The 487587-nt window shown below is 32.9% G+C and overlaps 6 protein-coding genes and 1 long non-coding RNA gene across 26 annotated transcripts in view; 3 read left to right on the top strand and 4 right to left on the bottom strand.

Annotated features, from left to right (window-relative positions):
• Window positions 1-240: 240 nt before the first annotated feature.
• LOC143235514 (contactin-4-like) lies at window positions 241-56124 on the top strand. Of its 6 annotated transcripts, XM_076473732.1 has the most exons (12): window positions 241-380; window positions 15461-15650; window positions 19500-19639; window positions 31248-31508; window positions 32352-32467; window positions 38361-38544; window positions 40865-41131; window positions 42392-42507; window positions 45326-45506; window positions 49529-49681; window positions 54528-54793; window positions 55126-56124. In XM_076473732.1, the coding sequence occupies exons 3-12, from the start codon at window positions 19609-19611 to the stop codon at window positions 55315-55317; spliced, it is 1767 nt and encodes a 588-aa protein (XP_076329847.1). In that variant the 5' UTR covers window positions 241-380; window positions 15461-15650; window positions 19500-19608; the 3' UTR covers window positions 55318-56124. The 6 variants fall into 6 exon arrangements, with proteins under 6 accessions (XP_076329847.1, XP_076329851.1, XP_076329848.1 ...); XM_076473736.1 differs by lacking the exons at window positions 241-380; window positions 15461-15650 and adding an exon at window positions 15966-15984; XM_076473733.1 differs by lacking the exons at window positions 241-380; window positions 15461-15650 and adding an exon at window positions 16385-17174.
• Window positions 56125-57502: 1378 nt separating this feature from the next.
• Vps15 (vacuolar protein sorting 15) lies at window positions 57503-256998 on the bottom strand. 6 transcript variants are annotated; one of them, XM_076473726.1, is made up of 36 exons: window positions 256707-256998; window positions 254181-254276; window positions 251552-251596; window positions 246243-246322; window positions 245787-245842; window positions 241714-241863; window positions 230803-230904; window positions 230387-230577; window positions 222800-222926; window positions 208274-208446; window positions 205737-205959; window positions 190240-190334; window positions 180837-180876; window positions 169307-169389; window positions 159057-159138; window positions 158571-158718; window positions 152709-152755; window positions 144542-144643; window positions 140315-140449; window positions 138962-139099; window positions 129454-129630; window positions 128738-128794; window positions 127339-127382; window positions 122198-122344; window positions 119492-119569; window positions 114790-114838; window positions 109447-109684; window positions 98084-98273; window positions 88507-88640; window positions 79643-79727; window positions 71207-71304; window positions 70205-70309; window positions 62516-62641; window positions 60282-60439; window positions 59362-59537; window positions 57503-59002 (listed from the first exon to the last, which is right to left on the bottom strand). In XM_076473726.1, the coding sequence occupies exons 2-36, from the start codon at window positions 254270-254272 to the stop codon at window positions 58798-58800; spliced, it is 4176 nt and encodes a 1391-aa protein (XP_076329841.1). In that variant the 5' UTR covers window positions 254273-254276; window positions 256707-256998; the 3' UTR covers window positions 57503-58797. The 6 variants fall into 6 exon arrangements, with proteins under 6 accessions (XP_076329841.1, XP_076329842.1, XP_076329843.1 ...); XM_076473727.1 differs by having other exon boundaries at window positions 256685-256950; XM_076473728.1 differs by having other exon boundaries at window positions 256571-256710.
• Window positions 256999-280285: 23287 nt separating this feature from the next.
• On the top strand, window positions 280286-326729 carry LOC143235510 (uncharacterized). The gene is made up of 3 exons (XR_013019231.1): window positions 280286-280376; window positions 290672-290755; window positions 326519-326729. It is a non-coding gene; the product is annotated as an uncharacterized LOC143235510 (long non-coding RNA).
• On the bottom strand, window positions 287870-346656 carry LOC143235508 (uncharacterized). Of its 4 annotated transcripts, none has more exons than XM_076473714.1 (7): window positions 346431-346656; window positions 335761-335924; window positions 330887-331042; window positions 325308-325528; window positions 310370-310569; window positions 292323-292432; window positions 287870-288288 (listed from the first exon to the last, which is right to left on the bottom strand). In XM_076473714.1, exons 2-7 carry the CDS (start codon window positions 335905-335907, stop codon window positions 288214-288216), a joined length of 909 nt encoding a protein of 302 aa, XP_076329829.1. In that variant the 5' UTR covers window positions 335908-335924; window positions 346431-346656; the 3' UTR covers window positions 287870-288213. The 4 variants fall into 4 exon arrangements, with proteins under 4 accessions (XP_076329829.1, XP_076329828.1, XP_076329830.1 ...); XM_076473713.1 differs by having other exon boundaries at window positions 346472-346633; XM_076473715.1 differs by having other exon boundaries at window positions 346462-346624.
• Window positions 346657-356533: 9877 nt separating this feature from the next.
• Window positions 356534-401832, bottom strand: LOC143235509 (ubiquitin-conjugating enzyme E2 J2-like). Of its 7 annotated transcripts, none has more exons than XM_076473720.1 (8): window positions 401216-401725; window positions 398939-399125; window positions 389270-389406; window positions 388013-388053; window positions 379948-380141; window positions 376278-376325; window positions 370027-370107; window positions 356534-361697 (listed from the first exon to the last, which is right to left on the bottom strand). In XM_076473720.1, exons 3-8 carry the CDS (start codon window positions 389383-389385, stop codon window positions 361491-361493), a joined length of 687 nt encoding a protein of 228 aa, XP_076329835.1. In that variant the 5' UTR covers window positions 389386-389406; window positions 398939-399125; window positions 401216-401725; the 3' UTR covers window positions 356534-361490. The 7 variants fall into 7 exon arrangements, with proteins under 7 accessions (XP_076329835.1, XP_076329838.1, XP_076329837.1 ...); XM_076473723.1 differs by lacking the exon at window positions 398939-399125 and adding an exon at window positions 400448-400520 and having other exon boundaries at window positions 401216-401567; XM_076473722.1 differs by having other exon boundaries at window positions 398939-399120; window positions 401216-401567.
• A 21713-nt stretch (window positions 401833-423545) lies between these two features.
• LOC143235505 (uncharacterized) lies at window positions 423546-429114 on the bottom strand. Its single transcript, XM_076473710.1, has 3 exons — window positions 428848-429114; window positions 425090-425189; window positions 423546-424489 (listed from the first exon to the last, which is right to left on the bottom strand). The coding sequence occupies exons 1-3, from the start codon at window positions 428916-428918 to the stop codon at window positions 424187-424189; spliced, it is 474 nt and encodes a 157-aa protein (XP_076329825.1). The 5' UTR covers window positions 428919-429114; the 3' UTR covers window positions 423546-424186.
• A 24792-nt stretch (window positions 429115-453906) lies between these two features.
• Window positions 453907-487587, top strand: part of LOC143235605 (uncharacterized) — a 57116-nt gene continuing 23435 nt past the window's right edge. Inside the window, exon 1 of the mRNA XM_076473842.1 lies at window positions 453907-454136. Coding sequence (XP_076329957.1) covers window positions 454029-454136 — 108 coding nt within the window. The 5' untranslated portion in view covers window positions 453907-454028. The remainder of the gene's footprint in view (window positions 454137-487587) is intronic.

The following is a 487587-nucleotide window of genomic DNA, read 5'->3' as shown; positions in this document are numbered from 1 at the left end:
TTAATAAGAAAAGAAACAAAGCTAGATGTATCGACGTAAAGCACAAGTATGATAATTTAAACAATACCCTTCCCATAACTTCTTTTATTTACTATTGTTTTAGCTTCTATCGTTTGTAGTATATTCTACATCCGCCTTTCACCTTTCTATCATTTCTCGAAAGTACAAGGGAAAAAATTAACCAATCCCTTACTCCGTCTAATCACGTTACAAGGAACATACAGCATTTATAAATGATGTTGTTTCACCACACTTATCAGTAATTGTGAGAGACGTACGAGGTATTTCTATTTCGAATTTACGACATCTTGAGGTCCATAAAATCACTACTAACAAGATGACCCAAAATGCAATCACCATTTTTCTTGCAACTTTGATGAGTAAGTGATAAATGTTCTGTAAGATATATCCATATATATGTAATATATTAATTAATAATATTTCAAACTTTTAGCTTTAGTTTAATACAAATTTATTTCATAATACAGATGTAAGATTTTCAAGGTGATCACTACCTAATGTTAAACTAATTAATAATTCATAGTTTTATTTTTCGCGTGATTTTAGAGTGTATATACTTTACAATAAATTACTTTTTTTTTCTTTAATTCGGCCTGGCATGGCATAGCGCGTAAGGCGTGCGACTCGTAATCCGAGGGTTGCGGGTTCGCGCCCGCGTCGCGCTAAACATGTTCGCCCTCCCAGCCGTGGGGGTGTTATAATGTGACGGTCAATCCCACTATTCGTTGGTAAAAGAGTAACCCAAGAGTTAGCGGTGGGTGGTGATGAGTAGCTGCCTTCCCTCTAGTCTTACACTGCTAAATTAGGGACAGCTAGCACCGATAGCCCTCGAGTAGCTTTGTGCGAAATTCCAAAAACAATACTTTTTTTAATATTTGTAATTTAATTTTTCAGAACATTACTCCAACTCTAAATGAATAACGAGTGAAAATGACCGTTTGATAGTGCTAGTTATATATATATCAGGTCATCTCTTAAGTAATGTTCGATTTTAGGTTAAGAAAAAGAAAAGTATTTCAAAGCTTTTAATGTCATTTACTCAATAATGTATGTTCCATTATTATTAATTACTTCCATTTAACGATTTACAAGCTTCTGAATGCCACTTCTATAAAATTCTTGTGGTTTGGAGTAAAATAATGTAGAGCGGGTAGTTTTGACATCTTCATGTGTTCCAAGCTCTTTTCCATCAAGATAGTTCTGCAAACTTCGGAATATATGATAATCAGATGGGGCAAGGTCTGGAGAATAAGGAGGATGTGGAAGTTTTTCCCAGTCTAGCACTTCAATCTTTGAAGATGTGATTCTTGCCGTATGGGGCTGTGCCTTATCCTAGTGTAACACAACACCTTTACGATTGATCAGAGCAGGCCTCTTTTCTTTCAGTGTAACATTTAAGGGCTCTAAATGTTGACAGTAGAAGTCTGATGTAATCGTTACATTGAGTGGCAGCAACTCAAAGTGGATCACATCAACAATATACCACCAAGCCCCCCGCTAGCACAGCGGTATGTCTCCGGATTTACAACGCTAAAATCAGGGGTTCGATTCCCCTCGGTGAGCTGAGCAGATAGCCCTTTGTGGCTTTGTTATACGAAACACACACACACACACACACACACACACATACCACCAAACGCTTAACAAGACTTTCTAGGGTGGAGATCAATTTTGGGCTGTGCTTTAGCCAGTTTACCTGTACTGAGCCATTATCTGCAACGCTTAACATTTTTATAAAATATCTATTTTTCATCTCCAGTCGCTGACCTGTCCAAAAAAAAGATGAGTTACGTTTACGAAAGTACAGAGAAGTACAGATGTCCACTCTTGCTCTAAGACTGGCTTCTGTCAAATCATGGGGGACCCATTTTCCAAGTTTTGACACGTTTCCAAGCTGTTGCAGATGACGATAAAGTGTTGAGTGGGTTGAATTAAGCTTTTATGTTAGTTCTTCAAGTGTTACAACACATTCTTCATCAAGAGCAGCCAGCAGCAAGTCATCATTAAACTCAACAGGACGACCTGAACGTGGCGCATCATTTAAGCTGTAGTTACCTGATCTGAACTTCTGAAACCACCTTTGACACTTTCTTTCATTGAAAGGCTCCACACCATAAATATCTTGAATGTTTCGCATACTTTCTGCTGCACTATTGCTTTTTTAAACTCATAAAGCATTGTATGTCTAATGTGCTCCTCAAACACATCTATCTTTATAACGATTTATCTGATTAATGATCTGAAAAAGTGGAGTAGGGTTAGTTTCTTTTATTTGTCTGAACATTTTTATACACATCCTACTACATATTGTAGTCATTAACACTCCTACGAAAAAGTGGGGCCTAATATGCCCCACTTTTTCGTAGGAGTGTTAAAGCCTTCTACAAAGAAAGAAATGATGATAAACTTTCTGCATTAAATTTTCGGACCTCAGTTATTGGATGACCTGATACATTAATAGTAGTAACATTACTTAATTTTAGTTTAATACGCTTTTGAAATTTTGTTGCCAATAAATGTGAACTGTATTTCATTTTAAAATAAGTGTATTTAAAATTACTTCGTCCAGATGTGAATATGAGTTCTTTATAATTGTTATTATTACTGGATTTTGTGTTTGATTGTTATAAATCACAAGACCATGCAACGAGTTATTTGTACCCTTCCCATTGCATGTATCGAAGCCTAATTTGTAGCTTTATGAGCCCGTTGAATTACTTTTTTGTGAGATGGAGTTTTTTTTAGTCTATGTTATGAGCTGAAAGCTAATAACTTGAATTTTCTTGAATAAGAAGAAAATGGATTGAACACCAGTCAGAGCTGTGTTTTTGCCAGTAGCTACAGCGAATGATTGTTAATAAAACAATTTATTTGTTTATTTTACTTCTACACTGATAATATTTTGTTTGTATTTCAATAACTGATATGGGAGAAGTCAGCATGTAACGGAACTTGTGTTATCGTATACTGTAGAAGAAACCTTATCAGCAAACATAAGTTAATCTACTTATAAAACTTGAATTTCATTATCATTCACTGGAGTCTACTTTGCTTTATGTTTCACCGAATAATGCTGTGGAATCCACAAAACAATGGAAGCCATTTTATCACTAGTATTCAGAATAGTGTTTGTCTTTTCTTAGCACAAACTCTGCGGCTCGTTATAGCCAAGTAGTTAAGGCACTCGACTCGCAATCTCATGGTCGCGGATTCGCATCCTCATTGCACCAAAGATGTTAGCCGTGGGAGCGTTATAATGTGGCAGTCAATCCCACTATTCGTTGGTAAAAGAGTAGCCCAAGAGTTGGCGGTGATGACTAGCTCCATTCTCTCTAGTCTTACACTGCTGATTTAGAGACGGCTAGCGCAGATAGCCCTCGTATAGCTTTGCGCGAAATTCAAAGCAAATAAATAAACTTACTGCAAAGTCACATTGGGTCATTTGCTGTGTCTACCGAGGGAAAGCGAACTCCCTGATTTTAGCTTTGTAAATTCGAAGACTTACTGTTGTAACACTAGGCGACGTTGGGAGCGGAAATATTTTGGTAAAAAATAGTATAATCGAGACAAAATTTCAAGTTGGCGCGTGTTTAAAGAAAGACCGAAATTTTCTGTAAAAGAAAAAGAAATAGTAGTAAGGTAATTAGAAAGAAAGGAAAAGAAAATTAAATGGATCCAGTATTTGCGTCTCTTTACCGCAAAATGAAATCACGATACACACTTTGGAGGCTTGTTTGTTTGTTTTTTAATTAAGGGTTAAGGCATTGGACTCGTAATCTGAGGATTGCGGGTTCGAACCCCTGTCACACCAAACATGCTCACCCTCCCAGCCGTGGGGGTGTATAATGTGACGGTCAATCCCACTATTCGTTGGTAAAAGAGTAGTCTAAGAGTTGGCGGTGGGTGGTGATGACTAGCTGCCTTCCTTCTAGTCTTACACTGCTAAATTAGGGACGGCTAGCACAGAGAGCCCTCGAGTAGCTTTGTGCGAAATTCAAAAACCAACAAACAAACAAACTCTTCGTCCCCTTTCGTGGAAGGTTATTTATTTTAGCTTTTTTATATATGTATATATTTTTTAATAATTTTTAAACTCTTTTTGGGTGACGGAGTGAAGTTGGTCATGCTTAATATTATCCATGAACAAGGCAAAGGTAGCACCAGAGAAAACGGCCAGATTCCGTCCCGAAAGGCAGATGTCATAGTAAATGTGAACATACACACATACGTCCCAATTCAGGGCATGGCAATAAAGTTGCCTTGGCTTGGATCTAAAGATCCAATGCCTAAGTTTTTGCTGTGGCGGGAAACGGGAGCGCCCCGTGAAAAACCCACTTTCACAGGACAGACGCCGAAAGTTTTACCTGTCTTGTGCCCGGAACCTGAAAAAGAAAATACATGAATTTGAATTTTGCCCTTTAAGTGTTTTGTTGTGTGATTTGTGATTCTTGAAATATATTGTATGGTGAGATAAATTTGGTTGGTGCACTGGTTAATTTATAGAGTGATGCCGTTAGTTTGTTTCTGTGTTCTGCTTTTAAATAGTATTTGTGTGATATTTCTGTTAGTCTATTTCATTAGTGTTGGTAAGTTGCTGATTTGGTGTATATAATTTACTGGAGTGAATGATGGTAGACTGAATGCAGATCTTAGTATTTTGTTTTGTTGAACTTGGATTTTCTGGAGTGTGTTGTTTGATATATGGTATGTGACTTGACATTCATACTCTATTAGTGGACGGATGTAAGCCTTGTATATTTGGATAATGGTCTTTGGTGAGCATTTCGAGTGTTTGCTGGTTAGAGTCATTAAGTGTGAAATACGTTTTCTGATTGATGAGTGTATGTTGTTAACATGTTTTTTTCCATGTTAGTTTTGTGTCGAAAGTGATGCCAAGGAATGTGATGTTTTTGCTCATGTTAATGGGCGTATTTCCAAGTGATAATTTTATTTTTTTCTAGATTTTTTCTTTGTTTTTTTAGTTTCCTGTAGAAGGTGATTGCTTGTGTTATGGTTGGATTTAAAACTACTCTCCACTTGTTACTCCAGGTCGAGACGTTGTTCAGTGATTCTTGCACGCGAGACATGGCCATAACTGGGTTTCTGGAGGTGCTGTATTGTGAATTATACGTGTATGTTAAATTGGGGAAAGGTATGTCACTGACGAAAATAATATATAGTAATGGAGAAAGGACTGGTCCTTGGGACACTCCTGCAGTTATACTGAATGATTTAGATATAGTTTTATTGACTTTTACTTGTGCTGTTCTATCTGTTAGGAAGTTTGATATCCATTTCGCTATAGTAGGGTTTATTTTTAGGTGAGTTAGTTTGTATTTGATGGCATTGTGCCATACGCTGTCAAATGCTTTTTTGACGTCTAGGAATACACCAATGGTTACTTGGTTGTTGTTAAAAGCTTTGTAGATTGATTCGGTGAGTCGTGTGGGGTGATCTGTTGTTTGCCTGTTTTTCCTGGAGGCATTTTGAGATTCTGGAAGGATATTATTTGTTTTACAAAAGTGGAGAAGACGGTTGGAGATAACCTTCTCCATCAGTTTGCCAAGGCAGCTTAACAGACCGATGGGACGGAAATTATCTGGATTGGTCCTGTTGATTTGTTTCTTTGGAATCGTGGTTATGGTGGCTTTTTTCCAAGTGTCGGAGTAATATCCTGTTGTTAGTGAAATGTTCATGATGTTTGTGAGGTGTTGTAATAGGAGAGTAGAGATTTTTTTCAGAATAATGTTTGGTATTTGGTCATGTCCGGGGGAAGTGTTTTTCAAGTTTTTAATATTAATTTTTAGTTCAGTGATGGTAATTTTCCTGTTGATTAAACTTGAGTATGTTTCCAGTGTCTCGCCAGGGAAATGTGGTGTGAATGAAGCTTAGTTTGTATTTATGAAGTTGTTGACATGATGTTGGTGTTGTGTGTCAAAGTCGACTGAATTTAGATTGCTGAAGGAGGATTCGTAGTAGTCAGCTAATAGATCGGCTTTCTCTATGTTCATCCTTGCGATTATATTGTTGTGTGTGATATGTTGTAGCATGTGATTTGTGTTTTTGTCTGAAGAAATACTCTTGAATTTTTTCCAAAATTCTGTTGGATTGTTTTTGATTTTTTCTAAGTTTTTACAAAAGTTTTGCCAATTAGTATCTTTTGCTATTTTAATTTCTTGTTTAATTTTTGCATTTGTTCTGTTGATCTGTGTTTTGATAGATGGATCACGTGTAATATAGTGTGTTCGTCTTAATTGCCTGCGTTTGATTATCAGTGCATGAATTTCTGGTGTTAAAGTCCATTGATTATGTGATCGCTTTCTCCTTGTTTTAGGGATTGTGTTTTTTATGGCTTTCTGTAACTTGATTTACATAATTGTCTAGTTCTGTTTTGTTGTTAGCATGTTCAATTGGGTGGGGTAGGTATGAGTCCAGAGTAGCATTGAAAGTGAGCCAGTCTGTTTTGGTATAGGTGTATGCAGAGGGAGCCACGTACGCCACGGCAGGGTGGCGCGGGTGAATCATACATGAAATGGGGAAGTGGTCACTTTAAAGTTAGAGATTCTGTTTACTTTGTCCTTGGTTGCTATGATGAAATCAAGTACGTCATATGAGCCGTTGGCGGCTAAAAAGTGTGTTGGTGTTTGGTCGTTTATTAGGTGCATTTTGCTACTAGAAAGAAAATTTTTTATATACAACCCTCTGCGTGTGTTTCTATTTCCTCTTAGTTCTGTGTGTGGAGAATTAAAATCCCCAATAATGATTGATTTGGGTTTACGGTTATCACATTTCTGTAGGAAGTTAATGTCGATATCTTTAGTGGGTGAACAATATATGGCTAGAATTGGAACTGTTAGCCGGTTGTTAAAGTGTATATTACAAAAAATGGTTTCATTTATGTTTGATCTGAAGGAATCTTCTATTGAGATTAAATGCAAAATTTCTGTATTAAAGTAAGCTATTATGTCTCTATTGTTTTCTGAGTAAGGTATACTGTGTGTGATGAATCCGGGGATTGTGGTATTTTGTAACTGGCTGCGTGAGGGCCTTGACAGTTTGCGCATTTCACTTGGTTACGCTCGTTAGGACACTGAGCAACCTCGTGAGGTCCACCGCATCTCACGCATCTGTCTTTGGCCATACAGTTGGATTTTGTGTGCTCGAACCTTTGACATTTATAACATTGTAAAATTGGCTTCTGGTGTGTTTTCTCAGGTTCGGTCGTGTGTTTTTTGAAGAATAGAAAGCAACCGTTTTTTAGTAGTTTGTCCTGGTCGTATTTATTGTTCACGGTTACTTTGACTAGTGGCGTTTTTATTTAGTTCTAAAAGAGATAATTGGATCTGATTTTAAAATGTCATAACCTTGTGTTTTTAATTCCTCCGTGATCTCGTTATCTTCGATGTCGAAATCGACACCTCTGATAACGACAGTTATCTTTGGAGTGTTGTGTTTTGGTGTGCTGATGGTGGCTTGGACCCCGAAGGCATCCTTGGGCCAAAATGTGTGCAAATTCATGTGGTTCCGTGCATTTTAACATTATTCTTCCGTTGGGAAGACGTTTAATATCTTTAAACTGGATGCCCGGGTAGTACACTCTCAGTTGTTTAACGATCTGAGGGATGCGTGTCGTGTTGTTTATTCCTTCAATAAATAGAGTTGGGATTCTGTATTGAGGAATATCGTGTGATTGTGTGACAATGGTATTGTTTTTAGTGTTATTAGAGTTAGTGGCGTTGTCAATATTACAGTTAGTGGTATTATTAGTATTATGGTTAGTGGCGTTATTATTGCGAGAATTAGTGTCATTGTTATTATTAGAATTAGTGGCGTTATTATTACTAACATTAGTGGCGTTATTATCACTGGAATTGTTAGTGTTGTTAGTAACAGGGTTAGTAGTGTTATTAGAGTTAAAGTTAGTTGTATTATTCGAGACTATACTTACCTTAGCAGCCTTTTTCTTCTTTAGCCTCCTTTTGTTCATGGTAGTTTTTCCTTCTTCTGATACCTGTTATGTTAGTTCTTCTGGTCCTGAGTTGTCGCTCTCCGAACCGTCTGTAGAAGTGCCCGAAGTTTCTGAGGCTGAACCCTCAATTACCTCTTTGAGCATTTCGATTATTTCCTCGTTGGTTAAAGCGTTACCATTAGATCGTGTTACGATCTTCCTCCTCTTGTTGTTCATTCTTTTTTGTTTTACTAGTGCTGACAAGGACTAAGGGTTAACCTTTATAAGTAAAACTGAAGTTAGTGCACAAATACGAAATATTCTCGGTCTCTACACAACATCTATCACAGCTCCCGACTTGCACGTCCGCTCTGCTTGACGACGACCTTGAAACTCCAAAAACAAACAAACAAACAAATCGTTATAAAGGTGGTGGTTAAATACTATTATAGGGTTAGAGAAAAGTAGCCCGACGCCATGAGCTGATGATAGGTGTTGTTGACCAATTGCCTTCCCTCTACTCTATCAGCTCCAAATTAATAAAGGCTATTGCTGATGGTCCATTCTGGTATGCAGGTATACCACGCATTTTCTAACTTCTTATTTCAACACGAGGAGTTTCCAGTATGTTTAAATTAGTTTAGATATAGCAGTTTTCGCATAAAATGTAGCAGAGAAAATCGACACATAGTTGATTTCGTTCCAACTGTCTTTTTTCTTTGTGGTTTTATTCAAATAATACCCGATCTACCCCTATGTGAATATTGCTGAAAATTTGCACTTTTGTGTATGTAGACAGCTGTGTCTTCCAAAGGTAAGTATGATAACATTTAAATGTTATAGCTACCATTATTTTCAAATTTGGAGTAATAAATAACGTGACTAGTGCCAATCACTTTGGGTAAGTCAGGCATTACCATATTAATAATGTTATGTGAGTTTTAGCCAGAATGACCTCAAGAAGATTGGGCAGTCTGAAATGAATCTTAAGTGAATAAAACCAATCTCATAAATCTAGCTAGTCAGTAAAGTGGACTGTCTGTTGCTTTATGTTGTTTGAATAAAGATTGGTTCATTGTATCCAGTTTATTTATTTATTAGCAAAGGATCAGTTAGTTATATAGCAGACCTACCTGATTTGCTGCTTAGGTAATCAGTTTTTATAGAATTAACTAACCTTTAGGTATTTTGCTGAAATATCTAAAAACAAACAGGTATTAAACTTAAATGATGAAAAATAATTATTATTGTTGCACATTTCGAAGCAAAGCCACATTGGGTTACCTGCTGTTATCACCTCATGAAATCAATTTCTGGATTTTGACACTGTAAGTCCATAGACCTACTGCTGTTTTACCAGAGAACAGTGAAAAAGAAAGAGACAGAAACTTAAAAGAGGATTTACAAAACAAGGCATTTAAAGAAAAACCAGCACAGATAACCCATTGTTTAGCTTTGTAACATTAGATATAACACTAAAGATTGTACACTTTACTAAGTTAACCAAACCGTGATTAGGATAAAAAAAAGAAACCCCAAAAAAAACTGAAAGCCAGAGCTTATGATTAACATGTTTAGCAAGTTTTCACTCAATTTGTTTTACGTTAATAGCATCTACCACATTTGAAGGCATCCTTTTCCAAAGTCCAACCACTCTTTTAACTGAAGATGGCTCTGATGAAATTTATATTTGCATTCTCTAGTATTACTTTTAAGTAGAAAAATGAAGATGGTGCATTAATCCTACCAATTTCTTCAGCAATCTGATACTATTTTATCGTTTATGGAAAACAATTTGGATCACACAATTAATTGAAAAGGTATAAGATACAATGCACTCGTGAGAAAAGTTATAATTGTCAAACTTGTGGAAAACAATGTGAACCAAACAATTATTTAAAAAGACACCATATAAGACATACTGTTGACAAATTTTACAATTGCTCAGTTTGTGGAAAACATCTTGATTCAAACAATCAACTGAAAATAAATTAAGAAAACATACTGTTTAGGAATTTCAGAATTGTCCAGTTTGCGGAATGAAAATTCTGATCAGAGAATTACCTTCAAAAGATACCAAAGAAAACCTTACAATTTTATAGTTAGTGGAAAACAAACTGAATCAAGCAATTAATTATAAGGACAAGAAATAAAACATACCGGAGAGAAGGCATACAATTTCATAACTCGTAGAAAACAAGTTGAATCAAACTATTGTTAAAAAGATATCAAAGAAAGCGTATTGGCGAAAAACATTACATTGTTGAGTTTCTGGAAAGCAACTTAGACCATAGCATTAATTGAAAACGCATAAAAAATCCTAGCAAGAAACCCAACAACTGTTGAGTCTGTTAAAAACAACTTAGATGAATAATTTAAAAAACACCAAAGAAAATGTACTGGTGAGAAATTATACAGTTCCTCAGTTTATGGAAAACTTGAATAAATCAGTTAATTCAAAATACAAGATTAATTAAAGAAAGGCTCGAGTAAGCCATGGTCTCCGTACAGAAGGACAACAAAGTTGAAAAAGTAGATATAAACATACATCACTGAAACAGTTAAAACTACACATTAAGAACTAAAATCACTGTCCATGAATTATGGGATTGTCGCAAGAAAAGGTGTGGAAACATCTACTCTTATTGACGAGAGTCCAGAAAAATTAAAATAAATTACAAAACTGATCATATAGAAAGGAAGTAGTAAACCACAGGATAAATATTTTTCTCAGTTTCATATTAAAAGAGCAATTGGCAAGAATTACAGAAACAATCTTTAGAAAATGAAAACTGCTTTCTAAAAATGACAAGAAAATAAACTGTAATAAGTGTTTAAAACACACACATTATATCAGCGGCTATGATGAATCAACCATTAATAATAAAAGGAGACAATGACCGAACGATTAAATATTATACATTTATACCTATACAAATTAATAACCTAACATCGAGCTGCAACGCCTCCTACAATCTCTACCCGTTTATACTCACGTTCCTAAGACATGTGCTCTGCAACGGTCAGTTGCAAATTTTCTCTTTGTTAACCTGAAGATGACCTAGGAAGGTCGAAACGTTGTTCTCTGCTTATCAATAATAGTGTTAATACCTATACCAGTCATTCTGAGATACAATTTTATTTCAAGTGGGTTTTTCATCATCAAAAATACAACGAAATATTAAAAAAAATTCCTACAAATAAGTTGTCGGAAGATAGTTTGATGTGAACAGCTAGAGGTTATAAAGCTTCTGGAAAAAGAAAGTTGAAGATGTCACCTTCACAACACAGTGTCCGGATAACTGCTTTCGAGGAACAAAGATGTCATGTTAGTCCAGTTTTCACAATCTGTAAACAAAATATCTCTGTACTTAATTACCAAACCAAGTTTCGAACTTATATTAGCAACAAGGACAGAAAAACAAGATGATAAAAAAAACAATGAACATAAAATACTACAGGGTACAATCTAGACAGATAAGTCGTCTAGTCAAATGTTCTGTCATTATTATCGACTTTGTAAGAACAGTCAGTTGAAAGAAGATTTTGAGAAATGTAAAGTAACAAACTGAAAAGTTCAAACCCTTGTCCAGAGTAGTTCCAGAATAACTCCAGATGTGGAGCCACCAGTGACTCCATTTACCTGAAGAAAACTCCGTGACAAGACAAGTGTTGTAAAAAAAATAAATATTTTGTTTTGGTTTGGTTATTTTTAAGCACGCAATGGACAATGAATTATCTGCACTCTGCCCATGACAGATCTCTAAATACGATTTTTAATTGTTTTTTCACACCATTAAGCTAACTGATGAGTCTTCTGTGGGGCGAATAGACTGGATAAAAATGAGAGTAGTTAATGTGATATCAAATGATAGGAAATCAACGTTTTGGTGTCAAGAAAGTATTGTTAGACAGAAACTGTGATATTAGAAAACAGTGTACATTCATAACAAAACAAAAAGTGAGTTATATGATGATAAGATATATTGTCAAATATTTGTTTATATTTTGATGAGTACAAAGTTAAATAAGGTGTTGTCTCTGTATGCTCGCGGCAGGTTCTTAACTCTGAAACTCAGCGTGATAGGCCACGAGACTTACCGTAGATCAACAGCGTAATGCTTGATTTTGAATATCCTGCTTAGCTTTTCTCATTTGGAAGTATTTCACTTCAAAACTATAATTAAGGTTTCCATAACTTCTAGGAAATATGTACATTATACATTTAGCATTTTTTCAAAGATATTCGTTCAAGCTTGTCTAATGACTATAGTGAATCCGAGTGTTTGCGATCCGTTGCCACAAAAACACTTTGTGACAGTGTGTGACTGTAGAAGCAAAGTTGAAATTTCACTATTCAGTCAGACAAAACATTCTGAAACAAACAGAAAATATTTCATCGTGTTATAAACGTACAATAATGTTACAATTAAACGTGTACATAATTTCTCAAGTTTTATTAAAGATATCACACAAGTAAGAAAAGACTTTCTTTGTTATGAAAATTTGCATAGTTTGTCACGATTGTTAACCAGCATTCCTTTCGCACAGCCTACTGTATACTAATGTAAACACATACAGTCGTGTTTACAGCCACATTAAACTGAAGTTAATATATAGTGGTCAATATTTGCATGGGATCATGTTTTATTTTGAGTATATATCAAACACCTACCACAATGGTATGTATATGTTGAACATTTTAGGAATAAAACTTCTGGATAAGTAATTTTTAAGCTTTATTAACTTATGTAACATATAATTTGGATAACAGAGTCTGAGAAATTAATGCGCCCTATGGTGCAGTGTTAACAAGAAAAAATCAAAATAAACAGTTACTGAAACAGGTGTTCAGTTCACAGCCAAGATTATTTCATTAGTCTATGTTCCAACTTCACTACTGCACAACGCTTGCGCATGCTTATGATTAGATTAGCTAATGTTATTGTAAAATCTGTTGGCATTCTTCAATAAGGGCAGTTTCCAAGTCCTGTAGCGTTCTGAGTGGGGCTTGACGAGCTTGTAGTCTTGTCTGTAGTTGCTCCCAGATTTGCTCTATTGGGATGAGATCAGGAGACCTAACTGGTTGCTTAATCCTGAGAATTCCTTCAGCTTCCAGGAAGGAAATAAATGCAACTGTACAGAGTAGACGCATATTGTCATCCTAAGCAGGAAGTTTGACCATGTTGTATCTGCATATGAACGAACAAGGGGTGCAAGGATCCCATCCTCATCTCTGTATCTCTAGAACCTGCAACTGAGATGTCTCCCCCCATTATGACTGAGCTTCCTCCAAAGCGATCATATTCTATGACATTCTGAGACGAATTGCGCTTACCATGGCGTCTCCAATCTCTCCTGCTTCTGCCAAGAAAGTCTACACTGTAGCAGTACTTGTCAGTGAAGAGTACGGCCCTCTATCGTGGTGCAGCCCATGTCCTGTTATCTAGCCCACTGCAGTTGTGTCTGCCTTTGCTGTCAGCTTAAAGGAATGAAAACTGAGCTTCACTAAAACGTTTGCGCACTTTCTGTGCAGACATTCGGACTCCTGTGGTATCTTGGAGAGTGTTATGAAGGTTACTAGCTGGATCAAAGTTATTTCTTCGAACCTGGATGGTCAAGTAGCTGTTTTGTTGTGGAGTCATTAGTCTTTCAACATGTCTTCTATTGAATCTGTCAAGCCTAATAAACCTGTTTCAGGTTCTAGACACCACACTTTGGGATGTGTCAAGAGCAGCAGGTATCCTACAATGAGTCATGCCTCCCTGCTGCATTCCATCAGCCCTGTTACATTCTGCTTTTTATCTAAACGAGGACGTATTTTATGCACTGCATAATCTCAATCAGACCAATTTAACATGCAGCGATTAGTGATCTCAAATTAAGTATCTCACAGTTTCACTGTATGAACTTTCAGTTTGAGGAGAATTGTCAGAAAGCAAAGCCAGGATCCAATCAGTCACCTACGCATAAAGTCTCCTTTTGACAGTTTGTTTGTTTGTTTTGAATTTCGCGCACAGCTACTCAAGGACTATCTGCATTAGCCGTCCCTAATTTAGCAGTGTGAGACTAGAGGGAAGGCAGCTAGTCATCATCACCCACCACCTACTCTTGGGCTACTCTTTTATCAATTAATAGTGAGATTGACCGTAACATTGTAACGCCTCCACGGCTGAAAGGGCGAGCATGTTTGATGCAACGGGGATTCGAACCCGCGACCCTCAGATTACGAGTCGATCGCCTTAACCCAGCTGGCCATGCTGGGTCTACATTTGACAGACAATGCTCAGACAGTGTACTAACAAACTATGTGTTTTTTTAGAATCCAATGTTGTTCTTCATTATAAACTTATAACTTATTGCAAACGTACTTTTTCCACGATATTCAATATATCAGAGACAAAAACAACTTAATAAAAGGATATTCATATTTGTGTTAAAATTAATTCACTATGTGTATTAATACGTTATATAGTTATGTCAATTTTTAAAATACTCTAATCAGCTCTACACGATCGACAGAAGGTGTGTAATGTACCAGAAAAATAACATACTTGTAGCATTGCATACGCCTTACAAATAATGCATATGCGAAAGTTTACAGCAAGAAACGTTTTTACATATTGTGAGAGACGTATAACGAATGTGCAAAAGAGCTATAAATTTCGATTAAAACAAGTACAAAATTAAAACTGGCAACACTTTGTATAAAAAGAACAACAGACCTGAATAAAAAATTCAAATACGCCATATGAGATTTATTAATGATAAGAAATAGCAAAACGAAAAAAATCGAAACGCATCTAGCATCAAAGTGTTTGAAAAATTCAAATAATATGTGTGAGATAGATCAGAATTGTATTTCAAAATTACTAAATACACAGGACGTGAGACTTCAAACATTGAAGACAGACTGATAAATTAAGATAGTAGCAGAAAAAAAACGCTTGCGACGGATTATGTGAGATATTAAGATAAAAAGAAAATGTATTTACACAACGAAACGGTCTTTGTAAGTAAGGAAACATGTAGGTGTGCAAAGAAAAACACGCCCAAACGTATCTAAAATACTATAGTATAAATACAGTATGTGTTGATATGACACTTTTTAAGGTTATTTCTCACGATTTAGAGGCCCGGCATGGCCAGGTGGGTTAAGGCGTTCGTCGTGTAATCTGATGGTTGCGGGTTCGCATCCCTGTCGCACCAAATATGTTCGCCATTTCAGCTGTGGGGGCATTATAATGTTACGGTCAATTTCATTATTCGTTGGTAAAAGAGTTTGCGGTGGGTGGCGATGATTAGCTGCCTTGCCTCTAGTCTTACACTGCTAAATTAGGGACGGCTAGCGTAGATAAGCCTCGCGCTGCTTTGCGCGAAATTCCAAAAATAAACAAACAAACTGTCTAAACTGTTTTTCTAGTTCTTGTTGTAATTAAATAGAAAGCTCAGTACACTACAACTTTTTTTTTCCTCTTCTACATTCTCTAGTGCTGTGGACAACCGTTTCTTCCCATTTGTACCTGGAAATTTATCCACAAGATAATCCTCTGAGATTTACAGTGGGATCAGACATCAAAATTCAGTGTACACTTTTAAAAAATGACACTGTTCATGTAAACTCTACTGTTTCTGAAACTGAGTGGCACAATCCATTCGGACAGGTTGTTCCGTATAATTTGTAAGTATTAATTTTGATTTGTTATTTAAAAATGCCATTTGGTCTCATACTATTAATAAGTATTTCCATTACTTCTTTAGTAAAAATTATTTCAAATTTGTTTTATTTAAAGAATTAAATATATGCACAGACATTTTGTAATACCTTTTAAATATAGCTTCTTTTTACTTTCTCTACTATTAATTTAATTAGAGTTACTCGTATTCATATTAAAAGTACATTTTGTTACGTCAGAAATTAAGGAAACGTCAAAAAAATTGAAAACATTGAGCTTTTTCATCAGCGGGGTATGTCTGTGGTCTTATAAAGCTAGAAACCGGGTTTCGATTCCATGGTAGGCATAGCAGCTTTGTGCTTATACTACAAACAATTTATTTCATGTGAAGACGTCTAATATCCTACATTAAAAAAAAAAAAGACTCAGTAAAAGATACTAATAAGAGTAGGCTGGTATTTTTCAAATTTAGGAATGCTTTTAAAAAATACTACTCATAACTTGTTATTTGGATGTCTTGTTATTAACATTTTTATTCTTTGAAGATATATGCTTGCAACGTCAAAACTTGTTACGTGTCCTCATGCTATACTTGTAATCTCTTGAGTTTGATTCCTCACAAAGCCTAAAAACTGTAAGAGCAACGTCATTTATGTACAATTGCCAGAACACAAACTTTCTGACTTAGTGCTGATAATACTAGTTAGTGGAAAGACAGCGACGAAAGTGTTTTTTAATCTACATGTTGTACACTATGGAGCTTGTGATGCGAGTGCATTTTGGCTCAGAGGACATCATTCCTCTGATTCTAACCCATGTTGCAAAACTCCCAGCGTTTTCTAGATGATTATATCAACTAGAACTCATCAAAAGTCGTATCCCTTAACTCATTTTGTATGAGTCAGGGAAAATCTCCGATACTCTCATCAGCCATTTCCTGCAATCTGGTTCTTTGTTATGCCCACCTATATTCTGAATGACATAGTTCTTGAAATTGTATTGTCAGACATTGTTGATAATCAGTCTCCATGCAACCTTAATGATAAATACGGATATAAGCAACTTGAACATCAGATCAAATGAAATTAGACTTTTATAATTTTTCTATAATAGCAGAGTTTAAATGTCTATCTAAGCCAAACAAGTTAAATAATTGTAGTATAGATACGCTTAGTCTTAGTTAGAGCCTAATAAATATTAATGCATCTAAAAACTAAAACATTTTGGAGAAGTGCAAACACACTTCTTTTATAACAAAAAATTTTAAGAAAATCAAATATGTTCGTACAGTTTTCTATCTTCACAATACTATTTATATTATTTCGTTTCTATAATTTTCCATTTGAATTGAGTCGAGATTTTTAACCTTTTAGAGTTATGAATTGTAAAATGAAAACAAATAAATCGAGAGTAAAGATTTAGATTATGCTACCTTGGGGCACAGGTGAAAGATATAAGCGACAGAGAAAGAGAAATAATGAAGAGGAGTGGCAACGATGTAGTCTGTTGTGCAAGTAGGGGCTAACGATGTAAGGAAGAGCAAATAAGAGGAACTAATTAATAATTATAGCGGGTTGATAAAATAATTTAAAGGTAAATGCCATAAATTAATTGTGTCAGGGATACTGCCAAGAATTAATTGTGTAGATAAAAATTTGGGGCGGTCACTGGGGATAAATGCTAGGCTGAATTTAACACGTAAGAGTGATCAGGTTAGCTAGTTGGACTTCTGGGATCACTTCGGTGGAATGAGAAAACTTTTTAGAGTGGATGGTTTACACTTAAGTGGGAAATGGTCTGAGGTGATTGCAAGGGGTATTAATTAACTCATTTGTGAGGGAAGTTTTAAACTGGACTATGTCGTGGTGAGAACAAAGGTAAATTAAATAAAACAAAATTGAAATGTAAAGTTTAGTATAGGAAATCAGAATAAAAGTAGTTACAAAAATAGGTTTAATTTTTACTGTTGTAATGCTTGAAGTATAACAAATAGATGGCTTTATGGTACTGGTAGGAATTGAAGTTTTGAGTATAACTGGAATAACTAAATAAAGTTAAATGTAGATTATTTTGATGACAGAAACGTTTTTGAAATACATGGTTATAAGTTATTTAAAAGGGATAGAGCACTAAAGAGAGGAGGAGTGGCTTTATGTGTATAATGTGAGTTATATCTTGTTGAAGTTGAGGATATCAAACACAATAGCAAAGAGATTGAATTCATATGGGTTTCTGTTAGTGGATATCAAGAAAAAAGCTTGTAGTGGGAATTTGTTACAGATTACCAGTGAGATTAAAATTTCAGCTGTTAATGAAGTTATAATTATGGGTGATTTTAATTTTAGACGTATTGATTGGGAAATGCTAGAGTCAAACTGTGAGAGAGAAAGGTTTTGGAATCTGTTCAAGATGGATTTCTTCATCAGTTTGTTAAGAAAGCTATTATAAATAATGCTGTTAGATTTATTGTTAACTTCTTCTAATATAGAAATGTTTGAGAAGGTGGAAGGGAAAGATCTAGGTACAAGTATTAGCTGTATTAGGTGTGATGTTTTGCTTTGTATGAAAATCAGGAATAATGATAATTTGACTCCAAATTTCAAAAGATCTAATTTTGAAGAGATTCAATAAGAATTATCAATTTTGAATTGGACAACTGAGTTATTTATGAGACGGAAGAAATGTGGAGAAATTTTAAAGAAAAATATTCAGTATTCAAAACAAATGCACTCCTTACAGAAAGGAAAGGGTAGCTGTAAATAAAAAACAGGGTTGGCTCCCAAAGGGTATGAGAGAAAAAAATTTAAAAAAAGTACACAAATTTAAGAAATTTAAATTGACTGGAATTATAGAAGATTAAAAAAAAGTCAAATAGCAAATTAGGACATCCAAAATACAAAAATTAACAATAAAGATTTTTTTAAAGTACGTTAGTGGTAAACAAAATGTTATGGGGATAGGACCCTTACAGGATGATAAAAAAGGCTTTTATCTGATGAATATGAAATGGATAAGTTATTAAATTGAGCTTTTATTTAAATTTTCACTAATAAAGACTTAAGCAGTATTCCTTGTCTAAAGCAATTCATAGATTAAAGCAAAGTTGAACAATTACATAAATTCTGACCTTGTTAAAATAAAACTGGGAATTTGAAGAATGATAAGGTTCCTGTGTCAGATAATATTTCTTCAACAGCTTTAAAGGAGGTTAAGGATTGGATAGAGGACTTATTTGCCATAACTTTTTTTAAGCCCTTAAACAGTGGACAAGTATTGATAAAATCAAAATTAGCTAATGCTACTCCCATAGCCAGGGAAGTAACACAAGTTGCCCCAGTAATTATAGGTGTATTAGTCTTGCATCAGATATGGAGAAAGTTTTGGAAAGTCTGATATCAGATACTTTACAAAGTCATTTAACAAAGTTCAGAATTTTATCAGATATTTAATATGGCTTCACTAAGTGAAAAATCTTGCCTCACAAATCCTTTGACATACTTTGAAAATGTTACTGCATGCATTGACGAAGGTAAGGTATGGATTTGGTGTTTCTTGATTTTCAGAAAGCATTTGACAAAGTGTCATAAAAAGGATTGTAAAGAAACTGCAGGTGTAGGGGACAAGAAATTTGATAAAGGAGTAACTGGATGGAAGAAAGCAGAGGGTTGCTATAAATGAGGTTGTTTTTATACATTTTAATTATTTTATGTCTATACATGGTACTTTGAGTTATGATAAAATACATATTTCTCACTTGTTTCATAGAGTATGCCTGGTTTTCATTTAATTATTTCAATATTTTGCAACATATGATACATGACAGTAAATGTCTTTTTTCTTTTTTTATTCTGCAGCAATGATCGTATCTTTTAGTTGCTATCTGGAAACGTCAGTTACCTGATCTTAACAAATACCATAAAGGAAGATGAGGGAATATATACTTGCTACTATGGTGAAAGGTTTATGAATAAAACTATTGAACTTATAGCTGTGGGTAAGAAGATATTCTTAGAAGTTGTATTTGTACTTTGTAAAAATGTATGTTATACTACAAACAAGTACATATTCATTAGACTCGTGTTTATTACATTAATTGTTCAATATATTGATTGCATAAACTAAGAATACACATTTTATTATATCTGTTTGATAGCTAATATAAAAACTGCCTATTTTTGTAAAACTTGTCCATAGAGTACTTTAATATAATATCATTTCACTGGTTATTTGATGCAGTATTTGATTTGAAAATTGTAGTTGTTTTTGCATGTTGGTTTCATTTAAATATCTTCTATTTAAAACTTTTCATGTTCTTAAGGTTTATTATGTGCTGTTTTTCATTATTTTATATAAATTTTTACATGGTATTAAAAACAACATACACAGAATCAAAACACTTCATCTGGTGTTTATTAGATAAAAATAAAAACACACAGAGGATGTGAAAAGTAATATTTTTGTCAATTATAATATAAAAATTAGGTTAGAAAATAAATCCTTTAAGGATTAGAATGCAAAAATGTAAGTATATTAAAAATAAGAATATCCAGAGATTAGAAGTAAATACTTTAGAGAAAAGATACAGTGTTCTTTAAAATTGTTAGATTTGAAATCAGAACATCTTTATGCAGAAGTTGTAGTACATTAAAAGTTGAATAATCTTGGAGTCATTCCAGCCCATGTCATTACGTCTGGCAATGTAGTATCCGATGTTTGTTCACAGAGTCATACAGTGGGCTATGTGTGATCTCTCTGCACATAGCTGATAGTGAATGAGAATTTGTTAATTAAACTAAAGCAAAGTGTACATCTGATTTATTGGCATAGGAACATGAGTAAGTTAAAGAAAGACCACAAAAGATATCATTCTGAAATCAAGCAAAATAAAGTGTTTTTTATAATCATATAATCCAGTTCAACTTAGCTATGTCAAAAAGAAATAGGGAAAGCCAAATTGGCTCTTACACGATGCTTTTGTTTCTGGTTTGTCGGGATTTAAATGTATATGGATCTGGGAGGGGTAGATGCAAACTTGACTTCTTCCTCCTGATAAGGAGGTTTTACATATTGTTTTGAAGTTTGTTCCTGTTTGAGCTCACATATAGTGTTTTCTTGATAGATAGTTTTTGTTGGATGTACTAGAAATATTTGAATAGGAGAATTACTTTATTGCACATGATAAAACATGTACGATAAGTTGCTCTGACTTTCTGACGTATGTTCCGAGTTTGACCTTTTTTCAAGTGGTACTTTCGACATTCTGACTTCCGCAAATCCAAATACTAAAAATGTATAAATAATGCAAAGTAAAAAAATCTATTTACAACCACATTAATGTTCAAAGACATATATATATTTTTTTTTTTATCATTGCTTGTTTTCTTAATTGAATGGGCTGAGGCCAATTAGAATAACAAAAGAAGGTGAGACATTTTCATAAATATTTTAATTTATTATTATTACACACACACACACACACACACACACACACACACACACACACACACACACACACATTCTAGTCTCACACCACACACACACATTTTAGTCTTGCACCACACAGCGAGAGAATAAGTTATTTCAAGAAACTTCTAAGGAATAACTTGATTAGTCAGCGATGAACTTTCGTGATATTAAAGCTGGAATCCCATGTGGTTTGCTCAAGGGTTGCAAATAGTTTAATGATGAAAACATAAAACATACGTGGTAATTCTTCTTCGAGGCAATTTTTAGATACGACCTTAAGGGCAAATGTCCCCCTTTTTTATTCAGACGGGACTGGAGGGACATGCTGACTCTCCAAAGTAAGTAAAGAAGCTTTGATCTGGAGACATATTGGTGGAAACATCCACATCTCAACACAGTGAACTCCTCTTAAATTCAAAGGCAATTGGGAATATACCTATTGAGGCTACACCTCATGCTACTTTGAATTCATCACAAGGAGTTATTGTTGAGAGTGATTTGAAGGACATCCCCAAATCAGAGATTCTTGCTGGTTTCTTCACTCAAGGAGTTTCTGCAGTGAAGTGCATCTCCACTTGCAAAGATGGAGTTACTTTGCAGATCCAATATCCTTGTTTTAACATTCACATCACCACGTGCACCTGCCACCATCAAGGCAGGTTATCTTAATTGCAGGGTACAGCCGTATATTCCAAACCCTCTCCAATGTTTCGAGTGTCATGTTGTGGTTCCCTGACATGTGCTCATTGTGGTGGCAAGGGCCACAATGTCTATTAGTTATGAAGTAGACCCACATTGTGTCAATTGCAATGGTTCTCACCCATCCTAATTTTGTTCTTGCCCTAAATGGTTGGAGGAAAAAGAGGTTCAGCATTTGAAAATGATTCATAACATTACTTATCCTGAGGCTCAAAAATTGCTGTCCACCACTTCATCTTAGACAAATGCTGCTGCACTTCATTCCACAACTACAGTGAGAGTGCAGACAGATCTCTCTGTGCCTCTAAAAGAATCGTTCTCAAAACAAATGAAAAGCCTTTTGACCTCCATGGTTAAAAAAGTTGATGAATCAACTTCTATGCCCATCTCTGTCCCTTCCATACATTCCAATAAAGATCCACATCCTTTGGTTCCATGTACAGGCATTTTTTCTGATACATCTTTTTCTCCCACACCAAGATGCAAAACAATAATTTGTTCGCGTCCTCAGTCACTGGAACCCCCTTCCAATAACAAAGACCTCCCCAATCGACCCAGGGCAGGATCCATGGAGGCCGATAGACCTCCTCCAACTAAGGACAGTAAGGAAAAAAGACATGGTCATAAACAGAAGGGTTCTCCGGTCAATTCACCTATATGTCATTCAAAATGACCACCTTTATACAATGGAGGTTTATGTTCTAATCTGAATGACATCAAAATGCTGATTGCTTCCTACCATCCTGGTTTGTCTTTCCTTACAGGAAACATTTCTGAAACCTGCCGATACAGTCACCTTTCAGCAGTTTTCTTTTTACAGAAATGACAGGCTGTGTGATGGAGGGGTGGCACTGTTGGTTGGTCAGCATATGTCCACTCTATCTTTGTCACTCAACACACCCTTGGAGGCCGTAGCCATCTGTTTTTCCTTGGGTCATATCATCACTGTTTGTTCTCTCTACCTATCATCTGAAGAGATATATGATCAATCAGACCTTGATGCTTTCATTGAACAGTTGCCATCTCTCTTTCTAACTCTGGGGAACTTTAATGGACACCATCCCCTCTGGAAAAGTGCTGTTATTGATAGGAGGGATTGCTCTGTAGAACATATGCTCTCTGACCAAAACCTTTCTCTTTTCAATACTGGTTCTTTTACTTATTTTCGTGCACCTAGTCAGTCCATTACTGCTATTGGTCTCTCAGTTTGCTTCCCTTCATTATTCTCCCATTTTTCATGGAGGGTTGACAATAATCCACAAGGCAGTAATTATTTTCCTATAATTTTGAGAGAGACTGGGCATGGTTGATGCCACCCAACCCATGCACTCCAGTGGAAGCTGGATCAGGCAGACTGGGCCACTTTCCCTATTCTTGCAGAACTTGATCCTGTCATTATCTGTCAGTCATCAATAGATGACTGTGTGGCAGCAGTTACTGACTGTATTATACAAGCAGCTGCTCAATGTATTCCTAAAACCTTGACACCTATTCCACTATATCCTTGTTCGTGGTGGAATCCTGCCTGCCACATGGCACGGAAAGCTCAAAAACGGGCATGGGATACTTTCTGTAGGTATCCCACATTTTCACACTGCATTGCTTTCCAGCTGGCCCATGCACATGCTCGATAGGTAAGACGTCAACGCCAGAAGGAATCTTTGATTAGGTTCACAACTAACATATCTTCTACAACCAGTTCCAAAGTAATATGGGACAAGATTTGAGAGGTCAGTGTGCAATACAATTCTGTCCCCCTCACGATCTTACTCTCTGATGGCCAGGAAGTAGCTGATATCCAGAGCATTGCCAATACTCTAGGTGAAAGCTTTTGCTGGGTATCTAGCACTTCTGCTTCTTCCTTCACTTTCTTGGCCATTAAGACTCGGGCAGAGCAATCACCTCTTTCTTTTTGAGCTGATTGTCTCTATGATTAGAGACATGTATCTCCTGCTTGTCTTGATATTCTTCTAATTGTTTTTAACTGGATCTGGCAGGAGAATATTTTTCCTGATGCCTGGTGCCAGGCTACTATCTTACCTTTCTCTAAGCATGGGTAGGATCCCAAGTTTCCTTCAAACTATCGTCCAATTGCCTTGACAAGCTGTCTCTGTAAGACCTTAGAGAGGATGGTTATTGCTCGTCTTGTTTGGTTCCTCGAATCAAACAACCTCCTCTTGCCCACCCAGTGTGGGTTCTGACAACAGCACTCCACCATGAACTACATGATTCGACTTGAAACGTCAATCAGAGATGCCTTTCTCAAATGACAACATCTTGTATCAATATATTTTGACATTGAGAAGGCTTGTGACACAACATGGAGGTATGGCATTTTGCAAGACCTCCATACATATGGGTTATGTGGCCATTTACTCATTTTTATTAAAAATTTTTTAATGGACGGAGATTCCAAGTTTGTGATGGTTCAACACTTCTCCATTCTTTTCTACAGGAACTTGGAGTCCCTCAGGGCTGTGATTTGAGTGTCAAACTTTTCAGTATAAAGATTAATGCCATCACTGAACAACTTCCTATCACTGTTGCAAACGGGCTTTATGTTGATGACTTTCACATCTCATGCCAGTCGTTGAACATGAGGTATATTGAGCAGCAGCTACAGACTGCCCTCAATCCTTTACTGTGGACCACAGAAACAGCCTTAATTTTTCTCTATCTGTTTGCATGAACTTTTGCCACTAATGGGGTATTGACACTGATCCTGAACTCTGTATCGGTGAAGTTGTCGTGCCTGTGGTCTGTGAGACCAAGTTCTTGGGACTTATCTTTGACCATAAGCTGACCTTTATACCACACATTAAGCAGCTACAGGTCAAGTGTACAAGAGCACTGAACATCCTCCGTTTCTTCTCTACCACCACCTGGGGAGTGGTTTGATGTTCTATGCTAAAGATATATCTTGCTCTTATTTGATCAAAACTCGACTATGGATCACTGGCCTATGGCTCTTCCAGACCCTTGGCCTTAAAGATGCTGGACCCCATTCATCATCATGGACTTTGGCTCTGCACTGGAGCTTTCCACATATCCCCCGTTCAGAGCTTATACGTAGAGTTTCATGAACCTTCTTTGTACCTTTGCCGTTTGCAACTGTTTTTACTATGTGCTTCTAAACTTTGTTCCTTATCAAAGCATCCCATCTGGGGTTGTGCTTTCCTTTCTCCTTGGGCCATACTTTTTCAGAACAGACGATCTGCCATTGCTCCTTTTGGCCTTTGTATCCAGGTGCAGTTGGATGAATTGGGTCTGTCCTTGGATAATATTGCAGTATCCACTGGTCAGCCCATCCCACCATGGCTTATTACAGTCCCCAAATGTGACCTTTCTTTAAGTCATCTGAAAAAAGAGATACTCCCGATTGGAAGTACCGTCTTTTATTTACATCTTTCGAACAATCTTTCCATTTCTATTTATATGGATGGTTTCAAATCAGATGAATCTGTGGGCTCTGCCATGGTTTGTTGCAGTTCTTTGGTTGTGCGCAGAATCCCCTCTACAGCTTCTGTGTTCACTGCTGAACTATATGCCATTTCTCTTGCCCTGGATCACATAGAAGCTAAGCAGTACTCCAACTGTACTATTTATACTGACTAGCTTAATTCTCTACTGGCCTTGGAATCACTTCACGTTGGTTCACACCCTGTTCTCGCCAATATTCAAAACAGACTGGCCCATTTCTGTTCAACATCTACTTCTATCCAGTTTTTCTGGATACCAGGTCACGTTAGTATTCGCAGTAACATGTTTGCTGACATGGCAGCTAAATCTATCTGCTCTGACACTATCACTGCTGTGCCTATTCCATACATGGACTATGGTCCTATATTCAAGGCTCGGCTCCATGCCAGCTGGTGGTCGACTTGATGTGAGCAACTCAAAAACAAGCTTTTCTGAATAAAACCATATATTGGTCTTTGGCCGTCTTGCTTCTGTAAGGATCGAAAGGAGGTGGTTGTTCTAACTAGACTACGCATTGTCACAGTTTTTAACTCATCATTTTCTTTTATCTGAAATGAAACTTATGAACCAATGTGTAATCTATATAACACTCAGATCACAATAAGCCACATTTTACTTTCTTGCTGTCGTTGAGAATCGAAACGACGGCACCATTTTAAGCATGTTCGGTCTCAAGGTTTGTCTGTAACATTAGACAGTGTTATTGGTGATGGTGACACTGCCCACTTTGATAAAGTTTTTAGTTTTTTAAAGGCCATTAATGTTTTTAATGTCATATAAGTTTTTAATTCATACATTAAACCTTTTTTAATATGGTTCCCTTTTAAGAATCACAGTCTCTCTATTTCGATTTGAAATTAGAAAATGGCTGTAACATTAAATAACTCGACACCAGGACTGGTAAGGTCAACTTCAGATGACTAACACTGCTGTTTGAACTATCCATTTGAAATACCTGTTATTCATCCTGGTGAATTCTTATTCAAATTTCACTACATGTCTTTTAAACCTTGTTACTTTACCTTTTGATAATGGCTCTAATGACACATAACTCAGAACTAGGAGTGGAAAGGCCAACTTCAGGTGACTGACAGTGGTTCTTGTACTTACTTACCTGTTAGTCTTCCTGGTGGGTTATGATAATTACCATTATGCTACAGAAAGTCCTTTACAACTTTTATTATTGTAGTTTCTCTTTTAACATTGTAGACTACATGTCAATATTGGTTTTATGCTATTTATGTTTTTAACAGCTGTTTTGTTTTACCTTCATTTCCTTTTATGAATTTTATTACATTTACTTTACTTTTACCTTTTTACTGGATGTTTGGCACAGATAGCCTAGCTGCTTTATGCCATAAAACACTAAATCAACCAACCAACCAACTGTTTGAATGGATTCTAGATAGATTGATTGGTTTCTTTCCCCAGTCTTGATTGATATTGTGAGCTGTTTGCAATGCATCATGACTATGTTTGAATTCATGCAAAAACATGGTGTGCAACGTTTTCTTTCAATCATTAATTGTAAGAGTAAGCAAAGATTTCGAAAAGAATAAAACCACTAATGAACAGAAGAAAGATTTTGTGTTTCAATGGTATATATATGAAGTTGTAAAAATGACAGGTTTCTTATTCATAAAAATGACTAAAATGCTGATGTAAAAACCCAGCATTGCTTTTTGAACAACATAACTGAATTGAGTAATTCATTTCTGGAGTAAGTTTCCAGGAATTAAGGTTCAGAGACTGTGTCTCTGATGGCTATCAGTATAATGTCTGTCATTAGGGAGGTGTGATTATCAATGTCGGACTTACTAAATGCATTGTATCAGGTTGTGAGTCTTTTTGTCTTTGTATCTAGTTCTATGAAAGTTAATTGAGACTGATAAACAGTTTTGTTCGTGGGTTGAATGATAGGGCAGATATTGTGTATGTTAAGGGAGATATGGTCATGGTCAATGTTGAGATTACCTAGAATTTGAAAGATGTTGTAGTATGAGATTAGAGATTGAGAAACTTTGGCAAGATCTAGTATGTCCTGTATGTCTTTGGAATTAGTGTGAGTTGTGCTGTTGTTATTAATAATGTAGTACTAATTATTGTGAAGTATTCTGCTGTTTCTGTTCATGTTAAAATCTATATGTTTAAAGTGAAGATTACAAAGTTAAGATACTTGTTTATAACGGATTGTATATGATAAGTGTCAAGTAGCGATGTTGGGGAGGTGTATATCGCTAATACAGTTAGATGGATGTGGCATAGTATGTGTTCCTATTACAGGATGTATAGATTGTGGAAAAGTTATTTTCAAATTTTTGTTATAAAGTAAATCTTATCCTTGTTTTCCTACAGATTTAGATTTATGTGTGATGTTATAGTTAGGTAAATTGAAAGTGCTATTTTCATTAAGTAAAGTCTCATTAAGAATTATAATGTTGGCTACAGTGGAGCATTTCGTTTTTATTTGGAATAACCTACCTTATATATTAAGATTAAAGAAATAAACCATTCTGAAAGATGATCTTTGGAACGACTTACCCAAAGCAATGGTTACTGACTTGACATCTGTAAACGTTATTTTGGTGAGAGATGGCTGACACGTGTCTGTTCCAAAGTAGTTGAGGGTGATCTTTGTTGCATGTTACTGTAAATTCTCTGGGGTAACGTCATGATCTGCATTGAAGATCACATCCATGATGAATCCAGTAATTGGAACATAAATATTGTCTGGTAGTGTGTGAGTAGGTAGCGATAGAATTCCTGGTGCTGGCTTGGATCAGGATTGGTGGATTAAGGGTATAACGGATTTAATATTTTTTTAAATGTCTGTATTTGTTTCAGTTGAATGTATATTTAGAAAAGTAACTTATAGTTAAATATGTACTGCGAAAGCCTCGCCTGCTCTCAAGATTTGTAGAAGATTCTTGAGTGTAAGAATGTACGTTTTATGAGAGCACTACCGTATATTCAAATATCAAATTTGGCCCTGTAGATGAAAGGTTCACCTTTTGAAAGCACTCGGATTATAGGGTTTCTATTTTTATCATTTGAATATCAAATGTCAGGCAAACTTTCAAGTATGTCGTCTTAAAGTTTATAAATCGACACACCTAGAGACAGTTATACAGAATATTATTGGTTTGCTACAGTCAGTATACTATAAACCTCGGAAGCTATAATTGTGATAAACGTTTATTTATTGGAAACTATAGATATCTGGTCAGGTAGATTTAGAATGTAACAAACCCTTCACTATCTCAGTGAATTAACTTCAGACGTTCAGGAAAGGGAAAATAAAAATAAAAACGTTTTTTGCATTTAATAGAGAAAATGTGAACACTATGAAATTAGCCTAAATACTAGCTGTTCAAAAGTTTAAGACCATACTGAAATGAAGAGTTAATCAGTAAACACATAACGAAATTTAGTCATTTGTGTTCAAGCATTAGCGTTGTCAACATCTCCCACTTATATCTCCTGTGTTACATTGGGTCAAAACATGGCAAAGGCTAAAAAGTTGACGGAGCTTGAATGTGGCAGAATTGTCGAGCTGCAAAAGCAAGGTCTCTCTCAATGTGCCATCACTGGTGAGCTTTGGTGAAGTAAAATTGCTGTGGCAAATTTCTTAAAAGACCCTGAGGAATATGGAACGAGAATTTCAAGTGGTCGGCCCAAGAAACTTTCACTGGCATTGAGCAAGACACCAGTCGATCGTTGAACCAGATTAAGGCCCTTATGGACACAGAATGCAGCTCAAGAACAATAAGACAGCATCTACGAGAGAAAGGCTTTAAAAACCATAAACCTCTTTAAAGGCCACACCTCCTTCCACACCACGAAACAGCTTGGTTAAATTTTGCTAAGAGGCACCAAACATGGGACGTAGAAAAGTGGAGGAAGGTTTTGTTCTCTGATGAGAAAACATTTAACCTGGATGGTCTAGATGGCTTCCAACGTTACTGGCACGATAAGGATATCCCACTGGAGACATTTTCTACACGACACAGTGGAGGAGATTCCATCATTATTTGGGGTGCTTACTCCTTCCATGGAACAATGGAGCTTCAGGTTATACAGAGGTGTCAAACAGCAGCTGGCTACATTGGCATGTTGGAGAGAGCATCCTTATTGACTGAAGGCCCTTGCTTGTGTGGAAATGACTGGATCTTTCAGCAGGACAATGCCTACAGGACAAAGGACTTTTTCATGCCGAATAACATGATTCTTTTGGACCATCCAGCGTGTTCCCCCAAACTGAATCCCATTGAAAGTCTATAGAAATGGATGTCAATTCCAAACAGTGCATGATCTTCGTGAAGCCATCTTCACCACTTGGAATAACAATCCAGGCAGCCTTCTGCAAATGCTTATATTGACCACACCAAAGTGAATGTTTGAAGTTATTCACAATGACGATCGTGCAACTGACTACTGAGACCTCTTGTTGGGCATTTCCTACCCTGTTTAGGACTTCTTTTTGGTATGATCTTAAACTTTTGACCAGCTAGTATTTAGGCTAATTTCATAGTGTTCACATTTTCCCTATTAACTGCTAAAAAAGTTTGTTTATTCTTATTTTTTATTTTCTTATTTTCATCATTCAAAGCTCTATTCAAATAAGTGGTTGGGTCTAACAATGCAAAATGCATATTTTTTCTTTTAATTTATTGGCCTTAAGATTTTGGCCAGCAGTGTATTTGTTGATAAAAGTCAGCTTGTAAACGACAGGGGGCAGCCAAGATAAGACAGCTAGGTAACTTAAAAAAGTGTAACAATATCAACTCAGAATTAATTTGCTGGTTGTAAACCTGGACTGTCAATAAAATGTTCAGTTCCAGACCAGATAGAAGACTGAATGTTGTTTGTGACTTTGTAAAACTATTGTATATAAATAATTATTTGTAATAACCGTTTTTATAAATTGGTATAGTAATGTTTTGCTCATTTTGACTGGTGGACTGGCTTGGTGAGTTGACTAGTGTTACTAGTCACTACTGGAGCAGTTCTCTTCGGCTTCTTTTATCGAAACAACATGCTTCAGCAATCTTGCTGTAAAAATCACTCAGAGACTTGAATACAGGTAGCCCTGAAAAGGGCTGTCTATCTATCAGGAATGATTGTTTACAATGTAATGTTTTAAACCTTTTTTCCTTGACAAGTTGTAGATTATTTCCTTGAAAAAAAAACAACTTTCCTTTGAGTTTTCAAATTTACCTCTCTGGAGTAAGAGAAAGGAACGTCTTTTCTCTTTAATCATTTAAAATTCATGAAGTATTCAGGGGGTGCCCAGGATTGAACCAGAGACCTTTCACATTAAATTAAATTATCTTTCAAATGTAACTCAGAAATATTTGCCAAAACTTTTATTTAAACAGTGTGAGAAATCCCATAGAGGTATTTATGTGTTTAACAAAAACTCAATACCTTACCACTGGATTCTGTTATAGAAGTTATGTTAAAACCTGAAAAGAAAAAAAACCTATAAAAAGAAATGATAAATTTAGATATTTATGAGTGTTACATATTAGTTTCTCACATTTTCAAAACGTGTATGAATAAACGGAACTTTAATACCGTGTTTTTTTTATATCCGACCTGCTAAGTTGTATATAAAAATAAAAGAAAATGCAAAAAAATAAGCAAAATGAGCAGAAATGGTGACAGAACTTTTATAATTATATATAATTAATTACACGTGCTAATAGCAGGAAATTAAACTAAAAGTGGGTTGCAAAAGAAGACACAGCACTATACGGCCACCATGGCCATTAGAAATCTCATACTATTCTGTATATGACTTAAACTCTCATAAAAAAAAAACAACAAAAAAGCCCTTAGTAGTCTTTAATCATTATATTTGAAAAACTGTTTCAAAACACCACTTCATTCAAAAACAAAACTTAATATTCTATCAAGATGTGGGTTTAATACAACTATTTTTATTTGTTTTTCAGAACCCTCATATTATTGTCCAAGTGAGCAATATATTGTCAAAGGAAGAACTTTTACAATCCATTGTCATATCAATGGAACTAATAATCTTGAATGGACCTTTAACAATACATCACTCAGGAACTCAACCCGCCATCTGGTTTCTGAAATTGGTCTTACTATCTCAAAGGTTGAGATCTCAGATGAAGGGATTTATAATGCAACTGGACTTGAGGAGAATACTGGAAAATCTGTTTTCAGAAACATCTATGTCTCTGTTCATTGTATGTCTTTTGCTTGGTTTTTTATGTATTTTTAAGTTTTTGTTTTATTATAATCTGTGGTCAAAAAATGTCAAGAATAAGAAAATGATGAACCTCTGTTAAACTTTGATGTATTATGAACACTTAGTTTCCTTTTTATTATTGAACATTCTGTAACAAAAAGTATACATATTTTTCCTTTATTCTTGTTTTACTGCTAATTATTAAAAAAAAAACCTGTTAGAAATACTGTTCATAATAATAAAATTGCATTGGATCACTCGTGTGGACAACTATATCCTACACTCATTCACTTTGTATTTTTGTATGTATGTATCATTCAACTAATCCATCCAATATTTTTTTTAGCTAGTGGGATGGAAGTTCACAGGCAAAACTTGGATGTCTTAGGGGTATGGTTTTTTTCTATGACATAGCCCTTGTGCCAGGAGGGTGGGGCTAAAACAAGCTTACATCTGGAAGATTGCCAAAGAGATAGCATCATATTTTGTGTTTGTCTTTATCTCTCATGATCCTGGAGGCGAGATTTTAAAGCTGTACCTATACCTCCACTCACAAACAATCAGAAGTTTGGTGTCCTAACTTTTACTTCAAACATTGAATCACTGGGGTAACTATAAAAGTAAATGGGGATAATGAAGGATTTTGATCAGTACACCAGAACTTTTGTGAATAAGTATCTTATGTTAGTGCTATTTAATAATGTTGATAAAAAATATTTGTTTGTTCTAGTTGTATTTTGTTTATCCTATAAAGTAATCCACACCAAGATAAATAATAGATGACTTTACAATTCAGTATCAAAAGGAATACAGTATGAAATGATAGTGTTTTTCTTACCAGATCCACCTCAGTTTTATAATTACTACGAGGAGTATACTTATGACCGAGGAAGTTCTGCCATATTGAAGTGTGATGCCATGGCTAAACCAAGGCCTACATACACTTGGAGAAATAATGTATGAATATTTGAATAACTGCTCTGAATTATATCATAAGATAATATTTTGATGCAAAATAAAGCATGATTTTAATAAGATTCTGTTAACATTTTTTGTGTAGCTATTTTATGTAGCATTAGATTAATTTATGTAGATTAATGATTTATAAAGCTTTACCATAAAAAGTTGCAAAAGAGTAACAATATAAATATTGCAAATGATTTTTTTGATAATTTTATTAATCACATTACTTAGGGGACTCTTTTTTTTTTTTTGTCATGATAGTAATCTATAGCATTGTCTCCAAGTGACATCTTGTCAGATTTGAATTGTTTATGATAGGTAACAGTATGCAATTACGTCAATGAGCTTTTCAGTGATGAGTGCAGCTTTTAAATTAATCCCAAATGGTTTTGAATTGGTTAAACAACTTTTTGATTTTGTTGATTAAAAAGCTTACCACAAAAGGTTTTTATGTGTTTTGAGTAAATTTCAGGTAATAGGAATGCTAACATTATATGTGAAGAAACTTGGAAATGGATCATTTTTTTTTAGATTTGTATGGTTGACAAGTATACCGTAAATGTTCTTTGATAGATTGTTTAGGCAAGAGTATTCATGATGAAACTTTGTAGAATGGACGGTAACTGCCTGTTGTGGAGACACAGCAAGACTTTCAAACGTCGTCCTCTACACTTCTGTCTCCACAACGGGCAGTTACCGTCCATTCTACAAAGTTTCATCATCTTAGATTTTAGTTACCAATCTAAAGGTATCAAATGGTCAATCTCTACCATGATAATGCCACCTCCATTGTCATATTGCCTTCACCATAATTTTAATTTTACTATAATTTATAACTTATATCACATAATTTTAGTTATTTGTGATATACAGTATTGCAGTGATGCAGTACTTTCTTTTGTGACTGAGATAGGAGATTTCCAGCTCTTGTGCATAACCTTGTGGGGCTAATAGATCTGAAATCTATTTTTCATGTTTGATTTTTAGTATATTAAAAAATTAAAGGGAACATGAAAAAATATGCAGCTTACATGATATTTGCCACAAATGCTAGGCCCACTGATATACCAACTGTTTATTAGCACTAAAATGGCAGTTTTTGCAACATATCTTACATGGTAGGACATAGTCTGAGACCCATTCTTCTTTCTCTGTTTTTCATTCTGTTCCTTCACAGTGTTAGTGTTTTTCTTTTCTGATATCATAAGCTATTCAAAATTGTTACTATAATTCTCCACTTTCATTTTTTTTATTCTAGAGCAGATCTGGGCCAAATGAACAGTAAGCCTTGTTGACTGTTGTGGGAAAATTACAAACTACAATCTTCATAAAACAAATGGCAGCAGGATTTAAAAATAAAACAACTAACTTTTTCATGGGAAGGATACAGAAGCTAATAATGGCTTTTAGGTATTTAAAAACAGTTCTAATTGGGCTAGTACTGATAGATTTGATTATAACAAGCAGGTTCAGTGTAGACTGAAGGAAATAGAAACAGGTTTACAAGAGAAGGTTAAGCTTTAACGTGCAGGGAATACATATCCAACATTGGCTTTCAGGAAATAAGAAAGTATCTTATTATGGTTAAAAGTGATGGATTTATATGTAATGAGCCTATTCTATCAAGCAACATATTTCAGCCTTTATCATATGCAAATGATAAACTTGAGTAGGGAAGAATAATAAAAGGGATAGATAGGGATGGAAATGAAAAATTCAAGGAGATTATTGTTATAGGAGATTATTTAGTGTGGCACATAGATAGGATATTCTGAGGGATATATAGGGAGAAAAGAATTATATTATCTAGGTGTAGTTGTGCAGGATGTATTCAGTAGAACAAGTGATATGATAAAGGGTTCTTGCAGTATCTGCAGTGCACAAAGCAACTAATGATATAGGGAAGGGAAGGTCAGAGGCACTTATTGTTAAATGCAAGACCTTGATAAAGCTGTTAAAAGAAAAGGACCATAATAAATTCATTTTGCTGGGATACTGCCCACACCTAAAAGTGGGGGATAAAATTATAAGTAGATCACTATTGTTGGATGCTAGACTTAGGTTAATATGTCAGAAAGAGCTAGTTGTTTGTTTGGAATTTTTTTGATCTGATCAGTTGGGAAAAGAAACACTTTGGAATAGATAGTATACATTTAAATAAGATAGGAACTACTCTTTTGCAGGGGCTGTTAACTCAATTGCAATGGCAAATTGAAACCAGAATTAGACAGTGAAAATTATCAGAATAATGAAAACAAATGAGATGATGAGAGGAGTAGTTGGGAACAAGGTACAAAAGTACTTATAATGGTAGGGTAAACTGTTATTATTGTAAGTCTAGAAGTACAAGAAATAAAATGAACTCTTGGACTTATCAACAGAATTATAAACAGTTGCAGAGACAACCCCAAAACCAAGCAAAGTCATATAACAGCCTTGCCGATACAGACAGCACACAAAAATATTACCATATTCACAAAGTACTTTAAGTAAACCTAACCATGGTACACTGACAAGAGTGATTAAAACCTAGTAAACAATCACATAGTCATCAAACAAACCTATTATATCCCAAGCTCGCCTACAATAGTTTCAACCATATGATAACATAAACAAATAAACCAAAATATCATAAAGAAAAATTAACATTTAGGATCCATAAGCATGAATTTTTTCAGTAATCCACTTCTTCAAAACTCCTCCAATAGTTTTTAATCTCTGTCTTAAATCTGAATAATACCCCACACAATGTAAATCAGCCCTCGCCACTGTTATCCTCCAATAAATCTCCAAAATCTTCAAGTCTCATGGCTTTTGCATCATCAACCTACTTAACTGTATCAGTAAACTTTTATGAAAACTATTCTCTGGAAGCTAAAATGCTATCTTGAACATAATAACATTATTTCACACACTCTGACCATTTGATAAGGTTAGTTGAAACAGCTATCCATGGTTTTGTTTGTAATCATGCCATCATCAGTCTTGAGAAATCTTATAACAAAATCAAATTTAAAATAAAAACTTACAATCTATGTTTGGAAGCTGAATTTCTCACAAACCACAGTACACTTTAATGGTGTCGTGTTTCATACACCCTTTCTCATTTAACGTTTTTCTCTTTACTGTATATCTTATGGCATTCCCTAACCTTTTTCTGTCACTGACTTATGCATCACAATACAGTGATGACACAGCAGTTTGTAGCATATCTCATGTCTCCCAGCCATTCATAGCAATGAGAATCTAGACTTTACTCAACTAAATAGGTGGCAATAAGTGTTAAATTGCTCTAAATTCATTAAAAATTCAGCAATGACTTTCATATTTGTGATTAGTTAAAGCTGTAGCAATAATTTAATCTTTAATGTCACTTTGGTCCCAGTGATTAATGGATCTACACATAAAGACCTTGTCTTAATTCTGTATTGAATGGGGTATTGTCATCAATACTCCATGAAATACATCACTGTGTTTTCAGTTCCTGTTCCAGCCACAAGCTTGTTAAAATACTGAAGTGAAGTCTTGCGATATTTACCTTTCAGTACTGTTCATTCATTTTCATTTCTTGTGCTTTGGAGACTAATTGTCTATAAAGAGAACAGACTTCATTCCTTGCAGTTTTAGCCTTTTCTCTTCCAATTGGTCTATGACTTAAATGTACAAACTCAGCTTGAGTTTGATTGTGCTTTCTACAGGCTTTATCAATACCAGTGTTTCAATAGTATGGAGCTGTTCCTGTTTCATCAGTTGTTGCCTTAAATTTGCTTGATGGATAAATTATTGAGGGTACAACATTGTCAGAAAGCTTTTCATCCTTACATGGGTTTCTAGGTTGTTTTATAACACAAGGCTTCACATTCACCTCAAATATGAGGTTGATATTATGTCAGACAGAGATGGCACTCAAGACTATGGTTAGCAAAAGCATGAGTAATACAAGTCTCTGGCCTCCTATAATTCTCATTTTTCACTTGAGTTTAGCAGTATAAGGTCATTTGTATTCTTTGAAGAACAGAATGTAAATATATCTTGAGGGATAACATGTGGATATAAATCATCAGTGTCTTTTGCAGATATATTCTTGTATTTATGGTAGTAATTTCCAGGAGATGATGTTTTGATTACTTTATTCAGAAGGTACTTAGCTGTTTATAGTTTTGAAAATTGCAAGAGAAATTTTGGCAGTATATTTATCTATTTCTTATAGACTGTAAGGTGGGTAGAAGCCTATAAATTTGTTTTGGAATAGTAATATATTCTGCAGTCTTGAATGAATTCATTTCCAGTTATTTAGTGACAGCTGAAAGGAGATGAGGCTGTGATTGCCCACAATTTTCTTGTTTAGTGGTTAAATACAACAGGGAAAAAGGAACAACTGTTAGGTCCAGAATGTCATGCAAACCATTGTAGTGCATGTATTTGTGTTGTTATATATTAGTGGAAAGAGAGCTTTTCTCTTCTTACTGTTTATGTTTTAAGTTTAATGTTTAGATTGTTTCCATGTACATTTACATTACTATTTGAGTTGAAGACATTGAGTAAAAATTGTATTAGGTCGAGCTTCTATAGAAATGTAACTTGCTAGAATGGTAATGACAGGAATGTTTTTAGAACACAGAGAATATGGTCATGTGAGATAGAACTCTTGAGTGTTTAATTGAATAATTTGATATTTTTGTCTTGAATGAAAAAGGGCAATATCTTGTCTGCTGGAGGACTTAATGATCATTTCAGCATTTTTTGGTAATGGTTAATATGTTTTCATTAATATGTTGACATAGCTACCGCAACTTTCATTTCTTGTAGTTGAAACAGTTGTGGGTATTATAATTAAAAATTAATAAGGAATTCAACTTAACATGAAGTAACAATTACCAGGATGTGAAGGATAACTGTAGAATTTTCTCATCATTTAGTTTCTAAGTCTGGCATTGTTAGCTCTGTGGAGATGTAGGTTAAATTAAGGTTTTTCACAGATTTATCTGAAAAACATCAAAGGATGTTTGGCTGCTTATGGGTCAGTTGCATTGGTAAAAATTTCTGTAACTAAGAAAATTGGGTCCTCTGCTTCATATGAACTGATTTTTTTCATTGTGCAATTTAAGTGGATTGCAGTTATCTCATGGCTTCTGTTGAAATTCTTCTTGTTCTTGCTTGATGGGGAATCCGGTTGGGCTGATTATTGCTCTTGAGAATAATCTGGTCTTTGCTGTTGCTAGTGGTTGACTTTTGATTAATGTTATTTTGGCAGCTGCTCAACCTCTGGTAGGTACTCTAGTCTTGTATTCATAACTTAATGGTATTGCAGGCATACACAGTAGGGAACAGCATACACCTCTTATAGTTGACACATCTTCTTTTGGCCACTCCACAACTGTTTGATTTTTGATCAAACACACTTTATCAGAGCTATTCAGGCTGCTCTGGTATAGAGGAACGTTTAACAGTTGAAACACTACAAAAACAGTGGTAAGCATACATTAATCTCTTTGACAATGTAAAATGAGTGCCAGAGGAAGGATCTTGGCTTGAGAAGTTGGATGTCTTACATTGGTTTTTGTAGTGTGATTCTGAGAAGGGGTCATTTTGCTGTCTTGACGTCTTGAATAACTGTATGCAAGAAGCCTCAAGAATGATGTATTCTTGCTTAGTTATTTATTTTTGTATTTCATCACATACTATATTCGTTGGAATTATATGAATGTTGAATACATTAATTTAGATAGGGCTTTGCTGGGTACTTTGTTAACTGTAACTGGTTGTTTTTTATTCCTTAGTGCACATAACTTTGGAACAGAAAAGAGACTTTAAAAAAAAAAGAACCTTGGGCTATATGATGAAAAGCATGAGTTGCTTAATTCAGTATTTCTACTTTTTATTTTAGTTTGGACACATCATAAGTTCAAATTATTCTTGGAGAATGTCAGTCGATGCATGGGGCTCATTGCATATAGAAGATCTCAGGTCTGAAGATGCAGGCTTGTATAGCTGTGTTGCTTCAAATAATATTGGATTTGCAAGTAAAGATGTGGGATTAATCGTGTTAGTATCGAATGAAACAATTTCAAGTAAGTTTTCAGCATTTTAATTGTCTAATGACACCTTAAAAATGTTTTCTTGTAGTTCCAAATTTGTGCTTGAATTTTCTCCTATACTTCTTTAACCATATTTAAATTGGATTAAAGTGAACTGTGTTGAAATTGATCACAAAGTATATATTATAGACATTGATACCCCAAATGTCTTAAAGTGATAAATAGTTTGCATCTTTATTACAGAAAACAATAAAATAGTCTGACAGTTCCTGCAATTTTTACCATTTGATACATGAAAAATTATTTTTGTAGAATATTTGTTTGAAGTAATTAATATTAATTCAGTAAATAATGAAATTAGATTATCAATTTATTTTATTTCATAGTTAACATTATACAATTTTGTAAGGATCAAAACTTCAGGATAGTTACTGAGACTTTCTACTTGTATTATCATACAATATATGATGTTTATAACTTTAACATTTACTGAGAAATGAGGGATTATTCCTGTAGTTGATGCTGCCTGGAACTCTATACTGGAATTTGTTAGTTTAAGAAACGGGACACTCTCCAGTGGCATAAGAAAAGAGATTGTTACTTCTCTACTTGTAATAAATGATGTTTTGAGTTTTATATTGAGAAGTTTTTATAATTAATAACAGAATGTTTTGTACTAAATATTTTGTAGAAAGAAATTGACTATCTGCTGAAATTGTAGTATTAGATGCTGGAAAATTCTATAAGTCTTGTTTTAAATAACAATGTATGATCAAAGATGGATTGTGTTACACAAGTTAGTAGTAGACGACCTTGTTGTGCCGTAGATTTTGGTTATAGACTTCAAAGAATAATGGAATGCTTTAATTTTTTTTTCATAGTAGTTAACTTTATTGGGTTTTATACCCAATATTTCTTAAGAGTGAACAACTTTTGTGGTATGTTTAAGCTTTGATGGTGCTTGGATTTCAACAATCATCATGAAATTCTCTTAATACTAATATCATAGACCTAAATGCTGCTGATTGGTTGTCCTTGCAGTTATAACTTGCTGATGCCTGTGTCTGATATGTTTTATCCAACATGTGGCAGGACAGGTTGACATATCAGTTCTGCTAGCAAAAACATTCAAGTTTATACTGAATTGAACATTTTTGATTGTGTTTTTGTTTGTTTATTATTTTGAACAAAGCTACTGGAGGGGGCTATATGCTCTAGCCATCCCTAATTTAGTAATGACAAACTAGTGAAAAGGTACCTAGTTCATACTACTTCAATGCCAAATCTTAGGCTACTCTTTTATCAATGAATAGTGAGATTAATCATCATATTATAACATCCCCATAGCTGAAAGGTTGAGCATTTTCGTTACTGTGGATTCAAATCTACTACTGACAGATTGTGAGTTTGAGCACTGGTTCATCAGGGTCAATACTTCTGACAAGATTTAATTTATTTGTAATTAAATAGTTATAAATTAACAAAAATAGCTTGTAATTATATCAAAGAACAATACACCTTGAATCTTAAGATGGAAAAAAGTTTAAACAAGAAGTTTTCTTTCTGAAAAACCAAAAATTTATTCACCACAATTAGTGCATTACTCTTTTAGATAACAACACATAAATGTTAACACTTCACTAATATTATAAAATGTAACAAGTGGGAATATATACTTTTATTATCTTCACTGATCAGAACTTTAGGTACAAAAGATTTCTTTTCAGTAAAGTTTAAACTTGTATTATAGTTTATGTGAAAATATTTAGTGTTTTGCATTTTTGGAAATATATTTCGTATTCTAATTTGTAAATTAAATAATAATAACTTGTAGTTTCAGTCAAATCAAACAGATAAATCAGATAAGAATTTCATAAATTTAAATTATACTACTTAATTGGCATAATGTTTACTGCACTGAAATAAAATTCCTAATTTTTAGTATATATATATATATATATATATATATAAGTACCCATGATATTTATTTTTACCATATTCATGTAATTTCATCACTCTGATATCTTATTTCCATGTTGATCTGGTATATTTATTAAGTTTGATCAGCAACAGCACAAAATAGTACTTTTTTTATATATAATTCATTAAAACAGCTTTAAATCTGAGCTGCAAACTGAATAACTTTTTTAAAGAGAAAAATTTAGTAATAACACTAATTGTAACTTTAATAGAGTTGTGACTCAGTGTTATTATTATACTGAAAAAATAATTTTCTTTATCATCTTATTCAAGTCATAAGTGAATGTTTATTTGTTTAAAAATATCCATTCCTTTACTTGCTTTTAACTATTAAATCAGTTCTTTGTTTTAAAACAAAAACATTCCCTTAAAGGAAATTTAACACAAGTAAACTGTCCAAGTGAACAGTTTCTTATCAATGGAACAACCTCAACTATCCGCTGTCAGTTCAACGAAACTAAATATCTGAGGTGGCATTTCAATTATACATCAATCAAGAATTCAACTCGCTACCTGGTGAATGAAGAAGGTTTAACTATCTCAAAAGTTAACATCTCAGATGAAGGATTATATCAGGCATATGGATATTCTGAGAATACTGGAGGAAATTTTGTCAAAACAGTCTTTGTCAGTGTTTACTGTGAGTACTTTCTTAGATGTAAATTGATACAGTTGCATTTATTATCTGTTATAGAATACTCACAAATAGTGGCTCTAACTAATTTTCTGTCATAATGTAAAATAATTTATGGTTACATTCTTTCATATTGTTTATTTTATTACATTCTTTTAAGATTTTGCAATCTAAGTGCATTATTACTGTTTGTTGACAATACTGTTACATGTGTTATTTGCATTTGAGAATCTTAGTTTGTACCTCTCATTTGCATACATACATAAGTATATATACATAATTTCTTTCTCTCTTGCTTATACAGTAAGTATATCAGATTGACAGACATGCACAGAAATGTAGTGGCCTGTGCTGTTCTTATCCCATACTCATCAAGTACATTTTCTTTTGAAATTACATGGAAATTTTTGTTTGTTGTGACACACTTACCCCATTCCACTTGTTATGATCATAATCCTTGTGCACATTTAAGTTACTACAACCTAGCATCAAGTGCTTTTCAAAATCTTACTCCAGCTTTGGTATGTAGGTATTTTAATGCTTATAATCTACTCCTGTGGGTCTACATATTATAACATTAATGACCTAGTCTTGAAATATTTTTTTAAGATCAGAATTGATTTATTCTTATTCAGGATCTTGCTGTGGAAAATTTATTGCCCTCGACCTTTCTTCAGTATCCAATTATATAAGTTGTAAATGTACTTGTAATGCTCATGTTGATATCTTAGCAGTTCTCACCCAATGGTTGAACAATGAACTTGAGAGATTATGTTGCTATAATTTGGTATTTGAATTCTCTAGTGGACAATGTAATATAATCCTTGCTACAACACAAAATATTTTCAACACTTTAAGCTATGGGTGTGTTACAGGAATGATAGCCAAACCCTTAGTGTAGATGAAAAATGCTAAGGTGCGGCTAACTGGTTACCTGCTCATGGGCCATTAGTTTTAAATTTGTGAGAATGGTAGACAACCTTAGTACATAAATACAAACTACAAAGACTTAAACATATTTCTTGATGTTTTCCTGTCTGTAAACACAATGGTACTTAAGTCGCTCATTACAGCTTGTTTGTTAATAGATAATTACATGATATTTGTGTGACTGAGGCTTAAATAACAGGTGAGATTTGACATGTAATTATCACAACAGGCAGAATGAAATGCAAAAAGCTGTATTAATCTTCAAAACATCTGTATTGAAGTAATAATATGATTTGCACGAGCAAATACAGTATGAAAACAATATTGTTTGACCAGATCCACCCCAGTTTCGTTATTATTATGAGGAGTTCACTTATCACCAAGGAAGTTCTGCCATCCTGAGATGTGATGCCATTGGTAACCCTAAGCCTACCTACAACTGGAAGAACAAGGTAAAGTCTTTGAATATAAACATTCATTTCGATACAAGAGTATGTGAAAAGAGAATGCCTTTTAATAATGTAAGATAAGTATGAGCTTAAGGGTTCCATGGTTTTTATCCCTTTACCACCAGCCCAAAAAAATTGTATGTACATTATAAGAGTAAAGGTCAAATCAGTAGTTATTTCCACATTCAAAAGATGCCATCTCTTGTTGATTGGCTGTCTTAGGGAAGGGGAGAGTTAAAGATGGTGATACCATAATTCCAAAAATTTCCACCAGATGTTGCACTGTTAGGCTGCTTTAACAGGCAACTATGATGAATGTTTATTATTTAGTGAAACAAAGTAGAGAATGTGTTTCTAGGCAGCTATGATCCAGTGACTTATACATTGTATGTCTCAACATGAATATAATTAATCATTAATTCAATAGTAAATTAATCATTGAGAGTAATTGATCATAAAAAGGATACTTAATTCTTAATATGTTAATTAATTAAATTATTTTTAATTAATTTGTCATGAAAGGGTTCTTATCATTAAATTAATTACATTTCCTTACCAATTAAATAAGTTTTAATTAAGATATTATCCTTTTAGGGCTATTTAAATGGTAGTGAAGTGAAATTAATTTAATGATAAGCATCCTTTTATGATAAATTAATTAAACAATTCAATTAACTAAAGAATTACCATTAAGAGACCTCTTTCAGGATTTGATTCAGTTATAAATAATTTAATTGTATAATATTATAATGTTAAATTTCCTTTTTAGGATGATTTAATAACAAATGATTTAATAAACTATTAAATTAATGACTAATTATGTTCTTGTTGAGACATGAATTGTATGAGTCATGGCAGCAGAGTAATTAATTCTCTATTTTTGGTACTATTACATCATCAACTGTTAGACCATGATGACCTAACAATGCATCCCAAACAACATGCCACCTGGTGACAACATTTGGCATCACAGCTGTCTTTTATAGTAGCCTAGCAATGCTCTGTTTGATGGTACCTAAGGAACTACCCAACTGTGTTTATTAGCTTCTCTTTTTCTAGTCTCTCCATTCAAAATTACAGACAGCTAGTACTTGGGTAATTTGCACAAAGTTAAAATATCGACAGTTATTTGTTTTAACGAAATGTTATATAATGGGCTATAAGTGCTTTATAATATGTATAATAAGCAACAGTACAATGTACACAATATCATGGTGATATAAAACTTTCTAACAGAATTTTCTACATATCTTTGCCCAAATTAAAATTGAAAAATTATACTCCTTTAAGAGATAATTGCATAGAAAGAGAATAATATGACGTATTTAAAGGCATTGACAAGTATCTGTTACACATCATCTTGGTTCTCTCACATCTTCCTAATTTTATGCTTGTGTTGAAGATATTTCCCAGACGTTTTATTCTAATTTCATTCACCCTATTTATAAATTAGTTCTCCAAATCACATGAAATTAAGTAAAGGAGCAGCAGAGAGAATGTTAAGTTCCATATAATAGCATCTCTTAGAGATGGTGAAGTCTTTAATTTAAAAATAGGAGTAATGCTATTCAAGCTGGAAATGCAGAGTTAACTTTTTAATTTAACTCGAGGTTCTAAAAATTATGGGATGAAATGCTAGGTAACATCATTGACTTAATAATACTAAATCTTTTCAAAACTCGCAACACTTCAGAAGCACTAACAACATAATTTATGCAATAACACTGAATGTGTTTAAAAGTTCACAACACTGAAAAACAACTATACAATACCATTTACACAGTAATGTCAAAGTTCACACCACTTAAAGTACAAGATAATGTTATTTATATAGTAGTATTAATGTTATTTAAAGTTCACACCACTTGAAAAACAGTGATAATTTCATTTACACAAAAATGTCACATAAATTTTAAGCACACCACTTGAAAAACAGTTACATCATTTTTACAGTAATGTCAAATGTATTTAAAATTCACACCACTTGTAAAATAGTAGGCAACATTATTTACATAGTAACATCAAGGTTATTTAAAGTTCACACCAACTAAGAAACAATGAAAACATCATTTATAGAATATTATCAATTCTAAAGTTCATACCAGTTGACAGACTTGGATAAAAGATAATAAAGAATAAACTGACACTGCCAGTTGAAAAATTTTTATAATTTTATATTGTGCAACATTCCAGACAGAAGCCCTTCATCAGCCAGTAGAAACACTGTAATTAAACCAGCAAATTAGTAGTTGTGATCATGTCAGAATGAGGTCTTTACACAGAAGAAGCCCAAGACTATTGAACAACTCTTGCTTCTACAATACACTCAACAAATATCCTATACTTGAATATCAGAAACACACTCATAAAACTCTGCCAGCCTACTCTCTAATTTCATTCTCTTAAAACTTTTCCTCAGACATCTTTAACTTCTAGTTAAACTTTCAACCTTTCCAATAAGAAGGTTTGTTCTTCCTGTAATCATTTCCCTGGACTATTATTATTTTACTTTACCAGTCTAGTGCCATATTATTTTGCAAATTTATGTTTATTATCATTTACAAAATGATATAAAATCTTTAAAAAATAAAGTTCACTTCACTTTAAGAACATAATCTCATTCGTTGGTTACAAATGGAATTTGATGTAACAAAGTTTTCATAATTACCAAATGTTAATAAAAGAAATTTTACAATAAACAAACTTCTTGAAATAAAAAACAACAACTTAATTTTAGAAACAGTTAATATAGATATACTTCCTAGCATGTATACTGTGATTTAATAAAATATTGACATTTTTGTTTTGATTATATTTTCAGTTTGGAACCATTATAAATTCAAATTTCTCAAGTAAATTTTCAGTCGACGAATGGGGTTCACTGTATGTATACAACATCACACTTGAAGATGCAGGTCTATATACATGTGAGGCTTCAAATGAAGTAGGCTATTCAAGCAAATCCTTCAGATTAAATGTGTCATGGAATGATACTGTAAGAAGTAAGTATTGGTTATAATAGACCATATGTTTGTTTACATCCATTTCTTGTTTTAAAATGCACAATCTGGGCCTAGGTTGAAGTGTGATTGAAGTAGATGAGAAGTTAAGATTTTCCAAATCATGAGGATTAGAAGTTTTGGAAAACTCTCTTTCTTTATAAACAAAGTCTCACTCTCAATTATATATAATCCCACATCTCCTCCCTACAAATGTTTTTAAATTTTACTAAGTTCTAATATGGAATATTCTAAGTTCAGATAATGTTATTTGATAAAGTCAGCTTACAAGATTACTTTTTGTAATCTGTACAGTCAAGGTTTCATTTAAATATCTGCATTAGCTGCTCCTAATTTAGCAGTGAAAGGCTAGAAGGAAGACAACTAGTCATACCCACCCACCACCAACTTTTGGACTTCTTTTTTACCAATAATTATGTTAGTGGGATTGATCCTAACATAATAACACCCTTACAGCTAAAGGGGTGAGTATGTTTGATGGGAGAGGGATTCAAATCTGTGATCCTCAGGTTGCAAATCCAGCACCCTAACTACTTGGCCATTCAGGACTGTACAGTGAAGGAACATGTCTACTGTTTTATGGGATAGTGTTCATCTATCCTGCTTTGTCTTGTGTCTATAAGAGACTGCTTTGTGATTGTTTTAAGGAACACAGATAATCCCTTATTCCAGTGTCAGTTTTGTAATTTGTCAGCTGCACAGAGAATAGGTATTATGACTGTAGTTTTGCTAGTCAAACCAGATCTGATAGTCTTTGAGAAAAGTTCCATTTTAAATTTGAGAGGGTTAAACCTGGCTTTATAAGCTCCATCATTGTCCTACCATTTCTGTACACCAAAGGTTCACAAAATAACCCAAGAAATATATATTACTTGTATCAAAATAACCTTGTAAAGGTTTCAGTAATAACTAGTAAATAAGTCAACTGTTTATTTAGTGTAGAATGTTTTTTCATTTTGTTTTAATTCATCCATGTGACTGTGATATTCCAATCACATTGATATAAAATGTTTTAATTTTCATTCAGATTTTAACATCATGTTTTGTATCTTTTTTTCACGAGAAATGTTCTTTCATGTGCTAGATCATTAAGCCTTTGTTTTAGTGGCTCTGAGCACTTGACGTAAACTGCAAATTACCACAAGTTTGCATTCAATAATAGTCTTTTCTTCTCACCCTTCAGTAAGTGTAATTTTGTCACAGTTCTTGATTGATTATATTTATAAAAAAAAAAGCTATTCTGCTTTTTTCTTTGTCTGAATAAGAGTTTAGTTTAAAATATTAGAAAATTTTCCATCTCAGTTCTTAAACATCATAAATAAATGAATGAATAAAATTCAAATGGACAAAAACTACCCAGTTCAGATTGACTCTTGAGCACAGTCTTGGATAACTAATCTACTAAAGTATTTTGGGTTAAAAGGACGATGTTTTTAAACACTTCCATCTTAAGTAAGGATTATCAGAAATAGTTACCAACATGTAGATAAGGGTTTGTTTGATATTTAGATTTTAAAAAAAGTTGGTCTTTCCATCCACCACTTTAGAAAGTGTTTTGTTGTTAGCATAGATCTACACAATGGGCTATCTGTGTATGTACTTATCACGGGTACTGAGATCTACACAATGGGCTATCTGTGTATGTACTTATCACGGGTACTGAGATCTACACAGTGGGCTATCTGTGTATGTACTTATCACGGGTACTGAGATCTACACAGTGGGCTATCTGTGTATGTACTTATCACGGGTACTGAGATCTACACAATGGGCTATCTGTGTATGTACTTATCACAGGTACTGAGATCTACACAGTGGGCTATCTGTGTATGTACTTATCACGGGTACTGAGATCTACACAGTTGGCTATCTGTGTATGTACTTATCACAGGTACTGAGATCTACACAGTGGGCTATCTGTGTATGTACTTATCACAGGTACTGAGATCTACACAGTGGGCTATCTGTGTATGTACTTATCACGGTACTGAGATCTACACAGTGGGCTATCTGTGTATGTACTTATCACAGGTACTGAGATCTACACAGTGGGCTATCTGTGTATGTACTTATCACAGGTACTGAGATCTACACAGTGGGCTATCTGTGTATGTACTTATCACGGGTACTGAGATCTACACAGTGGGCTATCTGTGTATGTACTTATCACAGGTACTGAGATCTACACAGTGGGCTATCTGTGTATGTACTTATCACGGGTACTGAGATCTACACAGTGGGCTATCTGTGTATGTACTTATCACGGGTACTGAGATCTACACAGTGGGCTATCTGTGTATGTACTTATCACGGGTACTGAGATCTACACAATGGGCTATCTGTGTATGTACTTATCACGGGTACTGAGATCTACACAATGGGCTATCTGTGTATGTACTTATCACGGGTACTGAGATCTACACAGTGGGCTATCTGTGTATGTACTTATCACGGGTACTGAGATCTACACAGTGGGCTATCTGTGTATGTACTTATCACAGGTACTGAGATCTACACAGTGGGCTATCTGTGTATGTACTTATCACAGGTACTGAGATCTACACAGTGGGTTATCTGTGTATGTACTTATCACGGGTACTGAGATCTACACAGTGGGCTATCTGTGTATGTACTTATCACGGGTACTGAGATCTACACAATGGGCTATCTGTGTATGTACTTATCACAGGTACTGAGATCTACACAGTGGGCTATCTGTGTATGTACTTATCACGGGTACTGAGATCTACACAGTGGGCTATCTGTGTATGTACTTATCATGGGTACTGAGATCTACACAATGGGCTATCTGTGTATGTACTTATCACAGGTACTGAGATCTACACAATGGGCTATCTGTGTATGTACTTATCACGGGTACTGAAACCTGGAATTTAATGTTATAAGTTCTAGAGACACTGGGAAGTCTAAGGAATGGATTAACAGGCTGATTATGACATATTTTTGATACAAAAAAAAGACCGTTTAAATAATAGTCTTAATACAATGGTGGTTTCATCTTTGTATATAATTCCTAGAAAATAGTCAAATAATCATCTTTGAATTTGATGCATTGGCATTAAGTAGTAAATATAAACCTAAGAGAATGGAACTTCAAAATTATCCTTGCTCTCACCTTTTTTTTCTGGGACATTTCATTCATCTCATATGATTATTTGATTCCTCAGTTGTGTTATGATAACTTTGTTGCATCATAGAATGTGTATATTACAGCCAAGGGAAAGGACAGAGTTTCAGACCTTTTGGATTTTGTTTTTTATAGCTACATCAAATGTTATGTTTTATTCTTGTAAATCAATGTATTAAGAATAGTACAGATGCTTGTGTTTAAAGTAACAGATCATAGTTTGCATTGCATTGCAACAAAATTGTGCTTCACACTTTAGAGTTGTGGGAGCATTATAAGAGTGATGGTCAAATTAGACCTTTTTTTTTTTTAGAGTAGCCAAAGAAATTTGTTTATATAATTGCCTACTATCTCCTTTCCTTTTAGACAGTAATTTCAAAATATGAGATAACTAGCACAGATAGCCCTTGTATAACTTTGAGTGAATATTGGAAACAAACCAAGAAAAACAGTATAATTCATTAGTTAGTGACACAAGAAGGACAGTTTTATTGTCAATTTACAAAAGTCTGTATCAATCAAATTAAAAAAAAAATTTTGATTAAAATTTATGAAAATATTATAGCAGCTGAAGTAATGCAAAAGCAACACATCAAAAAAATATTGCCTTGTATGTTTGCTAAAGTTAATTCCATAAAATTAAAATTTAATTTCTATTGATAAAGTATCATTGTAGCTTTAGTCTATCTCTTATAATTTATAATCAAGTAAAAAAATGTTAAGATTTTAAGACTTGTGATATTGCAGCTTTAGTTAATGTAATTTTTCTGAAGCTCAATTCTAATTCAAGTTTGTTCAAAGAAGTGTGTGGAGATCTTTTCTAATTTTTTCATTGTTTTAATTTCTTTTATCCTAGACGAAACTGAATTTTCTCCCAATCTAGAAGTCGTCAACGTGACTGTAAATAGCATCCAAATGAGGATAACTAGCAACTCTTCAGTATGGTTTAGGTATTATTACATCACTTTTCGTAACCAGTACAACACGTATAACAAAACAGTCAGACGAGGTGGGTTTCCTTAAACCTTATATTAATTTTTTTATTGTAATGGAGTAAGATTAACCCTTTCAGCACTGAATAACAACTTTTAATGTTTGGTGCTGAATATATATGTTTGATACTTTAACTAATTACAGTATCAGTACTAAAAGCATGATATCTCAGCAATAACTCAACAAAAGTCCCTGAAATATTCAGTGATTGTACCCAATACTATATATATTAAATTAAATACATAAGCATAACAGGAATAAAGGAAGGTCGCCTGCCATGCTGAGCCTTCAAGTCAACTGAGGTCGCCAACCACGCAGAAAGGGTTAATCAGATATCTTTGATCTGTGCTTGACGAACTCTCAAAATGAGATCATATTGGTTTTATTCCCTTTGATCATGATGCATAGCTTATTCTGTTTTTCTATGTAGACGTTGTAAAAATAGATATTTATATAATTTTGCAGGATGTTATTAATACACTTGTATTATACTTAAATGAAGATCTCAAGATTCCCCAGTCAGATCATGAAGTCCTCATTTTTGGCATATTATTGGATATTGAACTGTTTCAGTTCAAATTTAATGCAAGGCTTATAACTGAGATAGTTTATGGCAAGCTTGCTTACATAATTGTGTATGAATTATGCTTTGTATAGTTAAACTGTTGTGAACTGGTAATTGTTATATTATTGTCTCACTTTGCTAGAGCCTTTGCATTCTTATTTAGTATCATTGCATGTTGATATATTAGCATGTGGAACAATCTTGACCTCTACCAGGGTATAAATACATGTTAAACATTTAATTCAAGAGATAGATCTAGACTGTGTAATTGTGAATTTATCCATAAAGAACATATAGTGGCAATTTTTAAATTGAAATTATAACAGACTGTATGGTAATAACAATTAGCAAGAATAGTTTCTCTAGTCAGATTGTGTTCTGAATCAGCCTTCAAGGACTTTAATAGAAAAAAAAAAGACAATTATGTGCAGCTCTAGATAAAATTGTGATATCCAATGGTATAGTGAATGTTTGTATATATGTTTGTATTATTTTAATATGTTATCTTAAAACAAAGGGGTTGTTTTGTTATTTTTTATAGTTGAAACTTATTGTCATCAAGTAACAGACACTTAGTGTATAGATTCTAACCCAAACACAAAAAATGGCATCTGTATTTATTGTTGTTACTGTATGTTACATACAGTTTATCTCATATGAGTTTCCAATTTATATATGTTGCATATTAGGATTTGAAATAGCCAGAAATTTTAATTTAGAAGTTAATTGAATGTCAGTATGTATTAAATTTGATATTTGCCAAAAACATTTATACATGCAATTTTTTAAACAAATATATATTTTAATATACAAACAACAATAAATTTATAACAGTAGCTATTGGAAATAATTATTTATACACAAAAATTTTACAAACTCGCAAACAATATTTAGTCTTTTATCTGGTCTGGAACTGAATTTTTATTGACAGTCCAGGTCTACAAAGAGTGAGTTAATTCTGAATTGATATTGTTACACTTTGCTCAAGCTAGCTAGCTGTTTTTTTCTTGACTGGCTTCATGCTGCTTACAAGCTGACTTTTTTACAGACAAAGTTTATTTAATGACTTCAAAGAAACTCTAACATCCAAAGTTAATTCACTAAGTTAAATGGTTTATAATGCTCTAAATCTGTCTGGTCAAATATCTGTAGTTTCCATTTAATAAACATTTTATCACAATTCTAGCTTTCAGGATTTATAGTATACTGACTGTAGTGGCCAGGCAATATTTCACTGTCTCTTGGCACATCAATTTATAATCTTTAAGCAAAGTTCTAGAAAGTTCAGTTGACCCAACAATATTCGAAGACATGCTTGTACTTTTGTAAAACATATATTGTTGATTCTTACTCTAGATAATATTCCACAAATTTAGAGAACAAGCAGACTTGTGCAATACACATTCAACAATATACACCACATGCATTAAATTGAAACAAATGTAGATATCAAAATAAATATATATTAAGTCCATTACACCTCCCTCTGTAGAGAATTAAAAATCGACTGTCAATTTTTTTTAACTAACATTTTACACACACACACACACACACACACACACACACACACTAACAATATATTAAATACATTTTCAAAAATTTGTACAACTTTTGTGATGAAAGTGCTTAAACACAAATTAGTAATCATAAGACTGATGTGCTTTTTGAAAGCTGGGATAGGTTTCAAAGGAACAACAGAAATTTTCTGGTTTTGTAAATCTTATCATACCTATCAACTGATCAGAAAAACCAAACATCTTGCCTAATGTTTGGCCAAAAGAATTGTTTTGTCACACCTCTTGTTGACACCTGGGTACCCTCCTCTGGGAGGTTCATTGGCAACTGTCAATATTTCAGAACAATATGCTTTTGGAACAGTGATTTGATAAACTATAGTGCAGTCCTCTGAAGTTGTTATGTTTGGTGGTCTCCATTTTCTCATTAGCACACAATTTTTGCAAAAATAACCATCTGGAACTTTCTCCAATTCATTCTTTGGGAGTGCATATTTAAATAGTGAAGAAATCTGTGGATTCTTTCGTTGTTCAATGATCACTTCTCACAAATGGAACTTCACCAGTTGAACTGAATTCCTCATGCCTATCATTGTCACTCACAAAGGATTTGTCAGTAGAACAATTATTCACAAGATCTCCTTCTAATACAAAAGATGTCTGAGACAAATCTGTAAGATCATACTCAGAATACACATCTATCATTTAATTTTGACTTAATATCTTAACCTGAGCTCAAGTCACAGCACGAGGGAAATGCTTGAATTCTCTTCAACATCATCATCATTCTTAGATGAAACAGTGATCAACTCGCTAACCATTTTGGGTTCAGCAACTTTCACCCCAAATCATTTTCCAACAATAATGATATTCCCCTAATTGGCAGAGCAGGTCTCACTTGCAACCACAACTGGTTCTGAATCTAGTTCTGATCTCAAATAAATGTTATGAAGTGAAACATTAGCAAAAATACGCTCAATACTCTGAGCAACAACAGGCTTATCAAAGGCAGAACTTGAGCCTAAAGGCAAATATACCTTTTAACAATTAAGTCACCCCACTATCACATAGAATATGAGGGTATGGGATTAGCAGTGTCATTTGTCAAGGACATAGAACCAACAGATACATTAGGTATAAATTCCTCCCTAACTAAATCAACCTTTTAATCAGTGGCCAAATCAATAACTTTGGGTGATCTGGTGACACTACGTCCATATATGGACACAACTGCAGTGGGACACCAGCAGTTAGACTTAATGTTTTATACAAAAATGGCAGACAGGCCTTCATGAAGTTTTATCCTGTTTGTCTAAAGATTTTGAACTAGAGGAGCTGGATTTTTTTAGAAGAATCCACAACTTTAGTGGATTGAACATGTACAGTTTTTGCTGAGCAGGCAGGAATTTCTTTTTAAGAAAAGCAGTTTTATGTATTAAAGTGTAATTATTGCAACAAAGTAGCTAACTAGACTAGACAACTGTAGCGTTTCAACTTTCCATCGAAGTAAGGTTTTATATTATTACTTGTACAACTTTTAAATTTCTCAATTAGACATAAATTGCTTTAATTTATTGAAACTGTTTTCAATATGCATTGAATTACACCATTGATCAAAATAAGCCTTTTTTTATGTGTGTGTGTGGGCAAATTTTATATCTTTGACTATCTCACTTGTGAAACTTCAAAATATTTGGTGGTAAGTCTCTGGTACAAACTTCTATGAGTTAAGAACTGCTTATCATAATCTGTACACTCTTCTAGAGCAGCATAAGCTTGTTGTGCTTTAGCAGTTAAAGCATTTTGTAATAATAATGGCCATTTTTCGGAAGGCCATTCCATGGTTTGGGCAACTTTCTCAAAATGTTGGAAACATTTGCTAACTTTATTGTAATCAAACGGTGGTACCTTAATATATCCATTGAGTTCAAAGTTGTCATTTTGCCTTCAGTGATTAGAGTTGAGCCTAATTTCTTCCTCAGCTTCAATACAGATTTATTTAGCCTCAAGATGTTTACTCTCTCTTTCTGCTTCAATGCAGGCTTGTTCAAGCTCAATTTGTTTACGTTTTAATTGGGTTTCTAACTTACCTTCATTCAACTCTGATTGGCTAACGGAAACACTAGAGTATTCCACTAATGCCTCCTCAGACAACTGATCATCGTCATTTTTTTATTCCAGTTTGTCTCATTTACTTTTTCGAAATTTTCACTTTTTTCATATTTTTATAGTTCAAGGGAGGGTGATTCACAAATGTAGACAACAGGCAGGACTTGCTACACACACACACACACACACTTGACAATGTACGTTACGTGCATTAAAAACAAACATAGATATATCAAGAATAATTTTATATATATATATGCATATTCATCTATTTTCTTTAAGGTATGATGTTATTACAAAGTGCCATATTATAGTTACATTTTGTGTGCTACCTGAAAGTTTTTCATTTACCATGGTGCACCTGCTACTGTGATGGTTCTGAGAGAAATATGACATCAAATATAGTACAACCGTGAGAAAATGGACAGTATTATTAAGCTGTGTATCACATATTCTAACTACTAAAAGCAATATTGGCTATGTATGGTAGTCACATTATGCAAACTTTGTGATTAACACTCTTTGATGATAATTATTCTCAGCATTAGTTTTATATTCTATCGTCTCATAACTTAGTTTATCTATCAAATATTATAGTTTTTTTGTTGATTAGTTTTTCAAATTATGGATGCTAATATATGCCACATAATTACAAAAGATGTTTTGTATTTAAGATTTCAGCAGTGACATCTACATGTTGACAGACCTCATGCCAGGTGATGCTTTCCAAGTCAAAGTAGCTGGAAAAAACAGCTGGTATGAAGACAATGTGACAGAGTTTTCTCGTGAAATTTTTGTCCAACTCTTACCACCTTCACCCTATCTGATTGTCAACCATATATATGACAGCAGTGTAGAGCTGGAGTGGATTCCTCGAGGTGCATATAATACAAGTTATGGATGGAATGGTCTCAAATCAATTGAAATCCAGTACCAACAAGTAAGTGATTATCTAACTAAAAACTTGACACTGTCATGACACATCTAGCTACTATTCTAGCTTCTTAATAATCATGTGAACAAACTTTCTTTTCAACTCATTACAGTTTTTTGTTGTAATTTCTCCATAAAGTAAAAGAAATCATTACTTATCATTTTGTATAAATGTAAACCTTTCTCCTGTGAACAACAGCAACCTACAATAACACCATTTAGACATTTGAATCATATCCAATATATTAAAAGTTGATGAACATTGTGTATAGTATTTTAAGATTTTGTTTTTCAATTGAAATAAAGCACTTTAACCAGAGATATTTTATTTATTCATAGATGACTCAGAAAAATGGAGAACTTTATAAGGAACAAAACTGTGAAGTTCGTATTGTTACAAAACCTTGTGCTGGCAATACACACTTGATAGGTGGACTTCCCAAACCTAATTCAAACGTGTATATCTTTCAAGTTCGGGTAGAGAATGGTGCTGGCTTTAGTGATTGGGTTTCAGTTTTCATTAAATATTAGCTAATGGAAACAAAATTTGGATATTTCAAAGATTGATTTTCAGAATGGTAAAGAAATAAATTGTACACATCAATGACAAATTAAATATGCTTATTTACACTTTTGTGTATTAATTTTTTTGAAATTCCTGGATATGTTTTTACACACAATATTGCAATTAATTCAAAGGGGGTAAAGGTTTGTTTTTTTTAAATAAAAAAGTAAAATATTTAGGTAGTAAAAGTGGGTTAAACAGAATAAAACTTTACCAAACATGCACAGAGTTTCAAAATAAAAGCAAATTAGCAAGAGCATTTTCTTTTCTTACAAAAGCTTCTTTGATTTTTTTTACTTTTGCTGTATATATTTTGAAATTACTTTCTAAAACTGATTATTTTTATGTATGCAGTACTCATCAGTGTTTATGTGTGGAGAAGGTCTGTTGTGTTCTTTAATTCTACTGTTCCATTTTACCTTTGGAAAAATTACCACATTCTTTACAATTATAATTATAAATAATTAATTCTATGATTCTTAGAATCCATATATTTCTTAACTGCTGTTTCTCTTGCTTTTTGTAGTCACACAAATTTTCTTCAGCTTGAGGAAAATTATTTTAAAATTTATATGCACCAAAGGTAAATTGAATAAAAGAAAAACTTGAAGAACCTTTAATGATAAGAGAATGTAAACCAAAAATACATTACAATGGTTTGATCAGTTCAAATTTACTTTAAAAGCCTAAGCAATTCAGGTAAAGTTTTAATGTGAAGATGGCTGGCCACATTTTTGGTCAAAATGCTGTATTAAAAAAAAACATTTTTACCAATTCTCAGTGTTTTATGGTAGGCTCTTCCCCTGGCATTATATCATGTCTCTTTATAAGTGAAAAGTTATAGAATGCACTACTTGTGTTGTCCACCTGGGTAAAAAGAGACAGTATATATAAATAGAAACAATAACTACGGATGAAAAATCACATTACATTAAATTAATTTTGAATACAGAGTTCAGAAAATCACATGACAAGCACACCAAATATAAAGTTGCAGTGGAATGCCGTATATGAGAAATATTATTTCACATGGGTCAGTAGTTGTAAATAGTATAATACTACTGAAAGTTGATTAGTTTCAGAAAGGATGTACAGCAGACCTTTCCAATATGTTATGTTCCTACATTCATATAATAGAAATTCTAAATATTTAACTAAATATATATTTAAGATAAGGATATCCCTTGTACTTAATAGAATATGGATCAACATGGAACATCATCTAGGTTTGTTTTGGTTGTTGTTAAGTGCAAATTTACACAAGTATCAAAATCAGATTATCATCATCATAAGCCTGCAGCCTTACTACTGAATGAGTGGCATCATTCAGGAAAAATAACCTGTAACATGATGTGAGCAAAGTGTGACATCCTTTAGCAGGTGAGAATCCTCAAGTACAGAAGTATTTAATAAATCTAAAGGATCTTCAATTTGAAAAGTGACACAGGTTGTTTCAATAATGTCTCTTCAACCACTGTGTAGTTCAAACATGGAGAATGAAATGATTATTCAAGCTATTCTACATGATGACATAACAGTCAAGTTACCAAACACAGTGCCTATGTATTTTTGTGTGGTTATATTATTGAATCAGACACTAACAAATCATTGTCCTTGTAGACTAGAGAGCTTATGGAAAGCAAGCATGGAAGGTGGTTTAGCTTTGGACATAACATACTTACAATTGAACTTTTCATAATGGAAACTACAATGAAGGATGACTGTCAAAATGCAAAATCATCAAACGGAGTATGTTCAGACATGGCAATATGAACTACAATGATGTGGTGAAGCTCCAAGTTTGGTTTAATATGTTCAACCTTTGTTGAAAAAGCTTGATGGTACTTCTGTTTATTACAAGTTTAAAAAACTAGGTCTGAATTAGATCAAATTATTAATAAATTTGGTTAAGTTCCTCACACAATAAATAAATTACATTATAATTATCTGCATTATGATATCCACTAAAGTTTTACATACAGGAGAAATTTTGTTCCTTCAACTGAAATCTTGATGGCTAAAAACAGATCTGCATATTATATATGTAAAAATGGTTTGTCTGGGTTGAGAAAATCTTTTTATGCAGAGAAGCAAACAACGTTTCAACCTTCTTTGGTCATCATCAGGTTCACAAAAAAAAAAAAAACGTACTGGAAAGTTGCAATTACAGTTTTATTTACTTCCACCAAGATAGCATAATATACAAGTTTTTCTGCAAGTTATTTACCCTGCATATTCTATCAGATTTTATGGTGTCTATCTTCACTTAATACACAGTTCTTTAATGTAGGAATTATAACAAAACATGATAAGATTACTTGTAGAGTTTTGAATTTCTTCTTAACAAACAAAAATTACAAATGGGTCAAAAATCAAAATTAATCAGCAGTTTGGATTTTGTCTTTATTACTTTATCCAATACAAGCATTAATAAAAATTATATATGTAATTGAAATTTTCAATTTTATTGTTTCATGCAATTTGAGGAAAAATTACATTATTAATAAGAAAACAAATAAAACACATGAGATAGTGAACTGGAAAGGGGTCAATAAACAAAGGTCAACATATCTTCAGGACAACTTTTTTCCAGTTTAACAGCCATACAATATCAAGAACAGTTAAAGAACTATGTTTATATGATAAAAATTAGCTAATATCTCTTGTGTTATAATCAAATTTGGCATTTAATAATTGCATGCATAAACATGGAGGTGGGGTGCTAATAACCTCACAATAATATAATACCCATTAACTGTATTATAGTTAATAGGGATGAGCAAACTTAAAGCATTGTATTAAACTCAACTAAAGGCAGAGCTGAGGTCACACAGCCTATGATTACCCCATCTTTAAGATGTACAAAGTAGTTTTAACAGCGTAGTAGTAGTATTAACACTTAACCAAACACTGTATTACTTTAAACTATTATATGGAAAAAAAATATATACATTGTGTTCAGCAATTTGTCACACATTTAAACAACAATGGCTTCATAGATATTCTTTCAAGTTACTTCCATCACAAAGGATGCAGTTTATCTTACTGTTAAGGAGCATTCTTGTGAAAGTTTCCAATATTTGAATTAGTCTAATCACTGTAAATAATTAAGTCATTATAAAAAAAACCAGATCAAATATGAAGTTGAACAGGAACTTGGTCATATATTGACTTATTTAATCTATATTGGTTCCTCTATTTTAAAATCAAATTAATCCATAACAAGATTTTAAACTGCTATTAACACATGCATAAGAAAAATGTAATCTGTCAATAACGACAATCTTTACAATTTAGAAGTGTAATAATTAAATTAAAAGTGCTACTTGCTCTGTTCCTCATAGGAAAGTTAACAGAAGTTTTGAATATAGTTATGTTACTTATCACATAGAATTAGAAAGGAATCTTATTTAGGATATAGTATTTACATTTGACTGCTCCTGATATCACTTCCACAATTTGACCACACCATCTCTGGCAGCTGAAACAAGAAAACACTGTGAAGTCTGAAAAATTCCTAGGTCACTAATGCAATCATGATGTCCTGCAGGAGGCATTTCTGGACAACGTCTTGGAGGATCATCTGTTGATGATGTCCGTGGTCGTGTGTACATTTCTTGAATAACTTCAGTTCCATCTATGAGTCGTGACCTACAGGAAAAACTTTAGTATAATGTTATGTTGTTTAATTACAAAAGTTTATACAATATAAATTATGCATTAATAATCTACTTTTGAGAATTTGCTCATGAAAAAGTTTTCATCCTAAAACTTTATTATGTTACACCTAATCTAAAAGTTTTAACTACTGTTAAATTCATACAAATAAAATTAGTGAAATAGAGGTACGTCTACTATCGAACTTGGTAAGTTACTTAAAATGTCAAAAATAAATGTTCCAGTTTGCTAAAGAAAAGACAAGAATTACTAGATCGATTCAGCTATTCTGTTATTTATGCAAGTATAATTTCTCTAAACATTTCATGAAAATTGCAGCTTAACAAATTTACCTGTAACTAACAACGGTTGGGCTAAGTGGATCATTAGCAGCTCCTGCCACAATGTACGAGTCAGCAGGATAATTTAGATCCCAATATCTTATCCTCATGTCTGAGCCAGCTGTCAGAAGGAAAGATCCACTTTCCACTGGACTTAGATACATACCAAACATGGCATGGTTTGTGGCCTAAAACAGAGAAAATATTACATCAAGGAATAAGGAATGACCTTATTTTGAAGGAGTAACATTATGATTTCAAAATGCTCTTACCTAATCTCTGCTACTAACTTATTATTTTTCCATTAAATGCCAAACACAGAGTAGCAGAGAATCAAAAGGCAGTGAATATGTTAAAATAATATGCTCAAGCTTTACTAATAAAAGGTAGCAGTAAGAAAAACAGTTTTTTAACTCTTTGTAAAATTTATTGATATTTCAAGCACATTTTAATAGGTTATCATTAAATTATTTTTTCTTTCAGAAAAAGCTTGACTTCACTGAATCTACAAGAAAGTAAGAAAGACTAAGTTATGTAGCATGACAAAAAAGAAGTTAAATGCTATCTATTTTTAAATCAAATTTTAATGGATGAATAAGCTAAACATTATATGTATTCCTCTTGACACACAATACAATGAAAGCACAGTATCTTATATATTACTCACACAATGTATATGAAAAATAATAGTCTTTGTTAGATATAAACTTTATCATCTTGTTGGTTTGTAATGTACATACTTGGAGACTACTTATAAAGTAAATGCTTTCACTAAAACTATCTTTTTGAAAACAGTTATTAAGTTATTTCAAGTGCTTAAGTATTAAGAAGGTACTGTATGATACATTGAATTCTGTCCCACTACTGAAAATATCTTATTTTAAACTTTGTTACATATAAGTCCTCAAATGAAAGTTATGTAGACTTCTCACCTGAGTCTGAGACAAAGGAGGTGCATTACTTGCCCACAGCGTGAGCTGGCGAGCTCCAGTTTCTAAGTCCCATAAGGATACCTCATTGTTACCTCTCACTGCACAAAAAACAGAAGACTGCTGTTGGGGGTGGAGTAACAGGCGTCTTACTCTGGCTCCTGGGGAAAATTAAGTTTAGCCCAAGAAATGAGGTAAAGCTATTCATAAAACTAATATAATGTTAAAAGGAGAAGAGTTATATTTTATTTAAGATATGAACAGTCTACCTATCATATTATTAATAACAGAAAAATATATCATTATAATAACAATAATTTGGATAAACATGGAAAATAACTCATCACATATATATTTGTTAGGTAATTATTTACTTTACTTTTTCAACCCAATTATATTTTGGTATCATTAAGAAAAATGGCAGATTTTTTCATTAGCACAAAAACAGACATGTTTAAACCCCTTTCACCATTGTTAACACTTTTCAACAAATCATTGATAAACATGAAACCTTTATGATACTGAATGCAAGTCATTCAAATAAGCGTTGTATATGTTATAGACAATAAAAAAGACTACAGACCTACAGATATATATATACACACACATACACTTATACTGTAACTACATACGATGGATTTATGATTTTCATATAATACTTTAATAACAATTACAATAATTAAAAAAATTATCACTCAATTAGATAAAAGAGTAAAAATTTTCTTTTTTTTTTATTAGAAACTAAGTGGAATATGACATGTTATAAAATTACATTTAAAATAGGTAGGGTTAGCATTAGTACTATACCAAGTTTTATTTATATGAAAAAATATAAAAGTATTATAGATATGCTGTAAATGCATGAAAAGTTTCCCTTACATGATCAAGATTAGCAACATTTATTCTGTAGACCAAATAACTGAATATCTTGAAATATTCTCTTTCTACTGATTTTAAATAATATGGAAAATCCATGACATTTATTTGAAAGACAGTATGTAATAGGATTTGAAGCATGTGGGTTTGACTGTCTGATTTACAGCTCTGTAAATAAAAGTAACTGGAGGCTATGAAATTAGAATATTTCTTAGCAATAACTACTGAGAAGCTCAAATAGGAATGGAAATAATATTGAAATTGGGTAATTTTGAGCAAAGAAATGCAAACTGATATAAATAACTAAAGATTGAAAATTTATTTAAATATATGCTTTTAAAACTATGACATTAAAACTTTTATATTAATATTAAAATTTGATTTATTAACTCTATTTTTATGTCAAGTTTAATGAAATACCTTGATAATAAAGTAAGTTAATTAACTTTTGTATTTACATTTGTAAATAGGTTGTGACAAGCACATTCTTAACTATCCATATCCAGATGGTTAATCAATTGTCATTGTCTCACAGTACTGGTAGTTAACCATCTAATTATAAAGTTGATCACTAAAAAATATACATATAAACAAGGATTTCTAATGATCGTTGTGTATCTGAGCTGTTTGCACTCAAGTAAAAATAACTGACATCCTCCTTTAAGTCTAGTAGAGTCTCACAAGTTTATGTACTCCCAAAAAAACATCAAGTAGCTTTCAAATATGCACTTTAGAACAAAAACACATTAGTCATTAGAACAGAATGATTCAGAAATATAATAATTTATACTGCTTTCTAGATAATCTATAATTAAATTAATAAATTCTGCTACTGTCTAATCAATACAAACCAAGAATTTCTCTTTGACTAAGGGATAACAATGTATAATTTGTGTTTCTAATTGCTACCGATTGCAGTGACCTGTCTCAGAAGTTAGAAAATTATAGTGTAAAGAAATCAGAACACAGACTCATCACTGCACAGAAAAATGAATATTAAAAATTTTCTACTTTTGTTTCTGAAACTAAGAAGTTAAACTTGGACAACATAAAAACTGAATTATAAACTATATTTTCATGCAGATTTATTACCACACACTTATAATGAGTTGTTTAATTAAATTTTGAGTGTAACACTGTTAGAGATCTTTACAAGCTAACCTTAATTCACCAAAAGTGAAAGTCATACCATAAGAGTTAGCCAACTCTTATCATATATCACAATAGTGGTTAACACTTGTATCATATCACAGTTTAAAATAAATACCATATCTAAAGTAACTTTAAAACTCAAATGTTTTTAAATGACAACTCAAGTTATTCTTGATATTGCTTTATCTATTTCCTTTATATTTCCTAACCTGTTGGATGAGTTACAGTAGTAATTGGAAGCTGAAAGCGCAGGTCCCAACAAACCAAGTTGCCACTAGATGTCCCAACCACAAGCCAACAGTTATGTGGATCAACGCAGTAGGATGTAATTAAGCCTTAAAAATAGAATAATAATAAGATCCTACTTAAGAAAAAATTATTAATACAAGAATCAGATGTTTTACAACTTGATATCTAAAAACTTTGAGTTATTTTAATAACTAATCTAAAATGTTTAAACACAAACAAATGTATAACTATTTTTTAATATGAAGACATTTGAAGTATTGTTAATACAAAATATGATATTTAAAATCTTTGGTTTAGATCTTCATATACTGTTACTTTCAGCTTAGTCCAAAACACAAATAATTCCTACTAATTAGTCAAGGTTTGATACTAATATCATATTGACAAATAAATGTTATCTTTATCATACATGCAAAAGCCTAATTTATACTGAAACTACACAAATTAAAACATATATCAATAGAAGAAAAAAATGTTTCATTTGATAAAAGAGTTACAGAAATTTCAGGATACTACAGTTTGACCTGAAGAAAGTTCAAAGGAACTTATTTAAAGAGAAAATTTTGGCTTTAAAAAACATCTTAGCTCACTTGCTAATTCAGTAATTCTTAAACTGTATAAAGGGAATAATGTAGTAATTGTAAATAAAAATATTATAAAGTTTTAAATATTTAAATGATAATACTAAATTTTAGAAATTGGGTCCTACAGCAACCAAAGAAAAATGCTCACAGGATTATTTGCTAAAGATTGAGAGAGAAGGAGACCAACTATATCACAATAAAAAAAATAGTTTTTAATTCATCAAAGATGTATCTACATTGGCTTATAATGCACCTGTTTGTATTGCCGGTTTTTACATCTTTTTGTTTACCAATTTACCCTTAAATGAAGTAATTGAGTTAAGTAGCAATTTAATTTTTGAAAATTATAATGTTGTCAGAGGTATAACCAAACTTGTATTTAAAAAGCTATTAGAATTTGTTACCAAAAAGCCATTTTTTTATTTATTTTTTTTCAGTGGATGTCATTACAAACATCTTGATGGGATATTTATGGGTTCAAGTCTTGCATCATGTTTGGCTAATTCATTTTAAGTTATTATGAAGGTTAAAATGTTGTCTGGTAAAGGTTAAACATTTGTATTATAGAAGATATCTTGATGACATATTTTTTAGTTTTCAAAAATAAATCTGATACTTTTGAATTTCAAAATTATTTGAATAATCAACATAAAAATATATGGTTTACCTTTTTTAGACATTAAGTTTGTTAATTTAGGTAGAAGTTTTGACACAAAGTGATATTGTAAGCCAACTTTCTTTTTTTCCATTTTTTACCTTTTGAATTTAAAAGAAATTAATTTATAATGTAATTCGCTGAACTTATAGCACAATTAGTATCTTTGCTTCTTTTCTGGAAGAAATACAAAGTTTTCCTCTATAATTAACTAATATTGGTATTAAGAATTATTTAAAAGATTTTTAAATTCCTAAAATTAGTTCATTGGTTGTTTATCATTTATTGGCTAAAAAAACTGGGCTATCATTGCCAAACAACTGGTAAAAAGTAAAAGTAAAATTATTAAGACATATAAAAAGGAATCATGCTAAGACAAAACAATTTACACATTAAAAACTTATATATAGTTAAAAAGGCCAATGGCTCTCAAACATTTAAAAACACAACTAAGTTGGACAGCGTCACACTCGCCAATGACACTATCCAACACCAAGGGTGAACCTATGTTAAAATTATGTTTAAAATGGTGCCATTGCTCACTGTCGTAATTATGGTTCAACAGTAAAATGTGGGCTACTGTGACTTGAGTGTCACACAGACCATGCATTGGTGCATCAGTCCCAGATAAGAGAAAGCAATGAGTTAAAAAACTGTGACCAATACATAGCCTAGCCATGACAACTTCCTCCTTCTGATCCTCACAGAAGCAAGATAGCCAAAGAGCTATAGAAGGTTTGATTTGGAAAAGCTTATCACATTGCTCACTCCAAGTTGACTGCCAACTGACGAGGAGCTGAGCCTTAGATATAGGACTGCACTCCATGTATCAATGCTGTGATAGCACCAGAGTAGACAGACTTAGCTGAGATGTCAGTGAACTTGTTCCTGCAAATACCGACATAGCCTAGAAAAATTGGATAGAAGTAGGTGATAAGGAGAAATGGGCTAGTCTGTTTTCAATATTGATGAGAACAGAGTGAGAATTGATATAAAGCAATTCCAGGGCTAGTAGAGTGCTGAGTGAGTTAGTATAAAAAGTACAGTTCATGTACTGCATAGCTTCTACATGATCCATGGCAAGAGAAATGATGTATAATTCAGCAATGAACACAGAAACTGTAGAGGGGATTGTGTGTGCAATCAATGAACCACAACAAACCATGGCAGAGCCCACAGAGTCACCTGATTTTGAACCATCTGTATACATGAGAAGGAATGGATGGTTCAAAATATGTTTGGCAAGTCAAAAGAGGTACTTACAATCGGGAGTATCTGCCTTTTTCATATGACTCAAAGAAAAGCCACATTTGGGGATGGGCTAACCAATGGATACAGCTATGTCATCCTAGGACAGACCCATTTCATCCAACTGTGTCTAAATACGAAGGCCAAAAGGAACAATAGCGGCCATCTATTTTGAAAAAGCATGGTCCACTAAGGAAGGAAAACACAATCCCATGTGGTTGTACTAGAGATTGAAGTTTTGAAACATATAGTAAAGAAACAGTTGCAAATGGCAGAGATGTAGAGAAGGTTCATGAGACTCAGTGTACAAACTCTGCAAAGCCACAGACCAGAGACCCATAGTCCAGTTTTGATCAAGTGAGAACATGATAGATTTTTAGCATAAAACATCAATCTGCTCCACAAAAAGTGGAAGAGAGGACACAGACAATGTTCAGTGCCTTTGTACATTTGATTCATAGCTGCTTGATGTGTGGAATAGAGGTCAGCTTACGGTCAAAGATAAGCCCCAAGAACTTTGCATCAGGGACCAAGGGAAGCACAAGTTCTCCAAGATGGAGCTTGGGATCTGTTGAGTACTATGTTGGTAGCAGAAGTGCACGCAAGTGGTTTTAGAGTGAGAAAAGGTAAAACTATTTGCTGTGGTCCACTTCAGTAACTGACTGAGGGCAGTCTGTAGTTGCCATTCAATGAACTTCATACTCTGCAACTGACATGTTATGGGGAAGTTGTCGACATTGAGACCATTTGTAACTGTAGGGGAAGTTGTCCACTGACAATATTAATCTTCATAATAAAAAGTGTGACACTGAAGACACACAGCCCTGAGGGACTCCAAATTCCAGTGGGAAAGAATAGGAAAGTGCCAAACCCACATAGATTTGAAACTGCTGGTCCATTAAAAAATGTTTTATAAAAATGGGTAAATGTTCATACAACCCACATGAGTGGAGGTCTTGCAAAATGTCATACCTCCATGTTGTATTATAAGGTTTCTCAAGGTAAAAGAATACAAAAATAAGATGTTGCTGCTTGAGAAAGGCTTTCCTGATTGATGTTTCAAATCAAATCAGGTAGTCCATGGTGAAGTGTTGTTGTTGGAACTCATGCTGGGTGGGCGAAAGGCAGCTGTTTGATTTGAAGAACTAAACAACATGAGCATTAATCATCCTCTCTCAGATCTTACAGAGACAGCTAATAAAAGCAATTGGACAGTAGTTTGAGGAATCTTGGGATCCTTTCCAGGCTTAGGAAAAGGGAGGACAACAGAATGGTGCCAAGCATCAAGAAACACAATATCCTGCTAGATCTGGTTAAAAACAACCAGAAGAATAGCAAGAGAGGCATGAAAGAGATGGTGCAGCATCTTGTAATGAATATCGTCATATCTGACTGATGTACTGGCAGACCTATGAAGAGAAAGTTTGAGTTCCACCAGCATAAAGGGGTTATTATAGTCATAGAGACAATCAGCTTGAAAGGAAAGAGGCAATAGCTCTGCCCATGTCTTGAAGTTGGGGGAAGAAGCAGAAATGCTAGATGCATAAGAAAAGCTTTTGCTGAGAGTATTGGTGATGCTCTGGGCATCAGTAACTTTATGGCCATCAGAGAGCAAGATCGAAAGAGGGGGCAGAAGTATACTGTCCACTGACCTTTTGAACCTTATCCCATATGACTTTGTAACTGATGGTAGTAGATATGACAGAGATGTATTTAATCTAAGATTTCTTCTGCCTTTGATGTCTGACCTGCTGAGCATATGCACGGGACCTGCTAAAACGTAGTATGGTTTAAAAGTGTGAGACACTTACAAGAGGTATCCCAAGCTCATTTCTGAGCCTTCTGTGTTATGTGTCAGGCATAATTCCACCACAGATGAGGATAATGTGGAAAACATGTCAAAATTTTAGGAATATACTGAGCAGCTGCCTAGACAATACAGTCAGTCACTGCTGCCACACAGTCATCTATCAATGGCTTACAGATGATGGCAGGATCAAGTTCTGAGAGAGCAGTGAAAGAGGGCCATTTGGTCTGGCCCAACATTAATCGAGACATGTCGGCCAGGTGACATTGACTATAGCTAGTCTCTCTCAAAATGACAGGAAAATGATTACTGTTCTGTGTGTTATTGTCAAACCTCTAAGAAAAGTGAGAGAAAAGTGCAGATAGAGATATCAACAGCAGTAAGAGACTGAGTAGGTGCATAAACGTAAATATAAAAACCAGTACTGAAGAGAGAAAGGTTGTGATTCTAGAGCATATGCTCTATGGAATGACCCATCCCATCAATATTAGCACCATGCCGGAGGAGATTATGTCCATTAAAATCCCCCAGGATTAAAAAGGCAGACAGTAACTACTCAATGAGAGCATCAAGGTCTGACTGATTACAGGTCTCTTCAGGATCCAGGTAGAGATAACAAATAGTGATGGTACAACCCAAGGAAACATGGATAGCTTCAGCTTCCATGGATGTATTGAGAGACAAAGATAGGGTGGGTACATGCTGATCAACCAGCAGTGCCACCCCTCCATCACACAACCTGTCATTTCTGTACAAAGAAAACTGCCAAAGGGTAACTTTAAGGATAGACACACAGGACAGTAAGAATCAATCAAATCCTTAATGCTGTCTCTATCTGAATGAAAATCAAGACAGTTCCACTGGATGAAAGTGGCAATTTTTTATTTATGTGGAGGGGAATGGGGCAGGGAGTCCTTATGTTTTTGACATTCTTTTTCTTTATTGGACCCTGCCCTGGGTCAAGTAGGCAGGTCTCTGTCTGTAGACAAAGATTCCAGCAACTGAGGGCACGATGAGTAATCGTTTTGCATGTTGGGGCAGCCAAAGAGAATGGATCCAAGGAAACACCTGAATCCAAAGTCAAAGGAAGTGGAACTGGGCAGTCACTGGAAGGAATGGCAGGGACAGAGATGGAAGTAGGCATAGATTCTCCAACTCTTTTAATCATGGAGAACAAAAGACTTTTCAGATGTTTTGCATAAGACTCTGCTGGAGGCATGGAGAGATCTGTCTGCACTCTCACTGTTGGCAGTGGTATGGAGTGCAGCAGGATATGTCTCAGATGGAGTGGGGGTAAATAAGTTCCAAGACTTTGGGTAGAAGATATTATTTATAGTCTTGAAAATTGCACTTCGTTATCCTCCACCCATTTAGGGCAAGAAATAGAGTAAGAGGGGTGTGGACTTCTATAGTTAACAGTGTGGTTTCAGTTCACACTTGCAAGCATGGTGGTCTTTGCAACCACAATGAGCACATACTAAAGAACCATGACACAATGCTTTTGATTGACCGAACCACTGACACTGGAAACATACGAGAGAGTTGCGAATGTATAGCTGTACCTTATAGTTCGAATTACCTGCTCTGACTGTGACAGGAGGACGTGGTGATGAAAATATCAATATCAGAACAGTAGTAGGCACCATAATTCCGCCTTTGCATGTGGAGATTTAACACACTGCAGAAATGCTTTGGCTGGAGAAACCAGCAGGGATCTCCTACTGTCGAATGTTCTTTAAATCCCTCTCAACTATAATTCCTCTGGAAAAATTCAAAGTTGCATGGGGAGTAGCCTTAACAAATCCTTGAGGCCAATGGCCTTCAATTTCAAGAGGAGTTTGGTATGTTGTGCTAAAGTTGTTTCCACCAAAATATCTCCAGAGTGTAACATTTTTACTGACTTAGGGGTGGCAGCAAGTCCCTCTAATCCCTTTTGAATAAAAAAGGGAAACATTTGCCCTGAGAATTTCTTGGATAAGAAATGAATAATTAGATAGCAAGGTACAGATTCTGACTGTGATGGTGACTGTACAATAGAGATGTCCGTGTGTGGCTGTTTTCCGATAATTTGTTTTTTTCAGATTTTTCATTTTTATTTATTTTTTCATAAATGGGGGTGTCCATAATAAAGGCAATACATTTCATTGCCCACTGACCTCATCCCCCATGAAGCCCTAGGAGGAGATGCACTACAATGCCAAATAAGAACACTGCAGTAATGCCAGGGTTTCATGAGCACTATACACGAACACCAGTATCAAACACATTGTGAACGACACTTGTTGAGAATGTCCAGCACTGGCACTCGGTTGACCCTAGTCCAAGTAGACCAGCCGACTGACCCGAGGGGACACCCCAAGACTGCCTGTCTACAGAAATTCCAGACCAAAGTGTTGTGTTGGGATTAGACCACTAGGATCCTCTTCTCTCCTTCACGGGTCACCACACACAGCAAACACATGGGTGAATGTTTAGATCCCAGGGGAGGTTAAATGAAAGTACAGAACCTTTTCTGGGAGATCCCCTCACTATATACAGGAATCCACCTCGAGGGGGCTAAAATGAGTAAACAAGTTGAAATTAAAGAAACAGTTTATTGTATTCTACCATTTACTGGTAACCATTTAATAAAATTAAAGAAAAATATAAAGTCCATTTTAAATAATTAGATATACCCTCACATTAGTTTCAAATTGCATTTAAACCATTGTTTCATTTAAATAATTATTTTACATATAAAGACAGGATCCCACTTATGCATCGTTCTCACATGATATATAAACCTACATATCCAAAGTGCAACTTTGGCTATGTGGGTTCTGAAATACGGTGTTTGAGCATGCACAGAATACTTTATATAATCAGTTGTCTATTCTTCACCAATGCCTAGAGGACTGCTACATAAATGTTGTTTCAAAACACTTCAGTATCTTGGTAAGTGCATACAGCAAAGAGATGCTACACACTAAAGAAAGTTTGTGGATTTACAAGATAGGTCCTGAATTAAATATTAATCAAACAACTTCATATTTAAAATGTCAGTATTCTCAGTATCAAAAACATTTTTCAGTAGGTTTTTATGAATAATAATCGAAACATAAAATGTAATAATTTTCTGTAATAACAATCTCTGTAAATTCCAAAAGAGTCAATGCCACATGTTCTAGTTCCACTCTTGACATGTCAAGTTGTTTAACTAGTGAAATGTCCTGCTGTTCACAAGTCTTATCAAAATAAAATGTTTACAGTAAAGAAAATGATGCAACTGTGAATTTCATATCCATCAATGTACAATAACTTTAAAAATTCCTAACACATACTTTGCAATTAATACTTCTGAAAGGAATGATCTTACCAAGTCGAAGGTCATTTTCTATCCTCCATGCTGTACCAGGAAAACGAAGATCCCATCCAACAATTGAACCGTACACAGTTGCATATGATAAAATAGACTGAGATCCTAAGTAATTATAAAAAAAAAGTAAACATATAATCATAAACAACAATAAAATCTTAAATAGAAACTACATTTCTAATAAATATGAAAAATTAACCATACAAGATTATTAATGTCATGAAAAATATTATTGTACAAAGTATGTTTAGAACAAATATGGTTAATATAACAACCATATTATGCATCATGTATCTTTATAACTAAACAAAGAAAAGTCAAAATCTCTGTGACCACCAAAAACATGCTTATACCTTATAAATACAGCTGGAAGTTATACAAATATTATGAATATATTAAAAAAATTCAAGTAAAAACACTGAAAATATATTTTGCATTGTACCCCTGAGAAAATATGCGAGTTCTGTATTGTAATCCTCAGGAAATACAAATGAGATTTAAATACTGTACTCACAAGTAAACAGACATTAGTTCTGTGTTATTATCTTGAAAATATGTACATAATAATTCTTTATTATACTCTAGAGAAGAGAAACAGCCATGTATTATTCTCTTACGATAAGATGAAAGTTCTGTGTTACACTATGAGTAGTTACACAATGGATCAGGATTATTCTCATGAGATAATACATAAAAGTTCTGTATTATTCTCTTGAGAAGATAAACAAGACAGTTTTGTATTAAACTCCAGACACAAGGAATATGAATTCAGTATTACTATAATCAGAAAATAGAAATATGTATTCTGTACTGTACTTCTGAGTTATGTATATAGTTCCTGAGAAAATAAATATGAGTTCCATGTTATTCTCCCCCACAATACCTGATTTCTGTATAATACTATTGAAGCAATTGACACAAAATTCAGTATATTTTTGAGAAGACAGTTTACATTAGATATTAGTAAAAGATATATAGCAACTTTACAGAATTATTACTTACCAGTATCAAAATGATGCATGTCTACAGCACAGCCTTCTTCTGCAGTATCAAGAGTACGAGTTGTTAAGACACTGGTTTTGGGATTGTTATGTTCAATCCTGCAAAAGTGGTAAATTTAAAAATCAGTTGAAAATGCTGGATTTATGAAAAAAATAAATCATATACTTGATATTTATCCATATACAAATTATTTCAAAATTCTGTAAAATTCATGACTGGACTGCTCTTCTCTTGTACTATGTTTGTGTGTCTTTCAAAGTACTGATGACATTTAGAGTAATATCAATAAGTGTACTTTATCCATTCTTCAGCAGTATTCCTATTAAATGTAGTTACCAGATTTTTGTTTTTTTAGCATTACTGGTGACATCTAGTATTAAATGTTCTTTATCAGTACTACAGACCAAAAAATTTCTACTTTTTTTTTGGGGGGTGGGGTGGGAAGGTGTTCAATTTTGAATATTTTCTTATTGGATACCTTACTGATAAACATAAAACAATATTACATGTAATAAATAATGCCAATATTAGTTGCCTACTTACATTTGTTACTTTCCTTAATAAGGGATTATCCTTTATATAGATTACAAGGCATAGGCCTAAAGAATGTAGTATATTTCAGAGAATCCTTTACTTTTTTTTAAATGTAGATTATAGTTTTTCTGAACAATTCCAACCAAAACAAAAGACTTGAATTATTAGCAGTTACTATTCACAGGTCAACAAATAAATTTCTACTAGCATAACTCTGAGTGGCTGTCTTTATCCTCAACTCATTTTTTCTTGATTTGTGCTGCCTTAAGTTCCACAACTGCTCCCTGTTAAAGCTGCAAGATTTCACTATACTCTTTTACTAATGAATAGTAAAATTATATTAAGCTTCTCTCAAATAAGCTTATTCTGAGTTTTGCTCAAAATAAAATGAGAGTTATCTGCATAGCTGTCCCTAATTTAGCAGCATAAGACTTGAAAGAAGGTAGCTAATCATCACAAGCCACTGCCAACTCTTCAGCTACTCTCTTACTACTGAATAGGGGGATTAATTGTCACACTACCACATCCCCACAACTAAAAGAGTGAGCATGCTTGGTGTGACAGGGATTCAAACCTGTGACCCTTAGATTACGAGTGCCCTAACAACTTGAATCCTCTCAACTCAGATAAAAAAGGCAACTCAGATAAAAACAACCTCCCGAGCAACCTATAAAATCATCACAAAGATTTTTGTTCCTGTTGCTATCAACACAGCAACAAAATTGAAATTGAAAAATAAAACAAGAAAATATACTTACAGAAGTTTACCTTCCACAATAAATATGTTTTAAATGAGGAAGGGATTTTGTATAACCTGAAGGTAAACTATTGGAGGGAAGAAAAACAAAAGAAAGAGAGAAAGATGTGAGTGATAAACTTAAGGAGGTTATAGTTACAGGTGATTCTTTGATGAGGTAGATGGATAGATTAGTCTATGGGGAGAAAACAGGAAAATAAATTAGATTATGCTACTCTGGAGCACATGTGGGGGATATAACTGATGGAACAAGAAGTATTAAAAACAGGAATAGTGATAATGTAGTTTTTGCAGGCCAAAGAAGATAGTGGATAAGTACAAGGGGCTGATAAAAGCATTTAAGAAAAAGGCCATAAGTTAGCCTTCTCTACTTGTGCATCCTTCACTGCATGTCACAAGGTTTTCAGGGGCTTACATCCAAAATTTAATTAAACTACATTTCATTTTATGTTATACCAATGTACATAGCATAAAAGTGTTGCTAATAATCCATATTTAAATAGTATACAAGTTTTATCTTCTAAATTTTACTGGAGAAAATGGGCAACCCAGTATCATCAGTTCTAGCCAATATTTTTATGAAACAAGTTGAAACACAAGCAATTAACACAGCATTACATCCACCACTATACTGGTACAGATATGTAGATGACACGGTTGCGGGATTCAAATCTACAGAACACATACTTAATTTTTTCAATCACCTTAACTCTATACATCCCAACATTAACTTCATATGTGAACAGGAAGAAAGCAATCAAATATCATTTCTTAACCTCAAAATTACAAGAACCGATACACAACTTAAAACAGAAATCCACCAAAAATAACCCATACTGGACTATACATTCCTTGGGACTCAGCACATGAAACAAAACAAAAACTCAACATACTAAGAAACCAAATAAACACAGCCATAAAACTATGCTCACCAGATAAAATTAACGATGAATTAGACAAAATAAAACAATACTTCATCAACATCAATAAGTTTCATCCACAAACCATAGAAAACATTATACGCACACACCTAGACACAAAGCAAAATCAACTAACAAAAGTAAATATATCCCTCGAATTAAAAAATCAGGAAACCATATACTACTGCATACCATATATTCCCAACATCAGCAGAAAAATAACCAACATTTGGCAAAAACTAGTAACAAAATATGACATTTCAGTTAATACCAAATTTATTCAAAAACCAGGCACAAAACTAAGTGTAAAAACTACACTGACAACCACCACATCAACATTATTTATAAAATACAATGTGATAACTGCCACGACTTCTATATTGGAGAAACAAGTAGAAAAATGGAGAACAGATTCAAAGAACACAAAAAGTCACCTTCATACATTTTCAAACACTGCAAATCAAATAAACACAACATAACCATAGAAAACACCCAAATACTAAATAAAGACACAAACATAAACAAATGCAAAATTAAATAAACCTTACTTATACAACTCAAGCCCAAAATAAACCAATACAAAGGAACACCTTTATACCTATATTAATAATTATAATCAAACATCTAAGCACTCCATCTACATTCCTACAGTCAGTTACACAACCCCCTTCAAACATGTAGCCAGCTATCAGTTAGTTACCCCCTTTTTTTTGTGAACCTGATGATGACTGAAGAAGGTCGAAACATTGTTCGCTCCTTTACATAAAAAAATTTTTTCAACCCAAACCAGCCATTTTTACACATATATTTTTCTCTACAAGTGGGTTTTCTCATCATCACTGATTATAAAATTCACTTTGCACTCAGTTACTAAAAAAATAGACTCAATATATTCACAGACAGATATTTTTTTTCTGGTTTCTTAAAAATGCTTCACTAAGAATAAAGTCATAATTATAGACAATTTTAATTTCATGTATACAGATCAGAAAATGTCACAGTCAAACTATAAGTGTGATAAATTTCTGCAAAGTGCTCAAGTCCCTTGATTTTGAACCATCCGTATAAATGGGAATGTGTGTTCGAAAGAAGTTTGGAAAATAGAAGAAGGTATTTATAATCGGGAGTATCTGCCTTTTTCAGATGACTTAAAGAAAAGTCGCATTTGGAGATGGTAATAAGCCATGGTGGGATAGGCTGACCAGTGGATATAGCAACATCATCCAAGAACAGACCCAATTCAGCCAACTGCTCCTAGGTATAAAGGCCAAAAGGAACAATGGCAGACTGTCTATTATGAAAATCCATGACCCATTGAGGAAGGAAAACACAATCCCAGGTGAGATGCTGTGGTAAGAATCGAAGTTTTGCAGCACACAGCTAAGACAGTTACAAATGGCAGAGGTATAGAAGAGGTTTATGTGACTCACTGTATAAACTCTGGACTGGAGAAGTGTAAAAAGCCCCTGTTGATGAACAATATCCAATGTCTTCAAGGTCAAGGTCCAGGCAGAGCCATAATCCAATTTTGCTCAAATGAGTGCATGATAGACCTTTAGCATGGTAAGTTGATCCTCTTCCCAAGAAGTAGAAGAAAGGACAAAGAGGATGTTCAAAGTCCTTGTACACTTGATGTACAGCTGCTTGATGTGTGGAGTAAAGATTAGTCCCAAGAATTTTGCCTCAGGGACCATGGGAACACACAACTTTACCAATAAGGGATTTGGAATCGAAGTGAATGCCCCATTGGTGGCAAAAGTATAAACGGTTTTAGAGAGAGAGAAAAGGTAAAACCATTTGCTATGGTCTCCTTCAGTAAACAACTGAGGGCACTCTGCAGCTGCTGCTTAATAAACCTCATACTCGACAACTGACATAAGATGTGGAAGTTGTCGACATGGAGACTGTTTACAGTGGTAAGAGGGAGTTATCCAATGATGGCATTAATCTTTATACTGAAAGGTGTGACACTCAAGATCCAGATTCGAGGAACTTCAGTTACTGTAGGAAAGAATGAGAAAGTGTCAAACCCACATGAAACTGCCAGTCCATTAGAAAATTTTAAATAAAAATGGACAAATGGTCATGTAACCCATATGAGTGGAGGTCTCACATAATGCCATACCTCCACATTGTATCATAAGCTTTTTCAAGCTAAAATAATACAAAAACAAGATGTTGTTGTTTGACAAAGGCTTTCCTGATCAAAGTTTCATGTTTAATTAGGTTGTCCACAGTGGAGTGCTGTTGTTGGACCCTACACTGGTTGGGTGAGAGGAGGTTGTTTGATTTGAGGAACCAAACAAGATGAGCATTAACCATCATCTCTAAGATCTTACATAGACAGCTCATCACAGCACTTGGAAGGTAGTTTGAAGGTATATTGGGATCCTTCCCAGGCTTGGAAAAATAAATAACAACAGCCCAGCACCAAGCATCAGGAAAAGCTTTCTCCTGCCAGATCTGGTTAAAAACAATCAGAAGAATAGCAAGAGAGGCAGAAGATAGATGATGCAGCATTTCATAGTGAACATCATAAGGTCTGAGCGATGTACTACCAGACTGATGAAGAACAAACTTGAGATCCATCTGTGTAAAGGGGCAATTATACTCATAGAAATGATCAGCCTGAAAGGAAAGAGGAGATTGCTTTGCCCGAGTCTTGATAACTAAGAAGGTGGGGGATAAGGCATGAGTGCTAGATGCATGAGAAAAGCTTTAATCAAGAGTATCAGTGATACTGTGTGCATAAGCAACTTCCTGGCCATAAGAGAGCAAGACCGAAAGGGGGAGCAGAAGTATACTGCCCAATGACCTTCCAAATATTGTCTCATATGACTTTAGAACTGGTGGTAGAAGAGTTGATAGTTGTAAACTTAATCCAAGATTCCTTCTGGCTTTGAAGGCCTTACATGCTGAGCATGTGCATGGGTTCGCTGTAAAGCGATGCTGTTTGAAAGTGTGAGATACCAATGAAAGGTATCCCAGGCTTGAGTTTGGGACTTCTGTGCCATGTGGCAAGCAGGATTCCACCATGGATAAGGATACCATGGAAAACATGTCAAAGTTTTAGGAATAGATTTAGCAGGTACTTGAACAAAACAGTCAGTTACACTGCCATACAATTGTCTATTAGTTGCTTACAGATGATGGCAGGATCAAGTTCTGAGAGAGCAGTGAAAGCAAGCAAGATGGCCTGGTCTAGCTTCCACCATGACACACAGGTCAGGTGGCATCAACTGCAGCCAGTTTCTTTTAAAATGAAAAAAAAAAAATCACTGCCAACCCCCCAAGAGAAATGAGAGAAAAGTGAAGAAGAGCAAAAAAGAAAGATCAATAGCAGTAAAAGAACGACTAGATGCAGCAAGAAAATAAGTATAAGAACTAGTACTGGAGAGAGAAGTGTTATGATCCAAAAGCACATGCTTTACAGAATGAACCATCCCATCAATATCAGCACTACCCCAGAGGCGATTACATCCATTAAAGTTCTCCAGGATTAAAAAGGGAGATGGCAACTATTCAATGAGAGCATCAAGGTCTGACTGATCATAGGTCTCTCCAGGAGACAGGTTGAGAGAACAAACAGGGATGGTATGACCCAAGGAAACATGGATGCCTATTGCCTCCAAGGGTGTATTGAGTGGCAAAAATAGGGCAGGCTCAGGCCGATCGACCAGCAGTGCCACCCCTTCATGCACTCATCCATCGCACAATCAGTCATTTCCTGACAAAAACTGCAGAAATGTTTCCTGTAAGGAAAGACACACAGAATCAATCAGTGCTTTGATGTCATCCAAATTAGAATGCATACTTTGACAGTTCCACTGTATCAAAGTGGCTATTTTTCCTTACATGAAGGAGAATTGGGCAGAGAGCCATTCTGTTTTTGACAATGTCATTTCTCTTTATTAGAAGATCTCTAGACCTCCATGGACCCTGCCCTGGATTGAGTGAGGAGGTGTCTGTTGGTAGATGAAGATTCCAAGGTGTGAACAAATAATCATTCTGCATCTTGGGGCTAAAAAGGAGATGAATCTGAGGAAATGTCAGAAGCCAAATCCAGAGGAAGTAGATCTGGGAAGCCACTGGAAGGAATGATGGGGATAGAGATAGGTGTTGACGTTAACTCCTTAACTCTCCTAACCATGGAGGAAAAGAGATTTTTAGTGGTTTGAAAATGACCATGTTGAAGGCAGAAAGACACCTGTCTACACTCACATTGTAGCAGTGGAATGGAGGGCAGCAACATACATCCGAGATGGAGTGATGGACAGCAACTTTTGAGCTTTGAGGTAAGAAATGTTGTGAACCATTTTCAAATGCTGTATCTCTTTTTCCTCCAACCATCTTGGGCAAAAATAAAAGTGGGGTGAGAGCCATTAAAATTAACACAATGAGGGTCCATTTTGCACTCGTGGGCATCATGGTCCTTTCCACTGCAATGAACACACATCAAGGAACCATGACATGATGTCTTTGAGTGACTGAACCACTAACACTGGAAAGATCTGAGAAGGTTTAGAATATATGGTCCCACCTTGCAATGAAATAACCTGATGGTGTCAGGTGGACACAGTGATGTAAACGTCAAAGTTAGGACACTGGTCGGCATCATAATTCCATCTTTGCGAGTGAAGATACGCCTCACTGCAGAAACTCATTGGGCGGAGAAACCAGTGAGGATCTCTCACTTGGGGATGTTCTTCAAATTCCTTTCAACAATAATTCCTCGTGACAAACTAAGAGTAGCATGGGGAGTAACCTCAATAGGTATATTCCCAATAGCCTTTGAATGCAAGAGAAGTTCAATGTGTTTAGGAGTGTATGTTTCCACCAATAAAGGTTTTTGACTGACTTAGAAGAGCCAGCAAGCCTCTCTAGTCCCTTCTGAATAAAAAAGAGAGATATTTGCCCTAAAGATTTGTCTGAACTAGAATGTAGTATCAGAAAATGAGGTTAAAGTGTTAAAGAGGTTGAAAACTACTGCTCAAAATCTTCAATAATGGTCGTTACCTACGATCTGTTTTTTCACCATTTTATTTTTATTTTTATTTGGGGGATCCATAATAAAGAAAGAATATTTTGGTGCTCACTGACCTCACCCACCATTGAGCCCTATAAGGGGATGCATTACAATGCCAAACAAGGACACTGTAACACTATACCCAAACATCAGCATCAAACATAACATCCACAACATTCACTGAAAATATCCAACACTGGTACTTGGTTGACCTTAGCCCAAGTGAACCAGCTGAATGATCCCAATGTCACCCCATTTACAGGAATTCAAGGCCAAAGTGGTGTGTTAGGGTTGGACCCTTCACTCACCAGGATACTCTCTTCCCCTTCACAAGTTGCAGTGCATAGCAATCACATGGGTGGTTGTTTAGATCCCACAAGAGGTGAACTGAAAGAACAGAATCTTCTCTGGGAGGTTCCCTCACCAAGTACAGGAAATCACACCAAGGAAGAACAAATAAATAGTGAATGGCCTTAAAAGTACCATTCAAAAAAGAGATTGTGGTGTAATAGTCAATCAGTTTCTTAAGTCATCCAAACAGTGTGCTGTTGCTAGTAGTAGGGAAAATATGATTTTAGGTTGTATCTACAGCAATATTGAATAAAAGACTAAAGAGGTTGTAATTTCATTGTATATGTCATTAGTGAGGCCACAACTGAATTATTGTATTCAACTTACCTTTGGAAAGACATTTTAAATTAATTTGCTTAATAGTTTTAGCTAAGAGGATGGGACAGCTGAGATAGATCAACAGGTCTACTGTTGTCCCTAAACATTGTTATATCATATGTTATTATCTTCCATTCATTTACATTGATGATATATTACATGTAACTTTAACAACCCAATCTTATTTCTGATGTTATTTATTATTTAACTCTTGTTCTCCAATGCTTATGACTTTCATCTTCATATTTACATATTTATGTTGTATCATCAGCTTGATCAGTGTTTATAATACTTTTACCACGCTATAAACTATTAAGTTGAAGGTATAGCCTCTCTCTATATATACATATATACGTATGTATGTATTTTTTACTGCTACCACAAAACATTATGGAAGGAATGTACAAGTTTTTTTGACACCCAAGACCAGTTAAAGCATAAATGAAATATTTTCAGTAAAAGAAGTAGTAATATGAAAAAAACGAAATTATTATGTTAGTGGGAAAAATGAAGACATGGCCAGTTTCTACCTGAAAACATGAATACTTCCACTGTCTGTTGCTGCTGCTAAAGACTGGAGATTTTGGCAGCTTGCCAAACTTATCACTTGACCATCTAAACAGAAAATAATACAGTATAGTAACTGTTCTGGAAATGTTATATAATATTTTACAAAAGAACAGTCAACCATATTTATCAGAACTTCTATTTTCAAGAAAAGTCAGTGAAACTTTACTAACAGTTCAAGTAATTAATTTCAATGTCTTTATGAAGTCCATTTGGAGCATAATAGTTAACTAATGAAACAAATGTACATACACTTAACATGTCCTCATTTGTTAAATAATGTTTAATAATTCACCAATGATGTCATTACATTAGTTTAGATCTTTGTAGTAAATTAAACGTAATTTCAATAAGTGAATATTTCTGTAACTATGATTTAAGTGTATGTCAATAATGTAAAACATTGCTAATGTGATAATACACAAAATAAGTTTGTTAAAATAACAAATTTTTGTGGTTTGAATTGGGAATCTTCATTTCTTTATCAGGCTAGGGAAAATAATTGATTAATCTTTTGATAAGTTTTTAAGGGTATTTACTTTGACAGGAATAGCAATGATTCAGTTAATATGAGCAGTAGGTATTATTTGTGAAAATGTTAAATATGATATCATCCTGGATATATAAAATTAATTTTTCCTCATCTGAAAATGTATTTAAGGTAGAAAGTCACTTCTTTGCACCATAAGAAACAATTAACTTCTGTAGAATGCCATGAAATGTCTTGTATATGCCACATGTCTTGAACAAAACTCCCACTCTTAGATTTCAATATGCATTACATTAGCCTGTGACCTAACTATCATTAGACAACAGCCCTCCATCAACAGAAAGACAACACAGTAATGTTTCTGGAAGGACAGGTGTAGAGAAATTACAAAGAAAAATCCTTTCTGAAAAGAGCATTAGAAAGAGAAATTCTATGAAACATGAAGCAGAGGGTAACTGAATGGACCAGCACTCAGTGGGAGACAACATTCATCTAAAATAGGGTTTACTCTTCACCCAATATATGTCTTAGAACAAAAGGTAATGTCATAAGAATTTTTTGCTCAACTCTCCATTATTTCACAAGCATGAGTTTGTAATGTAACCAGGGCTATTAGTCAAGCTACTCCATATTGGAGAAATACTTAATGATATAACTCATCACAAATATCAAGAGCATGGAATAGCATCCATAACTTGTAACCCATGACAAATGAGAGACCTACCTGGCTAAACCTAACCACTGGGAATGACTAGATTAAAAATGTAATGTTTCTACTCAACCTCCTTACATGGAGATTGCACCATCCAAGGAGTAAATCTCTGTATCAACATCTTTGGTGACTTAAAACTTTGGAAGCAAGGGTTCTTCCACGTTCCACTGGAAAGAAATATGAGAGAATGGCCTCATAGGGTAGAACATCAGAGAGATGCTTGGACCACTTTCATCAGTTACAGTCATCTAGAATTAGGTTCTATACTGGGAGATAGTACAATAGGGTTAACACAAGTAAAGACAGCAAGTGCACATCAGGTATGAGAACAGGCATCTGATGTTTCTCATCTTCTCTTTTGCTACAGTGCAGAAAGGTCTGAAAGATACAATACAAAACAGTGAGATGACAAGCAAGCAATAAAAAAACTTGAAAAATAAGAATACGATAATGAGAAAATGACCAATGCGTAGCTACCAACTTAAGGGTGCAGAGGCAGAAAAGCTTAACTATGGAAACCAGATGCTGAATAAAGAACAGTTATCCACAATTGCACCCCACTGGAACAGAGGTGGTAGAAAGGTACGATTATACCATTTGATGATAAACATAAAGCTAATGTGTGCTACTCACCATGGCTTTGGAAACCCACATATGTAATCAAAAGGAACTCACAGACTAGCTTCCAAGTTTTGTAGAGCTACACACACATGAAAGTCTGTGTAAAGTGTAGGGAAGAAGGACCTCCATGGTTGTGTGGGATAGGATAAGCAATCATGGCCCTGTAAAGTAAAAAAGGAGACAGTGTACATTTATCTATGGAGATAACTGAATTGATAGATAAGAAATCACTGAAGGGGACATGTATGGATATATTCAAGAGTAAACTGGAACTCAGTAGAAAAGTCTCCCCTCACCCAAAAAATCATACATGAAGTAATGCAGACATAAGAGCAGTGGTGTCAAAGATTTCATGTTGAAAAACAAAGTAGGTTGAGTCTGCTCCATATAAGAAGTGAGAGAGAATCCTTTATGAGAATGAAATATAAGGTGGGGGTTGAGATTGAAATAAGGAGCCAAACCAATCAATCCAAACAAGATGATTCCTGAAGGAGAAGGGAGGCTCCAACAGAATAAGGTGCATTGGAAGGGCAAAATAGAATCCGCCAGTCCCATTGAAAAGGATGAGACTATAGGCAACTTAAATGGAAGGATTGAGAACCATACATTCCACCATAGCAAATGAACTGATAGAAGTGAAAGACAGGCAGACAAATTAAAATGTCATCCACCAATTACAAAAGTATTCGCTGAAGAGTGAGAAATCTGCTCATTAGGAACTGAGAAAAGGCCAAAGTTAGATCAAGTTCAACATATTTATATATGACCCCAACAAATTCCAACCTTTGTGAGAATGAGAAAAAACTGGAGTAAAACCCTAAACTGGGTCTGGATAGTGTCCCATAGTTTTAAAACAGATGAGATGGGGAGTAAAAGTACAGAAAAATAACTCATGGAAGTCAGGTTGAAGCAGAAGTGACAAAATGGGAAAGCAGAACTCTACAGCATGAGATATGAGTGATGGCTCCAGAAACAAATTACTTTCAAGATGATGGACAACTTCAAAGAAAGAGATTATATGTAGTAACAAGAGGACAATAAATGAAAAGGGCAACCCAATAAGGAAATATGATGAGGGTCCCTAGTCACAAAAGCAAAAAATCAAAGTGAGCATAGATGATTGCTGAAGAGTTCCATCCGTTCCAAAAAAAACCACAACACACACAGACACATAGTCACAACACAAAGAAAAGTGCAAGACAGATGTCCTGGAAAGGAGATTGAAGGAGGTAGGAAACTTAAAAAGTAGGGCAATCTGATAAAATACACAATAAACAAAAGAAAGCAGCTGGAAAAAGAAAGAAAACTGAGGGTATGGCTGAAAAATGTGTGTGCAAGTTTCTCTATTAAATCTGGTAAGGTAGAGATATAATGCTTCCAAATGAAGATAAAACATGAGAATTAACAAAGAATGTGAGTAAGAGATGAAGATTGTGAAAAGAAAGGAAAAAAAGGGCATTCCTAAAATGAAGGTAAAGAATGAAGTGAAGGATACTTAAGCAACAGATACCCGATATTCAGCAAAAAATTACTCATGAAAAAGACAACAAAAGACATACCTGTGGAATTCAAGCAGTGAAAGACAAAAGTATATCTACTTGATCCCAATGAAGAAGAGGGAAATATAAGCAAAAGCAGGCATGGAAACAACAATGGTGAAACATGCACAAATTTAGGTTGACACAGCTGAAGTTGGATCTGAAGTTAGAATGGAATCAATCATGTGGTGCTCAAAGGAGTTAATATTACCAACAATCAAAGGATCTTCAGTTGTCATTATAGACTGAATGACTCCTGTAAAGGAGTGTTAACCTCAGAATGTTAATGTCATAATATGGGATTATGAATGCATTAACCATGTGATTAATTTTTATTTGTTATCATTTAGAAAGAAAATAAGCTAAGTATGGCAACTGTGCAAAGACCAAAGACCTAGAAGAGCACAGAAAGAAACCCATACATAAGAAAAACGATGGGAACAGACTGTGGGGTAAGTATCCTGAAATGTTAAATATAAATTCAAATAAATATTCTAACTGATACATAAGAAATTAATTTAATATTATTAAAATGATCAACAAAACTAAGCAAAGAAAAACTTAACTGGAAATAGAATTGGAAGGTTAAAACCTTAAGGGAAAAATTTCCAGTAAATCTTGGGAAAAAAAATCTAAAGAAAAGCAGTGCAAAGAAAGGAATGAGTCTGTGTTCGTGTGTTGGTGCTCAGTGGATTACAGCTCATGGAAGATGTGTTGCCCTCCAAGATGTGTAGGGCTATAGTCTAATATCCACTGATACATATAGGGATGAAAGCTTCCGTTAAGGTTTGTGATATATGCAGGATATTACATGGTAATAGTTCTCTGAGATAAAGAGGTGAATGGCATTTTTGAAGTCAAAATGTTTAATTCTTATGCATTAATATTGCAGCATGTACTTGTTTTTTCTAACTCTAAATGTCAATTATCCATTTCAGCAAAACAAAGACAACTTTGTAGTTAGACTTAATGTATAATCTTAAGAAAACATTAATGTAATTTCACTTAAAATTAACTCCAGTTAAGACTTAAATAAAAACCTTTTATTAATTATTCTGTTTTTGCTAGCAACAAATAAGATGGTTATATGGCTCCTAAATCCAATAGTGATGATTGGGGCATTTGGACTGCAGTATATATTTGTGAGTGAATCTCAACCTGTTTCTATAAAGTGATGCATTCCAAACTACCAGAAGCATAATGAGAAAGTAAACAAATTCAGAATGATGAGATCGTTTATGTCTTTACTCAACCTGAGGAAACAGAACACATCTAGTCTGGAATATTCATGGTACATAGTAGGAGTGCCCCCAATATTGCCTTCTTCTACAAGAGTGGAGAAAATCCATACAAAACTCTGGAGGAAAAATCTCTGTCCATCACCCCAGTGACTGGAAAGTGGAAGTAGTAAGGACTCCTTAGCTCCACTAATAAAATATAGGGGACAGAGTTAATTCATGTTGAGGAGTTTTAAGGAGCAATGCTCTGGAAACAGTGCAATTGATGAACCAAGTTTCCTAAATTTCTAAAAGCAAAAACAAACTGACTGGTAGGGAAGACCTCTTACACTTTACCCATGATTGTCCATAAGTGGCAGTGTAGCACAGTACAGTAAGACCACCTCGTCTGCTTCTACCTTGAGTTTTGGGATGGATGAGTGCCAAATGTCTGATAATGACTGTCATGATAGAAATGGCTAAATAAGAAGTGGAAGAGGTATTTACACCTGAGATACCAAAAAAGTGGAAATGAGGGTAGAACCAGTCAACCCAGTGCTACCAACAAAGTGTAACAATGGGTGAAACAAATCATTGCTATGACTCTGGGTAATGGATAATTATGTGGATAGGCATGCAGGTGCCATCAAGTTCAGTACTGACTAAATGCATCTATTGACAATGCTTGAGGGTAACAAAATGCTGGTATTTGAGTGTTCCAAGGAGTGGCAAACATTGAAGCATATGTTCAGGAGAATTCAGTATGGTTGAGACAATTGATTTGCTGCCAAATTAATCACTCCCTGATATAGCCATCTAATAGGATAATGTGATGTGAGTGTACCCAATGCAAAAGATCTAAGGTTCAAAAATAAAGAGATGTGGAATGAATTTCTCCTTGATGGGTATTGTACGACACTACTGAAGTTCTAAAACACTGATGTGAAGGGGAGCCTCATTATCCATCCATAGATCTTGGAATTCTTGACATTTTAGATATTCACCCCATCCTTAAGTAAGGCATCCATAAACTGATGGAGCACTGGATAAGTTAGCTGAAGAGAAGAACAAGTTGTAGTACTGTTCCAATCTAACTACCACTCAAATTTAAAGATGTTGATCCTAAATAAGAAAACTGTGGAATCCAGTGGATTGCTATTCCACTGATTTCACTGACCCACTGGTTGCACATATATCACCAAAAGAATGCATGTGCACTCATCCCAAAAGAAAGAAAGATTTTAGTAACAACCATATCTCCAAAAGATACAGAACCACAGGAGAAGGAGACGTGAATAAGAGTCTGACTGTCTGTACCAAAATGTGGAGCTAGATGGAAGTCAGCTGAGAGATGGTGCTAGCAGCAGCCAGATATCCATGGAATCCTTGATGATAAGAAATCCATTTGAAATAAAAATGTATCTCAGAATGGCTGATATGGGTATTAACACTTTTATTGATAAGAAGAGAACAACATTTCAACCTTTCCAGGTCATCTTCAGGTTAACCTCTCGTCTTCAATAAAAGTGTTAATACCCATACATATCCATGGAATGTTACACATTGAGGCTTAGGAGGTAGAAGTGATGATAAAAGGTTTGTATGATATGCAGAACACATAAAAAGCTGATAACAGTCCAAAGAACAGAGTCCAGAACTGCAGCATCAGATCCTTGTGCATAAAACACAGAATGTAGTGGGAAAAACCTGCAATCAGAATGTGCAACAGGTGTTCGCAACATCAAAATTAGTCCTGCACAGTCCTGGTGAAAAATACCAATGCAGAGTGAGGAATGACTCCATTGTGAACTATGGAGGGTCTAGGAATTGATTTAGATGAGAAAGATCGATGACCAGATGCCAAACATTCATTGTCTTGAGCATAACAAAGTTGGAAATAAAACCTAGGACGAATTGGAATGATTCCCTCCAATGACCCTTTGATCCACAAGTTTCTGAAAGCTGTGGAACAAAGTTATGATGTACAAGGATCTGAAACACAACAGGTTTGGGGGTGAGTAATGGTGGTGGCAATGTGAACTGATGTAAGAACCTGTTGTACCTATGCATGTAAAGGTTTTCCACATATTTAGAAATTCCCAATCCTGAGACACCACACACCACAAATGAATATGGTAGTTACTGCTGCCACTGGTGGTGTTCCAACTCAGCAGAGGAACCTTATGGATATAGGCAGAATCTATTTTAGGGGCCCATTAACTGAGTAGTTGATGTTGGGTTTGGAACTCCCAGACAGGGGTGGAACCATGACCCCTGTAGTAGCCAAGGAAAGTCAAGAAGATAACAACATCAGGGATGAATACAGAAGGTTGACTACCACCTTTGATCATAAGACTCTGAAATGCCTGCAAAAATCGAAGGTTGGAGAAAAGACCTCAAGCACCTTACACATGATAGAAGTTGGTAGACAAATGCTCTCCAATAACTCCTTTCTACTGAACAAATCAGGACAATATTCAGTCAACAAATAAGGAAAGCACAGCAGATGAAAATCAAACCATGGAGGATGCTAAAAATGGCCCCAACACATCAAAGTGATGTGATGATTGCTGAGATCCTTCCTAAATAAAGTGAAAGGATGGCAAGTGTTTCAGTACCATAGATAGGGTCACACGAATCCTGGAAAACTGTAAGCTATTCAGGTTGACTAAAGACTTCACTCTGGAACCCCACATTTCCAGGAGTGGGTATATTCTCTGAGAGTCCAAACACTTCCATCTGGCAGTGGTTTGTGAAACCATGTTGTTCTGATAAATGTTACTTACAAGGTATAATTGTCCCTTCTTGTAACTGAGCAATAAATATCTCTTCATAAACCCCAACTGGCTCAAAAGCAACTGGGAAAAACACCCCAAACATCATGCACAAAATGTACCAATGGCAGAAAAGGAACCAGAGGCAGCTGATCTAAACTTGCTTTGTAAGAAGATGGCAGAGTAAAAATAAGCAAATATAAATTATCTGCAGAATGAACAGGATTTCCACAGCTGCAGCCTCAGAGATTCCCTGGAGAAACACAACCAAACTGAACATACTTCTCCATCTCATAATGGATAAGATCATGCACAGCCTTACTCTCCACCACCATATAAGCAACACTAGATACCAGAGGAGGGATATGTGAGACTTGATGTGTGAAATGAAAAATCTTTCTTTTTTTTTTTCCATACTAACAGTTTGATGGTCAGAGGTAAAGAAATCCTAGCAGTCAAGGTAAGTATGTTATGGAAATACAAATAAAGTAATAACAACATGAACACACCATAGAGAAACTTGATAAGTAGAATCTACCTAAATTTATATTTGTTTCTAAAGTTTCAATCTTTGTTAAGCTTATTATTTCGTACAGAGAAATACCAGAAATTTAAAAATGGTTAGTTCTCTTCATAGCAAATAAATGATATAACTAACAAATATACTGTTGAGTGCTTTATATGTTTCTCAAATTCATTTAAAGTAATTTTTATGAATAACAACAAAATATAAAGTTTAGCATTAGAGATAACATATAAATTCTAGTTCCAGTTCTAAGAACTTACATATAAGAATCTTGAAACCCTTCATAATGCTAACAAGATGTAGAGGATACAACTGGCTGTTCTGTTGTATAAAATACAACTACAACAACATGTGATGTCTTACAGACACATACATATAAAATTAATTTCTCTGATTGGTTACCTTAAAGTTTTAATCACAAATGTTAACTAATCATTTTGCTTAAATAAAGGTTTCATACTATAATAAATATCCCATAAAGGCTTGTATTAAATTTAGCCTATTTCTATGTTCTACATCCTGTGATAAGTCCATTATAAGTCATGCACAGATACTTGTACTAGATAGAGTTGGAGCTTCCATCCACTGTATGTACTTATCTGAAATTTAACTGACATAGATAAACAAAAGAACTGTGAGATAGGACCTAAGTGCAACATTAAAGTGGGTTATCTCTGTAATTCTATGTTTAGTTTAATTTGATTCCTTTTTCATCTAATTTAGATGTTTTGTTCCTCTTCTCTAGCTCCAGCAGTTGGTTGCAGTTTTGGTTCAAGATTTTCACTGCTAAAAAAAACACTTCCAGGATCTACATTTTATGGACAGTGAAATTCTTATCTAAACTTATCTAAACATAACATGTACAATAAATATACTCACTTGTGTGATCTTGCTTCATTCACATATACAGCAGCATAGGGAATCATATTATAACACAGTATATACTCACCCATTCTACTGTAAGTCTGTCTTGATCGATTTGCCACATTCCTTCCTTGGATCATTCTACCACCATCCCAGATCTTAACAGTTCCATCATTTGAACAGGTAGCAAATAATGATGTGTTAGGTATTATTTGAAGTCTTAAAAAGGAAAAGAGAGAGAAAAAATTAAACAGGGTTATTTTAAACAATTACAATTACTGATCATATATACAAATGTTTTGTAACATATTATTAACCTCTTCTTGTATAGAACATTGTTATAAATTATGTTTCAGGAAACACTGTAAGTTAACTACTTAACAAAAAAGAAAGACATCAAAAGAAATATTTTTTTGAAACAACTAATTATGTACTATGATAACATGTGATTCTATAATTTAATATTTACTTCCTCTTTAGTACAAATATACATTTTTATGTGATATTCTCTTTATTTGCTCCCACTATCTGCTAGATCACAACTACATGCTGTGAAAAAACATTTCTGGCACTCACAGAATAAATGCTTTGCTTTAGAAAAAATTTATTCGGTGGAACTGATATGTAAAACAGTTTATGACTAAATTGCCTATGACTCTGGTAAATTAAAAATGTCTTGGTCTCCATGTTAAGGCTATTTGCTTTGTTTAATAGGCCACAAAAGTCTCAGTAATGAAATCAAAAACCTCATTAGTCATAGTAACTAAGAAGTGAGGTAGGTTCTGCTTCAAGAAAAAAAAGAGACAGGAAAAGTTGGACCATTCAGAATACCTATTTGTAATCTAGTGAGGGACAATTACTTCATACCAAATCTTTGATGTGAAGTTGTCTTTGTATCTAGTGGTGAAAGGTAAAGGATGGTTAATGAGTTACTACAGTATAGGAATCAATTCTCACCACTCTAATTTCAAAATACTCTCAAACTTAGCTATTTTTAATTTTCTACACTGAATTAAAATTTCACTTAATAATCAATTTTGTCAATAAACTTGCTTAAAATTCATTAGTGACCATGTTATATCTTCATTATGTGTATTTGTGTTGAAAATAGGAGGTATTTATTTTTTAATTTATAGAAGGTTTCTGTGATGTGTGTGTTATCAATATGATAAAAGTCCAGTGAAACACCATGAAGAGAATTCTCAGGTTTTTGCATGAATGAAAGTGCAGTAATTTCAGTTCATTTTAGCCATCTTTCTTGCCAAAACAGTCATGGTCATTTTAATGTTGATGACTGATAAGAAACTTTTAATCCTTTGGCTTGTTAGCATTTAAAACCTCCATTTCTTATTAAACTTAAAGATTTAATTTGGGTAATTGTTGTAATTTGTTGTTGTGCTTTAATATTTAATATTCATGCTCTTAGGATGACACAGCTGAAGTTGGATCTGAAGTTAGAATGGAATCAATCATGTGGTGCTCAAAGGAGTTAATATTACCAACAATCAAAGGATCTTCGGTTGTCATTATAGACTGAATGACTCCTGTAAAGGAGTGTTAACCTCAGAATGTTAATGTCAGAATATAACAGCAATGTGCTGCAACATAACAAAGTTTAGTCTTCATATGCTATTTACCCAAGTTAAATTAAGAACATTCAATCATATTTCACAACCACACATTATAGCTTCCACAAACATGGGAAACCATGAGGCTTAAAATGTGTAATTAAAAACACATGAAGCTGCAGGTTTTTTAAATTTCAATTTTTTAAAATTTTTACATATTAGTTTTTGACGTTTAAATCATTACATTGGAAAATAAGAATTTTTGTACAATATATATTAAAAACAGTAGGCTGAAAATGCACAATATTAGATGTAATGTCTACAGCTTAACATCTGAACACTAAGCAATCATACATGAGACACTGGATAGTTCTGAAGCTAATAAAGTAAAATAAAAATTACTGAAAATGTATGATACTAAATAGATACAAAAATATTTTACTGAGCAAAGCTTCATGAATGCGCTCTTTGTAAGGCTTAATATTATAGCACAATACCTATTAAAATACAGCAAACTTTTAGTAAATACTTTGAATGGATATGTAAGTTTTCTTACAGAGATTTGGGTTTATTGCTCTTATCTCCCAACAATATGTGGATTCCAATTCTTCTGAAAACTTTATATTTCCACTATGATTCTAAACACAGTAAGTTTTCATAACGTCTAAGGCTGAACACAAAGCTTGCAAGTTGTTGAATGTTTGGCAAAAATGAAGATTTATTCACTTATCAACTACCTATTGCAGAAAATAGTATGTACACTTTATAGGCATTTTATTCCAAGAGACTTAAAATTTGTTATAAAAAAATCACATTTTGTTTTATTATTCCAGACAATTTAGTGTTGTTTGACAAATTCATAAACATGTTTAAACCTTTGGCAACAAGCAGAAATGTTTCAAATCCACTCGACTGGGGAAGGTTGTTTGTAGCTAAGCACAAAGCTATGCAATAGGCTATCAGTGCTCTATATGCCATGGGTATTGAAACTTGGATTCTAGCATTGCAAGTCCAGAAAGATATAACAATGTGCCACTGGGAGGTGACTAGGGAAGAAAATTTATGAAAAAAAAAGTAACTCTGAACATTCCTCACAAAACTTAATATTTGTTAAAGTTTATAAGTATTTTGAACACAAAGAATGACATTTTGATTATATCTCTTTTTATATAAAAATGTTATTTATCTATAGTAGTTATGAATAGTTTGAGTGCAAAGATATTTTCATTTTAAGTATAAAAACTTTTTTCATCTTATAGTTTTAGTATTTCATTTGAATAATCTATAAACCCCCCTAAATGAATAAAAAAAATTTTAAATGCAAAATTTATAATTCATTTTTCATTTTCTCTATTGTATCACTAATTCTAGCTATCATCATCAGCATACAATGATATCAAATGATTAAAATCAGGAAAAAGTAAATACCTTTTAATTTTTAAAGATCTTTAGGTTATATTCATAATTTTAGGTACTCTTCTGTTCATGTATAGTTAATTTGTAAAGTTTTATTTTCCTTTCTTGTCCTCTGCCTTTTATTATTCATCTCAACACTAGTGAACAGTGCCCTTGGTCATATTACAGTATCTTTGCATAACATCATAAGCTTTGAGAACTGATGCAATGTATGATGCATGTTTAAAAAATGTTTTAAGTATTTTAACTATGCATTTTTAAACATAATTAAGTAAAATATTAAAGAAGGCCTAAATATAATTTACAACTGTATCTCAAACATATTTAAGTAAGAAACAAACACAAGTGCTATAGTTGATCAAGCAGCCAATAATACTAAAGGAAGTTACATGCATCCTGTGACAAAAACTGTGTGGTAATTTCAAAATACCCCTTGTTGGATTATAGTGTAAAATGACCTCTTTCTAATAACTATATGCATGCATATGTAACCTTTACACGTAGGCTTTGATAAAATTTATTATTTATTTCAACTGCATTTATCCAGAGAACTTTGAAATGAATATGCCAATGGATCATGAAAATGCCCTATTGTCTAGATATACATCTACAAAACTGACATTTTATTACTGAAAATAGTGAGTTCCAAGGTGCAGAATTTTCATAGCTCGTGATTTGCATGATAATACGTATGAAGTTTGAAATAGTTCTTTAAAGGTTTCTTTTGAAATAAAGGTCTTAAAACTTTTATCACATACTTTACAATGTTAAATTCATTTACATGTATTGATAGTAAAGTTGTTTAACTGAATTTTGAATGCAACTCAATGACTTGCGCACAGGAAAGTATTCAAAGTGTTATTTATCCATGTTGAAATGGCTAAGATAATGATAGAGCCTTATATGTTATATTTATAATTAATTACACAGCTACCCAAACATGTTTGTACCTAGACACCTGTTTCATGTTATTTAAACGTGAGTATTTTAACACTTATTTTATTTCTTATTTTATCACATAAAAATAAGATTTTACCAATCTTATCAAAACCTTGTATTCTAGTGTATTTCAGTCTGTAAATTTTGTTTGCATTAAATTAAGGGAAATGAATAATCATAATTAATTTTATTTGTCAAGTAAACACAAATCTTGCCAAAGTAAGAAACTAGTTTTGAATATTCTACAAGTAGCACAAATTGAAAGCTATATAAAACAAAAATTAGAATAATATAAATCAAATTCTTACAATTGTAACTTCGTCTTAGAATTTTTGAAAACCTTTTGGGAAGAAATAAGTATAAAGTGAAAAATTCTGTTTGCTTATGACAGAGATATCAAAGCTATATGCTACCAACTGCAACTTTAGCTACAAATCTACTAATAGTGAGACTGAGTATGGCTGCATTAACAGTGGTGCAGTTGCACCAAAGCCCAAAGTTGTGTGGTAGCTATATGCTACCAACTGTAACTTTAGCTACAAATCTACTAATAGTGAGACTGAGTATGGCTGCATTAACAGTGGTGCAGTTGCACCAAAGCCCAAAGTTGTGAGGGGCCTCTACTGACAGTCCAGACCACCAGTTTAACTCTCTTTTTTTTTTCAACAAATCTTCATAATTTATCTGCTATTTTTCTATTCTTACTCAATACTTCCACCCAATAATGCATCAAAGCAATCATAGAAAAGCAAACTTGAATCTGTTTTTCCTGATGTTGATGTGGCATACCTCTCATAAATTGCATTACAGAGAGTGTTTTTATTAAAATGGCTAAAGTAAAAAAAGGGACTGTATACTTCAGTGTTAAATAAACACTTAAATGGCCCTCTTCTTGCTCACAATAGAAATGACATTGCTTAAGTAAATAGATTATAAAGATGTAATTATAAATTTTGCTTCTAACAAAGCAAGAAAGAAATTATTTTAGGGTAATATTTTGACATTATTCCATAATATTGTACAATAAATATATATATATATATATACTATTTTTTATGTACCTAATTCACTCTTACTTTCCATGATGTACAAGTAAATAATTATTATTATATTCAGTTAATATTAATATATCATCCTTAAAAGCAGGGTGCATCATATTCTGCAGTTAATATGTATCAACCATCTTTAACTTCAAATTTGCTTGTTATCTATTCAGTAGGCCTCAGAAGAACACAAGTACTCCAGAACCTCAAACTACTTTATTGCAAGCTTGGAACTTGACCATCACATTACAACACCCCTACAGCTGAATGATTGCACATGTTTGGTAATAGCTTTTGATCCTATGTTTTTTTAAATATATGCATTTTGGTTTGGTTTGTGGGGGATGTTTGAAATATTTTGCACATAGCACAAATAAGGTGTTCTTGGGCTTTAATTTGTCTACTTTAATGCAGGCTTGGGACTGACCTGGAGCTCCAGAGATATCAGTCAGTTCTGAAAGAGATTGCATGTTGAAGAATAGAATATTTTGAGCTTCAAAGAATGCCTAGTCTTCACCTGTAGTAATCATACAAAAGAAACAGTATTCATAAAGGTTCTGTACCTACTTCAGGTTGATGAATGCAAAATTGCATTAGGCATACCACATTGGTTTACTTTACTGGCAAAAAATGCTAAATTATAAAAGTAAAGACTGCTTTTAGTACTTGGGATGGTCTATACAGAGTTGTTGTTATAACATTCAGCTCTATAATATGCCCAATACTTTACAGTGGGTGAGAGAATTCACGTTATATGACCAGGGATTGATGTCTACTCTAAGCCAACAATATTTTGGTGTTTGGTCTAAAACTAATGCCAGAGAAAAGCTTTTCAAACAAAGCATGCATAGAACCTGCCAAAATACAAGTTGTGACAAACTTGCATGAGAACTTACAAACAAGTAACAAGTCTCAAGTTTTTTTGTTGTTTTTTTGACACATTATAGATATTTTATGGCCGACTTTTCAACTACAGCATCACTGAATTGAGCGTTAGTTGATTTAATTGCTATGGAATCTCATTTCAGATGGGCTAAGGACAGCATAAACTAATTGAAGTCATATAAATGTTCCTTGTTTGATACTACAAAGACAGTTTACTTCAAGTGAAGGTATGATATATTAACCATGATTATGGATTGCACTACCAGCAAAATCATTTCTCTACTATCACAAGCACAGGCAGGACATTTTGGATCATGTTATGGTGTATGTTAGTAGTACATTTACATCCACGGGATATGAATGTCATATGATGAAGAAACAACTGCTTACCTGGACATTCATTTAAATCACATTTAGTAAGTTCAGGATGTGAGACCTTGTGACCAATGTCAGAGGGAAAAAATGCATCATATGTAATCTAGGACTTCTAAAGAAATATATGTTAAAGATTTAGTTTACAGTATCTCTTATAAAAAATATACTGGAGAACCTGAATGAACAGATAATGAGCATTACATGGAACATTTTTGTGATATGATGATGGATAAGTCAATAGAAGTACATTTGTAGCACATTTTGTTAATGATCACAGTTTTATTATTTAAATGAAAATAAAATGCCATCATTTCTTGGACAGAAAGCACTAAGAGTCCCTTCTTAACAGATCTGAAAAGTCTTTAGTTTACAGGGATAGAGAATTGCCATTTTAAATGATGGATTTATGTATGGGTATGTACGAGTGTTTCAACATCCTTCATAATAATGCACATATTTCTTACTTAGGCTTGAATGTTCACACAAGTCATCTTTTCTTTTGGATTTTAAGTGAAAAGTTTCTTTATCATGACTATTATTCTTGTTACCTTTCCATTGCCGATATCATGTTTTCATGTCAGACGATACATAAGAATACACTGTCATTTTAAATTACATCACTTGTTTTGCTCTATAAAGACTGAGCTTGTGTTCAGTATGGTTTCTACTTCTCAATAAGGCTGTAAGATAATATGGTGAGAAATTAAAGAATCTTCATGAATACTGACTATTTCTCTTGATAAAACATGTTTATTCTCTACTATGCACTATTCTACCTAAGTTATCTGAGATCTATGTTCAACTGAACTTCACTTGAGTAAGGTAGGTTTGACACTCATGCAATTGCTTGTAATATAGAAGCATCATCAAAAATCAGACCTCACTATAACACGTTAATGTTTTTCTTGCATATTTATTGTAAGTACAGTGCACATACTGTAATTTGATGCAAGGTTGAGATAAACAGGGTGTATTCAATATTGAACTCCAATGATTTGTTGAGCCAGTCTAAATGTTGTCTGGCTTAATAAAGAAATGAGAAAATGGAGATGCAGAACACTCTGGGTTTTTTTTATTGGGTTTGGCAGTCTGGCAAACCTTAGTAGAGTTTGGACTGTAATATATTGCTAAACATAGCTAGTTCTGGGTCAGAAAACTGTCTTGTGCTTTTCTGTTATCTTGTGGGCATATCATGAAATAATAAACCTATACTGAATAAAAGTGCTTTTTGTCTTTCTTTATACAAACACTTTTCATGTGACACTTGTATGGAGTTAAATAGATGTTGTTTTTGTTTCTATTAGAACTATCTATGTCTAGTGTTATTCATTGGTGGTTGAATTTGAGTTATTTGAAATTCCTCAAACAAATTCTCTGAAACATCCTGCTTTGTGGCTCTTCTGTTGTATTCCAAGAATAATATTACCCCAAACTGATATTACCCAAAATAGTAAAACTGATCCTGAGAGTCCTGAAGTAGTACACAAAAGGAAGTTTCAAATACCACCACATGTTCAAGACTAATTCAGTGGTCATGACTGGGTATTAACCCTATCTCTTCAGGCAACATTTACTGTGCATGTCATGAGATTTTAGTGTCTTACATTCAGAATGTTATAAAACTACTTTTTGTTTATGTTATATCAATTAGCATAACATAAAATTATAGATAATAATTCATATCTTAATAGTATATAGGTTTTAAGTTATTCATTTCACAAGGTAATATTTAAAAAATCTCAAATACTATCTAGTGTGGGAAAGGTGACAAATTTTCCATAGACATCCCATCTTCTCTATTTCATTCACCACACCCTGAATAAATACAAAATTTAACATAAATCACTCAATAAATAATCATCATTGCTCAGACAAATCATAATTTTTATAGCTTTCAATTTTAATTGGTTACAAAGCCATTAAATAGAAAATCTGACCCCTCTTCCCACATCTATCCATCTCATCCTCTTTTTCAGAATATGTTAGTAGCTCTATTTTTATGTTTAATACTATATTATTTATAACCAAGAGAAAAACAACATGATGTATTACATTATGCTGTTTTCTAAATGGAAAATTTTCAAATGCTCCTTTATTGTAAGCTTCTTTCCCATGGGTAAGATAATGATTAGCTTGATGCACTTGTAATGGATCTTGTCACAAAGTTAGAAAGCCAGAATAAATGTGACAGTTAGAAGAAATTGTCTGCTTTTTGCATGTTATTATTCTATATTCTTTGGTACATTATATAATTATATAAAAAATATTTTATGCATTACTATTATTAGTATGAAAAAAATAGGCTTAAGTGTTACTGAGAGTAAAAAGTAAAAGAAACAACAAACAAATACAGGTAAACACTTTATTTCTTGTTTTTCATATTTATTCTTTAGTTATCCTTATAAAAGTAACTAAAATGTAAAAATACAATCTCTTTAGGTTAGTTAATGTCAGATGAAGTGAAATAAATCATAATAATAATGTAATAAAAACAGGTCATGAGACATGCATGCAAGTAGCTTGTGGGTAGTGTAATTCAATAGTGTAATGTGAGCCCTACATTTGCCAAGTGGCATATTATGTCACAAACAGTAGTTATAAAGGATTCATATGGCACTAGAATAAAATTTAATTATAAATAGATGTATACTGAAATAATTTCAAAGCTACTTAGGATAAAATAATGTACTTTCATGTTACAAATTGACGTCATTCTAAAAAGAAAAGGATGGCAAGTTAGATTTAGATTTATCTTGATTTTTTTTTTTTGCAGTTAAGAGGTTGGTCAAATTGAAAATAACAGATAAAATATACAGTTTTACAGGAAACAGGCATTTAAAACTTATTTAGGAGATTTTAAACATTACATAATTGAAACTTGAGACCTGCGAGATAAAGAAAAGTATTTTTAATCTTAACATGAAAATCATTTTGTCCATGGACTATTTATTCAAACAAGTACTCAATATATCTATGGACATTTTTCTTTAATTCATTAAAAATATTTCATTAAACAATATGATTTTTCATATGTGAAAGATTTATAATGTTTACTGAAAGACTGCCAAATTTTGTGAAGATACACCTACTATATTATCAAATCTACAAAGATACTGAACAAGTACAAAAATGTCATATGGTTGATCAAATTGACCAATTCCGTATCATTGAGAGTTTAACCATAAAGGTACTTTTTTGTTCTCAGAAACCAAGAACACTGAAGTCTATTTGAATAGCTTCTGGTAGCTATAGAGGGCGCTGAAAATAATTCTTTAAATTTTTTTGTTGTTAGGTGCAAAGCTATGTAACAGGCTAACTGTGTTATGCCCATCACAGTTATCAAAACATGTTTTTAGCATTTAAAGTCATCATTTGTCCCAATGAGCTATTATTTAAGTTAAAACTGATAAATAAACATGGTTTATAAGAAGCTTACCTATTTACTGCACCTCTGTGTTCATGTAAATGAGCAACTAACGTTCCTTGAGGATGCCACTTATGAGGAGGTGAAACATCCTCTTTTCCAATATTCTCACTAGCTTCTGTGATTAAATGTTCTCTTGCACTTTCATCTTGTTTTTTCTTGATCAGTAAATTTAATTCCTGCTTACAGGGCACACACTGATCTGGAGATTTACAGACAAAAAACTTCACACCATATATGTATACATGAAGCTTGTTTTATGGTTGACACAAAATAACAAGGTTTACAGATAAGTTCATTATATTTTAGCCTGTCTGTTAACTTTCAGAAAGCAGGTATAATGAAAAATAAAACTTCACAAAACAAGTGTTAATAAATTTAGAAACATCATTATATTGTTCAAATTTTTAAAGGTTTCTTATTACAAAACATTTATCTAAAATAAAAACAGTTTTCACTGTCTGAATGTTGTTAAAGTAGATAATTATTCAAAAACCTCACCCAACATATTGATAAAAACAGGAATAAAAGTTCTGTTCATTGAATAATAAATAATGTGTTCATATTTATAAGATATACTTTAACAATGGATATTCTAATGTTTTCACTGTTAAAACATTTTCTTATCACACTTCCCTCACAAAGATAAAAATCTTGGGTAATTCTTAGTGTTAAAAATCATGTTTAAAACATATGTTCATAATAACAAAACAAATACTGCTGAAAATTATAAAACCACTAAATTTTACAAAACTGGTTATAATAATTAGTAATGCAATGAAAATTAATATTTTCCTTAGCTGAATACACACTATAGGTACTCATCTATATACACAACAAAGATCTGTATATGCCTCACATTTTGAATGAAGTTCATATATTAACGTGTACTGAGCCAGCCTATGATGTGATCATCAGCAGAATATGACCCTCCACAAATAGCAGGGTTATCTATCTTATATGCACAGTAATCTTAAGAACTATTTGCATATGAACAAAAACCAATCCTTCATAAAGCAAAATAAACATTCCAGGAGCATGGAAAAGGTGTGAAAGGTTGCTCATAGATGTGAGTAATTATTTAAAATACATTCTCAGGCAAGATAAATGTTAATTTCATAAATGTTCACTTACCTCTCTACACAACAAAGAGTTAGAACCTCACATTACGATAACAAAGTGGCAGGTGTAGAAATTACAAAGAAATTAGAGGGAAAAGCCTGTGGAATGTGTAAAATATTAAGGAATGGTAGCCTAGTAAAGCATCAATCAGTGGGAGATTACATACATCTCAAGCAGGGAGTACTCACCACTTAAAAAACATGGTAAAGCTAACCTCTTGTGTGATGTTAAAGTGCCACATAAGTGAGAATAAAGTAAGAATGCTCTACTAGTCATTATTTCACAGATGGTGAACTGAGCAGGTGTATGTAGGTTGACTAAAGCAAGTTATGGTGGTCAGTATTACACTTCCAGATAATACTCCAGCCCTACTTCCCACTGAGAAATGCATCCATTCTCTCTTATAGATTATACTGATCAAAGGGGAAATTCTCCACATCAGGCTCTTGAGCAAATTTGGACATGGAAAGCGGTGGGGTGACATCATAGGGGTGAGAAGGAAGGAAAAGTTCTTGAACTGAACAAGAAACATAACATCTATATAAAATCCCACACTGAAAGACTGCACAATTTTGTTACCACAAATATGGGCAGAAGGTACTTTCCAGATATGATGCTATCATTTTTTTTTTTTTTTGTGAATGATGGTCTGAAAGGGAATGTGTGTGTATATATACACACACACACACTGTAGAATCAGTCTTGTGGAAAAAACCTCATCTCAATAGCAGGCACTCAGCAGGGGCAGATAGTCTTAACACTTTCTGTATTCTCCTGCTGAATGTGGATTTAGGAAAGAAGTATTTCTTGTGAGGCTATTTGATCACTTGTTGGATATCACTGTTTGTAATATATTAATAAAAACAACAAGCAATGTAAGCAATGGGACACAAGTGTGTCAGGGATTATATACATCCCTGTTTATTAAAACTTATAAAGAAATACCAACATTAAAATAAAAACCTTACAAAGTTGACAAACATTCTTGTCCATGAAAGAATGAAAATGTTGTAGGAGCTAACAAACACAATTCATCAAATCAGAAAGTGAAGAGTCAAAAGAAGGTAAAGAAATTCCACAGCAAGTAATGATGATGGCAACTGTTGCATATGGAAGCAACACATACAATATAATAGAAATTTATTATAACTTTGAAACAAATTACAATCTACAGACAAGAAATGAAAGGAACAGTGATTGGAGAAAACATCTAACTCCCAGACAGCCTAAGTATTAAGGAAAATGGAGCAGTCTGGAAGTAAAATTAATTTTCCTTGTAATAAAAAGACTGAAAAAGATGTCTGAGGCACATGTATCACAGTAGTGTTTTCAACAAGTTAGAAGGAAAAATGGAAATACATTTTGGAGAAAACAATAATACAGAATATGTGACCAAAGGTTTGAATGGTGAACATTTGAGGATCTGGAGAATCAAAAAGAGATATCATTCCAGAACAGGAGAATGACTAAAGAGAAAATCTCTGAGAAAGACCATAAGGATTATGACTCAAGAAGTCATATAATAAGAAAGTCCAATTCTGACTCTCAGCTATTACTGTCAGAGCTAGAAAGTCTGGAATAGGTAACCAGTAAAGAAGAAGTTTGATGTTTTAGCCCTTTTGGACAAGACACTCTTTAAATTACTTTCTGCTCATGGCATGAAGCATTACTTAGTTACATTCAAAAATTAATTAAACCACTTTACAATTAATGTATTTTAATGAAATTAGCATAATCAAGTATAATTCAAAATTTTACTCTATTTAAGATTTTCTTTCTTTATTTTAAAAGAATCTTCTCAAGCAATAACTAAAACTTCAGTTCTGTTGCCACATGACATGCTTGCATATAAATATATCTTAGGTTTTCTTTCTTTGATTTCATCTCTACTTGGTCTTGTGTACACATTTTGTCTAGATGATCAAAGTACATATACAGAGCTTAATTACCACAAGTTTGCTTCAAATTCTGTGAACAGACTTTGAGAAACAGAGCTATAAATTTACCCCACAATTATAAACAACATCCACATTCAAATTCAGAAAGGGCTGTCACTTGACAACAGATTAACTTTGATTGGCATGTTTATAACCAATGGAAAGAGCTGGTTTTATGTTACAATTTTCTCAAGACTACTTTGAAATTGTTGTGGATTGCACATTTACAACAACTGAAATCACCAATGTTGTTAAATGCTCTTCTCTGGCACATAACTACTTTTTCTCACATCATGTATATTAGTTTGACTGAGAGTTAAATTGAACTTAGCTCTTATGAAAGTGAGAACTGTAAGATAAAAAATAGTATTTTTATACTTAACATGAAAATCCTCTCTCAAATAAACCATTCATTATAGTCCAAGTGCAAATAACTATATTAAATCACAAATTTCTTGTAGAAATAATAGTAAAAGTCAAAATTAAATATTTTATTTTTCTGAAACTACATACTCTTTGGAAAATGTTTGCCAAATTTCAAATAATTTCATACACCAGTTTTTATATTTGGAAAGAAATTTTATGAGAGTTACATCTACTTACAATGAGGTGACCCTGACTGAGTTAAGGGAGGCACAAAGGAATCAATGAGAATATTTTCAAGGTAAGAATAACTTCACTGAGACACTAGATGACAGAAAAATTACTGTGTGGGAAAGTTCTGGTCCACTAAAGATAGCTAAATTGCCAGCAGATTAAAAAACTCCTAGGACATGACAAGTCAACAACCAAATGTGGTGGCTGTGGGCCCAAAAAAAAAGCTCCAGAGCCAGCAGGCAGAGGACCAAAGATCAAGTGCCTCCCTAGTTGATGTAAGGGATGAAGATGATGACAAACTCAATTAGAAGCCAATGGTTACTGACATTGATATAAATTATCTTCCTCTTGAAAGTGTGTTCCAGGAATGGTAGTGTAGGGTCCATATCTGCCTCCCAAGTTGTTTTGTGCTCATAACTTAAAAAGTATCATGATTAGGCTAATAGAAGTATGATACATTATAAATATTATACTAACACACATCTACATACATTTTTATGTAAATTAAATGACAAATAAGCTGTTTATAAACAAATAACCAAAAATAGGAGGAGCAGAAAGTGTTTGCATATTTCAGAACGTGTGAAAGAACTGATATTCCCGTAAAAATTTTGTTTTGTTTGGCAAATAAACTACATTATACCATTCCAGAACAAGACACTGGGTTCATAATTATTGGAATTTAGCCAGCAAAAAATGTACTTCCTGCAATTTAGCGCTGTCTCCCTCATTATCTGTTTGGTCATCCTGGCAAACCCGAAACAACTGTCCAGTGTTTTAAAAAAAAACAAATTATTGTAAAATACAAGTCTTGTGTGTCTCTTTCTGGTATTGCTACACAACATAATGTGCCAAAATCTACTGTTCAAAGCATAATTGCCAAGTTTAAACTTACAGGATCAACTGCTAACCTCCCTCGTTCCAGATGCCCTACCAAAATTCCAGAGAGAACCAAAAGGAAGGTTCTCAGAGAAGTCAGTAGGAATCCTTGTTTAACACATTATGACATACAGAAACTGGTAAGGGAAACTGGGGTTGAAGTAAGCACCTCTACAGTTACGAAAATGTTATGTTCTTCTGGGTTCAAAGCATGCCGTCCTCGCAGAACTCCATATTTAAAGCCTGTTTATTTAGAAGCACAATTGAGGTATGCAAGAAAGCATGTAAATAAACCCTTTACCTATTGGAAGAGCATTCTTTGGTCAGAGGAGACTAAAATTGAGCTTTTCGGCCACAATGATGCTTGGTATATTTTTTGTAAGAATTGGGAATGAAATCTTCCAAAGAACACCATCCCTACAGTTAAGCATGGAGGATCGATCATGCTATGGGGTTCCTTCAGCTTTTTTGGTGTAGGCAGCCTTCACTGCATCAATGGAATCATGATAAAAGAAGAGTACGTTGATATATTAGGCACTTACATCAAGAATGATGCTCGGAACTTGTGGCTTGGGTGTCGTTGGATCTTCCACCACAACAATGATCCTAAGCACACATCGAAATATGCGCAATCCTGGTTGCAGAGGAACCATATAAGTGTTCTGGAGTGGCTATTGCACTCACTCGATCTCAACCCAATTAAAAACGTTTGGCATGAGTTGAAGACCAGGGTTCACCAGCATCATCCGAAAAACTTCCAAGAGTTGGAGACCTTCTGTAAAGAGGAATGGAAGAAAATACCAGTTGAGTACTGTCAAACAATTATGGAGGCTATGAGGAGAGATTGCACCAAGTAATTCATCTGAAAGGCTACACAACTGACCATTAAAGTAGATGCACGAACACTTTCTGCCCCTCCTATGTTTGGTTATTTGTTTATAAACAGTTTATTTGTCATTCGATTTATATACAAATTGATGTAAATGTGTGTTAGTATAATATTTATAATACACCATACTTTCATTATCCTAATCATGATACTTTTTAAGTTATGAGGAAAAAACTACTTAAGACGCAGGGATACAAACACTTTCTGTCGTAACTGTTGAAACAGAGGTACCTGTAAACAAATATAGGCCCAGACAAGCTTGAAGAAGAGGAATGTCCAGTGTCAAGCAAATGTGACAGAAAGAGGTGAAGAGAAGGAAAGAGAAATGCAAGAGACCAAAGAGAATCACTGGTTGTATTCCACTGATTTGACAGGTTCCATTAAAGTGGATGCATGTGGGCACATCTGAAAGGAACAAAGGTCTTGGGGAATTCTGACTCAAAAACAAAGTAGATGGTTGAGCCTGCCCTGCAAACAAGTTGAAAAAAACTCCCAAGTAAATCTGAAACTCAATAAAGGTCATACAGACTTGGAGAACTTTATCACACTAGTTGTGATGTAAAGGTAGGAAAAGAAGTTGAGTAAGAAGTGAGAGAGAAAGAAAAAGAGGAAATCCACAAACTAAAAGAAATAGAAATTAGGTTACAGTTGTGGATGATATGTTTGGATGGTGTCAACAATCCATATAGTAGTGGAAATGGAGTGCCAACAAATGTATCATGTGTGCAAATGCACTCCCAACTAAACTGAAAAAAAAACGACCTATAGCTACTGGATGGATTTAAGAAACAAATAGGTGGATGAGAAAATCAGGATAGGAAGCATCAAAAACTTTGGTTTTGGACATCTACAGCTAGGAAGAGGACACTCACCTTAGACTGAAAGAAACCAGACACCTTGAATCAAGAAATGACCAAAAATTGTGTTGAGGAGGAGAAAGCTATGACAGTGTGTTCATCTTCCATCCTCTTCAGAACAATAAAAACAATAGGAGTAGAAATCTCAAGAGGAGTTGAGGACTGGTTTCATAGCATTTATAATCCATAAAAAAAAAGGTTTATCCTTCAGGTTCCAAAGATGCATGAAACAGAGTAAGTACAAGGGAAAGCACTGTATGATCTAAAGATAGTTGGTAAAGGGAATCTACAGGCAAGCAAATAGAAACAGTCAAGCTCCCACTGGACTGGAGATGGTAGGCAGCTCTTAAAGCAAGTCACTTCCACAATCTTTGATGATCAGCCTTCCAAGTGGGGTGATGTCAAAAAGAAGGAAAAGAGGGAGTAAAAATTGAAGAGGAGGGTAATTTAATAAGCCTTCCAAGGACAAAATATTTTGTTGAAACTCCAGGACAAAACCAAGTAAATTGGGGCACAGTGGAAGAATATACCAAGGGCAATAAGAAAATATGTATGCATCATATTCCACAGTAAAGCTGATAAAGTTGCAATATAAAACTACGTAGAGAAGTTGAGAAAGAAAGGACAAAGATAGATACATAAAGAGTGAGAGAAAGAGAGATAAAAGAGATCCATAAACTAAAAGAAAATATTCAAATATTGAATGCTCCTACAATCAGATGGCCCAAGATTTGACAAAACTATGAGAGAAAAATAAAAGACACTGCTTGGAAAGACACAGTGAAGAACAAACATGATATTATCTGATCCTTATGAAGAAGAGAAAACTAGCCACAAGAGAAGGTGTGGAAACAACAATGGTAAAACTTATTGCAAGTCTCGGGTAAAGTAACAGAAATAGAAGGTCAAACATCCTGGATTTGAGATCAGAATAAAACTACTAACTAAGTGGACAATTGTGATAAAATCCCTGATAATAAGAGTGCCTTTATTTGCCACTATAATACTGAGTGAAATTTGATGAGAAGCATAAGAACCTCAGAATGCATAATCCAAATGATTCATGGAATTTTTTTTTGAGAGATAAAAATTGATCTAGGTGTTAAATCAGTTGACATATATTGTCCACAGGCCTAGAACATATGATTAATGAAAACATTGACAAGCAGTTAAATAAACCAATACATATAGTTAACTCTTTCGAAGAATCAGGCCATGTAGTTGCCATCCTCCAAAAGGATGTATAAATAAAAGAAAGAATAAAATAATACCAATTATGTTTTATTCTGATGGTACACACCCAAAACCATTTAAGTTCAGCTTAAAAAATGTTTTTTTGGTTTTTCCCTTTCTGTATGGGCATCCTTTCCTTTACTATGCATGTTACAAGGTTTTTAGTGACTTACATTCAAATTTAACTAAAACACTTTTTGCCCATGATATACAAATTATTATACCATACAATCTTAACTTATAATCCATATTTTAATAGCATATAAGTTTTAAGTTCTTAATTTTATAAGGCAATATAAAAAACAAATCCTGAATTTCCTCAAGTGTAAGAAGTGTGACATTTTTTTTCTAAGCATTCCCTAATTTTGTAAGTTTTTGCCATCCCTCCAATAAGTACAAAATTTAATGTAAGTTACTCACTATAAATTGTCATTGCTCAGAAAAACCTTAATTTTTATATCCTTCAATTTCATTTAGTTACAGTGCCATCAAATAGAAAATTAGAACTAACCTGTCACATTCTCTCTTTCACGATTTGTTAATATTTCTATCTTATGTTTAATATTATACAGTTTATGACCAATGTAAAAACTACTGTTTTCATCAAATGAAGTATTATATTATGTTGTCTTCTGAACAGAGAACTGTAAGTTTTTCTTTTAGTACAAGCTTTGTTCCTTCACAAATATTTTGGTCAGCTTGGATAAATTTATAACAGCTCTTGTCTCACAGTTAAAAAACTAGAAAAACTGTGACAGCTATTGGACTTATCTGCTTTTTGCATGTTATTACTCTAAGACCTTTGATGCATGATTTAATTAAATAAAAAGGGTTTAGTGCACAACTACCATTAGTATAAAAAGTAACATTAAGTATAATTGACAGTCGACAACAACAACAAAAAAAAAGACCTAGGTAAGTACTTTATTTCTTGTTTTTCATTTGTATTTTTTATTTATTACTATAAAAGTAACTCAAATGTAAATTAAGGAATCTTCTTAGGTTAGTTAAGGTTTGATTAAATAAAAAATAATAAAAATAACCGAAGAAAAATATTTCACAAGCAGTGTAGAGTAGCTTATTGGTAATTTAATTTGAAAGGGTAACAGGAGCATCAATTTCCCCGAGTGATTAACAGCTTATAATGGCATGAACAGTAATTTGACATGGTTCAAATGTCAAAGAAACACACATATACTATTATGAGTTTAATGCTACTTAGGATAAACAAAAATTGTTTAAATTTACAATTTGAAGTCATTCCAAAACCAAAAAAGAGTACTTTAGATTTATTTCAATTCTGCATTTGGTTGCTACAAGGTGAATCAAATTGACTAACCCTATATAGGGTTATGATAAAGAAAATTACAGATAAAATACAAAGTTTTACAGAAAACAAACCTCTGAAATGCATTTAGGAGGTTCTTGGTATTAAAAAAATGGAACTTGAGATTTTTGATATGAAGAAAAGTATTTTTAATCTTAACCCTATCCACCCTGGTACTTTTTACTGACCAATGACACAAAATTTTAGTGTCTTATATTCTTGTATTGTTTTTTCATGTTTATTCTTTAGATATAATTATAAATGCAACTAAGATATAAAAATAAGAATATTTTTAGGTTAGTTAAGATTATATTAGATAAGATAAATAATAATATAATAAAATAAAAATGTTTGACAAGGCATGCACATGAACTGCTTGTACTAGTTCTAGTAGCTCATGGGTAATGTAATTCGATAATATAATGTGAGCTACACATTCCCTAAGTAATTTACAACTCATATGTATGCAGACAGTAGTTTATCATGATTCAAAGGGTAATCAAACAATAACATTTAATTATAAATAGATGTATACTACTACGAGTTCAGGGGTAATTAGGATAAATGAATGTGGTTTTATATTACAATATGAAGTGATTATAGAAAGAATAAAAAGGCAATTCAGATTTATTTCATTATTTATGGTGGTTATTAGATCATTCAGATTTAGTAATCTAAAGTTTTGAGTTAGGTTAGAGAAAGTAACATATGAGCTATTAAGCTTTATTGAAAAAAAGAGTTTGAAATGAATTTAAGAGGGATTACGAATTACACAAAGGAAATTTGAGATTTTGGGGATAAGAAAAAGTACATTTAACTTTAACATGAAAATTACTTTGCATATGGACTATTCAAAATAAGAACTTAATATATTTATAGACAAATATTTATTTTATTAGAAATACTTCACTAAAAATATAATGTTTTTGTATGTTAAAGACTTATAATATTAAGCGAAATACTCTCAGTGATGTCGAGAAAACCCACTTGTAGAGAAAAATATATATGTAAAAATGACTCGTTTGGGTTGAGAAAATATTTTACATAGAGGAGCAAACAATGTTTCGACCTTCTTCGGCAATTGTCAGGTTAACAAAGAAAGAAAGAGGTAACTGACCGGAAGCTGACCACATGTTTGAAAGGGGGTTGTCTAACACTGCCCTCTACATTCCAACACTCAGTTACACAACCCCCTTTCAAACATGTGGTCAGCTTCCGGTCAGTTACCTCTTTCTTTCTTTGTGAACCTGACGATGACCGAAGAAGGTCGAAACGTTGTTCGCTCCTCTACGTGAAATGCTCTCAAATTTTTGTGAAGATATACACACAAAACTGAGTCATAAATATTAAATTCACAAAGACTTTAAATGAATACAAGGAGATCATGTGGTCAATTGTACAGACTGACCCCATGACCATTTTGCATTGATGTATAATTGTTATAGTTTTGACACTACTAACCTTTAATATAGTATGTGTACTGTCACAAAATGTGGCAGTCTTTTAGTAAATATTACGTCTTTCACAGACAAAAATATCAAATTTTTTTACTGAAGTATTTTTAATAAACTTAAAGAAACATTTATCCATAATAATATTAAGTTTATTTTTACTAGCCAGAGTGCAAAAAGTCATGTTAAAAGGTAAAAACAATGAGAACTAGTACTGTCAAAGAAACCTTGTCACAGATACATCCTAAAGTTACAAATATGATTAAAATCAAAAATCAAATTGAACATAAGTTGAATAAAAACTTCTAACTGAAATGTTTAAATTTTGGTATCTTTCTTTCACTCAACCAACAAAATTAACCTTTCGGCACAGTTGTGACTGCAGTCGACTTGAAGGCTCAGCGCAGCAGGAGACCTTCCTTTATTCCTGTTATTCTTATGTATTGAATTTAACATATATAGTATTGTGTACAATCACTGAATATTTCAGGGACTTTTGTTGAGTTATTGCCGAGATATCATGCTTTTAGTACTGATACCGTAATTAGTTAAAGTATCAAACATATATGTTCAGCACCATGCCAAACATTAAAAGTTGTTATTCAGTGCCGAAAGGGTTAAAGTAAAAAAGAATAAATCATAAATGGTAATGAAAAATTAAAATAATTAGTACAAACATTATGTTAATTTCTAAGAAAAACACAAAGAAAGCAGTGCTGAGGAAATAAGTTTTTATTCAAATGTTAGTGTTAACAGGAATTAATTAATATGTAGGATCTGTTATCTGTCATCTTACTGGTGATGGCTACAGTGTGATGATGATTACACAATAGGCTGGTGCAATACATGTTAATGTATGTAGGGTTGGGACCTTTGTTTCATTTTTGTGGCATGCTCAAAAATCTTTGCAGTGATGCAAAAAACATAACTCTGTTGTGAAGAAGTGACTAAACTTTTCTGAATCAATTATTATTTTTTTAAATAATAAAATGTTAAGTTTTTATTTTCAAGTAATCAACTATTTGTTTCATTCCCCATTTAAAGTGCTACATAAAGAACCTAAAGTCTTCAACATGCACTTACATGTTAATGAAGCTATCTCATGTGGAACAGGAGATATTCTTCCAGCACATGGTGCAGATGATGCTCCATGTGGTGATGAATCAAAGTTCTGGTGCACTGGTACACAAGTTGGTGCAGTCCCACTGGAAGCTTGATCCTGTTTGTTTGAAGTTGATAAAGCTGTGTCACTTGGATCTTGTTTAGCAGGTGACAGTCCTCTGGAGTCCGTAGTTCCAAACATGTGTTGCCACTCTTCATTCTATTACATATGAAGAATATTAAGAACTATGAAAAACACTAAAAACAGAATACAAAATTAAAATGTGAATTATCTAAAGATAGTTATACTTCATGCAGTATTTAAAAAAAATTTCAATTCTGGGAAGAAAACCTACATGAAACAAATTAACATTAAAGTTCTGACAATCACCACATAGATAATGAAATAAATTTCATCTCCCAATTAGATTTCTTTTTATATTCCAACTCATGTGAGAGAATTGTATTACACATTCTCTCACAATGTTAGTAAACTGTCATACAGTAAGTTACCAATGCTTTGTTAAATGTAAGGTAAAAAAATTACAGTATAATCATTGGGTTAATCTTCTACATGCCTTTGCTTAGTATTCTTTAGTAGTGTTAAGGTGAAATGTGTGTTTTATATAAGCATCACTGAATAAATAAGATTTAGTTATGGTTATTTCTTGAATTTGAAAATCAGGAATTTAGCAAACTATATAATTAAAAAAATGGTTACACTTTATATGATTTTGAACTGTATCTTACCTCATGCCAAGAATAAAACTTTTTATTCTACTCCTTACCTTCCTAATTCCTTAGTAACTGTCTGCCACCTACAAACTCATGTTGTAAGAGAACATTACATATGTAATAATAATAATGTGTCTCACCTTCTTTATTTCATGTCACATACCAACACTTGACAATTTCATATAATCATATATCTTACAAAACTCATGGTATGGGAAAAAAAGGCAAGAATAGTTATACAACATTATTTAATTAACAATACCTTAGTTTGAAGCACAATATGGCACCTTTACTATAATATTTCTTTAGAATCCTCACACTGACAAACAGATGGAGTAAAAGATAGGACAGGGAAGTACATGTCTCTCCTGTTTGTGCTAAAATATAGGGATGTGAATTTCTACCTCCAAAGAACAAGTAACCAGGAATTAAACCAGGGTATAACTACCAATCAGATGTTATCAACAGGCTCCAACAATGGGTTGGAACAAAACATAGCTAGTACCTTGGCTTAACATATGAATTGGAAGGAAGGCCTAGAGTAGTATTCCCTTCCCATGAAGCCTACTTTGGTTGTTTCTAAAAGTAGAATCTGGTTGTACTGTCCTGAAAATAAACACAACGGTGCCAGCAGTAACCAGCTGTCTATGGAATGGTGTGTGCGCAGAGCTATGGAATCGTGATTATGAGAAAAAGGGTTGTGTGATTTTGCAGAACCTGTGTGAAGCCTATAAGAGTCCTAAGGTAAAAATCCTGAATGCAGTACCTGACCTTTGTGCACAAAAAAATCAGACTTTGGTGGGATACCACCACTGTGGTAGTGTGGATATACTAACCAAATAAAACAAACTTGGACATCCACAAACCCAGTAAAAAAATGTCAAAAGAAATTGAGGAACAAGTAACTTATAAATTTTGGACAATTGAGACAGTGATATAGACAAAACAAATTGATGGGAGACACCAGTCTCCTGTCATCCTGGGCTCAATAACTGATAGGAATAAAATCCCTGAAGAATTAGTACAACTCTTTTACTATCCTTAGACCAGCCAAATATTGATAGTCCTAAAATTAATTTCTAATTCAGGAGGATATGCAGATGGAAATCCTAAAGTTGGGTGGATAATAGTGATGAAGATCTGACTCGAAGAGCTGTAGTGCTCCTGGATCCATGAGTAAGGGTACCTGATATTCCAGAAATACTTAGAATTTAGTCTTCACAAATCCTGAAGGCATACAATAAACACTGGTGACTTTAATAAGGGGTGGAACTAAGACCCCTGTAGAAACTGATGATATTCAAGATGCCATCAACAACAGAGATTGATGTAGCAGCCAAGAAATCATACCAAAGTATATGTTAACAATGGTTCTAGTTCATCATTAACAGAGGTGATGAACCTGAGATGCTTCCAACAAGTGTAGCAAAAGGAAAACAAAAGGTCAGAGTAGAGTTTTAAGTCCATAGACATACCATGTCTCACAGGAAGACATTAATGTATTCAGGTGAACTCAAAATTATGCTAGAGTTTGTAAAGTTCAAGGAGCAGATTTATTATATGATAGTCAGAAGATGCTTCCACCTGGTGGTGGTAGGCTAAATAATGAAAAGTTGATAACCTTGTAGAACAAGGCATAGTTGCTCTTCACTGAATGGATACGTAAACTTCCCTGCATGAACCACAATGTCTGTGGAAGGAGTGAAAGCTAATCATTAGCTTCAAGACCCTGCAAGCCCTCAGGTAAGATGCAGGCTCAAAAGCAATTGGAGAAAGACCCAAAACATCACACTCTTGATAAAACAAATGAAGAAAGTGAATCAAAGACAACTTATCCCAAAGTGGCTTTCTTTTTGTTCTGTATTTCATTTAAAGACTGTGTTAATTAGAACAATATTTAGTCAGATAAGTTTGTTTTGCAAGATCAAAGCAACATTGGGCTATCTGTTGTGTCTACTACAAGGATTTGAACCCTAGATTCCAGGGCTGCATGTCCATAAACTCACCACTATCCCACAAAGGGACTAAAAAACTAACAGACAAAAAAGAAGCCACAGGAAAAAGTGAATCTCCAAAATGTCATGGATCACCTCAACTGAAGCTTTAGAGTTCCCTAAAGAAACACCAGAATTTCAAATACATTTCTCTATCTCAATATTGATGAGATCACCAACAGGTCAACCAAAAGTGATCTCACTCCTGCATGACTTGTGTAATGCTAGATATCAGAGGTGGGATAGGAGAGACCTGATTTGCTTTGATGCCAGAAGTTAAAAAAACAATAATTTAAGTTGTAAATCAGCTGGCCAATCAAAAAGGAAAAAAAATTAATGAAAAGCAACTAGATGGCACTAAGAACACTCAAAGTATCTCCAACAATCATAGTAAATACTTTGTGAAGAAAAAATGTTAACATAATATGAATGAGGTACTTACATACAGTACCAAGACAGAGGTCTCATTGTCTTGGTGAAGAGTGTCACGAGACAAATATCGCCATGGGTAATTAAGTGAAGTATGAAAGTCAAGCAAGAAAAAATCAGACCAATGGTTAGATGGGCAAAAGCAGAAGCCCTGGCAATCAAGTAATAGTTTTAAGCACAAGAGAGGTTAAGTATGTTTTGAAATACTTTTTAGGATGTAAACTAAATATGCACTATTACAAATATATGAATATTTGTTTTAAATGTACACATTGTTCATGAATTGTTAACATTTTTATCAACCACAAAACTGTGTATTTTGTATATAAATAATAATGTATTCAATTTTACCTTATAAAATTAGTTTCACTAAATGTTATAGTTTATAATGGTACAATAAATATTCTAGTTACAATTAAACTTAAAAATGGTATTTTGCATTGTTAAAAATTTAGACTAAAATACACCTTATAAGCTAGCACAACATTAAGAGAGATTATTAGTAATATAGCCAAAAATACTTTAGCTGAATACTTCTTTTTTTAAATTTTACTTTAAGCTACACGAGGACTATCTATGCTAGCTGTCCCTAACTTAGTAGTGTGAGACTAGAGGGAAGGCAGCCAGTCATAACCACCCACTGCCAACTCTTGGGCTACTCCTTTAACAATGAATAGTGGGATTAACAATCACATTATAATGCTCTCATGGCTGAAAGGTAAAGCATGTTTGGTGTAACAGGGACTCAAACCCACAACCTTCAGATTACAAGTCGAGCTTCCTAACCACCAGATCATGTCAGGCCCAGCTGAAGACTTTTCAAATAATGAATTAATGGAATCTAATAATCACAGTGTTTAGTTTTGGTGCATTGATTCATCAAATTCAGTCTTTTTGCTATATCAGGCTGTCTTCATTAACATAGATTTTATTTGAAGACATTTTAATTTTAATCTAGTCAGTTTATTTTGGAACAGAAGTTCTCAAACATCAGGTAGCTGTTTGGAGTAATAGCAAATAATATGGTATTATGATTATATTTACCATACATTTTAAACCACTTTACAGTGAAATAATATTTATCCTCTACAATTAAATGTTTAATTAACTGTTTAGTACATAAAAAAATGTAGACCAGGATGGTCATGTCCAGCATTAGTGATAAGTGGTCGCATGACATACCAATATCTGAGGAGCTCCAGCGAGAAGGGATACAGCTGTACTTTATGACTATGGTGCAAGTTAAGTTTTGCCAGCTCTGAGACTCATAACTTGATGACACAGTTCGAGAAAATACAACATAATACTGATAAATGAGACAGTATGTAAACAATGAATGTCACATAGTTGATGACTTACTAGTTGTTGGGCCCACTTGAAAGGAGATTGATCTATAAGCTTAACATCAACATCTATTTATGGAAAGCTGACCTACAAACTTATCAACAACTTCCATATAAAGAAAGCTGATCAATAAACTTAATCTCAACTCCTTATTAAAGAAGGTTACCAACATAAATCAAAATTAAAAGTTAATACAGCTAAATAATTATACCGTTCTACAATATAACTCAATAATTTCCACCTAATCTAATATCTAGGCTAGCATACTAAAGATCACAAGTATACTGAACTGATTTAGATATCCTCCGACACAATTTTTCAGAATAGCGATACTGCTGTAGAAACATATACAAGTTATATAAACAACACAACCAAAATTTGTCTAAAACAGTACCTTTAAATGAACCAATACCTTAGATTTTATGTAAAGAAAAGAGAAATTAATGGTATAAGTATCAACTTTTTTTTTCCCCTCTCTCTATCTAGTAATTATAAGTTTTGTTCTATCCAGGATTTTTACAATTTATATCCCACTGAATTGAGATTTAAATGTGTGTAAATTAATTCTTTAGATTATAAATAATGAGAAAAAAATGTAAGTAGATTATAAATAAATAAAATAAGATTTCAATTCAGATGCATAAATGTTGAGTATAATTTAGTCATTCGGATAAATAACCTTTTAGCATTTGTTTTTAGGGTAAATTAAGAATAATACAAAAGTGAAAGTGAAGTTATTATGTGTTACTGATTATTGTGATTTGACTTGAATGTTAAGCATGCTATTAAGTATATGTACATATTTACTCCAAATTATCCTTACCATTGTCAAAGGTGAATCGACATTTAGTTCCTTTTTCTTTCCAGTTTTCCTGAAAACAAAGTCAAGATTTAATAACATTTAAAAATAATATAGTTTTATAATTTCAACTTGATTATTACTTGGTAGCAATGCATGGATTACAACATTTTACTGGGCAATTCTAAATACATTCTACATGCAAGCAGAGGGAAACATGTAATAACATGGCAACCACACTACATTTGCTACATCCAGCACTGCACTGAGGAAGCTTTTCACCTAGTACCAGAACTCATCAGGCCAGCTGGGATACAAAAAATATAATGATGTTGAAAGCACTAGTTATATCATCAGTTTGATGAAAAACAACTGACAGGTGTGATTTTTGTGTATGTTCACTATTTAGGTTGTGTTATTTTTAAAAGCTATAAAAATATTTCAAAATTTTAGTAATCCATTATTATATTGAATAACTGAGAATGAAAAAATTATTTATCATAATTTCAAATTAAATGACACCTACTATAATGATATACTTAAATAAACAAAAGCAAAATGTTCTTTTTCTTTGGCAAAGCTTGCAAGAAACCTAATTTTTCAGCAGTCTGTACAATTTTAATGTTTCACAGTAAGATCTTTCTCCAAGACATGTCCCTAGTGCACACTGACTAGAAGTTGTTTTAAGAAAAATGCCTTCCTTACAGCTATATTTTCTTAAGAGGCATATTCATGTTAAAACAGAATTTATGATATATTTTTCAAGACTTAACATATGCTAAGGACAGATGACTCAAAATATACTTTAAGTATCTATCTGTTAAGTGTGTACACAACAAACAGCTTTTCTTTGATATAGCTATTAGATAACATCTTAATGGTGAATGTATTTTGAAAGTTTTAACTGATTTAATGCAAAACAAGAACTTTACATTGAAGATACTTTTCCAAATTTATTTCAAAAGAGGAGACTTAGCCTTGAAATATGAAAATTATTTCCTTCTTAAGTTGTTCTTATGCCATCAATTAATACTTGAGTCATGGTGTAGAGCACCAGAGTGCCTTTCTGATACTTAGTTTGATAGCTGTGCACTTTTTGGAATAATTTTAACAATAATCTTTTTATAGAAAACAATGTTAAAGTTTGACAACAAACATATGAATATTTATTACAGAATATCACTGTTGCAGTACTTTTTTCATTCTGCAAAAGTTCAACAGTAAATTCATACTGACTGAACATAAAACAAAATGCAAAATTAGGTATTTCTGTCAACTTATTGCAAGTGTGCAACATTTTCTAAAGATATCATTTACATTTCACTTTATTATGTATAAACATACGAGATGAAAAATCAAATAAAGAAATAAACAACTATATTCATTTAATTGAAATAATATACACCACTGGTGAAGCAAACAGCAAAACCTAACTATATATTCTTCTTTTTTATCTGTTCCACCAAAAGTGCATTGATTTATTATTATTCACACCTTCTAAACACACATATACAGCAATTGTGATCAAATGATTACTTCTGCAATAGTAATACAAAGAGGAAAGCATATCTCCTAAGCAGAAAACATAGTTTTCAATGTCACTAGTTTTTAATGGCTTTTTTTTAGTTTTTAATTTCTATTTTATTAACTTTTTATTTGATTTTTAGTTTTCAACATTCTTTTTGTGATTTTCATCAACTAAAAAATCTGGATGAGGTACATTACAAAAAGTTAATTTTTAACTGTTCTTGAAACTATCTTGTGTGTTTCAGCACTTCCGTATATAAACACGTGAATGCTGAACTACAATTATAAACGATCTTGATTTAATGATAGGCATGCTTCAACTTACTCATAGTTCTCAACTCTCTCACGTACCTTACAGTACTTCCAAGAGTTTCCAAAATTATTCTGAATTTTGCACACAGCTACACGAGGGCTATTTGCACTCGTCATCCCTAATTTAGCAGTAGAAGACTAGAGGGAAGATAGCTAGTCATCACCACCCACCACCAGCTCTTGGGCTACTCATTTACCAACAAATAGTGGAATTGACATGGCTGGGTTGTTAAGGCACTTTCAAAATTGAAAGAACCTCTTGTGCAGAAAGGAACTGAGATAAAAGTGCCTTGAACAACAAGACCATCATGGTGCAAAGATGTAATAAAACTCCTTGGGAGACAAAATAATGGTTTAGAGTGAAAACAGACTTTAGACAATCCTATAAGCTAGCTTAAGCAAGATTACCCCTGAATGAAAACAACATTATCAATCCTAAAATCATGTTGAAATGGAATTAGCCTGATATAACTTTCAAGGATGGATAGCAAATAGAAGTACCTATAGAATTATGTCAGAAACTGAGAATACAATAAAAAAATTGCTAGAGAGAAGCTTCAGCCCAGGATTTCAGGGAGTTTGTAATACATCAAAAACCTGGTCTGTAAGAAAAAGAGATGAGATAAAGGTCAAGGATGTCAACACATAAAACAATAGCAACCCCTACAGAGGAGATCTAAAAAACAAAGACAGGCAAACAAAAAACAGGTCAAAACAAAGAGACTAGAAGAAGAAATGGAAGCCAAAGTGGCAATCAAAGAAGAATAGATGTTTCCATCAAAATGAAAAGCTGCAGTGAAAGGTTAAGAGTGAAGATTAGGAGCAGGATAATGAAAGACAAAGAGAAGAAAATAGATAGAAACAAAAACTACCACATATTTGTTAGTGGATGCCCTCTACTAAACCTTTACTTCACATAATAAATTTTAAGACAATCTATTTACACTTATATGAGATATAAAATCTCCAATTTTTATTGAAATTCTTTCTATTTACTTTTTTCTTTGCATCAACAATACATAAACTTTATTTTTATAAAAAAAGCATATTTAACTTTTATGGATTTTTTTTCAAATTTGATACATTGACAGATCTTCATAAGCTACAATTAGATATAAAATTTGGTCTAATTACAAGTCATATACAAAAAGTTATTCAATAAAAACCTTTCACTTTTGATCAAAACATTTACACACATCCATGTAAAATTCATGAGAGCTATTGTTCTTAGATTTTTACAACAATTTTACTTAAGAGTAAAAGAGGGTTGTTTTTGTTATCTTGGTTGTAGATGGACGATTTAGAGCAACAAAACTATAGGATGAAAGCACATGTATAAACACAAGTATTGGTTAGACCAAGTAAACTACATTAGAAGTTTCTAGCTCAAAGTATTAAAATATTTATACATGTGGGCAGTTGTTATTCATTACTAGCTTTTAAGCACAAATTTGCTAAATTTTATGAACTTCCCCCAATTAAAGTGTGTTTAGTGTCATGTGATACTAGCTTAAGCAATTAGTATGAATAACAATGCTTGATTAACTGTACCAATTGCATGAGGGTGATGGCAAGAAATTGTTAATATACATTCCATGGCATTGCTATAAAGGAATCTGTTAACACTTTTTTAGAGAGGAAAAACTACAACCATACATTTTGAAGAATCTGGTTGATTATTTAAAATATAAGTTTGTTATGAATATTAGGGTTGAGATTCTAAAAATACAGTTGGATAATATCAAGATTCATTTTCTTACTTGCTGGAGTTTGTTAAGTAATGAATGAACATTTACTGTAAAATTATTATCAGTAATATAAGTGTAGCTGTCAGTTTAACCATAAATTGTGATTTCATTCATTTAAATCACATGCTCAATCTTTATTTAGGCAAACCTTTTATTTTCATACCTTAGGTGTTTTTACTTAGATACTGATCAATATCAGTTCTATAACTAGATAGTTTCACCCAGTGTAGAAAAAACAAGTGGGAAATTGTTTTCACAGATGAAGAAAGAAGTTCGATTGAGCAAGTAACAACTTGACATAAAATTCCATTGAGAGGGCAGTTGGAAGTTGACATTACTGTGGAAAGCTTCTCTTATACATCACACTACTGTTTGGATAATTGTATTGAGAAAGAGTGCATGATGGGAAATTAAAACAGAGATGTGAAGTTGCTCTATCTTCACATAACTATACAGTCTATGACCATGAAATCCCAGTGCACTACATGACAATTAATAAACAACAGGTTAGACTTCTAATATCAATGAGAGCACTTACTATACCAATATGAAGTGAAATACTCATATCAAAACCTATTAGGAATAAGTAAAGGGGCCACAACAGAATCAAATATTTCAGTATGTCCTGATGGATTAAGGGTTTGTGCAGCTCTCATGGATCTGAAGAGTAAAGATGTCATCAGTACAGTTATTAATACCACAAACTGTAAAAACTAAGTCAAGTATGGATGGGACATTGCAATACATGAAGCTGTAAAGGTAGTGCTTCCACATTAAAGAAATTCAGAAGTAATCATTGAACTAAGATGTAGAAAGTCTGATCTCAACTCCTCATATAAGGACAGCTTACCACTTTACTTGCTCGAACTGTAACACCAGGGCTAAGGAAGTCTTACAGATGATAAATGCTGGAGATTACATAAATTGTTCACAAAATATCAAGATACCTTCTCTAATAGATTCATGGCTTGAAATGAAAAAATATCTCAAACAATCGATACTAGAGATTTAGCCACAATACATCAGTTATTCAGGCGATTCTTTTACCACCTCTGAAGAACAGCTGAGTTTTTCAAAGAGACAGAAGTCTTGAAAACAATAAAAAGTAATAGAACTGAGTACTAGTTCTATGGCATTACCTATTGTATTTGTGAAGGAGAACAGATCCACAAGGAAACATGTTGTTAAGTAACAGTGGTAAAACATCTAGAAGCATGCTGTAATAAGTAGAAAATAAGTATAATATAAAAATGTCAAACCAAGTGAGTTAGGATTATTTATGTGTTAATCAGTTAACATGTTTTTAAGTTCAGCGTCAGTTAGTAAATTAGACAGTGAGATTCAATGAATCAGTAATCAAACTATTAATTAGTAAGCACGTTTATTATCAAGTGATTAGTGAGAAAATTGTTCATGTAAGTTTATTTATGAGTGAAGTTTTACCTTGGTGTTCTTACTGAAATGTTATTTGTAATATTAGACCTACAAGAGACTAGCCTGTATGAAACACTACTGAATAAATGAATTAATTTGTCATTAATAATGAACTGGAAATAGGGTTATTTGCACTAAATAATCCTGAAGAATCTGTTTCATAATGGAACAAATTACAAAATATGAAATTAATTAACAATATTATGTTATTAGGTATTATATGTTAGAATTCAAACTTATGCTGATTTTACTTATTTATTAATATTAACTGATGTATACATATACATATCTCACTTCAATGGCAATAATATAACTTGTTCACTTTAAGTGGGTAACTTTTACAAAATTTGTTTGGTAAACTAAAACTGTTATCAGACTAAATATAAATAGGAGAAACCCATTCTGTTAATTTAAGTTTTGGTTGCAAAAATCCTATTATCTGACATGCATACATAATACTCTCACTGTTCAATTCCTTGTAACAAAAATCACAAATCCCAATCAATTATATTTGGCACATATTAGTCCTATTTTACATGGAAAAGTAAAAAAAAATATCCTACAGTATTTATTAAAAGCACTATCATACTGAACATGACTGGATGCATAGTTTTGACTATACCTATGTGTCCACGAAAGTTTGAATGAATTTGCTTTATTTACCATGGATGCAGGACATAAATTTTACATCTTATCACACTGTTTATTCAAATGCAGACAATGCTAACAAGGATTCTTAAAAATTAATTATAGCTAGCACAAGAGCTTACAAGATCAGAAAAGCAATTACTAGAAATCACACAGGACTGATGACATCTGTAATTACAGCCATGGATTGTTAACAGATTATGGTTAATCACAAGATACTAAACTCAGCTCATAATTCAATATACTTTAATCAATCATTACAAGTTTTTGTGTTTTTTTCACTGACATTTCGAAGATTAAATACTTCTCGTTGTTTTGATATACAGTATAGGCTTTATCAATTTTCAAGTTTAATTTTATTCTTTTATACAATTATTTTACATTTAATCAAAAGTTTTTTAAAATAACTTTGAGACGACAGTCTGAAACTTCTAATTACAAATTTGCTACAATACTCAAAATAAGCAGTCATTTCTTTCATCAACTTTTATGCCTTTTTTTAAAAAAATTTCTAACTTACACTAAACATCAGTTAACCATGTTGGTGTACTATCAGGACTTGCATTGCAAAATAAACCTACTCCAGACACCAACTTAAAAGTAAATATCAAAATAAGTAACCACACTTATAAATAATATTCAAGCACAGTTCTTAATTTTACAAAGTACCATAAAAAAGTATATCATATATTCTGGGGACATAAGGAGACAGAAAAAAAGTGATATAACTAAATTATGTACCCTGTAAATGACTTTCTATACAAAAAAAATGTCCCATTCTCTCAAGGCCAATGTTATGTAGCCTATTGCACTTCTGACTAAGTCATGTTTTATTTAAGTATGTTTATACACCATCATGCCATAAGATAAAAAGCATCCAACTATAAAACATGTTCGTTAATCTATATAAGTAATAGTAACTGTATGGGTTTCTAACATATTAAAACACTTTCTGATGGTCAATCACTTAAACTCTGTGAACATATACAAGTAGTTAACATAATTATAAAACGTATGTTGAGAGTGCTTTAACAACCAGGCTTAAAGAGCTACTCAGTTAACACTTTATCATAGGCAACTACAGTACTGATGGTTCACACATTAGCAAAGATTTACTCCTTGTAAATGGCTATTATTACCAATGAGTAAAAAAATTACCAACTACCCAGTATGTTCAAAGGATCTACATATTCATTTAATTTGTGCCCCATGAAGCAGTGCTCTTGATTTTTTTGTCAGTATTATATTTTGATTGGGTTATGTTAGAAACATAATTCCTAGATAAGTTTAGTTTATCTATCATTCAAGAGACTGCTAGGAAATATTTGCATTTCAGATTTTCTTTCACTGTTTCATTATTTCTTAAGACTATTTCAAACAGGTACACACACACAGTTTTATTAACTGTTATAATATTCTCCTCTGTAAATAAAAATTAACTGAATGAATTGATGTGAATGTGCTTTTTCTTCATCTGTTCAATATATTGCATTTCAACATCAAGCATCCTTAGGCTACAAACATGTATATAAGAATAAAATGTGTTACAATACCAGGATTATTATTTATTTCCTAAGAGTAACATATACTTTACAAGTATCCCATCACACCATTGCAACTGTGGTAAATCTTTATTACTTAAAAAAATTATACTGTTTTAATATTCTCTCTTGAATGTAAGAAAAACTATTTATAATATTTATGTTTCTTTATCAAAAAATATGAAATTTCTTTTTTTATACAGCTGAAAGGTTACATCTCACCTATTTTGTGACAACTGTTGGACATCAACACCAGGTTCTAAAACTCCCAGGTCCACAGAATGACAATTATAAGCAATGTTATTATAAGCTGTAAGGTCAATCACTCCATCCTTTTCCTTTGGTAAAGACATTCTTGAATCCACAAGACTATAAAAATAAAATAAAATAAGGAACTTACTTCCCCTCATATAAAAAACTGCTCTTGTTCAGTGCTGCCATCTATAAAAACAATTATACATGCCACAAGCTTTTTATCTCCCCTCAGTTTGAATTCACTAATTCCAATGCATCTCTCATGCAAATTATCATGTGAAAACCCTTCATCAATGACAATGCAGCATACTCTCTTGATGCATATGATTCTCTCTGTTCAAATCTACCAAACTATCACTCAAGGTTTGCAGAAAATGTAAGAACAAGTTTTCAGTGGAGAGAAGGGTGGATAGTGTAAGTGGGGTTAAGTAGCCATCCTTGAACCAACCCAAGCAAAATAAAATTCTCAAAATATAATACATCAAGGGACAGCAGAAGAGAAAGAACCATAACAATCCCAATTACTTCCACCTTGACCCACAACACTAATGGAGTGTAACTAAGGAAGGAATACATACATGCATAACACAAGTGTGAGAACTTATGCTGATTGGTTCTACTCTAAATAAAAAAACCCAGCCAGTGGAAACCAGCATACACGTTGGTTCCCAACTGAAAAGGTGAACTGTAATTTTGATGTATCTTTCTGTTGGATTTTTTTATGTTTCATATTGGAGAATATCACCTAACTCTTAACCCAATGGTTTTACAATCATTTCTATATTGTGTTTGTAAGGAAAATTGTAAGGACTTTCTAACTCCACTAAAAGAAAAGGGGTCAAACATAGTGGAGAGTGTGGAAGAACAAAAGCACCAGAGACAGTGCAATAGGTGACAATAAAACTCTATTCTGAAAACCAGATCACAATGATTTATTCAATACAAGGCAGGGATGGACAGCTATCCCCTCCTGTTTTACCCATGTAGTCCATGGGAGCACAGTCCATGATGGGCAAATTTATGAAGCAATTCTATTGTGAGGTTAAACCTACAAGCAATTTGGTGGAACACCCCATCTCTGCAATATGCATTGCATGATCATGATCATGGTTAACAGTGTGTGATCCAGTAAGAAAAAGAGGGACATACCTTTGACTAAGAAGATGTACATATTAGAAAAGGTAAGATGTAAAGTCACAGTTTTATGAAAGAGCGAAGAAGGCAACAGGGGGATGACAATACGTCAGCAAGAAAGAAACAGCTATCCAAAGCAGAGAATGGGAGATGAACATATGAGATGTAGTGCCAGACCTTGACAGATGATGTATTTCCAACTAATGACAAGGTAGACAAGTAGAGAGAAAGGAAGGTGCATGGCATGAGTAAAGACACCAGGAAATGAAGATGAGAAGAAGGATACAAGGAGGAAAAGGCCAATCAAATCACAACTAGTAAGGGTGGAAGAAAAAAAATTACAGACAAATAAGGAGAGGAAATGTGTGAAAAAACAACAACAACTTAAATAGGCCTGGCACATTTTGCAGTAAAAGTTTAAAAGAAACTTCATGAGAAGATTGAGGAAAATTGACAAAATCTAGGTTATCTGAAAACAGGTTCTGCCATTACAGAAGGAAGATAAACAATATTGGTAGCAGGTAGGGTGGGCCTCAGGCCCTCTGAGAACCCTCACAAATAAAATTAATGGTAACAAGTATAAACTATGAAAACAGATGAAAATGAAATAATCAACACAGTGGAGATGCTAAGAAACAGTACAGTGAAATAAACACGATTGTGATCTTGTGATGAAGAATCTAAATATTAACAAACCCATAAAAGAAAATGGGTAAACTGAAAATAATAGACATGTATTAAGCTTAATCAAACAGAATATTTAACCTAATTATTGGTTAACATAAAAGTAGAACTACTGGTCAACTAAAAATAAACACCTTTAAAGCCCAAATGAACAGAACGTAACAAAGAATACCACTAAACTTAAGAAAAACTTAACCAAACAAGAAGTATGTACAATATTGGATAAGTTTGTGTGGATCCTAGCTCAAGAGTTCCACATAAACCAAGTAAATAGGATGAAAAAATACAGTGAAATTAATGATATATATAATAGTAAAATTAATTACAGGTAATCCTAAAATAACAAAGATCATGGTAAGCCAAAGCAAATATTATAGCAGAAAAATATGATTAAGATTAATGGTTAAAACAGTCTTGACTATAAGTATTAACAAATCTAATGAAACTTGTGTTATGGAACCCAAATAACAACAGATAATAACATTAACAATAAAAGTACACAAAAAGCATAACAGTATAATGTCATATTTTTACAAAGTTGGCAAACTGTTTTGCAAATATGAAGAATGTCAGCTCAAAGAGTGATCAATCTCCCCACAAAGTAAAGATGAAAGATCTTCCCTCAGAGTACCATGAACTAAAGCCTGAATAAATGAGCTAATACAACATATAACCTCTGAAGTGGTTATGGAAAATGCATTATGAATAACCAATCACAACTGTATTAGCAGAAACAATAAAATAATTTTCATAATGAAGTAGTAATAAGTTCTGCAACCAAGTAAAAATACATAATAATTCCACTTCAGAATAACTCAGCAAGTTACAAATATCACTACTGTATAAAGAGTAAAGTTGTTCAGGGAAATTAATACAAATACATAGAAAAATATTAAAATATTTTAAGAGAGCACAAACTAAATATTATAACAAGAATACTAGCAAATGAAAAGTGGTAGTTCAGTAGAATTGAATAGAGGGAATCATGTGTGTCAAGAGAATATGTCGCATCTTATTGGTAGAGAATTGTCACATGATAATTTGGAAATTATAATTAAGGGGAGATACAAGGACTTGTGGCATGTGTAAAAACATTTCTTGCACGTAAAGGGCAGCACTGAACGAGAATAGCTATTTATGTGTAAAAGAGGTAATGCACCATGTCAGAGGTATCATAGTCACCTTCACTAGAACTACTGGAAATTACAATAAAATGTACAAGTTACATCTTTGACCAAATAATATAATACTGAGTCAAAAATTCTATTTTAAATTTATGATGTAGAAAAGTATATAATAATTATAATACTTTATATATTTGCATAATAAGCATAGTACAAATAAACAATAGCTCACACTTTGACAATAAATATGTAGTTGCTAAGTTTTTGATTTCAAGAGAAGCTCACCAATATTTCATTCTAGTTAATTCTGGATTGAGGTTTTTAATGGCTAAAGATTATAATATAAATTAGGTTCTTCAAATTATATATGATATTACTAAATTTTATAGTCTTGGAAAAGACCTAACTAATTCTAAGTAGTTACTTATTCAAGATAAAAAAAAAAAATTATAAATGAACAATCACACATAAAAATAACACCAACTAGTTTACATGTTGGTTATTCTTTACTGATCACCAAAAATATATAAAGAAAATTGTCCAACAAAAACTATCATATCAAGTATTGGGTGTTATATCTATAAATTAGTCAAACTGTTGAGAAATGGTTTAATGAAATTTATATGTCAGGCATATACCCTGAAAAAAAAGTTGTACATTTGTTAGTAACATAACAAGTTTGATTTATATCATAATATACTAATTAGTAGTTTTGACAAATATACCATTGGATGAGACCACTGATTCATGCAATATTTATAATAATGAGGTAGTTTGAGGTTATACACAGATAAGTATTTTGTAAATTGTGAGAAACAGCAGAAAAAGAATCACATTTTCTTGTTTAATGGAAAAGAACATGATCAAATAGATACAGTTAGTATGATATTCTGTTTGATCCTTATATTAAAAGTCAGTATGTATATCTTAATGAAATTTGTCAGTCTTTCAGTAAACACACTACATTAAAAGTTAGTAATTTCAAATCTATATATACTCTGAATGAGTACAAAGAGGTCACATGTTTTGTCAAACAGGCTGAGCCTATATTGAGAGTTAATAAAAACAAACAAGAATTGATACTGTAGTTATTTTATTATGAACAAAAAAAATTAGAACTATAGTCTTATCTTGATAAAAGCATACAAGAGATGATACTAGACTTATCTCAGTACAAACAAGCAAGAAGTGGTATTGTAATTTATCTTATTACTAATATACACTAAGAACTGATACTATAGTTCCAGTATAAACAAGTATTATACTGATACAAACAAACAAACAAAAACAGATCTAGTTTTACCTTAGTACAAACAAACAATATCTAATGCTAGTCTTCATACAAAATATAATTGATTAGTCTTATCATTGTACAAACAAACAAGATCTAACACTAGTCTTTGTATAAAAAAAAATAATTGACTAGTCTTATCATAACATGCACACACAAAGAAATAGCACTTCAGTCTTATCTTGGTAAAAACACACAAAACCTGATACTAGTATTATCTCAGTACAAACATGCAAGAAGTGATACTGTAACTGATCTTAGTATGAATAAATAAAGATCTAATACTACACACTTGGTACAAATAAAAACTGACTAGTTTTATCTTAGTACAAGCACAAAGAGCTGATATTATAATCTTGTCTTAATATAAACAACTTCTAATACTATAATCTTACTTAAGTACAAACAAACAGGAATTGATACTATAGTCTGATCTTAATTCATTAAACCTGCTCAGACCAGCAAATGTTTGGCCGAAAATCCAAATTACCTGTTGGACACAGTGACAGCATCTGAAAACATTTACATCCCTTTGGCTGAAAACTAATTGAAACCATATCATTAATCACAAGATTAGTAAAACTGAAATTTTACAAGGTATGGCAATAACTGTTAGGAAATCATGATAATAATTTTGGCAGAATCTACAAAGAATTACAGGTTTAAAAAGTTAATACACAAAAAAGAACTAATACTATAGTCTTATTCTAGTACAATAAAAAATAACGATACTAGTCTTATTTTAATGTAAACAAGAGGTGATACTATAATCTTAGTACAAAAAAAATGATACTAGTCATATTTTCGTACAAACAAACAAGAACCAATCTAGTCTTAACACAAGGAAACAAAAGCTAATGCTACAATAATCTTACCTGCTTTTAGCTTTGTGGATCTTTAGCAAATGGTCTTTCATACTCTAAAGAATTAAAGCAAAAAATATCCAACTTTTATTCTGTTCATAACAAAAACACCATGAAAAGATGAAAAACAACAAATTAAAAATACTTGTTTCAGCAAACTGCTTTCAATTACTCTAGCATCACCCAGTTTGTCATCTAAGAACTAGATCTAGTTAGCATGATAAAGCCTTGTACTGAGTTTTTTTTTATGTAGCAAAGCAACATTGGACTATCTATTATGTCTACTGTGAAAAACTGAACACAGTGGTGTAGTTATCTTTGAAAAAAAATTGTCCACAAATCATCTGAAGCACAATTTAAAAGCTATAATGTTCCAGATTTTTCATACAACTATTAAGCTAGAGCCAATCTTTCAATCTTCACTAGAAAAGAGGACTTTTACCTTCCCTCAACAGAAACTAAGAAACTCCACTAAGATGGGCAATTAACACTCATTTTGTTGATTTAAATTTGAAACAATGGAATATCATTTTCAAGTTTTTGACAGAGATATGAAAGTGAAACATGAATTAGAAACAAAAAGTCATCCACACAGATAAAATTTGTGACTTCACATTACAAGCTCCACAACCATCTTAAAAGTGGAAGATGCATCAGACAGTCAAATGATATAATGTAGATTTCACACAACTCTTCTTAAGAGCTAAAAAATTAAGGCCTAAGTTTTACATATAATTTGATCTTTCCATAACCACAAACTACTTTGTCCTCCCTCCTTTCCCTTGAAAAATTTCTGCAGACACCCATAAACACAAGTTGAATTAACTAAAAAAAATGTTGAAAATGTTTTGCTACTATTTTTTCTTTTAAGTAGTGTGACATTTACTATTTGGTGAATCTTTAACATCAAGAAGACTGTGCAATTGTCATTTTGTTTGTTTTGTGATAGAATAAAAACATTACAACAATCCATCATTTAACATGTGTATTTATTGTGATTATTAAGATGTGGAATTCTTGTCTGATATAATTTCATGTCAGTTTCCATGAAAGTGATATCTTGTGGATAGTTCATAACAAAACTTACTCAAACAAATAACACAGTGAAAATGGTCTCTGAGCAATGAAGTAATTACTTTGCTTCAATTAAACTGTAATTGGTATTTTGAAACTACAGTAGATGTAACCTTGTCCTGTTGAAAAACATAAACAACACATAAACACCATTCATTTATGTTTGTTTTAATAGTAAATATATTTATTATGCTTTTTGATTGAAGCTTTTGTGTTTTATATATATAGTGCGGCTGATGAAGTATTAATTCTTATGAATGCCAACAGAGAAACATTTGAAAGGTTTAAAGACTACAAAACATTCTTGAAAATTAGAATTATCAGATTCAATAATTACCAATATTTTATCTTCAATGACTTCAGTAAGTCCATCTGACTGTAAACGTCGATAAACCTAAGATATAATAGTTACAACAGAAAATTAATTCTATGCAAAAACCTATTTATTTCACAACCATATTGCTTTAACATGTATTTTTAATATTTTAATATAGGTGTGTAATTGCTAAAGTTAGCATGTCATTACATAATGATGACAGAAGATCTAGAAATTTCATGAAGGTTAAGGCCTCTGTATGAATTTTGAAGCTTCCTAGTATAACACAAAATTACTTATTGAGTTAATTAATGACTTATTCAGTTCAGTGGCAGATAATGATTTAAACAGTAAGAGTCTGTGCATCTTTGACTTGCTTAGTAAGTTACTTGGTCAGCATGAATGTTATAGACAGATTAATGATGAAATTCTTCAAGTAAGATTAAAGTTAGGCTTAAATACCACTAGTTTTGGAATTTCTGTTTAAATCCTGTTTATGAAGTTAGATTTACTGATCATCAAAACTTGTAGAAAATGTTATTAAAGAAATCTATTAATTCATTACTGTTACATGAACTGCACTCTTCACTATTGTTATTAAACAGCTCAAAAGAAACCACCCAATGATAAAAGACGTTACAATAATATCAGATTTGAACTCCAGAAAGATACGTAGTTTTCATATCTTTTTATTTATTGACTAAAAATTATCTGCAAATAGAATGTCAGAAGCTCACTGATTTTAATCCTTCATCCATATCTCCATATGCAAGTTGATGGCCACTGCGTATTATAGATCGAAGAACCTGTCTGTCTCTCAAACTTTCCAGTAACATGGGAAGATTGGGAAGCTTCACAAGGTAGTCAAACATGACTCGTGATAATGGAGTTTTCACAGCATCTAATAATACAACCTGATAATGCAAAACAGATAGAAATCATGAATGAAAATATTAGTTCTTTTAAACCAGCCATCTGAAAAACAACACAACAACATATAATTAGTACAACAAGAGTATTTTAGCTGTATTACTGTTAAACAATATCATACAAAAAACAAACTGTATTTAACATTTAAAAAATAACATTATTAAAAACTGAATAATAAAAATTGGAAAAACAAAAATACACTACAAAAAATAAGTAATATAGTTAAAATAACAGGACTGTCACCAGAAGAGTACTTAAAATTATACTGCATGCCAAGATACTAGGAACTAGTGATCATGAATTATGACAGTTATTCATGATAGGGTTTGCTGAAGATGGTTGGTTGATTTAGTGTTTTATGGCATAAAGCAGCTAGGTTATTTGCACCAAACGTCCAGTAAAAAAGTAAAAATAAAAAAATGTAGTAAAATTCATAAAAGGAAATTAATGTAAAACAAAACAGCATTGAAAAACAGAAAAAGCATAAAACCAATGTTGACACCTAGCCTACAATGTTAAGAGAGAAATCAGAGTAAAAGAAGTTGTAAAGGACTTTCTGTAGCATAATGGTAATGATCATAACCCACCAGGAAGATTAACATGTAAGTACAAGAACCACCGTCAGTCACCTGAAGTTTACCTTTCCAGTCCTGGTTCCGGGTTATGTGTCATTATGGTCAGTATCAAAAAGTAAAGTAATAAAAGTGTTAAAAGACATGCAGCAAAATTGTAATAATAACTCGCCAGGATGACTAACGGGTAGTTCAAATGGATAGTTCAAACAGCAACGTTAGTCACCTGAAGTTGGCCTTTCCAGTCCTGGTGTCGATTTATTTAACGTCACAGCCATTTTCCAATTTTAAATCAAACTAGAGAGATTGAGACTCTTAAAAGGGAACCACAATTAAAAAGGTGTAATGAATACACATCAAACACTTAAATGACATTAAAAAGATTAATGTCCATTAAAAAACTAAAAACTTTATCAAGGTGGACAGTGTCACTGTCACCAATAACACTGTCTAATGTTATGAACAAACCTTGGGACAGAACATGTTTAAAATAGTGCATTGTTGAGAGTCGTAACAATGGCAAGAAAGTAAAATGTGGCTTACAGTGATTTGAGTGTAACACAAACTACACACTGGTGCAAGTGTTCCAGATAAAAGAAAACATTGAGTTATAAAACTGTGACCAATGAGTAGTCTAGTTAAGACAACTTCCTCCTTTCGAACTTTACGAAAGCTAGACGGCCAAAGCCCAATAAAGGGTTTTATTTGAAAAAGCTTATTGTTGCGTTGCTCACTCCAAGTGGACTGCCAGCTAGCACGGAGCCTTGAATACAGGACCATAGTCCATGCACGGAATAGGCACAGCAGTGATAGTGCTAGAGCAGATAGATTTAGCTGTCGTGTCTGCAAGCTCATTCCCTCAAATACTAACATGACCTGGTATCCAGAAAAACTGGATAGAAGTAGTAGTTAATGAGAAATGGGCCAGTCGGTTTTGAATATCAGCGAGAACAGGGTGTGAGCCAAAGTGTGGCGATTCCAGGGCCAGTAGAGAACTAAGCGAGTCAGTATAAATAGTGCAGTTGGAGTACTGATTAGCTTCAATATGATCCAGGGCAAGAGAAATGGCACACAGTTCAGCAGTGAACACAGAAGCTGTAGAGGGGATTTTGCACACAACCACTGAACTGCAACAAACCATGGCAGAGCCCACACAGTTACCTGATTTGGAACCATTCATACAAATTTGAATGGAAAGATTGTTTGAAAGATGTTCAGTGAATAAAAGACGGTACTTCCAATCGGGAGTATCTGCCTTTCTCAGATGATTTAAAGAAAGATCACATTTGGGGACTGTAATAAGCCATGGTGGGATGGGCTGATCAGTGGATTCTGCAATGTTATCCAAGGACAGACCCAATTTATCCAATTCCGCCTGGACGCGAAGGCCAAAAAGGAGCAATGGCAGATTGTCTGTTCTGAAAAAGTATGGCCAACCGAGGAAGGAAAACACATCCCCAGATGGGATGATTTGGTAAGGAACGAAGTTTAGAAGAATATAGTAAAGACAGTTGCAAACGGCAAAGGTGCAGAGAAGGTTCATGAGATTCAACATACAAGCTCTGAACTGGGGAGGAGCGGAAAGCCCCAGTGCAGAGTCATAGTCCTTGATAATGAATGGGGTCCAGCATCTTTAAGGCCAAGGGTGTGGCAGACCCGTAGACCATTCATCCATAGTCAAGTTTCGATCGAATAAGAGCACGATATATCTTTAACATAGGACATCGATCTGTTCCCCAACTGATGGTAGAGAGGACACGGAGGATGTTCAGTGCTCTTTTGCATTTGACCCGTAGCTGCTTTAAGTGTGGTATAAAGGTCAGCTTATGGTCAAAGATAAGCCCCAAGAATTTGGTCTCAGGGACCACTGGCAGAGAAACTTCATCGATACCGAGTTCAGGATCAGGGTGAATACCCCATTAGTGGCAAAAGTGCATGCAAATGGTTTAAGAGAGAGAGAAATTAAAGGTGTTCACCGTGATCCACTTCAGTGCACGATTGAGGGCAGTTTGTAGTTGCCGCTCAATATATCTCATGTTCGACCACTGACACAAGATGTGAAAGTAGTCAACATAGAGCCCGTTTGCAACAGTGAGAGACAGTTGTTCTGTGATGGCATTAATCTTTATATTGAAGAGTATGACACTCAAAACATAGCCCTGAGGGACCCCAAGTTCCTGTAGAAAAGAACGGGAAAGTGTCAAACCAACACAAACTTGGAATCTCCTGTCCATTAAAAAATTTTTAATGAACATGGGTAAATGGCCATGTAACCCATATGTATGGAGGTCTCACAAAATGCCATACCTCCATGTTTTGTCACAAGCCTTATCAATGTCAAAGAATATTGATACAAGATGTTGTCATTTGAGAAAGGCTTCTCTGATTGATGTTTCAAGTCGAATTAGGTAGTCCATGGTAGAGTGCTGTCGTCGGAACCCACACTGGGTGGGCGAGAGCAGGTTGTTTGATTCGAGGAACCGAACAAGATGAGCATTAACCATCCTCTCTAAGGTGTTACAGAGACAGCTCGTCAAAGCAATTGGATGGTAGTTTGAAGAAATTGGGCTTGGGATCTTTCCCAGGCTTAGAGAAAGGTAAAGATAATCGCCTGGCACCAGACAGTAGGAAAAACATTCTCCTGCCAGATCCGGTTAAAAACAATTACAAGAATATCAAGAGAAGCAGGAGAGAGATAGTGCAGCATGTCATAGTGTATATCAACAGGTCCAACAGATGTACTGCCAGACCAATAAAGGGCCATTTTCGGTTCCACCAGTGTAAAGGGACAATTATAGTCAAAGAAACAGTCAGTTTGAAAGGAAAGAGGTGAATGCTCTGCCCGAACCTTGATGGCTAAGAAGGTGGAGGAACAAGCAGAAGTGCTAGATACCTGGCAAAAGCTTTCACCTAGAGTATCGGTGATGCTCCAGACATCACCTACCTTTTGGCCATCAGAGAATAAGATCGAGAGGGGGACAGAATTGTAGTGCCCACTGACCTTTTGAACCCTGTCCCATATGACCTTGGAACTGGTGGTAGAAGTTATGCTAGTTGTGAACTTAATCCAAGATTCTTTCTGGCTTTGATGTCTTACCCACCTAGCATGTGTACGGGCCTGTTGGAAAGTGATGTGGTTTGAAAGTGTGGGATATTTATGGAAAGTAACCCAGGCCCATTTTTGAGTCTTCTGTGCCATGTGGCAGACAGGATTCCACCACGGACGTGGATATCGTGAAAAACGTGTTGAGGTTTTAGGAATACAATGAGCAGCTGCTTGTATAATAAAGTCAGTTACCGCTGCCACATAGTTGTCTATTGATGGCTGACTGATGATGGCAGGAACAAGTTCTGCGAGAGCAGTGAAAGTGGACCAATCTGCCTGATCCAGCTTCCACTGAGGCACGTGGGTAGGGTGGCATCAACTACGGCCAGTTTCTCCCAAAAGTATAAGAAAATGATCACTGCCTAGTGGATCATTGTCAACCCTCTATAAAAAATGGGAAGATAATGAAGGGAAGCAAACTGGGAGATCAATAGCGGTAAAGGACTGACTAGGTGCATGAAAATAAATGGAAGAACCAATATTGAAAGAAGAAAGGTTGTGATCAGAGAGCATATGCTCTACTGAGCGACCTCTCCTATCAATAACAGCACTTCCCCAGAGGGGATGATGTCCATTAAAGTCCCCCAGGATTAGAAAGGGAGACAGGCAACTGTTAAATGAGAGCATCAAGGTCTGATTGATCATATGTCTCTCCAGGGAACAGGTAAAGAGAAAAAACAGTGATGGCATACCATCACCAAGGTAACACAGATGGCTATGGCCTCCAAGGGTGTCTTGAGTGACAAAGACAGGGTGGGCACATGCTGATCAACCAACAGTGCCACCCCTCCATCTACTCGTCCATCACACCGCCTGTCATTTCTGTACAGAGAAAACTGCCGAAAGGTGACTGTATCAGAAGGTTTCAGAAATGTTTCTTGTAAGGAATGACATACAGGATGGTAGGAAGCAATCAGTGTTTTGATGTCATCCAGATTAGAACGTAAACCTCGACAGTTCCATTGTATCAAGGTGGCCATTTTTAATGACATGTAGGCAAAGAGGCTGAAGAACCCTTCTGTTTACGACCACATCTTTTTTCCTTACTGTCCTTATTCGGAGGAGGTCAATCGACCTCCATGGATCCTGCCCAGGGTCGATTAGGCAGGATTTTGCTGTTGTAAGGGGATTCCAGTGACTGAGGATGCAAACGAATGATTGTTTTGCATATTAGGGTGGGAGAAAAAGATGTATCAGAAGAAATGCCTGTATTTGAAACCAAAGGATGTGGATCTTGGGGTTTGTTGGAATGTATGGGAGGAACAGAGATGGGTGTAGAGAATTGATTCATCAACTTTTTTAACCATGGAGGTCAAAAGGCTTTTCATTTGTTTTGAAAACGATTCTCTTGGAGGCACAGAGAGATCTGTCTGCACTGCCACTGTAGTTGTGGAATGAAGTGCAGCAGCATATGTCCGAGATGAAGTGGTAGACAGCAATTTCCAAGCCTCAGGATAACTAATGTTATGAGTCATTTTCAAATGCTGCACCTCTTTTTCCTCCAACCATTTAGGGCAAGAACAAAAGTAGGAAGGGTAAGAACCATTGCAGTTGACACAAAGTGGGTCCATGTAACACTCGTGGGCATCGTGGTCCTTGCCACCACATTGGGCACATGTTAGGGAACCATGACATAACGTCTTTGAGTGGCCAAACTTCTGATACTGGAAACATCGAAGAGGGTTTGGAATGTATGGCCGTACCTTGCAATTTAGATAACCTGCTGTGGGATGACTTGAAATGGGCTGTACATGCAAGAAACCCCTCAAACATCTTACAGCTGAAATAATTCTGCATTGAGGAGTGGGGCAAACTTTCGTCAGACCAATGTCAGAGACTGGTAGATGGCTACAAGAAGCATCTCACTGCAGTTATTTCAGCCAAAAAGGGTAACACTAGCTATTAGGGGGTTGGGTGTCCCAACTTTTTCCTCAGTTAGAATATGCATTTTTGTAGAATTACATTTACAGAAGATCTTGAAAAGCCTTTTCTTCAGTTTTAATTGTTTATATATATTCCTTTTATCTCTCAGTATTGTTAAAATTGAGATTAAATATCTATATATCCAAAAATGTTACAAAAATACACAGGTTTTCATAGGGTATCCTAACTTTTTCACATGACTGTATATAGCCAGTAAAAAAGCATATAATATATATAAATACAAAATGAAATGTCCAAACACAACTTGTAATTTTAACTGGAGATCACCTTAATCCAATTAACAACCTAACATAAATAATATATTGCAGATGAATGTGAAAAAACCTCATTTTGCTACTGTCTGATCAGTTATTCAATGATAAAAATAACATTCATTTCCTTTATCTGATTAGATATTAGTATAATGGTATATTTTGATTTTATGCATCAGTTAAAAGAGTACATTGATGTACACTTAGAAAAGTTACTCAATATATAGCCAAAAGGCATCCAGTTATGTTGTAGGATGGTATCTGCATGTCTAAAAGTATCACAAATTTAGATTAATCATGTGACTTAAGATCATTTGGGATTAGCAAATAATAAATATATGTGAAATATAGCTATACATGAATATCTATACCTAAACTACAATTAACTGCTTGAAATAAATGAAAATGTAACAATATATGGCCCATCATGTGAAAGGGATATGATACACAAGGCAGTGTATTATACATACAGTACATTACAGAAGTAACACCACAAGTACTTGGCATCAGGTATATATTAAAATACATGGACAAAGGTTTCTAACCCATGTATATTTAGAAGTATCATGTATTAGAGGTTGCATGGATTAAATCAGACATTCATGTGGTATATGACAAGATGTTTTAAGAACAAGCACTCGATGTTCTTATCACGTCATTTACTCAATCTCTTTTATAAGATATTTAACTTATTTGAATAATTTACTAAGTGGTATTTTTCATATAGCTATTATAAAATATGTACATTTATTACATATACATGTTTTACATTTATGGTATTAGTAATATATTTCACTTTAGTTACTTAAGTTTCAAACATTTATTCTAAGAGAAACAGTATTGTAAGTTGTAGTGAGCCTAAATTTCACCACAGATTTACAAACTGTGAAAATGTACATGTGTAATTTTCACATAAGAAACAATGTAAAATTTCAAACATGGTTAAAGAACTTAGAATCAAAGTGAGTCCTTAAGACTTCAGTCTGTTAAGTGGGTTCAGCTGTGACTTGTAAAAGAAATTAGAAAATATTTAAAACTGAAGTACGAAAACAAAATTCCAGTTTTGAAAATATTAGAAATGTGTTATTCCCTTTAAATTATACATTTTAAAAGAAATGAAGTTTACTTTTGCATGATAAATTAAGAGCAACAAGAAAAGTAAATTAATGTTTTTTTACTGACATTTCTTTAATGGGACTTGTTTGGAATGTTTATTTTAAGCACTGACTTTTTATTAAGCATTAGAACATTAAAAAAAAACCCAACAAGAACTTGACTTCTGTTGCACTGATTTTTGGTGTAAATAATCTGATCTACAAGTTATTTCAGAAAGAAATTAATTTCTTTTATATTCTCTTTTTGTATACACAAATATAAATAGGCCATAAATATTTAAGCCTGTAATTTACATAATCTTACAAAAAAAGGCAAGCCCTTAACTTCAGAAAGTTATACAGTAACTATCAATGATCTTATTTTGAAAAAAGATTATTACAAAGTACAGTGTATATTAGTCAAAAATTTTAATGATATCAAACACATTAGTTAACATATATAAAGCTAGTAAATGGTACCAATAGTAATAAATGTATGTTTACTGTGTAACACAACAAAAACAAACAGTATTATATCACAGAAGGTTTGCTTATGTTAATCTTCCTGTAATCAAAGGGAATGCAAAATTTAAGTATGTGTGGTAAGGTGGTCTTTTCATTGTAGCTTTGGATCACAACGTCTTGTTCTGACACTTCAATACATATGTACATATAAGTATTTAAAACAAAGTTTTATACTCATTGAATAACATTTAGGGGTTCTCAAGGCAATAGAAATTTTACCTTTACATTACCTGAATATTCTGAATAATCTAAATAATTCAAGAACATTCTAAACTATTTCAAAATGACCTAACATATAGTTATGGAATATTCTAACACATTCTAGAATACTTTAGGATATTTTGAAATATTCCACACTATTCAGAATGTTGAAGAAAAATCCACATATAAAAATGCATACCATAATTTTATTTCTCAAATACTTTTTATGACATGACAGTAGTTTCTGGAATATCTTTGAAGTTATATACAGACTTAAAATCATTTTGATGTATCATTCCACTCACAATGCACTAGCATATTATTGTAAATGGACACTGTAACAAGAATTAAGACTATTTTGGCTGATGGTTCAGAAGAAATTAAACAAACAGGAAGCAAACAACCTTCAAATTGACCAATAGTGTATGTATTTTACTGTCAACAAAAAACGTGACATAAGATAGTTCATGAAAGATCAAAGGTTGTGAACAAGAAGGCTGCAGGTTTTTGGAATGAGGCTCAAATTCTAATTCATCCATACCATAATCAACTGGACAAACATTTTGAAAAACAGACAAAGCTAAAGAAAAAATCAAAAAGGAAACCTGAAACACAGTGAGTTAATGAAAAAGAAAAGAGGTTTTTAATAATCTCAATGACTGTCTTGGATATCACTCATAGTGATGCTTCTTGATCAAGATCTCAGCAGACAAGTACTTTCTTCTTGCTCAGAGAGATAGAGCAGTATAAGCCAGGGAGATATTTCTTTAGAGGAATCAAGGACTTAGAAAGGAAGAGAAGCAAAAATGGACTCAAAATGGCATGTAAAGCAGGAACAAATGGCCTTAAATGAAACTTTCAGTTGCTTGGAATCATCCCACAGCAGTGATGATGAAGTGTGAATACAGTACCAATAACGTAACTGGAGAATAATCATCTCCAAAACCAAAAGAGAGGGCAAGAAGAATTATTATTACTTCTGGTTTAGCAGGAGCTATGTTCAGTATAAGTTCAGTAACAGAAAGGCAAGTTTCACCCTTACTGCTGCAGTTCACAGCTTTGGTCATGATGTGTAAGAGCAATGTTAAAAGCACTAAAGAAGGAAGACATGGCTGAACCTCTAAGGTACATGTAACAAACATGAAGCTTGAGGATAAACCAAATGAAGATTTTATCACAAAAACAAGACTTATTCAGGTGCCTCTAAATTCCATTTGAATTTTCGAATTAATCTCCCCATATCATGGAAACTCAGAGAGGACTACAGATAGACACTATAGACAATTCAACTATTGAATGTCATAAATGACAATGTTGAAGGAGTTGTTATTTTTATTTAGAAGTATGAAGCCATCACAGTAAAAAAGAACAGAAATAATTCCTTCAAACTGTGCAGGATAATAAAAGGCACATTCCTAACAGCAAAGAGGAAATAATAAGAAAGCAAGTTTGACTCACCACACTAAAACCATATAATTATGTATTGTACTATTGTACATACATTAAAGTAACAACATATCTTAAACAAATCATTTATAACACATAATAAATTCACTTTTATATCAAAATAAAAAATAAGTATTTACAGATACAAACACAAAAGCATTAGCAAGTACAATTACCTCTTGATCAACTTGTATAATTTGTTGCTGAAGAAATGGTTGAAGGAGTGGTGCCAATTTACAGTGAACATCAGCAAGATTAAGAGTTCTAGCTACAGCACAAACAAACCCAACAGTTCCTTGTCGGAGCCACAAGCTCTATAGGAATATTTTAAAATACATTATCAAACTAACAATCCATCAGGTTTTCTCAATGTTGATAAATAAGAAACTGATCTGTCTAATATAATGTCATGACTACATGTATTACACACAAAAAAATATACACAAAAACAAGATATTAAGGTGCATACTTTCATTAGATAAATACAAAAAACTGATAATTACAACCAAATACTTGAAGTGCATATAAAGAACGATCTGAAAATCTATATCATGTTACTTCATTAAATCCTTCTACTTTTGATACTTATAATTAGTTGCATCTTACACAAGGGACAAAAGGGCTGCTTACATCAAGAATAAAGCCTGTAACTCACACCGTACATAAGGCCAGAGGACTAGATACTACATGAATAAAGTCTGTATAAATGAATAAGACACACCATATACAAGGCCAAAAGACTGCATATAGCACAAAACAAAACAAAAAAACCTGCACATATGAATGTATGAACAATGCACACAAGACAAGGAATACACACTGCAAGAATAAAGTCCATAAGTAATGAGGTGTGAAATAAGCTGCTCATTTCTATCAAGCAGCAGTCAACAGTAAATTAACATAACCTGACATGAGATTAATGATGTAAGAAAAATAATTATTGTAATTTACCAATTTTAAAACTTAACAATATTTATGGTACCAATTCTAAATAATAAAGTTTATAGCTGACTTTTGTTTTTATAACCTAATATCGGTAACAGAGCTAAAGGACCCAGAAAATTTACAAGGTAAACTGATTTTAAACAACCCAATTTATAGTTGACTTTTGTTTCTATACTCTTATGTTCACAACAGTGTTGATGGCCCTCTAATTAAGTGCCACAGGATGAACAAGAGGTACCTTTAAATTATATTTTACTATAATGAATAACAATGAAAACAATACAAACATGCACTTTAATTGAAGAAAGTTGTTGAAACTAATTACACAGAGTAAATGTTGATACTTGCCCATAAGCTTTTCTTTCTTAAATGTAGGTTTAGCTTGCATGAAACTTTATTTATTTGAACTATAATCAGTGATGCATATATATTTGAACTATAGTTGTATACAAGGAAAATTAATTAGGATTTCATTTTCATACACATACAAGAAACCATTGTACTACCTTCACAATTATAAAGTATTTGGAAAGGAGAAACATTCAACAATTTTCATAAATGAAAACATATTAACTTCTACTTACAGGATGACACAAAAGTGGAACAGTCTCTTGAACTAGCTCATAACACATCTGTTTCTGCAACAGGCCGAGTTCTGCCAGATCTGTCATAGCTGTTAGAGTTTTGCTAATAACAAACTCTTCAGTGTCAGCCAAACCCTGTAAAATGTACATTTAAACAGATCTTTCATACAGACATTAAAGGTTAACTCTATGGGAGGTCAAAGTGTAAATATCACAAACCTCTTTTGTGAGTTCTATTCAAAACTTAAAACAGCTTTATTATCAATATATTTTAATAACCCTGGCTTAAGTGTGAAGTTTATAGTTTAAAATATTCTATTACCTAAATTCTAAATCCTAAATATCAAAAGAAAATATTCAAATAAATTCTCAATCTTCTCTTGACTGTATCATGTTAGTCTGTGCTCCAAATTTTCCATTTTATTTTTACCCTTTTACAGTCTTCTGAGTGTTTCATCTATTGTACACACACATAATACAGATATCCAGATAATAACACATCTCACCTACAAGCTTCTTGCTTTAGTAAGATATAAAAAAGTCACAGTCATGTGCCACACCCCTCCTCTTTATAACCAGTACAAAGAGAAGGTTAGTCTTTAAAAAATTTGCTGTGAAGCTAGTTTGTTTTGTTGTTCATAATTAGATATTTGACCTCAATTTCTTTTGCCTACTCTGAGCAAGAAAGTGAATTTTAAAAATCTATTTATCAATTAGAGAGAAAACCAGTTGAATTTAGTTGTTTTAGGATATTCTATTCTATTGTAAATTGTTCTCTTAAAACTGTATATCTAAAAGCTACAATAATTTTTTACTTAAAGAGCTAATTTAATAACAAAAATTTAGCCTAGTACAGTTACTATTTGTACTTGCAAAGAACATGTGGGTCACATACTTTATTGTAGTGTTTACAACCTGTGCCCCACTGTATTTATTGTTTTTGCCAGGATGATTAGTTCTAATGTAGAAACTAATACAATAAAAACCATAAATTTACAGAATATAGATATGAAAATGTTAACAGTTTAAATTTTGAATATAAGAACAACAAGGAAAGTTACGTATGAAAAGGAAAAAAAAGTTTTTTTATTGTTTAGCTCTTCATTTCACTTCATAGATTGCCCCAAAAGTCTGGACCCATAGGGAAAATAGACATTATATTTTTAAAGTTCAACAAATAGGTCAGTTGTAGAAATTTAACAAAAGGAAACACCCTGATGGCATAATATACCATAAACTGGTACATGTGTGGCTGTTAATGGTATGTAATTTGAATAATACAAAATCAAGAATGAAGTTGATATTTTTCAATATGGGTCTTCACTTCTGAAACACCCTGTACATTGACTGTGCTTGATGATTTTGCTTAATTTAGTGTCAAGAAATACTATATATATATAAAACAAAAAAAAACAAGATTTGACACAAACAAACTTTTGATATTCATATAGGTTAAGGTTACATAATTAAAATAGTAAAATTCTAAAATGAACAACATTTTTATTCTTAATATGAAAATCACCTAATATTCATACCAATAAAAGGCAGAGTAAGACTGACTCATTAAATTCAGAAACAAATATTTTGCAAAAATTATTTATTAAAAATTCTAACATTTTTGTGTAGAACAAACTTTCATGTTTAGTAAAACCTTGAAAACTTCTGTGAAGATATACACAGAAAATTCAAAGTTACTGTAAACATTAATTATTCAATACAGCAATAATCAAATTCACAACGTATGCACAAAAGGTTCAGCACATTCTGTCATCAGCACAAAACAGGTCCTGTTGTAAGGATTTCAGTTATTTTCTGAAGAAAAACATTTAATGTTTTCCTATTTTCTGCAAAATGTAGATTCACCAAAGTTAAATAACTTTTTACCAATTATGAAAGAAATTTCCTTGTATTCATAAATTTAACATCTCAGGGCCATGTTGTTTTGCCAATATAAGTTTAATGACAACTACCACAGGTATAACCCAAAACAATTCATAAATTTAAGGAGGTTATATGCTATTATAAACATATTAGAGTGGCAATAGTTCATCAGACCAAGCCCACATCTGTAAAGATACATATACTATTACTTTTAAGTTACTAAGTCTACCTTCATAAAATTTGACAAACTTTTATTCAACATTAAACAACTATTTTATAGCGTACTGTGAAAAAGTGTTAGGACAAAGCCAAAAATTGTATTTCAAGCTATTTTTGGAAAACAATAGAAGGTAAACATAAAAATTTTATTAATCTTCATACTTAGTACAACAGAAACTCAGAGGAAGTGATCGAGTGCAGCAAACAGTTAATATTTTGCATGTCCTCCTTTAGCTTTAATAACTGCAAACAGTCTATCAGAGATTGTTGTGACACACTTAATAAAAGTGTCCTTTGAGATTTTACTCCAAATGTCTCTACTACTTTCATAAAGTTTCTTTCAAAATAACTTCTGATTTGTCAAGTTTCTGGTCTATCAAATCTCAGACCTGATCAATTATATTGAGACTGGGGCTCTGCAACAGCTTCCTTCTTAGGCAAATAATTTCTGCATAGGTTGGATGAGTATTTGGGATATTATTTTGTTCTTGGTGTTAAAATCTTTTACCAACAATATGCAAAGTAACGAATCAGTACTGAATGGTACTTGCAGTGGTCCATTATTCCATCTATTTTGCAAATATCTTCTTTTTGGGATATTATTTTGTTCTTGGTGTTAAAATCTTTTACCAACAATATGCAAAGTAACGAATCAGTACTGAATGGTACTTGCAGTGGTCCATTATTCCATCTATTTTGTATCTTCTTTTGGGATATTATTTTGTTCTTGGTGTTAATCAGTACTGAATGGTACTTGCAGTGGTCCATTATTCCATCTATTTTGCAAATATCTTCTTTCATCGCAGGAGAAAAACATCCCCAAACTATCATACTGACTTACCTCTTGCTTCATGGTAGGTGCTATGCATTAAGGCAAGTATCTTTTACACTTATTCTGCAGGGTCATACAACCTATGCTTTGAAACAAATATTTCAAACTTGGACTTATCCATCCATAACATCCTTTTCCAATCATAAACAATACAATTTTTGAATGTTTTTTTAAATTTTCAGTCTGTTAACAATATTTGGAGACTGAGGTAAAGGTTTTTAAACTACTACATGATTAAATATTCCATTTTTGTTGAGTCTTTTCAAAACTGAAGATTTGAACACTTTTTTTTGTCATTAGGTTCATGGTCATTCATCTCATGTTTGAGATCAACGGCAGTCATCCTTCGGTCCCTGAGGCTGCATAACCAAAGATACATAACATCATCAATATCCTTGAGTTGAGGTGTTCTGCCTCTTCATTTTCTAGTTTCAAATTTATCTGTCTTGGTCTCATGATCTAGGATGTTCTTGACAGTGTTTGGGGAACATTTCAAGCCTGCAGAAATTTGTCAGAGTCTATCCAGCATCACATAAAACTTTTATGTGAACACTCTGCTCAACTAACAGTTCTCTCTACTTTGTGGGCAATGGCATCCCAACAAAACATAATATATAGTGTTAAACACTGTTATTATCAAGGTTTATTTGTGGAGTGCTATTGATTTTTCTAGTATATAACATTATCAAGGCAGTTACTTCAGACAATAAATTTGATCAGTATGTTCATTCAAGCCAAACCATTACAACATGCCCTTAGTACAAGGATATGGGAATTCTAAAGAATGATAAATATTTTTACCCTGGCTCATTTACTTGTCAATATTTATCATTCTTTAGAATTCCCATATCCTTGTTCCAAGAGCATGTCATAATGGTTTGGCTTGAATGAACATACTGATCAAATGTATTGTCTGAAGTAACTGTCTTGATAATTTTATATACAGAAAGCAGTGAAGCGTTACCATAGTGTTGAAATTTCCTTTTTGTAATAGTATGAAACAATTAGTCCCATAAAATGGAAAGAAAGACAAAATATTCTCTTATCCTAAGACTTTTCCATAGTAGTGTAGCTTTCATTGAACATTATCAACAAAAAAAAAAAAAAAAAAAAAGGTTATAAATACATTGCTTATCTGTTTTGAAACTGGAAAACAGTATCAACCAAGACATGTTGCTTTTTAAAAAGTATATCATTTAACTCATGAAGTAGAAGTTTTAACTTGAAAGTAAGTGAATACTACCAGATAATTTAATTTTCTGTTCCAGCAATATTATAAAAAGTACATCACTTGCCTGTTGAAGCAGAGGTTTTAAAATGGGTGAACAGTGCCAACCAATGTAAGCTGCTACTCCAATAATACTGTCAAAAAAGGCAGCTCTGAGATGACGATCTTCCTATTAATAATAAAGAAAAAAAAAAAATATTTTGGAATTTCAAAATGTTACAAAACATATATATGAATAACAGTGTAAAGTACAAATGTAAATTAAATCAAAACAAAATCATTGAATAATATTTACAATAAAAATCAGTTTTGATGTGTAAAATGCTCAACAATAACAAACTACATTTTCCTCATTTTCATACATAATATTTTTTTAGTTTGGCAACTACACAAGTGGTTAATTCTCTGGAATTGAGTGTCTCAAAATATGAATGTCAAAATCTTTAGTAAAATTTAAAATTTAATTACATAACTTTATTACCAATGCATACCAGTAATATTTGCATCAATATGTGGTTTATAATTCAAATTTAAATATAAATTTATCTTCTTAATTACAAAAGGAAATATTGAAACAAATTCTCACATTTCACTGCTCTTGTACAACATGACACTTCTTTGCTCTAAACTGATCAGTTTCTTTCATCTGCTATATGATCTATTGAGTGTACCCATCAATTACACATCTATACTACAGATACTGCTAAGCAATAATGTAAACTTATGGCCTTCAATTTTCTTGTTTTACTGAGATACAAACATAAAGTCAAGTCATTTGCTACACCATACCTATCTTATCTTGTCTTTCAAGAAATGTCAGCAATTCTCTATGGCATTTACAAACAGATTATTTACAATCAACATAAAGAGCAGATTGTTTTTTATAAGATTCCTTAGGAGGTTAGTTAATTTAAGTGCTATGTTAGGAAATATTTAGCTTTAGTTTAATGTTTTTTGTTCTGTTCAGCTCAACCAGCTAACAGAAATTGTCTAAACTATTCATGGTTCAGTCAGACAGCCAATTAGATTATATTAGTCTTAAAACATTCTATTTTTAATTTGTGATAATATTTTGTGTTCTAAAATGTACATTTAAATAAAAAAAATAATATTTTCAACACCCAACATCATTACAAAAAAGTAGAATACCAGTATTTCATCTGTTGACAGTAAAAGGTCTCTGCCCAGGCATAAATACTAAATTTCTTGTTTTTTATGGTATACAAGTCAATAAAGTATAAAAATCAGAAACTTATTGCATCAGATAGGAAAACTTAGTAAACAAAAAAAGTAAAATCTATTTGGATACAGAATATCCTACATCAACTACATTGCATGGCATAATTGTAATTTGAATATTGCATGCATGTAACTCAATCATTTATTCATACAAAGTAATGTGACCACAATAATTATTTTTAATGCAATATAACACTGTATAAATGAAGCTGTAAAGTCATGAAACTAAATGAACCCAGATTAAAAAAAAATTATAATCTTTGGCTATAAAAATAGTATAACTGTCTGCTAGGATATATAGTCATTATTAAAAAAAAGTCTTTACAATAACTTTTTATTTTTCAGCTTTTAATTTGTTCTTGAATTGGTGATTCAGCTGCAGTTAATATTGAGAAAATAACAGATAAAGTCAGTGTTTATCAAAAACATTTAGAAGGTTATATAAATGACATATGGAAACTGAGAGATGAAAAAGTATTTTTATGTTAAACATAAAAATATTCTGGCACTCAGACTTAAAAGTCTGAATCAAACTGACTCAATAAATTCATAAATCTTTAACCTTTCACAATCCAACACTATATAGTTGAAATAGAGTGCCTGAGAGATAGTTAGGGCTTGGGCACTACAGTACCAACTAAAAAGTAAACATTAAGTCCACGTATTGTTACTTGCATATATCTTATGATACCAAGTTTATGGTTTTCAGATCAAATCCTATGATATTAGGTGCAACCCAACTGTTGCACTCACCCATGATAGCAGCCAAGCCCAACTCAAGATTCCTGAGTTTATCTAACTTCAGCCATAATTTGTTGCTGACCTTTCTGTATCTGTTACAGTGGTAGTGTAAATGGACTTGTATCTGATGGTCTTATATAACAAGAGAATACTTGCATTCTCATAAACAAGACAAGATAAGCCACAGTTTAAGAAAATCCTCTGTCATTGTACCCATAACACCTTTTGAAATCAAATTCATAATTCTTTTTGAAACCATGGTCGTAAAACCATAACACCTTTTGAAATCTAGTACACTGTAACTGGTGGTAGATACTTCATCTGAGCCTTGGAGTTCATCACAGATACTGCAGTATATTTTGGAACTTACTCTACAGGTTAACTGACACTGCCTCTGGCATCCTTTGCTACTCCATTACACAGAATATGATAATTTCAAGCCATGCCTTTTTGAAAAAATAATGCTCCTCAGAGCAACAGAGTATCACACAGGTCCACTCAGTCGCCTCGAGGAATATTTCACTGTGATTACTAAAAAATATACTATTATCTACAAGTTTGAAAATTGGCTTAATAGTTTCATTTGAGAGGAATCAAGTTTACTGGTAAAAATTAAAATGATGGCAAAAACAATTTAAGGTGTGCAAAATTTAAATCTTGGATGCTTTAGAATGTACATATTCCATCTTCAGCAAGTTATACTAAACAAGGTAAAATGTTATGTACAAAACCTATGAAATTCAAACATTTTGTAAATAATTAAAATACAGAATAAAAGGATGATGCCAGTTAAAACAAAGAAACAAGAAAGAATAGGAAAGTACAACAACTGTAACAATGTATACAAGTTATTCATAAGAGACAAGCTTTCTTTAAGGTCTTTAAGATGTGAATAGATTTTATACATTAAAAGGTGATTTAAATACTATTTGTAGTTTATTCTGTAGTTAAAAGTTTTAATTATTCTTAAAATTTATGACTTTGGTATGAAACTTTGCTTACCTAAAAAAAGTAACAATCAGACCTAATGGGTATTTGTCAACATTGTATAATTTCATGGAAGGGGGAAGGGGGCAATTTTGTGAGAAAGGAACTTGCATGTTAGGACTTGAATACAATTCATCTTATAGCCATTCTTTAATAGAATATTTTGTAAGGTGGTCATTTTGGTGTGGAGAAAGACATAATCAAAATGGAAGTTATATGCTCTACTGAGAAGACTAATTATAACATTTAAAGGAGCTTGGAATCAACCTATCAAAATGTCTATGTAATGCAGTATATGTTCGCTTATGATAAACAACCGTGTAAATTGGTTATTTAATCTGGCAATTTATATATATATCAATAGAATGCAATTTACCATTTTCTTTAGTTTCAAAAGTAAAATTAATATTTCAATTTGAATAATCCAAGAACTGTTTGATATGACTACAGTTTCAAAGGAGTAAATATTTATCAACATACCTACTATATAGAGCTGATTTGTATTCAGCAGGACAAGGGTCTAGTTAAGAATGCTTAGAGTGACAGAGGAATATGTTAACAAGAGTCACCCAATTGCCACTTCATCCCTTTAGACATATAGTTGAACAATAAAGACAAGGTAATTACTAACCTCAGAGACAAGTTTAAGTATTTCTTCAAATTGTTGGTGATTAAATCTTGTGTATATTTCATTTTTGTTGTGGAAAAGTTTCTTTAAAACTGTATGTATTATTTCCTCAAGTGAAAGGTTTGTGAATAATAAAGTGAAAACCAGAAAGTATAAATTGATCAGCATTACTAATTTTAGGAATTTCTTGAGCAAAGGAAAAGGAATCTTTTACATTCTTCAGAACAGTTTGCTGAAGATGAAACATGCACATTCTAAATCATGCATGAATTCATGTTACCCCCCACACACACACGTTAAATGTTTGTTGCCATTGCTCAACTAGTTATCATGGCCTAATAGATTGCTCAGAAACAGAATAATATGCTATAAAATTTGCAAGTCTTACATATCTTATTTCTATAATATGATGCTTCAAGCTACAGCATGTATGGGGTATCATATACTGCACATGTCATGAGGTTATTAGCAACTTTCATTCAAAACTTAATTAAACTACTTTTTATTCATGTTATACCAATTAGTACCACGTTAAATCATAATCCACATTTCAATAGTATATGAATTTTAAGTTTTTAATTTTATAACAATATTTTTTAAAAAATCCAGAATTTCCCATAGTCTGCAAAAAGTGACACTTTTCATTAGGTATCCCAACTTCTCGAAAATATTCACCATCCTTCTGTAAGTACAAAATTTAATGTAAATTACTCACTATAAAATTGTTGTTGCTAAGACAAACCATAAACTTAATAGCCTTCAATGTTATTTGGTTACAAATAAAAAAAATCAGACTCCTTTGGTCACACATCACATCCTATTTTTCAGGGTTTGTTAATGATTATTAATTAAGATTTTCATCTATCAAATCACACATTTTTTTACACTGTTTTCTAAACACAGAACTGTGACAGTTCTGTGTCATAACTGGCATAATTCTTTTGGCCAGTTAGGGAAAATTATCTGTTTTTTGCATGTATTATTCTATTTTCTTTAGTGCCTTATTGGATTAAATAAAATCTATTTACTTTATAACTACCATTAGTGTAAAAACGAAAGGATAAGTGTCATCAACAGCAAGAAAAAAAAAAATATACGTCACATGGTTGGTCAATTCAACCAAGCCCATGTTAAGCGTTAGATCTGTATCTTGATTTTGCATTTTAACATGATTTAGATGATAGTATGTTTGATCACAAAGTTGGTGGCTTGTTTCTTTAATGTAAGAAGTACCACACACTATACAATCTGAATAATAAATGATCCATTCAGTAGTACATAGAAGGGGCTGCCTTAAGCTGAAATTTGTTTTTCTCATGTACATGAGTGACTATATTATAAGTGGGTAGGAACACATTTACTTTCTCTACAAATATGTGTGCCTAGTGTATCATGTTGCTCTTGTTTAAGGTTGCTGCATATCAGGAGTTTTTTAAAGTTTACTTCATGTTTATGTTCAAATGGGCAGGTTCTTGAATATATGATCTGGTGGTTGGATGTTTAGTAAGAATTGTAGGTAACTCTTAAATATGATACCTTGAATCTTCTTTTTGGTATGATCTTAGGTTATAACAAGAGGAGTATTAATTTTTTTTGTAGGATTGACAAATTTTCAATTTATGCAACATCCAACGAACATTTACATAAAAGAATAAACCCTACAACAATGTGGTTCAGTGCACATTTTGCTTTCTTACAGAATTCTACTTTTTCCTTATTTGATTCAAATGTAATTTTAAACTTTATTTTCTTTATCTTTTACATTTATTCCTTTAATTTTTTATGACTTGTATGATAATTATATAAGGGATATAATTTTTAAAAAATGTTTGTAGCATTCAAAATATTGCACATGTAATTTGCATCTGCTTATATGTTTTGTTCTATGATCTATTGAAATGTAATAGCTCAAAACATCATCTTTCAACAATAAAAATATATAAAATTTGGCAATTCTTTAATTTCTGTATTTTTCTCACCTATATAGCTAACTATATTTAATTCTTTTAACCGTATACTCATACGGTGTGTATCAAAGGTGTTGCACACATCATCAATGACTGTATCCTGGCCATTAAGTTGTTACATGTGGACAGCTTTAAAATTATGAACAGGAGACATAACATTGTACTTGAGTTCATCTATCTCAAACAACTTGTGTAAAATGCTTGAACAAACAGTCAAAATCCTCTTTTTCTATCCTCATAAACACTAACAGGTTCACTTGTTTTATATCACCACTATAATTATGTAATGGTGAAGACAAGTACCTGCTTCCTCATAGTCAAGTATATAGATGCACACATACTGGTGAATGCAGTTTCCTCACATGAAATTTACATTACAAGAGAAATTAAAACTTGTCACTCTCCACAAACCTCAAATGTCATACATGGTCTTAGAGCATCATCAGTATGCTTTATCAGTGAGAAAGGATCTTGACTGCCCAAAAGATCTTCAGAATTATGGCAAAACACTGATTGCTCCCATGGCACTTTGCCGTAAACTTTATCAATAGCTCCTCTGTCTGTGGTTACCTTAAATAATTTCCTAGCATTGCCAGAGGTAGTTACTGAGCTACTAGGAGTCTAAAAAATATATATGCAAAAACGGCTCATTTGGGTTGAGAAAATATTTTACATAGAGCCGTTTTTGCATATATATTTCTCTACAAGTAAGTTTTCTCGACATCACTGATTAGGAGTCTGACAGATATTCAAGTTGTGTCCACCATGACCCATTGTTTTGGGCTTCTGCATAACAGGAGTCAACTAGTAGAGATCAGATTAACAGTTGCCTGTGATTCCCCTAGTTACTTATCTACTTCTCAGTTACAAGGATGTTATTACAGTGCAGACTTAGCCCTTAATGTTGCTGATTAAAGCTCTTAGTATAAAGCAGTAGCTCTCATAATGCTTGTTAAATTATCCAATCATTTCCTCATCTCAGTGTTCCTCCTCTCCAGCAAGAGTTCTATGTGTTATCAGAAAGTTTTCTTTTATGTTGATTCATTTTACAAACTTTACAGCATAAGATTAAATAGGAAAATAAAAGTATCAAAAATAAAACTTGTAATTAACAAATTTAATGATAATGGCATCAAAATATAGTATGGTAGCATCAAATATGAAGAAAAAGCAGAAGTTACCTAGGAGGTATACATTCCCAGTAAAGATAGCATTTATAATTGGACAATTCCTAAACTATGCATGATAAAATTCATATGGGTAGTGTGTGACAGCCTTAAAATTTTGAACAGGCATTAACTTGCTTCCATTACACATGAATCATTACAAATGAATAAAACTGTACAACTAAAACTGAAAAATGTCAATGTAAACAGTAAATCTTTAACTTTCTTTGGTTCAAGACTGTAAGTGACCACAAAAGTAACAAGAAGGCTTCCAAAAATATTTGAACAGAACAAGTACTAAAAGAAATAATAATGAGACATTAATTTACTATTAAATATATCCACAGGAAGTAAACTCTCTAATCATACTAATTTGTACAAGTCTTTGTACTACACCTCGTAATGAGTATGATCCCACTCTAGAAGGACACAACACTGAAACGAGATATAGGAAGCATACACTGAAATATTGCATGTAATTTTGGTCTAAGTTAGGGGATTAGTGCAATTTTACAACCTCCCTGTGTCCAGCTGACAAGAATGTTTGAGTTGCATATACAGTACCTGCACAAGAAAATTATAAAAATTAACTGAATATCATAAACTCTTTGAGTTTAAGACTGAAGTTCACATTAGTCATGAATCTGCATGATATGTGTATGAATATAATTTTTCTTAAGTTATAAATGACTTATGTTAATTTATTGTTTCATTAATTTCTTAAAGCTTTAAATTAAGCTGCTAAATAAACATTGCATAAAATATTTTCTTCTCAAAGTATGTTTATTTAAAAAATATGACAATTATGAATCAAGATTTTTTTCACTTAAAACTTAAAATGCAAAGGTAATGTATTCTGAATTAATGGCAAAAATAACTCGTTAAATTGTCTACATATTTAAAGATATCTTTTTCGTTAGAAGTGACACTGCAAAGAGAATCTGTGATGCAAAGGCCTAATGCATTCTTTGATTGGCCATACCTTATACAGTTTGTCTTATTAAGGCTCATCAGCAGAGTTTGGGTAAGCAAACCAAACAATTAGTACTAGGCCTCTGATAATGTGAAGTGTATATAATATCTATGAGAGTTTTGAGTTTGGTTTACTTCATCATATACTAACCTAAATCAATTTAGATACCTGAATAATATTATAACATTTTATCAAATTCCTTATTAACATTATATAGTGTACCAACTGTTTAATGATTGTGTATATATATATACATATGCCCAATTTATTAAACTATTTTTATCATACTGATTAAACCAAGCATTTAAAAAAAAGAAAAATGTTTATAAATAGTTTAGAATATTACTTAAGATTGAATCAAAAGTCCTACATTTCTTACATTGTTTATCATCAGGTAAGTTTTATTAGTAATAAAAAAAATAAAATATATTGCAAAAGTAAGTTAATTTATTAAGTTACTTCCAATAAGGTGAAATCCAGGTTTGCAATAAGTAAAATGTAAAAACTACTTTATTAAAAAGGCATGTTCTTACCTTATCATTTAAAAAAGTAATCATGTGAGAAAGCAAGACATCATTGGCTGAAACAATAATAAGTTTTTATCAGAAGATATTACAATAAAAAATAAGAGATAACACTTCATTTTCTTAATTAACAGTCAACTTAAAACTTTTGCTCAAACTGATTTCCTTAATTTCAATGTTTGAAACTTTTCACAGGGTGCCATTTCAAACAAAAATATAAATTTAACTTTACTATTATTATAATATATACACACACACACACTATACTCATAGAATACTTGTATGTATATTGCACACATACACTAAATTTATTTTGTAAGTGATGTAGGTTTACAAATCAATTACTTTTGCTGAAACTGAAAGAATATGAAACAAGTCAATGAAAATTAAGGAAAAGCAATTAATTACATCTGAAATAATAGACTGAATTTTCCTTAACATAAATAAATTAACATACAAAGAAGTTTACAAAGTTGTATAACCAAAGAGGTCAAGAAAAATAAGCTCAGAATATTAAATAGACTTCAATAGCTGATCAAAAAGTAATAAAAATAATGATTGCAAAAATAACTAAAAAAATGATAAAAAGATAAATAATACAAGAATACTGTTCTTTTATTATATAAAAACCAACTGAATTAAAGTGCAGTCAAATACTGGTAGTTTACACTATGACTGGTTCTTCTGCAAGGAGAAATCATGCAAAGCATGACTTTTGACTTGCACAATCTTGTGATGTGGTATTTCAGTCTGGGAGTCCTGACTAAAATCACAAGATTGTTGAAGTCAAAATTTATGCTTTTCATGATTTCTCCATGCAAAAAATAGGGCAAAACTTCATGTTTCAATAAGAGCTAAAGAGAATAAGTGAAAGTTGCATCAAAACTAATAAAATGTTTCAGGCAAAATAAACCAACACTGTCCTAAAGTGATGTTAAATACCTCAGAGCAAGTTCTTTAAGAAGCATACGATAATCAAGTACAGGTCTTCCCAATGGCACTGCTGTAGACGTGTACAAATGTTATCTCGAGAACAGCAAGATAAGCACTAACATGCAGTGGTATCAATGGATGTGTAACTACTCAAAAAACTACGACTGAGAAATAACCAAGTTATATGGTTGAAATGGTCATAGAACCATAAACAGTGTAATAAGGAAATCTGGAGACATGTTCTCATTACAGATTGATCCAAGCTTCAGTTGTTCTATGGCTGCATCTCATCTAACAATACCTGCAAATCAATACATATCTAATAGCATCCTGACTGCTGAGGCAAATTTTCAGGAACATGACTCATCACATGGAAATTCATTTTCTTGTAAGACAACCACTTCAAGCTTATAACAAATAAAGTAAAATGATTTGGTTTGGTTTGGTTTGTTTTGACAAACTATCTGTGCTAGTTGTCCCTAATTTAGCAGTGTAAGACTAGAGAGAAGGCAGCAAGTCATAACCACCCACAGCCAACTCTTGGGCTACTCTTTTACCAACAAATGGCAGGATTGACCATCACATTATAACACCCTCACAGTTGAAGGGGCAAGCATATTTGGTGAGATGGGGATTTGAACCTACAATCATCGGATTACGTGTCGAGTGCCTTAACCATTTGGCCATGTCGGGCCAAGTGAAATGACATAATAACATCTTGGCCCACAATGTGGTAAACATTGTTGAGGCTTATTAGGCTTAGGTAAAAGACTAAAACATCAAACAGTGACAAATTACTTGACTGAATTGTAGGGAAACAATACAAGACACTTATAAAAACATTATTTAATTCTACACTCATGAACAGTGTGGCAATATTAAAATAAGGTGCAATGATCTATGTAAAATGAATTATTAACACACAAAATACTAAAGCATGGTTTGACTTATTCACTTATTTTATTTTCTGTGATACTGTTTAACATATCAGTAAACTCACCTACCAGTTGTCATTACATTGTTTGATCCTTCTGTATAAGTACTGCTTACATTTCAATAACTATATCACTTATTTTACGTAACATACACATCAAATTAATAAATACAATAAAACAATTTATATGCAAAAACGGCTCGTTTGGGTTGAGAAAATATTTTACATAGAAGGTCAAAACGTTGTTCGCTCTTCTATGTAAAATATTTTCTCAACCCAAACGAGCCGTTTTTGCATATAAATTTCTCAACAAGTGGGTTTCTCGACATCACTGACAATAAAACAATACACACAAAAACAGACTACAGAGCCACACCCCCCCAAAAAAAAATCACAAAATAATAAAATCAAGTACCAATCTTTAACTTTGTGAAATGATTCACCCAACTGGAACACACTTCACAACAAGGTAGGGTTAAATTGACATGTTTCAGTAAAACAATTACTCCTCCTTAGTGTACTAAGCTTTGCGTCTAGCTTAAGTTTTGTAATGACTAACATTATCATATGTTTAGATTAAAGTAACTGAGTGATAACCCTACTGAATTCAAGCTGTTTATTTGGATTTGCTATGTTGATGGCTGATTTGTAATACTTAAAAATGAAGATAAGTTAGTGAAGTTTGTTGTATATATGTTAATTTTAGATATGATAACATTACATTCACATGTTAAAACCAACAATGTTTTTCTCTACCATTTTTTGACAAGTGTTCAACAAACAAAGACAGCCACAGTCTAAAATCACTGAGAACAAAACTGTTTAACAACTATCTCAAATCCAGGTCACAAAACTATGATGTCCTAAAGCTACAAGTAATAAATCTCACAGAGACTCACAGTTGCAAATCTTGGAGTGGTAGTAAACACCATAATCAAGAGAATCTATTCACAAATTCATCTTCAAAGTTTATGTGCCTAGACCACTAGTGAGATTTCAATATATTTTAAAGCTTAAAACTAAAATCAATTTTCTCAACAGTCATATGTCATTTATAAATTCTGCTGCCCAATGTGTGAGAGGCACTAATGTTGGCTTACATGTCAGAAGATTGGAATATTGTTTAAAATAACACTATAATCCCACTATATTTGTACTCTAACTTTTGATACAGCATATATATCTTCACAAAATTTGGTAGTCTTTTAGTAAAGTAAAGATTACAAGCATTTTGTATATAAAAAATCAGATTTTTTAATGAAATATTTTTACTAAATATTTGATTGTGAAAATAGAGTGTGTTTCATTAATAGTCTGGGTGCAAAGTGATTAGATGTTGTGATTAAAAAATATATTCTTTTTCCCCAAAATCCCAAATATTTGCATGATCTCTTAAACCTTCTAAATACATTTCAAACATTCGTTTTTAGTAAGATTTCATATTTTATGTTATTTTCTATACTCTGTGTGGGGTCTGTGACTTGATCAACCTCCTAACCATCATAAAAATGAGGAAATAAATATAAATTGCTTTTTTGTACTAGAATAATGACTACATGTTATAACACAAAAATACAATTATTTAGTTGTATTTGTGTCTCATAATTCTATATATAAACATATATATTTATTATTTTTTATTATATTGACCTTCCAGTCATGTCTAGCTAATATAAAATAACTTGCATTGATGTGATGCATATGCACTCATGTTACATATCCAGTAATACAAAACTGTCCTTCGGTCTTCCATTTATTTGCTGTATTTAAGTAGACTAGTACTTTATAATATACAATCACATATCAATTATTATATATTATATATTTGTATACAGATTATTACTTTTTAGAAATAAATTATAATGCTTATTTTTCTTAAAATATAGAACAATAATTCAAGAAGTAAGTAAAGAATTATCTCTTCTTGCTATCTTTGTACTCAGCTGTTGTTGGACATACGTTGCTAAGTCTTAAAATTTTACATATATAGGATATCAAACAAATTTTTTTAGATTTTATATATACAGTCAAATAACCACAAAATCATAAATAACTATACTTGTACCCAATAATTCCATTATAATTTATTAATCTTAGTAGCAAAGATGTATCTAAATTTTAAAAAAATATTAAATTTTGAGCAGACTAAAGACACAACATACCTTCTTCAAATCTTGGTTCAAAAGAAGGTGGTAGTCTTTTGAAATATTAAAATGGCTGAATAAAACTATTCTGGAGACATTTTAAGCTGTTGATTGGTTATTCACATGTCATATACTGTAGTAAGAATATATAAGAGAACATTTCAAAAAATGAAAAGAGTTGGACAGACCCACCATGTTTGATTCAGTACATAAGCCATATCTCAACAAAATAAAAGGATATCAGGTTCTTATTTTATATTGTAGCTTGTCAATATTAGTAATATGAGTTCCTAATTTGTACAAAACTATAGAATTGGTATTTTGACAGGAGAAACGTCTAATTTTAAACACTGCTGCTTTCAACATACCATACACATTTTAAAATAAGAAATTAACTCATATATAATATTAAAGTTTAAATTATGATCAACAATTTGAATCAAAACTTATTAATATAAATTTATAAAATATTAGTTTAATAAATTTTTGAATGCAAGTCAACAAATGTGATGACATGGCTTTTGACCCACGACCTGTTATGAAAGGGTACATAATAGTTTAAAGAAATATAACTTGGTATAATTTTGCCAACTTCTATAACTCTTAAGTTTCTAAGTACTAAACTCTCCTTGTAATTTTTATTTGCAAAATGGAGAGGAATGATACATTAGTATTACATACTAGTGAAAATATCTTCACTCAGGCTATTAGGCTAACAGTATGTGTATTCTTAACTCATTTTAACATAAACATATAACCTATGTACTTTTGTTGCTAAACAATGCAACATAAAAACCATTCTTGTAATGCATTATTACCAAAATGCGCTGGCTTTTTTATATATTTGAAGTTGATATACAAAAAAAATCACTTCTTTTCTATATAGTTTTTTCTGAGCTTGTTCATTAAAAACATATGGGTCTGCATACTCGTGTGGATCCACTTTGTATGGATGTGAAATTTCAGTTTTCTAGGTTCTTAGCTCTTTGAGCTACAATGGTCACTTTTTTTACTCTTGTTTTTTGCTAGCTTGCCTCATAAAAAAAGATGTGCATGCATGCACACATGCAGATATGTAATAAAACTTAGGTGAACACCCTCAGGGCTCACTTAGTATACATGCAAAATTTCAGGTTTCCAAGTTCTTTCATCTTGGAACTATTGCAGTCACATAGACATGCTCTTTTATTATTACAAATACACAGGAATTCCATTACTCTTCTTCTATTGGAGAATTTGTAAAATAGACAGAGAGAAAATACTGTAAAGAAATTAAATATCATGTTAGAACTACGAAAAAATGAAGATGTGCTTGAATAGTTAAAGATACTGCACTTATAAAATGCAAATAAAGTAGCTTTCATTATATTATTGGTGTTATATTCTTGTATGATTGATATCTTAATCATCCTTTAATGCTGTATATTAGTTCAGTGTTGACTACAAATGTGGGAAATAGCTTTTTATATAAAAACAAATTCCACAAACATTTCCATACACATAGCTTAATCTATAATTAACATAAAAATAACACAAATGTTTATTATTACATGTGGACAGTACTTTCCTCATATTTGATATATTTTCCAAATCTAGATCTTTCTCACACATGTAAAACTCTTCCAGATGTAGCTAAGTATGTCCAATTCCCAACATAAGCAGATTAGGATCAAACCTTGCAATTTTTCAGGAAATGTTGTTAAAAATTTATTGTTTTATAACTCTGTTAATTGCATTTTTAAGTATTGCTAAGTCAATAATTAGATATTACATTACTGATGATATATGGAAACATTATAAAACTTCAACAAGCATAATATCCTATGTACTTCTCATAAGAAAATACATAAAGTCAACAACCTTTCTGTTGCCCAAAGAAGACACACAACTGAGTAATTCCTTTCTCCAATAACATTTGTTTCACAGCATTTTCTGGATCACTCAGTAGGGTGGACACACTTTGCTGCACAAGTTCATGCAATGCCTGCAGCTCAGTATCATAAGAAGCCTATAAAAGAAATACAATGTCTGAACACTACACCTTTGGTGTAATACAATCAACAGAGAAAATATATCATAAGGAATACATAAGTATATTAGAAGACTTTCATAATATGGAAAAATTAACTTATCATTACTTGTTAGTTACAATAATAACTATGCTTCAATTCCTATTTTTTTTCCAATTTTTTAATGCTGGCCAATTACAATTTATAAAAAAATATAATAACAAAGAATGAAAACAAAGATTTTTTCAGCAAATATAAACTAAATAACAATAATAAAATATACAAAAATACATGATAAAATGCTTTGGTTGTCAAATTCAAAGTGTTAGTCTTCTACCTGGTTGTGATGGCTCTGAATGGTAGATGTCTCTGATGAAACATTCAATGTCTCTTCATCTAACTGGACTTTTTCCAAAAAGCTAGAAACCAAATTTATATGCTTGTATCATTTCTAAGTGTTTTAATTGGAAATTGTACTTAATTTTATGTCTAGTTTCCTGCTGCATTGAATCAATTTGATGCTTTTGTGAACTTATTGTTGATAATTACACTTATAAACAGTCGTATATTGACAATAAAGTCTAAACTTTACTAGATAAAGAAAATTATGCAAAACATGTGCACATTTCTTGATATTAAAATGAAGTTAAACTTCGTTTCAATATACATTAACTTTGTACCTAATATCCTTAAATTCAATAATTAATAAATAAAACTGAATCACAAAGAAATGCACATAGTGAAAATAAATGTAAAAACTGGTTTGATTGGTTACATTTTTGCCCACAACTTTTTGTCAGGTTACATGGAATATTAGTTTTTAAAATAATACATGTGGATTTTTGGGTCCTTTTACACTCAGCATGTAGTCACCTAAATTAATTTTCGAATGTAAATAATATTATGGAATTGGGTCTAATTTATTATTCAAAATTATACAGCATACTTACTATTCAATGTCTTAAATTGGTTTGCTGTATAATGATGAAGAATGCATTTGGTGCAATGCATTAATCTTATTCACCCAATTAATTTAAGTTACTATATGGTGAGTTAAAAATAACTCATAATTTCCATATACATCATGTCAACATAAACATTATAAGAAACAATATTTTATTTATTTAATTTGTTGACCTAAGCTGTGCTGATAAGCCTTTAATAGCAGACAATTACAGGGAAACAAATAAATCATAGATTATATTTACAAGTTTACCTTTGGTAAGAATAACTCTGTAATACAACTTTTTCCTATTAAAAGAAACACTGTGAAACAGAGGTTAAGATTGTTCTAAACTGAAAATGTATTTCCAGTAATACCAACTTCTTCTTTAACTTACACCTATTACTCAACCACAAGGGTTTCTTCCTTTTCTCATCTAAGAATTGTTTTAACTTTTCCTTACTAGCTCCAATCTTTTATGCCCCATTCATTTGTCCTGAGTAATATTTATCTCATGATACTTTCCACCTATGTTAAAACACCCTCCATTGTGGTACTATACATATGAACCTCATTCAAAAAATGTTGTCACTTTTTCAAGACTGACTCAGTCTCTAGCACTGACTTTTAGTGTGGAGAAATGGCAGGAGAGTGAGAGTGGAAATAAATATTATTATAATTATATTTTGGATTGAAGAATTATATAACTTTCCAAATATAGTTGAAATTAGAAGCCCACATTTATAAGGTAGATGAGCTAGTGAGGGCATTATCCATATAAAAATCACTGAATAAATCATGAGGGTGTCAATAAAAGTTTGGCACCCCAGTAAGGGAACAACTATATACAAAACAGGTATACTGTTCACCCTGAACTTAGTTACTGTATCATGAATGGAACTGTATGTGAGTAATAATCACTATATGGCAATTCTAACTAGACAGCTGATGTTCCACTACTCAAGGTTGGAATTAAGTGGTCTTGTTCCTATATCCCACATTATTGGTGAGGGAAATTTGACTGCAACATTATATACATACATACATATATATATATATACTTACACGTGGATCCCAACCTTCTACCATAGAGTAATGCATTTTAAGCCACCACAACTATGATGAGAAAATAAGCAACACTGAAGTGGACAAACCTTCTCCTCCACATGAAGATGCCAGAGAGGTAACAGGTTCAAATGACAAGATTGTGTATGTCTTACTCAACCAAAGGAAGCAGAACTCTTCATGTCTGGAATTATGACCATTCATCTTCACTTCCCATCCATGTGGGCAAGGTATATTCTACATGCCCCTAAAATTATGTGGAGGATGTGGAACAACTGAGCTCAGCCAATGACCCAGAATGGGACCACTCCATATTTGGAAATGTGAGAAGATAGTAGACCCTCTTCCATAAGCAATGTGTTGAATCTACACTGATCAACCAGAAACACCATGCATGCCCCAACTAGATAGTGGAGCATCAAATCTTTACCAGTATTACCAGTAGACTTTTAGATAGACTGGTGCTATTTTTACCAACATCTGAGAAAAATATCCAGACTCAGGTAGGAGGGTTACCAATTTCACCCTCTTCTCCAAGAGTGGAGGAATTCATTCTGACACTCTGAAGGGAAAGCCTCTGTCCACCACCCCAGTGACTGGAAACTGGGTGTGGTAAGGAATCTCTTGCTAGAATAGGGGAAAATGTCTGTTGGAGAGTCCTGAGAAATAGTGAAACAGGTGAACCAAGTTTCCTAAATTTTTAAAATCAAACTAATTCAGATCCATAGACTTACCCTGTTCTATCATGGAACATTGGCAATTCAGATTAACTACTAACTTTGCCTTAGAATGCCAAAATTCAAGGAGCAGATTCATTATTTGAGAGTCAGAAAATCCTTCCATCTAGCAGTGGTAGGCTAAATTGCAACATTCCAACAAGATGTCAAAAAAGGCATAATCATCCCTTCATGTAACTGAGAAGTAAACCTTCCAGCATGAACCAAAATATATGTGGATGGAGAAAAACTAAGAATTCACTCATAAACCTTTTAGCCATCAAGTAAGGTGCATGCTCAAACATCACACTCTCAAAGAACCAATTAGAGAAAACAAATCCAAGGCAACTTATTCCAATGTGGCTCACATTTTGAGTTTTATAGCTCACTTAAAAACTGTTTTGATCACCACTGATGGAAACAACAGTTTGTAAGGCAAATTTGGTTTGTTAAAGCAAAGGAACATTGAACCACCTAGCACAGTCACCTTAGGAAATCAAATGACAGAGCACAGCACTGCAAGTTCATAAACCAACAGTGGTTTAAAAAGCCAACTAACTTAAAACGATGCACAGGAAAAAGTGAATCACATTTTCTGCAGAATGCTGAATATAACCCTCAATTGCAGCCTCAGAATCCCCCAGAGGACCACCACAGATTTAAATATGTCTCCATCTCATAACAAATCACTGACAGTTTCAACCAGGAGTAATTCCTTCTCTCTCCCAGCTGTTGTTCAATGCTAGATATCAGTGGTGGGACAGGAGACTTTATTTGCCTCCATGCTAGAAATAGAAATTAATATAATAAATCCATTTGTCAATCAAAGAAATTTTTTAAAAAATTATTATTACTGTTATGAAAATCAACTAAATAACATAATTGATGTTCAAAGTATATCCTAATAATTATAATAATGAGAAACCCATTACCGATGCTTTATCAAGGAAAAGTGACAATTTTAACTGAAGGAAGCATTTATATACAATATCAGTATAGAGGTGCACTGACATAGGTGGAGATTTTTGTGAGATAAACACTGTCAAGAGCAATTTATTAGGATATAAAAAACTGGAGCAATTGAGAAAAACTGACCAATGCTTAGATGGGCATAGAAAGAAACCCTAGAGGTTGAGAAATGGACAAATGAAAAGTCAAAATGAAAAAAAAAAAAAAATGGAAAATTAACAAATTACAACAAATACTATTAATCACCAAACATGTTGTCTAATTTTGTGTTTCTAAACTTTTGTACTTTACTTTGATATAAATGATCTGGTATTCCTATGTTAAAAACACAAAACCTGCATGCACTTAATTTTATGATAGTAAAGTTAAATGTTTAGACAATTTGAGGTTCATCATATAAAATTTATTATAAGTTATAGTTTCACAGAGACACACATCAAATTGAAAAATGAAGATATAGCTAAAATAATTCATAATATGTTTTGTTACAGAACAAAAATGTAAACACAGAATTAAGCTGAAAAATTGTGGAATCCACTAAGTATTGATGCAAACTAATTATCAGCTGGAACCTACTAAGTAATAATGTAATTTAATCTTTAGCTGGGACATGATTTCTGAAACCCACTGTTGTGTAATGCAATTTTACCTGAAACACTGTTTGAGGAATCCACTAGTAGTGGTGTAATGTACCCATTAGGTATAATCCAGTAAGTAGAAAACAAACCAACAGATATGATTTCATACCTCTCTTCTCAGTACAGAACAGTTTTTAGGATCTACTAAATGGTAGCATAATGTAATTATTAGCTGGAATCCACAAAGCAGAAGCATAATATCACTTTTAGAAGAATCAATGTTTGTGGAACTCATTAAGCTGATGTGTAAGTTAACTTTTAGATGAAACAATGTTTGTAAAATCCACTGATCAGAGGTGTAATGTGACTTTTAGCTGAAACAAGAGGTAAATACATGAGGCAATATGAAGCAATTTAAAATAAAGTATAAATATATAATAGTGAAACAACACCAGATTTACATGGATACTTTGACAATTTCACATGTACTCTTCAGTCCAACATTTGGTTTTAAATAAAACACACCCTTTGTTTATTTTATAACAGAAATTCCAAGACCTTTAATACTTTTGACATCAAAATGCAGATCAGCATAAAGTGACATCTAAATGTGTTGAGTTATGGTAAGTTTTGACTTAATAACTGTATCTCTTAAATTGGCTGACTTTTGGCAACTGTAAAATGTTGCTGACAGACTTGAAGCACATATTTCTACAGTCAAGAGACAACTGTAAAATGTTGCTTTGAAGCAAATACTTCTATAGCCAAAAGACAAAAATTATTCATGATAACACAGATTTCTGTTGCATGAAAATTAAACTATAAAGAGATAACAGCAATACAAATTAAATTTCATACTCTGTTAACCCTATCACCATAGATATCCTTTACAGTTACTGTGCATGATAAAAGGTTTTCGTGTCTTACATTCATAATTGTAAACTACTTTTTGTTTATGTTATACCAATTAGTATAGCAGAAAATCTCAGCTAATAATACATATTTTGATAGTCTATAAGCTTTAAATTATTAATTGTACAAGGCAATATAAAAAAAAATCCTGAATTTCCCTAATCTCACACATTTAACACATTTTATCTTAGCATGTCATTCTCCCTACTTTACCCACCACTCCTAAAAAAAATACAAAATGAAACGTAAAGTGTCATTGTTCAGACAAAGCATATTTTTTTATAATCTCCAATCTTGTTTGGAGTTATCAAATAGAAAATCAGACCCCTCCTTCCAAATTCTTTCTTTCAAAATTCCTTAATAGTTTGCTCTTACATTTAATTATATATTACCTATAACCAATAGAAAGTCAAGATTTTCATCTATTGAATGACATACTGTATAACATTATGTTCTGAATAGTTCAATGTCAATTTACTTGGAGTACCAACATCATTCGCATAAGAAAATTAACAGCTAGCTTAGATTAATTCATAATGAGGTAAGGGAATTTGTCTAACTTTTGCATGTTATTATTCTATATTGTTTGTTGCATTATCTAAATAAAAATTATTTAACACACTACTATCATTAGTACACAATAAGTATAATTAAATGTCCCCAACAATTGACAGTAAGAAAAAAAAAAAGACTGGATAAGTACATTATGTCTTGTTTTCATTTTTTTTTCTTTATGTATAATTATAAAAGTAACTAAAATATACAAATAGGGATCTTTTTAGATTACTTCAGATTAGATTAGTTAAAATAAATGATAATAATAATATTAAAATGAAAATATTTCACAAGGCACACGTGCAAGTGGCTTGTAAGTAATGTAATTTGTTGACATAAAATAAGCAGAACAAGCTCCAAGTGATTTACAACTTACAATGGCACAGATAGTTATTAAATAGTTTAAAGAGCAACAAAACAATAAAATTGTAAACAGATAAATACTGTTACAAACTTAGAGATATTTGTGATAAATTGATACAGTTTCATGTTTCAATTTGGAGTCATTATGGAAAGAAAAAGATGATAATTTATATTTATTTCAATGTTTATTTTTGATGGTTAGGTTTTTTTTGAAATAATGTAAAGAGAATAACAAATAAAATAAAAAGTTTGACATGCATTTAGGAGGTTTTTAGGATATATACAAATGAAATTTGAGATTTTTGATACGAGGAAAGGAATTTTTAATCTTAACATAAAAATTACTTTGCACACAAACAATTCAAAACAAATACTCAATATATTAATTGACAAATTGTTTAGTTTATTAAAAATACTAAGCAAAAAAATATGATTTTTTTGTTTGTGAAAGTTTTATAATACTAACTGAAAGACTAAAGTTTATGAAGATACACACACTATACTGAGAGTTAGAATTATTAAATCTAAAAAGACTTTAGATGACTAAAAAGAGATCATATGGTCAGTGAAATCAAATGAGTCTCTACTGAAAGAATTAAGAAGAGCAGATGGTATAAAACTTCTAAACCAGATAGGAATATTTTAAACCTGTTATCATACAGTCTTGCAAATGTAAAAAAAAAATAATGGATAGGAATATAAGTTATGGTCACTTATTTTGTTACTACAAAATTCCTCACTGTTTCATTGAAGCTTAAGAAAAACAGATAAGGATATTGTAATAACTAAATATGACAAAAATAAATTTGTCATCTAGGATAAATATAACTATGAAATAAAACTGAAGGATAAACCACTTTCCAAGAAAGTACTGATTTACAAAAAAATCTCTCCCAATAACTGTATTTGGTTATCTGAAAGTCTTAAAAATCTATAAACAGATTAATTATTTTCTATTATACACGTATGGGTGGCCGAAAATGGTTAAAGACTTTTACCCTTTGAGATCTTTATTCACAATGTACTATCACCTGTTTATCTATTATGCAAATAGTTAGCACAACAACTATATCCTGCTTCAGAGAATTTCTCTTTATCACATCTTGCAAATAATATAGATCTTGCCAATAAAATAAAAAACTCTGACACAAATGAAAGAAAAACGGTTAGTTTTGACATCAATTCTTTGTTTAGAAAGTTACAAACTAATGAAACAATAGGCTTCCAATAAATGCATTACATGAAAAATTCAACTTCTTGTGCCAGTTCACACTTCCATCTCTCTAGTGGAAATTTGAATTGAAGAAAATGTAGTTGTTGTATATAAAACAAAAAGTGGCTATGGACAATTCTTTATATTCATTTCTATTTAATATCTTCAAGAACTATTTTGAAAGTGAATTAACTCCTACAGTGGATCTAAATACATAGTGCATCCCTTAGTTCTGATATGTTCATGGTATATCTTCTGTTTGGTCAAATAATGGTAATAATACTCAAGTTTTTTAAGAAGATTAACAAACTGTCAACATTATTAAGTTAAGTGTAGAGTTGAATGGAAAACCAGTAATTTTCTACCATTTTTAAATATTTTCATAACTGAAGCATAAATAGAATTAGCTCCTTGTATCAAAAGAAAACTAACAAACCATTTAAGCTACATTCAACACTATAAAACAGTTGAAGTATCAATTATAACATCAAAGTTTTAAAGAGCTTACAAAATATATCAACATACGATCCTTGATAAGGAAATCAAAAATATTTATACAATTTACAAATAATTTAATATCCTATAAACTTTACCAAAAAAGGCAGATGTTCTTTACAAATAACCAGCACACAAAATCCCCTACATGTGAAAATAAAATAGTTAGCATTAACTATAATTTTTAATATTCTCTTTATAGAAAAATCTAAAAAAATAACAAGTTCAGAGCTGTTTATAACTATTCCAAAACCATTAAAAACTTCTTGCTCTTGAACAAGTCTCCACCACAAAATTAAAAACATGGTGACTGCCAAGCTTGCAAAAATGTTTATTTTGGAAAAACAGGTAGAAATTTAGATACCAGATGCAGAACATCAAAAAAATGGACAGACAAATAATGCTGTTTCTCTACACATGAAGTATTTTGACTACAAAATAAACTATAAATCAGCCAAAGTAGCACATAAAACTAGAAATTAAGTTGACAAAAGAAGTATGGAAATTTCAAAATTTCAAAGTTTACCAAATTCACTTTTAGTTGAATCCTTTTCTGATGTCATATGTCATTAAAGAACATAAAACATCCTTTGTACAATGTTTCTCTCACAAATGTCAACTTAAGAGAGAATATGAAAGTATCAAAACTAGTATCCACACATTTAGTACTGTTCCATTACTGTGGATTTAAACTTTAATTTTTTATGGAATCCACTAAGTAGTAGTATAATGTAATTTTGAGCTGAAATATTATTTGTGAAATCTACTAAGAAGCAGTGTAATATAGTTATGAGGTGGAATCCACTAAATACAAGGTTTGACAAGAGGACATCAAGTTGAGACATTTAGCAGTAACGAGTGTAATAAACCAACACAATGGCATGTGATAAAAACCAGCATATAGTATTTATGTGGCTTTCAGTGGTTATTTAACTGACTTTAAGAGGAAATAAAAACAGATAATGAAAATAAAAAGAAGTAAAATGAAAAGATGTCAAAACGTATTAGTTGTATAAAATGGAACTTTCTCTTACATATTATAACAAAAAAACAATTCGACTTTTTTTAAGTATATGAAAAGAATTACTTTCATTGTGAAACACAGTCACAATGATACTTTGTTGAATATTTTTTAAATAAATATTTCACATATGTAACTAAAATTAATACATCAGTACATACCATTTATTGTATTATATGTTACTCTAAGAGGTTATCTTCATACTCATTTCGATGAAACACTATTTGTGGAATCTGCTAATCTCATAACAGCCTCATATCACTTGTACAATAACTGCTTCCAAAAGAGTTGCTAACCTCTAATCTTATGCTAATTATGAGTATTTTTACCAAGCAGTAAGGAAATGCCAAAGGAATTACTTCAACAAAATAAAATTAAAAGAAATGAACCAATAACATTATTACCTTTACACATCAAAAATATACCAAAAATACAAATCAATTTATATATATACTATACAACTTGAGGCACCTATCCCATTTCTGCAGTCAAAAAAATTAAATGCACAATTTATTTCACACTTACTTTATTCCACATTAAAGAAATGGTATTACAATTATTTTACTTTGCTTTATACCCTGAGTGATTCTTGATAGGACATAGTAGAAGCTCTTCCTCCTTTCTGGGTGAAAATTAACAGACTTCTTTATAATCTTACTCTTGAACATCTAATATAGAATTGACCACGTGAAAAGCAAAGGTGTGTGTTGACTGTGCTTTGATCACCATTCTTCCTAGCAGTGAAATAACTCAGAATTTTCTAAGAAAGACTTGAAGCAAATTTAAAGAAAAAAATTAAATTACAAAATTTTAGGAATAAAAATTTATCCAAGACAATGAAGTTTTATGCTAAGCAAACATTAACATTTGTGCCATGAGAGTGTGTCTGGGTAATAACTGTTATAATATGCCCCTCAGTCCAAAGAATCATCCCTAGAGGTTTGATCGAGATTTGTCCAAAGATCATTGAACAGCTTACAGACGAGGAAACAAAAACATATTTAAGAAATTAAATAGCAAATATATCGCAAGGAAAAAAATCCAGGTTTGAGAAGATATAATTTTGACTTGGTTAGCTTCAGAAGCTTAAAACTTGTAAAACAAAGACAACAGTCAGCAGTGAATGTAAAAAAAACAAAGCTTTAGCTTTGTTTAATATGTTAGCAAGCTTTATCGAAGCAGACATAAATTTTAAATGTTCCTCCACAGAGCTCTTAAGACTAGTTTGGACACAATAAACATGGTAAAATTGTTAACCAGAAGTTATTATTTAATATATGTAGTTAATGCTTTCAGAAGGTACCAAATATTGAAATTAAGTTTGGTTTATTATTCTCATTTTAGCTAAAATTAACCATAATAATATTTAAATAGAATCAAGTTTTAAATACGAACATGTCAATTATAGTTTTATTTTTTCATATGATTTGAGAGAAGAGATATGAAGCAATTTTTAAAATATTGATGATGACATCTGCCTTAGTAAAATACGTAAATAACAGCAAGGATTCCTAGTTAATGATTTAAAGCATTGTGCTCACAGAAGATTTTTATTCTATTAATTAATACCATTTATTGCCAATTGTTGTTATACATTTTTAAAAACTCTTCTGATTGAAATTATTAGGTAATTAATTCTATGGTTGAAAGAGTTAATTATACATTTTAAAAAGTATTTATGATTTTCCAATACACCAATTTCTGTTTATTACTTCACAGCTAAATACATATATTTTCATTTTTGAGATACAACTTACCGTAGAGCTGTTTCTGCTAAAACTGCTATATTTTCAGCATATGCCATTCTGACCATTACAGCTTCATCTTGAGCCATATGAGCCTACACAAAACTTTCTGATTAATTATTTCTCTGTCAAGACTAAAACATAAGACTATACTATACATTGTTGTTTACAGTTTCTCTAAACAAAAATGTTATAAACAAACTTTCTAATCAAACCTAGCTTTCTCGTTTTTTCTGCTATAATATTACCAACGTGTATGTCAACAAAAAGCTGCTGTAATTACAATAGCCAATTTTCAGGTGCAGTTTCCTATTTATTTTTCTGTTATTGTGGTAACCCTAATGTAAACATAGCCTATCTAGTGTCATTTAAATACAAATAAATGTCTAGGTATGAAGCAGTCTACAGCAATCCCAAATTACATCACACTGCTAGTTACTTTAACACAAAACATTCTAACTATTCTAATATCTGAAGCTTTGGACTGTTAAAGAAAGATATAATATGTATATATTTACACCACATACAACTTCAATGTTATGTACTCATCATACATAAAATACCCTAAACTTCAAATACTCAAATCCTTTTAAACCTTACAGTGTAAAACAAGGATTACAAAATTATAATCATTGTTATAAATTTGAAAATGCTTCATAACAACCAGCATGAAAAACTAGTGAATACAAATTCTGTACTATTTGTGGTATAGATTTGAATCACTTGTGAATACTTAAGCAATTACTACCATTCAAATGCTTTAGAAATTAAGAAAAATGTGCATTGTTTATGCAAGGCATGAATGTACATTATTAGAAATAATGTTGCTCATTGCAAAACAAGTTCTATAATAAAACTTGCCTAACAGAGAGAGAGGAGGACATTTAAGATAGAAAAGTTAAGAAATCAATACTCACACAGTCATAAGAAGGCATGAGCTTACCCTTGTTAGACTAATATTTCTATAGCAGAGAGCTTACCTTTGGTACACTAATACCACTGTAGCAGAAAGCTTACCCTTGTTAGACTAATATTTCTATAGCAGAGAGCTTACCTTTGGTACACTAATACCACTGTAGCAGAAAGCTTACCCTTGATACACTAATACTACTGTAGCAGAGAGCTTACACTTGATAGACTAATACTACTGTAGCAGAGAGCTTACACTTGATAGACTAATACTACTGTAGCAGAGAGCTTACACTTGATAGACTAATACTTCTGCAGCAGAGAGCTTACCACTGATACACTAATACTTCTGCAGCAGAGAACTTACCACTGATACACTAATACTTCTGCAGCAGAGAACTTACCACTGATACATTAAGCAGAGAACTTACCACTGATACACTGTAGCAGAGAACTTACCACTGATACACTAATACGCCTGTAGCAGAGAACTTACCACTGATACATTAATACGTCTGTAGCAGAGAACTTACCACTGATACACTAATACGTCTGTAGCAGAGAACTTACCACTGATACATTAATACATCTGTAGCAGAGAACTTACCACTGATACACTAATACGTCTGTAGCAGAGAACTTACCACTGATACACTAATACGTCTGTAGCAGAGAACTTACCACTGATACACTAATACGTCTGTAGCAGAGAACTTACCACTGATACATTAATACGTCTGTAGCAGAGAACTTACCAATGATACACTAATACGTCTGTAGCAGAGAACTTACCACTGATACATTAATACGTCTGTAGCAGAGAACTTACCACTGATACACTAATACGTCTGTAGCAGAGAACTTACCACTGATACACTAATACGTCTGTAGCAGAGAGCTTACCCTTGATACACTAATACTACTGTAGCAGAAAGCTTACCCTTGATACACTAATACTACTGTAGCAGAGAGCTTACCCTTGATACACTAATACTACTGTAGCAGAGAGCTTACCCTTGATAGACTAATACGTCTATAGCAGAGAGCTTACCCTTGATACACTAATACTTCTGTAACAGAGAGCTTACCCTTGATACACTAATACTACTGTAGCAGAAAACTTACCCTTGATAAACTAATACTATTGTAGCACAGAAAATGCAATATAAAAAGGATTAATATTAATAGAACCATGGAGGAGAAGAGGAATACAGACTACCAATTTACTAACTCTAAGTGCCAATCATTAGAGTTTTGATTTTGGGAAAACTTGGGAGTGTGTGGAAATTGTGCAATGAAGTGTCAGACCAAGTTGTTGTGAATACCAATTTAACACTTGCAAGAATACTAAGGAAAATTATTTAAGAATTCATTTCTGAGTTAAAAAGTCAGTTCTTCCTGAAGCAGGGAAAGAGTTCTTAGAATGCTGTCAACAGTTCTCTCCAGCAATCTTGAGTCACAGTTTCTCTCTGAAACTGAAAGTATGCAAAAGATGTTGAAGCTTTCAACCTTGCTACAAAATCAAAACACCATCTCAACCTTGATACAATTTAATATTACTATTTATCTCAAATTGAGTAACATGGTTAAGAAGCTTGAATATAATGTTAGAAAGGTTCTAAATGTTAGAATATCTGACTGTTAACAGTTTAGTCTAGAAGTGTTTTAGAATTTTAGACAATTTGCTGAGAATTAATCAGGTAAAAAAAAATTGTATGTGAAAGTTGTACATTAAAATATGTACATTACAGTGAAACCTAATGTGTTTTTTTTTGTAACTTCAGTATTAGAGTCCATTCTTTATTCTAGCTGTAAACTTCTTTGAGTTAATGACTTAAGTACTCTACTCATAACTGTATTTCTGGATTTAATATCATTCTATTATGATTCATGGTAAACTATAGCTCCAACAACTAGCTTACATGCCTGCCCATTACAGAATATCTCATAATGTAGAATTATACATTTTATAGATAAACTCGTTAATATCCAAATGTATTTGCTGGATGCAACTGTTATGTGGTTGTTGACACTGCACTGATAAATAAGTTACTGGATGAAATAATTTTGAAACTTCAGGATTTCTTTCTACAAATTATGTCTTATTCAAATAAATTATATTAAATTCTACATGCAATATCTGTATCAATTTTCACCTTTAAAAGTTTGAAATTATTTCAATGCATTTCAAATCTCTTCCCTGCATTTTAAGTTTCAATTAAAAACTTTTGTTGTCTTATATATATATTTTTAAATTGGAATATACAGCTTTTATTTGATAAAACTATACATTTTTTATTTTGATTCTAAAAAACAAGTTACGTAGTTTTACTGCCTTTACAATAACTGCCATACAGTAAATATAAATTTTAATAATGGAAAATGGACCATTAAAATTGTTTAAGTGTGTGTGCCTTTTACAAGCCAGCAGGGAATGATTATACTCCATGGCTAAAAATTATCAGAGGCCAGAAAGCCACTGGCCTACCAAACTGCCAGTAGGCCCATAATAAGTATCTGTTAGGAAGCCAGCAGCACAGTCCCATGTCCCATAAAACTGAAAGAGCCATTAAAAATTTACTCAACACAAATTGTACTAAGCATTTCTTAACCAAACAGAACTTATTACAAACCAGAAAGGACTTCCCCAAATTTATGAACTTTAATCAGTCATGTACAAATCCACAAACATCATCACTTTAAACTGGCATGTACTTTTAAGAAAGCTAGTGGTGAAGATGTGCAATTTATAGGTATTTTGTAGGTTGGAAGCTATCCTAATTAATGTACAAGCAATATATAAAGAAAAATGTATGTTGTGGGAAATAGCAACAGGATCTGAAGAGGAACTATAGCTATTACATGCAAGGAATATATGACATTCAGGAAGTAAGAAGGAGTACTATTATGTTTAAAAGTAGTGGGCTTATTTGTAACGAGTTATTGAGCAACATATTTCATATGTTGCAGTGTATGTTAGGTTACTAATTAGTATAGGTATAAAGGTGTTCCTTAATATTAGTTCTTTACTTTATTTTAATAAAAGTTTTAATACCCTTACCAGCTGTCTTGAGATTCATTTTTCATTCAAGTGGGTTTCTCATCATTACGAATAAAATGGGCAGATAAGGATTGGAATGAATGAAAAACCCATGAAGATTATTGTTATAAGAGAATTTTTAGTACAGCACATTGATAGAATGTCTGTGGAGTAAATAGGGAGAAAAGAGTTAGATTATGCTACTCTGGGACACTAAGGGAGGATATAACTGGGAGAGCAGAATATATAGCGAAGGGGCTAGAAGAGATGCAATTTCTGTTGCTCACATAGGGTCTAATGATGTAGGGAAAGGTAACTAATAAATAAATACAAGGGGGTGATAAAGGCATTGAAAGCAAAAAGCCATCAATTAACTATGTCTGAGATACTGCCCAGAATTAATTGTGGGGATGAAGTTATAAGTAGATCACTGAAGTTGAATACTAGGCTTAGAGTAGTATGTAATGATGACCAGACTAGTTGGACTGGTAGGATTAAATAAAATAGCGAAGCTTTCAGGAATGAATGGTTTACATTTAAATAGGATAGGGGCTGACTTGTTTGTTAGGGCGAGTAAACCAGCTGTAATGAATATTTTATACTAGGACTAGCCAGTATTGCGAGTCAGGATAAACTAAATGCAAAATGAAAGAGAAGCAGAGAAAAATTTAGCATAGGTATTGAGTATAGAAGTAGTTATAAGGATAGGCTTAACTGTTAATATTGTAATACTAGAAGTAAAAGAAATAAAATAGGTGAGTATAGAACCCTGGTAATAATGGAGGTTTAGATACAATGGGAGTAGCTGAAACAGTATTAAATGCAGATGATTTTATATATAAAATATGAGTTACATCCTGTTGAAGTTGAGAATATCAAACACAACAGCAAGGAGATAGAATCCATTTGGGTTTCTTTTGCATATAAAGGGAAAAGGTTTTCAGTGGGAATTTTTTACATACCACCAGATGATACTCATAAAATTAGTGAGAAACTTCAAAATAAGATTAAGATTTCAGTTGCTAATAAAGTTATAATTATAGGTGATTTTGAAACTGTTCAAGAAGACTTTGTTCATGAATTCTTAAAGGAATAGAAGAAACAATGCTGTTTTAAATATATTGTTAACTGAAAATACACAAATGATCAAGAGGGTGGAAACTGGGAACATCTCGGTAAAAGTGATCATTGCTCTGATAGGTTCAGTGTTTTGCTGCACATAATGATAAGGAATTATGATATTTTGGTTACAAGTTTACAAAAAAATTTTGGAGGGATGAAACAAGAATTATCTGTTGTGAATTGAGCAGCTGAGTTACTTAGAAACACTGGTCAGGGTGGGAAAATTTTTAAGTATTCAAGGTGAACATATTTCTTACAGAAAGAAAAGGGAAGCTACAAGTAAAAATCCAGGTTGCCTTACAAAGGTTATGAGAAATAAAATTAAAGAAAAGCATCATAACTTTAAGAAATTTAAAATGACTGGTATGATGGAAGATTTAGAAGATTATAAAAGATCAAGAAAGTTGGTGAAACAGGAAAATATGATATTGAAAAAAATTTATGAAAGAAACATTGGTTGAAAATGTAAATGTTAATCATAAATATTTCTTTAAATACATTAAGAGTAAACAAAATGTTAGAACAGAAGTAGGACCCTTGAGGAACGATAAAGGAATGCTTGTTCGTGATAATTATGTAGTAGCTAGGTTATTAAATTTACTTCTTTTTTCAGTTTTTACTAACAAAGATCTAAGCAGTATTCCAAATCATGAACAGTTGGTTGATGAAAACATAACTGAAGAAACTGTGTGTGTTAATTCTGAGCTTGTTAAGAAAACATTGGGAAGTTTAAAGAAAAATATGGTACCTAAACCAGATAAAATTTTCCCAAGGGTTTTCAAAGAGGATAAGAACTGGATATGTGTGATACTTCCTGGTATTTTTTGTCAGTCCTTGAATAGTGGGCAGGTACAAGAGGATTGGAAGTTGGCTAATGTAACTTTTCTCTTCAAAGGATATGATACACATTGTGCCAGTAATCAGAAACCCATCATTTGTGGAAAGTCTGATAAAAGATGCTTTACAAAGTTATGCACAATGTTTGTAAATGTATGCATGTTTGGGCAAACACTTTTGAATTCAACTTTGTAGACTGCATTATCCAAAAATAAAATATAATATACTTTCTTCTGATCACTTCACAATTAGAAAATGCTGACTGTCAATCATCATAGCACACAATCCTTACAATTCTGATTATATATACAGTAAAGCTGATGATATCATTCTGCTGTACTGCTGATAGTCAAACCTTAAAAACTGTAATAACTAAAGAGAATGTCCTTTGAAGCTTCACTACATTTGAAATGAAGTTATCAATAAATGTGTCACGAAAATTAATCCTCATCTCTTTTCTGTTCTTTACAGAATAAGTTTAAAATAAAAACAAGGACTGAACTTGTGGCTAGTAAATGATCAATATGTATATATGCAGCTTTTATGAAAGATAAACAAATTATTGAGATTCATTGCCTAAATTCATCATTCACTCCACTATTAGTTTAAAGACTTTTGCTGTCACTCTACACATTTTGAACTGAATCACCCTCTAAACCACATGAAGTATTCCAAAAGTCATATAAGGTGATAGCATTTGAATGTCTTCATTCGAAATAGAATAATCTTCTCTTCCGTTACTGAATCTTTGTTTTTCAAATTGGATTCATTAAAATGTGCTCCTAATTGTAACTTTATTACATGTGTAATGATCAACTTTCCAATGTTATGAGAAAATGAAATGACAACTTTATATGTATAAAGACCCACATCATCTTGGTTAAACTACTTAAAATGTTCTTTCTCCTGTTTTGGCACATATTTTCATTAAATGTATTTGAGATCTCAGCACTTATACCGTGCCACTTTGACACATATCTAAAGTCATGAAATATTAGTTTTACTGGTGATAAAAACATATACACTCCATGTTAGTTACAGGTGCAATGGAAAGTAAGTTAACACAATTGCCCACTTTCATAATTCTGATTTTCAACCTTTTGCTTCCCATTTGAAAAAACAAAATATAGTTTTTCTCACTAGAAAGCATTGGTTGATTGTTTAGCACTTATTGGCACAAAACAACTGGACTATCTCTATCTGTGGCAAACAACTGGTAAAAACCATAAAACCAAAATTGTGACAAAATGTATAAAAATATGGAGTTAAACCTAAACAATTTCCAAAATTCAGATAACAGGCTTAATTAGAATTAAAAAGGCCAATGACTCATACAAAGTTTAAAATACAATAAAGTTAGACAGTGTCACCATTCCCAATGAAACCAACCAATGTCAGAACTAAATCCTTAGGATATACATGTTTTAAATGGTGCTGCTGCTCAGAGTCATAACAATGACATGAAAGTAAGATATGAGCTATTGAGTCCTGTTGTCACAAAGGCCACATCCTGATGGAACAGTCCTAGATAAGAGAAAATGAAAAATTAAAAAGCTGTTACCAATACATAGCCTAGCCAGAACAACTATCTCCTTCTGATACTTACAGAAACAAGATAGATTACAAGATAACAGAAAGTTTAACCTGGGAAAGCTTATTTTGATATTGGTTACTTCAAACCAACTGCAGTCCATATATGGAACATGCACAGCCATAACAGCACCAGTGCAGGTGGACTTAGCTGAGGTGTCAGTAAGCTTGTTCCTGTGAATAATGACATGGCCAGGTACATTCAAGAGCAATGTAACCAATCAGCACAATCATATTCGAAATGCCATAGCTAAATTTAAGGTAACATATTGAAATTATACATATTCGTAAATAACAGGACTGTTAAATGATGAAATAGAATGCTCCATAGATGCCCAATAGTTTAGTTATTTTGTAAATATTTGTATATACCTGTTAACCACTTTCAACTTACAGTAACACATGAAATTCAAGCAATTGACCAAGACCCCTACTGAAAAGTAATGTGATATTAAAAATTACTAAGCACTCTGTTGTCATGTGCTCTTAAGCAATCTCTAGAAAGAATGAGGTAACACACAGTGCAGCACTAAAGTAGATCCACATAGAGTATTATCCCAAGAACATTGTGGAAGAAGTCTACATAAATCTCTGATAAGAACACAGCATGTAATAGCTTTGTGTATAGGGTGCTGTTACTAACCATTTACTAATAATTTACAATCCATAAAAAGTGACTGCACTTTGCAATGCATGCAGCATTATTTCTAACCTTTCTTTTATTTACTGTATCACTTATGTAAATAAATGAGAAACAGAAATTATTTAACTGATGATATTGTATTGTATGGGGAATGATGTTTAATGTCAAAATAAAAATGAAAAATACAGGGTTGTGACTGTAAGCATACTTACAAGTCATACTGTTGTTGTCAACAGTCTTCTAGATAGTGTTATTCTTAATTTCTTGGCAGTCAATTTTCTGTAGTCAGGTAATCTGACAAGTTCTACCAATTCTAACTGACACCTGATTATGTAATAATCAGCCTGATTTTGATTGCTGAACAAGTTACTGGTAAAATCTGCATAACTTTAAACAAAATAATGACTTAAAAATAGGAATAATAATGCAATTTTGATAATGATATCTTCAATACATTTTCTACATCTATTTTGTTAATTAATTCCACCAGATATAACAACAAAGACCAATCATGAGCTGCTATCATCTCTGAAGTTGAGGAGGAGCTAACTATCATCTGTGGCTCTTTGAAATACTGCTGTCTCTACCAGTTAACTCTTCAAATGTTGAGAAAGAATTTAGCAAGATAAAAATAATCAAGAACAATTTGAAGTTTTGTCTGGGAGCTGACAAGATCACTGATCAGCTTCTGGTCACTCTTCACCTGCCTTCAGAAAGTAGCTTCAATCTCATCACAGATATTAATCTTTAGAACTCAGGATCACTTTGCATTAGGAGACTAAATGCTAGCTGGGTTCAGATTATGAAACAAGTACAGTAGAGTGACAAAAAAAGAAATCCAAGAAGTGGATGTTGGTACATCATTTGGCACTGACACTGATATATACACACACACAAAAGATATTCTTTTGTTATTCATTTTGGTTAGGAAAGGACACTACTTTTAGTTTAACTTATCAACATTTCAGAGCTATTTGCACATTTTCTAGGTGTTCCTAAATTAAGTATTTTCCTTATTACAAATTAAAGAATACTAATTTACAGCTGTTTCAGGACATGAAAGAACTGACTGCTATAAACTGCTATAAAGATGGTAAACTGTATGATTTTTCCATTTCTCTTTATTAACCTATCTACCTGGGTATTTTATTAAACTAATTTTTATTTATGTTATACCAACTAGAATAGCATAACATCTTAGCTAATAATCCCTACTTTAATAGTATCTTATTTTGAAGTTCTTAATTCTACAAGGTAATATTTGAAAAAATCCTGAACTTCTCCTTGCATAACACACAACACATTTTCTTTCAGCATGCCATAATCTCTATTTTAGCCATCACCCCTTGAAAAAGTATGAAATTAAACCTAAGTTACTCCTTATAAAATTGTCATTGCTCAGATTAACCACATGTATTAGTCTTCAACTTTGTATGGTTACAGAGCTGTCAAATAAAAAAGCAGACCCCTCCTGCCACACCCACTTGTCATATCCTCTTTTCATAATTCATTAATAATTCACTTTTTTCTTCAATTATATATTACCTGTAACTGATCAAAACTCAAGGTTTTCATCTGTCAAAGGACATGTTCTATAATGTTATGTTTCTAATGGTTTAATGTCAATTTCACTTAGAGTGTGAATAGCGTTTTCATAAGAAAGTTAAGAGCTAGCTTGGATGAATTTGTAATGACAGTTGTCACAGAGTTAGAAAGCCAGACAATTTTTAAGATATAGATTTGTCTACTTTTTGCAAGTTTGTCGTTTATATTGTTTGGAGCATTATTTAATCAAATAAAAATTATTGATTGCAATATTATGAGTGGTATCAAAATTAGGGTTAACTCTCTTCGACAACTGAAAACAAGAAAAGAGAACATTTAAAAAGTATTTTTCTTGTTTTTTTATGTTTATTATTTATGTATCTTTATAAAAGCAACTAACATGTAAATATATGGATATTTTTAGGTTAGTTAAGATTATATTAAGTTAGATAAATAATAATATAATAAGATAAAAATGTTTTGTGAGGCACCCACATGAACTGCTTGTACTGGTAGCACATGGATAATGTAATATGATAGAAAACTGTAAGCTGCACATTCCCCAAGTGATTTACAACTCCTAAGTACATGGATGGCAGTTTGTCACAGTTCAAAGAGCAGTGAAACAATAAAATTTAATCATAAATGGATGTATGTTTCGAGTTCAGAGATAATTAAGATGAATGTGGTTTTACATTACAATAAGAAATGATTGCAGAAAAAAAAAGGTAATTCAGATTTACTTCGATTTTGTTTGGTGGTTATAAGATTTTCTGATCCAGTTTTGAGTTAGGTTAGAGAAAATAACATATGGACTAAGTTTTAGTGAAAAAAAGTATGAAATGCATTTAAGAGATCTTAGGAATTACACAAAAGAAGTTTAAGATTTTTGAGATGGGGAAAGGTATTGTTAATTTTAACATGAAAATTACTTTTTATATGGACTATTCAAAACAAGAACTCAATATACATTTATGGACAAATCTTTATTTTATTAGAAATACTTCAATAAAAACATGATTTGTTAATGCTAAAGACTTATAATATTAAGTAAAATGCCAAATTTTGATAAGATATACACATCATACTGAAAGAAGTATTAAACCTATGTGACTACAAAAATGTCATGTGGTTAGCCATATAGACCAACCCTCTGTTGAAAGAGATAAGTCATTTGGCACAACAGTAGTTGTTATGGTTTCTGTGCCTTTTACAAAGTAATATACTATTAAAATATAGATTATTAGCTAAGATTTTATGCTATACTAATTGGTATAACATAAATAAAAAAAGTTTTAAAATATTTCAAATGTAAACCAGTAAAACCTCATGACATGCAAAATAAAGGATAGTTGAGGTAAAAGGATTAATCTACTAACATGATAAACTAATGCTTTTTTAATGTGCCCAAAACTGAAAGTGCAAATTAAATGTGTCCAGTTGTATCATGACCTAAACCTAGAATCTTAGGCATAATCAGCAGCTTGGCATGCTAACCACTAGATGATGTCCAACTGCATTCCTATGGGGATTCAAGAACTTGTAAAACTTTCAGCTTAAAGAATTATCAAGTGTCAACTAACACTACAAGAACATTTCACTTTGTAAAGTTAAACTATGGTTTCAAAACATGAATGAGAAAAAAGTAAGCTAAAGACCATTTAAAGAATAAAACATTTCTGTCAAAACCTGATAAATTTATTTTATAGAAAAACTATTAAATTTAAAAACTTAATTATGAGTGTATCAAGTAGATTACAATCATATTTTTGCAGATTTGTATAGATTTTTCAATCTTATTATACATTTCCCACAGAATATTTTCAAAAGGAAAATTGTTTTATATTGAAACTCACCACATTCCTTAGTATGTATTCAGGAAAAATGTTTGCATCACTGTAATGGAAAGAAACAATGCAATAATTTACACGTATGTATAGTAATTATAAAAACTCAAAATATATCCCTTGAGAAAATGCATGATTATTTACTACTAATTTACAATTAAATTAAGAAAGTAACAGAAGACTCATGTACAATTGTTACAACAACATGTACACTGTTTATCTTTTATAATAACTTTTATAAATTTCAACTATAAATGAGATACATGAGAAAACTTTTTTATAATTAGAGTAAAGCAATAAAGACAATTGGTTGGATGGTTGATTTAGTGTTTTATGGCACAAAGCAGCTAGGCTATCTACACCAAACATCCAGGAAAAAGTTAAAATTAAATTTAGTAAAATTCATAAAAAGAAGTTAAGGTAGAACAAAACAAAGTTTAAAAAACATATAAATAATATAAAACCAATGTTTACATCTAGTCTACAATGTTAAGAGAAAAACTAGGGAAATTCAACTTGTAAAGGACTTTCTGTAGCATAACTGTAATTATCATAACTCACCAGGAGGACTGACGGGCAAGTACAAAAACCACCATCAGTCACCTGAAGTTGGCCTTTCCAGTCCTGGTTCCAAGTTATTTGACATTATGGTCATTTTCAAAAAGTAATACAAGTTTTAAAAGACATGTAGCGAAATTTTAATAATAACTCTCCAGGATGACTAACAGGTAGTTCAAGCAGCAGCGTTAGTCATCTGAAGTTCACCTTTCCAGTCCTGGTTTCAAGTTATTTAATGTTACAGCCATTTTCTAATTTTAAATCGAACTAAATGAACTGTAATTCTTAAAATGGAACCACATTAAAAAAGGTGTAAAGTATAAATTAAAAAACTTAAATAGCATTAAAAAGATTAACGTCCTTTAAAACACTGAAAACATTACCAAGGTGAACAGTGTCACCATCACCAATAACACTGTCTAACGTTATGGACAAACCCTGGAACAGAACATGTTTAAAATAGTGCCGTCATTGAGAGTCGTAATGATGGCAAAAAAGTAAAATGTGGCTTGTTGTGACCTGAATGTTACACAAACTACACACTGGTACATCAGCTCTGGATAAAAGAAAACGATGAATTAAAAAATTGTGACCAATGCATATTCTAGTTAGAACAACTTCCTCTTTTGGGTCCTTACAGAAGCAAGAGGGACAATGTCCAATATAGGGTTTTATTTGGAAAAGTTTATTTTTGTGTTGCTCACTCCAAGTTGACTGTCAGCTGGCAAGGAGATGAGCCTTGAATACAGAACCATAGTCAATCTATGGAACAGCAATAAAGACAAACCCAAGTGTGTGCATGCATATATATATATAAGCTTCTCTAATTAAAACAATCCAGCCTGCCTTTCATAATTCTTAATCAAAATGAAAACAAAAACACAGTCAATAAAGTGATAATCATGCTTACCACTTTCCATCACATTTTAATTTAACAGAATTTAAATTTATTACTGTTTTAGTTGGTTGTGAGTGTTCTTCTGAAATATTCAGTTAACATAAGTTTCTATCATACATCTACTGTTTTCAAGTGTTAATACCTTAATAAATTAGACATTTATTCTTTGTTTGTGTAAATATTAACAGATAAATTGTTAAAAAAATTACATAGAGTCCTGTTTTAAGACATTTTTAATATCTGCTGTACTAATAATATCTTTCTCAAAAGCTTTCCTTTGTAAAACTCAAACAACCCTGGAAGCCTGGACTGAACCAATGTTAAAATCCACTGAGCCTTTATCTTTAATGATGAAATCTTTTTTGCTTAACTTAGACAGGAAAAAAACGTGTTTCATAAATTAAAAACTTGTTTCCACTTCTATATGCTGGTACACATTATTATTAATATATCAATGACTTTCTTTTAACAATCTTGACTTTTCCTAATCTGGTTACATGCTGTCAAACAATGAACATGTTATTGAACTGGCACACACTGTTTAGGGACAGTTTTATTTGTGAACTGGTCAAACACTGTTAATGGACAATCTAATTCTTGAACTGGTTATGTATTGACAAGAATTGCTTCATTCTTGAACAACTGACACACACTTTCAAGGGACATCTTATTCTTGAACTGGTCACAACAAACTCAAGGATCATCCTCCTTTTGGTATTTCTACATCCAATTGATTTTCTGGACACATCAGTTACATTAATATTTAGAAGTATGGAAGATTTTGGAAGTGAACAGATGATATGAGTGGATAACCATCCTGGAGAATTAGTTGTGTTAACTTTGAATATAGCATGTTGAATAAGGTTTATTAGCAATAAGCCAATGTGTTAGAAATGTTACTTCATTTTGTTTTGTGTGTATGTCCTGATGAATTAGTTTTGTGTCTTCACTAAACAGTTTTGTTTTATTATGAAACTTCATTGTCTAACCTTTTCATTTAATCCTATTCAGCTTTCTTTCAAATATTCTGTTAATTTATCTTAATGTTATACACAAAGGATTTCATTAAAATATAGATATTTCAAACATTATTTTAATAAGTCATACAATCAATTATCTTGATTTGATACAAAAGTGAGTTGCTGACCACTAATTTCATTTTTGTATCTCTAACATACAGTTTGTTTTATTATGAAGCTGTTGTCTCATCTCTTCATTTAAACCAATGTCAGGTCTATATCACTTCTTTTCTCTCCATTTATTCTTAGAAAAACAACTAAATTTTTAGAATGGCATTCTGATGCTCAATCCACAATGGAGTTACATAGAGTAAGCATTCTGTTCATGATTTTCAGACATCTTAAGACTATCAGGAAATATATTTTGGACCATTTTAGAGAATTAAATGTCATCCTCTTTCTTTTTAAAAAATTGAAACATTAAACCTCATGATATTTTTATATACTTATACACATTGAAAATTAAAAAGTAGTAACTATTAAACTTAAAATGCTTAATCCTACTTTTGAAAATATCATACATATATATTATATATTTGATAATTAAGTTCTTAGCATACATGAAAGTCTATTTTGGGGCTCTTAGTTTTAATTTCCAAGAGCGAGCTTTCATTTCTAAATGCTATTTGAAAATCTTTCGACTATTACAAGCAGAGCTGATGACTTTTAAATATAATTCCAAATGATTTTCTTTTCATATCTAATTTTTTATTAGAGATTTACAATTCATGTAAGAATAGAGATACAAGGTAGATGGACTGTGATAAAGAAAATTAAGACAATTTGTTCTGACCATTCAAATTTGTGAACATGTGTTTTTACTTTTGGCAAATTATTATTTTCTTTATCACAATCTATCTACTCTATTTAGTACATAACTTGGTCACATGTTCATCTAACTAGTTTATCACATCACTTTTATAGATTAATAAGTTAATATCATTACATATTCAAAGATCATTTTGAAATTAGACAAAACAACTAATACTTTCATCAAGAAATATTTGAAGTATGCTTTATAAATGAATTACCATATAAATATTTTCTGTTTATATCAATATTACCTTTAACAACAATACTCAAAATTACCATTAATAACATAAAAGTTATTTTGTAGTACAAGTTATGTTAATAGTGAGACTAATTCTTGAAGACATTATACCAATAACCTATTTCTTGAAGCTGCAAGTGCATTTTCAGTCTACCCTTCTCGAATTGTTGGAAAAACAAATAAAAATAGACAACTAAGGTTAAAATAATTGGTCTGCTATAGAAGTTTCTCTTTATGATTCAATTACATTTTTTGTTGTGAAATGAACATGACAACATAAGTACAAAATGAAATTAAAATGCAAATCACAGAATGTGCACTATCTGTAGAGTAAGTGCTCAGTAAAAGGTCTCAGGTCTGTATTTACATGAATATCCTGCAGGAGAATACTATGTAGCTTCTATTTTATCAAAATAATACTTCTGCTTAAAATATTATTTAGGTACAAAAATTTTAATTATTATTGTACTTTGAATATGAACTGACTGAGTTTCAAATATAGTGAGATGCAAACTATTAGTATCTGATCAATACAGTACATCCCTTGTTTCAATGAAAAAAACATTTCCAATTGTGTTTATCAAGTCAATAGTTAAAATTCACAAGCTGAACACTACAATACATTTTCTACCATACCTTTTGTTACAGCAACTACTACACTTCCCTGTAGGAAATTAGAATAGTATTGTTAAACACTAAAAAAGTAATGTTCTAAGGGTGAAATTTTAATGCTGTGACAACTGATGTTCTTCAGATGTTTCTATGTTTTAATAAAAATTTTCTACATGCCTCTATACAGTTATTGTATACAAATATAGGTTTTAAAAATTTAGGTATAACATTTTCCATACAAAATGTTTCTTTTTAAAGGAAGTATACAATGTGGTTTAGAAATATTTCCCTTGAAGATGTTGGTATTTTTATCATTTTTATAATCCATCACAATGGAGCAGACAGGGCTACTCAAATCCATCCAAGAGGGCTATACCACAGAAGCAGAAGGTATTTCAAAAGTATGGTGTTTTTATACAGTTATGGACTAATGGAACTTTTCGCAAAGACTCAGATTTCCTTTTTTTTACTTTTTAACCAGATAACATAACACAAATAAGCATAAGCCTAACAGAAATGCAGGAGGAATGTAAGCAATCCATAGATATTACAAATCCAACTAAATTAAATTAACAGCTATCATGTCAGTTTTGGCCACTGACCTGGAAAGCACAATAGTCAGCTTGTGGTCAAAGGTGTGGTGACCAAAACAGTTCAAACTGGATTGGAGGAGAATTGATGTATTCATCAAAGTGAGGCTAACTCTTAGCTGATACATTACTACTGGAATGTTGGCAGTTTTCTGAGCAGTCTAAAAACTTCTAAAAGATGGGAAGTAAAACTAGCTGTAAAGCTTTGGTTGCTTCACATGCACCACATTAAAAAACAAACACATGCCTGCTCGGCTATCCGAGATCACAAATTTGGAAATGTGCAAGTTCTGGATAAGAATATTAATGTGTTTGTGACTAGATGTCCAATTGGAATAGACAACATTCACAAGTCATCACACAACATAGAGACAATTTGGTCCTTGAAAGCTATTCTTGCAGTCCCATCCTTCAGTAAGATTTTAAACCCACTCTTTTTCTTTCACAAAATCATAGATTCCTGAATTTGTTTTTTTAGCTTCCACTACTGTTGATGACAACTCCTTTCATAAATCAATCACCCTGTAAGTAAAACAGTAGTCATAACTGGAGCTAGACTTTCTTCAACAAATATTAAACTTTTGCCCTCTTACCATAATATCTTCAAATAAAGCAAAAAGAAATAGTATGCCTTTATCTTATCAATCCCTCACGTACACTTGTAAACATTAGTGATATAAACTTTACATTCCTGGAATTTTTCCAGGAGCCCTCCTCTAAACCCTTTTAACCCTCATACACACAGTGGGGGTCAAAAATGGGCCCACTTGTGTTTAAGTTGTTATAGAAATATCAAAGGTGTGACTTTCAGGCCTAAAAATGTACCTAATTTAATCTATACTAATAACATACTATACTAATACGTTTAACATGTATTTTATGCAAATGGGGTATTACACCCCTTGTCTAATGTCGAAATTCACGTTTTCCACATTGGGGGTCATTTTTGACCCCCGTTTAAAAAACTCAATTACATGTCTGGTAAACAATCAAATAATATATTGATATGAAATTTTGTGTTCTAGAACATTCTAGAACACTCTATAAATGTTCTTGAGCATTCTAGAATATACTTATCTACGTTGCATAGAGAGCCCTCAATCGATAATGAATCAGGAAAACCTGAAATAATATCATACTATAACTCCACCAAAGGAGGAGTCGATACACTAGACCAAATAGTTAGATTCTTTTCCACAAAAAGAAAGACCAGAAGGTGGCCAATGGCACTATTTTATAACATTCTTGATGCTGCCGCATGCAATGCTTACCTTCTCTATCACCAGCGCCATCCAGAATTCGCATCAAAGTACCAAAAAAGAGCAAGACGTAAATTTCTGAAGTTGCTTACTGATGAATTACTGCCTGAAGAAGATACAAATGAAGTGATCCCTCCAAAAAGACACAAAGTTGCTGAAGAGAACGTTAGGAAATGGTGTCAAATATGCGACGTGATTCAAGGAAAAAACTTCTTCAAAGTGTATCAAATGTAGTAAAATGGCTTGCAATGACCATGAAGTTACCCAGAGTGTATGCATAAATTGTATAGAATAAATATTTTGTCCAAATTTATACTTTGCTTATATGAAAATAAATTTTTGTTAATATTTTTGATGGGGTCAAAATGACCCCAGTGTGGGCAACGTAATTTTTTTGAGTGTGTGTACTAGGGTTAAGTAAGTCACTATCCTTCCTTTAGATAAGAAGACCAAAGCTATGAAAAGTACCCTAAATGAGGTCTAATTTATGATTTGCACACAAAGATAAAAAAAACTCTTGACGTTTAATCAATATGTTAATAAGTACACCCTTATATTCTATTAAATTCACTACTAGCAACAGAGCACCATTTATTCGACATTAATGACTTGTACACCACCATGCCCAGTTTCTTTTCATTACTCATGCTGTTAAGTGAATTTTCATCTATATTAAATATGCATTTCAAATTATGATAACCTAGATGCATTGCCTTGAATATTTCTCAAATATTCATCCAAAATTTTAAAATTACTACTACTTATTACTACAAAGCATAAACACTGGGCATGGCTCAAAAACATACACAGTGGACATAGATTGAAACTGGAGCATGCATATTTGTATTATGCTTACTGAGTAGTTTGGCCATCAATGATATGAAATGTTATTATTCAACATGCACATAAACAGTGGTATGAAAGCCAGTTTTTACACATGCTTGTTTTACATATTTTGTAACTCAGGATTCATTGGAATTTTTCATTAGTTCTTACATTATCATATTCATTTCACAAAATAATTACTCCAAAAACATAAGTTGGAACAGTCACTTTATTTATACTTCATTCTTGTGAACTTATACATTTTTAAATGTATAAAAAAAGACATAATAATGTCATAAAATAGCCCACTTTGTTGAAACACATTTTCCTGTAAAATATTTTGTATACTGATAAAACTAATATAAACAAATACTACTTTCTTATACCATAACTTACAAAAATTTCTCCTACCTTCTTTTAGAAATATGTGAAATATATTTAAGATTGTGGTAGCTTTAGAAGTTTGAAAAATATTAAACAAAAAAGCAAGCCAATCCGTGATGACAAGAAAACCCACTTGTAGAGAAAATTATATATTTAAAAATGGCTGGTATGGGTAGAGAAAGCAATAGTAAAGGAGCGAACAATGTTTTGACCTTCTCCGGTAATCATCAGGTTCACACAGAAAACTAGCAAACAAAATATAACACTCCAGTTCATACCAAATTTATTCAAAAACCAGGCATAAAACTAAGGTCTATACTGTGTGAAAACTACACTGACAAACACAACACCAACATTATTTATAAAATACAATGTGATAACTGCCACGACTTCTATATTGGAGAAACAACTAGAAAAATGGAAACTAGATTCAAAAAACACAAAAAGTCACCTTCACATGTTTTCGAACACTGCAAATCAAATAAACACAACATAACCATAGAAAACACTCAAATACTAGATAAAGATACAAATGCAAAATTAAAGAAGCCTTACTTATACAACAACTCAAGCCCAAAATAAACCAATACAAAGGAACACCTTTATACATATATTAATAAATATAATCAAATATCTAAGCATGCCCTCTACATTCCTACACTCAATTACACAACCCTCTTCAAACATGTGGTCAGCTATTGGTCAGTCACCTCTTTCTTTCTTTGTGAACCTTACGATAACTGAAGAAGGTTGAAACGTTGTTCGTTCCTCTACATAAAAAATTTTCTCAACCCAAACCAGCCATTTTTACATATATATTTTTTTCCGAAGATAATATACTTTATTGATAGTTATATAATAAAACTGTGACAAGTAAAAAAATTGAAACAAACTCGATCAATTCGACTGAGGTTGTGTGGAAAGTGCTAAAGAATGAAACTCAAAAATATTCTGTTATTCATCCTTACTATGCTGATAAAATTCTGCTCAAACTTACACTATAAAAATAAATGCAACTGGCTAAAAATCTCTATTCAGAACTAAAGGAGTGTTCTATGTAAGTAATTTAAAGTGCAAAATTTTCACTTAAAGGTTTTAATAAAACAAATTTTTTATTACATGTTAAGTACTTCCTGTGTTAAAAGGTAACGGTCCACATATAGAATTGTAAGGCATGTTTGTCTGAATCAAGAGCATGATATTACAAATACATAATGCTTTCATTTTCTAAGAATTTTCCTTTAATTCATATTTTACTGTATTTAAAGTTAAAGCAGAGGACATCTTAGAAAAGGTAAATCTATAAAAATTTATATGAAATACAAATAGGTCACATGGTTGGGCTCGTGTTTTACACAGCCATGTAGCCACCAAGTACCTATACAATATTTTGCAACCTTTCAGCAAAAATTAACAGTCCTTTCTAGAAAGCAGATCAACACTTTTATTTAAGCATTTTTATTCAAACTCTGTTTGCAATTATTTGGAGTCAGTGTTGAGGGCTCCAACTTCAGAGTGATTTTCATATTAACATTAAAAATGCTTTTCTTCATCTGAAAATTTTCTTCACATAAACCCTAAAACCTCCAAAATAAATACACTCTTCTTCAGTAAAATTTTATATCTTATGTTATTTTTTCTACCTTAACTTTATAAGGCTTAGTAACTTTGATCACTTTGATTCATTTCATAACTATCATAAACAAAATACAAAATAAATCTAAACTACCAATGTTTTACTCTTAAGTATAACTGCAAATTGTAACAAGATACCACTATTGTTTATCCTAAATTGCTTAGAAGTTTGTAAGCACCTGGCAAAAGTAAAGATTTTTGACACTACCTAAATTCTGAATCTACTGAATGTACGGATAATTATTTTAATAACAAGCCATCTAATCAAAAAGATTATTTTAATAAATATTGCAAGAATTTACCACAGTGTGCTTCATTATTAAAACAAACAATTAAAATTTCTCTGTTGGTTCTCTTTAGTACTTATGAACCTCTCAATAGAAAAAAGAACACCACCACTCTTCATAAGTTCTCTACAGGAACAATGTGAGGGGCTTGAACTTATTACCTAGAAACAAAACTATGTAAGGATAGGAAGTGCAAAATATGGTATATTTTTTAAAGATTTACTGGATATGTAAATACTGACCTTTACTAAACACAGAACACAAAAGAATTAATGCTCACACACAGACACTAACCTTCGAGGAACAATCTTGACTAAAGTCAGGCAATATGTCATTGTTTTTATGGCTGCTACTCGTACTTGAGGATAACGGTCATTCACAAGAAATAACTTGAAAGAAGAAGGAAAAATAGTTTTTTCTGTACAACAGAATTGTTTGGCTTTTCAACATAAAAAAATGTGTTTCTAAGATATCACTGTAATTCTTTTTCTTTAATATAAGCTACAAAATAAGGCTGTGAATGCACTATAAAAAAGTAGATTGAAGTTGGATGTGCTGGAGATCAAACTTTTATTTATTCCAGTCTTAAGTCCTTTTCTTAAAAGTGTTTAATAAAATATACGTTTTCATTCTGACTACGTTAAACAGGTACTATATTAATTACTTATGAAAATAATCAAGGTTAGTACCATGCCAATTGTTCACCCATGAAATAACTTTGCTAGCCACTATAAAAATGGCTTTACAATATCTATCATGTATGGTATAAAGACTGTCATTTTTCTAAATTTTTATTGTAAAACTGCATACAAACATCTTTTAATTTGCCATATTATAAGTATGCATTCAAGGAATAAAATTATACCACAGACAACATTAGAAATATAAGGTTATTTGTAAATCTTGAGTATAATATTGTCAGGTAGATTAATTAATCCTGAAACATAGCTTTAACCAGAAGTATTATTTCCACTAATATATTTAAGTTATCTTTGTTCATGTTGCATTTCTTTCCTCATGATATTCATTTAAAAAACATTTCTGCTTATGCATATAAAGAGCAATGACAAAGTTAGTATACTAATATCTTTGGCAAAATGATAAGGAAACTTAAGATCTATGTAACATTATACAGATAAATGTACAAAAGCAGGTAGGATTCTAACAACATGATAGCAATTCACACTAACTTCAGCAAGATAATCATATATTACATAAACTCAATTCAAACAGAGTGAGATATATAAAGTCTTTGAATATAATACAATTTATTAACCAAGTCAATTAAATTTCTAAGGCACTCCACCTGAGACTAACATGTATGAAGAACTTACTTCTATATTAACAAAGAGTATCTAAATTTTATTATATCAACAGGCTGTGTATTTCACTTCATGATGTACAAAAACATAAATTACTATTATGAGTATATCTGGCATACTTTACATACCTAGTTCTTTGCTATCTACTTCAAGTTGCAATGAAAACAAATCAAACTCAATGAGAAACTATATCTTTTTAATATAAATTATTAAAGCATATTGTTCTTGCTACCTTAAAAAATTCTTTTATGATTCTACAGGTTAAAAAAAGTTGGAAAGTTTCATTATATGCTATAAGCTTCATGCTGATTGATGGCTGTTCTACAATATTATTTTGATGCCCATGCTGAAATATTCTAGACCATTTCTGTAGGTAAGTTCCATAAAGATAACTGTTTTTAATTGAAATTTGAAATTAAAAGCATTTGAAAAAAATAACATTTCATTTTAACCAATGTTATGCTTTTGCAGCTTCGTAAGAGTTAGTACATACAACTGTTTGATATCAGAATATTTCTTAAATTATATAATATTAAATAGTTGTATGTTCTAATCCTGATAAAGCCATTTGTTTGTTTGTTTTTTGAATTCCGCACAAACCTACATGAGGGCTATCTGCACTAGCCATCCCTAATCTAGCAATGTAAGATTAGAAGGAAGGCAGCTAGTCATTACCACCCACTGCCAACTCTTGAGCTACTCTTTTACCAATGAATAGTGGGATTTATTGTCACATTATAATGCTCCCATGGCTGAAAGAGCAAGCATGTTTGGTATGATGGGGATTCAAACCTGCAACCCTCAGATTATGAGTTGAATGCCTTAACCCACCTGGCTATGCCAGGCCACCTGATAAAGATGCAAAGATAAAGTTAAAATAAAAGTTATTTTATAATTATCTGGAGTTTATTTTTTCTAATCTGTTTATCAAAATGTGCAAATTCCACCAGTATGCATTACAAAGTTTAAAATACAACAGAAAATGTGAAATTAAGATGTACATGTCACTATCAGGAATGATGATAAGTATCTGAGTGAGTGCTTCCGATCTGACATTTTGTTCCCGACTCAAGAAATCCATATCTGGTTTTTCACTTCCCAAGTTCTTTACAGTTATGTAAATATTATTGTAAATGTGATAGTGTTGACCATATAATAAAACATTTATTAAACTTAAGCCATATGACTGTGAAACAGAGAACTTTATAGAAGTACAATACCTACGATAATTATATTTCTATTCCTTTCACTTCTGCCAATATAAATTTATTTACACCATCCAAGCACAGATTTTGACAACAATAAAATTGAAAGTGTTAGTGATGGAAGATGAAAATATTTCATTACATTCCACTCCAAGTAAGTTGCAACATTCCAGAAGCCTTCATGCTGACACTAATGGATCTATGGATAGAATACTGCCTGACCAGAAAAGACAGAGAGGTTGATGACACATTTACTCACACTATCAATGCAAGCAACAATTAATGAAAATCCCCCCTGTATAAGACTTCGTTTACAGACTTCATACGATATAGAAAATGTTCAGTCATAACTAGCAAACAAAGAACTTTCTTCATGTATTAAACTTCAATGTCCAGCATCTTAACTGCCTTTTACATACCTATTGTGGCTGACAGTTTTCTGTTCCTCTTAATAATACTTGCAATGAAAGAATAATCCATTTTATGGTGATTAGTTCTTCTTATATTTACCTAAGAACAATGGTGAATCTCAACACAATGAAAATTACACCGAAGACAAAATTTAGAAATTTTAATATTGAGCTAGAAACATCAACAGTATGTTCTGTTTAAAAAATAATGCAGTCAAATTTTTTTTTTTAAATGGTAAATAGAAAAGAAATATTTACACAAGAAATTAGTACAATTTTGGAGATATGATCACAAAGAATATTGGAACTTATCTCAAAAACTGTACCTGAATATCATATTTTGCATAATTTCCATCTAAACACAATGAGTCACAGCTTCCTAGAAAACAACCAGATGCTGAAAGTTGTGGCATGAATGAATAATTGTCTTTGCAAGTTACAACTCAACACTTATGCAATTCAGTCAAATGCACTGCTCAATTCAACCAAATCAAAGTCCAGGAAACATAGTTTCTCTAACTGTATTCAAACACTGTACAGTTTCAATAACAAACAACTGCTTGGATTAGAAGTGGCAATGAATAAAAATCAAAATAATCTACAGTATATGAAAGGAAAACAAGAACCACTAATGGATGTGAACACTTGGTGTTTCACTAGTTATCAAGGATATAAAACTTATCATTTGTCACAGCATCAATGTAAAACCAAACCACTGAAAATTTTCTTCTATTATACCTCATTCATAAGCAGTACTTCAATAATCTGGAATCCAAACATTTTGTGTTTCTATATAATATATATGATTTTATTTTTATATGTTTATTATATTGACGTAATTATTTCATCTTATATGTACTGAACAACGACATATAAAATATTTATGATATTATATGGCTACAAAACCAATGTTTTTATTCATCAAGTTAAGTGAAAGTTTAATTCTTTTACTATTATTTCTGTATCTGTCACAATACATTTTCAGCTATTTCTAAATAATTAATCATCCTGCAATAGGCACGGTATTATATACACAAGTTCATATACACAAATGCACACATTAAGTATTTACACTATAACTTTTGATACAGAATGTGTATCTTCCTAAAATATGATAGACTTTTAGTAAAAATTACATGTTTTTGGCACACAAAAAAGTCAGATCTTTTAATGAAATATTTTTACTAATTATTTGTTGGTAAACATATTGAGTATGTTTTGAGTGCAAATTGATTTTCATGTTATGATTTAAAACACTATTCTTCATCCCAAAAATCTCAAATATTATTTCCATAATCTATAAAACATCCTAAATACATTTCAAATGTTTGTTTTCTATAAGACTTTATATTTTATGTTATTCTCTATACTCTAACTATGTGGACTCTGTCACTTAACCAACCTCATAACCATCATAAAAACATTAAGACATAAATATAAATTATGCTTATTTCATTCTAGAATGACTATATATTATAACACGAAAATACAAATGTTTAGTCTAAGTAGCTTTAGTCTCATAACGCTATACATGAACATATATATATATATATATATTTTTTTTTATTATATTGACCAACCAGTCGTCCACCTAACATTACACAACTTGCATTGACATGGCGAACATGCACTCATGTTATATATCCATTAATAAAAAAAACTGACCTTTCATATTTCCTGTCTTGGCTGTGTTTTGGTGGACTAGTATTTTCTAATATACAGTCACATTTCCATTATTATACATTATATATTTGTATATAGGTTATTACTATTTAGAAATAAAATATAGAACAATAAATCAAGAAGTAAAGGAAACAATTATCTCTTCTTGCCATGACCTGTGTATGTAATTGCTCCTTGACATAAGTTGCAAAGCTTTTTAAAATTTTGCATATGGAGGATATCAAACAAAATTTTTTTAGGTTTTACATATAAAAGTGAATAACCAAAAAAATCATAAGTAAGTACACTGATAACACAGAATTCCACTATAGCTAACAAAACACTCTGGGGACATTCTAAGTTGTTGACTGATTATTCACATGCCACATACTGTAGCAAAAGTTGATAATGGACAGTTTCAAACAATGGAAAGAGCCACCATATTTGATTCAGTACATAAGCCATAACTCAACAAAATAAAAAAGATTCTTATTTTTTACTACTTGTCAGTATTAGTCATTTGTTCCTAATATGTACTAAATTGTCGACTTCATATTTTGACATCATAAACATCTAATTTTAAATAGTGCTGCATTGAGCATACCATGTGACTCAGTAAAATCTATATTTAGGAATGTTGTTTAAAATTTACTTTTAAATCTATAAATTAACTCATATGTAATATTAAAATTTCAATTATAATCTATACTTTGATTCCAAACTTATTGACATAAGTTCATAAAACAGTAGTTCAATTAAATTTTGAATCCATGTCAACAAATGCAATGACATGGTCTTTGAACCCTGACACATTACAAAGGGTTAATAACTTTAAAAAATGTCAATTATTGTTACAATTGTTGCCTTGAATGGTTAATAACTTTAACAAATGTCAGTTATTGTTACAATTGTTGCCTTGAAAAATGTTTCAGACAAAAAAATTTGTATTATACAGTATATTATTGCCTGAGTGTTAGAGACACACAACCGTTTCATTTAAATTTAATATGAAAATATTATTTTGTTTAAATTGTGCGAGCATTAAAGTTAGTTATTTTTAGAAATGATAGTTAGGGCAACTCTTTGTGAATCCTTTGTTGTGTAGTTCATCTGTTGTGAACTGATGTCACACTACCCAAACCTTCTGAATGTTTCTCATTCCTTTTAAGTGAATATTGTTACATCATACTGTACTGTAGTTTGTAGAAAGCTTTGGCCTCAGCCAGGCAATATATATAGGTGAAGTTAGTGCAAGTAAAGTAAAGTAAGTTATTGAAAATGGAAATAAAAGTGAAGTTAGATTGTGTGTGAATTAACCATAATGAACAATTTCTAATGAGAAAAACTAGAGGGAAGACAGCTAGTCATCACTGCCCACTGTCAACTCATAAGCTACTTTTTTATCCTTGAAAGGTTGGATTGATTGTCACATTTTAATGCCCTCACAGTTGAAAGAGTGAGTCTGTTTGGTGAAACAGGGATTGAAACCTGCAACTCTCAATCTGTGAGTCAAATGCTCTAATCATGTGGCCATGCTATGCCTAAGAGCAATGTCAAAAACATGGGTAAAACTCAAGGAAAAGTTGGCAGCAAAATGACTTGTAAAAGACCTGGAAGAAAAAGACTGTCTGCCTATTGAAATAGGAAAAGAAAGAGCAGAGAGAAAAATTTTCAACCTCAAATGTCTAGGCAGTCACACACATTATTCAGTAGTTTATCCACACATCACAGTGCTGCATTGTTGCATTATTTTAATTTGAAAGATCTAGAACTGAGTAGATACTGATAATGCTGGATACTAAATACTGTCGGTTGGAATTTGGCAAATGGACATCCGAAAACTTTTAAATTCAACTGTGGCTTGCCATAAGTCCCATCCTTCATAATGTATATATATAGCTAATATTGAAGGGCCTGAAGTGTCATTGTATGTGTATACTGATAATACATCTGTTGCAAGCATTTCATACATGCTAACCAAAGTGGTGGATAATCTTCAAGAAGCCAGCAAAACTCTCTACTTGTGAACTGGAAATAATAAAACATTCACATAACCAGACAAAGCCTGTTGGATGATGGCTATTAGATCTTACAAAAAACAGTGTTCTCTTCACACTGGCATGTATACAGAAAAGCTTGACAGAACTCTTTCCCATACTAATCATTTTAGAGAGAAATTGGTTAAAAATAATCTCTTTCTTCATACATAATGCAGCCCAGAAAATAAATGTATAAAGATGCCTTATCAATCTAATGAGAGCAGCAGTCATAAACAGAACAGAGTGTGGAATGTACTTGTGACCCTTAGTGGTAAAATAAAGAATGACCAAGCCAAGTTGCAGAGGGTAAAAAATGTAATTTTTAAAAGATCCAACAAACCCTCAGTCTGTATCATGTTGCACTCTTGGCTTAGTTTGAGCAACATTACTATAAGACAGATAATTCTAGCTAATCTAACAATACTCGTATCTTGTTCATTATATCAGCAGGTGAGAGATAAGGCAGATGAATCAAAGACTAAAGCAGTTGAGTCACAAATCAAGAAAGATGAAGTGGAAATATGTCACTGAAAACCATCAAGAGAACTGTGCAGATCTAAGCAGATGGTATTAAGTTAAACACAATGAAGAATGGTAGTAAGATGTGAATGTAAAGATCATAACTGGTTAACACATCCCAACAGATAGACAAGCAAAGGCTAACACTGATCAAAGCAACATAAGGCTCAGTCAGGAAAAATGTTACTTCATGTATGAAATGCTGACATCCAGTATTTGGATGATCACATTCACTCAGAGTAGAATGGGAGTCATACAAGGCAACACTAGCCTAGTTGAGCAGTAACAGTTAAGATTATTGTAGATTCACACTCCTGACAAACTCTCTAAATTTCTTCTCGAGAATAGAGGCAAGTTTTGTTCAAGAGAAATGGGGGGAAATAAAAAAAAAACTTTAAGAGAATTGAAGATAAATCTAATATTGACTTATAATGTAGAGTAAGACAGCAATAAAAAAGTGAAACACCAAACTGGTAAGGCACATTCCTTATGCAATCTAATTTGCAGGAAAGAGGTAAAGTACAGAAATGGAACCAGCGTGAAAAATCTGTGGAGAGGACAAAGGTTACATAAATCAAATTGAACTAGACATTGTGACTAAAGAAATCTTGAGAAGGAAAGCATATGCCAAAGCTAGTGACAAAATCCTCAAATGAGTAATAGGAGTAGAAGTAAGAGTATTAAAATCATATTATTTACATTTTGCACCTTGTATTACATAATAATTACTAAAAATAATTGATAGATATGTGTGACACATACATAGTACTTAATAATGAACTATAAAATAAAAAGAATGTATGGTTGTTTCATGCTAGTGTATTCCTATGGTTGGTGGATTAGAATTAGGGACAGTACCACATGAACATAAAAAGCAGAAAAGCATGAAAGAATTCCATAATACATACTACCTATTAATAGGACCCCTGTGACAAAACACAGTAGTAGTTCAACTTCATTCAACACCTGCTGGCACTTGGAATTGCACATTATTTCTATAGAAAACAGAGGATCACCAACTTCATTATGATAGAGAAGACAAGCTTTTGTACCAAAATCCTACATTTTTATTCCAATCAATACCACCTGACCCACCATAAACTGAAATTCAGCAGATGATAGAATGGTTGAGAGCCCTGGTTGGAAGACATCTCCGGTCCAAAATTTGGTGAATTTGCTATCTTTTTCCAATATCCAGTAGAAGGAGGGAGATATACAACCACATTGGAAGGACATTTGCTGAATCCAGCTACAACCAATATCTTCCAGAAACTAACATTCCAAAACTAGACAGTATTAGGCATTTATCATCTATCCATTACAGGAGGAGAGATATAGTCCAGAATACATATATATATGTATGTATGTATGTATGTATGTGTATATGTATATGTTAAGACAGTGCTACAACCAAACCTGTTTATCAAGTCCATAGTAGGAAATACTAATACTCACTGACACCTGCAGAATGCTACTACCCTACTCTCAACTGAATAGTATGATGCATTATTCAGGTGAACAAGCCCTCACAGTCTACCACCCAAGTGGTTAAGAACTGATAAATGGCAAGAATTCCCATACTCTAGTGGAAGAAAGGAGGAAAAGTGTGCTGAAGAATCTGGAGGACTGCACCACTAAAGACAGTGTAACAGGTGACTGCAATAACCTCCTTTGAAAAGTAAAGCAACCATGCTAAAGGAGTTAATCAATCAACACCTGGTGACATCTGAAATTGCACATCATGTCTGTGGTAGAAAGGGTCTCAATGCCACTAAACATCAGAGGTGGAGAGCAATCCCTGTCTGCATTACTCGTGTGTCCATGAGTGTGCAGTCTGGGATGATTATATTTCTGAAGCAAAAGACCACCAGAGAGAACTACTAGTGGTCCTATGGAACATCCCATCTCTATAGTTGTTTAATCTAATCCTGTGGCTTAAGTGCTTGACAGAGATGACAATGGAATGCAGACATACAACCAGCACCTGAAACTGCACATAAGACCTATGGTAGGAAAAGCTGTACCATAATTGACATCAAGCATGGTTCATAGGATAGACAGTGCAATTTAAAAAAAAAAAGTATACCTGATCAGGCACCACTTCCCACAGAGGGGAATCCACAATGCACTAGCATAAAGGCCCATGTAAATAAAAACAACAAAAACATACTATACTTTAGTCACAACAAAACTAAGACAGCAACAAGAAGTAAATGAAAACCCATAAGCAAGAAATAGCCACATCATGTAAATAATGTAAACCAAAGGTATGAAGTGTAGTTCACATACAGGCCCTAATGATGACCTTCAAAGAAAGATGGCAATAGGCAGCCATTGACATGTGGTGAGGTGATAGATTTGATGAGAAGATACCCTAAAAGGATTACACTCCTCAGGCAAAAGGGAAGAATACAAAAGCCTACCTAACTGTCAAATACAACTTGTAAGGGTAATGATAAAGAAGTCCTAGGAAACATGGAAAGATTCTATGGAATAAACAAATAGTTAACTGGTGTACAAGATGGAATCAGGAGGTAAATGAAAAACCACTAAGCAAGATACAGCCTTATGATATAAATATTTCATAAAATGGATAAAACAGAACCCAACAGCTGTTGATCAAGTTAAGGACAATCAGCTTGATGACAAGTGAGGGTAAAGTGATCCAAAACCTAAGGTGAATGAAGCACCTTATGCTTAGGCCATCATTCATCTAAGAGAAAAATTGTTTGGCAAGAATCTGAATTTCAAGGGATGGGGAAAAAAAACAGGTTCATAAGAAATAGAAGCTAGGGATGAAATAAAGTCTGAAAAAACAATGAAAAATCAAAATGAATTCTCAAGAAAGGTGTGGAAAATTTAGAAGATGGAAAAAGGCAATCAAAGTTCTTACAAGACTGGACATGTTACCCACTCGAGAAAAAGAAGGGCAACATCTGGAGATAGAGGTTGACCCATTTAACCTCCAATCTTCCTGCAAATAGGCACTTACTCCCACAGGATCACTCAAATCTGAAGCCTGTGATAAAACACCTGTTGAAATTGAGAAATTTGAAGTGGTAACATTGACTTCTTAATTCATGGTCCAATAATTGACAGCAGAAAATATATAAAATACCTGTGACTAGAATTAGAAGTAATTAATGTAATGTTTCAAAAAACTGGGTAGGTTAAACCTGATAACCATTTCAAGAAATAACTATAGTCTCAAACTGTAATTCAGAGTAAATAGAGATCCAAGTACAAGCACTGCCAAATTAGAAGTGACAGTCTGGTCAAGTTGCATGTGACACATAAATGTACCATGCTCTTACTGGTGATGAAATGATGCATAATGAGACACACATTGAAACATTCCCATTCCAACATGGACAAAAGGCTTGTGGTGTGCATAAAGAGAACGTTCACATACAGGAGGTAACAATGAACAAGAATAGCTAACATTGTGAGAAGTATATTATCAGAAACATAAAAGATTAGATTAAATAGCTTAAATCTCATAACATATTTATTGTTGTTACAATGACACAGAACATGTGCACTTATATTAATATATTTCATAATATAAAACTGACCTTTAGTCTTTACAAAGTGACCTGTCTTAGCCATGTTTTAGTGGACTAGTATTTTGTACAGTACAATCACATCTCAACTATTACACATTACACATATGTATAGATAAATACAAATTATTACTATTTACAAATAAGTTTTTAAGCTTACTTTTCTTAAAACATAAAGCAGTAAAGCAAATGATAATCTCTCCTACTTACAACTTTTGAATTTGGGTATTGCTTCTCACAGCTTGATTTAACTTACCTCTATACTCTGGATACATCCCAGTTTCTTGGAAGCAAGCTAACATTTTAATGTTCCACAAAGACAGAAAACCAGCCAATAAACCAAACAGTTATTGACCGATTAGCTTGACTAGCTGTGCAGATAAAATTCTTGAAAGAATAATAAGCAACAGATTCTCCACATTTTTGGAGATTAATTCAAAATTACCAGAAGGGCAAAACAGATTTAGAAAATACAGACAAACAACAAATCACTTAATTAGATTAACTGAAAGAATAACAAATAGCTTTAATAAAAAAGAATGCACTGTCGCCTGCTTCCTTGATATCGAGAAATCATTCGACACTGTATGGCACAATGGTGTTCGGTTCCGTATGTATGAAATGAGACTGGAAAACAGAAAATGTAGAATAAACGTAGAGGGAACTTTCTTGGAATTCTTCACTCCAGAAGCTGGCGTCCCTCAAGGAGGGGTGGTAAGTCCTATTCTCTTCATAATGTATGTAAAGAATATGCCACTCAAAGACCCAAACCATGGATATGCATCACAGTTCGTTGATGATGTAGCAATTTGGAAAAGTACCCCTACACCAGAAATAGCAGCCACTAACTTACAACCACAACTAAATAGATTATGTGAATATTGTGAAAAATATAGAATTAAAATAAATACAGTGAAGACACAATTAGTAATATTTTCAAAATCAATGAAACATCATAAAGTTCAACCTTAGATCTACATGAACGGAAAGCTTCTCCATACTGCTACATCTGCAAAATTTTTAGGGTTAACATATGATTCGAAACTTACATGGATATAACATGTAAATAACAAAAAAAAAATGTGGCAAAGAATAAACTATGCTAAGAGTCTTAACTGGTAAAAACAACAGAACAACACCAGAAAACATCATTAAAATATACAAGACATACATTAGACCTGTAATAGACTATGCAGCTCCTGCATGGATCAATGTAAATGAAAAACAAATACAAACCAAACTCCAAACATTACAGAATACACTAATTACATCAACATACAGAGTACCTAAAACCACTTCCTCAAAGTTCATGCACAATTACTCAAATACACAAACAATAACAGATAGACTTCTACATAGTACAATAAAATATTTTGATAAAAATTTGCAAAAAAATGAGGTGTTATGCAAACTAGAGAAATATTGCATATATGATGAAAACAGATATAAACACCTCTCCCTGTTAAATTTGTACATCACATCATCAAGATAAAATTATTTAAAATAATAATAATAATAGTAATAATTAAATAGAACTAAAATAAAACAGGCCACCTACGTTCTAGACTTATTAAAAAAAAATGAAAGAACAATATAAATGGACATTGTTCTGAAAAGGACCAGACTAAAGTTATTATATTATTCCAGCCATTCAGTATTTACTCGTAATATATTAATCAGGCCACTCCAACAAAGTAATGGAAGGAGGAAGAGGTTTAGTGTACCTGACCCTCCTGGGTATACAAATATATATACCCAAACACCAGAGAGAGAAAGAGAGAGCTTGCTAAGCATGTTAAAATTTTGTACATGAAGGGCATGAAACAAAATAATTTTTTTTTTAAGTTAATTTGTATAATTGACTCACCATAAAATCATAAATAACAGGCACACCGTCGATTTCCAGCAACTGATGATCTAGTCTGGTGGTTGCAAAAATTTCAAATGCTCTCTCATAATTTTGAAATTTTTGCAACCACCAGATTAGTTCAATGGGTGGCTACAGATGGCACTGCATTAGCATGCACTCTTTGGAATGGCCCACTAAGTGATTTAAAAGGATTTAATGTATCAAAGAAGAAAGAAGCTGTTAATGAGTTGCACAAGTATGCAAAAATTTTTATGGGACCTGGTGCCAAGAGTATAGCATGTAAGCTTAATGAAAAAGTCTGGCCAAGTGGATGAATGTCAACAAAAAAAAACATCTGTTGTTCATCACTATACTGATTCTGAAATTATGGATATTGTTCTGAATTCTGACAAAAACAATGACAGTGATGAAGATAAAACAGATGTAGCTGAAAGACTTACTATGGACAAGTAAATTGAGTTAATGGATGAATTAAACAGTGGGCTAGAGCAACATACCTTCCTGACAGAACAAGAGCTAAAATTGTGTTGACTCTTCATTTATTGTATGAACAAATAACACAGGGAAAGATGAAAGCACATAAAACAACTCCCCTAAGATGAAATGTTTAAAAATGTAGCCAAGAAGAATGTGTGTCAGAACAGTAGGCTTATATCTGATAATTCTGCAGTTTCAACTTCAAGCACTCTGGATGTTCCCCCAGCAAAATCACAAATCCATGATTAAATAGTCAACTATGAAACAGACAGTAATCCTGATAATCTCAACTTCCAGACCTTTATGATAAGCTCTACAATTCCAGTAACAATTTGCTACTTTGGAAAGTATTACTGCAACATTCTTTGTATGTACACTAATTAATAAACCTAAATCACTTATACCTGCACTAATGTATTTTGTTAATCATTTAATTCACATCTAATATTTGATTTATAAGTTTCTAGCAGTCCATGGTGCTTGAGAGACATGGGAAGGGTATAATTAGAAGCTCAGGGATGTATTGTTGAATTATTATTAAGTGATCTCTGTTGATCTAGCAAAACAGATAATCCGGCAACGTTCTGAAACCAAAGATGTCATAAAATTGGTGGTGTACCTGTATTACATCAATAGCATACAATTCTACTGTGATTTATCATGCTTAGTATTTAATTTGTATTTAAGTCTAAAAAATATGAAACTTTAAATAGATTAAGGACTCAACTTACCTTCATGAAATCTCCTTTCAAATTAACAAGATAATGTTATAACACTTAAAAATGGATAAGAAAGCTACTAGTCACATTTCTGAGCTTTTGACTGATTATAAGCTATACACACAAGCAAGTGTATGAGACCATCTCTGAAAATGGAAAGAGGTGAGCTAGGCCAGTATGTTTGATTCAATACATAAATGATATCTCAGCAAACAGATATGATAGGAGGTTTTTATTTAATATTCTAGCTTGTCAATACTGGAAATTTAAGTTCCTAATTTGTACAAAACTACATATTTTGTTTTGACATCACAAACACCTAATTTGAACCAGTTCTATATTCAATATACCACATGATACACAAAAATCATCAATGTTTAGGTGTGTTTTTTAATATTTTCTTTTATATTATGAAATTAAATAATCTATAATACCAAAGTCTGAATTATACTTTTCAATTTCATACCAAGTATATTTTCATAAATTCATAAAATAGTAGTTTAGTAACATTCTGAGTGTTAGTAAATAACCATGATGAAATGGCCTCTGATCTTTGTTGAAAGGATTAAAGAAAAACTATGTCTGTAGTATATGGCAAAATGTTAAAAAACTGGCCTACTAAAACAAGCATATCTGTATAGCATTACTGCCAATCAAAAAGTGATTAATGAGTGCAAATTTGGAGAGGGTACTGGTTACAGTTGTGCTAGTGTTGCACTCCTATTGATGGAGAGCTGCTGCATAATCATTTACATGTTGATATGCAAAAGCAGGAAGCAAAATACTAGTGTCAAGCATTGAAAAATTGTGTTGATAGAAAGCAGTAATAATGAAAACATGAGGTAAGATATTGTATAGGAAGCAATGACATCATCTAAACATCTGCAGAGTGGAATCATTTTGAACATAAGCAAAAATGTTATTGGAAATTTATAGATAACAAACCTAAACTGCACAAATCTTGCAGCAGTCAACAGCAGATTGGAAATTGTATATTTTCACTGAATGCAGAAATTAGTGAATCTGTTATCTCACACTAGAAATAATTTTAATATTGTTCGGTCAATCTGGCCAGTTTTCAGTCACATTTAGATAAAGAACAAAATGTTTTATGCTATTTTATATTCAGACCATGGAAATTTAAATCTTTCAGTTTATCAAATCTGCTTAAAGAGTTTAAAAGTCCATATCTTTTCAATCTTACAGCAGTCCCTACTATGTAAGAAGTCCTCAAGTAACCAAGATCACCTGCCTTATGAGAGATGTGTAAAAGAAAATCTTTCTAACAACCTTCACACTAGATGACTACAACAGGATCTACAGATTAAATATTTGTTTCTCCTAAAAGGTAGAGATATGAAATGATCAAACACTTTGAGAAACAATCCATTTCACCCATTTTAACCTTGAAAATGGCATTAAAGATCAAAATCTCACCTTAAGTGTTATTCAACATAAATTTTATTCAGTAGCGGCATATATTTTTAACAAAAACTGCTATTACAAATTGAAAGTAATTTCATATGAAATATCATAGAAACATCACATATGATACATAACTTATAAAAATTAATCAAATTTTAAATATTGATATATCTTACACCAATTTCTTTATAATTTTTATATTACCTGCTTCTCCTCTATAATATATTGGGAAAATTACAATAAAATGTTATACACACTTTATATACAGCATTATAATGAATAAAATTAAGATGTTCACACACTTGAAAACTCCTTTATACTGATCTATTAAACATTACCTGCATTTAATAACAATTATTATAATTTGTGAAGTGTTAAAAAATTACAAACATTTATTACAGTTAATGCTCACTTATTTCTCTTTAATATAAAACCAGGCTTAAAAAAACGATGTTGGTTTTATCTCGACTTAATCCTGGCATGTTTTTATAATAATGACTCTACCCTGTCTGAACCAAATGAATTTTCACTCTTAAATTATAAATGTCACAAGCCTATTAATCATTATAAATATGCTCACCATGTATGGTAAAAGCCTGTCCAGAATAACCTCAGAACTCAGCAGTTCAGCCATTTGTTTTAACACCTCCAAGGCATGAAGTTTAGCTGTACAGTGTTTAAGAGCACGTAGACATGATGTAACTAGTGAAACTATAATGACCAAGCCATCATTGACTCTATCATTTTTGTCTTTGGCTGAATCAGTTAAAGCTTCCAGAATCTTTTTTATGTCAGGCTTCAGTCTAGAAAGTGAAAACAAAAATTAAGAAAGAAGTCAACCTTCTGGTGAAAAGTTTTATCTTGTGCTACAAAAAGCAAACATTATCTACTTCCTGTTCTAAAAATAATCTTCTTAAACAACATAAAATAAATTAATTACATAATTTGGTACAGCAAATAATATAAAAAATTCTAACTCAAAAATAAATAAAGAGAGAGTGCGAATGAACACATAAATAACAACATTAAATTAAGCTATAAGTCTGAGACTAACATTACTTAAAACATATTTATAAGAACTTACAAAGATGTAATGTAGATTAAGTAAGAAAAAAATGTCAATTTAATACTGATAATAAAAAAATCCAGTTTAAGAATAAATAGTCACAAATCTTAATAGTTTTGAGACTGTAAGGATTTAGTTTCCAAATAAAATTATTTATATGTGTGATAAGAGTAGAGTACTTTAGTGTATTTGAAATCAATCATAATCTGATAACCAAGAGTGATTTCACAGCACAGTTTCAAGTAGAACAGAACTGATTAAATGAAACAAAGATGAGTTAACATTATAAACGAAAAAAAGTGAATTAAGTTAAACAGCACAGGAGACTTAAATTAATCATTATTAAAGACTTATACCAAACAACATGTAATGTTTATGCCAAACACCAATGAAGAATTAAGTTAAGTATCAGTAAATAAATGGAGAGTTAAATAAAATAATACCAATAAACTACATAACACTAAAGTTAAAGTTGTCAAAAAACCAAGGACTGAAAGACCTTCTGAACAGAAAAATGCAAATCTGAAAGAAAGAGAAGAAAAAGAGTTCATCACGAGAGAAACAAAATTAACAATATCTAAATCAAAGAAGTGAAGCAACAGATGAAAAACAGAAGATAAGACGACACAATGAAATAAGAAATAATAAGGATAAAAATATAGAAATCAGCAAGTTTAAAACAATAATGGAGTAGTAAAAGACTGAAAGGGAGACAAAGCAATTTAACAAAAACATTGGAAAACAGGAAAGTTACACATTCAGTTGGTAACCTACTAGAAGAGGATTACTGAGTTAGCAAATAGAAATAGTAAACAGACTATAATAATTTTAATTGTCTGTTGAATTTCATTCAAAGTTACTCAAAGGTTAACTATGCTAGCCAATCCTAATTTTGAAGTGACAGACAATACCATCCACTGCTAACTCATGCTACTCTACTTGAAAAATAGGATGTGACTGTCACTCTTAAGTACTCATAGCCCCAAAGTGTGGAGAGTTTTATTTTTGTGGCTGTAACAAGATGTGAACCACAGAACCTCACATCTTTGGTCAGGTATATTAACCACTGGGCCCCTCTTGGTCCAAAGTTGGTGGAAAAAGGAATAAAACTGAATGAGAGAGAGAAAAAGTTGAAAGAAGATATGCTTTGAAAAGCATTAGGTCACTGAAATAATTTACAAAGACTATAAATAAATAAGAAATGATGAAAAGAAGTGTAGCACACAAAGTTTGGTGGGATAACTGGAAAAAAAAAACACATTTTATATCAGTTTTGAATAGCACAAAAGAAAGATAAGTTAAGAAAATGATTTAGAAGAGTGAGAGAGAAAATGGAGAAGATGAAAAGAACTGAAAATGTACAACAACAGATGTTAAATGTAAGATTACCTTTCCTGATTTCCCAAGCCAACATTACCACATTTTTCCTCATAAAAATTTTAAATGCACTATATTTAATAAACATAAAACTTTTTTTTTTATTTTTGAAATGTCACCAAACCCTGTTTAGCATTACTAATTACACAGGCTATGCATTGTGCAATATTTGGATTTTCATGTTGAACTTACATTTAATATGACAACTACACTAGATGGAGAGTATTTGTTGACATTTTTTTCTTTCATATGATTATAAAAATTTAAAATTTTTAATTATACTTCATGTTGTTATCCTATTTCTCACACTGTACAAAATTGACAAAATTATTTTTTTTTTGTCTTTCAATGATCAGCAGTATGATTTTTTCATTTCTTTGACTCTCCTTGACTAATTTCAATTTTCCTGATTTTTCATGCTTGTGGAAACCTTGTTATAAAGTCATTTGTAAAGACTTAAGTGCCTTTGAAAAATAATTATAATTATATTGAAGATAAATGTATATTCTTAACTGTGTTTGTTTATTAAATGTTATTATAGCCCTTTAAAAGAGGAAATTTGTACTTGAAAATGAATTATCATTAATAGCAAAAGCAATGCTTCCACAAACGTTCCCAAAAGATAATGTAAATTTCTTCCAATCTGATGCATAACAAAATCAATCTAAACCCACCTAGCTATCCTTTCATCAGGAGTAAGAATGGGCACAGATGCAAAGCCCTGAACATACTCTCTAAGAAAAGAATAAAAATATTCTGGAAAGGCTTTGCCTCTTTGTTGTTCCAAGTATTCTTCTGCAGTAGACCTTTTGTTTGGATCTTTTTGCATCATATGGCGCACTAGATCCTGTATAAAAATATATTTAAAGATTACAGTATCAAGTTTTCAAAATTCTTTCCAATGTTTCTAAAATAAGTTATTTAGCTGGATTTTGGTAATAAACTGTTGTAAACATAACCATAAAATAAGCTACAAATAGCTCTCTTGATATTAGAAGGTTTACATAACGTAACAGTCCTAAATACATTAGTAAAAAATATGAGAAACATGGTGCTTTGGTATTTGAAAGATCATTTTACACATTAAATTCTGTACTTCTTTTAAGTGTAGGGAAAATAGCAATTTCCAGAGCAAATAGTAATTACCAATTTACCATAAGTCAACCCTTAGGAAAAACGAATTTCTAAGTAACTTCTATACAAGTACCAAAAAATAAATAAAATTGTCAAATCACATTACAAAATAAATTCATCTTGAAATCAGATTAAATGTGAAAGAATACTAATGAAATGTTAACAGCATGGTAATGAAGAAGCCATGACTATTAAACAAAAATAATGACACTGAAAATAAAACCCTCATTTATTACAATGTAAATTTATGCAATCATGTAGCAATAACTGTTTATAGAGATGTATTTTAATTTATATTATTTCACTTGCTTTTGCTATTTATTATGTTATAATAAAATTTGAATACAAGTTTGTGTTAAGTGTATTTGCTAATGTGCATCAGAAAATTCTAATGCAATATGCTAATAAATCATGACATTTGTAGTTCTTATAACATAAATGTATGTGTAAAGCTAGAAATACATCTATGAAATCAAACCTCTATTAAAAATTAACATAAAACTGCTAGCTTGTACAATGATTTGTTTTATTACATTTCAAGTGGAAACTTTGTAGATCATGTACCTCCTACAAAATATTTTTAGGTGATATTTGTACACATTTTCAGCTTTGAAAATTTAAAACTATCAGAATTATATTTATGAAGAAACAATTAATAATGCTTACCTCTGTTGTAAACCTAAATCACTGATTTTTGTCTTCCTATCTTCATTAAAAAAATTTTCAACAAAGCTTTCCTTTTAAACTGAAATTTTATCTTTGTTTTGGTTTGACAAAGAAAAAACCAAAAACACACACACAGTTTTGTTCTATTTACCATTGCTAGAATACAATAAAAATAACTACTTTAAATTAAAAACTTTTAAAATTAAAATAACTATTTAAATATAAAATATTATAAGTTAGTCAACACTTTCAAATTGCTAATCAGATTTCATTTAGTGTATGTAATAAAGTTTTACGTCTTAAATTCATTTATATGTTTTTTGGAAATTTTTGGGGGTGATTTTCTTTTCTCATTCAAGCATAACCCTCAATGTAAACACAGTTTATCAAACAGTTGCCTTACTGACAATATAAAACTTGGAATGAATGGTCTTAAATTTATCTAATTTAGCCTATCTCATCTGGTTTTGATTTTAAAGAACATTTATATTTCTATCTCTGCAACATCATAATTCAAATGAAGATATTTATTATACAATGATAAAACAAACTTCTCACAAGATTCAAAAGTTGTTCACAAGCATCTCTTCTCATATCACAAGATGAGCTTTTATCACTTTATTACATTCTCTATTCAAGCCTTTCCTGAACTGGAAAACACCATATTATGATCACAGATCTGTAACAGTTGTGCTTCTTCCTGTTGCATGGCAAATTGTAGTCTATTTAGATAACTTCTTACACCAGACATTCCAGAAAGGGAAAAGCATTCACTTGCTGGTCAGAAAACCCCTTTGCATTTCCATGCTGTGAGAATGGTCAGAATTGCACTTTAATACTGTATTCCTCCACTCTGGATGATAATCATATATTTCTATTATCTAAACTTCGTCCACAATTCCAACAGTGCACAATCTACAACTAGTAAAATATTTATTATATAGATATAAGCAAGACTGATTAATGAATAAATACAACTACAAATGAGTTCTTTCTTCATTATACAGTGAAGAAACCAGCAAAATGTTAGCTCACTTACACTATTTCTCTTTGTTTGTCCTTCTTTAATTGTGACAGTTCTGCTTCTATTCTACTGTTGCTCACATCTATTTCCAGGATAAATGGAACATATTTCCTTGGATAAACTACTGCCACAGCATCAGCAAAGACACATTTTAATAACTGAAATGATTTCACAGTTTTCAGTCTACCTAAAACAGGATTCCACATTAGTAAATGCTAAAACTGGTGTGAATATGTTATAAGGTTTATAACCTCTTGGCTTCCATATAATTTTTCATATCTTTGGGTGTTGAAAGTCTATTTTTTAGAATAAAACAATGATCCAAAGAATGATTAATCTTCTTTCATCTTGATTTTTAACATGGTCACGTCATAAAATTTGTGATTTTCCTTTAGAAGAGATCACTGTAGTACAAAACTATACCATTAATAAGAGCAGAAATATGTTCTATTAGTGAATCATGGAATTCTTTGACAATATGCTTCAGCTCTTGTTCATATAAGTGCCCATCAGTCATACAGATAGTGTGTCTATCTGAGAAAAGAGAACCTTGTAAATAATGTAATGTTTTACTTTGCTTACTAGACACAGATATATTCCTGAGATTCTGCAAACTTTTAAAAATTAAACAGACTTAAAAAATCAAAGAGTTTTTGCACACATTCTTGGAAACTTTGCTTTTTTGTTTCAGACATAGATTCTTCAAATATGTAGATAGTGTGTAACACAACTTGAACTCTCAAAATAATTACACAGGTAATGGTGAGAGAGCATTAATAAAGCCTTCACTTCACAAGCACTTATCAAAACGTTTATTTTGTATGATAAAGGCTGTGATTGTTTACACTCTATATCCAGTCTCTTACTTTTGGTTAAAATTCAGTCATAGCCAAATAAATATAGCAATGCTCCATAATGCAGTATTTGCCAAATCCTCCTACTTTTGCAGTTGCTGCAGGCCATCCAGAGTGAATCAAAGCAATACAACATCACAAGTGATAAGCAGAACTGTGATCACAATCATGGATACTGTTATTCTGAAGAGAGTCACATGTACCACTTGAGCATACTATGCTACTTTTGGTAAATAGATGACACATGATGATTCACACAAGAGACATGTAGAAATGTATTAACCCCAAGAAGGGGAGTTTGCAAGGTTTGTGGTATGCATAAAAAAAAAATGTTTGTGTGTGGAGGGCAGCAGTGGATGAGAATAGCTAATCTTACAAGCACAGGTGGGTGCCCATTGGAAATAAATTTTCAGTGAGCTGCTTGAAACATCTGATGAATTGATTCAGGTCATCCTTTACTATTCGTTTAAAAATAAGAAATGAGATATGCTTTGTCTCTATCTTGATATAATCCTCCCAACCTTGAAGTAGTGACCAATGCCAGATGGAGCCATTATAACTGCTGAAGATTTGGTAAAGTGAGCCAGTATAAGAGTCTATGAACTAGAATGACATTATACCTGTGGTACCAACCTAAATTGTTTGGTGCAATTTCAAGCTTTTTCATGACCCTTGACTGCCATATCAAAAATCACTTTTGTTCATAAAGACGTAAAACTATTCCCCAAATCACCAAAGATACCTTGCTGTTTTGTCTGTCTGTTGGCAAATATTGTCCAGTAATAGCACATTCTCCATCTCTCCTGATCAAGTCACAACACTTATTAGAGCTGGAGTGGCAATACTCAATCAGTCATGGACTCACTCCATTTTGTACCAATATGACAGTCCTCAGTTGATTATGTATTCCATTTCAAAGTCAAATCTCAGTCACTCTGGGTAATCCAGAAAGTGATGGTCCTCCTATCCTGGGAAGAAGTAATGAGATATTTGTTTGGAACCTTCACAGCATTGGTGAAATTATAATGCCCATTAGAATATTTCTCCTAGACCTGATGGTTCTCCCTGGCAACCATTCATCTCCAGCAGCAATTTCATCTTCCTCCAAAACTTCACTTAAAAGTTTGGCAGGTGTGAGCACCAAAGAAGTGGAGAGGAAGGGTGGAAAGTGTGGTAAGAGGTAGGTACCTATCTGAATTATATTTTCAGAATGAAAAACAAACAACTTCCAATACAGTACTTACCTACATGCACAAGAGTAGATAGAATCCCACATTGAGAAGGAGGAGGGACAGGTGCGAGGGAACAATAGAAGCATTTCCAGAAGTGTCTGAAAAGTACCCTTAATCACTTGGCCATAAGACAAAAAGATCTGGAGATCAGAGGAAGGGAACCACACCTCTTTCAACCACATGTACTCTTTGCCCATGAGTAGAAATTCATAAAATAAAAGGGTAAAAATTGCAAAATGTTAAGTGGCTAGGGTGTATTGCATCACACTCGGTAAGTCAACTACATACAAAACCACTTCTACAGGGTGCAGACATTCCAGTGAGGGTAGAGTGAGAATCATACCATCTTCATCTCCAATCCAAGAATTAAGGATTAAGATTTGCACCAATTTCAAGAAGGCAGATCGGATATTGTGGAGGAAAACAGGATCCCATGCATGGCTACAAGATTCATGAGGTATCCAGTGTAGGTATGACTGAGAGGAATGAAGACCACATCCCCAAAAGCAACAACCTCTTGAGCAATGAGTGACTGAGCTGAGATAACAGAGTGAGCTAACAGTTCCAAAGAATTGAAGCGTAAAGGAGAAGGGAGAGCTTGACTGATGTTTCTGTTGAAGAAGCCCTCCATATGCACTAAATATTGGGTGGATCAAAGGACTGACTTCTCTAATTTTATCAACCAGCCTACACAAACTGCCACAGAAAGTTGGTGGTTAGTATGATTGGTTAAATCCTGCTTGGAATGAGTTAGAAGTAACCAGTCATCCAATTTATGACAAAACTGCAACCCCAGAGTATGCATATGAATAGCACAAGAAAACCCTTATGGCAGTGAGGCAAGTCTGAAGGAGAGTTCAAAGTTGGTAAACCACCCCAACATGAACAAACCAAAGATAAAGTCAGGTGCAAAGAGCTACCATGATGAAGAGAAAGGCATTGGAGACATCCATTTTTTACTTCCATTATCTTAGGGAAAACATCCATCTGAGGATACAAAAGGACTCCATACCAAATTTGGAGAGCACAATACAGTGGTTGAGGCACTACAAATCAATGATCACTCACCAATCACCGATTTACTTGGGGACCATGAAAAGATGGGAATAAAACCCCTCTAAGGGCTAGCAAACTGGCCTGATAGCCAGCTGTAAAATTAAATCCTGAACCACCTCTGACAGATACTAAGTGGGAGAGAAAAATGAGAAAAAGTCCCTCTAAAAGAATATTTGTTACTCGTTGATCCTCAACAAATAGCAGCTAATGAGAAAGGAAACTGAACAATGAAGCTCTCGCTGGTCCTGAACATACCAGATAGTTGCCAGTACTGGAGATGATGGGAGATACATTGGCAATGACCTTGATAAGAGGAAGTACCAAGATTAGAAATAAAGGATGAGAGGATGAAAAATGGGAGACAGGAATAGGAGGTATATTGATGATACAGATCAAGACAAACAGGCTACAATAGTTGAAAGAGTGGACTGTTGTCAGGCAAACATTACCCATGACTCAATATTGTCAAGGGCTGTGTCATAGGAAAGAAGCAAGATGTAAGTTCTTGAGATAGGTGGAGGGCAAATTAACTCAAGCCAGAATAGAATCCCTACCAATAAGGTCTCGACAACAATGAAACCACTTAAGTAATAACACAGCCATGGAGTAAAAACAGGTCAATATGAAAGAGAAAAGGTAAAGGGTATCAAAACAAATCCCTCAATATTTTATAAAGAGCTTTTAAGACAAGATATATGGAAGTCAGATACTAGAAGAAGGTAATAAGGGTAACATAAAGGCAAGAATATTGGGCATGTGTGAGGTTAACATAAGATTTGGGAGCTAACTTCCAAAGAGACAATAAAAAAACCCAACAATTGGTGATCTAAAAATGGAAATTCAGCACAACTGTAAGCTATCACACACTGATCAGAAGCTCTCAGAGGGTGTAACATAATGATCTCATCACCTAACTGGAGAACAGGAAAAATAGAACCATTTCAAACAAAAATGTGTCACACGAGAAGCCACACAAAATGTCTGTACTCAAACACTGCACAACGAGAAGTGAAGGTTCAACAGGAGTCACATGCATTTTATGAGCACACTATGCTACTATTAATTAATAGATGACACATGATGATTTGCATGAGCTGCACATAGGAATGTGCTAATTCCAACAAAGGAAATGCACAAGCTTGTGGCATGTGCAAAGAAAAAGTTCACATACAAAGGGCAGCACTGAATGAGAATAGTTAATCTTGTAAGTAGAAGTGAGTGTTCTTTCGGAATTTTGTTTTTCGAACATGGTATCACCTTCCTTTCATATCTCGTGTGCTGGCAAACCAATGATCATGAAAAACATGACTACATTTTAATGTTACACTTGTAAAACTAATATTTATATGCTTAATATTTAAGCTAAACACATTTTTTCCTGCTATGTATAAGTACTGGGGTGACATTTAAATGCCACTGGTACAACAAAATATCAGCTAGGACTTCAAATGGTGGTGGGAAAATCTAAAACACCATATGATGTGTGAAGTAGTTACGTAGAGAAACATGATGTGTGGAGCAATAAAAGGGTTAATCAATTGTCTATAAGCACCAATTACATTGATTGATGCCATAAAAATAACTAATTAATAAAAATCAGTATTACATTGATTAATTTTCCAAAAAAATATAGTGTTTTTAATTAGTCCAATTATCCAATAATCAAAAGTATGGTTAAATTTATTAATGTTACAAAAATAATCAAATAGCAAAAATCACTCTTTATAATCCTTACAGTTTTCGATCATGTAAATAAATATCCAGTAATCAAAAGAGTGTCATTATGATCTTTTATTATTTTTTATTACTTCAAGCTTGTTCAGTAAAACTGATTAGTGTCATGAGTTGTGAAAATAATCAACTATTGAACTAATTTTTGCATTTGAACTTTATCCAAAATTTGAAAAATGGTTAAGAGGTAAAAGGTTTGAATTTAGAATAGTATTTAAAGGAGACATAATATATACAGAATGAAAAACAAAAATAAATCTGATTGAAGATGGAATCAATGAAGCTATTGAAGATGCACATAGAGATTAAAGCAATAAGACTGAAGTACATATAGACTATACTGATCTAATTTAACAGTAAAAATGATATTAATGTAATAAAAAAATACATAAAAAAGTACAAAAAGGCTGTAATGATAAAAACAAATGAGTTAATGACAAAATAAAACATGGAAAACATATTCATAAATGCAAAACTAAACCTCTTTCTGAATTTGTTTAAATATTCCAACCTAAAACATCAACTATCACAAACCACAATTGGAGAACCTAATTGCTCTACATCTATTACCACTACTGTCGTCTATTTGTTACTAGAGGGCCTTCCTGGACTACTCCAGCCATGTTAATACCATATTTAGAACCAAACTTAACCTAACAGCTGAGAGTCATGACTACCACTAACAGTTTCAAAGTGACACACCATCTGGAAATATGCAGATAAAATTCTGTAACAGGCTAGAGAAAATATTTGTAGTTGAGCTTGCAAAAGATTTGAAAAGCTTTCCTAGTTATCTTATCTGGATGCTCTTCATGAAGTGGTGAATTTGTTGGCACATTACAAGCTTATAAATTCACATATAAGATGATGATATATGAATTATGCTGAAACAAAGTAGGTTTATATCTTTACAGAAAGCTCTGCAGTTGGTGTTAGAACTTGAATTTATTAAATTGGAAAAAAAAATTAAAAAGTATTATTTAAATGTTACATGATCATCAAATTAGGTAGTATAAAACATGTTTACCTCTTATGATACTCTTGAAGAACTAAAAGGATTAGTCAGGTTACTAATCACAGAAACTGGAAAGAATCCACAAGACAATAAATGTTTCAACATTAATTTGGAAGGACCTATTCCAAGATACTGCACACAAAAAAACCTATAGAAAATATGAACTCATCCCAAAGGATACCAGAAAAAGTGAACTGTTAAAGATGTGAGAAACATACAGCTGTTCAGACTCCACGAAGACAATAATCTAGGGATTACTATTCAAGCCAAATCAAACCAAAGGAGAAAAAAAAAGATTCATTATTTAAAGAAACCAGCCCATGAGTTTCCAGATTTATTGATGGGAAGTCTTGTAGTATGTTCACTGTTCTAAAACACCTTGTGTAGAATGAAGTACCCTAACATTTCCAAGATCTTTCTTTGACTTAAGTGCATTATTCCATGATCTATTCTTGTTACTTATTATTATTACTACTACTATTATTACCTATATGTGAAATTGTAAAGCATTAATTCTGTATTATTTAACAAGGTAAGCTGTATGTTAAGAATCATAGTTTGCTTAAATGCATTATTGCAAACTATCAATATGATCAGTCATGCAATTGTAAACTTACCAACAGTTTATTAAAGCACACACAACAATGACAGTTTACCCATTTATTAATGATACTACATACCAATTGCACCTTTTAATTTAAATCACAAAACAACACTACAAATTTTTACAAATGTTTTTATATTCTGACATTTTATGCAAACTATTGTAAAATGAAATTGTTTTTCGTTTGTTTTTTTACAAGTACTTCTCACATGTCAAACATTTATTACAGTAACAATTCTAGATGAACATACATGCATAAAAACTTAGAAAACTTTAAACTGCTAGCCAAACATTGCAGTAAATTTACACTACTGACAAAACAACTGCAAATATTTACAAGATCAACCATAATGCATCACATTATTTTTGCACGTGCTTTGAAAATTTGCACATCAAGTTCATTTGCATCAAAAGTATTGAAATCTTTCAGTTAATGTGACTGACTGTATGTTCATCAATCAATCACACTGTTCAAAATACTTAAGATTTATGCAAGTTTTGTTCCTTTATACAATCTTCAGATTACACTTATAAAAAACTCAGTTATAAAGTCTACTTATACATACAGGATGTTTCATGCATGGAATCTTCCTTGTTGATAAAACATCCCCAATGTTTGTACTTGCATTATATCCTTATTGCATAAGAATTTACAATTGCTCTCACAGTGGTTGCAGTAAATATTACAAACATGAATTTTATTGCATCAAAACAAGTTCATCTCTGACTGAAGCTCCAATACTTCAGTCACCCAGATGACTTCCACTTACTAAAGAGATCAAGGCTTTCAGAGAGATACAAGCTAAGAATGAACAAGAAGTAACAAAACTATATGCTAGTCCTTGGATATCACTTATTGTACTTGCAAAGAAGAGTGATGGATTCATAAAGTTCTACATGGACTACTGGAGAATAAATGAAGTCACAAAAAAAATGCCTTGCTACTGCCAAGGACTGACTGTAATTTGGACACAATCTAGATCAAAATGGTTTTAAACACTGGAACATAAAAGCAGATATTTTCAAGTTCAAGTCAATAATGAAGAAAGTAGATTGTGACAATTTTTCATATTACCATTTGGACTATATAACCTGCCTGCAAAGTTTCAACAATTCAAGGACTGACTGTAATTTGGACACAATCTAGATCAAAATGGTATTAAACACTGGAACATAAAAGCAGATATTTTCAAGTTCAAGTCAATAATGAAGAAAGTAGATTGTGACAATTTTTCATATTACCATTTGGACTATATAACCTGCCTGCAAAGTTTCAACAATTAACTGTACTGCTACAGGTTTGGTCAAACTGATTGAGTTCACATCAATGGAGAACTCATTACAGCTTCCATATTATAACTTTTAACACAGTGGATGTATCTAAACAAAATTTTGAAAACTTTCAGTAAACATTACAAGTCTTTTGTACACAAAAAATCATATTTTATAATAAAGAATTTTTACTAAAGATTTATCCTGGAATACACTAAGTCTTTTTCTTTCTTTTTTTTTTTTTTTACTAGTCTGAGTTGAAAGTGATTTTCACATTTAAATTTAAAATAGTTTTCTTCATCTCAAAAATATAAAATTTCATTTTTCATAATTTCTAAGACTTCCTAAGCAAATATCAAACGTTTTTCAATAAACTTTAAATTTTATGTTTTCTCTCCCCTAACTCTATTAAAAGGTTTGTCAATTTCACTGGCTTCTTAACCAGGAGACAAAAATTCAAAATTCAAAATTACAAGTTTTTTTCTTTTTTAGAATGACAACAAATTGTAATATGAACCTACATTTGTTTATCATAAATAGCTTTAAACTCGCAACATTGCACATCTACTTATACTTAAATCATATTGTTTCATTTGAAACATCTAATATTTTCACCATATAAGTTACATATCTTTTGAAAAACATGAAGCTCATATTACACTATTAGATTACATCACATACAACATGCTTGCAAGTGTATACTCCTTAAAATTTCTTATCATTATTCTTTAGTTTACCTAATCTAGCTAAAAAGTTTCCAATTTTTACCTTTTAGTTTCTTTTACAATAAAAGGAAAAGAATACACATAATAGAAAGTAAATCAGCACTTACTTGAGCTTTCACTATTTTTGCTGTTGAGTTTTAAGAATATTTAACCTTATTTTTTTATACTAATGGCACAACTGCAGTAAACACTTTTTAATTAAATAAATAATGCACCAAAGAACACAAAATAAAAAGCAGACAGTGTCCCATAACTGTCACAATTTTTTTAGGATTTCTAACTATGTGACAAAACCTATTAAAACTTCATTTACACTGACTGATGTGCTTCTCATGAGTGAAGATCTATCCAACCTTTGAAGCTCCTTGACTGAAGAAATCAGCGTGTGTCTCTGAATTGAGGATATTAAGTAAATCCCTCTCAACATTTACTCCTTCAAGAAATTCAAAGTAATATGGAAAATAACCCTCTACCCCTGTGGAAGAAAAAAAGAAGACAATGAATGAAAAATGATAGGCCAAGGTACAGGAATGGTAAAAGATGGTGACTGTAGATCAGTGTGTTCCATTAATGATCATTTTATAATTAAGAGTTTTCATTTTGTTTTCATTATCATTTCTTTTCTTATTCATGAAAAAAAGAGAGAAAACTTCAGCATCCACCAACCCCAATTACCATGAAGCCCTAAAACAGGATTGATACACTTTCAAACTAGTACAGCACAGCTATGTCAGAGTTTTGTGGGAACCGTACCATTACACCAATACTAAACAATATCCAAACACCTGTTAAAGATGTCCAATATTACCACTCAAATGACCCTATCCACACAGGACTAGCTGAATGATTAAGGAAGGGGAGCACCTCAATGCTAGATGTCTAAAGAAATTCAAGGCCAAGGTCATTTGTTGCAATGTTCCTCACACCAATTAACCACAAGGATCTGGTCTCCTCCCCTTCGCAGCTTGCTACAGGTGTCAAACACATGGGTGGGTGTTTGGATCCCAGAGCAAGTAAACTGTAAAGACAAAACCTTTCCTACAAAGTCCCCTCATAACACAAAGGAATCCACATCTATGGGTATGAGATATGATGATCTATGTACAACAGACTTGTACTGTTTATAAAAGCTTGCCAGACTTCATGAATATACACTTTTTAAATTCATATGTTTAGGTTATAGGTACAATGTAAAAACTGGTTTACTTTGGGGGAGAATTTGCAACAATTCTTTTGTACATTTAACATCTATTCCAGAAACACAAACTATTCATAACCTCTATATGTTTTGCTCCAAAATAAATAAATATTAAGCATGGTGGTGGAAGAGAAGAGGCAGCAACTGTATATAAAATGGTACACATGTATTTGTGACAAACCCTGACATCTACTGGAAGCAAGATAACAGTACAAGTCTTACATAATGTTGATTTTTAACAATCTTTGAAATCATTGAGTAAAATTCCCAAAATAAACTACATGGAAGTTCATTTTTCACTAATATCATTAAACTTATCAACATGGGTCAAAAGTCATGTCACTGAGTTTGCTCACTTGCATCCAAAATTTTATTCCACTACTATTTAATGAATGTAAGTTTGAAAGCAAAGTGTAGAATACAATTCAAATTTTGGTATTACACATGAGTTAATTTTTCAGTTTAAAAAGTATATATATAACACCTAAATATTGATTATTGTACATCATGTGGTATGAAGAATGCAGCATTGGTTCAAATTAGATGTTTGTGATGCCCAAATACAAAGCCTACAGTTTCTTACAAATTACCGTGTTTCTCCGATAATAAGACCTACCCGTAAAATAAGACCTAGTGTGATTTTTGGGGATAGTTTTAATATAAGCCCTACCCTTAAAATAAGCCCTAGTTAAGAGTGGCAGGAAGAGGAAAGAAATAATCAAAAATTAATTTATTAATTAGTTTAATAGTTAGTTAATTAGTTTGTTTAAGTATTAATCAGTTAGTTTAATAGTTTAATAATAGTTTATTTTAAATGGTTAGTTTAATAGTTTTACTTTGTAACTTCATTTTTTTAATATATCAAAATAAGACATCCCCTGAAAATAAGCCCTAGTGTCATATTTTGGAGTGAAAATTAATATAAGCCCTGTCTTATTTTCGGAGAAACACGGTAGATACACAAATTACCAATACTGATAAGCTAAAAGGTAAAATAAGAACCTTCTCTTATTTCTATTTTCTGAAATATTACTAAATTTATAGAATCAATCAAGGTGGTCCTGCCCACCACTTTAATTTTTGAAAATTAATATGTACACCTACTTCATCCAGCAATGTGTTTTAACCAATAAAAAGCTCAAAATGTCCCCTTAGTGATTTTCTCAGCCTCATTAAAACAGTTGAGCTGCAAATAGATGTTAGCAAATTCAGAATTTCATACTATTTTTTAGACCCAAATACTAAGTTTGATAAATTACCTTGTAATTCTGTGGTATTGATATAGTAATTTGTAATTTTTAGGTATTTCAAAATATATAAATAGAACCTAAAACAAAGTTACTTTGTAATTGTCAGCTGATTGCTAGAGGACATAAAACTAAGTTCAATATACAGGCAGTGGGCAAAGCACAAGCAGTCCATTGTGTACGTGGCTTTGTGCTTAACAAAAAACAAACATGCCATGTGAGAGTTACCAGCATATAGCTATGTCAAATTTTGAATTTAAAAACTAGAGTGAAGACAACTAGACAATAGCACCTAAAACCAATTTTTTAATTTTTTGGTTTGGTTTGTTTTAAATTTCATGCAAAGAAAAATAAATTTAAAAACTTATTTTAAATAGTAATAATGTATATATGTGTATATATATATAATGTATTATAACTGAAATATGACTGTATTTTACAAAATACTGGTCCACTAAAATATAGGTCACTTTGTAATGGTCAATTTTATATTCTAAGATATGGTAACATGAATGCATGTGAGCCTCATTATTTTAACTTCTGTAATATTAGCCAGGCAGGTCTGAGAGGTCAATACAATAAAATATATAACATACAATTTTTCAAGATTTAAACAACTTAGACTAAACACTCATGTTTAGCTGTTATAATTTGTACTCATACTTCAATGAAAAAGAAAGCATAATTTAAGATGTTTATTTCCTAACTTTTATGGTGGTCATGAGCCAGATCAACTCACCTAAATCCATATAGGGATTCAATAGTGAAAGTAGTAGATAAAATATAAAGTTTTTCTTAAAAAACATTTAATAATTACTTGAAAGTTATAAAAATTCTGCATATAAAATTTTAAAATTTTGTGATACTTAAAAGTATTTTTAATCTTAAAATCAAAATTACTTTGCATGTTGGGTAGTCAACATTCAAAAATAAAAAAGGCATGAGAAAAACGTTACTTAAAAAATTTGAGAACTTGATAAAAAAATTGATATTGTGTGTACAAAGGTCTTGTAATGATTACTGATAATATGCAAACCTCTGTGAAGATACACCTATCATTTTAGAAGTTATAGCATAAAAATTATGAAAAGCACAAAATGATAAGGAGATTGGTTTATGGAACCAAGCCAGTGGTGAAAGAATTAATTAACTGACTAATTTTTACATAGAGCCTTTTGTAAAACAAATAGCTTGTAAGATAAAAAAATATTACCTCACAAAACATATCATGAAGCATTAATTTATAATGCTTATTGTTATTGTTCCTTTAATATAAAGCTACACAATGGACAATATCCATGATGCAATGTCCACTATGAAGAACTGAACCTTTTAAACATACAGCTGACCCACTCAGGTGGGAGGCATTCCCAACAGTGGGATCAAGTTACTTCAAAATACTTTAAGAATCTAAAATTACATATTACACAAACTAGGCTTACCCTAATACATGGATCTTCAATTTTCTCAATCACCTTCCATGGACTGTACTCACCACTTCGATAAGACAGTAACTGAGAGAAGTCAAAAGGTACATGACCTTCAGTGAAGAGCTCTGTTAAAGCACACCTGTAACCATAAAATATCAAATCAATTTTGCATATTTTGTTGATAGAACTGCATGTGAAGTTTTAGTCCCTGATGCAAATCAGTTATTTTATTTTAACATACACTAATAGAGACTGTTAATTATATAAAGATTAACAATGTTTGCATATAAATAAAATCTACAACAATGGATCTATATTTTTATGGATAACATAAAAAAGCCTCAAATAATGATTCCTTAAGTCTAATTACACCCATGACACAAATAAAATTCCAAATCACAAATACTTTTGGTAATGAAATACACTCAAATGCATTGCTCTAATGAATGCAATACAGAATGCAAAGATAAAAGAGAATTTTCTCCACCAGTGTTTCTGATTACCAATGTAGCCAGATATAGTAGCAGAATGCCAGAAAGGAATGAATATGTGCATATTTGGTAAGATCCTTTTCTTAACATACTGGTGATAATCACCATTCAACAAATGTAAACCTCTTTTGTTGAGTGCAAGTTTTTTCATAGATACAGTTGTTCAACAATAAGTGATAATTAAGTGTGAAGGTCACAAAGAGGTTACAGATCTAAACTCAAATGGTAATATGATTATCGTAACAAAAATCAGAAAATATTAATGACAATAATGGTACAGAGAGTTTAAGAAAGTAAACTTTGTAACATTTATCAATGACTTCATTACTACATACAAAATGGATGTCTAATGCTTTAGAAAGTTCTTGCTGGTTCAGTACACTAGATTTGATCTCTAGCAAATTAAACTGGATGGTATGAGAAGGTCTAAAATTGTGTTTAGCATTTGGGAATTACATACGACAACTTATAGATTTTGAGTAAGTATACTTTGAGTAGGTACCACTTTCCAATGAGTTGCATCTTGTAAGGTATGAAAAGGTCCTGTAAAATGATGATAAAAGAAGGTAAGAAGTGTAGAGAACAGCAATTTGAGGTAATCTATAGCATGCAACAAAAAATGTGAGAGGTTGTTCATACATCAGCCTAAACAACTTCCCCCAACGGTTGTTGAAAGTGAGCAGCCAAAGAGTGCACAAATTGCAAACTTTATATATAAGGACACTTGCAAGCATCAATGTTCATCCTCATTCAATAAAGAATATTCTAAACAAATCAGTGGACAAAGCTACAAAGTAAGGGTTATGGAAGAAAGATAATAAATGGAAGAAGGAATCCAAGGAGTATGAAAAAAATGGGGTCAGGAATGACAAAAGAAGAGAGTATGGGCTAAATAACATTTTTATTCTCACTCAAATCCTGATTGCTTCTTCTGTCTTGTTTAAGTAGTGGCAATCAGGATTTGAGAGAGAATAAAAATAAGAAGGAAGGGGTGTAGGTGTGAATATACTTTCACCCTCATGTGCAACAAACATTTTGGAGAGAAGAGTGTAATTAGGACAAAGGGCATACGAATGGTGAAAAAGAATGAACAAAAAATTCATGTCAAAATGTTAGAACATTACTGAGTAAAGGAAAACAGTGGAAGAAAGAGGTTTTACAGAGATATGGCATGAGAAGCATGAAGCCAAAGGTTTAAAGAGAGGGAGAGTAAAGGCATGGCAAACAAAATTCAAGTACCAATTTAGAAAGCAAGAAAGATTACAAAGACAAAGGAGGTGAAAGAAATAAAAGAGGATAGAGAGGACTGGGAAGTGAAAAAAACAATAAAAGGAAAACTGGAAAGTAGTAGAGAAAACTTCCTGCTCATTTGCATCTGCTCAATATCAATAACTTATGGTAAACAAAAAATGACATGAAGAATTCAGAGAGATAGAAACAGAAGAATGAGAATGGAAGAAAGAACAATGCAGTGACCTACTGTGAACAATACAGCAATTTCACTGATATAAGAAGAGGGTTGGTTGGTTTTGGATTTCGCTTAAAGCTACACAAGGGTTTCCTACTATGCACCAGCCATCTCTAATTTTGTGGTGATAGCCTACAAAGATGGCAGCTAGTCAACACTATCCTCTGCCAACTATTGGGCTATTTGTTTTCTATCAATAAATAATGGGACTGACTATTACATTATAACACTCCTACAGCTGATAGGGCAAGCATGTTTGATGTGTATGAGGAGGAAGCATAGACAAAAAAGGATGAGAAATAAAAATGGTTACATGTGTAGAGAGTGCAAACAAAACCCATACATGAAGTTGGAGTGATGACATGGCTGGAATAAAGAGAGAAGTACAGGACTGAAGAAGAGAGTGGGAAAGTGGAAGGGGTAGACTACAAAAAATTCAACAGAGAAAATTATGTTTAAGCTGGCCAATAGGGCATTATACTAATTACTCAATATGAGAAATCTCAAATAAGGGCTAGAACTTGAGGGGAAGATGAGAAGGTGGTGGCATAAAGAAATAGGCATACCATTCCTGATTGAATGCAACCATTGCTATAGCCACTGAAAAACCTGAGGATCAAGAGACAACTGAAGGGAAGTTTTTTTAGGCCTTGAGAGATTATCTGTGACAAGATTCAAGGTTCTCAGAATGTGAAATGTTCCCAAACAGACTAGTAGAGTCTGGGCCCAAAAGGAAAGGTCAAGACAAAGAGAGCAAGGCTTAGTGTCTCTTTAGCAACTGATACAGGATACCAAAGATGAGTTGCCTGAATAAATCATTACTAAATAACCTAGTGCAACAGTAAGAAGTGATACAAAGCTTAACCAACCACTAACAGCACCAACACATTGATACTATGAGGTTGATTCATCTGGAAACCAAACAGGAAATCTCAAATGAGTTGAGATAAGCACCTCACCCTATCAGGGAAGCATCTATAAACAGACAGAGACCCAGAGAAAAGGAACACCTTCTACAGTATTGTGTTCTGCTGAGCCACCAGGTGATATCAGTGTACAAAAAAGAAGTGGATGAAGGAGGGGAAGGAATTCCAATAAAGGTTCCATTAAATGTACAGTGTCCATTTCAACAAAGGCATGTGAGCACAACCCAAAGGAGTAAGGAATTCCATGGAAACCTAAGTCCTTAAAACAGAGAGAGCATCCTGCACAGGAAGAGGAGGAGAAGATGGATCAGTGGAAATTATCACCAACTAAACATGAGGGGCCACCTCCTGGAGGAAAAGGAGAGAATGGTTACAGGAGGCCATCTGAGACAGAGATAAAAGAAGCCAGTTATGCATATAATGATGAAAGTGCAATCCAAAACTGTGCATGTGATGAGTAAAAGCATACACTACTCAACATAAAATGTAAAGGGTTGATGAAAGGCCAAAAGGGAAAGTGTAGAATTGATAAACCTAACTTTCATTAATAAATTAAAAATAAAGGTTTGATGCAGGTGAGATAGGAACATGATGATAAACATCTGAGACATCTACTTTGGTTATACAAAGCTCTGTAGCAGAAAACCACTGAAGAATGAAAAGAGTCTCATTAATAAACCAAAGAAGGTTGAGATGTGTAAGATTTAGGATCAGATGTTTGGTTTATTTTGAATATCATGCAAAGCTACACGAGGGCTATCTGCGCCAGCTGTCCGTAATTTAGCAGTGTAAGACTAGAGGGAAGGCAGCTAGTCATCACCACCCACTGGCAATTCTTGAGCTACTCTTTTACCAATAAATAGTGGAATTGACCATTACATTATAATGTCCCCACAACTAAAAGGGTGAGTATGTTTGGTGTGACAGGGATTCAAACCTGCAACCCTCAGACTACAAGTCTAGTGCCTAAACCACCTGGCCATGCTAGGCTGAAAGAGTTAAAGAAAAACTATATCTGTAGTATGAAGCAAAACGTTAAAAAACTAGTATGGAAAAACAAACATATCTGTGTAGTATTACTGCCAATCAAAAAGTGATTAATGAGTGCAAATTTGGAGAGGGTACTGGTTACAGTTGTGCAAGTGTTGCACTCCTATTGATGGAAAGCTGCTGCATAATCATTTACATGTTGATATGCAGAAGCAGGAGGCAAAACACTAGTATCAAGCATTGAAAACTGTGTTGATAGAAAGTAGTAATAATCAAAAAATGATGTAAGATATTGTGTGGGAAGCAATGACATCATCTGAACTTATCTGTAGAGTGGAATCATTTTGAACATAAGCAAAAATGTTATTGGAAATTTACAGAGAACAACCTAAACTGCACAAATCTTCCAGCAGTCAACAGCAGATTGGAAATTGTATATTTTCACTGAATGCAGATATTAGTGAATCTGTTGTCTCACACCGAAAATCATTTTAATGTTGTTGAATCAATCTGACCAGTTTTCAGTTATATTTAGATAAACAGCAGCATGTTTTATGCTATTTTATATTCAGATCATGGAAATTGAAATCTTTCAGTTTATCTAATCTGCTTAAAGAGTTTAAAAGTCCATATCTTTTCAATCTTACAGCAGTCCCTACTATGCAGGAAGTCCTCAAGTAACCAGTATCACCTGCCTTATGAGAGATGTGTAAAAGAAAATCTTTCTAACAACCTTCATACCAGATGACTACAAAAGGATCTACAGATTAAATATTTGTTTCTCCTAAAAGGTAGAGATATGAAATGATAAAACACTTTGAGAAACAATCCATTTTACCCATTTTAACCTTGAAAATGGCATTAAAGATCAAAATCTCACCTTAAAAACAGTGAAAGGTCATCCACAGTAGGATGGTTCAGAGAAATGGAATGGCAAGATAAGAAAAAAACATCCATTTGTGTTAACACACAGACAGAGTTGAAAGACAACAGGAATGGGACAAGAAAAGGGTATACAATTGGACAGCCCAGCCCTGAGGACAATGGCCAGAACATATGCAAAAGGAGAGGGGAATGGACAAAACACAGATTAGGATTCTCCTGGTCAAGGTGTCACTAAAAGGCTCTAAAAAGGAGAATCATGTTGAAAGGATAAGTAGCAGAAGCCAAAAGAGAAGAAGTCTGGTGTTGAAAGTGATAAAGATATTGATGAGAGGAATGTCCAACTTATAACAAATCTAATAGGGTGGAAAGACCATCCTGTTTGGCAAAAAGGGGTAAACTGTCACCAAATTCAGAGCCCCTGTCTCAAAACAAACCATGAGGCAAACCCAATAGGAAATAAGCCCAAAATAGCAAGTCCAGTGCATGAAAGCAGTCCTGAAACAGGTGTCCCCTTGATGGATGACAGAAGAAACAACTGTGCACTTGTTGGAGTGATTCATGAACAAACAGCACACAAGAAAAGGAAAGAAAGGGAAAAATAACTAACAAATGGCAAAAACATCCAGAGATGTGGATGTGGAGTTAATGTTCCTCCAGAGGCCACTCACCAACAGACTAGGATCTGTGAACAAATGGCCAGGGGGAAGCAAGGCAAGAGAATGTCCCCTGTTGTGTTGGCACAGTTAAGCCACCAAGAAAACACCTCAAGGAGAGGAAAAGAGAGGTTCACACTTGAACACAAGAAATGTTATACTGGTAAAGGCATATGTGCATGTAACCTAAATGAATGAGTGATTCAAGGGAAGTTAAAGTTCCCAAAAGTAAAAGAACTTCATGCACAAGATATGAAAGAGAAGCACAAACCATGGTAATAAGACATTCCCTTGCTTGTAATGAAAATGAAGATGGAAGTTAAAGAACATGCCATATGTACTAAATTTTGGACTACTTTAAAAGTTTGACAATCTAGCCTAAATGAGCAATGTCCAGCAGAATAATGCAAAGAAGGAGAAATATCTCACCAAGAAGGGGCAAGGAGAAGCAAGTCATCCATCTAATAATAGAACCTCAACCCCATCCACAAAGAAGGCAGGCAAATGCCACATTGTTTGATTAATGATACAAGGAGCAGATGAGATACTAAAGTAAACAGCACAGAAGTGGAGCAAAGAAAACAACTGAAAGATGGGGAGGTTGAATGTGTATAAAGATGATGAAAATGTTAACATTGGTTAACTGTTTGGGGGAAAAGAACCATTGGAGAGAAAATAAACCCTCCATACATAGTTGGAGTGTAATAAGAAATTAGTTGGGAGATGACAGATCAATAATCAGATGCTGGTTTCCAGTCTTCTTGAGGACCACAAGAAGATGAGAGCAATGACCAGGTGTAAGAGTTGTAAGAGCAAATAGTCTCTCAATGATATTTTTGACTAACAGATCTGAAACCACATCCTCAAGTAACTGAAGAAAAACATAAATGGAGAGAAGAGGAAAGGAAATGAAAGAAGGAGAGGGGATGAAGAGACAGACTGTTCCCTCTCCTAAAATTGAACAGGATGTAGATGATTTGACTAACTATTTCTCCTGTCAGGTTTCTCTATACACTTTTTTTATTTTTGAAGAAAACCCTCATTCTTTTTATCCCTACCTTGAAATGATTTTGCAGGTATATTCTTTCTTTTTCCCCTTGTGTTCTGTTTCCTCAACATAAAATCCATATTCAAGATTTTACTGTCTCTTGACGTTAGGGTCCAGTTTGACTCATTTTTCAAATAATTGCACGGCTGTACTAACATGCCTCCTCCTACTTGTATACTTTGTGTTTGTCCTGGCTAACAGTTATTCTTCATTTCCATCCCTCAGTTTTTGAAATCTCTTCTACCTTGTTGGGTGTGAACCCCTTAACTTGTATTTTCTTTAGTAGTGCCCAAATGTTACACTTTCATCTCTTTCTTACTCCCCTCCTGCATTATCTATTGTCACTTCACCTTATGTTTGAGGCACTTCATTGTACTTCTGAGAAGGGTTTTCTGGAGAGGTTTGTTCACTTCTCTTTAGCCCATACTACTAGTTCTGTTTATCTGTCCATATCTGATTCCACTGCTGTTGGGATGTAATTCTTTTCTATTTAATACACGTCTTCTTTCCCCATATTTTTGTGATCTACATCAAGCTGTTTTTCTCACCCAGACTTTTACAGGGATGTTTCCAACTCACTGAAGACCTAGATTGAAATATCTTAGCATCAGTCTTTATTGCCTACTATGGTTTCTCAACTTTTCTGTTCTGTTCCTTGGCCTGCTGAATTCAAGTTTCTCCTTTCCAATACAGCTTTCTGGCCTTCTACTTAGTGTCCTCTCATTTTGTGGGTCCTGCCTGTCTCTTTTTACCAACCTTCAGTCTTAACCAAACATCCTTACAAAAAAATATTTTACCTCCAATAAATATCTTTAAAATTTCCCCTAAACTTGAAATGATCAAATAACCAACCTGTTTTAGAATGTCTAAGAAAGTGTGAGCAAGTAAACAGTATTCAAACATTTGATTTTAAAACATTGTATGCTGCAATGTGGGTCTTACTTCTGCATCACCTCCAAAACCTAGGATACATTTTATAATCCCACATTGTAGCTTGTACCCTGCAATTCTTTTTTAAAAATACACAACATATTTTGTTTCATGTTAATGTGTTTTGTTTATGGCTTAAAAATTTATGGTTATAATATATATATATATTTCTTCTTTACCTAAAGGAGAAACAATCTATGTTTCTTACCCAAGAGAGAATATATCCATAGCAGCATTCAAGTCCCCTTTTTTAATCTCCTCTTCTGGTAGAACTAGATTACTAACTGTATTACTCTGCACAACATCTGAGTTTAGTGTTTTTACAAATCTCTCAGGTGCTATGTAACAGGTACGTCTACGGGACGTGTCAAAGAAATATGAAAAATCTGCTGGATTGTCCTAGGAAATCAAAATCCAAGACATACATATAGCTCACTTAAATTATTTTATAGTCTAGAAACAAAGGAATATATATGTTGTGTACTGTTAGTTGAGATTTACAACATTTTACACATCAAAATAACCAATATAAAACAATGCTGCCTTTGTATAAGTACCATACAAATTTCATTATATAAGACATTTTTCTAAACATCAATAATTTAATAAAATCCAAAAACACACCTCTGGCAAGTAAGTTGGCTTAAAGCTGGCAAAATCTGTCAGCAGAACCCAATTCCATCCAGTCACCATAATATTTTCTAGTTTGATGTCTCCATGGCATACCTAAATTTAATCAACTGTTTTTAAATCAAAGTTTAAATGTCAGATATTCAACCACAATAATTTTTTAAGATCTTTCATTCATCAACTACAAAAAAATTAAGTATACAATGAAATGACTGCATTCAAATATTCACGAGCAACTCGAAAACCTCAAATCAATTTTAACAAAATAAACAGTAAAAACAAAAGTAATAATTATTAGCTGTCTTAAAATCTCACAAGATTTTTCTTTGTTTGTTTTAGAATTAAGCACAAAGTCACACAATGGACTATCTTGTTCTGCCCACCACAGGTATTGAAACCCAGTTTTTAATGATGTGAGCCTGCAGACATACCATTATGCCACTAAGGGGTCTCAAAGTTCTTCCTTTTTGATTACTTTTAACACATTTCCAATGCTATCTACATATATATGCCTAAATGAGTTAGCAAAAAAGCCTTATCATAAAACAATGATAAACAGATGTAAAAAGAGGTGCAGAAAATAAACTGAGTTACCTACACTTTATGTCACTTTATTTCTCTCTTCTTTGTAAGCACAAAGCTACTCAATAGACTACTACAAATACCGAAAACTGTATTTTAACAGTCTGAGCCCTTAAACTTACTGCTGAGTCACTGGTGTGCATGCCATTTTAACTACAAAAACCAGACATGGAAAGGAAGGGAGGAAAATGTATGTCTATTTACAGATAAGCATTTAAATTTCACTTGAATTCTAAAATTATAGACTTCAAATACACACTGTGTGATAAGTTACATATGAAGAGACAGAAACCCAGAATCATGTCCTTTCATGGAAGAAAGTAGTGAATGAAAATAATAAAAGCACTTTTTCAGACATGGGAAAATATGCCCTGGTTAAAAACTGACAACTGTATCAGACAAAACAAATGAAGGGGCATTCCTATCTCAAAAAAAATCTTAACAAGGAATGTAAAAATATAGCACTATATAAAATAGCTACATGACTAACTGCAACGCAAAATGCCAGCCAAATAAAACACATCAATCAGGTAAAATGCAAATTAAAGAAACAAGTGAAAACAAATTGTAATGAGTATTCTGTCAGACTATGGAATCCAAACTATTCAATCATTTTGCTAGATATTTGAAAGTACAAAGAAGGAAGTTACAAATAACAAAATAAACAACTGATAACTTTATTAAAGTATAATAATCAAAATACTAACAAATTCATTTTTTTACTTAAAAATCCTTCAATTTATTCATCAGTAAAATCAGTTTTGTTTGTTTCCACAAATACATTTAATTTTTATATTTTCTACAGCAAATTACTGCTTTTTTTTTCAAAACAAACCTTATTAAACTTAATGACTTGAAACATTTGTTTTTTAAATCTAGCTTAGCCTATTTTAATCAGCCAGTTAAGAAATAACAGTCATCATATATCTTAGTTTTGAAATATAATATTTAAAAATTTTAATATAAGGCACCATTTTCTTAATAAAATATTTATCAATCAGTTCATAGAAAACTATTTAGTAGAAAGTTTTTTGGGTTTGTTTTTTTTTGCATTCTTGTGAAACTATAACCATAAAAATATATCACTACCAATTTTACTTCCTGATGGTACACTGTTTTACTGTTTGGATGTTTTGCTCTTTTAAAAATGCTACTTTCAAGAAGTGACTCAAAAAATAGTAGATGTGAAATTTAGAGTGCTTTGTGTTCCAGCAAATGTATTTTTCAGTCCTCTTTTAAAATATGCTTTCATTTTTCAAAGTCACTTATGTTATACTTCAACAAATGATGATGAATAGTCACAGTTGGGACAGTTTCTTAAATTGCTGATTCCATGATTTAGTACTATTAGTTAATGGTTGTAGCAATCATAAACATCTCTCCAATAGAAACCAACTGATTATTTTTATCTGTGGCATAAAAACATACTGATTCTTTTATTTAAAAATATTTCCATCTTTTACGAATTTCTTTTGAGGCAAAATTAAGTTATTTAATATACCATTAATTTTGAACATGCTAGAAATAAGTGTTTAAAATGTGTAACAATCTTTCTACTGATTATCATGATAATGACTACATGCACAGCTGATGTATTCTTCAGCACTCGTGATCACAAGCAGTAACGTACAGATGAAACGTGGTTCACTTGACAATCCATTAGAGGCACCTTTCAGAATATTTTAGTAGCACCTTAAAAAAGTTTAAAATTTTCTTTTTCCCATATAAGCAGCATATATTTCAATACTTTCCTTACTGCATCAGTAATATGAATACCAGAAAAACACTGAAAATTAAGAGCAGCATGTTCTACAATTCAGTGTCCCATTGAGACTAATAAACTGTTGGATGTTAAGCATTATCTAATAACTGAAGTTAGAAAAAATATCTCACAGATAATTCAAAATATGATAAAAATGCATTAGGTTTGGACCATTTTTTTGATAAATTGTACAGTGGTTGTGTTTTATTCCTCAAGCAAACAAACCTTTCATCAACAGTAAAGAAATATAATTGGTTATCCAAAGTAATAATTTTCTTGACTGCAAAGCATAACTCTTTTGCATATTAATAACTAACAGTTTCTGATTTCAGTAACACTCATAAATGATCTGTAACCATATTCTCACTTTTACACAAGTTCCACTTCACAGTTTCTTCAAAATTCCTATTGTTTTAAGCATGCTTATTTTTCTGATGCCAGTAGAATAGCTAGAAGTTTCTTTCCTTTTGCTACCTTATTAAATTTAAATGCTAAACAATATCTATTTCCTTTCAGATCACAAATTATTTCATTGTAATCACAAACAAAACTTTTTTTATTACATTTTAAGTCACTTGTGATAAATAATAAACACAAATGTTATCACTGAACCACTCTTCCTCTCACCAATAATAATAATCTTGTAAGACAAGTCTCAAAGATTGGTGTGTGCACTATAAATGTACTGCCTGTGAATGCCTCATTTACCAAATACTGCTAAGACAACACCTATTGGTGTTACAACTTGCATATATTACAGGACATGCTATACGTTGAAATTTGAATAAGCATTTGACAGACAAGGTTAAACTCTTCATAAAATTCTTTGGCCCCTGCAGGGAAATATTTTGAGTTACAGACAAAGCTAACTACAATACCAGTATTCACCTAGAAAAGTTATATAATTCTCTGTGATAATAGTATTGGTGTATTCTACTGAGTCTGATATTTGCTTACCTCTTCCAAAACTTCCTATTTCTATATCCAATCATTTCCATTTTTTTCTGAGAAAATGGACCTATTTGTTTAATTAAATATATGAACAATCCATAGTCAAATATTTAGTTGACCAATGGACTTGAGTATTCAGTTAAAACACTCAAAACACAATTCGATACATTTTTACAAAAATAGAAACAAGTAAAACTTTCTGAGGAAGAACATCAAACCCAATACAACCATACTAAAGTGGTTCCACAATCTAATAGGATATAGTATACCCAACAAAATATTTTTCTCTCAAGTGCTACAGATATATATAATGCTTACTTCCTTTTTCCACAAACATTATGCAAGGCTTGCACAGTCTGAGAATGAATAAAAGAGTGCTATTTCTGGCTTCATCTTCTTTCAGATTATATGCATTTCTGTCATCAAAGTCATGCATTCAATGATTTTGATATTCTCAAGCCATATAACTACTAAACTCCTCAATAACTGGTGACAGTGCACTTTCATTTTACAGAAATAACCCTGCCCTGTTTCTTTAGTACACCTTTTTCCTAGAAATAGATCTCCATCAACTGCTCCTTTTGTACACTATTTTCCTAGAGATAGCTCTGTAGAAACTGCTTCCTTTCACACCATTTTCCTAGAGTCATCCATGAATTATCTGATTCTTTGTCACACCATTTTCTAGACATAACTGTGCAGCAGCTGCTTTGTTAGAACACCATTTTCCTAGAAATAGCCCTGTACAAACTACTTATTTAGTACACCCTTTTCTAAGCAATCCTGAAAAAAACACAAGTCATTCTGTTTTCTATTACTTAAGTTTTCCAGGCAAATTCTACAACCAATGTTTTTGTAAACCTTTACCATTCATTTCACAAATGACAAAAAAACAATGTGGTTACTATATTACATTTCTAAACATCTTGAGTCAATTTAGAATAAGAAATAACCCTCAGTAATTACATTTTATTTATCTGATACTGGTTAATAAGCACAAAACTGTTTGACTTAACTTAGCACTTCATACAGATGGTTGGAAAACATCAGTCATTCTGTTTTGATTAATAAATTACATTAACAATGGTTGATTCTTATATTTTTCTATTGAACATATTCTGCAAATTTAGTCAATGTTTCAAGTGTTCTTTGATTCACATTAATTATACCTTAGAGTAAAGACAAAAAAATGTCTAAAAATAGTTAACTTTCTTTATCTGATGGGAAATGTACGACCAAATTTTATATACCACATTTCCTCACACATAGTATAATATCATATGCTTTATGTGATTTAATTTTCATTAGAAAGTAAAAAGAGATGAATTTTCTTGAAATGTGAGGTATGGACCTTCCTTGTGGTAGCATAGTAAGATGCACTAGTTTATCTTGCAAAGATAATCAAGTTGGCTACATTTTATGATTTGGTGATAATATATTTTGATGAAATAATAAATGCTTAGGTAAGTTAGAATGTAGATATAACTTTATATTTAAAGGATAGGATTGTATTTTAAAGTCTTTGGTTTGTACTGAAAACAGATAGACAAAACTTACAAACAAACCTTTTTATTGTTATTATTACTATTGAATTTTGCAAAATAAACTAAAAGTGGTTTGTTACTGGGCAGAAATATCAGTTTATTTGTGTATATGAGAAGTACAATTAATTCACAATGAAAAGACTAACATACAATTAAGAGCAGCCTTCATGAATAGCTTTTCCTTTATAGACCACTAGCTAACATACCATTCTATGTATAAATAGTGAGATGAGGGTCAGATACAATACTCACCCCCTATGTTATTTCTTGAGGGAAACCCTAAGGGTACCTGCCAGGATTGCTGACATTTAATCCAGCAGTTTGCCAAGTTATAGTCAGACACACACACACACACACTTTTACTAAATTATTCTTAATGAAGGTTTTCCCTATGCATAGCTATGACATTGCAAGTTCTAATTCTTATATTTTCATTCCATTGTTACTTCATTTACATAATAAAAAATATTGGCTATTAATCAATAAAATGTCCAGTTTGTGCAATGTGAAAGAATCATTAAAACACTGTGAATAAAGAAACAAAACACTGTGTTATTCATGCATTCAGCATTTATATATTTAATTAATATGTTTGAAAATTTTACCTACTAGTTACATTGTAATTTTTACTGAAACACAAGTATGAAATACATAAACAGACGTTCACATTTTCCAACACTGAAAATATATTTGTGACAGATAATTACTTTTTTTTTCTATTTGGTGCTACTCTCTATATGCAAACATTTTTTGTTCACTACCAGCCTTGAAGCTTCTTCCTAATCTCATATAATTCTATGTGATATTACTGCACTGTTGCATAAAAATGAGCATGCAACAGTCATCCACTAATCCAAGTATAACCCACCCTCCTAGTGTAGCTGACTCCCTCTATATTAATTATTCACTTCCAGATTAGACAAAATGATGCACTGAAAGTGGGAATGAAGAAAGGGAAGTATGAGAGAAGTATCAGTCAGAAAAACATTTACAATTTGGAAAATGTTAAATTCCAATATGATACATAACCCTTGCTCATACATAGCTAGAATGCCATATGTAAAATACAAGCACAGTACCTAACCTATATCCAGCTATCTTAAGTGCGAGATGTACAGAGTAACTAGAGCATGTCAGATTGTATATGATGGGCCAACTCAAATCTTAAACAAGGTGATTCCACGAATACAGCTTCTGGGCCATGGTAGGAGGAGGGCCTCTACCATCTTCACCTCATGTACAGTGAGGCAGAATGAGAATTATATAAATTTTAAACTGCAACTAAGTAAGGATTTATGTTGGCCTGTCCTTTACTAATCCAACACCAGACCACTCAGGAACCTAGCATCTGGGCAACAAGAGTATGAGGAAAAGCTACTCAGAGGGGTGAACTGTACTTCATGAAAAGAACACCACTGCCCAACTTTCTAATGAGAAGAACTGATCACAATCAGGAGACAACCTCAATGGTCTACAATCCTAATGACTAGGAATTGGTAAGCTGCAAGGACTCCTAAACTCCATTACAAGAAAAAAGAAGTGGGGTAGGAAAAGTCCATTGGGATATCAAAAGAATAAATCACTGTGCAACAGGTTTTCACAAAAACTCTACTCTTAAAAGCAGGCCAGCAACAACTTGTAAACTAAGCATTGAGAATGGTCAGAGGTCCCCAACTTGCTTTACTCATGATAGTCCATGAGAAGGTACAATCTGAATCAGGCCTTGTTTAAGATAATGAGCAATGGAAAAACAAAAACTGTTCTTGTGGAACACCCTATCTTATGGGTGAGAACCATATTAGGCCTTGATGACCCGACAACGTATAGATTTTGAGTAAGTATACTTTGAGTAGGCACCACTTTCCAATGAGTTGCATCTTGTAAGGTATGAAAAGGTCCTGTAAAATGATGATAAAAGAAGGTAAGAAGTGTGGAGAACAGCAATTTGAGGTAATCTATAGCATGCGACAAAAAATGTGAGAGGTTGTTCATACATCAGCCTAAACAACTTCCCCCAACGGTTGTTGAAAGTGAGCAGCCAAAGAGTGCACAAATTGCAAACTTTATATATAAGGATACTTGGAAGCATCAATGTTCATTCTCATCCAATAAAGAATATTCTAAACAAATCAGTGGACAAAGCTACCAAGTAAGGGTTATGGAAGAAAGATAATAAATGGAAGAAGGAATCCAAGGAGTATGAAAAAAATGGGGCCAGGAATGACAAAAGAAGAGAGTATGGGCTAAATAGCATTTTTATTCTCACTCAAATCCTGATTGCTTCTTCTGTCTTGTTTAAGTAGTGGCAATCAGAATTTGAGAGAGAATAAAAATAAGAAGAAAGGGGTGTAGGTGTGAATATACTTTCACCCTCATGTGCAACAAACATTTTGGAGAGAAGAGTGTAATTAGGACAAAGGGCATACGAACGGTGAAAAATAAATGTCAAAATGTTAAAATATTACTGAGTAAAGGAAAACAGTGGAAGAAAGAGGTTTTAGAGATATGGCATGAGAAGCATGAAGCCAAAGGTTTAAAGAGAGGAGAGTAAGGGCATGGCAAACAAAATTCAAATACCAATTTGGAAAGCAAGAAAGATTACAAAGACAAAGGAGGTGAAAGATATAAAAGAGGATAGAGAGGACTGGGAAGTGAAAAAAACAATAAAAGGAAAACTGGAAAGTAGTAGAGAAAACTTCCTGCTCATTTGCATCTGCTCAATATCAATAAGTTATGGTAAACAAAAATGACATGAAGAATTCAGAGAGATAAAAACAGAAGAATGAGAATTGAAGAAAGAACAATGCAGTGACCTACTGTGAACAATACAGCAATTTCACTGATATAAGAAGAGGGTTGGTTGGTTTTGGATTTTGCTTAAAGCTACACAAGGGTTCCCTACTATGCACCAGCCATCTCTAATTTTGTGGTGATAGCCTACAAAGATGGCAGCTAGTCAACACTGCCCTCTGCCAACTATTGGGCTATTTGTTTTCTATCAATAAATAATGGGACTGACTATAACACTCCCACAGCTGATAGGGCAAGCATGTTTGATGTGTATGAGGAGGAAGCATGGGCAAAAAAGGATGAGAAATAAAAATGGTTACATGTGTAGAGAGTGCAAACAAAACCCATACATGAAGTTGGAGTGATGACATGGCTGGAATAAAGAGAGAAGTACAAGACTGAAAAAGAGAATGGGAAAGTGGAAGGGGTAGACTACAAAAAATTCAACAGAGAAAATTATGTTTGAGCTGGCCAATAGGGCATTATACTAATAACTCAATATGAGAAATCTCAAGTAAGGGCTAGAACTTGAGGGAGAAGATGAGAAGGTGGTAGCATAAAGAAGTAGGCATACCACTCCTGACTGAATGCAACCATTGCTATAGCCACTGAAAAATTGAAAGTTACAATTACAAATTGAAAGTAATTTAATATGAAATATCATAGAAACTTCACATGTGATACATAACTTATAAAATTAATCAAATTTTAAATACTGATATATCTTACACCAATTTCTTTATTATTTTTATATTACCTGCTTCTCCTCTATAATATATTGGAAAAATTACAATAAAATGTTATAAAAACTTTACACAGAGCATTTATAATGAATAAAATTAAGATGTTCACACACTTGAAAACTCCTTTATACTGATCTATTAAACATTACCTGCATTTAATAACAATTATTATAATTTGTGAAGTGTTAAAAAATAACAAACATTTGTTACAGTTAATGCTCACTTATTTCTGTTTAAGATAAAACCAGTCTTGAAAAAATGATTTTGGCTTTGTCTTGACTTAACCCTTGCATGTTTTTATAATAATGACTTTGCCCTGTCTGAACCAAATGGAATCAACAAACAGATGGCAATAAATTTCTGCAGGAGGAGGAAAAAAAACCATTCAATAGCATGTTTAGCCAACATATCTGACATGACTTGTGATGGACAATGGTGAAATACAGGACTGCACAAAAATGGAAACAGAAAACAAGGGAGGAGGAGAGTGGAAATGAAAAGCCCTCTGACATATTGTGGAGAGCCCAACGGCTGACAGCAAATGGAAGCCAAAGATCAGCAAACTGAACTAAACAGACTCCTATTATCCCAAAGCTTAATAGATAGTCATCATCAACACTAATGGCAGTAAAGAGTAGAATAATGGGAGAGATGGACAGTGACACAAAAGCAAGCTAGAAGACAGGAGACAGTAATGGGAAGAAAAGGAGCTCAAAAGACACAGGAAACAAGGGAGGATAAGAAAGATCATTGGCAAGTGGCCTCAACTTTTGACTCCAGAGAATCAGCTACTCCACTAAAAGCATCATGGCATTAAAGTCAGACACACATTCCTGAGATAAGACACATTGAACAATAACACAGGCTTACCTCCTCAGCAAATTCCATCAAAAGAGCAACTAAGTAAGAAATGACAAAGTTAAGGAAGATAAATACACCAATGTATAGAAATGTTGCCAGAAGGCTTAGGAGAATAGTGGATGACCTTGGAAAACAAGCAAATGGAGGTAAGAAAGTGCAAAAGAGTAATGATGGCAAGATGAAAGTGGTAAAGCTGGGTCTTAGAAAGTCAAATAAAGGAAAAAGGATCTGAACCTCATGGTTGTGAAGAAAACAGTAAAAATCTTAAACATCATAAATGCAATACCAAGGAGAAGTGATATCTGTATCAGACTGAGAAGAAGACCCAGATCTCATCAAAGACTCCATCTTGCAACTCAAAGTAGCTGTCACATGTTTGTCAGATGAAGAAATCAACATCATTGTATTTGTTTGTTCAGCATAAATAAATAACATCTTGCTGTGCTACACTAGACAAAGTGGAAGTAATAGTATCTTGAAAATTTATAATGTGGAAAATAAAAGTCACACCATATACAGGCACATAACTACTTTGAAAACTAAACTTTCCATAAGTACGTATGTACATGTCTACAACAAAAAAATACAAACACAAAACATGTTTAAACAGATGAATACCAAACCAAGAAAAAATGAATGAACAATCAGTATAGAAGAAGTCAGCTGAGCTGTAAGGGTGTCATATTTCTATTCATGAAGAGTTGTTCCATGCAACAATGCAGCACAATCACATTAAAATATGCAAGATGAGATGAGTGCTCAAGGTTAGTTGTGAATGAAAAAGGTTGCATACAGAAGCAGCACTGAATCAGGAAAACTTTATGTGAAAGAGGTTACGTATGATACCAGAAGTAAAATTTCTACATGAAATTATACCTATAGAAGGAATATTTACACAAATTTACCATTAAAGTCATACTTTAATTTCAGTTATTTTCATTATTATGTAAACAATTGCTTTTCCTCATATTACAAAGAAGAAAATTATGCAAGTGACAGTAATAAAATACATGCACACACCCACATGAATTATACACACAAGCATAATTTAAAATTTAGTAACTGGGGTGTCAAATGTATCTCACACAAGGTAAAATATAACAATTATGAAAAAGAAAATAAACAATAAAAACATCATATCAGAGATGAAGAGAATAATCTAAATAAAATGAAATATGTTGTGTAAAAAATAAAAAAGAAAGAAAAACTGAACAGTTGTCAGTGCAGTAACCTTTTTCAAAGAAAGCAGGAATTCTGGATTTGTTGTTAATTTTCTTTATTTTACTAACTTGCTTTTAACAAGTATTTATTCATGATTTTATTCCAGAAATGTAATTTTTACTGTTTACTAAAACATGTCAAATTTTAAAAAGATACAAAAACATACAACTAAAGTTACAGATTGGAAACTGATGGTCACTTTGATATCACAAAGTCAGTGTAATCACCAAGCTCATAGCAAGAAGGTTAAGAAGGCACTGTTACAAATACTTTACAATGTAATATTATATCTCAAAATATCTACCCTTGTGCACTGTCTTATGTCATCAAATAAAAACATGGGTGAAAAAAATACCCACTTTAGCACTAGTTAAAATCAAAATGACAATTACAATGTTTGTTTATATTAAACATCTTATGCTATATTTGTAATGGTTTATTTTTAACTTACCCCAAGTTTGTGACAGTTGTTCACAGCATTTAACAACTGGAAAGCAATCCAGTGTTTTTCCATGCTATTAAGAAAAGGTCTAGTGCTGATTCTATCATACAAGTTGTCCTTAACATACTGACGCATAAGTATAGCAGCTTTGTCAGTCAACTAGAGAATAGAGTGTTCTTAAGTTGTTGTTTTTTTATCATTACTACTAAAAATAATAAAAATTACAAGAAAAACAAAAAACTTTGCAGAACAAAAAAAATTCTTTTCCAATTTAGAAATGCTCAATTATTAATTCTAATGATAAGCACAGAGAGCTTTAGGGTGGACAGCAAATTCACTAAGATATAACTTTTTGTTTAAAATATTTGTAAAGTTTTTGACTAAATTTTTAAAAATATCTTGCATAAGATAAAAAACATTGGATGTAATGTACTTTAGTGCCATCCACTAGGTAGAAAAGATATTTGTGTTCAACACAGACAAACACTGATGGTTATATGTAATACCATATGATCCTTGATATAATCTATCATGGTGTTCATATTTTCCTCAATATTCAAGGATCTTTCTGTAAATACGATAATAAACATTTAAAAAACAAATTTCAAAATTAACATATAATCCTCACTTGACTGAGATATGAATTTGAGGATTCCATGTGACAGTTGAGCGAGATAACCACTTTGACATCGTCATTATAATTGAATGATGAGAAATAATTAAAATCTCTAGTTTAAATTATTATGTAATTCTGTTTTTCCCAAAGTTGTAAGATATGTCTCTAAATATTATGAATATATAAGTTTTAAAAAATTACAATAAATTCCCATTTGCCTGGTATTGGAACACAAAACGTCCATTTGATACACACTACTGAGCCAATATGAATATTACCAAAAAAGGTAGTGGTGCAAAAAGAGTGGCTTTTATACATGCAAACTGTTAGAGAAATATTTTCCAGTTACTGTTAATTTGTGTATTAAACTTATTTTGCTAATTTTGTAATTACATATAATGTATTACTGTTTCTGTTTGAAAATTTTGTTATTAATAAGTGAAAGTTAACTAGAAGATAGCACCAAAAAAGAACTGAAACTTCCTCACTAAATACTGAATCTTTAAACAAAAACCCAATTATTATATTTTAACAGTGACAAATATTATGAAAAGTATTCATAGGGTCAAATTAAGCTTGATATCAATTTTTAATTAAACACTTCTAATTTATTAATTGAGGTTGAGAGATATGAAACAAATCTTTAAAAGTGTTTCTCTGTGTTTTAATCTAAATGTAAACCATAATTTTATGCAAAAATCAGTATCAATCTAAAATGTTTTCACAGGTTGTTTAACAGAGAAATATGTGAAGGGCAGTTTTCATTATTCTTGATGAATATATTATTCAATTCTAGTGTTGAATATCAAGAAACAATTCATACATAAGTTAGAAAAGATAAATACATACACAAATGTAATGTACATTTATTCAAAGTTAAAAAAACATGAAATAATTGAAAATAAAAAAAAACAATTCAAACCTCAAAGTACAAGTCATTTTGTGTATCAAGTGTGATAATATTCTCCAAGAAAATGTGAAATATTTTACACCACTTTACCTTTAATTAAGCTAATACAGGTTTCAATCAAAAAATTAAAATTTTCCTACAATGAAAAATTTATTTCCCATACATACTTACCTCCTCTCACTAAATTATCAGTGCTTGCCATTAGCCTTCCACCTCCCACTTCTGCACATCCACATGTAAATGATTATGCAGTTGCTCTACACATTCAGGAGTGTGACACAACCCCTATCATAACCAGTTCTCTCTTCATATTTGCACTCATTAATCACTTCAAAATTGGTCGAACTGCCTGCAACACATACCACTAGAAGTGAGGAGCTTGGGTGAGAAATGTGAGCAAAAGTAAATATCTATTGCAAATACATTTTCAGTTTAGGAAAATGATAACTTCCAATATAATATCTTACAGTTTTTCATAAAACAGCTAAAATCCCATACTGAATTAGTGAAGGGCTGGTGAAAAAAATGATTCCCCATTAGGAAGTGCCCAAAGAGAGATCATGAGGTGAGGAACCAAAAAACAAAGTATCACACCTCAGAAGACCTCCCTGCATCTGATCCAGGTATACTCTTCACTCTTTTTATGACTGTGTTGCAAATATAAAAGACAGAAAACCTGAAGGAATCCCATATGTTTTACCAATTAATGGATGTTGAGTTGTTAAGGCAAGACAAACCATAGTAGTAGTATGATCCATCCAACACCTAACAGCATCTGAAATTGCACATCAGTTCCACAGTAGCAGAGAATCAACTACCTCTTTGCTTTAAAATGGGAATTGATAGTGAAGACAAACTTCCATAGCAAAATCTGTTTCCACTTACATGCATTTTCAACCCAACCAACAACCTGATCCACCATTAACCAACCTCCAGCAGATGGTAGGAAGAAGGAAACTCTGGAGGAATGACAACTCATGTCCAAAACCTGGTTGCACTGGATATAGTTCTTCCTGTTCAAGGTAGGAGGAGGATCTCTGACTGTACATAAGTGTGAATATATGTGCTGTGTCCAGCTACAACCAACACCAAATCTGCTGGAAACTGACATTTATCAGATGGTAGGAAGAGGGACCACATATCTAAAGTATATCACCAGTCTAAAACCTGGTAGGAGGAGGGATACTTGCCAGAACACATGTGAGGACTTGCTTAGTTGAACAATCTCCAAACTGCAATACACACACACACACACACACACACACACATATTGTCGTAACACGCTGGTGTACTTCAACCAAACACTGGCATTATCTGAAATTGTAAAATAGGTCTGCACTATGAAGACTTTGAAAGTAATGGAGCATAAGAGATGAGCAACAATCCCCATCTCCTTTAGTCATGTATGTCCATGACTGGAATATACTAAGGCATACTAAGACTGGTACAGTCTTGAACAAACATATTTATGAAGCAAATGACCACTAGAGAGAACTACTAGTGTTCATAAAGAACATTCAATCTCTATAGCAAGCATACTCTAATCCTTTGAAGTAATTATTTTGGTAAATGACAATGGAATGGAGACATACAAACAACATCATGAGGCATATGAAATTGTACATCACATCTGCATTTAGAAAAGTTATAATATAGCATGGTCAAGAAATGGACGATGCAGATTTAAAATAAAAAGATACTTGGTCAGGCACCACTCACCCTAGAGTGGGATCCACAATACACTTGTAAAAAGGTCCTGTAGATAAAGAAATAAGTAAAGCATAGTAAAGAAAAAGTTTGTAGTATAAAAAATAATCAACACATTTGAGAGCAAAAACAAGCTTCTTTATTAAGTACAAGAAATGATTAAGTGCAAATCTGGTTACAATAGGTGTTGTGTCATGCTCCTATTGATGGAGAGATACTGCATAATCATTTACATGTGGATATGTAGAAGCAGGAGATAGAAGGCAATTGTTGAATATTTACACTAATATAGGGTAATACCAATTGAGAAAAACTATTCTGTGACAGGAAGTAAGATACCATATCAGAAAATACTTTACAAAGATTTCAAATGAAGTTTCTTGCTTGAATGCAGTTTAAAATACTTTGTAAGATATACCATTATACAGGTGTTGGTGGGACATTAAGAGAGGGGAGGCAGACTGGTGTCTCTGGACATTAAGGGCAGTAACCAGAAGTGAAACATACACTATAACTGCAGAAATACTAATGCCAAATGTATTTTTGATATAAAGTAAAAGAGATGTGGATAAGATATTTTGTGGAGATATCTTTCTTTTGTTTTGCCAGTATTTCATAACACTTTTTTCTTCTTACAGTATTTCTTCTTACTAGTAAACACACTGGCACTTTAACCACTTGATGTATGTCATTATGACTTAACCAGTACAATTTAGATCTTAAACAGAATTATGTCATTGACAAAAATACCTGTAACATTTAAATATTTTTCAACTTTGTAACTGTAGGAAAGATATACAAATATGCCTTAGACTAAATATGATTTGCTTTACAAGATTTCATACTTACAATTGATTTTTGAAATGGCAGACAATTTGGAATGCATGTCATAAGGCTTCTAATTTCTATAGTAAAAAGTATTAAAGGTATTATAAATTAATTAAAAACATTCACAATTTATTTATTTTTTGCTTTGCAAATAAAAAAGCTTTTGAAGAATGTTTTTATAAGGCAGCCAGTATAACTTCTTTCTTGCTATATTCAATTAACATCAAACTACTTCAAATAATTCTTGTAATTCTGTCACTGAAATTTTTAAGAACATTTAAAATAATTTAAATATAACTACTACTCTAATATCTGAAAAAAACTAACATTAAATTAGTAAGGAAGGCTTTAATAAGTTATATTATGATGATTAGTTAGATAAAATGAATGAAAACTCTTCTTTGAGTATTTACAACATAGTCTGCAAGTTTTTAAAATGTTGCATTTTTTTATGAAAAATGGGAAAAAATATACCACCTTCCAGACGATCTCGATGAGTTCTTAATGGAAGAGATGGGTCATGGATAGCAAATACTTTTACAACAATCCAGCCTTCCCTGTTTAGAAACAAAAATGTAAATGAAACTTTATATATACATTTATTTTAATGCTAACAATGACCTAGCTGTTTTGTGCCCACCACTAGTAAATAAATATAATTTTTAGAATTCCAACTCTGTAGACATACTATGAAGCCACTGGAAGTTATGTTAACAATATGCAGACACAAGTAATGATGTCAAAAACTCAAACTCAGTATTTGTTTAGTGTTTTATATTGTGATAAGTGATATATAATAAGAAAACTTCAAATGCAATACATGAGAAAAGCATTGGTGTGTTCAGTCTGGAACAAAAAATGCTGATCAGTCACAAGCAACATAGGGAAACATTAATAACTGAACAATTCTACCTATACATTTGCTAATTTCTGATGCAGCTGTGTCCAATAATGGAACATTTGGAACGCAAAAGACTTAACTGTATTCAGAGTCAGTAATAAGAAACATTTTCCATTAGCTGATTGATGTATACAAAAGGTAAAACCCTGCTGCTAAACAAAACTGTTATAATGACCTTAAATAAGTATTTTTCTGTAACTTCAGTAGTCTGTTTATCAATGATAGGTTAATCTATGTAAAATCTGTTATACAAACATGCGTGACTTAATTATAAACTTGTAAATTAGAATATGAAATTCATTAGTTTCATATTTACAACACTTTAATCAACATGATTTTTTTCTCAAAAAATAGAAATGTTTCACTTTAATACAAAGTTTTACTGGTACGTTTGACGTAAAAGGGTAGGATGTCTGAAATGGTGGACAGTCATATGGTTGTTTTGAATTCATCTTGTATGTTGTGTGGTTTAGCAGAAAAGAGACTTTACTCTTTTTTTTACATTGTGAATTAAATCATATCTTCAACACAACAGTCCATCACATATGCAGACTTAGTTAACCAGTTTTGTAATACCACATAAGAAGTCACTACTCTAAATACAGGTATGTAAATTTTTGTAAAGTGTGATAATCAAGTCATTACACTGAAAAAAAAACTTAATCTCTTGTTAGTAATTTCTCATGCCTACTAACCTGTGAGTAACACACTAAACTTTACAACCATAAGCTGTTTTCCCATAAAAGTTGTCATTACAAAAAGAAGTTTTTTTTTTATAATTTTGATTACTGTTCATAATAGATCTCTTTCCTTCATAATTACACCTAAATTATCAACTGGCAGCACAATGACAATGAACACTGAAAGTCATGGACTAAACACTTATTCAATCTAATTTCAAGCTCAGGCTTAGTTATTATCCTGGTATCTGCATTACCTTAATTTTAGTAGGTCATTGGACAAGAGCCAAATAGCAGAAGAGAGAACAAATAATGACTTATATTATTTCACATTTTGAAAAGGAGAAAAAAAAATGTTCAGAGAAGTTTAAGCCAGTTAGTGATACTTTGGTGATTGAGAAAGCTTTAAAAAATTTTATAAAAGATATGTTGGATTATCTAATGAAAATAAAAGTTTTCTTAAAAACCAACATGGCAATATAAAAAGATGATTCTGTCTCACTAACTTTTACAATGAAAGTCACCTCTTAGTTCATTGAAGATATGGAGTGAGTTATTTGAATTTTCAAAACACTTTTGTTGAACTGCTGCAAAAAAAGATTGGTAGAAAAATCTTACCTCACTGAAGTAGTGGATCAGCTAATTAAATGAAAAAATGGTTGGCTGGTGGGATAAAAAAAAACAAAAAACAGTTGTTATTAATGAGGTATGAAATTCAGGCTAAATAAGCTCGTGTAACAAGTGATATAGCTCAGGGATCTATACTGGAGTCATTGCTATTCCTCATTTACACTTATGACACTGATGATTGGATAGTCATTAAATTTGTTAACATTTCTGATGATATAAAATCCAACTGGTCACAACAAAGATACCACAATTTAGCATACAGACTTGAGTAATTGAACAAAAACAACATATTTCATTAATTAGTGTGTTAAACACTAAACGACCATCTCAGGAGTTGTGCCCAAAGATGCTGATCTTTCCTCTGGAAATTAGCTGCCTTGCTGAAGATAGAAGAAAGTTTATTAACTGATGTTATCAGTAGCATTCTGTGCACTGTCTCATTAATTTCCCACCTCTTCCTAGATACATCATATGGTACTTTGTTATCAATACTCATTCCCTCTGAATGTCAAAGAAGAACATAAATAGTTGCAGCTGGTACTTTACTGGTGCAGAAGGAGCCAATAATCTACCAATGGAGTTACACTGAATTTCATAAAAGGGTAGCTTTTCAAAGCAGCTTCTCAGCTACTTCATTTAGTCATATCCCTTGCATCACCAAGCATATACATCCAGGTAATGGTCTTACCATGCAGCTAATTTGGTTTCTACATCCATAATTGGAAAAAAAAAAAACACTGAATTTTATTGCACTACTGCCTGTGAGGTAATATCAACCATTATAGTGATGAAACTATCTCTTTGTTGTTTGTGTCTTTCAGCAGTCCAAAGCGATTGCTTTATGGCCTCCAGATTCATCCTTGTAGTGTTTTTAAGTAACTTGAATGCTTCACCAGGTTTACACAAAATGTTATTACTCCATAAGACAATGAATGCCAACCTTTACTATCTTAAGTATAAAAACATTCTGAGACTACAATGACAGATGATTATCCATCATTGTCTTTTAAATAAGTTCAGACAAGCTTTTCTGTTTCATCATATACCATATCTCTATAGATCCAAGATGCATGAGGAATTCTGAAATTAGTAAAAATTAATTATTACAGTGGTAGCTGTATAGCAATGCCCACACAATTATTTCATAGGAAACCTTTCATACAATCCTCTCTTTGGCTTGTGTCTGTAATATTATTGTGGTGCTAAATTCTCCCAATTAAATAGGGCAGTGGTTTGATTATGGAATGCATCATATTTACACAGTAATGCCCTAATGTAGAAATTTGACTACTGGAGCTGTTGAAGAACTGTAATTTTGCTTAAATAAGCAAGGTTTGGATGCACATCTTGCTACCACTTAACATGTATTTTGTTTCTTTTCAATCTAACTCACTAAACAGCACTCAATACTGATCAACTGTAGCACATAAACAGCTGATGTTCTTCAGATGTATTTCCTGCACAACTTTTAGTCCACTGATGTCATTGATAGCTTGTCCGTCAAAGATTACCCAAAGGTACTTCCACATTTCTTACAGAAACACAGTAGTGTCTAAAAAAGGATTATTATAGTTTGTCCTCATCAACAGATATGATGAGTGTGTAAAGCATAGTTGTGGCTTTAACAGGACTGATAACCATTCCTATGCCATTTCACAATTCTATCACACCATGCTAAGGTTCACTGTGGCACTAACTTATCTCAACTGATAAAACACAGCAGCTTGCTATAGAATATATGTTCTTTACAATGCAAAGCCCTAGTAAAGAAAGTTGCTTTCCAGTACTTATTATACTGCAATGCTGATGAGGCCTGTGAAATGTAATTGGGTTTTAATGGTGGTAGATGAAACACATTCAGTGTCAATTCTTAAACCACTATTTTGAATCTTTTTAATCTCATCTAACTATGTAGCACTCATATTAAACATTAACTATGGATAAGACTTTGGCAGAGCATAAACAGGTGATGTTTTTAAACCACTATATCATGCTTCAACTGTCAGTGTATTCATTCCTTTGGTAGATCTGGTTAACTATCTCAACACAGACTCAGTCATTTTGACTGACCACATCACATCTTTGTACTTTTGTTATTTAAGCAATGAAGGACAAAAGTGACATTACCTAATCCACATTAGGAAGAAGGAACACAAAGCAAAAGTGGGTGTGGAAACAAAAGTTGTGAAAATTACAAGAGGCAGGTTCAGTTCAAGTAACAGAAGCAAGAGTTTGGAAATCCTGGATTTGAGATCAGAACAGAAAAAAACAAATAATAACAGTAATATCACTGATGGTCATCATCACCAATTGCCATTACAGTACTGGATGACTCCTGTAGAAGTGTTAAAAAACTTTTGGATACGTCAGGAACATAGAAATCTGAAAGCATAATCCAGTTAACCCTCTCCACATGATCATAGACCATGTCATTACATTTGTTGACTCACAACTGAACAACTATTTTATAAATTTATGTCAATCAGTTTGGTATCAAACTGTAGATTATAATTGAAATTGTAGTATAATATATAATTTAACTTCTTTATTTAAAAGTAATTATCAAAAAACATTCCTAAACATTGATTTCTGTGCGTCACATGGTATATTCAATGCAGCCCTGGTTCAAATTAAATATTTCTAATGTCAAAAGGTCTATAGTTTCATATGAATTATCAAATTACTGATATAAAATAAGGACCTACATTCTTTTCTATTTGCTGAAATATTGCTCATGTACTGAATCAAACACAGTGTCCCTTCTTACCTCATTCTATATTTTGGGATTTTGGGAATTGTCTCTGATATATGCTTACTTCTATAACACATGAATAACCAACTAAAAGTTTAAAATGTTCTCCTAGTGGCTTTCTCATCCATTCTCAAGTATTACAACATTGTTCTTTCAACATAAAACTTCAAGCTGGTAAATTCAGTCTTAGTCTACTTAAAATTTCATATTTTGTTATACCCAAATGCAGCTTACTAAACATGATCAATTCGAGTGGAATTCTGTAGTATCAATATAGTACTTTATGATATTTTGTTTATTTCAAATATATATACATATATGTGTGTGTGTGTGTGTGTGTGTGTGTGTGTGTGAAAAAGAATTATTCCATTTCACATTCTCCCCATGCAAAATTTTATACAGCTAAGCAACCAATGATAACCTGCAATCATGTACAATGGTCATAACAAGGAGAGAGAATGAAACAGTGCTCATGAGGATTATTGTGCACCAAGGACGTGTCCTCCTCTTACCAAGGCAGGGCTGTAGTTAAATAGTGACTACAAAATAGACTAATACAATACTCATTGATTGGTGTAGGAATGGGAGCTTTTATCAAGTCTTGTGGAGTGTGCAGGAATTTATATAGAAAATTGCATTAGATAATAAAGTAAGATAGGTTGTATTTTGAATATTAAGCTTATTATCATCATTCAATCCAGTTAAAACTTGCTAATAAGATATAGATGTAGTATTTATTTAGCTTATCCACATACAATAATTTTGAGAAACATCCATTTTCTAACATTTGTGGTAAAAGCTTAATAAGAAAACAAGTACTCACTTGTGTCTTGCTCGAGCAACTTTGAAGAACCTTGTACTGCCTAAACTGAACAAGAAGATGTATTTCAGTTTTTGAATGTCATTTCACATGTAGGGTTCATGTCAAAAGAAATGTCCTTCCATGCTAATTCTAAGTTAAATATTTAATACAAAAAACTAATTAATATATTCCCTATCACTTATCAGAATATTTTGAATTGTTCTTAATAATAATCAGAGTGCTTTTCATCTGTCCTTTCCAAGAATCTGGGTATTTTGAACTAGTCCTTATCAAGTATCAGGATATTTTCAAATGTTCTATCATATATCAGATTGTTTTCATTTAACCTAACCAATCATTAGGATATTTGCAGCTATCTTTAACAACTTTTAGATAATTTTAACTTGTTAATAATCGGTGTATTTTCAAACTCTCTTCATAAAGTGTCAGGTTATTTCCAATTGTCCTTATAAAGTACCAAGTTATTTTCATCTAACCTATTCATTCACTAGGATATTTTTAGCTGTATTTAACAATCATCAAGATATTTTCAACTGTCCTTATCAATAATCAAGGTATATTAAACCAACTCAACAAGTGTCAAAATAAATGTTCAATACCAATGAATGAGACAAAATTTGCATAACAAAAACATATTACACAAAGTTAACCTAAAATATATAAACATACTTTTAAATCATATATATATTATTTGTAAATATCAAAGCACAAGTGTGAAATACAAATCTATAACCTATACATAAAGTGAATTATGCTTATACAGATTGTTTTTTTGATACATTTTAAAACCCAAAAATACCCTAAACTAACCAGTAACTTGTGGTTCAAGCTAGTTGTACTAATATTTCTATTAACAACTAATTCTGTTACATACATATATTGCACAAAAATGTAAACAAGTAAAAACCAAAAATAAATAAAACCATCACAGTTACTACTGGTTTTCAAACAGTAAATCAAAAATCTAATTATGCTCACCTAACAAACATAAAAATTCAAACTATTACTACAAACACACCTATTATCAAACAAGCTATTGTGCTGGCAGATACTCATTTGGAAGAATTACTGTTAATACAAACACCAAACTAATGGCAAATGTATGTTCTGTTGCTTAGTTGCAACTGTCTTAAATTATGCCATTAAGGAATAAGTCAAGTATTGTTTACCACTTAAGTGCTCAATGAAGACTCTACTTAGATGGCTAACACTTCTACAGTAATATAATTAAATTAGCCATATAACTTACAACAAACTTATCTATATATTAAATATACTAATTAAAGCCTGAGTGAACCAATTTAAACAATTCATAAATTAAAGGATATATTGAATTATCTGCAATGTTGTTTTTATTATCTGCATACTGAACAACTTTTATTTCTTTATAATTTTGACAGTACTTCTGTTTATACAGCAACTCTGAATTGAAAGTCATGTTTTTAACATACAAATACATAGAAAAAATGATGGAAAATGAAGATTTGTCTGTTTAAGATACCTAATCAACTTGAACCTGTTTATATATATCACAGCCTTTTGGGGGAATATAACTTTCACACACATTAAAATTCATTTTAATCAAGTTTAGTAAACAAATTTCTCAGCTACAAGCTTTGTAACTTTAAGTCTGCAACTTTTAACAATTCTCTACAACATGTATATTAATGGTGAGTTGTAGTGAATTTATGATAAATAACCTTAATGATAATACCTGTAAGTCAAAATAGAAAACTTTTCTATGAGAAAATACATACTGTAGGCAAAAGGTATCAAATTAAAAGTGGATAAGTAAACTAAAGATACACTAAAATACATATAAACATTGTGAGTTAAAGAAATGTAACTGGTAGGGTGTTTTCAAACAAAGTATTTCAGTACATTTTAACACTGTACAATATATACAATCTAAACTGTTCAACAGTATGGCTGAATTCACACTAGTTTCTATGCTAAACAGGAACAAAACCCACACTTTCTTGAAAAACATGATAGTGGCTGTATATTTATGCAATAAAAGTTATGGTTCTTTACCTTTATAAAACCCTTTTCTCTGTGATTTTTCAAACTCTTTAAATACAGATGGTCAAAAAGGATTCATCTTACATGTTACTGTAAAAATTTAATATTTATAAATGTTCTCTATTTGATCAGTCATGATATGACAATATAAAAACTTTGTACATTTTGTGTATGAGGAAAAAAAAGTTAACCCCTTAAACTTTGTACATACAAAGTAAAACATTACTGAGAAGCAAGTTCTTTTGGTAGCAGTGTGGTTTTTCTGAGGTTAATGGATCAAGCCCTTTATCGCAAGTTCTTTTGGTAGCAGTGTGGTTTTTCTGAGGTTAATGGATCAAGCCCTTTATCAAAGCATTTTTTAAGCTAAATTCAACATCAAAAGTCATAAACCTCTCTTGTATACCACACGATTCCCTTCATATTTGATCTCATCAACTCACAAACTGGAAATTAAGAATAAATATATCTATGTGATTCTAGAAACCAAACTTATAATAATTAAAAAGCCAAACATTACATGTAGTTTTAAATATCAATCTTAATATACAGTAGAAAAAACAATAAACCAAAGACTTACTGTAAAAATAAGTTTATAAACAATACTTACTTGCAATCATAATGAATATCTGGCAGGTCTGTTAAATAATGTTCTACTGGAAAGATCTGTGATGGAGCAATTCCAGCTAGCTGATTCCCCATGTCTCTATTGTATTTGCCAATTAAAAAAATAAGTACAAATATATCTTACAAGTTAGTATGCCCTTCTCCCCTTCATTTGTTATAAACTTGAAGAAGTTGTAGCTTTAAGCCAATGGTCTTGTTGATACAATGCACTGGCCTTGTTTTTAAAAAAACAAAATATAAACACATAAAATGATACATATTTCACTACTATCACTGAAACTCTGATATTTCACTCTCAAAATATTCACAGTTGTTTTATGAATTTTAGTTGACACTTTTTAAAACAATTGTTAACACTAAAATCCACAAAGCGTAAAAAATTAATAAAAAGTTGATGTATCCAGAAGATAAAGTAACACAAATATTACTGAAATTTTAATACCTTATTATAATTTACATTACCTTCCACTAAGCTAAAGTACATGTACATCCTAAATATTCATTTGAAAATAATGTTTTTCATTTTGCAATATGTTAATAATACTGACAGGAGCAAAATTAGTTAAAGCTTACCAGTTCTTGGGTATATCAACCATATTGAAGATAATGAAGTGTTACATAATGATTTGGAGCAATTAAAAAGTTGAACAAATATTTAGCAAATGATCTTTATTATAAGAAATAGAGATAATGGTTTGGATTATCATAATTTGAACCATAGAGTTAGTGTGGATGTGAATCAAGTCAGTAGTAAAACTGAAGAAAAGGATCTTAATACAATAGTGGCAAGACACTCAAATCATCAAAGTAGCACTCTGTTGCAAGCAGTTAAGCTATCAAAATCTTGAAAGTATTTATAAATAGATATGTTGATTACAAGTTAAAAATATGTACTTATCTATAAACAAATCCTTACTCAGACCTCACTTGGAGTACTGTTTAAACTAAATATCTGTTCTTATCTAAGAAACAGTGACATACTGGAAATGTTTCAAAGCCTACTTCAGTACTAGGATGTTTGTTGGGATGATAGATATATCTTATAAGGAGGGGTTAAGACCTTGTAACTTATTTTCTCCTTAAGAAAAAGTACAAGGTACATGTTACTTTATTAAAGAATAAAATTTATGAAACTATTAAAAAGTTGACATGATAAAAACCTCTAATTTTTTTGTGCTAATTTCCAAAGATGAAGAGATTAGTAGACATAAATTTAGGATTTGGAAAAAACACACCAGGCTATAGCTATGAATTTTATTTTCTAACAGGGTGACTGATTTGTAGAATGGGTTTCCATCAATAATGACTTTCTTAAAACTAAAGGTGGGTTTAATTTTTTTCTTACATTGTCTGTATGTTTTATGTTAGTTGGCATTCTAAAGCTTCAGTTATTGCACTTAATATTTGAGTATGTATTTCCAACATATTCATTCTGCTCATCAAAGACACAGCTAATAAAAAGATTGTACAAATTAAAAACAAATATCAAAACCTAAATCATCTGATCCTTTTTTTTTGTGGTCCAGGTAAAGCATGCCTAAATTCATGCCTCTCATTTGATGATATAAACTAGATAACATTCTAGTAGTAGTTTACTTTTTCAGAATGCTGTAACCCTTTCAATAACATTCAAGTTATTTAGTTTAAAAGAAGCATTCTCAACAGTATTAAACATTCCCAAAATTTCAATATAACTGGTTAAAAAAACAAACAAAAACACAGCTAATTTTCTATATCCTTTTAAAGGTTTTCTACCAGTTCCATAAGCATCCAAGTTATTATCTCTAGTAAATCATCTTATCAAAGGCCTTCTGGAAAGTAAGGCCCTACAATAAGCTGCTATCATCCAAACAATGGTAAAGAATAGATCAAAAACACGGCAAAACTACAGTAAACAAAAATCTTATAATTAATCACATTCCAAGTTTTCAAAACTATAGAGCTACAATTTTCTGAAGTTTATATGAGTTAGATTACAATTTTCTTATATTATACACACATTATTACTTGGTTACTTTGAAGTATCAATGATTAATCTTAGTACTACTAGTACTCTACAGACAACAGTACTAGCTGTGTATTTTCTTATAGCAAAGCCACAGTGGGCTATCTGCTGAGCCCACTGAGAGGAATCGAACCCCAGATTTTAGCGTTGGAAATCCGGAGACATACTGCTGTACCAGCAGGGGGCAGTACTAGCTACTCTTTCCTCTAAATATACTATAAGTATTATAGTAGCGACTAGCAAGAATATTAATACTTCGACGTGTGTCTTAGTTTAGACTAGTTAAGTAATTGTTCATTTCATACTCTTTGAATTTGAAATCAAATATTAGTTTTTGATATCTGATGTTAGTTATATTTCCTAATTACCTTTATAATTTTCCCAGAAAAGTTGTTTTCATCAGTTGGTGATACTAATACTACTGCTATTAATACTAGTATTATTGATTTAAATTACCTGCAATAAAGTTTAACATAACCTACCACAGTCAGACAAACAACTTACCCCCTTCCAAAGTTCCTTACTCTGCAGTCCTAACTCTTACTATTCACAGTCAATACCGCCTTTGCATCAGAAATATATTTAATTATGCATAAGAATATATCTTTTCCCGGTGTTGTAATCTCAAAACGTCCGCATAATACACAAAATAACGATCATTCTATATAATACAAAGTTAGAATACGTTAAATAAATAAAACTACAATAAACAAACTCATAAAATGAATAAAACGCGACCTCTGTTTCCAGAATATTATTTTAATTATAACTTTATATTTCGTCTTAACGCTTTCTCGGGAGTTTTGTGATACAAATATTATAATATATTTCAGTTATATAATAAAATTTATGATGATAATATTCCATGTACACCTAGAGATGGTATATCTAAAACTCTGAGGTTCGATTTCCCACATGGGATAAATGTTTATTGTGTAACGTTGCACTTAAAAAACACTAGTTTAAAAAAAAAAATAAGGAATTCGCATTTGTTATTAACTTTGTTTGTTTGTTTTGGAATTTCGCACAAAGCTACTCGAGGGCTATCTGTGCTAGCCGTCCTTAATTTTGCAGTGTAAGACTAGAGGGAAGGCAGCTAGTCATCACCACCCACCGCCAACTCTTGGGCTACTCTTTTCCCAACGAATAGTGGGATTGACCGTCACATTATACACCCCCACGGCTGGGAGGGCGAGCATGTTTAGCGCGACGCGGGCACGAACCCGCGACCCTCGGATTACGAGTCGCACGCCTTACGCGCTTGGCCATGCCAGGCGGTGTTATTAACTACTTTTGTATTATTAAAGCATTTAAAGAAAAAGTAGGAGTTCCAAGTTATTTCTCGTTAAGAGACAAAGAGTACGTCAATATTGTTGATGTGTGAACGTCTTTTCTAAACTCGAAAAATATTATAATAATTAATTATTCTTGTTTGTTTAAAATTAAGTACAAAGCTACACGACGGGTTATCTGTGTTTTGCCTACTACGAGTATCGAAACCCGTTTTTTACCGATGGGAGTCCACAGACATACCGCCGTGTCACTGGGTGGAAATTATTCGTGTCAAAAACGTAAGACATTAGTGTAAGAGTTATTATGTTTTAAACACAATATTCTTTATTCAGTACCTTAGGGTAGTTTCATTACGAAGAGTTGGCAGTAGTATATCAACTACACTATGTCCGTCATATCTACTGTACTATTACAAGTTATGTTTTAAATGTAGTAATTCAGATGATAGTTAGAAGGTGAATGTAAAAAGTTTGATAACATGAACCTAGAAATTCCTTAAAGTTTTTGGCATCAGCTTTTCTAGCAATGTTAAGGAGAATATTAAATGATAAATACGTTTAAAAATGAAATTTTGGGGAAAGCTATTCCTAAGTTGAAGATGATGACAATGACATGAAAGAGTGGGAGTAAAACATTAATAAAGATGACAAAATTATTAAAATAAGGTCATGAAGAGAAAGACAGAAATCTAGAGAAACAAGGTACAAATCTTAAGGAGTAGCAAGAAGAGTGAGGCAGAATTTTTCTTTCCGTGATGACGAGAAACCCACTTGTAGAGAAAGTTATATATTTAAAAACGGCTGGTATGGGTAGAGAAGGTACTAAAGGAGCGAACAACGTTTCGACCTTCTTCGGTTATCGAAGAACCTTTGTGAACCTGACAATGACCAAAGAAATTTGAAACGTCGTTCGCTCCTCTGGTGCTTTCTCTACCCATACCAGCCGTTTTTCAGTATAGAATCTTTCTTTTTTTTAATAATATGAAACTAAGAAACAAATTAGAAGAAGAGAAAGAAATAAAAATAAGAAGAAAAAAACGGAAATTAGAAAAAATATATCAGGAATTTAAGGATGAAGTTAAAAGAGAGATTACTATTTAAAGAAGATTGAAGTGTAAATCTAATTGAAGGATCATTCAACAAATTTCAATGAATACAAAAGGACGTTAATAAAGGCAAAAGCAAAGCACAAAAAGACATAAATAAGGTTCAGACCACAGCATTGTTTGATAGAAAAGACCATCAATGATATAATAAAACATTTTAAAACAAATTATGAAGACAATAAGTCCAACTTAAAGCACTATATCCTACCAAATATGTAATACGAGAATCTATTTCGTTTACACTTATTACAACTACTGCTGTGCTATTTGTAACTAAAAGATCTTTCTGAACTACTCCACTTATGTCAACACCAAATTCAAACTTTTGTAATTCATTTAGCCAATTCTACATTAACTAATAAAAAAAACTATGATTGATAGATACCATTAGACGCATGCAAAGTTCAGTTGACGTTACTTTCCAGAGTGAACAGGTGTAAATATTAACAACGTGCTATTCATCTTCCTGGCCATTTAAATATACTAGCATTGGCAATGTTAAGTCATTTTCATGCTAGGGGCCTTAAATACTAAGAAGCTTTACTACCAGCCTTTCTAGCATGTCTCATATAACACACCAAACATAAATATCCACAGCAATGTTCCACAATCGGGTATGGCGAAAAAAGGGACTTTAGCCAAATTTTCAGAAGATTTAGAAATCCCCAACTGTTTTTCCTGAATGTTCCTCACGAAATGAACCAGTTTTGGTTACATGAACAATTTATAGATGCCATAATATAAAAAGATATGCAAATTAGTCAGAACCAAAGTAATTGTGCATCTTTAAATAAAGCTCTTGAATTGGCAATGGAACTTAAATTCATTAATCAGTGATGTCGAGAAAACCCACTTGTAGAGAAATATATATGCAAAAACGGCTCGTTTGGGTTGAGAAAATATTTTACATAGAAGAGCGAACAACGTTTCGACCTTCTTCGGTCATCGTCAGGTTCACAAAGAAAGAGGTAACTTACGGGTTGGCTTGGATCCACCAAACTTGTAACAATGAAAGTATCAATGAGAGTAATTGTACTATGTTAAAGACACCACTTAGAAGTTATAGGAATACCAGATTGTTTTGTGCATCCAAAAGTGAAGAAGAAAAGAGTGCTTGGTACAAACCGGAAGTGAAAATAAAGTTCCAGCAAAATGAAAGTTGTAAGTTACCTTTACTGTTGAAAGTTTATCTACAACTTGTTTTGTGCATAATTGATATCAAATATGAGTAAATATTAGGAACAAACTTCATGAAGAAACATAAATGTGAGGTTAGGCTAGTCTCAGATATCATCACAATTCATGATAGGAAACTACTATATGTGCACAGAAGTTGCAACATCCCTAATTGCTGTCACTAATTTAGCTGTGTAAGACTAGAGGAAAGGCAGTTAATCATCACCACCCACCGCCAATTCTTGAGTTATTCTTTTACCAACGAATAGTGGGATTAACCGTCACATTATGACACCCCACGGCTGAAAGGACGAGCATGTTTGGTTCGACAAGGATTCAAACCCGCAACCCTCAGATTACGAGTCGAACGCCGTAACCCACCTGGCCATGCCGGGCCTAATCAGAACGAAACTATATTAATGGCTTTCTCGACATCGTTACATATGAAACATGCATATTTATGAAACAAAATGTAAATTCAGAATAAGTACAATAATATTACAAGTAAACATAAATGGCAATATTAAATACTATACATTTACAATGAAAGAAGTAAACTATCTTGGATTATGGCTACCTCAGAAAAGTCATTATCATCCCAGTGTACATGGATAGAACATACCAGATTAGCTCCATCCAGTTTTATACACCATCAGACCTCTTTACTTCATGCCATATGTAGTTACAATGATGTAAAATGAGTTGTTTTCTGAGTTTTAGTTACTTTATAAAGTGAATAATCTAAGTATATATATCAGAGGTGACTTTGGGCCCGGCATGGCCTAGCGCGTAAGGCGTGCGACTCGTAATCCGAGGGTCGCGGGTTCGCGCCCGCGTCGCGCTAAACATGCTCGCCCTCCCAGCCGTGGGGGTGTATAATGTGACGGTCAATCCCACTATTCGTTGGTAAAGAGTAGCCCAAGAGTTGGCGGTGGGTGGTGATGACTAGCTGCCTTCCCTCTAGTCTTACACTGCTAAATTAGGGACGGCTAGCACAGATAGCCCTCGAGTAGCTTTGTGCGAAATTTCCAAACAAACAAACAAGTGGCCAAACCTCGGCTCGCGAGCCACATGCGGCTCTTTGACGTAGAATGTGCAGCTCGTGGAAATATGTTGCCTGAGCTCCTTTATGCATCACAATTAATATAAAAGGTAAACAAAAAGTTTTTAAGCTTTATACTTATTTTCCGGGTATAAACTGACAGTCCACTAGATGAAAACGCAAGTTTAATGTTCTTGATGAATAAATGTAGTTAATAATTTAAATCCTAATTTTAATGCTAGATTTGAGTCAGTGGTTAAAAAATTTTTGGATCAGTAAGGATTACAGAGGAATTGTGCTGGAGAATCAATAATCGTACAAGCTGGTGCTGACAATGTTAGTTTTGAGTGGGCATGACTTGCGGTCGCGTGATTGTGGCGTGTGTGGAAGTGTTGTGGGCAGGAAAATTAGTGGAGTGTTATTGTGATACTGGACGCTGTAGAGTTTGTATATATGCAAAAACGGCTCGTTTGGGTTGAGAAAATATTTTACATAGAAGAGCGAACAACGTTTTTGCATATATATTTCTCTACAAGTGGGTTTTCTCGACATCGCTGTAGAGTTTGGTTGCGTTGCACGTGTTGGAGCTTATTGTTTCTTTTCACTTTAAATTTCGTGTCATCAAATTATAAGAAGCGAAATATGAAGATAAAAACAAAAAACTTAAGCCAGAATGGAATGAAAATTTTGCATTCACCGTTAAAGGAGGTAAATCTTTGCATCTTGCCTGCAATGTATTGCTCAGTTATTTCGAGGCCAATAACTTGAAACGCCACTATGAAACAAATCATAAAACCTTTTTGGCTGATTATCCATCTAAATCAGAATTACAGGAAAACAAGTTAACTGTGTTAAAATCATCTCTAAATAGCCAACAGACACTGTTGATAACGTTCAGTAAGGAAGTTGATACAACGACTGAAGCTAGTTTTGTGATATCATGGAATATTACTCGCGCTAAACGCCCATATTCTAATGGTGAATTTGTTAAGAAGAATATAGCTGAAGTTGTTGCGGTGCTAGATCCAAATAACACAAAACTTCAGTGACTAATAGCACAAACACCAGCTTCACGCCACACTACAGAGAGACGTATCTCCCAGATCAGTGCTGATGTTGCAGGCAAAATGCAAAATGATTTCAACAATTCCCTTGCATTCAGCTTAGCCCTTGATGAATCTACAGACATACAAGACAACCCACAACTGGCGGTACGTTTTCTTTAAGTTTCCTCTGATGTAACTGTGAAAGAAGATATGTTAGTCTTAGTGGCACTAAAAGAAACAACTTGTGGTCTTGACATTTAAAAATGCGTTTGACACAACCTTAAAAATGCTGATATTCCACTGGATAAACTCGTCAGTGTTGCAATAGATGGAGCACCTGCAATGGTGGGAAAAAATGTATAATTAATTGTACTTATGAAAAGTGGTCCCAGCTTTCAGAGTTTCTTCCTGTTCATCGCTTTATTTATCGTGAACACCTGGCAGCCAGATACTTCATGTATGAAGATATTATGAAATTTGTTTTTGAAATTGTTAATTTCATGTGCTTAAATGGGAAAGCCCACCGACAGTTCAAAAATTTTATTGAAGAACTTGAATTTAAAGATAAATCCAGTGATGTCTCTTCTACTGCATTGTAAAGTGGCTGTCAATCAGCAAAGTTTTAAATCGATTTGTGAATCTGTTGGAGTGTATTATTACTTTTCTTGAAGAAAAGAAAATATTCTCTTCTCAACTGGAAAATGATAAATGGATACAAGATCTAATGTTCCTTACTGATATAATGAATAATCTACAAACTTTCAACTTGGCACTTGTTTCTGCTCTTACTCGAAAAATTTTCAGCTTTCAGAATAAAATAAGACTTTTTCAAAGAGACATATTGCCAAGAAACTTCAGTTACTTTCCCAATCTCAAAAGAATTGTAAATACATTCCCTGATATTGAAATAAAAGACCACAAACTGGAAGAATATAAAAATAAGTTATCAAGCAGAGGTTCAAGAATTGGGCAACCATCATTGATCTCATCAACCATGGTTGTCCAATTCTCAAACCTCTGGTTACAGAATCATCTGCTGTGGAAATGAAACTAATAGTACTACAGGAGGACGTGGGTCTAAAGATGATCCATGACTCCCATTCTGCAACTGAGTTCGGGAAGCAAGTTCTAGAAATAAAATATCATGTACTGAAAAAAAACAGTGTGCGACTCACCTAAATTTTCTGTACAACATACTGCTGTGAATCACTGTACTCTGTAATGAAGCTTGTGAAGTCGAAGCATTGTGCAATCCTTACAAATTAACATCTGACGGAGCTAATTCGTATAGCCTTGACAACATATCAGCTGGAATTTCAATGATTGACAACCAAGATGGAAACTCACAAGACCTCTACTAGCAGTAAAGTGCCTGATACTTGTATCAATGTCTGTTTGTGTCAGAAAAATATTATGATAAGACTAAAATTTTGTTAGGTGGTACCTGATTAAAATATCTCTAATTTTATTGTTTTTACATATTTTCTTCCATGTTTTGACCAGACATTTACTAAAACAAATAAATATCATTAAAATATCTGTTTTTACCCCTTTTATGTTTATTTTTGGCAGTTTCGTTTAATGTTAATGAAACGCAAATTTGCATGTTTTTCCGAGATGTTTCCGTAGTTCATTGCCGTATTAAATACGCTCAATATAGTTTGAGATTAAAATGCAGTTTCGTGTTACACTTTAAAGTAACTGTAGAAGAAAAAAGTCTAAATAAATTGGATTTGTTTCGATATTTTTTGATGGTTATGATGTCGGTCAAACTAACCAATCTTGTATTAAATTAGGGTAGAGAAGACAGAAAAAAAAATATAAAGTTTTACGATAAACGTCTAAAACATTTTTAGACTTTAGCAATTGGAAAACAGAATTTGAGATTTTTCAGATGAAGAAAAGTATTTTTAATCTTTACATGAAATCACTTTGCATTTTAACTGCTTCCAGTGGCACTTTGGTATGTCTGCGGACATATACTGTTAGAAATCGTATTGCGTTTCCAGTGGTGGGCAGAGCACAGATCGTCCTTTGCGCTTAATAACAACAAAAAAAAAAAAAAGGCAAGAAAGCATTTCAACTGATTAAAAAGAATCAATAAATTTTCAGTAAAATATTCCATTAACAAAAGTATTTTTTTGAGTACAGATCAATTGTAATGTGCACTAAGAGCCTGTAAATTATGTGAAGATACTTTAGTGCATTAAAAATTATGATATTTAAACTATAAACAAGTAAAAAATGGTCACACGATCAGTTCCCAGGACCGAGCTCGTATTGAATAGCTAAAAAGTATATATGTCATGACCTTTTTAATTTACAATCAAAATTTAGTTAAACTACTTTATTATCGATGTATATCAATATAGGATACATGAAACATAATTTGTAGAACAAATTTTAATAACACAAAAGTTTCACTTTCACTATATCGCATGGCACTTACCCAGCCCAAGGTATTTATTTTAATATTTTGTTCCACCTTAATGTATTATAACTTTCTATGAAGTTTCACACTTACACTGTATATATCTTCAAGCAAAATTCTGATTTTCTTGAGAGCATTTGCCAACGATAAAAGTTTTGCTATCTGTGGTAAATATATTACTAAATTTTGAGCATCCTGCTTTCAAAACATGTCACAAATTCTTTGTGATATTTACTATTTTATTATTTGTAACCAATAAAAGATATCTACAGGATATAAACGCCTGACACAGTGGTAATGGAGTATGTTAGTTAGCTGTCCTTGATTTCGCACTGTAAGACTAGAAGTAAGGTAGTTAGTCATCATCACCCACCGCCAACTCTTGGGTTACTCTTTTACTAATGAATAGTGGCATTAACCATCACATTATAACGGCCCATGGCTTAAAGGGCAAGCACATTTTGTGTGATGGGGATTCGAACCCACGATCCTCAGATTATTAGTCGAGTACCTTAACCACCTGGCCAGTTAATTAAGGAGCTAGATACATTATATAATGTATAGAGCACTCTATTTTATGTGTGTGGAAATATTTCGCATTCAAAAGTTGAATAAAAATGTCTTAAGAGAAATTAATATAAGTTATTGTAATTTTCTGTTACAATCTGCAGCTATACTAGAAAGAAAAAGGAGTAATTTAGATTTATTTATTTCTTTTTGGTGGTTATAATGTCTGTAAAAATGACTGTATACATAAAGTTAATAAAACACGAAATACTTTGTCTCTGGCATAATTTCACCCAAAATATTGAACCAAAATGAGTTTGAAGATACTTGACTCAGCTATTCATGTTCCCCGCTAGTACAGCAGTAAGTGTACGGATTTACAATACTAAAATCAGTGGTTCGATTCTTCTTGGTGGGCTCAGTAGATAGCCCGATGTGGCTTTGCAATTAAAAAAAAACACACACACACAGCTGTTCGTATTAAAACCACTCTTTCATATAACAGAAAATGCTGTAAAACATTTATTTATTTGTTTGAAGCTGTTTTACTTCGTATATTTATTTAGATAAAAAATGATACAGAGCATGAATTATTATCATTGTTGACCTATTGTATGATATTTTGTAAACCGAAATATATGTATACAGTATTAGTATATCAGCACCCCGCTAGTACAGCGGTATGTCTCCGGATTTATAACGCTAAAATCAGGGGTTCGATTACCCGCGGTGGGCTGAGCAGATAGCCTTTGTGGCTTTTCTAAAAGAAAACACACATAAGTATGGTATCTATGCAAATTATTTTCATTCAAAATATACACTTTCTAAAGTTGTCTTATGCATTTATTTGTATATGTAATTCGTATACGATAAATATAACTAAATACACCTTATTTATGGAACAAAAGTGCAGCCAGTAAAAGATTCAGTGTACGAACTAAAAGAATTGAAATCAAAATTAGCAGTCAAACCGGAAGCTACACTTATAGCACTGATAAGAATTTTCAACAAATATTCATTCACTATTCGACTTAGCCTAGCATTATCGTGGTTAAATCAAAATACGCAACCTATCTAACTAATGAATAAATATCGGATGTAAAATTATTGTCAATGTTATAAGTATGGCTTAACTGTTTAGCCATCAATTTTGATTTCATTCTTTTCAGTTGCACTCACAATGCTTTTATATCTACATCTTTTTTTTTTCACATTTGACACCCGATAGTATCCCACATTAGCTTTAGGATTGCAACCTTATTATTCGGAACAGACTTATTCTTTACAGAATCAACCATATTCTTTAAAATATATGGTGATAGTTTCCCTCTTAAGACCGTGTTAATAAATTACGTTATAGTAATGCCATGGAATACAGATTAACAGTATTTTGTCATCATTCGAATAGAGGCGGTACAACCATACCAAGCATTATTATTATGTACGCTAATTGCTCAGGCTAATGTAACGTGATACTAAACGCTCTTTAATTAGAAGGATTTTATAAAATTTAGCATATTTGTGTTTAAAATTTGGAAGTGAATAATAGCGGCTCACTTGTATGATTCTTTTGAAAACTTGAGCTAGAAACTGCTAATCTCGTTTGTTTGGCCTAGCTAATACTTTTGTATCTGAACGTTCTTTCACCCTAAATTTTTCTGCTCTAAATTATCCGTCTTTAAATGGAATGAGAAAATTTAAAGAGTCCACTTTTACTCTTCTGTGAAACTGTAGTAATAGTGTTAGATAGCTCGCACCAGTTTTTGCGTAGGCGTGCGCCAACATTTTATTCAAACTTGAGCGGTTGTTGTTGAATAATTTTGCTCGTGTAACTTACGATTAAACTATATTTGATACCTAATTATAGATTGTAAAGATCTATCAGTATGTTAAAATGGGAAAAAAATCCATAAAAGATAAGAATGTTTTTCTATTAAATAAAGTTTCCATACTTTCGGTGCGAAGAAAAGAAAAAAGGAAGAATTTCAATCACAACTGGAGATTTTATATTTTGTGCAGAGAACATTCATTGTAAATATGTGATCGCTTTATTACCACAGTCTGCGATGAAGCAAAGAAGCGGAAATGCTGAACTATCACTCCTGACAATAACACATAGTGTCTCATGTAGGTGGTATTGTCCGTACGACACACTACCGTTTGTCTTTGATGTCAAAATACAATGAACATTATTTCGAAGTTATCCTTACGTACAAATAAAGGTGCCCTAATACATAAGAATTATGTTATTTAAAAAATGTATCAACGACTTATGCCTAAAAATCACCAAGCACAGCCATAGAAAATTAAAACAGTTAGTAAGTTAATAAGCAAAAATCTAAAACAAGCATGACAAACCAATATTTTCAATGTTGACTATTAATCGAGCCAGCGAATTTTCCCTGAAATACTCATGCATCCGTTTCAGATTATTAAATCACCAATATATTATTATTATTATATCTGTGCCCCTTCTACAGGCTGAACCCCGCCCTTCAAAAAATTCTGTATTCGTGCTTCACTGAGATGAAAACTTGAAATTATTTCTAATTTTCGTATGTAAAATGTCATCAGGTTAATTGCTGTTAATAATTATTGCCATTTCGTAAAATAATACTAATCTGATAACAGCTTGATAGATCTAAAGCCTGAATGGCAACCTTATTTGCTAGTATCATGAATTAGTGTGAGTAAACCCGTAGGAAGATTCTAGTTCTTGTATGTCTCGCCCTGTAGTTGCTGGGACCAAAAATATGTTTTCATTTCACTTGTAACTTAGCGCTCAATGAATAATGCATATTGTTAAATCTGATTCACTCCCTTTATATTACAATATGGCACTTGCAAGATTTAAAAATGCAACCCATCAACTGTTTGTTTAGCCCTCCTCAACTTTTTCACTGGGAAAAGACTGGCACTGCTCCTACCCTGTTCAGACTAAAGTTAATCTTTATATCATTTTAAAATGTTAAAATACGTCAAACTTCCTCCTTTTAAAAATAGATTACAGCACTAGAAGTAAAGGAAAACTTGTAACATGAAAATTAAAGTTTTATTGAAAGATAAAACAAAAAACATGTTTTAAAAACTATTTTTGTTTTCCAGAACATTACATTTCGCTAGATTTTAAATGTTTTGAAAGAAAAGCTGAAAGTATATTTCGAATCAGTCTTTTGAGAAGACACTTATTCTGGAGTTTCTATTCACTAAAAATGGTTCCATATCCTACACATAAAAAAATAGGGATCATTAAGGACCTCTTTAAAACAGATAAATATATTTTATCCGCTCATCAAACATTTTCAACAGCGATAATATGTTAAAATCATAGTTAGAGTTGCACATCAAGTATCCTCTCACAATCATAAATAAAATGTCATTTCTAGAAAATGAATTACGACCTGAAGACACAGTCAACGAGTAAAAAAACAAAATCACCGTTTTATTGTGTTACACTATATATCATAAGGCTCTCACATGCCATCTAACAAACGCGATTAAAAACAACTACGTAATACAATACGGAATTTGATGTGAAATCTTCCTTCATATCAGCAAGAAAACAAAGCCAAATTATATAAAACAAATTCGTTATATCCCTGTTACGAATTACGTTTAAAGAGTGTGGCAACACTTTTATTGAAGAAATCAGGCCCGGCATACTCGTAATTTGAGGGTTGCGAGTTCGAATTCTCGTCACACCAAACATGCTTGCCTTTTCAGCCATGGGGCGTTATATGTTGTTGTTGTTGTTTTGAATTAAGCACAAAGCTACACAATGGGCTGTCTGTGCTCTGCCCACCATGGGTATCGAAACCTGGTTTTTAGCGTTGTGAGTCCGCAGACATACTGCTGAGCTACTGAGGGGGCGGAGGCGTTATAATATGACGGTCAATCCCACTATTCGTTGGTAAAAGAGTAGCCCAAGAGTTGGCGGTATGTGGCGATGACTAACTGTTTCCCTCTAGTCTCACACTTCTAAATTAGGGACGGCTAGCGCAGATAGCTCTCGACTAGCTTTGGGCGAAATTCAAAACAAAACAAACTACACTGTTTCTCGAGAAAATAATAGATGAAAAACAATGTAAACGTTTCACAATAATAGACACTATATTGAGTTTCCTTCTCCGTAGTGTAGTATCTCGAACATTTCTGGCAAAACAGAAAACTTCATGCCCGCAAAAAGCATTTGCGTATCTCATATACACAAGGGCAGATTCAAGCTCGTTCAGCTTTGCTCGAAATTCAAAACAAACAAATCAAAGGTATTCTAAAATGGGTTTATTTTTATTGTTATCCAAAATAGGTAAGTTACTTATTTAACCGCCCCCTTCTAGTACAGCGGTATGTCTCCGGATACGGATTTACAAAGCTAAAATCAACGGTTCGATTCCTCTCGGTGGACTCAGCAAATAGCCCAATGTGGTTTTTGCTATAAAAAACCACACAGACATTTATTTAATAAAATGGCCGGTTGTTTAATATTTGTTTTTAGTGAACTAGAAATACACTTCAGTTTAATCAAAGATTTATATAGTTTAGAAATAGCATACATAAAAAGTAAAATATACAGATGAAAGGTAAACAAAAGAATTTAGTTTAGAATAAAGTTTTTTAATGAGATATAACGAAATTATTAATTACTGTATCCTTGGGTTTGTTACAAAGCTTAAATTATTGTGTATTATTGATTTTACTTATCGTAATGAATGCATAAAACTTGCAGATAATGCCAAAATTACAATTAGCTTCATCCATGGGAACTATAACATATCTTTCTTGAAATTCTTGAATATTATTCGCTTTGCGCGAAATTAAAAACAACCAACAAAACAAACATAGTTACATGTATTGCTATAAAAACTAACTATAACTGATTAATAATTATACACGTTTATTTTAATACTTTTGTATTAAATAATAATACACTTTTAATAAATGTGTGTTTCATCTTGGTGCATGTGACGTATATTGTTGGATGTGTATTGCACGAGTCCTGCCTGTTATTTCAATTTGTAGAAGATTCTTGAGAGTAAGAATCACCAATATTTGTTTTACAAAAATGTTAGCGTGGTTGAACAGTGTTGAACATTCTAGAATCTCGCGTCATTTGTATATAAGCAGCCTGGCCGAGAGACAGTAATAATATATTATTGGTCAGCTACAGTCAATATACTATAAGCCGTGTAAGCTATAATTGTGATTAACGCCTATTAATCAGAAAACAACATAATTTGATGAAGGACGTTTATAGATTTCAAACATTACAAACAATTTAACTTTAGTGATTTAGCTTTGGTCATTAGTATTTCTTCACGGACAATAAAGATATTCATCGCTAAAAAGTGAATGACGTGAAATCAACCAAGCTAGCCAGCTTAAGCGAGGTGTAACAGTATCAATTCAGAATTTGCTCTCCATGAATATCGATAAAAGATTCAGTTCCAGACCAGGTATAAGACTCAGTATTTTTTGTAAGTTTGTAAAACTCTTTTAATAATGATTAATAACTATTATTATAAGTTGTATTGCAATTTTGTTTGTATATTAAAATATATTTGTGTTTAAAAACAAAATTAGATATATCAATCTTCTTGGCAAACATCATAAATTTTGATATATATTACCATTTCATTGACTTATAAATTAAAATTTTTGGATATTTAAAATCCTAACACCTATTATATAGCATAATAAATCAGAGACTCATCCGAGATAAATTACAATACGTAACATAATAAATTGTACACTCGTCTGGGAAAAAGTATAATACTTAACGTAATAAACTGAGGGTTCGTGTCCGAGATCTGAATCAGAGGAAAAATTCGAAATAAATTAAAATTGAAATAATTCGATTTATACTTGTCAGTGCCAACAAGATTTGACCATGTCTGATTATGAAGGTTTTCTTGAATCACCCTCCCTCAGCCTAGCATGACCAGTTGGTTAAGGCACTCGACTCATAATTCGAGGGTCGCGGGTTCGAATCCCTGTCACAACAAACATGCATGCTATTTCAGCCATGGGGCATTATAATGTGATGGTCAATCCCAGTATTTGCTGGTATAAGAGTAGCCCAAGAGTTGGCGGTGGGTGGTGATGACTAGCTGCCTTCCCTCTAGTCTTACACTGCTAAATTAGGGACGGCTAGCACAGATAGCCCTCGTGCAGTTTTGCGCGAAATTAAAAAAACAAACAAAATCAAAGTGGCAGCGCCAGGATATTTTCGTTGGGGGGTATGAGGTAAACTGTGGAGGGCTTCCCAAAATGCCATCAATATGAAGTATAGATGGTAAATTATAATAATGTAAATACCAAGGTACATTTCAGAAAGGTGTGCTATTTTGAACTGCGTTTTCAATGCAGTTTTCATTGCATGGCAAACTTGTGTCCTGCAGAGTTATCATGGGACTTTAGTGATGTGGTCGCCTTCTTCCAGTTTCGGAAGCCTTCATGGGTGAAGTACTTCTCAATTTTACTGTGAAGCAGAATGCAGCATCTTGGGTCACAGAGTACTCCAGCCACGAGTGCTGATCACGCCAATTCTTGTTGAATGACCTTGACTGGCTGCTGTGTTCTGTGGGCGGGTATCTCTTCAAGTCTGAACAGGTAGGCCACTATCTGAAAGCTGGCTCAGGTTCTTGGGTCCTGGTGGTAATTTTTCACCCTGGGTATGAGTGTTGCCCTCTTGTGGTTGGGGTCCCACACTAGTCGTGTCCGCATTCTCACCATCACGATTACCCATGTCCTCCTCACTTGCACCACATGTGTTTGTAGGACCATCTACTCGCTGCCTCTTCTTGGGTAGCAGGTAGTGTTGCATAATCAACCCTATGTGTAGTATGACCAGTTTATGTTTTGGTGGGTGATGTCTGACTCTTGTCTTGTGTGTTGGTGTCCTTGTTTGAAAACGAGTCGCTAATTGTGATTTCCTTTTCTTAATCCAAACTGAGTGTGTGTTCCAGTGTGAGGCCGAGTACCAGAGAGAGCGAGAGCCGCGTAAACAAACATAACTCCCTTTTATACAGAGTGCGCGAACGTCAAAGTGACCCCGAGCCGACTGACTGTTAGTACCACTTCTTACTTCCAAGTTGTGTTAATTTATATGAAACGAATGAGATTTACTCTCCTTATATTGGCATTAGGGCTTACAAAGGATATTCATTTTAAACATCGAAATCTAAGAAAAAAGATATAACATACATGCAATTGGGTCATTTCATGAATAAGGAACCAATAACAACTAAACGGGCCCGGCATGGCCAAGCATGTTAAGGCATGCGACTCGTAATCTGAGGGTCGCTGGTTTGCATCCCCGTCGCGCTAAACATGCTCGCCCTTTCAGCCGTGGGGGCGTTATAATGTACAATCAATCCCACTATTTGTTGGTAAAAGAGTAGCCCAAGAGTTGGCGGTGGGTGGTGATGATTAGCTGCCTTCCCTCTAGTCTTACAGTGCTAAATTAGGGACGGCTAGCACAGATAGCTAGCTTTATGCGAAATTCAAAACAAACAAACAAACAGCTAAACATAGTTCAACATTACGAACAACTGCTCTGCGGCATTGAAATCACCAAATTATATTAATAGCACATGAAAATCCAGAACATATCCATGAAATACTGTTAGAGAAAGTGTTTATCTTTAACCATATAACACAAGTACTTAATTAGAGGGAACACAAACACAGCTTTGATAGCTAATGAGAGTGAGCGGGGGGTGGTGTGCGGCTGGCATCTGGATCTCGATCGGGCTGAGCCGATCGTCAGCCTATGGAGAGCGTACACCATGGTCAGCGGCTCGGTTATCATGCGCTTAAGGTGTCCGAGGCAGGAATCACGCGCTCGAACAAACCCGCAGTCTGGATATTGAATGGTCATAGTAGCACCAAAACAAAATGTCTAAATTGCAGTTGACCTTCACAGAAAGGCTGGTTTCTTCATAAGTTCACATTATTCATACAGGCCAAACTGTGATTGTGATATTGTTTTTATTATCATAAGTGTGACAAGCACCTGTTACAACAATGTAACTACTACATTACATTAAATTAGGTATTTCTAAATAGCCCAATGACAATTTCAAAATTCATTATAGAATTGTTTAGAAAGATTATTTGGTTAGTTAACGTATAAGGTTATTATCTAATCATTAGTATAACATTAATTGGATTGTAAGTCACAATTTTAAGTGTATGCCACAATTATCAGTACAGTTTTGGATGGCTGATACACAATACAAAATGGTCTCACAGAGGACATAACACCAGCTAAATGCTTCATAGTTTTGACCTATACACAATACACTTATATATGCATGCTATGTTTTACTTTTCAATAAAAGATAAATGAAATTAATGGGTAAATACCTGTGAAGCCTTTGGTTTATCAAGTAAAATCCCTGATGATCTGTTGTAACTTGAAGTCAATGTGGTTGTCTAATCTTCGTCAAAGCTCAAGATAGAATGGTATTACACAGGGAGCGGTAATACAGCGCATGAGTGTCAGTGCATTCACTACGTTGCTATGGGATGCATGACACATACTTCCGTCATAATGAAGACGTTGAGTTCTACAGATCTGTATCTCTTTGATGTTATTTGTTAAGCAACAACGACGATTGTGTTTTCCATATTTTATGAATATATGTAGGTAATAATATTGGGGAGCTGTGTGAGGCTTGGCTCATTTGGGGGGCTCAAGCCCCCCCCTTGGCGCCGCCACTGAAAACAAAACAAACCACCCTTCCTCTAACTACTAGAACAATATGACAAAAGTGAATTACTCAAAATTGCCAAAATCTTAGAGTTAGAGGTCAATGAGAAAAACTGATCTAAAAAGTGTATTGTTGAAGTATTAGTCGATGATGATTAGTTGTCTGAGGAGGCATTAGAAGAATACTCTAGTGTCTCTACTAATCAACCAGAGTTGACTGATAAGATAAGTTAGAAATTCAATTAAAACTAAAACTAATCGAACTTAAATAAGTATGCATCGAAACTCAGAAAGAGCAGTCCCACAAGAAAGAACAGGTCTATATTGATGTGGAAAGAGAAAGTAAACGTCTCAAAGCCGAACAAGCCCGTATCAAAGTCGATAAAGAATTTAGGCTGAAAGAAATAGAAATTAGACCTAACTTCTATCGATAAAGGCAAAATAACAACTTCGAGCTCAGTCGCTATATTAAGATACAACGAAAAATGAAAATAAAATTGATAAATACTTCCAAAATTTTGAGGAAGTTGCCAAAACCATGAAATTGTCCACTGAGAATGGTCGTTTTATAACAGAGAAGTTGAAACTGCTCTCTCTCTAGAAGATTTTACCAATTATTATAAGGTTAAATCAACTATCCTGAAAGCATACGAGTTAGTACAAAAGGCTTATCGCCAAATGTTTCGAGGCTATCGCAAGCAAGAAAACCAAAAATATATATAATTCGCCCACAAAGAGAGGTTTATTTTGGTCGATTATGTAATTCTTTGCATGTTGGCAAAAATTTCGGCAAATTAAAATCATTATGTTCAATTGAAGAATTCAAACGATGTACAAGGGACGACCTCAAAACTTAATTGGATGAAAAGAAAGTTGAATCATTACAGGAAGCATCTTCTTTTACTGATGATTACACTTTAACACATTAATCAATTTTTCGTAAAAAGAAATTTGTACCTATTCAATCCACTAAAGTTGATAATTCCTATATAAAAATCTAGCTCCTTTATTTCAAAATTGTCTGACAGTCGGAATGGAACTTCATCCAAACCGTCAAGGCCTGTCTGCGTTTAGGTGAAAAAACAACAAAATACAGCTTGCCATGTTATGTCCAATTGTTGAAATTTGAAAAAGAAAAGGAGGCAACATTCAGTGAATTTGTGTCCACATATGGGCGTAGTTTCATCAGATCATCCAATGTTATTAATTTGACCACTGATAAAATGGCTAATGTAATTAAGGAGGAATTTAGACCTTTTGTGTCTGTTAGTTCTGTGGCTGACAAATGACACTGCTAACCCCATACACATACCTATTTTATATAATATTGGGATGGTTCAATTATTAATGTTACAAGGCATACTGCTTTTAAATTTGAGTTCTGACACTGTTGAGTGTGTTATGAGGGTATTGAGGGTGACTTTGTTAATTTTCCTCTTCATAACATTTATTTAGCATGAAACGTAGTTTCGGATGCTGTTATGGTTGGCTTAAGACCTATTCTGTCAACTAACGGTGCATCATTAGTGTTGGAAAACGATTTGGATGGGGGGAAAGTTGTTGCCCAACCAAAAACGGGTAGCAAACCGATCAATGTTTCAGTCTAAGAAATTAAACCGTAATAAATAATACACTCATTACACTCATGTTCAGAGGACGACATTATACATTTGTCTCAGACATTTTTTGGGTCCAACATGGATCTTCTGAATGATTGTCCTACTGACAAGTCTTTGATGAGTGCCAAAAATGAACGTGAGGGATCTGATTCAGCTGGTGAAATTCGGTTTTCTAAAATAAAACTGATTGACGAGCAAAAAAAAAAAAAGAATCTGCAGATCTCAACTTTATTTGAATATGCACTCCCAAAGATGAACTGAACTTTCAAATAGTTGCTTTTGCAAACATGGTGTGCTCATGAGAAAATGGAGACCACCAACTGTACCACCTTCAGACGACGGGACTGTCGTTTATCAAATCGTTATTTCAAAAGCATGTCAATTGAAAATATTGGAAATTGCCCATGAATTTTCCATGGGAGGTCATTTAAATGTGAACAAGACATATGACAAAATTATGAGACATTTATTTTGGCAAAAAATTAGTCAAGATGTTTCTAACTTTTATAAGACTTGTAATACATGTCAACTGGCTGGTAAACATAACCAGAAAATTTTTGTTACTCCTTTAACACCTTTCTTAACTTTCGAAGAACATCAAAGTAGTGTGATTACTGATTATGTTAAGCCACAAATATAACATTTTGTTTAAGCACGCTCACGTGCTATGTAATTTTGTTATCATAAGGTTATTTGTATTGATTTTGTCATATATTCTAATGATTATTGAATTTGTATAAGTCTTTGACAATGTCTGGAATTAATGTATTGTTCTCACATATACACTGTTGGCCAAAATCGTAAGGCCAATGAACATAAAGAAAAAATATGCATTTTGCATTCTTAGACTCAACCACTTATTTGAGTAAAGCTTCGAAACATGAACATAAGAAAAGGGAAAATAAAAATAAAAGCTTTTTTAGCATTTAATCAGGAAATTGTGAACACTATTGAATTAACCTAAATACTAGCTGGTCAAAAGTTTAAGATCATACTGAAACGAAGCGTTAATCGGTAAACATGTAACGAAATTTAGTCATTTGTGTTCAAGCATTAGCATTGTCAACATCTCCCACTGACATCTCCTGTGTTACATTGGGTAAAAACATGGCAAAGGCTAAAAAGTTGACAAAGTTTAAACGTGGCAGAATTGTCAAGCTGCAAAAGTAAGGTCTCTCTCAACGTGCCATAATAAAACTGCTATTGCAAATTTCTTAAAAGACTCTGAGGGATACGGAACGAGAATTTTAAAGTGGTCGGCCCAAGAAAATTTCGTCGGCGTTGAGCAGGAGGATTCGACGGGTTGTCTGGCAAGATACCAGCCGATCATCGAACCAGATTAAGGCTCTTATGGACGCAGAATGCAGCTCAAAAACAATATAACGGCATCCACGAGAGAAAGGCTTTAAAAACCGTAAACGTCTTCAAAGGCCACGCCTCCTTCCACACCACGAAATAACTCGGTTAAACTTTGCTGAGAAGCACCAAACATGGGACTTAAAAAAGTGGAAGAAGGTTTTGTTCTCTGATGAGAAAACATTTAACCTGGATGGTCCAGATGGCTTCCAACGTTACTGGCACGATAAGGATATCGCACCGGAGACATTTTCTACAAGACACAGTGGAGGAGGTTCCATCATGATCTGGGGTGCTTTCTCCTTCAATGGAATAATGGAGCTTCTGGTTACACAGGGGTGTCAAACAGTAGCTGGCTACATTGGCATGTTGGAGAGAGCACCCTGATTGACTAAAGGCCCTCGCTTTTGTGGAAATGACTGGATTTTTCAGCAGGACAACGCTGCAACCCACAATGCCCGCAGGATTAAAGACTTTTCCATGCCGAATAACGTGATTCTTATGGACCATCCAGCGTGTTCGCCCGAAATGAACCCCATTGAAAATGTTTGAGGGTGGATGACAAGGGAAGTCTATGGAAATGGACTTCAATTCCAAACAGTGCATGATCTTTGTGAAGCCATCTTCACCACTTGGAATAACATTCCAGCCAGCCTTCTACAAACGCTTATATTAACCATGCTAAAGTGAATCTTTGAAGTTATTCGCAATGACGACCGTGCATCTCACTACTGAGACCTCTTGTTGGGCATTTCCTACCCTGTTTAGGACTTCTTTTTGGTGTGGTCTTAAACCTTTGATCAGCTGGTATTTAGGCTAATTTTATAGTGTTCACATTTTCTCTATTAAATGCTAAAAAGTTTTTATGTTTTTATTTTTATTTTCCCTTTCTTATTTTCATCTTTCGTAGCCTTGCTCAAATAAATGGTTGAGAGATGTGACAGATTCACTGTTGCACATTTATTTTAGTGGTTACGATTACTTCTGTATAGTTTTCTTTTTTCCATATGACGTATATTGTTGACTATGTATTGTAAAACTTGTAGAAGGCTCTTCAAAATTAGAGTCAACAATATTTGTTTTAAGAAAACGCGCCAGAACACTTTTGAAATATCTACAAAGTCACATGATTCCTATAAAAAAGCTGTTAGCAGAGGGACAGAAGTATTATTCGTCAGTTTCAGTCAGCGTGCTATAGATCTCGGAAGCTATAATTGTGATTAACGCCTGTTAATCAGAAGTTTACAGAAACTGACTTGGAACGTTTACAGATTTCGAACATTACAAACCGTTCAAATTTACTGTTTGATTATTTTGTTCTTAATTTCGCGCAAAGCTACGCTAGCATGTTTAGTGTGACTGGGATTCAAACCCGCGACCCTCGGATTACGAGTCGAGTGCCTTAACCACCTGGCCATGCAAGGGTCCAACTTTAATGAATTACCTTGGATGTTAGAATTTCTACGATGACGTTAAATACCTTCATCGGTAAGAAGTGGAGTTATAAATGGTGCGAGGTCAATCAAGAACGACAGCTTAAATGAATTGCAACAATATCAACTCAGAATTAATATGCTCGTCGTGGACTTAGATCGTCGATAAAATATTCAGTTCTAGACCGGATAAAAGACTCAGTGTTGTCTTTAAGTTTGTACAACTCTTGTATATAAACCATGATTTGTAATAACTATAAGTAATTACCGTTATTATAAATCGTATTGTTTTTATGTTTATATATTAAAATATATATGTTTTAAAAAAGGGAAATTGTGTCTATCAATCTTATTGGCAAATACCATAAACTTGATACATATTAACAATTAATTAACTTCGAAATTCAAAGTTCTGGTTATTTGAAATGGTCATACGTTAACATACGTGACATAATAAATCGGAGACTCGCCTGAAATAAATTATATGTAACAAACGAAGTTGGCTGTTTAATATCAGTTGGTTATTTGGGCTCGCATGTATTTCTCCAAACATGACCATACGCACAGAGATTAGCTGAAGTAATGGAACAAGTAAATAACTACGTTTTGTTAATTTGTCTATTTCAATAGTAGTAATGCTCGTGTGACCCATCCCCGTTAAATTACAGATGGAAATACCCACAATCACAAGACATATGAATCGCATATAAATTGGATTGAACATCCTACATCTAAAACAATAAAAAATTAAAGTGAAATGTATATTCGATGGTATCATGACACAACCCTGGAATTTCTGACACGCAAGTCAGCGCATTAACCACTCAACTAAAGTACTTTAGTTGTACAACTGAAAGATAGAAAATTTAGTCTAATTATCACCAGAACGTTGATCCCAAAGTACTGGTCATGAGGCTGTTAATAATATATACATTCGTATTTTCTTCTAAATATTCGTTCTTGTCAAGATTGCAACTTTCATTTGTGGATACTAAAATACTTAATGAATTTTATCAAAACATTACTCCTGTATTATTATAAAAGAGTGTAACCATTCAAAACTGTTAAATAATACAACATCATTATATGAACATTTGTTTATCTATCAATAAGAGTTATCTATACAGAGTTATTCTTAATTTTGTCAGTTTGAATAATGAGATTTGACTACCGCACTTGTACCAATGTTTTTGCATCAATGATTCGTGAACCATAAATTTACCCAGACATTCCGATCAGTCTAACATGAAGTTACGTTTGGTTCACTAACCACAAAAATAGTGCACAGGTGGAAAGAAAGGACAAAGCTCTGTTATTCCACGCTTTATCCATGTACCCGATATCAATAGATTTGTTTCAACGGAAAGAAAATATTAATCTATTTAACTTCATTGTCAGATTCCACATGAACGTAAACGATGCAAGAATGAATCCATTTACTAAATATCGCAAATTGAGAATTCGTTGCTTGACTTTTTCTGCATGTTTAGTACAGAGAGGAGTGTTTAGTTTAACACTCAAATGTCAAAGTTAATGCCAATATCATGAGTAAACTCAACAATGAAAGTGTTTTAAGAGATTGTGAATTTTCCATCGTTTGTATACAATAAATTATTATATTAAAAATAATAAAATATCACTGCAAACAACTGAATAAATCAGAATACTAAGCAGAAACTAAATCTTGCTACAATAGATTAGTATCCCTATTGAAAAACAAACTTTTTTACTTAGTCTTCACTTAGACACAAGAAAGTTGCATCACGTGTCATCATGTCAGGATATTTATTTGCATTGTTTCATTCAGACTGTGTATTTGAATCGATTCAATTGCAGATCTTTGTTTGTTTTTTTGAATTTCGCGCAAAGCTAATCTAGGGCTATCTGCGCTAGCCGTCCCTAATTTAGCAGTGTAAGACTAGAGGGAAGGCAGCTAGTCTTCACCACCCACCGCCAACTCTTGGGCTATTATTTTACCAACGAATAGTGGGATTGACTGTCACATTATATAGCCCCCACGGTTGAAATGGCGAGGGATTCGAATCCGTGACCCTCGGATTACGAGTCGAACGCCTTAACACACTTGGCCATGCCGGGCCCTCAGTTGGAGATACTTAAACCTTCAGTAAGCCAGAAATCTAAACGTCACGCACATAATAAAGTTTATTTATTTTAAGTTTGTGACGGTATTTATTTTAATAAATACTTGATATTACAATATCAGACTGTTGTTGTGTTAGTGGCTTATCGTTCTGTCTCAAATAACAGTTTGAGCAATTGCCAAGTTCTAAATATATTTTTATTCAAATACTACAATTTACAAGAAAGGCACATGCGCAGATTTCAAAGAACTTGCGTGCGTTGTATTTGGCATGTTGAGTTCTACGCTGAATCTGACCCTCCTTGGTCCAAAACATGGAACGAATCCCGATGAAGATGATCGGATAGAATGTGTAATAAATTTACTGTTTTACATTTATTTTAGTACATAACATTTGTTTCGTTATAGTTTATTTTTGCATGTGATATATATTGTTTTTTAGGTATTGCGCAAGTCCCGCATATTCTCGAAATTTGTAACAGGCAACTTCTAGTCAAAGTGCTGATTTCATGATCTATTGTTCCACTTACACAAAAAAACATGAAAGTTGTGTTGTACCGGATTGTCGACCCAACAACATGTTTAAGACTTTTAAGTCTCCACAAAGTATATAACCATCTTCTTTGTAATTGATCTTATTAAGAAGTTCGAGGTTTTCATATTTTTTCCTTCAAGTGAACCAAATGAGCAATAGGAACAGATGCATATATATTACCATTATGAAGGAGAACACCTTTTAGGCTTATTTTGGAGGAATCAATGAAACATCGCCACTCACTTGGTTCACAGATTGCAGCTCCTAGCATTGTTATTATCTCAGCAATATGGTTGCAATTTATTATTATGCCTCTCGATTCCGTGAAGGAACATAAGGCCGCAATCGCTTGCGGATTCATTAACAGGCTGGTTTTTAAGTGAGTAGATTGTTAGCCTACTGCACAACCCCCAACCAGGAGGAGAAACCTGAGCCGTCCCTAATTTTGCAGTGTAAGACTACAGGGAAGGCAGCTAGTCATCACCACCCACCGCCAACTCTTGTACCAACGAATAGTGGGATTGACCGTCACATTATAACGCCCCACAGCTGAAAGGGCGAGCATGTTTAGCGCGACTAGCATGCGAACCCGCGACCCTCGGATTACGAGTCGCACGCCTAATGCGCTCGGCCATGCCGGGCATGGTTGCAATAAAACAGTGAATACTTTTGTGAAAAGTATGGCATGAACTCCTTCTCACGATTTCATTACCAGTAAAATGATATTCCTGGAGAAAGCTAGCTTTTAGCCCAGTGTATGGACGCCAAAATCTCTGAAGAATACTTTGAAAAGCCCAAATCTATCACCAAATCAACAAATTTACTATGTGTGAGAAGTTTGGTTCACAATACGTTTCAGCTTGAAAACAATTCTTATCGTCATTTTTATTGGCATGAGATCCAGAATCAGACGAAACTGTATCAAGAGTCTACAGTTGAGTAGGAGCAGGTACATTAGGTTCAGGAGCAACAGGTCCTGTAGCAGATTAAATGTTTGGATAAGAAATTTCCTTTCTAGTTCGAGTGTTGTGGCCTCGTACATTACATAAGCAAAAATGGCAGTCATCTTCGTGATTTATAGCCTCATGTCACCTCACTGAAATTCTAAAACGCAAAGACTATTTTTTAACTTTAGTCCTTTGTTCGAATTCTTCAACAAAAATGGTGCAAACTTTATGTGGAGCTCATGATTTATCTCGATACCAAAGTTTTAATCCAAAGTATGCGTAGTATATTTTTTTGGTGAATTATGTAATGTTTTGCGTTTGTTACTCTACAACAAGTTTACCACAAACATAAGAAACTATATTTAGGTCATTTATATAATCTCTTGTTGTCATAACAACGAATAAATAATATCTAAAAAAAATACTATCCAGAAATGACAGAAAATATACTAGCGTTGTGTTTATCGTGGGTTCTGGAATGATCTATAAGACTCTCACATTGGGATTGATCTAGCCACTGGTTGTCAACATTTTAAGCATAAAATAATGTGACCAATTTCAACGAAAATTATTCATTTATGTTTAAGTATATATAATGTTTGCGAAACATCTGCACACAATGGAGAAAAATAGATGCCATTTTCATTTGTACTGCGAACAAGGTTTAAGGTAGAACACGTAAAGACTTCAAGACAATAAAACCATCACAGTTGACTTAGTATACACAACTGCGTGAATTTGTAGATGTATAAGAATTTTGAGTTTTTTTTCAAAGTTTTATAATGTACTGCTTCAAAGACAACCAATAGAATTGTTTTATAATAATCTTTAAAATTTGCTAGTTACATGTATAAAAATATGGGTTTAATAGTATTGAAAAGAACATTATTATGAAGTTTCTTCGTTTAAATGTCATTTAGAAAATTCAAAGCAAAGTTTTTAAGATATATTTTAAATATTATATGTTGCTCTACAGAACTGAAAACTGTAACGTTTTAAATATGTCTGGATCGTTATGGTCTTTTTTTTTTTATCTCATTCGACATATACACTCGGTCTTTTCACATATATCCCTGAGAAAAGTAAATTTAAACATTTAATTTTATTTTTCAGGAAATTATCAGTTCCCTTCCTGAACTACTGTAAAGTTCTAGCCTTTCACTGCGATCGATAGCAACTAATTCCATAAACCAATTCCTTTGTTGAAAAACATTGAACATTTTTAACTGGAACCTAGTCTGTATTTTCTGAACTGTAAACTTGTGTCCACTTGTCCTATTGTCCACAAAATGAAAACAAAAGATCAGACGCTTTGTTCTGTTGATCCTCCAAACAGTATCAAGAAAAAAATGTTAACTCATCCTTCTAAGATAACCTTTCCATTTCCGAAGTAATTATTTTAGTTCTCCTTTTCTGAAGTCTTCGTAATCAGGATCTAAATTAATACCCTTTCATAGATAAATAGACCAAAACCGTGCAGAGTATTTTAAGTGGTGTGTAACTGGGGATTTCTACATATACATATAGATAATTACTTCTTCAAACTTGCAATTAACATGTATACAAACATACAAATACGTTTTAAAATTCTATTAGCATTACCAATATGAAAGGCATTTGATATTAAGGTACACTGATATCCAATGAGTAGCCAAAAGTTGTCATAATGTATCAGGTTTTAGAAATAATATGCACAGATTAAACACAAACAACATTTGAAAATAAATTCATAACTGGACAAAGAGAACAATATTTATTCATAATAGTATTTTGTATAAGTACTTCACTTCGTGGTTGGCTTCTTACCTCTTGCTGTTTCTTACTGCTGCATGGGTAGGAGGGACAGTAACAAAAATACAACATTGCTCTTCAAACTTAGTCAAACAAGTCATACAGTTATATCACCTAGTCTGTAATTGCCGATATCAATATTACATATTCGACACAGAGAACCTCAACTCATACCTGTTTAGACAAGTATCTGTGTCAGATCTTTAGATGGTCTTTCTCCAATCCATGGAGTAAATAAACAAAGTGTTACAAGCTTTTGTGGGACAGTTGTGTGTAACCTATATATAAACAAAAGGATAAGCAAATGTTTCAGACATTTCAACATACACTTTAGAAGGGTGTAGTAATTACACGCAGAACATCTTCATCAAAATTTTGATAAATTATGGAAGGATAAAATTAAATTGTTTCTTTTATGTAACCCCCATTCTTTATCTTATGGTTGTTCCAGATCCAAACATGATAGAGCTATGTGACAAAAGTTTGTAGTTAAAAAAAACAAGCTCAGAGCCATTCTATGAGCCACCATACTGCAGCTAAAAAATACATCTAAATCATAATAAAATACAAGATAAATATCTAAGGTTAAATCATCATAAAATAAAATAATTAAGAGTTTACACTACAAAATATACCATACAAAACAAGGTTCAAACATACTGCAGCTGCTAGTCTACTGACTGTTAGTAACAATTAGAAGGTTACTGTCAGTGTATTTGGCTAGTCATAAGTGAAGAATGATGGATTTTTACTCCTCTTACTTTTCACTATCAGCAAGATATTTCTCACCAGTGTCTTCTTTATCTGCAAAGTTGATACAATATGACATAGCACTTTCCTGATCAGAGCTAACCTCCTCCTATATTTATCATTTATGAAGGAACCATTTCTATAGAAAGTCGATAATTATCTGGAGTTTAAGCTTGTCAATGTGTTTAAAGTCCAAAATCACAACTTCTAATTAATTTCATTGAATTCTTGAAAAACAAGATATATATTAGTCCAGCCAGATCCATGTTGTCTCTGTGTTGCTACTGAAAGCTGTTGTAATACATTTATCTACTCATTTATTGTTGTGTGAATTAGTTCTTGTAAGCTACTGCATTAGTACTTCTACACTGGGTGGATTATACATGAGGTATATAGTGTGCTACACTTGTCATCTAAGCATTAAGATATTCCAAAAACAACTGCCAGATTGTTACTCAACTGCATGTTACAACATTACGTAAGTTAGATGCTCATTCCAAACAAATGAGTCATTATTAACAAACTCAACAAGCACATCTTTAACAGTCTCCACAATGCATCAATCAAACAATCACACTAAGAACAACATGGTGATGTACGTTTGCAAAAACTGGCTGTTGAAGTTAGCTCTTCCATTTGTGTGATTTTTGGTATGCCATAGAGTGAGTGATATCTATTATTTGGCTAATGAATCTAGTTTCAGTTCACTTGGTGAAGAATTTGATAATGACAAATCTATAATGCTTATCTCTCAGTTTTGGGCATGCGACCAGCTATGTATAGCACACATCTTTTAAGATAGAAACCCACTACTCTTTACCTCAGTCGTTCTGTTGCAGTTAGTTTTATCTCTTAGTAGTGCACATAGTACAATGTCTATTCCATTATTCAGCATTCTGAGGGTTCATATAAAGTATGCAAGAACTTTAGATAATACAGATAGTGGTTTGGCTATTCACGAAAACTGGCTTTAAATTGTATATAAGTAATTCAATGCAATTTCTAGACCTTTAGTTTATTAAGATCCTGTTATGGATCACTGCAATCTTTGCAGGATCAGTGGATTCTCATTTTCTGCCACCTATGAAACCAAAAACTCAACTTTTATGTATATGAACATGCAATTTTCCATATTCCAAATTCAAGTATATATCATTGATGCTAAAATATCTGTGAGATTCTCATCTGTGTTTTGAAACCTGTAACAAAGACAGCTTATCATCCACACAGATCAAAAAAGTGACAAATGCATAACATAGATAAAATGGCTTGGTGTGAAGTTCATACAGTCTTTTTCATGTACTGAAAGGTCTACTTCCTTTATCCAATGTGAACTCCCACAAAGTGGAAGTTACATTTCCATTGTTAAATCAAAAGACATCTTCCAACATATCTAGACATTTCTCTGTATATGATAAAGGAGAGGTGGTGACAAGCAGTACCTTGTTCACTCATCTTAAGTCCAAAGAGAACCTTGACATTTCTTCCTTTTTTGCAGTAATCAATACTGAAGAAAACCAAACATTTTACACGGATGGTATTTTCCTATCAATATATGCTCAATTTCAATGCTGGTAATAGCACTAGTGATTTATGGATGCCTGCACAGAGGTTTTTATTTATCAGATATACATTATCTGTATTTAGGTAATTACATAAGATTCTTGTTTGACCCAATCAGTCACCTAGTCCCACAAATACATCAGCAAACTTCCTTAACAGTTTAGTGAAATTTGAAACCCAGTTAGGGATTGTATGAACAATACGAATTCAAAACATAAATCTGTTTTTGGTCCAATCTTGATAAGGCTAGATGTTGTTATTTTTCACATTACAACACTGCATCTGCTTCACAAGCCAAAGTGACTGAACATTTATGTAGCAGATCCAGACCTAGTTAACTACAGTAGAAACAGAGACCATTTTCCTGGTGCTCTTGGGAGTCCAGTTATGCTAAATTGATAGAATGATCATGAAAAACTGTTAATGGAAGCCCTCTTGACTTCACCAAGAAGTACTGCAATTATACCACAATACTTTAGTTGGCCATCCTATACCATAGATGCTGTTTCAGAGCTAAGTTTAAAGCTGCAGCAGCCATTGTAAGTTTCTTTCTTTTATCACTGTAGACCATAAAACTGTCTTAGAGGGAGAAGAAATATTCCTCTGAAAAATGAAGTGTCACTTAGGTTCTCTTGTCAGCCTCTTTACAAACAATTTGATGAATTTCTCATTAAACTCAATGGGAAATATGCTTCAAGAATGCCTTCTCATAGAAATTTTTAAATCATCCACATAAGTAGCCACATTTACAAGGAGTCTAACAATTTAGTTTCTATTCAGCTCTATAGATTGCTCTGTTCTGTATAACACTTGATCTTCAGTGCAGATAATCGAGTACTATGTCCCAATTTTCCAGTTGCTTCTCATCCAAGTGTTCTAAACTTTCAAGAATAGGCCTGTCTAGTCTCATCACCAATACTGCGATGCATGTCCTCAAGCTCATCCACTTTAAAGATTAAGCCCTTTTTTATCACCACATTTAAGTAACACGTTACCAGTTTCTAAGCTGTTGTGCATATTCAAATAAGCTCAAATTTTTTTACTAGAAGTTGAAATGCATCCAGGCTAAGTTCAAAATGTGATGGCTCTGCATACAGTAGTGATGGACATAATAATGACAGATGGTGTCAAAAACACTTCATCATTCTATTCCATAGAGCCCTAGACCATAGCTAGGTACTACCTACTTCACAGATCTTATAACTCTACTTAGTCATAAATGACTCACATCAGAAGTTGGTAATGCTTAGCCTTATTAATATCTTAAAGTCCCAAAAAATCATCTTAATAAGTCTCAAGATAATTAAGCTTTCTGATGCCACCATGCTCTTCTCAACTATCATATACTCCACATCACAGGAAGTAGCCATAATATATTGGTTCAGGGATGCCCAAGAATCACCAGCTAGGTACTTGTCAACTTAAGGTAAAATGTGGATGTGAAAATGAAGTTCTTATTTCTTGTGACTTCTTAACTATTGCATTTCAAACTAAATATCTTGTAGAGGGTGGTTGTTACAGTAAAAGATGCAAAGGTGGTAATACATAACCTCTAACACTAGGAATATCCCACAAGCAAGTTAAAATAGGTTGGTTTGGTTTAATCATAAACTCCTACAACATTCCTAACTAACTTACATAACATAATACTTAGGGACAACAATGGACCTATTGGTCCGTCTAGGTTGGCCCATTCTCTATAACAAACTAAAGTCATTAAATAAAAAAACAAATAAATACACAGAAAATAAAACTTCAAAGCCAGCTCTTATCATTTATACAGTTACCAAGCTCCTTAAATTAACTTAAAAGTACTATCTTTACAACATCCAAAGGCTAACAACCCTGTAAGAAAAATAAATCTGTCTAATCTCCTGCTCTGGCAAAATTTATATTTGTTTCTCACTTCCTTGATTAATACCATTATTTTTTACACAAATATGACCATTACACACTAATGTATATTTCAGGTAATATATGTGGTACTTATTTTGGACTTCATGCACTTTACATTTTTTATGATTACTTACTTTCATAAGTTAGTGGTATCATAAATGGTGTGTACAACACAAACCTACCATGGTTAAAATAAATGGAATTTAAGTGAATAGCAATGTCCAAATTAACAGTTATCAATAAGTAAATATTTTAATTAATTAATATCATACACTGTTTGAAATCATTCACAATATTATTGGCTGTAACACTGAATTAAGCATGACTAGTATTTTATATTATGTAAAAGGAAAACGATAAACAGCCTCAGATAATCTATTTATTGTTAATAAAATATACATATTATTCAGTTAAAAACAGTTTATTACAGTTAAAAACAGAATGTCTAACTATCTATTGATTTTCACAATTTACAAGTAGTAGATATTATTTACCTTAGGATACTATTCAATAAATGCTTTCTACAATGTAAACAAAGTCAAATCAAAAGAGAAGTGATAGTGCCTACATTATAACCTTTTGACAATCCATTCAGTCATTGTGTACTTGCCTATGTTATTATGTAACTATCATTTCATTTGATCCTTCCAATATCTTATCTGAGCCTGTATGGCTAGTAAGTTTCTGCTCTGAAGATACATATCATGTTATTTCAAATAGAAAGGATTTCCACCTAAAAGGGGATAAATTGGCTGCAGTAGTTTCTCTATTTCAAACATCACCTGTAACAACAGAAAATGAAAAATTTAGCTCTAGTAGTTTCATTATGTTACTTCAATATCATTCATTCCCCATCTATGATAGTTTTATTAAAAATGAGATATTTTTCTGTTTTTTGGGGTTTTTTTTGGTTAACAAAGAAACCAATTCAAACTTTAAATGAACATTTCAAAAGTTATTTATATTGTTTACTTAGCATATTAAAGTACAAATTTCTGTAAGAATAAAAGATAGAAAATGGAAACTAATTTACTACACGTCACTTTATGTCTACTGTAAATACATTTCAAAGTTAACATAAGAAATAAAATAAATCAGAACACAACAAGGAAAAGTTTTATTCCTCTTTGTGGTTCACTGTATACAAAAACCTTCACAAAACTCATAGGGGTAATACAATTAAAATATCAATCTCTGTTTTGACTTATTATGGCCATCAAATGTATAAACGAAAGTTATGCCTATTTCTATAACAATTACTTAAGTAAGTGTGTTTGTACCTCTAGAACAGTGCCTTTGGCAAATATGTCTATCTCTAGAACAATGTGTTGATTGGTTTGTTTTGAATTTTGCACTAGCTGTCCCAAATTTAGTAGTGTAAGACAAGAAGAAAGGCAGCTAGTCATCACCACCCACCACCAACTTTTGGGCTACTCTTTTACCAACAAATAGCAAGATTGACCATCACATTATAAAGCCCCCGTGGCTGAAAGGGCGAGCATGGTTGGTGTGACGGGGATTCGAACCCGCGACCCTTGAAATATGAGTCAAGTGCATTAACCACCAGGCCACGTCAAGCTCAATGCCTTGAAAAGTGTGATATTAACCACACTGGAATTGTGTGCCATCTTTTAGGTGTTGTTTCAGCACAAAGCTACATGAAATGGGCTTCATACATTCTGTGCTCCATGGGTTTGATACTCTTCAGATTGTAATATTGTAAGCCTGTGTACTTACAATTCACCCATTGAAGGACCAAACCTGAAGAAAGGGCATTTCCCTTCCAACTTCCCAAAGTTCACCAATTTCAATTTTCAGATAAGCAATGAAATAGAAAAAGCATGTCTTTTTTGTTGCTGTTGTTTAACTGAAACCACATTGAAATGACAGATCCAGACCAATGTCTCATGTCCATGATCATTTACTCTCACTTTAAAACAAGATAACTTTTGTTATTGCATTCCTGTTCATAAATGTAGTTTTGTAAAAAGTTGGTGTTACTTTGATAAAGCATAATATGCATAGTTTGTGAAAAAATAACTATAAGACTTGAATTCAGTAATCAAATGAAGTAGATCACAACAATTTCTCAAATTTTTACAAATATTCAAAAAGTTTTTGAACGATTTTTCCACTATGGGCAATTGCTCTAAGTTTCTCTTTACATGTATTGAATCATCACAGTTTTTGTTTTGTGTTCAGACACAATTATTTTTTTCATATGTTTTTTGTGTTTTCCAATTATTTTTTGAAAGTTTCTATTCTTGTATTCAACTGAAAAATGTGTTTAACAGTTGTTTTATTGAAATATAACCAATTCTTTCTAATGAGATGCCAATTTTATGCAGCAAAGTGCTGAATTTTTTGCAAAAATGTGTAATTCCTCATCTTGAAAAATGCAAGCTATAATTACCAAATTATCTACCTAATTAGATTCTCACTTGGAAACAAATACTTTTGAAGTAATTTTCCTGGCATAATTAAGTTCTCACTTTAAAACAAACAAAAAATTGTAAACAGACATTCAAGATGTCTTCAAAAAAGTAATTAAAATGAATAAAAATATTCGAGTAGACACTGTCTTTTTTTCCTCAAAACCTGGTGAGACATTGTCTGTATTCCTGAAAGTGTACATAGTATTGAAAATGTCCTGCCAGAGACATACATGAGATAGAATAATGTACAAACTAAGTGCTGCTTTAACTATGTTTCTATGACAAATATTTTTACAGTTGTCCATTTTACTATCAGTTATGTTTGTCAGAGACAAGTATTTTTTAGCAAGCCATTCATGAAAATCATGATAACTTTGTTGACGTCCTGTACGTGTGCAAATATTCTGAGGCATGTGTTGAAGCTACTGGCTTATTAATCAGTTACACAGTGGAAATTTCATGTGTCTCACATATTGCATACAAAAAGTACTTACTATCCTATAGCCTGCTAATCAACTTTTGCAGTGTTGTGACTGTGACATAATGGCAGTCATTCAGTTAATCAATAGCACATTATATAATCTTAAACAATTAGGAGAAGGCAGTGACAAAATGTGTGATTCTATAACAGGGAAACTAAAGAACTATGACCTTGACATCACAATTCTTCCTAAAGTACAATGAATTTTACCAGACAATCTAAAAGCTTCTTTGATGTTGTCTTTTGCAGGGTACTCTTGTGATGAGCAAAATGAAGAAATAGTAAACAAGCATCTTGTTGTAGCTGTATTAGATAGCTGTACTGGATAAATGAGTGAGTAATCTGAATAGAGATACTGTAAACTTGTCACATCTATTTCAAAATTGTTGTCACAAAATTAGGTTTTCCTTGAGGTCTCATATATTTTAAACCTGGCTAACCTAATTAGATAAAGCATCGTCATTATTCATAACAGAGTATGCTGTAGCAAAAATTTTACCTTGAAAGAATTTGACTCGGTAATCCACAAAGGCATAGGGAATATATGTATTTTGTTCTATCCATTACCCAGTGAACTTTCTTGTTTATTAATTCTATACTGCATCCATTATAATAGATGCCAGCACTGCGGTTTGTGAGTGTCATTTTCTACGTTGACAAGAGACTAAACACCTTACAATTGTTCAATGAAACACCATTACAAAAATGGTATGGTACTTTTAAATTTTAGTCTGAATATACAAGATCCGTGGGCTTTCACAAAACGGTTAAAGCATTTGCAAAACAATACAGAAGAAAGAAATTATACTAAGGTTAACGTAACTACGTATTATAAACATAAAAAAAGAGGACAGTTTCATTTTCTACACAGTCTGTAGACCTCTTATTAGTGTCGTAAACCAGTGGTTTAGTTCCTAAAGAGATGTTAGAATAATTTCAGGAGTACTTTATTTCATAATTTATTCTGAATTTTGAACTAAATTTAACTTCCACATTATACCCATTTCAATAATTTTGAAATGCTCTGGTGACCTCAGAGAAAACAAAAAATGCAATTTCTGTTTTTATTTTATTTTTTTATTTTTTATTTGGAGGGAGTGCACTTTAAGTCTCCCTAACTCCCAGTTGTAGAGACTTCATTCATTATGGTTACTCACAATTCCCATAGTTGCTGGGAAACAGGGTGTATGTTTTCTTAGAGCAAAACCACACCAAGTTATCTGCTGTGTCCACTAAAGGAAATCAAACCACTGATTTTAGCATTGTAAATCCGAAGACTTACCACTGTCCTACAGTAGGTCTGAAATTGGTTACCGTTCTGATATCATTATTACCCTTGCATCTGTGTATTGCTGCAGATGAGCTTAATGCACTGTGATGCTTGATGTTCTTTAAGCTTGAACAGTGTGAAGCTTTCATGTATTGTTTATTATTGTTAAAAATTTATTATTCTATTTAGCTATTTCTAAGATTAAGCATTGATGAGGATTATAACCCAAATATATTAACAACCTTTTATGAAGTGCCCAACTTTAACATAATTCAATTTCTTGAATTAATTTTTATCTGCAATACCAGAGGCTAAATATTACATCACTAGCTTATGAAACTTAAACAGAAAAATGGAATCCTTTTAAGTTCCCAAAACTGTCAATTATGCTTTCAGCCTAAGTCTACAGAGGAAAATCTGTATTATTTATAGTGTTAATGAAATAGTTCAACTATGTTTATATTTGTCAAATAAAAGTTCATAATAAAACATACATTATTTCCTAAGCACAGGAAACATGGCTTTCTGAAGAGTAAATACTATTCGTGTATGTAAATGAAAAGTCGACAGGCTATTCAATTGATTTCAATGAACACATCATATGCTTCCTTCTTAATTAGAAGATCTAACCTTGGAAGTTTCCCATCCTGAAATGCGTATTACACATCCTGAAATGTCAGTTGATTCTTGATGATAAAAGGGACTAACTGTCACCAAAATATCTGATCTTGGGAAATTACCTTGAATCAAAGAACACTGGTTGTTGTTAACAACATAATATTGCTCTAGTAGATATCTCATTAATAAAACTCTATAATAAAAAACAATTATTGTTTAATTAATTCTCAAACACTGAAAAAAAGTATTTTTGATTTTAAAAACACAGTGCAATATAAAAGGTGTAATGTTTGTTAGAAAAACATTTTATAATTGTTACAGAACTTTATATAAGAACATAAGCTATGTTATCAAAATGATTTATAATGTTACAAATTTTTGCACTCTTATGAAAACGTTTTATACTGTAATAATATCCTTTAGGTATCTGGCCTTCTGTTAAATGTACTTCCATATAAATAGCTTGATTTAAACATTATATTACCTTTAAATATTTTAATGTACCCCAAATAAAATTTCTTAATAACTATATTTCATAAGTATTACACATTATAAAAATGCTTACCTTTCCATAACATTTTATTAAATGTTAAATAATTTAAGTGAAACATCTGTAACGAATTTCGTATGTTCAGCTCCAGGTTCAAAATATTACAGAATATTCAAAATTCCATTCAGCTTATTTGTTTCTCATAAACGTAATTCAACCATATTATATAATACATAACAGATATAAATATATTTATTCATTAGCTATATGTTTAGCTCTTCTCATTTTTTATTATACCTACATATTTTCAATGTAAATTTAATATTACCCTGAACAAATATCAGCAATATTTAACCATTTAAACATTACTTTGATAACATTTTGTGTCTCTGCTACTACAAACTGTTCCATTGTCATCTTACACATAAGGTATTTTAAAGGTAAAGCTAACACACAGTTATCTGATCTCTTGACAATAACAGAGGTTTGAGGATTTTATATGGAAAAGAGAGGTACAATTATTCCTTACAAGTGGAAGGATGAAAACGAGTTTCAGTGTGAAAACAGACAAATAAGCACTTTAATTACATGAGAAAAATGAAATACAACATGACTGAAATATAATAGATGAAGCCAGAAGAAAAATAAAGGAATGTTTAAAAACCCTGTAAATGACTAGTCAGAAATTAAAATAAATATTACTTCAAAAAAAAACTTATGATTTCTAAGAATAGTGAGCTGTTTGAAGGCACTTAAATTTTAGGTCTTTTTTAAAATTCATTTATCCTTTTGTGTGCAATCCTGTATCTTAGCTCCTTTATCAGAATTAAAAAATGACAAGACTTAAATAGAAAATATTAACATTTTTGAGTAAAAAAACAAATATGTTTGGAAAAAACAAAATGTATTTACATGTTCATATTCTGTCTGTAGTTGACCAGTGAGAAAAGTGGATCACAAGTATTGGAAAGCATCCTTATTCTCTGTGGTTTATTTTGAATTTTGCATAAAGCTACACGAGTGCTATCTATGCTAGCCGTCCTTAGTTTAACTGTGAAAGACAGCTATTTATCATCACTCAGTGCCAACATTTGGGCTACTGTTTTACCACAGAATAGTGCAACTGACCGTCAAATTATAATGCCCCAATGGCTGAAAGGGTGAACGTGTTTGGTGGAATGGGAATTCGAACCCACAACTCTCAGATTACAAAACAATACTCTGTATGACAGCTCTACAGAAGCACTATAAAAGACACATAAACAACACAGTTTCCTAATATAACTTTATAAAGCAGTTTCATAATTCTTAATTTATCAACTGCTATATTTTCACTGCTGCATTACTATTAATGGATTGTTGTTCAAATAGAACAATGCATTTATGAAATGGAACTTTTCAAATCTAATTCTTCTTCTAACTAAATTATATCTAGAAGATAATTTTTGCTAAGCATCCATTCTCCATGTTGATATGGTGTATGAATATACCATGCATTACCATCTGACTGTAATATTGTAGTATCTCTTACCAATATATTTTGTTCTGTACATGTGTACAAGTTGCACATTACAAATGGTCATTAGCATATTGTCTAAGGATATTGACAGCAGTATCCCTCAGTGGTTGCTCAGGTGACATCTATGGTACAATGAAAATGAACACTCACACAAGTACACTGATCATCTTTGATAAATGTGAGCTTTCCTGTATGCTTAGGAAAGTTACATTTGTTAAGTATTGTCTGGAATATAATCTTGAGTTTATCTAGTCAAAAGAAGAGTAAGAGTTAATCAATGAAGTTATGCACACAGAGTGATAGTCTATTGTGTTTTTCAAGCAAGTATATACACTAGGTTTGTGTATAGTGTTATAATAGAGATTATGTATTTTGTACTATTACTTCATTTTAAATTAACCCACTTAATAAAAGATTTAGTATAACTTCATTAACTATGTTGTGAACATATCTGAATAGTTTTAAAGGTAATTCAGTTTTACGTGGGTATGCTTAACAGTAACTAGATTGGAAAAGATCTGATGATGTGACCACAGGCTATTAATATTGTAAGTTTGCAATATCTACTGAAGTGTATAGTCTCATTTGCTTGAACTCTTGTAGATTAACTATAAAAAAAGCTTAAAAAGTCAAAGGAATATGGCAACTGCTACACCTAGAAGGATATATGGTAAAGAGCTCAGTTGGTCACCAATGAAAAATGGTTATCAAAGAGAACTGTCAGGTCTGGGAAACTTCCTTTGGGTATATGACTTTTGACCATGCTATGAAAGTCTATGACTGTGATTTCATTACAACTGATAACCCAGAAGGACGACCTGCTGAATTCTGATGCATACAGATTGACTATATACGATCTTCTTGTGAGGATAAAGTTTAGTATGAAGAAAACACAGACTAGAGATTTTTGCAATTTATGGTTGGTCTGAGACTGAGATGAGTGATCTATATAGAGTTACTAGACTTACAGCAGTAAGAGTAATTCAGTAAAAGCTCTGGTTGAAGAAACCCAAAACTACCATAGAGAGAGATTGTTAGTAGATGACATCTGCTAACCATACATATTTCACCAGCAAAGGCACTAAAAGTGAAGGGGCCATGGGGCACTGGTGAGCCTCCTCTAGCTGGGAGGTATATATTCAATGTGGACATGATACATACAGAAATGTGGGGTAGAGCAAAACCAACAGACAAGTTGCCTAGACTTCATAGTTTTGCCACTCTTTCTGACCCCATGATTGCTAAAAAAATAAAATGCAGACCATACTCAGTTAATGGTAGTTGCCTCAACAACTTGCCTTTACTTCCAGGAAGGGGCTGTCTAGCTTCACTCTTCATCCTCGTTGAAGAAGCAAACTGTATCATTGATTGGTGATACAGTTCACATTGAGAAACTTTATCTACTGATGACATACTTCTTCTTACTTTCTGGGTAGCTCTCATCATAGAGGGGTTCTCTGCTAGCTCCATAAAGTTAAATTGTCATTGGTGAGAGATTACTGTCTACTTTGATGATGATTCAGTTTCTGATGGTGGTTTTCATTGACTGACTCTCAGCTTGAAAGCAAATTGCCTCTTTTCACATACAGGTTCTGTGCCCTGCACCTGATCTTCACTTCCTTCATTTCCCACAAAAAGTTGCAATTTCACCTTCTTTTGAGAGGTTTAAATTGGTGAAACTTGTCTAACATTACACTTTGCTACACATTCACAGCACAGTTTGTTGCATCTCTTCACAGAGGAACTTTCTTGTATTCCAAAAATCCTCATTTTCTTGCATGAGGGCGTAATGTCTTTCTTGTTGGCAAAATAATGGCTCAACCATGATGACTCTCCTGGCAGAGTAGTTCTTGACCTTGCATACCAAGTGTTGATATTATTCATAACAAACTGTTGTCTCAACTACTGGCAAAACAGTTCAAAATGATGGAGTTCATTTGCCACCACTGTCTACTGTTTCTGCCTGGAGGGTGACAATAGTTTCACTGGTGAAATTCATTCTCGGGGAAAAACTCTCTGAGACCATTCTTATTGAGTGATAGCCATCAGGGACCTTCATAATAATGGCAAAAGTCCAAAATACTGGAGAGGTCTTTCCTCAGATTTGGTCATCTTATATATTGAACCATAGTTTAGTCTCTACCTCATCATCTATGATGCTATATGGACAGACAAGGCTACATAATTGTAATAAACTTTAAAATAGCATTGCTATATTATTCTAGTGATGAATAGAACATATCTACCAATTCAGCTTCTGATGTCTCAAAAGTCCTCTGTAGGCACCACTCTAAGTTATCTGTGACTGGCACCACACTCTGGTACTACATGACCCTGATGAACTTTTTAAGGATCTATCCTACCCTATTGTTACTCTTTCCCAAGTATTCATTGGGTGGCAGATGTCTGTGGAACTAATGCCTATGTTTTACTTGTCACATGACTTTTCACTATCAAGAAATACCCCACACTATTCGGCAGCCATGTATTTCCAATCCTAAGTGACACCCCATTTACATAGCTACTTTGGACACTATGGGATCAACTTGTTCACAGTCTCACAATGAGGAACACTATTTTGCACAGTAGGAAAGGAAACACAAGACCTCAGATTCACCACTCAGCCATGCCCAGTTTTCAGAATAACTGATTTTATGATGTGACATTATCTACATTACTATATAAATAAATATACTTATAATTAAATGCCTTTTATTTTATCAAAAATGGATATTCAAAATAAAATTCAAGTGTTCTTCATAAATAGATAAAATGAAATGATCAACATCAAATTTGCATAATACTTGTTTTAAAGAATGATAAAAATCATAAAACTATATTTTACAAAAAAGCCATATATAAATAATTGCTAAGAGGTACTGACATTTCTATTATTGCACTATAAAATATTATTTAGAACTCTAGAAAATTTGCTGCATAAATTTAATAAACTATGAATAATAATCTAATTGCATACACATTTGTTGCACATGTACTTGTTAAAAAAAAAGTACATTAGAATACCTAAAAATCGTTACTGGATTAATCATTAGTTAAATGCATCTAATACTGAATGAGTTTCTTCATTAAAATTGGAAAAATAAAGATGACATAAGTTTAAATTAACAGTAATTTCTAATCAAAGCAAAATACCTAGAGGTCAGAACTAACAATATACATACCTAATTGTAAGCATATCTAATAAAATATAATATCCAAACTATGTTACATATAATGATCATAATGCATCTTTCATATTTTGGGTATCATCACTGTTAACAACATTTTCATGCATAAACCCAATAATACCTCAAAGTTTGATCAGCCCACTAGGTTTACATTATTCTTAACATCTACACTAAGCTAACAATGCATTACAATCATTAAAACAATGAACATAAATGCAAGATGAAGAATACTACTAGATATAATAACACTGTTATCAACAGTGTGTGTCACTACTGGTGTAAAAGTCGCTTGCTTTTGCCAATGTTCAAGTGTGAGCTATAATACTAAGATAAAACATACTAAATCTGGCAGTATATAAAACCAATCATATTGGTTTTAAATCCATGAAGTAAGCTAATAATGTGAAAGAACCCTCTTGATAAATTATAATAAAATTAAAATTATATTTTGTTTTTCATTCTTAAGCACAGGTATGGAAACATGATATTTAGTGTTATAAGCCCCCATACTTAACACTGAGCCATCAGAAATTTCATCAGTATTACTGTTATGTAATAGTGTTAATAATAAATAATAACAGATGTAATAGATGTAAATCTTAATGTTTTTAATATTGAATTTAATAGTTGGTCAGAATTTAAAAGTCAAATAAACCTGGCCAGGATCCTTAGCATAATTAATGTGATTGGTTCTCACAAAATACTCTTGAAATATGGAAAATTTATTAAATTTTCTGGATGTGATGACATTCAAGCAGGGAAATTTTTTAGAATCTAGAAGTTGCTAGTATATAAATGTCTCTAATGATGTATGAAGTTAGTACCTTCTACAGAGATCCCACCATCTGCTGAAAGTCATCATGCTTGAGGTTTTAGAAAAATAGAAAGTGTTTGTGATGGATAAAAAAAAAAGCTGTAATTGTATTTGATGGTGAAAGTGGACTTGTTAAGACAATGTATTAAGAAAGTATTGATTTTGACCAAATCAGTTAATTTTTGGCATTTTTTTGTGTGTTAACATTGCTTCATAACCGTGTAAATACTGACACTATAAAATTATTTTTATTGTGATTTAATAAACTTGTGAATAATCATCATTGTAAATTGGCTCTGTCTTGTCTGTTGATTTCACAATTGGTGATCTATACTGTTACAGACATTGGGAGCTTGTCTGGGATTTAAATTAAAATACTCAGTTGTTGTTTATTGGTAAACCTTTAATTAAAGTGAACTGGATTTAAATTTAGGTTTTGAAAAGAAACTAGCAAACAGCCAACATGGTGTTTGAAGTATATAAATATTTAGAAAACCCACCATGGAAAAGTTTGACAATTTAATAAAATCTGACTTAATGTTTTTAGCAAAGCACTATCAGATTTATTAGCTAAGCATTGTTAAGATTTCCTTGAGAAAACGGAAGATTAGAAGTTTAATGGTTAAATGTTCATTTGAAGAAGGTGTTTGATGAAAATGCATTAATTTTTTTAAATGAGAGTGAGACAGATGCAATTAATTTAAGAAAATTAGTACTATAATATCAGATAATGTTAAAAAATTAAAATTGTAAAGAGAAAAAAAATAGAAATGAGCTTTAAGTTAAGGGAACTGGAATTAGCTACAAGTGAAATTCCACCACAGTAGCAGCAATTTTGATGCAACTTAAAATGTGAGACTAGTGAGAAAATTAAAAACAAAAGGAGAAGAGTTACTGTCAGAAATTTAGAAACAAGAAGATCAAATCCATGTGAAATTTGCTAGAGAGAAGAAACACCTGACAGGTATTATCTCAGAAAATTGAAAAAAAAAAATTACAAATTGAGACAGTTTATTTTAATAGAGGAAATTCGGCAGTGCATCCATCCAGAAATAAGAACAAACTTGGTTGAGTGCAAGTTCAAAAACTTAAGCCAAGCAGCAATGATGACAGATTACTTTGCTCCTAAGCAAAAATGCAGTTCAGGAAAACATTCTAAAAATTATAATATGCTTTCAAGAAAGACTGGATCAAATGACCAGTTTTTCCATCAAAGGATCCAAACCAAAGTCAGATTCAAATAACGCAAATAAGTTTTATGGATCAAGCAAATTTAGTCCAATGAAAAACGTAACTATGTACTTATGGTAAGAAAAAAGAACATGTTACATGTGAGTGTTGGATTCTTCAGCAAAATGAAAGAAAGTGGGCCTTACTAAGGTGAAAGGCTTTGTTAAACCCTTGATTGTTAAAAGTCTGGAGACTAGAGACTGAATTTATGAGGAAAAAAGCCCTTTATCTTAGGAGGATTTGTGTCACTGGTAGGTGAAGTTGGTAACTGACAACTCTTTAATATTTTGAGAAATACCAAAGACTTTCAGTCTTTGTTACTGGATTTCATTTTGTCACTAACTGAAAAGTGTTCAGCTGAAGCCAGTGTACTTATTCAGGTCACATAGTTAGGCTTTATGAATATTTCCCTCCATGCTGAGAATTTCAAGTTCGGCATTGTTTCCAGACCTGTAATGAATAGTGTTCAATCTACTCTTTGAGTAGATGGTTTGTCATTATTGCTAGGTTATGATGTAGATCGAGATGAAGTCATTACAAACCTGATTGTAAACTTAAAGTCCTGCAAAGAGAATGAGGAACTTTAGGATATTCATCTTGCATGTACAGCTATTAAACACCTGTGATCAAAAAGTTATCAGCTCTAAAGACTCTGGCAGAGTGTTGGCTCAAATGAAGTTTTAGAAGTTTCCTTCTTCAGTAAGCTCAAAGATGAGTTAACTTCTTCTATACCTAACAATAAAGAGATTTCATATGAAATGAAGGAACATCTGTCTACATCTGATATGTATTTCAAAGTGGAATCATTGAATCAGATGAAGCATATTCTGAGCAGGAAAAGGACCCTGAAGTGAGTAAATTATGTCAAAGATCACTGTCATTTGAGAAGCAGAGAAAGTTGCCATATTTATATGCAAAAACGGCTCATTTGGGTTGAGAAAATATCTTACATAGACAAACTTCATGTTCAACAACCAAAATTATATACAAACAAATGGCCTAAGCATGGGCAACCCAGTATCACCAGTTCTAGCCAATATTTTTATGACACAAGTTGAAACACAAGCAATTAACAGAGCATTACATCCACCACTATACTGGTACAGATATGTAGATGACACGGTTGCAGGATTCAAATCTAGAGAACACATACTTAATGTTTTCAATCACATTAACTCTATACATCCCAACATTAACTTCACATGTGAACAGGAAGAAAGCAATCAAATATCATTTCTTAACCTCAAAATTACAAGAACCGACCCACAATTCAAAACACAAATCCACCGAAAAATCATCCATACTGGACTATACATTCCTTGGGACTCAGCACATGAAACAAAACAAAAACTCAACATACTAAGAAACCAAATAAACACAGCCATAAAACTATGCTCACCAGATAAAATTAACGATGAATTAGACAAAATAAAACAATACTTCATCAACATCAATAAGTTTCCTCCACAAACCGTAGAAAATATTATACGCACACACCCAGACAGAAAGCAAAATCAACCAACTAAAGTAAATATATCTCACGAATCAAAAAATCACGAAACCATATACTGCTATATACCATATATTCCTGACATCAGCAAACAAATAACCAACATTTGGCAAAAACTAGTAACAAAATATGACATTCCAGTTAATACCAAATTTATTCAAAAACCAGGCACAAAACTGAGGTCTATACTATGTAAAAACTACACTGACAAACACCACACCAACATTATTTATAAAATACAATGTGATAACTGCCACGACTTCTATATTGGAGAAACAAGTAGAAAAATGGAAACCAGATTCAAAGAACATAAAAAGTCACCTTCACACGTTTTCGAACACTGCAAGTCAAATAAACACAACATAACCATAGAAAACACTCAAATACTAAATAAAGAAACAAACATAAACAAACGCAAAATTAAAGAAGCCATACTTATACAACAACTTAAACCCAAAATAAACCAATATAAAGGAACGCCTTTATACCTATATTAAAATAATAAAATTATATATTCAAACATCTAACACCGCCCTCTACATTCCGACACTCAGTTACACAACCCCTTTCAAACATGTGGTCAGCTTTCGGTCAGTTACCTCTTTCTTTGTGAACCTGACGATGACCGAAGAAGGTCGAAACGTTGTTCGCTCTTCTATGTAAAATATTTTCTCAACCCAAACGAGCCGTTTTTGCATATAAATTTCTCAACAAGTGGGTTTCTCGACATCACTGATTAAAGTTGCCATATGTTATTACCTTAATGATGGAGTGTTAACATGTAAGTGATGACTACCTGATGTGCCAAGTGGGGATGAATGGAACATAATTCATCAGACAGTTGTTCAAAAGCTACATTGGGAAACGTTATTAGTTCAGCTGGTCACCTGGGAATACAGAAATAGTGTGACAAAATATTGAATCATTTCTATTGGCTAGCTGTCATGAAAACATTGCAGAATATAGCAGGTCATGTCATGTGTGCCAGTTAATGGGCAAACCAAATAAAAAAACACCAAAAGCCCCATTTAAGCCCATACCAGTATTTGATGAACTATCTAGCAGGGTTATTGTGGACTGTGTAATTTCAATTTTACTTTCACTAACTTGCTTTGTATGTGGACATATTTATAAAACACAACAGAAAAATCTAGAAATAAAAATATTATTAATAGCAAGAAAATTTACAAGCTTTAAGTAAGATGACATAAACAATATTACAAAAGCCTAGTGGATCAATTAAACTATATACATAACATATGGCTCAGAGTTATATCATAAAACTACTGCTTTAAGACAGCTAACATTTAACACTCTTGTTAAAAATTAGATAATTAAGCATTAAATCACTAAATACCAAGTTAAACTGAACAGTTTTGTATATTTAACACCTAAGATATAATGATGACCTCTGTATGTAAGAAATATATTATCACTTTAGATGTAATCTTGACCTCCATGTGTTGGAAGAAGAAATAAGAATCACTTGAGAACTTACGTTTATCTATATTTATATAAAATATGTTGCTTATTTAACTAGAACTTTCAATCTTGATAGTACCTTATCATTCTGGACCTAATAAAATTTTTAGGTTTTGAAGCATATTGCTCATGCTCACAATTTGAGTACAGAAAGAAATGAAACTATTCTTGATAAGACAGAAATATTATATTAAACAGAAAATAAACAAGAAAAAGCCAAGAAATTTGAAGGAAAGACCAAACACTGCAACATAATTAAGAAAAACTGTCTATTAAGAATCATTATGATATGAAACAGAAACCTAACTTGGAATTAATTAATGGAATACAGAAAACTTTTGATGAAAAAAAAAAAAGTTTATAATCTTGCAAAATTAAATCCCAGTATTAACACAATTAAAGTTTTATTATATATGATTACTGTTAGTTTTAAATAAATGATAGCATACTGGGCTGTAATGGAACATCAGTTTTATACAAGTAAAAACACAAAATTTGTAATTCATGTTACTGAAACATTGTTTCAAAATCTTTGGGAGGAAATGTCACTGCAATAATCATTTGATTTATAACTAAAGGTCCTTTCACTATTATGTTAATTTGTAAAAATATAATTTAGAAAACTAATAAGCTTAATGTACATAAAAACTGTATGTTAAATACTATATAGATAATTTAATAAGCATCCTTTTTTGATTGTAAAAGTGCATAAAGCAAAATATCTTACTATAATGGACGTAACATATGTCAGTATCTGTATGTAACCAAAACATCTGCACCATATATTGCACGAACAAAAAAAAAATTCTCACTTTGGGTGTTCAAGATTCACACAATTAGAAAAATTATTGTACACTGTGCAACAATCATTTCTTTACAACAGAACACAATTTTAAATAAAAATACTCTTCTCACAAGAAGAATAGGGCTTTCAACTAGAGCTGTCAATAAGGGTTTGATTAATGTAATGTTTAAATGTAGTATTGAGAAAGGCCCAGCATGGTGAGGTGGATTAAGGCATTCAACTCATAATCTGAGAGTCATGGGTTTGAATCCCTGTCACACCAAACATGCTCACCCTTTCAGTCGTGGGGGTGTTATAATGTGACGGTCAGTCCTACTATTTGTTGATAAAAGAGTAGCCCAACAGTTGGTGGTGGGTGGTGATAATTAGCTGCCTTTCCTCTAGTCTTACACTGCTAACTTAAGGGCAGCTAGCACAGATAGCCCTCATCTAGCTTTGAACAAAATTCCAAAAAAACAAACAAATACTGAGAAATTGTTTTGCTTAAAGAATATTTTAAATAAACAGTACAACTTTTAATATGTAAAAACATTACACTTTATATCAACAAGATTTACTGAAAATTTTGAACTCCATGCATTGAATCATTTTGAACCAATGAAGTGCATGTGATTAAACAGAACAATATTCCCATGCAGTACATCCTAAAATTTATTATTCTTTAGGTAATGTTCATTTTTTCAAATATTTTTCCATAATGTATAAATACTATGATTAATAATTACTAAAAGAATTTCTGCTAGGTGGTTAGAATAACTGTCTCATTCAAATAATAGGCAGTTGGTATGAACCAAAATAAGTTATAGTACTTGTCTCATCGAAATAAAGGTTTTAAAGCGAAACAGTATATATGTTACAACCACATGGAACTATAGAAAGACTGTCTGCCTAAAGTAACATTATTCTCAGTAAGGTCTTATTATGATGACATCTTCAACTCAAGAAACAATGTTAAAAGTACATAAGTGAAAACTGACACAGAATACATTTGTAAATAAAATAGTCATATGAATATCATGAAAGTAAAATAGTTAAAGTGCAAGCTTTTAAGTTAAATTATTGCACAATATTTAAATAAGCATCACTTTCAAGACATTAATTACAAAATTATGTTTAAACATTGAAACTAAAACTAATTAGTGTGTTAAAACAAAATTGGCTGTGTTATTCAATATAAATAAAAATGTTAGGTATGACAACACATGTTAGTAATAAGTTAATAACACTATCATGCTATAGAAACATAAGTTTGGCTTGAATTTCACATAATGTTATGTGAGTGATATCTGTGCTAGCCTCCCTAATTTAGCATTGAAAGATTAGAGGGAAAGCAGTTAGTCACACAACCCATAACCAATTCTTGGGCTACTCTTTTACCAATTAACGCTAGGATTGACTGTCATGCTATAACAACATCAAACTTAATGACACCTGCACCAACAGTAAGCAACAGCTAGCCTACATGAAAATTAATGACACCTGTATCAGTAGTAAGTAACAGACTGTCCACATCAAGCTGTACCAACAGCAAGTAACAGCTGATCTACAAACTTAATGAAACCTATTCCAAAATAAAATAAAAACTAGTCCACATCAAACTTAAAGACATCTGTATCAATATCAAGTAACAGCTAGTCTCTATTAAAATTTAAGACACCTGTATAAATATCAAGTAACAGCTGGTTTATCTCAAACTTAATGACATTTATAGTAATATCAAATAACAGACAGTCAACATCAAGCTTAAAAACACCTGTATAAATAACAAATAAAGTTATAAATAATAAAGAGGTCTAACTCAATTCACCTTCAGGCTGAGAAGTTGCCACTGAGAAAATATTAAGTTACACTCAGTTATAACCACTCCAACTGTGTAAGGAATGATACACAAAGTTGGTCAAAGCTTATTCCTGGACTAACACAAACTATATAAGAAGCTCAGTGTGATGCTTATCTGGAAAGAATAAGAGAAGGTCAAGTGATTCATTAGTTGGTGATAGAAAATATACTAGGACTTGTTTCCATTGTTGTGAAACAGGGAACTAAAGAAGGTACTCCTGCTCAATAACTAACCAGAGAATTGAACTGTGTAAAGAGGAAAATAAATGGTTGGCAAAAGGAAAACTCAGGAAAATAATCTGTGATACACATTACAGCTTAATACATAGCCATAATAATTATGGCATTTATAAGAAAAAGTTGAAAAGGATTCATGGCTCTTGCTGTCTGAGTTTTGATACAATATTGATAAAAAATTAATATAAAAATGGATTGGAAGTTAACATCAAGAGAACATGGAGGTGACATACAGCTAACACAAAGTTGGTATGAATCTTTAATATAAATAAGTCATTTAATGAACTTGCTATTTTAATACAATTAGTGTTTCTTACATATAGGCATATAAGTTGTTTAATTCAGTTTGATTTTGGTTTGTTTGTTTAAGATAATCACACAGAACTGCAAAAAAGCTATGGTAGTTGTTTGTTAACATATTACATTTCAAATAACCAGAAATTTGAACTCAGAAGTTTTTTAAATATTGATATGTCAACAATATTGATACACACAATTTTCTTTCTTAATACAAATATATTTTAATATATTTTCTTTTTTAATACAAATATATTTTAATATATTTTCTTTCTTAATACAAATATATTTTAATATATAGCCAAAAACAATACAATTTATAATAATGATTATTACTAATAGGTATTACAAATGATGGTTTATATACAAGAAGAGCTTATAAATAATACTGATTTTTACATCCAGTATAGAATTAAATATTTTAACGATGCTCCAGGTCCATGATGAGCAAGGTAATTTTGAGTTTATATTGTCACACCTCACTAAAGGTAGCTTGCTTGATTGGCCTCATATCCTTACAAGCTGACATTGCCTGCTAAAATATTTATTGTCCTCGTATAAATTCTAATGCTCAAAGATAATTCACTTAACTTAAATGGTTTGTAATGTTCAAAATCTATAACGGTTCCTGGTCAAATTCTGTAGTTTTCCAATTAATAGGTGTTAATCACAATTGTAGCTTCCAAGACCTATAGCACACTAACTGTAGGTGACTAATAATATTCTTCTTCTGTCTTTCAGCCAAACGTTTTTAAAGGACTCATGCGAATTTCTAGAAGTTTCAACAATGTTCGATGATGCATCAGTATTTTTGTGAAACAAATATTGTTGATTCTTCAAGAATTTTCTACAAATTTTGAAAACAAGCTGGACTTGTGCAATACACCGTCAAGAATATACTTTACATGCAAAAAAAAACTAGTGCAGAGATTAAAATAAACATATCATGGTAAATCTGTTACTCTTCCCTCCTTACAGAATTAAAAATTGGCATTAGGCAACTTTAACTAAAATATTAGGTACATATTCACACACTGATAACAATACATTAAATGTAATACATTGTCAAAGAATTATAAAGCTCCAGTCTTCATGACAGTACACAATAAAATCAACACAAATAACCTTATGATGATAAGATTACATACAATGTGAAAGTGTTTAAACGCAATCAACAATTGCACGCCTGAGGTGTTCTTCAAAACTTGAAATAGGTTTTAAAGGAGTAGCAGGAATTTTCTGGTTAGATTTTCCAACCAATTAACAGGTATAACAAGTTTCACAAAACTACGAATTATTTTGCCTAATTTTGGGCTGAAAGAAATGTCTCATAATTGTGTCACATGTCTTATTGGTGTCTAGGTGACCTCAAATGGGAAGTTCATGGGCAATCTTCAATATTTCAGAATGATATACTTTTGGAACAACGATTTGATTAATTATAGCCAAGTCCTTTGAAGCTGGCACATTTGGTCTCCATTTTCTCATGAGCACACAAATTTCAAAAAAGTAACCATTTGAAACCTTATCCAGTTCATTTTCTGGGAAAGCATATTTATATAATGAAGAGATCTGCAGATGTTTTTCTTACTCAATAAACAGTATGCTTCTAGCAAATGGATTTTCATCGGCTGAACCAGATCTCTCACATTCATTTTGGTCACTCATCAAAGCTTGTAAGCAGGACAATCATTCACAAGATCCATGTTGGGCCCATACAATTTCTGCAACAAATCTATAATATTGTCCTCTAGACATGTGTCTATCTTATCTTTTGGGCTTGATTTCTTAGTCTGAGCTAGAATCACAGCATACAAAGGAAACACTTCTGCACTCTCCTCAACATCATCTTTAGACGAAACAGTGATTAGTTCACTAATCATCTAGGATTCGACAACCAACTTTTCCTCCAACCAAATTATTTCCCAGCAATTATGATACGTCCTTAATTGGCAGAGCAGGTCTTACTCTGACCACAGCTGGTCCCAAAACTAGGTCTGATGTCAAATAAATGTTAGGAAGAGGAACAATAAAAAGCCACCCTTAATACCCTGAGCAATAACAGACTCATCTCTGGCAAAACTTGATTATGAGTATCATGTAAAATGTGTACAGGTACGGACTAGCTGTGTCATTTGTCAAAACACAGAACTAACAAACAAAACATGTCTAAATTCCTCCCCAACTATATTAGCCTTTTTTATCAGTGGCCAAATCAACAACACTAAGTGATCTGGTGAAAGTATGACCATATGTGGACACAAATGCACTGGGTGTTGCCTCGTTTTCTTTTCAAACTCCAGTAAATGGACATAACATGTCCATGTTTCTTATAGATAAAAATAACAGACAGGCATTGCTAATTTTGTATGAGGTTTTATCCTAACTGTCAGATGATTTTAAACTAAAGGAGATAGATTTTTATAAAAATCCTCAAATTTAGTGGATTGAACATGTATGGGTTTTTGCTGAGGTGGCAGGAATTTCTTTTTAAGAAAAGTCGCTTTATGAGTTAAAGAGTAATCATCAGAAAGAGCACCTGCTTCCTGTAGTATTTTAATTTTCATTTCATCCAAATACGTTCTAAGGTCATCACTTATCTTCATCTTCAGATGACTTAAGAAGGTCAAACCTTGTTCTGTACTTTATTTTAATTAAAGTTTTAATACCCATACCAGCTATCTTAAGAATACATATTTAGTTCAAGTGGGTTTCTCGTCATCACGAAACTTCTAATTTGATATTAGTAACAAAATCACTTTGTATTAGATGTTATCAAGAAATGTGTTAGATAAAACGAATATAGGTTAGTAACCTCTGAAGTTCCCAGTTCTTGAATGAAACAGAAGAGATTGATTATACAGCCAGATACCTTTTGAAAAGAACCCTAATGAAGGAACCTGAACATTGAAAAGGATGCATTAAAATGTGATGGAGCTCCATTTAATATCAACTCTAGAGATTGATAACAAGTACCAGTAAGTTATTAGTTAAAAATAAGAAGTGCTACGCACCATGAGAGTGTCTAACTGATAATGCTCTGTGAACGTATATGCACTGACCAAATAATAAATTACTGACAGACTAGCTAATAGTAAAAACAATAAGGAATGACATTAGAAATCATCCTCACTTCACAGCCTATCTTTCTCAGCTAAAGGACTTAAATCATGCTTGTTACTGACCTTTAACCTGAGATGAAACATTCATTCATACAGACTTGAATTTAATAATTTTCTTCTAGAACTTTACTAACAGGTTTAAGTAAACATGAAGGAAGATATTACTGATATTTTCCTCCACTTTAAATAGAAGAAACCCCTTAAATATTAGTTGTCATTGACTTTGCTGAAAGTTGATAAATACCCTCACTAGTCAGTAGTCAGAACTGGTTAGACCATTGACACCACTATGCTTAATAAGAGGAATATACAAGAAGTGATCTGATTTATAAACAACATCAAGCTGGTACACTCTAAATAAAGTTGGCATTACAGTTTTATGTCTGGATTCATCTATGGCTATATTAGATGTAAAGCATCCAAGATAAAGCACTCTCAGTTCCTATGTGAATGGGTCAAAACAAAATCTCAAAAATATGGGGAAAAGTCAACTGCCTGCAAAACAAGGCTTCAAAACATTTTCAGGCAGATAAGCTGACATGGATCTCAACTTCCTTCTCACAGATACTAAAACATGTACTGGTAAACTTGCCACCACCAATATCAAAAGAAAATGGTTCACTGGATGAAGCTTGATGTTTTATAGATAAAGATCTTTACCAATTGAAAGAAGAGTTGTCCAGATAGTTGAATGACTGCACTAAATTTAAGGCCAGCTTAAAGAAACTTGTCACAATCTTCAGATAATTGAGGATGGCATGTTAGGGGTTTCAAAAAGAAAATGTATCAAAGGCAGTCCTTGTTCATGGACCTCTCTTGTAAGTCTTCACCCAACATGACGTAGATTTGCAGTTATGTAAATGAAGTAATGTTGGATCATTTGTGAACAGTTCAATTTGCTTATAAAATTTACACAAGTTTGTTTCATGTACTTCATTGTATCTTAAATTTAAATTTATTCTCTTCATATGTACATTCAGTGTGCTACTGTTTTAAATTATTTCAACTAGTCTGTTAATATTGAGCCCCATGAGTTCCTTAAGTACATAGTGACAAAAAACACTTCTCTGACTGAAACAATTCATAACATTTAGACAGTCAGTTGGAGATGGACTTAAGGTTGTGTGGGCCCAGAGGCTAATAATTTCTGTGACCATACATCCCATGTAATTTCACATACAATGAAATTATAAATGGGTCCACATTAAGACCATGGCCTCTGGGGCTGAGTCCCCTCTAGTCCCTACCTAAACACACCACTGACAGTCACTACCTTGTACAAAGGTAGTGAGTATACCCTTATAGCATGCCAAACCTTCCTTTAGTTTTACATATCCCCTACTCCAGTCTTTAATTAATTAAAACATACTTATATTGTAAATACAATTTAAACACAAATTTCAAATATTTTTCTGGCTATTAGAAATACAATGAAGTTTTTTTATATCAGCTAATACTTAAATTACATAAAATAATTTATGAATTATGTAAATGATATTATCACAATGTACATTATAGATACATACCGTATGCTTGTCTGCAACCAACATTGCACAGAATACCTTCCACCAATTGCATTAAAACAGGACCAGTAATGAAACAAAATCCTATAATGTTTGTCTGTTCCATGCTTGTTCGTAACTCCAGTTGACTCGTATTTTTCAAACACAAAACATCTCGAAATACAAGTGTTGAGTTAAGGAATACCGACAACGTGGTTTTAAGTCTGAAATTTCAACATGTTCTGTACATATAATTAATTACACATCTTGTGTTAAAGGAAAAATAATCTGAATTAGCATACTATTTTGCACGGTGAAATATCTTTGTATGGCTTTCTGTCTGGTATGTTTATCATTTTTTACCATTTATTATTTGTTGTTGCTGTTTGGTGATGTAAATCCACTAAAACATGAAGTTAATGGCATTATCCTTACACTCCAAAGCTTATAATTTAGATTTATCAAAACTTGTATTATGGAATAATGTATATTTTATTACATAATATAGAATATATAGAGGAACTAGCACTTTTTATTTAAACTAAATGCTTAAAATAATTAAAGTTCTACCTACAACAAGATACAACTGCTGGTTTTCAATCATTCTAATGCACCACAGAGTATATTTTTACACCAAATAAATGATAAACAATTAGTTATGTAATATGATATGACAAAGCCCATGTCTACAAATTTTTCATTTTGGACCACAGGTTTTGCTGCCCAATAAATCATCACTAAAATGTTTTGTTACTACACCTTAGACACTTATGTAAATCATTCATCAATATGACAAGTTTAAATGAGAGAATCAACTCCTTTAGTTCATCAACACTGCTTGGAGATAAATCACATCCTGTCAAATGTTTAACAATGCATGTTAAATTAAATTAAGATCTATTTAACGTATTTACAAGTTCATTTCCTCGATATGCCCTCTTCTTCCAGAAAGTTGCTAGCCACCTGAGCATAGTGGAAGCATAAATAGTTACACTAATGACTGTAAATATGGCATTCAGTTTTAAGACATTCCTGAACAGAGTATTGCCATATTTGTCTTAAAATGACCTTCAAAACACTTTTCAGGAAGACCAGCTGACAGAAAACTGTTTTCTCACAAACACCTCAATCATGTCTGTAGCGTAAACAAGATACAGCACAAACATGTTATTGGCATTATTAATGACAAAATATTTTGTGATTATGGGTTACAGGAATGCCCATCATGACTTATCCAATAAATAAACCAACCTCACAAAACTTGCTTTTATCATTTGTGTGCATACTTGTGGTCCAATTGTGTCTTTTGGAGTTTAGAAATGACAGTTTCATCAAGCCTGTATTGTCAATTGATGGTTCTCTTATGAAATTACCAACAAATTATCTAACTAGCATAGGTGCTGAATAACTGCTTTAGCCATTCTGCAATGACTGGTTGTGCCTGAGTGGTTCTAGAGTCCACATACCTTTGTTGAATGTTTCAGTACAAATTTATATCACTTGCATATCCTGCTATGGTTCAAACTGTTAACCAAGGACACACTATTTTCAACAGTTTTAATACTAAATATGCATATAGCTTCACATAAGTGACAACACTTGTGTGGCATCAAAATGAACTATTTAAGAGCGGAAGATCTAGCTTTCACAACTAAGATAAAGAGTGATTATCACTTAGAAATTCATAGTAGTAAGTTTATCTATTAAAAATATCCCTTAGTGTGAAAAGGTTAGAGAAATTTGTAACCATACACAAAATTAATCAAGCATTATAACTAAACAATTAAAGATGGATCTGAAACAATTTATGTTTTATCACAAACAGATACTCACTTTTACATTCAGCAATAGAATGCACTTACTTGTATCAAAAATAAGAATATAAAGCAGAAGTTTTAAACAGATGGTAATGAAACTAATTCACAATTACACACTAAGTAAACACAACAGCAAAAAACAGGGATATCTTAATTAGTGTTATTCAACAAAGTATATTAAAAATATACTGCAATAAATAAATAAGATATAAATATAAAATAAATAAGTTTAGAATTTTTTCCACTTGATATTGTTCATAAGATGATTAAATACGCAGTTGCAAAAACAGTAAAAATATAAAAATTCAAATTATGTATTCATTAATGTTTAAAAAAATCTCTAAAGTACAAACAATAAAATTCACTAAGAAGTATTCATTTAAATATTATAAGTTTCTTGCAAATCGTTCAGTGTGATTAAAAAAACCAACAATGTAATGATGGTGAATTGAAAATTATCCCTTTATCATTCTCAGGTTTTTATCTGACATATCAAAATGCATTTATACATACACATAAATGATACATTCTTTCCCATTCCAATCCTGTGAGTGTAAGCTTCAAATACCTCACAAAAGTGATAGGCAGTGATATAAATGGAGAATTTACAGATGCCTTTCCAACAGCTGAAAGCATTTTTTGACATCCAGTTCAATTTGATTTAACACAATAGATCTGGCTTTTGATCCAATGCAAGCAGATCTCTGTCAAAACCTAAGAACAGAAATATATCCTTTCCATCCACCCAAAATTTAAACACAAGTTTCTTCCCTTCTAATAATTAACAGTGAAGATAATTATGTTTTTTTTCCTTCCTTCAACATATGCTCGATTTCATTTCAGCAAAATCCATAGTCTCCCAATAAAGTGACTATTTTATTGGAAATATGTGATTTGTATCTATTAGAATATTATTAATTGGTGTCCAAATCAGTTTATTTCCTGTCTTACATACATTAGTAAAGTTCTTCTTTGATTCTCAAAGTTTGTCTCTGTGTCGAATTCACACTATCATGAAACTTTTTATTTTATATAAGTTAAAATATATATTGTGTGTTAGGCTAAAGTTTCTTCTGAAGTAGATGCCTATGACTTATTCAAAGAAAATAAAAGAACAGCTCTTGGTTCACATGCTTTTTACACATATTTGAAACTAGTTAAATGCACATACAACAAATTATTTATACAACAGATGATCATAGGCGTATCATGAACACTATACATTCATGATGACAAAAAACCCACTTACAAGTAAAAATGTATTCTCAAGACGGCTGGTATGTGTGTGTGTTTTCTTATAACATAACCACATCGGGCTGTCTGCCAAGTTAATCGAGGAAAACCAAACCCCTAATTCTAGCATTGTAAATCCGTAGACCTTCCACTGTACCAGAGTGGGACTGGCTGGTATGGGTATTAAAACTTTAATTAAAACAAAGTACAGCTCACTTTCAGGTTAACTGTCTTGAGAATACATTTAAACACTATATAGTTCTCCTTTCTTGTCAAAAGTCCACTTAAACCTAATCAATTGCTTTAGAATTTTAGTCAACAAGCCAAACTATTTTCCTTTATTACTATTCCAAAACTATCCATTCAAAGTTCACTTGTATTTCGTCAAAGTACTATGGTTGTATCCTATACTTCTGAAATCATAGTTTTGTTTATGGGCATACTTCCAATAAATGTCTACTTTTGTTAAAGGTTGACACAAGCAAGTTAAATTACTTTAGAACTATTTTTGATGAAATAAACTACTATTCTTATTTCTTTCAACATCATTAGTCTAGCTCTACCAACATAATAAAAACAAATATATGTAAATGTTTAACGTTATGAGATTTAAGCTATTTGGCCCAGCATGGCCAGGTGGGTTAAATCTCATAATATCATAGTTGTACCTATCAAACCTCTTCTCCCAGATAGATCTTGGTCTTTTCATTCACAACGTCCTCCATTCTGTTGAATACTTCCTTTATTTCAAAAGGTCCTTTCCCTTGTAAGGTGAATTTCTTATGGTCTACAGGAAGCAAAACTATGACCTTCTGCCTAACCTTAAGATGTTGATCCTTGGCAATCTTGTCATAAAAATGCTTCCAACTGCATTGAGCTGTATATAAGCCCTGTAAAACAAATTGACAAGTTGTCTAACAACCAGTTTCTGTGTTCTGATACATAGTGATACGTGTTCCTTACATCTGACTCTTCTTCTCCTGTCCATAGCTATTTCTGTATTTGCACCAAAGCTCATACTATTCTTCCATACTGTAACTGGAAAGGTGGAAGCCCTTTTTATATGTAAAAAACGGCTCGTTTGGGTTGAGAAAATATTTTACATAGAAGAGCGAACAACGTTTCGACCTTCTTCGGTCGAATGAACCTGACGATGACCGAAGAAGGTCGAAACGTTGTTCGCTCTTCTATGTAAAATATTTTCTCAACCCAAACGAGCCGTTTTTTACATATAAATTTCTCAACAAGTGGGTTTCTCGACATCACTAAGGTGGAAGCCCTGTACCTGCTTGTGGGACTTCTTGATAAGCATATAATACTGACTGCAAGTACCTCACCTAGACACTTGGCTTCTCTTGGTACATCTCGTTTAGCATGCTCCTTAAATCTCCACTGAGGCTCTCACAATATCTATTACACTTAGGAATGTACAAGGTGGTAAAGAGCTGCTGAGTATTAATGAGCCTACACACCTTCTGCATCTGTTCTGACATAAACTTGGTCTCTCTGTCACTCAGGATTTCTCTTGGAAAACCTACCGTGCAAAATATCTCCAAGAGAGATTTTGATACTCTCTTTTCCTCTATTTTCAATAGTACTATTGCTTTTGGATAATGTGTCACATAGTCAACTAATGTCAGCACATACTGGTTGCCCTTGTCAGAATTAGGTGCTGCTTGTGGCTCAGTCAAGTCCATAACTGCTATGTTGAATGGATCTTCTCTAAGAAACATCTCCCCTAATGACACTTTGCCAAGAGAGAAGGTAGCCAGATGTCACATGACCTGCATAATCTATTCATGTCTCCAATGTCTCCTGGCCAATGGAAGTTACTGGTGATTCTGCCTCCCATGCTCTCTGATCCTAAAAGTTCTCTCAAAGTTGATTAATGAACTAACTTTATCAGTTGGGTCTGGTATTCTGTTGGTACTATGATATGCTTAACTTCCCCATTATAACTGCCTTGATAGATTCAGTATAACACTCTCTTCCAGTCCTCTATTTTTGAGTACATTTTCCCTTTGTCTTGTTCTCAAATTTATCCATGGCATTGTCCCAAAATTTTTACAATGAAGAGTCTTTCTTCTGTGCTTTCCTCAGGCCCCTGCAAGTGTCAAAAAGCAACATCCCAAATGCAGTTTTGCAGAAACTAATATATATTGTTTGCTCTTCTCTTCTTGAGCTCTGGAGATGACAGCAGATTCTTCAATCTTCCCTCTGTCTAGTTCCTCCAAATTTCTACTACCTGGTTTATTTCTTATTACCAAGTAGTGTTTTGATACTTTGATGCACATGGCCTTAATGTTTCCTTCATATTATGCAACATAATATCCACCTTTATTTTTTTGCTGTGGGAACTTTCTCATCATCACCTGGACATCTGATACCATACTGGTTCTCACTACTGCATCCAATATATTGTACAACCTTCACCTCCTAGTCCCCAATATAACCTGCACGTATTGGAATATTATGCTTTGTTGGCACCTCATTATATCTGTCACATGCTTCCAACATCATTTGCACTGTTCATATATTTGCTAATCTGCACGAACCCTTACTCATGAACTAATCAATCATTCTTTTCTGTACTGAATCTGACAAGTTATCTTGATTCTCTTTCTTCTGGCAGCATCATCCACAGTGCCAGTCACTATTTTCTTGTTTCTTACATGCACTATCTTTGTAAATAGCACCAACTTCTTTGTGTTGAGGTTTCTGCTGTTGTTTTTTTGGTAATGGACTTGTACTCTTTTGCAATGTGTCCCATTTTATAACAAGCACAGTATTTATTTTCACTTCTCTCTATTAACCTCCTGTTACTGTTGGTAGACTCTTGCTTCTGGTCAGCCATCACTGGTTTCAAATTTAAATGGACATTCTTAAACTTCTGTGGGCTTTCATATACTGTCATGCCAACTTGATCTTTTTGTCTACTTCTTTTAGTGCTTTTTCCTTCAAGAACAGTGACATGTCAGTTGAACATGTTATCATGAACTGATGTCACACTAACCAGCCATTGAAAACTATTTCCACACATGACCATGTCATTCCATCTGGCAAAACATAGCTGAAGACATGCCACAAACTCAAATACAGTTTCTCCAGTGTCATGTCTGATTCCTCTGAATTTCTGACAAAATTCTTCTCCTGTCAGTTCATATCATTTCAGTAAAGCCACTTTTAATTTCTCATTGTCATGCTTGCATATACTTATAGGCCTTTTCCTGTGACAAGGAGACTGAAACAGACTACCTAGTCAACTTTCTCCCAGTTCTAACTTTTGTGAATCATTCGTTTCTCCAGGAAGACATTCTTGACATCTTTATATTTACCAACTTTGTGCAGCTTCAACATGTTGGCCCCGACTCCATTGCCATTCTTGGGTCCTCCTTTCTTTAGTTTGGTGAACTTTGTAATCTCAGTTTGTGTTCTTATTTTTCTCTATTTCATTTTTTCTTCTGGTCTTTCTTGCTCTTTTCTATGCCAACACACTTCTCTCTCCATCTAGATCTTGTTGTTGTTTATCAGTCTCTCCTAAGTCACTGTCTTTTAAATGAAACAATCTCTAATTTATATCAATATTTGACATGGTTATATAATGTGGCTGTAATCTCCACACTATTTCTGATAGTACTATCTACAATTGTGTGTATATAAGCTGTTGTCGGTCACATTTTATTCTACCATTGTTTAGAACTGTATAATCCTGGCTGTGGCTTGCCAGTTGATAGGAAACTTACATTTTTATATATAGTAAGGTAAAGTATACACTGTTTATTGTTGTTTGTCTGGGCATTCTTCTACAGTAGGTGGTCTGACTTGTTGGAACCAAATAAACAAAATCATTCACTTAACTTTTTTCAAAATATTACATATTTGGAACTAATTAAAAACATGTACAACAAATTATTAATACTAGGAATGACTATAGACATAACATAAACACAATATAGCTCTCTCCTTCTTCTATCGACCACTGGGTCTACATTACTCGATAGGCCTCCCTTCTCTATCCAATTGTCTCTTTTACATGACTATACTTTAGTTTTTATCTTTTTGTCTGATATTTCCCACTCATCTCATACTATTTATATGCTTATTACGAAATCGTCTGCTCGCTACACATCCTCTTCATCAACAACATTTCACACGTTGTTTTATATGATCTCGAAATCAGTGAGTTATAAAAAATAATGTACGACTCTTACCGAGTTACATAACTAAATTTGACATAGCATTTACTATAAAATAATTACTTCTTACTCTCTTGTTTTAAGTAAAAGTAAATATTCATAAAATATTTACTCACAAAATAAATAATCTATATCAAACAGTCTTTTATATCATGATGTGCACACACCCTTAGAACAATCCTCACCTAGAGGTTTCATGTGTTCTGAAAGTTAGGTGTCCTTCCTTGGGAACAGTATTGTAGTTGCAACTCCAGCTACTTTACTTAATTACATCACTTTTGTCTCTATTATCATGCCAACAACCATTCCAATAGGAAGCATATGCCTTTAGTTTCACACTATCACTGATAGTAGCATCAATACCTGAAAAAACATGAGCAGTAAAGTATTTTTCAGACAGAAAACAATGTGTTACATATATTAGTTCTATCATCACAGAAGATGATATAAATGCTCTAGAATATGTCTGCACTCCACCAATGAAAATAATCTGCACATTTGGTGTTATCACAACATTCTCCTTAATATGCACATGTGCATCCATCATTTTCAGATACAAGTTGGTTCACAATGGATGTTTTCGGCAAAGATAATGTGTTGCCCAAGCAAAGCTAAATGAGATAATTTCCATATAGTTTCATCCATAAGATACTTGTACCTGAACTCAGATCACAAACAACTGACATGCACTTGGTGAGATCATAGGCAAAATGAAGTTGCAGACAAGCTTCTCCATTTATATCTAATTTGTCATCATTTTTCAGAGTGAAGTTTGTGCTAACTGGAACAAATAGTAGTTTCCATCAGAATGAATAATACGAGGAAAGGTTGAGCAATGGCTTAACATCTCCATTAACATTTACAAACTCACCTTTATTTTGACATATTAATATTGTTATATACTACATGATACCACATCAAAGGTTCTCTGAACTAGTATCCATGACACTGAGTACAAGATACCAGCTTTCCCACCATAACAGTTGTTAGGCACTGCTAGTCTGATTTAGCTGTAACGGATGAAGAAAAAATTTACCATTAATCTTCTTGCATCTGTTTCATCATTTGAATTACCAATACCATTTATACTAAGTCTTTCAATAATACACACACATAAAGACAAACATTTCCATTCATGGTTAATCATTTATCGTCATAACTGACTTGGCTCCAGTGTCAGCATACACATTCCCATGAATACTGACGTGGCCAGGTATCCTGAAAACTGGATATTATTGGAAGATAAAGAAAAATAGTTCAATTGTGTTTGAATATCAATGTAAACAGGGTGAGAACTAATGTGAAACAATTTCAGAGCCAGTAGAGAACTAAGAGAGTCAGTGTAAGTTGTACAATCAGTGTACTGTACAGCTTCTACATGAGAAATGACAAAATACTCAACAGTGAACACAGGAACAGTAGAAGAAATCCTGTGAACAACCACAATGCCACAATAAACCATCACAGAGCCCACAGAGTCACCCGATTTCGAACCATCCACATAAACGGGAATACAAGAATGATCTGAAAGATGTTCAACAAAGATGGTACTTCCAAGTAAGAAGTATTCACCTTCCTCAAGTGTTTCAAAAAAGATCACAAGCAAAGAGGGTAATAAACCATAGCAGGATTGGCAGACCAGTGAAGACAGCAATGTCATCCAATGACAGCCTCAATTCAGCCAGCTGCACCTGGATACAAGGGCCCAAACAATAATGGTAGACCTGTCTATTATGAACAAAGCATAGCTCATTGAGGAAGGAAGACAACCCCAGGTGGGACACTGTATAAGAATAGAAGTTAGTAACATTCTTTAAAGGAAGTCACAAACAGTGAAGGTAAAGAGGAGGGCTGTAGAACTCAAAGTACAAACTCTGGACTGGCAAATTTTAGGTATGGAAAGCCCCATGCAGAGACAAAAACCCAGATGGTGAATGGGATCTAGCATCTTTAAGTCCAAGGTCCTTGCCAAACCATAGGCTAGAGACCTACAGTCATGTTGGATCAAATGAGGACCCAATAGACCTTCAGAACAGAACAACGACTCACTCCCCAAGAGGTGAAAGAGAGGATACATAAGATGTTCAGGGCCCTAACACACTTGACACATAGCTACTTGATGTGAGGAATGAAAGCAAGTTTATGGTCAAAGATAAGCCCAAGACCTTTGTCTTAGAGACCACGGAAAGAATAACATACTAAGTTGGATCTCAGGATTAGGGCATACACCTTGTTGGTGGTAAAAATATATACAAAGAGAGAAAAATAATGGTAAAACCATTTGCTGTGGTCCACTCCAACAAACAACGAAGGGCAGTATGAAGCTGCCTCTTAATAAATTTCACGTTGGACAACTGACACAGGATGGGAAAGATGTTGACATAGAGTCCATTTGCAACAGTAGAAGGAGTTGCATTGTGATAACATTGACCTTGATACTGAAAAGTGTGACACTCAAGACTCCAAATTTCTATATGAAAGAATGGGAAAGAGTCAATCACACAGATAGAAACAAGATGTTGTCTTTCAAGAAGAGCTCCCCCCCCACTAGTACAGCAGTATGTCTCCAGATTTACAATACTAAAATCAGGAGTTTGATTCCCCTCGGAGGGCTCAGAAGATAGCCCAATGTGGCTTTGCTATAATAAAACACACAAACACACACTCAAGAAGAGCTTTCATGGTCAATATTTTCAAGTATCAGATGGTCCACAGTTAAGCACTGTTAAAAGAATTCACACTGCATGGATGAGAGGTTTGTGTGTTTTGAAATTAGCACAAAACTACATGAAGGCTTTATGCACTAGCCAGTCCTAATTTAGCAGTGAAAGACTAGAGGGAAAGCAGCTAATCATCAAAAACCCACTGCCACTTCTTGGGTTACTCTTTTGCCAATGAACTGTGAGACTGAACATCAAATTATAATGCCTCTGGGCTAAAAGGGGCGAGCATGTTCGGTGAGACAGGGATTTGAACCAGTGACCTCCATATTGTAAATTGAGTACCCTAATCACCAGATCCTGCAAGGATGGGCAAGATGGAGCCATTTGATTCAAAGAACCAAACAAGAATAGCACTAACCATCCTCTCTGAAATCTTACAGAGACAACTAGTCAAAGCAATTTGGCTGTAATTAAAAGGAATTTTGGCATCCTTCCCAGGGATAGAAAAAGGAAGAACAATAGCCTTGTACCAAACATTAGAAAAATGTTCTCATACCAGATGCAATTAAAAAAAACCAGAAGAATAACAAAAAAGGCATGAGAAATGGCACAACATTTCATAGAGAACATCATCAGGTGCAATGTATTGACAAACTGATGAACAGTGGGCTGGGATTCCCCCAATGTGAAGGGGCAATTACAGTCATAGAGACAACTGGCCCAAAAGGAAACAGACGACTTCTCTGCCCAAAACGTGATGACCAAAAAAGTAGAGGAAGAAACAAAAATACTGGAAAGATAAATTATTGTTGAGAATACCAACAATGCTCTGTACATCAGCAACTTCCTGGCCATTAGAGAGTAAGACAGAAATGGGAAGGAAAACATTCCATCAACTGACCTTCCAAATCTTGTTCCATATGATTTGGAGATTGTGGTAAAACAATTGCTTGTTATAAACTCAATCAAAGATTTTTTATGGCTTTGGCATTTAACCTGCTGAGCATGAGAATGGGCTTGCTGGAAAGCAATGTGATTACAAAGAGTGGGATACCTGTGAAAGTTATCTGCATTATGTTTCAAAGCCTTTTATGTCTGCTGGCAAGCTGAAGACCACCATGGATAAGGATAGCAGGGGAAACGTATTGAGGTTTTAGGAATAGAATGAACAGCCGCTTAAATGATAAATCACTTACTGTTTTCATGTATATGTTAAGAGTAATGACAGAAAGATCGATTTCAGAGAGAGAAATGTGAAAGAGCCACTCAGTATGGTTCAACTTCAACTGTGGTACTTGGGTAACATCAACTACAGCTGCTTTCCCTCAGAACTACAGAAAAAAAGTATCACTGCACTGTGGGTTATGGTCAACCCTCCAAAAAAACAAGAGAAATGGAAGGAGAGCAGATGGATAAATCAACAGCAGTAAAAGACTGATTAGGTACATGAAAATTTGCAAAATAACCAATATTTAAAGAGAAAGGTTGTGAGTATAGAACATATACTTCACAGAATGACCCCTCAAATCAATATCAGTGTCACCCCAGATTAAAATGGGAGATGGTAACTGTTCTAGGAAAGCATTAAGGCCTGACTGATAAGTCAACTAAAGAGACAAGTAAAGAGAACAAATAATGATGATATGACCAAGGAGATATGGATGGTTATGGCCTCTAAAGTGTATCAAGTGGCACAGACAAGGTGGGCACGTGTTGGATAACCAGCAATGCCACCCATCCACGACACAACCTGTTATTCTGGTATAAAGAAAACTACTGACAGGTGAATGTATTGGTAGGCTTAAGGAATGTTTCCTGTAAGGAAAGTCACACAGGATGATAAGAATGAATAAAAACCTTAATGTCATCCAGGTTAGAATGAAAACCTCGACAGTTTCACTTTATCAAAGTGGTAATTTTACCTAGGTGAAGAAGTGGGCAAATAACCATTCTGTTTATGACCATGCCATTTTATCTTCATTAGAATGAGGTCTGTCAACCTTTGTGGATCCTCTCTTGGGTTGAGTGGGCAGATCTCTGTTGTTAGACACAACTCAGCATAAGAAAATCAAGATATACTATTCTCTTTCTAGCAAAAATTCTTCTCCGAGATTGTACAAAAGTAAATCACTTATTCTGAAACATTCTTCAATGTGTTTCTGAAAGTGGCAGCAAATTGCATGGCTGTTGTTTGGTTATAAAGAGTGTTGACTTGTTTGTTTGATGTGGAAGCAGAATTTTTCAGCTAGTAATTTATTCACAACAAACAACATAAATACATTAATTCATTTATACCCAATTAAAAATAATTTGCATAAATCAGTAAAATAAATGTAAGCATATCTTATGCCATGTTTCAAGATTTCAGTTACTCACAGATGAAGGGCTCAAGATTCATTTAGACAGCAAGACTTCACAGACTATTTTGCTGCAATATAATGAAAACATACTTATTCATTTAGGTCTAATTTCTAAGCAACATCAAAAATTTTGTCAACATTTTAGGTAAGTTTGTGCTAAAGTGAAATAAGTGTGTACTTTATATGTCTATTGATACGATCATATTACAATTAGTTACATATTGAAAATAAAACAACTTGTAAATCTTAAAGATTTATTAATGGTTATTAAAAAGAAGCCAACATTTTCACTGTAATGTTAAACTTAACAATTTGCATGAAGGCTAAATATACTATGTAGCAGTGTTAATTAATCACATTTTAAGGAAACTGAAAATAGATGAAGGTTATAGAAACAATTATTCTCCGGTGATTTTGCACAATAAATCATTTGTTGCTGTTATAACAAATCAATAATTGTTCATTATTTAAATGTTATGAAAAGACAAATTACAAATTCTTTCAAGTGTTAAACTCTCACCAGGCAGGCCATCTCCCATCTCATCTTACATGAGATAAAAAAAAACAGAATTCTTCACGATTTGTAAGAACTAAATGGTTCTTTTACCTGGAAATATGGGTGTTACAACAGTAAGCAAGTGGAAACAAGTCATTAAAATATTATTTTCAGTGAAGGTTTGTTTATACCACTATATAATTAAATATTTTCTTAAATACCTGTTATATCAAAATGACTTGAGATTCTCATCTCTTTGTTACTTTCCACATCCCGTACATCTTGTCACACACCTTAGGAGAACTGCAAACATTGACAACAGTCCTGTAGGGTAGTATCCATTGCAAAATGCTTTGTTACAAGACTGTTATATCAAAAGTGTCTGGTTTACAAAGACAATGGTTTTCTAGTGTCTGTTTAAACAATCCAAATGCACACAAATCCATTGATATTACATCTGGTGACTTCACTCTTACATTTTCACAATGGAACAGACATGAATACCTATTGTATTCTCAAGTTGCTGCTTTAGGCAGGCATGAACGTTTGCTTACCTGAGTTGTGTTACTATTCCAGATAAAGATCCTTCACAATACATTGTGTATTGTTGCCCGAGTCAAGTGGATTGCTCTGGCCACTGACCTTTGTGTTCACAGAGTCTCCTCTGTTACAAAATGCAGTACTTTGTTTATCATGGTTAGAGAATGGTTTCTTGCAGGCATCTTATCAGAGGCTATAGGTTAGCCCTATGGAAGAGCTCTGATTTCAGAGCTAGTGAGCCAAGTTTGAATCTTTGCAATACCAAAAAATATTTCTCAGACTTCAAGCAGTTGCTATGACTGAGTGGCCTCTGGTTATAAATTCAAAATAAGAAATAGTGGCATATAGCCTTAACAGCTTTGTTATAAATACAAACATACATATACAAATGCCATTTCTGAATGGTACTGGCTCCCCAAAATAATCATTTTTTTTTCCAGTGTCACATTTTGGGTTTACAATACCATGAAGTATAACAGATATTTCCATAATGGAAATTCTAACTCCCTGATATGAGCACATCTTTATGATCTAAGTGTATGAATATTTTGTACTGAAAAGGGTTCTTCATATTCCTTTGAAAGGGTCAATTTTTTGGTGTCATAACATTACTTACTAAATGCCAAACAATGAAAAAAATGTAGTTCTAATACATACTGCTCCAAAACAACTTTATATTAGTTGAGTTTATAACATGACCTGCTAACTTCCATATTCAATATCATCTTTATATGATGTACACAACATAACTAATATTTTCAACTGTTTGAAGATTCTATTTACACGATACACATTTTTGGTATGTACTGCAGAACAATTTTATATTAACTCTACTTGTTTTAATGCAAAACCATACATGCTATGAAAATCAAGAATCAGAATTTAGCACTATAAGCCCTGAAATTTACTACTGAGCCTCATGGAGCCTAGGTTATCTCACAACCTTCTCCTATACTCATAGGAATAAATATAATCAATCATCCACCAGTGGGATACATGGCAAAATTCATGAGCATTGTTACACATTCTTCCAATTCTAACATTTTTGTTGTAAACATCACATGACAGAAATGTTATACTTCATTCCAGTTATTTTGCTAGTTTAGAAATTTTATTCAACTGACATTATAAAACAAAAGCCAGAAACAGCATTAGCAGGGACAAAGAGGGCATTTTTCTCTCCTAGCTGTCATCAACAGGTCTCCAATTGTAATTAAAATCACAAAAATATTCAAACTATTCAATGGTAGGAACATGTGACTGCATATTCCTCCATATTGTTACTGAATTATTTAACAACCTAACAGATGGCAGCAGTATTTAAAATGTTACTGAAAATGTAGAAACCCCAAAATAATCTCCTACAACTGCGAGACTATAGAGTCCCTGTCAAAGAGAAAATTACTAAATCAGTCAAAATCAGTCTAAATGTTTGTAATTTGGTTTAAATGGTTTCACTTACAGTTACATATCAGCTATATTTAACTAATGTTAAAATTTCTTCTTTCAACAATTTCAAACATAAACAAAAGACATAGCTCAGTATATTCTGAAACAAATGACCCCAAAATCAATAAAAATTAAGAAATATTACAATATAATTATCTATAATCCCATGAGTTATGATGCTAATGAACAAATATATTTGTTAACTAACCTGGTGAATTCCCATCTTTCTCCTCTGGCCATTCGGCCAGATGTCAGCCAGTCTAAAAACACCAAATTACTCGTGGAGCTTATGAAAACATCCTGTTCTTGATTGTAGTTAGCATTTTTGAAACAAACCACAGGATCAGGCAATACACACAACAGACTGAGTGAAGAAACACTGAACGAAATTCGAAAGTTTGTTGTTTTATTGTCATTACAAGGATACACCTACAAGAAAAAAAAAAGCAGTACTTTTAATAAACTTTCATTATCATTATAGCAATATGTATTCACAATTCCAATTTGTTAATTATACAACAATATGATTTTTATTTACTTTAGTAATGCCATAAAACAAACACATCTCAAAAAGCACTCAGGACCATGATATGAATAAACTATTTTATTTTTATCTCCAATTTTTCTTTTAACCAATTTATAGCAGGACAAACTGCATAGTTAAAATTTTGGTCATTAGTTTTATTTCCATGCTAACGTACTCAGCATTCACATTGGCCCTCTGCCTTAAATATCAATAGCTTATGATCATGGTTGAATAACTGTAGTAGGGAGATCAGAGTTTGCTCCTGTGTAGCTTGCCAAAAACTTTTATATCCTTAAATTAATAAAAACATAAGAATACCAAAACAGAAAAAAAATAAAGATTTAGTTGCCCCTGCAAAGTTTCTGGCTGTTCAGAGACATTTTGTCAAAGGATTAATTTAACTTGAAGTCAAATATTAACATTTTTGAGACAGACGTAAGTACAACTTTCAACAAATTAAAAAAAAAAGTAATCATACCTCCTACGCAAGGTAATTTGACAGACAAAGTAGCAATAAAATAAGCAATAAAAGACAGCCTATATGATGTATTTGGGATTAGGAACTGTTAAGTTATCTAAATCATTTCAAAATGTTTGGTTTCCACTCCAATATTTAAACTTGTATAGAAAAGTCTGTTTTAGTCCAGAGCTACCTGTACTTTGTCCTCTGCATGGAATTAAACCTCTAATTTTAGTGTTGTAAGGCTGTAAACTTACTGCTAGCTCATTAGAAAACATAGAAGGGTGATACAGGAATATACCATGTGATTTTTTTCCTTAGATTTAATGTTTATTTAAAATTTATTACTTGAAGTTAACGTAACCATATAAACTAAAACAACATTAACGTTTTCTCCAAATAAACTTGTCTCACGACTTTTGTATCCTATCAGATTGCATCCTTTTGGGCTTAGAAGAAGTCATTAGTTCTTCTGTTAGTCAACTGGTGAAATCTGTCAAGAACAAACAGCTGTTTGGTATACCAACAGAATGAACAACAATCACAGTTTCTAGACAGTTCTAGGATGATTCTCAAAATGCAGTTCTACACGATTTTGCCCCCAAAAAAGGAAGTCTGAGGCACTGCATACAGATACAATACACGTGAAGATTATGACAAGTAGCAAGTAAATTTTAAGACTAATAAATGTTATTGTCCTTGTATGTTACCCATTGTGTCCATTCTGATTGTTATTCCTAGACTTAAAACTAAATTGTTATTTATAAATTCAACATTTTTCTGCAATAACCATATGATATCAAAACAAAACACCTATTAAACAGACTTATCTGGTGAAGCTTCAGTGTATAATCAGTTTCAATTCGGAATACCAGTGAGAATAAGTAAAGAGAAATTTTGGCCTAATATACTAGTTTATCATGAACTTTGCAATTTAGTACTGAACTACGTACTGCTATTAACTTAAACATCTTTGATAAAAACATATATAAAATACTTCTTTGTTGGCAGTGACACTTTCGACAGCGAAAAAGAATACGAGTTGGAGAAAGAGTAAGTCACTATGGAGTGTTTAGAAGAAATTATATTCTAGATGCTGAAATTTTCCAAATGTTATGAAAGGAATGACTAGAATTTCATTACACTCCACAACACAGAGAAAACTTCCAGCATTTGATACACCTAGATCAGAAGTTGATGAGATTTTCCCATTAATAGTCGACCTTTGTACGAGTGATATGCAGTGTACGACTATTGTGGAGATTGAGATTCTGTTAAGTATTAAATGACTTTGCATGTGGGTGCATATCTGTGTGTATTATATTATACACACACACAGACAGACAGCACTCTCACACCAACAGCAGTCAGAGTGCAACCCCAGTTCTGGTCACAGCTCCAAAATTGTGGGGTTGTGTTAAACCAAAGGAGGAAGTGATCAGTGATGTCGAGAAAACCCACTTGTAGAGAAAAATATATATACGTGTAAATGGCTCGTTTGGGTTGAGAAAATTTTTTGCATAGAGGAGTGAACAACATTTCGACCTTCTTCGGTCATGGTCAGGTTCACAAAGAAAGGAAGAGGTAACTAACCGAAGCTTACCACATGTTTGAAGGGGGTTGTGTAACCAAGTGTCGAAAAGTAGAGGGCGTGCTTAGATGTTTGAATATATAATTTTGTATTTACTTTATTATTATTATTTATATTATTTTTAATATAGGTATAAAGGTGTTCCTTTGTATTGGTTTATTTTGGGCTTTAGTTGTTGTATAAGTAAGGCTTCTTTAATAGAAAGGAACAACTAACCCTTAATTTTGTAAATACACAAACATCATCCAAAATTTACAGAAAAAACTACTTAAAGCCATGTTGAACACAAAATACAAAGAACTACATGACTTACAGAAACAAAAAATGAATCTAGACCATTAACTGGCATGCTGCATCAAACCAGAGATTTACAGACTTGTACAATGAAACATAAACCAAATCAACACTAGGAATGACAGAGACAAAAAGATCTGCCACAACAAAAAACTAGAAAAACTAAGATGCAAACAACAGAAAAGACACCACGACAAATCATTGACTAACTTCATACTTAACAGATCTGACCGACAATTAAACACAGGCGAAATACATCTACTTAACAAAGGACTCAACTTTGCAATAGTACCTAGGTACATTCCAACCTTAGAAATCAAAACATGTTTAGAAGATCTAGCCAGGAGACTCGTGATATTTTCCACAGAAAACAAAAACAAGAAAACAACCAACAGAAAGAGGACAACTTAGAAAATTTTATTGACATCCAACAGCCAAACTTCCCAGGAAAAATTTAAAATTTATATTTTCCAGAAACACCTAAAAACAACATCTTAAAGGATTTTTGCAAAGAATTTTCTCACAAAACCATCAATATAATTTCACAAAACAGAAAGCTAAAAAACAATCTTAAAAAAGAGACATTAATTCCATTAAAACACCTACAACAAGACAAAAACATAAAAATTCTAAAAGCAGATAAAAGAAATGCTACAGTTATAATGAACACAAATGAATACATCCAAAATATGAAGAACATTCTATCAGACACTAACAAATTTAAACCAATACACACAAAACGCAACTAAACAAAATACTATTAAGTGTGAAAAAAGCCAACACAACTTCACAAACACTTTATTCCTATCTACGCAAAACTGACTCACACACACCACAAATATACGGCATCTCCAAACCTCCAAAACCAGTTTGTCCATTACAACCAATAATGTCCACATATGAATCATTTAATTGCAATCTTGGTAAAAACATAGCATGGGCATTCTCCAAATATGTAACATCAGCCAGCTTATTCATCAAAGACTCTTTTAATTTCAAGTCTAATCTTAATTAACTTAAGCATAAAGCTTTAATGGCCAGTTTTGATGTTATATCCCTCTTTACAGAAGTTCCAACCACTGAAGCCTGCAAGACAGCTTTGGTACTCTATATTCGAGACCCTAACTCATATATAGACATTCCCAGCAACCAATTAGCAACCCTCATAGAATTCACCATGATGAAGACAAACTTGATGTTCAAAACCACAACTATATACAAACAAATAGCCTAAACATGGGCAACCCAGTATCACCAGTTCTACCCAATATTTTTATGATCCAAGCTGAAACACAAACAATTAACACAACATTACATCCACCACTATACTGATACAGATACGTAGATGACACGGTTGCAAGATTCACATCTACAGAACACACACTTAATTTTTTCAATCACATAGACAGAAAGCAAAATCAACCAACAAAAGTAAATATATCTCATGAATCAAAACATCATGAAACCACATACTGCTGCATACCATATATTATCGACATCAGCAGAAAAATAACCAACATTTGGCAAAAACTAGTAACAAAATATGACATTCCAGTTAATACCAAATTTATTCAAAAACTAAGCACAAAACTAAGGTCTATACTATGTAAAAACTACACTGACAAACACCACACCAACATTATTTATAAAATACAATGTGATAACTGCCACGACTTCTATATTGAAGAAACAAGTAGAAAAATGAAAACCAGATTCAAAGAAAATAAAAAGTCACCTTCACACGTTTTCCAACATTGCAAGTCAAATAAACACAACATAACCATAGAAAACACTCAAATACGAAATAAAGAAACAAACATAAACAAACGCAAAATTAAAGAAGCCTTACTTATACAACAACTCAAGCCCAAAATAAACCAATACAAGGGAACACCTTTATACCTATATTAAATATAATATAATAAATAATATAAAATTATATATTCAAACATCTAAGCATGCACTCTACATTCCGACACTCTGTTACACAACCCCTTCAAACATGTGGTCAGCTTTCTGTCAGTTACCTCTTCCTTTCTTTGTGAACCTCACGATGACCGAAGAAGGTCAAAACATTGTTCGCTCCTCTATGTAAAAAATTTTCTCAGCCCAAATGAGCTGTTTTACATTTTCAAAGGTGGAAGTGCCAGATTTAAAAATAATAGACAGTCGGCTGAACCTTCAATGGTCTATTAATACACTGACCACTAAGTAGTATGTTTGTTTTGTTTTTGTTGTTTTGTGGCCTTCTGAAAAAACATTACCGCTCAGTCCACTAAAAGCAGATTTCCACAGTTGTTGGAAGAGATGTATAGTGTTCAAAACAGCTAGGATGGTCACGTAGTATCCCCGTTACTAAAATAATAATGGACAAACACTCATTGAACTATTTTATCTGGGGAAATGCACTTTGACTTTTATGGCTTCTTGTATTTGAAGAAATCAGGCATGCCGTGTCATGACACATACTGGTTTTTATACAGGTTAAATGTGTTTATTTTAATATGAAAAATTGAACTGCATTTGTCTTTAACCAAGGATACTAACTATAATGCATTGTTGTAATATGTTTTGGTTTCTATCCATAAAACGCAAATGAACGAAGCAATTTTTGACAGCTTACATATTTATAAGAAGTTTCAAGGGCGAGATATTCAAATCAGTTTATTTGACATGGTACAATAAAATAACGCATGTATATAATGCCGACAGAAATATACATATATGACGTTGATATTGATATAAAATTCTATGAATTTCAAGAAATAGATAATTTTCTTATACTCTTGAAAAGAAGAATTGGATATTTTTTCATACGATTTTTTTCGATGAGAAGATACAGAGTGCTACAGACAGGTATTTTGCTATTATATTATTACTATATAAAATTTATAACTAAATGTAAATATTTCTTACCTTTTGGAAGGCTTGACTAGTCCACACAACGCAGCAAGCTTCACCAACTGTCACTTCTGCACTCAAACGGTCTCCAGGTACCAGACCTCCACCGTAAGTAATAAGATATATCCACCTACAGCAATTCCCACTAGATGTCGGTGCAAGGATCTTCAACTAGTTGATTGAATCAAGAGAAAGATACGAGCCTGGATGGTTAGAAAGTTACTTCACAAAGAAATACTATCTTTTTACTGATATTGAATTTTAATTTTCTGGCTAAATAAAGGCATTTAGCTTAAAGTTTATTACACGGAAAGGAAATTATTAACCAGGAGTAGAACTAAATATTCAAAACTCAATGAAACTACTTTATCAAACAAGAATAGAAGTATCTAGTTAACATTCCCGTCAAGTGAAGTGTAGCTGTGTGTCAACATAGAGTTAATTCGATCATCACGGACGTGGAACGTCGTTAAAATATTCACTTCCAGACAAGATATAAAACTGAATATTGTTCATGAGTTTGTCAAATTTGTGTACATTAATAATTATTTGTAATAATCATTATAAATTGTATTGTTGTTGTTGTTTTCCATTAAAATATATTTATGTTAAGAAAAAAAATGTTTATTAATATTATTGACAAATATCATAAATTTGTTTCACATCAACAATAAATTGACTTCTAAAGTCAGCTTAAACCACTCCAGCTATTATAAATCCTAAAAGGTGACATACATAACATGATAAATAGGAAATTTGTCCGAAATAAATTAGAATACGTGACATAAAGTGTGGTTTGTCTGGGATAAATCATAAAATAATTGTAAAAAATAACACATAATGCTGTTTAATTAACTATTTACTAACGAAGGAGTTAGCTAATCTTAAAGAATAACGAGTAATACTGCTAGTTAAGAGACTACTTGCCTCTGAAAAGATTAACTCAATTGTAAAACATCATTCAAAACTTTGTTTATTCAACTGCAATCATTTTAACAATACCCACTTGAATATCATATGTTCATTAAAAATCAAGTCTATGATAAAATCATTTTCCGACTTATAAAATGGCCATAGTGGCTTATATATTATATGTAAATTTCCTTAAATTATAAAATTATTTTGTGATATAAATCTGACTCAATAAGTAGTCTAGCAGTAACAAAAACAATGCTTATAGGCTCATCCACTGGTATGAAACACATTTGTGATGGTTTTGAAATTTCATATTCAACCAATAAGATGTGTGCATTCTTTGCTTAAAAGAAGATGACTGTTTATTTGTTTTTGATATTCGCGCAAAGCTACTTAGCTTCTGTATCCACTAATTGTTCCACATTTTGAAGTGTTATAAATGAGGAATGGCAGTTAATGAGCATAACTCGCCAAAAGGCTTGAGCTGCTCTTCTCTGACCATTAAAATAACAAATTTGATATGTAGGAACCCCATGTAACGTGTAAAATATTTTGTCACAAACTAACAAAAATTATATTTATAGCATAATAGCTCTCTCTTTAGGTAGACAAGCCTAAAGACACATATCGTGTATGTAATAACAATTTGTTGTAATCATGTTACACATTTTTTTCATGTTTTAATTACTGTATCATCTTTTTCAGGGCTTGATATAATTATAAATGTATTAATGAATTAGTAATGAAAATCTTTAAACAATAGGTTTTAGTTATTGTACTGTTCTATTTATGATTAATTAATTATAATTGCATTAGTTTTAAATGTCCTTTTTTATGAGTTTGATTAGCTAATGTTAAGCATTCTTTTAAAATAATTAATTATAAATAATTTAATTAACTGATTATAAATGATTCAGTTAGTGTTAAACATCCTTTTAGGAAGAATTAACAAATTCTTCTTGAGATGTATTTTGAACAGTACGTCACGGCACTAGTATGCAATCATTCAATATGGCGGCCTAGCAATATGCCTTGGTAGTATATTTTGAAACTATGTCACCATGTAGGAACACGTTCTTAACTTTGTCGTACTATTACGTAATCATACATCACGGCTACCTTTCATGGTAGCTTAATAATAAGCCCTAACGAGGCCTTCTAGTGGCAACTTTTAAAATTATTACGTCTTTATCTTTGATGGCATCACTCCTCTGCGGTAGCAAATCAGCGTGTAGCTGCATCCTTTCGATGAAGTACCAACCCTACTACTTACACAGATATTCATTAAGTATTTCTTTCGTTTTAACATAAAGTATTCAAAGTCCACATATATGTTATATCATATTAACTGTAACGTAGTACAATTTGACTTTATGGTTTAGACGATACTACAAATACCTAGATGACTGTTTTAGGCTTATGAATTCAAGCTCTACGTCTGCACCACATAAGCTAAAGGAATGACTTAATGCAAAGCAAAATTCCATGACTTAAGTGGAATGCACGTCCTTCCTTTTTGTTGGCTATTTTTTTTATCATCAATTATGTTCAGGAACACCAACAATTCAAGAAAATAATTGTTAAATAACAAATTGGATGAATCTTAGTGTTACACAGAATTTTCTGTTTTTTTAATGAGAACATATTTTGATTTTTGCATAATTCATTACATAAAATTTTGAAAATAAAAAATGATATCATCTTATACAACAATAACGACAAATGTCTTCATCTGTATATAATCTTAATGTAAGAAACTGGACTAATGCTGTCTATTCCGATAGTTTCGCGTTGTCATCTCGTCATTGTCTGTTTATATCAAAAACTGAAAAACACCTTAAAAGTTGTTTGCCGTCTTTATGTTCACAAAGTTTGTTTTTTTAATTCAAACATATTTTGTAAAACTATCCTAAAACAACTGAATAAAAAAATATGCGAGGTTAAGTGGTGGTGGTGAGACAAAAAGAACCAGATCGTAATAGGAAGAACCAGATGGTGGTTCATTTGGAGTATGTTTGTTTTTTTTTAATTTCGCGCAAAGCTACAAGTTGGTTATCTGCGCTCGCCGTCCCTAATTTAGCAGCTAGTCATAACCACCAACCGCCAACTCTTGAACTACTCTTTTACCACTAAACAGTGGGATTAATCGTAACTTTATAATGCCTCAACGGCTGATATGGCGATTATGTTTGGTGTGACAGGATTTGGAACCCGCAACCCTTTTAATTATGTGTAAAACGCCCTAAACACCGGGCTATACTGGACCTTCTTTGTAGTAATGCTTTGATTTTACAAACCCAATATATGAATTTAAATAAAAAGTAACAATTACAATTACAACTGATTGTCTTTGTTACTATATTTTAATCTATATGTTTTTCAATAACTGTAGTTAATTATAAAACGGAGTCTTTTTCCCTTAACAAATTTATTAATCACTAGCTACAGTATCCGTCTCCTGAACTGAAGTTATGTAAATTCATAATTAATGAAAGGTTATTTTCGGGCATCAAAAGTTCCTTCCCTTATATGTAATTGTAAAAAAAACGCCCATAAAAGCTGCAAAACACAAAATCTAGAACCGCAAGTTCGCATAGCTTTCCGCATGAACCTAACAAATCTATACACCAAATTTGTGGCCCAGCATAGCCAGGTGGTTAAGGCACTCGAACCGTAATCCAAGGGTCGCTGGTTCGAATCCCCGTCACACCAAACATGCTCGCCCTTTCAGCCGTGGGGACGTTATAATGTGACGGTCAATCCCACTATTCGTTAGTAAAAGAGTAGCCCAAGAGTTGACGGTTGGTGAGGATGACTAGCTGCCTTCCCTCTAGTTTTACACTGCTAAATTAGGGACGGCTAGCGTAGATAGCCCTCGCGTAGCTTTGCGCAAAATAAAAACAAAGCAAATGTGGTGAAGATCAATCAAGAGGGGTAGAAAATGGTGGTAAAAAGTGCAAAAAAAAGTCCCTAAAACAACAAATGCAAATCTGAGAATGTGTATGTATCTCCTCAAGGATTCAATGACATACGAGGTCTGTTCAAAAAATACGCGGACTGACGTCATAAAACAAAATGCACTTTATTTAGAAGTTACAGGTCTGGGACCCCTTCAAAGTACTCTCCTTCCCAACGCACACACTTATCCCAATGGTGTTTCCACTTGTTGAAACAGTCGTGGTACGCTTCTTTTGTAATGTCCTCTAGCTCCTTCGTCGCATTTGCCTTCATCTCGGGAATCGTCTCAAATCTTCTTCCTTTCAAGGATCTTTTGAGTTTGGGGAACAAGAAAAAATCACAAGGAGCAAGGTCAGGTGAGTAGGGGGGTGGGGAAGAACAGTGATCGAGTGTTTGGCCAAAAACTCACGAGTTCTGAGGGCTGAATTTCGCAGCAACGCGCTGCACCTTCAATTTTTCGGTCAAAATATCGTAACAAGATCCAACTGATATCCCACATTCTTCAGCAAGCTTCCTGACAGTCAGACGTCGATTTGCCCGCACCAGGGTGTTGATTTTGTCGACGTGTGGGGCGTCAGTTGACGTGGAAGGACGTCCAGGATGCTCATCATCTTTAATGGACTGTCGACCATCCTTGAAACGTTCATGCCACTTTAAACATGCCGTACGCTTCATAGCAACATCACCGTAAGCCGTGTTAAGCATAGCAAAAGTTTCAGTCGCAGATTTTCCAAGTTTAACACAAAATTTCACAGCAAGTCGTTGCTCCTTCAGGTCATTCATTCTGAAATCCACCAAATAAAAAAATCGCACTTCACTTAAAACCGCGTAGCTAATACACAAATGAAGATACCTGCAATCGGGAAATGGCGTCGTAATCAGCTGATCTGTGCAAACCAAGCGACACCAAGCGGATTCCCCTGGAACCAACTGGAGCCGCGCAATTCAAACAGTCCGCGTATTTTTTGAACAGCCCTCGTACTTATACAGAGGGGCACACAGAGACAAAAACTTACCGGATACGTGTAAAAACATTTCGTGATGTCTGCCTCCTGAAACTGTCTTACAGGTTCTCCAGAAGACGATTTAGTATACGGAACAGCCGTCACCTCTATATCACATCTTCCTTCACGGCCTTGAGCAAACTCAGTTATTTCAGTCATGAAGAAATGGTAAATTTCTGATAAAATCAAAAGGATATGATTACATCATCACTAGGATGTGTAATGACTGCATATCATTATACCAAAATTCCACGATGTATAAACCAAGTAACTTCATGCATGTAATAATTTCGTTTTCTTTTAGTATTTGAAAAAAAAAAAGCGATTCTCTGTTTCGAGAAACACAAGAGTAACACGGTTAAATAACTATGATATAATCATGTAACTGCTTTCATATCAATCAAGTATAGTCATAAAATAAAGAGGTGCAACCATAATGACGTCAAAGGGTTCAGGTGAAATGTATTAAAATTATAATTTTTTCATATTCGTGAACACGTAAAATATTCATATTATCTTTTAAGTTAAATGTTAAACTAAAACCAGAATTTAAAATATCTTGTCGCTGAATGGTTTCGTTTGTTGTTTTTATAAGCATATTCCACACGACAACAAGTTTACCAGCCGTGTGTAGTTCTGAATTGATAGACTAGATGAAAGCCAACTTATTAAAAGTTCTTCCAACTTTTGCCACTACTATAACGCACCAAGACTCCAACTGCATGAGCGCGTTTTTACTGCAATATTCAGTGAGCCATAACCATCCAGATGTGCTAACCCCTGGTCTTGCCCTAATCACCAACACTATTAGCAAGCCTTTTACGTGTAAATAATGCATTAGTTACTGTTAAGTAGACAAGGTCAGGTATTCTTTGATAGATTGTTTAGGCAAAGTATCCATGATAAGTTCACTGGAATGGGAAGCAACTGCCTCTTGTAAAAAACAACCAACCAACAAAAATACAAGTGTAGAGAACGACGTTTCGAAACTCTTTGGTCATGAACCTGAAGTTTTCTACGCTTGTGCTTTTAGCCACGACATGCCTTCCAATGGAATTTCTCCATTTTCTCTGTCCCAAGTACAAACGTTTAGTCTCATCTGTTGGCCGATTTGAGATCTAATTGCAGTTTGGAATTCAGGAGGTCAAACTTTTTCGAACCCAGGGTCTTACAGATTACTCTTACTCTAATTCTGCCTCAAAGAATTCCAAGTGTTGCAGCCACTGATTATTCCCCCTCTTGTTTCTAACAGAGGAATTGTCGATTATTCCAGTATACACATCAAGGCCGGGTATGTTTTGCATGATATAATTTACACAGTTGGATTCTTGAGGTGCATGCGCTCTAGCTTTTGTAAGTTTATTTTCTAAAATTATGTCCCAAAGTTAAATATTTATTTCTACTATTCTACCAATAAAGAATGCCTTAAACATTTTGATAATACAGAAGTTATGTTGCCATACTGAATGTTAGTGTGATCAGATGCAGTTCATTAATAATTAATATAATGCCAATAGTAATAGAAGGAAGAGAAGCTACTTTCACAAATTTTTTTTTCTGAGGTTCTAGTTATTAATTTGAATCTAATATTAATATTAAATGTAATTTACTAATCATTCACAATAGCAACATCTGGTTAAGTCTTGCAAAGGTGCCGTTTTCCATTAAAAGAAAACTGTTAACACGAAAGAAAGAACATGGATACTTAATATTTTTTACCAAGTTAAGTATACTTGAACATGTCCTAGATGATTGTAACGTAGCCGTCGATTTCATTTTTAGAGCTAATGATTCACAGATCCAAAAAAGAAATAATAATAAAGCAGAGAAAACTAAGGCCATGGGATTAATTGTGTAAGATAAGCAAGTGGGGCACTACTAGTCTTATACAATGTTATTGTTATTTGGTGTTTTTAAATGTAGAATAATGTGAGAAAGGTAAGGTGTACGATGATTAAAAACTGCTCTCGTGCTATCTAACCTCAGCAAAACTAGATTATAATTATTATATATAGATAGTGTTTGTCTGTCTCTTTGAACGCCGCGTACGTTGACAAGGAAGCAAAACAATGCACAAAGATGTTAACCAAAAACTTTTTGAACATAGAAAAATCAAATTTAAAAACAAAATCCAAAACAAGGGCAAGTGCTCATCATAGGTGTGTTGAACTGGTAAAAATATGTGAAAAGACGTTTATTGAATTTCTCTTACCAAACTCGTGTGAGACCTCATGTAAACTTCACTAAAAGAAAAATAACCTTGTTATATTAAAGTAACCCAAAATAGACAAACTTTATATTGTAACAAAATACAATACGGAAGTTTAAAAATTAAGCAAAATATTAACACGCACAGTTAATAAGAGAATATGGCTTAAAACACTAAACACAATCTCATTAACAAAGGCAACTGCATATTCTACATCTTATATTTGTTCAGTGCAATACAAGTGCTATGGCTTGGCAGAACTAAGCAATTTCCCAATTCACTGACAGAGAATATAGCCATCCATCTGAAAATCTCAGAGCTATTTTTCCCTCTAAAATACACAACCAACTACAAATTAGTGGAACCATGTATATTGCACATGATAGAAGAGAAAATCGAGTCGTTTCTGAAAGATTATACATTATATATTAATTAAGGGGGAAACTAAAGCATGAAACATGGTACAATCTTACATCATACATTTTATATTAATTAAGGGGGAAACTAAAGCATGAAACATAGTACAATCTTACATCATACATTTTATATTAATTAAGGGGGAAACTAAAGCATGAAACATAGTACAATCTTACATCATACATTTTATATTAATTAAGGGGGAAACTAAAGCATGAAACAATCTTATATCATACATTTTCTCTTTTTCTTTCACGCCATCATTGATTATAAAGTTATTAAAAACAAATCAAACTTTATTCATGTACCGCTCAAGAAACAGAAATAATTCAATATCACCCCTTAATTGCCGAACAACACAAACAAACACGAAAAGAAAAATAATTTTACTAAAACAATAGCAATAAAGTAACAGTTTACAAAGCTCACTCACCCTTAGTGACAGAACAATCTCACACACAATGTCTGACCAAAAAAGCAAAACAGAAATACATTTAAACAAATAAACATATGCGAAAATATAGTCATGTCATACATCATATAAAAATAAACTTACAATGACGTAGAAAAAATTCGTTTGCTACAAAATAGTAGATACTTATAATACCTAAAGCCCTTGAACATAATGCACTTAATAAAACTCTTTACAACTAAATCTTATTCTACACTCAACTTACAAACCAAAATAAAACACATATAAACTACTCTTGCAAAAAAGTTTAATACAAAGCAGAATTAAACAAATTTATACACTTTGGAAATGATAATTAAATATCTTAAATGTATATGAAAACCTGGAAGTTGCTAAGGAAGTAACTTTGTTTTGGTTTAAAGTTCGCCATAGCTACAGCAACGCTATCTGCGTTAGCTGTCTCAAACTTAACAGACTATTGGAAAGTTAGTTAGTCATCATCACCCACCCCAACAGCAAATAACTAGATTGAGCGTCACATTTCAGCACTCCCACAAATGAAAAGGAGAGCATATTTGGTGGAACAGGAATATAAACCTACGACCCGTAAATTGCGAGTATACTAACCACCAGGCTATGCCAAACCAAGGGTAGTTGGAGTTGTATACCTATACGAGCCTAAAGAGCAAATCCTCCAGGGCAAATATGCATTTTCATTGTGCCATAATGCCCTTGTAAGTAATCTCATGTTTTCAGAAAAGCCACAAAAGTCTTTGCCCCATTATCTCAGAGATGAAACACTTCCTCTTCTAACCGCATTGGTAACTATCTGCATTTCAGCGGTTACTCTTCCTTGTTTTGATATTGTAACTATTTCTTTTACCACCAGAGTACTTTCTTTTGGCTGCGGCAGTTTAAAATTACTATCTGTATTTTACTTCAGTTGGAAAGCTTTAACCCTGTCTCCAAACCATAAGAGAGGGACTGCTTCTGATGATGTTAAAGTGCATACCCTAACAGAAATGGTTTAGTCTGCCTCATCAAATAATTATAGTATCAGGGTGATGGTAGTAGCTCCTACTAGTTAGATTGTTGTCATCGGAGTGTGGTCAGAATCAAGCAGAAGCTTTTCTTCTTTGATGATTTCTTCCTGAGACATTGTTCAAGGGCATTCTTGCTGGGGCAGACAATGTATGGTTCCATCATACTCAGGCACAGATGATGTGATGTTCTGTTCACAAAATGAAACACCCTCTAATACTGTTTATTAAAATTACTTCTCCTGGATAATTTCACCTGAAATGTTTTTCCAAACACGAGTAAAATAGAGGTGAAAGTATATTTTCCTGTAATGTGGCATGAACCTAAATGTTGCCACTATATCTTCCCATGAAATTTAACCTTCTAAATGTCTCGGTATGAAAACTGACACATTCTCACAACCACTTTTGACTTCCTAACTTGAGTTATTAATATTCTGACCAAAATCCCACATTCTCTTTCAAAGACTAGCTTCTGGTTGTGTTCTCAGTTATTGATTAATTTTGTGCTGGATAACAAATGAGTGACTTTGGGTAATTTCATGTATGAATACAGTTTGTTTGTTTGCTTGTTTGTTTTTAATTTCGCACAAAGATACTCGAGGGCTATCTCTGCTAGTGTCCCTAATTTAGCAGTGTAAGACTAGAGGGAAGGCAGCTAGTCATCACCATCCACCGCCAACTCTTGGGCTACTCTTTTACCAACGAATAGTGGGATTGACCGTCACATTATAACGCCCCCACGGCTGGGAGGGCGAGCATGTTTGGCGCGACGGCGATGCGAACCCACGACCCTCAGATTACGAGTCGCACGCCTTAACACGCTTGGCCATGCCGGGCCTATATGAATACAGACTCTCAAACATATAAAATAACAAACGTACATTACCATAGACGTATTTTTCCAGCTTTCACATACTATAATAGCCTTTGACTGATTACCATAGTAATTTAAGTGAGCGACTTTCCTAAACTACTTATCTGTAATTAGGTAATGTGACGCCATTTCTAAATGGTGAAGGTCGGCAGTGTTTTACCAACTTTACGAAATAAATATAAGGCTACATTTCCTATCACAAGACTGGTTATTTATTCGATTGATCCCTTGTACATCAGTATACTTTCGAATAAATTAGCTCTAAAGTGGATGCCATAGTATACAGCACAATATTCTATAGTCCACCAACTAATCGCTGTCAGGCTACTAAATGTTTAAACAAATTGATTAATTTATGTTAGTTGGCATCATAATAAAATAAATTTTGGTTACTTCAGTGAAATAAGACATTTCATTGAAATTCATAGTCACTTCACCAACTGTAGAGAACATACCATCACACGTAGAGGGCTCGTACACAGTTAAGTTCAAATAAGAGAGACTTTCTTTTGTACCTCCCAATACTTATTTACGAGAACTAACACCATCCTGAAAAAGGAAAGTAGTTTTTGCAAAATTTTGACTACCATTTCCCGATGATAAATCACCTAATTAAAAATCAAGAGTTGCACAGCTTTTTCATTAGTTGATTTCTTTATCAACAAATGTCTTCGCTTTGGCTTACTGATGGTATTACCAAACTGTCATACTGGTAAACATCCGACTAAACCATTCATTCCTCGGCCAGCAAGGATAACAACACTCTTTAAGTTATTAGTTCCTTTATCAAACAACTATCTCAGCTATGGTACTTAACTGAAAATTCATTTAAGAACGTTCACATACATTGTTTTCATAAAGTATTACCTAACAAGAAAGAAAACAATGGGTTATACTTCTTCTGAGTCACTGATCGTACAACCAAATAACCATCCTAGTTATCACACTCAATTGGTACTCATAAAATATAGTATATCCATACTGCCAAACACCACTTGGAAAGAGAATCCAAAAGCTCTTTCACACATTTGTTTCTCAACTAAACAATTATATTAGTGTAATCTAAAGACAGCGGGTACGGGTATTAAAGTTTAATCAAAATAAAATACAGAACGTTTCGACCTTGCTAAGTCATCTTCTTGTCAACAGAAAGTTTGCAACTGACCGTTGTTGGGCATATGTCTTGGGGATGATTGTGTGAACGGGTACAAGATTGTAGGGGCGTTGCAATTAGATGTTAGATTATTAATATAGGTATCAAGGTATTTCTTTGTAATGGTTCAATTTGCGTTTGAGTTCTTGTGAGCGGGGCTTCTTTCATTTTACATTTCTTTGTATTTGTTTCCCTACTTAGTATATTCGTGTTTTCTGTCATTATGTTGTTCTTATTTAATTTGCAGCGTTCAAGAACGGGCAAATGTGTTTTTGCGTTCTTTGAATCTGGTTTCCATTTTTCTGCTTTTCTCCGATATAGAAGTCGTGACAGTTGTTGCATTGTATTTTATAAACAATGTTGATGTTATGAACGACAATGTAGTTTTTAAAAAGTATGGATTTTAGTTCTGTGCCTGGTTTTTGAATAAATTTAGTATTTACTGGAATGTTTTGTTCTGTTGTTTTTTTTCCAAATGATGGTTATTTTATTTCTAATATCGGGAATATATGGTTTGCAACAGTGTAAAGTTTTATATATTTTTAAATTATCATTGTTTGTTTGTTGTTGACAGTGTTGTTGGTCTAGATACGTGTGTATAATTTTTCAAAGGTTTTTGAAGGAATTTGTTGATGAAGTGTTGTTTTATTTCTTTGATTTCATCATTACTTTTATTCGGTTTCTTAACATATTGAGTTTTTGTTTAGTTGCATGTACTGAGTTCTATGGAATGTATGGTCCAGCATGGGTTATTTTTCTGTGAATTTCTGTTTTGAATTGTCTATCGATTCTTGTGATCTTGAGGTTGAAAAATGTTATTTGGTTAGTTTTCCCGTGTTCACATGTGAAGTTAATGTTCGAGTATATGGACATAAGTGATTGAAAAAAAAAGCGTGTTCTGTAGATGTGAATCCAGCAATGTTATCGTCAACATCCCTGTACCAGAATAAAGATGGGTGTAAGGCTTCTTATCTCCTTCAAAATAGGCAGTTTCGTAACAGCAATGACCAAATAGCAGGACATCAACACATACACCAGGTATTACTCTCATTGCAGCCCTTTAAGTGTAAGCTCCATTAGTCTGAGAACTGCACAGGGTAAATAGCATGATTTGAAACTTCAACAAACCACATTTGGTTCTAAAGACAGTTTTAACCCTGTTATCATTATCTGAGGACATGCCAAGAATGATAAATCATTATACAATTTATCTACACATTTATCTGTTTAGGGAAATGAAAAACCATCAGAGCATATCGTGATGTTTATCTTACATAAATGAAAATAGAACCTATGTGTGAAAATTTTCTCTGAAAATCACCACTGGAGATTACCAGAACACTATATGATTCATTTTAACATCTCCTATACCTCTGTATTTTAACGTCTGCTGTATCTCTATGCTGTGTATATCCTCAAGGCTTAAGGAAGCCTGCATGGCTACTATTTAATAGGATTTTCACTGCTTGTTTACTTGTATTAGCAGTTGACTGTAGCTCTACCAAACAAATGTCCAACCTCATAAACATATCAACGTAAGTAGCCTACAGGTCACTAACATTTTATCATTGTGTTGAGTCTGAATTGCTACACAATCATCAGTAGCGACCTAAGAGATGTTGGTAGCAAAGTATTTGCTTTTGGAAAGGTTGAAAAAATATATTATTACAGCTTGCTGATCTAATCATTTCATTGGAAAGCTGAATTGGTGATCACTCATAATTGTGAAACAACATCAATACTTCATCACTCGAGACAGATCACTATCTGTACTATTGCTGTCTGCTTTCCACAGAGAAAACAGTCTGTTTAGCTAAAGCATCACATTACTTGGTGCTAATACACTCAATCACGTCCATAATACACACGGATGCCTCTGCAAGATACACAACTGATCTTTGTTCCTGGGTCGGTTCTTTCTGGGACTGGACAGATATTATGCTTAAATCAGTTCACCTGTCGGACAAACAAAGCTATCAGAACTTCTGCTGTAGCTCCTTCATTCTTAAAGATACCAATACAAAAACGAGGTCTGAAATGTTGCCCTTATTCTATAGTTCATGTGGCCTAACCAAAGTTGGAGACATACCACTTTATTTGCGCTTAGAATACTAACATTTGTTCTTTAAATTCGTACGATTCTCGAGTGTAAGAATCAACAATACATGTTTTACGAAACAGAATATCTTCGAATATTGTTGAGGTTTCTAGAATCTCACGTAATGAGTATAAAAGCTAGCTATTGCAAGACGCGGGGAGACAGTTATAGAATATTGTTCGTCTTTTTCAGTCAGTATACTATAAGCTTCAGAAGCTATAATTATAATTAACACTTAGTAATCGGAAAACTATATAGACACTTGACCACGAACTTTTACAGATTTCGAATATCAAAAATTGTTTAACTTCAGATAATTAACTTTGAATGTTAGCATTTCTGCAAGGATATTAGATATTATCGTCGGTAAGAATTTCCGTGTGCTTCTATACAGGTAGCCGTCAAGAGAAGTGTACACGTGTATTGACGTACAGTTACTTCGCTCTACGCGAGCGTCAATAATAAAAAATCAGTTCCAGACCAGATATAAGACTCAGTATTGTTTGTGTATTTGTAAAACTTTTATATAAACGATTATTTATAATAACAGTTATTATAAACCGTGTTGTTATTATTTTAAAATATATGTGTTAAGAAAGAAAATTGTATATAAATCTTGTTGGTAAAGATCGCAAATTTGATAAATATAGACATTCAATTAACTTCTATGTTAAAATTAAAATTTTCGGGTACTTGAAACCGTAAGATGTAAAGTACGTAATATAATAAATAAGAGACTCGTCCAAAATACTTTATAGCAAAGCTCCATGAAAGCTATCTGCGCTAGCCGTCTCTATTTTAGCAGTGTAAGGCTCGAGGGAAGGCAGCTAGTCATCACCACCCACCGCCAACTCTTGGGCCACTCTTTTACCAACGAATAGTGGGATTGACCGTAACATTATAACTCCCCATAAGGTTACTCTGAACGTACTGCTACAATGGATTACTATTATATCACAATTGAAAATATTTTTATTAGTAGAAATTCTTATGGATAATGTTTCCGTATTTACAAGTGAACTACAAATAATGGATACATAGATGTACAACTAAAAATATATTTACTAATTTTTATAATGATTTTAATAATAAATTTTCAATTATGCAAAGCTCCTTACTTACAAGTCTTTATTTTATCAATAGTGACCTTGAATAATTAATTCGTACTCTAAAATAAAATTTTTGTTTTTTTTTAAATTCAATACGCTGAGACTATAAAAACCAACTTCAAGAAATTAGGCTTATCTCAGCTTTCCCGCGATGTTCTTGATTCAATCTTCGACAATTTAAAAGTTTTCTTACTTTCATTTTCATGTTTTAAAGATCGTTATAAGAGTGGTGGTTGCAAATTTTGTAATGTAGAAATTTTGGGTGGTTCCATTTTTATTTAAAAAAACTTAAATAGCTTTAAGGATAACTACTTTCATACATCTGGCCGTGGACAGCAAAGGGTAGTGGAATATGTTTTGGAATGTCGCGAAAACCTACACGAGGGCTATCTGCGCTAGCCATCCCTAATTTACCAGTGAAAGACCAGAGGGAAGGCAGCTAGTCATCACCACCCACCGCCAACTCTTGGGCTACACTTTTTCCCACGAATAATGGGATTGACTGTCATGTTATAACGCCGCCACGGCTGAAAAGGCGAACATGTTTGGTGCGACTGGGATTCGAACCCGAGACCGTTAGATTACGAGTCGAACGCCTTAACCCACTTGGCCAAGAGAAGTAGGAGGTGATTCGTTGTTGGTTTAATCAATCATTCTTGTTTTGATTTGTCATAATGGTCTCAGTTTTTAAATTTCGTCCTTTTGGATTTGACTTGAAAGATGGGATAACCCCAACGCTATTTGGGGTGGATGGGTGAGGAATGCTATTACCATTTCATAAATTCTGCAAGTAATACAACTACTAATCAAAAATTTTAATTCCACTTTTTCGAGTTTTCGTCTGATTTAACTTGTTTTATACTATTCTGAATGCAATAGTTATTTTTGTTTAGTATTACTAGTTTTTATCACCTCTAATTCCTTTCCGAGAACTAAACGTCCTTTCAATAAGAAACCCATTAACGGTAATACTCCAAATAAAATACCCTATATTACCGAGTTGTTATTGTTGTTGCTTTTAATGTTTGACAACCATTTATACATCAGAATTTCTTACGAATCCACGATGTTATTGCTCCTTATAATGTGGAAATCTCAAACAAAAATATCGTTCATATTGTCATTACTTTTACTACTTAATGCTAAGTCTTTTATCAAATAATTGAATATAAATTCGCGATTTCATCTAACTTAGTTTTTATTATGAGTGTTTTAGCACTAACTGACAAAAACATAAAAGTTAGTAAACATAATGCAATACATAAGCCATACCAATAATAAATGGTATGACAAAAAGTTAGAAAGTTAAAATGTCTAAAGTACTTTCAAGGATGCTATTGGCCTAGCTTAATAAGTTACAAGCATACCTGACGCGCTATGGATAAAAAAAATAGTTACTTTCTGGTACCTCTATGCTTGTACTGAAGTGCTATTCATCCAATTACGTTTGCAATCCTAAGTCACATTACATGATGAATAATAATCATGGACGGTTATCTAACCATGAACTCAACAAACACAGTTTTCTCACTCCACAAAGAAAATGACGAAACGCATTCCGGTGAGCACGCGTATAATAGTCGCTTTCCCACATACTCATGTGATCAGAGCACGTGACTTGCTCACTTAGACTGTAAACAAACTTCGTCGTACAGCTACAAGCTGAATGTTTTCAAGGTACGTTACCCTATTGGTTATTAATTTATATATCGTTTTTGTTTTTGTTTTTTATATTGTAATTCTTTAGTTTACGCTGTTACTATTATTATTCATGTCGGATGAGTCTCCTCTTTTTATGTTAACGTATTACTATTTCAATAACCGGAAATCTGAATTTAGTAGTAAATTAATTATTAATTTGTATTAAATTTATTTTCCACCAAGATTAGTACACACAATTTCCTTTTTAAATACAAATATATTTTAACACATAAACATAAAAACAATACAATTTATAATAACGGTTATTACTAATACTTTTTACAGATGATGCTTTATATACAACAGTCTTACAAATGTACAGACAATACTGTCTGGTCCAGAACTAAATATTTTATAGTTTGTCCAAGTTCACGATGAACAAATCAGTTCTGAGTTGATAGTGCTGCACACCGCTTGATCTAACGAGTGTTTTTTTGTGTATGTTTTTTATAGCAAAGCCACGTCGGCTATCTGCGGTGTCCACCGAGGGGAATTGAACCCCTGATTTTTGTGTTGTAAATCCGAAGACTTACCGCTGACCCAGCGGATTGATCGAACGAAATTTTTTTTGAATAGCCTCAAATTAGTTAAAGTTCACTTCTTATCGAAGATGTTTAATGCCCTTATAGAAATAATAACGCCCGAATTCATTGAAGTTGAACTGTGTATAATGTTCGAAATCTATAACGTTTCTAATCAAATTCTGTAGTTTTTCGATTAACAGACGTTAATCAGAATTATAGCTTCCTAGGTCTACAGCGTAATGATTGTAGCTGTTCAATAATACTCTACTCCCGTTTCTCGGCTAACCGTTTTTTATAAGGATCATGAGAGTTGGTAGATATTTCGACAATGTTCTCGCGCGCTTTCATCAAACAACTATTATTGATTTTTACATTAACGAACGTTCTACAAATTTCAAGGACAAGTGGGACTTGCGTAATACACAGTCATGAATATATGTTTGTTTTGAATTTCGCGCAAAGTTACTCGAGGGCTATTTGCGCTTGAATAAAAGAAAAGAAAACTGTACAGAAACAGGTGTAGGTATTAAAATAAACGTACAAGAGTAAATTTGTTAAAATGAATAAAAATAAGAAACACATATCTAAAAATAAGTTACTTCTTTTTAATAACAGTTTGGACAGTCACTAAATATTGCAAATTCTTTGCAGTGGCGTAGGAAGGAGTTCAAAGAGAAGGTGCCTGGCTATACATACAGATTTTATCAGTATAAAGAACTGGTAAAAATAGTTCCCTAGCTGCCAAAGAAAGCTCAATCTAAGGGAGTCTTGGGGAATGCAACGGAGAAAACTAAGATATGTAGCAACTGTAAATTATGTTATTAAGTCAATTATGTAAAAGTGGGGGCGCTACAACACCCCCGGTTCTAAACTGCTTGCTTTGAAACGAGCATTATTACCTCCAAATTTATACAAATATGTATCGCTAGTTTCGGCTTTACAACTTAAGCGAACATTTACTACTTTTCTTTCGCGTACGCGTTTTTTATTATATAATATGGCTAGTCAGACTCGTTGTATCTTCTACATAACATCTTTTTAAGTGGGGCTTGAGCATGACCAAGTGATTAAAGTACCCGAGCTGTAAATCTATCAAAGCAACACATTGTACACATATTTCTTATTTTCCTAATTTTTTCAATATCATGTTTTGTAATTGTCTTCCATTCCTGCAGTACAAAACCATTCACATACTGCTATAGGTCAAACATCAGGTATCACTTTTGTTGACAATTTCTTGCTTGAATTTATCCTGATCACTGGTTACATCCCCACAGTAAATCTCTTTAGTGTTCAACATAATACGCCAATCGAACATTATGTTTGTTCTTATCTGGCATGTCTGCTGAAATATTACGACAGAGACGTAACTTCTAAATTACTGTGCAATCAATAGAGGTGTGGCATACACAAACATACGCTAGGAGCATGCGACCTCAAATGTTTATTTCTAAAACATATTTGTCGTTATTTCATGTATTTCCAAATGTATATTCATTTTTCTTTACTTTTTTTCATACATTTTTTGTCTCGTATTTTACTGTTGAAAGGAAATATAAACTAGTCTAGTGGTTAATAACAGTATAAGTTTAACAAAATAAACTAAGCGCATAAAACCACTAAAATATTAATATACTAACCACAAACGTACCCCTTGTTTTAATAAGATGAGTGTTTCTGTTTTAGTACACAAAGATTTATATCGTTGAGTGTAATGTTCTTCAGGTTTGTCCTTTTATAGGAATCCTCTAGATTTTGAGACCTATGAATACAGTCAGAACCAATTTGATACTCGACAAGGGAAGTACGGTTCATGCAAAAATGACACAGCTATATGCAACCGAAGCACGTGCTTTAACCCTTTCCTCAAGTTGATAGCTAGGTGGATGTGTCAACAATCACTATGGCATGCATGCCAAATAAGAACTGAGAACCAATGTACAATATCACGATACTGATATACATAGGTTGGTGGTACACCTTCAGATGGTTTCGACACTGGTTATACACAAGTGCTCAAGTAGCTTGAAGCCACTAAATCTACTGTTATAGGCTTCTTCCATTCCTATGACTTGTTTGAAATCACCTTTTCCAAACTTCAAATTCGTCCCAAAAGATTTAGTATTCTTTATCATGATGAACGTTTGTCACAACTTGGCTGTAATTGTCTAGCATTCCCAAAATCGTTTTTGCCTCAAGTTCTCGACTGAATCCAAGACTGGATTATTCAGACTCATTATCAAGCACTGAACCACCTTTTTTCTGAGACCAACTGTTACCTTTACCATACCTTTATATGTTAGAGAAATGACTTAATTGGTCTTGCTAGAGAATATCTGCAGTTCTGCTCAAAAGTTCTCCTTATTTGTCATCTTATCGAGGTTCTCAACATATTTAGAATTGTGGGATAAGCGTTCAGATGTCCAAACAATCCTAATGAAAACAGAATCCTGCACATAAACAAGGTGCAGTTATCATCTCATCTATAAACTCTTAGGCACCATATTCTTACATTGGCAGTATACCTCCTGATCAGTGGCCCAATAAACCATTTGGCACCTGCCACTTCCTTAGTTGGTGAAATAACTCTGGTTAACAAACAGAGTCCAATACTCGTGTCTCTTGTTTTATGTTATCCTTGTGAAGTTCTAACTAGAGTGGAGATTCAGTTACCATGACTAGTGACAGCCTTGGAGTTCTGCACAAACTGCCTCAAGTAGTCTCAGTTCTCCAGATGCCACAACTTAATGAAGTCCTAAGACTGTGTCCTCCTTGCATCAAAGTCGACTATCAACAAGAGAACTCTATCTTCATCAGATGTTGAAATATCTTCCTCTTAATTTGCATGCTGCAGTGAGATCACAGTTACAGATCTTTGCAGCAACGGCAAAAGTCCAACATCCAGAAAAACTTTTCCTACATGCCACTACTCTCTCAGACAACTATCTTCCTATAGTAATAGAGATAATTCAAGATAATATATTCTACTAGTCCTTCAAAAATGCCATTTCTTCAAAAGAAGTATTTTAAAACAATAACCAAAGAGTTTAAGTTAAGGACAATACAAACTTCAGTAGCAATTAATAAAGTTTTTAGTAACCAATATACTGCAGTCAAGATACCAAAATGTCTTGTACCTTATCCATTTTATTGTATATTCAGTTGAAACTGAACTAACTCAAGAGCTATATCAGATATCTAAAAAACACAAGATTTATTCAAGATACAGGATTACAGAATAATGCTAAAATTCTTACTCACTGATCTTAAGCTAAGAAACAAACCCTGAACATGTGAAATACACAATCACAACAATTTTCATCTACGAGCAAAGGCTAAGAATGTGGATAACTGCTTATAATTTACAGCCACTTTCTTCTTATGCATCTGGATCAGAATTATTTGATGAAATGCAAAGTTTCTTAGCTTCAAGAAACCCTCATATTTACCTAGTGTAACATGCACTATCATGTGACTGATCACATACGTGAGACTATATCCTTTAGGTATTTCCTGTACCACCAACTAAAGATATTGTGGTAAAGTTCCTAATATGAAATTGCTGTAAGCAATATACTCTGTAGATGGTAAGAGATATTACCAATTTAAAACACGACAAAGGAAAAGAGGTAATTTGAAATTAGATAAGTTTGATCATTTCCTTGACTATAGGTTGTGTGAAAACTTGCACATATACAGAACAAAAACTTAATTCAGAATAAATAACAGTACTACAGAAAGAAGCCAATGGTGTAATTGTATCCCACATCACTATGATACTGAGCATGCTTGCATCATACACATACACACTGATGAAATGAAAAGCACTGCAACTGTTACTGTTAGTTAATAAGTAGTTTAGCTCCTCCCTCAGTTACTTTTGGTTTCTTTACCTGTTTGATATAACAGTTGCCTCCTTCAAGTCATTACACTCTTTCTTGTTTGTATATTTTCATATTATTTTCCTAAATACAAGCACTTGCTGTAGTTTAGTACATTTTACAGGCCCTTTAATTTGAGAACCTGCCATATCATAGTTGGACTGGAGTGTTAGTAGCTTGATTAAATATTCAAACCTCATGGTGCTTTTTAACTCTATGTATCTCCCACAATAAACAATTGGAAATAGTAAAATCAGAAATTACAAGAGCATAAAACAGCAAGGTCTGGCAGGCAAAGTGAAAGTAGCAAGTGTTAGATAACAATCTTATATAAAAGGATGAACACAATATCAATATAAGTGATAGATACAGTCAATAGAATTTGAAGATGGCTTGAATGAGTAACAAAAACTTTATTAGAAATTTAAAATAGTTATACATAAACAAGCTTCATCATCATCAGGTATATATATATATATATAAACTAGTTGCAATGTCTAGCTTTGTAACACCATTATCACCAAAGAAAATGATCACACATAAAAAATCTGAGGCAGTTTCTGTGGTGATACAGATTAAAAAAGTCACATCAAATCACTAACTACAGCTGTGAGCTGGGTTAAAGACAGCCTATAGGGTACATGATAGACATTCAGTGCTCAGAAGAAACATCTTTACCACCAACTTTCTATGCAACATACACCACATAGTATTACAGCAAAGCCACAAAGGCTTGCAATGAGACAACTGGGCTTTACTCCCCCCAAAATATCAAGAGCACAAGGTAATGAGTCCCTGGCTTCATTTGTGGCTTATTTGGTCACTGGTTTCATGAAAGTCTATATTTTGCCACCAAACAAGACCAGCATTGTTTGTATGGTATGTACCATTCAAACCAATGCTGCAGCAGGTGCTAAAAAGGCCTACAATGAGCCATGGTTGCAGATACTCCAGCTAGTTTAAACTAAGTGAGACCATCAGTTAGCTGGAAACATAATGGCATGGTGGCTTGTTCAAAGAACTACAGACTATAGATCATGTGAAATGTACCAGTAACAACACATGCCCATTAAGTTGAGTTTTTATTGGTGAATGTTGACAGGCTAAATGTGAGTGTGTTGGCTCATATCTAATTTCATTTTGGCAATATCACACACAATGTGAATGTAGTTTTCTCTAAGCTGGGTAAAGATATTGGTATCTTAAGACTTCATCTATTTGCCAGCCAGTTTTGTTTGTGAAGCAGGCTAACTGCAGTTCTGCAACAAAACCAGCCATTGCCAGTCACACTGAGCACCTGAATAGCAGATTATATATGCACACACTGAAATGAATGTGATACTTCTTCCTAATGGGTCATATGGTGTACTACAAGGGCAAGATAATGCTTTGTCACTATCTACTGAGGTCATAACACTTGATACACTTGACAGTTTTCTGATTGGAAAGGAGGCAACACTTGTTCAAACAACCTGTTCTAGTGTGTCTATAATTATGGGTATTTGATTATTCAGCTTCCAGTTGAATTGACTGTAGAGTAACAGAGGCATAAGTAAGTGACACAAACTAGTCAGGTTGTCATTGTTGCAGCCACTTATCATCTATGATTGTGCAACTTCCATAGCACCTGAAGTCAAAACAGAGCCATGAACTAAACTAACTTACCAGAGAGCCTGAGGATGTATTGGAGAGCAGGTAGGTTAACTGGGCCAAAATAAAATTTCATGCCATTTCAAAAAACAAGTGATACTGCCTGGCAAAACTATTAATGTGCAGGCATCCTTGAAGTAGCAGTAATATAACCAGTGCTGAAACTGAGTAGATGTTAAAGTACTGCATAAAACTACCTTCAGAGAGTGCTTGCTCATCTTTAGTTGTGATTGTTTTTTTTAAAGAAAGAAGGAACACTATGGTTCTTCAAGGAAGAAAAAGGAAATATGTTGACAGCTTTTCATTTACCAGAAAAAAGGAAGGCATTTCAAGATTCTACATACATTTTAAATGGATGGACACAGTGACCTTCATTAATGTCTTCACTTTCATGTACAGAAATGTGTGTTGTGTACTGGAAGGTATTCACTGGTTCAGTATCAGTACACACACTTGGTCTTGTTTCTTAATACCAGCAAGAGAAACTGGATGACAAAAGTAGAACAAATATTATTTTAACCAAGGGTTGTATGAATTTCCTCTTTTATTTTTATGTTAAACAAGATGAAATCGAAAAAATACCATCTGTAGACAAACAGAATAACATGATCATCTTCCACGCCAATGATTATGGTACTATCAAACAATTACTAGATAGCCAACAATGACCACATGGTGAAAAAAGAATATCACATAAACAAAATGCTGAATAAAGTTAAAATTTAATAAATGAAAACTTAACTACAAAATAAAAAAACAATGGTAACTAACCTCTGTAGTTTTACATTTATGATGTACAAACCCAGCATACTTTTAAGGCCAATCATTAGTGCAATAAATACATGCTGCTATCACCTATTTACATTTTAGTACCTATTATACTGTAATGTACAGACATGTGCTACCTTCTTTTATCAATATAGGAATTTAAAAAAATAATTTAGTCTGTCACTATGCAATTTTGGCATAAATACATGTTCAAGAAAACCATTAAAATTGTATCATTCTAGTTACTTCTGTTACTTTGTTGTTCTCAATAGCAGGTAATATTTATTTTGTCCATATTGATATTGCTGCAATTTTGCACATTAGTGTAGGAAAGGTCAATAACAATAATGTTCTATGCTATCCAAGTGAATAGTGTCTGTATATTATATCCTACTAATGATGTGAGAGAATGATAACTCACTCGTTGATACTCATCGCACTAAATAGAACTGAGGTTAGGTGTTTCTGTAAGGAGTCTCATTCACCATAATTTTACACGGTTTTCAAAATGTCTAGTTTCACACAGGTAAATTTCAAGAGAAAGAAATTTGCTGATTCAATCACTGACCAAATAGTAGGCAACTGTTTAAGTATCCATATAAGTATCAAGTTTATTGCTTTGTTTATTAATAAATAAATTTTTGTCATTTTAAGTCACATATGCCCAGTCTATTTCTCATCAGTTTTAAACTCGGTTATTAAAATTTAGATTACTTCCCAAATTCCTGGCTTGGTATTCTCATTATAAAGTGAACCTATCTGACACTTAAAAGGAATTCAATTGACTATATGGTAGCACCAAACAACACATCACTAACTTGAAAAATCTCACTCAACATTTTAGGATCACAAATCAGTTCCAAAGATGATGTTCTTGTAATTTTCTGATCCACAAACATAACTACTAGTGTTCCCACCATATAAATCATTCATACCATCAAAAAACGACTGCCAAATCATAACACATAACTGAAATGACAATAGATGTTATAATGGAATTAGCCATGTCTACCTACAGTCAACCAGCTTTTAATACAGCAATGAAATACTTTAATAAAATTAAAGCCTTGTCATGGGATTACCATTCTCTTCAATTTTATGCACAAATCTGTTTTATTTGTATGAAAACACTGCCTAAAACACCTATAATGAAGACCTCATCTCATGTATAAAAATATAACAAAAACATTTTAACAAATTTATGCAAGGGGAATAAAACAACAGTACATCACGAGTAGAAGTCTAGAGTTATTGATAATCCATACATATGAATAACCAGGAAAGAGATACACATGCTATATGGCACTACTAAAGGAACTATCATAGTTTTATGATGAAAAGTTAACAAAAGAGGACAAGCTCTAAAAAACTTTGAAAATCATATAATAGGATCCCAGAAAAATCCAAGATAGAAAGTTTATTTTCTTACATCATTAGAAGTATACACTGTCAAAAGTCATAAAAAAGAAGCATAACACTTGTACAGAACTAATCTGTCAAATGGTAATGCTTATAAGGATTAAGAATTTTCATTCTCCAAACTAACAAAAATCTAATTCTATATCCAACAATCTTAATATTACACTGTTGTTTGATTCTTAATCAGGATGCTTATTGTAAACACAAATGAAACTAAAACCTTTTATTTATAGATGTAATATATTCTTCTTTAGCACACCAAACTAACAAAATAACCTGATTACTTAACTTATATCTGACACATTAACCAATCATTCTACTTTTTTAAAAAAGAAAATATAGTTATAATCATCCTCTACCATCTACAGCAGGGGTAGGCAAAATATCATAAAGGTCCTAAAAACAAATTCAAGTTTGTAACTCTATCTCAAGCTTGATGTCAAACTGCACAATTGGCAACCAGACCTAGGAAATAAGTACTTGTTTGGTACTTGTTTTCGCATCCTTAGAAAATAGTAATTTTTTTTACTCATTTTTACTAAATTTTTACTTCAAGTTTTTAATGACTAAAACTTGAAATACTCTTTTTGACTGTCTAATCACTCAAATATTTTTTGAATTTCATGCTCAATTTAATTCAATAACCAGAGCACGAGGCAACTAGCATCTGTGATCGCTGACCTCCAAGAGGCTGAAGGCATGGATAAGACATGCATAAGAAGTGCACTGGGTCAATAAAAGAAAGGGCCATTTTTTCTGTAAATATAATTAAAAATTATTCAATATAAATCAAATACTGAAAGAGATAATAAAAACAAAAACAATCTCATTTATACAAAAAATATAGTTAAAGTAAAAAAATATAATTTATATTTGGCCCTCCATTCACTCACAGATGTGGCCCGTGTGGTAAGAGGTTGCTGACCCCTGATCTGTAGTGTTGTTGTGTGGCTATTTAAAAAGCTGCATGAGGCCTATCTGCACTTGTCATCACTAATTTTGAAATATGTCATAGAGAAGGCAGACAGTTAATATCACCCACCACCAATCTGTGTTATATCCTATTAAATTGGTGGGACTTGACCATCACTCTCATAATGCACCCACAGTACAATAGTGCAGAAATGTTTGTTGTTGTTTTTTTTACAAATAATAGGTTGAGAACAATGAAACCGTCACATCCACAGTGTGGAACCCTAACCATTTACCTGAGCTTGGTTACATCTGTGGCAAGTGGCTTTTCTTAATGATCAGACAATCTCAAAGCTAAACATTAGAAATATTACTACTGCTGTGGAGTATTTGCTATTAGAAAACACTTGTTGGCTAATTAAATGAAATACCATAGAATCCTATTTAATAATTATTCATACCTCAAGTTGTTTACATAATAACTTTAAGTTTTATAGTATTCTAAGCATACGCTTTTAGAATTGTTTTATAAGTTTTCTCAAAGAAAAGCTGAGTTTTATGGCCTTCCAGAAATTCACCAATTTAGGGAAAAAAAAGAAAAAAATCATTTAGCCCTTTATCAAAAATAAAAATGTTTATTAAAGAAAGCTGAATATTTAAATACAATTTTATAGCATTATAACTAAAGAAGTTAATAATGTAAGACAATACAGGAAAATTACTAGTCAGACTGTGGTTGAAATACTGCATAAACAATAAAATATTTACTACACAGCTCCTTCCAGGATTTTAAGAATAGCATCCTGTCACTTAGTATGATTTATTATTTATATTGATATTTTATGTATTGTTCACATTAGCAAATAGCATAAATTCTAAGACAACTAAACTCTAACAACAGAACCACAGATTTAAGAATTTAAAAAATCTGTAATTACCATTTTCTATCAGATTGTCTTAATATTAATTCAAAAATTCCTAAAATTTTATTCACTCAAGTGCTGACAAAATATGGAAAGATACCTCTAAAAAGCCTCAGAAAGTCATTCTGAATCTTACAGTTTATAAGTTGATGTATGAACTGTAAAAAGATATTTTGACAATGAAGGTAACAAAAAGCTAACATTTGAAGATAAGGTGATTACTTGATGAAATTCAACTAAATTATTAACAGTTGGAATTATTGAAGTAGGAATAATTGGAGATACCAATTTTGAGTATTTGATCTTTTTCATAAGTTGTGATTCTGATTAGCTGAACAACCTTAAATTAATCAAAAATAATAATGAAAAATCAAAATGAGAATATTTTAATTATTTAGATAACTGAAAAGAATAATACTCAGAGATATGAATTAATAATTTTCATGTCATCAATTGATTTAATCATAATTTTGATTAATCAACGATTTTACAAAGCTAATTAATGCAAGTAATTATAAAGAGCACCACTTTCTTAAGCAAAGAATTAGCTAAGAAACAAAAAGGGATATTTATTCTTGGGTTTCTAAATAAATGAAGCTTGACTGTTTATTTCCTTAGACAACACAAGTCCAAATGAACTTTCAATACAGCCAAATATCAATACATTCCAAATATGATTTCCAGAAAATTTCTGCCCCACGAATGAAAGTACTGAGAATAAAATATTTGTCAGATTACTATTTACAGCTTTTGAAAACACTAAATATATCTTTTCTTTAAAGTTGGTTAAATAACTTTACTCTTAAATTCTAAAGTATTAACAGCATCTTCACCAAGATAATTATTATTCTGCACAAGTCAGTGATTACACCTCCAGTTAATCAGTTTGTAAACATATTACATGAAAAGAATCCTGTTTTATAAATTCATTGAATTTCTCCATCAATTTTTGAGTAATTCAGATTAAAGCTTAAAAATAAATACAAATAGTATATTGTAATCATACTATTATTTCTTTGTTGTTTTACTGAAAAACACATGAAAAGTAACATTGTTGTGTAAGAGGAATATCACAACATCTATGTGGACTACTTTTCCTATGGAGGAATACCAAAACATATATGTGGACTACTTTTCCTATTGCAATTTAACTCCCAACTACAGATAATACAATAAGTTATTGCAATTTTTATTTTTTATTTAAAAAGACATGAAACTCCAATTTCAATTATTTTGCAAACTTGTTTTTGATGAGAAATTAACTTCCTACAGTATTAAGTACTATTTTTTCAAACTTAAGGCAAAGACCTTCCAACTTGGTGTAACAACAAAATTAATACTTATTGTACAAACAACTTAAGTTTTTTCATGGTCTCTGTTATAATTTTAAAACAAAAACTAGATTTTTTTTTCTAATTTCAATGTTACAAAGTTCTCTAAATTCACTTGGAATAATTACTACCTTTATTAAAGTTCTTATATTACTTTCCTTTAAAAATGATAATCCTCATCACTGTAAGTACCAAAAATATTTCTATTTTAAAAATTTATAATATACAGCTCCATAGTTTTTTTATCAGTAACAAGTCCTTACATCACTCAGGCTGAAAATGCTACAATTACTGGACTAAGCTGCAACTTAAAATTATCAGGGAATGGCCCCCAATTTAAATACTTTCGATCACTTTACATAAACATGGGCATATGTATACCATTCTGAATACCATTTCAGAATTTTACATACAGAATCAGTAATTCTAATTTCACTGCTGAAAAGGTGTGGAATGCTACAAAAAGGGTTATCACAAGATATTTCAATTAGCTCACATAAACTATCATTATAAACTAGAGGGGTAAACAATGGCTGATAACCAATAGTGAGAAAGTACAACAAAGTAATAATGAATACAAATTTAAATGCTCAGTTCTGTAGGAGTTATTTAGCAAGTCAATACATTCTTTTCTCAGATATCCATTTTGGGTGTTTGGGACAGACACATTATGTAAAGATACAGGGGATGAATATTCATGGTAGACTTGAAATATCTTATTATTGTAGTTTTGATTTTTTTAATGATGAAATAATTTTCATAGTTTAAAACTGGCTGTTTCAGTTATGTTAAAATTGTCCAACTGTTCAAGACTAATAGTTTTGGGTTAATTGAGTCTAGAATTTTTTCTTCAATATATTTATCATTACAACTTGAACATTCTATTAAATATACTAATTTAATGTAAAGTAGGATACATTACAGTGTGTTGATTTTATAAATATTAGGTATGTCTTCATATTTGTATTTAAGATCTATACATGTTACCATTAACAAAGTTAGAAAGGTATTTGTTGATTTTGTTAAAGCATTTAAATGGACGTTTTATCCCCATTTCTAATTTCTTTTGAATACTGCAAATGATTTTAATATTAAGGTTTTCATAATGGCATGTGTTTGGTGTCATGCACAGATGACCAAAGCAAAAGTGGATTGATACAATGTAGGTCTCTATATGCTCCAGTAATCAACTTACGTTAAACTTTGGAAACTAATAAAAATAGGAAACAGCCATTTTTCTCATTTTCTGTAGTGAACATGATGGAAGAGAAAAGGTCAATAAGGTTGCCATGAAACGGTTGTATAGGATTTTGGTCAATATAGCCAACAACAGTATCATCCACTTGCTGTAACCAGAAAACAGGGGCATATATAGATGTACTGAGTCCTTTGATCAAATTTAGTCCTGGTAACTATTTACAAGAGGACATCCCATAATCATATCTTTAGTTTGATTGAAGATCAAGTCAAGGTGTTGATAATTAAAATTGCTGTGAATTACAGTGATTTAGATAGGATGGGAGTGAAATTTTAGAAAGTTTGCATTTTATGGAAATCCTAAAGAAATGTTTCAGGCTTCTAAAGTACTTTAATTAATAATGAGGTTACATCAAAGCTTATTAGGAAAGTGATCAAATCCATCTAGTTTGTTTTTTTTAACAAGTATTTTTTTATTTTTAAAGAATCATGAGTCTCTAGAAACAAAAGAAAAAAAAACACTCACACTAAGAACTTTGTATGTTATAACTAAAACTGTTAAAGGTATAAACAGTATGGTGCAGCCACCTTTGGGAACTTGGATTGCACTGGCACCAGAGCTTCTGCTATGAGAGGTAGACCAACTTTTTTAGATTTAAGGAGGCATTTGTTGAGTCTTTTCCTCTAGATTGTAGGAGGAGTTTTGGAAAGTATCTTAAAATGACCTTGGTTTAACAGAACTTCCATTATTTTCTTGACAATATTCTCTGTCCATGATAACAAAGACAGTTACCTTATAAGCCATGAGAATGACTCCACTGTCATCTATTCTTATGTGTTGAAATTCCAAGGTTCAATAGAATTTTATTACTTAAGTAAACAGAAAACTTACTTCACTGATTTACTTCTCATTTGATTTTCTACACATAACATCAAATAAAAACATGGCATTATACATACACTCTACCACAACGATTTTGTGTTTACTTACTGATTAATTACAAGTTACAGTATGTAAGATTTGTTTTTAACACAAATGTGACATTTTTATCACTGGTAAGATTATTTTCTAGTACATCTGCCACAAAACCGAGAAAGAATTTACACATCACAATAAGTCATATGTTGTATCAGTTTTTGGTTATAGATTAACATGATAGTTTCCTTAAAAACAGTGTAAAATACTTTCACATTTTACTACAGCTATCACTCATTCACATCACAGGTCACTTGTTACCTTGTGTACTTAAGAATGATTGCACCACTCTGTAAGACATCTACCACAATGCTAAAGCCTTTTTGCAATACTTAAATGAAATTACACATGGAGAAAAGTACCCACTTGAATGCTTTACTAAAATTAAAACACTTCCCAAACATAGTTAATGACATACTAATGTTCCTGGCCTCATTAATGATGACAAAAACATCATACACTGTACCCTATAAAACTTTTCACCATATATCACAATACTAGCATTTAATCTTTTACTGTATAACTACCATGTTTCTAGATCTCTTAATGCATAACCACAATACCTTAGCCTGTAGTCATTAATCTTACTTCATATAACCACAACACAACAACTCACAACATATAACTACATAACAAATTTCTATATTTTGATCTCTTACTGTATAACCACAACACTAGAGATTGTATTCTTTTACTGCATTACTATATTTCAAGTCAATTATCTCATACTATATAACTACAATACAGATTGTATTATACCATACAACCACAGTATTTCCATTCTATGATCTCACACTGCATAACCACAACACACTAGTCTGTAATCTTATTCTGTATAGTTAGAACATTTTAGCCTTGTTTTGCATACTTGTATCCGAAATATTTTGTTCTCATCATATAAAAGTTACACGTTTTAGTTAACCAGTAGTTAATTAGCAGTTCATAAGGATATTTATAAATACACCACAGTACTTTCCACAGAATAAATTTATTTCACTCCATAGCTATACGCCCCACTAGTGCTTCTTCGATGTCACAAAGTCAATTATGTCCAACATTTATACAACTGTTCTGTGTAAACGTAGAGCCAATCTCTTTATATTGTTTCTATGTTTACTATATGACATCACAGAAGAAATGGATCATCATTTGGTTAAAGATGTCAAGACATATTTTACAGTATATGCAAAAGCAGCAAATCCTATAATGACAATGACATTAGCTAGAGCACTACCAAGTATACCCTGGAAAGGAAAATATCCCTGCAGCAGAAACCCATCACTATCACTCGTCAACCTGTTATGAGTTTGCAGATCAGCTGCTTGTCGCTGCTTCAGTTTTTCTTTTATTTCCTGCATCATAAGAAATTTTTTATTGAATTACAGAACCTGTAGTAACATTCCATGAATAAATAAAACACCCTATTATGACAATTAAAATAAATCTAGAGATACATTTTTATAATGGTACAGTTAGAATTACTCTACATTACAACAAAAGTTTTTTGAGAACATTGTTACAAATATATTTTCATGGAACACTGAACTTTTGATATATAATCATAACCTCAGGAACACCAACAATTTATTTTGTAGCAAAACCTTATTTTCTTGTAGACAATCATAACAAACAGAACATTACTCATATAAATTGTAACAAAACCTCAATTTCTGGTAAACAAATGCAAGTTTGCAAGTTATAGAATATTAACCATTTATTCAATTTATATAAGCTGTTGAAATTTTAAATCTATGAATGGTTTTCTTTCTAAATGATTAATGAAATAAATTACTAATTGACCTATAACCTTTGTTGTTTTCAAGGTTCAATTAATTATTATTGGGTATTCCATATACTTTTCACAGAAAAATTAATGATTTCACCTATTTCTTTAGTCAATTCTCTTCACTGAGACTTTATCAAAATATAAAAATTCTCCTTCTAATGCAGAAGTGAACAATACACATAGTGAACAGTATAAAAATCACAACAAGGGGTAAAACCTATTAACTCTGTCTTCCTATTTGTAAACAGATTCAGTTAAGCAGTTACAGATATCTCAAACGAATTTCAATAACACAGTACATAAATAAAACTAGCTCAGTAAGATGAAGCTGCTAAAAGGTTTAGTACACAATAAAGTGGTCTGATAGTAAATGAAATACTACAACAACCTACAGGTTAATTTCACTTGATTTTCATATTGCTCTAATAAACTGTTTAATGAAGAAAAATCATAGTGCAGTGAAATGGTGTTACATTTATAAGTAATTCTTATAAATTAGTGTAATTTTATAACATTTTCATTGCTACCTTCTGTAAATGAATATAAAATTACAAAATATGTAGCAAATAATAAACTTTATAACAATCTTAACAAATGAAAAGAGAAAGCTTATTAAGTACAATATTACAGATACAAAAAAAAATAGTATCAACGTATCATAATCTGACTGGAAGAGAGTAGCATTATCTCTTAGTTTGACTCATTAACTACTGATAGTTGTCACAATATGACTCGGTAAATACTAACATTATGTACGACAATCTCACTATAGTAAAACCATGTGTTGTATTGAATTCCTGATCTAGTTAATCTAGTATCTACTACATTGTTACCACAATATATTTTGTTCTCTTACTAATGTTGCTTCTACTGCTCTGGTTTTCTACAGTATCTTAATTGTTCTATTGACCTTATCCTCTGCTTAGTCCATGTTTTAGTACTTCTGGTTTTCTAGAGTATCAAATATATTTTATCTAATTCTTTCTTCTACACTGGACTTGTGTTCTACTGAACCCAGCTTCTACTTGCACTGACTTTCCACAGTACCTGATGTGTTCTTCACTACCACTTCTCTAGTTACTCTGGTAATTACTACATTGGACTTTGAGGACATCCGATACTTTTATATAACCCATGCTCTTGTCAGTGTACCTTCTACTACACAGGTTTGTTTTTTTTACAGTATACACTATGCTATATCTAACACCTTCTTTAATTAGTTTAGGTTCTACTAAATATCTTTTTTTTAGTATCTACTGTATTTTACCTATGACCATTTCTAATTCATTTAACTTTTACTATATTAATTTTCTACATTATCTGATATGACTACATCACCCCTCCTGTAGTTAATTTGTATTCTACTAAACTAGATTTCTACAGTATCTTATTGTGTTCTGTTTTATCCTTTCTCTAGTTAGATTAGTTTCTAACACATTGGTTTTTCTACCATATGTACTGTGATAATTATATCTAACTCCTTCTCTTGTTAGTATAGCTTCTACTTGTACTAGTTTTCTTTGAGATCTACCTTTTTCTACATCAACATTTTACAGTATCTAATGTTTTCAATAGTATCCTTTCTTCATTTATTCTAGCTTTTAATACCCCATCTCTAATCAGTTTACTATCTACTACACTAGTTTTGTACAGTATTTGATCTGTTCTATATTACACCTCCTCTATCTAATTCCTGTTGTAGTTAGCTTATCTTGCACTATACCAGTCTTCTGCAGTATATGATGTACTGTATTTAATTCCTGTTGTAGTTAGCCTATTTTGCACTATACCAGTCTTCTGCAGTATATGATGTACTGTATCTAATTCCTGTTGTAGTTAGTCTAACTTACACTATACCAGTCTTCTACAGTATTTGATGTGCTCCATTTAATTCCTGTTGAAGTTAGTCTAACTTACACTATACCTGTATTCTACAGTATCTGATGTGCTCCATGTAATTCTTGTTGTAGTTAGTCTAACTTACACTATACCAGTCTTCTACAGTAACTGATGTGCTCTATGTAATTCCTGTTGTAGTTAGTCTAACTTACACTATACCAGTCTTCTACAGTAACTGATGTGCTCTATGTAATTCCTGTTGTAGTTAGTCTAATTTACACTATACCAGTCTTCTACAGTATCTATTGTGTTGTATCTAATCCCTTCTGTAATCAGTTTAACTTGCAATGCCTTGGTTTCATATAATTCCTGATGTATTAAGTCTCAATTTCCATTAAACTGGTCTTCTACAATTTCTTACAAGTTTTATCTTGCACTTTCTGTACTTAATATAAGTCCTATTACCCTATTTTTCAATAATATCTACTATGTTATATCTTGCCATTTCTTTATTTAGTGTATACATGGTTTTACAGAGTATCTGGTGTGTTCTGTCCTACAACTGCTCAAGTTAGTTTAGCTTCTACTACACTGGATTTCTAATGTATTTACAATGTCATATCTTACCTCTTGTTTACTCAGTCTAGCTTCTACATTGTTAGATATACATGACTGTTCAGGTTTAATATGAAAGTATTACAAACCATTTGTTGTGTAGTTTACTTTTTAGAAACTGATGTCATGTTATTCAAACCTTCTGAAAGTTTGTTGCTGCTTTAAATGAGTATAGTTATATCATAAGATCTTGTAGTCTGTAGAAAGTTCTTGATCCTAGGTGGTCGATATATATACACAGGTGACCAAGTTAGTGCAAGTAAGTTTAAGTAAGAACAAGTGAAGTTAAGACTGCATAATTGTGAGATTAGATATCACCATTACATGCTCTTTATGGCTAAGCTGACAATTATGCAGTCTAACTTCACATTACATGCTCTTTATGGCTAATCTGATAATTATGCAGTCTAACTTCACATTACATGCTCTTTATGGCTAAGCTGACAATTATGCAGTCTAACTTTACATTACATGCTCTTTATGGCTAAAGTTAAAGTATTATAAGTTGTATTGTAATGACAGAGAAAGAGAAAGGAGCATAATTTGTCTTGTCAAAGGATATTCTAAAGTAAATGAACCTCCTTGTGTTGACTCTGACTAAAAAAAAAAAAAGAGAATTATTTAAAGCTTTACATACAACTGTGATAACCAATAATGTGAAACATTTTTGTACATTCATTTGACTTGTTTTGAATATATTATTTTAAAACAAGTGGATTATGTGCTGTTAGTTTATTGTTGAAATTCACTGACAAGTTAGACACCTACTGTAAAGAATTGCAGCCATACAAAAACCTGACACACAAATGTTGGTTTCCTACAGTATCTCATGTATTCTAAACTGCTAGTTAGTCTCTACCTGATGTCTTCTATTTATCCTCTTTTATAGCTAGTCTACCTTCCACTTACAATGGCTTCCAACTATATCTAATTTGTTCAATCTAACACCTTGTTAAGTTAGACTAACTTCTAAAGGTTTTCTACAGTACTTTATATGCACTATATAATTAGTGTAACTACACTAGTTTTTTTACCATAGTTAACATGTCATATCTAATTCCTACTTTAGATGATTCTTTACAACAGTGTCTTTAAATTAAAACTTCTGAATTAGATTGTATCTTCATAATTATTCTTTGTACACTTATAAACTCTATTAATACATTTCATACTAATAGTTATGCATCAAATACATGTTTGAGTGAAAACAATGGTCTCCAATGAGTTACAAACAAAACAAATGTACAATCTTTAGTGTTTAAGTTCATTCTGCTGTAATCTCATAGAGATTACTATTATAGAAATGAAAATTACTCTTCTATTTAGTCAGAAAAGATACTGAAAGTTGAACTTGAATATCACATTCTGATCTGCACTTTACTTTGGAGCTAACTCTTGTGGTGATAGTCCTTCAGCTCTTAAATAACATTACTGTAATGCTGACTGTACACTACATTAAATATCTAATCTTTCCAGCAAATTTGTGTTATGTGATTCTGTTGTTCTCTAGAACTGATATTATTATTACAGAGATAGCATCTTCAGATGAATAAGACTTATTTCCAACCTGATTATAGTTGATTAAAAAACATAACAAATAAAGTAAATGTTTAATTTCTCTCTTTTGTAAGTCATTTCACTAGACTATTCCTAGTTAAAAATGTTAGTATATATTTGTTTTAATTTACTTTCTATCCATGATAAAAACAAACTTCCCTACTTATATCTAACTGAATTATTACATTAGTCTTAATAAAACCTGTATCCATTAACTAAAACAGAGAGTTCCAGCACAATCAGGGAAACATAAATACATAAATTTCTTAGTAGTGGTATAAATATCCATTTTCTCTAAATTATCATTCTAAACCACAGTATTGGAAAAATATTTGATTACTGTAATACTCTATAATGTTTTCCACAGATTATTCATAATCCTATTATCATCCATTACTAAACATAACCTAAATTACAGTTGTCTTTCAGGTAAGAGTAGCCCAAAATAAAAGCATTAAGCAAAACTAAAAAGTACAATGTGGTCAGAGCACACAGGAAGGTGAAACTTGTTGTACAATGAATTTTGATAAAGGTATGTGCAGATAACTCTGAACCAAATGAAAATATTCCAGAGAATTGAAAGCAGTATTAATCCTGATAAAAGTTTGTAGAATGGACAGCAACTGCCTGTTGTGGAAACACAATTGTTGCAGGAAATTCTGTGTTCCTCCAACAATACGTACATTGGAGAAATGCGAAGAAAACTAGTAACAAGAATAAAAGAACATAGAGATAGTACAAGGCTCATTAAAACACAAAATTCAGACACTGCAGAGCATGCCACATCAACTGGACCCAGAATAAACTGGAACAAAACTAGAATCATCGACACAGACATATTCTGGAAGACAAGAAAAATCAAAGAATCAAATTATGTTAACACTATTAAACTTTCACTTAACAGAGATTCTGAGTTAGAGGTGAGTAACCTGTAGCTGCCATTGGTGAATCTACAGAAAATCTCTCCTCCAATCAGAAATAGTGATAATCCAACCAATCATAACACATTCTCCACAATCCACCAGGATACTATAAAAGCATCCTACACACACACTGACTTGAAGACGAAAAACGGAAGACTTTCAAAACGTCATCCTCTACACTTTTGTCTCCACAACAGGCAGTTGCCATCCATTCTACAAAGTTTCATCATGAATACCCTGCCTAAACAATCTATCAAAGAATAGTATTAATCCTGTGTTACAGTTACCTGGAATCAAAAGATGAATCCACAAGTTAAAAAGCAAAGGAAAAGAATTTCTATCAAGAGAGTTTTGGTTCTGCTATCAGAAAACTTTCATAGGTGAATATCTCATAGTCACATTTCTTTTAATCAATTAATAATCAATCATCACAACTTTAATGACGCTTGTTTTGTTTTTTGTTTTTTGGAATTTCGCACAAAGCTACTCGAGGGCTATCTGTGCTAGCCGTCCCTAATTTAGCAGTGTAAGACTAGAGGGAAGACAGCTAGTCATCACCACCCACTGCCAACTCTTGGGCTACTCTTCCAACGAATAGTGGGATTAACCGTCACATTATAACGCCCCCATGGCTGAAAGGGTGAGCATGTTTGGTGCGATGGGGATGTAAACCCGCGACCCTCAGATTACAAGTCGCACGCCTTAACACGCTTGGCCATGCCGGGCCCCTTTAATGATGCCTCTTAGAAGCCAGTAAGCAATTAAATTCAATATAATCAATTATTATGCACATTTTTAGAATTTTTCATGTACACTTATAGCTATTATAATAATATACACATGCATTATTGTCTTTGTTTCTCAATATTTTATTATGTATTCAGAGATATACATGAATGAAAGCTTCAGTTCTGTTTCACAACAGTTTTTGGTTGTAACTTTAGTCTCAACATTTCATATTCACTGCAGCAGTTATTTTCCACCCTTTAAGCAATGCTAAAAGCAATCCACACATATGATGAAGGTTAAGACCTGCAAGTCATTTGAATTTGCACAATAATACTAATCTCCATAAACATAAGACAAACTGCAACTAAATGTGACCCAGTTTTCAAAAATCTGAATACAAATATACTCTGTATTAATTTTAGTGGAAGTATGAGCATTAGTTAATATTTAAAACACTAATTAACTACATTCAAACTAATATATCTAAATATATTTGGTTTTAGCACTTAATAAAGTAAAAGAAGAGGACTTCTTTTCTCACAAGGACTGTTGACATGTTAACTTTATATTCTGTACTTTCAAAGTAGTAAAATGAATATACATAACATACATATATATATAGATAGAGAGAGATAGAGAGAGAGAGAGAAATACACATGCAGTAAAGTTTAATAAATACAATATACAGGGCTGGTACAAATAAGAAATAAGTTTGGTTATAAATGGTTAGAGAACCATACAACTTACAGACTTTTCTGCAATATAGGTATATGAAAACACATGCAGAAGCCACAGTTATTACTGCAAGTTAAACTTGTACTTGAAACAGTAAAATCATTCAATCTTAAAATGAGTACTGATAAGTTGTAATGAACAGCAGTAAGGTTTTCATTATAAGAGAAATTAGTGGGAAAAGGGAAGAAAAAGGGGTTGTTGGAGTAAAATAAAGAATGGTATATTGTTAAACAATGAAAAGTTCAAAAAACAATAGATGAAATATTACAGAAAGAGGATGAAAATGGTAAAGATTTTGTGTATAATTTAAATGAATCTGGTGCATTATACTATTAAGTGAAGGTAGGAAAATAGCCAGTGAGGAGAAATATGTAAAAGCAGTGAGGTCTGAAGAAATTCAGTGGTAATCAATAAAAGCAGATGGGGATATATTAATCAGCTTTGAATATGTCAAAAATATGTTTCAAGTGTCAATGAACTATGTTCAAAGTTGGTAAATGCAGTGCAAAACACATTTACACTGATTTTCAGATGACTACTTGCAATTCCATGCTTCAAGTTTCTCTGGAAGTTATACAAATACAATGACTGCATTTTCAAACAACTTCATTTATATGAATCTTCTCCAAGTGAAGTAGCCTGTCACTTGGAGGGGTAAGGGTGGTGGTGGTGAAGATTCACTCTGCAGAAACATCATGTTACTTGATTATTATGATCATTGTTACAATTTCTTCCAGACATAATCCTCATAAAGAATGAAAAAGCATAACTTATATCTAATTCCTAATTTTTAAGGTAGCTATAATGTCAACCAAATTAGCTAAACCCATACAGAGATAAAACAGCAAAAATAACACATAAAAGAAAGTTTTTCAAAGAATTTTTAATAAATATCTGGGTTTTATTAAGAGGCTACAGAGATTTTGGAAATGAAATTGACAATTTTCTAATGCATAAAGGTAATTTTAATCTTAAAATTATAATTACATTGTATGTTGGATAGTCAACAATCAAAAGGAAAAAAATGCATCAGAAAATCATAAATTAAAAAATCTTAAAACTTAATTTCAAAATTTGGCATTTTGTGTACAAAAGCCTCAAAATGCTTACTGATTATTTACAAAATTTCATGAAGATACACTTATGTTTTAAAAAGTTACAGTATAACTGCTTAATGGTTACTTTTGTGGATATGATCTGGGTAAAAGAGTTAATGAGCATCCAGATATATGACAAGATGTTTCTATATGTTAGATCATGTGCAATCCTCAAACACATAGTGCTGTTGCATACAAATTAACTACAACATAAACTAATAATTCAGCAAGAGATTAAATGAAATAGACCATGAATCACTTGTTTCTCACTCACGTTATAATTACTTTTGTCAAACAAATATCCAACTGCTTTGTAATTACAAATTTGATATAGATGTTATCAAAAAGTTAATATGTATGTGAACCATTAAATAATTTTTTAACAGTCTTATAAACTTACCTGTACAATGTCTGGAAATAGTTCACAGAATGTCTGATTCTTTATGTTAAATTCCAAACTCTGCCATGCTAGTTGTTTTTTCTAGAAAATGAAAAGCAGTAACATTTGAATAATCAACCAAATTAAGAACATTTAAGAACCAATAATCTCAGTTTGTGACCTTTTATACATTTCATTATATATTACAAGAAAATACATATTAGTAGACTTAATAATATTTCACTATTTATAAAAATAAAACAATTTTCTTCACAATTGTGAGTGATTTGTTTTGGCTCAAACTCACAACAACAGCTATTTGAGCTCTGTCCATGGCATGGAATCATACCCCAGATTTCATCACTGGAAGTCTGTAAATTTACCACTGACTCACAGAGAACTTTCTTAAAAAGTCATTAAGTTTGTGAGAACACAATGACCATTTTCTTATTTCTATAATAAAACAAAATCCATAATTCATATATTTAATATCATCATAGATATTTTTAATTACATATGTTATAAAAGATCAAAAATCAATTTTATATCCAGTTACTTATGGATGTCACTAGAATTCTAACTTCTATTTATGTATCTCCTTACAAAGACAAAATGAACTTGGTCGCTTGCAATCTAATATGTAAAAGCACTTTTAGGATCACTGAAGAATGATTCTTTCCTCAGGCACATGCATAGATTTTATGTAATCTCTTCAGTGTGTTTATTATTTTATAAATTGTTTGTTTTTGAATTTCACGAAAAGCTACACATGGGCTATCGTACTAGCCATCTGTAATTTAGCAGTGTAAGGCTAGAGGAAAGGCAGTTAGTCATCACCACCCACCACCAACTCTTGGGCTACTCTTTTATCAACAAACAGTGGGATTGGCCTTCACATTATAACACCCCACAGCTGAAAGGGTGAGCAGGTTTGGTATGATAAGGATTTGAACCTGCAACCCTCAGATTGTGAGTCAAGCACCCTAACCACCTGGCCATGCCAGACACTGTTATTTTATAAAGATTAATGCTAGAAAGTATAGCCACTTGAATAACATTGCTTTCCTAAAAGTACTATCAAACATGTTGCAATTTGTTTTCCTCATTTTCATTTACTCTCTTTAACTTCAAAATGTTATGTTGTTCTAGGCCACTTGTTTCCATCTTAAGTCTTTAGAATGTTAGGTAACATAGACTTAATCTCTTTCAAGTTTGCTTACTTTGATGTTAATTATGATTGACCTCACAGACTTATAGACTGGCATTGTCTATAAAACCCCATACTTATTTTGTTCTATTAAAGTCTAATACGATACAAATAAATAAAAGTTTATATGAGAAAATAATAAAATTGCTAAAGTTCATTTTAACAAAACATGAATAATAAAATTAACAATTACAAGTTTATTGTGGTTTAACTAAAATGTTAAAAAGTTGAAAAACAAATTCCTATTCAAAATTCTTTGTGTTTTCATGAAGAATCAATAATCTTTAAAAAATAATTTGACTGATAATTTGTATATGAGAAAACATGAAACTTGTATCAACATGTTACATTAAATGATTTCCCGTATTCATAGTATTTTTGCTCTATTATTAAAATTTAAATTTACTCTTTCCTCTATTTTCCCGTTATTTTTCTAATATGAAAAATAATGAAGTTATTTTTATCCCCCAACAGATGGCACTATATGGAAAACCATTTGATTGTGTCTGCACAAGCACTTGCAGAGAAACCTATCACTACTGTGTAGACTGAGTCTTAAGTTTTGTATCTATAACAAAGCAGTTATTTAAATATTTTATAACCAACCACAATATCAAACTTTATTTATTAGGTAAATACATACTTATTTAAACTAAAAACCTTTTACGTTTTTACATTTGTCAAGTAGTCTAAAATTTAAAGCCAAACAAAGTAAAATGTAGAATAACTTCAATTTATTTTGTAAAACAAAACTTTAGATATTAGAATGTTACCTCAAAAAGTTAAAAATAATTAAGGAATATATAACAATAAAACTAGAGAGTCTACTCAGATAATACAGTATTTATTGTCTTAACAACTACCATCAATGTGCAAATTCTCCATGTCACTTTAATGCTTTATTTCTATGATGTTGCCATGATATGCATTAATTTTTAAAGTTAATTGTGTATCACCTTCAAGTAAATTTTGTTTTCTTTATTATGGAGATATTGTGAAGGTAGTGGGATGCCCATCAATGTATTCAATGTACAGTTCACGTTCAACCACTGTTCAATGCACTGAAAGAATGTCATATGTGCATAGCAAAGGGGGGACCAATACATACATTACTGAAGACCAAATCCCAATAGGAACAGAACCTCATGAGCAGAAAGTGAGAGAGCTGAAAGAGCATGGCAAACTAACAGTACCAAGCAGCAAAGTCATACAGAAGAAGGTTGAGCTCAATTGAAATGATAATCAAAAATGATACCAAAGTGGACAAGATCTTTGGTAGGATGTCTCCAATTTATTTAACCAGCTTACCTAAGTTGTACTTAAAGTAGCTGACTCTAATTCAGAATAAGCCAGTCATCCATATAATGATGAAATCTGAGCCCTAGAGCCTAAAGATGGTGAGCAGAAATGTTGACCAGTGAAATGGTAAAAAAAGACTCTATGGTAAAATGGGGTAGTGGAAGGAATCAATTGAGGCATTACAAATCAAATACAGGCCTTCAGTCCCAATTGTCTTGGGAACAGCAAAGAGTCTGGAAGAAAAGCCCTTATTGATAATAGATGTAGAACATGCTTGATGGCCTGCTAAGAAAGTAGGTCCTGAACCTCCTCTGAAAGATGTTGACCTCAATGGGATGCAAAGGGAAAGAAACAGATATAAGAGACATGAGAAGTGGGATTGCAAATTCTTCCAATAACACTTGAAGAACCTAATGATCTGTGAAAAAAGAATGCCAGTGATGAAGAGAGTTGAACCAAAAATCCACTGGGCTGTCTCCTATATTGTTGGTGATGTAACGTGTTGTCAAAGAAAATGATAAGACAAGACACCCCATGAAAAGGTAAAGGATTGAAGAGGGAAGGATAGGAAACTGTAATAGATGCCATACTAGACCCCACTGAGACAAATGGGAAATATGATTGAAAAGTGTAGACTTGTTGTAATGAGGTAACTTGTGACTCCAAAGACTCATGGACCATGTGAAATACATTATGCTGCAGAAATTAAACCATAATAAAATTCCAAATGTAAAATGACAGGAAGCTGATGCAAGCTAAGGTTGCATTATAACCTAAAAGGTCCCAACAACAGAAAAAATGTCTATGTAAAGCCACAGCCAAAAAAGACAAATGAAACATGAAGGATAGAAGAGAGAGGATTTCCCCCCCAAAAAAACCCTCAAGATTTTGGTAGATAGCTTCATAGATGAAATGGATGGAAGAGAAACTGTAAAATAGTTGTGAGGATAAAACAAAGGCAGGAAATCAGGCATGTGTCAAACTTACAGGAGATTCAAAGCCACACCCAAACTAGCAAAATGGAACCTAAAAAGAAAGGACATTCTGCTTGCTGATAGCCAAGGGCAAGCAATCTAAAAAGCCCATGGTGGGCAAGGCATGCTAATCTTGTCACTTAATTGTCAGGCAAAATGGTAAACAGGTACCCAAAACTCCAGAGAGGAGGTGAAATCAAATAGAGATGAGAAGAATGATCATGTAGTAAGAAAAATACAGTTCATAGGAAATAGGATAGGAGCAAAGGATAAAACATCACATATCTGAGAAATTAATCCAAAAAGACTGTAGTTGGCCTTAATGACTTCTCACGCGTGGCATGGGAAGTCATAGCAAAATCAGGAAGTGGAAATAGGTGATCCAAATACTCCTCCACTTGAATGGAATCATAATATTTGGGAGAAAGTGAGGTGAGGTCTGGGGATAAAGGGTGACCCATGTAACATGCAATCTCCAAGTTCACAAATGCCAATAATTCCATCCCTGGGTTGCATTTGCCCAAGACCTGTGACATAGTACTGTTTGCAGATGTGATCCTTGAAGTGGTAACATAAACTTCCAAATTCATAATTAAGAAGAGTCAACCAAAAATTAAAAGTATAAATAACGATGCAATAGCAATAAACTGGGGTTAAAATTAAAGTAATAAAACAATCTGAAGAAACTTAGAAGTAATATACACAAAAACCACATTGTGAGTATATTAAAGTTGAACATGAAACATGAAACAAATAAATGACCACATTTAAGCACAAGCATTGCCAAACTAGTAGTGATACTTCAGTAGAGATGTACAGAGGGAGTCACGTGCATCACATGAATGTGTTGCACTCCTATTGGTGGATAAGTGACACATAATGATTTACATGAGAAAGTTACTGGAATCATTCACTTCTAATAGGAGAGAGCAGACAACTTGTGGCATGTGTAAAAACAATTATATAGAGGGCAGCACTGAACAATAACTAATCTTGTGAGAGAGATAAGTACTCTGCCAGAAATGAGAAATTCTGTGGCATTCTAGGAAGCATCTTTTGTGTTTAATATTTGCAGTAATAAAGACTCATTACAAAAATGTAAGCCAAAAGATGAATAAAGTATTTTCAAATCATTGTATCAAGCATTTTGTTGGAAGAATCAGAACTAAAATATATAAATGTAATATGTAGTACAAATAATGCTGTAAAATTCTGTAATAATTTGTTTGTTTGAAGGAAAGCCACATTGGGTCATCTGCTTTGCCCACCATGTGAAACATATATCACACTTTAGTGCTTTAAATTCATAAACTTACCACTGTCCCACTGGGAGACTTAAGATAGTAAAGTACATTAACTTGGTTTGAAATAATTAAATGTATAATATTCATGGGAATTTGAGTCCTTTTTAATTCACTGTACCATAACCTCAACTAATTTAGGGATATAAATAATGTTATGACATTGCACTTAATATACTATTCAATATTATAAAACAACAAAATAAATCTTGTTCAAGATAAGTAACAAAACTACTCAAACTCTTTATATTTTTAATAAACATTGTTACATTATACAAAGAATGTATACCAGTTGGTTACTGTTCATCACAACTTTAATAATCATTATCTGGCTATTTCTTGGAAAAGGTATCTGAAATATTCCATGAACAAAACAACCAGTATTTGAGAAATTTGTCTTCTTTAATAAAGCTTTTCTTTGAAGAGCAAAAAAAAATCTCTTAAAAGATTTTAATTTTCTTGGAGACTACAGATCCCATGAGTTCTGAGAAATTCATTGTCTGTAGATTTGAACTGCCTCTACATATGAATTTTCATTGGACCCTACTGTAAAACATGGCCAAATGTAAAACATACTATTGTACTAACAATAGGGATGATAACTTGGTATTACATTTTATCCATGCCTCTGTCTCATCTTAAGTGTAACCCAGAAAGAAATGGTTATACAAACCTCAGAATATAACACACCACAAAGAGATGTCCTACAGATTATAAAAGTGTATTGTGAGCAAGGAACAGTTCAACTCTGACTGCTTCAAGGAAAATATATAAAGGCTAAATTTATGAGCACATAATCTCTACAGTACTTAGTAGAAAAAGCAGTGCCAATGCTTTTCAAGTATCTTCCCTATTCACTTAGCCAAAACAGAAGAGAACAACCAAAGACAATAAATTGGATCATATATTATTATAAACGCATTTGAAATACACATATAGAAATACTCTACTAGACTGATTCTCCTTACATCTAAGCTTATACATAGAGAAACAGGCAAATATACTACCAATGTCTTTATGTCACAAGCAGGAACACAACCTAAGATAATGTTTCTCATGGATACTTAAACAGTTGCACATTTATTATTCTGTCTTATGGATATTATTATATAATTATACTTCTTCATCAACACCCATAGTTAAGCAGACATAATATTTTCATAAACAGTAAAGATATATCAGAAATAGATTTCTCATTTTACTTTAGATTAAATATTCAATCATTTGCATGTTGATAACATTGCTTAATGAGCTAATATTAATTGATAAAATCAATTCTGTAAACTTACTTCAAAAAATTCCATATGCCAGTTACATAAAGTGATTGAAAAGAAAGTTAAATGGTAATTACATGGTATTAGATTTTGGTAAACAGTAGCTTTCAATTTAAACGTTTTTACATAATTTATACTTTTTATTGACTTATAGTCAACTGTTAGCCTAAGGTCAAAGCAAAAAATTTCTAGTACAACTCAGTTAGTACAAATTTACCTCATAAACAGAAGTTTCTATGCTGCCAAGAGTTGGGTTCTTTTCTACCTGTTTATATGACAAAAATATAAATTATGTTCAAAAATAAGATCACATTTAGACTTAGTATGTAGCATGCAGAAAGTATGTGTGATTAAAAAAAATTTAGTACTAAGTACATATAAATTTTTTATTTTCAATATTTTTGCTTCTTATCCTAAATAGTGCTTTGTAACAAACCTTGGGGCCAGAAATAAGTACTGCTGTGTCTTTTAATAACAACAAACATGGAAAGAAAAGGTGCAATATAAAAATTAGACTGAGTTACCAACACTAATGGAAACTGTTATGTTTGTAGAAATACTTAAAAAGAAAAATACGTACCAAACAAACAAAAACAAAATTTATATAAAGAAACTTTGACTTCATATTGTAGAAATTTGGGTATATAAGACGAAATTACTTACAAAATATTACATCATGGTAATATTGCACAATTTAGGATATATAAATACAACAAACAAAAATAAATGTTTACAATATGAAACAACTGCTGAGTGTTATAGAATTTGACATATATCAGGCAGTAACTAAAAATAAAAGTTTAAACCAAACAATAAATCTTGTGATAATTTGTTTGTGTTTATTTTTCCTCTAACTACTGCTAGGGTTTTGTATTTGGATCTGTAAAATATGGTTTAATCAACTAGAATGTTTCAGGATGTGTTAAGAAGTTATTTTGCTTTTTAAAATGCATGGATGTCATAGCTTCAGATGTGAATAAATACAGATCAGTCAGTGGGGTGTTCACTAGGGATGCTGTTGAGATTTCTAGTTTCTTCTTCCTTTGCATGGGGTATACATATAGTCTATGTACTTTCAAACTTTACTGGCATAAAACATACTGTTGGTGTGAACATGCTTTATAATCACTATAAGAAAAACTTGTATACTAGACAGGTGAAGTGAAAGAAAAAATGTTAACCACTATGCAATTCCTCACATTATACAGCCCCACAATAGCAGGTATAATTAGTTAAGTAATCCAAAAATTATTTAGTCTCTTAAGTTCAAAATTAAATATTTTTTGGAATATAAGTTGTTTTATTATTATTACTGCCATATTATTAAGGCAAAAACAAAATCTTTTTACATTCATAAGTGGTAAAACATTAATTTTACAATTAAATTTTGTTTTCAGATTGTATTAATCATTTGAGAGTTTTTTTCAAATATAGTTTATATATCTATTTTCAAGAAAAGCACTAAGATTAAGTGATATTTATAAGTCACATATAACTTATTGCTTTTTTATAAAAATAAAATAACATAGAAAATAAAGTGTAATTTAAATTATCAAGTCTGATGGATATGAACAATTTTATTCTTACATACTTTTAATATGTATATTGCACTAGCATATTGCAGAAAAATACAGCCTCTCTCCGCACCTCATACATGTACATCTGCTGGTATTTTAATACTTGAGATGTATCAAGCAGTGTTTATAATTTACAAAAATAAAACAAGAAACCCTGCCAAATATTAGATATTAGGATGCATCACAAAGTAACAACAAATGAATGTGTTAAAAAACAAATCCATTCTAATTCTTGTAAAACTTAAGGTATATTAGATAGTTGACACAAATAACAGTACAGAAATTAGATCACTATTAATTACAAATTTAGAGTAGATCATAAATTAATCAAAATAAAGTATAGAAATTAGATCACTGTTAAATACTGTAAAACTTGTATCACTGGCATTCAGAATTAGAAGTATAGAAATTAGCTCACTGCTAATAATTGAGAATCTTTGAACAAATAATACAGTAATCAAGAATAAAAACTTGAAAAATAAATTACAACTAATTACTAGATATATATTGCAAAACAACTAAGAATAAGCTTAAAAAAAACAAAATTATATAATGAAGAGTAATAATATACATTAAAATCAGCTAGCCATAGTAATATAGGGCATTTTAATGCTACAAAAAGTACTGAAATAAAAAGGTCAAAACTACAAAAATTGAGTTCCTTATAACTTAAAATATTTTATCCCTACTTTGGCAAATTTCTGTAATTATATTTGTCTGAGGTTTTATTCCATTATACAAGTCTGTTGTACACAAAAAAAACAACAGATGTACTACAAATTTATTTGTACTAAAGTAAACTTATGAGTTCCCAATGTTAGTCTGACTCAGGTGTTGACAAGTCAGAATTCAAGTTAATGTTCACATGAAAAATAAAAATATGCTTATCCATCACACAGTTTGCATAATCTTTTTCTGAATCCCATATGTTGTACCTAGTTATTTACTCTACCATGAACCATCTCTAAATCAGTAGTTTAGGGTAAAATTAATAATTGGTGGCACTGTAATATATGATCCTATGTTAAATGGCACTCTGTAAAAGTTTATAACTTGGGCACTTTGATTACCACCTCTACACACTGCATTAATCAAATTACAACAATAAAGATTTGCACAAAAAGTGAAAGATCATGGCAATCCATACTTTTCCCCCAACCTGCACCCACATGTCAATGTAGTCCTACAGACACATTTTGATAGGATTAATATGTTGTTATTCACAATTAAGACAGCCCACCTGACAATGTCAAGGAATTTTTCATGTCCACAATAAAGAAAAAGGTTCCCACCCATGATACATGAATGAATATGGTACAAAATCAAAAATACAAAGTTGAAAGCATATAAAGACACCAATTTCATATACAAATACAGTATACAAAGTTACTGAAAAATTACAAAATTGGCCCACATGAAATGATTACAATGCCAAAGGGTGGTTTTCAAATGCTATGTTGTATCTGTGTTGATTTGAGGTCACAGTTACTGGACAGGAAAAACTTCTATGAACTTCTCTTAGTTGATCTTTCAGGTCTAGCAGAATTTCTGCACAATTAGTTGATAAATACCTCAAGTTATTACACCAAAACTGTTAAAAAATGATCTGTTGAAGAAATTGTTGTAACTCATTACAAAAAATATCTTAAGTGTAGAGAGCCACAGGCCCTCAAATTCTGTACGTCATATCTGGGCACAAAGGATATATTTACATTGATGATACTTGATTGAGGCAGTTATTTCTGGGACATGCACATATACTGATTTACAACTGTAGTAGATATAAAAATAAAAGCAGCCTATTGGATTACCACTTCACTTCAAATAATGTTCATCTGAATGTGAATAATCTTGATTCTGAAATCAATAAGCCTCAACTTTTAGTAATAATGTTTTAGGTACAATCAAGTCATTTCTGTTTTACTTATTTCCAAATAACAGCTGCCTGTTTTCATACTAAGTATATAATCTACTTATTTTTATCAATATTCTTATTCTATTGAATAATAATTAATAATATCTTTCCAATCTGTATTTGTGTACTCCATCTCATACAATATACAATACCACTCTAGTTTCCATACTTAATATTTCTGATCTTTTTTAAATCATTTTTAGCTCTCCTTCCCTCCTCCATGATTATATTTCTAACATATTACACACACACACATACTTTCCTATCTTTTTGCACAATAGAAATTGGTTACTCTGGAGAGATTTGCAAATGAAAGGCATCCTGAACATTTCTTAACATATAAAACATTACAATAAATTTTTCTTTGAATTTTCATGTTGCATATATTAACTCACCATAAAACTCAAAAGACCAGTTAGTATAGTTGATACAGACCAAGCAGGATTCCAAGTGTCAGGATGGAAATCACTGATGCTAAGGCAAAGCCTAGTATTACACTTAAATCTACCATTAGGCGTAATCATGTATATGCTAGGGGGTTTGAATGGAAACTCTCCTGGGAACACCAATTTACCATGGTATAATCCACCTACAAAGTGAAAAAAATATGATACTTCAATATTTTTACATACAAAATATCGATGCTATGTATATAAAATATCAACAAATAAAATTAAAACTGACTTCTTAAAGGCACATGTAATGAAATTACAAATTTTAATTTTTATAAAGGCTATTAAATTAACCCATTTTTTATAATCACAAAACACTTAAAAATAATCCTTCCTGTTTGCTATACTAGAACAGTTTTACAGTATAACATGTTAAGATACCGTTTGCCATGAAGCAGAGATGGACAAAAAGGCAGATGAAAATATGCACTGTAATATTTCAGAGCTTATAAATGTTACTGATCTAAAGTCTAACACCACAAATAAGTCAGGAATATATTTTATGTTTAAAATGACAAACTGTAAACTGTGCATGAGCAAACGACTGTTGCATAAGTTTAACCTGCAGAACTATAAACTTATCATGAGGGTTGCATGCATGATGATCAGCCATTCTCAGATACATTTTTATTTCATCAATGGCCTTTTAAAATGTAGGTACACAGTACTGTAGAATAATCAACTGCTAAAATACCTTTTCTAAAATGTTACGGAACAGAAAAAAATGCTATAAGTTGAAGGAACAACTAAAACTAAAGTTTACAAGTCTCATGAGAAATGTAGTAAGTGGAAAGTAATACTAGTTTCTGATTTAAGAAAGCTCAGATCTGTTCTATGAAAGGTTTTTATTTTTTATCTTTGGTGATCACTCTAGAAATCATACATATTCATTCGGTATCTTCTGTACAGATAGTATTCCTTCTAAATTCAATATCCAGTCAAAGTAGCTATGTTACATCAAGAAGTTTTGTTAGTGCAATAACACATAATCAAGAGTAATATGATCTCTTGACCTGTTACATTGTTTCACAAGTTAAAAGTTTAAATTTCTTTAAAATGCTAATAAATCACTCTTCTAAATTGATAATATAGATGTCCATTTAAAGGTGTTATGTGCTCAATGTCAAAAGAAAAAGTTAAAATTTTCCTAAACTTAAAATGTAATTTTTAATCATGGTTTCATCATTATAGAGATTCCTATGTGTCAAGTGGCAAGAGCGTAACAAACCGTAACTGAGAGTTCAACCTCAATCAACACCTGGTGGCATTTAGAACTGTACATCAGATCTGTAGTAGGAAGTGCCTCAAGATTATGGTAATGTAGCATGCTTACAGGACACATAGTGCAGATTTGATACTAAGTACACATCTTCAGGCAACACTTACAACAGAGCAGGATCTATAACTTATGAGTAAGAGGCTTCTGTAAAAGAAAAGAAAACTAATACTTACCAGTCACAAAGAAAAAAAAGTTGTAAAATGGTGATTAAAGGCAAGCAGAAACCCACAGAGCAAGAAACATCCACATGATGGAAACAGTAAAGGTGTGTGGGGTAGTATATACACCCGTGCTGATGATTTCGTCCAAAGGAAGATAGACATGTACAACCAGGGACTTTGACAGGTGACAGATTTGATGAGAAAAGATCCCCCCCCCAAAAAAAGGTGAAAATTACCCCGTTGTAGGGAAAAATACACCTAGTGAATGACCTGATGAATCCAACCCAAATATCACATGAAATGGCAGGGTTACAGGGAACCACAGAAAGATTCATTATGCATTGCATAACATCCCAGGGCTCTAAGTAAACAGAAAAGGCAACATGGATTCAAATGGTCATAAAGATTGGAGATGGAAGAGAGGAAATGAGAGTATAAGTGGAATTACCCTCATGGACATCAGAAGTCTTGGGAGGAAAAGAACAGTTGTGAAAAAGGTTAACATAGGATGAATGAAACAAAATACGGTTAACATCAATCACAAAAACACTGCAAAGATGATAAGCACATCAACAAGAGAAATAGCAACTTCAATGATGGGTGGCATAACGAACAAGATGATAAAAGGCTTAAATGGAGAGAAGTAAAAGTGTGAAGGGTAATACTGGGTTTTCAATCAGGAATTGAGGCAGAGGAGGGAGGGCAAACAATGGGAAAGGAACACAGATGCAAATGCAGTAAACTAAAAAGTGGTAAGCAAAGCCATCCAGCCACAGAAAACAAAGTAAACTGGCAGGCTCCTGTCATAAAACCTAGTGAAAAACAAAGATAACAAATGACGAATGCTAGGATGAGAAAAATGGTAAACCTGGAATAGAGACCAAAAGCAGTATGTATTTCATTTGTATTAGAAAACTGCTAATGAGGATGAGCAGAGGATAGAAAATTGAGGTGGCAACAGCCTTGAAAGGCCTTTCTGGTTAGGGACTGGATGTGTGAAGAAGTGTAAGGAAAGAAACATATGCTAGAGCAGGGCTGATGAAGAAGCATGTGAGGCAAAGGGAAAGGGATGGGTGGTGACACCAACAGCCATTGTAGAAGCAGAAACAATGACTGAGCTGGACAATATGATTCCACCAATAGAAACTGACAAAGAGTGATCTGAACTATCAAAAGAATACGACGAAGAAGCTGAATAAGAGGACAAATATATAGCTAACTGTTCATTCAGTTCTGGCTGACAACATTCTCCAAATCCATCTGTAAACGTGGAACAGATGAAGAAAAATGTGAAAATTTGGTGTTTAAAGGAGAAGCAAATAAACCCAAAAAGGATACTCCAACAAGCACAAACAACATCTGAAAAAAAAAAAACAACAGAATCCATAGAACAGCCTGTTAGTGGTATCATGTCAAGTTAAGATAACCAAACCTACACCAGATTAATAGAAGACAGAAGATGGCACACCAGCAAAGTAATTTGGTAGCCATGGGCCCAATACAGGAGATCCAAAAATAAAAGTCCCTAAGACCAGATGCATTCTTGCCTGGGGATATAGAAAATCACATTCAAATTGTCTAAATGCACCATTACCACTTGTACCCAAAGAAATGGCATGAAGTGTATAATAGCCACTAAACAGCAAAAAGCCTCAAAGTACTGAAATGGAAAGTGATTTCAAGAAGAATCTACCTTCCCAACACTTCCAGACCATTAAGACATGGTCCCCAACCAGAAAGGGGAGCACTGGTAAAAAACAAAAAGTGACAATCCAGATGATATGAAGGAAGAGTAGCCCCCACAATAAAATTGGTCTTATTCACAAACCAGGCAATGTCCATACATAATGGAAAGGGAAGGGTGAGAACAGTCTCAAAGGGATCACAAACAATGCATCATTTTTTGATTAAAGCACACTGTAGATTAATGTGGACACAACAAAAAGAAAGGAGTGCCTCAAGAGAGGACAAGATCCCCAAAGGAGAAAAACCTTCTCATGCAGAAGGAAAAGACCTTGTAAACTAGTCATTTCACATCTTGCAAGCATAGTGGAAAAGGTTGCACAGAGTGAATTAAACAACACAGCCAAATAAAGCACAATCTGGGTAGGTGTGAGGAACAACTTTTCCACCTTGATAAGCCAACCAATCTGGGCAGCTTTCTAAAAAAAAAACTAAGTGTGGAAAGCAGAGTTAGCCAGCAGGGATACCAACAGTAGCCAGTCATCTTTCTAATGATGGAAACAAAGGCACTGGGAACAAAATAGTCAAGTAAATGACCAAACAACTCAGCAAAACACATAGTAATTGAGGCTAAGCCAAATGGAAAAGCATAAAATAGGAAACACACCCATAATAAACAAATTAAAGAAAATGTCAGGATGCTGGGGAGTTGGAACTATTCAGATAGCATCAACCACACACCTGAAGTGAAAACCCAATGGAGAGTTAAGTATAACTTAATGGTTTGTTTGTAGTTAAACACAAAGCTACACAATGGGCTATCTGTGCTCTGTCCACCATGAGTACTGAAATCCAGTTTCTAGTATTGTAAATTTGCAAACATACCACTGTGCCACTGGGAGACATGACTCCATGGGTAACTTGGAAAAGAATGAAGAAGTGATTCACAGATGACCAATCAATCATAGGGCATCAGCCTCTCATCATTTTGAGAACTTCAAACAAACGAGAAAACAGTTTCCAATACCAGCATGAAATAGTATCCCATAGAGGGGGTAAGAAACAGAATGGGGAGACATTCATTGATGTGACAGGAATAGAATGACAGGAAAGAGAAGATAAAGACATCAAACATACCTGATGAATCAAATCAACAAAAGATGAAAAAAGGCATGGTCAGTTCCCCAAAAATGACACTAAGAAGCATAAGCAGGAGAGGGAGAAAAGCTATCCAAATCCTTGTCCTCCCTGTCAGATACATCAAATGCAGACAACACTTTATAACTCCTCATGTGGTGGTGAATGTTAAATACATAGTTCTATATGAATTATAGAAGTCACATCATCCACTTACAACTATCAGCCTGACCCTGAAGACATGCCTGGTAATCCCACCTGAGCAGGAACTGTAATAGCAGTTTCAACTAGTTGAATAATGTGAGTATAAACTCAAACTAAAGAAAACAAAGAAATGAGAAAAAATATTGCACTAAAATAATGATTCCAAAATTTAGAAGCAAAGACAAACACATCTTAACAGAAAAGACTGCCAATTGAGAAGCAATTTAATAGGTGCATTATTAGAAAGAGTGTTATTTACAACAGTAAGTAATGTTACATTCCTACTGGTGGAGGGTTGCTGCATGATCTGCAGAAAAAAAGTAGAAGTTACAAGAGTAGTGGCAAGTGAAAAATATTTGCAGACAGAGAACAGTACTAATCAAGGAGGTATTTTTTGAGAGGAAATAAGAACTGAATGAGCTGACAACGTAGAGTTGCATGAGCAAATATATTGTAATGAAAAAAAAACTATAACAACATTTAATCATTAATTACTTGGTTGATGATCATGTTACTGATCATAAAATAGACTTCGTAAGAATAAATCAATATTTGTTTAAAATAGGGTTTTTACCAGTAACAGAAGTACCAAAGTTGGGCATTTAATTAATTGAAATTTTGACAATCATCAATATACTACAAATATGCTATGTCTGCAGATTTCAAAAATTCAAAGAAAAGGTAAAAAGATAAATTAACATATCTAAATAGAATTTTATTCTGTTTTATTACGTGCAACATTTTGAACAGACACATCTGCAAGTAAGTGATGCATCACATTACATAGAACTTAAAACTAAGAAAGAAGCATTGGACAATTCAAATATGGTTGTTTGAATTACACACATTCTATGAAATGTGTTTAAAACAATACTGTTTAATAAACTACTTATTGAGTTTTTTTTTACAAATAGTATTAAAACTTGCAAGAAAATGGAAAACTAAGTTATAGTAACAAAGTGAATTTTGGAAAATATACTTATAGAAAGCAATAAACAAAATTCTTAAAATAATAAAGTAATTATCCAGCAAAATATTTCTAAGAGGGTGTGAGGAGGTTTTTATAAAGATAAAGTTTAAAAACAGATTAAATAAAAAGTAACTATTCAGTAAAAGATATTAATGAAAAAGTCATAGAATAAAAATTTACTGAAAAACATTTTAAAAGTTACACAAGGGGACCTAATGTTGAGTTGAAGGATGAGACAATGTTCTAGGCCTTTTCATGTTAATTTGAGTGATATATTTTTGAAGATATTGAGTGAAGAATATTGTCCATGTCAATTCCATTTAATTCTTGTAAATCTATCTCTAATGAAAAATTATGAAACGATTGATTTTCTTTTGCTATCTTACATGCTGTGCAAAATGTTCTTGCAGTACTCATTTTTTCATAAAATAATGCTTTCAAACATACATCTCAAATAGCCTTTCTCAGCTTTAGCCAATAATTTCACTGCAACTTTATCCCCATGGTTTCCTTGTGATCAAAAATTTCTTTTACACAAAGACAAAATCTGTTGCTGTGTGCTTTCCCCAAAATAAGTGATTTAATTGTTTTCCCATTCATCAGAAACTTTCATTCTAATTCTTTCTTAGTCTAGATTATATGCAACACAATATTTATTTCTAATAAAGTGCATCTGTCTGAAAAATTGCAAAATATTAAACAGAATTAAGTTTTTAATTGGTTGATAAAGGTGTGAAAATAATATAAAGGAGAGATGTCTGAACAGTAATACAAGTAGGTTAGAAGAAGGAAGAGGCTATGAATATGACAAGAGAAGGTTCACACAATGAAAATGGATATAAGAGGGGCCAATATTGAGAAATATTGAAGAGCAAAAGATGGGAAGACATGAAAATGATGGAGGGAATATAAAAAATAAAAGGAAGACAGTGATAAATACATAAAGATGTCCCACACATCAATCATAACCAACTACAGACACGGTCCAAATGTCCACTCATAGAGTGAGAAAGAGATGAAAAGGAAATGGAAAGAGGACTCACAATAGAGACCAAGGCAGAGAAATGGAAAACTATAGTCATCAAAACATCAGACAAATAGCAGAAGAAGAGACAGGTACACAAAGAATCATACATATATGAGAGTCAAGTCACTGATAAAAAAACATGACAAACTAGACTACTGGTAGAAAGAAGACAAGAGAAGAAAACAAATGGTCTGGAATTTGAAATGAGAAGGAATAACATCTAGATGAAGAATAGGAGTAGAGGGCAACATCAGGAAATTAAAAACAAAATCTGGAAAAATAAAAAGATCACAAGTCTTATGACAGCCACTTAAGTCAATAGGGGATAGGAACATCACAGGAGACATCTATGCTAAAAAGGGAGCTATATAATAAAATACACAAAAAGCAAGGCATAAAGAAAAAAGGAAAATAAACTGACAGTAGGAGAACAAAGAATGGTTGGATAAAGCAGAAGTGGAACAGAGATGAAACAAAATACCCAAAGACGCTATCAGAAGTACCTCAAATAAAAGACAGAATTAGGAGAGGACATACAGAAAGGCAGAGAGACAAGGACAAAAATTAGGAACTAGAAGGTAAAAGAAAATGTGAAAAACATGATCCCCAAGCTGACTAGATATTTACCAACTGCAGGGAATCAAAAACATAAGCAAGTCAACAAATCAGTACAAACTTAGGCAGGAACATGAAGGGGTTTAATGCATTTAGGTGTGAAAAACAAGTTGTTAGATAAATAAAACAGCATAAAGCCTAATAACAAGCAAAAAGAAAGATAAAGCCAAAGAATCATGGATGATAAAGTGATAAAGGAAGAAAATGGGCAAAGGACAGCAAAAGGAACATATACGAGGATGAAATCCAGAAAGAGACTGAAAGCAAATCAGGTGAAGGACATAGTCCAATGTATCATTACCAAGTGTGCATAAAAGAAGTTGGCCAAAAAGATGAGAGTAGGAGAACCATTAGGCATATTCATGATCAATATCAGGTTTAATACTGGTTGCAATAATTTTGACAGTTAATAACCCTCCAAATGCCATAGAAGAAATAAGGGTTATTTGTTAACAAAGTCACTGTCCTTTGAGAATTCACAATAAAAATTAAAGCTTTTCAAACAAAATCTAAATAAAACAAAAAATTAATGTACCATTAATAATGCAAGTCTTAATAAGATGAATGAAGGCAGGAAATTTAAACATGTCTGACCAATACAATGCCAAGAAGTAGAATGAAGTTCTTGAGTACTAATGCTTTGCTGCTTATGTAATTATCTTGCAGTAGTGAAATTCATGTAAAATCAAGTGTTATTAGATGCAAGTTGCTTCACGACCAGTAGCATGCAAATTGCTTTGGCAAACTATACCAGGAAAAAAGTGAAACTGTGTGGAAACACATGGCACTCTCTCAGAAGTACTAGCTATACTACTAAACAACATAAGAGGAAAATACAAAACCAGAAATCAATAGAGTAGTATTCCTAAACATAAATGAAAGAAGTCAAATTGCTATTTTACTGAAGAAATCACATTTAAATCACCAATTACCTTCATATGATGTTCCCTCAGGTCCTTTCACAACATAATGCCTACAATCAAAAAAATTATTATTCTTGTTATTCAACATATATGAAATAGGTAAATAAAGAGTAAGTAAATAGTTTTAAATAATTAGTTACATAATTGTACAGATTAAATACCTAAAGAAAATTAATGGTGACAGATATGTAAAACAGCAGAGAAAAAAAAAGATCTTAGTGTGAATGAGAGGAAGAATCTTTAAAAATATCAAAAACAAACAAAATGGAAAAGTCAAATACAAATAATGTTATATAAAAAAAAGTCTATTCATACTGCATTAGCACCAGACACTCATGGTCTATAATTATTCTAAAATACTGGCAAAGGAAAGAGCCTGCTATTCACCACAATGGCAATGTGAGCTATAAAATTACACTGACACATTGTTAATTTTCTGTTCTCTTTGTCTTCTTTTTCCTGTATTAGTTGTTTCTTTATCATTTATATTCAAATCTTGATGCACTGAAGTAAATAACCCATACTGCATCACAAGTTTGATATTTCTCCATTGAAAACACCACTCTGTGAGGTGTTAAATATCTTAACTACTTTGTCTTAACTGGCATTTTATTTACATTGTTAATCCACAGAACTGAACAGCTTTTTGCATATTACCAACTTGATTAGGGAAGAGGTTGAGAATGACCTATTTGATTATCTTGTACTGTCTCACAAACAATTAATACAATACCAAGATATTCACTTGATGGTGGTCATAGACCACATAGATTTACTGAAGTATAGGTTAAAAGAATTATATAAACCTGTCAATACTTTCAGAACCTAGTTGAACCTAGAGTTTAACTTAAACACTTTTCTAAGTGTGCTCTTCAATTAACTGAATTTTACTGGGGATTTTTTCCAGATCTCTTCAAATATGTAGATAGAATTGAGTACTTTTGTGGAACAAACAGTCTAACTTGATAAAAGTGTTACACATATGTAAATATTAAAGAAAACATAGCATGACATTAAGAACAAATATCAACAGGAATACTAACAACAAAAATTTCAAATATTGTGCTTTAAGAGAATTTTGGTTTGGAAATCAATCTTTAACCTCAACTTTCTCAATACTGATGTCATTTTAAAAACATCATAACACTCGCATATAAACACAAAAAAAGTATGTCATAGAGGATCCAAAATCTATTTGAATAAATGAATTATAATATGAAATATTAATAAAATAACTGATATTATTATTATTTTCACAATGCAAACCATTCCAACAGATTTGATGGTAGTGGATGTGCAGTAACGTAAGGTACTGGATCTTTGATGATGCGAATATAATCCTGTTTCAGTCGTTGTGTTGCTGAATTTCCTTTACGAGTCATTTTCAGTTTAAATTATTGTATCTGAAAAGAAATAATCTTGTTGACATTTGTATATTTGAACATATGAATTATATTTATATAGTTCTTTGTCTGAGTCTAAACCCCTTGAAGCTTTAAACTAGAAGTCTGAACAAAAGTTCTACAAACCTAACAAGCTAAATTTTAAAATAAAAAGAAAACTTTAACAACAAAAAGCATACTAACTAGGAATACATACACAATGGACTTTTATGGACTACTTTTGCTTGCTGAGAACATTTGTAACTGCTAGTGCAGGCAGTTACTGCATCAAACATAGCAAGTTATGGGGTGTAATACAGGAAGAAGGTGAGGTCATGAGAAAGAATTATGATGCATGGAACTCAGAAAAGCAATATCAAGTAAAAAATGTTGTCATGAATGAGGTCTTGGGTGTACAGAGATCATACGACGTCAGCAAAATTAAGCTGGAGTTTAGTTTAAATAGATTTACTATAGTGATGTCTTTAGTTTTCCTCAAAGAGTAATGTAGACTATATTTAATTGAGACCAATATACTGATTGCAGTCTAGGGTTATCTGGAAAGTTATGATCAAAAATGGCTTTAATTTTCTGTACTGCCAGTATTATTTAAAGTCAATAATTTGATTGCAGTTGGCAGTAAGACAACAGTTGCAGTAACAAATAATGTTGCTTTGATCTCCAAGATAGATTATTTTATTGAAAAATGTTTCTCCACAAGAATAAGGTGTCTTTTAGACATTCCAAGTCCATTTATTTCTATAAGAAAGATTTCTTTCTTTTGCATGTTTTGAGTGTTCTGTTGGTTAAAAAATCAGTACAAATTCAGATTTTTAAAAATTTACATAATATTCTAAGTTTAAAGTTTTATTTTGGAACAAATGATAGGATAATAGTGTTTAACATATTTGTTTCAGGTTTTGGTAAGATAGAAATTTTTTTTCAGATTCTGGATGAAACTGTTCGGATGGCTATTGGCATGAAGGACGTTTTGAATGTTGTTTTCTTTTTTGAAGCTTTTATCACAGAGTTCTTAACTGAGATCAAAGTAGATGTGCATGATTCCACTTTTAAGAGAAAGAATTATTAACCTGTACCAACAGAAAACTACTCAGAAACTATCAAACCAGGAAAAACAGCCATAAAAATTGAATATATGGCATTTTAATGGCATTTAATTCCAGCAGTACCATCCAAAAATACACTCACATAAGTAAAAAAGTTGATTTACAGAGATGAAACAAATAAATATCATGTATAATATACCTTGGTCCTGTGAAAACTACATTAATATCTCATATACATCACATTAACACCATACTGCATCTGACAAAGTCAGCCATGGATGGATAGTCACAACATTTGTGATACCATCAACAAAAACAATACTAAATTCTACACATTTTAAAACAATGTAAAATAAAAGAAGCCTTCTTCATCAGAACTCTCCAGCACATCCTGAATTTTGTTCAAGACATACATTTTAAAGAACACAAAAGATAATAACAAAATGCATTCAACTCATTTACCCACTCTGGTGACTTCACGTGACCTTTTTATATTGGAATTCCAGTTTATGGCAATATTTTTCATTGTTCCAATGCAACCTTGTTTCAAGTTACCATTCTACAATTTCCCTTTTATAGCAATACCTACTTCAACACAAACTATTTAAGAACCCTTTTATTCCTTCTAAATTGTTGCTGCATGCCAACATTTTTAAAAAAAGAAAGGATAAAAATTACACCTTTATAAGGTATTAATGATTTCTAATTTAAAGTTTTGTAAAGTTGCAGCCTCTTCTATTACAAATTTATTCTATAAGCCTAACACTTTGTTAGTAAACAAAAAAATATCTTTTCAGGATTTAAATTTGTATCATATCATTCTCACTATGAAGTACAAAAAGATGATGCATCAACACTATCAATGCTTTTAACAGTCTCAACTTTCATATACCCTCTAACTTTCCATTGCTCAAAAGAGCAGTTTTGGAGGCCTTAACCTGTCCTCAAATGTAAACTTTTCATCTTAAATATTATCCCAGTAGCCTTGAACCTTTTTCAACAATTCACTGTCCTTTGTAAAGAAAAGTGAACACAATACTCCAAACTGGGCCTAATCACTGACCGATAAAATGAAATCTTTACATTTATATTCAATATATTGATAAATTCAATATGTCATTACATTATAGTCCCATAAGCATTCTTAGAAATAACTTTATCAGATCATCATGTTGTAAGCCAATAAGCATTATGTTATACAATACACATTATATTTTGAGATCCATTACATACTACGATGAAACTATTAGGGCCATAAATCTATATACTTCTTAATATTCTTTAAAAGTGTTGTTGGTTTAGAATAATCATAGTTTAAACCATTAGAAACTATACAAAACAATTCATGTAATAATATATATTATTACAATATGCAAATTAATGCTAGTTGTGGTGGTAAAATTTTGGAAAATAATTACAATATTTACAAGTTGTACATAACTCTCATTTAAGTAAAGTTTAGGCAGGGGTGACTGAGCTGGATTAGGTTAAGGTTTAGAAAAGAAGGTAGGCTATTATGTACAAGTACCTAATGTACAGGAAACATAAGTAAAGGCTTACACAAAAGGATATGTCTAAATATCAGTTTTTTTGTTTCAGTAATTTGCAACTTTTCAATACTTGCAATCAATACTTTAAGACCATGATAACAGCACATAAACACATACAATTATTATTAGCTTTTCTGAAGTTGTTTATGAGGGAGGCTGTAGCAGAAAACATGACATCAGCATTATATATATCACAGCACAAGTGATTTTGCTCCTATCTAATCAGAGACAATTCAATGCCAGTGGTATGCACCAATTACAGCCAATGTTTGATTTTCAAGCCATGAAGCATTTTTCGAAATAACTCAAGGTTGAACATAAATGATAGTTGTACATGATGTAATCTCATCCAACAAAAGATGTTCTAACAAATTCACTAATCAGAGCAAAAATAACAATGGAAAAAAAATACCCTTTTCACTTGCTGATATTTACTGTTTGAACAATTATTTATAATTTCTCCTTAAGATAATATTCCAATAATCAAGATTTTAAAATGTGATGTGAGGAATTATTGCAAACATACCATTAAACATACCTTCTACTGATAATAAATTTTCTCTTCCTATTTTTTAAAATTATTTCATTTAAGCTTTAACTATTGAATTATAGTATATGATGTAACATGATATTAGTTGTACAGCATTGCTATCAGTGACTGTTTCATTCATAATGTTTTAATTTATAATTACAAATGTGACATCAACATATGCTAAGCTGTGGTTTACAGATACTTTATAAAATTAAGAAGTAGATGAAGTCAGTAGTGTGTGTTACTACTGATTCTGCAAGTAATACAGAGAAGATTCTGACCTATTGGTAACAAACTGGATTCACTGCTCATGATATGGTTATCTCTTATCCAGTAATTATATGTTTTGCTGTAATTCATCTATATGCAGAGAGTGGACAAAAAAAAAAGTGTCCTCCCTTGAAATTATTAATTTGTTATATGTCTTTTATCAGGTAACAGAAACACATGTAAAACTTTACAATTTTAGAACACTCTTGATGAGATTTTTTCAAATATAATCCCAAATCTTAATTTTAACACTGGCTTTCATAAATACTTAAAACTTTTCATGAATTTAGTTACATTTTTTCATAAAATGTGTTGTGTATCTACTGTAGTTTCTGAGGTCTTATTCCAACCAGACTACAAAATGATCAAACATGTTTATCTGCAATGATGGAGTCATTAAAATATATCTTAGAAATAAGAGAAATGATGTAATGGAATGGCCAGGTCAATCACTTGATATTAATCCAATTGAAAATTTAAAGGTTGAGTTAATCCAATTAACAAACGATCACAACTCAAACACAAAAGATAAACTTTTTAAAGCACTCAAAGAATAATGGCAGTCAATCATTTAGGGATATCTACACAAACTCACTGAAAGCATATCACATTAATGTGAAGTAATAGTGAAATATAAGGGTATGCCAACTGAATATTAACTTGTGAAACTGGTTTGTGATGAGTTTAACTTTTATGTTAAATTATTGCAGAGAAACTTTATGATCATTTTGTGGGCTAATTGGTATAAGAAGATCTAAGAAACTACAGCAGTTGTACAACACGTTTTATGATAACATGAACAAAAATTATGAAACGTTCAAGTATTTACAAAAGCCTGTGTTAAAATTAGGATTTTGAGATCACATCTCATTGAGTGCATTCTAAAAATATATAGTTTTACATATTTTTCTGTTATCTAATAAAAGACATAAAAAATTAATATTTTTTTAAAGGGGGGACAGTTTTCCTTGTCCACCTCCTTCATGCTAATACACAGTTCTCAGGATTTACATGTTTTCATTATTGAGCAAATTAAAGCTACTTTTCATGACTATCATCATTGGTTCACAAAATATTCATATTGGCACCCAAAATGGAGCTTCTGTATCAAGCACTGCCTGTCTTGTCTTTATATTCAAGCTTTTCTACAAAGAACTGTTATTATTCTCATATAATGTCACAAGACATTTTCAAAATAATCTTTTTCATAAGTTTTTCTTTTCTTACAATGTCAAATAGATGTTTAACAAGTCACAGAATGTACAGTCACTCCCTTGTCTTCAGATTGACAAAGTCTGCCTATCAACTTTCAACCAGTTTTGTTCAACAGTAGCTGTATCAACTTAATATTGTTTGCCTTATAGTGCAGTTTATTCATTCTTGAGAGTATTCATGGTGTATTACAAGTAATGAACTATTTTTTGTCCCTGCCATATATCAAGATAAAACTAATTAAATGAAGGAATGTTGAAAAGAGGCTTCTTGAAAACTGATGTAACTATAAGAAATGACAGTGAAACGTAAATTACACTATCTTATTTTGTAACACGTTGAAAGGTCTCTTTTATATCATTAACATATTTCTGTAGTTATTGTAAAACTACATTCTGTATATATTTTATAACTTATATACTGGAATGTCATCATTTACTAAAACACTTGTTTTAAAAAAAAAACATTTTAGTATTTTATCAAGAAACACTGGTGAGTAGCTTTTACCTTTTTTATTTTCCAAGAATAATGCATAATCATACCAAATGTTTCTCATTCAAACAATCCTCAGTCAATATTTTGAGGGCTTTAGAACATTTTAGCCTATTTGTGCTTTTTTAAATCTTAGCACCTCTGGGTACCTATTTTTTCAGTAATATATCAACAATTAAAACATGAACCCTATATATTTAATGGTGATAATCTTACTTCTTTTCACTGGATAAAAAGAGGTACTGAATTTAAATTGAGGTTTATTCTGCACGTCCATGATATATCACTCAAAATTTCAGAAGTTTTTATCTTGCTCAGACTTTCAGTGTATGAGCATTCACACACATACATATATATACTTTCTAAAAAATTTCCACAAGTTTATTCTTTATTCTATGGTGGATGATGTCTCTTAAAACAATATATTGCGAACAGACATCAACAAAGTAATGTATCAATAACTACTTCTATCGTAGATATGATAAAAGCTTTTCAAAAATTAGTTTCTTCATTTATATAATTAAAAGAAATTTTCCAAAAAGGAATGCTTAATCAGCACAAGTTTATACGGACTGTTTCTTCTATTTACTTAGTAAGAGATTTACTCTAGAATACATGGTGTCAACAACCTAACTCTATAGACACAGGTTAAAAGCCATTTATCGTATTTATTGACTCGCATTCAAAATTTTACTGAACTACTATTTTATGACTGTATATCAGTAAGTTTGGTATCAAATTGTAGATTATAATTCAAATTTCAGTATTGTGCATTAATTTTCTAATTTAAAGTATTTTTTCAAAAAACACCTAAATATTAATATTTTGTGCCATGTGATATGTTCAATGCAGCATTGGTTCAAATTACTTGTATGTGATATCCTAATACAGTCTATAATTTCTTATGAATTAGATGCAGCAATTTTATAAACTGGAATGTAAAATAAGAACCAACTATGTTTTCTATATTTTAAGAGTTAATATATTTATTGAATAAACCAATGTGGCCTCATCCACCACTTTAATTTTTGAAAATAATTGCTCACCTAAACCCAATGGCATGTTTAACAAATCAAAAACTCAGAATGTCCCTCTAGTGCCTCTCTCAGCCTCTTTTAAATATTTCAGTGACAAACTCATTCTTTTCATGCTAGGGTCCAAGTTGTAAGGTAAGACATTAATGAGTTCAAAATGTTTTGTTTTTTTTATACCCAAATACAGTTTACTTTCTAAGATTGAAAAATTATAGTAAAATTCTTTGGTTATTTAAAAATGTATATTTATAAAACCTCAAAAAAATTACTTCATTTCAAAATCCTCCACATCTGAAATCTTATATGGCTTAGCAACCAAAGGTAAGTAAGAAATGACTATGAGAGATAATTGTTTCTATACATTTTTTATTTACTGTTCTATGTTTTATGAAGAATAGGTTTAAGAATTTATTTGTAAATTTGTGACTATTTTACAAAACAAAATTCTGCTAAAACATATCTAAGATGGGTAACTACAAAGGTCAGTTTTATACTATTCAATATGGTAGGGTGTACGTACACCATGCCAATGCAACTTTTATAATGTTATAATGTTAGCTAGGCATGACTGGAAGTGCAACATAATAAGAATAATAAATATATATAATGTATAACTTTATGAGATTGAACCCATTTAGACTAAACATTTGTGTTATAATATGTTGTCATTCTAGAACAAAAAAAATTTATATTTAACCTTTTTATGGTGGTTATGAGATTAGTCAAATCAACCGAACGGTACAGAGATTTAATTATGAAAACAACAGATGAAAGTTTTTTTCTTTAAAAAACATTTGACAATTATCTAGAGGTTATAAATATTTTTACATGTGAAATTTGAATGTGTTCTGATGCATAAAAGTATTTTTAATCTTAAAATCAAAGTTACTTTGCATGTTGAACAGTTAATATTCAAAAATAAAAAACACATAAGAAAAACAGAAATTAAAAAAAATTTGTAATATTTACTGATAACCTGCAAAATTTCATGAAGATACGTTTACTAACTTAAAAGTTAACCATGGGTCTGAACCCAATTTGGGAAGGAACAATAAACCTACACCAAATTTTAGTTTTTCAAGCAATAAAAAATGTCTTTCTTGTGTCAGGGATTGTATGTTATATAACTTGAGAATGTCCATCACAGATATGTCTTCTAGTGGACAACAAGAAAATTTTAGATGGGGAATGAATTAGTAAAGATCAACAAACTTAACAAAACCCTTTCATGTCCCAATTAAAATGTCAATGTAATACTGTATTTGAAGATCCTCTTTCAAACAGCTTGTAATAAGTTTCAATGTTTTATTAGCATGGTGCTTCAATTTCTATCGTTAATATATACTTAATACCTTATGAGGAAAATCCTGCCATACTCTGAAGGTCCAGTTAATACTGCTAATGATGTAGAATGCATTTCAGTTAGTAAACATCATTATAGGTTTATTTTGGGTGGCTGAATATTTAATCACACATTCATTATTTAGCCATACTCTGAAGGTCCAGTTAATACTGCTAATGATGTAGAATGCATTTCAGTTAGTAAACATCATTATAGGTTTATTTTGGGTGGCTGAATATTTAATCACACATTCATTATTTAGCCAACTATAACCTATGGTATTTTAAATCATGTTCATTATTGTACTTCAGCACAATTTACACATTTCTGTATGCATAAACAGCCAACTGTATAACTAAATCACATAGCTTATATACATACTGAAAGATATTAATATCTTATCTAGCAATAAATCAACTGTTAGTGCATCTAATGATGTGAGGCTAATTATAAAAAAAATTTCAACAGAGCATAATATTAAACCTCAAACAAATAAAATGTTTTCTGAAAATTATCTGAAGTGTTTTAATACAATATTAAAATATAAATTTCATTACCAATATCTTCTTCATTTTAAAGAATATCATTATTAAAACTAAATGGAATTGAAAGGCATATCAATCATAAGTTACAGAGTAAAATTACTAAACTATCTATAATTTTTCTCCAATTGTTCTTGTTCCTACAAAAAGTTGAAGCATGTGAAATACATAAAACTGAATAATTGCAGAGAATAACACATATCCATTGCTATGGAATGTTGAATATAAAAAAACTGAACAGTTCAATTTGCATAGAATGACACATCCATTGCTATGCACTTATGATGAGCTTAATTTCTTAAACAAATTGGACTTTATTAGCATATGAGACTTATCATTTGATTACTAGCAAGCATCCACTGGTCCCATCAGTAGATATAAGTATTGTTTTAGGTCTACTGACAGGCCAGTGGAAACTTTTTTCAATAGTCTGGTGGTTTTAAAATATGCATTACTACATACAGATGAGATGGATCAAGAATAAAGTTTCACTGGACAAAGTATTACCTCATGATCACTGACTCTCACTTTAAAACAAACTTTTGATGTTGCATTGCTATTCATAAATACAGATTTTTGCAAAAGTTGGTACTTTGTTGAAAAATTTGGCATTACTTTAATAACACATAATATGCATATTTTGTGAAAAATGATAAGACTCAAAAGCAGTAATTCAAATTAAGTCGACCACTAAAATTTCTCTAATTTTTATAAATATTCTAATTTTATTGAATGACATTTCAACTGTAGTCAACTGAATTGAATCATCATAGTTTTTGTTTTGTGTTCAGACAAAATAATTTTTATATGTTTTTTTGTATTTTACAATCATTTTTTGAAAATATTAATCTCTTGTTCATGATTAAAAAATGTTTTTAGCAATTGTTTTATTGATATAAAACAATTTCTTTCTGATGAGATGCCAATTTTGTGTAACAAAGTACTTAATGTTTTTGCAACATTGCATAATTTCTCACTTTTCAAAAATACAAACTATAATTACCTTCTCACATTCAAACAAACGTTCAAGATATCTTAAAAAAAAAAGAGGGCAGACTATATAGAAAAAATATTTGGGCAAGATATTGTCTGTATCCCAGATAAGATAGTCAATACCCTCGTCTATACTGTTATAACAGTTAAGTCAGTTATATGTTATTTCTGGAGATGGTTTACTTTAGAAATATTTATTACTACATACAGATGACATAGCCAATAAATAGGCTTGTCTCTGCTGGTCTAACAGTTAGATGTATTTTCTGTGGATCTGAATTTCTTTTCCTTGAACATACAATTTCTGATGTTGTAAAATTGGATTTTCTGTGAAATAAGAGTTGTTAAATTTTTCTATATCTGGTTTGAATGTTGGTAATCATGGTTCTCCACAGGTTCCCTTTTTTTTTGAATTTTCAAAATCTCAGTCACACTGAAATCCACTTGCTTATGCTACTGATGCAGTTTAACCTTGGCCTTTCTTAAATTTTTTTCACCCTCTATTTTTTCAGTAATTACCATATTTTCAAGTTCTTCTTTTCTTGTTGTGTCCTCAGAAACTCAGTTGTTTTTTCTGATGGTTATAACCAGCTTCCTTGGTGTGTCTGCATTTCTCAGTATTTTCTCATTTGTTATATGGTCTTTCCACAGAATGTGCAAGATACTTCTGTAAAACCACATTTCTGTGGCTTCACGTCATCCTGTGCTTCAAGAAATTAAATAGGTCAGGTAAATCAACAGAATGTTGCTGCAAGTATGTGTGAAATAATGCTACACTGCTTGAATTTTGGACAAGGCTAATAAAAATCTACATTTCTGTTGGTCTTCAAACTGTCAAAATGCCTTTTAAATATGGAAGAATTATTTGCCTATAAAACCAATCTTCATATTTTTCGTTAAGAAAACCAGGTTTTGGTGCTATTCTAGTTCAAGATTCTTATAATTCTGAAGTTCTCCATTCTGCTAACCATTTTTTGTACCCAATGCATGCAGTGTCTTTGCAACTGAAAAGGAATGACTAGTTCTAGTTTGGGTCCTCGAACATTATCAACTGGATGGATCCTATTAATACTAATTGACCTAAAGAAACCTGATTGTACCTTAAAAATGAAAGTGTGTACAACATGGTATTTCGATGAAAACAAACCATGTTGCTAATGTGTCATCATTTTATACCCTGATGAAATTAATACTGAAAAAGATTGTTACTGAACAACTGAGAGGCCACTGTTATTCTACCTCTTGCCTAGGATTTTGATTAACTGAATTTGTTCGATCAAAATGCTCTTCATTTTACTTTGCCACAAGGACCTAAAAATGACTACACAAAAAGCTTACCTAGCATATTTATTATTTATTGTCTCTTTCTCACTTGGATAATGAAATATCTTGTGCCAGCATAAAATCATCTCCTCCATCATTACATATATTACCACATAACTATATACATAGGAAATTACATTTAACTCTGAATATCAATATTTTTTATTTCCTCCTACTTTATGCCAAACTACACTGTACATTATAATTTGGTTGTACAATATTTGTTATTGGTAATTGGCTTATGCAAATTATTATATTCATAATTGTAAAAATTACATCAACATAGATTGAACTATAGTCCATAGATATTTAAATGTAAAGCTAAGAATAAAGTTAAAATGGTTAGCAGTATGTGTTACAATCCATTCTGAAAGCTGTACCATGCAGGTTACCAAGTTACCAATGCTGAACTAGATTTGCTACTTAGCATATAAATGTCAATTGTCCTAGTGATTGTAACAAATGACAAAGGTAAAAAAAATACAAAGAAAACAAGATAATGGGAAAAAATGTCAATTAAAAAAGGCAAAAGGGAAAAACACAAAAAACTTGTATTTTAAGAATGGTATAAAATGACAATTCAGAAATAAACATTTTTTTATTTGAAAACTATATTAATAACAGTTTAATTACTACATCATTTAGTTTACGTAATTTCAATAAATGGCTTACACTTGACTTGGCTGACACAGTTTTTCAAAATACCTTTGTCTTTTCTTTCATCAACTTTTTTCCATCTTTCTTTTCCATTCTCTTTTTTACCTAATCTCCACTCATCCTGCAGTTATAAGTTATTCTGTATAATTCATGTTTACATATTAATATCTCCTGTGATTTACTTGTTACTGAGATTTTTTTATTTATTTGAAACTGTTGTTGATAATTCAGTCATACTTTGTATGGAATAAACTTAACACACTGATCACCCTCCTTATAATTATCAATTTGCATCCTTCATGTGACATTTGAAATGATTGACTTTAATAATGGAATCTGAGATTAAACTTCAAAATAATCAAAGTGAGTGACACTGTGGAACTTGTAGGTGAAGTCTTTGTAGCTGACAAATCTCCCCAAATAGATTCTAAACTGTAAATTAAAGCTAGAGCAAATTTCAAGACTTTAATAATATATATACATACTTCATTTAAATTGAGCATCTTGGTATTATTACTACTATCATAACTAGCACTAACTACCTAATTAAGTTGTCTGTTGACATGTTGTACTACTAGTAACAGTATCAGTAGTCTTAGCAGTACTACTGCTAACGACATATTACTAGTTAGTACTACAGACTCGTACTAGTAGTAGTTGCAACTACTGGTGACATACTGTAGTGAGTTGTAAATCTACATCTTTTAACAGTTATTCAATATTTTGTAATAAGATTTAAAGTTCTGTATCATAAAAATATGAAATTTCATCAGCATAGTAATCTTTTTTTTTAAGCTGTCATAATAAAATACAAACCTCTTTAGATTTAGTCTGAACGTTCTTGCTGTCTTATCCTACACAGAAACAATTCATTTATCTGCTTGATCTCCGCTTAAAATCTAAGTAAAAACAGACACTCCTATTTACTTTAGAAGGATATGAAAAACAAAATCGAGCGATGTTTTAATACAATTCCAAAGTTTGTATGAAAATAAATTTTAGTCGTGATATAATTTCCTTTGTTAACTTTGGTTGTTACTTTGAGTTAAGCATTAATGTTTAGCTTGCACACACACAAAATATGCATAATAATCTTGTACAAAATGCATCTACATTTATATGAACCTAAGAAACACAACACAAACAAGATGAGTTATAAGCTGTCGTTGGCAATAGTGGACGAACACGGGCGCTTAACTAAAATTGAAGTCTTTTTTTTTTTTTAAGTAAGGCAAATAAACAGAGGGTTTAATTTTCATCTTTATCAGGAAGTTTAGTGCGAAGGGATATAATCGAAAGCTCAAATACTCCTTTATTACCTTGTATGATAGTCTCTTAGTGATTTTGTAATCAGTCTGGAGTCTTAAAAACACGATGCAAGCGAAGACAGAACACAAATAGCTCACAATGTAACTTTGTGCTTAACAATAACGAAATATACAAAATTGCGCATGATATGTTCCATTAAATCTATTCTAATAAAATTAATTAAACACACCAGAAAATTTAAGTATTTTATTAATTTTTATTTATCTGAAACTATTGTCTTATTGGCCAAGACAGATCTTACAAATAACAAAAGTAGACCTTATATCGTTCACAGGAAAAATTGGTATCACTGATCCTATTTAATTGATGTAATATTTTCAATTAAAACTGAGTTAACCCTAGAACAATGGGTAAAGATGCAAGAAATTCAACAAAATATTTATTACCAAGCAGTACGGAACTTCTGAACAACTGACTTTATGATGACGAAATAAAGAGTTTTGACACAGCGTAATGTACAAATAAGTATACTTTATTATATCAAACCTATAACACAAACAAAATCTATGTACTTACTCTTACAGACAGGATAATCATTTTGTATTGGATCAGGTAACATCTTTACAAACAGATCAGGCGAAGATCATGTATTTAAATTTAACATACATTCCTTACATCACGGATAAGGTTAAATTTATCCAGAGCAACATATCGCTAACCACGCGATTGGTCACTATCGTTCTGACTTAGGGAAGAATGTAACCTAAATATACCACCTGATTTAAAATTGAAGGATTCCAGCTATCTACATATTTTCATAGCTGACAGCATTACAGCCATTTCCATCCATAAGCAGAGCAGTTGCAATCTCAATAAAATGTCAAGGGACAAAGGATGATATCATCTCCATGACGTTTTAATCATATGTAACATGAAATAGCTAGTTGTCACCACCCACAATCAACTCTTGGGCTACTCTTTACCAATGAATAATGGAATTGATCGTCATATTATAACACCCACACGGTTGAAATGGCGAGCCTGTTTTGCGTGATGGGAATTCGAATCCATGACTCTCATATTACAGTCGAGCATCCTAATCCTCTAGGCACTCCAAGACAAAAAGTCTGACTGTTTGGAATTAAGCACAAAGCTACACAAAGGGGTTCCTGTGCAATGCCCAGCATGGGCATCGAAACTTGGTTTCTTGTGGTGAGAGTCCGTAGATATACCGATGTGCCACTAGGGGTGGCCAATAAACGTTATATTTATGTACAATATAAAAAAAGGTATTTTAATTTCTTTTCATAATAAAGAAAACAAAACAATACTATTTTACAAAAAATTAGTATAATCTTGATCTGATTCTATTATTTTTCTTACTGATCAAAGCAAAATAATTTGGGTAATTTTGTTCATTTTAAAATAGAATAAAATGTATATCAACAAATATACAGAAGGAATTAAAGCACAAAATATTAAATGGTGTGTTTCTGTCTTGGATTGTTTATGTTTTGTCTCTTTTTTCCTACATAACTGATAAATAGAGAGTTAAGAAAGAATAATAAAGCGTGTCAAGAATCTTCATTCCAGTAAAGTTGGGTAATTTTGTTTAAAATAGTTGCACATTGAATAATAATGTTTTAATAGAAAAATACTAAATAACCTATTAACATTGTGGTATAGTTGCATATTTAATTTTCTAATTAAAAATGAACAAATGAAATATATTGGGATGATTATTATCGTTAGCAAAAACTGAATCACTCTTGTTTAAATACATAATAAATAATTATTTTTCATTTTATTATTGTCACTAAGATTCACAGTGATCTGTCTGCATTTTATCAGCCTCAGATGTTGAACACTATTTTCAAAATGTTATGAGCCTTAGGAGTGTACAGATTTAGTAGTTGTCGAGCCTTTTCAAACATGCGTGCTGATCATTTGCAAGAGGGGGAGGGAATGAAGTCGAATCGTCCATGAAGTGAGACCAGAGACGTTAACGTCATAGTTCCATCAAGAGAAACTCGAGGGCATGTTGCTAAGCCACCATAAAATACATATGTTACCATGCTTTCATGACACTTGACAACGGAAGTTGTCAAGAGGATGCGTTGGTAGGACCACGAAATATCAACTGAGGATGCTTTGGTGTAATGGCCGCTCAGATAGTTCGCATACGAACCATCCGAAGTTAAAAGTGAGTCACTAATTTTATGTAACAGTCAAAGTCTTAAAATGAATAATGTTGTGTTCATCGTTTCCCTTACAGTGGTTTTACAAATGAGGAGAGTGTTTTTATAGGAAGATGATGCTATAAGGTGGAATGTATAACTAAAGTTCTGCAGACAGATGCTCTTACCCGGCATATTATGTGTAGGTTTTACAAAGGTAAATAATGCTACTATATTTCTGTAGGATTGCATACAGATTTCAACTTGTCTCAATTTGTCTCTTTATGTTTATAGTTTACTTTTATATATTAAATTGTATGAAATGGCAAATAGTGTTTCATAAGCGGACAGTGTTACTATATTTTCATAGTATTGCACACAAGTTTCACCTTGTTTCAATTTATCTTTATGTTTATAGATTTAACTGTATTATATATGTTTTACAAAGGTGGAAGGTGTTACTAACACATATTTCTTACAAATTATGATTTTTCTTCTATATTTAATGGCCTGGCATGGCCTATCGCGTAAGGCGTGCGACTCGTAATCCGAGGATCACGGGTTCGCGCCCGCGTCGCGCTAAACATGCTCGCCCTCCCAGCCGTGGGGGTGTATAATGTCACGATCAATCCCACTATTCATTGGTAAAAGAGTAGCCCAAGAGTTGGCGGTGGGTGGTGATGACTAGCTGCCTTCCCTCTAGTCTTACACTGCTAAATTAGGGACGGCTAGCACAGATAGCCCTCGTGTAGCTTTGTGCGAAATTCCCAAACAAATCTACATTTAATCATACTTTTTTCAATTTCTTAAATTTTATAAAGACAACATTTACTGTTAATTCTTTTCTATAATTAATATGTAACATCTATTTATTCTAAAGAGGATATTTATTTAATTCTCTAAGTCATATACAATAATTTTCATATTTAGCTTTGTAAGTTGATCACTAAATTTGAAAGAATCTGTGTAAATAACAATTGTAGAAAAGTTTACCAAAATATAAATATTTTAACAACTTTGTGGAGAGCTTCTTTTGTTTGTTTTTTTGCTGACTGAAAAAAACAGCATAAAGACATTCTTTTCGTTTCTATCTTAAAGTCATTAACCTAATCATTTTGCTGCAACTAAATATAATAAATGAATGACTTACTGTTTTATTAATTACTAGCTAAACTTTGATTGTTAGGAATTCAAAGATCGTCACACGGCCTTTCACCTCTTGAAAGTTGTTTGACTTTCGAGATAACACACACACAGATTGATATATATCTGTGCATATTACTAATTTGTAATGGTGTGTACTAGACTAAAGTCATAACACTTTCAAACAAACATATTCGCTACAAATCAGACATTCCATTTCTCAATGTTTTAAAACCAGTTTATATATGCTATGATAAACAAAATTATTAGACATATATAACATAAATGAGCTTCGTTTATAAATGATACTTTACAATTCTTGTATTTCAACTTACTTCACAACAAAACATTTTCTGCTTGCTACTTAGTAAAAATAAACTACGCCCGATATGTAGGAGTCAGTCTACAAAAAGAGCGAAGAATATTTTTTGTAATGAAAGATAGATTAACTATGATTTAAACTATTTACATAAGATTACATCAACATGTAAAACGTGTACAATTTACGATTTATTTTTACAACAATTAATATTTTTATGTACTCGTATGGTAACAGAGTTAATTGTTTTCAAGTAGTGCTAATGAGCTCAATTACAAGTTAAGACATCTCCTAATTTTTAATATCAGTCTAATAATTATTTTCAAATATTAAGAAGCTTCTGATCTTGTGCTATAATTATTCATCAACGTTTCAGACTCAGGAAGTATAATTTTTCAAAATTGAAATATATATTTTGAACATTGTCATGATAACATGCATTATCATTTCACCTATAACTTAGTGTTGCTGCTTATCAGACAAAGTGTAGTTTTCAAATAATCTATGTTGATTCTCAAGTTGAGATCATTGACATCCGTATATCAAAGGTTGATATACCCTGAGTTGATTAAAACTATTTCACAGGATGTAGGGAACCGTCAAATCTGGATCGCTCATCCATGTATAACAACAGCAATCGAATCAGACTATAACAACTTTGAATTCAGTATTTATGCAGTTATAGTATATTATAGTTTTACCAGTAAAAATAAATGGACAACTCGTATACTGTAGTAAGTTTTCGAATATACAGTTACGACAGAAAGTGTTTATACCCCTGCGTCGTGAATAGTTTTTTCCTCATAACTTAAAAGGTATCACGATTAGGATAATGAAAGTAAAGTATATTATAAATATTATACTAACACATATCTACATATTTTTTATGTAAATTGAAAGACAACTAAACTATTTATAAACAAATAACCAAACAGAGGAGGGGCAGAAAGTGCTCGTGCATCTACTTTAATGGTCAGTTGTGTAGCCTTTCAGGTGAATTACTTGGCACAATCTCTCCTCATAGCCCTCCATGATCGTTTGACAGTACTCGACTGGTATTTTCTTCCATTCTTCTTTAGAGAAGGCCTCCAATTCTTGCAAGTTTTTCGGATAACGCTGATGAACCCTGGTCTTCAACTCATGCCAAACGTTTTCAATTGGGTTGAGATCGGGTGACTGCGATGGCCACTCCAGAACGCTTATGTGGTTCCTCTGCAACCAGAATTGCACATATTTCGATGTGTGCTTAAGGTAATTGTCGTGCTGGAAGATCCAACGACGCCCAAGCCGCAAGTTCCGAGTATCATTTTTGATATAAATACCTAATATATCAACGTACTCTTCTTTTTTCATGATTCCGTTGACACGGTGAAGGCTGCCTACACCAGAAGAGCTGAAGGAGCCCCATAGCATGATCGAGCCACCTCCGTGTTTAACTGTAGGGACGGTGTTCTTTGGAAGATTTCGTTCCCCCTTCTAACGGAATATATAGCGAACATTATTGTGGCCAAAAAGCTCAATTTTAGTCTCGTCTGACCAAAGAATACTCTTCCAATAGGTAAAGGGTTTATCTACATGCTTTCTTGCATACCTCAATCGTGCTTCTGAATAAACAGGCTTTAAATATGGAGTTCTACGAAAATGGCATGCTTTGAACCCAGAAGAACGTAACATGTTCGTAAGTGTAGAGGTGCTTACTTCAACCCCAGTTTCTTTATGTCATTACATGTTAAACAAAGGTTCCTACTAACTTCTCTGAGAACTTTCTTGGTTCTCTCTGGAATTTTGGTGGGGCGTCCGGAACGAGGGGGGTTAGCAGTTGATCCTGCAAGCTTAAACTTCGCAATTATGCTTTGAACAGTAGAGTTCGGCACATTATGTTGTGTTTCAATACCGGAAAGAGACACACGAAACTTGTATTTTACAATAATTCGGTTTTTAAAATCACTGGACAGTTGTTTCCTGTTCGCCACGTTGACCAAACAGATAATGATGGAGACGGCGCTAAATTGCCGGAAGTACATTTTTTGCTGGCTAAATTCCAATAATTATGAACCAAGTGTCTAGTTCTGGAATGGTATAATGTAGTTTATTCGCCAAACTAAACAAAATATTTACGGGAATATCAGTTTTTTCACACGTTCTGAACTGTACGAACACTAACTGCTTCTCCTATTTTTGGTTATTTGTTTATAAACAGTTTATTTGTCAATTAACTTACAAAAAAATTTATGTATATGTGTGTTAATATAATATTTATAATATACTCTACTTCTATTAGCCTACTGGTGATACTTTTTAAGTTAGGAGCAAAAAACCACTCGGGACGCAGGGGTACAAACACTTTCTGTCGTAACTGTATGTCTGAACTAAATGAAATAAGTACTGTTGTAGAACTATTTTGATATTGATAACGTGTAATCAAATACTTATAATTATATATTTACGTATGGTCCAACTATCCATCAGATGTGATTGACTAAATGAATTAAAAAGAAATGCATTTCTGTAATTAGGAGAAAAGAAATTTACTTCCTTCCGAGGCCTCTAACTGTTGAAAATATTAAACAGTTAGAGGTTCTGAATATTGTAAGATATTTTCATAACGTTTACAAAAATTAATTAATATTTTTTCTACACTTATTTAAAATGATTCTACTTCTTTTTTCCAGGCACTTTACGATGACGGTTAGTGACATGCAGACTTCTTGAGGGATCAAGCATACATTAAACGAGAAAGGAAAGATAAGATCTCAACGTTTATGCGAGTTTAAATATTCACATATCCGAACAGCATGAGCTGATTTAAGTTCCTTTACATAATTTTATTGATTAATACGTTTTTGAACACTTATGCTCATTTTCTTTTGCCTTTTAAAGAAATCTGTTAAATGTCTCTCCAAGGAAAACAAACAAGTTATTGTTAAAAAAAAAAGTAATAAGTCATAATCTTATCGAAAGCCACTTGCAAACATTATAGATATGTTCAATGACAATATTCGAGACAAATTCAAAAATAACTCATTTTAAACAACAGAAATAAAGTTAGGGTGTGTGCTTACTCTAATCAGTTGGATAAACAGGTATTTGTTTACAAAATACGGAATCGTTTCCACCAATATAAAAAAAAATCAACCAAATTAAAAAGGACACAAGTTAAGATGAGTCTTTTAAAATTGGCGTCACCATGTCAGAATAGTGTTATTACGTCAATGAAGGGTTTCCTCGGGCTAAGTTACTGATGTTAAGATTGACACAAGGATTTAATACTTTAAATGCATCATTGTTCAAGTTATTGTAACGTTTCTTAAAGTAACGAATGTTCGAAATGCCAACCTATAGTCTGTGCTGATTGTAACAAGTTTTGTAAATCAACAGTCTGTTACTGCAAACAAAAACAAAGAATAGAAAACAAACATACCTCCATGTAAAACGTTTTTATCAATGTAAAAAATAAACATTTGTTATTGGTGACGGAAAATATATACTGTAACAGATTTACTGTTATGTGTTTATTTTAATACCTATGTTTGTCTCAGTTTCTTGAATGTATATTGTGCAAGGTCCGCCTGTTCTCTAAATTTGTAAAAAATTCTCAACAGCAAGAATCAACAATATTTGTTTTACGAAAACGTTAGCGTGTTTTCAAATGTTGTTGAACCCTCGAGAATCCAGCCTTAACTAGATAAACTGATACGTCAAGAGATAGATTATTATTATTGTTTGTCACTTGCAGTCAGTGTACTATGAGCCTCAGAAGCTATAATTGTGATTAACGCTTAATTCATCGCAAAACTACATACTTTGACCAACAATATTTATAGATTTTGAACATTACAAACTGTTTAACTTCAGAGTATTAACTTCGGACGTTAGCATTTCTACGAATACGTTAAGTATCTTCATCCGTAAAAAGACAGAGACCTGAGGCCAACTATGCTAACCAGAATTAACTTATTCGTCATGAACCTGGATTGTTGATAAAATATTCAGTACCAAACCGTACAGATGACTCAGTATATTTTGTAAATTTGTAAAACCCGTGTATGCAAACTAATATTTGTAATAACCCGTGATGATGGGAAACGTACTTGAAGTTAAAATATATCTCAGAACGGCTGGTATGGGTATTAACACTTTTACTAATAAAGCAGAGAACAACGTTTCGACTCACACCATTATAAACCAGGTTTTAATACCCGTGATTGGCGGAGCATAACCAGCCCATTGTGTAGCTTTGTGCTTATTTCCAAACAATCAAACAATATATTGTGAATAATTTATTTCATCATGGTAGAGAAATAGTTGATATTAGTTTAAATTCTAAATACATTATTTTTTTAAAAAAATATTAGAGACAAATATCATTTGAATGTTTTAGTGAGACAAGTGTTTCCAGCATGTGTTAAATATTTTAAAGAAACTTGCTGAAAAGCAATGAATTAACAATGGGTTACTAGCTCGTTGATCTAAGCTCTTGGCATTGCCAAGCCCTTTTACAGTTAAAAGAACAATTACTTATTCCTACAGTTTCCAGTTCCATTTAAATTTTTTTGTGTATTAATAAGGCATTTAACGTAATGTATTATTATCAAGTATGTTATCATTTAAAGGTTTGTATAATCTAAGTTTTATTTCTTTACTTTAAAAAAACATCTCAAACAGCAATCAAAACTGCAATTTTTGCGGTCATGTGATCTGCTTAAAGTTACAATGCTTAACTTTCAAGAGCTCTTATACAAGAAACCGTAAGTACCTAATATAGATTGTTATTTGAAACAGTGAAAATCTACCATACATATGTATTTTATCACTGTCTGAAGAGATTCCAAGAATTTATTCTTACAGGAAACCATTATGAACGTTTTTCTCAATTTAAGGTCAAGCACGCTCAATTGCGAAATCGAAGCTGAGTTGCATTACGATTATTTGAAGTTGAATAGCATGCTTATAACCAATACAAAGAGCAAATTTTAGTTACTTAGCTAACTAGACCAAAAGATATTGGAAGTATACTGGTTCGAACATATGAGGTAGAAAATAAGCTTAGTGCATTGTAAAGTGAGGGGCTCAACCGTTTGACTTTCTTGCCTTATATATTAGATTGATATACTATTAAACTGTATTTAGGTTTGACATCTATAATTTAGTTCATTTTGTATTACTTGTGTTTTAATATGCATATTCTGAAAGGTTTATTGATTTTTATAAGTTTAACTTGTTGCCTGGATTATGAAGGTGTATAAATACAGCAAGTGAATAAGCGACATCAGTGTCTCTGCATGGGGTCTGTCAAAATAATTTCGTAAAGGGCTCTATGAGCATCAGTTGCGTATCATCATAAATATTAAAAGGCAAAGAATTTAAAAAGTATACTATAAGTGAAATTATCCATATGACAAGAAGAATAAATTTTAAAAACATTTTACAAAGAATTGAAAGATTTATACGTATTTCCATTTGTTAACTTTAATAGTTCATTGCACTTTATGTTGATGATAATATATAGCGTTAGTGACATAGTTGAGAAAGTGAAAAATAAAGTATAAACATTTAACTTAAAAACTTTTAATATTCAGTTAGGATTGTGCGTTGGTTTGATCTTTTAATTTCGCGCAAAGCTACATGAGGGTTATCTGCGCTAACCGTTTCTAATTTAACAGTGTAAGACTAGATGGAAGGGAACTAGTTATTACTACCCACCATTAACTCTTGGTCTACTCTTTTATCAAGGAATAGTGGGATTGACCGTCATATTATAACGCCCCCACGACTGAAAGGGCGAGCATGTTTGATGTGAAGGGGATTCAAACCCGCGACCCTCGGATTGCGAATCGAGTGCCTTAACCACTTGGCCATACCGGCCATTTAGTTAAGAGCCTCTAGAGATTATGCAAATTAAAAGTGAAAACTATAAGATAATAAATAGTATTGTTTTAAATACAATGAAAAATCAGTTAGCAGATGAACTATTCAGAGTGTGAGTGCAAATAACTATATGAAATAAGGATTGTTTTTCTAAAAATAATAGAGCAAATCAAAATTGAATATATTATTTTTCTGGACTTACTTTCAGAAACGTCATTGTCAAATTTGATATAATTTGATTCTATTAGTTTTTAATTTTATTATGAAATATGATAAAAGCAACATTTGATTCTGAGAATATTAGAAGTCATCCTGCAGCCAAATGGTTAATCTCCTGTTTAGTTTCATAAGTTGATTTGTTCCATTATAGTTTGAAGAATCTATGTAAATAACTATGTTTATTCATTACTAGAAAACTGTATTCTTTGTTTTCTGTATATATTTTAAGAAATATTTGTCTAGAACTTGTTTATTGCTGATTTAAACTATTTGCATATAAGTTGAGAACTCCATAAACTCTGAATGTCAAAAATTATTATATACCACTCTACATTAGTGATATTTTTACCATTTTCTCTGCTATTTGTTTGCCATGGAATGATTTCTAGATACTTAATGACTAATATAACACACATATAAGTGTTTTGAACTATTTCAACATATTGCTGACACATCACAGTTGGTGGCATCTTCACTTTATGGATACTATAAAATTTAAACTTTCTTGTTTACCAAAGCATCAAATACATTTGTCATAAATGAACATAGTTTCTAACCGAAAAAGAGTCTTTAGTTACAAATCATGTGATTATTCTTCGGCTATTTCAACACAAAGAGTTACTCAAATAAATTTTGAAACTGTTACAATATTTTAAAAACATGAATTATTTTTCACTTAAAATTATAGAAATTGCCAGCTACAAATGAATGTTCTGTGTGAAACTCTAAATAATACTGATGTCACATGAACTGAGACATTTTTTCACAAAACTATTTATAATTTAATCAAAAACAGTAGAATATTTATATATGTAATAAAATGGACATTAGTAAAGTGAAATGTCAATTTAAGAAAGGTTATTTGCTTGGATGTACAGATAAAATAATTACAATTTACGAGAGAATAAAGAGAAATACACCAGCATATAAACTGCTAGAATATCTTAGAGAATAATTAAATAATGCATTTTACAAAATGTTATGAAGTCCTTTAATGGCGTCTACAATTTAGTCAAAATTATATGCAAGCATTATTTTGTAAAATGGAGGATGTATACCGGTAAATTTAATAGGTGGATCCTTGAAATTGATACGAAACGCCTGTTATTATAAAATCGTAAATATAATTCTATCATCTCGTTATTAAGTATGGATCATCTGTAAGTGATGTAGGTCACATTTCTACGAACTATTTTGCTGGCAATAATCCAACAAACCATATCTTTCGTCATCCGAGAATTATCAATCTAGAAGTAATCTTGGCCAAACTACAGTATTCATATAACTTGCATAAGTCTGGTGGTGCAGCATGGTTATTCTAATCTTATGAATTTCACTCTGCTACTATACTTGGTCATTGCAAAAGAACCGAAAAACTTAATTATAGTCTTAAACCAAGTATAAAAAATCACTTGCTGAACCCAAAAAAGAACTTATATTTATTTAAGATTCGTTCACCTCCAAAAAGTGAGTTTGAATGTAAATGATGGAGGCTCTATAACTCTCGATTCTATATTATTAATGCTACCTAGATTTTATAATAATTGTATAATACACAGCCCATTATAGTTTCGGGTAATGTAAACACTAATTTTATTTGCTTGATGTTTATTGATATATTATGGAACCAAGTATTGCTGGTGATGCATGTGTACCTTTGGTACAAATAATTCTAAGTAAAGGTGAGGATGGAGACATGATCACTGAAACTTTTAGAAATCCTCATTACAGACCCATTTCCAAGCCAATTATTCAGAGTGTTAAGATCACTTCATGAGAGTACCTTGTTATTATGATATAGCCCTCTGTAACACCAATTACGATTATTAAGTGGAAAACAGTTTACCTTATTACATTGCTAGTCAATTTGAAGACATTTTTGGTAACTCGTTTCATTCAGCTATACCATTTCTGAAAATAAAAGAGCAGTAGCCTTATGACAACAAGCTGTTCAATCAGGCATACATTTCGTATCATATGTCATGCAAGAAAAAGATTTTATTCATGCTGGAAAACAAGGAGCAATATAAGCAGTTAAGAATATGACACAAGATGTTAAACAAGTTGCTCTGCCACACGAAAAGAAGAAACAGAAATGTCCAATGTTCGGAATAGCGAAAACCAAAAAATGAAGAAGATCGACTACAGATTTTTGATAAATAATCATGGCACTCCTATTGCATGGAAAGTACATTCAGAATAAAAAATCTGTTAAGCTTATTTTCTTTTCTTCCCACATAAACCATAAGTGTGGAGATCAGTGGACTAAATATTATCATCTATCTTTAATTACTGACAAAAGACCCGTCTGTCATATCGGAATCAGAATATGAATATTTGTATCTGGCACAATCGTATTTTCATTTAAATGCAAATGCTATCAAACCACCTGGGACTTACATTAAAAAGGACGAAGATAACTCTGTTCCTGTCAACTTGTTACTCAAACGGATGTACACCTGAACGAAAAGCTGACTTCTTCATCTCATAGTCTTTACCTCTATAAGACATCCATAGAAATTTTAGAGAGTTAAAATGGAGAAGACAATAGAAGTCATGTGACATTTTATATGTGGATTAAAGACATAGCAGATAAATTTGATGATCTTTATTTTGATGATGGAATGAAAGACCAGCACATATATACATGTGATAGTCAAACATTCTGCATGAAATGTTGTATACATTTTGATAGATTTTTGCAGAACAAGTTTTTGATTATATGGTATAAGTTTAAAACTCTAGTCCATATAAGGTAAAAATTCATTTTATGTTATGTCAAATGATGAATTGGAATTCAAAATTGTACAACAACACAATTCCATTTGCATTTAAAAAAACGAAAATCAGCACATCAGTTGTTCTGCCACACAATACACCTTTTCAGAAATATATAGTATGCAAATCATTTTCAATTCCACAAGGTATCTTAAAAGCATTTATAAATAATGGAGTTTTAACTCAAGTACCTACACGTCTTATTGGACAATGTGTTAATAATGATGCATTTAACAAATCTTGGAAGAAAAACCGAACAGTTACAAACATTACAATTTTTCTGGTAATCAGTATGGACGAAAAAACATATTATTTCTTGCGCTATACAACCCGATTTTAATGCAGAAATTTATTCACGAAGCTATGAAACATTATGTAGTGTAACAGGAAAACAGTTGCAAGATCATTATATTGATATACAATATGAAGAATACTCAGGAAGTTATACACTCTTTGCTTTTGACCTTACACACAGTCTTTCTACTACAGATTCACAATTTAACTTGGTTAAAACAGGGAAATTTACGAATGAAATACGTTTTTAACTGCCCCACCCAACATTATAAATGTTCTTTCCTATACAGAATTCCACACAATTTTAGAAATTTATCAATCCAGAAATATCGTAACTGATATCTAAGACAATATGAACACTCTAAACGTTTATTCGATATTCACACAAGATTTGTGTGTGCAAAAGAAGCTTCAAAGTACGTTAACCAGTGATTAATTACCTAACCATGCAGAGAAACAGCTGTAAATGGTCAATCAGGATCCGAGTCATATTGACCTTACACACAGTCTTTCTACTACAGATTCACAATTTAACTTGGTTAAAACAGGGAAATTTACGAATGAAATACGTTTTTAACTCTAAACGTTTATTCGATATTCACACAAGATTTGTGTGTGCAAAAGAAGCTTCAAAGTACGTTAACCAGTGATTAATTACCTAACCATGCAGAGAAACAGCTGTAAATGGTCAATCAGGATCCGAGTCATAAACCTTGTAACTACTGGATCCTTATTTACTTTTGTTAAGATGAGAGAGGAGAATATTTTGAGATATTAGGATTGCTTCTACATAATCTCAACCCTAAAACTTCCTCAAGAAGAACTTACAACAAAAAATACTGCAAAGACCGTATATTCGTTTGTGTGCAAACAAATTACAAATAGTTTACTTATTATCATTGTTGAGCGTGCTCAAATGAAAATTATCTAAATTTGGATCATACAAAGATATTAATGATACGTTTGTTCATGATTTCGTATATGAGCTCATCATCCTATTGAACTATCCGCCTATAGAATCTTGGTAATAACTTCCACCTAGTGCCATCATTTGCTTATTTTAATTCTTTGATTATTTGTGTGACACTGATATCACATTGTGTTCCTCTTTTGGTTTACTACCGAACAATTTGAGCGCCTTTTATAGCAAAGAGCCTTCTGGTATCAATTTATGCCCCGAGCACTGCACCCTCCAGACTTTTTTTGTCAAGTGTATTGGTGGCTTGGCAACGCACCCTCTGGTTTCACCTAATGGAACTAAATGTCATTGTCTATGACACCACTTTGGGGACGTTTCTACTCCCACTTCCCTTGAGGCAGCCAATCAATGCAAATGTATGAGCAGGTCCGACAACAACTGATTTGTCTTTAGGAGACCATACAAAAGACAAACTGAGTTAATTTTTAGCTCTGATTTACTTAGATAGATTACTTTGATGAGGCGTTAATATAGATAACTTTGTTTATGGCTTTACTGAAATGTACATCTTTCATAATAAATATAAACTGTTCTAAGCTGGTTGTTTTTTCTCTTATCAAGGTGCTGTTCTTGGAAAATCAAATTCCATTGTGCACAGATATATTCATAGAAGACATTTTTTATAATAATTATGTTTTAGCATATAAATTTTCACCTGTGAGATTTTTTTTTTTTTACAGGCAAATATATCAGATTAATATTTCCAATATTTTCTTGCAAATGTCAAACAATTAAACGAGCATTACTATTCCTTTTAACATGTGTCAGCATCCTAATGCAGCACTCATTTATCTTCTTCAGGGAATGTTATCTTATTCAGGGAATGCTTCCAGATTAAACTACCTCCTTTTGTATATTCTTATTATCTTGTGATTCTAGTTATATTGATTAAGTTTCAATAATACCATGCAAGTATCATTGTAGCATAGGTTATTTTGTGGTGATTCTACTTTGCTTTTTTTTTTCTTCAAAAATACCGAGGCTATCTACATATGTTCCTAAATATGAATACTGCTCAGAGGGAAAAACAGAATATCAGCAGCATTCTTTCGCTCATGATCCACGTTGAAAAACTGATTGATACTCTTATAACACACTCGCAGGTTAAAGTGTGAAGGTAATTTTGTGATCATATAAATTTGAACATGGTTCTCTGTCTCTAAAATTCAGAGATTTGCCACAAACCCACTCTACACCCCATATGTAGTTGATGTTTCTGCTAATATCGTTTTTAAAAATAAAGATAATTATTGCAGATCTTTATGTAGCAAGTAGTCTATAATTTTATTAAACATGTTATTTTAAACTCTTCGTATAAAATGAAAATTCAAAACAAGATTACTTAATAATAATATTTGAGTTATTCTTTCAAAAGTGACTCGTCAGTACCTGACAGTCTGTTCATTTCAAGTTGAAAGTTTTCAGTGGTCAAATTCTCTTTCATATGTAAACGTCAATCATTCTCTACAGTGTTCTTAAACTGTTCGGCTGCATTACTACATTCTAACGTATGTTTGAGAATGTTCTATTTCTGAACGCCATGGTAAAGTGTGCTCTTCTTGAAGTATATCCCATATGTAAAAATACTATAGAATACTCAGAATGTTTTCACAAGTAGATAACGTTCGAGAAAATTCATTTTTCTTACTTTGTCTTTAAATACAAAATATTTCCTTATTCTGGTGATGGATTGAAAGATGACTTCCTACAATACTTTCCCATCATATAGTCCACGGGTTTCTCAACTGGCTTACCGTGAATGGGCCAGCTAATTTTTTTAAATTGATTTGGTAATGTCTTGGATAGAATAGCCCAAAAAAGTATTTCAGTAACACGTGGCACAGCAGCAGTGATAAAATGTGTAGACCAAATAAAATCTCCTATTTCATTTTTGTAACAGATGGTGTTTTCAATGGAGGAATAGGTGTGGCCGGATTAATCTTTGTATTTAATTATTCACTTATATCCTTTTTTATGTTGTTAGTATCTCTATTTACTTCATTAATGTCTTTTTTGTAATTCGCCCTTGACTTTGTTAATGCTCTTTTGTCCTTTACTTTTAACTTCAATGATACGTTTTGTGCTTCTTGAATATTGTCATTACAGTCTTTCCACACTTCATTAATCTTATTGTTGTAATATTCAGCACTTCTCCAATAGCTTCATCAATCTTGTCTTCAATCATTCTTTCTTAAACCGCAAATCTCTTTCTTTTAATTAACTCTTAAGTTCCAGCTACGTTCTATGAGTTTTCTTGCCTATTCTTCCTGTTGTTCTTTTACTTATCTTGTTCTCTAAATCTTGTCTCAATTATTTCATCAGCTCAAGTTAACACCTCACTTTCAATCTTCCGTATCATGGTCGCCATTTTGAATGAAAGTTGGAGTATATTTCAAGCATATTCAAAGTTTCATTTTATTATCATCAAAATAAACCTACTTCTGACACCTACCTTGTAATTTGTTCTTTCGTTGGTAGGCTTTCGTCAGTTATCTGTTCAAAGTCTACTTGACGCAAAAAATAACAGATTGGTACATTTCTTTATTGGCGCTTTTACAAACTTCTTTCACTTTTACCTGGTGTTACGTTCTATAATTTATCTAGGACGAGTCTCCGATTTATTATGGTATTACGATTTCAAATAGCCAGAAAATTTAATTTTAATTTAGAAGATAATTCTTAATATGTATCAAATTTATTATATTTGCTAACAAAATAAATATACACATTTTTTTCTGAACACAAATATGTTTTAATATATAACAGAAAATAAAAAACACAATTTATAATAAAGTTTATTACAAATAATTATTTATATACAGCATTTGAATAAACTTACAAGAATACTGAGTCTTATGTCCGGTCTAGAACTGAATATTTTATCAACGGTCCAGGTTCATGACGAGCAAATCAATTCTAAGTTGATATTGCTACACCACGCTTAAGCTAGTAAGCTTGGTTGGCCTCACACTACTGACTTTCTACCAATAAATATGCTTAATAGAAATACTAACGTCTCAAGTTAATTCATTGAAGATAAATGGTTTGTAATGTTCTATATATGTAAAGATTGCTGGTAAAATTCCGTAGTCTTCCGATTAATAAGCGTTAATTATAATTATAGCTTCCGAGGCTTATAGTATACATTTAATTAATTACTAAGCTTAAATTCCAGTTTGAAGTAGTAATACATAACGTACGTGACATAAATTGGAGACGCATCCGAAATAAATAATAATATGTAACAATATTAAATACAATATACTATAAAATAATTGTACAATTTCAAAAATTTGACAATATATAACACAATCAATCGAAATAATCTTACGATAATTAAATCATATATTGCATGAAAGTATTTAAACACAAATGGTATATTTTTTGGCTTAATACAATCATCAATCACACGACTTGGGTGTTCTTCCATAGCTAGAAAAGGTTTCATAGAACCAAAGGGAATTTTCTGACCAAGTTTACCGACCAGTTGTCAGGTGTGACAGTTTTAAAAACTGGTAAACGTCTTGCCTAATTTCTTGTCAAATGAAATATCTCATAAATTTGCCACACGTCTTGTTTACACCTAGGTGACCTCCCATGTGAAGTTCATGGAAAACCTTCAATATTTCAGAATGATATACTTCTGGAACGACAAGCTGATAAACTACAATTCAATTCTTTGAACCTGGTAAATTTGGTGGTCTCCATATTCTCATGAACACACCATGCTTGAAAAAGTAACAGTTTGGAACTTTCTCCAGTTTATTCTTTGGAAGTGCAGATTTAAATAATGACGAGATCTGTGGATCTTTTTCTTCCTCATTGATCACTTGATGACGAGAAACCCACTTCAAATAAAAATGTATCTCAGAACGGTTGGTATAGGTATTAACACTTTTACTAATAAAGCAGAGAAAAACGTTTCGGCCTTCCTAGGTTAACCTTTGTTACTGATTTCTTATTGTGGATATTATCATGTTGCAATTTCTCCGTTTCTGAATGTTTTAGATGGGCTCAGAGTCGTCTAGGTTATGTTTTTTCGTTCAGTTGGGGTAGTACTAGTCTCATAATTCTTGATTTAGAATATTTATAGTACCAAAGAGGTCACCAAGTTTCAATGGCATAATTTGAAAGATCCATATGTCTAGAATACATTTTGCTTTAGCAGCAGTTTAAAATTAGCAGCTTTCTCTAATTTAAAGATGGAAGAAGTGAGGTGGTATGTTTAAAAGTTTGTTTATTTTGAATTTCGCGCAAAGCTACACGAAGGCTATCTATGCTAACCATCCCTAACTTAGCAGTGAAAGACCAAAGAAAAGGCAGTTAGTCATCATCACCCATCGCCAATCCTTAGGTTACTCTTTTGCCAACGAATAGTGGGATTGACTGTGAAATAACGTTCCCAAAGGTAAAAGGGCGAATATGTTTGGTGTGACCTTGAAGACCTTCTTTGTTCAAAACAAACATCATGAACAGCTACAAAAGTATTGTTTTGGAGTACCATTTGAAGACGTTGCTATGAATGGTTCTCTGCTACAGAGTAAACGTTAGGTTTTATGTATGAGCCGAATTAATTACAAAATGTGTCTGTAACTTGTTGATGTTAAATTTCAGTAATAAATAAACAGCACACAGTCAACTTGCTTTAAAATATATTAAAACAAGTAAAATATAGATACTAGTGTTCATTACACTGTTACCTATCGCAGTTGAATCCAGAGCTTTAATTAACTATTTTTTATGTCGAAGCTTTACACAGGCTATTTCAGTTATCTTAGAACACAATTTTACAAGACGATTTATTTTTCTTTTCTGCTATCAAAATACAGTATGCGATAATTTCACTTTAAAATCACCACTACAAGTTATTTGTCACTTAGCTCAAAATCACAGTCTAGATCTATCTTTTAAACTAAATTTTCGATGCGTATTTATATCTCGACAGAGGTATAGAATTCCACATATTAATAGATGTTATGATACAATAATACTCAATTAAAACAACGAGAAAACTCAAAAAGATCTAGTAACGCAATGCAACAATATAACACTAATTTATAACAATTGAACTACACAACGTACGATTCGTAAAACAGTTATATAAACTAACTTACGATAAATTATTGATTCTAAACGAAATAAACTTAACAGTCTTGCTATATAAACTATCTAAATCATGACACTAAATTTAAACTGCAACTGAAACAGTCATGCACATTTAACAATAGGCCTCTCTTCAAGAGAAATATTTACAACATTTGTATGCTATAGACAAAATTTACTCATTCAGTCTACACCAACATTTGCAGTCCCATTAATAGCTTCAATGTAGAAATAGTAGTTCTAGACGTACGGTGCTCACTTCGCGATTCTCACACTATCGATTCTATTAGATACAAGTGCCAGTGGCAAAATCAAGTCCACAACTACACTACTGAATGGCTCTTCAATGAAAAGCAACTCACTCAGTGGCACCTTGGATACCTTCCTTCTCTGGCAGATGTCACATGACCTGCAGAATATGGTCATATCTCTAATGGCCCTGGCCAATAGACGTTGCTAATGTTTCTATGTGTCGTCTTCTTTATACCTAGACGTCCTTCCACAATCGACTGGTAATCCAACTTCGTGAAGTGAGTTTGGTATTTTGTTGGTACTGTGATCAGTTTAACTTCACCAGTAGAACTTCCTTGCTGGATCTGCCAAGGTGCTCTCTTTGGTCCTCTATTATGTTAGTCCCTTTCAGTTTGTTTTGTATTCGTCTTTAAAGTTTCTACGGTAAAGGTCTTCCTTTCGTGCTTCCTTTAGTTCCCATAGACCTGCATTCAAATTGTCATCTTTCTAGTGTTGCAAAGGATTGACATTTTGCTTGATTTTCTTTCCTTGCGCTCTTGCGGTGACTTAAGATTCCTCATTTTATAGTACATGGTATGACCGAATAGAGTGAGATTAATTTTCTTCATAAGTAACAAATGTTACAAATTTGAAATAAAAAGATATTTAGATTATTTTATTGAGTATCAATTTGCTTATTGAAACTTTATTGTCCTTAAGGCAGCCTTACTTTACTGGCCTAAGCCTATTAAAGACGTGTACTTACAGTTTCTGCAACTGATATTAACATACACCCTCTGGTAGAGGAATAAATATCCGAAACAAATTTTAAATAATGTACATTTTGAATACACATTTGAAAAGAATTTTAATTAAAAACTAAAGGACAGGAGGTGAGTGTTATCCTTATTTTGATATATTATTACAGTATAAATATATTAATAGTGGGTTACGAATCATCATCAACAAATAAAAAAAAGATGGTGAGTGTAATCTGGTGTTTGTAAATATTATTGCAATATGAATATCCTAATACTGGGTTATAGATTTTCATCAAAGAATGAAAAAACATGAGATGAGTATAATACTGGGTTGCACAACTTCATCAAAAATATCAGGTGAGTGTAATAATGTATTTGGATATATTATTACAGTATCGAATAATACGTTATCATTTTCTATGTAGATAATGTCTCTATTAAAGCTATAGAAAAGCCATCTAACTTCTCTTCTCTATAGTCATCAAAAGTTAGATACGAAGAACTACTTTACATAGTATTTCCGACGTATACACGATTTTTCAGATATCCAGGATGTCCCAAGATCGGACACCGACGAATAACCAAAATTGAGCTTTCTTATTTTCGTTCATTATCATTTTTTTTAAATAGGCCTACCACCTACTTAGTTCTCGCAGTAACTATAATTTTATCATTATTTGATAGAACAAAAACAGTCTTCACAAGCTTTCACTAACTATTTTATTCTTATGTGCAAAATTTATAAAGTTTTATAATACACTCTCTAACCTAGCTATGTACGTTATCTTAAAAAGTAAACAAACAAGTGTAACGGGGGAAAATTATCGATAAATAAAAATGCTATGTAGGGCTACCTACTAACTATAAAAATGTTATGTAGAGCTTGCTACTGAACTATAAAAATGTTATGTAGGGCTAGCTACTGAACTATAAAAATGGATTTGTTTGTTTGTTTGTTTTGGAATTTCGCACAAAGCTACTCGAGGGCTATCTGTGCTAGCCGTTCCTAATTTAGCAGTGCAAGACTAGATGGAAGGCAGCTAGTCATCACCACCCACCGCCAACGCTTGGGCTACTCTTTTACCAACGAATAGTGGGATTGACCATTACTTATAACGCCCCCACGGCTAAAAGGGCGAGCATGTTTGGTACGACCGGGATTCGAATCCGTGACCCTCGGATTACGAGTCGAACTCCTTAACACACTTGGCCATGCCGGGCCCAGATAGAGATGGAAATTGACATATCGCTTGATCGGGTAATGATCACGTAGTACAGATCAAGTTGTCTCGACTTTAAATGAAAATAAAATCTACAACTTACTGGCTTTCTCGTTGGCAAAACAAACTGAAGCGGAATTTCCAATCCTTTAAATGTTATTCGGTTATAAAATAATCATAAAAGTTAACAAAGAAAAGGTATCATGAAGAAAGCTGATATTCTATTCAAACATCAAGATTTCAATGAACAAAACTTGAACTTCTCTTTTTTTAGTGTTTTTGATCGTAATTTTACACCCATGAGGAGCCTGTTTAATAGTCACTTATCTAAATACACTATTACAGTATGAATACAAATATAATAGAAGTATTGAACTTTTATACAAACAAGTAGGAATTTATATACATACGTTATCTACTTAACTGTTGTGATATAGAAAGTTTTGATGCTACTAAAAGTAGTGAAACAAGAAAAGTAAAAAATACAAAAACTGAGTTACTAAACAGTTGTTAAAATATCCCTACTCTAGCAAACCTCTGTAATTATTATGTTAGTTTGAGTAAGAGTAAAGATAATTTTGTTTCAATTTGAAGTAACTCAATTTTTGTATTTTTAACTTTCTTGTTTCTGTACTTTTTGTAACATTAGAACTTTCTATAGTACTTTAGCTAGCTGGGTCACGTATATATCGATCTCTATTTGTCTTTATAAAATGTCATTGTACTTGTTTGTTTGCTTTTCATTGGCGACATGTTTGAGAGCCAGCAATACCAAGCGTGAAACGCGCGTCTACCAGATTCGATTTTATTACTCATCAAAATCTCTACCAATCTACGTTCAAATCTAATTATATGTCCAACGCAGTCCATCATTCATGATAAATATATATGAGCTTCAGAACAACTCTTTCAACAAACTTGAAAGTTTTCTTGAGTTTTGTTTGAAATGCAAAGTTGAAGATATAAAAACTCCCTGCATACATAGTGAATGCTTCCACAAAATCTTCAGTCGTACAAATATCAAAGCCATCAGCATATAGTTTGAATTCCTGATCACAAAACTGAGAAATTGAACCACATTGAATGTATATACCACTCTCAGCAGGTTCCCTAACTTAAGTATCCACCATGGTACTTTGACTTTCCTTTAGAAGAAAAGGGATACCAAGAATGGCAATACTAGATGTAACATCAGGCATGTGTGAGGACTGTTTCATAAGAAATTCTAGCAATGGATTATTTTCTGGTGATGTGTTTCTGTCCTGCAGGTAAGAATTTTCCGAGTCCTTATATTGAGAGAGAAAGTTAGACACTCATTTTTCTGCATCATTTTCTAGCCGCTTAAATTCATTCAATAGCTGTGCTGGTGATGCCACAAGGAAAGGATAATGCTCTATAAGTTCATTGATAGGAGTGTTGTCAATGATCAGTTTACTACGATCATCAGAGTTTTGTCCATAAGCAAGTCCACTTTACAAAGATCACCCTTTTTTCTGCAATGCAGACGAGTTTTCGTCCATTCCTTGTGAGTTTCATCCTCCCCAACTGGCTTTTCACACAAGTATTGCTTTAATCCATATAGCCTCTGTTCTGAGATGTGGTTTGGAGATGGGATGTCACCTGTTGCAGTTTTCGTCTTTTTCTTTCTTTCTTGGACTATGGGCAATGATGAATCCTTCCGCTTTCTATTATTCTGGAATTTCTGACGAAGCCTTATCCTCCACAGCTTCTGCAATTAGAATTGACAGAAATAGTTCTATTGAGAATGAATAACAAACCTGCTCTGGTATAACTATAATTATTTTAAACAGTATTTCTTTTAAATCACTTTTGGCATTTTTCAGGTTCAACCTGAGAAACTGAAAGTCATACACGTACTTGTTAATAAATCAGCTGTACGAGTTCATCTTGACAGTGTATTCTCTTTAGCGTCAAATTAGTTGAGTCATGTTATATCGTATACAAACAAAACAAATATTTCAAAGTATCAAAATAGTATTTTCCACAGCCCTTCCTTGGTAGATATATGTCCTTGTGTGTATTTTAAAACATGTAACTTCCCACAAAATGTTCACATGTTTCTTCACTAATATTATGCAACATAAAAATGCCATTTATTTTGTAACTAATGAACATATTTCTTGCAGAATACATTTACACCCTTACTAGTGGTGATATAGTCATTCCTGTTATGCACTTTATAACGAATTTTATTGGGCTCATTGGCTTTTGGGCTCATAAAGTCAAATGTATAGACAAAGGAATATATTTGTGATGAAAATATATTTTACAACAAACATAACATAATGCACATGTAGATAGTACTTACTCGAACACCTTGGGGTGTTAGATTTGAGGCATCTGACAGCTGAGGGTAGCGCTTAAATATTTCATCCACTACTTGGTCATACTGCCTTGAAGTGAGATATCTGGAAAATAGAGATTGGGCAGGCTATCAAGTACAGATGAAGACATCTGAAGAGATATAATTACACGCTTGTAATCAGAAATGGTACACATGGTATTCACTGCAAAGCACTTACAAAGTATAGTTGGAAACCTCAGTGTAGACTGCATCCAGTAAATGGAAGCGACCTTCTTTCTCAACAAGCTTACCTTGCGACAACAGCAAAGCAGTAGATTTCGGCAGACTTGACAAATTTTCCAGCTTAAAGGCTTGAATGGTAAGATTCTGACCAAAGAAAATATCAAATAGTTCACAACACTTACAAATTGGGGTTGACTAATTGCAATGAAATACTAACTAAAGACCTAATTGTCTGAAGTGAAAAATGAAAGTATTTCTCCAACAGATTGAAAGATCTGGAATGCTCAGAAGTTCATAACTTCTCATTGGCACTACAATGTTAGCATGAAGATGCCTGTGATAATCAACAGCTTGGTATCTTTGACAATACAAAAAAGGGTTTTTCCGAAGAACAAAGCAACAGATTACTGAAGAGCCAACACAACTTCCCATTTGTTGTTGCCTTCTGGCACTGCATCACCCACCAGTAATGAAAATAACCTTAAGAGACACCAAACTTGCACAGCTTTTTGCTTAATGTGTACAGACCCTCTCAAAATTACAAGCTCAGGCCTATTGATTTTATCAGTTCCTTTGTCGTTGAAGTCCTTCAATCTGCCTGCCAGGTACTGAAGGCTGAAGTATAGATAAGACAAGAGATACTGATCTATGAGTAAAACTAAAATTTCTGACACCAAGCCAGATTCAAAAAAGTAATGTAATATATCAGGTGGTACAGCATTTGCCACATTAAATTGCTGCAGAACGTTCAGGGGCGATCTTTTTTTTATCCCCATATGTACTTGACAAAGTCGGTTCAGTTTCGACCATTGCAACTTGGTAATTATAGGATGCAATAGATCTCTCTAGACATTTTGAAATATCAGTCAACTTTCTTAAATCATCCCGAGTTACCATGCAGAATATACATGATCTGAGAGCAGAAAATGATTCAAGAAACCCCCCAATAGCATGGCTTCCAAAATTATCTGTAACAACAACAAGAGGTGCACCTCTGAATTTGAATGTTCCCTCTGGTTTGACAATGTCAATACCAATGTTTTCAATCAAAGGTCTCATCACTGTATTTAGCCCATGTTTTTTTTGTTTTTTTTACATTTTGGCTCTTCACCAAAATTGCTAAAAATATACAATGAAGCTGAGATCTCAAAGCAGGTTCAATATTGCCTAACTGATAGTAGAAAGCAGCATATTTGTAAGCAGAAGCTCTTATTCCAGCCTGACTCACAGCTGTAAACTCATCAAAATAGGTAATGATTTGAAGGGCAAGGGAAGTTTCTTACCAGAAGGAATGGTTTTTGAAATGTTCACCATCAACGACACCTCTAAGACAATCATCAGCTGATTGGCGAGGATAAACAACCTGGCTAAAAATATCATCACGTTTAAGCAAACACTTCAGAGTATCTAATAAAGAAACATACTGCATTGTGTCATGTTTCCCATCACCAGCAATTCCCAGGTCATACTCAACAGGTTTTACAAATGACAAATTATCTTCAATGTAAGGCTGGAATTTATTGTGGTCAGTGAAATTTTCAATCATGGAATGAAAGTCAAGACTTTCTTTCTTGTAAGCTTCCATCACTGTAACTATACTATTTCTAGGAACCCCCTCACTGATCAAAGTTCTTTTTATGGTTTGGAATAAATGTTCATCTTTGGCAGCCATAATAGAACAGGACAAATTAAAAAAAAATTACTTGTAGTTTTGTAAGTAATTTTTTTTTCATTTTCACGCAGCTGCAGAATTGTTTAAGCTAAGGTTCTTCGCTTGTCTGTGACAACCATCTCCTTATTACCATCAAATACCTCATTACTGTCAGAGTTTTTATACTTCTGTTCCATAAAGTATTCAGCACATTAACCACCAGCTTCATTATCATGCATACTGGTAGTAGCAAACCATCCATGCTTTTTATTTATATGTCTTTTGAAACATCTGATGCTTTTGAATGGTCTTTCACATCCATTAACCCCACATGGGACAACAAATCCAGGCTCATGCTCATGAACCAAAGAAAAATGTGAAAGAAGCTTGCTAAAATGCCTGACCTTGTAATTACATTTAATGCAAGGGAAAATATTGAAAACGTCTGACTGTTCTGCCATGTTTAACTTCAAAGTTTACCAAACTTCACAATGTCTATTAATAAATATCATGCAAGACATGCATCCAAATGTCACGGGTTTTCATTCTGGAACGTAAAATGTATCATTTATTTAACTAAATTTAATGATAAATTTCAACAATAACAACTGGGAAATGTCAGTCGCCCGTGAACCGACGGTGTATCCTCGGACTTGCCCTCAATCTAGCGAATAAAAACGTATTTCAAAATGCAAATTCTTGCCACAATCCCCTCCTGGAGTTGGCCAAAAACATTCATTGGCCAGACCTGAACCTAACTAACATATTTACCAAATTGGTCAGAAATCCGAAAGGAATTGTGAACTGTAGAGTGAACAAAAGGAAATCTCTGCAAACGCATACGCATACGCATGCTGATGCGTGATCCATAGTATCCCCTGATTTTCGTAAGGGTATACAATTTTTATTATTTTAACTACACAACTCGGTTGCTCCTGACTCGATACAATATCCCCCGGATCCTACATTTCTCTCACCGGTATGGATTATGGGAGGGACCCATAGTCTGAGAAAGTTCCCTGGGAGCAAAGAAGGGAAAGGGGTTGGGGAATATTTTGCAGGATCACAGGCTTTCTATTCATAGTGTACGGCCTGGCACTGGCTCCTATCTCGCACCATTCGATTTCAAAGTATAGAGTTTAAAAATTTAAATACATTTTGTACCTAAAGAGATGTTAAGATAGTTTGTAATATTAAATTAAAGAAACAGACGTTAAACACAATATATGTTTCACTTTTTCACCGTTTTCAAATGATTTGTCTTGCCGCCCCATTTGTAACTCCATTGTTGGCTGTGTCAGTGGATTCCGCCATAATACACACGTCTCATAAAGTGTGTACGCTTTAGCATTTATAGCTCTGCTGATTTATTAAAAATAAGGATTTATTATTTACGTATTATCGTATGTCATCTTTCGTTATCACAGGTCTATAAAATAATAACAGACGAGGTCTCTTTTAATGAGTATCCAACTTTCATCTGTGTAGCGGTGGCCATAACAAATCTTTTTAGCAGCGGTGGAGTTGGCGCTAAATTTAACAGAGCAGCAACATGGCTCATTGCGGGCTTTTGATTCTACCAAAGGATATGCATTCAAAATACCAAATATGTGCATTTGTGATGTCAAGACTGGAGAATGTTTTCGATTTCATACTTGCTTCAAAGCATTACCTAAATATAAATATTCCTACTCTACTACTACTAGACTACAGTAGTACAGACCTAGACAATGTAACGGGCAACCATCCTTGTTTACACATAACGAGTTGTACAAAAACATACTGATGGATTCACTTCAGCTAATCTAGAAAGTTACACAATCGTATTCTTATATTGTTTTATTCAAACATAGTATAGGAAAATAAGACATAAACGATTAATATTTACCTGGATTTCTTCTTTCCGTCATCTGTGCGGTTGCATGACAATTGTGCAATGTCAATACAAGTTTCGGTCATTATAAATTCTATAAACGCCAAACGTGCCGTCTTCACTTCCCCACTGTGTATGTATTGTTGTATGTGAGCCCCTAAATCTCCCCTCGACCACCTTGAGGAATGATTAACCTCTCTCCACAAATAACACCTACAGCCCTCCTTGCACAAGGAACTCTCGCCTTCAGATAAACTCGACCTGGTACACCCCTCTGGAAAAGAGATAGTCTCGCTTGCGCCTAATGTAGCTGCTTTCCATTTGTACTCGATTTTCGCTGCGCATCACTAGACGAATCGGATGCATTTCTCGGACGTGTAGTGTCAGCGTGAGTGTTAACCACGTGGGGAAAGCTTATTTCAGTCATAACTTAGATCGTTGTGGATTGTAATAATAAATATATTGACTATTGGATTTCATATTCGAATATTCCAACACACGCACACAACAATATAAAAAACACAATTGAGAAATAAAACAGTGAAGAAATAGTAGTGGTCGATAAATAAGATTTATTTAGATAGGATTTATTTTGTGTGAAAGAAATTTATCCCCCCCCCCAAATAAAAGTAAATAAATAAATTCTTGCAAAGTTTAGCCCTGGTCACGTTTCAGTTGTTGTAGTTATGGAACAAAATGCATGTATACAGTCATTTGCTTGAACTGCGCCTTAATGCTATAAAAAACATCAAGGGTTTCAATACATAAGTTAATGCTGACTATGGTGTTGGTCTTCCTGACCACAAAGTAGTCCTTAAGACTAGCATAGCAATGCTGCTATGAAGTTGTTAAGGTGACTGGGAAGTGGTCAAACAGCCTGGGACATGGTCATTCTGACTGGGAAGTAGTCAAACTGACTAATTGCTTAAATTGATTAAGGGTCAGTCAAACTGACTAGTAATAGATCATCGTTACTACTTAATAGTGAATTTCATATCCACGGCTACAAAATGATAGTCATCTTGCTTATTGATACATTTTATATAGCCACTTCACTCTAAACAAAAGTCACGTCTATTTTCTGCTTTAGAGATATCGTGGTCGGATATAAACTATATTTAAAGCCCGCCATTTTATTTCATCATTATATCTTCAATTAAATACTACCGTACCTAATGATACTAACGTTGGGTTACGGATCTTAATCAACGAGTAAAAATACCAGATGAGTGTAATAATGTATCAGTATAAATATACCAATAATGTGATCTTTATTAATAAATTGTTATTAATACCGTGTTACAGTTTTTATTCATTGAGTGATAATTAATTATGCCTCTCAATGGCACAGCGAAATGTCTCCGAACTTACAACGCTGGAAATCCGATTTCGATATTCGTGATGGGAAGAGCACAGAGAGCCAACTGTATATCTTTGTGCTTAACTTCAAACAAAACAAAAAATAAACTGAGTAGAATCAATACTGCATTACAGTTTTTCTTCAAACACATAGATTTAAAATTTGGAGTTCTAAACTTCCTTACTTGCACAATGCCCTCTTTAATATTTCAGTTCAATAGCTGTAATCCACCCATGTGTAACAAACTATAGCTGGCTACTGAAGTAACTATTTATCGACTAATGGCGTGTTGGTTTTATAGATTAAAGTTTTAGTGTACCGCTAGCGCCATGAGGCGATTAAAATTAGAAAATAACACCTTAATTTCCGAAACACTATGTGAGAGTGTTTTGTCGTAAAGCACAAGACTGCATAATGGGTTGTTTGTGCTCTGCCCACCATGGCTATTTAAAACTGATTTTTACCGTTTGTAAGACCCCAGATTTACTGCTAAAATATTGCGGTGAATGGTAGTAAGTTGAGAGAGGGCACTATGAGAAATGCTACTATTGAATCTTTCAGTTCGTGGATTTACCTCAGAGTAGGCAGTTAAAGCCTGCTGAAAGGAAGCTGAAGGACGTGGATTCACGTAATATGTTTTTCCCCGAATTCTGACTGTTTTCATAGCTCAGAAACTGACAAAATAAAATGTCTAGTGGATGCTTAGAAACGTTATGAGATAAGTTTCTCTTGCCAGTTTAATGTGACGTAAACTTAAGTTAAATTCCGAATGGAATGTAACTCTGGCATGAGAAGCTAAACAAATAAAAACACAGATAATTCAAATACAAGTGGTTAAACTACAAGTTAAGTTAAATAACTCCGATTCTTTCAGAAGTAGATTAGAATTCACTTTACTACGTCTACTGGAAACAACGTGAAGGTGAAACTTCAATGTAAAATTAAAATAAAATCGAAAGCGCTTAACAGATTCAACATAGTAGTTCTCAAACTTCCAGCACTCGAGTACTTATTCATGTGTAAGAATTTTGTGAAATATAAACTCGGACCTAATTTCTTGAAAAAAAGTAGGAGAAAAGATTAATTATTTGTTTGTTTTGAATTTTGCGTAAAGTTACACGAGGGCTATCTGGGCTAGCCGTCCCTAATTTAGCAGTGTAAGACTAGAGGGAAGGCAGCTAGTTATCACCACCCACCGCCAACTCTTGGGCTTCTCTTGTACCAACTAATAGTGGGATTGACCGTAACATTATGACGCCCCCACGGCTGAAAGGGCGAACATGTTTGGTGTGACGGGGATTCGAAATTGCGACCCTCAGATAACAAGTCGAGTGCCTTAACCACTTGACCATGCGGGGCCTGAAAAGAATAATATATTAACTATTACGTATTATTATTTATTTTAAAGGAATCTCCGATTTATTACGTAATGTTGTTGTTTTGAATTAAGCACAAAGCTACACACTGGGCTATCTGTGCTCTGCCCACCACGAGTATCAAAACGCGGTTTGTAGAGTTGTTAGGTCGCAGACATACCGCTGAGCCACTGGGGAACTTTACATAGTATATAGTACGTATTACTATCTCAAATAACCGGAAATTTGAATTTGAGCTGAGTAGTTAATTAAATGTTAGTATGTACTAAATGTATGTTATTTGCCGACAAGATTGATACACACAATTTCCTTTTTTACATAAATATATTTTAATATGCAAATATAAAAATGATATAATTTATAATAACGGTTATTACTAACAGTTATTACAAATGATGTTTTATATAAAACAGTTTTACAAACGTACCGACAATACTGAGTGTTATATCCAGTCTAGAACTAAATATTCTATTTATGGTCCAGGTCCAAGACGAAAAATTAATTCGGACTTGATATTGTTGTACCCAAGTTGAGTTAACGACTTCTTTCTTTGAAGAAAATATTTAATGTCCTCGTAGAAACAGTAACGTCCGAAGTAATTCACTGAAACTTAATTCTTTGTAATGTTCGAAATCTATAACATTTCTAATCAAATTTTGTCGTTTGCCGATTAATAGATCTCAATCACAGTTATAGCTTCCCAGGCCTATAGCGCACCGTCCGTTGCTGTCCAATGATATTCTCTCTGTTTCTGGGCACGTCGATGTTTATATACCATTTACGCAAGTTTCTAGAACTTTCAGAAATGATCTCGCGTGTTTTTGCAAACAAGTATTGTTGATTTTTCGCTCAAGAACGTTCTACAAATTTCGAGAACCTGCTGGACTTGCGCAATAAATAGCCAATAATATACGTTACTTCCAAAAAGAAACTATAATGAAAAAAGTGCAGGTACTAAGATAAATCTATAATGGTAAATCCATTACATAACACTTATTTCTTAATGCTAAGGATGTGATTGTTTTCCTGGCCCAATATGTGGTGTTAGTTTCGTCAATTTCAAGAGAAGAAAGTACTAGCGAGTCTATGGAGATATGAGGTGCATTTAGAAAATGATAGAGCAGCGTGTAAACGTAACTTTGAAGCTCAGTTTTTGTTTATTACATGTTTTCTTACTTTTACATTATTCCTTTCACGCACCATCGATATTCACTCCATGCGTCACCAATGGTTCGATTATCGTAGTTTGAAAATTCCTGGTCTAGTAACCAGTAGACTGAGTTAAAGCTGTGCTAAGTTTAGACTAGACTTAGCAAGAAAGAAACTTGGCCACTTATATATTTAAACTGTAATGGTACGCAAAGCTAGGTTCACATAGAGCAACATATTCAGTGAACAGTTCATGAGATTACACTGTATGATGTGCAAATGGCATAGGAACTCTTAGCCATCAGTCGATTCACATCCAATGAAATAAATGTTACTTTTACAATGTTTTATGTTTTTGTAAAATAATGTAAAATACATGCTAGCAACAACTGTGAAAGGTAAAGCTAAGTAACTTGCTTGACTGCCTCACTGCATTCAAACTGTAAACCATGAAAAATATAATAATATTGTATAAGCGTTAAACTAAGCTATTGTTAGAAGAGATAGTATGGCAAGCTTGCTTACGTAACTGTTTACCAATAATTTGTTGTGTAGTTCAATTGTTGTGAAGTGACATTTTGTTATTCGAACTTTCCGAAATGTTCTTATTGCTTTAAAGAAGTTCTAGGCTTCAGTCTGGAGATCTATACATATATATATAGACGGTCAAGTACCTGCAAGTAAGTTAAGTTAATGAAAGTGAAATTAAAATAAAGTTAAATTGTGTGTCAATCTAGCCAGAATGGGCTATTTTTAAAGTGAGTTTGAAAACTTGGTTTGTAAAAACATAGATAAAAAGGGAACAATTTGTCTTGTTAAAGGGCGTTTTAAAGTAACTGGACTCACCTGTAAGGACTCTGACAAAAGTGAAATAATTATTTAACCAACAGTTATAATGCTGATTTAAAAATGAGTATCACGGCCTTATATCTTAACAAAACAAACTATAATAATTTATCTTCTCAAAGGATTGGTAAAGTACCTGAATTCGCCGGTGTAACGAATTTTTGAGCATAAGTTTGACTTGTTTTGAATATAGTACTTTAAAATAAATGGGGTGTATGTTTTCCGTTTATTATTGAAATTTATTGTCAACAGGTCTTAAACACTTCTATAAAGAATTCAGCCCCTATGAAACTGATACTCGTAGTCTTCTCTATCAAATACCCTCTGACGGAACACTTATATCTCTTCTCCGAGAGTTTCATTGTTTCATTCTTGGACTTGTATTAAATTTGTTTTTTTAACTTGATCCACTCTCTCACACGAAAGTGAAAAGATGACATTATTCTGGCCAGAGCTGTCTGGCTGGATAACACAATGGATGTCATGGGCTCATCTAAGTCCGAGATTCCTGGCTTTTGAATTTTGTGGTCAGAATCATAAATTGGTTTGGTTTGTTTTTAATTTCGTGCAAAGCTTCACGAGGGCTATCTGTGCTAGCCGTCCCTAATTTAGCAATATAAGACCAGAGAGAAGGCAAGTAGTGATCACCACCCACCGCCAACTCTTGGGCTACTCTTTTAACAACGAATAGTGAGATTGACCGTAACATTATTATGCCCCCACGGGTGAAAGAGTGAACATGTTTGATCATTAATGATGAGGTAGCGAATAGTGTTCTGTGATGCTTCAGAAGACTAACCCCACAGTCACAGCATTCAGAATCATCATATCAGATGCATCATCGAGCAATGTGCCATTATTCACATGCTCTGAAGTAATAAAAGGTCGGTCAATGTGGCCGGCAATGCAACAAAACTCTGTAATATTTGAAAAATCAAAACAAAAATTATCATTAGCTTCTTTCATTGTCAGCAATACATTTTGAACATTGAAAATAATGACATTTCAACTGGTAGACAAAAATATAAATAGCCATGAGGAGTAAAACTTAATGTTAAATATGGAAAGCCAGAAATAAAAATGTAGTCAAAATCACTGTGATTATTAAAGAAAACATGATCAAGGGTGTAAGCTAAAGTCGTAAGGTCCTGGTTATAAAAATTCTTAATCCTATAAAACATGTCAGGAGAAATTGTGAAACAAAAAGATAAATAAACTTGTAGTTAAGATCCATGCCAACAGGTTTGCACGTACTCATGCCTAATCTGCCTGTAGATATATATCCCTACTACCTGTAGTCTGCAGACAACTCAGGCACTCTCAATCTTGAACTTTATGTAAAGTTTCTTATATATATACATATATATAACTAAAATCTCACAAAATATATATCCTCACGTTTCCAGCTTCAACATATCGTCACATATACTATTAGATTTGGATAGATCGCTTCCAACCTATTTTAGATAAATTAGTGAAGTACGTTTGTTTTGGAATTTCGCACAAAGCTACTTGAGGGCTATCTGTGCTAGCCGTCCTTAATTTAGCAGTGTAAGACTAGAGGGAAGGCCGCTAGTCATCACCACCCACCGCCAACTCTTGGACTACTCTTTTACCAACGAATAGTGGGATTGACCGTACCATTATACACCCCCACGGCTGGTAGGGCGAGCATGTTAAGCGCGACGCGGGCGCGAACCCGCGACCCTCGGATTACGAGTCGCACGTCTTACGCGCTCGGCCATTCCAGGCCTAGTGAAGTACACATCGGTCATTACGTTTTGGTAACGTTCAGACATCTCTAATCAGTGAAACTTAACAGTTTTTAATTAACTTCCCAATATATATATAATTCTAAAGGAATTTAGCTGAAATAGTCTACTCTGGCAAAATTCCTTCTGCAGGAATTATTAAATGATATTTATTTTATCACTACCTTGTACATCAATACACGTTGAATTTAAATACAACAGTAAACAGTGAGTGTGCATTCACTGTTTGCAATGATTGTAAACTGCAAACCACCGGGACACTGTATAGCTTCACACACATCATTTCATACGTGTTAGCTGGAATCACAGCATAGCAAACATAATTCATATCATGAAACAAGACATTTTTCTGTTGAAATAAATGTCCAATCCACTTTCTGTACCTGTGCAGAACACGACTTTCTCACTGCACGTGTAAGAACTATATACAGTTAATTGGTTGTTTTTTTTTAAATAGAGAACCCTGTGGTTTATTTATGAGAGGTGATGTAATTTTAAGAGATCACGATTTGTTATCCAAGAATCACATGCGCATTTAGGAATCAGAAATTACAATGTCTTTTCCGACCAAACAACCATCCAATTATTATATGATAGTGACTCTACAGTGCAATGCATATATGGTATCTTAAATCACGACAACATGACTATCCTAAACTGTTATGTGGATGGCATCTAGTGCATTCTTTGTATTTTATATCATCACCTGAGGACTCAGAAGACAATGATTGCTAAGCCTTTTCATTCATTGATGACTCGACCAAACAATCACTTTATTTAGACTGATAATTAATTCCACTTATTGTAAGTGGTCATTTTAATTGTATCACCTGTTATATTTGTGTTAAATATAGTGGAAACTCCTGAACTGGTACAGTTAAAATAAAAGTTTTCACTACAGTTATGATATCAGGCGTGCAATGCATCCCTTTATGAGAGAACCTACTTGGTCAAAATTCTTCTCACACCGACTATTTTCTTGAACATTGTAGTTTGTATTTATGTGTTATATTCACAGATACCAAACAACACTTACTTTCTAATCATAATTTTATTATGCTTCACATTAGATATAGAGATCACTGATCTCTAAATTTTCTTTTTGATTCCATGCTTACTGGTCAGTGAGCTCCATTTCCATTCATTTTAATCCGAAGCGATTTTTTTTAATTCATGCAATAAATAAGCTCAAATAAACGTCATATTCAAATACAGATTGATGGTGTTTGCTTACATGCTGATATTTTTCCAACTGATAATAAGTAGAGCAATCACAAAGTTTATCTGTCGGTGAATTTCAAAAACTGGAATGCAAAGTGATTCCGAAGTTGTCCAATAAAGTTATGATGTTTTCGCATCACAATTATATATTATGTATCAGTTAGGATTACGTGAAAGAAATTAACACACCTCTTGCCAGCCGACTTCCGGTATTGTTGCTTAAGCATAAAACTACACAGTTGAATACTTGCATTTTGTCACGAAACCTGGATTTTTGGCCTTGTTAATCCACAAATTTACCATAACTCATCAGAAAATAGGCTGATCTCCTGACGTTCTTATCTTCTGTTGCAATGATGCTTTCGTGGCCTATCACAATGCATGAGTGTGAGTCTTCCAATATGTCAATAAAAATGTGGACTACTAACTTTGATTAATTACCATGAAAAGTGTGATATGTTTTTTGTTTAAATGAGCGGGTTCTTATCCAGTTCTTTTGGAGAAGAGTTATTACTCTTATCCATGAACTAAATGCACACCTAACTTTAGTACTAAATTGACGTAATATTATCTAGTATTTAAGTCTAGCTATGCAGGTTGAACTATTTTTTTCCAATATAATGAACTAGAGAGCATTTAATTCTAGCTGTTTAGATTAAAATGATTCTTTCAACAACCTGTTTTCAACAGAATGGACTAGTGGAGAGATAGTACCCCTTGTGAGGTACAGGATGATAAGAATTGTTTGGTATTTATTGTTCTGAATAACTCGTTTATGGCTGCTTGAGCACTACTTTTGTGTGGCAATGATTACACAGTGGACAATTGTTTTGGTGGCCAATTAAACTCCCTGAGTAAACTCATGGATTATGTCTGTGGGCGGAGGAAGCCTACTTCCAAGTGCAAAAAGACCAGAACAGCCAAAAGAGCTAAAGATCCAATAGTAATAACCATGGGCCTTGAAGGGGGAACAACAACACTTACCAAGTAATTGAACAAGAAAACTGAGATTCAGATAAGGTTAAATTCTCTGCAGCGGAGCCTATTGTAAATATTCACAGGAAAGAGGTGCACCATAGTGAATATTGTGGTGGCTCAAATCGGTTAAGAAGACTGAAAACTACTTGGAAATATTTAAATATATTTAGTTCAGTTACATTGTATCTTCCAACCTAATGAACTAGGCAGTACTCAAGTAATTTGATTTAGTTAGGTTAAACTACTTTTTCCAATGTGATGCGCAAGGAAATTTTTAATATGTTTGTTTAAGTTAAACTGCTTATTCCAGTGTAATAACTTAAGGAGATTTTACTATTTTATCAAGAATTTTATTTTATTTTTTTAGTATTTCTTCCGAAGTGATAAAATAGGTGCTGTTCCACATGTGAATGTTTGTTTGTTTGTTTTGAATTTCGCACAAAGCTACTCGACGGCTATCTGTGCTAGCCGTCCCTAATTTAGCAGTGTTTAGCAGAGGGAAGGCAGCTAGTCATCACCACCCACCGGCAACTCTTGGGCTACTCTTTTACCAATGAATAGTGGGATCGATCGTCACATTATAATGCCCCCACGGCTGAAAGGGCAAGAATGTTTGGCGCTACGGGGATGCGAACCCGCGACCCTCAGATTACGAGACGCACGCCTTAACACGCTTGGCCATGCCGGGCCATCACATGTGAATGACTACTAAATATTGAACTCTATTTATGAATGATAATTACCGTCTTTAGTCTAAAGTGATAGAATATAGGGTATTTACTTCCATTTATTTAGGATAAAGTATTTCTAGTGTGGTGAACTGGTCAGTATTCAAATGAATTATCTTAGGTTGAGTAAATTCATTCAGTGTGATGACGGCCCGGCATGACCAGATGGTTAAGGCACTCGATTCGTAATCCGAGAGTCGCAAGTTCGAATCCCAGTCACAGCATACATGCTCGCCCTTTCAACCGTGGTGGTGGCGTTATAATTTAACGATCAATCTCACTATTCGTTGGTAAAAGAGTAGCGCAAGAGTTGCCGGTGGGTGGTGATGAAGAGCTGCTTTTCCTCTAGTCTGACACTACTAAATTAGGGACGGCTAGTGCACATAGCTCTCGTGTAGCTTTGCGCGAAATAAAAAAAAAACAAATTCAGTGTGGTGAACAAGAGATAATTTAAGTATATTTATTTAAATTAAATCACCTTTTCTCACGTGAAAAACTAGATAATATTTAAATATATTTAGTAAGGTTAAATATTTACTTTTAATATTATCAGATTGAGACAATTTAAATTTACCGTAGTACAGCAGTATGTCAGCAACTTTGCGTTTGCGTTTGCGAGTATGTCTGCAGACTCACACTGCTAGAAACCGTCTTTTGATACCAGTGTTGGACAGAGCACAAATAGCACACTGTGTAGTTTTGAGCTTAATTCAAAAACAACAACAACAGCATTAAAGTATTTCTGCCAAACTTTAAATTATTTAAGCCGATTTATTCTGGATAAACTATTTATGTTAATGTGATAAACTAATGAGTATTTAATATTATATATTCAGGATTGGTTTGGTTTGTTATCAATTTCGCGCAAAGCTACGCGAGGGCTATCTGCACTAACCATCCGTAATTTGTCAGCGTAAGACTAGAGGGAAGGCAGCTAGTTATCACCAGCCTTCACCCGATGATTTGGCCATTGACAAAATGGCAGATGTAGTCAGGGTGGAATTTAGACCTTTTGTGTCATTACAGATAGGCCAAGCAAGACAAACCTTATGCAATACAAAATCGAAACCACAACCATAGATCCAGTATATGAGAAGTCCTACCAGATGCCCTTTGTGGAGATGGACTTGATCAATGCTAGAAGCATGAATCATCAAGCCTTCAAATTCAATCTACTATTCTCCAGTGATAATTATGAAGAAGATAGATGGCTCAAACCGCTTTTCGATAGAATTCTTGAAGATGAATCTCGTAACGAAGTTCAACTTCAATTCAATGATACCAAGAGGTGAACCAAAGGCTATTATGACGAAACTTTTCTGGGTCAAGTTATTTTTCTAGATCGATCTCAGTTAAGGTTTTTTGATAGATAACAATGGAAACAGTGTTTAAATAGACACTTTTAAACACTAAATGGATGCTAATATTTGAACATTTGGATTAGTAAGCTCAGCAGCAACATCCAACCACATGATGAAAAAGATTTTGTATAAAACCATTAACATTGAGCATTATGTGGATGATATTCTGGCTCAAAGCCAGGTGCAAAGACCACCTGAAGAAACTTAGAAAGCTCTTTAGATGAGTCATGGCAATAAGTCTTACCATTAAATCGTCTAAATGCTATATTGTTTATTCTGTGCTGAACTTTACTGGACACAAGGTAGATGATTAACAGGTTGTCATAGAAAGGGAGGAGCTAACCCACATACAAGATGCACCAGCTCTGACGACCAATAAGCCAGTAAGATCATTTGTTGAGTTAGCAAGCTACAACAGAAAGTTCAACTCAAACTATGCTGCGCCACCGCTGGACCTCACCAAAGAAAACCAATCCAACAAGTTGAAATGACAACAACTTTCGCAGATGCAATTTCAAAAGTTGAAAGACATGTTAGGAAATTCACCAATCAGTATAATGTGAGAATTAAACAAACCGTTCATAGTTCAGGCCGATGTTTCAGACAGATGAATCATCAGCCTCTTGCATACATCCAAAGGTACTAAATGAACAGTGCAAGGATCATGAGGTGAACATTGTATCTTCAGAATTACCAGTTTTTAATTGAAACCATCAATAGGGCTGCAAATGTTGGTGCAGACTGTATGAGTAGACTTTGTGCATGAACTAAGAATAGTTTTTGTATATAAAATGAAAAATTGTGTAAATATTTTTCCTGGAGAGGGTCTTATTATTGAGTATATACAGTTATTCATTTTAAGCTTAATACGATAGTATTATTTAGTTTATGTAATCTGAATGTTAATGTACTTATTTTTTAGAAGTAACATTCACGACAAGTTTGCTTAGTAACTGTTTACGAATCAATTGTTGTGTAGTTCAATTATAGTGAAACTGACATCATGCCACATGAATCTTTGAAATTTTCTCTTTGCTTTAATCGTGTATTGCTGTATCACATAATATATTGTTGTGTGTAGAAAGCTCTAGATTGCTATCGAGAGTATCTAATGAAGCATCAGAAAAGAAAGAGATAGAGATAGATTGGATGATCGTAAGCTTAGCCATAAATAGTGTATAGTGGTGGCTTTTAAAATGTATTAATTACAGAATGTATTGTAATAACAGAGTAGAGAAGAATAATTTGTCTAGTCAGTTTTGTTCCAATGTAAACAAACTAGCCTGTGTAGACCTTAGACGAAATATATAGTTATTTGAACTTCTAGATTTAACTGTGGTAATTAACTGTGTAACGAACATTTATGTATATATATACACATATGATTTCTTTTAATATATTACTTTAAAACAAGTAGATTGCGTGCTGTATGTTTATAATTTAAATTTATCGTCAAATCACAGACACTTGCTGTAAAGGATCACAGCCCTATAACATCTGACACATGTGTAATTCAGCATATTACCTGTTACAACAAAACTGTATCAAACATGAACAACGACCAAATATAACATCATATTGTTATGAATGGCGTCTGTGGCCTCATATAAGTTCATATGAAACAATCAGTTCTTGGTTGGTCCTCTTTATACTCTAATAACTTTCGCAAGGTAACATGACATGCTGTGGGTGAAATTATTGATGTAGTTCACCAATTTTTCTCTAAAAGACGTTACAACTCAGCTTCAGCATCTCGTTTAGGGTCATGATTAGCAATTTTCTGGACATTTCCTGGCCATTGTAACCTTTTAGTGTTCTTGTGATCGATCAAATCCTAAGCAATACACGTACTGTGGGCAGTGGCACTGCCATTCTGGAATATAAAGTTATTACCAAACCTTGTCCAAGCATACGGTAAAAATATCGTCTCCATGTGATGCCTCTAAATGGCATTAAAGTTTCCCTGCAAGATATAAAGAACATTTTACCTACCAGGATAAATAGCTGTACTGTGCCACTTCTTGTGTGTTCTATCAGCAAATAATCTTATTTGTTCTTTCTTCTCTTCACTATTATTCCAAATACCCTGAAATGAATATGTTCATACCTTTCTGTCGAAAGATATTGCAGAACATATTTTGTCACTAACGTGTTAACTTAATCATCTCAGGATATATTTTTAGCAAATAACATCAGACTTTCCTGCAACAACGTTTCCTGCAGTCTGATGATGTCTGGGGATTTTGGATACAGTGCATTTGGAGTAGCCTACTTTATTCGTAATGTCCGTTTGCTTCATATCATTTCTGGACAGTCGAACAATTTGACACCCTATAACTTCTGATATGTCATGAGGCATGACTCTGCTTCAAATACCTAACAAATGTCTGAACAAAGTGTTGATCTGTTCAGAGAAAGATAATACCAAAAACACACCCTTCTATACAAAACAGGTGTATGTGCGTGTTTTGACGAACAAGTGCTCAAAACAACTAATACAGACCAGAATAATGATTGTTGTTGTTTTGAATTAAACACAATGCCACTCAATGGGCTATCTGCCCACCACAGGTATCGAAACCCTGTGTAAGTCCTTAGACATACCGCTGAGCCACTGGGGGGCCACCCAGAAAAACGACTCGTATATCTTTCTCCTATCAAACGCTACCTTCTCTGTTACTACTTGAACATTTACTCAATATGCACTCCATCCATTTAGACAATATGTTTGTATACTGTTTTACATTGCTTCTTTCAAATATTTCATTTAATTTGGTTTATTTGTTTTTACAGTATGATAAACCACCGAATATTTAATTCGATTACGATTCAATTGCTTCTTTTAATGTGATGAATCTGGTATTGAGATATTTTGTACTTAATAATTTAAGATAAATGTCCACAAATATAAGCTTTTCAAACATAAGATATTTCTCTCACCTTAACAGCAACTAAAATTAATGTAGCTGTTCTACTCATTGTACAACTTTGTAAATAAATTTTGTATTTTAGGTTGTGAAATAAACACTCGAGTGTTTTACTGTAATGGTGTGATCACCTCTGTTAGACGGCTTATCTTGATCTCATTGGCCTGAAAATTATTTCATTTTTTCACTTTTAAAATATTCAAAATTTTATAATATTGTTACCTTACGGTCCCAGTCGAGAACTTAGTCTTTCTCACCATGCATATGACAGTTGTAATTCTCGTGTTTTTATGTGTGTTTTTTTACGTACTTTATAGACAATGATTATTTAGTATTTAGTTACTGCTGCGTACGAGACGTCTCTTTATCGGCTGTACTTTGTGTCGTTTTATAATATCTATTATCTGTAGAAATCAGGTATACAAAGTCAATATTTAGATACAAAGGTGTACTTTGTTGGAGAAGCTTCTATCAAATTAGGTCAAATAGTTGAATCCATGTAGGTGGGGTGATGACTGATAACTTAGATTAAAAACGAACGATCACCGGAAACTATGGAAACAGAAAGGCGACAGTCACTGTTGGTCATATGCAAACTTGCATCAAACACTTTTTATTTAATACTAATTCATGCCGCTTGACAACAGTGAAAATGTGGTAAAAATATCCAATACCAAACTGAGATGCTATAATGTTACTTTGATTTTTAATGGCTGGGCGTGGTCTGAAGTATGCTCGAACTTTGAATGCGAGAAGCGGAGGTTTGTTGTTGCAAAATCAAGATAAGCACTTTAGGGCCTTGTTTGCACTGGCCAGGTGACATTTCACTATTCGGTCAGACAAGAGTACTCCAAAAGTTGAAGGAGGGTACTGTAGACTACCTACCCTGCTTTTGGACTCTTAATCCAAAAGGGCATTTTATACATACTCAGCATTAAAACCGAACTATTAAAATATTGTACAATGCTTTAGGTATATTCATTATTAAAATCGAGCTGTTGTGAAACAACAAATCAAGCAAAATATGAAATCAACGTAGCACTAAAAAAAGTTATATTTTACCTTTTTTTAAATAATATAATAATACATTTTCATTCAGTTGTACAAATGTAAATGTTTTAAGATTTATTTTGCAGTTATGCTGTAATCAGTTAACGTCCAGGTAAACTTGCATTACTTCCTCATCCCAGGTCAAGGTTACGTAACAGAGTGGTCAGTGCATGGAGCTTATTCTTTTTTGGGCATGTTTTTGTATCATTGGTTATATCAGACCTGATCCGTACCTAGGAGCAGGGAAAGTGTACAAATTCATACACTAAGTTAGTATGAGGTGAGAATTAATGAACCCTTGGATACGTGACATAAAAATGATCACGAATTTAGGTATCCTATTATTGTGGGTCCGGCATGGCCAGGTGGATTAAGGAGTTCGACTTCGTAATCTGAGGGTCGCGAGTTCGAATCCCGGTAGCATCAAACATGCTCGTCCTTTCAGCCGTGGGGGCGTTATAATGTGACGGTCAATCGCACTATTCATTGGTAAAAGAGTAGCCCAAGAGTTGGCGGTGGGTGGTGATGACTAGTCTTTCCCGCTAGTCTTATTCTGCTAAATTAGGGAAGGCTAGCGCAGATAGCCCTTGAGTAGCTTTGCGTGAAATTCAAAACAGACAAACAAAACCTATTATTGTGGGATACAACAATAAAACTATGGTGGTCTGACTTTAAGTTTTCGGGAAATTTAGTACCAACCTGTTGATTTCAGTTTTGCTTGAACACCACCGAAATGTGGACTTTCTGCATGTGTGAAACATTAATCATTGTGATTGAAGATTTTTTCATAATATTTCATAAAACCAGATATCTCATTTCAGAAAAAGAGTTAAAGTTTAAATTAAAATATTCTATTTCAAAAGAATTGGGAAACTTACCATCGTGACATCATGTCGTTCAAAAATTCACTTCAGCGAGTTGGGAAACTGTTACTTGTAGAGAAAAAAAAACATATATAAGCCACTAAGGGATAACATAAATAATAATAAAATTACAATAAATTAATACCCGTTAGGATATTGTTATGGTAGTTATGTAACAACACGTGTACTTTGAGTTTTTTACCAACCCGCCCTGAATAAGGATTGAACATGTAGTAAACCTTTGAATTTTAGAGTTAGGGAGTCGACTTTCAGTAAGTGCGATACCACAATATATTCCTTGCACTTTGATTTGTTGGTGCATTACAAGAGTGAAAGTAAATCCCTTAGTATGGCTAGTGGGCGGTAGAGTGATGTTGACTGGTTGTCTTGTTTCTGGTGAGTAGTTCAAAATTAAAGACTGCGCTAGATATCCTTAATAAATACAAATAACCCTGGGCCAAGCACAACCTAGTGGTTGGTATTCTGGACTATGAATCAAGTCATCTGGAGTTCACATCTATAACCGCCCAAAGTGATCATGCTTCACACTTTGGGAAAGTCGGTGCGTTATAAAAGTGAAAGTCAGATCTCACTATTTAGTAGAGTTTCCCATGAGCTGACAGTGGGTCATATTGGTTAGTTTCTTTATTTCCTTTTAGTCTACAACTTACACATGGCTAATTCAAACAGCTTTCGAATAGCTTTATGTGAAATTCGTAAATATATATATGGGGATGGTTTTTTTCACTAATTTTCTCCATGAGTGATAGGTCCTGCAGAGTAACAGGAGTTTCGGTCAGGAATTATATTGGAAAGTAATTCTAAAATATTTGATTGGACATAATAGAAAAGACAAAGTAAAAACAACCTTTCTTAAGCCTGCATATTAAAACTGCTGTAAAGTGAATTACTATCCTCAAAAACGGCTTTATGTGGTCACAATTACTTTTACTGCAGTGACAAACACGTATTTTAACTGCTGCATGGAGTTCTAGTCTAATTGATGAGATGCAACAACAATATCAATAGATTTTTAGGTAGTCATTTGTACATAAAAGGTTAAATAAAGTCCTACGTTTTCCCCACCTACTGGCTGAAATAGATGTGGGCTTATCCAAAAAGTTGTGGTAAAAATAAATATAATTAAACTTATCTGATTTACCATAGTTAATTTTTTTTCTTTACTAGTTTAGTCATTTTACATATTTTCAAGTAGATTTTGGCTACTGGATGTACGCCATAGCTAAAGGCTTCCTTGTAAACAGTAGCATGGATCTGAAATCCTGTGATTTTGAAATGATATACTAAAAGAAAAAAAAACATCTCATCAACATGACCCACTACCAACTTTTGGACTACTAACGAATAGTATGTGTTTGAGTTTTTCTTGTAGAAAAGCCACATCGGGATATCTACTGTGTCCATCGATGGGATTCGAACCCCTGATTTTAGCATTGTAAATCCGAAGACTTACGACTGTCCCAGCGGAAAACCCAACAAACACAAGAATTAACCGTAACATTATAATGCTTCACAGCTGAAAAGACTAGTATGTTGGGTGACGGGCTTGGATTACATGACTCGAGATCTCTGTGATGATTTATTGTATTTACGTAAAAATTATCTATTCAACAATATTACTTTTAGAACAAATGTTTTTTGTTTTGTTGGAGTCACTTTATAATTTTTTTTTTTATTCAGAGCAAATTTTCATAAATTGTTTACAACTTCTTTGTGTGTACTTTGCTTTCCTGGCCTTACTAGGAAAGCACTTGTCGCTTCTCTCGTTTGTACATCGTGCTCAAGGTGAACTTTATGCTTCTAAGCAGCTGTAGGTGGCTTTTCACTGTATACCTAAAATCAAATTATGCATATAACGTAGGGCGAGGTCACAGGGAAACAAAGTTATTTTCCTAATAAATTCCTTTATATGTTTAAAAAAGTAAACCTCAATATTGGTACAATATAATATTTCGTAATTACGAACTTCATATCTTTTAGTATTATGTACAGCCCTCCAAAACATTAAGGGCTGAAGAAATCTAAAAGCGTAACCGTTTTAGAAAATATACTTTCCCTTTAGGCGGGAACACGGAATATACGAGAAGATTAAAAATCAAGGAATGAACTTAAAATATGAGAGGAACTAAAGTTAGTCATGTGATCTTCAATGACATCCTGAGCGTCTGTAATATCTCCGGTTGAAAACAGGGAGTTGTTTGAGTTAGTTATGAAATTAAATATTGCACTGAATATAAATAGAAAAAAGCCGTATGAAACAAAAGAAATTGTTAAGAAAGGACAAGAGTTTGAAATGTTATTCAAAACGAAATTATAAAAGATTTTTTTAAACAATTATATTCAGAGATAGAAGTTTAGTTCGAACGGTGAAAAACCAAAAGATTTCTGTCTCTTTCTCACTCACTCCTTGTGTAAATATAAAACTGAGCCGTTATATTTGTACAAGTAATGTTGTGTGAATATTTTTTTGTTTTTGCAACATTTTGGGCTATGTTCGTCTGATGAACTTCAACCATTTTTCAAAACCGTAAATATCTGACAAGTTACGTTATTTAAGGCCGACAATAGGACTGGTATTGCCTGACCGTAAAAACTGTCAGCTTATGTTATATAAAACCAACGGTGATGCTGTGATAATGTACATTATAATAAGCCAATAATAATACCGCGTGACCGTAAAAATCATAAAGATAACTTTACATAAAATCAACAATAATACTGTGCCACTGTAAAGATCTGACAATATATTTGAAACCAACAATAATACCATGCGACCGTAAATATATTTAAGCATATATTATGCAAAGCTAACAATGTCATATGACTGCAAAGATTTGACAGCTTACTTTGTTTAATTTCGTAAATAATACTGCGTCGAAATGTTTGTAATTTAGGGAAAACTATTTTGATCGTCACGCATGTTAAATAGTGAAATACTAACAAAATATTTCCGTTTATTGTCTAAGAGCATTAGCTCTTTCACTCTATAAATGGTTTGAGGCTGTGACATGCATAGCGTGTTGACTAGGTGGGCTGAAGCTTCTGCTGTCTTCCTTTTATGTCCCAAAAGTACCCTTTTTCTCAGCAACAAAAAATTTGCACAACTTCTAAAAGACACGCCTCCACACCCTGTTTACTTAAAAGTTAGAAGAAAGATTTTACTTTTAAAATAAATAACACAAAGGAATTGTAGGCCTTTATAGAAAAAAGAATGAAAATTATAAATGGCCATTATATGTTGTTAAGTGTTAATACACAATAATTCTCCGTTTTGTTTTACATTTTAAAAAATATTTGCAAGATTGATTAAACATAGATAAAAGAGGACCTGTTTATTTTTCATAACTTTCTACTCTATGCGTACCAAAGACAACCAACATTCACTTCTAATACCTTCAACCCCACAAAAACGTCTTGCCTAAGGATGCTCAAAAAGTGTCCTTCCTCTTTCTTTATTTTGTATCAGGTTACTGCACACCTTTCTTTTTATCAGTAGTGAGTAGAATTTGTAGATAATATTTCTTTTATTGCGTCCAGGCTAGAAGCATTAATAACAAAATTACATTAATCTATGGATTGCAACAATAACAGGCGCAGGCTAGCATCAAGAAAGTTTATTTATGCGGATTTGTATTCAATTGTATTATACAACGTTCTATTTCTTTGTCGTTTAAAGAATCCCCATTATCAAATATATTCGCTTTTTCAGCAGTGGGAGCGTTATTATGTTGCTGTCAATTCCACTATTTGCGGATAAAAGTGTAGACCAAGAGTTGTCAGTGAATAGTGCTGACTAGCTGAACTTCTCTTTAGTCTATCAGTGATAAATAAGGGACGGTTAGAGCAGACAGCTCTCGAGTAGCTTTGCACGAAATTCAAAACAAACTCAACAACACACCATGTGTGAAGAAATGTAACTTTTTGTGCTTCTACCTGCATTCTTGTCTGTTTGAAACAGTATTTTTTGTTGTTATTTTGTCTCCTTGTTGGGTAAATTTATACAGTTCATTCACTATTTTTTGCAGGAATTTAACGATAGTAATAATTGTAAAGGTAAGTCCATTTCGTTCACCTTTGCATGTTTCAGCTATAAGGCTACGACTAATAAAATAGTAATTTTTTTTATGGGAGGGGTTAAATATCTCTGTTGTTTCCACTTCGGGTATCAAAATCAGGTTTTTTGTGTTATAAGTTGTAAGCTTAAGACTGAGCCCCTAAAACTTACAATTAAATAACTGTTTAAATACATCGTGTATTAAAACTCAGAAATCCAATGGAAATACAGATTTGTTTTGTTATTTTAACTTTTTTTTGTAATTTTCGTTTTTTAACTCAGTGGAAAGACAACTGTTATGTGCTTTGGTGAAATAGCGGTAAGTCTACCTCTAACCCTAAAATTAGAGATTCTATTTCCCGCAATGGACACAGCACATAGCCCAATGTGGCTTTGCTCTGAAACAAACAAAGTTATTTTTGCAGAAAATATTTTGCTCTCAAGATGCTAAGTTCCCGCCTTAATAATTCTAAAAATTACTATTAAAGTTGCGAAGATGTTTTTCTCTTTCCGTGGTCCCAGTAGTTTGGCTGTTGTGGAAAGATGTATGAATACTTGTAAATACGTCTAGATCTCTGGGCAATTGATTCCGTGAAATATATTAAATGGTACTACAAGCTTATTCAAGCAAATAAGATCTGCCCTTCATGAATAGAGATGAAGTGACATTTTCGTTTACTTTCTCAAAGGTCCCTAACGCCAGAAATGCACTAAGATGTATGTTATGTTCTCAACCACTTGTTAAAATGCATTTTTAGAATAAAGTGAGAAAACATTCAAAGTGATAGAAATGTTCCATGCCACCATCATTTAGAAATGCAAAATCATCATCGGTGCTGATACTACGTGTTGTTAATACTGCTTGGAGTGTATTTCATTTACATATAGATATATCTTTCCACTAATTTCAAAGGAAAGACTGTTTGAGGTAGTGTAGTTTTTAGTTAAATTATTACATGATAGAAATACGTGTTTCACATTTCATTCGTTTTTAAGCACAAAGCTAACAGTGACATATCTGTGCTGAGATTGAAACTCGAATTTCAGGATTATCAGCCATCCAGCTTATAGATGAACCATCAGGAAGCTTGTTTCATACGAAAAACTTAAAATGTTCCAAATTGTATAGCAACTGAGACTGTGAATGCTCACGAGCCGATAAAATGTCTTCCACACATATTATAATGTTGGCTACTGCCTTATGATTTCAGCAAAGCTTACTTAACGATGATGTCATGTTTAAATAGAATAGTTGTATAGTATTTGTATCCTTAACTTAGTAGATCATAGGTTCTTTAGAGTTTACAGCCATTGTAGTATGCATACGTAACTTACAAGCAACTTCAACTAATTCTAATGCTAATATTTGGGGTTCGATCGCCGCGGCGGATACAGCTTTGGGTTAAAACAAAACACGAATTCTCTTGGCCATTAAATACGAAAGGGCACGAATAAATGAACATTTTATAACAAGAGCATGTATAAGAGTGCCATATGAAAAGCTGTTTTAAGGAGAATATATCAATGTCATAACTGCACAAACTAATTATGGTGACAATCATTTGTCCAGTAAAGAAAATATTCAGTATTGGTGTGAATGAGGAAACAATGATAAACGGCAGAATGGCATTTGCTAAGCAGCTGCCGATCTACAGAAAATACTCGAGACTGGGAAGATGCCCATGTTTTATTACTTTGAAGATTGAAGCGTAGAAAAAATTTCTTTCCTTTTTTTTTCCTACTAAGATAAATAAATATATTACTATAATAGCATACCCAAGATATAACTACGGCTCCTCTAGAAAACTAGGTCAGCAATAAACTTCTAACAAGATCAAAATATTACCGATGAATAGTAATAATGCTTTCTGGTGTGGACTTACTATAAGAAAAATAGCCTTTTATTTTGCAAGAATTAATTAATGAAATTCCTTCACTTAATCTGTATTTATTTATACAGATATCAACAGACCTAGTTTTTAACAATGCATTAGCCTCAACGAAAAGATCAGGATTGGCATCATTGATGTTATTCAAAACCCAGTTAAAAAAATACTAGTTTATTATTACTATCGCAACATTGAAAGAGCTCTCGGGTCAGATAAGTACATACCAAGAGATAACAACAAACAAGGGAGTGGAAATAAGGCGCGAAGTGCTTAGTGGTTCGCACTGTCACATCCGTCCTCTTCGAAGTTCTCTTCGTAAAAATTGAAACATCAAACTATCATCTATTGAAGAAGTAATATAAGGTTTAATCGTCTCGTGAGAGTTGAAGACGAACCGACTTAGAACCTTGCTAGAACAAAGATTACACGTTGAAATGGCGAAGCAGAACGCGAAATCTAAATAGTTGCTCTCCATGCGGAAAGAAAACAATTTATGGTAAATTCGGTTAGACTGTCTGATATCCCTAACTCAAAAATGATTTAACAGAATAGTAGATAAACTAAACAGACAATAGGAGATGTGGCTTCATTGAAAAAGATCGATCTTCGAAAGCATTGCCAACAATGTCTTAGCAGCACTTGAAGTGGAGTTCCACTTTGCATGAAGACTGTTTTATTAAAAGGTTTTTTCCCTAATTTTCAAGAAATTCGTGTTTTACATGCGTGGAGATTTTTATCCTATTGTTCAGCAAAAGAACGGGAAAAAAGGATTTATAGTAAACAGAACTGTCACTTATTCACATGTGTTTTACCTTTTTACAAATAAAAACTAAGGTGACGAAGCGCATATATACCTCACAAAAATGAATCGTTTTGTAATATGAATTATAATGTTCTTCCTTAAATCCCTATGTCTTTCTGTCCTCGACACGATCGTTCAGTCAACACGAAAAGGATTCTTGATCTGTGAAGGACTAGAAGAGATATTACATTGCACCATGCAACAAAATTTTTAATTTTTTTGTTCCTGGGCAGAAAGTGTTATTTCCCAATTGCTTATGTCTAAAGTAAATGGAAAAGACCTATTTTTCTCTTCAAACATTGCTTTTGTGACCTGGAAGTGTATAACAAAAACATGATAGGAGACTAAATTTGGGGGCTAATACGTGAAACTGATTTACATTACAGTCACAAATCTCGAAAAACTACTCACTTCTAAACATTTTTGTCAATTTTTGTATAACTTTAATATAAATACATGTAAATCTTGATTCATATCTTGTTTTATTCAGACCTTATGTAAATGAAAATGTGTAAATTTGCCTGTTTTTACATAGAAAATAGGTTAATTTCTAAATTTCATTATCCAGGTCACAAAAGCAAAGTTTGAAGGGAATAATGGCCATTTTCTGCACTTTTACAACATAAGCAATTTAGAAATAACACATACCATTGAGGAACAAGATTTATGTTACATAATGTTATCCATCCTTCTTGACGCTGCTGGTTTATCTTCTATTTATTTGAAATACAGGATACAACTGGATAAAGAACAGAGACCTACCACTTACCAAAACCATTTTTAATAATGGTTGGATAAAAATGGCTTTCATGTACAAAAAAAAAAAAAGATTTATCTGATATGAAAGTGGAAAAATACAAAATTGTGATTACGGGAACACCTTTTATTACAAGTTTAAAAACTATAACATTGAATTAGTAAAATAAAAAATAACGGGAAATTTAGTGTATTTTTATCAATACTTAGGACACTAATTAAACTGTTAAAGTTATTTTTCTAACTGTTAGTATAAATCTTTGTTTTCTTTAAGCAGCACTTTTTGGATACGATTTAAATACAAACTATGTCAAAATGACTCTATCTTTTATTAAACCGCTTCAAACAGAGGTTAAAGCTGTGTTACACTCATTAATATTGTATGATTTTCTAATTTTTTCGAATATTGCTCTGTGGTGTTGAATCAAACTATGTCATAGGAAACTTTTTTTTTCAAATAACTGAATGTAATCTAATTTAACATTAAAGTGTAACAGAAGTAAATAAATTAGAACGATAGGAACAGTTATTAAACATATCAGGACAGCATTGATAATTAATTCAGTACGTCAGGACAACACGAACAATTAATCAATTACCTCAGGAGGACACAGACGACTGATTGATTTCGTCAGAATTTAACGAACAATTTATTTAATACCTCAGGATGATAGAAATAATTAACTAAATACCTTAGGACGACATTTTTTTTTTCTTTTATTCTTTGGAATTTCGCACAAAGCTACTCGAGGGCTATCTGTGCTAGCCGTCCCTAATTTAGCAGTGTAAGACTAGAGGGAAGGCAGTTAGTCATCACCACCCACCGCCAACTCTTGGGCTACTCTTTTACCAACGAAAAGCGGGATTGCTCGTCATATTATAACGCCCCCACGGCTGGGAGGGCGAGCATGTTTGGCGCGACTCGGGCGCGAACCCGCGACCCTCAGATTACGAAGCGCACGCCTTAACGCGCTAGGCCATGCCAGGTCCCCAGAACGACACGGACAATTAATAAGTGCTTCAAGACGACATGAGCAATTCCATAAAGGTTAAGCATAGTTTCCTTATTTAATGACAAAATAGAAAAGATTTTGGTTTGTTTTGAATTTCGCGCAAAGCTACACGAGGGCTATCTGCGCTAGCCGTCCCTAATTTAGCAGTGTAAGACTAGAGGGAAGGCAACTAGTCATCACCACCCACCGTCAATTCATGGGCTACTCTTTTACCAACGAATAGTGGGATTGATCATCACATAACAACGTCCCCACGGCTCTAAGGGTGAACATGTTAGGTGTGACGGGGATTCGAACCTGCAACCTTTGGATTACAAGTCGAGTGCCTTAACCACCTAGCCATGCCGGGCCTAATAGAAAAGAAAACGGTCGATTTTTTCTAGTATTTTATTCCTGTGTGTTATGATTTTGGATTATCATCTTGTATTAAAAAATTATGCAGTTTGCTAAACATTAAGGATCATGGATTCCTATTGTATCTGAGATGTAATAATAGTGTCTGAAACATCCATTCATGTATACTAAAATACCTGTTTCTTCAAATAACTCGTGAGGGGTGATATTAACATGTTAAATACATTATATCTCGTCTACTTAATGGCATAGGTATTAAGGAGATTATATAGACATATTACATTTCAAGCTCTCTTGAGTTACATCCCACGTCTGGGGGGCTGTTCTGTCTTGATTTACCTCCCTCTTTATTAACTATCTCACATGTAAATGACCAGTATATTCCCTGCTGCTGGAAAATACAGAACAAAAATTTGTATTAAAAATCTCTTTGTTACTTACCATAATCATAATACATTCGGAAACATACAACCTGTAGTCTTGGGGAGTAAAAGCAGTTAATAGAACAACCACTCAAACTTCAGTCCTTGGGGTCAAAGAAGACGCTACCCTATCGGATATCTTTCGGCATTCCTCGCGAGAGCTGGTGGTGGAAGCTTTGTCGTCTATTGCTTGTTGACTCTTTGTATGAATCCTGCTTACATCCAACGTTAGCAGACGTAGTTCAGGCGGAGAGATGTTGCAGAAACCGCAGACTGCAGATCGCTGGTCGCGGAATTTACCTAGTATCTTAACATGGTGCTTATGTTTCTTACTATTCGTGTCCTTGGCTGATGGTATTGAGGTAGGTGTTATATGTTTATATTAAATGAAGTATTCTGCGTGTTTTTTTTTTCTCATATTTCTTTCTCGAAATTGCTCACTATTCGTATCTGGTTGCAGATAATCGAACAGAGGTAGGATTTCGGAAAGCAAATGCTTTGTGTGTGTGTTTCAGCATTTTGTTTTAGATAAAAATAGCGTAATGCTGCATTAATTTTGAAAATCACAAACATTGTATTTTTTCTAAAGTTTCAGAATCGTCGTAGCCGGAAATATGGCTATATTAATACTGTCAAAGATTACAAGTATAACGCTGTTTTATAACGAATATTTAAATTCGATGAATGATTTTGTTTGTGTGGTATGCTGTTGTGGCAGTGTTTATTGTATTTTAAGCACGTGACTTTATGCTGTTTTAAAATCTAGATTTGTGACAGCATTTGTCGAAACGTTGAATAAATTTTGTTAAGTCTGTAATAGCATATTTAATATTAACGGTGGACGATCTTATGAGCTGCTGTTGAAATATGTTTTCCTTGTTTTATTATGGCTAAATAATTGAACGTACATAAATTTTTAAGAAAAAAATAAAATTAGAAGCACAGAATTACCTTTTTAAAAATGTAAGTTTAATAAAATGTGTGTAGTTTAATCATAGTGCACTTGACTGAAGATGTCAAAGCGAGAGTTAATTTCGAAAGAATTGGCTTCACCTCATATTTGCGTTACCAAAAAAATTAAAATTAATAACTTTCACAGCTTTAAAGTTGTTTTCTGTTTATTTTTTACCCTTAAGACGAAACGCAGAATAAACATTAATGATAGTAATTGAAACGCCGTTGGAGGCGGTTTTAGTTTACAACAAAAAATCAGTTCATAGTTAAGATACAGGAAAAAATATAAGCTTAAATCAGTTAGTGTATATTTTCACTGATAAGATGCAGTAGAAAATGTACAACTGGGTCAGTGCAGAGGAAGTTTGTCGATAAGATAAGAGTTAGAATTCAGAGTAGCATTGTACTGTAGTATCAGTAATGTAGAAATAGCGTGGAGAAAAAACTCTCAAAGATGGAAATAGATAAATGAATAAATCTAAATTTTGCTTGATAAAACACGTATATTTATACCTAGCGTGATGTCTCGTTACACATTACGTCAGTTTCTAATAATATTAATAAAAGAGGGTGGGAGGCCAGAGGAGGGTGAAGCCATACTATTTGTTCAGAGTTTAGAACCCCAGTATTTCGTTCTCGAACTTCACGTATCAGAAGCACACCCACGCTGATGTGTAATGTGACAATAAATTTTCGTGGTTTATTATCTTAGCTGACCTTCGGTTTTAAGTTTAGTGGTTTGGAAATTCTTCACAATCAATATGTACTTTATAAATTTAGTGTTATAGAATAACTGAATGTTATAACTACTAGTAATTTTATCATATGTTAGGACTAGAATCTAAAATATTTTCTAGTGTGCTTAATATCATGTCAAATTTCAAAATATAATTTCGGCTGCATAACGAAACAATTTAAATACATTCAAGAGGAGCATCCTACCACAGGTAGAATAAATGTATAGGATATGTGTGTTAAAGTTTTGTCAGAAGGAAACGTTCCTGAAACACAACAGTAAGACGTGAGTCAATATTAATCCAGTGCATGGAAGGTTCAAATCATTAAAGAATATATTATCAAACTAAAGAGAGGATTGATATCGTTATTCTACATGTTCGTCTACTTTAGCAGCCCTACATTTAATTTGCAATGATCATCAAAATACAACTGATGGCACTTCGTCCCCTGGTGACACTCGTATATAATTTACAGAACAAATCTATAGAAAATTGCACTCTAATAAAGAAGTACTAAATACTTGAATAGCAAATAAGAATTGTATACCCTAGAATAAACGGTTAAAACGTTATGAATGTGGTAAAAAATCTTTTCAAAAACCGTATATATATTTCGTTCGGGAAGTTTTTTGTTTTGTTATAACGGATACAATTACTTCTGTCTCGCATTGGGTGCCTGTTAGAATTGAGGGAGTGGTTATTACTAAATCAGCAATAAGATATAATACACAGCTCACATACGGAGTGAGTAAGCGTCGTATTCAATTTTTGGTTTATGTAGTGACCGAAACTCGTAATAGGTCGGTGTGGGTGTTCGTAAGAATATGTCCACTTATCGTTAATCGGACGTAATCGTAAGTTGAAGTATTAGGTCTCACTGTTGTCTGTGTGGATAGAAAGAATAAGTAAAATACGGTAGGAAAGATCTAAAAAATACATATAGCCGAATAAATGTTGCGGGGTATATTGTCGTAGTTTTTGTATAAGCTTAGGCGATCAGTTTCATTAACTTAATTTTTGGCTATTTTATGAAAATTTCAAATTTCGACAGTTATTTCTACCCAAAACGCGTTTTAATCTGATTAATTTTAGTTTTTACCGCAGTGAATTATACTTTTAACGAGTTTTTGAACGTTTGAATCTTTTGTACTTAAGGGGCAAGTGTATCTAATATACTTTGAACTTACTAGAAACTTGTATATTATTACTAGTAGATTTATTTGTTGCTAGCATAATAATTAAAGATATATTTGCTTCATATTTCAGATTTTATGTATTTCGGTTTACTTTCGCTGTCTGTGAACAGTTATATTCATGATGTTAAAAAAAGACGTAGTTTCAAGAAGTCAAATTAACACAAAATACCGTTATAGGTATGACTGTACGAGACTTCTGCTTGTGCATCAACGTAGCTTGCATTACATAAGTAAACGAAACGTATTTGCTGTCTGTGAGTACTCAAGTCGGGTTGCTAAGAGCAAGCAAACCTCGACGTGTAGTGACCCTTGTTGGCGCCAGACCAGGACGTCTCCATTTTGTCCGCTGTCTGCTGAACTCATCATACTCTTACTTGGACGAGTTGCTATGGCAACATAGCTTCTTTCCTTGGGGAATTGATTCTTGTGACTTGCTGGTTTATGGGTTTATCTTCTTGACACATGTTAGCTAACATTTTATAGAAGGAAGTTTTGTCTTATTTTTTTTTTACTTTTAACATAACCCATTTCTCCACTGAAGTCTTTTATCCACCTACACATGTCTGCGGTCCGTTCTAAGTTCTGAGAGTATCATTTCATTCAGGTCGCTTGTTTGTTTCACTTTAAATGGGATGATGCTTTTTTCTTTTCTTTTCTTTTTACAGTTAAAGCTCAAATTTCTAATTCGTAATTGTCCATATAAATGCGATTCGTGTACATTTTGTAGTTATTATATTAATATTGCGTGATGGCAGTTTTTGTTTTAATAGTTTATCTTACCAGACAACTTACGCTGTAACTTATTTTAAAACTAACTTTTTAAAATTCTTTGGCACTTTATGTTTAATCTTAAACTAGCAAATTTTAAACAACGATATTTTTTTACAAAATTATTAATGTTTCCAGTCTCAACATCAAAATAAAATACAAACACCTTCTTGTACAGGATTAAATTATGTAAAACCCGCTGAGACTGGGAAATAGTCTCGTACACATGTTTCAATAGTTATCAACACGTCATTCTCAGGAGTATGTTTTGCAAAAATAGCCCTTATTGAAACAACTACCAGATGACCAATTTGCATAGTAAAGAATTTTACACCATCTACTGATAACCATTTATATTAGTTCTCCTCATCCTTACTTAATAATTATTTTTTCTTAATTTAATTATCTGAAGATTCCCGTATATTCATACTAATAATTTCCAAGTTGTGCCAAAATAAGATTCTCATTGTTTAGTTTCACAATGTTCAATTAAAGGTGAAATAGAAATATCATTTTTAACATTCGGTTTGTGTTTAATCATTCTGAATTTTAAATTTCTTTTAGATTTTTGTCAGCTATTTTATATCTACATGTTTTATGTGTACCAAATTTTTCCATTAAATCGATTTTATCTTTAATCGTATTAAGAATTTGGCTTTGTTTTCAATTTATATATCGATTTTTTTATTATTTGATAAGATAAACCAGATATAAATCACAGTAAAAAACATTATTTGTTTTGTATTCTTTTTCCATAATTGGTTTTTAACTATTTTTATCCTTGTTCTTTAATATGTTCAAAACTGTTAACATTAAGATTAAAACCACTTTCTCTTGCTATGTGCATAGTTAATACCTCATTATTATCATTCTCTTTACAACATAATTTGTGTCCTATTCACGTAAAAACAATTTCTTTTAGGCTAAGGATGACAAGACTTGTGGCGGAATGATTAAACCAAAAAGTTTACAATAAATGGTAGTTTCCTCCAATAACAAAAGATAGTCAAATTCTTAATTAAAGAGAATTAGTGTAATGGAAAACATTAGCATATAAAAGATCATATGAATGCTGAATAGCTTGCATACGACAGATTAAAAAAAATTAAAGTTCAGAATTAATTAAAATCAAATCTTAAAAACAGTAATATTACTATTTCACGTTTAGCATATTAGTGAAACTAAATACCCAAATCAACGAAGAAAAACCTTTAAATTTAGCACAACCTTAATTTCATTAGTATGAACATACGTGAATCTATGTATTTATTTTTTTAAAAATTCAATAAAATTATTAAATACGAATAATGCACCTAATAGAAATGTTGTTAGTAGGTGGCATAAACTACTTTAATATGCGAATTGGTCATCTGGTTATTCTATAAAAACTATTTGCACAACATTACACTCCTGAAAATAACGTTAATAAATGTAGAAACGTGAAGAGTGTACGATAGTTTTCTAATCTAATCGGGTTTTTACTTTAATCCTCTACATTAAGTTATTTTATTGTTATTTTGAGACAGGAAACCGTCTTAGAAACGTGTATAAAACATACTTTATTTTCAAAAGAAATGGAAGTTGTTTTAAGACTAACCACACTACTATTATGAAACTTTAAACTTCAACTATTCTATAAGTTTAACATTTGAATTAATCTACAATCAGTAACTTTACGTTCTGATGGAATGATCCAGCTGATGACTGTTTTCACTTTTTAATTGTGATGAAATAATAATTTACATCAATTGAGCTTCTGTTTAATTAAACAACTTTTCAATTTATCTAAAAAGTTCCATGAGTACATTCAGTTACTACAAATACATTTTTATATAATGAACAGGATTATCTGACGATTTATAGTCACTTGGATGTGAAACTAATTGTTGTAGTGCAAAAAAAACAAAAACACTGAACCAATATAATGAAAATTGATGTATGCACAACCAGTCTGAGTGTGTTCAGAATTTGGATACATTTTTCACCGTACTTTAATACTGTACAGGATATTAAACAGATATTATTCGTTCACTTTAAAGACTGACAACTGAAAATATTGCCACCTTACATTATTAGTATTAATTCTCAAAGCACGATTCGATGGATGCTAATTAAAAGGGTTACGCCATTTTCTCTGTTGAATAGGCTGTATAACAGTAAGAAACTAACAGCAACATACAATTATGTGAACACTCAGTCAAAAAACTTAGTTGTTCAGTTTTAATTGTATTAAAAAAGAAGTGTTCCTTCAGAATTACCAGAATAAGTAACCAAGACAAAAAAATTCGAAAACTAACCTAATGAAAGTAATATATTTTTAATATCAAAAAAGCAAAGGCTGAAATGTTAAAAGGTCAAAACTAGTAGTAGCTTACTGAATTACTGTTGCCAGAAAGTTTTAATATAAATAAAGTATTCCATCTGAGTGTCCCATGCTTCATTCAACTTGCACATTATCTCGTTACTCGACAACATATAAGCTCCAATAAAAAGTTTAAACTTGACAGCATCTCAAAATCATATTTGGTAGATGCTAGCAAAAGTACTACATGTACCATTTGAACAAACCATATATCTAGATATCCTTCAACCGTTTTCCAGTGCGATGTTCAGTTTTACAACTTTCAGTTCAATATTAATTGTCACATTTTATTGTGAGCGCGGAACTCTAAGTTTATCATACTGTAAAGTGACAACTCGTGGAGTTGCACGTGTAATATATTAAATTGTTACACCAACAAGATTACACCTGTAAGATTATCAGCGCAACCAGAGATGGGCATACACTTAGCTGTCTAAGTATAGGATATCATGGCCTACAGTTGTTTTGAAAGTTTATTTGATAAAATATCATCAACAGAAAAAGAGCCTAGAAATACTGCAAGAGAAATAACCTGTTAATTTCAGAACATTTTACTACAATTTTACTGCCAAGGACGTGTTCATTAGGCCCAAAGTTACACAATGGGTTATCTATATTGTATCCGCTGCGAGTATCGAAACCCGACTATAACCATTACAAACCCTAAGACTTCCTGCGTAGCCATCAGTAGGCCAAAGACTCGTTTTATAACTGAAATTGGATACCAATATAAGGTGAAACATGTCTCGGATCCTGTTCTTCTAAAGGAACTTTCCACTGATAACAGAAAGCAATATTTGTTTGAAACTAACAATGAAAGTTTGCCTAATATAATGGTGATACACCATTTTTACAAACACGTATAAACAGTTTTCATAGAAATAAATTTTGTTGCTATTAACCTGCTACATATTCCATTATACCAGGTTAACTTCGTTTAGAGAATGCTAACCTGCTACCGATTCCAGAATGCCAGAATAAATGAGCATATGACTAACCTAGCATGCCAACCATTCCAATATACCTGGTTAAGTGAACTTTTCTGGTACTGTTAACTTGATGTCCATTCCAGTATACCTGGTTAATTGAAACGTCCCTTAGGTCTGGTGATATTCATCATCCAATACCCTTTTACGGAGGAAGATGTTTATCTGGGATCGTAATCATCCTCTAGAATTGCATCTAGTTTCTTACAATTGTTAACCTGATTTACCAGGGTTTTAAAATATAATACTTTGCTAATATAATAATATTGTCTGGTTATAAGTAGTTGTAAGCCATGGAATGAACAAAAATGTTTAGATGTAGTTTTATTAAGTCCTATAAGGGGAATCAAAGCATTTACAGTTGAGAGGATGTTTCTCACACCATTGCATTATCATTAACAGTTTGTACTGTCGAAAATAAATCAAGCAAAATCAAGTACTTCCTGTGGATATTTTTTTTTATTCTATTGGCTAGGGGAATAAGTAGACAAGTGAGAATTGATAAATGAAGCGAGACATAAATAATATTCATAGTAAATAAAATAACGAACAGTTGTAAAAATGACATTGAAATGGAAAATAAATGAATGTTATAAATCTTAAATATTATCAGCTGAAACCATAGCAAGCTACACATGCGACACGAACAAAATTACGCATGCACGCGGGTGGGAGATTCGAGAGGATTCATCCGTACGCCCTAATTTTTTTTATCTAAAGATTGTTTGTACAGCTCCTTTGCATGTTGATTGTGCTTTGCACAATTTCTTGGCTTTTGATCTCCCAAATCGGAACACTTCAAACACTGTGTAGGGACCTGAAAATGTGTAAATATTGCCCAATGATTTATTTTAAATAAAATATGCTTGCTTTGCAAAACTTCTCGTAATTACCAACTTCTTGTCGCACCAAACAAGCTCCCCACCCTTTCAGCCTTAGGAGCGTTATAACGTAACGGTCAGTACCACTATTCGTTGGTAAGAGTAGCTTAAAGGTTGGCGTTGGGTGGTGATGACTAGCTGCCTTTCCTTTAGTCTTACACTCCAAAATTAGACAGCTAGCGCAGATAGCCCTTGTGTAGCTTTGAGCGAAATTCAAAGTGAACCTTTAAAACATCCAATTTTGCCATGATTCATGATAAATAATGAAAACGGCAGGCGAGAATATTAGCAAGAAAGCGATCGTCAAAAACGAAGCATCCAAGAATTTATCTACACAACTTTTAAAGTGGGAGTTTAGTATTTTACAGAATCAATATCTGTGAAAGCTTGTCTAAGTAATAATGAACTTTTTCAGAATTTACAAATCATTAGTGAAGACATGAACAATATAGATGCTTCCGAGATTTGATTTATTTTTATAACTTCATGAAATTCGTGGTTACGTGCATTGTATCATCGTAACAACAAAAACAGTATAAAAGATTATCTTAAGCGTATACTTGCAGGCGTGTTTGACAATGTTTTTAAGACTCAGTCCTGTGTGTTATCATAATGTAGATAGTAAAAAGGGGTTAATTCTGATAACCAGATAGTGGTTGAAGAGATTTGTTTTATTGTTTCACCTGCCAAGAACATGAACGATGTCATTAATCCTCCACTACTTGTAATTAAGGGCCTACATGATTGGGCTTTGACGAGAGTGGTGCCATTGTAATATTTTGTTAAACACTGTGATAAAGAAATAATTTCATTGAACCCAACTACTAGAAGCCAGATTTGTTCTATCCTCCTCTACTGGCCCGGCATGGCTAGGTGGTTAAGGCACTCGACTCGTAATCCCGAGAGTCACGGGTTCGAATTTTCTTCACACCAAACATGCTCGCCCTTTCATCCGTGGCAAAAGAATATTCCAAGAGTTGGCGGTGGGTGGTGATGATTAATTGCCTTCCCTCTAGTCTTACATTGCTAAATTAGGGACAGCTTGCGCAGATAGCCCACGAGTAGCTTTGTGCGAAATTAAAAACAAACCAAATCTACTCTACTCTGAAGGTCAAATTTTTAGCACTACGTATTACAATTTCAAGTAATTTAAAACTGAGTTAGAAGTTAAATAATTGCCGATATGTATCCAATTCGATATTTACCAACAAGACCAATAGTTTTATTTTTTAATACAAATATATTTTAATGCATAAACAATTTACAATAACTTATTATAAGTAATGATTTAATGTACGAATTCTAAAAATTTGCAAATAATATTGAGTCCTCTATCTGATCTTGAACTTGCTTGGCATCTTATCTAGGATTCACATTGAGCAAATTAATGTAGAATTGAAATAGATAGTTCACTTAACATGGAGCTAGCTACATTCTTCGTTCACCACACGTCAAGTTTTTCACCACAAAAGTTGTACAATGTCTCTACGAAAATGCTAAAGACCTGTGTGAATCCACTGAAGTTAAACGTTTGGTTATGTTAGAAATTTATAAATATTCCTGGTCAAGTAGTTAGTTGCCTATGAATATGCATTAATCACAGTTATAGCTTCCGAAGCTAATATTGTACCAAGTGTAGCGTTCGTTACATTTACAATCAGGTGGAGAGTTTCTACAAACTTCAACCTGCAGAGCAGTACAAACGTTACACTTGTGTTCTGCGCGCGCGCGCGCACGCACCCACGCACACTCTTGATTCTTACACTCAAGTGTCTTCCACAACTTTATTGAATAGGCGAGAAATTTTTCAGTAGAACTAACAGTGTAAGTTGTACATTTCTAAATATAAATTTAACTTAAATATTCATATGTAAAATATCTTCAAATCTCTCTTTTTTAATTATAAACTCCAATTTATGTATTATATTTTTGCTCTTCATTTAGTTCCAAAATGTCAACAAGTTATGATCAGTGTAAATGACAAAAGGTTATCATGCAGACAACTAAAGCTAATGTTTCTTTTTCCACAGTAGAATTTCTTTCGGTGACAAACTTTTTATAAAGTGTTCAATACCTTTTGTAATCTGATTGTAGCAGAGCAGCGCAAGCACCAAAATCACTGACATCAACAGCTTATGTCAAAGGCTTTTGAAGTCAGCTGCCTTCAACACAGGGTTCACGATTTGGCTCTTTAAAAAGCATAACAACATGTATCAGACCGCTTGAACTTTTGTCTTCAATGGGTTTATTCATGGTACAGTGATTTTTAACAAACTTTTTACAAATAATAACCAGACATTCCCAAAAATCACTTTTATTATTGGTAGAAGCTGGATAATTCACAATACAATCAACTTTTAAAGGTGGAATAAGTTTCAAAGAAGCGGCAGGAATTTCATGGTTAAGCTTTCCAACCAACTGACAGACAAATTTTACAAACCTGAGAAACGTTTTGCGTAATGTCTTGCCAAAAAATTCATAATTTTGTCACATAGCTTTTTGACGTCTAAATGGCCTCCGATGGGAAGTTCACGGGCGACTTTTATTTCAGAACATTATGCTTTGGGAATAGCGGTTTGTTAAACGATATCCCATTCCTCTAAAGCTGACACATTTCCTCAAAGGTATACCACTTTTGAAAAAAACAAACCATTTGGATCTTTCTCATCTTTTGATAGTTCATATTTAAATAGTGGAGATTTGCTGATCCTTTTCTTGCTCAGTGGTCAATTTACTTTCAGCAAGTGGAACTTTTCCAGGTGAACCAGGTCCCTCACGGAGGAATAATCGGCAGGGAAATTATTCAGAAGATCCACGTCAGATTCAAAAAGCATGTGAAACAAATCTATAATATCATACTCTGTATACATGTCTATTCCTTTTAAACTTAATTTCTTAACTTAAACTCAAGTTGCAGCACATGAGGAGAAACACTTCTGGATTCTCCTCAACAAGATGAAACAGTGATCGGCTCACTACGCATTTTTGGTTTGGCAGCAACGTTTCCTAAGCCAAATCGTTTCCCAACATTAGTGATGCATCCTTTCTTGGCAGAGTAGGTTTTGCTCCAACCACAATTGATCTCAAAACTAGGTTTAATGCTAAATGTTACGAAAAAAACTTAAATAAAGCCACTCTCAGTATCCTGAAAATAACAAACTCGCCAGTAGCAGAACTCGAATCTGAAGGCAATACACCTAACAATAATGATTTACTCACTCCAGTATCACATAGAATAGACATGTGATTTGCAGTGTCAGTTGTTAACGACAGAGAATCCATAGACACAAAAAGTTTAAATTCCTCTGACTACACCAACTTTGACAATAGTGATCAAATCAACAACATTGGGTGATCTAGTGAAAGTACATCCATATGTGGACACTAATGCACTGAATATTTTCTCCTGTTCTTTCTTCAAACAACAACAAGCGCACATGACATGACCACATTTTTACACAAAAAAGGCTCGGGCAATAATTGTTTTTAATAAAGGCATTAATGAAGTTTATTCTGACTGTCAAAAAGACTGTGGATTACTTCAGTTATTACACTATCAATTTTTTTTCTTAATTTAGCTGGCCTTTCAACGTTAGCTAATTCAGAAACCAATATATTATCATGGAAAACGTACCATAATAATGTTACACACTGCAGCTTATTTCGAACAAGTTTTGGATTTATGTCACGTTTATTAGTTATTATGATTTCATATAGCTGGAAAGTTTAATTTGAAAGTAATTTAAAAGTCGATACATATTAAATTTATATTTGCTAATGAGATTGATAAATAATTTTCTTTCTTAACGCAAATATATTTTAATATACAAACAACGATACAATATATAAAAAGTTGTTAGAAGTAATGGAACTGTATCTTATCTACGGTTGACGGAAAGCGAATTAATTCTGTTTGATACGCAGGTACGCTTCTTTTGATGGGAAAACGAACTACTTTTCTTTAACCTCGCGCAGTTTATAAGCGCAATTTTCATGGAAAAACACAGTATTTCTATAAGTATATTATGTGTCGAAATTTGAACGGCTTATAATATTCGAAATCTATAACAATTCTTTGTAATGTATCTATTTTCCAATTAATAAGAATTTATCACAATTATAGCTTCCGAGGTATTTAGTATACTGACTGTAGCAGATGAATAACATAAACTGTCTCTCCGCGTGTTGCAATTTATAAACTTTAAGGCAAGGTTCAAGAAAGTTTAATTGGCAGGAATACTGGCAATCGCTAGTATTTTACATATATCGTATTTCTTATTCTCACGCACAAGAACCTTCTAAAATTTAAGAGAATAAGTATGACATTTCTAAATATATATTTAACTAAAATAAACATCGACATTAAAAATAAATATACATTAGTAAGTACGTCACAATAGTCATACCAGGTTGTTTTAACTCATTTTGAAGGAGAATGGGTGGAGTAGCAATGCTGTTCATCTAAAAAAAAAAAAAGATACCAGCTTTAACAACATTAAATTACATTCCTCATGAAAGTTTTAACAGATGCAAATAATTAGTGACCGCCTTATCTAACAGGTTTGAAGTGACACCAAAGATAAGTATCCATAGTAAAACTGCGAAAGTGCACGGCGAAAGGAACATGCATTAGTAGTTGGGAGATTCAGAAAAGCTTTCTCAGTTATCGTACCTCTGTTCCTTGTGTAATGATAAATTTGTGGGGACGTGGCTAACGTACATAAGTCATAACAGACAAGAATCAGGCTGAAGTAAATATAAATCCTTGAAGGAAGATCTGCAGTTGGTGATGAAACTGGAATTCATTAAAGATGCACTAATATATACCATCTAGAAGTTGAGGAGATATTAGATCATGCAGTACTGAAAAGCCTACTCTTCCTTTCCAACACTAGACTAGAAAAACCGACAATAAGAAGCTATTTAAATGAATAGAAGTCTTGAAAATGTTTTAGTAGCAATTTGAAGAGACATTTACTGGAACTGCAGATAAATGCTTGTATTGAAATAGATCTCTCAAAAAATGCTACAAAGAGAAATGTTTATAACTGTATAAACCAGACTTATAGCCGAGATTAAGGAATCAATAGCTATTATCAAGCTCAGAAAAAATAACATTCAACCACACGAAATCAACACAGCTAAAGGAAGATCGACCAGGAGCTATTGATGAAAATGTTGTATTATACATTGACATTGGTTCCATAGCTCCAAACACATCTCAATATGTTAATGAAAGGTGGTACTTTAAATCCAGAGATTGAGAAAGAAGAGGGATTGTGAGAAGCAGATCTACAAAAAGTTGTGATGAAAGGAAAATGATAATCTGCCCTTTCTGTAGAAAGCTTCTTTGTGTCTCATGATGTTTGGGTAATTGACATCAGCAAATAATGTACATTGTAACTAACTTCATGTAGATACGTGGATATAAGATCGAATTAGCTTTAGTTTTTGTTTGTGACCAGGAAACCGTTATGCATTACACAAAAATTATTACACTAAATGTTTATTGTTTATTGTAATACTAAGAAATGAAACACTTGAATTAGGAGTTAATAGAAAATCTACATTAAGTGATGGGTGCGTAGTGGAATCGCGTACTTCATGTCAGAGGGATTAGTGACTTAGTCCTGCTTGGTTGAAAAACTAAGATGTTACACGAAACTATACCAACACTATAAATCGGATTTCGATACTCGCGTTAGGTAGAACACAAATATACCATTTTGTATCTTTGTGCTTAATGTCAAACAACTACTTAATAAACACTTGATTTGTATTGTAATGAATAGAAAGATATCTATACTGTAGGTGCTGATAAGACTATTTCACCGACATTACATGGTACAGTTTAATAATTCTCACCATGAAAAAAGACGAACTCCAAAATTAATTAGGTGTTCAGAGAAGAGATAGTCCAAAGTGATCGACTTTGAGAGAGCATAAGAGAGGGAGAAAGGGACCAATTGTTGAAGCCCATCGAAGGCTGGAACATTAGCCTGCTGAGGATTTCAGAGTTCGTGACGAGATTTGTCCCATGTGATTCTCAAGGATGTAGTCTCAAACAAATCTACTCAGAAATACCCACTGATAAAAATGGTTAAGACATCTTCACATTTGTATACCATGGGCTTCGGAAGAGGAAACTGTAAAAACAAAGAACGGATTTCGTGAGTAAACAATTAATGAAGCTTTTCTATATTAGAATTATTGAAGGGGCTTCACAATTCAGGAAGGGAGCAGTGTTATGAAGTTACCTTTTTAATATGTAGAAGATAGCTGCAGGAAGCTTCGGATTGTTATGAAACTGTCATGTTCGGGAACTTAAGATAGACCTAGATGTAACATGTGGAACATTCTAATAATGTGGCCTAAAGTTACAGCATAATGTAACATAAGTTATAAATACGACCTTCTATGTACAATTATAGCATAATGTAACAAGTTATAAATACAACCTTTTGTATAGTGATTTCAAGGTAGTTAATCAACGTGTAAGCTACGGTGTTATCTTGTACATGCAAGGTGATTTTACTTTAGTTGACGTCGTTTGTAACGTAGGCTTACAAAAAAATTATGGTAACACATTCATAATGTTAAAAAAACACGTAGGTTTACGTTTTGATAGAAATGAATAACGAAAATTATAACCGAGGCACTTTCGAAAGATGAATAAGAATTTACCCGGAAGGAAAAAGGTCCACCTTTCGGAAGTGCTCGGATTAGATATTTTACTGATTGATGACAGCAGAAATGTTAGTTTTTAAACTTTAAAGAGGAAATAAAATAATTTATTGTTAGTTGAAGTGGCAGTTGAATTATTTTCATAAGATAATATATTAAAAAAAGAAAAATTACCTAATACGAAGCATGAATTTTTTTTTTTTTTAGGTTTGACATTTTTCTTTAAAATTCGTTTCCGATATGAAAAGTTTTTTTTTTTTTTTTAAAGTATTGTCACAGTAAAACGGCAATTAGGGCGTATCAGTTTCTTTCTCTGCTTGACAAAAATTCGTGCGCTGTATAGGTTGTCATCGTCTGGCGACCTTGAACCTAAAATCAATATGTTTTGAGTAGAACGCATACAAGAGACACAACATTCGTCTTTCGTTAGGTTGCGAGTCAAAGTCTTGCGAATAATGATAATTAATTATGCTGTAAACATGCACCACCTCCTCACTAAAACAGTGTTGGGTCGTCGCAGGGCTTGGATTCAAGAAGTGCAACCATATTTCGTTTTGGACTACAAACAAGTATTAGTTAAACTGAAACTAAACTAATATCAATCAATTCAACTATAATACATTCAAACGTCCCAAACATTTAGCGGTTCATTCAATTAGCTAGATGAGAATTGGTAAGTACTACAGTCTGAATAAATTCAAGGTTTTATTTGCGCTAGTGCAACTTCTTAGGAAGCTATTACGCCTACATGTGGCCTGGCATGGTCCGGTGGCTATGGCACTCGACTTGTAATCCGAGAGTCGCCGGTTCGAATCCTCGTCACACCAAGCATGCTCGCCCTTTCGGTCACGGGAGCGTTATAATGCCACACTCAATCCCACTATTTGTTGGTTAAAGAGTAGCCCAATAGTTGGCAGTGGGTGGTGATGACAAGCTCCCTTCCTTCTGGGCTTACACTGCTAAATTAGGAACGGCTAGCGCAGATAACCCTCGTTTAGCTTTGCACGAAATTCAAAACAAACCAAACGCCTACATGCTCTGTTAACCAGTTAGATACCATTCGATATACGGCCCTGAAGCGGAATGATTAAAATAATGCGTAGAGCATATCTATCATATTATAATGTTAAAAGTTAGCTGTTAAAATTATTAAAATAAGTATAACTGTTGCATACATACGCTTCTGTTACGTAATGAGTAGATCATATCCCGTTTATTTTTGAAACTTATATGAATATTTATTTTAGTATGCCCACTATCACGTTATAACATGTGCAGTTTTACACGTGGGTGTACTCGTCTAGAATATACCCGCCTAAAACCAAAAACATGAACCGAAACTAATCCCATAAGAAAAACTAATTCCCAAAGAAAATGCTGGCGAATCTCATGCAGTGATACTTGTGCACATACAGTGCTGAGGTATTTCTCCATCCATTCTAGGCCGTTTCGACGTGACTGGCATAAAATTCTCAGGATGTGGTTGTTCATTAATTGCGTGGGTGATTCAATAAGCTCTGTACTTTGCTGGAAGATTGTTTACGATAAGAACATTCTGTTTGACTAGACATCGTCAGCAGTTTATTTTTTGTTTTTGTATGTTAATAGACGGACGGCAGACTTCCTTCTGAGTACTTTTTCAGGCGTGTTACATTTTAGCATCCATAACATTAAGGAAGCGAGTAATTACTCATTAAATAAGCAAAGACTTCATTTCTTAGTTCACTTATCATTAATTTTACATGTAATTATGTAAACCAAAAGATAATTTAAAAGTTATAAAAAGATAATTGTAATTTATATCAACATGGATATCTTTAAGTTGTGGAAAATTCTTGGAAACCTTGTGCGATAAATAGTAATACCATTGGAAATATCAGAAACTCGTTTCACCATTTTGGTCTCATTTGACAAACAAGAACTACTGTTGCATTAAATAGGCGTAAAAATGAGTAAATTATGAAGTTAATACAATAGGGTTGAGAACCTTTTATTGATCGGTTAACCCTTCAACAGTTGGATATATCTACCGCAGTATTTGTAGACCAGTAATGTACAAATCAGATTCGAGAAAATCAATGTGAAATATTTCGCATAAATTGTAAGTTCTTTGTTTTAACTCTGGTATTCTAAATTTAAGTGAAAAGGCAAAAAGATTTTAATACAAAGTTACAGCTGATACTGAAATATGAGTTGTTTCAGTGAAGCTTAGTGTGTTTGTACAAGAATTTCATTCTTCGTGAGAACAAAGCCACGTGTCGACTAAAAATCGATACAGGTGGAAACAAAGTTTCAGGTGAACGTAAAATACAAAACACCAGCATTTAAGCTCGTATTCAGCTTGTAACTTTACAATAAAAATTGTACAAGTTTCTAGTAAGTGAAAAAATATATATGTTCGTCGAATTTATGATATAGTAAAAATAAAAGATCGCTGAAACATGGAGGCGAGTTGGTCATAATAGCAACTGTCCACTAAACTTGTGTGAACGTTAGGTAACCTTCGCATATAACTTTTCCAGATAAAGTACTTGGCATATTTATTATAGATCTGAAAATGAGTTTATTTAAAAGTCCATATTAAATGGATATTTTTAAGTTAATTATCAAATTAATTAAGTGAATAGATTCGATGTTGATCTAAGTTTGAAACTTTTTCTATATTAGGCCTGAAGTAGAATCGAACCTGGATCACTGATTTTTGACCTTCACATTAACTGGCTTTTAGTTACGGAAACCTGGTTAAATGTGACCGTGTGTTGCTAATAGCGTTTAAAGTTAACAACTACATTATTTGTTAATGATTACGAACATATTTTAAATAACTGGCAGAATCACTTTTTCTAAACACGTATAACAAAATAAAGTGTGTGTGTAATGTTAATAATAATAATAATCGTTATTTGAACCATATGACGAATCTTTTGTTTACTTAAATTCTGAACTTGTAGTTAGCTGGTTTAAACATGATACTAGTCATGACTTGTAAATTTATATATACGCACATGTATTTATTTATTGTTTCTTCGAACCTGTTTACTGTTACGTAGTTACATAACCGACGATTAATTTGGGTAAATAAAAAATGAATTTATAAATATTAAATAAGAGATTATTAAAGGCAACAGTTACGTGACTGGTAAATGGTCATAACGTCATACCTTGCGTTATTTGTTCATTTAATTTTTGTTCAATGAAACAGAGTTGAAATTATGACTTCGCCAACTGAAGTTAGGTTTCTTAGAAAACTTCAGTTTTGCATATCTTTTTAATCCACAAATTAGCTACAGTTAAACAAATCCTACTTGCATCTTGGTTTGTGTTTAGTTATAATATTCCATCATTCAGAAGCACATTCTTAATAACTTGTTTTAACTAACCGTAACTTCCAGTTATTAACCATAAACCTTTGTGAAACGTATTTGTAGTAAACTGGATTTAGTCACCAAGAAAATGGTCAACATAATTTCGGAGTTTGTAATTAACTCCTTGCATTATTTAATATGCATAAGAGAAAAACATGGTACCGACGTCGATTTGAATTTTTTAGATGTATTTTACTTTAAACACAATGTAATAACACAGCATGAATAATATTAATATTAAAGTTGTGCCTATTCCCAAGACTCAAGAAGTTAATTTTATTATATAGGGCATTATTTAGTCCTCATTGGGAGTATTGCATCAGACATAGGCTGTTTACTTAAAATGGGCATTGAATTGTTAGACCTCTTCATTGGAAGATTACTAAAATGAAAAGGTTGTTAGACGAAGAGATTATAAGATTTCTGTAGTTTTCTCATTAGAGGGAATCTGACTAAGATGTTTAAGGTTGTTAAATTAATAGTGCTCATGCATCGTGTTTTGTTTTTCTATAAAAAGAAAGGGGTGAGGATGGACTAGGAGGTACAAATATACACAAGAAGTCGTCTTTAGCTAAGAAAGCTTTAATTTTCTAACATGGTGACCGCCGTTTAAAATGACTTGCCTTGAAATGTAGTGAATGTTGTTAAAGGTTTAATGAAAGGCTTTAATTATTTGAACGAAAAGTACTCGCTTTGGGTATTTTATTTCTACTTTTAAGCTTAGTACATTAGATGGGACTGCCAAGATGGACCAATTGGTCTCTTACACGTGTTTGCGTATTATTATTAGACGTATTATAATTTATTTCGGCGACTCTCCAATTTATTGTCACGTATCACTATTCCCAATAACCGTAAATTTTAATTTTAATTCAGAAATTAATTGAATGATAATATATATTCAATTTATGGTATTTGCAAACAAGATTGATACATACAATTTTCTTTCTACCTATATTTCAATGCACAAACCACAATACAATTTATAATAAAGGTTATTGCAAATAATGCTTTATATACTAAAGTTTCTAAAACTTGGACAATACTAAGTTCTGGTGCGTAACTGAATATTTTATCGACGATCCAGGTCTACGATGAGCAAATTAGTCTTGTCACACGCCTCACAGCACTTAAACGTGCTTTTTAAAAACCGACGACAATATTTAATGTAATCGTAAAAATACTAACATTCAAAGTTAATTCACTAAAATTGAAGGGTTTTTACTTTTCAAAATGTATAAACGTTTTGGTCTAATTCTGTAGTTTTCCGATTAATAGGCCTTAATCACAGTTCTAGGTTCCGAGGCTTATATTACACTGATTGCAGCTAGGCCCGGCATTGCCAGGTGGGTTAAGGCGCTCGAATTGTAATCTGAGTATCGCGGGTTCGAATCCCCGTCGCACCAAACGTGCATGCCCTTTCAGCCGTTGGGGCGTTATAAAGTTATGGCCAATCCAATTATTTATTGATAAGAGTAGCCCAATAGTTGGCAGTGGTGGTGATGACTAGCTGCCTTCCCTTTAGTCTTACACTGCTAAATTAGGGACGACTAGCGCAAATAGCCCTCGTCTAGCTTTGCGCGAAATTCAAAAACAAATAAGACTGCAGCTAACCAATAAGTATTGGCGTGTTGGTTTATAGTTAAAGCGAGATTCTAGTGTTCAAAAATGTTCGAACACGCTAGCGTTTTCATTAAACAAATATTTATTACTACATTCAATAATCTTCAACAAATTGAATAGGCGGGACTTGCGCATTACCCATCCAACAATATACGTCATACGCATAATAAAAATAATAAAAAGTATACTTAAATGTAGGTATTAATATAAACGTACAACGGGGAATCTGTTAATGTGCGAGACAAAGCACTAGCACATTATAATCTGATATTTAAATCTCCTGGATCAATTTCTTCGACCGGTTTCATGGCTTAGTCGCTCTTCAATATATAAATTTAGACTTTTTTACATTGTCCTCTTTATAATTTTCAGTTAGTTAATTTTACCCCTCCGTAAAATCTAACTTAGAATTGTAAAACCGTATAAACTATCACTAAAATTGGTATTCTGAAGAGTTTCTCCAAGTCATGAAACCAATGGAAGAAATTAATGAAAGACTAAGAAAACAAAGATAGTGTTACAAAGTTAATACCAGATGTTCAGAAGTTGTCAGTTCATAATTATTCTCAAATTAGCTCGATGTCTTACATTTTGTAAATGCTTGTTTTTTCACAACACACTGACAACCTGGCTGCTTATATACTCGCAATTTTTTTAAAACTATAGTATTCTTTGGAACTGGGTATTCTTGTATGAAGTCTTTTAGTCTTCATCTACTCTTCAGTATGGCATGTGGGGACTGGGTGTTTCAGAACATTTGAGCTAGGTATCGAAGTACTAGCTTAATATCTGGCAAGTAACAGATAGGCTTCACGTATGCTCGTTATTCTACAGTCCGTCCTTTGTTTCATAAAATGTATTACTTGCTATCAACCGTTTCTGTGCCAAAATTGCTGGCATACATGCGATAAGCGAAACTCTAAAAATTCTGCCTGAAGTTGTGTAATTATATAATACCTTCAAGACTATGAAATCAGACGAAGACAGGAGAACTTTTCAGATGTGATTTGTGATACGTTACGTTACATCAAGAAACCCGTGATCCACATTTCTGGTACCTAGTATTACGGAAGCAGAGATTCAACACAGATACGTCTGTGTCCTCTGTAATGATGTCTTTTTCTTCACATACTATGCGTGAGAAACATATTTGCTTCTTTTGACCCCAGTCGCTTTTTATGTAACATGCATCACTTTGTCGTACAACTCCTTCTCAGCTTTGTCTTCTGTTTACACGTAATGAACTTTGTTAGCATTGTCCTACTTGCTTTCTCAAGTACAAGATAACATGGTACTCGTGGGATGAGATGAACACTCGTTCTGGTATTCACCGCATTGTCTGTACTATGTATAGAAGTGCTCGCTTATATATCTATACGTCTATTCTAATTGCTTTCATGCAGAGCAGGCTGAAATATTCACAGAACTTGATGAATGTTTTATCTTTTAGTTCAGACCAGTACTGGCAAGGATATAAACTGCAAAAACGAAGTACTATTTTTCTCTCTGACGATACTGAGAGACACTTCTTACTAATTCTGTAAAGTAAGAAACTTCATCTTTGACACTTAAGATTTTTAATAACACAGAGTAAACAGCAAGTTTCGGTTCGATACCCACATGTATTACATTGTCTAATATTTTACTTTGAATGATTGTAGGATCATGACGGCTTTTGGCTTTTAACGTAATGTCCCTCCCAAAATATTTTACCAAATGTTTTAAGTTTTTTATACAAGGGTAATGCTATGTACCGTAATAACAGTAAATAAAGTAAAACTGTAAACCATTCTGATAAAAAGCTAAGTATTCGGGAGGCTGCAATATTTTTCGTTGTGTTCTTTGTTCCGTCGTGCAATGTTCCTTTTGTTTCACTGTTCTTCCTGAACTTTCGTACCATATTTTAATTTTGGAACTTTTTAAACAGCTTTTATTGAAATAATGTCACAGAAAAATAGGAGTATTTTATTTATTATTGGCCTAGTTTCTCCACATTTAGACAACAAATGAGCTTCTTTATGATGTCAAACCTCTTCACGGAAGAGCGGTGAGTTGAAGTTTTGATTCTGAATAAAATCGGCCGTCAGCACATATCGAGGATCATCTATATTTGTGGCATAAAAACAGTTTGTCTTATTGGCTTAAGCAACAGTAGAAATTTTTGTTGGCTTTATTTTCCATGTATCAATCACAATTTTCAAACTTAATTTTTATCTATTTAATATTAGTGTTAGAAACTTGCTTCTCTAGTTATGATGGGCGTATCACTGGCATGCTGTTTTGTTGCAGACTCTTCAGTGCGTCATTAGATAGGTTGAAATTCTGAAGTGTTTGACATTTGATTTCTTCTTAAAATTCTTTACCATTATTTACAAATCCGTTTACTCTCGACACTCGTACTTTTAAGCTGGGAAATAGCACTTGAAAGAGAGAGAGATTTATAGCTATTAACGCAAACATGATTTAATTCGAGGAAATTTCTGAGTCATTAGTCCATATTAGTTTACAGCTAAATCGTCATGCTAATCAGCCTTCAGTATTTTTGTTTTACATCAACCCAGAAGCAAAGGCTCGGAGAAAATCACAATTGTATTTGGAGATTTTATTTGTACTAATGCCTAAAGTTTACAAAGATTTTCTCTTTTCTTACAACACTTTGAACTAATAATTTAACGTTTTTATTTTTTCAACATAATATCAGACAGAAAGGACCATTTGGTCCTTCAGATCTGCCCCTGTGCATTAATCTATCAGATAGTGGAATTTAAACCCGCCTTTTAGTTTCCAGGAAATTGCTTTTATATCATTATTTTAGCGTGTTTATCTACACTACTGCCAACGACAGACCTGTAGGTGCTGTTTTTATTAGTTATTTATAATTTTTGTATTTTGTGTTATTAAACGAGTAAATCATTATATCGATTCAGCAATTGTTTCAGCAGATGTTTTAAATTTCAGTTTGCTAGTTCTTCATATTTGTTTAGTTTAATCAGAATATCTTACTCGGACTGTTTTGGGATCTTCAGTGATTGTTCCTTCTATCCCAAAAAGGTTTCAACTTGTTATCTCAAGCAGGGGGCACTAGTGGCTGCCTTTATAAGTATTCTCTTATTCTTTGTTTCTGCTATATTAAATATCACTCATTAGATTATCACAAAAGAGTACATAGCTATACCAGACGGAATTAAAAAATAAAACAAAACGGGTTACGTATTCGTAATTTTAATTGGGTGATAAAAAAAGTAATTTATTAATTGTAAGGATATCAAACTTGCAGAAAGTCTTGAATGTTTGAGTATGTTTAAACCTTTTTCGTTTTACGCTAATTGTTCGTAATTTATATTTATTTTGATTTTAGATGTTTAAACCAACATCTTAACTCCAGCTGAAGTACATTTCTAAATTGGTTGAAATAAGACGTCGTATCTTTTAAAATTATAAAAAGTGAACCAAATATTTCATATTGGAATAAGAATTCATTTTTTTCGTATGTAAGTTAATTTTATAGACTGGTTTGGTTTGCAAGGATCTGGTGTTTATTTTGTAAATCGAAGTAAACTCAAATTTTATGCACAAAACAATTTATAACATAAAATTCTAATAATAAACAAGAGGGAATCTTGTAGTCGTTATTTATTTTAGGCAGGATTAAGTAAACGTATCTGAGACTCGTTTTCACTCTTAATTAGCTGTATCTTATGAACTAGCAATACCAAGTGTGGGGCTCTTGTATTGGTTGAAGAAAAAATCACTTACTGTTTTCGATAGCGTAGAAAGCAAGTAATGGTTTTTGATCTAAATCACTTACACGTTCTATAATTAAAGTATGTTCTATTTCTACATTATTTTCGTTAACAGTGTTGGTTAGAATATGTGCATTCAGTTTTTGCTCTTAAACTTCTTTATAGAAATTCTTTTGCATTGTTAGCTTCATACATGAATTTAAGACAAACATAAGCCTGCTAAACTGGTCAAATCGCACAAACTTCAGGAGTTTCAATTGAAAATTTGCTAGCAATGATGATTTCCATATAATGAAACAATTCTTTATATGTAGGGAAACAGATTTCTATTACCTACACACGTTATTTTTCTAACTTTTGTTTCGCTTTAAGTAGTTTGCTCTGGTCGAAAATTGATATTTAAACTTATCCGAGTGGTACAAAAATGTACCCTGGAGTTGCAGTTGGATTAAAGTATTTTCGAGAACATAACGTGTTGATATATTCAATATGTTAGGAGCTGTTTAAAAGAGCGGATTTATTTAGACGCACGTGCGTTTAGTGTTTAACTTACATAAGCATCTCCTTTAAGAAAGTTAATACTTTGTTTGTGATGTTTGCTAGGAAAGGAGTTTCAAATGTCCTAGTGTAAATATACTCTAAAATAATAAAACGATAACGTAAAAAAAAACAAAATTGGCGTAGAGGAAATAGATCACCAAGATGTTTCAGCGAATCATGTAATATTTACTTCATTCAACATCTTTTAAAGTACCGAATTTTAATGGGCTTTTTTCTTTAATAAAATATTTAGTATATTACACACTGAATTCTTAGAATTTCTTATTATATGTGCGCGCACACACCAAATTGAAAGGTTATAAAAAATGTTAACTATTTCCGTCATCCACCAGTATTCAATGCCTCATTGTGTTAACAAATATACTTATCTTTCCTTTAATATGCAAATCTCGTGATTTGCTTCTCGAATATTTTCATTACATACAAAATAAAATGTAGCGCGCGCACACACCTGTGTGTGTGTGTTTGTGTAATAAATAAATGTGCAGATACCGGTGGCTACAGTACAACTAACTTGTATTTGAAAATGTTGATGAGTTTTGTATTGTAAGGAAGAACAGCAATAGGTGAGCACACACGACTAAATTTGTGTACTATGAGAAATGTACCAATCATAAGGTTTCTAATGTTCTAAGAGTTATACGTGGTTATTCTATTTAAAAGAATTCATAATCACAGAAAGGATTAAGATACAAATATTAAGATATCTATTAGATCAACGTTTGATCCATGTTGTTGGTGACGATTCCATAGCCTTGTGATGGTGCTTGGGTGGACATTCACATCTCTGGCAACATCTGATCGAGACCAACATCATTAACATCAGAAGTAACTTAGAATTTCTACAAAGACGTTAAATATTATCATTGGTAGAAAGTCGGCGACGTGAGGCCAACCAAACTAACTTAAACGAGATGTAATAGTATGAACTCGGAATTTGCTCGGCCTGGACCATCGATAATACATTGTTCTATACTAGATAGACTTACTATAGCTTGTAAGTTTATAAAACTCATAAATAAACCAATATTTATAATAATATTTATTATAAATTCTATTACTCTTTGTATATTAAAATATATTTGTATTAAAAAGAAATTAGTTTATTAATCTTTTTGGCAAATCATAAATTTCATACATGACATTTAACTTCTGAATTCACATTTCCGAATGTTTCATTTTTAATACCTAGTATACGTAACATGATAAATTTTATGTCAAAGATCCCCTCAATGTAGATTCCTGTACGTGGTGAGGAGACCTCCCAGAGAAGTTTCTGTACTTTCAGTTTACCTCCTTTAGGATTTAAACATCCACCTACGTGTCTGACGTACATGGTGACCCATGAAGGGGAGGAAAGGATCCTGGTGGTTGAGGTGTCGAACTCCAACACACTACTTTGGCTTTGCATTCCTGTAGAAGGGCGTTCTTGGGGTGATCTCCAGAAGATAAATCGGCTAGTCCATTTGGGCCAGGGTCAACTGAGTGCCAGAGCAGGACGTCTTCAACGAGTGTAGTGGACATTGTCTGATACTGGTGTTCGGGTATAGTGCTCACAAAACCCTGGCGTTGTTGCAGTGACCTTATATGGCGCTGTAGTGTGTCCCCTCGTAAGGCTTTATGGTGGGTGGGGTCAGTCTCCACTGAAATATTCTTTTGTTATTATGGATAACCCTCAAATACAAAAAAAAATAAACAAGCATGACAGCATAGAGAAAAATCCAACTACTGGCAAACGACCACGCATTGACTCTGTACTGTCAAACTCGCAACTTGAATCTGTCCCACGATTTTTAATTATACATTCTTTAACTGAAAAACCCTTGAGACAGATGTCTCCATTTTTTTTATTCAGAAGGGTTTGGAATGGGTTACTGGCTCTCCTACATTGGTAAAAAAAGTTATTCTGGAACATTTTATTGGAAACATCTTCATCACAACATTCCAAACTCCTCTTGTAATCAAAGACCATTGGTTATATACCCACTGAAGTTACTCCTCATTCTGCTTTGAATTCTTCCAGAGAAGTTATAGTTGAAAAGGATTTAAAGACCATTCCTGAGTCATTGATCCTCGTAGGTTTCACCAGCCAATGTGTTACAGCCGTGCACCGAACTTTCACTCTTAAAGACGGGGTTGTAGAGCCGACAAACATTCTGATATTAACATTTACAACATCTTGTCCTCCTACCACAATCAAGGCAGGATATTTGAATTGTAAGGGACGGCTTTACATTCTTAACCCTGTTAATGTTTTCATTATCAACGATTTGGTTATTCGAAAACATCTTGCAGTCTTTCCTTGACATGTGCCCGTTGTGCTGGTAAAGACCACGATGCTTTTGAATTCCAACTAGAACTGCATTGTGTTAACTGTAATGGTCCACATCCTTCCTATTTCTCTTCTTGCCCTAAATTTGTAGAAGAGAAAGAAGTACAATGCCTGAAGACAGTTCATAATATTACTTATCCAGAGGCTCGGAAATTACTATTCCCAATTCCATCTTGGACTTGTGCTGCTGTAATCCATTCCACTACTACAGTAGGAGTCCAGACAGACCTTTCTGTGCCTCCTACAGAATCTTTAACAGAGCATCTTAATCTAGTACCCTCCAAAATCAATAAAGTTAACAAATCAGTATCTACTTCTATCTCTGTTCCTACCACATCTTCCAGTCATTACCCAACTTTACCTTGTTCAAGCCCAGGTGTTTCCATGGGGGCTTCCTCTCTTGACACCTCACAAATTAAACAACCCATTTGTTCATGACCTTAATCACTGGAACGTATGTCTACAAACTTCGACTTGCCTATTCAATTCAGAGCATAATCACTAGAGAGTGACCGGCCCATATTCAGTAAATAAAAAAAGCCTGTTGCAAACAGAAGGTCTCCATGCCACATTCTCCTCCAAAATAAAGAAAAATGGCCATGCAAATCCAAGGGAACTGTCAAGGTTTTCAGTCAAATGTCAATGACATCAAGGATTTGACTTTTCTCATCCCAAGGTCTTTCTTTACAGGAAACATTTTAAAAACCTACTAATGCAGTTACAATTTAACAATAGTCTTATCATGAAATGACAGGTCATATTTAGGACAAGGACATGGGAGTAACACTGCTGGTTAATCAAAATGTGCCCATCCCATCCTTTTCATTGAATATGCCCTTAGAGGCTGTAGCTATCCATATCCCCTTGGGTTGTACCATCACTGTTTGCTCTCTGTACCTTACCCCTGGAAAACATCATGCATCAGATCTTGATGCCGTCATTGAGCGACTGCCAACCCCCTTTTTTAATTTTGGGGGATCTTAATGAACATAATCCCCTCTGGGATGGTTCTAGTATTGATGTGTGGGGTCGTGCTATAGAGCATATGCTCCTGAATTACAACCTGTCTCTCTTCATTATTTGTTCTTATACTTATTTTCATGCAACCAGTCAGTCATTTACTGCTATAGATTTTTCTACCTGCTCCCATTTGCTTTTCATTTATTTTTCTTGGGAGGTTGACATCAATCCATGGGGTAGGGATAGTTTTCTTATCATATTAAGAGCGATTGGCCGTGGTCAGTACCATCTGACCCGTGTGCCTCACTGGAAGTTGAATCAGATCAACTGACCCTCTGACTGCTCCATTGGAACTTGATCCTGCCATTTTATGTAAATTGTCAATAGATTATTGTGTAGTAGCAGTAACTTACTGTATTGCCCAAACAGCTGCAAAGTGTATCCTCAAAACTTTGACATCTTTCCCATGGCATCCCTGCTCTTGGTGAAATTCTGCTTTTAATAACACGAAAAGCTCAAAACGTGCTTGGGATAAATTTCGAAGATATCCCATGCTTTCAAGCTGCATTGCATTTCAGCAAGCCTGTGCACATGCTCGGCGAGTTAGACGTTAAAGCCAGAAGGAATCTTGGATCAAATACACCTCCAGCAATTATTCAACCACCAGTTCAAAAGTCATATGGGATATAATCCGAAAGGTGAGTGGATGGTATATTTCTGCCCCCTCTCTATCTTAATATCCGATGACCATGAAATTGATCATGCTCAGAGCATTTCCAATACTCTTGGTGAATGTTTCTCTCATGTATCTAGCTCTTCAAACTTCCTTCTTAGCTATTAAAACACGAGCTGAACATCTGCCTCTTTCCTTTTCGACTGATCATCCCTATGACTACAATCGCTCTATTATACTGGTGGAACCCAAACTAATGCTTCATTGGTCTGGCAACACATCAGATGGACCTGATGATATAATTATAGGATGCTACGTTACCTTTCTCCTGGCTGTCTTTAACCAGATATGGTAGGAGAATGTCTTTCCTGATGCTTGGTGCCAAGCTATTGTACTCCTTATTCTTAAACCTGGGAAGAATCCAAACATATCTTTGAATTACCGTCCAATTGCTTTGACAAGTTGTCTCAGTAAGACCTTAGAGAGGATGATTAATGCTCGTCTTGTTTGGTTCCTTGAATCAAACAACCTTATCTCACCAACTCAGTGTGAGTTCTGAAGACAACGCTCCACGATAGACCACTTAATTTACTTTGAAACATCAGTTAGAAAACCCTGTTTGAAATGACAACATCTTGTTTCTATTTTTTTTTTATTCAGAGAAAGCTTGTGATACAAAATGGAGGTATGTAAGCTTGCGGGACATTCACTCATATGGACTGCGTGGCAATGTGCCACTTTTTATTAAGCAATTTAATGAACTGCCAATTCCAGGTCCGTGTGGGCTCAACACTTTTTCGTTTTCTCCCACAGGAACTTGGCGTCCCTCCGGGCTGTGTTCTGAGTGTCACACTTGTCATTATAAAGATGAATGCAATCAGTGAACAGCTACCCCTTATATTTGCAAATGGTCTTTTCGTTGATGACTTTCGCATTTCATGTCAGTCATCAAATGTGAGGTTTATTGAGTGGCAGCTACAAACTGCAGTCAATCATATACTTACGTGGACCACAGTAAATGATTTTCAACTTTCTCTCCCTAAAACTGTTTGTACACATTTCTGCTGCCAACGGGGTATTCATCCAGATCCAGAACTTCATATTGATGTTGTACTTCCTGTCGTCTCTGAGGCAAAGTTTTCAGATCTTACAATTGACTGTAAATTAAACTTTATACATTTGGCACGACGTTGCTTGACATGTGAAATAAGAGCACTGAACATCCCCCGTGTCCTCTCTTCCACCTCTTGGGGAGCGAATCCATATTCCATGCTTAAAATTTATCGTGTTTTTATCCAATCCAAACTTGACTATGGGTTTATGGTTCTGTCAGAACCTCGGCACTGAAAATGTTCGGTCCTATCCCTCATGAGGGGTTTGGGCTTTACACTGAGGCCTTTTGCACTCCTGCAGTTCAAAGTTTGTATGTGGAGTTCCATGAACCCCCTCTGTATATTCGCTGTTTGCAACTGTATCTTATGTATTCTTCCAAACTTTGATCTTTACCACAGCATTCTACTTGGGGTTATGTTTTCCATCCTCAGTGGGCCACAATTTTTTATAATAGAAATTCTGCAAGTGTTTATATTAGCACAATCAGAAGAATTGGATGCATCTTAGAATAACATAGCAGTATCAACAGATCAGCCTTTTTCACCATGGCTAATTACTATCCCCAACTGTGACCTGTCTTTGAGTCATCTGAGGAAGGCTGATACTCCTGATTGGAAATATCCCCCTTTATTGTTTGTTTTTGAATTTCGCGCAAAGCTACACGAGAGCTATCTGCGCTAGCCGTCCCTAATTTAGCAGTGTAAAACAAGAGGGAAGGTAGATAGTCATCACCACCCATCGCCAACTCTTGGGCTACTCTTTTACCAATGAATAGTGGGATTGACTGTAACATTATAACGCCCCCACGGCTGAAAGGGCGAGCATGTTTGCGACCGGGATTCGAACTCATGACCCTCAGATTACGAGTCGAACACCTTAACCCATCTGGTCATACCTGGCCCCGCTCTTTATTTGCTGAACATCTTTCAAACGATCCATCCATTCCAATATATATACAGATGGTTTGAAAATAGGTGACTGTGCAGGCTCTGCCATGGTTTGTTGCAGTTCGGTTGCAGCACACAGAATTCCCTCTATAGTTTGTGTTCACTGCCGAATTGTATGCCATTTCTCTTACCATGAATGATATTGAAACTATACAATATACGAATTGTACGATCTATACTGATTTGCTCAGCTGTCTATTGGCCCTTACATCATTCCATGTTAGTAACCATCCTATTCTTATCAATATCCAAAACAAACTGGCCCATCTCTGTCCAGGTTTTTGGATACCAGGTCATGTTGGTATTCGTGGGAATGAGCTAGCTGACAGTTGCAAAGTCCATCTGCTCTGGCTTTATCACCACTGTCCCTGTTCCATACATGGACTATGGTCCAGTTATCAAAAACCGACTATACACCAGTTGGCAGTCTATATGGAGTGAGCAACGAAATAATAAGCTTTTATCAAATCAAGCCTTCTTGAGCTCTTTGGCCATCGTGTTTCTGTAAAGATTGAAGGGAGGAAGTTGTTTTGGCTAGGTTACGCGTTGGTCATAGTTTAACTCACCACTTCCGTTTATTTGATACTGATGCACCAATGTGTGGTCTGTGTGGGACTCGGGTCACAATCATACAAAAGTTGTTATCATGCCGTCGTTGCAACCAAGAACGACGACTCCATGTTAAACATGTTTTTAATGTAGGTTTGCCCTTGACATCAGCCAATGTCATGGGGAATACTGCCCACCTCCCTCATGTTTTTACATTTTTAAGAGACATTAGTCATTATAATTTGGGTTAGGTTTTTATTGGACTAAATACTGTTTTAGCATGATTTCTTTCATACCATTAATTTTTGTTTTGACCTGAACCCAAGACTGGAAAAGCAAACTTCAGGTGACTGACAGCAAGTCTGAACTTAATGCTTCAGTTTTCCTGGCGGGTCTTAATTTTACATATTTTCCGTACTTTTACCTTAATTTCCATATACCATTATAGTATACTACATCTTGTTTGGCACAGATAGCCTAGTAGCTTTGTGCCAATAAACGCGAAAGACCTACCTACCTACCATATCAAAGATCTGAATCAAAGATAAAATTCGTTTTAAATTAAAGTTAAAACCGTTATTCAATTTATATTTATCAGTGCCAATACGGTTTGATAATGTCTGATTATCAAGAATTTCTTGAATCTTCCACTCCCGAATAACAAGACGAATATAACAAAAGTAAATTACTTTAAATTGCCAAAATCTTAGAATTATAGATTAAAAATCAGTAACACAAAATGAACAAGTGTATTGTTGCAATGTGAGTTGATGATGACTTGCTCGAAAAAACTATGGAAACACTCCACTAGTCAACCAGAGTTGAATAATAACGATGAATTAGTAACCCAACTAAAACTCAGTCAAATTGAGCTTGAACAAGCCCATATTTAGGGTCAAAAAGGAAGAGCAACCCAGTATCGAAGCTGAAACACAGTAAACGTCTAGAGGCCGAACAAGCCTGTATTGAAGGCGAAAATGAAATACGGCTGAACTCCGATCGACTAATAAAAAATGAAAACTTTGAAATCTGTCAATATATTAAAGTACCACCATTTAACGAAAATGAAGTTGATAAATATGTCCCACGTTGTGAGAAAGTTGCCTAAACCATAGAAAGGCCCACCGAAAAATTGTCATTCATATTTTGAGTGTTTTCATTCAATGTTTATATAAAAAATTACATAGTGCACAGTTATGACAATGTTAAATCAACTATCTTCAAAGCATATTATTTAGTGTCCGAGGCTTAATGCAAAACGTTGAGGTTATTACAAGCAATATATTAAAATTGTCCAATGAAAAACGTACATTTTTGATGGATGGTATAATTTTAGGAATGTTGGTTACAGTTTCGATAAGTTAGGACATAATTGACCAAATAACTTAAGTGGCTAGCAGAGTGACAGAAGTATTGTTATTGGACAGCTTCATTCAATGTCCTATAGATTTCAGAAACCATAATTATAATTAACACCTGTTAACTGGAAAACTACGAAATTGGACCAGGAACGTTTTTATAGGTTTCAAACATTGCAAACAATTCAACCTCGGAGAATTAACTACGTACGTTAGTATTTCTTCGAAGACATATTTAAAGTTGTGTGAGCCCAGAGGGCTAACAATTTTTGTGGGCCCGACATACCATGTTATTTTATATAGAATAAAATAAGGTTCGGCATGGCCAGGTGATTAAGGCACTCCACTAGTAATCCGAGGGTCGCGGGTGCGAATTCCCGTCACACCAACAATGTTCGCCTTTTCAGACGTGGGGGCGTTATAATGTTATGGTCAATTTCACTATTCGTTGGGAAGAGTAACCCAAAAGTTTGTGGTGGGTGGTGATGACTAGCTGCAGTGTCTTACACTGCTAAACTACCTTCCCTCTAGTCGTGTACCCCTAAATTTGAGACTGCTAGCGCAGATATCTCTCGTGTAGCTTTGCACGAAATTCAAAACAAACCAAACCTGCCTAACTACGCCACTGGATATTCCCACCAGTGAAAGTTAGATACTTCAAGCTTAGCCAGCCGTCATAAGAAGTGTACAGGTGTATCAACAAAAATTTCCTCTCCATGAAAGTCGATAAGATTCAGTTCCAGACCAAATATAAGACACATTATTTTAAAGTTTATATCAGAAGTTTACATAAAACATCATTCGTAACAACTATTTAGTAATAACCGTTATTATAAACTGTATTTTTATTTGTATAGTAAAATATTTGCCAAAACAGGAAATTGTGTGTGTTAGTCTCGTTGGCATATAACAAATTGAATACATAATAATAATAATTAACTTCTAAATTCAAATTTCCGGGTATTTAAAATAGTAATACGTAACATAATTCGGAGACTTGTCTGAGGTAAGTTATAATACATGACACAAAGAAAAGCATTAAAAGGGACAAAGGTTGTGAAGGATATCGATGAACTTGAATAAAAGTTAATGTAAAGTTATGTTCTCCACATCTTTAATTTTCGAAATCAAAATGCGCAAATTAAGAAATGCTTTTAAAAGTCTTAGTTTTTACAAGACTATCACAAGTGGTAGACATGCTGATTTTTTTTCGTAACCTTTCGTCGTTTAAACCGTAACTGTGAAAGTTATTAATGAATTTGTGCTTTGAAGAACTGATAATTGAACAATAATAAGAAATAGTGTAAACAATTTTTTTGCATGAAACGCTTTCGTGATAATATAAAACTGATAAAACAAAGTTTGAAATTGAAAATCTTGTTCGCTGTTTGACTCGAGTAAATCTGTAAAATGATGTATACTACCCATAGTATCAATGGTTGATAATCTGTGTAAATGAATGGGAGCTTACGTTCAGTAGAATAACCCACGTTACACTTGAGGCTATTGACGCTAAAATACTTCCTCCTTTTTTTTGTTGTTGTTTAGTCTTTAAAATATCTTGACCAGCAAGAATAAATAATTTGAGGTCAGTTTAAATATATCAAGTCATCCCTTAAGTAATGTCCACTTTTAGGTACAGAAAAGGAGAGGATTTCAAATGCTTTTAATGTTATTTAATCAAAAATGTATGTTCCATAATTATTAATTACTTCCTGCCAAGGGTTCACAAGCTTCTGAATGCCACTTCTTTTAAATTCGGAGTTTGGAGGAAAAGAATGCAGAGAGGGTAGTTTACACATCATCGTGTGTTTTAAACTCTTTTTCCATAAAAATAGTTCTGCAGACTTCGGAATAGGCGATAATCAGATGGGGCAAGGTCTGGAGAATAAGGAGAATGGAAGATTTTTCCCAGTCTGGCTTTTCAGTCTTTACATGTGTGATCCTTGCTCCATGGGGGCCATGCATTATCCTAGTGTAACACAATACCTTTACGACTGATCAAAGAAAGTTTCTTTTAT

Source organism: Tachypleus tridentatus, chromosome 12, assembly GCF_004210375.1.
Source record: "Tachypleus tridentatus isolate NWPU-2018 chromosome 12, ASM421037v1, whole genome shotgun sequence".
Taxonomy (NCBI): Eukaryota; Metazoa; Arthropoda; class Merostomata; order Xiphosura; family Limulidae; genus Tachypleus; species Tachypleus tridentatus.
Note: the sequence above shows the minus strand (reverse complement) of the source record. Positions and strands in the feature narration are given on the sequence as shown.

What these genes read in the sequence shown, in the direction of transcription:
- LOC143235514 (XM_076473732.1), top strand. Translation starts at nt 19,609, where the DNA reads ATGAATAAAACTATTGAACTTATAGCTGTGG. An exon ending in CATCTATGTCTCTGTTCATT is followed by an intron (nt 31,509 to 32,351) that starts GTATGTCTTTTG and finishes TTTTCTTACCAG; the next exon opens with ATCCACCTCAGTTTTATAAT. An exon ending in CATACACTTGGAGAAATAAT is followed by an intron (nt 32,468 to 38,360) that starts GTATGAATATTT and finishes TTTTTATTTTAG; the next exon opens with TTTGGACACATCATAAGTTC.
- Vps15 (XM_076473726.1), bottom strand. Translation starts at nt 254,272, where the DNA reads ATGGGGAATCAGCTAGCTGGAATTGCTCCATCACAGATCTTTCCAGTA. An exon ending in ATGGATATATTCTCTCTTGG is followed by an intron (nt 222,927 to 230,386) that starts GTAAGAAACATA and finishes TTATGGTTACAG; the next exon opens with GTGTGCTTTAACAGAGCTCT. An exon ending in CCTGATGAAAGGATAGCTAG is followed by an intron (nt 205,960 to 208,273) that starts GTGGGTTTAGAT and finishes TTCACTTTCTAG; the next exon opens with ACTGAAGCCTGACATAAAAA.
- LOC143235508 (XM_076473714.1), bottom strand. Translation starts at nt 335,907, where the DNA reads ATGACTGAAATAACTGAGTTTGCTCAAGGCCGTGAAGGAAGATGTGAT. An exon ending in AATGTTTTTACACGTATCCG is followed by an intron (nt 331,043 to 335,760) that starts GTAAGTTTTTGT and finishes TCAATCAACTAG; the next exon opens with TTGAAGATCCTTGCACCGAC. An exon ending in TGGTTGCAGACAAGCATACG is followed by an intron (nt 292,433 to 310,369) that starts GTATGTATCTAT and finishes CTTTGATTCAAG; the next exon opens with GTAATTTCCCAAGATCAGAT.
- LOC143235509 (XM_076473721.1), bottom strand. Translation starts at nt 389,385, where the DNA reads ATGACTCGTAAAGGAAATTCAGCAACACAACGACTGAAACAGGATTAT. An exon ending in CTGGTCTTTTGAGTTTTATG is followed by an intron (nt 376,326 to 379,947) that starts GTGAGTTAATAT and finishes TCATATAAACAG; the next exon opens with GTAGAAAAGAACCCAACTCT. An exon ending in TAGAAACTTCTGTTTATGAG is followed by an intron (nt 370,108 to 376,277) that starts GTAAATTTGTAC and finishes TTCATTTTCTAG; the next exon opens with AAAAAACAACTAGCATGGCA.
- LOC143235505 (XM_076473710.1), bottom strand. Translation starts at nt 428,918, where the DNA reads ATGACCGAAACTTGTATTGACATTGCACAATTGTCATGCAACCGCACA. An exon ending in GACGGAAAGAAGAAATCCAG is followed by an intron (nt 425,190 to 428,847) that starts GTAAATATTAAT and finishes TCTATTTTCCAG; the next exon opens with ATATCTCACTTCAAGGCAGT. An exon ending in TAACACCCCAAGGTGTTCGA is followed by an intron (nt 424,490 to 425,089) that starts GTAAGTACTATC and finishes TTCTAATTGCAG; the next exon opens with AAGCTGTGGAGGATAAGGCT.